General features: G+C 33.2%; 8 protein-coding genes and 2 long non-coding RNA genes across 15 annotated transcripts; 6 read left to right on the top strand and 4 right to left on the bottom strand.

Annotated features, from left to right (window-relative positions):
* Nucleotides 1–271,017: 271,017 nt before the first annotated feature.
* LOC143199898 (uncharacterized) lies at nt 271,018–483,051 on the top strand. Its single transcript, XM_076410019.1, has 22 exons — nt 271,018–271,065; nt 271,254–271,374; nt 271,436–271,453; nt 271,953–272,057; nt 402,928–402,977; nt 434,460–434,509; nt 460,029–460,876; nt 460,933–461,244; nt 465,880–465,952; nt 466,590–466,630; nt 470,211–470,910; nt 470,976–471,077; nt 471,143–471,253; nt 473,323–473,509; nt 475,383–475,528; nt 475,592–475,728; nt 475,787–476,033; nt 477,744–477,938; nt 478,078–478,140; nt 480,450–480,718; nt 481,882–482,036; nt 482,631–483,051. Exons 1-22 carry the CDS (start codon nt 271,018–271,020, stop codon nt 482,913–482,915), a joined length of 4,263 nt encoding a protein of 1,420 aa, XP_076266134.1. The 3' UTR covers nt 482,916–483,051.
* LOC143199809 (uncharacterized) lies at nt 483,050–483,376 on the top strand. Its single transcript, XR_013006543.1, has 2 exons — nt 483,050–483,174; nt 483,237–483,376. It is a non-coding gene; the product is annotated as an uncharacterized LOC143199809 (long non-coding RNA).
* Nucleotides 483,377–484,461: 1,085 nt separating this feature from the next.
* Nucleotides 484,462–488,759, bottom strand: Pgm2a (phosphoglucomutase 2). 2 transcript variants are annotated; one of them, XM_076409916.1, is made up of 9 exons: nt 488,559–488,759; nt 487,013–487,187; nt 486,784–486,952; nt 486,559–486,727; nt 486,138–486,493; nt 485,742–486,082; nt 485,049–485,347; nt 484,768–484,994; nt 484,462–484,712 (listed from the first exon to the last, which is right to left on the bottom strand). In XM_076409916.1, the coding sequence occupies exons 2-9, from the start codon at nt 487,170–487,172 to the stop codon at nt 484,610–484,612; spliced, it is 1,824 nt and encodes a 607-aa protein (XP_076266031.1). In that variant the 5' UTR covers nt 487,173–487,187; nt 488,559–488,759; the 3' UTR covers nt 484,462–484,609. The 2 variants fall into 2 exon arrangements, with proteins under 2 accessions (XP_076266031.1, XP_076266032.1); XM_076409917.1 differs by lacking the exon at nt 488,559–488,759 and adding an exon at nt 487,441–487,487.
* On the top strand, nt 487,878–488,707 carry Pop5 (POP5 ribonuclease P/MRP subunit). The gene is made up of 2 exons (XM_076409919.1): nt 487,878–488,031; nt 488,098–488,707. The coding sequence occupies exons 1-2, from the start codon at nt 488,012–488,014 to the stop codon at nt 488,528–488,530; spliced, it is 453 nt and encodes a 150-aa protein (XP_076266034.1). The 5' UTR covers nt 487,878–488,011; the 3' UTR covers nt 488,531–488,707.
* Nucleotides 488,760–489,025: 266 nt separating the features above from the next.
* On the bottom strand, nt 489,026–491,243 carry LOC143199807 (uncharacterized). Its single transcript, XM_076409918.1, has 5 exons — nt 490,992–491,243; nt 490,614–490,817; nt 490,422–490,561; nt 490,036–490,235; nt 489,026–489,949 (listed from the first exon to the last, which is right to left on the bottom strand). The coding sequence occupies exons 1-5, from the start codon at nt 491,162–491,164 to the stop codon at nt 489,500–489,502; spliced, it is 1,167 nt and encodes a 388-aa protein (XP_076266033.1). The 5' UTR covers nt 491,165–491,243; the 3' UTR covers nt 489,026–489,499.
* A 292-nt stretch (nt 491,244–491,535) lies between these two features.
* Nucleotides 491,536–519,906, top strand: corn (microtubule-binding protein cornetto). 2 transcript variants are annotated; one of them, XM_076409913.1, is made up of 11 exons: nt 491,536–491,859; nt 512,765–514,561; nt 515,902–516,168; nt 516,222–516,330; nt 516,401–516,577; nt 516,632–516,793; nt 516,856–516,981; nt 517,040–517,239; nt 517,463–517,627; nt 517,692–517,847; nt 518,027–519,906. In XM_076409913.1, the coding sequence occupies exons 2-11, from the start codon at nt 512,786–512,788 to the stop codon at nt 518,198–518,200; spliced, it is 3,312 nt and encodes a 1,103-aa protein (XP_076266028.1). In that variant the 5' UTR covers nt 491,536–491,859; nt 512,765–512,785; the 3' UTR covers nt 518,201–519,906. The 2 variants fall into 2 exon arrangements, with proteins under 2 accessions (XP_076266028.1, XP_076266026.1); XM_076409911.1 differs by having other exon boundaries at nt 491,546–491,859; nt 516,210–516,330.
* Nucleotides 519,907–521,372: 1,466 nt separating this feature from the next.
* Nucleotides 521,373–529,901, bottom strand: LOC143199803 (uncharacterized). Its single transcript, XM_076409910.1, has 6 exons — nt 529,763–529,901; nt 529,172–529,557; nt 527,450–527,602; nt 526,227–526,428; nt 525,271–525,438; nt 521,373–525,212 (listed from the first exon to the last, which is right to left on the bottom strand). Exons 2-6 carry the CDS (start codon nt 529,313–529,315, stop codon nt 522,241–522,243), a joined length of 3,639 nt encoding a protein of 1,212 aa, XP_076266025.1. The 5' UTR covers nt 529,316–529,557; nt 529,763–529,901; the 3' UTR covers nt 521,373–522,240.
* Nucleotides 529,902–530,097: 196 nt separating this feature from the next.
* On the top strand, nt 530,098–535,805 carry Bre1 (E3 ubiquitin-protein ligase Bre1). Of its 2 annotated transcripts, none has more exons than XM_076409915.1 (14): nt 530,098–530,300; nt 530,360–530,521; nt 530,577–530,763; nt 530,817–531,005; nt 531,064–531,413; nt 531,472–531,603; nt 531,658–531,831; nt 532,189–532,573; nt 532,635–532,696; nt 532,805–532,998; nt 533,054–533,207; nt 533,257–533,622; nt 535,048–535,240; nt 535,296–535,805. In XM_076409915.1, exons 2-14 carry the CDS (start codon nt 530,369–530,371, stop codon nt 535,673–535,675), a joined length of 2,919 nt encoding a protein of 972 aa, XP_076266030.1. In that variant the 5' UTR covers nt 530,098–530,300; nt 530,360–530,368; the 3' UTR covers nt 535,676–535,805. The 2 variants fall into 2 exon arrangements, with proteins under 2 accessions (XP_076266030.1, XP_076266029.1); XM_076409914.1 differs by having other exon boundaries at nt 532,189–532,575; nt 532,628–532,696.
* A 6,931-nt stretch (nt 535,806–542,736) lies between these two features.
* Nucleotides 542,737–557,358, bottom strand: LOC143199795 (uncharacterized). Of its 3 annotated transcripts, none has more exons than XM_076409895.1 (6): nt 557,040–557,358; nt 547,451–547,700; nt 545,885–546,141; nt 545,629–545,812; nt 544,761–544,960; nt 542,737–544,699 (listed from the first exon to the last, which is right to left on the bottom strand). In XM_076409895.1, the coding sequence occupies exons 2-6, from the start codon at nt 547,571–547,573 to the stop codon at nt 544,291–544,293; spliced, it is 1,173 nt and encodes a 390-aa protein (XP_076266010.1). In that variant the 5' UTR covers nt 547,574–547,700; nt 557,040–557,358; the 3' UTR covers nt 542,737–544,290. The 3 variants fall into 3 exon arrangements, with proteins under 3 accessions (XP_076266010.1, XP_076266012.1, XP_076266011.1); XM_076409897.1 differs by lacking the exon at nt 557,040–557,358 and adding an exon at nt 552,210–552,347; XM_076409896.1 differs by lacking the exon at nt 557,040–557,358 and adding an exon at nt 550,239–550,491.
* LOC143199802 (uncharacterized) lies at nt 550,916–555,171 on the top strand. The gene is made up of 3 exons (XR_013006542.1): nt 550,916–553,319; nt 553,405–554,813; nt 555,056–555,171. It is a non-coding gene; the product is annotated as an uncharacterized LOC143199802 (long non-coding RNA).
* Nucleotides 557,359–576,716: the final 19,358 nt, after the last annotated feature.

The following is a 576,716-nucleotide window of genomic DNA, read 5'->3' as shown; positions in this document are numbered from 1 at the left end:
CGATGGACAATACTTTTAATAAAATAGGTTGTACTGGTTTTTGAAAATAGAGCAACAAAATGATATGTACGTAATGGATAATCATTTTTGCGCTTGTTCTACAAGTTAGGAGAGATCGCTGCATCCCTCGTCGACAAGGGAGAACGATACGGCGTTCTTTTTCAGCCCAGGAGGTAGATCCGTCCTAATTATCTGGACGGAATCATGCGAGTCGTCGTTCCCGAAATTAAAAACGTCAACAACAGCCGTCCCGGTCCCTGTCCCGGTCGCGGAGCCTTAATTCGAACGACGGCATATCCTCGGCCGCCACCGACGACGTCTTCGCCGCCACAGCAGCCGCCGCCGCCGTCTCCCCCGCCTACCCCCTTTCTCCCCCACATCTCCCAGCCCCCACATCGTTCTGGCTAGAGGCTAATTAACTCAATTATACGAAATCGGAATTCGCCTTGTTCGGTTCGGTTCGAGAATCCGACATATTTTCGCTTGCCGCTGAAAAATTTAATCAAAAACTTGGATTATATTCCCGAAAATTGTTAATTACTTTCGGTTCTTCGGCCCCGGCCCCACGCCGCCTTTTTTTCCCGAATGTCCGTTCGCTCGATTAGAGTTTACGATATCGAGGAGGGCAACGTTGCACAAATTATCGCTTATCTTCGACTCAGGGCGTGACATTACTGTTGTGTATAATGGGCTTCTGATGTCTCCTCTTGTTTTAGTCTGTTTGTCAGGTCTTTTTGCGATTTTCGGGTGTTTCTTAATAATTCAAGTTCCTGTAATTTCAAAGATCACTTATTTTCAATGACTTTTCATAAAAACCAATTGTTCATTCCTATTTTACTATACTTCCACTGTTTTAGATTTTATTCGTGTGATCTTGGCCTATATATCCTTAATATGTCTGATAATATGTTGAAACTATCAGAATAATACCATTTGATTCAATGTAAAATGTTTAGTAGTCGCTGTAATTATCATTAAAACAAGAAAATTTCAGAATAACTGACATCAAAAACCTTAAAAGTTGCAAAAACTATTTTTCATTACTAAATTGACTATGAATATATATAGAAAAAGTGACAAAATCGTTCATCTCTCAGATTAAGATAAAACTATCGAAATATATGTATTTTAGGGCGAAGAAAATCAAAATCCAGGTTAAATTGTTTTGGGATCAATATTTTTAAAGATACGTGACATAAACCGAAATAGCGTAATTTTATGAAAATACATTTTTCATTACATAACTTAAAAACTGAAGGCTGTACAAAGTTTATTATAACATCATTCGATTCAGCGTAAAATTCTTTATAATTTATGTAATTTTCACAAACCTTTGATTATTTATATGGAAACGGCAGCAAAAAAATTGAAAATGGCCAAAAATCGCAAATTTTCATGACTATATATATAGAAAAAGTGAAAAAAAATTTCATCTCTCAGATTAAGACAAAACTCTCGAAATATATGTATTTTAGCGCGACGAAAATGAAAATCTAGGATAAATTGCTTTGGGATCGATATTTTTAAAGATACGTGACATAAACCGAAATACCCTAATTTTATGAAAATACATTTTTCATTACGTAAGTTAAAAACTGAAGGCTCTACAAAATTTATTATAACATCATTCGATTCAGCGTAAAATTCTTTATAATTGATGTAATCTTCACGAACCTTTCATTATTCGTATGGAAATGGCAGCAAAAAAATTGAAAATGGCCAAAAATCGCAAATTTTCATGACTATATATATAGAAAAAGTGAAAAAAAATTTCATCTCTCAGATTAAGACAAAACTCTCGAAATATATGTATTTTAGCGCGACGAAAATGAAAATCTAGGATAAATTGCTTTGGGATCGATATTTTTAAAGATACGTGACATAAACCGAAATACCCTAATTTTATGAAAATACATTTTTCATTACGTAACTTAAAAACTGAAGGCTCTACAAAATTTATTATAACATCATTCGATTCAGCGTAAAATTCTTTATAATTTATGTAATTTTCACAAACCTTTGATTATTTATATGGAAACGGCAGCAAAAAAATTGAAAATGGCCAAAAATCGCAAATTTTCATGACTATATATATAGAAAAAGTGAAAAAAAATTTCATCTCTCAGATTAAGACAAAACTCTCGAAATATATGTATTTTAGCGCGACGAAAATGAAAATCTAGGATAAATTGCTTTGGGATCGATATTTTTAAAGATACGTGACATAAACCGAAATACCCTAATTTTATGAAAATACATTTTTCATTACGTAACTTAAAAACTGAAGGCTCTACAAAATTTATTATAACATCATTCGATTCAGCGTAAAATTCTTTATAATTTATGTAATTTTCACAAACCTTAGATTATTTATATGGAAACGGCAGCAAAAAAATTGAAAATGGCCAAAAATCGCAAATTTTCATGACTATATATATAGAAAAAGTGAAAAAAAATTTCATCTCTCAGATTAAGACAAAACTCTCGAAATATATGTATTTTAGCGCGACGAAAATGAAAATCTAGGATAAATTGCTTTGGGATCGATATTTTTAAAGATACGTGACATAAACCGAAATAGCGTAATTTTATGAAAATACATTTTTCATTACATAACTTAAAAACTGAAGGCTGTACAAAGTTTATTATAACATCATTCGATTCAGCGTAAAATTCTTTATAATTTATGTAATTTTCACAAACCTTTGATTATTTATATGGAAACGGCAGCAAAAAAATTGAAAATGGCCAAAAATCGCAAATTTTCATGACTATATATATAGAAAAAGTGAAAAAAAATTTCATCTCTCAGATTAAGACAAAACTCTCGAAATATATGTATTTTAGCGCGACGAAAATGAAAATCTAGGATAAATTGCTTTGGGATCGATATTTTTAAAGATACGTGACATAAACCGAAATACCCTAATTTTATGAAAATACATTTTTCATTACGTAAGTTAAAAACTGAAGGCTCTACAAAATTTATTATAACATCATTCGATTCAGCGTAAAATTCTTTATAATTGATGTAATCTTCACGAACCTTTCATTATTCGTATGGAAATGGCAGCAAAAAAATTGAAAATGGCCAAAAATCGCAAATTTTCATGACTATATATATAGAAAAAGTGAAAAAAAATTTCATCTCTCAGATTAAGACAAAACTCTCGAAATATATGTATTTTAGCGCGACGAAAATGAAAATCTAGGATAAATTGTTTTGGGATCGATATTTTTAAAGATACGTGACATAAACCGAAATACCCTAATTTTATGAAAATACATTTTTCATTACGTAACTTAAAAACTGAAGGCTCTACAAAATTTATTATAACATCATTCGATTCAGCGTAAAATTCTTTATAATTTATGTAATTTTCACAAACCTTTGATTATTTATATGGAAACGGCAGCAAAAAAATTGAAAATGGCCAAAAATCGCAAATTTTCATGACTATATATATAGAAAAAGTGAAAAAAAATTTCATCTCTCAGATTAAGACAAAACTCTCGAAATATATGTATTTTAGCGCGACGAAAATGAAAATCTAGGATAAATTGCTTTGGGATCGATATTTTTAAAGATACGTGACATAAACCGAAATACCCTAATTTTATGAAAATACATTTTTCATTACGTAACTTAAAAACTGAAGGCTCTACAAAATTTATTATAACATCATTCGATTCAGCGTAAAATTCTTTATAATTTATGTAATTTTCACAAACCTTAGATTATTTATATGGAAACGGCAGCAAAAAAATTGAAAATGGCCAAAAATCGCAAATTTTCATGACTATATATATAGAAAAAGTGAAAAAAAATTTCATCTCTCAGATTAAGACAAAACTCTCGAAATATATGTATTTTAGCGCGACGAAAATGAAAATCTAGGTTAAATTGCTTTGGGATCGATATTTTTAAAGATACGTGACATAAACCGAAATAGCGTAATTTTATGAAAATACATTTTTCATTACGTAACTTAAAAACTGAAGGCTGTACAAAGTTTATTATAACATCATTCGATTCAGCGTAAAATTCTTTATAATTCATGTAATTTTCACAAACCTTTGATTATTTATATGGAAATGGCAGCAAAAAAATTGAAAATGGCCAAAAATCGCAAATTTTCATGACTATATATATAGAAAATGTGAAAAAAAATTTCATCTCTCAGATTAAGACAAAACTCTCGAAATGTATGTATTTTAGCGCGACGAAAATGAAAATCTAGGATAAATTGCTTTGGGATCGATATTTTTAAAGATACGTGACATAAACCGAAATACCCTAATTTTATGAAAATACATTTTTCATTACGTAACTTAAAAACTGAAGGCTCTACAAAATTTATTATAACATCATTCGATTCAGCGTAAAATTCTTTATAATTCATGTAATTTTCACAAACCTTTGATTATTTATATGGAAATGGCAGCAAAAAAATTGAAAATGGCCAAAAATCGCAAATTTTCATGACTATATATATAGAAAAAGTGAAAAAAAATTTCATCTCTCAGATTAAGACAAAACTCTCGAAATATATGTATTTTAGCGCGACGAAAATGAAAATCTAGGATAAATTGCTTTGGGATCGATATTTTTAAAGATACGTGACATAAACCGAAATACCCTAATTTTATGAAAATACATTTTTCATTACGTAACTTAAAAACTGAAGGCTCTACAAAATTTATTATAACATCATTCGATTCAGCGTAAAATTCTTTATAATTTATGTAATTTTCACAAACCTTAGATTATTTATATGGAAACGGCAGCAAAAAAATTGAAAATGGCCAAAAATCGCAAATTTTCATGACTATATATATAGAAAAAGTGAAAAAAAATTTCATCTCTCAGATTAAGACAAAACTCTCGAAATATATGTATTTTAGCGCGACGAAAATGAAAATCTAGGATAAATTGCTTTGGGATCGATATTTTTAAAGATACGTGACATAAACCGAAATACCCTAATTTTATGAAAATACATTTTTCATTACGTAACTTAAAAACTGAAGGCTCTACAAAATTTATTATAACATCATTCGATTCAGCGTAAAATTCTTTATAATTGATGTAATCTTCACGAACCTTTCATTATTCGTATGGAAATGGCAGCAAAAAAATTGAAAATGGCCAAAAATCGCAAATTTTCATGACTATATATATAGAAAAAGTGAAAAAAAATTTCATCTCTCAGATTAAGACAAAACTCTCGAAATATATGTATTTTAGCGCGACGAAAATGAAAATCTAGGTTAAATTGCTTTGGGATCGATATTTTTAAAGATACGTGACATAAACCGAAATACCCTAATTTTATGAAAATACATTTTTCATTACGTAACTTAAAAACTGAAGGCTCTACAAAATTTATTATAACATCATTCGATTCAGCGTAAAATTCTTTATAATTGATGTAATCTTCACGAACCTTTCATTATTCGTATGGAAATGGCAGCAAAAAAATTGAAAATGGCCAAAAATCGCAAATTTTCATGACTATATATATAGAAAAAGTGAAAAAAAATTTCATCTCTCAGATGAAGACAAAACTCTCGAAATATATGTATTTTAGCGCGACGAAAATGAAAATCTAGGATAAATTGCTTTGGGATCGATATTTTTAAAGATACGTGACATAAACCGAAATACCCTAATTTTATGAAAATACATTTTTCATTACGTAACTTAAAAACTGAAGGCTCTACAAAATTTATTATAACATCATTCGATTCAGCGTAAAATTCTTTATAATTTATGTAATTTTCACAAACCTTTGATTATTTATATGGAAACGGCAGCAAAAAAATTGAAAATGGCCAAAAATCGCAAATTTTCATGACTATATATATAGAAAAAGTGAAAAAAAATTTCATCTCTCAGATTAAGACAAAACTCTCGAAATATATGTATTTTAGCGCGACGAAAATGAAAATCTAGGATAAATTGCTTTGGGATCGATATTTTTAAAGATACGTGACATAAACCGAAATACCCTAATTTTATGAAAATACATTTTTCATTACGTAACTTAAAAACTGAAGGCTCTACAAAATTTATTATAACATCATTCGATTCAGCGTAAAATTCTTTATAATTGATGTAATCTTCACGAACCTTTCATTATTCGTATGGAAATGGCAGCAAAAAAATTGAAAATGGCCAAAAATCGCAAATTTTCATGACTATATATATAGAAAAAGTGAAAAAAAATTTCATCTCTCAGATTAAGACAAAACTCTCGAAATATATGTATTTTAGCGCGACGAAAATGAAAATCTAGGATAAATTGCTTTGGGATCGATATTTTTAAAGATACGTGACATAAACCGAAATACCCTAATTTTATGAAAATACATTTTTCATTACGTAACTTAAAAACTGAAGGCTCTACAAAATTTATTATAACATCATTCGATTCAGCGTAAAATTCTTTATAATTGATGTAATCTTCACGAACCTTTCATTATTGGTATGGAAATGGCAGCAAAAAAATTGAAAATGGCCAAAAATCGCAAATTTTCATGACTATATATATAGAAAAAGTGAAAAAAAATTTCATCTCTCAGATTAAGACAAAACTCTCGAAATATATGTATTTTAGCGCGACGAAAATGAAAATCTAGGATAAATTGCTTTGGGATCGATATTTTTAAAGATACGTGACATAAACCGAAATACCCTAATTTTATGAAAATACATTTTTCATTACGTAACTTAAAAACTGAAGGCTCTACAAAATTTATTATAACATCATTCGATTCAGCATAAAATTCTTTATAATTGATGTAATCTTCACGAACCTTTCATTATTCGTATGGAAATGGCAGCAAAAAAAATGAAAATGGCCAAAAATCGCAAATTTTCATGACTATATATATAGAAAAAGGGAAAAAAATTTCATCTGTCAGATTAAGACAAAACTTTCGAAATGTACGTATTTTAGGGCGACGAAAATAAAAATCCAGGTTAAATTACTTTGGGATCAATATATAGAGATATATCAATAGATAGATCAATATCATGAGTATGTATATAGTATCATAGTATATATATATATATATATATATATATATATATATATATATATATATATATATATTTATATATATATATATATATATATATATATATATATATATATATATATATATATATATATTTATATATATATATATATATATATATATATATATAAAATGATTTCGATTAACAGTATTTACTTTGTACTGGTTTATCTAAATAACGAGAGAAAAAACAACCTACCAATTTTAATTGTCCCACTGGATATTTCGGGACAAATAAAAAAGTAATATTGGAAAAAAATTACCAGACTTGTTTTTCGCGTAATATCTTCAACAGATTTGCTTTTAATGGCATGATATATGAGATGTAAATGTGTCATGTAACAGACGAGGACCGTCACATAAGAAGACAATAATTCAAGGACAATCCACCACCGGCATCAGCCCGAAGCTGGAGTAATGAGGTGAGATAATCCGACGTCGTAAGCGCAAAAATTGTTCTACCATTTATTCGCCGGGATGACTCGTGGAACGGACCGTTTCGGTCGCTGCGCCGCCAGAAGACAAATGGACAGCAACTTGTCTCGCTAAGGGCTTATTTTGACAGCCCGGATAAAAAGTACCTTATACGAAATTAATTGTATTGAGTAGATATGTACATAAACGATATTCTGATACCGATATCGCGCAGAACCAGATGGTTTTTAAATTAATATTTTCGAGATTATTTTATTTTATAGATGATCGTCCCACTGTATCATTGTCACTGTTCATTGTTATCATAATATTGACTTCAAAAAAATATTATTTTTAACTAAACATAATATATTAGAAGAATGTGTCGAATTTATTCTGTTGGTTTGTTACTTATGCAAAATATATATTGCATGTATTCTGTTTAAAAAAATATCTACTGATTTATAAAGTATACAATTCCTATATTGCTAAAAAAAATATTGAATTATACTTTGATTGAACTACTAAAAAAACTGAATATATGTTTTATATATTCATAAATATGCACTATGTCATTTTCATACTTTTTATAGTTTTTAAACTTGATATTTATTTGAAGTTTTGTCCAGACAATATACTCATAGATAAGAACATCAGAATCTAGATAAACGTAGATTTTGAATAATCAGTATTTTCATTTACACCAAATGTACGAATCAAATTACTCTCATATCAGGAATAAACTTCTTATGTCAAGTAATATTGGTTTTCGTATTTTTGATGTCAAAATACATATCCATTGATAATTTTGTCTATATTTAAAAGATTTTAAAAATGTCGATAAGTCGTTAAAATGTATAATTTTCAAGTCATTCGCTGTTATCTCTGAGTTAATGAAAATTATACGAATTATAAAGAATTTTACAGTAAATTAAGTGCTGATATAATACATTTTGTACAAGCTTTACTTTTTAACTTATACAATGAAAAGTTAATTTTGAAGAATTAAGTGAATTTCGGTTTGTCAGATATCTACAAAAATATTAATTCCGAAACATATTAACATGGATTTTCATTTTCTTGACCTCAAAATACATATATCTCGAAAGTTGTATCTTAATGTGAGAGATGAAAAATGTTGACAGTCTTTCCATATAGTCATGAAAATTTGCGATTTTTGGACACTCTCAAATTTTTTGCTGTCCTTTGCTTACAATTAATGTTAACTTAATGAAATTTACACGAATTATAAAGAATTTTACAGTAAATTGAGTACTGATATAATACATTTTGTACAAGCTTTACTTTTTAACTTATACAATGAAAAGTGAATTTTGAAGAATTAAGTGAATTTCGGTTTGTCAGATATCTACAAAAATATTAATTCCAAAACAATTTAACATGGATTTTCATTTTCGTGACCTCAAAATACATATATCTCGAAAGTTGTATCTTAATGTGAGAGATGAAAAATGTTGACAGCCTTTTCATATAGTCATGAAAATTTGCGATTTTTGGACACTCTCAAATTTTTTGCTGTCCTTTGCTTACAATTAATGTTAACTTAATGAAATTTACACGAATTATAAAGAATTTTACAGTAAATTGAGTACTGATATAATACATTTTGTACAAGCTTTACTTTTTAACTTATACAATGAAAAGTGAATTTTGAAGAATTAAGTGAATTTCGGTTTGTCAGATATCTACAAAAATATTAATTCCAAAACAATTTAACATGGATTTTCATTTTCGTGACCTCAAAATACATATATCTCGAAAGTTGTATCTTAATGTGAGAGATGAAAAATGTTGACAGCCTTTTCATATAGTCATGAAAATTTGCGATTTTTGGACACTCTCAAATTTTTTGCTGTCCTTTGCTTACAATTAATGTTAACTTAATGAAATTTACACGAATTATAAAGAATTTTACAGTAAATTGAGTACTGATATAATACATTTTGTACAAGCTTTACTTTTTAACTTATACAATGAAAAGTGAATTTTGAAGAATTAAGTGAATTTCGGTTTGTCAGATATCTACAAAAATATTAATTCCAAAACAATTTAATGTGGATTTTCATTTTCGTGACCTCAAAATACATATATCTCGAAAGTTGTATCTTAATGTGAGAGATGAAAAATGTTGACAGCCTTTTCATATAGTCATGAAAATTTGCGATTTTTGGACACTCTCAAATTTTTTGCTGTCCTTTGCTTACAATTAATGTTAACTTAATGAAATTTACACGAATTATAAAGAATTTTACAGTAAATTGAGTACTGATATAATACATTTTGTACAAGCTTTACTTTTTAACTTATACAATGAAAAGTGAATTTTGAAGAATTAAGTGAATTTCGGTTTGTCAGATATCTACAAAAATATTAATTCCAAAACAATTTAATGTGGATTTTCATTTTCGTGACCTCAAAATACATATATCTCGAAAGTTGTATCTTAATGTGAGAGATGAAAAATGTTGACAGCCTTTTCATATAGTCATGAAAATTTGCGATTTTTGGACACTCTCAAAGTTTTTGCTGTCCTTTGCTTACAATTAATGTTAACTTAATGAAAATTACACGAATCATGAAGAATTTTACGCTGAATCGAATGGTGGTAAAATAAATTGTATAATGTGTAATAAAATTAATAAAATGTGTATAGCTCGCTTTGGTAGTATTTAATTGTGTTACTGCAGCTATTATTTATTATCTACTAGCTTGGTATAAGCCTCATATTGAAAAGGGCGGGTTTAAATCACGGACTCACTGAATATTATTTTTCTTTACTCTATCAGCCAAACAAAGGGACACAACATAACCATTCAGGGCCTACGTGATCACCCGTACAATAATAATAATTAAAATAAACCACAAACAAATCGAAACAGGCACACACTCCCTCCCCCGGCTCCACGGACCGACCGCCCTATCAGTCTGATTAGATCTGTCCCAGGGCGGACTCAAGTCACCCATTTCGATACGCGTCTACCTCGTCTAATATCCATCCGTTTACGTGTGAGGGTGGAGTGGCGTGGTAGGGGTGTGGGTGTGGGGGGGTGGTCGTGTGGAGAAGGTCGGAGGCTTCGGATAAGAAATTGGAGCTCGCTGGCTGTAACAGGTTAATGAGTGTTGGTAACTGTCGTAAAAGTAAAGCAGCCTCGTAGGGGGCTAACTAGTTAGCGACGTGTTTAAGGGTGTTTGCAGGTGTGCTGAACCGAAACTGCCCATCGCAACTTTATGGCTTCGATCAGCCGATTAGAGGGTATTGGTGTTGCGGGAGAAACCCCTCCCACGGGGTGGTTTTCGGAAAAATCTTACGTACGTCACTACTTTGACAGTTTCGAAGCTGTGAAGAAGTAAGTGCAGCTTCTGATTCTCTAAAGAGTTAATGATTATTATTACCCTTTCCATAATACACTATATTTCTTCCTCTTTGCTCCAACTCTATTCATTGAATGAAACAATCCTCTTGCAAAATATAATGGATTTAGGAAAAAGTAAATTTAGCTTTTTCGTATTTTTTAAAGGCCAATTTATTAATACACCTTTAATAATTATAGTGTGCTTTATTTGCAGTAACATATTGTATAATAAAAATAACATTGCCTACATATGGTAATATTTTAAAATAACATATTGTCATTGCGTTCAGTTATATTAGTGAAATTTACTCTACAGGCCTGTTTATATTAACGTAGAAAGTTATATATAATAAGCAATAAGTCAGTAATAAGTAGTAATCGGTAATATAATATCTATCTATATATATAATAAGTAATATATACTATTATTTGTATAGTTATATACTATATATAGTTTCTATAGTTTACTATTATTTTGAATAGACTTTTTTTATTACTTAATGATTACATTGTTACTAGTCGTTTCCGATTAACCTGCAATTTATATTTATGATAACTTATATCTAGGTAGATAACTAGGAGGACCCATCGGCCCTATCTCAGTCTCTTTTGAAATAATGTTTATACATGTCACTGTTGTATTTTTTATTATATGCACCTCACTACATAATACTACACAAGATCAGATGGGTTGATTCTTTTGAGTCTGTGTCCTTTTCTGGTGGTATCAAAAAGCTGTAATACTTCAATATTCTCATGAGAATGGAGCCTTTCCTCATGCCACTTTGCAATTGTCTTGATTTCTTGATTTACTGTGGGTATCTGAAGGTCCCGATGTAGGTAATCAGTCCTATATTATTTGGGTCGGCCCACAATACCTGTCAGGACTTTGTTCTGAAAAATTTAATGTTATAGGTGCTTGTACGTTCTGATTGTAGATGAACTTTACATGCACAGATTTACTTTCGTTTTTTTATTTTCCAAGCTTGTGTACAATTATTTATATTGTCACTTGCGTGTTGTAATTTTTGTGAGGCTTCTTCATAAGCAAATGTAGTTATTGTAGTATTGTTTTCCATTTGTGATATATCACAAGTGTAGTGTAGATAAAGCATTGACCCCAGTACATTTACTTGTGGTAACGCCTGCTTTAGCTTCTTTTATTACAAAGTGAGTTTCTTCTTGTTTGACATTCTGGTTGTAATGTACGATTTTAATAGTTCGGTGCGTTGCTTTGGTAACATTTTCTGTAGTTTATGAACAAGGCCTTCATGCCAAACCTTGTCGAAGGCTTGTGCTACATCTAAGAATAAAGCTGAGCATACTTTATTACTTTCGTAGGCTTTTTCAATAACATCTGTTATTATGTGGACTTGGTCAATTGTTGAATGCTTGTTAATAAACCCAAACTGGTGTGTTCGTATTAGGTTTTTTGTCTCTATGATCGGTTTTATTCTTTTCAACAGGAGTTTTTCAAAAACCTTATATATTACTGTCAGCAGTGATATAGATCTATAGGCTTTTATTTCGTTGGTGACTTTCCAGGTTTTGGGTTCATTATAATTTCCGCCATCTTCCAAATGCATGGGACATGTTTTAATCTAAATGCTGTATTGATCAAGTTGGTGAGTTTTATAATTCCCTTTGAATTGACTATATAACATGTATTCATTAGATTATTGAAATTATGAAATTACTTATTGAATGGTTCGAATGTCTTGCAACTATCAAATGTTTTATTAACAATGCCATGAGTGGGGCAACAACATCAAAAAATATTTATCGCGGCAAAAAAAATGTAAATTTTTGAAACAATTTTATAAAAGTTTCATACCGATATTTACAATGTTTATACGGGAGACAAGTGACAAGGGCCGCATCGTATCACGCACGTGTCCTACGTATTTAATACAAAATTCAACGATAAAAACCGGACCGGCGACGTCGAAAAAGTTTCGGCGTCGGGCTCCAGGTGCCCGGGGCTCTCGCCCCATGAATACGATATTTCATTAGGACGTCCTCCATGCCGGACTCTGGTCGTCGTCTCCGACGTCCGCAGATAAATCTCCTCTCCCGCGCCGCACTACTTACGACACCCGGGGGTCAGATTCAGCTGTTCTCGGATCACCTATTTCCCATCTCCGACACGCACCACCTGGATCCGGGGGCCGTTTCTTCTTCCGGGGTCCGGCGCCGGTCCGGACCCGTATTCCCACAAGGACCGCCGTATTTTAACGGCGTTTTAATTCCGGCTGGACAGTGCGGCCGGCACGGGGGTGAAGGGGGAGACGACGGTGACGGCTTTTTTTTCATAAGCCGGATGAAAGGATATGCAAGCGTGAATATTTAATAAAACGGTCGCGAGACGAGTTAATTGAGTTTAGGAGAAGAGAGCCCCCCACACCATTCCGGGGCTGGATCGTCACGAGTGGGGATTAGATATTAATTTTTTAGGATTTTTCCCCTCTTTACGTTTTAATACCGTCTAATTAACGAGTTAAAAACTGATAAGCGTGTTGGAAATTTGCCGTAGTGTAAAAAAGTTGACACGTTTAGCCAATTTAGTGAATTAACGTGTCCATTTTAAATCTCATTCGTATAAGGATACAATATACACTATTATATAAAATTGATCATTGGGAACTTTCTTATGATGAAGCAGAAACCACAGACAAGAACAGCAAAATTTTCATTAAGCAAAGTTATAAGCAATCAAAATAGTAACGGTAGCGGATTTTTATCCCACATTCTACTATTTTAACACAATACCGAAATATAAAAGGCATCCCTGGTAAAACAATAATTCCTAAGACAGTTCACAAAAGAACAAATCCTTCGAAATCGTAAAACACTTGGAGTGGGAGGGAAAAAACCTCCATTGTCGCGGGTCATTAACGCACAGTGGTCCAGTTGCCGTAATTTTGACGATAATTCCTCGTAGTTCCACCTACATATATCCGTTCCGGCTTTTGGCCCGCAACCTGGCCCGTTCTATAAAATAGTGACGGACACGGGCTCTAAAGCTCACGACCGTAAAACCGGAGCCTCACGGCGAGATAAAACGCATTAAAGAAAACCAAAACAAAGGGAGCCATCGGCTTGCGGACGCCTTCGGTGGTAAATTTAAGTGGAAAGTTAGGTTAAGGGCGAAATATTAAGACCGTCTTATCCCCCAACTTTAATTGGTTCGGGAAAAATACACAACCGCCCGACTCGACATTAAATTATTTTCGATCTTTGGTCGCCGATGTTTTTGGCTGAATTAAAACTTTCCTTAATTATTATTTTCATTCGATTTTCCGTGAAATATTGTCGGGCGATATAACCTCCACTTATTTTGTATAAGGGCTCCTCTAATACAACAAAGATTCCATCCTCTAGCGATAAATTCACCGCTCGTTTTATTATTCTTTAACATTTTTAGCAATGTCGCGTACACAGTGGTTCAAGTTTTCATTTTACTCAATTCAAACTGTTTTTTTTATAATACATATTCCATTTTATGAATAAATCGAGAATTTATTAAATTCTATTCATTTTTATTTCAAATTGTATTTCTATCTATTCGTCTATTTCATATTGACAACAGGTTCAATGTTCAAAAGAAATGAAACTATCTAGTTATTTTTTTCTTGTAAAAACATTTCGGATAGTATATAATAGATACAATTTTCATTTTAGAAACGAAACGAAACTCTCGAGATATATCTTATTACTTTTATGTTGCTATTTGAAAAATGACTGTCGGGAAAAAACCGTAACCATAAAAATAATCGAAGAAAATAAACGGCATTAGAGAGACAAAGACGTTCATGCTACACAAACATTCATAACCGCTGGGCAATTTGTTGGGAGATACCACGTCGCGGCGCTCAGATATAAAAATGGCAATTTTGACGAACTGCTTCGGAATATTGAAGAGGAAAAAAAAACTATTTCGGCCGTAAATAGTAATGGATACTTCGTCAGGTCTTTTAGTTGAGTGTGGGTATATTTTCGTAGAGCGCATTTCATTTCTTATGCATGGAGAGAGGGGGGTTTTAGCGAGATTTGTATATAGTAAGCGATATTAAAATATAGTCCTTTCAAAATTATCGTATAGTGAACCACTGTACACTGGTTTACTGATTCTACGTGTTTTAATTTTATCACATTCCACATTTCTACTTAACTTAAAGCCTAACAAATTCCTCAGAAACATTAAATTTAAAAAATATCTAAGTGGACCACTATACAGTGGTTCAAGTTATTCAAGAGTACAGTGGTTCAAGTTATTCAAGAGTACAGTGGTCCAAACTAAAATCATTCAAAACTTAAGGAGTGTTTAAAAATTATATTCATATGGACCACTGTACAGTGGTTCAAGTTATTCGAACGTACAGTGGTCCAAACTAAAGTTACCTAAATATCCGTTGAGACTAATTTAAATCGAATTTAAATTAAAAAATGTTTCACGGTACAGTGGTTCAAGTTATTCGAGTCGAGAATATAAAAATCTAAACAAAATCTTCTTTTACAAGGGTTCTCAAGCTACATCGATATTACCCCGTTTTAACGAATTTTATGACGGCTGTCAATCCGCTGCAAATCCGCCCTCATCCCGGAACGGCATTAAAGACAAAGCGGCACGGCACGGCATTAGCTTAATTAAGAAAAAAAGAACGCGGACCGAATAGGACAGCATTAAAAAAAATCCCCGTCGTCGAAGTCGTCGTCGCTTATTTAACAATTCGAATGGAACGGGGCCAAGGAGTCTTTATGTTTCGCGACGGCAATACAATTACACTGCCAGCGGGAAAAAAACACTCTTTTAAGTTGATTAAGTCGGAAACAATAAAGAAAACTGAAACAACTTTTGTCGCTCTTAAGTAGACCGACGGAACAAAATAACCAATCAAATCTTACATTATGGGGAGTTTTTGTGATGCAGATGTAACAGGAAGCGTTTCGTTTCGACGAATATTTACTGGACCACTGTGACAACGGATCATCATTTATATTTCTGTTGGGATATTATATTGAAATTATATTGGATCACTGCATCATAATTGTCTAGATAGTTTATTAAAAATCTCTGATATCTGTAAAATATGTAATATATTTATAATTAATGTTGATATATATATTTTTAGAGTTAAGAACTTAATTAATTGAAATAACTAAAATTAGTAATAAATTATAAGTCATATAACAAGTTTTGAGAAATTTACTAGATATACCGTAACTAGTTTTTTTTTACTCTTCGTGAGTCCACAATCTGCCCTATTGGCAATAAATATTTCTTCTGTCTATAATATATATACATGGCATGTAGAAAATCACTTCATTAAGCAATCTTCTGTATAATATATTATCTTAATTAATTAGTCTTATTCTAAAGCTTATTCTAAAGTCTACATATGTCCAGTAATCAGATCAGGTGGTGTTAAACGTTTTAGTTTACGCACTTCACTATCACGTCGCATATTTAGCTGATTAGCGAGTACATTGGATTGTATTGACACTCTTTCGGAGTACTTCACACAAACACGTTGAACTACACTCGTTATAGGTTATAGAGGAATATCGCGTTGTATCACTTTATTTGAAATATAGTACGGAGCATCAACAATGGCACGCAACACCTTATTTTGGAACCGTTGAATGATGGATATATTAGATTTGCTAGCGGTACCCCATAGTTGGATTCCATATGCCCCAATGGGCTTGAGTATAGACTCATACAGCAATACCTCGTTATCTAATGATAACTTGGATTTGTGTCCGATGAGCCAATATATTTGATATAATTTTAGTCCAAGTTGTTTCCGTTTAGAGAGTATGTGCTTCTTCCAGGTTAGGCGTCGATCTAAGTGCATACCAAGATATTTAACATGCTCTGTTGAGGGAGTTGATAATGATTGATATTCACTGGTGGACATGTTCTTCTACGCAGGGTAAACGTTATATGCGTGGATTTTGTTTCATTGACTTTAATGCACCATGTCTTCAACCATAATTGTATTTGCTCCAGGTGGGTTTGTAGGTTTATTGATGCTGTGACTGAATCTTCAAGGGATGCTAAGATTGCTGTGTCGTCTGCATATATTGCCACAGTAGTTATTTTTGTGGTGGGCAGATCAGCCGTATACAGTAGATACAGTACTGGACCCAGTACACTACCTTGCGGAACTCCTGAATTTAAGGGATTTAATTCGGTATGGTCATCGCCTTGATTTACAATAAAATGTCTATCAGTGAGATACGATTTTATTGTAACTGATAGTCCGGATGAGGGAAAAGTTTCTTTAGTTTAACCTGCAAGCCCGTATGCCATACTTTGTCAAAAGCCTGAGATATGTCTAGAAAAGCAGCTGAACATAACTAGTATTAAATAATATCAAAACATCGTCATTTCCCTCTGCAAACTGACGTATAAACAGTAAAATTGGCGAATATACATATTTGGACTACTGTACAGTGGTACAGTATTTCAATATATCTCCCATATTTTCCCAAATATTTACTAATATTGTGCCGAATAGTGTACAGTGGTGCATTTGCAAAAAATCATTATTGAATATTTGCATTCGTGTAGCTGTGGTTAGGGGCAAGAGACCGAAAAAAGCTGTAATAAACGATTCGAATGGTAAAAAGCAATCATACGGAGGGATCTTTCTCGACCACAGGGAAGCCCCCATTCTCCGGGACAGTTAAATATTAATACGTGTTTGTTTGGGTCTACGGGCTGCGATTGATTCTGAGGTTTCTGTATTTGCTCTGGTTTATTTTCAGTTACATTGTTTCCAGTTGCATATCGTTTCTGTCCTTATTGCCAGATCCCCTGGTCATTCAATTCATTCGATTTTTTTTCGTACAGTCGATCAACATTTTCTAGAAACAAATATAATTATTTTCAGGAGATTAGTAAAAAGTATTTATTATCATTCCGAAAAATAAAGTTTTTTTCATACAGTTGGTTAACATTTTCGAGTCAAACATCATTATTTTGACGAGATTGGGAAACTGAGTAAATGATTCTAATCAAGATTGTGGATCACTGTGCGTTCGCATTTGGTCGATTAATTGGAAGACAAAGGACGAAGATGACCGAAAATCCCCCGCCCCCCTCGTCATCGTGTCGTCGTCTCCCCCAGGTCTGTTCCCCGTGGGAAATAACCTATTAGCCATGGCCGGTGAAGGACACGTTCAAGAGCAGGACGTTCTAACATGGAAAACACGTAAGGAAACTGGGGACCGATATGTCTTATCGCCCAGGGTTGTTCCACCCTCTCCACTACCCCATACGTTTGGCGAAGTGACCGATCATGTCACGGAATTTCGATAGAGGTACGTGGGGAGGTCGGGGGGAGATAGGACTATCTAAGAAACACGTTTTTTTAGTTTTCGTCAATAAATCGATGGCTAGTTTTAGTTAGATTGTTTCAGGTTTTATATATATATATGTTGTCTATATCATTATTTTGGACATTTTTGTACCACTTTTGGTGTTTTCTACTTGAAACAATCCCAATTCACAACAGTGACATAAAATGAAGGTATTTTGAAGTTAGGTATTTTAGTAATGTCTATTTTTCTTAATATTGAGAGCATGTTGACGCATGTTTGTTTTTTTTGTATTAATCAGTTAAAGCAATATTGAAATTGTTACATTTAAGGCGTTTTGTCTAGATATGAAAAAAATGTTCCCAAATTTTATCAGATAAAATTTCTTTATTTTAACATCAATTGTGGTTAACAATACATATATTGGGCCAGGCTTAGTCAAAGTATAGAAAAATCATCGAGGACTAAACGACGTTTTTATTTATTAAATAATGAAATTGAAGTTTATTTAAGGTAAATATATTAAAAAATATATTAGTCCCCAGAAGACACTAAAGAAAATTACAAGGCCTTATTTTAAATACTAAAGCATGTAATTCTATAGCTAGACTGTTAATATACAGCCATTCTTGGAATCAACCGCAAGAAAGCTTGTACAAATTGTAGTCAGTGGTGATAACATTTCATTACGTTTTCTCTTTCCGAATAGAAAATAACGCAAAATCCATAAATAAATAATTAATTAATAATGTAACTTGTTTTCATAGACATTCATTAAAATTATTTAAAAATTAGTATATTTATTGATAAATAATACACTCCTGTGGCAGACTGTGATGTGATATTTTATTGGTTTATATTTCATTTTAATATAACGATATGATATTGGATGTGTCGAGAGCAGATTTGCAGGAATAATTAAATTAATGTTTATATGTCTGACTTATTAATATGAAATTGTTATTGTATTAGAATCGAATTAAAAGTGTCACAAAAACATATTTATGGATATTAAGAATTATATTATTGTAAAATAATTTTAATTTTTATTATAAATTAGATAAAATATCAATTATGTAAAAATAAATATATAAATAACCATAAGTACGTATTCTCGATACATGCCGAAGTTATTGTAGGTTGGACCACTGTATAGCGATCTAATACAAATATCTATGCCTCTAGAAAGCCATTCAGGTCATCATTAGTATAATTTTTACGCGTTTGTTTTAATATAATATTTTATATTTAAGTCTAACTACCAGCAGTATTTATACTCTATTAACTAATTGCATAATGCTCAGATTTAGATCAAAATTTCTGTGCATTTCGATACTGTGCACATTAACGAATATTGCAATTCCAACTTATTTTTTGTCGTTCCAGCCTAGATCTGAGTACAGTGGTTCACCAAAATTATTAGTATTAGACCACTGTGCAATGGTCCACAGGAAATTCAGTATGTTTTTAGAGAGTTGTTTAGGCCACCATTAAAAATATATTTAATTTTTGCTATTCTAATTCTAACGATATATACCTTTCTTACAATACTTTTATTTTATTTAACACTTTTAATATAGAGACGTGAAATGGTAGTTGAACTTTGTACGGTGGTACAAGTGCAATGATTCATCAAATGTATTAGTATTGCTCGCCACTAAAATCCTTTTAGTGTTTTCAAAAAGATTTTTGGTTAGTCTAAGTTTATAATAATAATTTTTCTACAATACTTTGGTTTTATTTATAATACTTTTAGCACAGACACTTGGAATTTGGAAATATGAATTTGTATTCGATTATTGTACAATGGTCTAATGGCAAGTTAATTTAATTTACTATAATTGTGAGTGAAGTTAATGACACACTTGACGATTGTTGTCAGGATCAGAATACAGCGGTCCATAAAATTATTACTATTTATTATTAGCCACTGTACAGGGCTCCAAAATCTAAAAGGTATTTCTAGTTCTTCCAGCACTGATAATAAAAAAAAGTCTACAACGGTTTTCTTTTATTTATAACACTTTCAATGTATTATTATTGTACAGTGGTCCGAGCGCAAGTTAATTGACAACTGATATTAGATTGCTTTAAAAGTTATTGTAGTAAACTAATATGTAAAAATAGAATAATTTCCCATGAATAACAGATCAATCATTCGATTGTTTGTTGATAATCTATTAACTAATTGCATAATGTCCAGATTTAGATAAAGATTTCTGTGCATTTCGATACTGTGCAATATAGTAACGAATATTGCAATTCCAACTTATTTTTTGTCGTTCCAGCCTAGATCTGAGTACAGTGGTTCGCCAAATTTATTAGTATTAGACCACTGTGCAACGGTCCACAGGAAATTCAGTATGATTTTAGAGAGTTGTTTAGGCCACCATTAAAAATATATTTAATTTTTGCTATTCTAACTCTAACGATATATACCTTTCTTACAATACTTTTATATTATTTAACACTTTTAATATAGAGACGCGAAATGGTAGTTGAACTTTGTACAGTGGTACAAGTGCAATGTTTCATCAAATGTATTAGTATTGGTCGCCACTAAAATCCTTTTAGCGCGTTCAAAAGTATTTTTGGTTAGTTAGTTAATGTTGGAATTTGGAAATATGAATTTGTATTCGATTATTGTACAATGGTCTAATGGCAAGTTAATTTAATTTATTATAATTGTGAGTGAAGTTAATGACACACTTGACGATTGTTGTCAGGATCAGAATGCAGCGGTCCATATAATTATTAGTATTTATTATTAGCCACTGTACAGTGCTCCAAAATCTAAAAGGTATTTCTAGTTCTTCCAGCACTGATAATAAAAAAAGTTTACAACAGTTTTGTTTTATTTATAACACTTTCAATGTATTTTTATTGTACAGTAGTCCAAGCGCAAGTTAATTGACAACTGATATTAGATTGCTGTAAAAGTTATTGTAGTAAACTAATATATAAAAATAGAATAATTTCCCACGAATAACAGATCAATCATTCGATTGTTTGTTGTCCTTGTCGTGGTCATCCCAAACATCGACCTCCGTCAGAATAAAAGCTTTAATTCGTTTAGATGGGAGCGACACACGGTCCCAGGCCAGACATGGTAAAAGGTGGAACGGGATCGAGATGAAAAATTCATCTGTCGACCCGCTACCCTCCACCGCGCCTGTCAAAGTGGTTTTTCCAACTTTTGTCCGACTTATCGATGGACGGGCGAGGCTGGACGCGACGGATGACCGGCACCGGCTGAGCCGCATATTTGATGAGACCGTTTTGTCCCACGTCAAATCTCATGCATACGGGAACAAATGGCCGACCGTGCATAATCGGAAACGTATATACGGCGAATTTTCTCATGAGAAATGCGAATTTGATTGGAGAGGACGTCGCAAGAGGTGGTGGTGACCGGATGGCTTCGTTTTAAATTCGTTGGCGGATTGTGCTCGTGTTATTAGTATCGCGTCGATGTCCCTGGGGGGTTGGAGGGCGTTGGTCGGTTTGTTTGTATTGACATATGCTATATTGGGTATGGAAGAAGAAGAATAACTAGCCAATAAACCTTTGTACAGTTGCCAAGTAGAGATGGACAAACTTTTACCACTTTAGATTGCAGACTAATGAAAATTACAGCAATTATTAATAATTTCATGATAAATCGAATGGTGGTATAATAAATTTTATGCGGATTTAGTTTTTTAATTATATAATTTTTTTCATATATGTAGTCGTGAAGACAAATTGCATCTTTGCTGTAATTTCTATTCTTGCAGGTTAATGATAATTACATATATTATAAGCCGCTTTACGTTGAATCGAATCATAGTATAACTATTTATATACGGATTCTAGTTTTTGAATTATGCGATGAAAAGTATATTTTCAAAAAAAAATTTCTGTTTATGTTGCTTACCTCATAAAACTATAAATCCTAAAGGATTTTGACATGAATTTTTGTATTTTTCACACTAAAATACATATATTTTGAGACTTTCACCGTTATCCTAGATATGAAAAATTTTGGTACTTTTTCTTCACCATTTTCATAGATTTTGCTGTCATTTCCATTGAAATAATTGTAAGTTAATGAAAATTACCAAGAATATAAAGAATTTTACGCAGAATCGAATGGTGGTATAATAATTTGTAGAATGATTTTAGTTTTTGAATTATACGATGAAAGGTATATTTTCAAAAAATTAATAGATTTCCGTTTATGTCGCTTACCTCATAAAACTATAAATCCTAAAGGATTTTGACATGAATTTTTGTATTTTTCACACTAAAATACATATATTTTGAGACTTTCACCGTTATCCTAGATATGAAAAATTTTGGTACTTTTTCCATATATATAGTCGTGAAAAATTGCAATTTTTCACCATTTTCATAGATTTTGCTGTCATTTCCGTTGAAATAATTGTAAGTTAATCAAAATTACCAAGAATATAGAGAATTTTACGCAGAATCGAATGGTGGTATAATAATTTGCACAAGGATTTTAGTTTTTGAGTTATACGATGAAAGGTATATTTTTAAAAAATTAATAGATTACTATTTATGTCGCTGACCTCATAAAACTATAAATCCTAAAGAATTTTAACATGGATTTTTGTATTGCTCACACTAAAATACATATATTTTCAGGCCTTCATCGTTATCCTAGATGTGAAAAATTTTGGTACATTTTCCATATATATAGTCGTGAAAAATTGCAATTTTTCACCATTTTCATAGATTTTGCTGTCATTTCCGTTGAAATAATTGTAAGTTAATCAAAATTACCAAGAATATAGAAAATTTTACGCAGAATCCAATGGTGGTATAATAATTTGTACAAGGATTTTAGTTTTTGAGTTATACGATGAAAGGTATATTTTTAAAAAATTAATAGATTACTATTTATGTCGCTGACCTCATAAAACTATAAATCCTAAAGAATTTTAACATGGATTTTTGTATTTCTCACAGTAAAATACATATATTTTCAGGCCTTCATCGTTATCCTAGATGTGAAAAATTTTGGTACTTTTTCCATATATATAGTCGTGAAAAATTGCAATTTTTCACCATTTTCATAGATTTTGCTGTCATTTCCGTTGAAATAATTGTAAGTTAATCAAAATTACCAAGGATATAGAGAATTTTACGCAGAATCGAATGGTGGTATAATAATTTGTACAAGGATTTTAGTTTTTGAGTTATACGATGAAAGGTATATTTTTAAAAAATTAATTGATTACTATTTATGTCGCTGACCTCATAAAACTATAAATCGTAAAGAATTTTAACATGGATTTTTGTATTTCTCACAGTAAAATACATATATTTTGAGACTTTCACCGTTATCCTAGATATGAAAAATTTTGGTACTTTTTCCATATATATAGTCGTGAAAAATTGCAATTTTTCACCATTTTCATAGATTTTGCTGTCATTTCCGTTGAAATAATTGTAAGTTAATAAAAATTACCAAGAATATAAAGAATTTTACGCAGAATCGAATGGTGGTATAATAATTTGTACAAGGATTTTAGTTTTTGAGTTATTGATGAATAGTATATTTTTAAAAAATTAATAGATTTCCGTTTATGTCGCTTACCTCATAAAACTATAAATCCTAAAAGATTTTGACATGAATTTTTGTATTTTTCACACTAAAATACATATATTTTGGGACTTTCACCGTTATCCTAGATATGAAAAATTTTGGTAATTTTTCCATATATATAGTCGTGAAAAATTGTAATTTTTCACCATTTTCATAGATTTTGCTGTCATTTCCGTTGAAATAATTGTAAGTTGATAAAAATTACCAAGAATATAAAGAATTTTATGTAAAATCGACTGGTAGAATAATAATTTGTACAAGCAGTTTAGTTTTTGAGTTATACGAAAGGCGGAGGCGAATATTTACAAAAGGCAATATACTAAACATTTTGATGACGTGAGTTCACTGTTCTTTTGAGTAGACTATACATTAGATACCTAAACTAATTTGTACACATACAGTGATCGCGAATACTTGTTCGTTAAATTGTTAAATAAGACCGGAACTGGCGAAGGTTTCGAAGGGGTGGAAAGTGTCCCTCCAGGTCGACAGCGTCTCAGATAATGCCATTAAAGCGGTACGAAATCGCGTCCTTTAACCCTTTTTATTCCCGCCAATCCTGCTAAACCGTCGGCCGTTCCCCGTTTGCATTTTTCACAAGGGAACGGGAGGCACGGACGCCCCAGGTCGGCCTCCAGGTAGATTTCCGGGGATTTTTATTTGCCAACACTAATTAAGTTCCACTTTAAGTATTTAAAGGAGTAGCGGCGCGCTTTAACTGTATTAAAGTTGAAAAGAAGACCCAAATTCATCACATCTATAATTACTTTAGGTGCGTGCAGTAGCCTTGGGGGCCTCGACGCTCCCCCGGGTTGTGGGGGTCGACGTGTGGCGGAGGGGGACGGGCGGTTTCGCGTGAAAGGATGGGGGAGATGACAATTCTTAAGGGAGTCGATCCTTGTTGATGTCATGCTGATAAAAAGGATTGTGAACTGTATATGTTCCGAGAGAATGAGGAAGAAGATTATTGATAATGTGGTAACCACATTATCTTAAACATTTTCTTCTACAGATTCTTTGAAATATAAATACTATTGTTTTTTCACTAATTTAAAGAAAATAGAAAAATGTATTTACTGAAAGTATTGGCTATTTGATTCTTGTCCATCTTTTAGGCATTTGGATGCCATTTATCGAGTCATTTTCTAATTTCTTCGAAATTGGCGAAGTGCTTATCTACAGGCGAGTGTCCCATTTATGCGAGAAGTTGATAGTCGGACGGGAGAAGGTCTGGAGATTACGGTGGGTGCGATAATATGTCCCATCCAAGTGCTTCCAACACTTGACCACTTGAACTTCCAACTTTTGACAGGTTTTGCTTTATGGGACGGTGCGTTATCACATGTACTTTTCGTGCCCATTCTGGACGTTTTTCGGTCAATGTATGATACAATGCTTTTTGATTATGATTTGATTATGCCCATTGCTCGTAATCGGTCGCTAATCGTTTCTTAGGCCGCATTTAACCCTTCGGCCAATTGTTTTTGTGTTTGGGTCTTCATCCAACAAGTCCTGCAGTTTCGCATCTTCACACTTTTCGGCCTACCGGAACGTTCTTTGTCTTCCACATCCAAATAACCACGTTTTAATACTAGAAACCACTCCTCATATGTTTTAAGGTTAGATGATTTTCACTGCAAATTTTTGTTGTGTTCTAGCAGACTCTCATGACTCTTATGACTCTCAGTAGTAATGAAAGTAATGTGTACCGTAAATTCACGTTCCCATGCATCAAACTTGACAAATTTTCAAAAATATATGTTAATATGACGGTGTTACTTTCGCAAAATATAGCATGTGCCAAATCATAACATTGCATAATTAAACCTAGCTATATGTATAAGAAAAACCAGTAATGACTTTCCGATACACCTGGTACATCTATATATATTTGGTATTTTTAGCAATATATCCTGATATATATCAGACTTCACTACATAGTATAAAACAAAGTCGCCTTTTCTGTCCCTATATCCCTATGTGCGCTTAAATCTTTAAAACTACGCAACGGATTTTGATGCGGATTTTTTCAATAGATAGAGTGATTCAAGAGGAAGGTTTATATGTATAATACATGTATAATATACTAAGGCAACATTGCTAATTTTAGAGGTTTCTAACGTGATGTCGGAAATTAACCTATTTTTTTAGGCTTATTTAGCAATTAGCAAAAACGCTGCCTAACCCTACGAGTTAGATCAAATTAATGTACTACAGTATTGTACACCATAAAAAGGTCTACAAAAAAGTCCGCGATGGTATATGTTTATCTTTTAGGGATAACCCACATTAACCATTTTTATTGTTTACTTTTTACGTGAGAAAATGGCTTATTTACGAAGCTATTTTAAGCAATACGGCATTAATCCTTATCGAATTAAGTACCTTAAATACAGTGTGCAATTAATATAGATCAATATGGTTCCTTACAGCATGTAAATTAAACAAATATTTTCGGAGATATTAGAAATTTAAAATTTGCGTTTAAAAATGTGTAATGTAATAAAAATTGTATGAATTTAGATATTCCAAAGATAGCAGGAAATCTTCATAGTAAGTATAGGGGAAGAGGAATTGTTTTACCCCAAAATTTAATGCGTGCAGGCCAAGGGCAGTAATGAATGAACCAAAAATACTGGATCGATTTTAATCATGTTTTCATTGAGTGACATAGGCATATATATTTTATGCCCGTGCAAAGTCGGAGCGGGCCGCTATGTTTTTATATACAACGTTCATATTTTTTCTGTAGTGTATTTAATTTAGTATCAGCATTGCACCCGTGCGAAGCCGGGGCGGGTCGCTAGTATTAAATAAAAAGCAAAAATTCGAAAAATCAATATATATGTAGGTCAAACGTGTTTCCATTGAACAATGTAGGAATCTTCTGGATTCAATTCGGTTTGAAAAACTCTCTATCAAACTCGTCAAAAAAAAACCGAGGGCGTGCTTTATTTCCTGTAGATGATCGACGATAGGGGAGCATAAAAAAGCTTCAACCGAAATATCGGCCCATAGGTGGATGTTTATTCACGATCCGTAGCTGAAACACAATTAAAACCGACTGGCATAGTAGTCGGGCTCGAACATTTCCAGGCCGCACTCCAACCGACCGAACTTTCCCAACAAATTTTAATGCTGAAAAAGTTTCGGCAAACTTTCCGAGGGGTCGATTAAACTTTGGAACTTCGCTCGAAACTGTTCGGGAACGGTTCGAACGGCACGACGACGACTGGGTACGATCCCGCGGACGGTACGGTACGCGATTTTCGGGCATTTGTTGCTAAATTGTTGCAAAAATCGACGGGACGCGTCCAGGGCGCCGGTACGCCGCACGGGAGGCGTCTCTCCGCGCCGGGATTACACCCACGTGGCCGCCGACGGGTTAGGCGGCTGGAGGCGGCGCTGCCACGACGCCAATGGGACCGGGGCGGAGGCGGTACGAGACCGACGCACACGATACTATTTTAAAAATCAGACGCTGACCCCCCCAATAAGAACCAGGTAACCGAAAAAAGACTATCTCGACGCGAACCATACAGAATACGACCTTCTTTTACTCCTCCGAATCAACTACGACTTTATTGTTCCCTCCAGGATACTATTAAAACGGCGGCATCTGGAATAATATTCTTTCATGTAAAGATAATTAAAAATATATTCGGAATTTTTCTAGCTACGATTCTCGTTTTATTATTTCATGAATTCTGTGCCATTTATTTACAAACATATGCTATTTCATTTTGTTTACTTCAAGTAATAATTAATTTTTTAAAAATCATTCATAATTCTTCTGATCATGATATGTACCTTGTTATTTGTAAATGTGCTGGTCGTTAAATTTAGGTATTTCTTTCTTTACAAAAAGTGTCATATATAATACATATAATTTTCTTCTATCTATTTAACGTAAGAATTTAAAAAATGCTTTATTATTTGTATTTACTCATACTTGTTCTGATTATGATTTGCATTTCTTTATTTCATATGTTCTGATGTTTAATTTTCAGAAATCCTACTATGATCTTTACAAATAGTGCTACATATAATATATACTATGTGGTTTTATTTATTTAAAAATAGCTAAAAAACATTTCATTATTTAAAATCATTCATAATGTTAATTGAGATTATTCATTATTCTCTCAATTATGATACGCATTATATTATTTCATGATTTCTGTGCCATCTATGTACAAACATACAGTGGTGCCATAATATACATACATGCCGTTTAGTTTGGTTAATTTTACTTAATAAAAAAATATATTTAAAATCATTATTCGTAAATACGTAGGTTTTTAAATTTACATATTTTTTTCTTTACAAAAATTGTTATATATAATATATATTTTCTTCTATTTATTTACCGTAAACATTTAAAAAATACTTTATTATTTGAAACCATTCATAATTCTTCTAATTACGATATGCACTTTTTTATTTCACAGTGTTCTGATGTTTAATTTTTAGTAATTCTCCTACTATCTCTCTTTAAGAAAAGCGCTACATAATACTAAATATTTATTATTTAAAAATCATTCATAATTCTTCTGATATATGCACCTTGTTATTTCGTAAATGTAGATAAAAATATTTAAATTTAGATATTTCTCCTACTACTTCTCTTTACTAAAAGTGTTACCTATAATACATACCATCTTGTTTTGTCTATTTAAAATAACAATTTAAAAAACAAAATATTAATTGAGATTATTCACAATCCTCTTTATTATGATAGGCACTTTATTATTTTATGAATTCTGTGCTGTATATTTATGAACATACAGTTGTTACTTATATACAATTATAATACATATATACATAATACAACAGTTATAATACAATCTTGTTTTGTCTACTTAATAGAAAAATTAAAAAAAAATTAAAATCATTCATAATTCTTCTAATTAGGATACGCATTTTGTTAATTCGTAAATATTCTTTTTAATACTTAATTTATTATGTCATATTTTTACTGTAAAATGAAAAAAAATTCTTATTTAATTTTTCTTATTACACTATTATATTTATTTAAGCATAATTTTTTAAATTTTAGTATTGTTCTGCATGTCACAGGCTGTTTTTTGTCACACTTCGATAAAAGATCATTATAAACTAAACATATTACTCATTGTATGCCTTTTACAAGGGCCATTTGATATATGAGATTATTATTTGATATGAAATCAACCAATTTTTAAAGACCTTAGCTTAAGTAATATCAGTTATCTAAATACAGTTTGAATAGGGAATCTTATGAAGGTGTTTTCAACTGAACTTTTAATCTTCGTAACTCTAAGTATTTATATTTTTTACGGTGCATTTATTTATAATGCATGCAACATCCATTGTGGATGCAGCACTCAGAAACATAAAATTTCAGATAAAAATTCAGTTCTATTAATTTTCCAATTAAAAAGTTATCTTTTCGAATCAACATCTCATTAGATATCATTCGGAAAGCTTTGCCATAGTGATTATATTCTCTATTTTGCTAATACAGCAATATAGATTGAATATTTCAATTATTATTATTCAAAACTAAGCTAGGACGATAATATTGGAGGATAATTGAACATAATCATCGCCGGCAGCATGTGAAACCGAGAAGCCCGACAGAACGGAACGATTAAGGTCGTGGGCGCAAGAAAAAGACAGCGGGGCAGGCGGAGTAAGTGCGAAAAAGACCATTACCAGTAGTGGTTATTTACGGGCTTTCTGTTTTTGAAGCGCCGCCCTTCGGACGAGGTGAGAACGTTATTAATGAAGCGACGGTCGAACTTTTGCAAACTCCCAAATTAATAGACGGCTCCATATTAGCTGTTATAAGCAACAGACAGCCTCGATTCGTCATTATTTTCCACGACATTAAACACATACTTCACGCTGTTTCCTGTTCAATGTATCCAATCGGAAGTTAGTCGGCGTCGCGGGAGTTTGCGACATCGATCTTTGTCGGCCCTGCCGCTTGATATTATTTTTGTTTGTTCATCATCGTATACATGTGCGATAGAAAAATGGATACGTTTCAATTACACTCACTTTTCAGTCCCATTCCAACGTCTATATTCAATTATATAAACTCATAAAATTTGCGAAAAATCAGCATATTTTATAATTTATATTGAGTCAGCAAACGATATTTTTAAAACAGCAATGTTATACAGTATTTATACAATGGTAATGCATAAAACAATGTAAATGTCATATATTTAGTTAGTGATTTTCTAGTAAGGTTACATATATTTAGTTAACTAGTTTCACCAGTATTATTTTTCAGCAATTTAAGTTAGAGTGCATATTCAGCAGGTTAAAGCAGTAGTATAAGATCAAGTAAAGAAATACTAAAAGTCAGTAATATTTTAATAATGAAATCGTTATATTAAGATATTGAGGGTTAAGATAAATTCAATAAAAAAAATGTCCAATTCTTTAGAAAGTCCCCGGCCTGACATATAGATGGCGCTACTAGAACTAAAGCCATATGTTCTTTAGTTAGCCCTAACCCTCAAAAGATGTTTGTATGAATTTGACAGCTGTCGGATCAATAGTTTGGGAATTATAATATTTTGAGTGAAGCAACTTTCGTTATTGTGAAAAAATGGTTAAAAAGGAATTTCGCATGTTGATAAAATATTGATTTTTGAAGGGATAAATACTGTTCAAGCAAAAACTCGGCTTGATGCCGAGTTTCCGGATACTACCACAGGTAAATCAGCCATCAAGGACTTGTATGCTAAGTTTATACATGGCAGTGGACGCCCAAAAAAAGTTGTTACCGACGAGAACATTAAAAAAATCCACAAAATGATTTTGAATGACCGTAAATTTAAACTGAATGAAATAGCAGACACTCTAAAGATATTAACTGAATGTTTACATCATATCATTCACGAATATTTGGGTATGAGAAAGCTCTGTGCAAAGTCGGTGCCGCGCGAGCTCACTTTTGACCAAAAACAACGACGAGTTGATGATTCAGAATAGTGTTTGAAGATGATCGAGCGTAATAAAGTCAAGTTCCTGCGTCGATATGTGGCTCCATCATTTCACTCTGAAGAACAATCGAAAGTCATCCGAGTGGACTGCACAGGATGAACCCACTCCAAAGCGTGGGAAAACGCAACAGTCGGCTGGCAAGGTTATGGCGTCTGTATTTTGGGAAGGAAGGACCATCAACAGCGACTATTACAAAGCGTTATTGGACAGTTTGAAGGACGATATCGCCGAAAAACGGCAGAACTTTAAGGAAAAGTAGGTGCTGTTTTAACAAGACATTGTATCGTGTCAAAAATCCATGAATTGGGCTTCAAATTGCTTCCTCATTCAGCGTATTCTACAGATATGGCCCACCGCGACAATTTCCTGTTCTCAGATCTCAAAAGAATGCTCGCTCGGAAGAAATTTTCCTCGAATCAAGAGATGATCTCCGAAACTGAGGCCTGTTTTGAAGCAAAGGACAAATCGTACTACAAAAGTGGTATCGAAAAGTTGGATGGTCGCTATAATCAGTATATCACCCAAAAAAATGTTTTACTATAGTAGCCCGGGGATTTTTCACTTTAGAATTTAGTTAGCTTCAAACTAGAATTTATTTTAAATAATAAGACACATTTATATGAATTTTATCGTAATTATCTTGATGTTATTAAAATTTTCTTCTTAAATATAATGTGCTTGATTGAAATGTGGTATCTATAGGTTTTTAAATGAATAATTTCACTACATAGTATAAAACAAAGTCGCCTTTTCTGTCCCTATATGCCTATGTGCGCTTAAATCTTTAAAACTACGCAACGGATTTTGATGCGGTTTCAATAGATAGAGTGATTCAAGAGGAAGGTTTATATGTATAATACATGCACAATATACTAAGGCAACATTGCTAATTTTAGAGGTTTCTAACGTGATGTCGTAAATTAACCTATTTTTTTAGGCTTATTTAGCAATTAGCAAAAACGCTGCCTAACCCTACGAGTTAGATCAAATTAATGTACTACAGTATTGTACACCATAAAAAGGTCTACAAAAAAGTCCGCGATGGTATATGTATATCTTTTAGGGATAACCCACATTAACCATTTTTATTGTTTACTTTTTACGTGAGAAAATGGCTTATTTACGAAGCTATTTTAAGCAATACGGCATGAATCCTTATCGAATTAAGTACCTTAAATACAGTGTGCAATTAATAGAGATCAATATGGTTCCTTATAGCATGTAAATTAAACAAATATTTTCGGAGATATTACAAATTTAAAATTTGCGTTTAAAAATGTGTAATGTAATAAAAATTGTATGAATTTAGATATTCCAAAGATAGCAGGAAATCTTCATAGTAAGTATAGGGGAAGAGGAATTGTTTTACTCCAAATTTAATGCGTGCAGGCCAAGGGCAGTAATGAATGAACCAAAAATACTGGATCGATTTTAATCATGTTTTCATTGAGTGACATAGGCATATATATTTTATGCCCGTGCAAAGTCGGAGCGGGCCGCTATGTTTTTATATAAAACGTTAATATTTTTTCTGTAGTGTATTTAATTTAGTATCAGCATTGCCCCCGTGCGAAGCCGGGGCGGGTCGCTAGTAACTAATAATATACAAATTCCCCATGCTCATCCTGTAGGTCTTGTCCACATTTTATTGTTGTCACGTAGAAGCACCTCTTGCCTCCCCGCTGCGAACTTCTCGGTCTCATTACTAGTGACTTATAGCTCGTGGCACCGGTAAAAACCTTCAGCTCAGCGGTAAGAAAAAGCCCACCACCTCACAATAGTGCCGCGCCGTCGATTTATGGCGGCTGCCGCTGGATGTAAAAGAGCGGGCCTCAAAGAAAGACTCTTAATGGAGTCGAACAAAAGTCGAAATGTTTTGAAATATGACCGCGTTGCTGTTCTGCACTTGTTTAGCGAGGCGATTGTTTTGGATGGGGGGTGGTGGTGGCCCGCGGAGCCAGAAGACGGATGGTCGTCGTGGCGGGGAGGACGGGTTACGAAACAACGGTGGGAGTTCTTTAAATTTAACGTCCCGAGATCGGTTCCTTCGGGCTTTTTCTTTATTGTTGCTCCTAATAGTTGGTTCTGATATAAAAGGTTCGCCAGGAAGGTAGGTCGAAGCAGAAATAAATACTTGCTGCTTATTATAATAAATAGGGTCAGATATGTACTCCATTCGCTTCTTCTTTGTCACTTTATGTCACTAATAAATTAAAAAATATTTTTAAAATTTGCGAATGATCAACATTTTATAAAATTTACATATTCACAATTCATAACAGGCCAATTGAAAAGTGTCCGGCCTACCATAGTAAAACACATTTTTTGGCAAAATTAGCTTTTTAATTCAACATAATTCCCTTCAAGGCTGATTCACTGATTATAGCGACCCTCCAATATTTCGTTACCATTTTTGTAGTACGATTTGTACTTTGCTTCAAAATTAGTCTCAGTTTCGGCGATCACCTCTTCATTCGATGAAATTTTTTTCCCAGCGAGCATTCTTTTGATATCTGAGCACAGGATATAGTCGCTGGAGGCCAGATCTGGAGAATACGGTGGATGAGGAAGCAATTCGAAGCCCAATTCATGAATTTTTGACATCGTTTTCACTGATTTGTGACACGGTGCATTGTCTTGGTGAAGCAGCACTTTCTTTTTCTTCAAATGCGGCCGTTTTCTCTGCGATTTCGTCCTTCAAACGGTGCAATAACGCTATGTAATAGTCGCTGTTGATGGCCCTTCCTTCTTCAAGATAATCAATGAAAATTATTCCATGCGCATCACAAAATACAGATGCTAAAACCTTGCAAGCCGACTGTTGCGTTTTCCCACGCTTTGGAAGGAGTTCATCGAATGCAGTCCACTCGGATGACAGTCGATTGGACTTCGGAGCGAAATGATGAAGCCATGTTTCATCCATTGTCACAGATCGACGCAAGAACTTGGGTTTATTACGCTTTATCACCTTCAAACACTGCTCCGAATCATCAACTCGTCGTTGCTTTTGGTCAAAAATGTGCTCGCGCGGTACCCACTTTGCACAGAGCTTTCTCATATCCAAATATTCGGGAATGATTTGATTTACACATTCAGCTGATATCTTTGGAATGTCTGCTATTTCATTCAATTTCAATTTACGATCATTCAAAATCATTTTGTGGATTTTTTAACTGTTTTCGTCGGTAACAACTACGTTCACCGTTTTCGGTGCTCATTTCACCACGTTTAAACTTAGCATACCAATCCTTAATGGTTGTTTTTTGGCTGGGGCAGTGTTGGCAACACTCGAAATTCCTTTTTATCCATTTTTTTCACAATTATAAAAGTTGCTTCACTCAAAATGCTATAATTTATAAACTAATGATAAGACAGCTGTCAAATTTATACACGCATCTTTTGAGGGTTAGGGCTAACTAAAACATATGAATTTAATTCTAGTAGCGCTATTTATGCGTCAGGCCGGGGAGTTTTCAATTGACCTGGTAATTTAAATCCGAAAATAATGTTTGTCAAAAAGCAATATCATAAATATTCTGCTATTAAATTCGATTAATGATAACAGGTGTTAACAGGAAAATATCAAAGCTTCGATATCAAAAAATGATATTATATCAGTAATTTACACACTATGTAATTGCTTAATATTATATCGTTAATTTTCAATTCTTTTTAAAAACATTTATTTAAATTTATTTCTAATATCGTCATTTCACTGCAAAAGAAGACATAGGAAGATGCAATTTCAAGAAAAGGCCTAAAGGCGCAGCAATTAAGACAGTAGTAGTTAAAAGATATCAGCATTATAATTCTGTGGATTAATAATGTAAAAAATTAACAAAAGTCGTCGTAAACATAATTAGTGTATGTTAAGGCAGTAATTTGTTTTTTAAATTAGCAATATTCATGAATACTTCCTGATAAACTAAAGAATTAGTGTTTAAGTCAGCAATATTTCAACTAATATGTTTGTGCGTTATATATATATATATATATATATATATATATATATATATATACATATATATATATATATATATATATATATATATATATATATATATATATATATATATATATATGTTTCATTTAATTCTTGGATATTGAGTAAATATCAGCAGTATATTTAATTATTATAACTGTAGTCCTTGTCATCTGTTTTTGAACCTTGTTTCTTAAATATAATGTGTTTGCTTGAATTGGGACTTTCTCAATGAATATTTTCCGTATTTAAGAGATTATGGATTACTTTTAACTAATAATAAGTATATTTACGATGATCCTCCTATAGGTTTTGTCTGCGTTATGTTGTTTATATTGTTTAGACATCGCTTTGCATCTCTTTTATCGTTTTGAATCGTTTAGGAAGACTTACGGTTTACGAGTGACGTGCTGTTGTTGATTAATCTTTATTACTCTTTAATTAGAGCTATAGCTTTAGTGTTCTTAATATTACTGGATCTTTTCCTGGACAACTAGGAAATTATATAATTTTACTCAGGAAAAAAACATATGATAGTTTGGACTTACTGAATCAGAGGTAGCAAGTGAGCTCCCTTTCCTTTCTGGAAACTGGGAATTATGATATTGTGATGCTACAAGATGTTGCGGCCATATTTCAACCACCAAATTTCAGATTTTTTAAAAAATAAATATAAAGAGTTGGAAATGAAGGATGAAAAATGAAAACGCTTTTTAATATTTTCGAAATTTAATGGGTTTCTTTCCTTTTCATGTGGATATTATCAGCCAAACTTTCCTGAAATAATAGTATTTAAGGACGATATACCATTTCGCGGGTCTTACCTTTTGTCTTCGGCAAATTCCCACAGCACCCGGACCGTTAGGGCCCCGGCCTGAACCACCCTCATAAATAAATAATTTAAGGAACTTGCTCAAACACCTGCGGGTGTGTCGGTCTCTGTGTGTGTGCGCGCAAAGTCCGAGTAAATCCGACGGGGAGCGTCTGGGGGGACCCCGGGACCTTAGAGCGGGTCCCGTCGATTTTTTCCACTAAGTTAAGTCTCGTCGAGCCCAAGTTCGCCTCCCAACAATACCGTCCTGGTGGCGGATATCCCCCGTATTATATCGGAATGCGAATTAACCGGCGAGGGAGGATGGGGTCGAGGGGGAGGGGTTCCGTTTGCTTTGCAGGCAGCGAAATGAAGCGTTCCTTTCACAGACTGACCGTGTAGTTGGTAAAGTCTACATCGATAATTACCTTTTGGCCGAGAGGGAAATTTAAATATTGCCTTTACCTTTGTCTTGTCGGGATTTTTATTCTACTGGAAAGTACTCGGTGTGAAATTCCTTTCTGACATTTCCCCAAAATTAATTGCGCTTTATACGTACATATATTTTGCATTACAAAAATGTATTTAATTGTTTTGTAGATATGTTTTTGCTACCAATTTGTTATCATTCATATATCCATACAGCCATTATTACATAATACATTTATGTCTTTCTTGATAGTAATGTTCGTTTAGTAATTGAGATTTCACTGTAATTTATTAAGTGAATTATATTTCCATAATAATTTAGAAAATAATTATATATATATGTTGTGTCCTTCACCACTTTCGTTGTCTCTTTTCTATATACTATTCTACAGATTCAATATCATTATTTCTTTACAGCTGTTTTTGAGGTATTTTATTTCTGTTGCCTATATCCAACTTGTATTTCTCTTTGACAATAGCCACTGAAATGGCAACCGAATGTTAGAGTTGGTCAGTAACTGCTTTGAGCATTTTTATTTTAGTTCTGTTTGATATTTATTTTTCATTAATGAACTTCCTAATGATAGCAAAGCATAAATCGATGGGATTCCAATACTCTGACTACATTTTTATGCATTATTCGACACCGTGTCACATAGCCAAAAGTGTTACTGCGTATTTGGAGAAAAAATCACTTATTTGCCTTCGCCAGGAATCTCAAAAAAAACATATGGGAACTCACCAAACGGACGATTGAAAAAGAACTGATTATCACCAAGCAGCAGTTAATTGAAACTCTTATCACAGAATGTCATCACAACTCCGAACTTCAGGAAGATGCGAAAATATGTATTGAGAGCATGTCTCCACGCATAGAAGCTTTTATTGCAGCAAAGGGTGGCATAACTAAATATTAATATCCAGCCATACGATATATTTAAAAACTAGATTTTACTAGCAGAATTTCCCGAGTTTTCCAATGGGCATCATAACACGTTAATTGAAAAGTCCCAGACCTGACACATAGATGGTGCTACTAGAATTAAATCCATATGTTTTTTAGTTAGCTCTAACCCTCAAAAGATGCGTGTATAAATTTGACAGATGTCGGATCGTTAGTTTGTGAATTATAGCATTTTGAGTGAAGCAACCTTTATTATTCTGAAAAAAATGGATATATAGGAATTTCGTGTGTCCATAAAATATTGCTTTTTGAAGGGAACAAATCCAGTTGAAGCAAAAACTTCGCTTGATGCCGAGTTTTCGGACACTACCCCAGGAAAATCATCCATCAAGGATTGGTATGCTAAGTTTAGACGCGGTGAAATGAGCAAAAGAGGTTATTACCGACGAAGACACTAAAAAAACCACAAAATGATTTTGAATGACCGTAAATTGAAATTGAATGAAATAGCAGACGAATATTTGGGTATGAGAAAGCTCTATGCAAAGTGGGTGCCGCGCGAGATCTCACTTTTGACCAAAAACAACGACGAGTTGATGATTCTGATCGGTGTTTGAAGATGATCAAGCGTAATAAACCAGAGTTCTTGCGTCAATATGTGACAATGGGTGAAACATGGCTCCATCATTTCACTCCGAAGTCAAATCGACAGTCATCCGAGTGGACTGCACACGGTTATAGCGTCTGTATTTTGGGATGGCGCATGGAATAATTTTCATTGACTACCTTGAAAAAGAAAGGACCATCAACAGCGACTATTACATAGCGTTATTGGACCGTTTGAAGGACAAAATTGCAAAAAAAACAGTCGTATTTGAAGAAAAGTCCTTGAATTGAATTATGTTGAATAAAAAAAAACTAATTTTGCCAAAACAATTCGTTTTACTATGATAGGCCGGGGACTTTTCAATTGACCTGTTATATTTTTCATAAGATAACGTCATGAGCGTTCCAATCGATAGATTGACTTAAAAATCAACCAACTAATATTATGATGTAGTTTGGGAACTGGAAGTGAAGGGAGTTACGTCGTCGGCATCCGAAAGGTGGCTGCGCGGGACCGACCTGAAGTCCCACCAAAGCAATTAGTGGCACTAATGTCTTGTCCGAAGCTCACCGCACTTCCCCGCTACTTTTCCTTAACGATGTTACCGTATATCGGGCAGTTTGTCCTCGGGTCCTAATGGACGCACCAAACCGCGCCCCCTCCCAACTTGATGTGGCCGGCGGTCAGCTAATGAAGCCCTAATATGCAGGTCCGAGCTGCAGGTAATGCATTGTCCATTAGGCCGGGGCCCCCGCACTCTCTATCAAACTACAGTCAAGGCGACACGGGGGAGGATCTGGCGGAACTTTAAAGAGTTAGATAATTTCAATAATTTACATGTAACCCACTTCTTAAAACTGATAAGGTAAATTGTAACTGACACATTGTTTAAACAAATTTTGCTGCCCGTTGCCAGCTCCAATTATTTAGTATTTGAAACGATATCGATAGGAAAAGTCAGTTAAGATATTATTAAATTATTTTATTTAGTTTTAAACAGTGTTGTGGTACCAGTGGTCTGGTAATTTAAACTTATTAAAACTTAATGAAAATTAGATTTAATTGAATTCCATTCTATTCCATCCATCATGTTTCATCTATTGTGTAAATAAATCACTAGTATAAATAAATCCTGATCTATTCAGAAAGAATATTCATAATTGTTCTCAGTATGATACCCCTTTTACTATTCGTGATTCTTATCTTTGATTTGGATGCTGATGAAAATATATAATTAGGATCTCGATCTGATAAAACAACATCAATAAAATCGAAACGGATACTCTAGGGGCTTCGACTGATGCCATCGCGATTCCCGTTTATCCATTATTTAATATCGTCAAATTTGATCGCCGGGCTATTTCCAACTTTATTCCTGCCATGCCAGCCAGATAAGCCTCATATTGCAGCGAAAACAAAACGACCGCTCGAAGAAATGACCACATCTAGCCGGAGACGGATAAGGTCCGTCGATGCCGAGCCCTCACTGGTCACTATCAGATCGCTACGCTCGTCAAAGGATTTCCTCCCTGGAATGTCCGGAAAAATGCGTCGATATGGCAGCACCGATCGCCAGCCCGGACTCTCGTTTAACTAATGAAGGCGATAGCACTTGTGCCACTCCTAGATATTTATTTTGCTGCTGCTGGTTGTTGTTTTCCTCCGGCCCAGTCCTGTTTTATATTAGTAAAGTTTTTATTAAATTTGTTATCCAAGAGTTGGTCGAAATGATCCAAGTGGCCGATACGGTCGTTCGAGTGGCCTGCGATGACCGTTATCCTCCTACGCGAATGAAAATCAATTAATTACGGGTATATCAACAGTATTTTTTTATTATTTCCTGCGGAGGATATGTAGGTTGCGTTTAATTTCAGCTAAGAGCTTGAGTGTTGTAAGACAAATAATAATCAAGAACTATGTCGTAGTAGTCACCATATTTAATCATTTTTCTTCAATCAAAATAAAGTTTTTATCAAAATAAAGTTTTCGCTATTTTATAGCGAACTGAATAAATTTTGAACTATTGATTAAAAGCAGTCGAACTAATCGATTCCAAAAAAGTAGTTGTCTGAAAACAGTAATTATTATTAAGCAAAAGAAAAGCACTTTTAAGAGAAGAAAGGACAGAGGTAATTGCTTGGATCTGTATACTGTAGAGATAATTTCATTTTAAATAGTTTTAGATTGATAAGTCGTAGTGTAAAACTAATTTTTTACATTAGCAATGACATATAATAAAAAAATATAGTTGATTTAGTTCTGTTTCATTCGAATGTGTACTTACAGATGTTTTTTTAGCCGTGCCGTAGATAAGATGGATATTTTTTTATTCTCCTACTAATATTGGAAAACAAAAGGAAATAAATAATTGCTGGATATTATTGTGTTCTAAAGAACAGTTGAAACTAGTCGATCGATAGTGGTCGAATGAATCAGTCGATAGTAAAAATAGTCAATTAAGTCGATAGTCGTTTTTAGTCGGCATTTCTAATAAATATAATTAAAAGAATTATATTAAAGATATTTTTTAATCAACATAAAATGTCCGTATTGATATCCAAAGGGTGAATCCGTCAAATATTACGGAACAATGAAAACATAAGATTACTTTCAACGATTGATGGTAAACATATAAAAAGTAAACGGTGCCCCATAGGAATTAAATCATGTGTGTCGATTGGTGTGGAGCGTTACAATGGAGCCAGTTTGACGCTCGGATGCTTTCAATTTTATCGGAAGCGGTCGTGATTCCAGATTGTTCGACTGAAAGGATGCATTTCGGTTCAAAGACGGGTCTTTTTCTGTGGAAACTGAGTGGAAATACGATGATGTTCTTTGTGTATTGTTTGTTTATTTCTTTGTTTATAAATATGGCGATTATATGCGAGTTATTAAGTGGTATGAAATTGTCTTTAAAAGTTCGTATAAGCCTAAAACAAATAAATGATACTAATGATTGATTATTCTTTGTCACTTTTATAGTAAAATTACTGATTTTTATAAGTCTTTTGTTTTGCCAAGAGGGCAAGGTCTGGGCTATACGGTGGGTACACCAAAACTTACTGCAACCAATCGCTCCTTATTGTCGGGTTTGTACATATGTGTGTGGTATTGCATTGATGTAATAGCTCCCCTATTAAACAATTCTGACTGTTCCTTAATATTTTGCTTCAAATTGCATTGGCTCTTGAGAGTTGAGAGTCGAATTACTGGTCTGAATTATTTCTAAATACTGAAATGCATTTAATAGTTCTATTTTTACACTCTTAATTTGGATATATAGTACCTCCATTATCATGACCTTCTTTGCTTTTTCTCTTGCATGTTTTAGTTTTATTCATAATCATTCCTTATTCCTTCAGTATCATATTCCATCTGTTTTTTATTTCCTGTAGGTGTTCTGACCTACTACTTATAATTATAATACCATCTTCAAAAGCATTTCTACCTCCATTTTTTCCATATTTTTATATTCTATATGTAGTCATCATTTGACTATTCTATATATTGTTATTCATCCATTAACATTATAAATTGGGCTTGTTCTGTTTAATCCTATTTGTTTTACCCTGTTTGGGTTTTTAAGGTGCTTGATTTCATGTTATCTGGAGTGACGGTATCTGCAGTGATGTATATATCCTGTATATTTCGTTATTTCTCGTTACATTTTTTCATCAACTATATATTTAGATCTTCAATAAAATGATCAACTCGAACAAACCTCAGATATTCTTTCTAGTCTGGCATATGACCATTAAAAACAACCCAGGCCCTTCAAACACCAACGTTAACCCGCCCTTGTACAAACGCAGCACTTCCAGTGCCGAAATTCCATCTAAGTCGACCAAAAGGCCAACAGACATTGCATATTTCGTAGTTTTCTGCTAGTTTCCATTCATTTAGGTTCTCCAGTCTTTATTTGTTTCAATTCCGTTCTTAGTTCTTTGGACTTATGACTTTAAGATCATCTATTAGGAAAAACTGAACTAATTTGTTTTTCCACGATATGTTTAGACCTATAATAAATATCTAGTTGTGGTTATATCAAAATTGTATTTTCCACCGCTGAAGCGACGTAATAATTACGACGAGTTATGGACAGCGATGATAAACTCGAACAAACATCAGATTTTCTTTCCAGACTGGCATATTCCCATTAGGAACGACCCACACCCTTCAAATACCAACACCAACCCGCCCTTATACAAACAGTAGCAAGTCCAGGGCCGAAATTCCATCTAAGCCGGCCAAAAGGCGAACAGACACGGTCCCGATGTTGTAGATCTCCACGTCAACGGCCAACGTTTACCGCCACCGCTACCCCCACACCATCCCGGCCGACGCTAATTACCCCCCCGGATCTTGGGTCCAAGAGGGAGCGCGGGGGAGGTAGGTCGACTCACTAGCAGGACTATTTAATATGCGTTGAAAATGCGGCCCCAGGCACTAAAGGGTTGGTCGGCAGCTTCAAGCCACCACCGCGCCCGAGCGAAATTACGATCGTGAGGCGCTTTTTTTTTGGGTTGCCAGCTTGAGAAGGGTGGATAGTTTTTGTTGTTTCGCGATGGAGAAGGGGTGTTTAAGGCAACTGGACTCGAGAAGCCGGTATTTTTAGGCGAGAGGGTTGCTGGACTTTTAATTTACTGTCAGAGATAATTAGGTATATGTTATTTATGTTCACGAGGGTATACTTGACGAATTATCTCTTTATTGATTCATTTTTTATCTTTATATGAAACTAAAAAAAAATTGGGACTTTCACCATACAATATATTCGTGAAAATGTACGATTTTTGTCATTTTCATATTTTTGCTGTCTTTTCCCTTCAGATAATGGCAAGTTTATGAAAATGAAAGCAGTTATAGAGAATTTTATGGTGAATTGAATGATGGTATAATAATTTTTATACAGCCTCCAGTTTTAAAGTTATACAAAGATTAGTGTATTTTCAAGAAATAAGTAAATTTACGTTTAGGTTATTTATCTCAAAAACTATGAATACTAACATAATTTAACATGGATTTTCGTTTCTTTCACCATAAGATACATATATTTTGATACTTTCATCTTTATGCTGGATACAATAAATTTCGGCATTTTTTCCATAGTCGTGAAAATGTGCGATTTTTTTGCGATTTTAAAGTTCTTTTTCTATCATTTCCATTAAAGTAATCACAGGTAAATCAAAATTTTTGAAAAATGAAAACGAGTTTTTAGAGAATATTACGTTAAATTGAATGACAGTATAATAATTTTTATAAAACCTTTAATACTAAAGATATACAATGAAAAATGTATTTTCAAGAAAATAGATAATGTCGGTTAATGTCATCAAAGACAATAAACCCTAAGAAGATTTTCCCTGTCATTTTATTTCAAGTAGCTACAGGTCAATGAAAATTACATGAGTTATAAATATTTTTATTCTCAATCGAATGATAGAATAATTATTTTTATAGAGTACTAGCGACCCGCCCCGGCTTCGCACGGGTGCAATGCTGATACTAAATTAAATACATTATAGAAAAAATATGAACGTTGTATATAAAAACATAGCGGCCCGCTCCGACTTTGCACGGGCATAAAATATATATGCCTATGTCACTCAATGAAAACATGATTAAAATCGATCCAGTATTTTTGGTTCATTCATTACTGCCCTTGGCCTGCACGCATTAAATTTGGAGTAAAACAATTCCTCTTCCCCTATACTTACTATGAAGATTTCCTGCTATCTTTGGAATATCTAAATTCATACAATTTTTATTACATTACATTTTTTTACGCAAATTTTAAATTTGTAATATCTCCGAAAATATTTGTTTAATTTACATGCTGTAAGGAACCATATTGATCTATATTAATTGCACACTATATTTAAGGTACTTAATTCGACAAGGATTAATGCCGTATTGCTTAAAATAGCTTCGTAAATAAGCCATTTTCTCACGTAAAAAGTAAACAATAAAAATGGTTAATGTGGGTTATCCCTAAAAGATAAACATAAACCATCGGGGACTTTTTTGTAGACCTTTTTATGGTGTACAATACTGTAGTACATTAATTTGATCTAACTCGTAGGGTTAGGCAGCGTTTTTGCTAATTGCTAAATAAGCCTAAAAAAATAGGTTAATTTACGACATCACGTTAGAAACCTCTAAAATTAGCAATGTTGCCTTAGTATATTATGCATGTATTATACATATAAACCTTCCTCTTGAATCACTCTATCTATTGAAAAAAACCGCATCAAAATCCGTTGCGTAGTTTTAAAGATTTAAGCGCACATAGGGATATAGGGACAGAAAAGGCGACTTTGTTTTATACTATGTAGTGATAAAGTTTATAAGATATACAATGAGAATTATATTTTTGAAAAAATAGTGGTTTCCTCTTTTATCACGTATTTTACAAGCTACAATTTTAAAGCAATTTAATATAGATTTTTGTTAGTTTTACGTGTATATTTTGAGACTTTATCTCTATCTTTACTCAAGCCATTTTTCCATAAATATGGTTGTAAAAAATTGTAACTTTTGTTATTTTAAGTATTTTTTCAAGAATATACATATATTTTTATCTGAAATCTAATATAAACTTATCCGAACTATGAATGTACTTAAAAGTACTGTTGGAGATTAAACCATTTGTTTGATGAAATTAGACTTTGGAATCTTTACTAACTGTAGTAAATCATCTTTATTATAGTAAAATATTTTTATTGTGTAAAATTATTTGCAACGTATGCTTTAAATATGAATTAACCTTTGTTGGCGCAGTGGTTAAGACGACAGGAATGTCTTCTTACTGTTGCGATAGTCGTGGGTTCGAATCCTGCTGGGGCACATTTGTAAATTTATGTCTTGAAGGAAATGATCCCAGTCTCGCCAGTAAACAGGCTGGGTGAGATCGGATGTCTTCTGGGGTGCTCGCCAAGTTGGCCAATCGCTAGTCGGTAGGCTTAGTGACGAGGACTGTACCTCGGACACCACTTTCAGCAGTAGGTCCAGTTTAGATAAATAAACTGAATGAAGCTCGCCCACTGTGCTTAAGTATTTATTATTTTCTTCTGTGAAAAAATAAAACAAAAATGACATTGTGTAGTTGTAATAAACAAAATGGACTGAAATAAATAACTTTATAAAAAGACTATAAAAAAACTACAAACAAAATCACATATTTTACAGTCATTGATTACCAGAAGAGTACAAAATCAATCGGTCGATGAAACAGTACATAAAAAAAACTCAGAGAACAATTCATCCCCCGTAAAACTCTCCAATCAAAATTGGCCAAAAATTCTCGACTCCGTGAAAAAAAAAAAAAACGAAAATAACCGACTGTTTATGCTATCGAAAAATATCCCATTAAACCCAACCCCGCTAATTAATAGACGATTTAAACCGTCTACTGCTGTGGTGGTGAGTTGGAGCAGGCCGGGCCTTGCGAGGGGCAAGGGGGGTGGATCGAGCGAGCGGCAAGAACTCGGCGAAGTTTTTGACTTTAATGAATGACCGCATACGTTCAACTTTGTTCTTGTTGATTTAATAATTGCTGGAGAAGGAACGAGTTCAGGTAAAATTGGGGGGTGCCGGGGCTAGGGGGGTTGGATATGCTGATGAATGTTTCGAAAACTTTCGGCAAGAGCTGGCGAGGATTTTTTTGGTTTTAATTATTTGTTAAATTTACACTTAGCATCGATTATCTGTATTCACAGTGTATGAATAAGTTCAAGTGTGAATCAAAATTATAAAATCAAATGACGGAGATTCACAGGATTGTTTAATATTTTTAGAAGTTGAAATAGGTATTGTTTTGAAATAATGTAAAGCCATGGGTGGAGGAAAAGTTATTTTAAAGGAAATTTATTAATATGTATTTCGAACAGTAATCACTTATATACATGATGTTTTTAGTGAAGATATCTTTCCAATTCTAACTAAGAGTTTAGCCAAATTTGCGGAACATACACGGAACTGATTAATAATTCGTCATCTCTCTTGGCGATAACATGGGTTTTGAAATTAATTTAAATACTTCTTATATTATTGCAAGTATGAACAAAAATTATAAAAATAAAAGGTTCGATTAAAATTAAAGGTTTAACCAAGTGTGATGAGTAGCTCATTATAAGTAATTTCTTTTCAATCCATCTAAAGAATTAACATTAGCTTCCTTGATGCCAATACGGCTTCCCCTGGTCTTGGAAAGGTAAAAAGGTATGTTCAGCTATATTCCTAGATGTAGAACAAATATTCGGTAAGGTATGGCGCGGCGTTCTTGTTCATAAGCTACATAAAATGTTACCGAAACAACACACGGAATTATTAGAACCTAATTACAGCTAAAATGTTTAGAGTCAAACAATGGGAAGTCTACTCTACAATAAAAGAGGCTAAAGCAGGGGTATCACAAGAACTGGAGTTGAAATATAGGAAAATGTATTGGTTAATTGGAATCTACATGTAGTCCTCATTTGACTATTCTATATATTGTTATTTATCCATTAACATTATAAATTGGGCTTGTTTTGTTGAATCCTATTTGTTTTATCCTGTTTGGGTTTTTAAGGTGCTTGATTTCATGTTGTATGGAATGACGGTATCTGCAGTGATGTATATATCCTGTATATTTCGTTATTTCTCGTTAAATTTTTTCTTCAACTATATATTTAAACCTTCAATAAAATGATAAACTCGAACAAACCTCAGATATTCTTTTCAGTCTGGCATATGACCATTAAAAACAACCCAGGCTCTTCAAACACCAACGTTAACCCGCCCTTGTAAATACGCAGCCACTTCCAGTGTCGAAATTCCATCTAAGTCGGCCAAAAGGCCAACAGACATTGCATATTTCGTAGTTTTCTGCTAGTTTCCATTCATTTAGGTTCTCCAGTCTTTATTTGTTTCATTTCCATTGGGGGAATGGGAATGGGAAGTCTACTCTACAATAAAAGAGGCTAAAGCAGGCGTATCACAAGAACTGGAGTTGAAATATAGGAAAATGTATTGGTTAATTGGAACAAGATCACAATTATTATTGTAATGTTATATGGGCATACCGAATTTAATTATAGGGATCTTTCTTGAAAAGTAATACAAACACAAATTTCCAGAACAAACTCCTGACAAATATTGGAGGTGTACCCAGATAGTACATGGCTGATTACTTACATCGAGACTTTCAAATAGAGACTGTCACTCAGGAAAGCTACAGAATTGTAAGGAGCCACGAAGATAGCACGAGAACAGGACAAAAACTCAAGAGAATCAAACCATTTGATCTTGTGTACTGTAGTTAGGTGCATTTAATTAAAAAAAACGGTAGTGGTAATAAATAAATATTATTACCCCAGAGTTCTCCCAGATATTTTCTGGTTAGTCGAGAATAACTACTAACAATATAATAATAAATGAAAAAACATTTTCTGTAATTGTTAGCTGTAAATTTTCTACTGCTGGTTCACCGAGAACCCAATTATCGAGCTTCTTTTGAGATACAGTCTTATGTAAATGTTCCCCAGCTCGGTAACAATGATACGAGAAGAAATATATCTAAGATATGCGACTTTAACGCCGATTATTTTCTCTCGCCATTGTATATTAACTCTTGAGTTAACTTCGCCGTCATTTCTGGAAAATTCTGACGCTTCCAGAAATTAATATAAAATCCGTGCAGGTAAAACTCACCAAACCCATGCATAATTGATCCGAATTGCAACCGCTGTAGTCGGTTTTAAGAAGCTTCCTCCCTCGTAACGTCGTCTCGGGCAGACTTTCGGGGGATTATGGTAGAGGGAGATGAAGGGGCGGGGGGACGCGGCAGGGCATGTCGGACCGTCTATTCTTAGAATTTGTTTTCGTCGGCGGATAAAAAGCGTAACGACGCCTGGGGGCGTCGGTTAATTTGGCCGTCGTGGGACTTAGTATGCCGGGACCGTCGCTCTTCAGCCGGTAGCAGCAGCGGCAGGAGCAGGAGGAAATGGCCAGGTTTAATTAAAAATTAACCTTGTACGATGCCGAGTGTGGAGATGGAGATGGGGCGAGTCTTGATACTTATTTGGTGTGTGCAGTTCTTTATATTTTCCTGTCGTCTCTCGTTTCTATTAGCTCGGGTCTTTTACGGTTAATTTTATTCTGACTGTGAATTAACTATGATGTGTTCATGACATATGAAGTACAGAACTTCAACTATGGATGGAGCTTCAAAGATATCAAAGTAACAGCCAGAAAAATATAATAAATTCTATCGAAAACTATAAGATTGTGTTGGAAATATATGGTGAAATACTCTGATTATAGTTAGCTGCTAGCGTTGTTACTTACACTAAGTACACTAAGTAACCTTTATAACCATTACTATCTTCAGAGCTTTTTGTCATTGCAGAATAACTTGTATTGTATATGGTAACTTGAAACTTCTGTGAAAAAGGTGAGTTAACTTAGTTTCTTACAACTTTCCAAATGTATCATCAGGAAAACAGTGGGTCATCGAGCAACTTATTTCTACTTTTGGTAATGAAGCCCCATCCTTGACCTCTCTGTAATGTGGGTATAATGAATTTAATCATGGCCGCATTTAGCTCATAGACAAAAATTGTGAAGGTCCTCCAAAATCAGTTGTTGTGCAAGAAAACATTGGTGTCGTGCACGAAATGATATTTTAAGAGAGTCATGTGACTTACCGTGAGATTAAGTCATCCTGGGCGTTAACATACCGATCATCAATAGGTTATTTCATGAACATTGAACCGTGAAACGTAAATCAAGAACAGAATACGTAACCAATAATTTCTGACCTTCAAACAGGAAGTACCTCAATTAATGTGAAAAATGTGTTAGGAAGATTAGTTCAAGCGTATTCAAAACTCTATTTGCTCATCATGGAGAATTCCTCATAAAAACATCAAAGCCGTTTGTTCGTTCATCGTTCAATTACAAGGTCCTCGGCCTAACACATAGATGGCACTAGTAGAATTAAATCCATATCTTTTTTAGTTAGCACTAACCCTCAAAAGATGTGTGTATAAATTTGACAGCCGTCGGATCATTAGTTTGTGAATTATAGCATTTTGAGTGAAGCAACTTTTATTATTGTGAAAAAAATGGATAAAAAGTAATTTCGTGTGTTGATAAAATATTGCTTTTTGAAAGGAAAAATACAGTTGAATCAAAAACTTGGTTTGATTTGGTCCAAAGTGGGTTCCGTGCGAACTCACTTTTGACCAAAAACAACGACGATGACGTTGATGATTCGGAGCAGTGTTTGAAGATGATCAAGAGTAATAAACCGGAGTTTTTGCGTCGATATGTGACAATAGATGAACAATGGCTCCATCATTTCACTCCGAAGTCCAATCGACAGTCATCCAAGTGGACTGCAGGCGACGAACCCGCTCCAAAGCGTGGGAAAACGCAACAGTCAGCAAGGTTATGGCGTCTGTATTTTGGCATGCGCATGGAATGATTTTCATAGATTACCTTGAAAACGGAAGGACCATCAACAGCGACTATAACATAGCGTTATTGGACCGTTTGAAATCAAAGTGCTGCTTCACCAAGACAATGCACCGTGTTATAAGTCAGCGAAAACGATGGCAAAAATCCATGAATTGAGCTTGGAAATGCATCCTCATCCACGGTATTCCCCAGATCTAGCCTCAGCGACTATTTCTTGTTTTCAGATCTCAAAAGTATGCTCGCTGGGAAGAAATATTCGTCGAATGAAGTGGTGATCACCCATACTGAGGCCTATTTTGAAGCAAGGGATAAATCGTACTACAAAAATGGCATCGAAAAGTTGGGGGGTCGCTATAATCAGGGTATCACCCTTGAAGGGAGTTATGTCGATTAAAAAAAAACTAATTTAGCCAAAAAAATGTGTTTTACTATAGTAGGCCGAGCACTTTACAATTGACCTGTAAAGCTAGCGTCTTTTTAACAAATAACCTTCCTACTAACAAGATATAAGTAAAATATTGTAATCCGTATCGACTGAATCAATTGGTCCCTTGTTCTTTGTAAAAACTTGTACCTAAATTGTATCTATTTCAGACACATTTCTCTCGCATAATCGAATTATCTCTTCTCTTTTCACCCACCTAAAATCCGTTGCATATTTTTTACATTGTTGACCGTCTTTACGTCGGAATAAAGCGCGGAAATTTGTCGCTGAAATTTATTGCACACTTGGAACGACCGCCGTTTACGAGCTCTTCTGTCGCATTAGATGCAGATACATTTCTATTGGCGGCTGTAAACAACGATGCGAGATAACCGACCTCCATTTTGGCGCAGTTAATGTATACGTTTCGGATCCGGAGGTTTTATGCGTCGGGATTGATGCCAATATCATCTGCGTTTATTGGTTTAGAATTGCAAACAACGACTATACTCTCTCGTATTATTTTCTTTGAAATAATACGGATTTATTTATTTATGGCAAAGAAAGAAACGCCCTGAAAATCGACTGAAATCGACTGTTTAGTAATTGACTACTTCTTACTATCGACTATTTCAATAGCTGTTTTTGGTTTGCATTTACTAACTCCAAAGTACCAAACTATTCTTTTGAATAAATTACGCTTTTTCCTATAACATACAACCAATCATTTCAGTAATGTCCGGTACTTATTAGGGCGATTGTTACTTGTTCGGGATTGAAAGGGTTTTAGTAAATACACTCACCTCGGGAAATGTCAAGATCCTCCTTTAAAGTCCGCGCTACAACTTCTACGCTACTGAAGAATAATCCTTTTAAATATATAAGAACCGTTAATTAATTTTAAGGGTTTTTTATAAAGATTTCCAATTGTCATATTGGAAAATCGTTCAGATATATATTGTTAATTTAGACATTAATATATCTAGGAGGACTCATCATCCCTATCTTAGTCTCTGGTGTAATAATGCTTATGTGTTAACCACTGCTGTTTTTCTATTAAATGCACCTCACTACACTACACAAGATCAAATGGTTTAATTATTTTGAGTCTGTGTCCTGCTCTGGTGTTATACAAGTGTTGTAGTACTTCGATATTGACATGAAAATGGAGTTTGTCCTCATGCCTCCTTGCATTTCTCTTGATTTTCTGAGTGACAGTCGGTATCTGAAGGTCTCGGTGTAAGTAATCGGTCCTGTATCATAGGGGTGCACAATATTTCTCTGAACTTTGTTCTGGAAAACTGTGTTTATATTAATTTTCGCGAAACATTCCTATATTTGAATTCCATATGTCAATGTAGGTCTTAACACTTGCTTGTATTGACTCTACAATTTATTATATACTGATAATTCTAATTTTCTTCCAATTGGTCAATACATTTTCCTATATTCGAACTCCTCTTCTTTTTTTACATCTTCCTTCCAGCGAAATTTTGCGTCAAGTTTCATTTCGAGATACTTAGCGTCGTTATTAACATATATAGAATGATATTATTATTTCTCGTTATTGGTGCTTGTGATCACAGATTTACTTTAATTTTGATTACAAGATTATTAATATCATATTACGCCATCTGTCGTATGTCAATTAGTACATAACCCTATTAAATTATAATAACTAGTGTTGGGAACTATCGACTGAAATCGACTATCGACTGTTTAGTAATTGACTACTTTTTACTATCGACTATTTCAATAGCTATTTTTGGTTCGACTGATTTTACTACTTTTTACCAGCGACTGTTTCAATCAATCGTTTTCAATCGCTATTTTCGGTTCGACTGATTCTGTTACTATTTACTATCTACTATTTCAGTCTTTTTCTTAATGTTTTAGTTCTGTCGTCCTAGTCGTAACCTTGACAAAAATGTACCCAATTTGGTAGTTTGCTTGTAAATAACAATATGTTGTATATTAATATAGCAGAATTTTCGAACGATATTTTTCAAGACTGTTAATGTAATAGGGTAAAAAGATTAAAATTGTGAATGATAAATAGTAAAATATTTTTGACTGTTTTTATAGCAATAGTAGGTAATATTTCGATTACTCTCTCGATTTTTGTTAAAAAATATTTCCGTTCAATAATAAATAAAATATTTACTTTATTAGTTATTATGCGATCATTTTTAATTATGCCATGAATTAGTCTTCTTTTCTATGTTTAATTTTGATTTAGTATTTATGTTTATTTTAAATATCTTTAGCTTTTAGGTTTTGTTTAAGTTTTATTGTATTGTCTATATTTATTATAGTATATTATTTAATAATAGTAATTAACACATTAAATACAATAAAACATTTGTGGAATATTATTCCATTCCATAGAACAATTACATTTATTTTTACAGATCCAACAGAACATTCAAATATAAAAGTAATTCTACTTCGTTTACGTGAAGGAATATATCCATCTTCGTCTCGCTTATACTACCGTTGGAAAATATAAGCAGATATAAAATTAACTGGTCCAAGCAATTAACTCCGTCCTTTCCTCTCTCACAATTTATACAGGAAAGGGTTCGTACATCTGATACCACGATTTGAACAAAAGAGTCGAACTGTGCATTTTTGCTAGTTTTTTGACTATCCACTCTTTCGACTGATTTGCGACTATCGCCTCTTTCGACTGTTTTCATTCGATAGTTCCCAATGCTTGTTGAAAAGATAGTGAAAACATACTGGGAAAAATTGAAATGGGAAGTACTACCCCACCAGCTGTATTTGCGAGATCTTGTTCCTTCTGATTAGTACTTGTTCCGACATATGAGTCGTCATCTGGTGAATATGCCAAGAAAATGTGTTGCTTCGTGGATAGACTGAAAAGATCCTTTCGAGATGGATTCAGTAAATTGCCTAGAAGATGGGAAAAAGTAGCTCATATCGATGGGCAATACATTGAATGAAATATATCCTATCGATTTTTCGAATAAAGCTTCGAATAAAAAAATCATTCAAAATTATCTGTTACAATAGTATTATTAAAAGTCTATATAAATAGTTTTTAAACAAAATAAATATTATTATTGATATGAAATTGGAAATACAAGACATATATTATTTAGTATGTGCTATATACAAAGAGACTGGTCAAAATAAGCACTCAAACATTGTTATGAAACAAAAAAAACAGAGAAACTGTTAGGCCCTATATCAGCCATCGGGTCAGTTTGGTGACCGTAAATTCTCTTTCGATCCATCCGCCCGATAATTTGACGTGGAGGACAGCGCACGAAAACAAACAGCAAATTTATTTTTCCGACGCTGGACTGCTTGTCCAGGTCCTCGGCGGACCCACGTCACGCTGAATACTTGATAGGGCACGGAATATCAGTTCGTCCTGCCCCTGACGGACCCCATACGTCTTTCATGAGCGGAATTATCGTCGGACAAATTTAAAATGACGCAGGGCCCACGACTAGAAATGTTACGCACAGTTTGTACAATTCTGCCGCTCCTGAATCTTTAATGCTAATAGGCAAGTTATGTAAACATTGGTTCTAGCCCTCGACGGGTCGCCCTCTGCTCGGTCCGCTTACTTCTCTCCTTCTGCCAAGGTTTGTTCCGACGTATACCAGTCGCACATGGGACGAACTTGATAAATTAATGGAACTAGACATACTTAGATCAATCAGATACGATTTCTGTAGAAAATATTCATCAAAACCTGCAACATATTTATATTAGATGACCTGGTGAACTATGTTGCAAAGTTTTTACTAACTACAGCTAATTGTTGTTCAGTCACCAGGTGATTTTTCAGGTCTGATAAAAATGTCAATGCTTTGTGACATTTTGTATAGGTAAACAAAACTATTCTATTCGTAATTGATCCATATTTTTTCATTCTATAAACCTCCCTTAGACCTCCGCAACTATTTCAAAACCAAAAAAAAAAAACAATAAAATAATTGTGTTAATTATATTTATGTTGAAAAACATTAACGAAAGTAAATCGGTGAATATACAGTTCATCTACAATCAAACCGTACAAGCAACAATATCATTAAAAATACTATAATTTCATACAGCAACAACGCGAAATATCTCGGAATATAGAGGAAATCAAAATAAGAAAATATATAGGAAAATCACAATTACCAGAACAAAATAAATTACTATTATATAAGCAAATACTGAAATCTATATGGACATACGGAGTTCAATTATGAGGATATTCTCCAAAGAGTAACAGAAAAAAATACAAATATTTCAGAACAAAGTCCTAAGAAGTATTGTGGGCGCACCCAAATACGACAGGACTGATTAACTACATCGAGACCTTCAGATACCCACAGTCAGTCAAGAAATCAAGATAATTACAAGGGGGTATGAGGAAAGACTCCATTCTCATACGAATATTGAAGTATTGCAACTATTGGATACCACCAGAACAAGACAAAGACTCAAAAGAATCAAACCATCTTATCTTGTGTAGTATTGTGTAGTGTAAGGTGCATATTATAAAAAATACAGCACTGACGTATATAAATATTATTTCACCAGAGACTGAGATAGAAGCGATGGGTCCTCCTAGTGATATATCTAGATTTAAGTTATCGTAGACATTATATCAAGACAAATTGTAGGTTAGTCGGAAACGACTAGTAATAATGTAATAATTAAATAATTTAAAAAATGTTGAAAAACCCTTCATTGTTTTTATACGTTTCATACATTTGATCTGTGATAGAGCTAACATCAAGTTGATATTGATTCGTCAACCGCTTCGTACGAAGGCATTTTCTATTTGGTGAATCCAAGATTACATTTTTAATTTTTTGCGATATTTCAGTGACCGTGCTCATAATAATAGTGACTGTAGCTGCAAGACATATTTTCAATAAAAATCATAGTAACTTAACCTCTCTAACGAACTTTATTAAACATATTGATAACTTGAGTTCACTATTATTTCGTTCACTGTAAGACTGTAAATATTTTGTATCGTGCACTTTCTCAATGTTAAAAAATATTATATATATTTTAAATATAATAAATGAATGATAAAATTAGAAAACAATATGACATGCTTGTAAAAAGTGTAGTAAACACTTTTTATTATGGCCTACTGCGAGTTAACCGAAGAAAAACCTTCAGATTCTCATTTAAACCGCCGCCAAAAGAAAAAAAAGCGATATTTCCACGTACCCCGTCTCAATTGAAAGCAATTATGGCATCGTCTAAAGAGACGCCGTCGTCCTTGGTCTTTTCGACGCCTCATTAAAGCGAAAAAACACAAAAATAATTACCTGTTTCTTCTCCAACGGTTCTTTTGCCTTTCGCAATTTTCATTAGATCTTGTTCGCCGAGCTGCGGAAATGAAAAATTATCCAGACAATGGCTCGGGCGGCTGGAACATGATGTACCTCCAATTAACGGAGACGCTACAAAAAGTGGGGTAACGCGGACGCTACGGGGGGGAGGGGGTCTGCGGGAGATGTTTTCAGGGATGGATTAACATCTTAAGTAATTAGGAGACGAAACGGTGTCGCAAAAAGTGTTGTATCGGCTTCACGGGCGTCGGATTACCCGAATTGTTTTGAAAGTTCCCCGAAAATGTCGATATTATTTCCAGAAAAATGAGCGCGGCTTTAATTTTTGGATGGTTAATGATTCGTAGCACAATTTACTTTAATTGATTTAAGGTTAATGCATTGTAAAAGTAATAAACGAGGTCTATTGAATTCACGATGCGAAGTAAACCACAATATTTAGTGCATTTCTTACTCTGAATTGGGCAGTTATTTTTTCATGAAGCTTAAAGTTCTTAACACAAAATAGTTAATATTACACAAAGGCCAATGACAATTTATAGACAAGTTTATATATTTATCAAGAGTAGCACCTAACAGCAGTAGATCCAATACGGTTTAAATTCTTTTAACATATTGATATTATCACTTCAAGTCCATAGTTAAAAATTGATTTTGTCTGGAATCCAGTTAAATCTTATGAATATGCTGAATTCAAAGTATATGCGGTGATATTAGTATCTATGGATATAGTGCTTTCGTGAAGTGAGCTGGCATCTTAAAATATTTTCCAAATTATTAAACCTATTGAACTATTTCTCAACTCTTCTGACCACAACATTATATTTATCGATGGCTATTAATCCTCAATTGGTCTTGATCAGGACAATGGCCTTCGTCAGGTCTACTACAGAAACAGCTATAATATTTCTTTGAAACTTTTTGGTCATCATCTCTATTCTTGCCAGGTTTCAAATATAACTAACTCTAATTTTTTATAATATATATATATATATATATATATATATATATATATATATATATATATATATATACAAGGATATGTAATTTTTCTGAATATAATAATAAATGATAACAATCACCAGTCTTGAGGAATCATTGAGAATATCAAGAAAAGAAAAAATCAACAAAAATCGTTGATTAATAAAAAAACGACCGCTCCCAAAACATCCCCATTCCATTTCCGCCACCGCGACCACCCCATGAATAAAATATTTATTTAAAGTACTCCACTCCATTTCCGACCGATCAAAGCTAATTTTATTTCCGACCAATTAACATACATTTTAATATCGGCCGTTTACCATCGCAATTCCCCCTCCTCCGCCACGGCCACAATCATCGAACCATTCAACCGGTGCCATTTCCTCGTAGCCAGGCCAATAAAGCGAGAGGAGAGAAAAAAACCAAAGAATAAATTAGGGATATCGTCCCGATCTCGCGCGATAACGTTTGCCGTCTCCCATCCGAAAAATTATCGAATGCCGGTCGTCGTTTGTTTTATGTTTTTCATTTGTTCGTTCACGGATCACTTGACGGCAACAATTATTCTTCGTTTTGTCCAGAAGATAAAGACGGAGACGGGAGCGCCTCGTGAGGGGTGGGAGGGTGCAGAAGGGGAGGGCGATGGTGAAGGGTGACGAAGGGAGGGAAGCAGGGGACAAGTCTGAAAGTTTTCTTCTAGGTCGGGCTTCAGTAAGTTTTTTATTGTTTATGCGCACAGGGGTGTATTTAAGATGTTGGATATATATTAGCAGTAGTAGCAGCAAAGAAATTATATAGAAATCTGATTATCTTACTTAGCTACAGTGTTTATATATTAGGAACTTCTGCTTTCCTTCCGCTTAAACAAATAGGAATATTGTTTAAATAAGTAATATGCGTTAATGCGTATTATGCAAGAAGAAGAAATTATAAATATTGAACAAACCGCACTTAATATGGTAAAACATTATATTTTAATCTCCAGGACCAAGAGCAGATAGAAATGATAAACTGACAACTTTTGTTCAATATATACACCATAATACTTCATACAGATGGAATTGGGAACATGGTATTTTACTATATACAATACATTTAATAGGCAATCTGATTTCATCTAGACATAGTGCACATATAATTCACACAAATTCAATATGAACATACATATTCATAATTTGAAATTATATGAAACACGTTTCTTTATTTGGCGATAAAAGTTTAATTAATGGTTCTTTTAATGGTATTGTCCTTTGGTATGATACTTTATTGTACCCGTTAGAGTAGATCAACCATTCTGTACTAGTGTTATAAGTAAGATATTTAATCTATGAAAGTTTGATGAATCTGATGATTTTGAACTTTGTGTTATTATATATCGAAGTTTATAGTAAAAATACATTATCGTAAATATAATAGAGCCCTAGCCAAAAGGAAATTAGTGGGTTTTTCTTATTTTGACTTCCCCTTAGAGTTAATATAGAGAGGGGGTAATTTTTACGGGTGTGTAGAGCAAACGGTTGGAATATCTGACGATGCCTATACAGTCTCCGATAAAAAGTTAAACGTACTCACGTAACGCGATTAAATCCTCCGGGATGGTTGTCGTTTAAGTGGATTAATAAAGACACATGTACATATTCGGAGTTCGTTGGTCATCTGACCCGCATCGTCCCGCCGCCTAATTCCATTAGGCGGGCTCGAGTTGCAGAAGGCGGTCCCCGATTATCAAAAGAAAAGAACGATCTAATTTGCGAGCGGAATGGACGCGCAGGACCCGCCAAACTCGATTAGCCTCCGGTTTAAACTTACGACACGGCCGGCATTCGTTAAGTGCACGTTTGATCTTCCGATTTGACGATTTCAGCTACTTAAGAGCGGGACGGCGGGATGCCGGACCGGACCGCGCGTCAATTATAAATCCCCGGATGATGATGGATAGTTTTCGATGGATTCCGGACGGTCGCTCCTGGGAATTGTCCTAGTGTGGCGGTTTCGTTGTCGGGGGACTCATACACGTACGCGATCACATGAAAGCTTTCAATTATTTAAAGTATTAACCTTGTAACGCGGATCCCTGACCAAATTGGGCATCATCGAGGGCCAAAAGGTTATTTTTATAAGGGAATATTGAGTTTAACGAGTTCTCTCATTAACAAAATCTCTCTCCGTTGATGCTTTCCTAAATGAATCAGCTATTATTAGTTTTGGGAATAAGAGAAGCGAATATGACAAATATTTTTGTTAGCTTTAATTTAATTGTCAACAGTAGATGAACGTTTACAATATAATTTCTACACAAATTTTACAAATTCTGGGTTTTAACTAGTCAATGAATAGCCGACGTATTTAATAGTTCTTCTTAATCTATGATAGTTATATTTGGGACTTTATTGCACATAATAGAGTTAATAAATAATTTTGTGTTCGTTAAAATAGAATGTCTAAACCATTTTTACAAATACCCACCTGGAGCAAATACTATTATTGTTGAAGACATGGCGCATTAAAGTCAATGAAACAAAATCCACGCATATAACGTTTATCCTGCGTAGAAGAACATGTCCACCAGTGAATATCGATCATCGTCAACTCCCCCAAGCAGAGCATGTTAAATATCTTGGTATGCACTCGGATCGACGCCTAACCTGGAAGAAGCACATACTCTCTAAACGGAAACAACTTGGACTTAAATTGAATCAAATGTATTGGCTCATCGGGCGCAAATCCAAGTTATCATTAGATAACAAGGTGTTGCTGTGTGAGTCTATACTCAAGCCCATTTGGGCATATGGAATCCAACTATGGGGTACCGCTAGCAAATCTAATATATCCATCATTCAACGGTTCCAAAATAAGGTGTTGCGTGCCATTGTTAATGCTCCGTACTATATTTCAAATAAAGTGATACAACGCGATATTCCTCTAGAACCTATAAAGAGTGTAATTCAACGTGTTTTTGTGAAGTACTTCGAAAGAGTGTCAGTGCATCCCAATGTACTCGCTAATCAGCTAAATATGCGATGTGATAGTGAAGTGCTTAGACCAAAAAGTTCAACACCACCTGATCTGATTACTGGACGTATGTAGACTTTAGAATAAGCTTTAGAATAAGACTAATTAATTAAGATAATATTTTATACAGAAGATTACTTAATGAAGTGATTTTCTACATGTCATGTATATCTAATATAGACATAAGAAATACTTATTGCTAATAAGGCAGATTGTGGACTAACAATAATCAATTATTGACGGAACAATAATCAATTATTGCCATATTCATAATTCCCGATAACATGATTCACCCTTCTTTGTTTTGTGACATAAACAAAATCAATCAATGGACAATGAATTTATTTGTTTTTCTTAACGTATGATATTTAGTTGTATTCACAATAGAGTTAATAACGAATTCTGAATTTCCATAGAGTGTAAACATAATTTTTACATTTCATTACTGTAACCTAGATCCTAGCTTTGCTCTGCAATTACCTGTGAATGCTTCGAATCATATTACTAAGCTCTACAGATTTCAGTTTATGCATATTTTTATTTAAAATTAGTTTCTGAGGATGCTGAAGACTTATTGGCAAAAGATCTGTATGGCAATTAGGTTGAATAGTCTATAGACGATTCGGATATTTAGATATGCCCTTTTTTTACTGACACTTTTTTACGTGGCAGCAGCCTTTGATAGTGTTTTTGTGCCCCAGCCATATTCATAATATATTTGAACATGTGTTACCACAAGTAAAAGGGCTACAACATACATATATACAGTGGTAATGAAACTTACAGCAATTATAAAGAATTTTATGCTGAATCGAGTGGTGATATTGCAATTTTGATGCAATCTTTAGTTTTCAAGTTATATAATGTAAAATGTATTTATAAAAAATTGGCGAATTTCCGGTTATAGGAGATATCTTAAAAAATAGAAATCTGAAAGCGATCTAACATGAATTTTATCAATTTTTCCATATATATAGTCGTGAAAATTTGCCATTTTTGGCCATTTTCAAGTTTTTTGATGTCATTTCCATTCAAATAAACATAAGGTGATGAAACTTACAGCAATTATAGAGAATTTTATACTGAATCGAGTGGTGATATTGCAATTTTGATGCAGTCTTTAGTTTTCAAGTTATATAATGAAAAATGGATTTATTAAAAATTGGTGAATTTCCGGTTAGAGGAGATATATTAAAAAATCGAAATCTGAAAGCGATCTAACATGAATTTTCGTTTCCTTCGCCTTAAAATATATATATTTTGAAGATTTTACCTTTATCCAAGAGGTGAAAGATTTTATCAATTTTTCCCTATATATAGTCGTGAAAATTTGCCATTTTTGGCCATTTTCAAGTTTTTTGATTCCATTCAAATAAATATAAGGTAATGAAACTTATAGCAATTATAGAGAGTTTCATACATACAGTCAAGTCATACATACATAGATACAATACAGTTTAGTCATATTAATTCAAACTCTGTATACAAATTAACTCTGTAATTTATTTTAATTCTGTTTCCTTGTCATATTGATTAAACATTTTGTGTCACTTCCACTTTGACCACCGGGAAGATAAATGAAGTTACAAAGAAACGGAAACCTCGGCTTCCCTTGCGGCGCTATCCATTTAAATCGCATTAATACCAACAGATGCAGCCAGGAGACAGAAACAGCCAACCATTAACACGTCCCGCTTAGTAATCTGCTACGACAGTTCCTCTGCGTGACCTGAAACGGGAATTTAAAATATCGGAGCGCGCAGGAAAAATATGGCAGGAAGAATTAATTCGTTATGGGTCGACCGTTCCCCGAACGAAACTAGTCCTGCTATCGTTGCGGGGTTTTTCTTCCGCCCTGATTAGATGTGATCGTCAGTCGAAATGTCAAAACGGTGTTCACTTGACGATTTTCGTTTTGTCCGAAATTGTTTCCATTAGTGTACAAATATGAGTTCGATTCAAAATAATGTTGATAAGTTTTGCTTCAAGGTCCTTTAAGTTTGAGTTCCTATGAAATTGTATCAAATATAGCGATATATATTAAGACCACTTGATTCAGCATAAGATTATTTATAATTGCAGCGACTATATATATAGAAAAATGGCATCAAAAAACTTGAAAATGGCCAAAATTCGCAAATTTTCACGACTATGTATATGGAAAAATTGATAAAATCTTTTACCTCTTGGATAAAGGTAAAACCTTCAAAATATATATATTTTAACGCGAAAGAAACGAAAATTCATGTTAGATCGCTATCAGATTTATATTTTTTAAGATATTTCATATAACCGGAAATTCACTAATTTATTATATATACATTATTCATTATATTACTTGAGAACTAAAGATTGCATCAAAATTGCAATATCACCACTCGATTCAGCATAAAATTCTCTATAATTGCTGTAAGTTTCATTACTTTATATTTATTTGAATGGAAATGGCATCAAAAAACTTGAAAATGGCCAAAAATCGCAAATTTTCACGACTATATATATGGAAAAATTGATAAAATCTTTTACCTCTTGGATAAAGGTAAAACCGTCAAAATATATATATTTTAATGCGAACGAAACGAAAATTCATGTTAGATCGCTTTCAGATTTCTATTTTTTAAGATATCTCCTATAACCGGAAATTCACTAATCTTTTATATATACATTACTCATTATATAATTTGAGAACTAAAGACTGCATCAAAATTGCAATATCACCACTCGATTGAGCATAAAATTCTCTATAATTGCTATAAGTTTCATTACCTTATGCTTATTTGAATGGAAATGACATAAAAAAACTTGAAAATGGCCAAAAATCGCAAATTTTCACGACTATATATATGGAAAAATTGATAAAATCTTTTACCTCTTGGATAAAGGTAAAACCATCAAAATATATATATTTTAATGCGAAGGAAACGAAAATTCATGTTAGATCGCTTTCAGATTTCTATTTTTTAAGATATCTCCTATAACCGGAAATTCACTAATTTTTTATATATACATTTTTCATTATATAACTTGAGAATTAAAGACTGCATCAAAATTGCAATATCACCACTCAATTCAGCATAAAATTCTTTATAATTGCTGTAAGTTTCATTACCTTATGTTTATTTGAATGGAAATGGCATCAAAAAACATGAAAATGGCCAAAAATCGCAAATTTTCACGACTATATATATGGAAAAATTGATAAAATATTTTACATCTTGGATAAAGGTAAAACCTTCAAAATATATATATTTTAACGCGAAGGAAACGAAAATTCATGTTAGATCGCTTTCAGATTTCTATTTTTTAAGATATCTCCTATAACCGGCAATTCACTAATTTTTTATAAATACATTTTTCATTATATATCTTGAAAACTATAGATTGCAACAAAATTGCAATATCACCACTCGATTCAGCATAAAATTCTCTATATTTGCTATAAGTTTCATTACCTTATGCTTATTTGAATGGAAATGACATCAAAAAACTTGAAAATGGCCAAAAATCGCAAATTTTCCCGACTATATATATGGAAAAATTGATAAAATCTTTTACATCTTGGATAAAGGTAAAACCTTCAAAATATATATATTTTAACGCGAAGGAAACGAAAATTCATGTTAGATCACTTTCAGGTTTATATTTTTTAAGATATCTCATATAACCGGAAATTCACTAATTTTTTATATATACATTATTCATTATATAACTTGAGAACTAAAGATTGCATCAAAATTGCAATATCACCACTCGATTCAGCATAAAATTCTCTATAATTGCTGTAAGTTTCATTACCTTATGTTTATTTGAATGGAAATGGCTTCTAAAAACTTGAAAATGGCCAAAAATCGCAAATTTTCACGACTATATATATGGAAAAATTGATAAAATATTTTACCTCTTGGATAAAGGTAAAACCTTCAAAATATATATATTTTAACGCGAAAGAAACGAAAATTCATGTTAGATCGCTTTTAGATTTATATTTTTTAAGATATTTCATATAACAGGAAATTCACTAATTTTTTATATATACATTTTTCATTATATAACTTGAGAACTAAAGATTGCATCAAAATTGTAATATCACCACTCGATTCAGCATAAAATTCTCTATAATTGCTGTAAGTTTCATTACCTTACGTTTATTTGAATGGAAATGGCTTCAAAAAACTTGAAAATGGCCAAAAATCGCAAATTTTCACGACTATATATATGGAAAAATTGATCAAATATTTTACCTCTTGGATAAAGGTAAAACCTTCAAAATATATATATTTTAACGCGAAGGAAACGAAAATTCATGTTAGATCACTTTCAGATTTATATTTTTTAAGATATCTCCTATAACCGGAAATTCACTAATTTTTTATATATACATTTTTCATTATATAATTTGAGAACTAAAGATTGCATCAAAATTGCAATATCACCACTCGATTCAGCATAAAATTCTCTATAATTGCTGTAAGTTTCATTACCTTATGTTTATTTGAATGGAAATGGCTTCAAAAAACTTGAAAATGGCCAAAAATCGCAAATTTTCACGACTATATATATGGAAAAATTGATCAAATATTTTACCTCTTGGATAAAGGTAAAACCTTCAAAATATATATATTTTAACGCGAAGGAAACGAAAATTCATGTTAGATCACTTTCAGATTTATATTTTTTAAGATATCTCCTATAACCGGAAATTCACTAATTTTTTATATATACATTTTTCATTATATAATTTGAGAACTAAAGATTGCATCAAAATTGCAATATCACCACTCGATTCAGCATAAAATTCTCTATAATTGCTGTAAGTTTCATTACCTTATGTTTATTTGAATGGAAATGGCTTCAAAAAACTTGAAAATGGCCAAAAATCGCAAATTTTCACGACTATATATATGGAAAAATTGATCAAATATTTTACCTCTTGGATAAAGGTAAAACCTTCAAAATATACATATTTTAACGCGAAGGAAACGAAAATTCATGTTAGATCCCTTTCAGATTTATATTTCTTAAGATATCTCCTATAACCGGCAATTCACTAATTTTTTATAAATACATTTTTCATTATGTAACTTGAAAACTAAAGTTTGCATCAAAATTGCAATATCACCACTCGATTCAGCATAAAATTCTTTATAATTGCTGTAAGTTTCATTACCTTATGATTATTTGAAAAGAAATTACATCGATAAACTTGAAAATAGCCAAAACTCGCAAATTTTCACGGCGATATGGAAAAATATAAAAAATATTTTACCTCTCGGATGAAGCTAAAACTTTCAAAATATATGAATTCTGACGTGAAGTAAGTGATAATCTATGTCAAACTGCTGTAGAATATATATTTTTTAGGATATATGATATAAACCGAAATACACTCATTTTTTGCAAATACATGTTTCGTTATAATACTTTAAAACTAATTACTGAAAAAAAATAACGATACCCCTACTTGATAGGGCATATATTTCTTTATAATTGCGGTAAATTTCAACGACTTGCAACTGTCTGAACGGAAATGAAAACATAAATTAATAAAAAATGAGGAACCGTAATGAATAAAGTTCACTTATAAAAATGAAAAACGAAAAGACATACCACACTATTATAATTAATTCTAAAAATATGAACGAACATTTACAACTAATTTTTTCAATATTATATCGTCACAATGCCCCCAGATCACCGAAGAACAAACCAATACACTACAAAAACACTTAACGTTTCTTTCTCTCTCCCTTTCTGGTCGATTCCTCCTCTCGCAACAATCACGATTTATTTGTTTGCCATTTCTAAATGATATTTTATGTGCGAGTCCGAGCCGTCGGTCATTTCAAGGCCCTCTCTTCGATTCAGGGGGGCGGCCGAAGAGGGTCCGTCCGTAGTCAATCCAATAATGGGTGCTGGATGGCGAGAAAAAGTCTGCATATTTGTTTTGATTTTTCAATGTATCGCCTTGAACGAGGGTATTTCTTCAACAGCGGCGTATCATGAACGATTTATCCGTTATTTTAGACAATATTTTATATAAAACTCGTGTAATATACGGGGGATAGACAACACCATATGAGCACCAATACAATACTTCTTATTGGATGTTGCCAACATTGGAAATCTCCGCGGTTATGACAGCATATACAAAACATGGTCATACACCATCGGCGAATAAGTATAGGGAACATTTAGTAACATTTAAACATATTGTCGCCATGCAAATTAATTAAATTATTGTGTTATTTATAGTGCTGTAATATATATTGGCTTTAAAATAAGAACAAAGGTGAATACAGAACATTAAAAGGCTCTCTTGGCTAGCGCAATTGCCAAACCTCAAGATAATTATGGGGAGTTTTAGATCAAATAGTGAAGTTTCAACATCAATTTGCGTATGTTTTGGTGCAAGAATGGGAGAAAATTCAGTTTTCAAATGGTGATTCCACATCAGGATTTCATATGATTTTGTCCAGTCCATTTATAAATATAGTCTATTCAAAGTTATTTTGTACATACATTTTTGTACTTCAAAAACTTGAAAATGGCCAAAAATCGCAAATTTTCACGACTATATATATGGAAAAATTGATAAAATATTTTACCTCTTGGATAAAGGTAAAACCTTCAATATATATATATTTTAAGGCGAAGGAAACGAAAATTCATGTTAGATCGCTTTCAGATTTCTATTTTTTAAGATATCTCCTATAACCGGTAATTCACTAATTTTTTATATATACATTTTTCACTATATAACTTGAGATCTAAAGATTGCATCAAAATTACAATATCACCACTCGATTCAGCATAAAATTTTTTATAATTGCTGTAAGTTTCATTACCTTATGTTTATTTGAATGGAAATGACTTCAAAAAACTTGAAAATGGCCAAAAATCGCAAATTTTCACGACTATATATATGGAAAAATTGATAAAATATTTTATCTCTTGGATAAAGGTAAAACTTTCAAAGTATATATATTTTTATGCGAAGGAAACGAAAATCCATGTTAGAAGCAATTTTTGGATTAGTACTACACATATATAATCGGTCGTTTTAAAATTTGTTGTTGATCGAGCGAAAACAACAAATTATCTAAAATATTTAGATTTTGTAATACATTAACAACTCTATAACAACAATTAATTAAATTATTGTGTTATTTATAGTGATGTAATATATATTGGTTTTAAAATAAGAACAAAGGTGAGTACAGCACATTAAAAGCCTGTCTTTGCTAGCGCAATTGCCAAACCTCAAGATAATTGATAATTATGGGGAGTTTTAGATCAAATAGTGAAGTTTCAACATCATTGAATCAATTTGCGTATGTTTTGGTGCAAGAATGGGAGAAAATTCAGTTTTCAAATGGTGATTCCACATCAGGGTTTCATATGGTTTTGTCCAGTCCATTTATAAATATAGTCTATTCAAAGTTATTTTGTACATACATCATCTAAATTTGTGACGTCAAAACGTCGCAATGTTGTCGCATCAACTCCGAGTTTTAGTTTAGTTGAGCTTTGGTATACAACAAAATTCTAATCTAAATAAAATAATTGAACAAAAATGTTATCAAATACAATTTATTTCAACATTATAGTATATCTACAAACTACAGTAATTATATATATAATTGCTGTAAGTTTCATTACCTTATGTTTATTTGAATGGAAATGACTTCAAAAACTTGAAAATGGCCAAAAATCGCAAATTTTCACGACTATATACATGGAAAAATTGATAAAATATTTTACCTCTTGGATAAAGGTAAAACCTTCAATATATATATATTTTAAGGCGAAGGAAACGAAAATTCATGTTAGATCGCTTTCAGATTTCTATTTTTTAAGATATCTCCTATAACCGGCAATTCACTAATTTTTTATATATACATTTTTCACTATATAACTTGAGATCTAAAGATTGCATCAAAATTACAATATCACCACTCGATTCAGCATAAAATTTTTTATAATTGCTGTAAGTTTCATTACCTTATGTTTATTTGAATGGAAATGACTTCAAAAAACTTGAAAATGGCCAAAAATCGCAAATTTTCACGACTATATATATGGAAAAATTGATAAAATATTTTATCTCTTGGATAAAGGTAAAACTTTCAAAGTATATATATTTTTATGCGAAGGAAACGAAAATCCATGTTAGAAGCAATTTTTGGGTTAGTACTACACATATATAATCGGTCGTTTTAAAATTTGTTGTTGATCGAGCGAAAACAACAAATTACCTAAAATATTTAGATTTTGTGATGCATTAACAACTCTATAACAACAATTAATTAAATTATTGTGTTATTCATAGTTCTGTAATATATATTGGCTTTAAAATAAGAACAAAGGTGAGTACAGCACATTAAAAGCCTGTCTTCGCTAGCGCAGTTGCCAAACCTCAAGATAATTGATAATTATGGGGAGTTTTAGATCAAATAGTGAAGTTTCAACATCATTGAATCAATTTGCGTATGTTTTGGTGCAAGAATGGGAGAAAATTCAGTTTTCAAATGGTGATTCCACATCAGGGTTTCATATGATTTTGTCCAGTCCATTTATAAATATAGTCTATTCAATGTTATTTTGTACATACATCATCTAAATTTGTGACGTCAAAACGTCGCAATGTTGTCGTATCAACTATGAGTTTTAGTTTAGTTGAGCTTTTGTATACAACAAAATTCTAATCTAAATCAAATAATTGAACAAAAATGTTATCAAATATAATTTATTTCAACATTATTGTATATCTAATAGTTAGTTATAACCTCTTATCACTATTGCTTTCAAGAATTTTGCACAAGTATGACAACCCGACGACCGTGACATTCATTTACGTGTTCGAACTAATCTGACATTTTGTCTCCTTTTAATTAGAGCAAAATGAGAATTTTTTCTCATTGTCTGATTCTGAAACGAATTTACAAATTGCGTAACATAAGAAGATATTGATGACGTATGTACAAAAAAACTTTGAATATACTATATTTGTTTTAATTTAAAACATTTTTTAGCTTTCCTACCTGACACAATGTATTTAATCGGAAAAAATATTAAGAAACGTCACTGGCATAGTTGTAGATCCTGACCGCTGCGTTATCGAACATTCGACCAGAGATCCTATCGTGCTATCGTGGCCGAAGGGGCCACGGGTGAGCCGAGCCAGAACGGGAAACTTTATTTTTTACGGTCTGACGTTCTGTTTCCGATTATGCAACTTTTTATGGAGGCGTCGGGGGAGACTTGTTTGCCGGAGGATCGTCTTCGTCGACGCCGAGAGCGACCTCGTAAAAACCCCGAAGATTTACGACCGCCAAATCAGGTGGAACGAGATCGTATCTATGTCCAAACATATTTTTCAGATTGGCAACAAATTAACGACGTATGAGAGAAGCGCGCTGATAATTTGTGACCCAGGGTGGCCTGTGAGGCACAGAGCAGGTTTTTACTTAACTATAAAATCGAAACGGCCTGATAATCATGATATTTAAATTATTGTAATTTACGAGCGCATTCGCCAAAACCTAAGAAACTATTATCAGCTGAAGCAAAACCAGCCAAGGAAGCGTTGAAAGTACTTAAGAAAATTCGTTTCAGATGAAAATTGCGACCTCCAGAATCTACACAAATCACATGAAGACTAACGGCGCGCGGCAGCCTATATTTTCAATATATGATGAATGAAATCTTTCGAAAATTTGTTAATATACTCCTAAATACATATATAATATGTTAACAAAATTTAAATAAAATAATTTTATTTTTAATTGGATAAAAAAATCACAAGAATTACTTATTTATCCCCTTAATGCGACATTTCGACGTTTTGACATTGTAGCGACCGCTACGGCCCTTTAGGCCACCACGCATTCGCCTACAGTTACTAGTTTAAAGGTTGGCAACGCCGTGGATGGATGGTACCATGCCATTCTCGGATATAAAAGACCACCACGACGACATCTCGCTCTTTGTTCTTTTCTCTATCTCCTTGTAACAGTACGACTTCCACAGCGCTACCGTACTTAATTTACCTAACCTAATATCCTGTCCACTCCCCGTCGACCACATGTGTCATTTAATATCGCAATAAACAAGTTTTTACTGAACCAGTGCTTTAAGTTATCGTCAGAATTCCTTCCACAAAATAGTTGTGAGTGTTCGGACAAAAAATCGCATCGTCAGCCACATATTCCGACCGACCTACCAGATGAAAATTCGTACAACATCATACATTTTGATGACATGATTTCACTGTTTGCTTGCATAGAGTAGAGCTGAATATTGTGAGCTTGGCACTGTATTGTTTTTATAGTCTTTACATTGGACACACACTATCGCTTTGGGTGTGTATGATTTCTGGGCGGCTAGGATTATCCTTTGATGATGTAAAGACAATTTACCTAAAGTTTTCTGCACAATCTAACATTTTTTGTAGGGTTTCTTTTTGCTTGGATCTAATTTAGATTAAAACTTGGTTAAAACTAAACCTCAACTCTCATATGTTTCGGGCGTTATTTTTAAATCGTCAAAATAATTATGCCCCACCCCGTAACCCCACATATAAATCCTCGATACCGGAACCATTACGAATTAATTGAACTTGAACCTCTTAAGCTGTTACGACATCGGTTAAATTCGCCCAATCGGCCATCTTCAGTAAACTATTTTGGCCGTGAAAGAACATCCTCCGACTTTACTCCATCGTAATTACAGGGACCCTTTCCCAGATTTTCCATATAAATCAGCCCCGACCCCATCCTACCTCCCCCTTCGCCCCGCCGCCCCTCCAACCCCATATTGTGAGCCCTTTCGAGATCATCGGCGTCTAAATCAACTGGTAATTCTAATCAATTGATTCCGGGGAGGCGGGCGGATCAAAGCCGAATCGCCGGGAGTGGGAGGGGACCGAGGGGCCGGGGGGATCCAGAGGAGAGACGGGGGTCATTAGTCGGGGGCTGCGGTGGTCGACGGTAAACGCGACCGTTTATCACCCCCGGTCACCTTCGTGCTGTAATTTGTCATCTGAGCGGCGGCAGACAAACAGTGTCCGACCGTTTGACTAGGAGGCGGTTACGTGCCGCCCCTAATAGAAAACCCGAATTTAAATGAGTCGACCCTTAATTTTCCATTAACCGTTGTTTCGTCGGGCCGTTGTTTTAGCCGGCGCTACGCAAAGCTCCGTCCGCGGGAAGAAAGGGGTGCGCGGGCGGGGGTCCGGTTTGTTCATTTTCACGTATATCGGTTTTTAAATCGTCTTTGATGAATTGGTGGATGCGCCCACACAAATCTTACCGTTTCAAAGTCGAAATTGGGGAGGACAGCCCTTAATTATGAAGGACACAACCTAAGGGAGTATAACCTCGTTTATTTCTACATATACCTTGTCTTCATCGGTGTTTAATAGTTTTTGAGGATTTGGTGAATACGCCCACAAAAATCTTACTATTAGGTAGTTTCAATGTCCAAACTAGAGAAAATAGCTCTTTAGCACGAAGATGATAGCACTTAAGGAAACATACCTTGTTTAGTTTTACATATATCTAGTCCTTATTGGTTTTTAATCGTCTTTGAGGTTTTGGTGAAAGCGCCCACATAAATCTTACCGTTCAAAAGTAGAAATTGGGGAGGACAGATCTTAATTATGAAGGTAAAACAACCCAAGGGAGTATACCTCGTTTATTTCTGCATATATCTCGTCTTTATCGGTTTTTATTAGTTTTTGAGAATTTGGTGAATACGCCATATATATTTTACTATTAGTTCTTCTTATTAGTCGTTTCAATGTTGAAATTATGGAAAATAATTACGAAGGTGACACAACCTAAGAGAGCATACGTTGTCTTTTTCTACATACATCTGGTTCTCATGGGTCTTTAATCGTTTGCGATATTATGGTGAATGCGCCCAAAAATCTTACTATAAGGTCCTTTCAATGTCCAAACTAGAGAAAATAGCTCTTTAGCACGAAGGTGAGAGCACTTAAGGAAACATACCTTGTTTAGTTTTACATATATCTGGTCTTCATTCGCTTTTAATCGTCTTTGTTTGTTTGTTTTGGTGAAGGCGAAAAAACATGATCTGACTACTAAGTCGTTTCAATATCGAAATTAGGAAAAACAGCTCTTTATTACGAATATATTACGTTTTTCATGTATTTAAATCTTTATGTAACATGATTAGTATGAACTTTTCTATAGTTTATTCAAGGTTTTTTTTGTACATACGTCATCAAGATGTTTAATGTTTTGCATGCAGCAATTTGTAAATTCGTCTTAGAATCACACAATATTTTCCTTCTCATTTTATTCCAGTTAAAAAGAGACATAATTCTATCTAATTAGTTCGAACACGTAAGCGAATGGGCCTGTCAAAATCGTCCGGTTGTCAGACATATGCCAAATTCTTGAGAGCAACATATACACTATTGTGACTGTATAATTAACTGTAGTTTTTAGATGTACTATAATGTTAAAATAAATTATATTTGATAACATTTAATTTAGGTTAGAATATTGTTGTATGTCAACGCCAAACTGAACTATAACTCAAAGTTGATGCGGCAACATTGCGACGTTTTGATGTCACTAATTTAAATGACGCATGTACAAAATAACTTTGAATAGACTATAGTATAAAATATGGCTTTTGAACCTTTTTTGCGAAGGTTTTTGTAGTTGCCCTTGACATTTTTTACATACATTGATATACAGAATATAATGAAATATTTTTATGAAATTTAAAATATTAAAATGATTTTCATAAGACAACATAATTTTATCGTGTATAATGACCATTTTTGCTTAAAAACTTCAATAAAATGACACGTCTACGAATACATTTCCGACATTATAAACAATAAAACAATAGAAAATCGACAAAGACTCTCAAATCTGTCGGTTTCACGTCGGACGAACATCCGCAAGTTTGATGCATCAAAATTCCTCGACTTCCACCCTCCTGAGTTGGGGGGGGGGGCGGGGGGTGGTAATTTCGCTGACCCTCCCCGTTCTCGTACAGTCGAATGCGGTCATCGTCGATCCGGCAACTGTGCCAAGAACGACGTCGCAGGAATGCCACGCCATTTCGTCGCTGGAATTCTTCCTTCAAGCCGTTGCGATCCTTTCCAGATTGCGCGCTAATTGACCAGAAATATTTCCGTTCTGACGCCGTCAAAAAGAATCGGGGCACGTCGATGGTAAAGGCCGCTATTCGTCATGACGCCAGCCACCGAGCAGGAGAAAAACAGCACCTCGGACAGCATCCAATAAGACCACTTCCCTCTCGAAAAAAAAAACTGATGAGGAGTACATTAATATAATTTCGTCTCTCTTTATTTTAACGGTTATTATTACGATGCGTGTGGGGCAGATATCCACCTCCCTCTCCCTCCCGCCCCCGATGAAATCCAATAAAAGAAAAAAATAACGTTTTCTCGCCGAGGGGTCTGAATAAAGGTCTGCACAATAAAAATGTAGGTGTTACAAGAGCGTTCTCAGTTAAAGTTAGTGGCAGATTATTAGCCGGGAAAGGAAAGAGGGAAATAAAAAGTGTGCGCGGATCGAGGGGGTGTAAAACAAAAGAGAATCAAGGCCTGGATGCGGACTCGCTTTGCATAATGAAAGGAAAGCAACGGAACAAACGGCGGCAACGGCAGGGCCTACTATGCGATTCTATCTGGCGTTGCTGTTTCGATTTTTTAGTTCTGTTGCTTTTAGTTATAGCACAACTCTTCTTTCTCATGTTTTTGCGGTGTCGTGAGATAATATTGATCGTTTCTCAGATAATATATCTTCGTATACTTTTTGTGACTTTTTCTCCGATATTTTCTCAACAGTCACGGGAACACTAACATAGAGATATTTCACTGGTGATCATTGCGATGTGTAAGACTATTCAGTTCCCAGAAGACCTAACCACTCTCATCAAGTCCTATCTCTCGGGCAGATCTTTGCAGGTCAAGATCAGGCAATCACTTTCCAGTCATAAACAAATCGATGCTGGCGTACCTCAAGGTTCCCCGCTGGCCCCAGCCTCATTTTAACCTCTTTATTTCAAATCTGCCGAGAAAAGAGCACATTGACGTCGCGTTTAATGCTGACGACACTGCTTTCTTCTCGGCCGCTAGGTTCGAAGTTACAATTCATGAACGTTTACAGAAGCAGCTCGATCATGCGGTCAAGTGGTTCAATTTCTGGAGGTTGCAAATCAACCCCCTGAAAACCCAGGCCATCATTTTCTATAAAAAGCGTTACGCACTGCGCGTCTCGCAACTTAAGATCGACACCGCAATAATTCCATGGCTGGATAACGTCACGTACCTAGGTCTTCACTTCGACCTGCGGTTCGGTTGGCATTCCCAAATCCAGAAAGCAATCCAAAAAGGTTCGGGGATAGCAAACCTGCTATCTTCTCTAATCTGCCCTTCTAGCAGACTTCCTATCTCCATCAAATGCTTATTTTACAAGATGTTAATTCGGTCCATACTCCTCTACGGATCTAATGTCTACTTCAAGTTTGTTACACCCAACCAGGTCAAACGGCTTCAAGTTTTCCAAAATAAGCTCCTCAGGAGAATATTAAACGCTCCATGATTTGTCAGAAATAATCAAATTCATAGGGAAACTGACACACCAGAAATCAAGCACTTCATATCTCAATCATTGCACAAACAACAACTCAGCTCAAGTTCTTCTGAAAACGCGCTTGTTCGCGAGCTGGTCGACATGCTGGGAGCTTAGCACCGCGTCACCGCCAAGCTCCCCCCTTTTCCAGGCTGAAACGACCTCATCCGTTGCTACAGTCATAACTTTTGCCCCCATACAACAGTACCCAGTTGTGTGTTAATTCAGGTTTGCGAATCAATAGGATCGCCGGGCCCTCGTGCCCAATAACGGCTGCCCGATCAGCGGGTGCCATATCCCCAAATTTAATGCAGTAGAAGTAGTGATCCACAGAAGATTATTCAGTGTTACACAAAATAATATGAACGCCACGCCATTTTCAGACAGAAGGTTTAAATATGCAATGTTATGATTTGACAAATATGTCATTACAGTTATTCTACTGTCACCAAGCTACAGAGCCGTACAAGTTATATTTTGTGAAAGTAATACCGTCATAGACTTATACTTCTTTAAAAATGTCAAGTTCCTCCCTGAAAGATAATTATGGTTCTCTAACGATTTTCCAAAGTTAATTTATTTATTCATTTATGATGAAACTATAATTCTCACTATCACTGTAGAAGTTCTGATATTTATGGGTGAAAAACTCTATCAAACGTTTTTCCTCAAGCTCTTTTGAATCTAATTATACACAATATCGAAAGTAAAAAATTAAAATATGACAAAAATGATTTGGAACTTCTGTTTTAAACGTCCAAGGATTCTTAAGTGAATAAATGAAGCACTAAACCTATATATCTTGAAAAATAATATTTTAAACGTGCTACAACATACGGCTTCATTGAATAAGTTTTGTTAAATATTCCAGAAAAAACTGAAATTATTTTACTCCTACTTAATTGATGTTTTCTAATTACATCGAAAACAAGCGAACCCAACAGACCTTGTTCTCTCTGGATAATGGTAACAAGAACAACAAACAAATACTATAACGAGGGGCAAAAGTACCGCTACTATTGAGGCAATTTTCGTTGAATTGTAATAATGGAACGATGGCTCGTTCTTGGGGCATATATTTACCCGTAATAAATTTTGGACGTTTACACAAAATGGTAGCGGGACTTTTCCCCTATTCTATATAAGATTATCACAATAGCGTCAAATTAGTGATTTTGTCGTGATACGTTATTCTAATCGAAAACATTTAAAAGATCCTGGAGCGCTCTCGCAGCGCTACCTACAGAGTCTTGTTTGAATCTAAACCATTCTGTAATCCATAATTTTTTTTTTTTGATCAAAATAGGTTCAACCGTTTAAAAGGAGTTCAATTACGTACAGAATCCAGATAAACCATCGTTGGTAAAGAGGATACTTTAAAATATATAAATATATAAATAAATAAATATAAAGAAGCAACAACATCATAGGTAGTATAGTAGGTTTATCTGGCATCCTTTCCCATTGGCCTAAATAAAAAAGAAAAAAGGAAAACCTCTGACAATGACTGCCTCTCAGACACCTACTCAACAACCTGACGGAATCGCTCGATTTACAAAACAAGCAGCCAAAGAGGGAGCCTTCCCCCCAAGCCGACGTCCGAACGTTTGCAGCCGCTCGAAAAAATGTCCCGCCACGGCACCTAGCGCGGTCTCCCGACTTCCCAATCTCTCCACTTCCCCCTTCGCTCCGGAGCTTCGCGCCGAAGAATCAAATTATTTTTTATTCGCGACCCGGAAGGTCTCTGGTGCGAGATCGTCCATATTTTTCATTAGGTTTTATTATTGGACCGTGTACATCTCCCTTGTCGTTATACAGTTTTTTTTATTTAATGGTTAGCGTTGATGAGATGGGGCGTGGGAGGTGTTAAATGAGGAGGGTGTAGGAATTGTTCCTACTTGAGAAAAATGGTTATGTTTTTCTTATTAATGTGTTCATTCATTCAGACAAGAGAGAAATAAGACAGAAATCTGTGTGTTATTAGTGTATATTATTATGATGCTGGAGGTTCTCATATATTCGATTCTAATACAATTTATTGGTCTATATTCGTTTGCTATAGTGCATCAGCTTAAACGTAACAGTTAATGGAAGAAAGATACTTGTACATTTGATACTAAACGAAATGGAATATAGAAAATGCACAGGGGACGAAAGAGTGAAAAAGAAGGGGAGAGACGGGTAGAACGGGGGAGCGAGTTAAGACATCTTCGGGGGCCGCCCAATTTTCTGCTTTTCCCTGTCAAGTATAATCATAATGGCGTTAGACGAGCGATTCGTTCGTGGTTAATCGGCAACGACTTACTAATTACCGTTCTAGGCACAATAGAAGAACAGCAGAAATGCCCGGCCCCGAGATAACAAAGGGGGGGTGGTGGAGAGAGCGGCGGCGTCGGCGGGGTCCCGGTCGGGATAAGTTAATAAATGACGGAGCCCGGGAGGTCGGTCAGGCTGGTAGCGACGGGGACTCCGAGAGACCGAGGCCATTTTCCGAATTAATCTGTTTATTTTAGCTGTCGCGATTGCCCGAATTTAAAGATGATTGATTGCCGTTGCAGCAATTATCATAATTAAGCACGTTCGAGCACTATCATTGTGTTTCGGCAATTAGCTTAATCAGTTATCCGTATATTCCTTGGAGAAAAACTCCCGGGAATTTCCGGAATCACGGTTTTTTCTTGTCAGATTTTGGAGTCTCCTTTTTACGAACTAGGATTTTTCTATCTCGGCGTTAGGGGTCCCGACCAACATCATGAAGATCATCCCAGAAGACATCCGGTCTTACCTTCATATCTCCTATCTTATCCTTATATATTTGGCACATTTTCCATATATAATCCCGAAAATTGCCAATTTTTTGTTATTTTTAATTGTTTTACTGTTATTTTTGTTTTAATAATCACATATTAATAAAAATTATAGGGTTTATAATATTTTCGTCTATTAGTCTATACGTTCTAAAATAATTTATCATGGATTTTTGATACTTTCTTCCTAATATATATATATATTTTTGGCACATTTTCCATATATAGTTCTGAAAATTGCTGATTTTATGTCATTTTAAATTTTTTTACTAGCGTTGGGAACTGAAAACAGTCGAAACAGTCGATAGTAAAAAAACTAGCGACTCAAAATAGTAATTACTATTTTCGGTCGCTAGTTTTTTTACAAATAGTAATTACTATTTTCAGTCAAATGCACGGTTCGACTGTTTTTTTTTTCAATTCTTGATATCAGACGAAGATGTACGCATCCTTTCCTGTATAAAGTTTGAGAGAGAAAAGGACGGAGATAATCGCTTGAGGCACTTAATTTTATATGTGGTTATATTTTCCAACGGTAGTGTAAGAGAGGCGGAGATGTATAAATTCCTTCACGATCTAACTTTAACAAACAACTCTGTAAAAAGGAATGGAATAATACCCCACAAATGTTTTATTGTATTTTAATGTGTCAATTGCTATTTTTAGATAATATACAATAATAAATATAGACAATACAATAGAACTTAAACAAACCCTAAAAGCTAAAGATGTACAATAATCATAAATATTATATAAAAAATATATACTTCATCATTGAAATAAAACTAATCCGTGACATAATTAAAAATGATCTGAATGAAATGATATAAATGCTTTATTTATTACTGAATGGACCTATTTTTTAACAAAAATCAAGAGAGTAATCGAAATATTGCCTATTATTGCCATAAAAACAGTCAAAATATCTTACTACTTATTATTCACAATTTTAATCCTTTTACCCAATTACATTAACAATTTCGAAAAATATCATACAAAAGTGCTATAATATTAATATACAATATATTGTTATTTACAAACAAACTACCAAAAAATCATGACATAGACTATATATATTACATATATATAAATCTATGTCAGCATAAATTGGGTATATTATTGTCAAGGTTGCGGCTAGGACGACAGATCTAGAACGTTAAAAATCAGTCGAATGAAACTAGTAGAACCAAAAATAGTAACTAAAAGTACGACTGAAACAGTCGATAGTAAATAGTAACAGAATCAGTCGGGCCGAAAATAGCGACTGAAACAGTCGATAATAAAAAGTAGTCAATTACTAAACAGTCGATAGTCAATTTCAGTCGATAGTTCCCAACACTATATTTTACTATGATATTCGTTTTTATAATCACATATTAATAAAAATGACAGGCTTAATAACATTTTCGTTTATTAGTTCTTGATGAATCATTCAGTTCGAACAGAACATGGAAGTTTTTACGGGAATTGAACCGGTACAAAATACCTCAGCAGTCCTGCTCCGTGCTCCGACGAACCTCCAGCGTCAGGAGCGATTCCTTCGTCGGTAATATAGTTTTCGTCAGTTTACCGACCGGAATCCGCCGGTAAATCCGAGGATTTTCGATAGACGGGCTCACATATACGTGCAGTCTTTTCCTAATGGAGAAATTATAACGAAAACAAGGGATGACGAACTTTCACCGGGCGGTCGCCTCTTCCTCACCGCTACCTCCTCTTCCTCCATCCCTGCCCGCCGTCCCTACGCCCCCGCACTCCCCCATCTACGGACGTGGAGATAATTCCTTTGCCAACTACTCGTCTCTCGTTGTTCATAAGATAGTCGAGTGACAGTAATGAGTTTGGTAACTTGTGAACTGCATACAACTTTTTTGTATGTGTCTATGCTACGTGCCTTTTTATTTAACAAGGATAATTAATTTAACATCAAATATCATATATCATCATTTGTGTATATAACAGGTCAATTGAAATGTCCCCAGTTTACCATAGTTTTTTTATTCAACATAATTCCCTTCAAGGATGATACACTGATTATAGCGACCCTCCAACTATTCGATACCATTTTTGTAATACGATTTGTCCTTTGCTTCAAGATAGGTCTCAGTTTCGTTGATCACCTCTTTATTTGACGAAAATTTCTTCCCAACGAGCATTCTTTTGAGATCTGAGAACAGGAAATAGTCGCTGGGGGCTAGCTCTGGCGAATACAGTGGATGAGGAAGCAATTCGACGCCCAATTCATGGATTTTTGCCATGGTTTTCAATGACTTGTGACACGTTGCATTGTCTTAGTGAAGCAGCACATTCTTTTTCTTCAAATGCGGCCGTTTTTCGGCGATTTCGTCTTTTAAACGGTCCAATAACGCTATTTAATAGTTGTTATTGTGGTCCTTCCTTTTTGAAGGTAGTCAATGAAAATAATTCCATGCGCATGCCAAAATACAGACGCCATAACCTTGCCAGTCGACTGTTGCGTTTTCCCACGGTTTGAAGCGGGTTCGTCGTGTGCAGTCCACTCGAGCGACTGTCGATTGGACTTCGGAGTAAAATGATGGAGCCATGTTTCATCCATTGTCACACATCGACGCAAAAACTCGGGTTTATTACGCTTGATCATCTTCAAACACTGCTCCAAATCATCAACTTGTCATTGTTTCTGGTCAAAGGTGAGCTCGCGCGGCACCCACTTTGTAAAGAGCTTTCTCATACCCAAATATTTGTGAATGATGTACACGTTCAGTATATATTTTGATTTATTCAAATTCAAGTTACGGCCATTCAAAATCATTTTATGAAAGTTTTAAATGTTTTCATCGGTAACAACCTCTTTTGGGCATCCACTGCGTTCACCGTCTTTGATGCTCATTTCACAACGTCTAAACTTAGCATACCAATCCTTGAGGGTTGGTTTTTCTGGATCAGTGTCAGAAAACTCGGCATCAAGCCAATTCGCTTCAAAAAGCTATATTTTATCAACACGCGAAATTCCTTTTTATTCATTTTTTTCATAACAACAGAAGTTGCTTCACTCAAAATGCTATAATTCACAAACTAATGATCATGACAGCTGTCAAATTTATAAAAGCATCTTTTGAGGGTTAGGGCTAAGTAAAATCATTTGGATTTAATTCTAGTAGCGCCATCTATGGGTCACGTCGGGGACTTTTCAATTGACCTGTTTTTGTGTTTAGTAATAAAAAGAGAGCAACTTTTAACCGAGGGGTAGGTTATTTTCAAAAATTTGTATACGTGCATTTTTATATCTTTGCAATACAGGGTGGGGTCCAACGTGTATATATTAAATTTTTGTGACATATTATTATTCTGCTTATGCTTCAAAGGGGCAATGACTTAATTACGACGTAAATGATGTGTTTTAAATATACATCGGTTCCAGATTAGCAGATTTGAATTAAGGCCTAATGAGCGTTGACTGAATAAAATATCTTAATATTTATATTTTTGTTACTGTAATTATTTATTAAGTTAACAGTTTAACAACGTTTTTTCTATATATAATGTAGTAATTTCAAATTCTCTTTTGTACTAGTTAACCTAAATAAGTTAATTTTGCGGCAGACTGTGCTTAATATTGTATTATTAAAAATTGTATTATTGTTATTGTTAAAAATCGTCAAAATTCTTCGATTTATAAGCATACTTGTGTCGAAGAAATCGTATTGTAGAATCTTATTTTATAATAATTGCGTTCTGAGCTATTAATTTAGTTCTGTTATATGAACGTAAATAGTTACCACCAACATTTCTATAAAACTTTCTTAAACAATTAAGAGTTTTTACATTATATGTGTTTAGATCAAATTTCTGTTATAATTAAAAACAAATTATATGACATTTTTTATTTTCACCATTTAGGAAAAAAAAAACAGGACGAAAACATAACAACTATGCGTTACAGGATTTAGATTACAATTTTGTTGTATATAAAAACCAAAATGAACTAAAATTCAGAGTTGATGCGACGAAATTTCGTCGTTTTGTAGTCATCTATTCAGATTACGCGAGTTTAATGTTTTATTGAACGGACTATGTATTAGTGAATAATAATTTTATATTACATATTTCTATGTTATTAGAATATTTCTGTTGTACGTATTTTCTGTTGGAAAAAAGACGAATGTATCTTGTTATCCCGGCAAATCTCGACGTATTCATCGTCAGTTCACCGGAACGTATTGTGAAGATGGTAATGAACATCCAGTTGTTGAAATCCGCAACCGCTTTCGCCGGTTTCAATAGCTTTACCAACTAACCTGCCTTCAATAGCGCAGTGTTAATTATTTGCCACCTAACAATTAGAATGGGTCAGGGACGGCATGGATTGATTCCGGAATACCAAGTCATTATTTTTGGTGATTTGTCAATATATATTATCATATTTTTCATATATACTCGGCACAATATTTGCTTTTTGACAAGAATTCATGATTTGGGGAAAAAATAATTTTAGTTTTTTTTTCGTGTGCCTATATATATATATATATATATATATATATATATATATATATATATATATATATATATATATATATATATATATATATATATATATATATATATATATATATATATATATATATATATATATATATATATATACGAGGGTGATTCAAATATGATCGAGACAAATACACTGACACGTTTTATTGACAGGGCAAAAAAAGATTTACAGTTTTTCTATGTATTTCCCCTCACTAGTTACGCATTTCTTTCCTTCAGTGGTCCAAACATGTGGTAGTCGCAGGGTGACAAATCCTGACTGTAGGGAGCGTGTTCCAGTACCTCCCACCCTAATTCCGATATTGTATCGAGAGTGAGACGCGCGATATTGAGGGCGCGCGTTTTCCTGGAGAAGAACCGCACTTCATGCTGGAATGCTCCTCCGTTTTGCGCGATAAGCGGGTTTCACGTGTGTTTTCAGAAGGTTAGACTAGTACACAGCATTAATGGTACAGTGGGTGTGCAGGAAATCGATATATAGCACGCCCCGCTGGTCCCAGAATACCGTTCACAGAACCTTACCCGCGGACCTGGTTGCCTTCGCGTTGAGCGGCGCCCCTTCCTTCTTCTTCCTCGACTCTTTAGAGGACATCTCGTCTGTAGTGAAGATTCGCGTTAAAAAACCGTCCTCCTCCGCCACGTATCGCGTCGGCAAGCGGCGACAAACTTTCAATCGCGTAAATTTTTGCTGGAAGTTCAACAGTTTAGGAACCGATCGCGCCGTTATTTTGCGATATTGAAGGTGTTCGTGGATGATGAACTCTACACTACCGATACTGATGCCGAGTTCAGTGAAGATCAGACATGAATTCATCATTCATCATTTAGACACATTAATATCGCATTGTGTGTACATAGTTGAATAAATATTTTGGACGGGTTCTAGTATCTTATTGTGAATAATTACTTTTCTATCCTTAAAGTTAGCTTTCAAACTAGGCATGGCTTCATTGAGTAATTATTATTAGAAATACGATACCTTAATCCAGCATCCTAGTCTAGAAAACTGCAAAACAAGGCTCAAGAACTTCAGGTATCATGTCAACAGTCTTAAAAAATGCTTGTGAGGAAAATGCGTTTAAAGTTTGGATTTTTAGATGTTGTCTCACTAAAATGGCTGTATTTCTAAAAAGGGTTAAGCATTGGAGATAGGAGCATTCTTTGATAGATTTTTTTTAATAAAGTTCTTTATTTGGAAAAACTAACAATACGAGTATGAGTATAGAGTCCATTCTCTGCGAAAAGTTGTCAGAATTATTAATTGATGCACCAGAAATAATATTTTGATTAAACATTGTCTTGTTGGAGGTCTGTTCTTCTTTTGTAGTCTTTGAACCTTCAAAGGTCAACAGGCACCATAAGGTCAATTAAAAACTATCAATGTTTATCTGGGTCTTCTTTAATTGATTTATAGCATTCGTATAACGGTGTTTTTTATATGTATCATGCATAGATTTCTGAAGCATACATTTTGCAGGACATACAAATTTTTAAAAAATCGAGAGAAAAAATTATATCATAATCTACATTATTAAAATGTTACCGAGTCCGTTTCTGCGCTTGAAATTGAACAATTGCCTATTCCGCAAGTTGGAAGCGCCGAGAACAATCATTCTTTTAGTGGTTGACTGATTACATTGCTTATTAGCGTACAACTTCGACACAAAAGACGTCTGCGGCGGTGGTAAACCAGAGGAGGCTAGAAACCGATAGGCAGATATGTGTAAATATTTAAACTCAAACCAAATATTGCCTTGCTATTCCCACGTCTAGAATCTTATCAGCTTACACGACTAATTTATAATTGATGTTAACATTATTATGCTTGTCATCGTTTCGATCGGCATATATTGGGAAAAATTGATACAAATTAGGTCCAATCAGTAAATTTAGTAATATTTTTTATAACTTTTTCTATATTTCGAACTATGTGGACAAAATAGTGAAAATTGTGAGATCATACCGATCTGAATTATTGATAATCGGAAGATATCAAGTTTGCTTTTAAACTAGGGCAAAATTTTTTTACACACCAGATGACATAGTCATTTTTATTAACCACACTGAAAGCTGATCAGTACAATAAACATTCAAGTGTTTTATGAAACTTGACCATGGATCTTTTCAAACTACACTGCAAAAGTAATGAAAAAAATTGCAATATTAGCACGTTTGCTTGTTTTTGTTACTAAATGTTGATGACCTGTTGATATAATTTAAAACTGTGGTTTGGTTGCATTTTTTGGTTGAGTTGTTCTAATTAAAATATCAAAATTATTATGAAATGAGTTCAAATAAAGCAATGTTTTTGCTAGTTCTGTTGTAAACAAATATATAATGTTAACTAACTTGTTTTAATGGAAATCATATAGTCCTCTTCTTTTTACTTTAATATCCGTTTATATAATCGCAGATTAATGAAAATTACACATATTTTACACTGAATTGGATGGTATCATAATTGTTTTTATATAAATATTATTTTTTAAGTTATACAATGAAAAGTCTATTTTAAAAAATTAGTGAATTTTTGTTACATATCTTAAGAACTATGAATTCTGGAGCAATTTAACAAGGATTTTCGTTTCTCTCGCATTAAAATAAATATAATTTGAGAGTTGTATCTTGATCTGAGAGGCAAAAAAATATCAATTTTTCCATATCTATAGTCGTGAAAATTTCTGATTTTTGGCCATTTTCAGTTTTTTCTCTTTAATTTCCTCTGGCATAATGGAAAATTAATGAAAATCACATGAGTTATAGAGAATTTTATGCTGAATCGAGTGTTGGTACAATCATTTTAATACAATCTTTAGTTTTTAAGTTACACAATGAAAATTGAGATTTCAAAAAATGAGTGGATTTCAGTTTACGTTAGTTATCTTAAAAATAATAAATCTTATGGAAATTTAACATGGATTTTCGTTTCTTTCAATCCAATATACATATATTTTGAGAGTTTTATCATTATCCGAGAGGTGAAAAATTTTGGCACTTTTTCCATATATATAGTCGTGAAAATTTGTGATTTTTTGCCATTTTCAGTTTTTTCTCTGTAATTTCCTCTGGCATAATGGAAAATTAATGAAAATCACATGAGTTATAGAGAATTTTATGCTGAATCGAGTGTTGATACAATCATTTTAATACAATCTTTAGTTTTTAAGTTACACAATGAAAATTGAGATTTCAAAAAATGAGTGGATTTCACTTTACGTTAGTTATCTTAAAAATAATAAATCTTATGGAAATTTAACATGGATTTTCGTTTCTTTCAATCCAATATACATATATTTTGAGAGTTTTATCATTATCCGAGAGGTGAAAAATTTTGCCACTTTTTCCATATATATAGTCGTGAAAATTTGTGATTTTTGGCCATTTTCAGTTTTTTCTCTGTAATTTCCTCTGGCATAATGGAAAGTTAATGAAAATCACATGAGTTATAGAGAATTTTATGCTGAATCGAGTGTTGATATAATCATTTTAATACAATCTTTAGTTTTTAAGTTACACAATGAAAATTGAGATTTCAAAAAATAAGTGGATTTCACTTTACGTTAGTTATCTTAAAAACAATAAATCTTACGGAAATTTAACATGGATTTTCGTTTCTTTCAATCCAATATACATATATTTTGAGAGTTTTATCATTATCCGAGAGGTGAAAAATTTTGGCACTTTTTCCATATATATAGTCGTGAAAATTTGTGATTTTTTGCCATTTTCAGTTTTTTCTCTGTAATTTCCTCTGGCATAATGGAAAATTAATGAAAATCACATGAGTTATAGAGAATTTTATGCTGAATCGAGTGTTGATACAATCATTTTAATACAATCTTTAGTTTTTAAGTTACACAATGAAAATTGAGATTTCAAAAAATGAGTGGATTTCACTTTACGTTAGTTATCTTAAAAATAATAAATCTTATGGAAATTTAACATGGATTTTCGTTTCATTCAATCCAATATACATATATTTTGAGAGTTTTATCATTATCCGAGAGGTGAAAAATTTTGCCACTTTTTCCATATATATAGTCGTGAAAATTTGTGATTTTTGGCCATTTTCAGTTTTTTCTCTGTAATTTCCTCTGGCATAATGGAAAGTTAATGAAAATCACATGAGTTATAGAGAATTTTATGCTGAATCGAGTGTTAATATAATCATTTTAATACAATCTTTAGTTTTTAAGTTACACAATGAAAATTGAGATTTCAAAAAATGAGTGGATTTCACTTTACGTTAGTTATCTTAAAAATAATAAATCTTACGGAAATTTAACATGGATTTTCGTTTCTTTCAATCCAATATACATATATTTTGAGAGTTTTATCATTATCCGAGAGGTGAAAAATTTTGGCACTTTTTCCATATATATAGTCGTGAAAATTTGTGATTTTTGGCCATTTTCAGTTTTTTCTCTGTAATTTCCTCTGGCATAATGGAAAGTTAATGAAAATCACATGAGTTATAGAGAATTTTATGCTGAATCGAGTGTTGATATAATCATTTTAATACAATCTTTAGTTTTTAAGTTACACAATGAAAATTGAGATTTCAAAAAATGAGTGGATTTCACTTTACGTTAGTTATCTTAAAAATAATAAATCTTACGGAAATTTAACATGGATTTTCGTTTCTTTCAATCCAATATACATATATTTTGAGAGTTTTATCATTATCCGAGAGGTGAAAAATTTTGGCACTTTTTCCATATATATAGTCGTGAAAATTTGTGATTTTTGGCCATTTTCAGTTTTTTCTCTGTAATTTCCTCTGGCATAATGTAAAGTTAATGAAAATCACATGAGTTATAGAGAATTTTATGCTGAATCGAGTGTTGATATAATCATTTTAATACAATCTTTAGTTTTTAAGCTACACAATGAAAATTGAGATTTCAAAAAATGAGTGGATTTCAGTTTACGTTAGTTATCTTAAAAATAATAAATCTTACGGAAATTTAACATAGATTTTCGTTTCTTTCAATCCAATATACATATATTTTGGGTGTTTTATCCTTGTCCCAGAAGTAAAAAATTTTAGCATTTTTTTCCATATATATAGTCGTGAAAATTTGTGATTTTTGGCCATTTTCAGTTTTTTCTCTGTAATTTCCTCTGGCATAATGGAAAGTTAATGAAAATCACATGAGTTATAGAGAATTTTATGCTGAATCGAGTGTTAATATAATCATTTTAATACAATCTTTAGTTTTTAAGTTACACAATGAAAATTGAGATTTCAAAAAATGAGTGGATTTCACTTTACGTTAGTTATCTTAAAAATAATAAATCTTACGGAAATTTAACATGGATTTTCGTTTCTTTCAATCCAATATACATATATTTTGAGAGTTTTATCATTATCCGAGAGGTGAAAAATTTTGGCACTTTTTCCATATATATAGTCGTGAAAATTTGTGATTTTTGGCCATTTTCAGTTTTTTCTCTGTAATTTCCTCTGGCATAATGGAAAGTTAATGAAAATCACATGAGTTATAGAGAATTTTATGCTGAATCGAGTGTTGATATAATCATTTTAATACAATCTTTAGTTTTTAAGTTACACAATGAAAATTGAGATTTCAAAAAATGAGTGGATTTCACTTTACGTTAGTTATCTTAAAAATAATAAATCTTACGGAAATTTAACATGGATTTTCGTTTCTTTCAATCCAATATACATATATTTTGAGAGTTTTATCATTATCCGAGAGGTGAAAAATTTTGGCACTTTTTCCATATATATAGTCGTGAAAATTTGTGATTTTTTGCCATTTTCAGTTTTTTCTCTGTAATTTCCTCTGGCATAATGGAAAATTAATGAAAATCACATGAGTTATAGAGAATTTTATGCTGAATCGAGTGTTGATATAATCATTTTAATACAATCTTTAGTTTTTAAGCTACACAATGAAAATTGAGATTTCAAAAAATGAGTGGATTTCAGTTTACGTTAGTTATCTTAAAAATAATAAATCTTACGGAAATTTAACATAGATTTTCGTTTCTTTCAATCCAATATACATATATTTTGGGTGTTTTATCCTTGTCCCAGAAGTAAAAAATTTTAGCATTTTTTTCCATATATATAGTCGTGAAAATTTGTGATTTTTGGCCATTTTCAGTTTTTTCTCTGTAATTTCCTCTGGCATAATGGAAAGTTAATGAAAATCACATGAGTTATAGAGAATTTTATGCTGAATCGAGTGTTAATATAATCATTTTAATACAATCTTTAGTTTTTAAGTTACACAATGAAAATTGAGATTTCAAAAAATGAGTGGATTTCACTTTACGTTAGTTATCTTAAAAATAATAAATCTTACGGAAATTTAACATGGATTTTCGTTTCTTTCAATCCAATATACATATATTTTGAGAGTTTTATCATTATCCGAGAGGTGAAAAATTTTGGCACTTTTTCCATATATATAGTCGTGAAAATTTGTGATTTTTGGCCATTTTCAGTTTTTTCTCTGTAATTTCCTCTGGCATAATGGAAAGTTAATGAAAATCACATGAGTTATAGAGAATTTTATGCTGAATCGAGTGTTGATATAATCATTTTAATACAATCTTTAGTTTTTAAGTTACACAATGAAAATTGAGATTTCAAAAAATGAGTGGATTTCACTTTACGTTAGTTATCTTAAAAATAATAAATCTTACGGAAATTTAACATGGATTTTCGTTTCTTTCAATCCAATATACATATATTTTGAGAGTTTTATCATTATCCGAGAGGTGAAAAATTTTGGCACTTTTTCCATATATATAGTCGTGAAAATTTGTGATTTTTGGCCATTTTCAGTTTTTTCTCTGTAATTTCCTCTGGCATAATGTAAAGTTAATGAAAATCACATGAGTTATAGAGAATTTTATGCTGAATCGAGTGTTGATATAATCATTTTAATACAATCTTTAGTTTTTAAGCTACACAATGAAAATTGAGATTTCAAAAAATGAGTGGATTTCAGTTTACGTTAGTTATCTTAAAAATAATAAATCTTACGGAAATTTAACATAGATTTTCGTTTCTTTCAATCCAATATACATATATTTTGGGTGTTTTATCCTTGTCCCAGAAGTAAAAAATTTTAGCATTTTTTTCCATATATATAGTCGTGAAAATTTGAGGTTTTTTGCCATTTTCAAGTTTTTTACTGCCATATCCATTCAAATAATGGTAAGTTAATGAAAATTACATATATTATACAGGATTTTACGCTGAATTGGATGGTATTATAATTGTTTTTACATAAATCTTATTTTTTAACTTATGCAATGAATAGTATATTTAAAAAAATGAATGGATTTTTATTTATGTCACATATCTTAAGAACTATGAATTCTAGAGTAATTTAGCATAGTTTTTCGTTTCTTTTATCCAAAAGTACATATATCTTAAAAGTTTTATCACTATCCAAGAGGTATATAGTTATGAGAATTTGAGATATTTTGCCATTTTCAAGTTTTTTTCTGCCATTTCCATTCTAATAATCACAGGATCTTGAATATTACACGGTCTATAGGGAATTTTATGCTGAATCTAATGGTGGGATATTTCATTTTCGTACAATATTTGGTTTTTAAATAAAAATTTTCAGAAAAAAATGGATTTCAGCTTATGCCCTATATCTTAAAAATTATAAGACCTAAAGAAGTTTTATATGGATTTTCGTTCCTTTTTCACCTCTCAATACATATTTTTAATAGGCAATATATTAAACGTATATCTGACGTGCGTTCATAATTATTTTATATAATAGATAATATAGTGCTTTTTAAATTTTAATAAAACCATATTATTAAGGATTTATTTAGGAACCGTTACCCATCCCTTTCCCCCTCGAGCAGTCGGTCGTTTAGACCCCTCTCCCTCCCTATTTCTTCGACGGAGGCCGCAACCCCAGGGTGGTCTTGGCAGGCTCGCGGCCATACGCCAAATTATCTCACGGTTTATTGTTGTTGGCCAAGCTTAACTGCCAACTAGAATATTTAGCCCTGTTTAGTGGTTTGATTTGCCTTTGAAATTACGAGACTACGCTAGTTCTTTAAGCTGCTAGAGCGGCAATTTCAACCCTTACCGGGCCGCAAGGGCCGGGGAGAGTCATCCGAAAACGGCCACGGATAGGGAGCGTCGAATAAAATTACCTACTGCGAAGGTAGAAAAACATGAGCCAGGTATCCGGCCGCTTAGTTCCAACATTATACCGTATAGTTCAGAATCAACTGATTAGCCAAGGATTTAATTTGGATATAGTAATGTTAACTGTCCTAAAATTCATACGTTTTATCTTTTTAATGAAATATTTTGATATTCACTTATTACGAGAACATATCTAAATAACATAATTTTTTTTATTATTTAATTAATACATTGTTACTAGTCGTTTCCGTCCAAACCTACAATTTGTCTTTATGATAACTTAAATCTAGGTATATAATTAGGAGGACCCATCTGCCCTACCTCAGTCTCTGGTGAAATAATTTTTATACATGTCATTGCTGTTTTTTTTATTATATGCACCTCACTACACAAGATCAGATGGTTTGATACTTTTGAGTCTGTGTCCTGTTCTGGTGGTATCCAAAAGTTGCAATATTTCAGTATTCGTATGAGAATGGAGCCTTTCCTCATGCCCCCTTGCAATTCTCTTGATTTCTTGACTGATTGTGGGTATCTGACGGCGTCGACGTAGGTAATCAGTCCTCTAGTATTTAGGTGCACTCACAATACCTCTCAGGACTTTGTTCTGAAAAATTTGTATTTTATTTATGTTACTCTTTGCAGAACATCCCCATAATTGAACTCCGTATGTCCATATAGGTTTCAGTATTTGCTTATATAATAGTAATTTATTATGTACTGATAATTGTGATTTTCTTCCATTTAGCCAGTACATTTTCCTATATTTCAATTCCAGTTCTTTTCTTTTCTTCTTTATATGTTCCTTCCAGCGAAGTTTTTCATCAAGATTCATTCCAAGATATTTAGCATTGTTGCTATACGGAATGATAGTATTATTTAATATTATTGGTGCTAGTACGTTAATTGTAGGTGAACTGCACATGCACAGATTTACTTTCGATAATTTTTATTTTCCAAGCTTATGTCCAATTATTCATATTATCACTTGCTTGTTGTAATTTTCGTGAGATATAACCTCGACAGCTCTAATCACAGTATTATCAGCAAATGTAGACATCGTGATATTCTCCATTTATGGAATATCACAAGTATAGAGTAGATAGAGCATTGGTACCAGTACACTTTCTTGTGGTACACCTGCTTTAGCTTCTTTTATTGTAGAATAAGCTTCTTCTTGTTTGACTCTAAACATTCTAATTGTAATGTATGATTTTAATAGTTAATAATATATTAAATAAAATAATGAAACAAAAATGTTATGTATTATAATTTATTTTGACATTATAATATATGTAATGCATATATTACCGAAGTACTTAAAACCAGAATAAATTATACAGCGAAAATAATTTATAGGTTAGAGTTGTTTTATTATATATATTGAACTTTTTTCCACACTAGCATAGGTAAAGTTCTAGGGGCGTTTTTTATGTAGTGGTATCCCCCGAAGGCATAATCCACCTAATTAACAATTGTATTTTTGAGTAATGTGTTTTACTTTCATTAGAGAGCCTATTTATGTTTTACGCTTAGTTCCTGTCTCTTTCGACACAATGTTTCCTTGTCATTTCCATTTCACCAAATCACCCTTGGACTTGGAGGAAACACTAATTCTGCACCAGGAATAAAAGGCATTCCCGTTTCCAGCACGAAGAACTATACGTCTGCAATGAGTTATTAATAAATGTTATGACTAACATAAGCGGCCCAATGTACCAATTCTAAGATATATATCTCTCATTTAAATATATAAATTAATATAATAGTTCTTCCTTGATTTTGTTAAATATTTTTAAAAATGGTATTCATTTAAAAGCAATCTCTAGAAGTCCCATTAAACCCCTTGGTGGGGTAACTTTACATACTTAAATCCTATATTACCCAACAGTGTATGAAGGAATGTTCTACATTCCAGACTAACAATTTTCTCTGAAATAATTGTATTAAATTATGTGTCGATTGAAAAAACTACTTACGGTTTTTATACATGTCGTATATTTGATCTCTTATACAGCTAACATCAAACTGATCTTGATTCGTCACCTGTTTCGCATAAACACGGTTTCTTTTTGGTGAATTTAAGGTTATATTGTTTGTTATTTTTTCAGATATTTTAGTGATCGTATCAGTATTAATATTCGGTATACTGCAACGCACAAAAATATTTTCAATAAAACCGTGGCAATTTGAAATTTATTAAAACGTAGTGTTAAAACAACGTTTGCCGGTTTATAACTCGTAATTATAATATTTTGAAGAACTTCTCAGACCTTTGACAAACTTTTGCAGGCTCTTTCTGTTACATGTTCGAACTTCTCTAACAGCATTCTATCTCTATATAAATATAATAAAATGAGAAGGAATATATTGTCTGACTGTTAAACGAATATACAATTGTCGACATATGTGTATACTGTTTTCAGTAGACTATAGGAATATATAGCACAAAAAATTATATATATATATATATATATATATATATATATATATATATATATATATATATAAACATCTTAAAACAATTATTCATTTTAAAATATTTTGAAAAGGAAAAAGAGAAAATAAAGCAATATGTAAGATAACAATAATAACTTATTTATTAATACATAAAAACACGAGCTTCCATTTACTTTTAAAATTACTTAAACATGTATCTTCAACAGCATTAAAAAATAACGTAGCAAATAATACAGTACAAATATATGTATTCTCATGTAACGTTTCATATTATCTTCCATTCGTTATTCTTAATTTTTGTTCATTATTCCTTTAAAGTAAATTAGGTGTCTAAGAGCGTGGCTTATATAACAAATATCCTGTATTTTGGCCCTATTTACACATGTTTCAACACATGTAGCAACACTTTTATACTTTGTTATTCTAATCAACTTGATGGATTACACACAAAATTAGAAGTGGTAATATTTTTACCAAAATAGGAATCCCTAAGCTCAATAAATGAGGATATTGTATTTCTTTCAATATAATCCATCAATATAAAATTTCAATGATCCTTGTTCAATTTTAATATTATGGAATGACCCTTAATATCGTGGATATGATCAACAAGCTATAATTTTGATGATATATGTTCACACAAAAGATATCGAGTCATATTTGGAGGGTGAACTATGCCTAAGATGTATTTATAATCAAAATATGAACAGTACAAAAGCAAGCAAACTGTATACAACAAAATTCTTAACCCTACGTCTTAAGCCCATTTGGATTCTACCTCTCGATGGCTTATAAAAGCGGAAACTATCAAAGTTTACCAAATCTCGCCTATGATTGTCCAAAAATTGTCTCTGCTTAATTTATGGATGAGCAATAATCTTCATATATCACGACTTACTCCCATTTTTTGAAGTTAAATCTTACCACGTGACGTGATTTGTATCACCGCTACGGACAACACCAAATCGCTGCAAAAATCCCATCTCGGTCGCCTTTCACGGAACCGGATCCGCCCCCCTCCGCACCCCCACCCCCCCGGGGGCCGTCGCTCCGCTTCGCCCCGACAATTTCGTCAAGATTTTAATTTTAATTAGAGGCCGGCGGTCTTTTGTGTCCCGACCGGGTACGTAGCGAGAGCAATTTCCTTGGTTTCTTGCCGCTCGCTCGGGCTCTCCTCCACGCTTGGCCGAGTCTCGCCTTCCATCCATCCACCGACGCCTCCCCCCGAAACAAAAGCCGCCCCCGCCCGCGTCGGACACAATGCAGCTCCTCGAGCTTCCGCTGCATTGTCGCCGTGCGTTAAAGGATGGATAATGTGCAGGATAAAGGGTTTTCGGGTTTCGGGGAGGGTGGGGGGCCGGTGGGAGCTATCCGCCACCTCTTTCCCCCAGTATTTCGGCTCCCAGTGTCACTGGATCACGTCTTTCACTGATGGAATAGCCGAGATGATGATATTCTTTGGATTAATTTGTTGGTCTCGTTAAAAGTCGAGAACACCTGAACCGACTTGGCTAATTTTGATTTTTAAATATTTGTAGAAATCCAGGGTGTCACTTATAATTTTATTGTCATAAAGGATCGACATTATTGTTGGTTATCAGATATATATGGGTGAGTCTAAGAGAGATTTATTTTGTGAGTAAAATACAGATGACAACGTAAGCGACATTGAATCACAAGGCTCAAAGATAGAAAAAGTAAAATGTTGGACTAAATGATTTATTCAGAAGCTTAATTTTGTCTAATGTTCAAGCTGAACTATTATTTCTCATACTTTAATAGTGAAACTTACTTCTTTCCAATTAATTTTCAGAAAGAAGTGAGTACACATAGTAAAAAGGATGAGCTGAAGAAGTTGTGGATATGATTAAGTCAGAATTTATTTTCACACGAAAGAGAAAAACAAAGAAATTAAGAAAAGCCATTAGATTCTGCCTTTGTAACCACTTTGTTTGTAATGTAAAAATAAACACGGAGAAGATAAGCAGAGTTCTGAAGAAAAATAAAGTATAAACAATATTTGATATGTAGAGAAATCTTGTCAAGCCTAAATTAACGGGAAAACTGGAAGGTCTGTGTATCGCCATGATAAAGTATCTAGAGGAGAAACAAAAAGAAGCACAAATGCAAGAATGGAGAACATAATTTTTGTAGGAAAGAAAAGACAAATATCTTCACTAGTACAACACATAACAGGTAGATAACTCTTCTCCTAATATAGACATCTCTCTTATAATGGAGGAAAAATACAAATAACAATTAGAGGCTTAATTTGATGAATTTAATTCAAAGAACCTCTGAACCGAAGCAATAGCATACACCACATCAAATATTTTTGTGACTATATGTTATATTATATTTGTTGAAGATATTTATTTAGGTGAAAAAAGTGTATATGAAAATGGTAGAAATATATGCTATCCAATCCACAAATTGTGTTGAATTAACATTTTTAAAAAAGGAGATCCGAATAATAATGTTGTTACTATCCTCACTAAAATTAAAACATGACATATCAATAAATAAACGAAAAACTGTTTAATAACAAAATGTTCCATAAAATATTACACTTAAAAATACGCACCACAGAAGACGAAGCCAGAAAGCCTTTTAGGTTTGGTTTTTGGTTCCTGATGTATATTGGAGATCCATATATATACTGAAGGAGAAATAAAAACATTTGGAATTTAACAATCAGCAAGAGCTTAACCAATTGACCTGAGTGATAATGTTTTCGAGAAGCTGACGCATTGCTCTTTATCTGATTGGTTGATACTCATGCTTTTTTGATAGAACTTACACTCCAAGTTGATTATGAATAGAAAGAAATTCTTAAAATACATATAACATACTAATGCGATGTTATAATAGTTAATAGGCACCATATAAAAAGCCTAATAATTTTATATTCATTCTCGGTGACTTAAAATCAGAAGAAAATACTTAAAAAATAGATTATCGTGCGTTAATATTTCAACTCTTGTGTGCTAAGTCCATTGATTGCGACCTAACTCGTACACACCCTATATTATCATAACATAGTCTCCTGATATGTTATTGTCGCTCTATTTTCGAACTATTTCAGCCTTACATACACACACACGCGGCGCTTGGCATCACTTATCTAACAACAAACAACTTCGAGCGCGTAAAACCGACAATTCTAAAAGCCCCACTATAACGAATTATTAATCTTTCACGTTCAGTTTCCACCGTCGAAGGTAAGTGATTAAATGAATCAATCCCATCAACCGATGATTTTCGGTAAAATTCAGCGGATTAAGCTCCTGTTGGGGGTTAGGGATCCGGAGGGCGAGGAGGGCGCGAGGCTGATCCGCGACATCTCCTGTCGGTTTATACCGCTTAATAGAATTTAAAGAGAATGTTTGCGCTGTGGAATGAGATAAAATAGTTGAAGCCGGATGCAAATAGAGCGAGAGGTACCACGACGCGAGGGGAGCGGGTTTTCGTGGTTTTTTGCTGATTGCCTCTGGCAAAGGCGCGGGAAACTTGTAAAATAACATATACAGGTTTGCTGGTGTTTGATATAGTTTAATATATGCTATCATTAGTTGATATTTTACAGTAATTACTAAAGAAAATCTCTGAGAATACCAAACTGTGATCAATTTTTGAGTGTTTTACGAGGACTAGGTTTTTCAAGAAATCGTGAAAATGGCGAATTAGTATCTGAAGACAAGATTGCTCAAAATTCGCCCGATGATTTAATATTTTAACAATAAAAGGTCGGAAGTAAATCATGATATAGAATTAGCTTTAGATGAGTTTAACATTTGTGTTCCGACATGAATTATTTAGGAAAAATCGCTGTAAAATTTATAATGGTATTATAATATATTTACTAAATTTAAAAAATAAATGTTACGCGTTAAACTATAATATGTCAATACACAAAATAAAAAATATTGATTAACAGAATGTTCCATCTGGTATATTGTCTGTTCTATATTAAAACCTAAGTCCTATTCTTTTCGTCCTATCTAATTTAAATTTATGAAATGTAAATTAAAATTTCTAGCAAAAGAAGGTAGAAAGTCATCCAGGCTATTTAGTTTTAATTTTGAGGCAAAATATCCTAAACTGGTGATCAAAGAACAAGAATTGACTTGAGAGAGAATATTTTCGAGAAACACTGAAATGAGGAAACCAGTATCCAGATAAATTCCATTAGGTGTTGTAGTAACAATAGGTCCTCCGGCAGAATTTCCCTCAGATCAGTCAAATATTTGCTTTCCGACACTACATACAAGTTAGCGATAATTTAGGAGAAATTAGCATATACAAATAATGATAATATGCTTAATAAAATAATAGTTAAATGCTGAGCATCAATTATATATGGACAATTACTATGCTAGTTAAGACTTGACAAAATCTCAATTTCAATCTTTAGCTATGAAGTAGTGTTATTACGTTTAGAAAGGTGTATATATTTTCAAATTTTTGTTCGTGATAAGTTGGATAGCAATCCTGCGCGTGTACTTAAAGAAAAGCTATCCATGGAACAAGGATTCACTAAAACAAAAAGCTCTAATTCACCAAAAGCTAATTAATTGATAAGTAACAGTATTGAAAATATAATTTAAAAATTCATAAGCTGTAAAATAATGTTTTAAAACACTTCTACATATTAATAATGTTAGAGGTACAGCTTTACTCTTTATTAGAGATACACCAGATGGCTGCAAATTAATATAATTAATTAATAATTACGAAAAACTGTTTAATAACAAAATGTTCCATAAAATATTACACTTAAAATTTATGAAGTGTAAATCAGAACTTCACAGAAGACGAAGCCAGAAAGTCTTCTAAGTTTTATCCTGATATATATTGGAGATCCATATATATATATATATATATATATATATATATATATATATATATATATATATATATATATATATATATACTGAAGGAGAAACATTTGGAATTTAACTATCAGCAAGAGCTTAACTAATTGACCTGAGTGATAATGTTTTCGAGAAGCTGACGTATTAGTCTTTATCTGATTGGTTGATACTCATGCTTTTTTGATAGAACTTACACTCCAAGTTGATTATGAATAGAAAGAAATTCTTAAAATACATGTAACATACTAATGGGATGTTATAATAGTTAATAGGTACCATATAAAAAGCCTAATAATTTTATATTCATTCTCGTTGACAATATGCCGTTTTTAGTTGTCGTTGTGTTATAGTCGTTTAGAAAGGTGTATATATTTTCAAATTTATGTTCGTGACAAGTTGGATAGCAATCCTAGGCGTATACTTAAAGAAAAGCTATCCATGGGACAAGGATTCACTAAAACAAAAAGCTCTAATTTACCAAGAGCTATCTAGTTGATAAGTAACAGTATTGAAAATATAATTTAAACCTTCAGAAGCTGTAAAATAATGTTTTAAAACACTTCTACATATGAATAATGTTAGAGGTACAACTTTACTTTTTATTAGAGATACACCAGATGGCTGCAAATTAATATAATTAATTAATAAGTACGGACATACCTTGGTATAAATCTGCTACCCCATCATAAACATACTCCACAAAGTGGGCAATCGTCTAACTGGAAAAAATAAATAAAATAAATCACTCAGTGTCGTATATGGTTTACTGAATTTCATAATTTATCTTATTATGATTCTCCGTTATTAATGAAATACAGAAAATAGTCATATTTCAACAAATAATCGCTTTCTAAGGCGAATACTAGTGACATCATCTTATTTTCATCGAAATTGTACGGATCCCTGGGCCGTAACCGGTCTATTATTCCCGTCACATGATTCATTTCGACGGGCTTATGTGGCCCAGGTCCTCCCATCCCTTTGTTAATTCGTTCGGTTGTAGAAACTTGCCGGATACAGATTAGATAAAAGTATAGTTCGATGGTATAGAGTGAAAACGTGTCCGTTCGGCCGCAAATCCGCCGAAAAATAAAACCTCTAAGCTCGGGACCGTTGCCTTTCGTTCCTGTTTTCGCTCTCCAACTTCCTCCTCTCTGTGACACCACACTTAATTTTATATCTTTATTCTTTAATTCTTTTTTTTTTATAATAAACGTCGGTGATTTTCAGAAGGTATATTTCGTTATCGGCGAGAAGACTGGTGTGACTGTGATGATGATTTTTTCTGGTGATGAGGTCGTCTCAACCTGGAAAAGGGGGACGTTAGCGGTAACGCGGTGTTAAGCTCCCAGCATGTCGACCAGCTCGCGAATAAGCGCGTTTTCAGAAGAACTTGAGCTGAGTTGTTTGTGGAATGATTGAGATATGAAATGCTTAATTTCTGGAGTGTCAGTTTCCGTATGAAATTGGTCATTTTGGAGAGCTTTGTTTTTAGAGGAGCTTATTTTGGTGGTTGGGTGTAACAAATTTGAAGTAGACATTAGATCCGCAGAGGAGTACGGATTGCATTAACATCTTGTAAAATAAGCTTTTGATGGAGACGGTAGGTAGAAGGGCAGCTCAGAGAAGATAGCAGGTTTGCTATACCCGAACCTTTCTGGATTGTTTTCTGGATATGGGAATGCGAACCGAACCGTCGGTAGGAGTGGAGACCTAGGTACGTGACGTTATCCAGCCATGGAATTGTTGCGGTGACAATTTAAAGTTGCGAAATCGGCAGGCACCCTGGAAGCAGACGCTTCTTATGGAAAATGATGGCCTGGGTTTACAGGGGGTTGATTTGCAACCTCCAGAATATGAATCACTTGACCGCATGATCGAGTTGCTTTTGTAAACGTTCTTGAGGTGATGATAATTCAGGTATATATTGAAAACAGTTAATTTACATATTTTGTTACCATCTAACGGTCGGCGAAGGGATTTCGGCTTAGCAATAAATTCCGTTCACAAGGCTTGCATAAAAAGCACCACATTGAGAAGTAACTATATTATTATTATGATGATGACGTGAATATACTATACTATTTTATTGAACCTGAATTGATTTAAGTAAAGTACCAATTAAAAGATGATTCGTTTAAAAAGCAAGGATATACCTCCACGAGTTGAAACCAGTCGATGCCAAGACAAAGAAAACCATTCCCATAATTAACTAGTATCCAACTAATTATTATTCAGCATTGCACCTTACCGCCGAAGCCAATCCGCAAAAGATAAACGACGCCTGTTACGGAGGCCTCCATTCAGACCGATTTAAATTTCCTAAATCTTAGTCTCAAACGCGATAAATCCACGGCCAAGAAGACGGCACCGGCGAGGGGGAAAAAACCCTAAACCCTAACTAACCGCCGACCTCCCGGTGTTCTACCTCCTCGCCCTCCTGGCGAGGCGGCGAAAAAATCCCAGGTTGATTTCTTACTACCCTTAGATTTATGTTTGTGAATCGTTGGAATGCAGACGCGAGGAAGACAATCGGTGTCGCCCTCTATTTTTTTTCCCGTCGTGGTCGAGGGCGGGGGGAGGGGTGGCGTCGTCGAGGACGCTCCGGATTTATAATGGGGTAGTTAATTGAGATTTTTATAAGGTAATTTGGGTTTTATACCGTTACCAGTCCGGATTATCTATCAGGGGAAATTTACGTGTTTTTTTTCTCTGAAGCCCGGGTCGTTGTCATTCCTGCTTCGTATCGCTGGTGAAACGTTTTATCAATATCTTATTAATGCTCTCATTTAGGTCGAACTATGACCATTGGATATAGAAATAGTGATAACATTTGTTATTTTAACATACACATGCCACATATGTATGTTTGTGTCTTCGAAATTCGCAAATTGGTTAATTAACTCAGTTTATAACTTTAGAACATATTAACAGGTCAATTGAAAAGTCCCCAGTCTGCCATATAGATGGCACTACTAGAACTAAATCTTTGGCGACCGCCACAAGGCCACCACGCATTCACGTTCAACAAATTCAGAGGTTGGCAACGCTGGTGGATTAGTACCATGCGGTTCCATGCTATAAAAGACCATCACGACGATGTTTCGCTCTCTTTTTCTTTTCTCCGCCGCTTGTAACAGTACCACTTCCACAACACTACCGTACTTCCTCTACCTAACCTAATATCCTGTCAATTCTCCCGTCGACCACATGTATCATTCAATAACGAAATAAACAAGTATTTCTCCATGCAGTGTTTTTAGTTTTCCTGCAAACTCCTTCCAAGAATGGTAGTGAGAGTTCGGACGGGTAATCGCATCGATAGCCACACATTTCGACCGACCGACGGACATGACGAACATTCCTACAAATCCATATGTTTTTTAGTTAGCCCAAACCCTCAAAAGATGCGTGTATAAATTTGGCAGCTGTCGGATCATTAGTTTGTGAATTATAGCATTTTGAGTGAAGCAACTTCTGTTTTTGTGAAAAAAATGGATAAAAATGAATTTCGCGTGTTGATAAATTATTGATTTTTGAAGGGAAAAAATACAGTTGAAGCAAAAACTTGGCTTGATGCCGAGTTTCCGGACACTGCTCTACTGCATCAAGGATTGGTATGCTAACTTTAGGCGTGGTGAAATGAGCATCGCAGACGATGAACGCCAAAAAGACGTTGTTACCTTACGAAAACATTTAAAAAATCCACCAAATGATTTTAAATAATAGTAAATTGAAATTGAATGAAATAGCAAATACTTTAAAGATATCAACTAAACGTGTACATCATATGATTCACGTATATTTCGGTATGAGAAAGCTCTGTACAAAGTGGGTGCCGCACGAGCTCAATTTTGACCAAAAACAACGACGAGTTGATGATTCGGAGTAGTGCTTGAAAATGTTCAAGCGTAATAAACCCGAGTTTTTGCTTCGATATGTGACAATGGATGAAGCATGGCTCCATCATTTCACTGCGAAGTTCAATCGACAGTCATTCGAGTGGAGTGCACATGATGAACCCATTCCAAAACGTGGAAAAACGCAACAGTCGGCTGGCATATGTCGGATGCGTATGGAATAATTTTCATTGACTACCTTGAAAAAGAAAGGACCATCAACAGCGAAGGACAAAATAGCCGAAAAGCAGCCGCATTTGAAGAAAAAGAAAGTGTTTCTGCACCAAGACAATGCATCGCATCACAAGTCAGTGAAAACTATGGAAAAAATCCATGAATTGGGCTTCGAATTGCTTCCTCATGCACCATATCCTCCATATCTGGCCCCCAGCGACTATTTTCTGTTCACATATCTCAAAATAATGCTCGCTGGGAAAAAATTTCATCGAATGAAAAGATGATCGCCGAAACTGAGGCCTATTTTGAAGCAAAGGACAAATTGTACTATAAATATGGTATCGAAAAGTTAGAGGACCGCTATAATCGGTGTATAACCCTTGAAGGGAATTATGTTGAATAAAAAAAACTAATTTTGCCAAAAAGAAAGTGTTTTACATTGGTAGGCCGGGGACTTTTCAATTGACCTGTTACCTATTATTGTCGAAAGATGTTTATATGTACTTTTCGTTGCACTGTTCCATCAGAACCAGTGAATTCCTTAAACATTATAGAAGTAATTTATACCATCATTATGGAAGTTATTATAAAAACAATGTCCTTTTTGTAGTCCTGTCGGAATTAACATCAGACTGAGACTATTAATCTTACAAACGTTGTAAAACATTAGCATACAAATTTATGTAAAAGAATTAAAAGCTCGAATACAACATATAAAACATATACATAAATAAGAAGTATATATACGACATGTTACATTGACTATATTTGCCAGCTTATACCCTCTAATTATTATACCTAATATTTTAAAAACTTTGCAGACATTAGACAACAGACAACAACTGATTCGGTTATATGTACCGACCCATCCGACATTATTCTCCTTTTAACTAGACTAAAATGTGAATCAAAAATCCACACTGAGTTTATAACAATTTTTAAGTTTTTACAAACTGCATTCATCCACGTGGTAATCACTAAGCTGAAATTGATGCTAAGTACAGCAGATATACGAAGATGCATTTACCTGAGGAAATCCAGAATTCTGTTGGTAGTATACTCTAAATAAATAATGGTGGTTATGTGCTAGGTGTAGCAAGTATAACCAGATATTATAGGCCTAATTACCTACACGGATACCTTCAGATATCGTCTGTTACTAATGAAATCAAGAGAATTGTAAGGAGACATAAGGGCAGTCTTTATTCTTACATCAATATCAAAGTAACAGAACTCTATGATAACACCAGAACAGGATACATACTCAAAATAATCAAATATTTTGATTTTGTGTAGTTACACTAGTGTTAATATATGAACATTATTACTGTAAAAACTAAATGAGGAACCATGGTTCCTCTTCGATATATACCTGGACTTTATTGTAAAGACAAATTGTAGGTTATTCAGCAATGGCTAGTAACAATGTAATAAATGAATTAAAAAAATATATTGAGAATAATTGAAAATGTACATATTATCACTTGTTTCAATAATAAGCAGTTAACTGTATCTACAGTGAAAAGAAATCAAAGTACAATAATATTCTCGCGTAATATCATCCAACGAAAGATGCCGGATTCCACCGGACCATCTCCAGATTCCCATAACAATAAATAACGGCGGTTTATCGTCCCGGGGGAATTCTTTACATGCCAAAAATCATTCGCCCGCTGGATATTACCTGCCAATAACGGGGATTAATGACGGCATCCGATTCAATAAAGGTAGATTTGCACCGACGGTAAGTCCTTAATACAACGATAATTAAGAACAGATAATGGCCCTCATTTTTAATTTTTATTGCTCCCGGGGAAACAGAGGGCGCGACAGCCTCCGTATAACGCTCCCGGTCGGACAAATTAGAAAAGTTTCAACGTCCAGTTTTAGTTAGTTATCTTTTCTATTATGTAATAATAACACATGGGTTGAGAAAATAGTAATTTTGGTACTTTTCATGATTTTTCGAAGTTTATACATCTCATATACTAATTATATATGCCATATTGTATATATCGCTGACCTGCTGCTAAATTTTTGGTAAAACCATAATAGTGTCATTCTAGCATTACACATGTTGACATCATTAAAAGAATTTTCTGATTATTACTAAAACGTCCAAGAAAAATGAAAAACAACCATTTGAAAACCCAGAAGTGTAATTTAAAGATAATTGTATTCTTGTAGCATTACTCTTTTATCTGTTAAATAGAGTTATTTTCCTCTTATTCTGATATATTTAAAATTATATGGAATATTGAGGATTTTAACTGACTGACTGAGGACTGACCAAGATCAATTTCATTTTTGTAGAGTGCTTGCTGAATATATTATATATTAATACTTTCATATATTTGATATCATGGATACTTTCTTTATTCATCATTTTCCTGAAGAGCATCACGTTAGACAAAAAGCAAAACACATTAGAACCAAAATAAAATAACTATACTGGTTAGTCGGAAGATACTTTCAACTTGATCTAAAATCAAAGAGGTTGATCTATAATACAATTATAAAGCCAATTTGGACCTATAGGGTGCAAATATGGGGTTGCACTAAAAATTTATATCAGTTAGTCATACAGCGCTGTCAAAACAAGGTTCTTCGATTGATTACCAATGGCTATCGTTATGTAACCAATGAAGAACTGCACGATGACCTGGAAATCAAATGGATTTGCGAAGTTGTGCAGGATTTCGCCTTGAAACACGAAAGAAGATTACTAAATCATTCTAACGTGGAAGCAATACAACTGCTGGACTGCGCGCAGGATGTCAGGAGATTGAAACGAACAAAACCATACGAACTTGTGTGAACATTTAATAGGTATTATTAGTGTAAACTATAACTTATAAGTTAATAATTAATAAATAATTATAATTTTATAATTGAGGAATACAAACTAATGTATTTTCTCGCACTCGTCTTGCTTGTTAATTAATCCAAGTACATAGGAAATGTAGTAATAAATTAATTGTAAATTAAGATTGTACTAAGCGTATCTAATAAAGATGTTATAAAAATATTTTTTCCTGAAGATTTGGTGACAAAAGACAAGACAAAATGAAGACAAAATTTGATACTTTTTCTATATATATAGCGTAAAAAATTGCCATTTTTTGTCATTTTAAAATTTTTTGTTGTCATTTTTGTTTAAAATAGTCATAGGTCCGTGAAAGTTACAGCTATTACAAATTAGTGGATTGGAATTAATAAAAAATTAATGGATTACTGGTTGTTATGTCACATATCTTAAAAATATATGAATGCTAAAGTGATTTAGCTTATATTTTTACAGCAATTTATAAAACAGCAAAGATATGGCTATGGATCCGAAATGTACTGCCAGTTTGACAGTTTGTTAAGCATAATTATTTGAGTAACCTCAACACATTCCGTAACAAGAATCAAACGGACATTGAATATGTTTGTCAACATGATGATTGTTCTTCGTAGCAGCTGTTCCCATAATTTACGTGAATTCCGGGAGCCATTTTAGGAAAAATAAGAGAAACTGACGAATAAATACAGGTAACTAGATAAATAGAGGCATATTTAAGAATTAGAGACAATATATCTACCATTATTTCCGGTTCTAAATTTTTTCGGTCGGATATCTTGACGAAGTTCGCCTTTGCTGTAACTCAATCATCCGCCGGTTGGCCAGACGGCGGGGAGGGCGACGAGAGGGGACGCCGCCGTCGCCTTATCACCTTCGCAAATGTATGTAGATTCGACCCGGGGCCGTAGGAAATTTGATTTTCGCACTTCTTCGGCCGGCGCAGGCACTTGTTATCGCCCACAAAGGATAGTTTTCGGAACGGGAACTTTTGCGTTTCAACCTAATATTTGTCGGGGCGGTCGCCGTCCGACTGTGAATGCGAGCGAGGGGGCAGCACGTACATTTTTCCGCGTCGCCCCCCCTCCTCGGCCTTCCTCGTCTGCATATTTACGTTTGCAGATGCGGAGTGCGAATTTCGGTTTCCTTATTTACCACGAAAACGGATTATGTTCAATGAACTATCCAGTTTTTATGCGGGATATATTATAATGAATCTATAAAGGTTCAAATCGTGCTCTACTTTAACATGTTTTTTTAAAGAAGAACATTATTTAATAGAATGATTCACTTAATTTTTGACAGTTTCCGAAACCGTCGATGCTGTATTTGTAGAACGATTCTTTTTTAGCCCCGAAATAGGCATCAAATTCTGAAATATTTCTGTTAATGGATTATTCTTCGATTATATATAAATGTATTTTGGCCACTCGGTGAAAAATATGGAGAGTATGGCGACTAGGCTAATAAATCTAAACATTATTTATTCAATTTAATCATGCTTTTTCGTGTATATTGTTGCCATTTCAGTTCAAATAATCGCTGATTAGTGAAGAGAGCACAAATAATTTTCTGCTGAATCGAATAGTAGTATAATAACTTTCATTTGGTCTTTGTGCATTTTTAATATTTCTGTTGCCATTTTAGTTCAAATATAATTGCAAAGGTTATAAAGAGTTTTCGAATATATAATAATTATAATGAAAAATATAATAAAAATATATATATGAAATATATAATGAAAATAGTATTTTCCAATAATTAGTAAATTTCGGTTTATGTCACATATCTCAAAAAATATAAATTGTACAACAATTTAACACGGATTTTCGGTTGTTTTACTCTAAAATAGATATATATTGGGAGTTTTATATTAATCTGAGAGACGAAAAATTTTGGCGTGTTTTCCATATATATAGTCGTGAAAATTTGCGATTTTTTGCCATTTTCAATGTTTTTCCTCTCATTTTCGTTCAAGTCATCACAGGTTAATGAAAATTATGGGGATTATAGAGAATTTTATGCTAAATCGAATGGTAGTATAATAATTTGTATACAACCTTTGGTTTTTAAGTTTTACAATGAAAAATGGATTTTCAAAAAATTAGTAAATTTCTGTTTATGTTACATATCTTAAAATCTATTAATCCCAAAGCAATTTAACATGGATTGTTGTTTATTTCATCCCAAAATACATATATTTTCAGAGTTTTATCATTATCCGAGAGGTGAAAAATTTTGGCACTTTTTCCATATATATAGTCGTGAAAATTTGCAATTTTTTACCATTTTCAATGTTTTTCCTCTCATTTTCGTTCAAGTCATCACAGGTTAATGAAAATTATGGGGATTATAGAGAATTTTACGCTGAATCGAATGGTAGTATAATAATTTGTATACAACCTTTGGTTTTTAAGTTTTACAATGAAAAATGGATTTTCAAAATATTAGTAAATTTCTGTTTATGTTACATATCTTAAAATCTATCAATCCCAAAGCAATTTAACATGGATTGTTGCTTATTTCACCCCAAAATACATATATTTTCAGAGTTTTATCATTATCCGAGAGGTGAAAAATTTTGGCACTTTTTCCATATATATAGTCGTGAAAATTTGCGATTTTTTGCCATTTTCAATATTTTTCCTCTCATTTTCGTTCAAGTAATCACAGGTTAATGAAAATTATGGGGATTATAGAGAATTTTACGCTAAATCGAATGGTAGTATAATAATTTTTATACAACCTTTGGTTTTTAAGTTTTACAATGAAAAATGGATTTTCAAAATATTAGTAAATTTCTGTTTATGTTACATATCTTAAAATCTATCAATTCCAAAGCAATTTAACATGGATTGTTGCTTATTTCACCCCAAAATACATATATTTTCAGAGTTTTATCATTATCCGAGAGGTGAAAAATTTTGGCACTTTTTCCATATATATAGTCGTGAAAATTTGCGATTTTTTGCCATTTTCAATACTTTTCCTCTCATTTTCGTTCAAGTAATCACAGGTTAATGAAAATTATGGGGATTATAGAGAATTTTACGCTAAATCGAATGGTAGTATAATAATTTTTATACAACCTTTGGTTTTTAAGTTTTACAATGAAAAATGGATTTTCAAAAAATTAGTAAATTTCTGTTTATGTTACATATCTTAAAATCTATCAATCCCAAAGCAATTTAACATGGATTGTTGCTTATTTCACCCCAAAATACATATATTTTCAGAGTTTTATCATTATCCGAGAGGTGAAAAATTTTTGCACTTTTTCCATATATATAGTCGTGAAAATTTGCGATTTTTTGCCATTTTCAATATTTTTCCTCTCATTTTCGTTCAAGCAATCACAGGTTAATGAAAATTACAGGGATGATAGAGATTTTTACGCTGAATCGAATGGTAGTATAATAATTTATACACAACCCTTGGTTTTTAGGTTTTACAATGAAACATGGATTTTCAAAAAATTAGTAAATTTCTGTTTATGTTACATATCTTAAAGTCTATCAATTCCAAAGCAATTTAACATGGATTTTCGCTTATTTCACCCCAAAATACATATATTTTCGGAGTTTTATCATTATCCGAGAGGTGAAAAATTTTTGCACTTTTTCCATATATATAGTCGTGAAAATTTGTGATTTTTTGCCATTTTCAATGTTTTTCCTCTCATTTTCGTTCAAGTCATCACAGGTTAATGAAAATTATGGGGATTATAGAGAATTTTATGCTGAATCGAATGGTAGTATAATAATTTGTATACAACCTTTGGTTTTTAAGTTTTACAATGAAAAATGGATTTTCAAAAAATTAGTAAATTTCTGTTTATGTTACATATCTTAAAATCTATTAATCCCAAAGCAATTTAACATGGATTGTTGTTTATTTCATCCCAAAATACATATATTTTCAGAGTTTTATCATTATCCGTGAGGTGAAAAATTTTGGCACTTTTTCCATATATATAGTCGTGAAAATTTGCAATTTTTTACCATTTTCAATGTTTTTCCTCTCATTTTCGTTCAAGTAATTACAGGTTAATGAAAATTATGGGGATTATAGAGAATTTTACGCTAAATCGAATGGTAGTATAATAATTTTTATACAACCTTTGGTTTTTAAGTTTTACAATGAAAAATGGATTTTCAAAAAATTAGTAAATTTCTGTTTATGTTACATATCTTAAAATCTATCAATCCCAAAGCAATTTAACATAGATTGTTGCTTATTTCACCCCAAAATACATATATTTTCAGAGTTTTATCATTATCCGAGAGGTGAAAAATTTGTGCACTTTTTCCATATATATAGTCGTGAAAATTTGCGATTTTTTGCCATTTTCAATATTTTTCCTCTCATTTTCGTTCAAGCAATCACAGGTTAATGAAAATTACAGGGATGATAGAGATTTTTACGCTGAATCGAATGGTAGTATAATAATTTATACACAACCCTTGGTTTTTAGGTTTTACAATGAAACATGGATTTTCAAAAAATTAGTAAATTTCTGTTTATGTTACATATCTTAAAGTCTATCAATTCCAAAGCAATTTAACATGGATTTTCGCTTATTTCACCCCAAAATACATATATTTTCGGAGTTTTATCATTATCCGAGAGGTGAAAAATTTTGGCACTTTTTCCATATATATAGTCGTGAAAATTTGCGATTTTTTGCCATTTTCAAACTTTCTGATGCCATATTCGTTTAAATAGCCGTAGGTTAATGAAAATCTCAGATATTATAAAGAAATTTCTGCTGAATCTAATAGTAGTATAATAATTTTTACACACCCCTCAATTTTTAAGATAGATAACGAAAAGTATATTTTCTAAAAAATACTAAATTACCGTTTAAGTTACATATCTTCAATAATATAAATGCTAAAGCAATTTCACCCAGATTTTCGTTTCTTTTACACCAAAATACGCGTATTTTGGGAATTTGATCGGTATCTTAGAGATGAAAAATTTTGGCACGTTTTTCATATATATAGTCGTCAAATTTTGCGATTTTTTTCCATTTTCAAACTTTCTGATGCCATGTTCGTCTAAATAGCCGTAGGTTAATGAAAATATCAGGGATTATAAAGAAATTTTTGCTGAATCTAATAGTGGTATAACCATTTTCACGTACCCGTCAATTTTTAAGCTAGACAATGAAAAGTATAACTTCTAAAATATACTAAATTGCAGTTTAAGTTACGTATCTTCAAAAATATAAATGCTAAAGCAATTTCGTCCAGATTTTCGTTTCTTTTGCACCAAAGTACGTCTATTTTGGGAATTTTATCGGTATCCTAGAGATGAAAAATTTTGGCAAGTTTTTCATATATATAGTCGTCAAATTTTGCGATTTTTTGCCATTTTCAAAGTTTCTGTTGCCGTTTTTGTTTAAATAGATGTAGGTTAATGAAAATACCAGAGGGTATAAAGAATTTTCTGCTGAATCTAGTAGTGGTACAATAATTTTTATAGACCCCTCAATTTTTAAGCTAGACAATGAAAAGTATATCTTCTAAAAAATATTAAATTACTGTTTAAGTTACATATCTTCAAAAATATAAATGCTAAAGCAATTTCACTCAGATTTTCGTTTCTTTTACACTAAAATACGCGTATTTTGGGAATTTGATCGGTATCCTAGAGATGAAAAATTTTGGCACGTTTAGTCGTCAAATTTTGCGATTTTTTGATTATTGAGCTCTCAGAGATTATAAAGAATTTTCAGCTAAATCTGGCAGAGGCATAACATACACCCATTAGTTTATTAGTTAAACAATGAAAAGTATAGTTTCCAAAAATATGTGGATGCTTTTTATGTCGCTTATATCAAAAAATATGAACGCGAAAACAATTTCGCCTAAATTTTCGTTTCATTTACATCGAAATGCATAGAATGGAGTGACCTCGTCCTTTGAAATGGACGTCATTTTCTTTTGAAAAAAGATACCTTACGATTATCTTTTCTTTATCTCTAAAAATACTATAAAAATATTACTAAAGACGACTACAGTTGTAATAAAATTCTACAACTTTGATGAATTTGGCTCGGTCTTGGTCTACCAGCATTTTTTTAGTTACTTTAAAACATTTTTAATTTCTTTGAGTCGATTTCTTTTCGACGATGGCGTCTAGCTTGCCGAACAAAACTTATCGCGGAGAATAAAAAAGCGACCATTGAAATATCCCGGTGCGGTTTCTTCCTAGGGCGCGGGATCCTCGCCGAGGGCCTACACCGCGTCGGGTCGGGCCGGTTATCGTGGGGCGATCGCCCGGGGCCCGATGCGGTATCATAGGCCGTAATTAGTCCTCTCAGACTACAAGATAATGTACTCTGGCGGCGTAAATCTTTCGTCCCTGGCAGCGCGCCCCCCCGCCACCCTCAGCCAACCTCTTTTTCGGTGATGTCGCTGCTCTCCGTGCCCGAACCGAGATGGAAATCGCGAGCCCCGGGGGCAGTCTTCGGATAGGAAGATAGGCCCGCTATATCGAGAACAGGCTGGAGTATAACTGATTTTGTTTTATATCATTCATCAATAATGTTTTTAATAGTGGTCAATGTAATTTTTCCTTGAAACCATATATATTTTTCCACATATATATATATATATATATATATATATATATATATATATATATATAATGGTGAAAATTTACAATTTTTTTTCCATTTTCTTATTTTTAGCTGTCATTTTTTTTCAAATAATTCCAAGTTAAAGAAAATTGCACATAAAATTAAGAACTTTACGCTGAACCGAATGGTCGCACGCTTATTTATATGCGAGCTTTAGTTTTCCAGTTATTCAATAAAAAGTGTATTTTTTTATAATGTGTCAATATCGGTTTATGTCACATATCTTAAAAATATAAATATTTAAATAATTTAACATGGATTGAAGTTTATTTCACCTCAACGTACATCAATTTTGAGACACTCATATTTATCCAAGAGATGAAAAAAACAAATGCATACTATTCCCAACGAATGTAGAATATGGAAATGTTAATATTTTTTCGTAATTTTTCTTTAAATGATAGGAAGTTGTAAGGACTATTGAATAGTTGTATGGACTACCCACCAGAAATAGCGTGATCTAATTACCACTTCTTCAGATCGATACAGAATACCTTGAGGGCCTATACTAGGCTTCACAATGCATAAGGAGTTTGAAAATGAATAGATAGTCGGATCTGAAATAAAAATCTAATAATAATAGCACCTAAAATAGAGCAAAAAGGTATTAACTACCAAATAATTTGGTATTTAGTCCACGCGCTGCTTAATCTAGGGTATTATCCCAATAAGTGTAATTTAAGGGGTTTGTTATGAAAATAAAATCATTTTAAGAAAAATCCATATTTTCGTTCTAAAAATCCAGTTTTACAGTATATTTTGCATTGGTTTGAGATATATGTTAACGAATATTACTGTGTTAAACAAAATTCTTGCGTACTTGTCAGTATTGTGGTAGTATCCCTCTCCACTAAAATTTGGAATAATCAGAAGATAAACGAAATTATCGCTCATGAAATACTCTGTTTCTTCCATGTCACTTTATAGGTTCCTCCTAAATTAACCAATATCAATAGAACGTTGTTAGCAACCACACCACTGAATATTTCTCTCTGATTTAGATGTGAGAACTACATCTTTATTTGGTTAATACGATTATCTATATATATATAGATAGTCGTGAAAATTTGCAAATATTTTTTCCCATTTTCTTATTTTTAGCTGTCATTTTCTTTCAAATCATTCCAAGTTAATGAAAATTGCACATAAAATTAAGAACTTTACGCTAGACCGAATGGTTATGTGGGACTTATGTTTATGCGAGTTTTCAAGTTATTCAATAAAAAGTGTATTTTTTTATAATGAGTCAATATCGGTTTATGTCACATATGTTAAAAATATAAATATTAAAATAATTTAACATGGATTGAAGTTTATTTCACCTCAACGTACATCAATTTTGAGACACTCATATTTATCCAAGGGATGAAAAAAACAAATGCATACTATTCCCAACGAATGTAGAATCTGGAAATGTTAATATTTTTTGTAATTTTTCTTTAAATGGTAGGAAGTTGTAAGGACTGTTGAATGGTATTAAATTTGGTTTGTATACACCCCTTAATATTTAAGAAATATAATATTTTGATACTAGTATAATAATGAGAATACATACAAAAAGTCCTCATAATAATAATAATGGTTTAGTTATTTTGTGATCAACTATTCGAGCTGTACAATAATTGTTATGTATAATGGTCAGAATATGTAATAAAAGGTACAAAATAAAAAATATATATAACCGACAATGTAATCGATATAGTAGGCCTCCATTCCAATCCACTACCGACGCCATCCTCGTTCCAGAAGTTAAGGGGAAATTATTAAATTATATAATAAAAAAAAAGATTTGCCAAGATGCCCCGCGATTGCAATTCAGACCCCAGTCCGCCAACGAAAATCATTTCGTCGTTTTTCTCTCCTCTTTTCGCGGTTTATTTCTCTCTTTATTGAAAATTCAGTTTCCGGTAACCCGCTCATACGATGCCATGAAATCTATGTTACGAAATTGGACGGCAAAGTTCAATTTTCTGTTAATGTTCTTGTCTCTTTGGAACAGAAATTATTAAAGCATATTTCTCTATTCGTAACTTAGAAAGAAATGAGGATATATGCAGAATTACGGTCTTATAGTTCTTATCTTTGTTGATATTATTTTGGTGCTTATAAAACCAAAAACTAGGTTTTAGCTACACTAATTAAGTTTTCGTGCCAAATAGCGTCGTGGAGTGGTTAAAACATGGATTTTATTGAACCTAATGTTGTAATACAATGTTTAGTCGAAGTTTTCTGGACTGTGTTTACACATGTCACACATAGTTAATGTTTTTATCCTTTTACTTAACATATCCCAGGAATTAGGAAACATTTAAGACATCTTACTGTGTTGTTTCCATAATAATTTTTTGTGTTTATTCGGTACCCTTCCAATGCGGTCTCTTTTTAATTGAAAAAGTAAAATTATTGCTAGGTAAACTTTTTTGTATTTATATTCTTCCATTTCTTCTTTTTCCTTAAGGAATCTACTACATACTTAAATAAATTAAAACGCCTACTAAAGTAATCTCGGGATTACTCTCGATTTATATAGTGAATTGGATCTTTGTATGTTAAGGAATCAGGTAAGCCAGTAACTGGTTGAGTTTATTCCTTCCATGATTCCAAATAAAGGTGTAGTTCTCATATGTGAATCAGAGAGAAATATTCAGTGGTGTGCTTGCTAACAATGTTCTATTGATATTGGTTAATTCATGAGAAACCTATAGAGTGACATGGAAGAAAGAGAGTATTTTAGGAGAGATAATTTTATTAATAAAATTTACCGCCATGAATATTCCGCTTCCATTTCAATGTTAATGGTTCTTCTGGACTAACCTGAATAAGTCAACAGGTGTTTACATTTATTTTTTTGCGTTATCGCCGGTAGATTTGATCGCTGAGCAATATACATGTAAAACGCCTGAAAAAATCGTTTTCTACGGAATATTCTATTGAGATGTGAGTTAAGACAAAAATTAGGGTAATCTACACTTGGTGAATAAGATGGTTGATGAAACCGTACTGTCATTCAATAATTTTGCCTATGAATTTTGTTTACTGAGCCATCTGAGCAGAAAAAATATCTTAATGTACATTGATTTTGTCGTTTGTTTGATAAAGGCTTATGAAATATCAAGTGAACAAGGTATTACTTTTATATGGGGATGTGAGCAGAGTAAAATATCGATATTTAAAAAATATCATTCGATACGCTCCTGCAAAAACTCTAGGATTTCGTATCAACTCCTTTTCGCTCCATTTCTACTTTTACAGATAAAATTCACTTGATGATCAGTATGGAGATATCTCAAAACAAGAATTTAATACACTAGTCATAAAACACTAGTCATTAATATCGATATTTTGTAACTAAAGATTCTTTATTTTTATTTACAACTATCGTCGATATTTTTTTGACATCATTTCATCCAACAAACCAACCAATGTAAATGATCATCATTCGATAAGTTGTTGTAATTACGTTGGTTAAAAACCAATGGTTATTTTTCCTGTAAAGAACGACGGAAACAAATGTGACGCGGTCCGGCTCGGTTGGTTTTCTGCGACAACCAAACGATGCGGTCGGACTTCTCGTTGCAGGAACGAAGGAAATTATTTCGGGCGTGTGCAGGTACAAAGTTGAACGGGGCGGACGGGCCGAAATCGCGACTATAAACGAACGTGTCCGTTCCAGCTGTTGCCGTTCTCACCACGGTCCCGGTCGTTTCTTCTGTGCAGACCATTGGAAAATGCACAACTTACATTCCGAACGAGGCGAATTACGGTTAATAACGGTTTTGGGGTCAGTAGAGGACTATCCTCTATCTGTTTTGTTGAAAAATTCTATTACAAAACAAATATATGTTGTTAAAGGAAATATACATTAGACATACAAAACAAGTAAGTTATTTTCCTCAAAAAATATCGTAAAATGATTAAAATTGTTAAATTTCAAATGCCATATCGTAAGACTACACCAAGACCACCTACACTTACACCAAGATAAGGGTACCAACTGTAAGCGCCCCCTCTAAACCATTCAAAATTATACCCTTAGAATTTCTCTGCAGACCTACAGCACTAGCCCAATTATCAATCAATTTGAACTGATTCTCACTCTAAGGTAGGACCTACTGGAAGTTAGATTCCTAGAAATCCTTCATCTACAGCATAATATCTGATTACGAATATATAAATCGAAATAATCACGTTTATAAAATATTATTTTGAAAATAGCAAAATTTGTTCCAGTTAAACCAATGTAACTTTTAAACTAAGTGCCAGATTGAGATGAGATTGTGATACGTCTCGTATGAAGGTTACTAGGTTAGGTTTAGGTCAGTATATGGCATCATTTTTAGGTCAAACTTGGGGTTTATTAAATGATCGACTAGTGTTTATCGAGTTATTTCACTGCAGCAATATTTTAATCCAATAATTCTCTGTATAATTGTTTTGTTCTAATCTTAGCAATGATGGATTGTGCACAAGAATTAGTGCATAAGAAATTAATATGTTAACATATTAACACAAAATGAATTATTAACTGTACAATAAAATGTGTATCATACATCCATAAATTATAAATATGTTCTTTGTAAATATTCTAATGTTTCTTTTTTAACCACTAGTTTTTATAGTTAATCAAAATATAGAAAGGGAGAATGGATTTGTTCTGTCTCTAGAAATGCTCAATTGTCGTATACCAAATAATGGTGTCTAATTTTGTTAAAAGATTTACCATATCATTATCGCCATCACTCTCGTCGTAATTGGGACAAGTACAAAGTACGCGTATTACACCGGAGCCGAAAAAAGGTAAAATACGAAAAAAAATCATCAATCTAAATGACAAATCAGATGTTTCGACAGCGACACCGCCGGCCGTCCTAATCTGTTTATTGGATAGCATGTAACGGCATCGGCAAACTTTTTATCACGCGTTTGTTTCATAAAAATGATTGATGATGACGATGGTCTCCCCGACAATATAATACACAGCTCACGTGGGTACCTTCACCGATAAAAATATGTGAGAGTGTCGTCTGCTTGCTCGTCCCGGCCCACCCCACCTTCCTCGTCGACATCGTCGCCTTTCTCGTCGCAGATTCATGAATAATGGAATGCTGCTGCACGGGCAACAGACTGATATCGGGCCGGCGAGGAAAAAAATCAGATTCAAATTGAAAATTAGTTGGCACAACAATTGGCGATGGATGCCGGGGTGGAATAACAAACAGACTATTGTTTCTTTATGCCTGTGAGGCCTTAGGGGAGGCGGAGGGTGTTTTCCATCTCATATAAGAACAGAAAATGATTACGGTTAATATATTGTTATGCTGAACATGTTCCTCTATCGATATAATTCGATAATATTTTTTTATTTGTTTATTATTCCATAGGGGTAAATATATCATTCCTACATTACTTTTTTATTACTAGCTATGCTTATATATTGTGTGAATATTAATGTTGTTTTTATTATAAGTTATTGTTAATAAAAATTCTCAGGTTTCTACCTAGCCAATCAATGCTGTATGGTGTGGCTAAACAAGCATTTTATTACTAAGAAGACGAGCAAATATTAAAATCATCGTTATCATCGTATTACTATAGATTCATAAAACATTCACACTATTTCTTATCCTTCCTTCGTTCGTATCTAACTTCGTGTTATATTATTATTTAGGAAATGAAAAAGTTGAGATATTAATATACAAGAAAATAATGCGAAAAAAATGCGTTGTTTTAATATATTAACGCAAAATGTTGTATTAACTTTACAAGAAATTCTATACCGTATATCAACACATTATGAATATGTTCCTTCAAGTTTATAAGTTTGTTATTTAAAAAGTAATTTTTATAACTATATTATATTTTTATAAAATATTTAGGAAGGATTGGATTGATATATTAACACAAAATGTGACATTACCTTTACAAGAAAATTTGCATCTTATACCTACAAATCGGGGATATATTCTTTATGTGTGTTTGAAAGTTTATTTTTTACTAAATCGCGATTATAATTCAATAAAATATACAAGGTAGGAATGGGTTAAGGTATTAACACAAAATGTTATGTCCAGTTTATAAGAAAATGTGCATCGTATATCAATAAATTGTGAATGTGTTATTTATGTATGTTTTAAAATTTCTTTCTACCAACTGGTGTTTGTAAGTCACATAATAAATCTAAATATAGAAGAATATAAGTAAAGTATGATTTGAAGCATTAGCACAAAATCTTCTCAACTCTATAAGAAACTGTGTATCGTATATTACTAAATTATGTATATTTTGTTATCAAACATTATTTATCTATCCTATCATTTCACAAAAAACTTCTCTGTCTTGAATTTATGCAAATTATTACTTAAAATTAACAAACACTCCTATATATTCAACAAATTCGGAATATCCAAACATATAATAACATTCCCTATCGATTTTCCGAGGAGCCATTTTTCTTATTATGCTTCCATCGATCCAATAACAAAAACATCAAAAATCGAGAAAAATATATCACCGTTTCTAGCGTTCGACGGGTGATATCTTCTGCACTTGAACTGTGGAGAATCGGGGACCATAAATTAAAACCAAACAGTGCGAGTAATAAATTCGATCAGAAAGAGACTTACGTCCAAGTATAAGGTAAATGTTTGTTCGAATATCCGTTTAAATATCATTTTTCTTTGCATTATGGAGGACTCGGGTTTGGTATCGGATGAATCATGGTCCTCGACAAACTATACCATTGATTAATTAGTTAATTATATGTTGAATATATATTTAATGTGGTTTTGAAGTTTTTTAATGTTATTGAAAAAACTATGAGTTTGTAATTGGCCAGAAATGGCAAATTCATTACTTAAAAGCAAATATCGAGCAGAACTAAAATAGAAATGTACAAAGCCATTTAAAGACTAACTCAAACATCACACTCAGTTGTGAGATGTGGGTATTTTGGCCAAAAACAGGTAATATGAAGGTATAAGCAGTGGAAATGAAATATCTCAGCAGAAATAGGAATGTAACAAATCTGAATGAGACGAGAAGAAAAAAATAAGAAAAGACTTGAATATAGAGTCAGTGAAAGGTTACATGGAAAGAAGACAACCCAATTAGTAAGGACACTTACAGCGCATGAATGGCACAAGATAGGTAAATGTGGGGAAGAAAAGAAACAAACCAGAGGGCAGGTTCATTTGAACTTGGGATAAATGTATCAGAAAAATACTTCAGAAAAGACAAAATACGCAGACAAAACAAGAAGACAGAACAGAGTCAGAAAAGCAAGGACGGTTATAAAGTAATATAAATAGAAACAAAAGTAAGTACTATAATATTATATTGTAAGTCTCGGAGTCATAGAGAATAATGGGTAAATATTTTAGAACCGATTGTAATATTTTCTTAGGCAATGTACCTGTTCCATGTTTATGCGAGTTCTAAACTGATTATCATGAATAATATTTATTTCTTTTGTTAGTTTCCAAATTCAGTTAATCCTGAGCTTATTAATGTTAAATATCTCAAATATCAGGCCTATAAATTAATTTTAAATGATTTACATCAGATGGTTTGAGTAACTTCGTGTTGAGGCCTTACTGACGAAGCTTGCTTGCTTGAACAAGAATTATGTCTAATTTTGTACCAAGTAAATTTCATTTCTTGGATTTTTTTTGCTTCAATTTGAATAAAAAGCAGTGGAAGAAGGCAGCAGAAGAGCGTTCAGGATAGCTAATAAAACTGAAACGAGGATTTGCAGGAATTACCTCAAACCATCAATTAATATACATATCGACTGCAATGGATGAGTTTGGACGGCACAGCAAGAAAAATGGTCGGAATACGTGTAAAGACACAAGAATGTTTCTTTTCATCACGACAACCTTTGACCAGATGTTGCCATATCGGTGAAACATAATTGGAAAAATTAAAATGGGAAGTTCTATCCCACATACCGCATTCTCCGGCCTTTCACCTTGTGATGAGTATTTGCTTTAACATACGAGTTGTGATCAGTCTGAATAGAGCTTTATAACAAAATACCAGATTCGTTGATAGCTTCAAAAGATACGTCATTCTTTCGAGATGATATCCGCGAAATGTTTATATGCATAGTATAATTTTTTAGAAAAAAACTTCAGATTACTTAAAAACAAATCATTTAAACTAACCAACTATTTTGTAGACTTAATGGTTCATGGGTAGCACGTTTATATATTATTATCTTGTTAATAAAATGTTGTTTTCTTTGTTCAGAGATATCGTAAGGTACGATATCGGCTAAAGAAGAAATATGACTTGTTATGTCGCGAAAACTATTACGACGACATTCCGGAAGACTTCGGCCATAATGAAACGGAACAACGACGATTCCTAAGAATATTCTACGGGAAATTAAACATCAAATAACCCGTGCAAGATTCAATCATAAGAAAAAGTTCCACGAAGACGGAATCGTAGATCACCGGGAGACGGTAGGCCCGCCGCCATAACATTATTAGAGCGAACCGCCTAGATGTCGCTGCAAACAACGGCGCTCCCCCTCACGGCCGCCCCGTTTGATTTACGGGACCAATTCCACTTTATTTCCCTACTTTTGGATCAGCGATCTACGCCCGAGCCAATCTTATTATCGAGCGACGCATCATCGGCCACTGATACACCAGCCCCCACACCCCCACAGCCCCTATCGTTCCTACAAACACATATAAAAATAAACTTTCCTCTTTACGATTGCCAAACGATTATTGTTTTGCGGGGAATTGGCAGGCGAATAATTAGGCGGCTATTTCCGAGAAATTAGCTTATTTTTCGAGGGGGTCCGGCCAAGGACAATAAAGATAAAGGCAGCGGGAAATAGCCCGAATGATATCTAATAATATGTCCGAAAATAATATATTATTTCTCGCAATTAAGTTTATTTAGATCTTATATATTAAAATCACAACTTTACTAGATTCCATTTAATCTAATTTTATTCTTTATTCCTATAATAATTTCCATATATTTTTCAATTATTATATCTATTTTATGTTAGACAGATATTTATGTAAATATATATAGATGATATATTATTTTAAGACAATGATCATGAGTACAACCATTCATATATACATAGTGAGCTATATTCTTCACTGAGATAATTTGTTTATCCGACTGCCACTTGAAAATAAATATACAGCCAGAAATATTTGCAAACACAGTGACATTTTATCTGCATAGTTTCAGAGTCCATTACGCTTCGTTATATAAACAGAAAAAATGTTGGATTCATATTAAAGGGTAGTTATATTACTAAGAAAGGGTATTACCATTTGTTTTTTTGCCAACACAAGCGTATAACAAGAGTGTGAGCATTTTTGGATTAAAATTAGATCAAACTAAAGATCTGTACCCACGCACATTGAACGCTCACAGTAACACCAGGGAGAGAATCTAGAAGAAATATCAGAAATAAACAGGTAGAAGGAAGGGTACCTATAGAAGTCAAATAAAAGGGGAAACCACTTTCACGCTCTCATAAAACCAGTCCCATCAAACCAACAATTTAAACGATCAGGTTTAACTTCAGTTGGGGAACAAAAATATACCAGACAAGAAAGAGTCTACAGTGCAATAGTGTATATACCATTTGGGTACGAACGTTTAGCTAAAAAGTGGTAATATTATATGAAAAAATATTATTCAGAAATAAATAGAAGATTAACTTAATATAATAAACAGCGAAGGAATATTTCAATAAATTAACACAAAATGTTATGTTAACTCTAGCGAATAATGTTTATAAGCCAATAAAATACACAAAAAATGAATGCTTCGATCTATTAATAGAAAATATATCAATAACTTTTGTTCTTTCTTTACGTTTTAACATTTATTTTCAGCAACTAGTGTTTATAACCAAATAAAATATGCAAGGAAGGAATGTTTAGATCTATTGACATAAAATGTTATATTAGCTGTACAATAAAATGTGCACCGTATATCAATAAATTATGAACATAGTTTTCTTTATATTCTAACTTACTACTTCAAATTTTCTTTTTAACAATTAATGTTTACAACCAAGTAATGTATACTGTAAAGACTTAAAGGAACGAATATTTTGACTATGACGTGACAAAATATGGAACGCTAATACTGCAAGGCAATGTACATCGTATTTCAAGAAATTTAGTTTTTCTATGATTATGTTTTAATATTTATTTCTATATATCCAAATAATGAATGAGAACAAAAGTACTTATAACTAAAATATATACAAAGAAGAAATATTTTAGTGTTTTAATACAAAATGAATTCTTAATTATATAACAAAGGGTCCATCGTATATCAGTGAATTATGAATATATTCTTTCACTCTGTTTTAAAATCTTTAAAAAAAATAATGTGTATAACTCAATGAAATATACAAAGAAAGAATCTTTCGGTTTATTAACACTAAATAGTATGCTAACTTTACAAGAAAATATGCAACGTATATCAATAATTTGCGGAAATGTTTAAAAATTCCTTTTTTAATAAGTATTGTTTATAGACAAATAAATTTCGATGAATTAACCCTAGCTCTACAAGAATATGTGTATCTGATACTAATAAATTTTGAATATCTCCTTTTTTATGTTCTAATGTTTTGTATTGTTAATACAATAAGAAACTGGCAATCGTGTAACAATAAATTATGAATTCATTTTTACTAAGTAGTATTTCCTTACCGCACATAAATCTAAAATGTTTTGGATGAGATTTCCAACTATTACATTAGTAAGAAAACGGCTCCGTTGATTCTGTTTCTTTGGAGTATACATAATATACAAATGAAGATCGTCATATATTTATGAATACTGTGGAATGAATAAGAAATAAGAAAATATTGCACGATTTTCCATGTTCGCCTTCTAATCTTCACTATTAAAAAAATCTATTAGCTCTCGACAAATCAAGACCGTTTCTTGCTAGAGAAAACATGGGGCTGAAAAATCACCTCCGTACCTCGCGCTTTCGCAAACTTCTCACGTCGTCATGGCAGAAACGCGAAAAACCAAATAAAAAGACGGAGACTTCACCGCCGAATCCCATCCGAATTAAATTATAACGATCTTTGATCGCGTTAGGAATCTTCCAGCGCGCAGATTTCAATTTTAATGTCAACTCCTTTTACATCAAACGTAGAACTTCTTGCTACGCGACGATAAACTTCGCGATATAGAGTCGCTCTCTTCGGATCGTCGGGCGTTCGGGGGACTCGATTAATAAATTAAGAAATAAGAATAAGGGCGATGGGCCCCGGGAGCGATAGAGGGGACCGGGAGTGGTCGTAAGTAGGTGCGGAGGGAGGGGGCGCTACGTATGTATGTGTAAATTCGTTTCGGATCGATAGGGTTGTCGAAGTAACGGAACGGCTGACGTTTTTTCTGTTATCTTCTCGGATAATTGGTAAAAAATTGTCTGGGACATGAGGAAAAATGAAGCCATAGAGACACGCAATTTCAGGATCACTGCAATAAATTGGATAATACTTTTTTGTTGTGTTCACTATTATCAGGATTGCTTTGTATAAAAAATACGAAAAGCTTTTTTATATTTAAATCTAATAAGATGAAGATAGTGACAGTGAAGATACTTAAAAAACATTGACATATATATATTTTTTTTGTTTTAGAAATAAGCAATTAAAACAAGTATATTTAAATGGTACAAATTCTTCTGTTAAATTGGTTTGAATTTCAAATAGTGATGGACAGGTACAACTAAATGAATACTAGCTAAATGCTAACTCAAAATGTTATAAATATTACATTGAAGATCTAGAAAAGCTGCTAAAATATGTATCTTGTATAGTCATTATGAAATACATAGAGCAGCACTTAGAAAATATAGTCAAAACTACACAGGAAAGCATTTGACTATTGAAATTATACAATTGTAAGTATAGGAAATTGATTTCCCTCGATTTGGTGTAATGATTTAATATAGAACAGCGAGCATTTGACGAATCTCAGCTAGTTTTTTATAATACCACCTAATTTTTAAAATATTTTTCTAGATGATCCACCACAATGGTCCATCAATATTATTTTATGCCCTTCTAGTTTGTATGCCATTTTTTAAATATTTTTCATCTTACAACATCGTTATTAGATTCTGACTTCTTAACTGATTATTTCTATCCAATTTATGGAATCTATTCCGTTGCCATCATATTTCATCAGTTTTTATTATTACATCCTCTGCAAAAGCTCCTACCAACATTTCTATGTTTTCCAATTGTTTCATAACTTATATAAAGCTACATTCTATCTGTTCAGACATTATTTATTATTTTATCCTTTAATACTATACCCAGAGTTTTCTTGGCCAGGGTTTATGCTTGGGTTTTGATTTCACATTACCTACAAGGACGGTATATGTTTAAATATCGGGGTACTGATATCTAAAACATACATAGAAGGTACAGCTAAGTTGGTGGGGACACATTGCATGGAGGACGCAAGACAGGTAAATAGAACATGGAGGGCAAGGAGAAAAAATCAGAGAGGTCTAAGTGGAACTAGTGATGAATGTATCAGAAAAATACTTTAGAATATAGAAAACCCCAGCCGAAGCAAGAGCAGAGCACAAATAAAAAATAGAAAGCATTTGTACATGGAGAAAGATATAATAAACAATAAACATCACGCAGCTACACCTACTTTATATTCGTTCTCCTCATCATCGTTCATTAATTCATTGTTTTGTTTCTTGAATTATTCTTGAATTTTTTAATTGCATTTAGTCAAAATCTGTGTTATTTTCTCAGTCGGTCTTGTTGTTAATGTACTTTGCTCTCGTACCTATTTTGTTTTTGTTTATTATCATTTTTACTTTGATTTTCTCTATTTTACTGACAACAATAACTTTGATCCTTTCTATAAGTAAATCTAATGATATTAAATGACTTGTGAATGTTAAAAAACAATAGCCAACCCACAGCTTGAATGTTTCGTTTATTTTTCCATATAGGATTATCAGAAAGTACCATTTCTATTATCACTGGTCTCTATTCCGTTATAAATTGAAACTCCTTTTGTGTTTAAAGCATCAGTAGGCCCTCTTTCTTGTCATTAAAATTAAAATCGACATCAAAACGTTTCATTAACAATTGGATCACCATCTATTCCATTTAAAATTGACTCATTTTGTGACAATTGACCCTCTTTCTTGTCTTTATTCTTAAAATACACACCTGAAATCGACATGACCGAATTTTTCTTATGATTGATAGACTAGCCGACATCAAAACGTTTCATTAACAATTGGATCATCATCAGGACTCGGGCGCGTTTAATTAAAAACGAGTGATACGTGTGACCGTCGTCTACGGAGAGGTCGTTCCGGACGGGGACCCCTCGCCGATTAATCAAAATTCGTTTCGGCGGCCGGGAAACAGACCTCGGTGAAATATGAAGGTCGGTCAAACGCAAATAGCGCGTCGGCCAGCGAGAGAAACAGACGATCTCCGTGTAATAACGGTGAACAAACAGTATGGCGTCGGTAATTTGGCGAAGGCGTCGGAGATGGGCGAGTGCGCGCGGGCGGGGGTGTGAGATTGCGGGCCCCGAGATGGACCTAACGCCGGCTATAATTTCATTAACCGGAGGATAAATGGACCAGTCGTTTAGGAAGCCGAAATGAGAAGACAACAGCTTGATGCGAAAAACTTTCCGCTTTTTCTGATAAATAACTCTTGGGAATAAACCTAAATATTTCTTACAGCAACCCCTATATATATATATATATATATATATATATATATATATATATATATATATATATATATATATATATAAGTACCGTTCACATATTCAAGACATAGAAAAGGTTCGCTCACAGGACATAGCGGTGATTCTATCCGTTCTCTTTTGTTCAGTGCAGTTAGTGAAACGAGAAGTAGAGAGAACAAGAAGCAAAGCCTGAAGATGGCAGATGAGACTCTGCCGAAGCGTCGTCTATAGATTAAAGGTTCTTCCAAGAAACAAAAGGGGATGGAAGGGTCAGAAAGTATTAAAACATATAGGAGAAAAAGTAATTCCCTATCTTTTATTAGATATCAATCCTTCTTTAAATACTTGTTCAATGAAGCCATATTACAGAATGCTTAAAAGTTCATATTTTAAAAGATCATGATAAATATTAAGGTAACGTCACTTTTTTTAAAATTGTATTAATTAAGTAAAATACAGTAAGTACATGATGACGTACAGATGATATACCTACAGATACATGATTATTGTATTAAATAAATGTATTGCACTTTGAATGTAAAAAAATGTACAAATCAAACTACACATAATTTGAAATTATTTGCGGTGAAATAACATTAAAATAATTGAAAATTACAAAAAAATACAAAGTTGCACGAAAAAGTACTAAAATTTTTTATCTCTCAGTTAAAGACAAAACTCTCGGAAGATATGTATTTTGGGGTGAAGAAAACGAACATCGATGATAAATTGCTCTAGGCTCTATAATTTTAAAGATATCTGACATGAACAGAAATCCAATCATTCTTTGAAAATACATTTATCATTGTGTGGCTTAAAAAATTGAGGATGTATGAAAATTATTATACTACCATTAGATTCAGCGTAAAATTCTCTATTGTTTCTCAAACTTTTATTGACTTGCTGTTATTTGAATAGAAATAGTAAGAAAAAGTCCGAAAATTGCAAAAAATCGTAAATTTTCACGACTACATAATGGAAAAAGAACTAAAATTTTTTATCTCTCAGATAAAGACAAAACTCTCAGAATATATGTATTTTGGTGTGAAGAAAACGAAAATCTATGATAAATTGCTCTAGGCTCTATAATTTTAAAGATATCTGACATGAACAGAAATCCACTCATTCTTTGAAAATACATTTATCATTTGTGTGGCTTAAAAATTTGAGGATGTATGAAAATTACTATACTACCATAAGATTCAGCGTAAAATTCTCTATTGGTTCTCAAACTTTTATTAACTTGCGGTTATTTGAATAGAAATAGTAAGAAAAAGTCCGAAAATTGCAAAAAATCGTAAATTTTCACGACTACATATATGGAAAAAGAACTAAAATTTTTTATCTCTCAGATAAAGACAAAACTCTCAGAATATATGTATTTTGGCGTGAAGAAAACGAAAATATATGATAAATTGCTTTAGGCTCTATAATTTTAAAGATATCTGACATGAACAGAAATCCACTCATTCTTTGAAAATACATTTATCATTATGTGGCTTCAAAATTTGAGGATGTATGAAAATTATTATACTACCATTAGATTCAGCGTAAAATTCTCTATTGTTTCTCAAACTGTTATTGACTTGCTGTTATTTGAATAGAAATAGTAAGAAAAAGTCCGAAAATTGCAAAAAATCGTAAATTTTCACGACTACATATATGGAAAAAGAACTAAAATTTTTTATCTCTCAGATAAAGACAAAACTCTCAGAATATATGTATTTTGGTGTGAACAAAACGAACATCTACAATAAATCGCTCTAGACTCTATAATTTTAAAGGTATCTGACATAAACAGAAATATACTCATTCTTTGAAAATACATTTAGCATTGTGTGGCTTAAAAATTTGAGGATGTATGAAAATTATTATACTACCATTAGATTCAGCGTAAAATTCTCTATTGTTTCTCAAACTTTTATTGACTTGCGATTATTTGAAGAGAAATAGTAAGAAAAAGTACGAAAATTGCAAAAAATCGTAAATTTTCACGACTACATATATGGAAAAAGAACTAAAATTTTTTATCTCTCAGATAAAGACAAAACTCTCGGAAGATATGTATTTTGGGGTGAAGAAAACGAACATCTATGATAAATTGCTCTAGGCTCTATAATTTTAAAGATATCTGACATAAACAGAAATCCACTTATACTTTGAAAATACATTTATCATTGTGTGGCTTAAAAATTTGAGGATGTATGAACATTACTATACTACCATTAGATTCAGCGTAAAATTCTCTATAGTTTCTCAAACTTTTATTGACTTGCGGTTATTTGAAGAGAAATAGTAAGAAAAAGTACGAAAATTGCAAAAAATCGTAAATTTTCACGACTACATATATGGAAAAAGTACTAAAATTTTTTATCTCTCAGATAAAGACAAAACTCTCAGAATATATGTATTTTGGTGTGAACAAAACGAAAATCTACGATAAATCGCTCTAGGCTCTATAATTTTAAAGATATCTGACATAAACAGAAATCCGCTCATTCTTAGAAAATACATTTATCATTGTGTGGCTTAAAAATTTGAGGATGTATGAAAATTATTATACTACCATTAGATTCAGCGTAAAATTCTCTATTGTTTCTCAAACTTTTATTGACTTGCGATTATTTGAAGAGAAATAGTAAGAAAAAGTACGAAAATTGCAAAAAATCGTAAATTTTCACGACTACATATATGGAAAAAGAACTAAAATTTTTTATCTCTCAGATAAAGACAAAACTCTCGGAAGATATGTATTTTGGGGTGAAGAAAACGAACATCTATGATAAATTGCTCTAGGCTCTATAATTTTAAAGATATCTGACATAAACAGAAATCCACTCATTCTTTGAAAATACATTTATCATTTGTGTGGCTTAAAAATTTGAGGATGTATGAAAATTACTATACTACCATAAGATTCAGCGTAAAATTCTCTATTGGTTCTCAAACTTTTATTGACTTGCGATTATTTGAAGAGAAATAGTAAGAAAAAGTCCGAAAATTGCAAAAAATAGTAAATTTTCACGACTACATATATGGAAAAAGTACTAAAATTTTTTATCTCTCAGATAAAGACAAAACTCTCAGAATATATGTATTTTGGTGTGAACAAAACGAACATCTACAATAAATCGCTCTAGACTCTATAATTTTAAAGGTATCTGACATAAACAGAAATATACTCATTCTTTGAAAATACATTTAGCATTACGTAGCTTAAAAATTTGAGGATGAATGAAAATTGTAATACTACCATTAGATTCAGCGTAAAATTCTCTATTGTTTCTCAAGCTTTTATTAACTTGCGGTTATTTGAATAGAAATAGTAAGAAACAGTCCGAAAATTGCAAAAAATAGTAAATTTTCACGACTACATATTTGGAAAAAGTACTAAAATTTTTTATCTCTCAGATAAAGACAAAACTCTCAGAATATATGTATTTTGGCGTGAAGAAAACGAAAATCTATGATAAATCGCTCTAGGCTCTATAATTTTAAAGATATCTGACATAAACAGAAATCCGCTCATTCTTAGAAAATACATTTATCATTGTGTGGCTTAAAAATTTGAGGATGTATGAAAATTATTATACTACCATTAGATTCAGCGTAAAATTCTCTATTGTTTCTCAAACTTTTATTGACTTGCGATTATTTGAAGAGAAATAGTAAGAAAAAGTACGAAAATTACAAAAAATCGTAAATTTTCACGACTACATATATGGAAAAAGAACTAAAATTTTTTATCTCTCAGATAAAGACAAAACTCTCGGAAGATATGTATTTTGGCGTGAAGAAAACGAAAATCTATGATAAATCGCTCTAGGCTCTATAATTTTAAAGATATCTGACATAAACAGAAATCCACTCATTCTTAGAAAATACATTTATCATTGTGTGGCTTAAAAATTTGAGGATGTATGAAAATTATTATACTACCATTAGATTCAGCGTAAAATTTTCTATTGTTTCTCAAGCTTTTATTAACTTGCGGTTATTTGAATAGAAATAGTAAGAAACAGTCCGAAAATTGCAAAAAATAGTAAATTTTCACGACTACATATATGGAAAAAGAACTAAAATTTTTTATCTCTCAGATAAAGACAAAACTCTCGGAAGATATGTATTTTGGGGTGAAGAAAACGAACATCTATGATAAATTGCTCTAGGCTCTATAATTTTAAAGATATCTGACATAAACAGAAATCCACTCATTCTTTGAAAATACATTTATCATTTGTGTGGCTTAAAAATTTGAGGATGTATGAAAATTACTATACTACCATAAGATTCAGCGTAAAATTCTCTATTGGTTCTCAAACTTTTATTGACTTGCGATTATTTGAAGAGAAATAGTAAGAAAAAGTCCGAAAATTGCAAAAAATAGTAAATTTTCACGACTACATATATGGAAAAAGTACTAAAATTTTTTATCTCTCAGATAAAGACAAAACTCTCAGAATATATGTATTTTGGTGTGAACAAAACGAACATCTACAATAAATCGCTCTAGACTCTATAATTTTAAAGGTATCTGACATAAACAGAAATATACTCATTCTTTGAAAATACATTTAGCATTACGTAGCTTAAAAATTTGAGGATGAATGAAAATTGTAATACTACCATTAGATTCAGCGTAAAATTCTCTATTGTTTCTCAAGCTTTTATTAACTTGCGGTTATTTGAATAGAAATAGTAAGAAACAGTCCGAAAATTGCAAAAAATAGTAAATTTTCACGACTACATATTTGGAAAAAGTACTAAAATTTTTTATCTCTCAGATAAAGACAAAACTCTCAGAATATATGTATTTTGGCGTGAAGAAAACGAAAATCTATGATAAATCGCTCTAGGCTCTATAATTTTAAAGATATCTGACATAAACAGAAATCCGCTCATTCTTAGAAAATACATTTATCATTGTGTGGCTTAAAAATTTGAGGATGTATGAAAATTATTATACTACCATTAGATTCAGCGTAAAATTCTCTATTGTTTCTCAAACTTTTATTGACTTGCGATTATTTGAAGAGAAATAGTAAGAAAAAGTACGAAAATTACAAAAAATCGTAAATTTTCACGACTACATATATGGAAAAAGAACTAAAATTTTTTATCTCTCAGATAAAGACAAAACTCTCGGAAGATATGTATTTTGGCGTGAAGAAAACGAAAATCTATGATAAATCGCTCTAGGCTCTATAATTTTAAAGATATCTGACATAAACAGAAATCCACTCATTCTTAGAAAATACATTTATCATTGTGTGGCTTAAAAATTTGAGGATGTATGAAAATTATTATACTACCATTAGATTCAGCGTAAAATTCTCTATTGTTTCTCAAACTTTTATTGACTTGCGATTATTTGAATAGAAATAGTAAAAAAAAAGTCCGAAAATTGCAAAAAATAGTAAATTTTCACGACTACATATATGGAAAAAGTACTAAAATTTTTTATCTCTCAGATAAAGACAAAACTCTCAGAATATATGTATTTTGGTGTGAACAAAACGAACATTTACAATAAATCGCTCTAGACTCTATAATTTTAAAGGTATCTGACATAAACAGAAATATACTCATTCTTTGAAAATACATTTAGCATTACGTAGCTTAAAAATTTGAGGATGAATGAAAATTGTAATACTACCATTAGATTCAGCGTAAAATTCTCTATTGTTTCTCAAGCTTTTATTAACTTGCGGTTATTTGAATAGAAATAGTAAGAAACAGTCCGAAAATTGCAAAAAATAGTAAATTTTCACGACTACATATTTGGAAAAAGTACTAAAATTTTTTATCTCTCAGATAAAGACAAAACTCTCAGAATATATGTATTTTGGCGTGAAGAAAACGAAAATATATGATAAATCGCTCTAGGCTCTATAATTTTAAAGATATCTGACATAAACAGAAATCCACTCATTCTTAGAAAATACATTTATCATTGTGTGGCTTAAAAATTTGAGGATGTATGAAAATTATTATACTACCATTAGATTCAGCGTAAAATTCTCTATTGTTTCTCAAACTTTTATTGACTTGCGATTATTTGAAGAGAAATAGTAAGAAAAAGTACGAAAATTGCAAAAAATCGTAAATTTTCACGACTACATATATGGAAAAAGTACTAAAATTATTTATCTCTCAGATAAAGACAAAACTCTCAGAACATATGTATTTTGGCGTGAAAAAAAAACGAAAATCTATGATAAATTGCTTTAGGCTCTATAATTTTAAAGATATCTGACATGAACAGAAATCCACTCATTCTTTGAAAATACATTTATCATTATGTGGCTTCAAAATTTGAGGATGTATGAAAATTACTATACTACCATAAGATTCAGCGTAAAATTCTCTATTGTTTCTCAAACTTTTATTGACTTGCTGTTATTTGAATAGAAATAGTAAGAAAAAGTCCGAAAATTGCAAAAAATCGTAAATTTTCACGACTACATATATGGAAAAAGAACTAAAATTTTTTATCTCTCAGATAAAGACAAAAATCTCAGAATATATGTATTTTGGCGTGAAAAAAACGAAAATCTATGATAAATTGCTTTAGGCTCTATAATTTTAAAGATATCTGACATGAACAGAAATCCACTCATTCTTTGAAAATACATTTATCATTATGTGGCTTCAAAATTTGAGGATGTATGAAAATTACTATACTACCATAAGATTCAGCGTAAAATTCTCTATTGTTTCTCAAACTTTTATTGACTTGCGATTATTTGAAGAGAAATAGTAAGAAAAAGTACGAAAATTGCAAAAAATCGTAAATTTTCACGACTACATATATGGAAAAAGTACTAAAATTTTTTATCTCTCAGATAAAGACAAAACTCTCAGAATATATGTATTTTGGTGTGAACAAAACGAAAATCTACGATAAATCACTCTAGGCTCTATAATTTTAAAGATATCTGACATAAACAGAAATCCAAAACTAAAGGGTTTAAAAAAGGATTGTCCCACTATTCGATTCAGCTTGAAATTCATTCATCATTGAAAATTTCATTACCCTACGATCATTTAAAAGGAAATAAAAGGGCATAGCAGTTACTGAGGAGTGTTTGACAATGAATTATATAAAATATTATATAAAAAATAAAACCTCGTGTTCTTAAGAACATTAATTAACGTAATTAATTAACTCTTGTGTATAATTAATAAAAGTGTACTAAATAATACAAGTTTACTATAAAAAAAATAGGAAGACTGTATATTGCGATCTCTTCCATTAACAGCTACATCTATATTAGCAACATATAAAGCCCGTCATACTACCCCACCTCCCTCGCACCACTCGTCGTGCCCCAGACAATCGTGCAACCGAAGAAACAGGATATGGTTCTCCGGTTTTAATATAAGCTCAATTTGTTCGCGAACTTGTTACTTTCGCATCAAGAAAATACCTCGCGAGCGAGCGAGGAAGAGCGCGAGGGGGCGCGGGGGAGCGCGGGAGGTTTAATATATTTCCGGTAGTCCGTCGCCGTGTATCCAAACTTGTTCCCGTAAATAATAAACCGAAAAGGTGGAGAGAAAACGTTCGATGTATACGTTAGGCGCCTTCATTGTACTACTTTCGAATTAGAAACGGAGTTATCCGAGCTGGGAGAGTTCATTAGGGCTTAACAACACTTAGAGGAGTAATGGGATATCGGTTACTCAGCCGTGTGTTATGAGTCTTTCGTTTAAGTTGCCGGCGGGGAGAAGGTGAAGAACGTAAACTTGCAACTTTAATATCACTCAACACGATATAAATATCAGTTATAATTATGCTGGAACTAAAATAAAACATCAACAGCGGAATAGAACGGTAATATTGCGAGATAGAGTAAAGAAAAATTCATTCAAATATATATATATATATATATATATATATATATATATATATATATATATATATATATATATATATATATATATACAACGTCGCAAATTCTAATCTAAATAAAATAATTGAACAAAAATGTTATCAAATATAATTTATTTTAACATTGTAGTACATCTAAAAACTAGAATTAATTATACAGCCACAAGTATAATTATAAGTTGGAGTTATAACCTCTTATTGCTTTCAAGACATTTGCATACATCTGACAACCGGACGATTTTGCATCCTCGATTACGCGTTCGAACTAATCGGACAGCATTGTGTCTCTTTTTAACTCGAATAAAATGAGAAGGAAAATATTGCCTGATTCTGAAATGAATTTATAAATTGCGACAGACAATACATTAAACATCATGATGACGTATGTACAAAAAACTTTAATATACTATATATATTTATATCTCCGCTATTTTTTCCGCTAGCTCCGCACGTAATGGCAAACGTTTTATCGGAGCTCACTTTATTAAGAGTTTAATATTTATATAAATATTTTTCGAGAGTTGACCTAAAGGGGACCAACCAACAATTTTAAGGAGAATAGTTCGGTTCGGTTGTTATGGTATCTGTTTTAAAAAATATTATGAAAGCGTCATAAGGAAACGATTGTTTGTTTTATGTTATTATTTTTTACATAACTGAGTATCGACAAAACGTATTAGGTAGAACTTTCATACAGTTAATTAAAGAAGTCGAAGCCAGATATTAATACATACAAATAACATTTCTCAGACTATCATATTAAAATTTTATGTTCTTTATAAATATGCTAGTCTTTATCTTGTAAGTTTTTTACTTGGATACTAATAGATTATTTCCACTTCAGATGGAAATATCATTTCTATTGTCCCATAAAATTTTATAGCACAATAAGGAGTAATAAAAGTCCAAGATTTATAGATTTATTGTTTTCTTTTCTAGACCTACTTATCCCCCTTATCTATAATTATGTTATCCATTATTAATAACTTTAATTTTACAGCCAACAAATTGGTGGTGAAATTATAAAGTAAATAGTATTGGAATGAATGACAAACTGATTTATATAATGTATAATTAGTTCTATTGTGTACATAACTTAACACCTGACTATATTTTGTATATTATATAAAAACTATATTGAATATTTACATGATGATTTATTGTTATCAACAGATGTTGAACAAAATTTTTGTTGTTGTCTAGTTCGAAAAGGTTCCCTCTGACGACGCTGATTATTTTTGCGTTTACGTAAAGGAAGAAAATTTGTTTTTTTAGTGTTGCCAGGACCTGATGTGAGTGTGTGGAGGCGGAGAGAATGTGGGAAGGGTTACGAGTCTGCGCCGATTTATTACCGGAGAAAAACCGAGCGATTTTCATCAAACGGGGAACGACCACCAAAGGGCTAGGTTCGTCTTCGTCTTCGTTACGATTATTACGTAATATGTCTCATCAGAAATATGCAGTAGTCAAATTGAATGGCTCACTTACATAAATATTTACAAAAAGACATCGCCGATTTTAGTAACGAATGATTTTCAAAACTAATCCTGTTCATTATTAAATAAATTAAAAATAACTCGATGAAAAATACTATTCAGTAAACAAAATATTAATATTTTTTAATGATTATGTATAAAAATTAGTTAAGTCAATATTCAGATATTGTTAGTTGATTAAGAAATTAATTATTTACTACTAGAACTATGAATAGGAATTGCATATAGAAAATGGCATTAGAATATAAGAAAATGGGAGAATTATTGGGCATTGATGATAATTTTATTGAAGTATTTTATTTTTGTTTAATTCCTATTAATTTCTTAAGAACTATGTTGACTCTAATGATCTACACTTATAACAATAAATGGTGTTCTCAAACAAAATATGTGAAGAACTAGAATTATTTATTTTTTCAGTTTTTACGTAAATAGTATTGGAATGAATGACTAACGGATTAACAGAATGTATAGGATTAGTTCTATTGTGTACATAACTTAACACCTCACTGTATTTTGTATTTTATATCTCAAAAACACGATTTAAATATTGTATATTTCGTAATTTACATACGGGCGAGATAGTATCATGTATTTTGTCCAGTTCTGGTTGTAAGAGGTGAAATATGATGGAGATAGCTACATGGTCGGATCCAAATACGGAGAACAAACAAATTAAGGAGGTTTGGCGAATAAGTTAAACAATATTGGATAGAAACCAGCTCCAGATGATCCAGGAACAACAGCTAATTCGACGTATCGAACATATTTGACCAAAATAGACCTCCAGTGTATTTGCTGGTCGCTTTTTCGACCAGAATAGATTGAAAAAACTCCGACTTGTATTTTTTTCAAGTCCTGACTTGGTTGGAGTCCTACCAAAACAACGGCGTCGACCGAAAACCACAGGGAAAGTTCGGCCTGGACGGAGAATTAAACGGAAAGCTTCTGATTTTAATCAGGACCGTTCGGTGTGTTTAGGCATAAGATTAGGGAAGGGATCCGAATAAAATCTGCCTAACCGCAGATAATGAAGAAGAAGCCAGAGCTTTTAGGATGCACGATCGGGAGTTTTTGGCTCGAACCCTTTTCGTTCCCGTATTGGACGGGAATACCGATCCCGCAAAGCGTTTCGTTTCATCGGTTTTGATGATTTTTAGCTGTGGTCGATCCATTGTGGTGTTTTTATCCAGAATTCCCCTTTCTCTTTCTCTACATACAGAGACAGACTAGACATTTCTAGACATTTTTCATGACATCGTGTAACATCTGAGACTGAATTTCTTAAATTTCGTGAAGAATATTGTCTTAATGATGTTAAATCGTTTAGGGCTTATTCACATAAACTTTTGTTTTAAAAAAACCATTAGAAAAATTCTGGTGCTGTTATATCTAATTAGTCTTCGTGGAAGAACGTCATTCAATAATTGAATTGTTGAACGAGCTGCGTGTTCTGTGACCCCATCTTGCTGAGACCACATAGAAACCAGCTCCAGATGATCCAGGAAAAATAGCTAATTCAACGTATCGAACATATTTGACCAAAATAGACCTCCAGTGCTTGTCGCGTTTTCGACCAGAATGTATGGAAAAAACTCCGATTTGTATTTTTTTCAAGTCCTGACTTGATCGGAGTCCTACCTAAATCGGAGACCTAAATGCCAAAAGATATTTTTCGGCTGCTTTTCTAGATATATCTCAGGCTTTCAACAAAGTATGGCATACAGGTTTGCACGTTAAACTAAAGAAACTTCTCCCTCATCCGGACTATCAGTCACTAAAATCGTATCTCATTGATAGACATTTTATTGTAAATCAAGGCAATGAACATACCGAATTAAATCCCATATATACAGGAGTTCTGCAAGGTAGTGTACTGCGTCCAGTACTGTATCTGTAACGGCCGATCTGCCCACCACAGAAATAACTACTGTGGTAACATACGCAGACGACACAGCAATCTTGGTATCCCATGAAGATCCGGTGACAGCATCAATAAACCTACAAACCCACCTGGACCAAATACATTTATGGTTGAAGACATGGCGTATTAAAGTCAATGAAACAAAATCCACCCATGTAATGTTTACCCTGCGTAGAAGAACATGTCCACCAGTGAATATTAATCATCGTCAACTCCCCCAGGCAGAGCATGTTAAATATCTTGGTATGCACTTAGATCGACGCGTAACCTGGAAGAAGCACATACTCTCTAAACGGAAACAACTTGGACTTAAATTGTATGTTATCATTAGATAACAAGGTATTGCTGTATGAGTCTATACTCAAGCCCATTTGATCATATGGAATCCAACTATGGTGTACCGCTAGCAAATCGAATATATCCATTATTCAACGGTTCCAAAATAAAGTGTTGCGTACCATTGTTGATGCTCTGTACTATATTTCAAATAAAGAGATACAACGCGATATTCCTCTAAAACCTATAACGAGTGTAATTCAACGTATTTGTGTGAAGTACTTCGAAACAGTGTCAGTGCATCCCAATGTACTCGCTAATCAGCTAAATATGCGACGTGATAGTGAAGTGCGTAGACTAAAACGTTTAACACCACCTGATCCGATTACTGGACATATATAAACTTTAGAATAAACTTTAGAATAAACTTTAGAATAAGACTAATTAATTAAGACAGTATTTTATACAGAAGATCACTTAATGAAGTGATTTTCTGCATGCCATGTAAATATAATATAGACATAAGAAATACTTATTGCCTATAGGGCAGATTGTGGAGTCACAAAGAGTAAAAAAAAATAATTAAAAATTTTTTTCTCATAATGTTTCATCACATTATATCTACACCCTTTTAAGCATATGTTAAAAAGAAACTTAGATAAAAAATTTAAAAAGTATCAAGTGGATTTGTCATTTGGGGAGCAAAGTACACCCGACAACTCCTCGTGTTTATCAAGCCTACAAATAACTCAATAATCGAGTCATCGGTTTCAAAGCCACGTTGGCGTTAACCCTAAAATGGGAACCGGTCGAGCGCGAAAACTCGTCCCCTCGCTCCCCCGCCGCCCTCTAGACCCCCCTCACTCCCCTGCCGCCGTCGAGAGCCTTCATTTTCTGGCAGCGGCAAGTCAACGTCGGCTTCAGCGATGAAAATGACTAATCCCCTTAATTGATTCTGTCCAAGTCGCATCTGCCCGCCGAACCCTTTCGGCTTAGTATTGTTAACACAAGATTCAATAAGTCAAACGCTCCGCCCTCGTGTGCCGGTGTGTGAGTGCGCGTGTAGGCGCCGTCCTCCTTTTTCGGACTCCACTACAAAGGATTTAAAACTGGTCCACGGTCTCCCTCCCTCGACCATCAAACGGAAAAAAGATAATTAAGTCGTCTTTGACGGCGCTGGCTAACTGATTAAAATAAACGGCTCATTTGGTGAGCTCGAGCTTCTACACACATACATTTCGTTGACAACTATAAGGCCAGATCTATGCTGAAGGATATTGATAATTATTTTTTAAAACATAGTCGATTTTAACTTTAATTATTTTCTCTAATTTGTTTATAAAATATGTATTCCCTGAAGGTTAAAATAACATGAACTATTTATACATATTACGTATTTGTTTGGTCTTATACTTATAACAAATGACATAATTTAACAAAAAAGCTGATAAAACATCTCGCCAAATAAAATTTTTAAAAAATATAAATATATTTGCATTACTGAATTAGGGAAAGCCTGACTTTTTTAAAGATGATATAATCCCTATTACATTAATCCTTCTATTATTAAGGTTTCAACAATAAGTCAATATATATCGTAAGTTAGTTCGTATTCTCATTAGTAATATCATTACTATTGCACAAGGACATTCTAAATGATATTCAATAAATAATAATTGTTAACAATATCATTGTATATAAATAAATAATAGATCACTGAAGTACCTTGTCTGGTACATAAATACCGTCATTATTGCTACGCTTATATAATTTAGGGGTAATATTAACAAGAAAATAAAACAATATATGCCAAATTTCAATTATTAACTTACAACTGCGTTTGTATCTATTGCGTGGAGCTGTCAAGGGAAGTTCAAAGACTATTTGTTGCAGTTTGTGAAAAACGGATGATACTATATACCTAGGTCAAAAATATCATCAACTTAATAAGCGTCAGCCATTGAAAACCATTGTTTCTATAACAAAAGACTTTTTTCTTAGTTAAGTCAAACATATGTATTATATGTAGTCCTATATATACGATAATAAGCAAAATATATGTTTATTGAGGTACCAATGATCATTCAGTGCATTCGAGTACATGTCCTCCAGGTCACCAAAGGCTCACACCCCCAAGGACGAGAAAAAAAAGATTCCGGACTCTAAACTTTTCCGTACGCATCTGCCTCCCGCGCTTCCTCCACACGCTTCTCCACCTCCATCGCCGTCCCCTCCCCGTGCCACCACCGCCGACGCCGCCACGTAAAACTTTTCGGAGACCATCTTCGTCGGCTGCACTCTTCGTACAAGCTCTTTCCGCGTCCTCGTTGATCGATCGCCATGTAGCGGGCGGGCCCTGGCTTCGTCCACCCAGACGACGACGCCAGGAACGGACGCAATAGGGTAGTACCACCCACTGGAGCAGCGGCGGCGACCTACCTTCAAAAAACCCACGGATTTTTGCCCCTTTTTTTGCTGCTCGGGTTCGATTGTTCGGCGTCCACCCACGTTTCACCTTTTTGACCTCGAATAATGCACTTGAACTCTTCATAGGACAATATTTTGATGAAAATATAACAGTTTCCTCTATTAAACAGTTGTCTTTGTTAAAATATAATAATTTTTTACTAATATTATTATGAACAACTTTTTCAGTCACAATTTAGTTGGTTGTGATTCACACTTTCTCTTTTTATTTTCGGTTTTTTAAAATAATTTATATTATAACTATTTTTTATTTATATAATTAGGTTATTCTCCTTCATTTGGTTCTTTTATTGTGTAAAAATAATGTTTTTATATTTACAATGCCAGTTGCGAAATTTAATAAATTTTTGAAATACATCATAATTAATTCGGTTATGATTCGCACTTTCCCTTTTCCTTTTCTAATTGATCTTTTAACTATATCCAGTACAAGTCAATCCTATTTCAGTTTATTTACCATTGTCAAAAATAATATTTTTATATTTAGATGCTAATTGTAATATTTTAAATTTTTTAAAATTTTATCATAATTTATTTGGTTATGATTCGCATATTCTCTTTTTGATTGCTAAATGATTTCTGTAATTACATCTGTTATAATTCACACTCACTGTCTCTTCACAATATTTTAATATATTAAATTCAAAATATATATGCTGAATTAAATGAAGATTGAAGTATATAACAATAAAAATAACATGAGAATATTCAAAAAGTTGATATTGACAAGATATTTCCCTCCATACTTGTTTCAGTGAATGGCGCATAGTTTAGATAAATTTTTGGATATCATTAATAACCATACCATAAAATAATGAGTATCGATGAACAATATTTTATACATCTTTGCAAATAAAGGCCTTTAATTTAATTAGATATATTCTTTATATTTCTTATTGAAAAGCTAATAAAACATAAAGTAAATTAATTTAAAGGATATTCTGTCAACAATTTAATAATCATACACTATTTCTATATAATTAACTAAAAGTGTCTTCCATAACATGACAAAACTCTTAGAATGACAATCATTTCGAGTTTTTAAAGAAGCATAAATATTATACCCGCCACTGATCGTTATATTTCGGCCACTCCCGACCCTCTCCGTGCTCCTTTCCTCGTAACCAGCGACCGCGTCGGCCAGCTGGAAACCTCTCCGAAGACGACCTCTAGGTGTCTAGTGAAAGCGTGCCATACGGTGGTGCATACGTGTCGCACGGTCCGACCGGACGAAGGAAGAGGACGACCCATCTACGACGGCGGCGAAGCTCCCGCAGCCACGCTACTGACCAGGTAGGCTCGCGTCGCCCAACTTTAAAAGTCGAAGTTTAAAATTCCCGTACCATAGTTAGGAACAAAGTTTATCAGTTTGTTCTTGGGGAAGTTTCGGATCAATAACTTTCCGGAGTTTATGACAGTTGGAAAAGTTTTTTGGGAAAGTTAGGCGCCGCCTTTTGCGGCTATTTTGGCTCGACGTTCTGCGCACCACTTGGAGACCGTCTCCAACAATACGAGAGACAATCGGTGCCGAGGCCACCGCCGGGGTTCTCTCCTCAATGATTTTGAAGCGTTTTTAAAGCGGTCGACGCGTGGTGACAGGTGTTTTGGGGTGGTATGGGGTAGGTTTGGCAGTGGTTCGTTAGTGACTGTTCTTTATTGAGTTCTGTGATACCTGGAGTCTGATCGAAGGTAATTCGTCAGTTACATGTCACACTCTCATCTTAGTAGGAGAAGCGCGAACGAAAAAAAAAACACATGATGGCCCTCCACACTAGTCCACCATTTTTCTTCGGCACACATGCTGCCATATTTTTATGAACTGCGCAGTGGTCGATCTGGTTGGTTTAAAATCTCGAAAATCTATCAACGATAAATATTTTGTATTAATAATCCCACGACTATTTTGATAAATTATTAATATATAACAATATATACCATAAACAAGCAGTATTCAAAAAATATTTATCACTTTCATTAAGAAAACTCCGGTTTCCTCGCCGTGTTATATCAATAATGAATGGTTATATAAAATAATATTTTGTACCATCATATCAATACCATATATGATGTGATATTATAAATGCAAAATATTAATTGTTTTTATTATTTAAACAGGGCACATATTTAAAACAACTTTCTAGTAATTTTGTCTTAATCAGTCAGTTTTAAGGTATCAAACTCACATTAAACAGCGTCTGAGGGATGCCATTTCTGGTGCAATTCATATATGTTTAAAAATCGATATATTTGCATATACAATTTAACTTAAGTACATTAGAACGAATGTTATTTGGCTTTTCAATCTCTGAGTAAGCCCACCGTTATCGAGTAATTGTAATACTTTCATGTTCATATAATCCTATCTCGTGTTTTTCTCGCAAACTATTTCATTTTTAATTCTAATATATCATGGACTTTTTTTTCTGAGATGTTTATATTTTGTTGGCATTAGTTTCTTTGCCCATCTCGATAGTTGCACTTCATATGTCTACACTGGTGTTCCATATATTTTTTGGAGCTTAATGCAAAATTTTAATCGATTTTTTATGATCTGTGGCAGGAAATTTGTATAAATATATATATATACAATACTCAGTTCTTTAGCTGTACTTATTTCGTACCTGTCTTATTCGAGGTTCTCGTACCATATTTTCATAAAGTTTGAGCTACGTCTAGAAATGTAACTAAGCATTTTAGATTGTCTTTGTAGTTCTAGTACTTAATTTATTGTCAAATTTTTATTCCTAAATCCAAATTGATTTTATCTGAGCAGATTTTGTTCTTTTTCAAGTGTAAAACACCAATTCGTTACTACATAATATTAGATTTCATATTTTTAGTTTTAGGTTATATAAAAATTAATATATAATGTATATAAAATCCTTCAAGGTTACATCGCTATTGTTGCTAATTTATTTCATATGTATTAGATAATATAGGTTATTCTTGGAGAAATATATGTTACCACAGATTATTCAATTAATCTTTCTATTGCTTTATTTATTATTCTATATATATATATATATATATATATATATATATATATATATATATATATATATATATATATATATATATATATATATATATATATATATAATTTAATGAAATAATAATGAATGTAATTGAATAACATTGAATTCTTATACTCTCTTCCGAAACCCTAACAATTTTAATTACATTCGGACCGCCGAAAAACATATTTAATAAAAACCGAAGACTTACCATCTAAGGGGTGGAATGTTTGGAAAAAATCGAGCCGACCGACATGGGGAAAGGGTTGATGTACCGCGGGTGTACTCTGGTATGGGGGAGACCTGAAATTAAAAGACACTGAAAAGTTCTCGGTAATCCGAAGCGCCCCCTACCCTCCGCATCACATAAATACCGGAGTGATTTCATATATTCAGAGCACTTGATCGAGCTTTAATGATCCGTACGCAACATACACGCCATCATCAGGAATTTTAATGTTCGGTATGTGGGATATTCTACAAGAAATTATCCAGGCTTTAACATTGGTTTGTTAGTTTCTATTGGAGGGTTTATTTAATTTATATTGAGAGTTTGGAAAGATATTCTTATTCTTATATTAAATAGGCGTGGAGCAATACTGAATTTTATTCTTATGTAGATGGTAAAAGTTGGCCACAGTTCTGGTCGGATTGGTTTGCATTTACTGAAGACGTTGATGGAAGCTGGCCTGGTTTTCTGACAAAGTATTCAGTGTCTGTCTGCAAAACTTTCAGTGGAAATTGTTCGTTTTTGTCAGTTCATTTATTTGTTAAGGCAGTCCTTTTGATATACATTTCAGAATTCATATATTATTTATTATCTTAGTCATCGTTTATGTTGGAAATGGTTTACAGATGAATAATAATATTTTAAGTGAATATTTAATTGGTTAATACGTCCAGAATTATTTAGATTTGACGAATTCTGGACACAAAATCACTAGCAAGTTATTAAACGTTTTTATTTTAGTGAAATAAGTGACGAAATATTTCTGAATGCTAAACAATTTCTTGATAAGCATAATAGGGTGTATGTATTATAGAAGTCAAGTAGTAACGACTAGTATTTTGAATATGGTTGGTTTGGGATGCCCTGATTGCCCAATATTGGCAGTCATTTTTAAACTAAATTATAAAAATTATAAAAAGTAGAATTCTCAAAAAAAAGAATTGTTTTTAAATAACCCTGACGCATAGCAGAACAAATTGAAGAAGGATCTCTTCATTGAATAATCAGCATCAGTCACGAAGAGCGATCATTGACTTTAAAGCATATCAACCCGCTTTTCCGCCATATCTGAGAGAATCACCCCTGGAAGACTCCTTGTAATAGGGTCTGTATTTACCCTTGGGTAGACCCGTTCTTACCCGCGTTATTATTAGAATTGGAAAAGGCAAAAACGTCAGATTAGATTTAATTAAACAATACGTTACGTACACGTACGGTAACATGAGACAAGGGGTGTGATAAGAAAATTTGAGCCTCGCGTATCATCCGAAAATTGCTGATGCTGCCGCTGACGCTTTACATGTGTTTCATCCATCAGATTGTAATTTCGTGAATAATAATCATTTCGTCTCTTTTTATTTAGTTTTGCGTGTTTAGATATAGTAATTACTTGTATCCTTATGTTATTATGTTTTTTTATTTTACAGAATGTTCCATCGAATGCAACATTTTGTTTTATTTTACTATATATAGAATAGTTTTTATTGTTTGTTGTAATGTGTGTAGTGTATTTTATGGACTGAAAGTACTATGAGTTATTATAATATTAATGTTTCGCTATGACTATCCAACAAGTTATTCAACACAAAATATCGAAAAAATATAACAATTCATGGCAGTATATTAATTCGGCCACATTACCCTGAATTGGATGGTGTAATAAATAATGTTTTTAGAATGTCTAAAATTGAAGCAATTGCAATAAATTTAACGTCAAATCAAAGGGCGAAGATCACTTTTTAGTTTTGTTGATTTCGTAATCCCCAATCGTTTTGATTACGTTTGTGATTCTTGAAATGATTTGCTTTTAAAAAATCTATGAGAGTTAAATAAGGGCTAATAATAATTTCACTTGTTGTGGAGGCCCATAACAATCTTGGAGGACTGTAGTTGACTATTTACAGTTCTGCTATTAATATATTCAATGTTGAGAAATTTAAAATCAGAGAATCGTATGTTGGTGAAACTCGTGAAGAGACCTGTAACCTTTCTAAATAACTGTAGACCTTTCATGTGGTGATTAAATTTAAAAAAATCCTTTAAAATATATTATATATTTAATCAAGTAAAATTAAAACAAAATCCTAACTTTCTCAGTTAATGAGCCAACAAAGAACGACAATTTCGATCCTAGACCGATATTAGGAACCGCTATGTGGAAGCCGTGATTTTAAAACAGCAGGAGTCGGGATCGTTATACGTCGTCAAAGGTCCGACCGCCCCTTTCACTAGGAAAACCTAGGAAAACAGCGCCCTAATCTTGGCCTAACGGCCCCATTCCGACCCTTTCGGAGCGCGAAAAGCGTATCAAAGAAGCGGGGCGGCCTAGATAAGAACGGGATCAAGCGCGGCCACAATACGTAACCTATGATGTTTATGTAGTTTAATTTCCCAAAAGCTATTAAAATCCTACCCATCCAGACGGTCTAATATGTCGAAGATCAGAGCGGGACGCATAAAATTCATCAAAGAGGATTCGGAACGAGGGCGGGGGGAGGTGGAGGGAGGCGGCGGCTGCGGCGGTGGCTTCTCTGGAACGGGATAGACCTTTATGCGACGATCTGACGGCTTTGATTGGACTCTTTTGTGGAGACACTACTTGGTAAATTGGCTTTTTATATCGTTCGAGTCATAACCCTAACAATAACAGTCTTGAATAATGTTAATGATAAAACGACTTATAACTCAGTAAGTTCCGGGCCTGATGTATAGACGAGGCAATCTGTTACCCTCCCTAAACCAAATCTAGTAGCCCTATCAGGAGTTAAAATAAATTTGTTACTTTCGAAACAATGTATTGTATTACGAAAACTATGTTCAAATCGAACGATTTGCTTTGCTAACCACCGTGCGGTACAGATCTAGCTCCCAGTGATTACACACTCTTTACAGGTCTTAAAGGAATTATTCAGAAAAAGAGGTCAAATGAAGAAATTTGTGACATAGTAGTTAAAGTCTATTTTGAAAGCAAGTAAATATTTCTTTATCAATATATATATATATATATATATATATATATATATATATATATATATATATATATATATATATATATATATATACGAACGAACCTTATGGTGATGGGACAGTCAAAATAAATATAAAGGTTGAAGGGGAAAGGATAGAGGAAGTAAATTCAACAGAAATAGAAAATAATGCACGTAAAAGGCTATACTAATGAAGATATGAATTCATATTTCGCAATAAATAATAAATAATAAGATACGGGTAATAGCAAAAAAAAAATATACAAACAAAAGCCAAGCAGCAGGAAAGAAATATCTTAAAAGGATAAGAAAATTGATAAGGATGCTTGGTGCGCGTAGTAGTCAAGGCGACAAAACATTCATCCTTCTTCTGGGACAATGTTTGTACCTAAGGTACGACTGTACAATTCGATAAAGAAAGCGAATAAAAATGATCCTTACGTTGGTTATTCATCAGTCGGTAGGTTTAATGCCGACGCCTGGTAAAAGACTGGTAACAATGGCTGGTAAAAGATTTAAAAAACTGAAGTAAGAAAAGATCTCAACTAAGAAATTCCAGAAGAATTCATAGAAAGCAGGTAGCTCAGTTGGAAAGTCATTTTACAGAAAAGATACAATATAAGTTAAGACAGCTTGGAGAGCAAGAACGGGAAGAACAATAAAGATCAGAAAATGGCTTAGGATGAATCTATCAAAGAAATACTGCAGAAAAGGGAGAAACTTTGGCGAAAACACAATAATGAACAGAGGAAAAAATGATGGATTTAACATGTATATGAAACATGAAACAACAGACATCAATAAAAAAAACAATACCACTCGTTGGTACGAATAGTGTTTTTGTCGTAGTTGATGCTTAGTTAAAACCTTCTCAGAAGAACCTACCATTTTATGTGAATATCATAAATCTCCGTATATATAACATACCAAATAAGTGCAGCTCGTATGATTGGAGGCATAAACAAGACCTGAGGATGACAGATTCCATCTGAAACGTTGACTCAATATCACAAGTTCTTCAAAAAATTTAAATGCGTCCAAAACCCGAAAAACTACGTCAAGATTTGGCATAGAAGCATTGGAAATAATCTTTATCCTATTTATATTCTTATTTTGTCTATGTATATGTAACTGAACTACTTCTAAATGGTTAGACCTCTTTATGGAATTTGGTGTGTGTGTGTGTATGTTTATGTGGATTCGAGAATGGTTTAGTTCACAACTGGACGCGGTAGATAACGCTGCGTTATGGTTCCAGGATCTTAAAACATTTTCAGATTATAAGAACACGTCATAATGAAATCACTAATTACCGTTTAACTCTTTAATCGCTAGTTACGAGGTTATTGCGACCATCTTATAGTCGAAGTAACATGGTATGTATATATATTTTAATGTATACTACAAGAATTAAAAAAAAAATTAACAAAACCTCGGAAAAAAACCATAGTCAAGCATCCTCAAGACAAATTAAATTAATCGCCCGTCTAGTTCGCATCCCGGCCATCAACGGGACGCCTTTTTATGATCGTTTTTTCTTCGCCGAGGACGCCAAGATGAAATTAACCCGCAAGAAACAACCCCCGGAAGTTTATTCGATTATTCAATTATTTTTAATCAATCAAAATGATAAACGAGCCGGCGGAGTACCCTTTGCGTCTCGAAAATAATTACGGAGACTGCGGCGGTGGCGTTTCCTGCTACCTGACGGGCCCGACCAAAAAATGTCGCTCTGCTCTAGTAAGGTGATTTATTTCAATTATATCTCTCGCGAAAAATTTGACGTGTAACTGGAATAAATCCGTCAAACATATTTAGCGATTTTTGTATATATTAAATGAACTTTGGGTGTAGTTTGTGATAAAATTATAGGTGATTGTGAATCAAAACGAATGGCTAAAGAGTGTGAGTGTGTGTGGAGTGTAGGTGTTTCATCTCTGAAGGTAGTTGAGGCTCAGATGTTAGGATATTTGATCAAACAAACTCTCTCCAAATTTTCACACTGATAAAATAATGAATTCAGATTATTATCGTACAATTTTGTTATAGTAAAAATTCACAAGAGAACGAACTGATTTGGCCGTATATATTAAAAAGGTATATTTAAGTATTTTGTGCATGTGTGTATATATTTATATATGGTGCGATGATACAATAACAATAACATTCCTGCAAATCCCTGGCATTTTCTTTGAATAAAATTCTCAAAATACATGTATTTTAGGATGACATAAACGAAAATCTACTCATTTTTTTAATAAACTTTTCACTAACTCTATAATATAGAAAGTAAATATTATATGAAGATTGTTTCCACATTATACAAGTAAGCGTAAAACACCTTATAACTCCTGTAACTTTCACTACCCTGGGATTATTTCAATGGAAATGACAACAAAAGCTCGAAAATGGCAAAAAGCCTAAATTTTCACGACTAAATATATGGAAAAAGTGCTAAAATTGTGCACCACACCAATATGGAAAAATTTATCAGAATATATGTATTTTGAGGCAATATAATCGAAAATTTATGTTAAAATATTGTAGAGTTTGAGGTTTTTAAGATATGCGACATAAACCGCTTTCCATTAATTTTTTTAAAATATATTTTTCATTGCATAACTTCAAAACTAAATATTGTATGAAAATTATTTCAATACTATTAGATTCAGCGCAAAATTCTTTATAATCTCTGCAATTGCCATTAATGTGTCATTATTTTAACGGAAATTATACGGGAAAGCTTAAAAATGGCAAAAATCGTAAATTTTCACGACTATATATATGGAAAAATTACTAAAATTTTGTACCTCACCCATATGGATAAATTTCTCAGAATATATGTATTTTGAAGCGACATAATCGAAAATCTATGTTAAAATGCTGTAGAGTTTGAGGTTTTTAAGATATGCGACATAAACCGCTTCCCATTAATTTTTTTGAAATACATTTTTCATTACATAACTTAAAAACTAAATATTGTATGAAAATTATTTCAATACTATTAAATTCAGCGCAAAATTCTTTATAATCTCTGCAATTGCCATTAATGTGTCATTATATTAACGGAAATTACACGGGAAAGCTTAAAAATGGCAAAAAATCGTAAATTTTCACGACTATATATATGGAAAAATTACTAAAATTTTGTACCTCACCCATATGGATAAATTTCTCAGAATATATGTATTTTGAGGCGACATAATCGAAAATCTATGTTAAAACGCTGTAGAGTTTGAGGTTTTTAAGATATGCGACATAAACCGCTTCCCATTAATTTTTTTGAAATACATTTTTCATTACATAACTTAAAAACTAAATATTGTATGAAAATTATTTCAATACTATTAAATTCAGCGCAAAATTCTTTATAATCTCTGCAATTGCCATTAATGTGTCATTATTTTAACGGAAATTACACGGGAATGCTTAAAAATGGCAAAAAATCGTAAATTTTCACGACTATATATATGGAAAAATTACTAAAATTTTGTACCTCACCCATATGGATAAATTTCTCAGAATATATGTATTTTGAGGCGACATAATCGAAAATCTATGTTAAAACGCTGTAGAGTTTGAGGTTTTTAAGATATGCGACATAAACCGCTTCCCATTAATTTTTTTAAAATACATTTTTCATTGCATAACTTAAAAACTAAATATTGTATGAAAATTATCTCAATACTATTAAATTCAGCGCAAAATTCTTTATAATCTCTGCAATTGCCATTAATGTGTCATTATTTTAACGGAAATTACACAGGAAAGCTTAAAAATGGCAAAAAATCGTAAATTTTCACGACTATATATATGGAAAAATTACTAAAATTTTGTACCTCACCCATATGGATAAATTTCTCAAAATATATGTATTTTGAGGCGACATAATCGAAAATCTATGTTAAAATGCTGTAGAGTTTGAGGTTTTTAAGATATGCGACATAAATCGCTTCCCTTTAATTTTTTTAAAATACATTTTTCATTACATAACTTAAAAACTAAATATTGTATGAAAATTATTTCAATACTATTAAATTCAGCGCAAAATTCTTTATAATCTCTGCAATTGCCATTAATGTGCCATTATTTTAACGTAAATTACACGGGAAAGCTTAAAAATGGCAAAAAATCGTAAATTTTCACGACTATATATATGGAAAAATTACTAAAATTTTGTACCTCACCCATATGGATAAATTTCTCAGAATATATGTATTTTGAGGCGACATAATCGAAAATCTATGTTAAAATGCTGTAGAGTTTGAGGTTTTTAAGATATGCGACATAAACCGCTTACCATTATTTTTTTTAAAATACATTTTTCATTACATAACTTAAAAACTAAATATTGTATGAAAATTATTTCAATACTATTAAATTTAGCGCAAAATTCTTTATAATCTCTGCAATTGCCATTAATGTGTCATTATTTTAACGGAAATTACACGGGAAAGCTTAAAAATGGCAAAAAATCGTAAATTTTCACGACTATATATATGGAAAAATTACTAAAATTTTGTACCTCACCCATATGGATAAATTTCTCAGAATATATGTATTTTGAGGCGACATAATCGAAAATCTATGTTAAAATGCTGTAGAGTTTGAGGTTTTTAAGATATGCGACATGAACCGCTTCCCATTAATTTTTTTAAAATACATTTTTCATTGCATAACTTAAAAACTAAATATTGTATGAAAATTATCTCAATACTATTAAATTCAGCGCAAAATTCTTTATAATCTCTGCAATTGCCATTAATGTGTCATTATTTTAACGGAAATTACACGGGAAAGCTTAAAAATGGCAAAAAATCGTAAATTTTCACGACTATATATATGGAAAAATTACTAAAATTTTGTACCTCACCCATATGGATAAATTTCTCAGAATATATGTATTTTGAGGCAACATAATCGAAAATCTATGTTAAAATGCTGTAGAGTTTGAGGTTTTTAAGATGTGCGACATAAACTGCTTCCCATTAATTTATTTAAAATACAGTTTTTATTGCATAACTTAAAAACTAAATGTTGTATGAAAATTATTTCAATACTATTAAATTCAGCGCAAAATTCCTTATAAACTCTACAATTGCCATTAATGTGTCATTATTTTAACGGAAATTACACGGGAAAGCTTAAAAATGGCAAAAAATCGTAAATTTTCACGACTATATATATGGAAAAATTACTAAAATTTTGTACCTCACCCATGTGGATAAATTTCTCAGAATATATGTATTTTTAGGCGATATAATCGAAAATCTATGTTAAAATGCTGTAGAGTTTGAGGTTTTTAAGATATGCGACCTAAACCGCTTCCCATAAATTTTTTTTTAAAGTACATTTTTCATTGCATAACTTAAAAACTAAATATTGTATGAAAATTATTTCAATACTATTAAATTCAGCGCAAAATTCCTTATAATCTCTGCAGTTGCCATTAATGTGTCATTATTTTAAAGAAAATTACACGGGAAAGCTTAAAAATGGCAAAAAATCGTAAATTTTCACGACTATATATATGGAAAAATTACTAAAATTTTGTACCTCACCCATATGGATAAATTTCTCAGAATATATGTAATTTGAGGCGAAATAATCGAAAATCTATGTTAAAATGCTGTAGAGTTTGAGGTTTTCAAGATATGCGACATAAACCGCTTTCCATTAATTTTTTTAAAATACATTTTTTATTGCATAACTTAAAAACTAAATATTGTATGAAAATTATTTCAATACTATTAAATTCAGCGCAAAATTCCTTATAATCTCTGCAGTTGCCATTAATGTGTCATTATTTTAAAGAAAATTACACGGGAAAACTTAAAAACTAAATATTGTATGAAAATTATTTCAATACTATTAAATTCAGCGCAATTTTTTTTATAATCTCTGTAATTGTCGTTAACCTGCCATTATTTTAACGGAAATACTATATGGAAGTGCCAAAATTTGATGCCACTCAGATAAAAATAAAACGCTCATAATATATGAGTTTGGAAGTGAAAAATTCGATAGTCTATGTTAGGTTGCTGTAGAAGAGGGTAGAAGATTAATGGTAGGAGATGGTAGAAGTACTAAAGTATCATTATATGGATGCATCAGATCGCACTATATTTCGATAAGCTCTCTCCTGACCTAAATCTAAAACCATGACCAATCAAAAATGACATTAGTATCGATTATTTTTTCTTAATATGGAGTAACTAGTTCTTGATAATACGACCTGCTCAATGGATATATCCAGACAAAGCTCTCCCCCCCATATGGTTGTTAATTGACGAGAATTCTCGAACGGGAAAAAATATTCGAGACCAAGTCCAAAGGAAAAGTCCCGTTACTACGTAATTCGAACTTTTCCGGCCAAATAAGGCTTTACAACGTTTCCCCGCCTTTATATGGAACCGCTTCTGCTTGCGTTGGTGTAGCATTTCCTCGGAAAACTTTCTTCTTTTTCCCTCATTCTCCTCGTCGGTAGTCGAGCCCGTATCCGAAGTTATTTTCAAAGTCGTTCGTTCGTCGTTTTTTTCTCTCCTTCAGCTCCCCTCCCCCACGTTCCACCTTCCTCTCTGGCGCAGGCATTTAATTTAAAAATTCTTAATTATTAAAGTTGCGTTGTTACGTTTGAATGTTTTCAATTTCGACGTCTTTGAGAAAAAGTCGAAACGATATCGGCGTATTTCTCGAAGAAGGATTGGAGGGAACTTTCCATGTACGTTTGTCGAGTTCCGGAGTTATTTACGGCGTAATACTTTGGATTTTAATTTAATGGAGCCCGATGGGGAGGGAAAGGATGTAGGAGTTCGCGAACTTGGTACCTGAAGAGTCATTGTTTGAATTCCGTTTGGCTTTCGTATATCTTTTTACGATGTTTGATCTTTTTCTGCTACTGGAAGTGTTGTTTATTTGTCGTTATGGGTTATAAATAGGCAATATCTTCTCTGTAAAAGTATTGAAGCAAATCTCATTGATAACTGCAAGCTGATTCATGATTTGCAGTACTGTTTTATATATGTTTCAGAGGCATGTTCTCTCAAATTTTCTATATAAATATATGAAAATAACCCATTCTTCAAAACAAATTATAAGATATTTTAATTTCATTCTTAAAATAGAGGTATACTTGAAATTAAGTTGAATATTAAGCATGGAAAGCAAGAATACTGAGAACGAAATACTTATGAAAAGTTAGAACGAATTTTCAGGACTATATATATTTGGAAAAATTTGGGAATTTGTCATGTTTAAGATAATGATAAAATTAACAAAATGTATCCATTTTGGTACAAATAAACGAATATCGATATTAAACTGCTTAAGAGTTTAAGTTAGGTGACATAAACAGAAATACACTTATTTTTTGAAAATGCATTTTTCATTCTATAACTTGGGGTTGTTAAAAATTATTATAGCACCATTCAGTATAGCACAAAATTGTTTATAAATAGTGTAGTTTTCATTGGCTTGGCATTATAGTGGAAGAAATGACAAGTTGTATAACATGAACAAAAATACATTGAAATACAAATTTGTTGAATATACACTTAAACTGAAGGTGTAACTTAAAAACTAAAGGCATAAGGCTAGTATTAGTACTAAATGCAATATATCATATTAAGTATATTTTGGATTATATTAAATGAAAATAATAGTATATTAGTGGACAATATAAAATAGGAAATTATTTGTGTTTTGTAATGAAATATGTGGTATGGTATCAGTGATAAATAAAATGTTAACCATTCTACTCTTAGTTCAAATAAACAGAAACTTGCGCGGTTAAAAAACAATGAACGTACGAAATGAAAAATAAAATAATTGATATTTCGACTCTAATTAGTACAAATCAAAACGAATTAAGATTAGAATAATATTTATTCGGACGATGAAAGCAACGATGTTAAGAAACTGTCAGGCGAACGGAGGATTTTTCGTATTTATTGCCCATCATTCACCGTCCCCTCGAGACGTTGCGAGTTTAAATAGCAGACCAGCCCTGCGGACCAATAAAGGGGGCCCGCCGAGGAACGGTAGGGGGCGAGGGGGTCTCGAACGGCGTCGGCGGCGGCAGCAGCCTCGAGATAAGAAGCTAAGTCGGCCGGTTCTCCCGTATCCAGCAGCCGAAGTTGCTAGTGAAGTGTGTAATTAATCCGAAAATGCAGGTAATTTATGCCAGGAATGTTTATTGCAGTGCTGAAGCTAATTTATGGGGCGTCAACGGTCGGACGGGCATTTTCGGAAGGGCGGAGGAGGAGTATGCCGGCACAATTTCTTTCCAGACTACGGATTTTTGCAAAACAACCATCGAAATCAACCGTTATTTGTCAGGAGTATGAATAAAAATATTTTCCAATGTAGGTACCAACATTTAACTTGTCAAATTGTACTGTATCTGTCAGAAGGACCAATAATCAAATGAAGCAAGGTCCGGAAAATATGAAGGCATAGGAGAAATCATTCAATAATAATAAAATAAAAGCGCTTTAAAGCTTACTTGAACTGGATCTACTGCTAAACGTTGGCCCTAAACCACGGTCTTTGGCATTAAGCCTGTCGACTGGCGAGTGACCAACTTAGAGATCACCGAAATATGTATCCAGTTTTCCCCAGCCTGGTAAATGGAGCGACAGAGATTTTCTTTGTCAGTTTGGTACTATCGTTTTATAAACGATTACCCAAGTATACATTTACAACCATGCCCCAGCACGATTCGAACCCGCAACTATCGCAAAAGTAGGCGAATTATTATGCTGCTGCCTTGACCTGAATGAGAAGCTATAACAAATTACAATGAATAACTATAACTCATGTGGATGTCTGTGTTTATGACAACGACATTATGATGGTTTTTCATTTCCGTTATAACCGAAATCCACTATACTATGTGTACCGGAAAACACATATATCAATTTGTTACAATAACATCAAGCTTCAAAGCCGATCAAGGAAGCGTTAAAAACACTTGGATGAAGCATATTATCGCACCCGTCGTATTCTCCAGGTCTAGCGCCGTCCGATTATCAACTTTTCGTATCAATGGAACAACTCACTTTTTGATGGATTTGGTCAAAGGACAAGGAGGTTTTCGGGATTGCAACATGGACAAGATGTTTAGAATGAAATGGTTAATAATTGAAATACATACATTTTTTCATTTTCTTTTTAATCATGTAGTTTGCTCAGAAAAAACCGGTAATGACTTTCCGGTGCCACTGGTATAAGCGTTAGATCTGGAATACGAGTCTCAAATACTGTTTTTGCTTTACTTCCGTCAGATATAACCTAGTGACGCAGCCTGTGTAATTGGTGGACGTAAAATGGCGAGCAAATAATACACATTTCGCAAGCGCAAGCGTCCACTGTTGAGTTGACGGTCGCTACTTAATGAGGGTGCCTGTCACCAGCGTGTGCATGTCGTATATCGTGAAACTGCGCCTCGGCAGCCCGTTTAATCTCTCTCGTGCGAGCCCGGTACGTCGTGCGTGACTTCCCGGCCGACCACCAACTGTCACAACAGCAACGGCGAAACCTACCGACCCCGCGGCCCCCCTCGCCACTGCCGCCGCCGCCACCAACAATTACGAGAACTACTTGCATTCCTTATTGCCTGGTGGGTAAATTGGCGTCTACGGCTTGAAGACGCTAGCGCGGGATCCAGCGCTGCGTTCACAGCCTTCGTACTTTTCCGGGAATAAGTCAGCGAGTTTCTCGTTTAAGTAAAAATATGTTGTACGAAATGATTCTCCAGAGAAAATTGGGCACACTTTGTGAACATCTATGTTATTATTTTTAATTAGATAAAAATAGTAGAATATGGTAGAAAGTTTATGTTATGAAGTAAATTCAGAACCAGACTAAACCTAACTTGAAATAGAAGTTTGGGAAGTAGAAAGTAGACGAAAAAATATTTAAAAAAGTCTGGCCTCTGCGACAAATATATCTCTTACACATTTTCATCTCTTACACATAATAAATATGACCAATAAATATATTTTCTGTTAGTAGTTTCGATTGACCAATGCTTTTCACCTTAAATTTATCTGAAAAAGGAAGCAAGTTCATTCTAAATATTCCCTAAAAGAAAGATATTTGAATATTGTTCACATTGCCTATATCCTCATCAAAATCAATTTTGTAAATATGCTACCAACTTCAGTTCTTGTAAAATTAAAATAGAGCTATTAATAATACCTTGTTTGCTTTCAAAAGGCGCTAACTTTGGTTTCTTACGTTTCTAGAATACGATAATGGTTTTAAGTTTACATGAAGAAAACTCGATCTTGATAGAGGAGATATAAAGAATCCTATGGTAATACTTGTTGCTTGCTTTTCTATTTATGCTATATTCAAAAATAAATTAATGTTCAATGATTAAAATGTTATCAGTCAACAATAAAGTCTGAAAAGAATCTGGAACATGTCAGTGGGCCAAGAACAACAAAGAGAAGAATATGAAAATATAAGAAAACGCAAAAAGTGTCATATATGCACAACTTGTTGTAAAAACCTATTTTCCTCGCGCACATAGAAAGTTTTTGCAGTTAATGCAGTCAAATATTGTCAGAAATACCATAAGATTAAATAAATTAGGAGATTAGTTACTTTAGTTCACTTTAATTATGTAGTTGGTTAATTCTTAACTTAATTATTTGCCCTTAATGAATCGTAAGAGATTTTAAAAGATGGAACTTGCCTATAAATCAAATTGACTTCAAATGTATTGTAGCTATTTCCATTATGTATTGGATAATAACATATTTTAATACACTGCGCCTGGTTTAAATGACTATTTGAGTGCGCCTCAATATATTATTCAATATTCTTAATCAATTCAATATTCCTCAATTCTCTTAATAGTATAAGGTTGGCTTCAAGAGCAGCTTATTAAAATTTTCTGGTTCAGTTTTTCGCAGAATATTCTCGGAAGTTTCGTGGTTACAGAATTATGGATTTAACACAAAAGTGGCAAAACGTCATCAATCTAAACGACACATATGAATAAATTTTATGTTAAATAATATGACAAAAAAAACGAAAATACTTTTCGACAACCGACAACTTAAGAAACCCCAACCCTGAGACGTCCCAAATTCCTGGAAGTTAAAAAAACTAAGTCGATGGAGTTCGGTCTGCGGCGATGGCGGCCACTGCCGAAGACGAAAGTTAAAAAGTGACAAAGTCGAAACTTTCTGGTCAGAATTAATGCGGGGAAATCTGGAAGCGCAAAAATAAATATAGCACATAATGCAAAGTTTGATAATCCAACTTTTCTTGGGCAAGTTCCTTAACCTCTCCCAATCTTTACAATTTAACTTTTTAATAGCAGTTTTTAAACAAAACTTCAGACTTTGACCCATATCCGCCGAAACTTTAATTTTAGTACTATGTCTACCTGTTACTTTGTCCCATTTTGAAAACTTTTTGAATTTAGAACAAATCTTCAACTTTGTTTTAAGGATAAATTTTCTTTCGACCCCCAAAACTTGGCTTGGAGGTCATTGATACCTCAACGTTTTCGCTTTCAGCGCGAACTTGTCTGGACTTATCCAACAGTTCGCCCAGTTCAATGAACAGTCGATGTTAACGTTTTGATGCATAATTGATAACCACAAATCACGTTTAGCACTTAGGGTTTATTATCTTTGATGAGATAGAGTGATGGCTTTAGAAATTTTTTTTCTAACAATTTTAATATTCGTTTTCTTCACTATTATTTCTTCTCAACACCCGGTCTATGTGGAATAGAGAACTGACAAGTAGTACCTCTGCCTATATAATAACTGAGCTTCCTTCCATACATCCTATCATTGAAATTACATTACATTATTTATGATTCAATTACTGCATAATTTCTCAAAGTACGATTCACCTTTTATAATTGTAAAGATTTTGTTCCATGCACAAGAATTACAGTCTGACAAATTGGTATCATTTAGCCTAAACTGAAATTGCTGTATTTATTAATTGTTGCTTATGATTTAGTAAGCAAATCCTTATGAATTCCTCTGATGTTTGCGAGAATAACCAATAGAAAAATATCATACTAACATAAAGTATAAATCAACTTTTTTAATTTCAAAAATGTTTGATGTATAACATTACACTCTAACAATTTAGCATATTAATAGTTTTTTTATAAAATTACTACATACTTATAATTTCCCCTGCAATTATTATACTAGTTATCAAAAATAATCAACAGAGTAAATTCATAATTCCTCAAAGTAGGTGTTCACCTCTTTTAATTGTACAAATTTTATTCGATGTCGAATAGAGTAATTGCATAATTTCTCAAAGTACGATTCACCTTTATAATTGTAAAAATTTTGTTCCATGCACAAGAATTACAGTCTGACAAATTGGTATCATTTAGCCTAAACTGAAATTGCTGTATTTATTAATTGTTGCTTATGATTTAGTAAGCAAATCCTTATGAATTCCTCTGATGTTTGCGAGGATAACCAATAGAAAAATATCATACTAACATAAAGTATAAATCAACTTTTTTAATTTCAAAAATGTTTGATGTATAACATTACACTCTAACAATTTAGCATATTAATAGTTTTTTTTTATAAAATTACTACATACTTATAATTTCCTCTGCAATTATTATACTAGTTATCAAAAATAATCAACAGAGTAAATTCATAATTCCTCAAAGTAGGTGTTCACCTCTTTTAATTGTACAAATTTTATTCGATGTCGAATAGAGTAATTGCATAATTTCTCAAAGTACGATTCACCTTTATAATTGTAAAAATTTTGTTCCATGCACAAGAATTACAGTCTGACAAATTAGTATCATATAGCCTAAACTGAAATTGCTGTATTTATTAATTGTTGCTTATGATTTAGTAAGCAAATCCTTATGAATTCCTCTGATGTTTGCGAGAATAACCAATAGAAAAATATCATACTAACATAAAGTATAAATCAACTTTTTTAATTTCAAAAATGTTTGATGTATAACATTACACTCTAACAATTTAGCATATTAATAGTTTTTTTTTATAAAATTACTACATACTTATAATTTCCTCTGCAATTATTATACTAGTTATCAAAAATAATCAACAGAGTAAATTCATAATTCCTCAAAGTAGGTGTTCACCTCTTTTAATTGTACAAATTTTATTCGATGTCGAATAGAGTAATTGCATAATTTCTCAAAGTACGATTCACCTTTATAATTGTAAAAATTTTGTTCCATGCACAAGAATTACAGTCTGACAAATTGGTATCATTTAGCCTAAACTGAAATTGCTGTATTTATTAATTGTTGCTTATGATTTAGTAAGCAAATCCTTATGAATTCCTCTGATGTTTGCGAGAATAACCAATAGAAAAATATCATACTAACATAAAGTATAAATCAACTTTTTTAATTTCAAAAATGTTTGATGTATAACATTACACTCTAACAATTTAGCATATTAATAGTTTTTTTTTATAAAATTACTACATACTTATAATTTCCTCTGCAATTATTATACTAGTTATCAAAAATAATCAACAGAGTAAATTCAGAATTCCTCAAAGTAGGTGTTCACCTCTTTTAATTGTACAAATTTTATTCGATGTCGAATAGAGTAATTGCATAATTTCTCAAAGTACGATTCACCTTTATAATTGTAAAGATTTTGTTCCATGCACAAGAATTACAGTCTGACAAATTAGTATCATTTAGCCTAAACTAAAATTGCTGTATTTATTAATTGTTGCTTATGATTTAGTTACCAAATCCTTATGAATTCCTCTGATGTTTGCGAGGATAACCAATAGAAAAATAGCATACTAACATAAAGAATAAATAAACTTTTTTAATTTTAAAAATGTTTGATGTATAACATTACACTCTAACAATTAAGCATATTAATAGTTTTTTTTTATAAAATTACTACATACTTATAATTTCCCCTGCAATTATTATACTAGTTATCAAAAATAATCAACAGAGTAAATTCATAATTCCTCAAAGTAGGTGTTCACCTCTTTTAATTGTACAAATTTTATTCGATGTCGAATAGAGTAATTGCATAATTTCTCAAAGTACGATTCACCTTTATAATTGTAAAAATTTTGTTCCATGCACAAGAATTACAGTCTGACAAATTAGTATCATTTAGCCTAAACTGAAATTGCTGTATTTATTAATTGTTGCTTATGATTTAGTTACCAAATCCTTATGAATTCCTCTGATGTTTGCGATGATAACCAATAGAATAATTTCATACTAACATAAAGTATAAATCAACTTCTTTAATTTCAAAAATGTTTGATGTATAACATTAGACTCTAACAATTTAGCATATTAATAGTTTTTCTGATAAAACTACTACATACTTATAATTTCCCCTGCAGTTATTATACTAGTTATCAAAAAAAATTAACAGAGTAAATTCATAATTCCTCAAAGTAGGTGTTCACCTCTTTTAATTGTACAAATTTTATTCGATGTCGAATAGAGTAATTGCATAATTTCTCAAAGTACGATTCACCTTTATAATTGTAAAAATTTTGTTCCATGCACAAGAATTACAGTCTGACAAATTAGTATCATATAGCCTAAACTGAAATTGCTGTATTTATTAATTGTTGCTTATGATTTAGTTACCAAATCCTTATGAATTCCTCTGATGTTTGCGAGAATAACCAATAGAATAATTTCATACTAACATAAAGTATAAATCAACTTTTATAATTTCAAAAATGTTTGATGTATAACATTACACTCTAACAATTAAGCATATCAATAGTTTTTTTTAAATTACTACATACTTATAATTTCCCCTGCAATTATTATACTAGTTATCAAAAATAATCAACAGAGTAAATTCATAATTCCTCAAAGTAGGTGTTCACCTCTTTTAATTGTAAAAATTTTATTCGATCTGTAGCGGTATATATACAAATATTTATGCCAATAGTTTAGAGCAATATGAAAAATATTTAACATTAAATATATTTAAAGACAATAACATACTAATTAATTTTAAAGGTATAGTTATACTCAGACTTATCAAAATAACAACTGAGATATAAAATATAGCAACGGCGTTATCTCCAAAAAGAATCCGGAATAAGGAATGTCGAAGAGATGAAGTTTTCAGGCGTTCCTGGGTGTAATAGCGCCGTCTGGCGACGGCTATTCGCATTATAATTAAGATAACGACCCGCTCTACTTAAGCGATTATAAGGATTTATGTTACGAATCAGAGGAAAATCAGGGAGGTTGCCTTAAGTCATAATCTACATATGGATTTCGCCGTTTAGACACATACTTAATCCTAATGCCGAACCCGAGAGGGGATAAGACGACTGCCATCTACTCAAATTCTATTAATTGATACGTCTTGCGTTCCTGCTAAACTGTTTCCATTAAAATGGAATATGCACATTTGCAGGGTGCGGGTTCCTGTGGTGTAGAAGAACAAACAGAAATTAATCGTGTAATTACCGGGAAGCAGGTTGCAGTACTATATGTTTCTTATCCATAATTCATCAAAAGTTAATTATTTTATTAAAACTAGTTTTTATGTAACATAATTGTAAGTATTTTTGGTCTAAATACGTGTGAATTAAAGTGACTTATGATTCAATTGCTACAATATGATTTCCCTTGGTGTTATCGAAGACAACCAACAGAGTAATTGCATAATTTCTCGAAGGACGATTCACCTTTTATAATTGTAAAAATTGTGTTGCATGCGCAAAAATTGCGAATGTGCAGTAAGTGATTAGTGTTGGAAAATATGAGCTATATAGATTCAGAATTTGAACTATTTTAAGTGTTCTGGAAATACTAAATTGTAAGTATCTAACAAATTAAAGGTCATAAGTTATCGTTAATTAAAATATAAATGCTAATGCGGTCTTAAAAAAGTCAAATTCCCTAGATTGTTTCATTTTACCAACTAGATTGTACATGATTAGGAAGCCCATGATTCTTTCAGTATATCATTATTGGAGTTGGTTTTAGAATTATTTCCAGTGAGTTGGTATATGGTGCTTTTATCTGCGTTTGATTCTTAGAAGAACTCATAAATATTTGACGAAGTTTCGTCAGAATCTTCTTCCGGCCTTCTGAAAGTTGAGCCGGTGTAGATAGAAGTAAAGGGCAAAGAAAGGGGACCTGAAGATAGCAGATGATGAGATTCTGGTTCTTTAACTGTTGAAAGATTCGCAAATAAGGAGAGATTTGTATTTTAATACAAATAATTTCTCCATAGATATATTTGCAAGGTTATTGTTCTCAAGACGAAGCCACTTTAGTTGACCTAGTTGTATATATAACTAAGCTCAGTAGATTCAGGCTTCAGGTTTTTGCTTCAGCAGATATTCTTAACTATGTTATTATAGCTTCAGTGGAATTATTAATGTTTATTAATATTTTGCAGATTTTCTTTTATATCTAATGACTGGAATAGTAGTCAAAGAACTTACATAATCTGAGGTAATAATGAATGAAGATAATAAGAATAATTACGATGATATTATTCACGAAACAGTACAGACACTCGAAGCTCACATAACTTTTTGATGAAGAAAATAAAAATAAATTAAATTACTAATAATACAACTTAATAATGAGAGAATAACTAAGAAGATCAAGTTCATGTATTTGTAAAATATTTAATAAACATGGGGGATGATTTTTTTGAAGACTAATGGTATGTAATTTACCAGGGAAGGAAAAGTGGTAGCATGGCCTGCGTGATTTTTCTCCAAGAGAGACAACTACAACGTCGTTTCGTATCCCCCTGAGCTGCTAATTAGACTAGAGCACGAGCTGTGAAACGGACTCGATCCTGCGGACGGTCCTGGCACTGCCTACCACCGGGGGTAATAGCGCTATGCGCTAGACTCTTTTAACGTGCAGACGGTCTCTTTTGAGGGTTCTAAAATAGTATATTGTAGGATAACGAAAATATGATTGAAATTTTCACGATGGGCCTATTTTCGATAGACTAATATTCGATGTATTCGCAATAAATGCGACTGACGTCGGTCTTTGGCCGCAGAGACACAGCGCTAATTATTAATCAATACATTTCAGCGGTTACTTACATACCTCCTTACACAAAGCTCGCCGCCCTCATCCCCGTAACTTTGTCATTTCTCCGCTTTTATTGCCATATTCGACAATTAATTTGTGAGTGTGACGTCCTTGCTAATTTGCCTTCCCTTTTAACAGAAGACGTAACTTTTAGTAGAATTAAGTAGTAACATTACATATATTTTTTCATCATATATATTATTCTGAGCACTTTAAGAAGAAAATAAAGGAACTAGATATGAAGTATAAAAATGTATTGCAATAAATGTCGACTGTATGAACGGATTTCCTCTGGAGTTATAATGCTGGCTGTTGAAGATAACCAATCGAGTAATTTCATAATTCTTTAAAGTATGGATCCCATTTGATTGCTGTATTTCTATATTGGATTAAGAGGTTAACTTGAAATTGCTATTATGATGCTATCGAAGATAAACAATGTAGTAATTTCATAATTATTCAAAGTATGAATTAACTTTTTTATGGAAAATTTTTGTTTCGCATAAAATAATTAATCTGGCACTAGAGTGTTATTTATTTTTAATTGAAATTGCTCTTAAATGTAATTAATTGCTGCTTATGGCTACAGTACTAGTATCATAGAGTTATCATGCCAGCGATTGAAGATAACCAACAGTGTAATTTCATAATTCTTCAAACTATGATCCACTTTTTCTTATTGTTAATTTTTCCGTGTCTAAGAATTACTGATTGACTGACAGTTTAGTATTGATTAACCTACTTAGCATTTACTGCCAACTTCATTTATTGTTGTTTATGGTCACAATATTACATCCTTATGATTTTCAATGCTGTTATTATGCTACTATCGAAGTCAGCCAATACAGTAAATTCATAATTTCATAATGTATGATTAACCATTTTTAATTGTAGACATTTTGTTTGAGATATAACAATTACAGCTTGAAAATTAAAAATAATTATTACGTATTTATGGCATCCCCTGCAGTTATTATGCTAGCAGTCGAAGACAACCAATAGAGATATTTCATAACTTTTTATAGTATGAATCATCTTTTTCATTTTGTTTGTACAACCGTGTAAAAACGAGGAGCAGACGTACTCAAAAAATCCAAATAATCAAATAATCAAATAAAAAATTAATCTTGTAGAGCAGTGAAGTATATTTAACCTAAAAAACACAAACAAAAAACAGCAGAGTTTATTAATACATGAACATTATTACTGTAGACACTAAATCAGCACCAGTGCTTTCTTCTGGTTGTATATCTAATTTTGGAGGTTAGAGACAAACCAAAACTTGTGGCTAACTACAAGTAATTATTCAGTAAGAATATGTGTTGAGATAGCATTCAGGGCCTACAAAATACATGTACTCCTTGTCTCTACAGCTTGACCTTACTTTTTTAGGGTTTGTAGGATTGGGCTTATATTTGTGTCCCTACTGAATATTGTAAATAATGATTCTGATGATCTTATCTGTAATGCCTTTTATATATGACATGAAAATACTTCCAATGGTCACTTTATCTTCTTACTTTTTCAGGTGACGCCTTTGTGTCCTTTTTTTGCTTATTTTAAACAAACAGAAGCCCAGAATATTACCACATATAAAACATATAAAACACTGTATGTAAACATATAAATATTGATATATTACACGTAAGAAAAGTTGTAATAGATTGAAATTTATTGCAACACCAGCTGACAAAATTCGCACCGATTCCAAGGAGGCTGTAAAGGCATCAGACGAAAATTTAGGTGCATAAAAGACCGAACGACGACGTTTTTTGGAGCGCGAGGGGCGGCGAAAATGGAACGGAGTTAGTTCGCGAGGAGTCGAGTGGAAACAGGCGGGTGGCTTTTTCGTGCGTGCCTACTTAACAAACTTGCGTTTTGTGTAATTTTCGATAGATAAATAAAGGCCTAGGGCTGATATATCCTAAGAAAGCCCGCATTACGTTCCGTGAGTATAGGGGAGGTCTTGCAGGGAGAAATGGAGCGTGTTCGGCTCTAAGGAGCGAAAGAGACCGGAGGACGAGGAAAAACGAACATAATAATGATAAAATAATGGTATTGCTCTGCAGAAAAAAAGGAAACGTGATGTTATATCGGAAATTATATAATTTGTAGAATCTGATTAAAGATATTCTTAAAATTATACTTGTTGTTAAGTTGGTACTAAATAACGCCTCATATTTTCATTGGGTTTGATAACAATGCTCAAATAGTCCAGTTGTATTTTATTATTAAAGTTAATTCGTTTCGTTCGTTCGTTTATTTGATAGGAGACATAACTGATGATTCGAGACTGAAATCTACTTGAAGTCTTGTTTCCGCCACTTGTTGCGAATCTCTTAATTTTCTCTCAAACAGTTTGAACAATTTTTATCCGAGTATCGATGTAAATATTCATCCATAAAATATCTGGATGCATCCACAATATTTTTCAGGACTTTATTCTGAAATACTTGTATTATATAGAAATTACTTCTAGAAAAACATCCGCATAACTAAAATTCTTGTGTCCATATAGGTTTTAGTATCTGCTTGTACAGCAGCAACTTATCATGTAATTATAAGTTAGATTCTTTTCCAATCAACTAATATATTTTTTGTATTTAAATTTGACTTCTTTCCTTTTGCTTTCCAACAAAATCACAACATAAACCTACACCATCTTGACTGAAATTACCTACCGATCAAAAAAGAACATGATACCCACCAAGTAGAGCCCTAATTTCCTTGACCGCGTAGTAATCTTTGGTCTTTTGCCCTTTCGGTCCGTTCATATTTTATTTACAGCGAATACGCCTGTTCAACCGAGCGAACAAGCCCAAGCCAAGTCAGAGACATCTGCTGATACATGAATAACAAATTGGGACAATGAATAACTATTACCATTAAACGCTTATCAGTTACAGGAGGTGGGTGTCACATGACGACAATTTTTGACGGCTTTTTATTTATTTACGTTTAAATTACGGGAATCTAGAAAAGGTAACGTCGGTATATTGGAAAAAAAATTGACATAATCATATTCGATAGTGTATCAAATAATTGACGAATGTATTACTACTCTATAATGTATAGATCAATAGAAATATATACGGGGTTGTTCAATTAGTTTTGTCATTTAATATGAAGATATGACTTTGTTGGAGTTAAAAATCTACTTTTCGCCTATGTCTTTGGGGCTACCGTGACTTATTTCGTTACTTACACACTAATGTATTTAAATTTAAAAGAATTGAAAATTAATTTGAGTTAATTCAAGACTTCATAGACAAAAATTGAGAATGTTATCAATATTTTTCAAGTGCTGTATGTTGCTAATAACTATTTTTTGATGTTATTGTCACCTTACGAATTTCACATAGAAAGAATAACGACTTTTTGATATCATTCATTAATTCATATGCTAGATCAATAGTTAACATTTCGTTTTTAGATACCGCAGTTTTGGTTCCCTATTACAAAAATAGTTAAATCTTTGAATACAATTTAAATTTTGAAAAATCCTCCTAAGGGTATATTCTTAAACATATTAAGTTTTTAAAATTTTCAGGCTGGATTATCGTAAAATAATCTAAATAAGCTAGTAAATTATACTGGGAGTCAGAGGAAGCTAAGCTGGACTCCGAAATAATTCATAGTGTAATTCAGTGAATTTAACATCAGTTTTGCGGTGTGTATTATCTTAATGAAAACATATTTTCTTCTTTTATGAACCAGATCTTTTTTCACGATTTTATTCATTAAATTACTTTAAAGAGATACAATAATTATCTGAGCATATTACTCTAACCGTTTGGAAGTAATTTAGGAACTCAAAAAACTGATACTGAAGCAACATTTTCCACGAATATTTGCTTTTGTAACACTTCTTGGCATGTTGTTTTGATGGTGATAGACAGTGATGAAGCTTAATGAGAGAAAACATTTTTATGCAGTCATAGATGATGTTCCACACATGTACTGACGCTAACATTTTCTTGATTGACTTTACTTGTTTCAATGATGGTAAACCCTTTAGTGTTGAAGTTCATCAAATCCTTTTTACAGACGAATGTTTCATGATCATCAAATGTCGTACATTGCTGTGTCTTTAAAACTTTGAAAGTGAACCGAGTTTAATAATAAGTGTTGGCTATGCTCTTGTGAAAGAGGGTATATTGATATGGTTTAGTCAGAGATGATCTTCCATAGACTAGGCATATAGAACATCGCATTTATTTCATGTGCCCCGTTTGGTACTCATGATTATTTCAAAAATTGGCATTATAAAGGATGCCTAAAGAAATATATATTTTATATTCGTTATAATTCTAATGTTATCAATATTTCATTCAATAATTGGGGCTACAAGGAAGGCTTTGGGTTCGAGTAATAGCCGACAGAAAAAAAAACACGATATATGTATCAAACTTCAACGCTAATAATTTATTTATTGTCGAAACGTTGAAAATAATTTAACTTTTCCATACGGCACCGTCAGGACGTGCCCCCCTAAATACCCACCAGGATTGTTTTCAAAACAAAAACGTTCTCTTTCACGAATCGCAGCCGACGTCGTTTTCTTTCTTTTTACCTATTGATTATGTTTCCTCCGTTCTGATCACTGTTTTCGAAGTTGTGAATCATTAAAAGGCCATCAGATGGTGTCGCACGCCGATATATATCATGTCTGGTTGCTGGCTTATTTATAATTTACCGGGAACGTTCTTTAAAATGGTCGTTTCCTTTCGGCTGAGTTATGGCGCACGTAATTTTCAGTTGCGAACTACGTGTCCCCACCCAGCAAATTTCCTTTCGGCTCATAAAATAGTCATGCCAGTCAAAAGTATCGTTCGTAATTTAAAGTTTTCGCATCAGACGGGTATGTCCATCGTCTGATTCGCTTGAAAGATATTTTTATGAAATAAAAATAAATACAGTTCATATAAGATCCAAGGGAACGTTTGTATTATTGGATTACACAGAAACATAATTTACACAATGTTCATATACTCATTCTAACAGAGCTTTTCAATCATATCAGAGCAAAATTATTGTTTGTAAAATCATAATAAAACCTGCTTGAGTGGTAGAGTTTGCAAGGCTAAGATTCTACTAAAGCCAACGTGAAGAAAATGTTAAAACTGAGTTCCATTCGATCTTAACATAAGAGTGAAGTCTGTCTTCATATCTGACTATGAATTTTTCAAGTATCCTGTAGTATTTGTATATCACAGCAATTCTTATCTTATCTTTATAATATACTCACTCCAACAGAGCTTTTCAGTCATATCAGAGCAAAATTATTCCAAAATATTATGTGGGAAGATATTATTTTTCATTGCTATTGATACAAATAATATTTGCTTATAAGATATGGCGAATTTACTAATATCTATACAATTTTGGTTACATTTTCACAGAACAATGTGGCTGTGTTAAGATTTCTGTTCGACACAATGACGAGTGTTTGTAAAATCATAATAAAACTTGCTTGAGTGGTAGAGTTTGCAAGGCTAAGATTCTACTAAAGCCAACGTGAAGAAAATGTTAAAACTGAGTTCCACTGAAGATGAGAAAGATACGACGGTTGAGTAATAAAGCAAATCTTGAACAAGTAATACTTTCCAGCTCCACACCATATAAGCTATTTTAGTTAAGGATTTTAAAAATGATTCAGCATGAAAGACGTATATTACAACATATTTTGTCTATTTTATATAGGTTTATGTCTAAAAAAAATATTATACTATAATGTTTTTAATATTTTAAATAAAAGTAACTCCTAAATTCCACAAAGAGACTAATTTCCAGTGTTGGTTAATATTGATTCATTTACATTAAAGACTTGCACGACCCTCCAAGAACTAGTGTAATTATTTAGCCTATATAGTTCGATTCCGAGTCGAAAAATTCCGAGAAACAATTTGAATAATTGGTGAAGGAGTCGGGGGGTGGGTATGGCGAAGGCGCCGATTCGAAACCTAGTAAAAAATTAACGCTCTGTCTCTTAATAAGCAATTAATGATCATCAAGTATCGTAACGGCAACGATCCGATTCCGTAGTCGTTAATTAACGACCGTTAAATCGTCTCGAAACAACGGATAATTATAACCGGCAAAGGTAAATTTATTATTTCTCTTCATAATTCAATAGACGGCGGCCGGACTAAATACCGGGTTGGGTAACGTCGTTGACTTTTTGTTCATGATTTCCGATTTAATTGTCCGGTACGGCGGAAAAAATACGACGAATGCCGATCGTGCTACTATTAATTAAGTAATGGCGGAGGAGCCGATTGAAGTAATTTAAGTTTTGGGAAGTGGTGGGTTCTTAAGGAATAAATACAAAAGAACTGTTCCTGGCGTATATTATTAATATTCATCGCGGTTGGCGTTCTATTTTGAACAGGGGAGAAATATCGGTTGTTACCGAAGACATTAAACTGACGAGAAAAGAATTATTTGGGTTAATAAAATGAAATAGTCCGTAGAACATTTTAGATATGACCACTGAAGTAGTTTAAATAATAGCAGGCTAATTAAAATTACGCGAATTATAAACAAATCCCGGTGTTTTCAAATGATTTTTTTACTTAAAATTGTTACTTTTTTACGGATTTTCTATCATTTTTATATTTTCTACTGTCATTTCATCTCAAGTGAAATCGTCTCATGTTAATGAAAATAACAGGAGTTATAAAGAATTTTACGCTGAATCAAATAGTCTTGTGGTTATTTGTATGTAATCTTCAGTTCTTAAGTTACAGAAGGAAACGTGTATTTTCAAAAAATGAGTTGATTTCTTTTATGCCACTTATCTTAAAAACTGTAAATTTTAGAGCAATGTAATTAGGATTTTCATTTTATTGCTTCAAAATATATATATTTTGAGGTTTTTACTTTTATCTGAGAGGTAAAAAAATGGCACTTTTTCCAGTCGTGAAAATTTGTGATTTTTTGCCATTTTCATAACTTTTGTTGCCATTTCTTCTAAAGTAATCGTAAACTAATGAAAATTGCACATATTATAGAGAATTTTACGCTGAATCAAATGGTACTATAACTAATTTTACACAATCTTCGGTTAATAAATTACAGAAGGAAACGTGAAATTTCAAAAAATGAGTTGATTTCTTTTATGCCACTTATCATAAAATCTGTAAGTTTTAGAGCAGTCTAATATAGATTATTGTTTTATTCATTTAAAAATACATATATTTTGAGTTTTTTACATTTATTTGAGAGGTAAAAAAAATTGTCACTTTTTCCATATTGCCATTTTCATAACTTTTGTTGCCATTTCTTCTAAAATAATCGTAAACTAATCAAAATTGCATAGATTATAGAGAATTTTACGCTGAATCAAATGGTACTGTAATTATTTTTATACAATCTTCATAAATTAAGTTATAGGACGAAAAGTGTATTTTAAAAAAATTACTTGATTACCTTTTAAGCCACTCAATTTAAAAACTGTAAGTTTTAGAGACATCTAATATGGAGTTTCGTTTTATTCACTCAAAAGTACATATATATTATGTATTACATTTATCTGAGAGGGAAAAAAAATTGAACTCTTTCCATATATGTAAAAATTTGCGATTTTTTGCAATTTTCATAATTTTTTCTGCTATTTCTTCAAAAGTATTCGCAAACTAATGAATATTGCAAGGATTACATAGAATTTTACTCTGAATCGAATGGTTGTATGTAGTTTTTATATAACGTTTAGTTTTAAGTTACAGAATGATTAATATATTTTCGAAAAATGAGTGGATTTCTGTTCATGCCACTTTTCTTAAAAACTATAAACTATAAACTTTAAAGTAATTTAATAGTAATTTTCGTTTTCTTTACTCAAAATGCATATATTTTTATGTATTTTATGTTTATATGTGTAATAATTAGTGATTAATGATTACCTGATCTTCTGTCATATATTTTTTGCTATTTTTATATTTTTTCTGTATTTTTTTCTCAAGTAAACACAAGTTAAAGAAAATCATGGGGACCTTAGAGAATGTTATGTTGAATCGAATGGTACAGTTTGATTTTTCTATATGTATCCTAAGACAAGAAAAATTGGTAGTTTTTTTTTGGTATAGTTTTTAATGGGTTATGGCGTTATTCCACAAAATCTTGATCAAGAATTGTAAGATACTATACAAAATTCAAACACGTCCTTATCTCTATCAATTACCGATATTTCAATGAAATGTTAATGAGAAAAATGATAATGAGGTAGGCTGTAAAATAAAGTTCACTGTTGCAGTAGTCAAAGCAGCAACCATCGTTAAATATCTCAAAGGATTTTTATATTTATTAGGTTATGCTTAATATATTACTTTAAAACAAAATATAAAGATGGAAATCTATGGATATATATATATATATATATATATATATATATATATATATATATATATATATATATATATATACATAACTAAGAGAACAGAAGTGAGACAGATACAGAGAGACAGAATGACGAGATTGGTTCAATCAAAATCAGATAACAGACCACGTCGAACGGCAAGAACAATGTACCCGCAACAGGATCCCGGATCAAGAAAGTAAGCAAACAATAAGAAATCGTATACTTAAGGAGAGGACCGTGGTGAGACGGGCGAGGGATCGGACGGGAAGGGTTCGACGTCGGTTTCGGCGGCAGTAAAGGGTGAACGGGACATGGGGAGCTGCAGGCTTGCGTCTGGCGTCGAACACAATGTTTAATAATATCTTGGCTCATGGCAGTGTGTGTGTGGCGGCCCGATTCCAGGCAGGCAAACAGCACTCTGCAGCTGTGATGTGGTCTGCGGCGAACTTCATAAGCTTCCTTGCAGTCGGTCCACGTCATATTCCGTTGTATGGTCCCTCCTCCTGCCCTCCCGCTCCTAGATCCGGTTCGATAGATTTACACGCACACACAATGCATGTTACGGATATTTGTTGTTGACGTTTCAATGGACATCGATCAAATATCCATCAAACAATACGGTAATACAAATATTTTAGGTTGTTGAATAAGTTCGCGTTAAATTAAAATGATCTTCCTGCAGTCAAAATGACGGTCCCTCTCTGTTGGCTCCTGAGTTGAAAGTCAGTAGGAATTAAGGTAAAATATTATAATAGTACCATTAATTTGTGAACTATAGCATTTTGAAAAAAGACAGTTGAAGCAAAAATTTGACTTGATGCCGAGTTTCTGGACACTGTCCCAGAAAAATCAACCATCAAGGATTGGTAGGTTAAGTTTAGACGTGGTGAAATGAGCACCAAAGATGGCGAACGCAGTGGACGCAAAAAAGAGGTTGTTAACTGCGAAAACATTAAAAAAAACCACAAAATAATTTTGAATGACCGTAAATTGAAGGTGAATGAAATGGCAGACACTCTAAAGATATCAACTGAATGTGTACATCATATGATTTACGAATATTTAGGTATGATAAATCTTTGTGTAAGGTGGGTGCCGCGCGAGCTCACTTTTGACCAAAAACAACGACGAGTTGATGATTCAGAGCAGTGTTTGAAAATCATCATGCGTAATAAACTCGAGTTTTTACGTCAATATGTGACAATGGATGAAACATGGCTCCATCATTTCACTCCGAAGTCCAATCGATCGTCGTCCGAGTGGACTGCACAGGATGAACCCCGTCCAAAGCGTGGGAAAACACAACAGTCGGCTGGCAAGATTATGGCGTCTGTATTTTAGGATAGGCATGGAATAATTTTCATTGACTACCTTGAAAAAGGAAGGACCATCAACAGCGACTATTACATAGTATTATTGGACCGTTTGAAGGACGAAATAGCCGAAAAACGGTCGCATTTTAAGAAAAAGAAAGTGCCGCTTCACCAAGACAATGCACCCTGTCAAAAATCCATGAATTGCGCTTCGAATTGCTTCCTCATCCAGCGTATTCTCCAGATCTGGACCCTAGCGACTATTTCCTGTTCTCAGATCTCAAAAGAATGCTTACTGGGAAGAAATTTTCCTCGAATGAAGAGGTGATCGCTGAAACTGAGGCCTATTTTGAACCAAAGGATAAATCGTACTACAAAAATGGTATTGAAAAGTTGGAGGGTCGTTATAATCGTTGTCGCTATATTATGTTGATTAAAAAAAATTTGCCAAAAAATATGTTTTACTATGGTAGGCCGGGGACTTTTCAATTGACCAGTTATATAGGCATTAATTATCAATTAAGTACAATAGAAGGTGTTCGTGTTCGGTCTAATTGATGAGATTTCTGACTAATACCGGCAAATTGTTAATAGTGAACGACAAAGCTACAAAATACACAATCCGCGGCATTTAGTGGGTCGTGTGAAGCGAAATACAATAAGACCTCCTAAGACCCCGAAGTGAATGGGGGTAAAATTGCGTCGGGTCCCCGGGGTAGGGGCGACATTTTTCCCGTCTCCGAAGAATAAGTCGCAAATTCGCGCGGCAAACTGCCTCGCGAACGCCAAAGATCCCGGTCCCACGTGTAAATAGCGGCCCCCCTCACTCGTAACATGCCAATAAAGATCTGTTCGATAACGCTCCACCCCTCCGCCCGACTCCTCGCCGCCGTCAGAAAACAAGCGGTTCACTAATGTAGCCTCGCTCCGAGAGCCTAATAAAAGAGCTTTTTGAGCTTACACAGTGTTAAAATGCAGTAAAAACCTGAGGCCCGGGGACCGACCGCTCCTTGCCGCCGCTTTATGTGTTAAGACCCCGCCAGGCGAAGGTTTCGGGCGTGAGAGAACCTCCACGTCCCCGCGGCTCAAAACACCATCCTCCCCCGGCCTCCCCCTCGTTTTAGCCTCGCGCCAACACACTATCTTTATTATTTTATGGTTATAATGCACTCCCGGCTAATAATTTAGTTGGGTTTATTTCGGGTTCCTCAATTTTTAACGTCTTTTTATCGTGCTTAAGCCGCGACTTAACGCGTCTTCGGGGATTCGTGATCGTTTTTTTCTGCGTGGCGCAGGTTAATTTTGATCGGACGTTCGAGTGTTAGCGGGGGCGACAGATAAGAAGTTGTCGATTATGACGGTGGGGTGTCGGATGTCGTTTCGTAAGCCAAGAAGTAGATTCGGTGGAATTTTTCTTTACTTTTTTATTTTTCGTCATATGTCGTCATTTCGTTACTCTAAAACAGTAGATTGTTGATATAAAGAGGACAGGGACAGATATAAAGTTTATATATAAAATAATAAATTAATAAATAAAATAAAATCAATAACCCAAAGAGGGGCCTGTAAAAGTATAAACAGTGTATATACATTTCTTTAAAATATATTTGAAACCTTTTTTGTACCACGAGTCTTTACCTGGACTGGACCTACTTTTTAACATGGGCTCCGAACAACGGTCCTTGGCATTAACCCTACCGACTGGCCAGTAACCAGGTTGCAGATTATCCTACAAGACATCCGGTCTTACCCAGCTTGGTTACTGGGGTGACTTATTCATTGTCGGATTTTCAGGACCGTCTTATCACCTTAACAACTATGCCATCAAGTCGGCTATATATAATTTAAAATTTATCACAAAAACAAGACAACAAACACAACCATAACGAAGTAGAGACTCTATCCAGACAGCAATACATATATCAGCATAGGCATACATATATCTCTATGAAAATAATCGATTTCTCATAGAAATTCGAGTAGCCTGTCTGTATTTTCTCCTATTAAGGAATTCCTAAAGTTTTGCAGTCCATATATAATTAAAATCTAAGTGAGTCGTGAACAGTCGTCCAGTATGTGGTAGATTGAAGTAAGGACAAGGTGAGAATACTCACAGTGAACAGGCGAGCTGGAAGTTGACCGTGTGAGAAACGACAGTGAGCGAATTTTAGACCGAGGAAAGAATGTGAAGAGAGGAGAAAAAAATCAGTTTTCATTACAAATAGCTTGTTATGGTTGGCCCCCCGAGGCCAACAACGTTGTACCTCGTTCTTGATGAACACGAAATGAATGGGATAAAGTCAGTATTGATACAAATATTTATGATGGGGTGGGGAGAGGAGGCTGCCGATTTAGCCGCACTATTTGTGCACTTTTTCTCATTTCTTTTATTTGATTTCAAGTAACAACATGTTAATGAAAATAAGATCAATTAAATAGTCTAAAAATCAAGCGTCTTCGGTAAGGATTAGCCATTTTTTGAAAGATTCTACAGTTACTCGTGAGTTCTTATGTGTTCACACATTGTCCTCCTCTGCATCTTCTTAAAGTTTACAGTTTGTCATATTTTCTCTGCGCTTTCTCTTTTACTTTGTTATTTTATCTTCTTTTTTCTCAGTTTTACACACCCAGGCTTTGTCTCTTATCACCACCGCCATCATACTGTTCATTTCTTGCCATTCTTCTCTCCCCCCCTCTCTCTCTTTTCTCTCTTTACATTTTTGGTCATTCTCTCAGTATGTTCTTCATTTTATTTCTATTTCTTCCTTGTATTTTCCCCCTATATCAATTTCTTTCAACTAAACTAGTTTACTTTTGATATTTTCCATTTCATCTTACAATCCATCTCTCAATTTTCTGGTGTACTTCTATACTCATGCTACGTTGCACGAAAGTCTACACGTCTTTCTTCCATTAGTCCTCATTCTCTGTCTTCCAAACAAATATAAACAATAAAGTATAATCAAAGTTTTGCCTCATTTCCATCTCAGCTGCCCTATTCTGATTTTGCCCATCTTAGTCCAATATTTCCCGTGTTTTTTTTTTACTTCCCTCAAGTGCCGCTGTATATCTACCTCCAAATACATCAAATACAGATGGAAAACTAAATAAATTTAACCTGTTACATAGCTACTGTATCCTATAATAATATTATTACTATTGGTACCAAATTACCATTCGAATATCTTTATTTGCCATTTCTGGTTTTTGGGACCACATGCCTAATGTTTTCAATTCTAATTTCTCAATTCTTTCGGAAAAATATTTGATCATTTTTTCCTGTCTGTCCAGTTTTTCTATTAGTTTAAATAGCAATTAGTTGGTGGTTACTTCATCTTTATTTGTGATTTTCATAATGTTCAATATTCGTTATGGCATACCAAAGAGACGAGAGACCAGAGACGCTAATGCTTGCGGCGGGGGACCGGAGTGGAAAAAAAGACAGTCGTAAACATAAAGTAAGTCCCGTTCTCCATCCATGCATTCTCATTTAGCCATTCCGTCGCCATTATAAACTACGGCCGGCTCGTTAGTGTTGCAGACGGACGCACCGGTCACTCCTGGGACTCCGCAGGTGCCCTACATCCTCATCATGTTACTTCAGCGACGAAATTGATGTCGCAACAGGGGGAAACAATCCTTAGATCCCTCGGTCTAGTGGCGAGATTGTGTCCTGCGTGGATGCAGTAAATGTCTCTGTAATATTTTTCTTCGTAATTATGTGTCCTGTTAGTGCCGTCAGCTATTCAGAGTTTAAAACAGCTATTCTCACTTAAAACTTGAGTAAACGGTCACGAGACTTGTTCAAAGATGAGTGGAAAAAGAATCGCACTTTTTTATTATACAATAGGCAAGATGCAAATAACAGTTCAATTGAAAAGTCCCCGGCATGACACATAGGTGGCGCTACTAGAATTAAATCCATATATTTTTTAGTTAGCATTAACCTTCAAAATGTGCTTGTATTATTTTAATCGTCAACTGTCGGATCATTAGTTTGTGAATTATAACATTTTGAGTGAAGAAACTTTTGCTACTGTGAGAAAAAATGGAGAGAAGAAGAGAAGAAATACAGTTGAAGCAAAAACTTGGCTTGATTCCGAGTTTCCGGACACTGCCATAGGAAAACCAATCATCAAGGATTGGTATGCTAAGTTTAGACGTAGTGAAATGAGCATCGAAGACGGTGAACGCAGTGGACACCCAAAAGAGGTTGTTACCGATGAAAAAACAAAAAAAAATCCACAAAATAATTTTGAATTATCATAAATTGAAATTGAATGATATAGCAGACACTCTACAGATATCAACTGAACGTGTCCATCAAATCATTCACGAATATTTGGATATGAGGAAGCTCTGTGCAAAGTGGGTGCCGCGCGAGCTCACTTTTGACCACAAACGACGACGAGTTGATGATTCGGAGCAGTGTTTGAAGATGATCAAGCATAATAAACCCGAGTTTTTGCGTCGATATGTGGCAATGGATGAAACATGGTTCCATCATTTCACTCCGAAGTCCGATCGATAGTTATCCGAGTGCACTGCACACGGTGAACCCACTCCAAAATGTGCGAAAACGCAACCGTTGGCTGGTAAGGTTATGGCTCCTGTATTTTGGGATGCGCGTGGACAAATTTTCATTGACTACGTTGAAAAAGGAAGGACTATCAACAGCGACTATTACATAGCATTATTAGACCGTTTCAAAGACGAAATCGCTGAAAAACGGCCACATTTGAAGAAAAAGAAACTTATTTATTTCTTAAAATTTTACAAAAAAAAAGGAACGGAAAGGAAATCCCTTCGAGCGAAAGGAAACCTAAAGTTGCTTGAAGACAAGAAATTTTTTACCTATCGGATAAGGATAAAACGCTCAAAATATATGTATTTCGGGACGAAATAATCGAAAATCCATATTAAACTGCCGTAAGATTTATGATTTTTAAGATATTTAACATAAACTGATATCCACACATTTTCTGAAAACTCACTTTTCATTGTGTAACTTAAAAACTAAAGATTGTATCAAAATGGCTATATCATCACTCGATTCAGCATAAAATTATCTACCGTTCGTGTAATTTTCATTAACTTTATATTATGCGAGAGGAAATGACAGATAAAAAACTGAAAATGGCCAAAAATCACAAATTTTCACGACTATATATATGGAAAAAATGTCAAAAACTTTTACCTCTCGGATAAGAGTTAAACGCTCAAAATATATGTATTTTGGGACGAAATAATCGAAAATCCATGTTAAACTGCCGTAAGTCTAATGATTTTTAAGATATCTAACATAAACTGATATCCACTCATTTTTTGAAAACTCACTTTTCATTGTGTAACTTAAAAACTAAAGATTGTATCAAAATGACAATATCATCACTCAATTCAGCATAAAATTATCTACAGTTCATGTAATTTTCATTAACTTTACATCATGCGAGAGGAAATGACAGATAAAAAACTGAAAATGGCCAAAAATCGCAAATTTTCACGACTATATATATGGAAAAAATGCCAAAAACTTTTACCTATCGGATAAGGGTTAAACACTCAAAATATATGTATTTTGGGACGAAATAATCGAAAATCCATGTTAAACTGCCGTAAGATTTATTATTTTTAAGATATCTAACATAAACTGATATCCACTCATTTTTTGAAAACTCAATTTTCATTGTGTAACTTAAAAAGTAAAGGTTGTATCAAAATGACTATATCATCACTCGATTCAGCATAAAATCATCTACAGTTCATGTAATTTTCATTAACTTTACATCATGTGAGAGGAAATGACAAATAAAAAACTGAAAATGGCCAAAAATCGCAAATTTTCACGACTATATATATGGAAAAAATGCCAAAACCTTTTACCTCTCGGATAAGGGTTAAACGCTCAAAATATATGTATTTTGGGACGAAATAATCGAAAATCCATGTTAAATTGCCGTAAGATTTATGATTTTTAAGATATCTAACATAAACTGATATCCACTCATTTTTTGAAAACTCACTTTTCATTGTGTAACTTAAAAACTAAAGATTGTATCAAAATGACAATATCATCACTCAATTCAGCATAAAATTATCTACAGTTCATGTAATTTTCATTAACTTTACATCATGTGAGAGGAAATGACAGATAAAAAGCTGAAAATCGCCAAAAATCGCAAATTTTCACGACTATATATATGGAAAAAATGCCAAAAACTTTTACCTCTCGGATAAGGGTTAAACGCTCAAAATATATGTATTTTGGGACGAAATAATCGAAAATCCATGTTAAACTGCCGTAAGATTTATTATTTTTAAGATATCTAACATAAACTGATATCCACTCATTTTCTGAAAACTCACTTTTCATTGTGTAACTTAAAAACTAAAGGTTGTATCAAAATGACTATATCACCACTCGATTCAGCATAAAATTATCTACAGTTCATGTAATTTTCATTAACTTTACATTATGCGAGAGGAAATGACAGATAAAAAGCTGAAAATGGCCAAAAATCACAAATTTTCACGACTATATATATGGAAAAAATGCCAAAAACTTTTACCTCTCAGATAAGGATTAAACGCTCAAAATATATGTATTTTGAGACGAAATAATCGAAAATCCATGTTAAACTGCCGTAAGATTTATGATTTTTAAGATATCTAACATAAACTGATATCCACTCATTTTCTGAAAACTCACTTTTCATTGTGTAACTTAAAAACTAAAGATTGTATCAAAATGACTATATCACCACTCGATTCAGCATAAAATTATCTACAGTTCATGTAATTTTCATTAACTTTACATTATGCGAGAGGAAATGACAGACAAAAAACTGAAAATGGCCAAAAATCACAAATTTTCACGACTATATATATGGAAAAAATGCCAAAAACTTTTACCTCTCAGATAAGGGTTAAGCGCTCAAAATATATGTATTTTGGGACGAAATAATCGAAAATCCATGTTAAACTCCTGTAAGATTTATTATTTTTAAGATATCTAACATAAACTGATATCCACTCATTTTCTGAAAACTCACTTTTCATTGTGTAACTTAAAAACTAAAGATTGTATCAAAATGACAATATCATCACTCGATTCAGCATAAAATTATCTACATTTCATGTAATTTTCATTAACTTTACATTATGCGAGAGGAAATGACAGATAAAAAGCTGAAAATGGCCAAAAATCACAAATTTTCACGACTATATATATGGAAAAAATGCCAAAAACTTTTACCTCTCAGATAAGGGTTAAGCGCTCAAAATATATGTATTTTGGGACGAAATAATCGAAAATCCATGTTAAACTCCTGTAAGATTTATTATTTTTAAGATATCTAACATAAACTGATATCCACTCATTTTCTGAAAACTCACTTTTCATTGTGTAACTTAAAAACTAAAGGTTGTATCAAAATGACTATATCACCACTCGATTCAGCATAAAATTATCTACAGTTCATGTAATTTTCATTAACTTTACATTATGCGAGAGGAAATGACAGATAAAAAGCTGAAAATGGCCAAAAATCACAAATTTTCACGACTATATATATGGAAAAAATGCCAAAAACTTTTACCTCTCAGATAAGGGTTAAGCGCTCAAAATATATGTATTTTGGGACGAAATAATCGAAAATCCATGTTAAACTCCTGTAAGATTTATTATTTTTAAGATATCTAACATAAACTGATATCCACTCATTTTCTGAAAACTCACTTTTCATTGTGTAACTTAAAAACTAAAGGTTGTATCAAAATGACTATATCACCACTCGATTCAGCATAAAATTATCTACAGTTCATGTAATTTTCATTAACTTTACATTATGCGAGAGGAAATGACAGACAAAAAACTGAAAATGGCCAAAAATCACAAATTTTCACGACTATATATATGGAAAAAATGCCAAAAACTTTTACCTCTCAGATAAGGATTAAACGCTCAAAATATATGTATTTTGGGACGAAATAATCGAAAATCCATGTTAAACTGCCGTAAGATTTATTATTTTTAAGATATCTAACATAAACTGATATCCACTCATTTTCTGAAAACTCACTTTTCATTGTGTAACTTAAAAACTAAAGGTTGTATCAAAATGACAATATCATCACTCGATTCAGCATAAAATTATCTACAGTTCATGTAATTTTCATTAACTTTACATTATGCGAGAGGAAATGACAGACAAAAAACTGAAAATGGCCAAAAATCACAAATTTTCACGACTATATATATGGAAAAAATGCCAAAAACTTTTACCTCTCAGATAAGGGTTAAGCGCTCAAAATATATGTATTTTGGGACGAAATAATCGAAAATCCATGTTAAACTGCCGTAAGATTTATTATTTTTAAGATATCTAACATAAACTGATATCCACTCATTTTCTGAAAACTCACTTTTCATTGTGTAACTTAAAAACTAAAGGTTGTATCAAAATGACAATATCATCACTCGATTCAGCATAAAATTATCTACATTTCATGTAATTTTCATTAACTTTACATTATGCGAGAGGAAATGACAGATAAAAAGCTGAAAATGGCCAAAAATCACAAATTTTCACGACTATATATATGGAAAAAATGCCAAAAACTTTTACCTCTCAGATAAGGGTTAAGCGCTCAAAATATATGTATTTTGGGACGAAATAATCGAAAATCCATGTTAAACTGCCGTAAGATTTATTATTTTTAAGATATCTAACATAAACTGATATCCACTCATTTTCTGAAAACTCACTTTTCATTGTGTAACTTAAAAACTAAAGGTTGTATCAAAATGACTATATCATCACTCGATTCAGCATAAAATTATCTACATTTCATGCAATTTTCATTAACTTTACATTATGCGAGAGGAAATGACAGATAAAAACTGAAAATGGCCAAAAATCACAAATTTTCATGACTATATATATGGACAAAATGCCAAAAACTTTTACCTCTCAGATAAGGGTTAAGCGCTCAAAATATATGTATTTTGGGACGAAATAATCGAAAATCCATGTTAAACTGCCGTAAGATTTATTATTTTTAAGATATCTAACATAAACTGATATCCACTCATTTTCTGAAAACTCACTTTTCATTGTGTAACTTAAAAACTAAAGGTTGTATCAAAATGACTATATCATCACTCGATTCAGCATAAAATTATCTACATTTCATGCAATTTTCATTAACTTTACATTATGCGAGAGGAAATGACAGATAAAAACTGAAAATGGCCAAAAATCACAAATTTTCATGACTATATATATGGACAAAATGCCAAAAACTTTTACCTCTCAGATAAGGGTTAAGCGCTCAAAATATATGTATTTTGGGACGAAATAATCGAAAATCCATGTTAAACTGCCGTAAGATTTATTATTTTTAAGATATCTAACATAAACTGATATCCACTCATTTTCTGAAAACTCACTTTTCATTGTGTAACTTAAAAACTAAAGGTTGTATCAAAATGACTATATCATCACTCGATTCAGCATAAAATTATCTACATTTCATGCAATTTTCATTAACTTTACATTATGCGAGAGGAAATGACAGATAAAAACTGAAAATGGCCAAAAATCACAAATTTTCATGACTATATATATGGACAAAATGCCAAAAACTTTTACCTCTCAGATAAGGGTTAAGCGCTCAAAATATATGTATTTTGGGACGAAATAATCGAAAATCCATGTTAAACTGCCGTAAGATTTATTATTTTTAAGATATCTAACATAAACTGATATCCACTCATTTTCTGAAAACTCACTTTTCATTGTGTAACTTAAAAACTAAAGGTTGTATCAAAATGACTATATCATCACTCGATTCAGCATAAAATTATCTACATTTCATGCAATTTTCATTAACTTTACATTATGCGAGAGGAAATGACAGATAAAAACTGAAAATGGCCAAAAATCACAAATTTTCATGACTATATATATGGACAAAATGCCAAAAACTTTTACCTCTCAGATAAGGGTTAAGCGCTCAAAATATATGTATTTTGGGACGAAATAATCGAAAATCCATGTTAAACTGCCGTAAGATTTATTATTTTTAAGATATCTAACATAAACTGATATCCACTCATTTTCTGAAAACTCACTTTTCATTGTGTAACTTAAAAACTAAAGGTTGTATCAAAATGACTATATCATCACTCGATTCAGCATAAAATTATCTACATTTCATGCAATTTTCATTAACTTTACATTATGCGAGAGGAAATGACAGATAAAAACTGAAAATGGCCAAAAATCACAAATTTTCATGACTATATATATGGACAAAATGCCAAAAACTTTTACCTCTCAGATAAGGGTTAAGCGCTCAAAATATATGTATTTTGGGACGAAATAATCGAAAATCCATGTTAAACTGCCGTAAGATTTATTATTTTTAAGATATCTAACATAAACTGATATCCACTCATTTTCTGAAAACTCACTTTTCATTGTGTAACTTAAAAACTAAAGGTTGTATCAAAATGACTATATCATCACTCGATTCAGCATAAAATTATCTACATTTCATGCAATTTTCATTAACTTTACATTATGCGAGAGGAAATGACAGATAAAAACTGAAAATGGCCAAAAATCACAAATTTTCACGACTATATATATGGAAAAAATGCCAAAAACTTTTACCTCTCAGATAAGGGTTAAGCGCTCAAAATATATGTATTTTGGGACGAAATAATCGAAAATCCATGTTAAACTGCCGTAAGATTTATTATTTTTAAGATATCTAACATAAACTGATATCCACTCATTTTCTGAAAACTCACTTTTCATTGTGTAACTTAAAAACTAAAGGTTGTATCAAAATGACTATATCATCACTCGATTCAGCATAAAATTATCTACATTTCATGCAATTTTCATTAACTTTACATTATGCGAGAGGAAATGACAGATAAAAACTGAAAATGGCCAAAAATCACAAATTTTCACGACTATATATATGGAAAAAATGCCAAAAACTTTTACCTCTCAGATAAGGGTTAAGCGCTCAAAATATATGTATTTTGGGACGAAATAATCGAAAATCCATGTTAAACTCCCGTAAGATTTATTATTTTTAAGATATCTAACATAAACTGATATCCACTCATTTTCTGAAAACTCACTTTTCATTGTGTAACTTAAAAACTAAAGGTTGTATCAAAATGACAATATCATCACTCGATTCAGCATAAAATTATCTACAGTTCATGTAATTTTCATTAACTTTACATTATGCGAGAGGAAATGACAGACAAAAAACTGAAAATGGCCAAAAATCACAAATTTTCACGACTATATATATGGAAAAAATGCCAAAAACTTTTACCTCTCAGATAAGGGTTAAGCGCTCAAAATATATGTATTTTGGGACGAAATAATCGAAAATCCATGTTAAACTCCCGTAAGATTTATTATTTTTAAGATATCTAACATAAACTGATATCCACTCATTTTCTGAAAACTCACTTTTCATTGTGTAACTTAAAAACTAAAGGTTGTATCAAAATGACAATATCATCACTCGATTCAGCATAAAATTATCTACAGTTCATGTAATTTTCATTAACTTTACATTATGCTAGAGGAAATGACAGACAAAAAACTGAAAATGGCCAAAAATCACAAATTTTCACGACTATATATATGGAAAAAATGCCAAAAACTTTTACCTCTCAGATAAGGGTTAAGCGCTCAAAATATATGTATTTTGGGACGAAATAATCGAAAATCCATGTTAAACTCCCGTAAGATTTATTATTTTTAAGATATCTAACATAAACTGATATCCACTCATTTTCTGAAAACTCACTTTTCATTGTGTAACTTAAAAACTAAAGGTTGTATCAAAATGACAATATCATCACTCGATTCAGCATAAAATTATCTACAGTTCATGTAATTTTCATTAACTTTACATTATGCGAGAGGAAATGACAGACAAAAAACTGAAAATGGCCAAAAATCACAAATTTTCACGACTATATATATGGAAAAAATGCCAAAAACTTTTACCTCTCAGATAAGGGTTAAGCGCTCAAAATATATGTATTTTGGGACGAAATAATCGAAAATCCATGTTAAACTCCTGTAAGATTTATTATTTTTAAGATATCTAACATAAACTGATATCCACTCATTTTCTGAAAACTCACTTTTCATTGTGTAACTTAAAAACTAAAGATTGTATCAAAATGACAATATCATCACTCGATTCAGCATAAAATTATCTACAGTTCATGTAATTTTCATTAACTTTACATTATGCGAGAGGAAATGACAGACAAAAAACTGAAAATGGCCAAAAATCACAAATTTTCATGACTATATATATGGACAAAATGCCAAAAACTTTTACCTCTCAGATAAGGGTTAAGCGCTCAAAATATATGTATTTTGGGACGAAATAATCGAAAATCCATGTTAAACTCCCGTAAGATTTATTATTTTTAAGATATCTAACATAAACTGATATCCACTCATTTTCTGAAAACTCACTTTTCATTGTGTAACTTAAAAACTAAAGATTGTATCAAAATGACAATATCATCACTCGATTCAGCATAAAATTATCTACATTTCATGTAATTTTCATTAACTTTACATTATGCGAGAGGAAATGACAGATAAAAAGCTGAAAATGGCCAAAAATCACAAATTTTCACGACTATATATATGGAAAAAATGCCAAAAACTTTTACCTCTCAGATAAGGGTTAAGCGCTCAAAATATATGTATTTTGGGACGAAATAATCGAAAATCCATGTTAAACTCCCGTAAGATTTATTATTTTTAAGATATCTAACATAAACTGATATCCACTCATTTTCTGAAAACTCACTTTTCATTGTGTAACTTAAAAACTAAAGGTTGTATCAAAATGACTATATCACCACTCGATTCAGCATAAAATTATCTACAGTTCATGTAATTTTCATTAACTTTACATTATGCGAGAGGAAATGACAGATAAAAAGCTGAAAATGGCCAAAAATCACAAATTTTCACGACTATATATATGGAAAAAATGCCAAAAACTTTTACCTCTCAGATAAGGGTTAAGCGCTCAAAATATATGTATTTTGGGACGAAATAATCGAAAATCCATGTTAAACTCCCGTAAGATTTATTATTTTTAAGATATCTAACATAAACTGATATCCACTCATTTTCTGAAAACTCACTTTTCATTGTGTAACTTAAAAACTAAAGGTTGTATCAAAATGACAATATCATCACTCGATTCAGCATAAAATTATCTACAGTTCATGTAATTTTCATTAACTTTACATTATGCGAGAGGAAATGACAGATAAAAAGCTGAAAATGGCCAAAAATCACAAATTTTCACGACTATATATATGGAAAAAATGCCAAAAACTTTTACCTCTCAGATAAGGGTTAAGCGCTCAAAATATATGTATTTTGGGACGAAATAATCGAAAATCCATGTTAAACTCCCGTAAGATTTATTATTTTTAAGATATCTAACATAAACTGATATCCACTCATTTTCTGAAAACTCACTTTTCATTGTGTAACTTAAAAACTAAAGGTTGTATCAAAATGACTATATCACCACTCGATTCAGCATAAAATTATCTACAGTTCATGTAATTTTCATTAACTTTACATTATGCGAGAGGAAATGACAGATAAAAAGCTGAAAATGGCCAAAAATCACAAATTTTCACGACTATATATATGGAAAAAATGCCAAAAACTTTTACCTCTCAGATAAGGGTTAAGCGCTCAAAATATATGTATTTTGGGACGAAATAATCGAAAATCCATGTTAAACTCCCGTAAGATTTATTATTTTTAAGATATCTAACATAAACTGATATCCACTCATTTTCTGAAAACTCACTTTTCATTGTGTAACTTAAAAACTAAAGATTGTATCAAAATGACAATATCATCACTCGATTCAGCATAAAATTATCTACAGTTCATGTAATTTTCATTAACTTTACATTATGCGAGAGGAAATGACAGATAAAAAGCTGAAAATGGCCAAAAATCACAAATTTTCACGACTATATATATGGAAAAAATGCCAAAAACTTTTACCTCTCAGATAAGGGTTAAGCGCTCAAAATATATGTATTTTGGGACGAAATAATCGAAAATCCATGTTAAACTCCCGTAAGATTTATTATTTTTAAGATATCTAACATAAACTGATATCCACTCATTTTCTGAAAACTCACTTTTCATTGTGTAACTTAAAAACTAAAGATTGTATCAAAATGACAATATCATCACTCGATTCAGCATAAAATTATCTACATTTCATGTAATTTTCATTAACTTTACATTATGCGAGAGGAAATGACAGATAAAAAAAATTATCTACATTTCATGTAATTTTCATTAACTTTACATTATGCGAGAGGAAATGACAGATAAAAAAAATTATCTACATTTCATGTAATTTTCATTAACTTTACATTATGCGAGAGGAAATGACAGACAAAAAACTGAAAATGGCCAAAAATCACAAATTTTCACGACTATATATATGGAAAAAATGCCAAAAACTTTTACCTCTCAGATAAGGGTTAAGCGCTCAAAATATATGTATTTTGGGACGAAATAATCGAAAATCCATGTTAAACTGCCGTAAGATTTATTATTTTTAAGATATCTAACATAAACTGATATCCACTCATTTTCTGAAAACTCACTTTTCATTGTGTAACTTAAAAACTAAAGATTGTATCAAAATGACAATATCATCACTCGATTCAGCATAAAATTATCTACATTTCATGTAATTTTCATTAACTTTACATTATGCGAGAGGAAATGACAGATAAAAAAAATTATCTACATTTCATGTAATTTTCATTAACTTTACATTATGCGAGAGGAAATGACAGATAAAAAAAATTATCTACATTTCATGTAATTTTCATTAACTTTACATTATGCGAGAGGAAATGACAGATAAAAAAAATTATCTACATTTCATGTAATTTTCATTAACTTTACATTATGCGAGAGGAAATGACAGATAAAAAAAATTATCTACATTTCATGTAATTTTCATTAACTTTACATTATGCGAGAGGAAATGACAGATAAAAAAAATTATCTACATTTCATGTAATTTTCATTAACTTTACATTATGCGAGAGGAAATGACAGACAAAAAACTGAAAATGGCCAAAAATCACAAATTTTCACGACTATATATATGGAAAAAATGCCAAAAACTTTTACCTCTCAGATAAGGGTTAAGCGCTCAAAATATATGTATTTTGGGACGAAATAATCGAAAATCCATGTTAAACTCCCGTAAGATTTATTATTTTTAAGATATCTAACATAAACTGATATCCACTCATTTTCTGAAAACTCACTTTTCATTGTGTAACTTAAAAACTAAAGATTGTATCAAAATGACAATATCATCACTCGATTCAGCATAAAATTATCTACATTTCATGTAATTTTCATTAACTTTACATTATGCGAGAGGAAATGACAGATAAAAAAAATTATCTACATTTCATGTAATTTTCATTAACTTTACATTATGCGAGAGGAAATGACAGATAAAAAAAATTATCTACATTTCATGTAATTTTCATTAACTTTACATTATGCGAGAGGAAATGACAGATAAAAAAAATTATCTACATTTCATGTAATTTTCATTAACTTTACATTATGCGAGAGGAAATGACAGACAAAAAACTGAAAATGGCCAAAAATCACAAATTTTCACGACTATATATATGGAAAAAATGCCAAAAACTTTTACCTCTCAGATAAGGGTTAAGCGCTCAAAATATATGTATTTTGGGACGAAATAATCGAAAATCCATGTTAAACTGCCGTAAGATTTATTATTTTTAAGATATCTAACATAAACTGATATCCACTCATTTTCTGAAAACTCACTTTTCATTGTGTAACTTAAAAACTAAAGATTGTATCAAAATGACAATATCATCACTCGATTCAGCATAAAATTATCTACATTTCATGTAATTTTCATTAACTTTACATTATGCGAGAGGAAATGACAGACAAAAAACTGAAAATGGCCAAAAATCACAAATTTTCACGACTATATATATGGAAAAAATGCCAAAAACTTTTACCTCTCAGATAAGGGTTAAGCGCTCAAAATATATGTATTTTGGGACGAAATAATCGAAAATCCATGTTAAACTGCCGTAAGATTTATTATTTTTAAGATATCTAACATAAACTGATATCCACTCATTTTCTGAAAACTCACTTTTCATTGTGTAACTTAAAAACTAAAGATTGTATCAAAATGACAATATCATCACTCGATTCAGCATAAAATTATCTACATTTCATGTAATTTTCATTAACTTTACATTATGCGAGAGGAAATGACAGATAAAAAAAATTATCTACATTTCATGTAATTTTCATTAACTTTACATTATGCGAGAGGAAATGACAGATAAAAAAAATTATCTACATTTCATGTAATTTTCATTAACTTTACATTATGCGAGAGGAAATGACAGACAAAAAACTGAAAATGGCCAAAAATCACAAATTTTCACGACTATATATATGGAAAAAATGCCAAAAACTTTTACCTCTCAGATAAGGGTTAAGCGCTCAAAATATATGTATTTTGGGACGAAATAATCGAAAATCCATGTTAAACTCCCGTAAGATTTATTATTTTTAAGATATCTAACATAAACTGATATCCACTCATTTTCTGAAAACTCACTTTTCATTGTGTAACTTAAAAACTAAAGATTGTATCAAAATGACAATATCATCACTCGATTCAGCATAAAATTATCTACATTTCATGTAATTTTCATTAACTTTACATTATGCGAGAGGAAATGACAGATAAAAAAAATTATCTACATTTCATGTAATTTTCATTAACTTTACATTATGCGAGAGGAAATGACAGATAAAAAAAATTATCTACATTTCATGTAATTTTCATTAACTTTACATTATGCGAGAGGAAATGACAGATAAAAAAAATTATCTACATTTCATGTAATTTTCATTAACTTTACATTATGCGAGAGGAAATGACAGATAAAAAAAATTATCTACATTTCATGTAATTTTCATTAACTTTACATTATGCGAGAGGAAATGACAGACAAAAAACTGAAAATGGCCAAAAATCACAAATTTTCACGACTATATATATGGAAAAAATGCCAAAAACTTTTACCTCTCAGATAAGGGTTAAGCGCTCAAAATATATGTATTTTGGGACGAAATAATCGAAAATCCATGTTAAACTGCCGTAAGATTTATTATTTTTAAGATATCTAACATAAACTGATATCCACTCATTTTCTGAAAACTCACTTTTCATTGTGTAACTTAAAAACTAAAGATTGTATCAAAATGACAATATCATCACTCGATTCAGCATAAAATTATCTACATTTCATGTAATTTTCATTAACTTTACATTATGCGAGAGGAAATGACAGACAAAAAACTGAAAATGGCCAAAAATCACAAATTTTCACGACTATATATATGGAAAAAATGCCAAAAACTTTTACCTCTCAGATAAGGGTTAAGCGCTCAAAATATATGTATTTTGGGACGAAATAATCGAAAATCCATGTTAAACTGCCGTAAGATTTATTATTTTTAAGATATCTAACATAAACTGATATCCACTCATTTTCTGAAAACTCACTTTTCATTGTGTAACTTAAAAACTAAAGATTGTATCAAAATGACAATATCATCACTCGATTCAGCATAAAATTATCTACATTTCATGTAATTTTCATTAACTTTACATTATGCGAGAGGAAATGACAGACAAAAAACTGAAAATGGCCAAAAATCACAAATTTTCACGACTATATATATGGAAAAAATGCCAAAAACTTTTACCTCTCAGATAAGGGTTAAGCGCTCAAAATATATGTATTTTGGGACGAAATAATCGAAAATCCATGTTAAACTGCCGTAAGATTTATTATTTTTAAGATATCTAACATAAACTGATATCCACTCATTTTCTGAAAACTCACTTTTCATTGTGTAACTTAAAAACTAAAGATTGTATCAAAATGACAATATCATCACTCGATTCAGCATAAAATTATCTACATTTCATGTAATTTTCATTAACTTTACATTATGCGAGAGGAAATGACAGACAAAAAACTGAAAATGGCCAAAAATCACAAATTTTCACGACTATATATATGGAAAAAATGCCAAAAACTTTTACCTCTCAGATAAGGGTTAAGCGCTCAAAATATATGTATTTTGGGACGAAATAATCGAAAATCCATGTTAAACTGCCGTAAGATTTATTATTTTTAAGATATCTAACATAAACTGATATCCACTCATTTTCTGAAAACTCACTTTTCATTGTGTAACTTAAAAACTAAAGATTGTATCAAAATGACAATATCATCACTCGATTCAGCATAAAATTATCTACATTTCATGTAATTTTCATTAACTTTACATTATGCGAGAGGAAATGACAGACAAAAAACTGAAAATGGCCAAAAATCACAAATTTTCACGACTATATATATGGAAAAAATGCCAAAAACTTTTACCTCTCAGATAAGGGTTAAGCGCTCAAAATATATGTATTTTGGGACGAAATAATCGAAAATCCATGTTAAACTCCCGTAAGATTTATTATTTTTAAGATATCTAACATAAACTGATATCCACTCATTTTCTGAAAACTCACTTTTCATTGTGTAACTTAAAAACTAAAGGTTGTATCAAAATGACTATATCACCACTCGATTCAGCATAAAATTATCTACAGTTCATGTAATTTTCATTAACTTTACATCATGCGAGAGGAAATGACAGACAAAAAACTGAAAATGGCCAAAAATCACAAATTTTCACGACTATATATATGGAAAAAATGCCAAAAACTTTTACCTCTCAGATAAGGGTTAAGCGCTCAAAATATATGTATTTTGGGACGAAATAATCGAAAATCCATGTTAAACTCCCGTAAGATTTATTATTTTTAAGATATCTAACATAAACTGATATCCACTCATTTTCTGAAAACTCACTTTTCATTGTGTAACTTAAAAACTAAAGGTTGTATCAAAATGACTATATCACCACTCGATTCAGCATAAAATTATCTACAGTTCATGTAATTTTCATTAACTTTACATCATGTGAGAGGAAATGACAGACAAAAAACTGAAAATGGCCAAAAATCACAAATTTTCACGACTATATATATGGAAAAAATGCCAAAAACTTTTACCTCTCAGATAAGGGTTAAGCGCTCAAAATATATGTATTTTGGGACGAAATAATCGAAAATCCATGTTAAACTCCCGTAAGATTTATTATTTTTAAGATATCTAACATAAACTGATATCCACTCATTTTCTGAAAACTCACTTTTCATTGTGTAACTTAAAAACTAAAGGTTGTATCAAAATGACTATATCACCACTCGATTCAGCATAAAATTATCTACAGTTCATGTAATTTTCATTAACTTTACATCATGCGAGAGGAAATGACAGACAAAAAACTGAAAATGGCCAAAAATCACAAATTTTCACGACTATATATATGGAAAAAATGCCAAAAACTTTTACCTCTCAGATAAGGGTTAAGCGCTCAAAATATATGTATTTTGGGACGAAATAATCGAAAATCCATGTTAAACTCCCGTAAGATTTATTATTTTTAAGATATCTAACATAAACTGATATCCACTCATTTTCTGAAAACTCACTTTTCATTGTGTAACTTAAAAACTAAAGATTGTATCAAAATGACAATATCATCACTCGATTCAGCATAAAATTATCTACATTTCATGTAATTTTCATTAACTTTACATTATGCGAGAGGAAATGACAGATAAAAAAAATTATCTACATTTCATGTAATTTTCATTAACTTTACATTATGCGAGAGGAAATGACAGATAAAAAAAATTATCTACATTTCATGTAATTTTCATTAACTTTACATTATGCGAGAGGAAATGACAGATAAAAAAAATTATCTACATTTCATGTAATTTTCATTAACTTTACATTATGCGAGAGGAAATGACAGACAAAAAACTGAAAATGGCCAAAAATCACAAATTTTCACGACTATATATATGGAAAAAATGCCAAAAACTTTTACCTCTCAGATAAGGGTTAAGCGCTCAAAATATATGTATTTTGGGACGAAATAATCGAAAATCCATGTTAAACTGCCGTAAGATTTATTATTTTTAAGATATCTAACATAAACTGATATCCACTCATTTTCTGAAAACTCACTTTTCATTGTGTAACTTAAAAACTAAAGATTGTATCAAAATGACAATATCATCACTCGATTCAGCATAAAATTATCTACATTTCATGTAATTTTCATTAACTTTACATTATGCGAGAGGAAATGACAGATAAAAAAAATTATCTACATTTCATGTAATTTTCATTAACTTTACATTATGCGAGAGGAAATGACAGATAAAAAAAATTATCTACATTTCATGTAATTTTCATTAACTTTACATTATGCGAGAGGAAATGACAGATAAAAAAAATTATCTACATTTCATGTAATTTTCATTAACTTTACATTATGCGAGAGGAAATGACAGATAAAAAAAATTATCTACATTTCATGTAATTTTCATTAACTTTACATTATGCGAGAGGAAATGACAGACAAAAAACTGAAAATGGCCAAAAATCACAAATTTTCACGACTATATATATGGAAAAAATGCCAAAAACTTTTACCTCTCAGATAAGGGTTAAGCGCTCAAAATATATGTATTTTGGGACGAAATAATCGAAAATCCATGTTAAACTCCCGTAAGATTTATTATTTTTAAGATATCTAACATAAACTGATATCCACTCATTTTCTGAAAACTCACTTTTCATTGTGTAACTTAAAAACTAAAGATTGTATCAAAATGACAATATCATCACTCGATTCAGCATAAAATTATCTACATTTCATGTAATTTTCATTAACTTTACATTATGCGAGAGGAAATGACAGATAAAAAAAATTATCTACATTTCATGTAATTTTCATTAACTTTACATTATGCGAGAGGAAATGACAGATAAAAAAAATTATCTACATTTCATGTAATTTTCATTAACTTTACATTATGCGAGAGGAAATGACAGATAAAAAAAATTATCTACATTTCATGTAATTTTCATTAACTTTACATTATGCGAGAGGAAATGACAGACAAAAAACTGAAAATGGCCAAAAATCACAAATTTTCACGACTATATATATGGAAAAAATGCCAAAAACTTTTACCTCTCAGATAAGGGTTAAGCGCTCAAAATATATGTATTTTGGGACGAAATAATCGAAAATCCATGTTAAACTGCCGTAAGATTTATTATTTTTAAGATATCTAACATAAACTGATATCCACTCATTTTCTGAAAACTCACTTTTCATTGTGTAACTTAAAAACTAAAGATTGTATCAAAATGACAATATCATCACTCGATTCAGCATAAAATTATCTACATTTCATGTAATTTTCATTAACTTTACATTATGCGAGAGGAAATGACAGACAAAAAACTGAAAATGGCCAAAAATCACAAATTTTCACGACTATATATATGGAAAAAATGCCAAAAACTTTTACCTCTCAGATAAGGGTTAAGCGCTCAAAATATATGTATTTTGGGACGAAATAATCGAAAATCCATGTTAAACTGCCGTAAGATTTATTATTTTTAAGATATCTAACATAAACTGATATCCACTCATTTTCTGAAAACTCACTTTTCATTGTGTAACTTAAAAACTAAAGATTGTATCAAAATGACAATATCATCACTCGATTCAGCATAAAATTATCTACATTTCATGTAATTTTCATTAACTTTACATTATGCGAGAGGAAATGACAGACAAAAAACTGAAAATGGCCAAAAATCACAAATTTTCACGACTATATATATGGAAAAAATGCCAAAAACTTTTACCTCTCAGATAAGGGTTAAGCGCTCAAAATATATGTATTTTGGGACGAAATAATCGAAAATCCATGTTAAACTGCCGTAAGATTTATTATTTTTAAGATATCTAACATAAACTGATATCCACTCATTTTCTGAAAACTCACTTTTCATTGTGTAACTTAAAAACTAAAGATTGTATCAAAATGACAATATCATCACTCGATTCAGCATAAAATTATCTACATTTCATGTAATTTTCATTAACTTTACATTATGCGAGAGGAAATGACAGACAAAAAACTGAAAATGGCCAAAAATCACAAATTTTCACGACTATATATATGGAAAAAATGCCAAAAACTTTTACCTCTCAGATAAGGGTTAAGCGCTCAAAATATATGTATTTTGGGACGAAATAATCGAAAATCCATGTTAAACTGCCGTAAGATTTATTATTTTTAAGATATCTAACATAAACTGATATCCACTCATTTTCTGAAAACTCACTTTTCATTGTGTAACTTAAAAACTAAAGATTGTATCAAAATGACAATATCATCACTCGATTCAGCATAAAATTATCTACATTTCATGTAATTTTCATTAACTTTACATTATGCGAGAGGAAATGACAGACAAAAAACTGAAAATGGCCAAAAATCACAAATTTTCACGACTATATATATGGAAAAAATGCCAAAAACTTTTACCTCTCAGATAAGGGTTAAGCGCTCAAAATATATGTATTTTGGGACGAAATAATCGAAAATCCATGTTAAACTGCCGTAAGATTTATTATTTTTAAGATATCTAACATAAACTGATATCCACTCATTTTCTGAAAACTCACTTTTCATTGTGTAACTTAAAAACTAAAGATTGTATCAAAATGACAATATCATCACTCGATTCAGCATAAAATTATCTACATTTCATGTAATTTTCATTAACTTTACATTATGCGAGAGGAAATGACAGACAAAAAACTGAAAATGGCCAAAAATCACAAATTTTCACGACTATATATATGGAAAAAATGCCAAAAACTTTTACCTCTCAGATAAGGGTTAAGCGCTCAAAATATATGTATTTTGGGACGAAATAATCGAAAATCCATGTTAAACTGCCGTAAGATTTATTATTTTTAAGATATCTAACATAAACTGATATCCACTCATTTTCTGAAAACTCACTTTTCATTGTGTAACTTAAAAACTAAAGATTGTATCAAAATGACAATATCATCACTCGATTCAGCATAAAATTATCTACATTTCATGTAATTTTCATTAACTTTACATTATGCGAGAGGAAATGACAGACAAAAAACTGAAAATGGCCAAAAATCACAAATTTTCACGACTATATATATGGAAAAAATGCCAAAAACTTTTACCTCTCAGATAAGGGTTAAGCGCTCAAAATATATGTATTTTGGGACGAAATAATCGAAAATCCATGTTAAACTCCCGTAAGATTTATTATTTTTAAGATATCTAACATAAACTGATATCCACTCATTTTCTGAAAACTCACTTTTCATTGTGTAACTTAAAAACTAAAGGTTGTATCAAAATGACTATATCACCACTCGATTCAGCATAAAATTATCTACAGTTCATGTAATTTTCATTAACTTTACATCATGTGAGAGGAAATGACAGACAAAAAACTGAAAATGGCCAAAAATCACAAATTTTCACGACTATATATATGGAAAAAATGCCAAAAACTTTTACCTCTCAGATAAGGGTTAAGCGCTCAAAATATATGTATTTTGGGACGAAATAATCGAAAATCCATGTTAAACTCCCGTAAGATTTATTATTTTTAAGATATCTAACATAAACTGATATCCACTCATTTTCTGAAAACTCACTTTTCATTGTGTAACTTAAAAACTAAAGGTTGTATCAAAATGACTATATCACCACTCGATTCAGCATAAAATTATCTACAGTTCATGTAATTTTCATTAACTTTACATCATGCGAGAGGAAATGACAGACAAAAAACTGAAAATGGCCAAAAATCACAAATTTTCACGACTATATATATGGAAAAAATGCCAAAAACTTTTACCTCTCAGATAAGGGTTAAGCGCTCAAAATATATGTATTTTGGGACGAAATAATCGAAAATCCATGTTAAACTGCCGTAAGATTTATTATTTTTAAGATATCTAACATAAACTGATATCCACTCATTTTCTGAAAACTCACTTTTCATTGTGTAACTTAAAAACTAAAGGTTGTATCAAAATGACTATATCACCACTCGATTCAGCATAAAATTATCTACAGTTCATGTAATTTTCATTAACTTTACATCATGCGAGAGGAAATGACAGACAAAAAACTGAAAATGGCCAAAAATCACAAATTTTCACGACTATATATATGGAAAAAATGCCAAAAACTTTTACCTCTCAGATAAGGGTTAAGCGCTCAAAATATATGTATTTTGGGACGAAATAATCGAAAATCCATGTTAAACTGCCGTAAGATTTATTATTTTTAAGATATCTAACATAAACTGATATCCACTCATTTTCTGAAAACTCACTTTTCATTGTGTAACTTAAAAACTAAAGGTTGTATCAAAATGACTATATCACCACTCGATTCAGCATAAAATTATCTACATTTCATGTAATTTTCATTAACTTTACATTATGCGAGAGGAAATGACAGACAAAAAACTGAAAATGGCCAAAAATCACAAATTTTCACGACTATATATATGGAAAAAATGCCAAAAACTTTTACCTCTCAGATAAGGGTTAAGCGCTCAAAATATATGTATTTTGGGACGAAATAATCGAAAATCCATGTTAAACTCCCGTAAGATTTATTATTTTTAAGATATCTAACATAAACTGATATCCACTCATTTTCTGAAAACTCACTTTTCATTGTGTAACTTAAAAACTAAAGGTTGTATCAAAATGACTATATCACCACTCGATTCAGCATAAAATTATCTACAGTTCATGTAATTTTCATTAACTTTACATCATGTGAGAGGAAATGACAGACAAAAAACTGAAAATGGCCAAAAATCACAAATTTTCACGACTATATATATGGAAAAAATGCCAAAAACTTTTACCTCTCAGATAAGGGTTAAGCGCTCAAAATATATGTATTTTGGGACGAAATAATCGAAAATCCATGTTAAACTCCCGTAAGATTTATTATTTTTAAGATATCTAACATAAACTGATATCCACTCATTTTCTGAAAACTCACTTTTCATTGTGTAACTTAAAAACTAAAGGTTGTATCAAAATGACTATATCACCACTCGATTCAGCATAAAATTATCTACAGTTCATGTAATTTTCATTAACTTTACATCATGCGAGAGGAAATGACAGACAAAAAACTGAAAATGGCCAAAAATCACAAATTTTCACGACTATATATATGGAAAAAATGCCAAAAACTTTTACCTCTCAGATAAGGGTTAAGCGCTCAAAATATATGTATTTTGGGACGAAATAATCGAAAATCCATGTTAAACTGCCGTAAGATTTATGATTTTTAAGATATCTAACATAAACTGATATCCACTCATTTTCTGAAAACTCACTTTTCATTGTGTAACTTAAAAACTAAAGGTTGTATCAAAATGACTATATCACCACTCGATTCAGCATAAAATTATCTACAGTTCATGTAATTTTCATTAACTTTACATCATGTGAGAGGAAATGACAGACAAAAAACTGAAAATGGCCAAAAATCACAAATTTTCACGACTATATATATGGAAAAAATGCCAAAAACTTTTACCTCTCAGATAAGGGTTAAGCGCTCAAAATATATGTATTTTGGGACGAAATAATCGAAAATCCATGTTAAACTCCCGTAAGATTTATTATTTTTAAGATATCTAACATAAACTGATATCCACTCATTTTCTGAAAACTCACTTTTCATTGTGTAACTTAAAAACTAAAGGTTGTATCAAAATGACTATATCACCACTCGATTCAGCATAAAATTATCTACAGTTCATGTAATTTTCATTAACTTTACATTATGCGAGAGGAAATGACAGATTAAAAGCTGAAAATGGCCAAAAATCACAAATTTTTACGACTATATATATGGAAAAAATGCCAAAAACTTTTACCTCTCAGATAAGGGTTAAGCGCTCAAAATATATGTATTTTGGGACGAAATAATCGAAAATCCATGTTAAACTCCCGTAAGATTTATTATTTTTAAGATATCTAACATAAACTGATATCCACTCATTTTCTGAAAACTCACTTTTCATTGTGTAACTTAAAAACTAAAGGTTGTATCAAAATGACTATATCACCACTCGATTCAGCATAAAATTATCTACAGTTCATGTAATTTTCATTAACTTTACATCATGTGAGAGGAAATGACAGACAAAAAACTGAAAATGGCCAAAAATCACAAATTTTCACGACTATATATATGGAAAAAATGCCAAAAACTTTTACCTCTCAGATAAGGGTTAAGCGCTCAAAATATATGTATTTTGGGACGAAATAATCGAAAATCCATGTTAAACTCCCGTAAGATTTATTATTTTTAAGATATCTAACATAAACTGATATCCACTCATTTTCTGAAAACTCACTTTTCATTGTGTAACTTAAAAACTAAAGGTTGTATCAAAATGACTATATCACCACTCGATTCAGCATAAAATTATCTACATTTCATGTAATTTTCATTAACTTTACATTATGCGAGAGGAAATGACAGACAAAAAACTGAAAATGGCCAAAAATCACAAATTTTCACGACTATATATATGGAAAAAATGCCAAAAACTTTTACCTCTCAGATAAGGGTTAAGCGCTCAAAATATATGTATTTTGGGACGAAATAATCGAAAATCCATGTTAAACTCCCGTAAGATTTATTATTTTTAAGATATCTAACATAAACTGATATCCACTCATTTTCTGAAAACTCACTTTTCATTGTGTAACTTAAAAACTAAAGGTTGTATCAAAATGACTATATCACCACTCGATTCAGCATAAAATTATCTACAGTTCATGTAATTTTCATTAACTTTACATCATGTGAGAGGAAATGACAGACAAAAAACTGAAAATGGCCAAAAATCACAAATTTTCACGACTATATATATGGAAAAAATGCCAAAAACTTTTACCTCTCAGATAAGGGTTAAGCGCTCAAAATATATGTATTTTGGGACGAAATAATCGAAAATCCATGTTAAACTGCCGTAAGATTTATTATTTTTAAGATATCTAACATAAACTGATATCCACTCATTTTCTGAAAACTCACTTTTCATTGTGTAAGTTAAAAACTAAAGGTTGTATCAAAATGACTATATCACCACTCGATTCAGCATAAAATTATCTACAGTTCATGTAATTTTCATTAACTTTACATTATGCGAGAGGAAATGACAGATTAAAAGCTGAAAATGGCCAAAAATCACAAATTTTTACGACTATATATATGGAAAAAATGCCAAAAATGTTTACCTCTCGGATAAGGGTTAAACGCTCAAAATATATGTATTTCGGGACAAAAGAAACGAAAACCTATGTTAAACTGCCGTAAGATTTATGATTTTTAAGATATCTAACGTAAACTAAAATCCACTGATTTTTGAAAATACAATTTTAATTGTATAAAATAAAAAATAAATATTGCATGAGAACCCTCATTCGATTGGGCTTAAAATTCTTTATAACTCCTGTAATTTTCGTTAACCTGCGTTATGAATAGGCAAAATCTATACATTCTACGAATTTTAAGATCAAACTACAATTATTACGTATACAGAAATTGATATACGTTTTTGACACTCACTATAGGTTTAATTGGCACCTTCTTCTATATATCGAAGCCCAATACAAGCACAGCTAGCTTCGGAATTTCGGAATTTATCAATATGAGACTGAATTACGAACAGGGTTTCTTTTGTTGACAACAATTGGTTCCCTTCTACCTGTTTTTTCAATTTGTTTATAATTAACTCATTTTATGCTATTAAACACCCAGCTACATTCGCTGGAGATACTTCCTCACTCGCCACAAGCAATCATGTTAAGACAGTTACAAAAAGCTATCAACAACATGCCAAAAACTGCAGTTAATTGACGAAATTATGGCGTTTCCATATCTCATTTTTCCTCATGAGACCTACTCCCATTTTAATAACACGACAAAATTATAGTTACTGGAATTATACCTACCAGCAGTTAAAGCATCAAGACTGTACAATGTTGCACCGCTTTATCAGCGAAAGAAACCGTTTGGTTAATAACTTTATAGAAACACTTTATACACAAAAACTGTAGCCTGGAGTCAAACCCAAAAAGTTAAAAATTTAAAAATAAGCGTTAAAAATTAATAAAGAAAATGTTAGAACACCAAAGCTTTGATATTTTTGGCTTTCTTAATGTATATCTGTTTAGCCTTGAAGATAGCCGATTGAAATCAATGCAACTGGTCCAATTTGAAACATAGAATGTTTATAAAATATTTTCATTTGTATAGTCGACGGCATTTGATGGAATTTTATGCGCAATTTGCCCTTTTAAGATCCAAAAACCAATAAGTTTCTTCTTATTGTCGAAGAGCGGTCATCAATAAGGAAAACGACCGGCAACTCTCGGATCAAGAACAATAAAATCGGCCTACCCAAGGACCCGAAAAAAAGATAACTTCTCGAATCCCGAATATAAATATATGTTTGTCGCCGATTTGCATACAGACCTCTTGGCGTCAGATGTTCGGACATAAAAAGACGCGGAGGTCCGTCGGAAGGACGGCCGGACTGGACGGGCGTAGCAAATGTCACCGGAGAAAAGCGTCACCGAGAATGTATATGGAATAGTAACGGCTAACGGAAAAATAATCCTACAGGGACGTATTGCAAAATATTGACTTTGCCATAAAACGAAAACAGCAGGTTACTCCTTAACTAGCTACAATTGTCAATAACTACCAATAACCAACAAGACGTTATTAGAAAACCTAAAAAACTATTTTATCTCTCATCTGTATTCTTTACGTTTTATTTTCAATGAGTATCATCCATTCACAAAGGTCATAAGATGTTTACAAAAGAATAAATTTGGTTCAAATATAAATAATATAATTTTAGTTCTAAAAAAGCCGTTTAAATGAGTAAAATACAACTTAATGAATCATTTGTGTACTTAAAAATAAAAACGATGTCAGATAATAACAAGATATAAATGGACAAAAAATCCTTTCAAAGGAACGACATTAAATTCCCTACGAAAGACAGACTTCGAGCTATTCAGACGTATTAAGATATTAAGTAAAATTATCAAATAAATAAGTTCTGCGAATCAACGAAAATGAGAGTACGAATTTTATTCACGTAACAACCGGAAAAAAGCTTTAAAAATCAAGTCACAAGCGTTTGAACCCAATCCAACATTGATGATTTTCATCACTGAATTTTCCATGAAGTCTTATTAATTTACAATGATGGAATAATTATCCGTTTTAAGTGTATTCTTAATTTGTTTTTTTTACTTACCTTTTAATAATAACTGGTAGCCATTAAAACCACACGAAATATTGAATAATTAATTTATATATCACACGAAACGTCAGATTCAACTCGACACTTCAAAACTGCACTAGTAAATATTTATATCAGGTAATATCGCCAAGAGGGGCGTCTACATTAGATATCGGGGTAGGCCGCGTTTGTCAAAAAAAATCCGCAAGGCATGTCGGTGATAAACGCATATATTGTTTTTTATTGGCCCAGATGCATTTCGCTTGGAATCCTGGGTAAAATAAAAAATTGTTTATAGTTGTGTGGGATTTGCGGATGCGGGTTTATTAAATATTTTATTTTCATGTTTTAATCGCGCCGGAAAGTGATTTTTCTTCGCTTACGATAAGTATATAGTGAGTGTATACATATGACCGGTCAAGTCGAATATTAAGGTAGGTTAATTTCAATGTTTTCTTAATTTTTATTGTATTCATATTGGCCCTGATTTCATAAATGTCATTGTGATTTTATGCATTTTGGATGATTGATAATAAACTGGTTTTGTTATCAATGCCGAAGTATTATAATGCAGTGTGTCTTATTTTATATTTGTTCGTTTTCTATGTTTTTTCGATAGAGAGTTTTATTCAATAATTGCTGTACCCACTCGTGTGTTATTCTGGTTGCCGATATTAGTTATATTGCGATTATAAATGGCATTAGTTGATTGGTTTTCAGTACATAGTATATTTCGTACGACAGATAAAGTTCGGAATGAAATAGTGATGTATTAACTGGAGTTTCTAACCTATGTTAATTTTCTATGTAATATTCAGTCCGTTATGGTTAAATACAAGGAGTTTTTAGTATTTCACTTCACTATAAAAACATTATTAACAAAGTATGCATCTGTTGTTGGATATTTTTTTAATCGTGCAATTTTTGTTGTTTTTGGAATAATTACAGATAGTTAAATGGAAAACGCATTATAATTTTATTTTAATCAAAGCAAATAACAACTATGGTTTAAAACAATATTTCATTGGTTTGCTGGTCTGTTTGACATTAATTAACTTCGTAATTCAAAAGAAATGTGGAATTTTCGGACGATCTTATTTATTTGTTAAAATTTGACAAAAAAAATAGAACGGAAGAGAAATCCATTCGGGCGAAAAAAAACCTAAAATTGCTTAAAGACCCAAAAAGTTTAGAAATGCGACAAATAAAGGTTTAAATACGGCTTTAATATGTAGATTCGAGCTATGATGGGGCCCGCCGAGAGTCCGGCGAACTTTTCTCCATCGACCTCGTCGAATAAAGTTGAAATATCGCGTCGATAGTCTGATCGAACAACAGCGAAGGCAGGAAAAAAACATATATAGAATCCCGAAGGTTTCGAGTCCATTTGCTCGATCGTAAAAGGGCGTTCGTCCACCTATTGCGACGTCCATTACCATAGAAATAACCGCCGCGGAAGGGCCTTGTAAATAATTCAGCCTCACCCCTAATAGGGCCTTGTAGCATTTTCAATACTTATAAGTTATGGTATGTGACCGGACGGCATTTACATAAGGGGGGAGTCGGCGAAGATGTCAGATGCACTGGACCGCTCTTTCAGGACCGGACCGGACAAGGGTCCGGTGGGTTTCTTCTTCGTCTTCTTCTTTTTTCCTCTCTCGCCATATGCCGTCGGAATTTCGGGGGTTTATTACGTTCTTTCCGGCGCCGAAAGGTTCTATTTAGAGATTGAACCTTATTGTATAATTTTAGAGGGATATTCTTTAATAAACTCCAGAATTTTTTACAGGTGGTAATTTTTAAAGGTTTTTTTTAACTTTAAAGATAAGTTATATAGATTATATGATTATATTACGTATTTATATAATTATTTTTACAGAATGTAATTGAAATGGGCATTAGTAATTTAATTATGTTTTTTTTCTAAGAGCAAGCATTGAGACTGAGCAAAAACAGTGTGTTGGGGAAAAAGTAATTTAATATTTTTAAAAAAATATTTTCTTTGAATTTTATATTTAATTTTAATTTCCGTCCAGCACCAGAAAGTTTTATTTAGTCTGGACTTTATTGTATGGTATTATTAGGATATTTTTTAGAAATTCCGGTGAGAAAAAGTTTTAAAGGTTTTTTAACTTTTAAGATATATTGAAAAAATTGATACAATGTATTTTTTTAAGTAATGAGAATGTTTCACTTTTCTCATTTCAGCATTATCATGATTATTTTTACAGAAAGTGATTGAAATGAACGCTTGATGTGAGTTATTTAATTATATGCATTTTTTAAGAGTAATAATCAATATATATTCTTTTTTAAATTTATTCTGCGTTGGCTGTGAGTATAAATAATGGGTTAGGGAAAAAGTTTTTTTTTTTGTTTTTTTCACGTCCTTTAACAAAATTTGTTAATTTTCGCTGTTATTTCATAGGAAATTTCTTTATCGATCTTCTATTGGTATTCAATCTTATGTTAACGGTTCAAAACTCTTTCATGGTCGATGTTTTCGGATTTAGCAATTTCTCGAGATTAAATATGTTGGTCTGCCTCGATATATATAAGAATTTCGTTGTTTTTTTTTCTATTATTGCTCGGCCAATGAAACTATAATTCAGCAACTTCCAAATTCTGAGACGTCGTTCTTATTCAGCCATTAAAATGTTTTCAAACATCGAAATTTCCTCAACAGACAAATATTGCTTTGCGCCAACTTTATATTTGCCAATTTTTTCTTGATTTTTTACACATTTTGATGATTTTCTCCGTTAAAGAAGTATTTTTGTTGAAAGTTGTCTTTAATTCGCTTTTTTTATTTAAAAAATAAAAAGGAGTAATCATATTTATACACTTCAAATATAATAAATTATTTTGAGAATAATTTCAAATATTTTCCGTACTATTGGCATGTCGCCTACAGACATCAAAATGATCTAACTTCACCCCTGAAACAGTCGTCACGAAACACTCGTTTTTTTTTCGTCACCCGAATCGATTCGACGGCTGGTAATAGTCGGTAATGCTGCCCACTTCTTCGAAATACCTTTCTATAAACTAAAGAAAAGCGAATAAAAATTCAGGGTTGATTTTTAACAAGTTTTAAACTGTAGAATACAGTAGGCATGGCGTGTGAAGATGGAGAGCTGATTTTCTACGATTATATTTTATTGTATTTTTGTTCTATCTATTACTATATCTATTTCTGGTTTTTCTAAATCACCTCTGCTGTGTTAGGCTATATACTATGCTTCTGTACCCAAATATTTTTACACTATGATGTATTTATGACGAAAAATTTTGGATTCACCTAATACTAAAGATATACAGTTAATAATTAGCCCGTTTTATTTACACTTTATTGAGATTGTAGTTTAAAAAGCACAGTCAAAAGCATGCTTTTTTAAAATTAGCTTAATGATCATTTGCGTGTTGTCCTTGTTCTTACCATCTCGTCCATCTCCACTAGTAGAAGCGGTCGAGCAAACCCAACGAGCAGCTCAAAGTAAAAAATAATCCAATTCCTCGACGACAAACCCTATTAGAGGAATCTTAATTACCAGCGGGGGATCTCCCCAGACGAGAAATATTTGCATTATGGATCTCAATCAGTGGAATAAACAAAATCGCGAGCGGCCCGGGCCGGAGGAAAAACCAAAAAGGAAAACCACTCGGGGCTTTACGCGAGATCGCGCTTCGATGGGCACGTCGATCCCCTCCCTCCTCTCTCGCTCCCCGCGTCCTCCCGCGGAACGGTTAAAAATAAATTTGATTTTTGGGCTACATAAATGTCGGGGTAATGAATGATGTTGATCGTCTGGACCAGGAGATTTTTTCTTTTTTCTTCCTATAAAGAAAGATGCTTCATTCTATGTATTTTTATAAATCGTTTTATAAAAAGTTTTCCAAAGACTTTACGTTTAGCATTTAAAAGAACAGTTTCGCCTTTGACCTAAAGCATTCATTGAGCCAGTTTTTAACTCCTTCGAAATAGTACTGTGTTGCCCATCGATGGGAAAAGTCGGATGGAGCCTGGTCTGGAGAGATTAACACTTATTTAACAAGGTTTGATGTAAAAAGGATGTTGTCGTCCTACAAAATCATCTTGCCAAAAAAATATCTTTGATCGTATTGTCAACGTCTTATGATCAGTGCACAGTACACATTTGTTATGAATGATGGGTATAAGGTACTTTTTTTGCTTGGGATTCGAGTTAAATCCATTTTCATCACTCGTTATTATTCGATACAGAAATGACTTTCTGTCATACCTCTGAAGCAACATTTCACTGATAATTTTTTGATTTTTGTCATTGCCTGTCATATTCAGTTCATTAATTTCTCATCCTCTTATCTTTTTTTGAAACTTATACATATCTTGTAATCGTTCACAAGTTGCCATTCGGCTTGTATTCTACTTTTCTGGAAATTGTTTTTTTGGTTCCTGAAAAATAGAGGGTAATAGGATGAAATATAGGAAAGACTGTTTAGGTATAATGCAACAGAGTTAATTAATTTTCCACATTTATTTGTAACCTTAACATATTTTTAATATCAGCATTTTTTTCAGTCTTGATTGTTTTGAGTTGTTGAGTTCTTTCTATTTTCTGTACTTCACAACAAAAAACGATTTTGCAAACCATACTGACTGAGTCAAGAGGGATGCAATTCCAAACCTAAGGCCGTCGAAGGAGAAATGGGATTCAGTCTATATTCAGCCATAAAGCTTGGACATGTCCTAGCATCTTTTCTTATGTTGAGAATATATGCAAAGTAATTGTTTATGAATGGAAATTTGTTTTAATTTTATTCACACGCGTAATATGTTAATATTTGTTTTACCACTCATGTTTGTTGACCTACAATTAATTATATCAAGTAAAGAAAGCATTCGAAAATTATGTTATTGGTCACAAGCGTCGAAACAGTTATTCGAGTGCATCATATAGGGTCAGATTAACATTACTAATGACGAAAGTTCCCGACCATGACCATAAATAGACCGACAGAGCTCGAGAAAGAGAGACAGAGATAGTACAGATGATTGTCTTGGACGAATAGACATTATCGTAACATTTATCGACACTGTATGGACAAGCAGGGGTCGACAACTTCGTCACCCCCGTCGATACACAGTAAAAATCCACGGATTACCGAATATATTGCGAAACCGGCCCTTTCCGACCAGATTAGAAATATTACGGGAACCGATGTGCGTGTTAAGTTGCCGCCACTCCCTCCCCGCCCCGGTCGGCTTATTAAGAAAGCGCGCAATTTTCCGGGGCCCCTACGGCTTTGGCGGCGGTTAGGGACTTAGTGCCATTTTCCGTTATTAGTCCTTCGGTGGATTGATAGCTTAAATGCGTCGCCCGATGTGTGACGGTCTAATTTCATCAGCGCGGGTAACATTTGTCGCTAGTCCAATTACGACGCTTACCGCGATAAGTACAACATTTGTGTGATCGATTATTTTTTTGTCCGCTTTCGTTTCCTCTGGTTCTCTCCAGGTACTGTCAGAATATTTATTTGTATAATTACGGATGTCAATTAAAACGCCATTTATTGCCGTGCAGCAGTATTTTAATGATTGTTTTAAAATTTAGTGTCTCTCTTCATAATCAGAGAATAGACAGACATATAGTCGATTCAAAGTTTTTAACTAATCCACCTAATTAACAATTGTATATCTGAGAAACATATTTTACTTTCATTCGAGAGCATATTTACTTTTTTCGTTCAGTTCCTGTTTCCTTCAATGGTGTGTTTACTTGTCAAGACCTCTTGGTGTCACTGTATATTTTATTTCTTCTGCTACTATCTGTATACACCATTCTTGATAAAATTAATCACTGAATTCTGTCTAATACTTTTACCATATCTACAAAATAGTTAGTATTCGTTCTCTCCTCTTATGTTGTAATCTAGTGCTCATGTTCTAGCTTGCAATATTACCACATATACACTTAAAAGGTCATTTGAAAAGTCCCCGGCCTCCCATAGCAAAACACATTTTTTTCTCACAAAATTAGTTTTTTTAATTCAACATAATTCCCTTCAAGGATGATAAATTGTTTATAGCGATCCTCCAACTTTTCGATACCATTTTTTTAGTACGATTTGTCCTTTGCTTCAAAATAGGCCTCAGTTTCGGCGATCACTCTCCATTCGACGAAAATTTCTTCCCAGCGAGCATTCTTTTGATATCTGAGAAAAGCAAATAGTCGCTGGGGGCTATATCTGGAAATTACGGTGGATGAGGAAGCAATTCGAAGCCCAATTCATGGATTTTTGCCATCGCTTCCACTAACTTGTGACACGATGCATTGTCTTTGTGAAGCAGCACTTTCTTTTTCTTGAAATGCGGCAGTTTTTCGGCGATTTCGTCCTTCAAACGGTCCAATAACGCTATGTAATAGTCTCCTGTCGCTTGCTTCCTTTTTCAAGAGAGTTTATGAAAATTATTCCATACGCATCCCAAAATACAGACGCCATAACCTTGCCAGCCAACTGTTGCGTTTTCTCACGCTTTGGAATAGGTTCATGTGCAGTCCACTCGGATGAGTGTCGATTGGACTTCGGAGTGAAATGATGAAGCCATATTTCATCCATTGTGACATATCGATGCAAATACTGGGGTTTATTATGCTTGATCATCTTCAAACACTGCTCTGAATCATAAACTCGTTGTTGTTTTTGGTCAAAAATGAGGACAGACATTCAATCAAAAATGCACAAGACTTTCTCATAGCCAAATATTCGTGAATGATGTGATGTACATGTTCAGTTGATATCTTTAGAGTGTCTGCTATTTCATTCAATTTCAATTTACGGCCATTCAAAATCATTTTTGTGGATTTGTTAAATGTTTTCGTCGGTAACAACCTCTTTTGGGTGTCCACTGCGTTCGCCGTCTTCAGTGCTCATTTCACCAAGTCTAAACTTATCATAGCAATCCTTGATGGTTGGTTTTCTTGGGGCAGTGTCCGGAAACTTGGCATCAAGCCAAGTTTTTGTTTCAACTGTATTTTCCCTTCAAAAATCGATATTTTATCAACACACGAAATTCCTTTATATTGATTTTTTAACAATAACAAAAGTTGCTTCACTTAAAATGCTATAATTCACAAACTACTGATCCGACAGCTGTCAAATTTATAAACTCATCTTTTGAGGGTTAGGGCTAACTAAAAAAAAAAACATGGATTTATTTCTAGTAGCGCCATCTAGGTGTCAGGCCAGGGACCTTTTTTTCAATTGCCTGTTATGTGATCATTGAAGAATGGGCACCTAGTAAAGTGATTATTTATGGTTTATTCGAGTGATTAACAATTTACAGTTGACGACATAGCTGCTCGAAGGAGCTCGGAGAAAGAAGAGACCGTCTAGTTGCTGTGTCGGGGTTTTATAGGTCCACCTCCATTGTTGGGTCCTTGATTGAGGGCGGGACTTGGGTATTTTCCCTTTTAGTGTAGGGAATTCCATAATACTGTAAAAAAATTGTCTCCTGGGGAATACCATAATATTTATAAAAACCGATTCAGAATGTTGTTACCGCTAATTTTTCTGATACAGGTGGATGCTCACTTATAATATAATTGCTAGATTCAAAATTGGACTTATTTGTATCTTAATTCTCTACTATAAATTGAAGGAAAACAATCGCATTGCAGATTAGAGATCAGTTCCTCAAAGCAACTCCAGGAGCAATAATATTGGCGAGTTTTACGGAACCGTTGCGAACCAAACGAAATCTAGCTCGTAAATTAAATTCCCTCGTTTCATTCGGGCGACTGTTCCCGGATCGCGGCGCTCGGGCCTCGGGGGTGGCGGCGGGGGCTCGACGAAGACGAGAAGGGTCGGATACCAACCGGTAATATGATGCGTGGTACGCTGAAAAGCCACTGCTATTTAATGAACATAGCTAATAAATCAAAGGCCCTGACGCGGTGTATTTCATATTTTACGTTGCGCCGCTCACACACCTGCATAGCCCGGCGATAAATCTGCCTCGGAAACGACGACTAATTTCCCAAAGAAAAGCTTTTTGTGTGTGTGTATTATATATATATATATATATATATATATATATATATATATATATATATATATATATATATATATATATATATATATATATATATATATAAATTCGCGAGTCGCGCTCCTTCGCCAAAAATGATCAGTCTTCTTGTTTTTTCTTCCTGTCTCCCTTTTTTTCTCCCTCCAATGACATCAAGACATACGATTAATAACTTTAATAAACTCAAATTGTTTTTAACACATTAATATTTTCCTTGAAAGTTTCCTTTATTTCCTTTCCAGAAGAAATGATGATAATTTTTTTTCATAATAATAATAGTAAAATTTCTTCTGTTAAATCTCTGGACCTAGTGTTAGATCACTGAATCTAAAGGAGTATGATCGAATTTATTCAACTTTCACTCATTTACATTAATCTCCTTGTGAGTTCACTGACAGGTATTTTGTCATGACTAATCACGATATTGTGACTAGCAGATGACATCTAATCTAATACAGTTTTAAGTATTTGAAAAAACCAGTTGTTCTGATGAAGTTCGATTGTAGTTCTTGGGCAATAGTTCACTTCACTGTATCTGTGGTTATTTAAAGTAAAAAAAATTCTCGCGTATTAAATTTACGACTAAACAATAACAAATATGAAATACATTTACAAAAGTGTGCTTTCCATAATCACTCACTGCATCTCCACACTATACTATAAAGGTTTACTCGTATATGTCATTATTTTTCACGTAATTTTCCTGTCCAAAAAAAAATTACCATATGTTTGTATGAAATATAAATCCTGGTAATGTATTAAAAATCATATAAATTATATACATATACAAACATTTTATATTCTATGGTAGTAGTACAGTAAAACATTCAAAACTCCTTCTCCTGCTATTCTGCGTCAATAATTGCAATATAAATTTAAAATATTAAAAAAAAATTCCCGTCCCTTACCTTACAAACCTTATATATTGTCTCCTTTTTGAAAAAAAGTGTTTTCTCTGTGCTAGATCAAGTTGTTTTCTTCTTGATACTTCTATTTTAACAAAATGCATTCGATATATATGCGGATTGTACATTTTACTCTTATTAAACTTTTTTGTGACTTCTGAATTTTATCAAAAGACTAGCGACCCGCCCCGGCTTCGCACGGGTGCAATGCTGATACTAAATTAAATACACTACAGAAAAAATATGAACATTGTATATAAAAACATAGCGGCCCGCTCCGACTTTGCACGGGCATAAAATATATATGCCTATGTCACTCAATGAAAACATGATTAAAATCGATCCAGTATTTTTGGTTCATTCATTACTGCCCTTGGCCTGCACGCATTAAATTTGGAGTAAAACAATTCCTCTTCCCCTATACTTACTATGAAGATTTCCTGCTATCTTTGGAATATCTAAATTCATACAATTTTTATTACATTACACATTTTTAAACGCAAATTTTAAATTTGTAATATCTCCGAAAATATTTGTTTAATTTACATGCTGTAAGGAACCATATTAATCTATATTAATTGCACACTGTATTTAAGGTACTTAATTCGATAAGGATTAATGCCGTATTGCTTAAAATAGCTTCGTAAATAAGCCATTTTCTCACGTAAAAAGTAAACAATAAAAATGGTTAATGTGGGTTATCCCTAAAAGATAAACATATACCATCGCGGACTTTTTTGTAGACCTTTTTATGGTGTACAATACTGTAGTACATTAATTTGATCTAACTCGTAGGGTTAGGCAGCGTTTTTGCTAATTGCTAAATAAGCCTAAAAAAATAGGTTAATTTACGACATCACGTTAGAAACCTCTAAAATTAGCAATGTTGCCTTAGTATATTATGCATGTATTATACATATAAACCTTCCTCTTGGATCACTCTATCTATTGAAAAAAAACCGCATCAAAATCCGTTGCGTAGTTTTAAAGATTTAAGCGCACATAGGGATATAGGGACAGAAAAGGCGACTTTGTTTTATACTATGTAGTGATGAAGCAATAGTTATTTTTCAGTCCTTTTGAAATACGTTTGCAATGATGGTATAATAAGAGTAAAGAAGTTAAGAGACATTATAAATAAAAGCATTTTTACAATCCTATATTTTTTAAATGATGTTTCAAATTTGTGAACTTATTGAACACTGACATGTAGCTTTTTTTATTTCGCTACTTATTATGGTTCTCTTTCTTTGATCCTAAACACCTTCTGATATTTAACAGGTCAATTGAAAAGTCCCCGGCTTACCATAGTAAAACACATTTTTTTGTCAAAATTAGTTTTTTTATTCAACATAATTCCCTCCAAGGGCGATACACTGATTATAGCAACCATTTGTCCTTTGCTTCAAAATAGGCCACAGTTTCGGCGATCACCTCTTCATTCGACGAACATTTCTTCCTAGCGAGCATTCTTTTGAGATCTGAGAACAGGAAATAGTCACTGGTGGCCAGATCTGGGGAATACGGTAGATGAGGACGCAATTCGATACACAATTCATGGATTTTTGCCATGGTTTTTACTGACTTGTGACACGGTGTATTGTCTTGATGAAGTAGCAGTTTCTTTTTCTTCAAATGCGGCTGTTTTTCGGTCGATTTCGTCCTTCAAACGGTCCAATAACGCTATGTAATAGTCGCTGTTGATGGTGCTTGAAAAAGTTTCAAGGTAGTCAATGAAAATTATTCCATACGCATCCCAAAATACAGACGCAATAACCTTGCCAGCTGACTGTTGCGTTTTCCCACGCTTTGGAGCGGGTTCAATATATGCAATCCACTCGGATGACTGTCGATTGGACTTCGGAGTAAAATGATGGACCTATGTTTCATCCATTGTCATATATTGTCGCAAAAACTAGGGTTTATTATTGCAGCTCGCGCGGCACCCACTTTGCACAGAGCTTTCACGTAAAATATTCGGAATGATATGATGTACTTGTTCAGTTGATATGTTTAGTCCGTCTTCGGTGCTCATTTTTCTACGTCTAAACTTACTATCTTGATGGTTAATTTTCCTATGCATACTAATCCTTGATGGTTAATTTTCCTGGGGCAGTGTCCGGTAACTCGGCATCAAGCCAAAATTTTGTATTTTTTCCCTTCAAAAAGCAATATTTTATTAACACAACACAAAATTCCTTTTCCTTTTTATCCATTTTTTTTTCACAATAACAGAAGTTGCTTCACTCAAAATGCTATAATTCACAAACTAATGATCCGACCGCTGTCAAATTTATTCACGCATCTTTTGAGGATTAGGGCTAACTATAAAATATATGGATTTAATTCTAGTAGCGTCATGTGTGCATCAGGCCGGGGACTTTTCAATTGACCTGTTACATCCTTCCGAGAGCATATTTAAGTTAACAGATAACCAACCCTATAGCTTTTACTTGTCATTTTGCAAAACTCGAAAATTACACATCGAGAGAAAGTTCAAAATAGCAGCCAAGATATCTTTTAGTAGGGATGAACGGTAATTACCCCAGACATTGTGAGGAACTACGGAGCTGACGTCGAATTACCCTGGACACTCCCACACTGTCACGTCTCGTGTCATTTTAAACGTGCTAGGACTGCAATAGCGCCCTAATTGGTACAGTTTCCACGCCCACTTTTTATATTCGTAATTAGAAATATCAAAAAGTGTATGTTTAGGTATTACGGACTCGTTTCTCCTCTCTAACGCTTTAAAGTCGACCGCAACCGTTAGACGGCGCTGGCGTGGATCGGTCAAAGGTGACGTCAACCGGTCAGGGGATCCGTAATGGGACCGGAGGTCAACGGCGTCCTGTTTGCGCTTGTAACGGCCAATTCACGGTCCTTTGAACTGGAGCAATCTCACCAATTAGTTCGTTTGGAGGGCGGCGGACGGTTGCGGGGGAAGGTTATTTACAAATAGCAGCCGTGGTCGGTTGTTTTTGGGGAATGGTCGGGATATTAAACATCGTGCCGCCCACTGAATGAGTTTTTCTTGCGCTAAACAATTAGATTGGATTTAAAAATGAACCAGCCAGGACGTGTGAGTCAATAGTCGTCTAAATTGCCCGTAATTTGTTAGATATGATGATGATTGTTTTCGTACCAATTAATTTTGATTAAAATATTTATTCCTACAATGCTTATTTTTGGTGCAGACTTATCCGCAAATATTTTCTCTTCTATTCCTTCTTCTGTTCGAAAATATTTCTTCATCTGCTTCGAGGTCAACGCTCAACTCATTTAATACTTTAAGAAATTTGAACGTGAACTCTCAGACAGTGTCTCTTAGCAGCACATTTTTTGAATTAAATGACAATAGCTCAAGAAAATACAAAAAATGTGATATGATGTGATGGTAACAATATGTTTAAACTTCAGTGAAGTGAAATGTAATTAGAATTGAACTTTTGTAAAGGAGACTAGTATAACCAGGTTTTCAAGTATATGTTATATTCTACAAAATTTTTAACTCTAAGGTAATTTAATTACCATATTTATTATTTTTATCGTTTTTGCGTTTTATTATCAGGAATATTATTTGCTGACTGTGCGAAACTATTACGTCTTTTTCTTCTTCGAAAGAAACGCTCAACTCATTTAATACTTTAAGAAATTTGAACGTGAACTCTCAGACAGTGTCTCTTAGCGGCACATTTTATGAATTAAATGACAATAACTCAAGAAAATACAAAAAATGTGATATGATGTGATGGTAACAATATGTTCAAACTTCAGTGAATTGAAATGTAATTAAAATTGAACTTATGTAAAGGAGACTTGTAAGATATCTTATCTATATCTTTCTGTCTTATATTCTACAAAATTTTAAACTCTAAGGTAATTTAATTACCATAATTATTATTTTTATCCTTTTTTTGCGTTTTATTATCAGGAACATTATTTTATGACTGTGTCGAAACTATTTCGTCTTTGTCTTCTTCAAAATAAACGCTCATATAATTTTCTATATATAGTCGTGAAAATTTGCGATTTTTTGAAATTATCATATTTTTTGCTGTCATAATCTTTCAAATAATTGCAGGATAATGCAAATATCAATGATAAAGAATTTTATTTTATGAATTTTATTATCACTACATAGTATAAAACAAAGTCGCCTTTTCTGTCCCTATATCCCTATGTGCGCTTAAATCTTTAAAACTAAGCAAACGGATTTTGATGCGGTTTTTTTAGAGTGAATAGATAGAGTGATTCAAGAGGAAGGTTTATATGTATAATACATGCATAATATACTAAGGCAACATTGCTAATTTGAGAGGTTTCTAACGTGATGTCGTAAATTAACCTATTTTTTTAGGCTTATTTAGCAATTAGCAAAAACGCTGCCTAACCCTACGAGTTAGATCAAATTAATGTACTACAGTATTGTACACCATAAGAAGGTCTACAAAAAAGTCCGCGATGGTATATGTTTATCTTTTAGGGATAACCCACATTAACCATTTTTATTGTTTACTTTTTACGTGAGAAAATGGCTTATTTACGAAGCTATTTTAAGCAATACGGCATTAATCCTTATCGAATTAAGTACCTTAAATACAGTGTGCAATTAATATAGATCAATATGGTTCCTTACAGCATGTAAATTAAACAAATATTTTCGGAGATATTACAAATTTAAAATTTGCGTTTAAAAATGTGTAATGTAATAAAAATTGTATGAATTTAGATATTCCAAAGATAGCAGGAAATCTTCATAGTAAGTATAGGGGAAGAGGAATTGTTTTACTCCAAATTTAATGCGTGCAGGCCAAGGGCAGTAATGAATGAACCAAAAATACTGGATCGATTTTAATCATGTTTTCATTGAGTGACATAGGCATATATATTTTATGCCCGTGCAAAGTCGGAGCGGGCCGCTATGTTTTTATATACAACGTTCATATTTTTTCTGTAGTGTATTTAATTTAGTATCAGCACTGCACCCGTGCGAAGCCGGGGCGGGTCGCTAGTTATTTATACAATAATTTTTATAAAATATTAAATTTTTAAGATATGTAGTGAAAAGTGTATTTTCAAAAAACAGGTGGATTTCTGTTTATGTCACATATCTCAAAAACTATAATTTCCAGATCAATTTAACAGGGATTTTCGTTTATATTGCCTTAAAATACATATAATTTGAGACTTGTATCTTGATATTTTAACATAAAACATTAAGTATCGCAACGGCATTCTCTGTAGGATTTATAAAACCACTTGTATTATCGTTTTCTTGTAGTATTTAACCTCCCGGCTCTTCCACTAGGACCAATAATCCACAATCGATCCATCACCACACCGGAAACGTTTCCTCGTTCCTTGGACCCCCCCAAATCAGATGTAGATCCCATGCAGATAACCCCATCCTATTGATTTTAATTTGGGATTTTCAATTACTCGTCGAAAGATCGAGCCTTTTTGGTGCACGCGCGCCCCTCCCCCCGGACGACCTGCCACCATACCTACTCCCCGCCCTCCGTCCCGCACCACCAAAAACTTTACTAATCCTCGTCGTTTTTGAGCCAGCGAGAGCGAGAGCGAGAGAAAGAGATTCCGGCCGTGGGCCCGTAGTTTCTAATCTTTCGCGAAAAAGCCTCCGCCGAAGACGAAGACGGCCCCCACACTCCTCGCACCCAGTCAATTTTCATCAGTAAATATTGAGTTAATCCGCACTGATGCTGTACTGTATCAGGGAGTGTCAATTCGTTCTCGACGGCACTTATTAAAACAAACCTTCTTATCCCGCATGTAGGGAGGCTAATTAAGAAGGTATCTCTTTTACCCCGGGGGTGATAATCTCGAGGCCGGCGTTATGGGACCGTGTCGGGGTAGGAAACGTGAGTTTTCAGGTGGCTGTTGGCGTTTGTGAAGTTGTTTTTCTTATAAATAGGTAATTTGCTGGGATTACATCGATGAGACTGTTGGTTGATGATTCTGGCTAACACTGTGATGATTAACACTGGGAAGAGTTGTGTCCTGACTGTTCTGTCTTTCATACTAGTCCAGCCTTCAGTCTGTGGTCTAGTTTTGTCATTTTCAAAGAGACAAAAATTTTGGCACTTTTTCCATATATATAGTCGTGAAAATTTGCGTTTTTTTACCATTTTTAAGTTTCTTGGTGCCATTTACGTTCAAATAATCATAGGATAATAAAAATTACACGAATAGTGTAGAAATTTATGCTGAATCGAATGGTGGTATGATAATTTTTATGCGCTCTGTGGTTTTCAAGTCTTGTAATGAAATATGTATTTACAAAAAATAAGTGGAATTCTGTTTATGTCACGTATCTCAGAAACTATAAATTCTGGGGAAATTTAGCTAGGATGATTGTTTCTTTTGCCTTAAAATACATATAACTTGAGAGTTGTATCTTGATCTGAGAGGTAAAAAAAATTAACACTTTTTCCATATATATAGTCGTGAAAATTTGTGATTTCTTGCCAATTTTCAAGTTACTTGGAGTCATTTACGTTCAAATAATCATAGGATAATGAAAATTACACGAATAGTGTAGAAATTTATGCTGAATCGAATGGTGGTATAGTAATTTTTATGCGCTTTTTGGTTTTCAAGATTTGTAATGAAACATGTATTTTCAAAAAATAAGTGGAATTCTGTTTATGTCACGTATCTCAGAAACTATAAATTCTAGGGAAATTTAACTAGGATTTTTGTTTCTTTTGCCTTAAAATACATATAAATTGAGAGTTGTATCTTGATCTGAGAGGTAAAAAAAATTGCCACTTTTTCCATATATATAGTCGTGAAAATTTGCGTTTTTTACCATTTTTAAATATCTTGGTGCCATTTACGTTCAAATAATCATAGGGTAATGAAAATTACAAGAATAGTGTAGAAATTTATGCTGAATCGAATGGTGGTATAATAATTTTTATGCGCTCTGTGGTTTTCAAGTCTTGTAATGAAATATGTATTTACAAAAAATAAGTGGAATTCTGTTTATGTCACGTATCTCAGAAACTATAAATTCTAGGGAAATTTAACTAGGATTTTTGTTTCTTTTGCCTTAAAATACATATAATTTGAGAGTTGTATCTTGATCTGAGAGGTAAAAAAAATTAACACTGTTTCCATATATATAGTCGTGAAAATTTGCGTTTTTTACCATTTTTAAGTTTCTTGGGGCCATTTACATTCAAATAATCATAGGATAATGAAAATTACACGAATAGTGTAGAAATTTATGCTGAATCGAATGGTGGTATAATAATTTTTATGCGCTCTGTGGTTTTGAAGTCTTGTAATGAAATATGTATTTACAAAAAATAAGTGGAATTCTGTTTATGTCACATATCTCAGAAACTATAAATTCTGGGGAAATTTAGCTAGAATGATTGTTTCTTTTGCCTTAAAATACATATAATTTGAGAGTTGTTTCTTGATCTGAGAGGTAAAAAAAATTAACACTTTTTCCATATATATATAGTCCTGAAATTTTGTGATTTGTTGTTGATTTGATTTAATTACTTGATTTTATTTGTGCAATTTATTTTTTAAATTTTTACTGTTATTTCCGTTCATGTAATTACAGAATAATGAAAATTATAGAGATTATTTTACCCCTAATCGAATAATATAAATAATTTTGGGCAACCTTTCGTTTTTAAGCTACACATTTAAAGTTGTAATAATTTACGATTTTTTGTTATTTTTATATATTTTTTTCCGTCATTTCCGTTGAATAACTTGCGAGTTTATTACAAGTATTATAGAAAAAATATTCTTGCTGTCATTTATGTTCAAATAATCACAGGATAATGAAAATTACACGAGTTGTGCAGAATTTTACGGTGAATTGAATAGTGCTATAATAATTTTTATGCACCTGATAGTTTCTAAGATACGCAATGAAAAGTGTGCTGTCAAAAAATGTGTCGTGTTGTGATAATTTTATCTTTATCAGATGGATTATTTAGAGTTTTTATAATTTTTTGCTTTCATTTCCGTGTTATTAGAGAAATTATAAAGAATTTTTCGCTGAATCGAATGATAGTACAGCAACTTTTTTAAAATTGGAAGGAAAACTTGAAATCTGACCGACCTAAATCAGGCGAATATGGTGATACTTGATTAGTATGACTTAACGTTCTTATGAAATAGTCAAGCAGAACAGATGGTGGAGAGAACAAGTCTTAATAATCCCAAGGCACGTTTAATCGATTAAAACATATTGTTTTTGCTTTAAGTTCAAAGTTTTAAGCAATAAATGATTGTAATTATCAAACCCTTTCAGTGAAAATCCTGATTGCCAGTGTATATCACACTGTACGTACTCTAACGTAAATGAATAATTAGGCAGTTTTCTTTCGATTTCAGAATTCTGAATCGGATCTCCCCTACGCGGGACCGTGCTCGATGGTATCAAATAGCCCCCAGACATCGACACACGCCGTAAAAGTGTGTTTGACTGTAATATAGTTAGAGCGGTTCGGCGCGGTATCGGCAAATAACAGCGGGAATCTGTCGATCTCGCATGCTTCTGTTTGCCAGCTTATTAGGCCGAGATGGGACCGATGCTGCTGACGCGAAAGAGTACAGAAGGAGATGTTGAGAAGCACACCGCCAGCGATAAGAAACAAAGCTGCGGGGTCTGCATTTCTTCGCTCTGGTTTTGTTGGTTTTGCGTTATCTAAATGCGTAAATAAAAAACATTAATAATTATTCTTAAAGGATAATTGTTTATTTTAATTACAAGAAAATATATACATAATTATAACAAACATCATATAAAGCACTTACAGACAACAATAAATCAATTAAACTAAAAGTAAACAGGTGGTAAACGTCTATTGTGGAAATAGTCGGGCGACAGTTCTGAAATAGATAAAAAAGTACCTGAGCAACCAATTTTCGAGAATGACAGTAAGATATAAAGAACTTTAAATCAGCCGTATAATTATTAAAGGAATTATCGGCCAGGTTGATTAACAACGGTAATGATACTGATAATTGACTGGTAATTGAATTTGTACGTTAATCTGTTGAGTTTTCAATGCCGATAGTCATATCATCAAACGTGTCATTAGAGAATAATCATGAGAGACAATAGCGATATCTGAGAGCAATGTTAAACTATGCATGGATGAAGTATGACATGTGCACACTGTACGAAGGGATAGCACGCGACGTACCAGCTCATATCCTAACACTAACAATAATTACGTGCATTGTGATCAAGGGATAACGCGCGAGATCTATTGTCACTAAGGTTTGTAGGCCCCGCTAGGATTAAGCTGTATTTTTAAAATAAATAAACAAATGAACAGTACTGTTACTAGAGCACTCACTTCTTCAGCTCCAGCTATGATGGACGTGCAATGCGTACAAGGGAGAAAGCTAAAAGCCACCATGCTAGATACGCTGCCATCAAGAGCCAGTAGAAACCACTTTCGGTGGCGTTTATGTATGCTTCAAATTATCCATAGATCATCAACTGTACATCAGAAACTTTGGCCACTATGGCATTAGCCTCTGGTTTATAAGACAGCTACAATTTATATTTACAGTTGCAACCATAAAACTATTACCTTTGATTTATAGTGATTATGAATTATAATAATTAAATAAATAAATAGTTTAGAATGTTCAGAATAAATTGATAACTGAATAGATAAATTAACAGAAAACTGAATAGATCAATTAATAGATAATTAAATAGATACATAAATAGATAACTGAATTGTTAAATGAATCGATAACTAAATAGATAAATGAATAGACAAATGAATATTTAAATAAATAGAGTTAAAATGAAAAGAAAACTGGAATACTCTGTGAAAAACTCACCATATCTTTACGGTGTCTGCTATTTCATTCAATTTCAATTTACGGTCATTCAAAATCATTTTGTGGATTTTTTTAATGTTTCAAACAACCTCTTTTGGGCGTCCACTGCGTTTACCTTCTTTGGTGCTCATTTCACTACGTCTAAACTTAGCATAACAATCCTTCATGGTGGCCGGCTTGGTAGCGCAGTGGTAAAGGCGATGGGACGGTCCTCCTACTGTTGCGCTAGCCGCGGTTTCGAATCTTGTTGGGGCATAGTCGAAAATTTATTTTTATGATTGTTTAAAATTTGTGAATGTTCTAGGCAAGAGTTTAAAATCCGAAAGGAAAATGATCCCAGTCACGCCAGTAACCAGGCTGGGTAAGACCGGATGTCTTCTGGGATGATTTCTAAAGTTGAGGACCGTGGTTCGGAGCCCACGTTAAACTTTAGGTCCAGTCCAGATAAAACCCTAGTTGGTAAAAGGAGACTTTAAAATATATTTTTAAAAAAATCCTTGATGGTTGATTTTCCTGGGGCAGTGTCCCGAAACTCGGCATCAGGTTTTTGCTTCAACTATATATTTTCCCTTCAAAAGGCAATTTTTTATTAACACGCGAAATTCCTTTTTATCCATTTTTTTCACAATAACAAAAGTTGCTAGCTTCACTCGAACTGCTATAATTCAAAAACAAATGATCTGACAACTGTCAAATTTATACACGCTTCTTTTGGGGGTTAGGGCTAACCAAAAAACATATGGATTTAATTCTAGTAGCGCCATCTGTGTGTCAGTCCGGGGACTTTTCAAATGACCCGTTATGTCAAAGCCAAACTGAACGAAATCTGAGTGTTAACTATACATAGATTTTTAAGGATTTTGTGAGATTTGGTGATTTGTAAAAACCAATTTGAGACCATAACAAAATAATGACGTTTGGCACGCGTGCTTTGTGAAACGGCCGTTGGGAGGCGCGCTGCTATAGTCGTCGTCGTCGCCGCCTCCTCACCCTTCTTCCTTATACGTACGCGCCATTATCAGCGAGTGGGGATGTTCTGAATAGCACTCATCAGGCGAATTTATTTCCTGGCCTCAACAGAACGTAGCCCTTGCCGACTTCAGGACGTAATTGTATAAAGAAACGGGCCTCGCACTAATAGCGCTAATTGACGTGAATAAAACACCGGCCGTTGCCAAATAGAAAATTAGGAGTTGCGGAGAGGGAATTTAAGATACAACTGATTTATGGTTCCCTGCCTAATCCCCTTCCCCCGTGCCGGACGTGCATGATGTAGCTTAGCTCTGCGGCTTTAAGGAAAGTATCCTTCACAATAGGGCATCCCGCTCGCCAATGGTTTTAATAATACGTTGCCGTAAATTTTGTTAGAAATTAGTTTCGCATATCAATTAAATACAAAGCATTTAATTTGCTTAGTTTATGTTATAACGGAATAAAAGTAAATTAATTGTTTTTTTATTTGTTAATATATCATAGCCAACTAACTTACAATTTATCTCTACAGCGACTTTAAACTATGTATTTATCAAGTAGGAGTCATTAGCCCTTACTTAGTATCTAATAAAATACATTTAGTCGAAACTAAATTTAAAAAAATAAATAAAATAAAAGTTAGTAGCATTTTTCACTGTTTTTATCTTTTAGTATAACTCATTACACAACAAAACAATAAGACACAGTTTAGTACTCTTGAGTCGTTGCTAACTTTTGTCTCATAGTGACTTAAAGCTATTGATATTGGCCCTTACTTAATTTCTATAAAATAAAATAAATAATAGTAGAACTTTTCGCTGTTTATATATATATATATATATATATATATATATATATATATATATATATATATATATTATTAAACTCTCAAGTATTTCTAGTTCAATTTCAGGTCAGTTTATTTAGATGAATAATCAGAAATAAATTACTCATTACACACACTAATTATAGTACCATTCTTAATTAAAGAACCCGTAAAATAAACACAGCTTTTATACCAAAAAGGTTGTCGTTATATCTCAACAAGTGTCGTTTGATGGCATTCCTGGATCTCCAAGTCAGCTTTTGTACTGCACTTTTAAAAAACTCATTAGTTTTTGTTTCTCCACAAGTTATTTTCAAAATGTCAACAATCTAATGCAATAAACTTACTGTAAATACTTATTAATGTTTGGAACTATCGACTGAAATTAACTACCAACTGTTTAGTAATTCACTACTTTTTACTATCGACTGTTTTGGTCTGACTGATTCTTTTACTATTTACTATCGACTGTTTCAGTTAATGTTCTGGCTCTGTCGTCCCTTGCCGCGACCTTGACAAAAATGTACCTAATTTATACTCACATAAGTTTATATGTAATATATGTAGTTTTATGATTTTTTGGTAGTTGACTTGTAAATAACAATATATTGCATATTAAATTAATATTGTAGCATTTTGTTACAATATTTTTCAAAATTGTTAATGTAATTGGGTAAAAAGCTTAAAATTGTTAATGGTAAATAGTAAAATATTTTTGACCGTTTTTATGGCAATAATCACTACATAGTATAAAACAAAGTCGCCTTTTCTGTCCCTATATCCCTATGTGCGCTTAAATCTTTAAAACTACGCAACGGATTTTGATGCGGTTTTTTTCAATAGGTAGAGTGATTCAAGAGGAAGGTTTATATGTATAATACATGCATAATATACTAAGGCAACATTGCTAATTTTAGAGGTTTCTAACGTGATGTCGTAAATTAACCTATTTTTTTAGGCTTATTTAGCAATTAGCAAAAACGCTGCCTAACCCTACGAGTTAGATCAAATTAATGTACTACAGTATTGTACACCATAAAAAGGTCTACAAAAAAGTCCGCGATGGTATATGTTTATCTTTTAGGGATAACCCACATTAACCATTTTTATTGTTTACTTTTTACGTGAGAAAATGGCTTATTTACGAAGCTATTTTAAGCAATACGGCATTAATCCTTATCGAATTAAGTACCTTAAATACAGTGTGCAATTAATATAGATCAATATGGTTCCTTACAGCATGTAAATTAAACAAATATTTTCGGAGATATTACAAATTTAAAATTTGCGTTTAAAAATGTGTAATGTAATAAAAATTGTATGAATTTAGATATTCCAAAGATAACAGGAAATCTTCATAGTAAGTATAGGGGAAGAGGAATTGTTTTACTCCAAATTTAATGTGTGCAGGCCAAGGGCAGTAATGAATGAACCAAAAATACTGGATCGATTTTAATCATGTTTTCATTGAGTGACATAGGCATATATATTTTATGCCCGTGCAAAGTCGGAGCGGGCCGCTATGTTTTTATATACAACGTTCATATTTTTTCTGTAGTGTATTTAATTTAGTATCAGCATTGCACCCGTGCGAAGCCGGGGCGGGTCGCTAGTAAGTAATATTTGGATTACTTTCTCGATTTTTGTTAATATAGATATATGTTTAATTTTTATATAGTATTTATGTTTATTGTATATTTTTACTTTTTAGGTTTTCTTTAAGTTCTATTGTGTATATTTATTATAGTATATTATTACAAAAATAACAATAAACACATTAAAACACAATGAATCATTTGTGGTGTATTATTCCATTCTATAGAAAAATTCCATTCTTTTTTACAGATCTACAGAACATTCAAATATAAAAATAATTTTACTTCGTTTAAAATTTAATTATAAATTGCATGTTATGTATTATTATTATTATAACAGTATTCAGTAATTATTTTTTTCCTTTTCTTTTTTAAAGTTAGTTCGTGAAGGAATGTATACATCTCCGTTTCTCTTATACTACCGTTGGAAAATATAACCACATATAAAATTTACTGCCCCAAGCAGTTATCTCCGTCCTTTCCTCTCTCACAATTTATACACGAAGTGATTGGTACATCTCCGTCTGACATTACGAATTGAAAGAAACAGTTGAACCGTGCATTTGACTCAAAATAGGAATTGCTATTTTCAGTCGCTAGTTTTTTGACTATCGACTGTTTTGCGATTATCGACTGTTTCGACTGTTTTCAGTCGATAGTTCCGCTAATATTTATGTATTAAAAAATTAAAATGAGATATTTCGGTAGGAACATTTGCTGGAAACGTGATGTTTTTGTTCAGATTTGACGTTTACGTCGACGAGGGCCCGAGAGAGAGGGGGTGTGGGGGCTCGGAAGGCGGTTGGGGGTGAAGCTTAAGCCGCTCACCGAGAAAGACAGGCGAAAGTTTTGGCCGGTTTTTCCCCATTATGCCATGCAAATGAAGGCCTAATTTTAATTTTACGTGTATTAAAATGTGAGGCAGCTGACGGGAGGGGGACCCGTACAGGCCAGATTACGGCCAAACAAAAGAACGCAGTGCCGCGATATTGTTTAATACCCGCTTTACGGTCAGTGGGTATCTTGTGGTGCCGTCTGCAGCCAGCTCGTCCCTTCATTACGCGGACGTGTGTATGAGTGTATTTTCTCAATTTTTTTAATTAGAATTAACATTTTTTTATTTTATGGAACATTCTGTTCAGGGTTTTTATTTTAAGATACAATTATTTGTGACTTAAGTAGATAACTGAAGAGGTTATTTATTGTCTTATCATAATCATAAACTGAACATAAAAGCAGTTATATCCTGAATATGATCTACGAAAAAATGCCTCAACCACTGTGGTTCTACCAAGCTTTATATCACTGGTTCGCTATATTCGCTGGTCATAGGGCCTCACTCTTTACAAGATGAATCGTTTTAGATGAATTTGAGAGAACATTCCACATTCACACGCAGCTACGGGACCATCCTAAGATACCTGAAGAAGTTTAATAATTTTAGGGGGACATATTTAGCTTCCATAGTTGCTCGAAGTGAAATCCAGCGTATACTCCCGAAAGTGGAGTGATATCTCACGTTTTCCACATTGACAATTAACGGGTTGCAGTCTTGGCCACTGCGGCTAACACGACAGGACCTTCGACTATCTACTGTTGCGATAGTCGGGGGTTCGAATCCTGCTGGGGCATGGATGTACTGTATGTTTGTGATTGTAACGGTAAATGCCTTTATAAGTAACAGTGGACAATCAGACAAGGAATAATAATCTCAGTCACGTCAGTAACCAGGCCGGTCAAGACCGGATAACTTCTAGTCGAAAAAGTTGGCCAGGTTAAACAGAAGGAGGAGACTCTAATCAATAACAGTTCAATTGAAAAGTCCCCATCCTAACACATAGATGACACTACTAGAATTAAATCCATATATTTTTTAGTTAGCCCTAACCCTCAAAAGATGCGTGTATATGGGATCATTAGTTTATGGATTATAACATTTTAAGTGAAGCAACTTTTGTTATTAAGGATTCGTATGTTAAGTTTAGACGTGGTGAAATGAGCACCGAATGCGGTGAAAGTAGTGGACACACAAAAGAGGTTGTTACCGAAAAAAATATTTAAAAAATCTACAAAATGATTTTGAATTACCATAAATTGAAACTGGATGAAATAGCAGACACTCTAAAGATATCAACTGAACGTGTACATCATATAATTCACAAATATTTGGGCATGAGAAAGCTCTGTGCAAAGTGGTTGCCGCGCAAGCTCTCTTTTGACTAAAAACAACGACGAGTTGGTGATTCGGAGTAGTGTTTAGAGATGATCAAGCGTAATAAACCCGAGATTTTGCATCGATATGTAACAATGGATGAAACATGGCTCCATCATTTCACTCCGAGGTCCAATCGATAGTCATCTGAGTGGACTGCACACGATGAACCCATTCCAAAGCGTGAGAAAACGCAACAGTTGGCTGGCAAGGTTATGGCGTCTGTATTTTGGGATGCGTATGGAATAATTTTCATGACTACCTTGAAAAAGGAAGTACCATCAACAGCGACTATTACATAGCATTATTGGACCGTTTGAAGGATAAAATCGCCGGAAAACGGCCGCATTTGAAGCAAAAGAAAGTGCTGCTTTACCAAGACATTGCACCGTGTCACAAGTCAGTGAAAACGATGGCAAATATCAATCCATTTACCGTATTCTCTAGGTCTGCCCCCAGCGACTATTTTCTGTTCTCAGATCTCAAAAGTATGCTCGCTGGGAAGAAATTTTCGTCCAATGAAGAGGTGATCGCCGAAATGGAGGCCTATTTTGAAGCAAATGACAAATCGTACTACAAAAATGGTATCGGAAAGTTGGGGGGCCGCTATAATCAGTTCAAGGGAATTATGTTGGAAAAAACTAATTTTGCCAAAAAAATGTGTTTTACTATGGTAGGCCGGGAACTTTTCAATTGACGTGTTAAGTGATATTATTTGAAAATTGCCAGTATAATTGCTAATTAGTTTTTGACACTATATACATAAAACAATAGAAATATGAAGGTTAAAAAGTAGATTTTCCCTCTGATACGAACTATTTTTATTACCTAGTCGCCGAAAGCGACGAAATAAAATTATGCCGTGCCATTTCTCCGCTGCTTACGAGGCGGCAGTACATTAGGCAGAACCGAGTCGGGAGTCTGGCTGACAAAATAATATTTTACAAGACGGGCTACAAATTGCCGACTTTCTCCGCGAAAAAGAAACCACTCCGCCGCCATCATTTAAACGAGCGCCGCGCCACCGCAGCCCTTCCTCGGTTTTTCCTATAAATATTTTGGGGCCCGCGACGCCAAAGAAACACCCTTGTCGCAATTACGTGCCAAGGAAAAGAAAACGCCGCGCCACAGTCAAGCGTTCCCGATTAAATTCGAATTGTGCTTTGATAAATTTGAAGGTTTCTGACAGAAAAATGTAGAATTAACCAAACAAATCATGTTTCAAGCCTAGTAGTATTTTTATGTTTCATAATTTAGTTTTTTGCTATGTGTTTGGAGATAATAGCGAAGAAGCAACCAGAAAACTGCAACACGCAAGTCATAATAAAAAATGTCAACTCACAATCTAACTGTTTATAGACCAATAAAAATTAATTATGCCATATACGAACAGTGCTGAGTATCTGAAGAGGAATATTGACGCAAAACTTTGTTGGAGGGGGTGGTGGAGCATATCAAAAAGAAAAGATCCGTATATAATAAGTTGCTGCTCAATAAGAAGTTTCTAAAACTTATATAGATCTACGGAGTACAGTTATGAAGATATTCAGCGAGCAGTAATATCATAATACAAGTATTACGAAATAAAATCCCGAGAAGTATTGTGGATGTACCCAAATCTTACAGGATCGATTACTCAATTTCGAATCTCAGATAACAAGATATGAGGGAAGGTTTCACTCTTATATAAGCACAAAAGTACTGTAACTCTTGGCAACACTGAACTAGGACATATACTCAAAGGAAGCAAATGGTGTGATCTCTTGTAGCTGTGTAGTGAAGTGCACTACACTAGTGAATGAAACAAAAAAATACACTAGAAATTTGAACAAAAACCGTTTATATATATACATATATATATATATATATATATATATATATATATATATATATATATATATATATATATATATATATATATATATGTATGTATTTCAGTTTGGTGCGGCAGAGAAAGAGAAAGAAAATAACAAAGACGTGTACGAAAGAAAAACCAGACGAAAACGTCAAAATTAATTCATAAATATTGTTGACCGCGTGAAAAATTGCCTTTTAAACGGCTACGTTGAATCCGAATCCGATTTTGTCGGCTGCAAATAAATTTATGTGGGGGGAGATCGGCCTTTTCTGCACAGATACGCGAACATATGAATGAAAATTGGATGGGCGAGGGAGGGCCGGGGGATCGGCACGCCGTGTATGCTCTCAATTCAGAGGGGGATCCACTGAAAAAGGGGACTCTATTGAAATTTATATGTTTCCCGTTTGGTTTTTTAATGGTATCTTTTAATGTGCAGGAAATTTTCTAGTTATTATTATGTTTCTCTTGTTTGTTCTAAGGGCTATTTCCTCTCTAAAGTGATTCTTCAATTTTTTATAAGCCTCAGTTTTTTTTTTAAGTGAATAAATCATTAATGTAATTGCATAGACCAAATTCGATAACCATTAACACATTTGAAGAGAAGAAGACAACAAAGGAAAAATAAAGACGTCGAAACTTCAGATGCTAAGTTGTTCCGGATAAAGTCAGACTTATTTGAAGAATGATTCATTTACTTTAATACAGGCTTTGAATTCTCTAAAGGAAATTTTGCTCGAGAGAGCTTTCTCTATCTCCGTCTGTAGCGAAAAACCATTTAACTTATCAAAGGCGTATCTTTCAATGCCAATCATAACCAAACACCAAATTCAAATGTAGTAGATCACTTTGCTACGGGATAATTGGGCTCCAGAATTGAAAAAGTCATAAGTGTACAATAGGAACTTTGGTTTCAGCAGATTAGAGCGTCATACTTCAAATGAGAACATGCGGGTGGTAAAGGATATGCTTTTTTTTAGAATAGTGTTGTTGCTTTTGAATGTACCTCTTCTAAAACTTTGTAATAATCACTTTTTGACTACAACATTATAGATGCAACAACCGCAAATTTAAAAACTAGTATACCACCATTCAGTTTAGTTTAAAATTATTTTTAATTGCAAATTTCATTAGCCTGTAATTATTTGAACGTAAGAAACAGCATATATAAGGAGTTTGATATATGTTTTAGTTTTAATTAATTAATGATTATATAAAAAAAATAGGGTAAAACATGAGAGTAAAGATAGGTTTCATAAGACCTCCGAACAGTCCTGAAATAAGCCCATTAAACTTATTTTCACAAAGATAAATTTAAGGCAACTTATAGAGCAACATTATTCAGCAAAATATTTAATATATTTCCAGAGAAAGTTTCTCTGAGTGGTTGCCAAATTTCAAGAGGTTGTAATCAATTAAACGCGGTTGTAGTTCATCCTGTATATTGTTAATGAAATAACCTTATGAATGTAATATTAATAATAGTCTGAGTATTTTCTGAATAGGAAATGAGCAAGCCATTAGGTATGTCATTGTACGAATTGAAAGATCATTTCCTTGTTCGCTGATAAACTGGGAGACTGATTGATATCTATTCTTCGGACTGGTGAGTTGTCGGTCGGCGAAAAGACAGAGTCATCGGGTCGCGCGTCTTTCCTCCAGAAGTCCCCGGGGACGGCACGTCCATTCCGGTGACGTGGGGCCATCTCATCGACGACCTACGTCCGCTCCAGAGTCAACACACCCTTCGACAGTTGTCTGGGCCAGTTTACGAGATACGGGACGTTAGTCGGTCCTTTATTTGTTACGACAGTGGTGTCGTAACTGTTTCCGGGCGTTAAAACGTCAATGAATCGTCAGAAAGGACCTTAATCTTTATATAGAGACTCAAGATTGGTCAATTTTCGAAAGGTGATATAAAAAGATCAAAAGAGTTATTAAGTTTAAGATTTTAAAAATCCATTCTAGAATAATTGATACAGTTAGAAAATATCAAATCATTTTCCTTCACCTGAGTTATATTGTACGCAGTTAGTTGTCGTAGATCTTTGTCCCGGAAGTATTTTTTTAGTCGCATCAAAAGAATAACTTATTTTAGGATGAGAAAAACGAAAATCGTTGTTAAATTGCGCTACAGTTTATAGTTTTTAAGCTATGTGACATAAACAGCAATAAACCCGTTTTTTGAAAATGTATTCTTTGTTGTATAACTTAAAAACTATAAACTACGTATATATTAATATACCAGCATTAGATTCATCACGGAATTCTTTATAATCCCTGTAAGTTTCATTATCATGCCGTCACTTGAAAGGAAATGACAGTAAAAAGATTGAAAATGGCAAAAAATCGCAAATTTTCACGACTATATATATGGAAAAAGTGGAAAAAATATTCACCTCTCCTATTAAGATAAAGCTCCCAAAATATATGTATTTCAAGATTAGAAAAACGAAAATTGTTGTTAAATTGCCCTACAGTTTATAGTTTTTAAGCTATGAGACATAAACAGCAATCAACCCATTTTTTGAAAATGTATTCATCGTTGTATAACTTAAAAACTATAAACTACGTATATATTATTATACCAGCATTAGATTCAGCGCGAAATTCTTTACAATCCCTCTAAATTTCATTAACAAGCCGTCACTTGAAAGGAAATGACAGCAAAAAGATTGAAAATGGCCAAAAATCGCAAATTTTCACGACTATATATATGGAAAAAGTGGAAAAAATATTCACCTCTCCGATTAAGATAATATTCGGAAAATATATGTATTTTAGGATGAGAAAAACGAAAATCGTTGTTAAATTGCCCTACACTTTATGGTTTTTAAGCTATGAGACATAAACCGCAATCAACCCATTTTTTGAAAATGTATTCATCGTTGTATAACTTAAAAACTATAAACTACGTATATATTATTATACCAGCATTAGATTCAGCGCGAAATTCTTTATAATCACTGTAAGTTTCATCAACAAGCCGTCACTTGAAAGGAAATGACAGCAAAAAGATTGAAAATGGCCAAAAATCGCAAATTTTCACGACTATATATATGGAAAAAGTGGAAAAAATATTCACCTCTTCGATTAAGATAATATTCGGAAAATATATGTATTTTAGGATGAGAAAAACGAAAATCGTTGTTAAATTGCCCTACACTTTATGGTTTTTAAGCTATGAGACATAAACCGCAATCAACCCATTTTTTGAAAATGTATTCATCGTTGTATAACTTAAAAACTATAAACTACGTATATATTATTATACCAGCATTAGATTCAGCGCGAAATTCTTTACAATCCCTCTAAATTTCATTAACAAGCCGTCACTTGAAAGGAAATGACAGCAAAAAGATTGAAAATGGCCAAAAATCGCAAATTTTCACGACTATATATATGAAAAAAGTGGATAAAATATTCACCTCTCCGATTAAGATAATATTCGGAAAATATATGTATTTTAGGATGAGAAAAACGAAAATCGTTTTTAAATTGCCCTACACTTTATGGTTTTTAAGCTATGAGACATAAACCGCAATCAACCCATTTTTTGAAAATGTATTCATCGTTGTATAACTTAAAAACTATAAACTACGTATATATTATTATACCAGCATTAGATTCAGCGCGAAATTCTTTACAATCCCTCTAAATTTCATTAACAAGCCGTCACTTGAAAGGAAATGACAGCAAAAAGATTGAAAATGGCCAAAAATCGCAAATTTTCACGACTATATATATGGAAAAAGTGGAAAAAATATTCACCTCTCCGATTAAGATAATATTCGGAAAATATATGTATTTTAGGATGAGAAAAACGAAAATCGTTGTTAAATTGCCCTACACTTTATGGTTTTTAAGCTATGAGACATAAACCGCAATCAACCCATTTTTTGAAAATGTATTCATCGTTGTATAACTTAAAAACTATAAACTACGTATATATTATTATACCAGCATTAGATTCAGCGCGAAATTCTTTATAATCACTGTAAGTTTCATTAACAAGCCGTCACTTGAAAGGAAATGACAGCAAAAAGATTGAAAATGGCCAAAAATCGCAAATTTTCACGACTATATATATGGAAAAAGTGGAAAAAATATTCACCTCTCCGATTAAGATAATATTCGGAAAATATATGTATTTTAGGATGAGAAAAACGAAAATCGTTGTTAAATTGCCCTACACTTTATGGTTTTTAAGCTATGAGACATAAACCGCAATCAACCCATTTTTTGAAAATGTATTCATCGTTGTATAACTTAAAAACTATAAACTACGTATATATTATTATACCAGCATTAGATTCAGCGCGAAATTCTTTACAATCCCTCTAAGTTTCATTAACAAGCCATCACTTGAAAGGAAATGACAGCAAAAAGATTGAAAATGGCCAAAAATCGCAAATTTTCACGACTATATATATGGAAAAAGTGGAAAAAATATTCACCTCTCCTATTAAGATAAAGCTCCCAAAATATATGTATTTCAAGATTAGAAAAACGAAAATTGTTGTTAAATTGCCCTACAGTTTATAGTTTTTAAGCTATGAGACATAAACAGCAATCAACCCATTTTTTGAAAATGTATTCATTGTTGTATAACTTAAAAACTATAAACTACGTATATATTAATATACCAGCATTAGATTCATCACGGAATTCTTTATAATCTCTGTAAGTTTCATTAACATGCCGTCACTTGAAAGGAAATGACAGTAAAAAGATTGAAAATGGCAAAAAATCGCAAATTTTCACGACTATATATATGGAAAAAGTGGAAAAAATATTCACCTCTCCTATTAAGATAAAGCTCCCAAAATATATGTATTTCAAGATTAGAAAAACGAAAATTGTTGTTAAATTGCCCTACAGTTTATAGTTTTTAAGCTATGAGACATAAACAGCAATCAACCCATTTTTTGAAAATGTATTCATCGTTGTATAACTTAAAAACTATAAACTACGTATATATTATTATACCAGCATTAGATTCAGCGCGAAATTCTTTACAATCCCTCTAAATTTCATTAACAAGCCGTCACTTGAAAGGAAATGAGAGCAAAAAGATTGAAAATGGCCAAAAATCGCAAATTTTCACGACTATATATATGGAAAAAGTGGAAAAAATATTCACCTCTCCGATTAAGATAATATTCGGAAAATATATGTATTTTAGGATGAGAAAAACGAAAATCGTTGTTAAATTGTCCTACACTTTATGGTTTTTAAGCTATGAGACATAAACCGCAATCAACCCATTTTTTGAAAATGTATTCATCGTTGTATAACTTAAAAACTATAAACTACGTATATATTATTATACCAGCATTAGATTCAGCGCGAAATTCTTTATAATCACTGTAAGTTTCATTAACAAGCCGTCACTTGAAAGGAAATGACAGCAAAAAGATTGAAAATGGCCAAAAATCGCAAATTTTCACGACTATATATATGGAAAAAGTGGAAAAAATATTCACCTCTCCGATTAAGATAATATTCGGAAAATATATGTATTTTAGGATGAGAAAAACGAAAATCGTTGTTAAATTGCCCTACACTTTATGGTTTTTAAGCTATGAGACATAAACCGCAATCAACCCATTTTTTGAAAATGTATTCATCGTTGTATAACTTAAAAACTATAAACTACGTATATATTATTATACCAGCATTAGATTCAGCGCGAAATTCTTTATAATCACTGTAAGTTTCATTAACAAGCCGTCACTTGAAAGGAAATGACAGCAAAAAGATTGAAAATGGCCAAAAATCGCAAATTTTCACGACTATATATATGGAAAAAGTGGAAAAAATATTCACCTCTCCGATTAAGATAATATTCGGAAAATATATGTATTTTAGGATGAGAAAAACGAAAATCGTTGTTAAATTGCCCTACACTTTATGGTTTTTAAGCTATGAGACATAAACCGCAATCAACCCATTTTTTGAAAATGTATTCATCGTTGTATAACTTAAAAACTATAAACTACGTATATATTATTATACCAGCATTAGATTCAGCGCGAAATTCTTTATAATCACTGTAAGTTTCATTAACAAGCCGTCACTTGAAAGGAAATGACAGCAAAAAGATTGAAAATGGCCAAAAATCGCAAATTTTCACGACTATATATATGGAAAAAGTGGAAAAAATATTCACCTCTCCGATTAAGATAATATTCGAAAAATATATGTATTTTAGGATGAGAAAAACGAAAATCGTTGTTAAATTGCCCTACACTTTATGGTTTTTAAGCTATGAGACATAAACCGCAATCAACCCATTTTTTGAAAATGTATTCATCGTTGTATAACTTAAAAACTATAAACTACGTATATATTATTACCCCAGCATTAGATTCAGCGCGAAATTCTTTACAATCCCTCTAAATTTCATTAACAAGCCGTCACTTGAAAGGAAATGACAGCAAAAAGATTGAAAATGGCCAAAAATCGCAAATTTTCACGACTATATATATGGAAAAAGTGGAAAAAATATTCACCTCTCCGATTAAGATAATATTCGGAAAATATATGTATTTTAGGATGAGAAAAACGAAAATCGTTGTTAAATTGCCCTACACTTTATGGTTTTTAAGCTATGAGACATAAACCGCAATCAACCCATTTTTTGAAAATGTATTCATCGTTGTATAACTTAAAAACTATAAACTACGTATATATTATTATACCAGCATTAGATTCAGCGCGAAATTCTTTATAATCACTGTAAGTTTCATTAACAAGCCGTCACTTGAAAGGAAATGACAGCAAAAAGATTGAAAATGGCCAAAAATCGCAAATTTTCACGACTATATATATGGAAAAAGTGGAAAAAATATTCACCTCTCCGATTAAGATAATATTCGGAAAATATATGTATTTTATAATGAGAAAAACGAAAATCGTTGTTAAATTGCCCTACACTTTATGGTTTTTAAGCTATGAGACATAAACCGCAATCAACCCATTTTTTGAAAATGTATTCATCGTTGTATAACTTAAAAACTATAAACTACGTATATATTATTATACCAGCATTAGATTCAGCGCGAAATTCTTTATAATCACTGTAAGTTTCATTAACAAGCCGTCACTTGAAAGGAAATGACAGCAAAAAGATTGAAAATGGCCAAAAATCGCAAATTTTCACGACTATATATATGGAAAAAGTGGAAAAAATATTCACCTCTCCGATTAAGATAATATTCGGAAAATATATGTATTTTAGGATGAGAAAAACGAAAATCGTTGTTAAATTACCCTACACTTTATGGTTTTTAAGCTATGAGACATAAACCGCAATCAACCCATTTTTTGAAAATGTATTCATCGTTGTATAACTTAAAAACTATAAACTACGTATATATTATTACCCCAGCATTAGATTCAGCGCGAAATTCTTTACAATCCCTCTAAATTTCATTAACAAGCCGTCACTTGAAAGGAAATGACAGCAAAAAGATTGAAAATGGCCAAAAATCGCAAATTTTCACGACTATATATATGGAAAAAGTGGAAAAAATATTCACCTCTCCGATTAAGATAATATTCGGAAAATATATGTATTTTAGGATGAGAAAAACGAAAATCGTTGTTAAATTGCCCTACACTTTATGGTTTTTAAGCTATGAGACATAAACCGCAATCAACCCATTTTTTGAAAATGTATTCATCGTTGTATAACTTAAAAACTATAAACTACGTATATATTATTATACCAGCATTAGATTCAGCGCGAAATTCTTTATAATCACTGTAAGTTTCATTAACAAGCCGTCACTTGAAAGGAAATGACAGCAAAAAGATTGAAAATGGCCAAAAATCGCAAATTTTCACGACTATATATATGGAAAAAGTGGAAAAAATATTCACCTCTCCGATTAAGATAATATTCGGAAAATATATGTATTTTATAATGAGAAAAACGAAAATCGTTGTTAAATTGCCCTACACTTTATGGTTTTTAAGCTATGAGACATAAACCGCAATCAACCCATTTTTTGAAAATGTATTCATCGTTGTATAACTTAAAAACTATAAACTACGTATATATTATTATACCAGCATTAGATTCAGCGCGAAATTCTTTATAATCACTGTAAGTTTCATTAACAAGCCGTCACTTGAAAGGAAATGACAGCAAAAAGATTGAAAATGGCCAAAAATCGCAAATTTTCACGACTATATATATGGAAAAAGTGGAAAAAATATTCACCTCTCCGATTAAGATAATATTCGGAAAATATATGTATTTTAGGATGAGAAAAACGAAAATCGTTGTTAAATTGCCCTACACTTTATGGTTTTTAAGCTATGAGACATAAACCGCAATCAACCCATTTTTTGAAAATGTATTCATCGTTGTATAACTTAAAAACTATAAACTACGTATATATTATTATACCAGCATTAGATTCAGCGCGAAATTCTTTATAATCACTGTAAGTTTCATTAACAAGCCGTCACTTGAAAGGAAATGACAGCAAAAAGATTGAAAATGGCCAAAAATCGCAAATTTTCACGACTATATATATGGAAAAAGTGGAAAAAATATTCACCTCTCCGATTAAGATAATATTCGGAAAATATTTGTACTTTAGGATGAGAAAAACGAAAATCGTTGTTAAATTGCCCTACACTTTATGGTTTTTAAGCTATGAGACATAAACCGCAATCAACCCATTTTTTGAAAATGTATTCATCGTTGTATAACTTAAAAACTATAAACTACGTATATATTATTATACCAGCATTAGATTCAGCGCGAAATTCTTTATAATCACTGTAAGTTTCATTAACAAGCCGTCACTTGAAAGGAAATGACAGCAAAAAGATTGAAAATGGCCAAAAATCGCAAATTTTCACGACTATATATATGGAAAAAGTGGAAAAAATATTCACCTCTCCGATTAAGATAATATTCGGAAAACATATGTATTTTAGGATAAGAAAAACGAAAATCGTTGTTAAATTGCCCTACACTTTATGGTTTTTAAGCTATGAGACATAAACCGCAATCAACCCATTTTTTGAAAATGTATTCATCGTTGTATAACTTAAAAACTATAAACTACGTATATATTATTATACCAGCATTAGATTCAGCGCGAAATTCTTTACAATCCCTCTAAGTTTCATTAACATGCCGTCACTTGAACGGAAACGACAGCAAAAAATTGAAAATGACAATCGCAAATTTTCTATATATATCGAAAAAGTGGCAAAATATGTTATCTCTCGGATCAGGATAAAACTCTCAAAATATATGAACTTTCGGTTAAAATGAACGAAAATCCATGTTAAATTGCTTTAGAGCGTATAGTTTGTAAGATATGTGATATTAACCGAAATACCCTTATTTTCTGTAAATACGCTTTTCATTGTATTACTTTAAAACTAGTCAATAAGTCAACTAGTCAAGTTTATAGCCCCTATAATTTTAACAATTGGCAACAAAATTCGCATCAAAATATATAGAAATGCAAAAAAAATATTCACGACTATGGAAAAAGTGCCAAAATCAACAAAAAATTTACCTCTCCATTATAAACAATTATTTGAAAGATGTATCAAAAGTAGGAACAAACACTGCACTTTAGAAATATGGTTTACAAGAGGGAACACACTGACCTCTGGGAGAAGATCATAATGCAAATCGTCGATTTCATTTTTGTATTACGTGAAAACAAGAAAATGATGTTGATTTGTTCCATTTATATTATTTTATAGAAAATATTTTAATTACTTAGAAATATATATTATTGGCAGTTTGCCTTATGGTGCCGTGTCAAACACACCCGGTAGTATACAAACAAAAACATTAATATAACTTAGTGTTACGTTTAATCAACTTTGGTTAAGATCGACCTTCTTTTCCAAACAAAAGCCACCGATTTCCTGCGAGGGTGGTGGTAATATAGTTGATGGCAAGTATCAGGAACGTCATTAGACAACAGTCGTCCGGAGAGCAGTTCGGTTTATTACTGTCTTTAAATGAACCGTACGAAATCAGGAGTCAACTATTTCGACCCGAGAGATTACGGGTATGTCTCTGTGTTCATGCTTGGAATTACAGGACTTGTAAGGTGGGTTTTTTAATTACAGAAAGGGTTTTGGTGTCTATAAGAAAAACAAGAGTACTAAAATAACGATAAAGTTGATTAGAATCAGCTGAGTCTGTGCACAGTAAATTACATAAAATATTTTTAACAAAAAAATTTAGCCAACTTCACAAAATAAATAAGGAGGTCACTAAAAATTAAAAAAATAATAAAACTTATCACCAAAAAATAGGTCTAAAATAAAATATGTACATAATAATCCTTGCAATATTTACATAAAATTCAAAAAAAAACTTATATAACCTATTTACTATACGTACTTTACTATATACTATAATCTACTATATACACACAATTTAGCTTAATACCTACCTAAACCTATTCATCCATTTACAATATTATTTTAAGTACTACCAACTGATCAGTTTGAAATCGGACTGATTACCTACATCGAGACCTTCAGATACCGACAGTCAGTCAAGAAATCAAGAGAATTGCAAGGGGGCATGAGGAAAGACTCTATTCTCATGAGAATATTGAAGTATTGCAGCTTTTGGATACCACCAGAACAGGACGCAGAATCAAAAGAATCAAATCATCTGATCTTGTGGTCGTTCTAGTTTTATACCTAAATTTAAATTATCATAAAGACAAATTGTAGATTAGTCGGAAACGACTATTAATAATGTAATAATTAATTAATAAAAAAAAGCTGATATAAAAGTTCTAAATACCATGGAAATAAAGTGGGCTTGATTCTTCTACGATTCTTGTTATTCTCAAATTTTGTGAAGTAAATATCTATCTTTAACATAATTAAAGATTGTTTTAGTACAAGAGTGGGATAATGTTTCACCAGTAACTATTCAGGCAGAATTCTACAAGGAATTATAGTTGCTTTAAATGCGAATGTTGACTCAACACGTTATTTTTGTGTAAATATTGTATATATGTCAAGTCTCCATATTACTCAGTTCATCTACTGCATATAAGAACTATATATAAATGTATATATCACTTCGAAAACAATCTAAAAATAAGTGAACCAACAACCGACACCTTCCCCATCTTAACTTCCTCTACGAAACCGTTGGCGGTTTACTCAATCCCGTCCTAAACCGCTTCGCGCCCTCAATAAAAGAATTTAAAAAATCTGTCGTGTAGTCTTTTTAAGAGGGTTAAGTGACAGAGATCGGGAGGGGGACTCTTGGTCGTCGCCGACGACGAGGGAGCCGGGAGATGCGACGGCGGAGGAGGGGGAGGAGACTAAAGACGACGACGAAAAGAGCCTCCAAGAACCACTAACTCGTCATCAAATATTTAAAAATTCCCAGATGGGGGAGGATGGCCGAGCGCAGTGGACGGTCGCAGGAATTCAATCAGATTGTTTGGAAATGTTTAAATATTGATATAGCTCTCAGGTTTCGGCTGTTGATTTTTATCGATACTTTAAGTATTAAACGGGAAGTAGTTAAATATTACACAATCGGGGAGTGGAGTTGCGGGGGGAATAGTTGGTGAAAATGGGAACCTCTGAAGATTTAGTGCGATAACTCCATTGCTAGTGGAAATATATCATATTAATTAATGTATGGCTACTCAATACTTAATAAGAGGACAATAACCATTGTAAAAAGTATGTAGCTATTAGTTCCTCCTATTAGCTCCTCCTATCAATTGTCGGTAAAGTATTTATGAAGATCATGTAACTGAATATATATATATATATATATATATATATATATATATATATATATATATATATATTCTATATTATATAACTTTATCGTTATTTTAGTACTCTTGTTTTTCTTATAGCCACCAAAACCCTTTCTGTAATTAAAAAACCCACCTTACAAGTCCTGTAATCCCAAGCATGAACACAGAGACATACCCGTAATCTCTCGGGTCGAAATAGTTGACTCCTGATTTCGTACGGTTCATTTAAAGACAGTAATAAACCGAACTGCTCTCCGGACGACTGTTGTCTAATGACGTTCCTGATACTTGCCATCAACTATATTACCACCACCCTCGCAGGAAATCGGTGGCTTTTGTTTGGAAAAGAAGGTCGATCTTAACTTTAAGTTGATTAAACGTAACACTAAGTTATATTAATGTTTTTGTTTGTATACTACTGGGTGTGTTTTACACGGCACCATAAGGCAAACTGCCAATAATATATATTTCTAAGTAATTAAAATATTTTCTATAAAATAATATAAATGGAACAAATCAACATCATTTTCTTGTTTTCACGTAATACAAAAATGAAATCGACGATTTGCATTATGATCTTCTCCCAGAGGTCAGTGTGTTCCCTCTTGTAAACCATATTTCTAAAGTGCAGTGTTTGTTCCTACTTTTGATACATCTTTCAAATAATTGTTTATAATGGAGAGGTAAATTTTTTGTTGATTTTGGCACTTTTTCCATAGTCATGAATATTTTTTTGGCATTTCTATATATTTTGATGCGAATTTTGTTGCCAATTGTTAAAATTATAGGGGCTATGAACTTTTTTAGGTTAAATTGAATGACATGTTGATTTATTGACTAGTTTTAAAGTAATACAATGAAAAGCGTATTTACAGAAAATAAGGGTATTTCGGTTAATATCACATATCTTACAAACTATAGGCTCTAAAGCAATTTAACATGGATTTTCGTTCATTTTAACCGAAAGTTCATATATTTTGAGAGTTTTATCCTGATCCGAAAGATAACATATTTTGCCACTTTTTCGATATATATAGAAAATTTGCGATTGTCATTTTCAATTTTTTTGCTGTCGTTTCCGTTTAAGTGACGGCATGTTAATGAAACTTAGAGGGATTGTAAAGAATTTCGCGCTGAATCTAATGCTGGTATAATAATATATACGTAGTTTATAGTTTTTAAGTTATACAACGATGAATACATTTTCAAAAAATGGGTTGATTGCGGTTTATGTCTCATAGCTTAAAAAGTACAAAGTGTAGGGCAATTTAACAACGATTTTCGTTTTTCTCATCCTAAAATACATATATTTTCCGAATATTATCTTAATCGGAGAGGTGAATATTTTTTCCACTTTTTCCATGTATATAGTCGTGAAAATTTGCGATTTTTGGCCATTTTCAATCTTTTTGCTGTCATTTCCTTTCAAGTGACGGCTTGTTAATGAAACTTACAGTGATTATAAAGAATTTCGCGCTGAATCTAATTCTGGTATAATAATATATACGTAGTTTATAGTTTTTAAGTTATACAACGATAAATACATTTTCAAAAAATGTGTTGATTGCGGTTTATGTCTCATAGCTTAAAAAGTACAAAGTGTAGGGCAATTTAACAACGATTTTCGTTTTTCTCATCCTAAAATACATATATTTTCCGAATATTATCTTAATCGGAGAGATGAATATTTTTTCCACTTTTTCCATATATATAGTCGTGAAAATTTGCGATTCTTTGCCATTTTCAATCTTTTTGCTGTCATTTCCTTTCAAGTGACGGCATGTTAATGAAACTTACAGGGATTATAAAGAATTTCGCGCTGAATCTAATGCTGGTATAATAATATATACGTAATTTATAGTTTTTAATTTATACGACGATGAACACATTTGAAAAAATGGGTTGATTGCTGTTTATGTCTCATAGCTTAAAAACTATAAACTGTAGGGCAATTTAACAACGATTTTCGTTTTTCTAATCTTGAAATGCATATATTTTGGGAGTTTTATCTTAATAGGAGAGGTGAATATTTTTTCCACTTTTTCCATATATATAGTCGTGAAAATTTGCGATTTTTTGCCATTTTCAATCTTTTTTCTGTCATTTCCTTTCAAGTGACGGCATGATAATGAAACTTACAGGGATTATAAAGAATTCCGTGCTGAATCTAATGCTGGTATATTAATATATACGTAGTTTATAGTTTTTAAGTTATATAACGAAGAATACATTTTCAAAAAACGGGTTGATTGCTGTTTATGTCTCATAGCTTAAAAACTATAAACTGTAGCGCAATTTAACAACGATTTTCGTTTTTCTCATCCTAAAATACATATATTTTGGGAGTTTTATCTTAATCGGAGAGGTGAATATTTTTTCCACTTTTTCCATATATATAGTCGTGAAAATTTGCGATTTTTGCCATTTTCAATCTTTTTGCTGTCATTTCCTTTCAAGTGACGGCATGATAATGAAACTTACAGGGATTATAAGGAATTTCGTGCTGAATCTAATGCTGGTATATTAATATATACGTAGTTTATAGTTTTTAAGTTATACAACGAAGAACATTTTCAAAAAATGGGTTGATTGCTGTTTATGTCTAAACGGGAAGTGGTTAAATATTACACAATCGGGGAGTGGAGTTGCGGGGGGAATAGTTGGTGAAAATGGGAACCTCTGAAGATTTAGTGCGATAACTCCATTGCTAGTGGAAATATATCATATTAATTAATGTATGGCTACTCAAGACTTAATAAGAGGACAATAACCATTGTAAAAGGTATGTAGCTATTAGTTCCTCCTATTAGCTCCTCCTATCAATTGTCGGTAGTAGTATTTATGAAGATCATGTAACTGAATATATATATATATATATATATATATATATATATATATATATATATATATATTCAGTTTCTGTAACTCTATTTTTGCGTTACTCGTTAATAACTTGAAAAAATCATTAAAAATGCAAAGCATCGGCATAAAAATTAACTCCACCCCACGGGCTTCGCACCCCCTATCTTAAAATACCTCTCCGTCCCTTCTACCCTCGGCGACAGATTTTAAACATCATCCCGCTGGTCGATCGGCATCGAACAAAATGATTTTCGTTTCTCCCGAAGACAATTCATCTGTAATCAATGATCGAGCAGCGGCAGCAGGAGCGGCGTTCGCAGGACGACGGCGAAATATTAATGGGCGACCAAAAAAAGGAGCCGCTCTTATTTAAAACAGCTCTAATCTGCTTTGGTCGGTCCTTAAAAGGGATGAAGACGGAGGAGGAGGACGCGAAAAAGTTTCTTAATTGGCAGCGGGCTATTTGGAGAGCGGATTTAACTTAATTGAAATCAATACGGCGTCTCCAGAAGCCAGGACAAATAATTGGACGCTCTGTGTGTTTTTTTTCCTTCTGTTTCTTTCGGATTCGCCGAGGAGAATCTTGAGTAGACGTCTCGGTCGTAGGTATGGGTGTTTGGGTTTGTTGTTATTTTCTCTTAATTGGTTGTACGAAATATGTCTCTTCACTACATAGTATAAAACAAAGTCGCCTTTTCTGTCCCTCTATCCCTATGTGCGCTTAAATCTTTAAAACTACGCTACGGATTTTGATGCGGTTTTTTTCAATAGATAGAGTGATTCAAGAGGAAGGTTTATATGTATAATACATGCATAATATACTAAGGCAACATTGCTAATTTTAGAGGTTTCTAACGTGATGTCGTAAATTAACCTATTTTTTTAGGCTTATTTAGCAATTAGCAAAAACGCTGCCTAACCCTACGAGTTAGATCAAATTAATGTACTACAGTATTGTACACCATAAAAAGGTCTACAAAAAAGTCCGCGATGGTATATGTTTATCTTTTAGGGATAACCCACATTAACCATTTTTATTGTTTACTTTTTACGTGAGAAAATGGCTTATTTACGAAGCTATTTTAAGCAATACGGCATTAATCCTTATCGAATTAAGTACCTTAAATACAGTGTGCAATTAATATAGATCAATATGGTTCCTTACAGCATGTAAATTAAACAAATATTTTCGGAGATATTACAAATTTAAAATTTGCGTTTAAAAATGTGTAATGTAATAAAAATTGTATGAATTTAGATATTCCACAGATAGCAGGAAATCTTCATAGTAAGTATAGGGGAAGAGGAATTGTTTTACTCCAAATTTAATGCGTGCAGGCCAAGGGCAGTAATGAATGAACCAAAAATACTGGATCGATTTTAATCATGTTTTCATTGAGTGACATAGGCATATATATTTTATGCCCGTGCAAAGTCGGAGCGGGCCGCTATGTTTTTATATACAACGTTCATATTTTTTCTGTAGTGTATTTAATTTAGTATCAGCATTGCACCCGTGCGAAGCCGGGGCGGGTCGCTAGTAATTTATAAAATATGACAGAGTTTAGAAAACAAAAACTATTAATTTACTTTAAAAACTGTTTTATTTTACTGAAAGCAAAGACGATTTGTTGAATGGCGATGCAGGGCGATAGTAAGGGTTCTTATCTATTAGAAAATAGACCTATGCACACGGCACTGTTCGTACCCGAAATTCTATGGTACCCCTCTACGGAATGGTTTTGAAAATATTGGTAGCTCCATATTTCAAATATAGTAAGAAACTGATCTACTACAATCGGCCTTTTGTGTCTTTACACCTCGAACTTTGATACATGTGTCAGGAATCCACGGACTGCGTGTGTTCTTCAAAGCTTGGATGTTTCTCGTTGGAGTAGTTTATGGCTAGCAGACGTGGAACATCTTCAAGCCAAGGTCAACCTATGTTTTTTTCTTATTAAAATTAGATATGCCTAAAAGACGGATTAAAGGGTTTCTATCTGCGCTTGGTTCTGAAAGGAAGCTTCAATATTTTGACGACGTTTCGTCATGTACACCGGCAACTCATCTGCTATCTTCAGATCTTGCTTTCTGGTCCTCGTTAATGGAGCTCAACTAGTGAATGGCTCAACCGATTTGGCTAATTTTGATTTTGAATTATTTGTGGGAGTCCAGGAATGGCCTTACGCTACTATTCATAAACCTTACCCTTACACATTTACATAACAAAACTAAAACGTTGATGATGACTTCCGAGGTTACCGTTAGTAAGAGTAAAACACAAAAGAAGTGTTGTATCTATGCAAATAGCTCTTTTACATTACTAAAGCTATTGACCGTTCCTCCTTTCTAAGATCGGACATAATAATCCCAAAAACGAATAAACTGAGTTCCGACGACGTACAAGACGGCCAGAGACCTCCTCCCCATCCCGATGGCTGATTAAATGTACATAATCTTGGAGCGAGACTTGCCAAGAAGCCACAAAAGCATACCGGCCTTCTTTAGGGCGCCCATTAAAGATACATGTTGCGCCGTGCGGTCGGCTGGACATGCATGCGAAATCCTTTCATGCCGATTCAGTAATGGCACGAAACCCAGCCCGAGGAGATATGAATACATATAAATATCAAGTTTCCGGTCCGAGACGGCAACGGCTCTACGGCTCTTAATGATATGAAGTGAAGACGATTTATACAAAGGACGTCTCATTCATTTGCGTATTTGTACAGTAAACGTATAAGATCAGAAAAAGTATTCCATGGAAAACGTGTTTTATTATATGTACTTACGTATACGCATATTAAAACTCTTCTTTAAAGAATTACAACAATATATTAAGACAATAAATAATAAGGGCGATACAATAAACAAGTAAACAAAAAGAGTAATACGTTTATTACAAGGCAGATGGAATTGGATGAAGTAGTACTGAATAATGTGTCCTCGACATTACAAAACCGTCCTATAGTATTGCTCGCCAAGGGTGGAAAAGGTAGGTAGTTCAGACAAACTAACAGAACCAATAAGAGATGTGTAAATATATATATATATATATATATATATATATATATATATATATATATATATATATATATAATTTATTATTTAGCCAGTAAATCCTTTTATTTGGTTTAAATGTACAGAGAAAGAACAAAATAATATTAACTTATATAATATGAAGTTAACCGTCCCGTCACACATTTCTCGTTATGCGTTCTAGAGGGATATCATGTTGTATCACTTCATTAAAGACATAGTATGGAGCATTGACAACTGCACGCAACACTTTGTTTTGGAACCGTTGTATGATGGTTGTATTCGACTTGCTAGCAGTATCCCATAGTTGGATTACATACATACAACCAAATATGATTAAGTATTGATTCGCATAGCAATAGTTTGTTATCTAATGATAACTTGTATTTGCGCCCGATAAGCTATTACATATAATATATAGTCCTTCCAATAAAACAGCCAATGTACGTCATAAAGATCGACGGACGTATTGCCAAATTCAGTTTCTAAAAACTTGAAATCCCTTTTAAAGACGGTGTATTTTCTCTCTCATATTACAAACAAATTAGCATTAATCTAGTTAAAAATAGAGAGAATGAAGTCTGATGCGTTCGAATCTGTAACCAAATCAGTCTATAAAATTAGATTTGTGATCTTATTGATAGGCACCATTGTCAATGTAAATATAAAAAAAATGCTCTAACCTACTAACTATTTTTCTGTTTAATTAAATGTAGTTGAAGACCTTCACTAACTAATATGCACTAAATGTACTAAAACGTTAATGATATTTATAGGTGGGAATGTTCTTCTACTCAGAGTGAATCTTACATGGGTAGATTTTGTTTTATTTGCTTTAATAGGTCATAGATTCAAGCATAGTTTTATTTTATTAAGGTGTTATTGGATCTTCGTGAGATGTTAAGATTGCTTTGCCGTCTGTATATGATGCCATAGTAGTGTAACATATTTTTTACCGGTAGATCAGCTGTATATAGGAGTTACAGTATCAGACTCAGTACTTTGCTTTGCGGACATCTTCTTTGAATATATCGGATGTGGGTTTATCGTCTGGATTTATAATAAATTGTTTATCCGTGTGATAAGCTTTAATCAATTAAAAGTATCGACGAGGGAGGAGTTCCTTTAATTTAATCAAAAACCTGAGATTTGCATTGTTTCACAAAATGACATCAAGATTGGCAGCATTGTAGGGATCCATCAGTGTTGGCCCTTGTCCAAGTTGTATAATGGGGCATTTTCAGAAATATTGTCCAAAAGGAAACTATATTGATATTGATATCACCTTGAAATAAGGACACAGAACAGTATTTAGCATCATATTAAAATTACATTGTCCACCGTGACCTTTGATTCTCGATATTAAGTTCTCTTATTCAGCCACTATTCCCCCTTCTTACCCCTAGCACACCCGTCATGCCACGTGACTACCCGCCGTTCCGATAACCGATCCCCCCCCCCTTTGCTCTCCCGCCCCCTCGCCGCCGTAGTTCCCGAACGAATTAGTAAAGTTGAAATTTGGTCCGTTATTAATCTCTATAAATTATTATTTCGCAAGCTCTGTATTAAAATTTTCCTGTAGTAGTTAAATTCGCATAAAATCTGTAATGCCGGGGATTTACGGGAGATCCGCAGAGAGAGAGAGAGTATCGGGAGACGACGCCGAGAAAAAGTTAAATTTTAACGTGTGTTTAATGGGAACGAGGTGGCAGCACCATACCTCTATTCGCGTGGTTTGGGCGGCATTAACTTTTCGCTGTTAAAGCGCTAACATGGATTTTATGGTTTGAATCGATGCTATTATTAGGCGGTGTGTTATAATTGATGTCCCATTGACAGAGAAAAAGGGATAGAGCTGACTCTAGACACATCATGCTCTCGAATGCTTTGACAGCTGAAGTTAGAAGAAGTGATATTTCATTTTCTGAAGTCGCATATAAAGTTGCGAGAACAGCATGGTATATAGTCGAAGATATGAACAAAATATGGCCCTTCACATCTTGGTTTCTGAATTTCTGGAAGTTGTAACTATCAAAGTGGCTGACCAATCCAATTCAAATGTCTTTTACAGACTCTATAAACAAAATAGTGATCGGAAGAAGTCTTCAACTGGTTCAAAGATGTATCCGAAGTAAGACAGAGAGATTTTTGATAATCCGGAAAGTCTCCTCAGATGTTCAAATATGTTTAGTCAAATTTTCACGGTATACAGGTGCGGAACGATTTTCTTTTTGGTATTTCGAAACTCCAGTTGTTCACAGCTGAGCAACTAAACACATGAGTCCTCTATTGGTGATGATATACAATGACTTGCAAGCTGTTGCTCAAATTTCAGTAAAGTAAAATAACCTGTTCTAATGTATAGAGGGATTAAAATACATTTTAAATTTACTTTAAAACATTATATTTCCATTTTAATTTTAATATATATTTAAAATAGAAAATGTGTGAGAAAATTATATAAAATCGGCTAAAATCAGTAGTAAATAAGACCATAAATTTAGTATAAGAGAATTAGTGGAAATTCTCAATTATCTCTATCTAGGTTGATATAAAGGTTGATACAAAGAGGTGTAAGTAATAAAATTTTAGAAATAATTGAAGATATATACGGAACAAACAGCAATATCTTCATTGCAGAAAAAACTAAACCAAAAACCTTCAAAAATCCAAGCAGTACCAAGGCAGTGCGGAAGTATAAGCCCAACCTTGTTTATAATATTTATTGACGGAATAATATATAAACAAATAGACAAAAGAAGAATATATATATATAGTATAAAAATATGGAAAAATAAAAGTGTCGGTAGGAGCTTTTGTAGATGATGTAGTAACAAAAATTCATACCAAATTCACTCGAAATATCTACAGAAAATCACAGATAGGAACTAAAGGAAAGTGGAATGATAATGAATAAAAGTAAAACGAAAATCACAAACAACTACAAATTAAGGCAGTAATCAACTAGCAAATATATTTAAGTATCTGCAAATTGAAATCGAAAGTTATCAAAGTAAGGAGATGGAAATGAATGCCATAATTGGAAGAACCTGTATTTGTACTTTATTATAAATAGAAAATTTATTAATAGACAGCAAATATCAAGCAAAACTATAATAGAAGTGTGCAAAGCAACTTGTAGTTCAATTTTAATGATCTACTACGTGGGTATTGTCAAAGAGAGATAAAAGAAAGATACAGGTATCGGAAATGAATAACCTCAGAAGGGCCAGGGTTATCAACAAAGATGGGCAGGATGAGAAGTAAAGAAATAAGAAAAAAGACGTCAATATTGAATTAGTAGAAGACTATGTAGAAATATGTTGTTGGTGGCGACATGGAGAGCACAAGACAAGATAATATGGTAAGCAAATGTGTCAGGAAAATACTGTAGAAACAAAAAAGAATGGAAACAATTTATACATGGAACAATGTACAAATTGTGTACAGTGGTATATAAAGCTTTCCCTCTAAAGCTTCTTTCTCTCTCTCCTTTTGTCACAGTATCGACCGAAAGCATCATAAACTTAAAAGCTTTATTGACTTTTTATCCAGGTAGCAATCTCGCGAAAAACGAAACGAACAAAATAGAATAAAATAGAGCAGGAAAACCATCGGATCTCTAAACCATTACGCCATAGATAGTTTTACACCTATTTAAACTTTGATGGGAAAAAAATCGGATTGGAATCAGATGTGGGTAAATCGCCGAGAGTAATACTCTAGACGAAGCTATTTATTTTTATTGTTTTCGTTCAAATCGAAGATATATTTGGTCTTGTGTGCTTTCAAACATGCTCTGTACTGTTTACTGTACTGTTGTCTAATAAACAACCATTTTTTACATATTTAACTGAGTTTTTAAGTGTTTCCCTCAAGTGTGGTTAACAATTTAGAGTTTCTTTTTTTCCATAATGTTTGTAGATTTTTCGAGAATATACAATTGATGGGAATATTCAAATGAAAATGTTGAAAAATACGATTCCAATTCAGGCGTGTGAGTTACAAGGATATTTCTATAACTACCAATTTGTTTAGAGTAAATACTAAGAATACCATTAAAGTGCTATTCTGATTTAATTATTTTTTATAGTTATCTTTCTTAGCACTCTCTCAACACAACAAGCAAGTAATGTCAGGCTTTGTTAATACTACCCTGTCGTCTTGTCCTGTTTTAAAATATACTTTTTTTCTTGCAAATTGTATTTAGTGGTATATTCGACGTCATCCATGATGTGTATTGGCTGTTTTATTGGAAATACTATAGTGAGTTTGATTCAGGACACAGCGTATTTGGCAAATATACCGCCCTTTGATTAACATTCATTGATGCAGCACGGCTTGACTAAAGAAGTGTGAAACTCAATCGGTGATTGGATATTGACCAATAACACACCAGCGTCGTTATATCAACACGGTAGCGCTATATTTCTAGAAAGATGGGAAAAAGTTGTGCAAAATAATGGAAAATATATCTGTAAGTCATAGATATGAAGTTACTATGATGCTCTTCAAACCAGGACTGAGCATTTTTGTCTGTATGCCTTAACCCATTATCATCTTGAAATATGGCAGTCTTTGGAAGCAATATGCAAGTTATAGTAAGAAGTTCATCATTGAAGATGTTCAAGCTATTCATTGACAGTAATCCGGCCAGTACTCTTAATGAGTATACATAAATGGACATATGATCAAACATAGAGATTCGTTGGATCACCACTTCTTTCGCAGTTTAACTTAATGAACTAGTGAATTTTAGCTTTGTGCAACTATTGCCCTACTTTGTCGTTTCTAAAACATTATGACTCAAGTGACTGTTGAGTCCTGGTCTCATTTTAGCCGCTGTAGTTTTATGTTGTTTGGTGGCAATCCTTGTTTAATATCTGCTTGTTTCAACCGTCGCAAAATAAGCTGTAATAAACCTACAGGGCCTCGAATGTAAACTGAGCAATACATACGAGCAATACATAATACGTTCTATATTACATAAATGCAATTATTTCTTGTATAGTTAGCTGGTCTTTCATATTCTAAGCAATTATAGTTGTTAGTATCTTGTTTTTAACATTTCCAGCTAAAAATAACTACTCTGTAACTATTTAAATGTGCTTTGAATAGAATATAACAAATGACTGATAATCGTGAACTGCCCGAGCCGTCAGAACAATATTGAATTATTCCTTCAATTACCCAACCGGCTTCATTCAAGCGCTAAAAAAACTTGAATTCTAGTTCGAGTGCGACCCGTACCTGCCCGTTAAAGTTTCGCATCGTCGACGGGTAGCAGCAGCTAATCGCGATCGCTGCCGTTTAATTAAAATCCTGCAACATTCCGTCGGGCATCATTGTGACGGCGAAGGTTGCAATATTTTCGATTCAATTGATTCCGGAGCACAATGGTGCCGGAGAGCTTTCGAAGAACAGTTAAAATAAGCCATTGTGCGATTCCGGTGGCTTATTGGGACTACGGGAGCTTCGGCCGCTTTATTGACGCCGCGGAGGAGAGCGAGAAGGAGAGAGAGAGGGAGGTCGCCGGCATCTCCCGATCGGCTTCGCATAGAACCGACATTTGGTTGGGGATTTGCTCGAGTGCATTGTTAATTGTAGAATATTTTGTACAGATTAGGTCCGCGACAAAACTTTAGCACACCACATATTTTTCGTCAAAACTCTTCAATCAATTTTTAGCTTTGAGATGCTGCCATCTACCAAACTATCGAGACAGTTAGTTGTGGTTTTTATGTAAACACTACAAAGACACCGTTATTGTTTTCTTATAGGTTCCATATATGATCGTGCCACCCGATCAGCACGACAAAACATCACAGTTATATAAAGTATATATAAAATCATTGACCGATGCTCTCATTCTTTATTGTTAGTATCCTTTATAGTTATATCTTGATGTAACAATTTCCACCCATCTGATATAGCATTTTCTAGTTCTTCATTGCTAAAACTATTAAAATGTTGACTATTTGAGCTAGCTTGCCTCAATAGTTTTCAATAATATTGAATCCAGATGAGCGTGCTGTCCAAAATTCCTATATTGTGTACTTAAAAATAGCCTTTAATTAGTTTCGCAATATAAACAGCTGTATTGTCGTGCTAAAAACTGTAATTCTGACTAGTAATTTGTGTTTCATACTATTATTTTTCCCAAAAATTGATTTTATCTTAAAACCTATGGCGGTAACACAACATGCTATATCAGACTTCCTCCATTCAAATGTCTGGGACTTAAAATTATCTGATTTTTTCTTAAATCTTGTTAGTGATACCTATATCGATCATGGCTATTCAAATTGAATTTCTTTTCGTTAGAAAATATTACCTGACGAGATATTATATTACCTATGATATATGTTATTGGATAAGTTGTAAGAGTTCTTTTTTATATTTTCATTTGCAGATAGTATCTATAAATTTTCTTTCTTTCTAGAGACCTAGTGACACAGTGACAGGGTGTGTTGAAGATTTCTTACATGTGTTTTATTATTACCTCTCGTATCAGAATTTAATGCTATATAATGTTTTCGGCTTCATAAAATCGGCTATACCAGCCCTCGATTCGCTATAAAATTCTTTATGAACTGTGTGAATTTCATTAAATTTTCACGACTATATTTATGGAAAAATTGTCAAAAAATGTTATCTCTCGGATAGAGATAAAACGCACAAAAAAAATTCTTCTATCTAAATTCTTTATAAAACGTGTGAATATCATTCACCTGTGATTATTTTAACGAAAATAGCAGCAAAAGGAGTAAAAATGACTAATAATTGCAAATTTTCATGACTATGTATATGGAAAAATTGTCAAAAATTGTTACCACTTGGATAGAGATAAAACGCTCAAAACATATGTATTTTGGACCAAAATAAACGGAAATCTAAGTTAAATTGCTGTAGGATTTTTAGTTTTTAAGATACGCAGCATTAAGTGAAATTCGCTCTTTTTTTGAAAATACACTTTTCCCTGTGTAAATTAAAAACTAACGCCTTCATAAAATCGGCTATACCAGCACTCGATTCGCAATAAAATTCTTTATAGAACCTGTGAATTTCATTCACCTGCGATTATTTTAACGAAAATAGCAGCAAAAAGAATGAAAATGACCAAAAATTGCAAATTTTCACGACTATATATATGGAAAATGTATTTAGGACCAAAATAAAGGAAAATCGTAGTTAAATTGCTGTAGGATTTGTAGTTTTTAAGATACGCAGCATTAAGTGAAATCCGCTCTTTTTTTGAAAATACACTTTTCCCTGTATAAATTAAAAACTAACGCCTTCATAAAAACCGCTATATCAGCATTCGATTCGCAATAAAATTCTTCATAGAACGTGTGAATTTCATTCACTTGCGATTATTTTAACGAAAATAGCAGCAAAAAGAATGAAAATGACCAAAAATTGCAAATTTTCACGACTATATATATGGAAAATGTGGCAAAATATTTTGCCTCTTGGATTGAGATAAAACGCTCAAAATATATGTATTTAGGACCAAAATAAAGGAAAATCGTAGTTAAATTGCTGTAGGATTTGTAGTTTTTAAGATACGCAGCATTAAGTGAAATCCGCTCTTTTTTTGAAAATACACTTTTCCCTGTATAAATTAAAAACTAACGCCTTCATAAAATCGGCTATACCAGCACTCGATTCGCAATAAAATTCTTTACAAACGATGTGAATTTCATTCACCTGCGATTATTTTAACGAAAATAGCAACAAAAAGAGCGAAAATGACCAAAAATTGCAAATTTTCACGACTATATATATGGAAAATGTGGCAAAATATTTTGCCTCTTGGATTGAGATAAAACGCTCAAAATATATGTATTTAGGACCAAAATAAAGGAAAATCGTAGTTAAATTGCTGTAGGATTTGTAGTTTTTAAGATACGCAGCATTAAGTGAAATCCGCTCTTTTTTTGAAAATACACTTTTCCCTGTATAAATTAAAAACTAACGCCTTCATAAAATCGGCTATACTAGCACTCGATTCGCAATAAAATTCTTTACAAACGATGTGAATTTCATTCACCTGCGATTATTTTAACGAAAATAGCAGCAAAAAGAGCGAAAATGACCAAAAATTGCAAATTTTCACGACTATATATATGGAAAATGTGGCAAAATATTTTGCCTCTTGGATTGAGATAAAACGCTCAAAATATATGTATTTAGGACCAAAATAAAGGAAAATCGTAGTTAAATTGCTGTAGGATTTGTAGTTTTTAAGATACGCAGCATTAAGTGAAATCCGCTCTTTTTTTGAAAATACACTTTTCCCTGTATAAATTAAAAACTAACGCCTTCATAAAATCGGCTATACCAGCACTCGATTCGCAATAAAATTCTTTACAAACGATGTGAATTTCATTCACCTGCGATTATTTTAACGAAAATAGCAGCAAAAAGAGCGAAAATGACCAAAAATTGCAAAGTTTCACGACTGTATATATGGAAAAATTGTCAAAAATTGTTACCTCTTGGATAGAGATAAAACGCTCAAAATATTTGTATTTAGGACCAAAATAAAGGAAAATTGTAGTTAAATTGCTGTAGGATTTGTAGTTTTTAAGATACACAGCATTAAGTGAAATCCGCTCTTTTTTTGAAAATACACTTTTCCCTGTATGAATTAAAAACTAACGCCTTCATAAAATCGGCTATACCAGCACTCGATGTGCAATAAAATTCTTTATAAAATGTGTGAATTTCATTCACCTGCGATTATTTTAACGAAAATAACAGCAAAAAGAGTGAAAATGACCAAAAATTGCACATTTTCACGACTATATACATGGAAAAATTGTCAAAAATTGTTACCTCTTGGATAGAGATAAAACGCTCAAAATATATGTATTTTGGACCAAAATAAACGAAAATCTAAGATAAATTTCTGTAGGATTTGTAATTTTTTAAGATAGGCATTATAAACTGAAATCCACTAACTTTCGCAAAGCATTCTTTTCGATGTATAACTTCAAAACTAACAGTTTTATAAAAATGAGTATACCACCATTCGATACAGCGTAAAATTCCTTATCATTTTCGTAAGTGTAATTAACCTTCGATCATTGAAACAGAAACGACAGTAGAAAATTTACATGTTCAGATGAAATTTGAAATTTCACACCTATATATTACATGATACAAGTAATATTATTCAAGCAAGATACTGATTAGGCGTGAATAATATAGAATAACAATTTCTTATTAACTTGAAGTATTTTAAAATCACAAGTCCATTTAAGAGAGTAAAAAAGAGTTGAGAAACCCACAGATAACCATTTCAAAGATATAAACATGATAAAAGAGATAATACATCTGGTGAGTCAGGCTACACCACACTCAAGATAAGGAAAAATCACCTTAAAAAGGTTAATATATATCTTGTTAATGTTCCGAAAGCGATGGCAACCTTCAATGTCTTTACAGCATGTTGTTTTTAGTTATGTCAACCTCTTGGATGTTTCAATGACTTTGGATAGATTTTTGTCGCAGATTACACGCCTTTACATACTCTCTGAAGCTGTGATTAGAACAACATCAGCAGGAGTGTCATTTCGTCTTCAATACTATGCTTATCAGGTTGACAAGGAATTTAGGAGCAGAATATACTATGGGAGAGATGGATAGTCACCTAAGATATATCAATGTAAATATATTATATATTGCTTCAATATGTGAGATCACAGAGTGTTAGATAAACTCGTAAAAATGTCCCTAAATTAAAGAATATTTAAATCCGATTCATTCAAAGTAATTACAGAAAAATATCTGGAAGTTAGTTCACGGGGTTGATTTCCGTGCAAGTGACAGAGAGCGACTCCGTCCTCGTCTTCAAGCTCCTATCGACTTTCAATTAACGTAATTACCGGCAGAAATGTGTATTTGTTTGTCTCGAAACGCGTCCTGTGTACGAAGACCACCGATCCGGTTTTTGATTTCTGCGGCGGTTGATTGGTCGACGACTTTTCGCTAAATTAAAAATTTGTTTCGGATTTTGCCGATTAGTAAATGACATTTTAATTGGTTCGAGTAATTAAAGGAAATCGGGAATTCGTGTTTATTTGGCGTAGAGCGTCAACGGCGAGGGGTTTGTTCTATTTTTCGTTTTCTCCACCACGGGAATCATGTTTTATTTCGTAATTATTATTAAAATATCAATTTAGTAACCTATTTGGCGGGAATTAGTCTTTTTTCATCAGTTTGTATCCAAACCCCTATATTTCGATATATACAATCCTTTATATTTATTATTATAAATGTTCCATTAACTTATTTATTCACACACATATTCGCCATTCTATAATTCTTTTATAAACTAAGATATACATTTGAAGGTATGTGGGTACATGTAAAAATACTTGTTTTATATTATGGTGTGACCAATTTTCATTAAACATCAATATAGTTGAATCTATGATTTAATATATGTATTTTAATGCATATTTTAATCCTTTAATGATTTCATCATTTTGTAACTTTGATATAGGATAAGATATGCGTTCGAAAATATTAAAGCACGTATCGAAATATATCTCTTAGGCTGTGACAAATTTTAATTAAACATGAGTTTATTTGGAGGTTATAGATTTGTAGTTTTGTGGGTATGATTTACCATATGTATTTGAACACCCATTTTGGTCATTTATTCAGTTTATCGTAGTATAACTCTCATATCAGTGAAGACATATTTGCAAGAATATTAGAGTACGTATAGAGTTAGATCTTTTATAAGTGGTATGTAACATTCTCGTAATATTTTAACAGGAACTGTAAGAAAAGAATCAGTGTTTGCCTAAATTGATATATTTATAAACATTGCAGGATTAGAAACCTCATTTTTACAGATACGATTGTAACTGACTGAACTATATATCATATATTATATTATACTATTTTTGTTAGTGCAGGTGATGGTTTGTAAGTGTTAAGTTTACAAAAACCATCAACGGCGGAAATACAGCGCTCGAAAAAAAAGCTCCAGATACTGAACACAATACCCCTCGGGAGGCAACGATCCAATTTTGTAAATCGATCCGCACAGTTTAAATAACCTATAAAATGACGTTTTCACGCTCAACCACCGGAAGCCGATTCCCAACAGCCGCCACCTCGACCGCCACTCCGCGCCCCTCTCACCCCCGCCAGTACGTCCCGCCGCGTTACGTAACGGGCTCGGGGAGGGAAAAAAAACGGGAGAGACGGCTAATTTTTAAGTGAAGTCCCCGGTGGTCCCGTTCGAGTCCCGATGCCATTCCATTAATAATATCAGCGCGACCATCTGCGTGAGAATCCGCTGTCTATAAATTTGACAAATTCTAATTAGCGTTTTCGTCTTGGCCATTAAGTTAATTGAGGACGGTTCTTCTAGCCGGGAGTTTATCTGGAGGACTATTACCAGCGTGGAGTTAGGTTAGGTTCCGACGGCTCGAAGTTTTCGCTCGATCATTATCGGGACGGACCCCATCTTCCTAGTTTCTTCATTCGTTTATATTGAGTTTCCGGTAACTTATTCTAATATTTTAAGCCCTACTACTACTTTCTTAGATCGTGCTCTCGAATTGAAGAATCGTACATCCCTTATATAAGTTTTTTTTTTAATTTTTCCTATTGTTACTAGTGGTTAACGTCTAACCTATAATTTGGCTTTACAGTACCTTATATGTAAAAATATCTAGGAGGATCCAGCAGTCCTATTTTAGTATCTGATGTAATAATGTTTATATATCAATATTGCTTCTTTAATTAAATGCACCTCCCGATATTACACTACACAAGATCAAATGGTTTGATGTTTTCAGTCTGTGTCCTATTCTGGTGTTATCCAAGAGTTATATTTCTTCGATATTGACATGAGGATAGAGTCTATCCCCATATATCCTTGCAATTCTCTTGATGTCCTGAGTAACAGTCGGTATCTGAAGGTCTCGATATCACTACATAGTATAAAACAAAGTCGCCTTTTCTGTCCCTATATCCCTATGTGCGCTTAAATCTTTAAAACTACGCAACGGATTTTGATGCGGTTTTTTTCAATAGATAGAGTGATTCAAGAGGAAGGTTTATATGTATAATACATGCATAATATACTAAGGCAACATTGCTAATTTTAGAGGTTTCTAACGTGATGTCGTAAATTAACCTATTTTTTTAGGCTTATTTAGCAATTAGCAAAAACGCTGCCTAACCCTACGAGTTAGATCAAATGTACTACAGTATTGTACACCATAAAAAGGTCTACAAAAAAGTCCGCGATGGTATATGTTTATCTTTTAGGGATAAACCCACATTAACCATTTTTATTGTTTACTTTTTACGTCAGAAAATGGCTTATTTACGAAGCTATTTTAAGCAATACGGCATTAATCCTTATCGAATTAAGTACCTTAAATACAGTGTGCAATTAATATAGATCAATATGGTTCCTTACAGCATGTAAATTAAACAAATATTTTCGGAGATATTACAAATTTAAAATTTGCGTTTAAAAATGTGTAATGTAATAAAAATTGTATGAATTTAGATATTCCAAAGATAGCAGGAAATCTTCATAGTAAGTATAGGGGAAGAGGAATTGTTCTACTCCAAATTTAATGCGTGCAGGCCAAGGGCAGTAATGAATGAACCAAAAATACTGGATCGATTTTAATCATGTTTTCGTTGAGTGACATAGGCATATATATTTTATGCCCGTGCAAAGTCGGAGCGGGCCGCTTTGTTTTTATATACAACGTTCATATTTTTTCTGTAGTGCATTTAATTTAGTATCAGCATTGCACCCGTGCGAAGCCGGGGCGGGTCGCTAATAAGTAATAATTCCTGTATTATCTCGGTGCACATACAATGCTTCTCAGAAATTTCTTCTGGAAAACTTTTATTGTATTTATATTACTTTTTGGAAACATACTCATAATTGAATTCTGTATGCCCTTATAATTTTGAATACTTGCTTGTATAATTGCAATTAATTACGTACCGATAATGGTGATTTTCTTCCAATTAACCAACACTTATTTCTATATTTTAACTCCAGGCCTTTTCTTTTCTTTTAATATAATCCTTCCAGTGAAGATTTGCATCAAGATTCATTCTGAGATATTTAACGTTGTCGCTGTAGATATATTTTGATGAAATGTTTAATTCATCATTTTATAACTCTTATATAACATAATATATATATTTCAGAATATCAGGATATATGTAGAAATACATATTTTATATTACGGTATGACAAATGTTCACTAAACTTCAGTATTTTTGGAGATATGTTTCATTATATGTATTCTAAGGTACATTTTGATCAATTATTTCATTCAAAATTTTATAACTTCGATATAAGTTAGGATAAACATGCGGAAATATCGCAATACATATAGAAATACCTGTTTTATTTTACAGGGTTTTATATTTTCACGCAATTTTCAGTTTTTTGTCATTTATATTCTATTATTTTAAATCTAACTAGTGTTTTATTCGATTGTATTATCTATTTGAAGGACCGCACATCATTTATACGCTCTAAAAATCATAACTAACGTGCAAAGAAATGTGTTTCATGTATTTGTCCTCGTTGGCTTATGTGTAATAGTTCTAGAAATATTTATCGAGTTTTTTTATTATAAATACTAGTAAAATTTGGGTCGTATATAATTATGACATTCTACTCAGTTTTTTTTCATATTTGGACTTACAGAATGAACGCAGACTCTTGAATTAAAAACAGGATGAACAAAATAGTATGAATACTATAAATTTTCAATGATGTTAGAGATGGAAATCAACTCCTGACTCTTTGCTCTAAAAATCCACAATACGAAGTGTCTAAGTTTTATAGTCATTGTGCAATTTCTTTCGCAGCTTAGCTTTGGTTTCCGTAGTAAAGGGGCACGCAATTGCAGGCCTTTCATGAATGTTAGCTTTGTGGAGCTGCCGCTTTTTGTTGATATAGTAACATATTAATCAAGTGAATGTTGAGCTCTGGTATCAGTTTTGCTACAGTTTTATATTATCTGACCATAATCCTTTTTAAAGTTCATTGGTCTCTGTCTCTCAGCTGTGGCGTTCGCTCACTATTCCTCTTCGCCTATTATGTTTTACAATATTTTCTATATGTTGTCATTAAATTATATGTCATATTGAGGGATCACATACTTTAGTAATCCTAATACTCGCACAACAAGGAGTATGATAAACTGACATACAACCAACAAGATTTATATTTAGAAGTATATTATTATTCTTGAATGATAATATTTTGATGAGTGAAGAGTTTGTATAACTACCTTAATATTATTAATATTGTTATATCAGTCAGGTCTGAGAGTAATATGCTTCTCTATAACAAGATGTATTGATTTTTTACCAAACTTTGATAGTTTAAGGTACTGTAACACCGAGAGTTAAATATTTTCAATATTTGTTATTATATTTTAATATAATCAATTTGAGTAACTCTATATAATGATAATAAACAACGAAATTAACACCACAGTTTACATTAAATACTTCTAACACTCTACACATGTCAAAAAAATACTATATTTCGAAAAAAAAAACAACAATGATAGATGTTTTGAGAGGGACAATGTGGTTATAAGATGCCAACGGGAAAGGGTTCGAATCTGAATGGACGAAAAGGGGATAGGGGAAGGTAAGGGGTGCAAACGACAAAATAATAACGATTCGGGAGAGGAAATCCGTAAGTTCGGAACGTTAATGCCAGCGATTCGGGCCCATGTTCCTCCGTAATTGGGCGCAAACCAAAACAGAGGTCCTGCAAATCTAGAAACGTGTATTCGGTTACGGGAGGCAGACGATGCCGAACAGCAGGTACGCCAGCTCCGCCAGAGGCACGGGGGAGGGTTGGGGGTCGAATTTATTTGCTAGTGAGGTTTTCGCTACGCCTAAGAAAGCGCCGATCAGATTTTACCAGCCAACTTGACTTCTGTTATCGTTTTTAATTAATGTTTATTAATTGCTTTGATTATAAATATTTTTGCAAGTCCCAGACAATTTATGGATGCCATTCCTGTCATGTAGTCATTTTTTTAACTACTTCGAAATCGACTGTGTTTGTGTTTTGGAAGCGAGTACACCATAGATAAGAAAAGGTGATAGTTGGATGGCGTTTACGTGATTTGAACACTTTTTTCATTGGTTTTAGCTACTAATACACCTAATATGTTATGATATATCTAGTTACTTACAATTAACTAGTTATTGTTCAATTTTAATTTCGCATACATATGATAACTCATTACAGAGTAATGGGAAACATTTAAAATCAACAAAATTTCAGAATATCTCTTCTCCAATATATTGGAGACAACAAGTTAATGTAAGAAATACATAAAAACTCCATAAAATCTTATATATAAAATTCTCTCTCACAATGTTCGTTCCCATACTCCTCCGAAAAGGCTTGAATAATTCTTATGAAATTTTTTATGCATATTCAGTAGGTCTGAGAATCGGCTACTATCTATTTTTCAACCCCAGAACATTTTTTTTATTATGTGGCATTAAAAAATACATACAACCCTAAATGTTCACTTTTATATCACTTTTCCAGAGTTTTTGATGACTTACAATTGAAGATTGGATCTCCAGTTATTTTGCTTCGCAGTTTGGACCCGCCACGGCTATGCAACGGAACACGATTAGTCATTAAAAATTAATGAAAAATGTTATCCATTATAAGCCACCATTTTAAATAGCAAGTTTCGAGGTGAATATATATTAATACCACGGATACCTATTATATTAGATCGACATTTGCAATGACTATTAATAAATCCCAAGGACAAACAATGTCTGTTTGTGGCTAAGATTTGAGCACTCCATGTTTTTCACACGGACAATTATACGTTGCACGCTCTCGAATGGGTAAACCATCAAGTTTGTTTGTATTAGCTAAAGACGGGCCAACAAAAAATATTTTTCACGCTATAACATTAAGAGATTAATATTATGTAATGAATTAAAATGATATAAAATATAATTAGAATATAATAGAATATATAAATAGAATATAATTAGGCTGATATAAATAATTATTACTTAAAATATAAATTTTAAAATTTTTAATTATAATAAATTTAAAAAATTAATGTTTGGTGTTTTGTTATTTTTATATTCCCTCAGAGTTCACAGTTTTCCATCAATTTTTCACTCATATATCACATCCTTACACACTTCCGATAAGTTAGTTATTTTCTTTTACACTAGAAATTCTCCAGAAATTATTTACGTGGCAAAACCACGTCTGGCGGGTCAGCTAGTTACGTATATAATTCCGCTTATATATTGATGTTGTCGTTAATAAACTATTATTTGTTTTACATTGATAATTAACATTTTCACCAATACCTATCGCTGATAAAATAATATACAAGCACCAAATATATCTTATATACATTTTAATATGTACGTGACAATGATAATTTATTAATACATTTCATCCAAAGTTGAGAAAAGTACTTGAAAATAGTAAAAATCCAATGTTTTTCAGTTTTCCCATCATTTCTTATGGACATAATAACAAATTTAGATAATAATCTAATATAAACAGTGTAACACATTCACCTTTGCCGTTATATCATCATTATGTCAACGTTCTCGACATGAAAGACCGTTAAATGCCGCTCGACAAATCGTCACGTCCCCAATAAAAAGTGGCTTATCGTCCAATTTTCGCCGGGTTTCCCCCGGAAGCATGTCCTTTTTATTTGCATGTCCTCATCCAGATAAGCATCATCATAAACTAAACTGCAAATAAAATAAAAAGCCGGCAACACTTCCGGTCCCCTCCCGTCCATAAATCTTCAGCCGGCGCAACAATCACAGGTAATAATGTCATAAAACAGGCAGGATTCGTTTTACCGGCTCTAACAGTTCCTGGATTCCTATAAATAAGATTAAGGTAGGATGGGAAACGGGAAATATTCGACTGGTGTTCTTTCTTTCGTGGTAGTAATCATTCTACAGGTTTAGTATTCCGTCTTTAATTTTGGACTTTTCAAAGTAATCCCAATAGACTGTCTTGAATTTATTAATGTATTATTACTAGCCGTTACGGACTAATTTACGATTTGTGTCTACAATGACTTAGAACTACATACTTATCAAGCAAGATCCATTGGTCCATGTTTAATTTTAATAAAATAGAATAAAAGTTAGTAGCACTTTTCAGTGTTTTACCATCAAGTACATTTCACTACATACCTACACAAGATTCCATGGTTTGGCTCCCTTTAATATGCGTCCAAGATCAATGTTCTTCTGTCTCATGCCTTGTTGCGAATCTCTTAATTTCAATTTAGCAATCAATTGTTCTAATAGTATCTGGATGCATCTACAATAATATAGAACTTATAGGTAATCCTATAACATATAACCATAACAAATGGGTTTGTATAATAGAAACTTACTATTTACAGATAATTTAGATTTTCGTCTAAATAACCAATATATTTTTGTATATTAAGTCGAATTATTGGACCTATGATTTAATTGGACCGATAGAGAGTATGAATGGTTTTCCAACCAGTTTAATAGAGGTAGAACGAGTGAATAAGGTGACTACAGAATGAATCTTTCTGAGAGGTTAACCCAAATTAAGACATTTATAATGAAAAACACCAAGATTTTTTCCTTTTTACTACTTTTATTAACTGGTTATCTCAGCTAACGATAAAGTGATTGATACCTACGTAAATCTACGAAAATAATTTAAATAATAATAAAATATATAATAATAATAATAATAATAATAGAATACAAACTAGACTAGTAAATTATCATTTATTGTCCAAAATGTTAAGAAAATATACACAAAATGTCTTATCATTAACAGAAAACTATTATAGGTATAATATTCAAGACGTAACAAGCAAATGATCACAATTTTGTTGGACAAATAGGCAATATCAAGAAAATGGAGTAATTTATGTAATGTGGTCGCATTTAGTCGTTTATAAATAATTCAGTTATTACGTTAAATTTCATTTTTCTTCAGATAGTGGTGAATAAAAAGATGTACGTTGTTGTTTCAGAATTATTTAGTTTATATAAAGTAGTTTTAGTGCATTATTTTCAATTAGATACTTACTATATACTTTGATGTTCATTATTTAATTTTTTATGAATACAGAGATTTTTGGAATAAAATATTCTTCTTATATTGTGACAAGAAACGTTGTTAATGAAATAATTAACTAATTATGCATAATAATTGCGATTGCGATTATTTTAACAAATGTCAAATAAATAACAATGATAAATGACAACAATACATTGGAAATGGCAACATATCGCAAATTTTCACGACTATATGTATGGAAAGAGTGTCAAAAAATGTTACCTCTCGGATAAAGAAATAACGCTCAAAATATATGTATTTTGAGATAAAAAAAAATCGGAAACCTATATAAAATTACTGTAGAGTTAATAGTTTTTAAGATGTGTGGCATAAACCGAAATTGATTAATATTTTGAAAGTACGCTTTTCGGTGTATAATTTAAGAACTAAAGATATTATTAAAACTGTTGTACCATCATTTGATTCGCCGTAAAATTCTCTATAAACCCTGTAATTTTCATTAGGTTGTGATTATTTGGACGGATTTGATAGCAAAAAATATTAAATAGCAGAAAATCGCAAATTTTCACGACTATATACATGGAAAAATTAGCAAAAAATTTTACCTCTCAGATAAAGATGAAATTCTAAAAATATATGTATTTTGTCGTAAAATAATCCAAAATCCGTGTTAAATTGGTACAGATTTTATAATTTTTAAGATATACGGCAAAAATAGAAGTTCTAATAATCAAAAATAGTCTAATTTTTTGAAAATACATTTTTCTTCGTATCATTTAAAAACTAAAGATATTATAAGAACTGTTATACCATCATTCTATATGCCGTAAAATTCTTTATAAACTCTACAAATTTAATTATCCTGCGAGTATTTTAATGTAAAAAATATTAAAATGCCAAAAAATCACAAATTCTCACGATATATATATGAAAAAGTGCCAAAAATGTATCTCTCTGATAAAGATAAAACTCTCAAAATATATCTATTTTCCGAAGTAAATTACTATAGGGTTCATGGTTTTTGTAGAGACGTGGAATTAAAAGAATTCTACTCATTTTTCGAAAATATTCGATTGAATAGCTTCATGACTAAATGTTGTACATAAATGAATATACTACCATCCAGGCCAGCATGAAATTTCCAATAATCTGCGATTATTTAGGAATATCTAATTATAAATTTAGGAAATCCTAGAAGGAACTGTGGCATCATCATTTATCAGGGATATTATATAAGAACTAATAATAAGCTAAATGTTTTAATAAATATATTTATATTTATATTTATCTTCTTTATCTGATTTTTAGAATATAATAATATAATCAAATCTAAATAACAACTTTTTTTTACGAGTATTAGTAATAAGTTTGGATAAAATATTGCAATATTTCAAGAACTAATGACTCGTTGTATAAAAATATAAGGCTCGATAACCCCCTTTATATATCATTTAAATTAAAGCTTAAAACATCAATTCTCAGCTACAGTACATGCAATAAAACAGCCAATGCACGTCATCCGAATTTATAATATTTCGCTTATCTTGATTCTGACAACAAAATACTAATATAAATAAAATAATGGAACAAAAATAATATTATAAAATATAATCTATTTTATAATTATAGTACATCTAATATATATTTATTGAAGGACTTAAATTATAACTAATTAAACAGCAACAACAGTTTGTAGGTTAGAGTGATTTATTATATTTACATTGGTATATGGGAACAGTGTAGAACGATACCAACACAAATTGAATTTTATAGATCTATTTAGTTACATCTTCGGATGCATCAGACGTTATTCTGTCTCTTTTTAACTAGAGTAATGCTAATTAAAATGAGAAAGAAAACCGATACGAGATTAGAAGGGATTTTACAGTTTTGGCAATACGTTCAACGATGTCGATAACGTACATTGGCTGTTTTATTGGAACGACTCTAGTGAGTGACCGGGATAAATTTTCTTGTCGGATTTTACACTCTTGCCTAGGACAATCACAAACATAAATTTACAACCATGCCCCAGCAGGATTCGAATCCGCAGCCATCACAATAGTTGGAGGACCATCCCGTCGCCTTTACCACTGCGCCACCAAACCGGCAGGCATTTTTCGTTAAAATTATGCAGTTTATCGATTAATCTAACAACGAACTCACCAGCCCGACATTTCGACGCAGACACCTCAGTCAATTTCAAATTAAAATTCGAATTTAATTCATCAATCGACGAGATATTTAATTCATCCGGTTGTCGAACGCATTATCCAAACTAATTTAACAAGAGGGACAGGTTGGCGCACAAAGCCCCTTACAACTTAATCCACCAGTGTTCCCTGTGGTGGCCGGCTCAAGACGGCGGCAGTAGAGCCATTGTTACCTGGAGAGGCTCTATTAAAAAGCAATTAATTACTGAACGGTCCAAATCGAAGTAGGTTGTCGGCTCTGACGGGGAATATGATTTGTGGGGGGCGTTATTGGCCGGGGCGCGGGTGTTCCCGCTACGTTCCCTGGGTTCACCCCCCGTCGGCGGGGTCGCCTTTTTCGGATTGATCAGGACCCCGGCGGTAATAACGGAAATATACGGTGTGATTTTTTTAATTAAGATGATGGAAAATTTATGAAGTTTTCTCCCTTCGAAATAAGGCAGACGAATGTTATCTGATTTTTAAATATTTAAATACACCGCGGGGCAAAAGTCCCGCTACTATTTTATAAAAAGTTTATTTGGTCATTACGTTTCTTTTTTCGTTATGTTTGAAAAATTATATCGGCTAAATGGTGATCGCCATTCGCTATGCAACTTTTAGCTTTTTTAAGGCAATTTATTAGACATACTTTAAAATACACTTGTACTTTTTTATATATTTATTATTTTATATATGCTTATTTAATTAGCATTAATTGTTTAAGGAGTTATTTTATTTTAAAAGACATATTTTGGCTAAGTATCCAAATCAATATGTTCTGATATAAGGCTACATAACGAAGACAGTTTGGATTATTATGTAAAAAAAATAAATTAAGTGAAATTCTTGTTTATGATCTGTTGTAGCTAAGTTTGTACCCAAAAATGAGATAAAGTTTATAGAGGCAAGGCAATATCTCATGACACACTTAGTAACTCCCTCAAGATTGTTTTATTATATTCTATATATTATAGAAAGAAGAAACCTAATAAAACTTATAAATAACTTTGGATTTGTTAACACATATTCTACAATTGACCAGGTGCATAGTATAACATAGGTAACATAACCATTTGAGTACAAATATGTTTGTTCAGCTAAATTACTAGATATAGCACAAACCTTCAATAAGGTATGGCATGAACAGCTTTTTCATAAGCTACAGAAAATATCAGCGAAACAAGAGGAAGCCTACTGTAGAATAATATAAGCTAAAGGAAGTATACCACAAAGAAGAAGTGTATTGGGACCGATTCTTTGCCCTCTCTACAAATGTGATATACCACAAATGGAAAGTATCACGATAACTACAATTGCTGATGATACTGCGATGAAACTTGGAAAATAAAAATAAACGAAAATAAATCTGTGCATGAGCAGTTCACGTATTATCAGACAGCACAAGGACTAATAACAATAAATAATACTATAATTACATACAGTAATAACGCTAAGTATATCGGAATGGATATATTTATGGACAAATCTTAACCCACAAGAGTTGGCACGTAAACAGAGCATTACATAACCATCGTATTATTTACTATGTTACATAGTACTCACCCTGTAAGTACAAAATACAACATATATTATAGCATTGTAAGTATCCATAATACGGTGGCCATTGTCCAGAACCAAACAAACAAAAAATCGTAAAACTGTCTACCGCCCTTTTTCCGGTAGACAAAGACACGCTTAATACGAAGGGGGCCGGAGGGTGGGGGTAGTGCCGGGTGACGTCCGAAAACTTTCTGTCAGTTTTGACAGCCGGACGTGTTTTTCGCATTTTTCCCGCTGTGCGGCCGTCTACAAGACTGATTAAAAAGTGCATTTTAACACATGGGGCCCTCCGTGGAGATGTCCGGCCGGGATAAGCGTGACCGACGGGGTCGTGAGGGGGACGAGCGGTCGGTATGTGTGTTGTCTTTTAGAGGGTCTCTCGTGCCCCCTTTTGTCTGAGAATTTTTTGCGAGCCTTTGTGTTTTGTGTTTTTTTTCTGGATCGGTATTTTAACTACACCGAAATACGGCCGCCGTATTCAATTGTTTCGGTTTTCCGGCGCTGACGTGATTGTACTATTTCGTTGTTTTCTTTTGTTTTTTAAACGCATTTTTGAAGAGGAATTATAAAAAATATATAAATACATCTAAGTAATCCCCAATGGACAATGTTTCCAATGCTCACTAGTTTTATTAATGAAATTTTATTCGCCATAAGAATGAATCGTATCCATCAACTGGCTGGAAGGTAGTTGCTTATAAATTCTGGCTACTTCTTTTTTACTCATTATCGTATTTCTTGGCGAATATTTTCTGCTTCTGCCACATATCCTAAAAAACATGTGTTCTGAAGCAATCTAATATACATATTAATGTATTTTCAGCCCAGAAGTGGTTAATCATGAAAAGTAAAAAAGGCTAAAATCGTTATTCTTTACTTTTGAATACAGAAAATTATACCCGAAATAAAAATAAATTCGCCATACTAATGAAGCCTGCCTCTATAATTCAGCTAGCTCTTTCATTCACATCACTGGCCAAAGCAATGGAAAGGAATATCTCGACATATTCAGTGATTCAGTGATATTGCTGCTAAACGGTGTCATATTCACAATCATTGAAAATCTTCCCTGGTCAGTTCAATCGCCAAACCTCAACATAATTGAACAGTTATCTGTAGTTTTGGAGTAGAGTGATATTCCAATCTCATTGAAGAAATTTATAGATGTTTTGGTACAAGAACGACATTCCGTTGGAAACTATTCAGTCACTCATTCATTCTTCGAAGAACTGCAACTATTTTAAAAGCAATTATTGACTCGATACCTTATTAATAAATAATTAATATACATATATCAGATATTACTACCATCTGTATATTAATAATGATACATTATCTGGTAGAAAACAAATCAGATTTTTCCAGAGGGCACCGATATGAAACCCATCCGACTACGACGATGATGATTATTATGCGACCCGGCCCACAATTTGAATAAACATTTCGGTAAGGGGTAGGTCCTCCAAATCGAGCGGAGAGGCCTCTCTGATTACTCCCGGAGGCGGTAAGGTATCCTCGTCGTCGACGGCGTCGGTCTCGATTGGGACGGCGTTATTCTGTTCGATAATACGTTCTCGTGGCCGTCGGACCGGACGTAATGCACTTCTGGCCAGATGTTCGCCCACTTCGGAAAAGACCGCGGGCATTAAGCCGTTTTATTTGCTTGATAATCCCGCATAATAATATGTGGATGTGTTTCGTACGCTCACCTATGTTAATGTGGTACCCCTGTCTATTGAGGATTTCGTTTTTAATTAAATTTTCAATAAAGATGGACACATATAGTGTCCACGGAGGGTCATCTCTAATGCTCTAGCAGGTCAATTGAAAAGTCACCCGGCCTACCATACTAAAACTAATTTTTTTTGCAAAATTAGTTTTTTTATTCAATATAATTCCCTTCAAGGGTGATACACTGATTATAGCGACACTCATTTTTGTAGTACGATTTGTCCTTTGCTTCAAAATAGGTCTCAGTTTCGGAGATCACCTCTTCATTCGACGAAAATTTCTTCTCAGCGAGCATTCTTTTGAAATCTGAGAACTGGAAATAGTCGCTGGGGACCAGATCTGGAAAATACGCTGAACGGGGAGCAATTCGAAGCCCAATTTGTGGATTTTTTGCCATCGTTTTTACTGACTTGTGACACGGCGCAAGGTCTTGGTGAAGCAGCGCTTTCATTTTCTTCAAATGCGGCCGTTTTTCGGCGATTTTGTCGTTCAAACGGTCCAATAACGCTATATAATAATAGCTGTTAGTGGTCCTTCCTTTTTCAAGGTAGTTAAAGAAAATTATTCCATGCGCGTCCCAAAATACAGATGCCATAACCTTGCCAGCCGACTGTTGCGTTTTCCCACGCTTTGGAGCGAGTTCATCGCGTGCAGTCAGTCCACTCGGATGACTGTCGATTAGACTTCGGAGTGAAATTATGGAGCCATGTTTCATTGTCACATATCGACGCAAAAACGCTTTACAAAAAACGGTTTATTACGCTTGATCAACTTCAAACACTACCCCTTTGGTCAAAAGTTAGCTCAAGCGGCATCCACTTTGCAAAGAGCTTTCTCATACCCAAATCGTGTTCCCAGTTCGTGAACGATATGATGTACACATTCAGTTGATATCTTTAGAGTGTTCGCTATTTTATTCAATTTCAATTTATGCTCATTCAAAGTCATTTTCTGGATTTTTAAAATGTTTTCGTCGGTAACAACCACTTTTGGGCGTCCACTGCGTTCACCGATTTGGGTGCCCATTTCACCACTTCTAAACTTACTATACCAATCCTTGATAGTTGATTTTCCATTGATCCATTGATTTTTCAAAAATTAATATTTGATCAACACGCGAAAATCCTTTTTATCCATTTTTTTCACTATAACAAAAGTTGTTTCACTCAAAATACTATAGTTCACAAACAAATAATCCGACAGCCAATTTATACACATCTTTTGTTAGGGCTAACTAAAAACATATGAATTCAATTCTAGTAGCGCCATCTATGTATCAGGCTGGGACTTTTCAATTGATTTGTTATAAATGCTCAATGTATGAATGAAAATTAGTAATTATTTCGCCCTCCCCACCCTGCACACCTTAAAATATTAATCATCCTCATTCTCCAACTGTTTTCTCCACCGATCTCTCAATCCGTGCCTTGAGCTGGCCCATTCGTCTTCCAGCGTCGGCGGTGGTGGCCCGGGGCCGCTTTCCTCGACGCGTGATTTACCGCGAGACGTCCAACATGTGTCGGCGAATTTCCGCGTCAACTTGAGTTACTATCAGCATATCTCCACCGACTCCGACGACATTACTCCCAGTCGGACTTTAGCGAAAGCTCTTTAATCTCCACCGACTAAGGAGCTCCATCAAAGTTATGAGTGGATCGAGGCGGTCGAGGCGAAGCCCCGGTCTTCCAGCCGGTGATATATGTTCGATGGGTCCTTGTTAGGTGGCCCTCCGCGTACCCCGCGCCCATCTGTCGAGCGGGTGAGGTGGGGTGTAGGGAGGAGGTTCATTGCCTGAATGATATATTCGGCTATACGTTGAAATATTATTTATAGGTCACCAAGTTTGCGATCCCGTCGTGAAGGGAGAAACATTCGACTAATTCGACGTTATTTATTGGAGGACCACGTCGCACCGTAAGCTCTTAATACCGGATAGAGGCGAAACAAATGTCCAGGCGTCTGGAACGTCTTTAATCCTCCTCCAATGGTACGGTATTTAGTTCAAATACATAGAAAACAATTTTTAAAAGCTTCAAGTAAGCGCATGGTCATTTCTAATGGCAACGATCGCGTGTAAACGTAGATAATTTTTTTATTAATCTCCTAGAACGTCAACTATCTGCCCGTGGGCAATAAGTTTTACCATTTGATTTCAGTTATATAATATAACTATCCTGACATGGAGTAGATCACTTACTGAAGTGACATGTATGACTTATAATCTAAATCTTATTCTGGATACTCTTCTAACTTATTCTAAAGACTGTTCTAGATTATTCTAGAGATTATTAAATCTCATTCTGTCTCATAAATGTGTCTATTAATTAGTTCGTATGGTAGTTTGTATTTGAGCCTACGCACTTCACTGTCATCGCGCCCATTTCACTGTTTGGCGAGTGCATTGGGATGCACTAATAGTCTTTCTGAGTACTTCGCATTTATACTCCGAATCACACTCGTTTTTTATGGGGATATCGCGCTGAATCAGTTTGTTGGACACATAATATGGGGCATCGACGATGACTCGCAACATTTTATTCTGGAACCTCTGGAGGATATCTATGTTAGATTTGCTAGTAGTATTCATACGATAAGTCCAAATTGGCCTAAGTATTGACTTCTACAGCAAAATCTTGTTACCTAATGATAATTTAAATTTACGGCCAGTAAATCAGCCAGTAGATTTGGTTTAGTTTAAGCCCAAGTTGTTTGCGTTTTGTAACTATATGTTTTTTCCATGTCAAAAGTCGATCGAGATGTATTCCCAGATATTTAACGTTGTCTGCTTGCGGAAGTTCATGATTATTCAATTTTACTGAGGGACATGTTCTTCTACAAAGGGTGAATGTCACATGAGTAGATTTTGTCTCATTTGCTTTGATACGCCAAGTTTTCAGCCACAGTTCGACTTTGTTAAAATGAAGTTGGAGGTTTCTCAAAAACCGCTGTATCATCAGCATATGTTGCAACAGTAATGTTTCTTGAGGTCGGTAGATCAACTATATACAATAGATATAACAATAGGCCAAGAACACTGCCCTGCGTAATATAAGTATTTTACGTAGATAAATTAAAAATAAACACTTTTTAAACAAAATTGTTTATTTTTTGTCTTATTTTTGTTTGTTTGTAGGAACACTATTCGTTTTCTAGGACAAATTTTACTTTTTTCAGTGACATCATAGTAGGACAAATAGGTATAACTGACCCAGCAGTATCATATAAATCCTCCATATTTCTTTGTGACATCCGCAATGTTCGTGCAATATGGGCTTGAATTTTCACTAAAAATATGTGGTCAGAAGTTTGTGATCCTTGGTCAGTGAATCCATGGACTCTGGTTATATTCTTGTAGTATTTCCTCGATTATGACACTTGGCCTTAACAAAACGCTTAATTTGACAATACTTTATAATATTCCGAAAAATAATATATCACATTGAGTATGAGTAAACTTTTTATCTGGTAGGTAGTGAAGCTATTTAGACATGATATGCATGCGATGGGAATTATTATTATTATTATCAGCGAAAATGTATCGATTCAGTGAAATTGATGTCGGGCGACTTCTTGAAGTTAAAACACGTAAAGACGTCATCAGTCCATTCTCCCGGTCCCGTCCCCATCGAGCATCATCAGATAAGAACAGGTAACTGAATCTGGGCACGTGCCTGGGACCCTTAAGTTTATTGTCGACATTTTTTCTCCAGCTCACGTTTCGACGGGCCGTAAGTATAATGGGAATCACCTTTTCGTGCTTTTATTTGACCTCACAAAGGATCCGGCTCTCGCAAAGGCCAAATAAAATTTCGGGTTTTTCCTCTTGGCTCGCCCTTTTTCCGAAGGAAACGGCACTAACGGGGAGGGAGGGGGTGACAGGAAGACGACAACGATGTGTTGATTTGTCGATCACTCTATTCGAGATGACGCTGAAGTTGTTTGGTTCAAATTAAAATACTTTTGAAATTATTACGAGTTAAATAAAATGCCATGGATAATAAGAGTGTCATGATATCTATATTGTTCACAAGTTAACAGTTTTAACAAGTGTTTTCAAATTATTTTTAAGATATTTTCGTAATTTATTAGTTGAAGATTCGCCTTTCTTTATTATCTACTGGCTGAGACCAAATTCTGATGCTTAAACAAAGTACGTTCATAAGTATAATTAGTCTTTGTAAACTATATGAAAATGTAGGTAAAAATTGAAAATTCTATTTTAACTAGTGGCTTTTCTTGTGTTACAGGGTCCCTTCTACATTATCAATAGCAGCAGCAGTTCAGAGTCTGAGTCTGAAGGTGCAGCAGTCACAGTTATATCTAGAAAACAAGGTAAGATTATTAAATAATAAACATTTATTAAGTTACAAGATTATAATTATATTAGAAACTGATATTTATCTAGTTATACTTCTAACTATAACTATAAAAATCTACGTATTTCAATCTAACAGTGTCCAATGAACGTTTTATCATTGAATATTTATATTATTATATTATTTACTCTATTAAAAAGCGTTTACAGTACATTGCAATTACGATATTATATTTTTCAATAATATTATATAACATTTTATTATGGCTCACTTCTATTTTATGTTCTAATATATTTTATACACTATATATAAACTTAATATGACTAGAAGTGATATCCGAACATATAAAGTAGATATATTCCCTTTTTGTTCTTATAATAATTCAAAGCAAGGCCGGAATATTAAGCGCAAAAGAAACCGCCACTCCGTCGAATAGAGTCGCAGGAATATGAAAATTGCGGCCGCTCCTAGGCCCGGGGGTTTCGGCTCTCCGTTTCCTATGTATTTATTCATATCCAGCCGCCAGATGATGATATAAATAGCGTGGAAAGACGCGTTTTCTATCTAAATCAACCCACCATATTGTTATGTGTGTCTCTCTGTGTGTGGGAAACCCCCCATAGAAAATAAATTAAAATAGGATGATTCGTTTCACCAAGAAAATTCAGGACCGGACTTATAAAATTATTTACAAATACTGAGAAATAGTCTCTTGTTTTTCGTTATGAATTTCTACTTTCTTCTCTCTTGTTATTCCATTCGCGTTTTATCCTAAAAGTCTTACTACTTTTGATAGCAGTACTATATATAGCTAGGTACCTACTCTAATATTCATGATGTATGTTAATTAAATGATTTTAATATTTGATTAAAAAATATTTACATAATTTATTGGTTTCTGACGAACCTCTTTGTTTTTTAAATATATATATATATATATATATATATATATATATATATATATATATATATATATATATATATATATCAACTTACTCAACGATTATAATTCTAACCAGAGACCATTAAGAACCTCTGAGATAATTCACTGACGACCTCGAACCTCAGACCCACATCGGCAAAACACGACAATACTTTTCGCTCGCTTCATATTTCTCGATGCGCGGCTGCCTTATCGTTTCGGTGGAATTATGTCAAAGCCGCCCGCGATCTTATTAAGATAAAATCGTCGTCCTGCCAAAGATGGAAAATTCCGGTATACAACCGGGGAAAATAAATCATATTAGCTTGGCGGAAAAGGGTTAATAAAGTATGCAGGATGATGATGGCGATGATGCAGCCTCGGCGGCTTCCGCTATCGAAGATCTTCTTTGACGAAGCCTAACGGGATTAGCGATATAATATGATTAGGCGCGGCTCAAAAGTCGGCCCGGAATAAACAGAAAATAAGCGGGTTGTTGATTGGCGAGACGTTATTTTCTGTAACACCAGTTGATTCGTCATCATTCAAATATACAGATGATAATTAAGTACAATCACATTCAATCTGCTAAAAATTGCTAACACTCAACAGTTGTGACGTTTACTATTAATTAATTCAAATATAAATTATTCGACTAAGAATAAGTCAAAGTCAACATAGATAGGAGGAAATGTATATTTGTAAGATATTTAATTTCACTATGCTTTAATACAGTTCTTTCTTTCTACTTATTATAATATTCCTGGCATTATGTATTGAAGATTCAATTCATTCACACATTCTACAAATCTTCAACAGATATAACGTGTTATAGTTTGCAGATATTTCATTTGATGTACTTATTATAGCATTGGTTAAACTGTTTTCACAATTAACTATTTCACCATTCACTTTTCTTTATATTTGTAGTTACTGTTATTTTAACTGGACTACTTGTATATTTTCTCAGCATTGCTCATATCGTTCTTTTTATCTCGGGTAGCAATTGAGAAGTTAAATAAATATTAAAAAGATATAATTTACTATACAACTATCCTTCATTTGGCATTCTTATTATAGTAATTATAAAAGAATTCATAATTTAGTAACTCAAGATTCACTTTTCTTTATTTTATATTGTAGATTAAAATCAAATTGCATTTTATTTAGTATTCCGAGTATTTGCAGTTACTGTTACTCTAACTAGACTAATAAGTATTTATAAATCAAAATATATCATTTTCTAATATCGCTATCAATTGAGAAACAGATGTATCCATATTTTCAGCATTAAAAATATTTTCATAATTTAACGGTTTATGATAAATATTTCTTTATTTTATATTTAAGTAATTGAATGGTTCTTTATGTGAAATTTTGAATATTTATAGTTACTATGCTACTATAACTAGAATATTCACAACGAAATCATTAAATTGCACTGTACCTTCAGTGGTACCGTGTTTAGGCCTTTTAGAGTATGTAATCATAATTTATTAGTTTGCGAAACCCTTTTCTTTATTTTTTATTTCTAAAGAATAAATTTAAATTGTTTTTTTAAATCATTGCTAATCTAACAAATCCCAATTAATGGATTGAACTGTATATTTTCATAGAATTATTTATATCAAACTTTTTTTCATGTGAGAAATTCAACTACAACATTTCATTTTATTATGATCGTATTTGTATGACTCCCACAGAAAAAAATCGACTATAAGAAGACTGAATTAGTTGATCTTAATTCGTATGCAACAGGTTATGAGTGCGCAGCAATTCATTGTGAGTCATCCTGGAACAAATTTTCATTAATCGCTGGTTGGCGTACATAAAAAATTTAGAAAGAATTATGTTTCTTTGCTGAAAATCCTTTGTACTTCAAAAATTAAATAACCATTAAGATTAGTTAAAAGTTGCCTCCTGAATCATAAAAATTGATGAATAATCGAAGACAAGCGCGGAATACTGCTTTTCAATGTCCTTTTAATCGGAAAACCTACGTAAAAATCCTGTAATTACAGACCAGCCAACAACAACACAACACCCATTAATAAAATAAGATTCAAATACAAGCCCTAATCTATTCTCTAATGTTAACGATCTTTTAAAGACCCACACCATAACCGAAGAGACAAACAATAAGAACTCTTTACATCAACGGGCCCTTTTTCTCCTCGTTCTCGACCAGAAGGGGATATTTGGCCAAAGTCAATATTTAGATTGACATTAGAAGGCAAATACACACCGTGAAGCTGACGGCGACGGCCAGTGATTAATACCCGTGTTAGCTCTTCCTGTCATCGACGGCAACTATTCAGAAGACTCCCCGAAGTTTTCTAATACCGTCTTGGAGAGGGGGGCCAGAGTGCGGGTGGGCGCGGGGTTTAGCAGGAGGAGAAGGAGGAGGAGGTGGGTGCGTTCGGGCGACTTGTGCTTTAATTAAAATAGCGTAAAATTGCTTTTACATAGATCATTTAATATTTGAGCGTGCTGATTCAGCACATTGCTTCGCCTTTATTATAGGTTCTCCGATGTGATGCGCGGGAATCCGTTGAAGAATGACACCAAGGAGTGATTCTGCTTTTCTCTCCATTTATTCGGTGTAAACAGTGACTGGAAATATTTCAGTTAAAGCAACAAAAATTATTAGTTTACATTATTTATCGCCAGTAAAATATTGCTAATATTTTCCTCTTGTACATACAATCTCTTTCTCTGCAAAATCACCTTTTGCTTACTGTAACAAATCTTGTCTGGACAGTATTGTACTGTCGAGGAGCAAAAATAATATTAATACTTTAAGTTTACTTTTAATATTCAAAATATTTCATTATTAGGCTTTGAGAAATGCTTTTGTTTAACATCTCTTTTGTCCTTTCCTTTATTCGTCTCATTATTCAATTAATATCATATATATATATATATATATATATATATATATATATATATATATATATATATATATATATATATAAGGAAATAGTAGGATTTTAACTAATTGTTGCCGTGTATCTTATGGAAAAATATCAGCCAATTGTTTATTAGTTGTTGATTGTATGGGGTTGGACTTAGATTTCTTAGATATTTGAGCTTTTGATATCGAAATTGTTGCATAGGTTGAACGGGGCTAAATCCGGTAAACAGAGGGTCATATCGGAATAAAATTACTGCAAAAACAAATCATGTATCAGATGACACATTGTAATAGTCCCAATGACAATTAAACCGACATATGACTTGACGTAGTTCAGTTAAACATATTACCAGTAAAATGATTGAAGGAAGAAGAAGAAGGAGGAGAAAAAAAAGGAGGAAAAGTGACCGAGATGTAGTCGGACGTTAATAAAACCGAAATCCGAAAGCGGTAGAAATTCGGCTGAACTCAATTAATCAATAAAACAGTAAAATGTTCCCCCGTCGCAGCCGTTAAGAGTGCGGGAGGAGGAGGAGGAGGCCGGGGGGCCGGGTGGCGGCGGTGGTGGCGGCGCGATGGTGGTGGTGGGGTGGCCCGTGCCGGCGGCGGCGGCGAGGGGAGGGCGCTCGGGGGACGAGCGGGATGGGGTTAAGGCGGCGAAGCCGAAGGGGTCGCAGCGTGCTGCGGTTTCGAGATGCCGGCCCAGGCGGAGGGAGAGTTGGCAACGGCGCGCGCTGGTTGCGGTCGCCGAGGAATCCGCCGTTGTATCGAACACTGGCGAGGTCGGGGAGGCGAGGGGGTGTCGGCTGGAAGAGGAGGAGGAGGACGAGGATGCGGAGGAGGCGGTGAGGAGGGAGCAACCTCGGACCGACACTGCAGCCTGCAGGTTTCGGACCGACAACAACCTCAAGCAGCCGCCCAGCCCCGTCACCCTAACACCAGCGTCCTCGAATTAGGCCAAAGAACGTTTTGTTCAATGTCAGTTGTTTCGCGAGCTTTCCATTAATATAAATGCAACTCGTGGACGTATATATTAGTTTGAAAGGAGGTGAAAAAAGTATTGTCCATCGATAGCTGCTTTTTTTCCCATTTTTAGGGCAATTCATGGAATCCATCTGGAAAGAACGATGAATATTTTGAGATTATCCAATAATCAAGTAGAATTCACCGATTTTACAATATGTAGTCAAGCATTATCATACTGAGAAGTAACATTTGCTCCTATTCCAAATGTTTTTCGAGCAATTCTAAGCTGAAATGCATGAATTATAGTTGTTATCTATCCAGTGATGGTTTCACCCAGTAATGTCTTCAAATCCTCGTGTTCAGATTATTTTGACTGTCCAGAATGCTCATCCTATTATGTATATATGTTACCATCTTTTAATGTCAAAACCAGTAATCACATATTGAAATCGATAGAACATAGTTGGCATAAGGTTCACAAAGCATTCGATGAAATTGTACCACAGACGAGACATGGTTACACTATTACACTCTCCAAAGCAAGATGTCGTCTAGAGAGTGGAGGAAGAAGCAGGAAGGGGCGTCAGTCAAAGCGAAGACAGATAGATCCACGGGTAAGGTTCTGTGTACGGTGTTCTGAGAACGGCGGGGCATGCTGTACATCGATTTTCTGCGCACCCAACGTACCGCTAACGCTGTGTACTACTATAACCTTCTGAAGACACCTGTGAAATCCGTTTATCGCTCGAAACAGTGGAGCATTCCAGCACGCAGTGCGATTCTTCTCCAGGATAACCGCGCGTTTCACGCTCGATACATTATCGGAATTAGGGTGGGATGTACTGGAACACCCCCTCTTCTAATGTCCGGATTTATCACCCTGTGACTACCACATATTTGCACCATTGAGAGAAGTCGTCGGACGTCAAAGATTCAACACCAACGACGAGGTAGAGAAATTTGTGCGCACATGGCTGTCCCCGTTGCCCAAGGAATTCTTCGATACCGGTATAGAAAAACTCCCGGAAAGATTATTATTATTACTAGAACATATTATTACTAGAGATATATGAGTTTAAAGATATCTTTTAACGTTACAAAAACGTTATATTTATGTTACCACCATCGCATAGTATTTGACTAATCGAATAAATTCAAACAGCTCAAGACTTGTTTAAAAAAATCTGTGGAACTCCCTCCCGTTTCCCGGCTAGGAGTAAATTTTACGAGCACTTTTTTGTTGGCTCATGGATTTTAACGACTAGACGATTCCGATGACGGCCTTGTAATGACACTGTCGCCATTAAACCGTTCTAATTCCGCCTTTTGCGGCGATTAATTTTTATGGGATTCTTCCGCGACCCGTTCGTTTGTTGTCCGTGTCGTCGCCGACAGTCTTATTGGCCGATAATTCGGGGGCGAGCCCATAAAGAAAACTAAATCTCTGGAAACTATTCGCTCATAAAACCATTACGGCTGAATAATTAGTTATTAACAGTTAGGGGGGAGGATGGTGGCCGTTACTACGGCGGATAACTGCTCGTAAAATCATTCGTTCTGGATTGGGATCGAGTTTTAATTGAACTCGGTTTCTTTTGAATTCTCCACAACGTCCAATAACCGATTATGTCTGTTATTTGAAGTCAATTTTGGGCGATTGTGTCGTTGAGCTTAATTGTCTTTGCTTTGGCAATTATTTATTGTTTTAATTATTATCTATATTGAACAAAAAATATTATCTTTCAAATGAAGATTAAACTCAAGATATCCCAAAAAGGTGAAATGAGGACAAATTATTTAGAAACTGTTATAGCTTTTAAGATATGTGATAAAAACTGATATCAATTTTTTTTCATAACAATTTTCACTGTATAACAAAAAACTAAAGAATGTATAAAAAAATATTATATCACCGCTCGATTCATCGTAAAATTATTTATAATCCCCGTCTTTTTGATAAGCCTGTGATTATTTAAATGAAATTGAAAATTCTCCATAATTCCTGTGAGTTTCCGTAATATGCGATTATTTGATCGGAAATGACAGCAAAAAGATTGAAAATGGCAAAAAATCGCAAATTTTCACGACTATATGTATGTAAAATGTGGAAAAAATATTCACCTCTCCGATTAAGATAATATTCGGAAAATATATGTATTTTAGGATGAGAAAAACGATAATCGTTGTTAAGTTGCCCTACAGTTTATAGTTTTTAAGCTATGAGACATAAACAGCAATCAACCCATTTTTTAAAAATGTATTTATCTTTGAATAACTTTAAAACTAAAAATTACGTATGTATTATTATACCAGCATTAGATTCAGCGCGAAATTCTTTATAATCACTGTAAGTTTCATTAACATGCCGTCACTTGAAAGGAAATGACAGCAAAAAGATTGAAAATGGCAAAAAATCGCAACTTTTCACGACTATATATATGGAAAAATGGCCTAAATATTTTATCTCTCGAATTAAGATAAAATCTTCAAAATATATGTATTTTGGGGCAAAAGAAATGAATATCGAGTTTAAATTGCTTTACTATTTATAGTTTTTAAATTATGTGACATAAACAGAAATTCACTAATTTTTTTTAAATATAATATTCATTATATAACACGGAAACTAAGAGTTGCATAAAAATTATTATAGCATCATTCGATTCAGCGTAAAATTCTCTATAATTCCTGTGAGTTTCCTTAATATGCGATTATTTGATCGGAAATGGCAGCAAAAATATTGAAAATGGCAAAAATTCCCAAATTTTCACGACTATATATATGGAAAAATGGCTTAAATATTTTATTTCTCGAATTAAGATAAAACTCTTGAAATATATGTATTTTGGGGCAAAAGAAACGATTATCGGGTTTAAATTGCTTTACTATTTATAGTTTTTAAATTATGTGACATAAACAGAAATTCACTAATTTTTTAAAAATACAATATTCATTATATAACACGGAAACTAAGAGTTGCATAAAAATTATTATAGCATCATTCGATTTAGTGTAAAATTCTCAATAATTCCTGTGAGTTTCCTTAATATGCGATTATTTGATCGGAAATGACAGCAAAAATATTGAAAATGGCAAAAATTCTCAAATTTTCACGACTATATATATGGAAAAATGGATTAAATATTTTATCTCTCGAATTAAGATAAAACTCTTAAAATATATGTATTTTGGGACAAAAGAAACGATTATCGGGTTTAAATTTCTTTACTATTTATAGTTTTTAAGTTATGTAACATAAACAGAAATTCACTAATTTTTTTAAAATACAATATTCATTATATAACACGGAAACTAAGAGTTGCATAAAAATTATTATAGCATCATTCGATTCAGCGTAAAATTCTCTATAATTCCTCTGGGTTTCCTTAATATGCGATTATTTGATCGGAAATGAGAGCAAAAATATTGAAAATGGCAAAAATTCTCAAATTTTGACGACTATATATATGGAAAAATGGCTTAAATATTTTATCTCTCGAATTAAGATAAAACTCTTAAAATATATATATTTTGGGGCAAAAGAAACGATTATCGGGTTTAAATGGCTTTACTGTTTATAGTTTTTAAATTATGTGACATAAACAGAAATTCACTATTTTTTTTATAATACAAGATTCTTTATATAACACGGAAGCTAAGAGTTGCATAAAAATCATTATAGCATCATTCGATTCATCGTAAAATTCTCTATAATTCCTCTGGGTTTCCTTAATATGCGATTATTTGATCGGAAATGAGAGCAAAAATATTGAAAATGGCAAAAATTCTCAAATTTTCACGACTATATATATGGAAAAATGGATTAAATATTTTATCTCTCGAATTAAGATAAAACTCTTAAAATATATGTATTTTGGGACAAAAGAAACGATTATCGGGTTTAAATTTCTTTACTATTTATAGTTTTTAAGTTATGTAACATAAACAGAAATTCACTAATTTTTTTAAAATACAATATTCATTATATAACACGGAAACTAAGAGTTGCATAAAAATTATTATAGCATCATTCGATTCAGCGTAAAATTCTCTATAATTCCTCTGGGTTTCCTTAATATGCGATTATTTGATCGGAAATGAGAGCAAAAATATTGAAAATGGCAAAAATTCTCAAATTTTGACGACTATATATATGGAAAAATGGCTTAAATATTTTATCTCTCGAATTAAGATAAAACTCTTAAAATATATATATTTTGGGGCAAAAGAAACGATTATCGGGTTTAAATGGCTTTACTGTTTATAGTTTTTAAATTATGTGACATAAACAGAAATTCACTAATTTTTTTAAAATACAATATTCATTATATAACACCGAAACTAAGAGTTGCATAAAAATTATTATAGCATCATTCGATTCAGCGTAAAATTCTCTATAATTCCTGTGAGTTTCCTTAATATGCGATTATTTGATCGGAAATGGCAGCAAAAATATTGAAAATGGCAAAAATTTGCAAATTTTCACGACTATATATATGGAAAACTGGCCTAAATATTTTATCTCTCCAATTAAGATAAAACTCTTAAAATATATGTATTTTGGGGCAAAAGAAACGAATATCAGGTTTAAATTACTTTACTACTTATAGCTTTTAAGATATGTCACATAAACAGAAATTCGCTTTGTTTTTTAAATACAATTTTCATTATATAACACGAAAACGAAGAGTTACATAAAAAATATTATTCCACTATTCGATTCAGCCTAAAATTCTCAATAATTCCTGTGAGTTTCCTTAATACGCGATTATTTTATCGGAAATGACAACAAAAATACTTAAAATTGAAAAATATCACAAAATTTTACCACTACATTATATGGAAAATGTGCCAAATTATGTTGTCTCAGAGATTATGATAAACCTCTCAAAATGTATGTATTTTGGAGTAAAAAAAATTGAAAATTCAGGTTGAATTGGTATAGTATTTATAGTTTTTAAGATATGCCATATAAACCAAAGTCCAATGTCCAAATACCAAATACAGTTTTTATTGTATAACATAAATTAGCATAAATTAAATACTAATGGTTGTATAAAATTCATTGTACTATCATTTAATTCACCGTTAAAGTATTTAAAATATCTGTACTGTTCATTAAACTTTCATTAATTGTTCGGATATGGAAGGAGACTTTCGAAAGACAAAATATCACAAATGTACACAACTTTAGAGTTATGCTCAAGCAGTATTGAAACCCGCGACTATCGCAGCAGTAGGGCCGCCAAGCAAGCAAGCAGTACCGGTATTGAGTAAGTTGTCCAACGGAAAGGATGAAGAAAAACTAACGAGCAACGAGGAGATAATTGCAAATAAACAAAGTAATTAATAGTTACCGTGTGATCATAGAAACAGTGGAGTAAATCGAGTCGTTCGAGTAACAATGTGCGTCAACCGAGTAACTTCCGCTCAAACAACTGACAAATAGGCGGCCAAAAACCTAACCGTCGCCGAAACGACACCAAAAAGCCGCGCCATTCGCATTATTAATATTCTGGTTGTAGTCTAATATCTTGCTAATGCCGTAAATTACTAATATAAGGCAACAAGTAAGACGGCAGTCGCGATTCGGGAACTCTAACCGAACGCACACACGTACACGTGTATGCGTGTCTGTGTGGGAAGCGGCGGCGGGGAGTGGGGAGCCGGCACGGGAGGGTGGAAGTAATTCCCATCCCGTTCAAATGGATTTCACGATGCATGTCAAGAACAGGCACCTTCGGATGTGTGTTTGTGTGTTTTTTCTCTATCTCGGAGAAAATGAGCAAGTCGTCTTCAATGAAATGGTTTGTCATTTCATTTTTTAATAACCAATTTCCCAGAAATTTTGATCTAAATGATAAAATAATCATATTATTTGCTAAACCTTTAGGAAATCAAATCTGTCAAAGAACGAAAACTCGCCTATTCTTAAGAGAAACATTCATTTTTCATAAGAGGACAAAAACAGATAGAATCAACCAGAATTACAAGCAACAAGAATTAACTAGTGAAATATGTGATTGTTTTCAAACTTCTTTAATCTTCAAACCCATTCTTTGCCACTAAAGTAAATTTTACAAAATTGGGTAATTAATTAACACACACCTCGAATGAATTGGTTTGTAATTTAATTATTTTTAGCCAGATTTTTTTGAAATTTCATCTGAATAATAAAATACTACCGGAAAGCCGTTACCGATTTTTCTGTCGGAACAGATCTCGCTAGGCCTAAGTATGCAATGTTATGATTTGATATGTACGTCGTTTTATTCTACTGACATCAAGCTTCAAGTCTATATGAGTTATATTTTGCGAAAGTAAAACCATTATGAATTTATACCTATTTAAATATGTCAAGTTTCATGTCTGAAAACATGTATTTGCAACAAGAACTACTTTTCTTACCTAATCAGAAGAAAATAACCTGTGAGACATAGAGTCGAATATTCCAAAGTGGTGATTTCAATGTTCAAAGGAAAGAACATTTTGGTAAACCACAAAAGTTTGACGATGCGAAAGTTCAAGAGTTATTGGATGAAGGCCTAACCCAATCTTAAAAACAACTGACTGAAGCGTTAAATATGGCCCAAGAAACTATTAGCAAAAATTATCTGTAAAATGCTGCTTCAAAAGTATGATGAAAAGTGGCTCCAAGGCCAAATCGTTTTGGTTGTAAGACAATGCTCTGTGTTTGGTGGGCCACCAAAATATCGTGGTATATTAATAGCTATTGCAACCTGTTAAAACAGTTAACAGTGATCGCTACAGACAACAAATGATCAATTTGAACCATGAATTGACTGAAAAACGTCCAGAATGGACCCGAAGATACAGTAAAGTGGTTTCACAGAACGATAATGCGTCGTCCCATAAATCAAAACCTGTCAAAAAAGAGTTGAAAGCACTTGGATGGAACATATTATCGTACCCGCCATACTCTCCAGACCTTGCTTCGTTCGACAATCAACTTTTGGCATCAATGCACTTCGCCAATTTCGAATAACTAAGAAAACGATTCAATGAATGGTTTTGCTCAAAGGACAAATAGTTTTTTTAGGATGACATGTATGAATTCTCTGAAAAAATAAGCAAGATGTATAGAATCAAATGGTCAATATATTGAACAAGTAAATTTTGCCATTTTCTTGAAGATTATGCAGTTTTTATACCTGGAAGACACCTGTTCATCCAGCTGTCATTAAATGTTTGAAATGTGTGAAATTATTGTTGTATTATGTTATATATATGGTATTATATTGATTATCACAACGTAAAAGTGTTTGGGTATTGGGTAAAGTGTATATAATCTGTTGAAGATCACTGGCTATATATAATGGTTATGTTCTTTCGATATATTCAAAAATAACCAAACTAAGACCATCTTAATGTGAAATTCCTGAATTACGCCATGGACCTCACCTCTTAGTCGATATGTTATATATCTGAGCTTAGACCGACCCGACGGGGGGGAAACTGGGAAGGGGAACCATCGGAGATCGGGCGGGGGACGGGGGAGGACGAGCGTGAGGTATAAGGCAGAAAGGCCCAAGGAAATTAATATCCTAAAATGGAAAGTTAAGGCATAACTCAGAGCCCTAGCCGTGAAATTTTTCTGATATATTGGCCGCTACAAATCTTGGCGGAACCACGTGCCTTCCGGATTTATAGCCACATAATTTAGTTGTATTTATCGTTTAGGTAGGCGCGATTTCTCCGGAATTTATCCCGCTGTTTATTACTTATGGTCGGTGTTCGTCGGGAGGGAGGGCGGCGGGGTGGGGCGGATGCGTTCCTCCCGCGGGCAATTAGAACGGGGAATCGCGGGACGTTCTTAAAAACTCGAATAAAAAAGAATTATTACCTCAATATATATAAGTAGATCTTTTTCGGGATATACCCTTAACATTATTACACCGTGAGCAGATTTCGCGTTATAATCAATATTTCGCGTTATGTTTAATATTATATTATATTATCCATAGCATACTGGGCCAAAATAAATAATTATCAATAGCGAAACTAGGGACAGAAACAGTTTTGATAACTTTATAACGTGTGGTCATCCTGCTTATATAACAACGATATTCCTTTTAATAACTTGTTTGGACATATCAATTATAATAAAAAGACAATTTTTCATGCTGGTTTTATTAAGTTTGACTTTCTGTGAACTTTTTAATGGATTATTTTTTGTATCAACCCAAGTGTCAAGTGGTAATTTAAATTTTCGAAAGAGAAGGAACTCGATGGAAGCTATATCAAGTGGATACGGTGATTATTCGATGGTATTTGTCGGTGGTATGGTGGCTTGTTCTAATGCAAAATCATTACAAAAATTAAACAAATTATATTATTTTAAACTTAATTATTTAATATATATATATATATATATATATATATATATATATATATATATATATATATATATATATATATATATATATATATATATATATATATATATAGTATAAAACAAAGTCGCCTTTTCTGTCCCTATATCCCTATGTGCGCTTAAATCTTTAAAACTACGCAACGGATTTTGTGCGGTTTTTTTTCAATAGATAGTTCAATAGGAAGGTTTATATGTATAATACATGCATAATATGCTAAGGCAACATTGCTAATTTTAGAGGTTTCTAACGTGATGTCGTAAATTAACCTATTTTTTTAGGCTGATTTAGCAATTAGCAAAAACGCTGCCTAACCCTACGAGTTAGATCAAATTAATGTACTACAGTATTGTACACCATAAAAAGGTCTACAAAAAAGTCCGCGATGGTATATGTTTATCTTTTAGGGATAACCCACATTAACCATTTTTATTGTTTACTTTTTACGTGAGAAAATGGCTTATTTACGAAGCTATTTTAAGCAATACGGCATTAATCCTTATCGAATTAAGTACCTTAAATACAGTGTGCAATTAATATAGATCAATATGGTTCCTTACAGCATGTAAATTAAACAAATATTTTCGGAGATATTACAAATTTAAAATTTGCGTTTAAAAATGTGTAATGTAATAAAAATTATATGAATTTAGATATTCCAAAGATAGCAGGAAATCTTCATAGTAAGTATAGGGGAAGAGGAATTGTTTTACTCCAAATTTAATGCGTGCAGGCCAAGGGCAGTAATGAATGAACCAAAAATACTGGATCGATTTTAATCATGTTTTCATTGAGTGACATAGGCATATATATATATATATATATATATATATATATATATATATATATATATATATATATATATATATATATATATATATTGTCAAATTATTGTGGTTTTAATTAAACAAATTGTATTATTTTAGCTTAAATTATTTAAGGTATATATCACCCTAAAATACACAAATTTTGAGAGTTTTATCTTTATCCGAGAGATATCAACTTTAGCAATTTTTGCTATTTTCATATTTTTTCCAATAATTTCTGTTCAAATGTCTGCAAGTTAATGAAAGTTGCAGAGATTAAAAATAATTAAAGGATTTCGCCATCGGTACGTGACAATAGATAAAACCTGTATGAGTATTAATCACCAATATCATAAAGATTATCAATTGAAGGGGCAGTTTTGAGGATCATGGTTTTAATGAAATGATGAATAACTTTGAGGTGCTAAAGGAAAACATGGAATAACTGGACCATTCAACAGTTACGCGTACAAAACGATCGTTAATCAAAAGCAATTGGGTGTTGGGACAACATGGGTGTTAACAGAGAAGAAACGAACGAGATAGGCAGACATATTGGCCCGAGTTATGGGCAACGTTTTACGAGGAGGCTCGAACGTCGACCGTAAATATGCAAAGCGATAGCGTCGTCTTAATTCAATGAGAACTGTCTCGCGGAGGAATAAAAGCGACGGTCTCCCTTCCTCCGCGAGCAATAACGTGCCGGGTGGCGTCTGTGGTGGTGTGATTCTTATGTACAAACGGTGCTAATCAAGACACACGATTACGGCCCTCTGGCTAAGGACATGCACCGCCGCGTACGGAGGAACCATAAAGGGGGACCGTTCTTCCTGTGCCGACGACGTCGTAGTCTTCACCGTCGCCCCCCACACGGTCGCCCTCTGGCAGCCACGAAACCCCCCGACCCCATTTCCTGCGCGTCCTCTCCCGAGATACGATTGCAACTAACTGTGTCTACAATTTAGCGAAATGGGAAGGAAATGGGAGCCGTGGTCGACTATTTAGACTCGCTACTAAAAGAAAACGCTTTCTTTTAATTTCCCGAATATATTATCAATGTTATTTTTTATGTAAATATGTTTGTATTCCTTGAAAATGTTTGAATATTCATCGAATAATACGAAATTTTTACTTTGATTCGAAGAAAATGGCGACTGAAAGTCACCCAATGCTGTGTGAAGCTTATTGTAACCGTGCTTCACCGATTCCAACACGTGAATACTAGTCTCGACGTTTCAAAAGTGTTCATCTTGACACAGGAGACAAAGAACAATCTGGACAAGCAATTAAAATTGAGAGAGGAGGATTTGAAAGCATTACTCAATCAAACCATCAATGGGGATCACTATCGACTACAATTGATGCCTTTAAGCTGAGTACTGAGCAAATACAAGTAAAAACAACACAATGTTATTCTTTGAAGAAAAAGACGGCTGAAGGTCACCCAATGCTGTGTGAAGCTTACTGCAACCATGCTTCACCATTTGCAATACGTGAATTCTAGTTTCGAGGTTTTAAAAGTGTTCATTTTGACACCGAAGACAAAGAGCATTCTGGACAAGCAATAAAAATTGAAGAAGAGGATTCGAAGGCATTACTCGGTGAGGTTATCGATGGGGATCGCTGTCGACTCCAATTGATGCGTTTGATCCGAATACTGCGCGAAAAACGACCGGAATATAAGCAAAAATACAACAAAGTTATTCTTCGGCATGACAACGTTCGACCACATGTTGCAAAACCTGTGAAAACATATTTAGAAACCTTAAAATGGGAATTGCTACCCCACCACCGTTTTGTTCAGACTTTGCTTCTTCTTTAGTAGTAGTAATTACTAGATATGAGTCGTACCCATTTTTTACAATAAAGCCTCAAATGAAAATAAATTAAGTTCGGTAAAAATATACCTCCCAGTTTAACTATTAAAAATAATTAGAAGGTCAAGATCTTATAGGTAGTTCCTAACATTGTCCTAAAATATTATGAATTTTTACTCCCTTCTTTGTTCTACGCCATGGCAATCTGTCTCAGAACAATAAGATAACATTTCGATTCACTTGATTGCTGATAATAGTAGCCAGTAATTTTAATAAATTTCTGAGTGCCAACGGAAATGATAATCATTTGTTAATACTATTTTTCTTGTAATTCATTCATATCTTTTCACCCTATAGACCTTCTCGGAACTTCCACCAATATTTTAAAACCAAAATTAGCCAAATCGTTTCAGCCGTTCTCGACTTTTAGCGAGAATAACGAATACATCGAAGACTTAATGATAAAAATGCGAGTTTCCATATACTTATCGGCACAATTATCAAAAATTCATTCAAGACTGATGCCGCATCCACCACTGCAAACCGGCGGAGATAAGGTCCCCGCCTCAGCTTCGGTCCTGCCACTTTTCCAGCGTCGGATGAATAAAACGACGAAAGTCGAGATAACAAGTCGTAAATACATCGACGGATACATAGCGGCCGGGTCCAGGTAGAAAGTTTTCGCGTCACAATTATATCGCGGTATCGACTAGATGGTTAGTCTTTTTGCAGGAAGCGGCGGGAGGAAGGGTGGTGGTCGGACGGGGACCGCAGGAAAGCAGGCGGCGCTGCGAGGACGACGGCAGGGGTTCTGCCGACGCGTCAGGACAATACCGCTAGGATATTTTCGTATTTTGTGTTATCCTGATGGTTATTATGCAGCGCAGGATGATTGTTCTCGTGGGGCATTTGTTCTATTTTATGAAAATAATAATTAAAGTTGTAAAAAAATTTTTAAAAATATGCGCTACAAACAAATATATCCCAATAAAACGAAAAACGCCAAAATCAAGCAACTAGGAATAGCCGTCAGTTCGGTGATGAGAGAAGAAACAACTAAAGGTCTATCTATGGTAGGTAAAGCTTTATGAGCATGTGTGTTATTGTTCTGAATATACATGAACATTTGGTTAACATGTATGAGGAGAGAATGAACACTAACTGTTTTGTAGATATGGCAAATGCATTATGGAGAATGCAGTGATTAAATGTAGTTTTAACAAGAAATATTTATACAGGTAGTAAACAGGACAAATACAAAGCGTAAAACATAAATATACTCTCTAATGAAAGTAAAGTACATTAGCCAGATAAACTATTGTTAATTAGGTGGCTTAGGCCTTCGGGGGATACCACTACATAAAAAAACGCCTAGAACCCTAACCTAAAAAAGTTTAATGTATATATAATAAAACAACTGTAACCATTAAGTTATTGTGACTGTATAATTAAATGTACTTTTAAGTTTTTCGATAATATAGACATTAGATGTACCATAGTATTAAAAGAAATTGTAATACATAACATTTTTGTTTCTTTATTATATTTGTATTAAAATTTTGTTATATGTCAAAGCCAAAATGTACTAAAACTCAGAGATGCTGCTGCAACATTGCGTTTTGACAGATCTCCCGTGTCACTACTGTTTTGAATAGACCATAATTGCGTCGAAATACGCCGTTCTATTGGAAGGACTACAGATGAAATTTAAGAAAGACACCATAATGTTACTGGAACGAGACCTCGGATATCCGTAAAAATATAATCGGCCGGTTTCCGTTAGAACAATCCCGGATCACCCCCGCAAGCCCCTAGCCCCGGCGCATCCCTTCGCATCGGCATTTCCAATCTTGGCGGCGCCCCTCGTCCACCGGGCCGCCGATAATCGAAAATTCGTCGGTGGCGGCAGCAGAGGCGGCGGCGGCAGCGGCACCGGATTAATCTGCGGCCGTGGCGGAAGACACCCGGGCGCCCACCCCGAACCAGTTAATTACAAATAACTCGATTTAGGCGAACGGGCCCCTAAATGTGCCCCGTTAATCTATTGAAATTAGTGAGCAGCAACACACCTCGGTAAACGTTGACTTAGCCTCGGCGGCGTTAATAATGGGGGGAGGTGGGGGGTGGGGTTGGATTGCGCTCCATCTCTCCGCCAAATGTACTGAGCCGGTAAATGGTGTGTGAGACTGGGGTGGTGGCGAAGGCGCCGCGGCAGCCGAGTGGGAGGGGGTCAAGAGTGTTGGCCCACGGGCTACAATTAGATATCTTTGTGTAATAATTCAGCCGTAATCTCGGCGGGGCCTCCGCCGCTCCCCAAGCCCGGGCTCCCTATCTCCTCTCGCCTTTTGCATCTTCTTCATCCGTCCGACCTTCACCGGGGAATCCTCCAGATAAAAGGACCGATGCATAAACTGAACCGTCCCTCGTTCCCTCCGCAAAATTCGCAGTTAATTTACCATATATTTGATTACTTGAGAAATGTCAGTCCTTTTTCTTTTTTTAATTACGGTAATCTATCAATAGTTATGTGTAGGAAACTCTGGAGAAAAGTTTCGTTTTACTAGAGTAATAGTAACTAAATATAGGCTACCATTTTGTTTTTAGGTCAAAAGTAAAAAACTATTTTGAAATCAGCATTTTATAATCAGAAATTTTTAGATAAAACAGTAATAATTATATATTTTCACATATAACATCAGATATTTGTTTACATAGTGATAAATGAAATAACTATGGCAATTGCAAGACATTAATTATATTGCTTTCAAAAAATACATATCCAACGGTCAAGTTCTGACTCTGTACACATATTACGTGCCCAAAGCCCACACCTCAACCATTTAATGAAGTGTTTTGTGTTTTCAGAAGAAAGTTGCTGGCAAAACATACATTTTGCATCTGCAGAGTCAGGTACGTCTTTCCCTATTATAGCATCTGGCTTAACATCTGAATCAAACTTCTATCACTTCATTATAGTTTTTTGTTTTCTTATTTACTTTTTTCTGTTCTTTACTTCTATTTTTCTCGTGCATCTCGTCTAAAAATTGAAAAAAAAAATGTGTTCTTGCAAATGAAGTTAGTGTAAGCTTTCTAAGTGACAGCTTACCTTTGTGTCGAAATAGTCTTAACCATAGGTATTTTGCAAGATGTCATAATCTGCCAACATATATGCCACTCTGTAAAGATCGGTCCTTATCAATCCATAAAACTTACTGTCCATTGTCAAAACATATTTTGGTACTTTGAAAGTTTTTGCTGCTTTTAGGGTACTCTTTTAAAAATCTTAAATAGTAATCTTAAACAACTTATTTACAAGCATGTTTTTCAAGAAATTTTGGTTTCTATAAAAAATAGCACTAGCAAGTTCATTTTTATTTATTTTCCCGAGATTTTCATTATTGACCGAATTATTTAACAAACGGTTTTAATAAATCATTGCCTTTTTTATCAAATTTTATCTAATAATTATTAAACATAAATTTTATTATAGTTGCTTTAGTTATTTTCCGCTACAAAATGACTTCTTGGATTCCATTTTAATCTTAGCAGCCGTTTAAGAGTGAATACATCACATATTTATGAAGGAACATCAAATAGTACCAAAAATAAAATATCAGTTAAGATTATGGAGATGGATCGGAAAAATAGAAATTTAATTCTACTCCATTCAATAGTAGGGTGACTTGGTGAACAATGTTCAAAGTCTTGCGGCACCAACATCTAAACGTTCACTATGGACGAAGACGTACGTGTCAAAAAAAACTTCCTGTTCAGAAGGATGGTCCATCTTTGGTAGTGCAAAGATAACTTGGTCAATTTTGTTGTGTTACTAAAAAAATAAACTGGAAAAGGATTTTCACTGAAGGTGGCGATAAAAATTAGTGGAACCATAGCACCAATTATTACAATATCCAAACAACAAATAAATAACTAATTCTTATTCAAGTTTTTAACACAGGAGTGAAGCAAATCTTATTGAACATACTGATATTAATGAGAAAAGTTACCCTGCAACGTCCCACACTGCTTTTAAAATGAAATAACTCATTAAAACAAATATTGTCTTCTATTCCTCAAGAAAAAACAACAAAGCGATTTTATCATTCGATGTGTTAAATCTATATACTTATATTATTAAATCCTGAGCTATAAAAAGCCACGAACCCATATTTTCCCGTTTATCCTATCGGTCTCCCCATTAACTCGCCGTTTTTACCGCAGACGCGTTACAAACAATTAGGTTAAGTCACCCCCATTTGCAATTATTCTTTTCGGACGTGGTACAGGGCGGCGGCCCCGACCTCTTAATTGTCCGTATGCAAATGGAAAACAGCCGTGTGAAAAGCCGTTGAAAATTTCAACGCATTTTCCCGCGACACGCACGATGAATACGAAGTAGCTGGAAGGAAAACCCGCGCCTGGGGACCGACGAATAAAAAGGAAAAAAACCGCCATATGACACCTGTGGAGCGGAGTGCGAAATCGGTTACCCTAATGCTCGCCAAGAATTAATTTTAAAAAAATTATGTTGAAATGGTGAAGGATTAAACTAACATTCGTTTTTTGACAAAAAATTAATTTCTCTCTAAGAAAAACAAAAACAAACAATTCTATTGGAAGTATAATTAAAGTGTATTAATTTGTATTGTATCTCACCTGTATTTAAATACAAAAATTTCTCTTAGTTACTGATAAATCATTTACCTACGAAATGGCGAAGGAGCTTTATTGTACTTTTTCAACTAAAAATAATTTCTAAATAAGACTAATTAAACAATTAATGTTATTATTTACTCAGGGAGTGGAGGGTGTCTATTCGTACCCTCCGAAAACAATAATCACAATTCCATGGCCAACTTAACCTGAGGAGCAGTCTTTCATCGGAGGACAATAACCATTTATTTTGCGGTATGGAGCGGGCTCCGACAGCGTGCCGATTTAATGTGTATATCATAAAACGATTATGCCTCATAAGATTCAGTTTCGTCGCTGAAGAATCATCCATCAAGACGTCAAGGGTCGTCGAGTCGAAGGTGGTCTGGAAAACGATAACGATTTCGGTTCCTACGACGTTTTGTCGGTTTAAGGGTGCACTCCCAGATTTTGTCTAAACTTTCGACCATATCTATTTAAGCTTAGATAATATAATAAATTATCGTCATGATGTCGAACTATTTATATTAACTAAACAATCAACAACCACAAAATACCATTAAAAGTACTTGTAAAGAACTACAGACAACATTGAACAATATATTATAGTGTTTCACCGACTCCAACCTTAAGAAATCTTATAGAGGACAGAGGGGGAGAATCGGCCAAGGATTGTGCTTTTTTACTATACGAAGAAGCCGTAGGGGAGAGTTTTTATAGCATTGTAACCCCGGGATAATGGGCGATAAGAGGTCAGTTCCGGTAGCCGACAGAGATATACACATGATTCTATCAATTTGCCGTAAATAAGTTGCTTAGAGAGGAAGCAGGGATGGACAGGGTGGAAATACACTGTCTTCCTTATTAAGATAATGAAATTCGAATAAAAAAATTAGTAGACATTTGTATGTAATTATCTAATTATAGCTAGTTGTTTGAAGGTTTTATACTTCTTTTTCCACTCCCTCGGTTTCCATTAAAGCACTAATATTCATGAGGAATGGGACCCGTTGATTGAAGATAAGATGATTATTACGGTGTCTTTCCATCACCACTTGTACTTTCAGTGCACCCCTAAATCTCAATGTTTTTGGGCTTTTTTATTGTGTTTTTCAACTTTTTGTTCTTTATGATGACAAGATTGGCCACTCAGTGCTTTTACCTGGAAAAAATCAACAGTATTCATCTATATCAACTGCATTCGTTCTTCTTCAGGCTTGGCACATATAATCCACCGTTCCTATATTATAATTTTTGTACCTTTTTCGTAGAATGATTTGTCTTTGCTCTCAAAATGGACTTAAACTTATCCATTCGAATTAAGCCTCTTTCTTTGGAGCATTCTTTTGAGGTCTATAATCAGCCAACGATCACTAAATCCAAACGTGTATAAAAAACTGACTTCAGAAAATTAAATAAGGTGATGTTAAATATCGGGTAATATTTTTGTAAACCGGTCACACCTAACAATTATTAAAATTCTCACCATTTATATACAATGTATTAAGTAAATATACAATATATTCCTATAAACTTTATATAAAGGGTGAAAGCGAACGTAGAGACAAATTGAAAGGGAAGATAAAAGCATCGTTTTTTGCGCGAGGACCTAGAGAAAAAATTGGTCCTCTGAATCGCATTTACAGCACGGCAGACAAATAAATTCCGGGAAAGCTATGCTCGAATGTCGCAAGCGATGACATAAAAAAAGTTCCACCGAACACCCAGCAAAATAAAAAATATCACGTGGTTATACGCTCTCTGGCTGTACTTTTATGTTCGTTTTATCTTTTTTTTTGTTGGTTCGACTGGTATAGGGAACCTTTTCTAATATAACACTGTGTATATGTTTGACATATTAAAACCAGGACCATATTTGACTAATATCAAATATACTAGTTTCAAACTACTACCAAACAGAATAACGTAAAATTGTTATACAGTTATTACTACTACTCTGGAGGAAATATAAATATAACAAGATAATTAACAACAAGGATACAAACATATCTCCACGGTAATTTTCTGTCGTTAGAATCTACTAATTTTTGGAAAACATACTTTTCATTGTATAATTTTAAAACTAACCATTCGATTCAGCATAAAAAAGTGATAAAAAGTATAATCCCTGTAATTTTTATTATCCTGCGATTATTTTAAGAGAAATAGCAGAAAAATATATAAAAATGAATAGGAAATCGCAAATTTTCATATGGAAAAAGTGGCAAAATTTTTTACCTTCCAGATAAAGTTCAAATTCTCAAAATATATATATATTTTGTTGCGATACAAGCGAAAATCGATATTAAATTGCTTTAAAGCCTATACATTTTAAGATCTACTAACCCAAAATCTACTAATTTTTGGAAAACATACTTTTCATTGTAGAATTTTAGAACTAACCGTTCAATTCAGCATAAAAAAGTGTATAATCCCTGTAATTATCCTGCGGTTAATTTAACAGAAATAGCAGAAAAATATATAAAAATGAATAGGAAATCGCAAATTTTCATATGGAAAAAGTGGCAAAATTTTTTACCTTCCAGATAAAGTTCAAATTCTCAAAATATATATATATTTTGTTGCGATACAAGCGAAAATCGATATTAAATTGCTTTAAAGCCTATACATTTTAAGATCTACTAACCCAAAATCTACTAATTTTTGGAAAGCATACTTTTCATTGTATAATTTTAAAACTAGTAGTTACACAAAATGCAATATACCACCATTCATTTCAGAATAAAAAATAGCAGCAAAATACATAAGAATGATAGAAAATCGAAAATGTTCACGACTAGAAAACTGTATAGAAAAAGTGTCAAAATTTTTAATCTCTCGGATAATTCTCAGAATAAATATATTGTGGCTTAAAACCAATGATAACCGAAATTATAAATGTATATAGATATAGTAAAATTGCATTTTTCCTCTTACAAAACCTTTTTTATCAACTAAGCACGTAATAGCAATATAAATAGACGTTTGATGACTGCTAAGCCTCCCAATAAGGATAATTTTATTTATTTTTTCAGCTACAAGCCGTTGGAGACAGTTTTAAGTAAACATTTGTCTTTTTAGCAATTCCCATCGAACGAAACTTGTCCCAACCAGCCGCCATCTCCACCTGCCTCGACTCTAATGCGTCCCAGTCTTCGTTCATTTTAATTCAACGAACATATTGCATTTAAATAAATCCCAGGACGGCGACATTCGGTGGCGGCGCGGCGCCCAAAAAGCCCAAACACTTCCCCACACGATTACCATTTCAATTTTCTCCCACATCCAACGCCACCGCCACAACGCCACCTGTCTCCCAGCCATCTCCCGACCACCCTAATTATCGAATTCCACCCAGCCATCGGAAAAACAGGAACGGCAGTCCCCGCGAAACGTATGCATCCTCCCTGGATTCCGGTAATTCTACGCCATCGGGTTCACCGGCGGCAGTAGCGTCGAAGAAAACCGCCTCCACTTCCTCGGTGTTCCACTCCTCCCCGCGCTTGCCTTACTATTTCCATATTCGGCGGCTGAGGTGCGAGGGGTGACGGGAGGGAGGTGGTCGAGAACCGTTCACCTCGTCACTATTTGCATATTTGTCAGCTGTGCCATCTTAACTTTTCTCGTACGCGGGAGGGTGGTGGAAAAAGGTGCTTCTTGCGGAAGCCGTCGAATGTGTTGCATTCTGATGACTGTTACATATTCCCGAAGCTGTTTTGCCGCAAATGGATTGAAATCGATTGTGTCGCGTCTCGGCTCACGAATTGTTATTAGTTGGAGAGGTCCTTCACGGCTTCGCACGACAAAAAGAGTGTTTTAAGCCTGCGTCGTACTGAAATACATCACTTTTTGTATAAATTTCGAATGAACGCAATATTAAGGGAAACTGAACTAATCGGTAGCTATAGTCCTTCCAATAAAACAACCAATGCATGTCAAAAACGACATCGATTATACTGCCAAATGAAATTTATAAATATCTTCTCTATCTTAAATTCGGAGCGAATCTTTCCATTTCACTGTACCCTAGTTAAAAAGAGATGCGATTAAAAAGAATGGTGCCTGATGCGTTCGGAGATGTCACTGAATCAGCCTGGTTGTCAAATGTCTGCAAAATTATGTAAAAAAAAATTAGTTATAATACACCGATACTAGGTTATAAGCCGGTAAACGTTGTTTTGGAGCTATATTTGTTTTAATAAGTTCGAAATCGCTGCTTAATATTTGTATTTAGTTTCATTGAAATTGCCGAAGCCATTAGATAGCCAGAGTCAGAGCAGGAATGAAAAAATGGCCAACGTTTATGCGACAACGTTGCGACATTGTGAAGTTACACGTTTTGATGACATTGACATTGTGGGTTTATTGTTATTTTGAATGAATTATAGATACGACAAAATGATCATGATAATCCTTAAATATTAAAAACTGAATCCGGTTATGTTGACAAATCTGAGTAACTGTAAACAAAACGACCTAAAAAACGATGCAAATCGATTATAAACGTGAGATAATGAACGCAATATCCCTTAAATAATAAGGTAAAGACATTTTTATGCAACACAGCTCTTTTTTCTTGAAAATTCTACCTGTTTATGTAGAGAAACCTGGCTAACTATAAACGAAATGACCTACAAATCGATACGATTATAGATGTGAGATAATAAACGCAATATCCCTTATACAGTAAGATAGTAACATTTTACTGCAACACAGCTCCTCTTTCTTAAAACTGAGCCTGGGTATATTGGGAAACCTGAGTAACTGGAAACCAAACGACCTAAAAACGATACAAATCAATATAAATCCCCAGTTTTAAAGCCTACCCCCTTCCTGCCACTTTTATTGCATATATACAACCTCTCTATATATTTTGTCTCAAACCTAAAGAGAAAGGTAACTTTTTTTCGCCGGATCAAGTTGGCACGTTTCTCCCCGACCCGGAAAAAGAAGAAGAGAAACATTCTGACCTCATTTAAGTTTGATACTTTCCGAACAACTTTCCGAAAATGGCGACGGCGGCGGCGAGGAGGACGATGGGGGGGCGTACGGAGGCGATCGACATCGCCAAGGTCACGGAACGGTAACAGGAAGTCCGACGACATTCCTTAAAATTCCACTTGGGGTGGGCAATCGAATGAAAAATTTAGATTGCATTAGGGCGGCCCGGTCGCCTCCCCCCTTTTTTGCCACCGCTCATCCCTCGCAGATCGCTAATTACGGGACGGTTTGATTGACGTCCCTCGATATCGATGCGATCGACGACGTTGGTGAAGATTCGGTCGGGATTTTGCAAGTCCAACCATTAAAATGCGAGTATTTTTAATTATATTGAAACAAATTGGTGTTGCAAGGAATGCTACTTTAAATTTGGTAACGGTAGATTGCTATGCATCATAGGGAATTCGAATAAGTTTGTTTTTAGATTAATTTTAGTAATACTGATCTAGATATCTACTTATTGAACAACTAATATAGAAATAAAAATCCACAACAAATATTTTTATATAACCAGAATTCTAGACCTACGTAAGAGTGGTTGGTATGTTTTTAATTATTCTTCACTTGGGGTCTCTGTGCTGAAAATATCATCCTCATATTGCTGTGGTCACTGTGTTTATTAAATTCTGTTCTAATAATTGAATTTATTTCCAGTGAAACTAAAATTCATGTTAAATTACCTTAGAGGCTATACATTTTAAGATATATGACATAAACCAAAATCTACTAATTTTTGGAGAAATATACTGTTCATTGTATAATTTTAAAACCAACCATTCGATTCAGCATGAAAAAGTATATAATCTATATATAGACTATATATATGGAAAAAGTTTCAAAATTTTTAACCTCTCTGATAAAGATAAAACCCTCAGAATAGATGTATTTTGGGGCGATACAAAAGAAAATATATGTTAAATTTCTTTTGAGCCTATACAATTTATGATATATGACATAACCCAAAATCTACTAATTTTTGGAAAACATACTTTTCATTGTATAATTTTAAAACTAGTCGTTACCCAAAATTCAATATACTACCATTCGATTCAGCGTAAAAAAGTGTATAATCCCTGCAACTTTTATTATCCTGCGGTTATTTTAACATAAATAGGAGCAAAATATATAAAAATGATAGAAAATCGCAAATTTTCACGACTATATATATGGAAAAAGTGTCAAAATTTTTGACCTCTCTGATAAAGATAAAACCCTCAGAATAGATGTATTTTGGGGCGATACAAATGAAAATATATGTTAAATTTCTTTTGAGCCTATACAATTTAAGATATAGGACATAACCCAAAATCTACTAATTTTTGGAAAACATACTTTTCATTGTATAATTTTAAAACTAGTCGTTACACAAAATTCAATATACCACCATTCGATTCAGCATAAGAAAGTGTATAATCCCTGCAACTTTTATTATCCTGCGGTTATTTTAACATAAATAGGAGCAAAATATATAAAAATGATAGAAAATCGCAAATTTTCACGACTATATATATGGAAAAAGTGTCAAAATTTTTGACCTCTCTGATAAAGATAAAACCCTCAGAATAGATGTATTTTGGGGCGATACAAATGAAAATATATGTTAAATTTCTTTTGAGCCTATACAATTTAAGATATAGGACATAACCCAAAATCTACTAATTTTTGGAAAACATACTTTTCATTGTATAATTTTAAAACTAGTCGTTACACAAAATTCAATATACTACCATTCGATTCAGCATAAAAAAGTGTATAATCCCTGCAACTTTTATTATCCTGCGGTTATTTTAACATAAATAGGAGCAAAATATATAAAAATGATAGAAAATCGCAAATTTTCACGACTATATATATGGAAAAAGTGTCAAAATTTTTGACCTCTCTGATAAAGATCAAACCCTCAGAATAGATGTATTTTGGGGCGATACAAATGAAAATATATGTTAAATTTCTTTTGAGCCTATACAATTTAAGATATAGGACATAACCCAAAATCTACTAATTTTTGGAAAACATACTTTTCATTGTATAATTTTAAAACTAGTCGTTACACAAAATTCAATATACCACCATTCGATTCAGTATAAAAAAGTGTATAATCCCTGCAACTTTTATTATCCTGCGGTTATTTTAACATAAATAGGAGCAAAATATATAAAAATGATAGAAAATCGCAAATTTTCACGACTATATATATGGAAAAAGTGTCAAAATTTTTGACCTCTCTGATAAAGATAAAACCCTCAGAATAGATGTATTTTGGGGCGATACAAATGAAAATATATGTTAAATTTCTTTTGAGCCTATACAATTTAAGATATAGGACATAACCCAAAATCTACTAATTTTTGGAAAACATACTTTTCATTGTATAATTTTAAAACTAGTCGTTACACAAAATTCAATATACCACCATTCGATTCAGCATAAAAAAGTGTATAATCCCTGCAACTTTTATTATCCTGCGGTTATTTTAACATAAATAGGAGCAAAATATATAAAAATGATAGAAAATCGCAAATTTTCACGACTATATATATGGAAAAAGTGTCAAAATTTTTGACCTCTCTGATAAAGATAAAACCCTCAGAATAGATGTATTTTGGGGCGATACAAATGAAAATATATGTTAAATTTCTTTTGGGTCTATACATTTTAAGATATATGACATAACCCAAAATCTACTAATTTTTGGAAAGCATACTTTTCATTGTATAATTTTAAAACTAGTCGTTACCCAAAATTCAATATACCACCATTCGATTCAGCGTAAAAAAGTGTATAATCCCTGCAACTTTTATTATCCTGCGGTTATTTTAACATAAATAGGAGCAAAATATATAGAAATGATAGAAAATCGCAAATTTTCACGACTATATATATGGAAAAAGTGTCAAAATTTTTGACCTCTCTGATAAAGATAAAACCCTCAGAATAGATGTATTTTGAGGCGATACAAATGAAAATATATGTTAAATTTCTTTTGAGCCTATACATTTTAAGATATATGACATAACCCAAAATCTACTAATTTTTGGAAAGCATACTTTTCATTGTATAATTTTAAAACTAGTCGTTACACAAAATTCAATATACCACCATTCGATTCAGCATAAAAAATTGTATAATCCCTGCAACTTTTATTATCCTGCGGTTATTTTAACATAAATAGCTGCAAAATATATAAAAATGATAGAAAATCGCAAATTTTCACGACTATATATATGGAAAAAGTGTCAAAATTTTTGACCTCTCTGATAAAGATAAAACCCTCAGAATAGATGGATTTTGAGGCGATACAAATGAAAATATATGTTAAATTTCTATTGAGCCTATACATTTTAAGATATATGACATAACCCAAAATCTACTAATTTTTGGAAAGCATGCTTTTCATTGTATAATTTTAAAACTAGTCGTTACCCAAAATTCAATATACCACCATTCGATTCAGCGTAAAAAAGTGTATAATTCCTGCAACGTTTATTATCCTGCGGTTATTTTAACATAAATAGGAGCAAAATATATAGAAATGATAGAAAATCGCAAATTTTCACGACTATATATATGGAAAAAGTGTCAAAATTTTTGACCTCTCTGATAAAGATAAAACCCTCAGAATAGATGTATTTTGGGGCGATACAAATGAAAATATATGTTAAATTTCTTTTGAGCCTATACAATTTAAGATATAGGACATAACCCAAAATCTACTAATTTTTGGAAAACATACTTTTCATTGTATAATTTTAAAACTAGTCGTTACACAAAATTCAATATACCACCATTCGATTCAGCATAAGAAAGTGTATAATCCCTGCAACTTTTATTATCCTGCGGTTATTTTAACATAAATAGGAGCAAAATATATAAAAATGATAGAAAATCGCAAATTTTCACGACTATATATATGGAAAATGTGTCAAAATTTTTGACCTCTCTGATAAAGATAAAACCCTCAGAATAGATGTATTTTGGGGCGATACAAATGAAAATATATGTTAAATTTCTTTTGAGCCTATACAATTTAAGATATAGGACATAACCCAAAATCTACTAATTTTTGGAAAACATACTTTTCATTGTATAATTTTAAAACTAGTCGTTACACAAAATTCAATATACTACCATTCGATTCAGCATAAAAAAGTGTATAATCCCTGCAACTTTTATTATCCTGCGGTTATTTTAACATAAATAGGAGCAAAATATATAAAAATGATAGAAAATCGCAAATTTTCACGACTATATATATGGAAAAAGTGTCAAAATTTTTGACCTCTCTGATAAAGATCAAACCCTCAGAATAGATGTATTTTGGGGCGATACAAATGAAAATATATGTTAAATTTCTTTTGAGCCTATACAATTTAAGATATAGGACATAACCCAAAATCTACTAATTTTTGGAAAACATACTTTTCATTGTATAATTTTAAAACTAGTCGTTACACAAAATTCAATATACCACCATTCGATTCAGTATAAAAAAGTGTATAATCCCTGCAACTTTTATTATCCTGCGGTTATTTTAACATAAATAGGAGCAAAATATATAAAAATGATAGAAAATCGCAAATTTTCACGACTATATATATGGAAAAAGTGTCAAAATTTTTGACCTCTCTGATAAAGATAAAACCCTCAGAATAGATGTATTTTGGGGCGATACAAATGAAAATATATGTTAAATTTCTTTTGAGCCTATACAATTTAAGATATAGGACATAACCCAAAATCTACTAATTTTTGGAAAACACACTTTTCATTGTATAATTTTAAAACTAGTCATTACACAAAATTCAATATACCACCATTCGATTCAGCATAAAAAAGTGTATAATCCTTGCAACTTTTATTATCCTGCGGTGATTTTAACATAAATAGGAGCAAAATATATAAAAATGATAGAAAATCGCAAATTTTCACGACTATATATATGGAAAAAGTGTCAAAAATTTTGACCTCTCTGATAAAGATAAAACCCTCAGAATAGATGTATTTTGGGGCGATACAAATGAAAATATATGTTAAATTTCTTTTGAGTCTATACATTTTAAGATATATGACATAACCCAAAATCTACTAATTTTTGGAAAGCATACTTTTCATTGTATAATTTTAAAACTAGTCGTTACCCAAAATTCAATATACCACCATTCGATTCAGCGTAAAAAAGTGTATAATCCCTGCAACTTTTATTATCCTGCGGTTATTTTAACATAAATAGGAGCAAAATATATAGAAATGATAGAAAATCGCAAATTTTCACGACTATATATATGGAAAAAGTGTCAAAATTTTTGACCTCTCTGATAAAGATAAAACCCTCAGAATAGATGTATTTTGAGGCGATACAAATGAAAATATATGTTAAATTTCTTTTGAGCCTATACATTTTAAGATATATGACATAACCCAAAATCTACTAATTTTTGGAAAACATACTTTTCATTGTATAATTTTAAAACTAGTCGTTACACAAAATTCAATATACCACCATTCGATTCAGCATAAAAAATTGTATAATCCCTGCAACTTTTATTATCCTGCGGTTATTTTAACATAAATAGCTGCAAAATATATAAAAATGATAGAAAATCGCAAATTTTCACGACTATATATATGGAAAAAGTGTCAAAATTTTTGACCTCTCTGATAAAGATAAAACCCTCAGAATAGATGGATTTTGAGGCGATACAAATGAAAATATATGTTAAATTTCTATTGAGCCTATACATTTTAAGATATATGACATAACCCAAAATCTACTAATTTTTGGAAAGCATGCTTTTCATTGTATAATTTTAAAACTAGTCGTTACCCAAAATTCAATATACCACCATTCGATTCAGCGTAAAAAAGTGTATAATTCCTGCAACGTTTATTATCCTGCGGTTATTTTAACATAAATAGGAGCAAAATATATAGAAATGATAGAAAATCGCAAATTTTCACGACTATATATATGGAAAAAGTGTCAAAATTTTTGACCTCTCTGATAAAGATAAAACCGTCAGAATAGATGGATTTTGAGGCGATACAAATGAAAATATATGTTAAATTTCTTTTGAGCCTATACATTTTAAGATATATGACATAACCCAAAATCTACTAATTTTTGGAAAGCATGCTTTTCATTGTATAATTTTAAAACTAGTCGTTACCCAAAATTCAATATACCACCATTCGATTCAGCGTAAAAAAGTGTATAATCCCTGCAACTTTTATTATCCTGCGGTTATTTTAACATAAATAGGAGCAAAATATATAGAAATGATAGAAAATCGCAAATTTTCACGACTATATATATGGAAAAAGTGTCAAAATTTTTGACCTCTCTGATAAAGATAAAACCCTCAGAATAGATGGATTTTGAGACGATACAAATGAAGATATATGTTAAATTACTTTTGAGCCTATATATTTTAAGATATATGACATAACCCAAAATCTACTAATTTTTGGAAAGCATGCTTTTCATTGTATAATTTTAAAACTAGTCGTTACCCAAAATTCAATATACCACCATTCGATTCAGCGTAAAAAAGTGTATAATCCCTGCAACTTTTATTATCCTGCGGTTATTTTAACATAAATAGGAGCAAAATATATAGAAATGATAGAAAATCGCAAATTTTCACGACTATATATATGGAAAAAGTGTCAAAATTTTTGACCTCTCTGATAAAGATAAAACCCTCAGAATAGATGGATTTTGAGGCGATACAAATGAAAATATATGTTAAATTTCTTTTGAGCCTATACATTTTAAGATATATGACATAACCCAAAATCTACTAATTTTTGGAAAGCATACTTTTCATTGTATAATTTTAAAACTAGTCGTTACCCAAAATTCAATATACCACCATTCGATTCAGCGTAAAAAAAGTGTATAATCCCTGCAATTTTTATTATCCTGCGGTTATTTTAACATAAATAGGAGCAAAATATATAGAAATGATAGAAAATCGCAAATTTTCACGACTATATATATGGAAAAAGTGTCAAAATTTTTGACCTCTCTGATAAAGATAAAACCCTCAGAATAGATGGATTTTGAGGCGATACAAATGAAAATATATGTTAAATTTCTATTGAGCCTATACATTTTAAGATATATGACATAACCCAAAATCTACTAATTTTTGGAAAGCATGCTTTTCATTGTATAATTTTAAAACTAGTCGTTACCCAAAATTCAATATACCACCATTCGATTCAGCGTAAAAAAGTGTATAATTCCTGCAACTTTTATTATCCTGCGGTTATTTTAACATAAATAGGAGCAAAATATATAGAAATGATAGAAAATCGCAAATTTTCACGACTATATATATGGAAAAAGTGTCAAAATTTTTGACCTCTCTGATAAAGATAAAACCCTCAGAATAGATGGATTTTGAGGCGATACAAATGAAAATATATGTTAAATTTCTTTTGAGCCTATACATTTTAAGATATATGACATAACCCAAAATCTACTAATTTTTGGAAAGCATGCTTTTCATTGTATAATTTTAAAACTAGTCGTTACCCAAAATTCAATATACCACCATTCGATTCAGCGTAAAAAAGTGTATAATCCCTGCAACTTTTATTATCCTGCGGTTATTTTAACATAAATAGGAGCAAAATATATAAAAATGATAGAAAATCGCAAATTTTCACGACTATATATATGGAAAAAGTGTCAAAATTTTTGACCTCTCTGATAAAGATAAAACCCTCAGAATAGATGGATTTTGAGACGATACAAATGAAGATATATGTTAAATTACTTTTGAGTCTATATATTTTAAGATATATGACATAACCCAAAATCTACTAATTTTTGGAAAGCATGCTTTTCATTGTATAATTTTAAAACTAGTCGTTACCCAAAATTCAATATACCACCATTCGATTCAGCGTAAAAAAGTGTATAATTCCTGCAACTTTTATTATCCTGCGGTTATTTTAACATAAATAGGAGCAAAATATATAGAAATGATAGAAAATCGCAAATTTTCACGACTATATATATGGAAAAAGTGTCAAAATTTTTGACCTCTCTGATAAAGATAAAACCCTCAGAATAGATGGATTTTGAGGCGATTCAAATGAAAATATATGTTAAATTTCTTTTGAGCCTATACATTTTAAGATATATGACATAACCCAAAATCTACTAATTTTTGGAAAGCATGCTTTTCATTGTATAATTTTAAAACTAGTCGTTACCCAAAATTCAATATACCACCATTCGATTCAGCGTAAAAAAGTGTATAATCCCTGCAACTTTTATTATCCTGCGGTTATTTTAACATAAATAGGAGCAAAATATATAGAAATGATAGAAAATCGCAAATTTTCACGACTATATATATGGAAAAAGTGTCAAAATTTTTGACCTCTCTGATAAAGATAAAACCCTCAGAATAGATGGATTTTGAGACGATACAAATGAAGATATATGTTAAATTACTTTTGAGCCTATATATTTTAAGATATATGACATAACCCAAAATCTACTAATTTTTGGAAAGCATGCTTTTCATTGTATAATTTTAAAACTAGTCGTTACCCAAAATTCAATATACCACCATTCGATTCAGCGTAAAAAAGTGTATAATCCCTGCAACTTTTATTATCCTGCGGTTATTTTAACATAAATAGGAGCAAAATATATAGAAATGATAGAAAATCGCAAATTTTCACGACTATATATATGGAAAAAGTGTCAAAATTTTTGACCTCTCTGATAAAGATAAAACCCTCAGAATAGATGGATTTTGAGGCGATACAAATGAAAATATATGTTAAATTTCTTTTGAGCCTATACATTTTAAGATATATGACATAACCCAAAATCTACTAATTTTTGGAAAGCATGCTTTTCATTGTATAATTTTAAAACTAGTCGTTACCCAAAATTCAATATACTACCATTCGATTCAGCGTAAAAAAGTGTATAATCCCTGCAACTTTTATTATCCTGCGGTTATTTTAACATAAATAGGAGCAAAATATATAAAAATGATAGAAAATCGCAAATTTTCACGACTATATATATGGAAAAAGTGTCAAAATTTTTGACCTCTCTGATAAAGATAAAACCCTCAGAATAGATGTATTTTGGGGCGATACAAATGATAATATATGTTAAATTTCTTTTGAGCCTATACATTTTAAGATATATGACATAACCCAAAATCTACTAATTTTTGGAAAACATACTTTTCATTGTATAATTTTAAAACTAGTCGTTACACAAAATTCAATATAGCACCATTCGATTCAGCATAAAAAAGTGTATAATCCCTGCAACATTTATTATCCTGCGGTTATTTTAACATAAATAGCAGGAAAATATATAAAAATGATAGAAAATCGCAAATTTTCACGACTATATATATGGAAAAAGTGTCAAAATTTTTGACCTCTCTGATAAAGATAAAACCCTCAGAATAGATGTATTTTGAGGCGATACAAATGAAAATATATGTTAAATTTCTTTTGAGCCTATACATTTTAAGATATATGACATAACCCAAAATCTACTAATTTTTGGAAAACATACTTTTCATTGTATAATTTTAAAACTAGTCATTACACAAAATTCAGTATACCACCATTCGATTCAGCATAAAAAAGTGTATAATCCCTGCAACATTTATTATCCTGCGGTTATTTTAACATAAATAGCAGCAAAATATATAAAAATGATAGAAAATCGCAAATTTTCACGACTATATATATGGAAAAAGTGTCAAAATTTTTGACCTCTCTGATAAAGATAAAACCCTCAGAATAGATGTATTTTGGGGCGATACAAATGAAAATATATGTTAAATTTCTTTTGAGCCTATACATTTTAAGATATATGACATAACCCAAAATCTACTAATTTTTGGAAAGCATACTTTTCATTGTATAATTTTAAAACTAGTCGTTACCCAAAATTCAATATACCACCATTCGATTCAGCGTAAAAAAGTGTATAATCCTTGCAACTTTTATTATCCTGCGGTTATTTTAACATAAATAGGAGCAAAATATATAAAAATGATAGAAAATCGCAAATTTTCACGACTATATATATGGAAAAAGTGTCAAAATTTTTGACCTCTCTGATAAAGATAAAACCCTCAGAATAGATGTATTTTGGGGCGATACAAATGATAATATATGTTAAATTTCTTTTGAGCCTATACATTTTAAGATATATGACATAACCCAAAATCTACTAATTTTTGGAAAACATACTTTTCATTGTATAATTTTAAAACTAGTCGTTACACAAAATTCAATATAGCACCATTCGATTCAGCATAAAAAAGTGTATAATCCCTGCAACATTTATTATCCTGCGGTTATTTTAACATAAATAGCAGGAAAATATATAAAAATGATAGAAAATCGCAAATTTTCACGACTATATATATGGAAAAAGTGTCAAAATTTTTGACCTCTCTGATAAAGATAAAACCCTCAGAATAGATGTATTTTGGGGCGATACAAATGATAATATATGTTAAATTTCTTTTGAGCCTATACATTTTAAGATATATGACATAACCCAAAATCTACTAATTTTTGGAAAACATACTTTTCATTGTATAATTTTAAAACTAGTCGTTACACAAAATTCAATATAGCACCATTCGATTCAGCATAAAAAAGTGTATAATCCCTGCAACATTTATTATCCTGCGGTTATTTTAACATAAATAGCAGGAAAATATATAAAAATGATAGAAAATCGCAAATTTTCACGACTATATATATGGAAAAAGTGTCAAAATTTTTGACCTCTCTGATAAAGATAAAACCCTCAGAATAGATGTATTTTAAGGCGATACAAAGGAAATATATGTTAAATTTCTTTTGAGCCTATACATTTTAAGATATATGACATAACCCAAAATCTACTAATTTTTGGAAAGCACACTTTTCATTGTATAATTTTAAAACTAGTCATTACACAAAATTCAATATACCACCATTCGATTCAGCATAAAAAAGTGTATAATCCTTGCAACTTTTATTATCCTGCGGTGATTTTAACATAAATAGGAGCAAAATATATAAAAATGATAGAAAATCGCAAATTTTCAGGACTATATATATGGAAAAAAAGTCCTAGACTCATTGGGTCAACAATCACCCAAGATACGGTTTTTCCAAGACACCGTCCTACGACATCTTCTTCTTAACGATTAGCAAACAACCAGCAAGACCCCTTTCCCATCCTAATCAGTCGGTTCCCGCAACCCCCGACACCCCTCTGGTCCCCCCTTACCCTCTCGACACCCCATAGGACTTAATATTAGCAATGAGCGCCGTATATGGCAGCGGTGGTCGCTCAGCTCTCGCCTTAATTAAACGAAATATATTCCGAAACGACTCGATTTTCTTCGGTTAAGTTTACGGTTATGGGCCGATCCCGTTCCGAGTCGCGGGAACATGCTGTCTGCTCGTTACACATCCGTGTAACGGGGGCCTCCGCCGCGGTAATGTTATTTTTATTCGGCATAAAACTCTAACGACATGTTCGAGACACAATACGGTGACGGTGCGGCCGTTCGCCGTCGCCGATATCGACTCCTTACCTTCGACGACGGGGCCTCGTTTGCATCTTAATTGGGCTACGCGAGAGTCAACGAGGACGGGAACTGTATGTACTGTTGCGTTCGAGGATAAGTATCCGTTTTTATCGACGTTTCCTGGACCGTTCTGAATAATAAAGGAAACATAATTGGTTTAAAAATACCTATCGTGGTTTCTTAACTACAGATGGCATTAAACCTGCCTTTTTTATAGGTTGATTTTTGAAGAAATTTCCCTCTCAACAACCTTAGATCTGAAAAAGTAACTCTCTACCACTTGACTCTCTTAATTTAATTGACAATATTGTAACTCAAAATCAACCAACCTAGACTTTGTAGAAGACCTGTAGAACTCAAATACTGCAATGTAGTTTTGATATACATTTTGCATATTCTTCACACTATTGTATTGAACAAGTTCTCTTATGTTCACTAGTATGTCATATTTTATATCCTATATATAGGCTACTACTACGTAATAAGAGAAACCAAAATTATAACTATTTAAAAATATTTTCATAATTTATTAGTTTATGATCCACCTTTATTTATTTTATATTTTAAAAATTAAATTGGTAGTCTTGGTTATATAAATGCAGATGGCATTCAAATTACTACTTTCATTGGTGTAGATCAAATATATTTATATTTTTACCATTTGAAAGTGAAATTTGTTTCAAAGTATTAGATATAATCTTTATTGTTACAGTAGTAGGATAGAAGGAATACGACCCCGCCGAGACTAAAGGAAATCTTATGACAACTTCATAAAAGAGCTAACTTTTATAGGTCAGTTTATTAAATTGTCATTGTTCCTCGACAACCCTAGGTCTAAAATAAGGCCCCTCAACTTGTTTACCCAGTTAATAAGTTTGGAATTATTTTAGTTCAAAATCAATCAACCTAGAAGACTCGTGCTAAACATTCAACGTAATCTTCGTTTTCTTGTACTTATAATTTTGTGTATGTTCATTAACATGTCATATTTTTGTTTCGTAGGGTACCACTAAATTAATTAAAAATATCTAACTTCTGTGAAAAAAATGCTTTCATAATTTATTGGTTTACGATACACCCTTCTTTATTTTACATTAAAATACTTTTAAATCTATTCAATTTAATATTATTGTATATTTTTATATTTATAATATAATTATATTTTTGATAAATAACAACAAAACTGTGTAAACATGTAAAGTTTAGATCAGTATTACCAATTCAGCAACAAACCAAAAACAACCGTAGTTTTTATTAAACTGAATAATTCCAAAAATACAAGGACTTGTGGCTAAAACCTGAACTGTGAGTACAGGACGTCGTAACAGAGGAGTTGTTACCGGGATATACGGGATGGCGTATACCGCCGTAGAGGGGGAGAGGAGATGGTCGGTTGCCGCATTTAAATCCGCATCTCCTGAGCACCTCGCAGCTGCCGGTTTTTGTTTTTCCGCGCCGTGCTCTCTCATTCCCCGACGACCGGCAGTGATTAAAGGCGTCGGCGGCGGCAGGGGGCGACGTGGGGCGTCGGGACGCCGCAGGCATACACTTTTAATAAAAGAACGCGTCCGCCGCTACCGCGACCGACGCCGCCAGCGCCCTCTACGGCTTAATTTTTAATGTAATTTGCGGGCGAGTGGTCGCCGGTCCCCCGACGTCGTAAATCTGGCCGCGAGGATGTGGCCAGCGCCGCTATCACAGCTCCAGACGCGACACTTTGTGCCGGAGCCGTTCTCCTTTTTTTCTCCTCGAGGCCTGACCTCGCCGAGTTACCTTAACCACTGAGAGATAACGTTTCCATTAATATTATAGTTCAAAGCATACTGTATGATGACGTTTTCATCATAGTTTGTGTGGTGATGGGATTGAAAGTGGATTTGGAGTTCATGGCAAACTGTGTTTATATTGTCATCACATTTTGTATGGTAATAGAATTAGGAATGGATTATATGGTATTGGCCAGTTGAATGTTTTTCTCTTCATTTCAAACTAACAGGCCGATATATTAAAATATGAATGTTAAAATGTATAATTGTCCTTATTTTCTTATGTAAAATAGGCGGGCTCGAATGTATACATTAAATATCTTCTTAATAATATATATATTAAAATGTAATAATTTCTGTTAAGATTTCCTTTCCTTTTCTTTATCTCAGTAGAATAAATGATCCTGACTGGACTTTTATTCCTAAGCAGAAGCTCAAATTATTAACATAAAATCAAAACATCAATTGATTATTTATTTATTTCAATATAAATATAAAGATTATACCAAATACTATATATGTGATTTAATTTTGAGGCCGTCTAAATGCGGACGCGTTATAAAGCCGACGATATCCCACCGATGGACAGGAAGATGGGGAAAAAAAGATCCGTCTCTTCGGGAAGAGGGTGCTCCGGCTTCCGAATTTTCTAATTATCGCCGGCGTGAAGGTCCCCGCAAGTCCCTCGTTAGGGAATCCGCGCGGTCCACCGGTCCAGGCCGTCGTCATGGCGACGACGCCGTCGTCGAGACGTCTTCCGCCTTTAAAATCCACGGCGGTATCCGGACGCAGCTAAAAATGCGGCCCGACGCGACGACATCCAACGACACCGCTTTAATTAGCAGCGGGAGGTGGGCAAGCGGGCGTGAGGAAATGCTGACATTCGTGTATTCACTCAAAAACCCCATCGGGCGATATAACAAACTAATATGACTTTCAAATCAATGTGTTGTTTATAAATTGTAAAAATAACGAAAAAAATGTAATTTGCAGACTCAATCTTTACATCAGTTGAACTACTTCAACTGAACTTTCAACAATTTACAATTCTAACTGCCCATTTTTCGTCATACACATTCGTACACTTCAATTCTCGTCAAACCAAACTTTTCTTCAATTGCCTCGAAAGCTCCTCAAGTTTTCTGTCATCAGTTTCCTTTCCAAAATAGAGTTAAATAAAATAAAAGTATGTATGCACTTGCACTTCTTGATTTATAACTTTGACAAAATTGTTATTTAAGCCCAACTTAATATCTAAAGATTGAAAAGGAAATTCATAGGAATCCACAAGAGGCTCTGCAATGATATTTCTCTGACTGGGCACTATTATCACTATTTTTCTGCTCGGCTGAGATATAATGTGAATTCCCACCTGACTTTGCCATCAGTGTGTTGTTCATTAATTGTACAATTAATGGGAAAAAGTGTAATTATGTATGTATGAAGTAATGTAATCACTTGATACTTCTATAACGATGTACTTCAAATGTACTTCCATGATGGTTTGTTTGAAGTTTAACTGCCAAATTCTCTTCACATATATTCCAACACTTCAATTCTCGTCAATCAAAGAGTAGAGAGAGAATTTATAAAATTCAGTGCATATTAAATACGGTGACATAGATGTTAAACCCAAAGTATCTACCCTAGAAACAATAGTTTATAATTTTAAAACCGTTAGAAATTAGGATAAAAACAGATAATTTATTAGTGTTTACTATAATAGTGCTCTAATTTATTAGATTGCTATAATATATATATTATAGCAATCTAGCAGCAAAATATTAATTTAACCGTTTCTAACCTTGAGCAACTAGATCATTATTTTGCTAGTTCATAGATCGAACATATCAAGTTCGACGTTCTCAGAAAATGGAAATGTAAAACAAAGATAATGGAATAAAAAATAGATAGTAAATTATTGGCCAATCTCATCTGCTTCTTCTACCCTAGCCATAGCTTATTTCTATTAATAATATACATTCGTCCATAATTTTTAAACATATTCACAATAATATTACAAAGTATCTATCGTAGAATAAATGCTTTGTAATTTAACCGTAGCAAATTAAGATTAAAACAATAATATTGAAGATATTAAATGAAAATACTCTATGGTTCTCATTCCAGTTACATCGATTTTATTGATATTGCTATTTATTTCATGACACATTTATCAAACAAAACTATCTGCTTCGCTTTTTCTTACCCAGTCACTGATTTGTCTTCGTCAATTGGTCAATCTTGCGGCGCTGATTGCATCTTGTCCGAGTAATACTGACGAGGGCTGTTGAGGAGTAGGGGATCACGGCGAGAGGGGGTGGAAGGGGTTGGGGGGACGACCATCCGGACCCGCCTGACCAGCGACCGTGCCACGTCGCCGAAGCTTCGTTAATTCTTCGCGCGTCCGCCTCACGGCCTCCGTCAAATAATCAACGGAACCTTCATCAGGAGAGCGGCTACGCGAGAGGTCTGCTGAATCCAGATAAAGCACTAATTCCCGCAATCAAATATTGATTCAAAACTCACCCTCATTTCTCGTTCTTAAAGAGAAACGAAAGGGAGACCGCCAGCCCTTTCCGTACCATTTTAAATAGGCGAACCTAGCGGGCCTATTAAGCGTTCCCAGGCCAGAAATAGCGATTTTAATGAATGTAGTTACGAAACTAACATTACGTGGATTTTTCATTAAACAGATTACGGTGCTTTATAAACAAGTGAAGCGAAAATATGTTTTTCTTTAAAGTAGTATAGCAAACGATTTTTATAGTCTCAAATTCCGTTTTTTTTTTCAAAACTTTTGTCTAAAATCTTCGTTCAAGTTTCGTCGACAATTTAATGAGATATATAGTTACATAAACATATTTATCTTTGTTTTTCTTTCATTATTTTCAATGACAAAACCTATTATATATATATTACATAAAATTCCTATAAATAATATGTAGCTTGTTAAGGGACTCTTAGTTTTTTTCTCTTTCGGTTCCTTGTCAAGTATAACTTCCAGCATATAAAAGAAAGTATTCAAAAGAAAATTAGAAAAAATAACAATATTTAATATAATAATCAAACTAACAAAGTATTGATACTTAAAATAAATAAATGATTTAAGACTATAAATTAAATAGAAAAATAAGGAAAGATCGTCCTCGGATGCAAAAGAAAGGAACTGTAGCACCAAGACAATGCAACAACGATGACAGCAGAAGTTGTCAGAATAGAAACAATGTTTAAATGAAGGATAATTTGAATTGATTTGCCATCCACAATATAGTCTAGACCTGACCAGTAACTATTGGTCGTTTACAGACCTCAAAAGTACGCTCCAAGGAAATAGGTTTGGCCCAAATGAAGAGGTAGTTACCAAAGTTGAAGACTATATTTAAAACATTTAACATAGCATTTAAATAATCATCTTGTCCTTATTAATTTATCAAAAAATAATTTAACATTTGAAAAGCATGGCATTCGAAAGATACTACAAAAAATGGGTTAACATTTGAGACTAAATATAGAAACAGAGAAAGATCGTCATCAGATGCAAAAGGAAGGAGCTGTTGCGTCAAGACAATGCTGTGTGTCAGAAGTTAAAGAAAACGATGATCTGCTTTACCATCCACGATATAATCCAGATCTCGCATTCATTGACTGTTGGCTGCTTGCTAACTCCAAGATTATACTCAAGAGAAACCCTCGTGAGGATCAACGGCCGCCATTGAACATAGTACGCCTTAAAAAGACCGAAAAACTTTTCACTGCCTTTATTAGAACGAGATGATTTACAGTAATGACTTTTTTCGAAACGAAAGGGCAACACGCCTATTAATAACCTTAATTAATTTTTGAGAACGAGTCACAGTTCAATATTGGGCGACGACTTTCACACCCTCAAAAAAAAGTACCTGTTATTACGAAGGCGCTTTAATAAAATAAAATAAAGAGCCTTGACGGGGCTACCTTGACGATATAACATCAGACTCTCGTCCCCCTTACCACCCCGCCACCCTTATCGCCTGCAACTCTTTCGCAGGAGACCTGCCCGATACCGGAAGTTGGTTTGCCCATTTTCAAATTAAAAATTTAATTTGCGACAGGAAAAAAGGGCTGGCGGGGATGAGGAGCGGGTGCGGGGTGAAGCAGGTCGTGAATTTTTTATGAAAATCTAAGATAATTCCTTTGGCGGGGTGTCGATGCCATCGGGTTGGTTGGAGAGGAGAAGAGGAGGGGGACTTCAATCGGCGGGGTTATTTTAAACTTTTTAACGGAAATCATTTTTGAAATTTTGCTCATAAGCATTTATATTTTATTAGATCATTCTCTGGTCCGGCCTTAAATTAATTAATTCATTTCTAATTTTATCTTGGAGGGAAACATAACATTTACTCTAATCATCACATTAGCAAAAGCAAAATTAGCGCTCAAAAGATTCGGATTTCAGTCTGGATACAATAATACTTCTAATAATAATACTTGAATAGTCTCTTTCATACACAACATCTTAGAGAAGAAAAAGCTACTGCAGCTTGTCTGATTAGGAGTATTATTTTGGTGACAGATGCCACTTTTTTCCTGTATTACAGACACCAATTACCTGAACGTCTGCATTTACTCGAACTAGAGCCCATTGAAATTTGCAATAACTGGCTAATACAATGGTATTTTATTCATTAACTCTCCAGTAATATGGCTTTACAGTGCGAACAATATCATGAACAATGCTAGAATCTTCTACATCTGTATCAACTAAACATATTGAATACAATGCCTGTTTCTATAAACTTTTCGTATAATTGCCCCTATAAAAATGTTTAATGCCTAATAAACGCTGATGAAAAGGATACTAATGCAATACGCTGACAGAATACAATGAATATTAACAGTTTCTTCACTAAGAGTTACTTCAGATTAGTTAGATCGTTAATTTATTATTCTACCAAAAACAATTAGAGATACTGCGGCAAGAAATTGAAGGACAAATCCGGAACTAAACAAGATGAAAGATGTTTTCTTCCATCATGACAATGTTTGGTCAAACGTTACCTTGATGGCCCTTCAAAAATTATCAAAGCTTGGTTGGTAAGATTTAATACAATCACTGTCTGGCTATCGCTTGTTCTGGTGTCCGCGAAACTTTCTTAGTGGAATTCAGTTGATTTTAAAAAATGCGAACAAAACTATTTAAATTCATATTAATAAGTGGATATATTTATGGAAATATCTTTGTACAAAGACAGAATATTTGAAAATACCAAATGCTATAATATTAATCCTAATACAAGTATATACCCACTTTCAACAGTTCTTTTTTACAAAAAAAAGTCATAGGTCCACCCCCATAAACACAGGGTTAGAAAAAAGTTTCGTTATTACCAACACTATAATTTTCTCAGCTATTATAATCAAAAAATTGATTTTTATACCGACACAACTTAACAATATTTTATATGAAGTAATACCCTAACATTTCCCTCACCATTAATTATTAAAACAAAAAAATCAAACTTCCAAAACCGTTCAATAACGTCTACACGTTTCCCGATCATATTTATGTCAATGACGGGCCCATAAATAATAGAAGGACCTAACTATCAACCCTCGAATAGAAGGAGAACATTCCGATATAGTTCAAGACGAAATTTCGAGCTCCATAAAGCTCCAGTCAGCAGTTTTATTCAAATTTTTACTGTCCCCCACTAGTCCCGACATGCTATCCAGGTTATTCCTTCTGTAAAGCGGAAGTGCGAGTCGTTTGATCGCATCGAACCGTTCCGGTGGTTCCGTCATCGGGTCCGGACCGTGTCTGCGTGATAGATCTCGATTCGAATTAGTTTTTTACAACTTTATAATGTCCGGCTTCGGCTGACGATAAAGAAACGGGAACAAACACGTCCCGGAGATATAAATATCGTTCCAGACGACGTGGCCGACAAACAACCGCGCTGGACCTGGGGACTGATAACAGGGTCGACTCGTTCGAGAGTTTAGGAGACGTTGATCCCTCGTTTATTGGTATTATACAGTTACTCGGCACCATAGTTTTCAAGGATTGTTAACAGTAGCCAAAAATAGAATTTTTCTTGGATTGATAGTTTAAAACTTGCGTTAATTTTCTTCTGAAGTCATTAATTTTGCGTTTATACGTACTATTATCCCGATTTGGCACCCACAGACTTCCATTTATTCCGAAACCTTAAAAATATTTTTCTAGAAAGTCAATTAAGAAATCAAGAGGACCAAAGATGAGTATAGGTCGATGATTTGTTAAATAGTCAGTTATTTTCATCATAATAATAAGTCTTTTGAAACAAAATTAGTTTCCTAGCAACACTCATAAAAAAGCCTTGGGAACTATCGACTGAAAATAGTAATTTCTATTTCAATCATATACAACTTTTTTTCTTTTCATGATAACTGATGGAGATAATTAAATAATTTTAAATTGTCAAGTGGCGGTGTGAAAAAAGGGTTATAATAATGATCCCGAATATATTTCATTGTATTTTAATATTCGTAAAATAATAATGACATAATATAATAAATGTAATTGGTTTATTTCTATTTCATTCTAACATGCGCTTAATAATTAGTTATTCAACCACACTATGGATGAGACGGAGAGGTAGAAATTTATTTTCGCACTTTCTTTAAAACTTTAGAAAAGGAAAGTGATAATCCCTGTAATTTATTACCTTCAAAATAACAGTCTAATTGTAAAATTATATTTGTATTCTATATATTTGACTCGATTGTAAAGAGGAATGGAATAATGACCACTAAATATCTATATCGTATTTTCTCAATCAATCTTTATGAACTGTTTAACTATCGCACTCTTTTTACTATTAGGAATATTATTGTTCCTTGAAACTTGAACGAATGAAGTTCAAAAGACTTGAATAAACATCGAGAGACTTAGAAAATCGAAAAAGTCAATCAAGAAAGACCCAATATAACATATTTACAGTCAAAATTATTTTTATATTTATCAGTCGAAATGTTATTCTTTTCACCTTATTATATTAATACATAATCTTAAAAAATAGAGATCCAAAATGCTACTATATTAATGTAGAATACATTTGTATTACCATTTTATCAATCAAACCAAAAAAAGTGACTGAAAGTCTTGATTGTCGAGAGTAAATAGTAGTAAACCCAGTAGGACCGAAAATAGCGACTAAACAGTGGATAGTAAAATGTAGTCAATAACTAAACAGTCGATAGTTCGAATGAATTGTGAACAAATTCCTCCCCATACTTCTCAGAAAAATACTGACATTACAAATTCTACAGGAATAAAATAAAATTCCTCGTCATCTACCGTTCCAGAAATAGTTAAAAGGTATTTTTTTCGAATATCTTCTACGCCACTGTATCTTCACGATGACCATTCGCTGGCCGCCTGACGCTGGCTACTTTTCGCTGTCATGTATGCTTACATAAATCACAACCGATATTATTATGAGCATATTTCCTGATTTATGTAACTAATTGTACCACTTTCGTATAGAGATATCTCCAGACTTCTCCAATAAATTACCCATTGGGTCGAGGAACGGAAACGGGATGAGGGGGAGAAAGGGAGAGGTGTACGTGTAGATGTTGTCCTCGAAAGCTCTGCCGTCATATTTTTAATCCTGACATAAATAGTGTATCATATTTTTAATCATCATTATTTAAAAAAACATGGGAAGGCCTTATGTAAGTAACTATGTTAGTTAAATGTAGCTTAACACACTAAAGAAGCACCTTATGTGATTGACATTAGTATGGCGAGTGACTAACTTCAAGATATCCGGCCTTAACCAGCCCGATTACTGGCGTGATTGGTATGATTTATTTTGTCAAGTTGTACTCTTGATTTATGGAAATCTTCTTTACTACTGTCCTAAATAAGTTGAGAATACAAAGGAGTTGAGGAGTAGTTTTCACCAATTCCACTCACATGTTTGCTGTTATAGCTGTAGCTGCTTCTCTTATAGAAAAAACAGGCAACAGTAATGTATTTGCACACTATACCTTTGATATTATTTTCAGGACACTAACAATTATATAAATTTATTTAATTATTTTTCATTTGTAATAGTAGTACCCTACGTGGCAGTCCTTTTCGCATGTCACACTTATTGAAACTATGTCATATTGCTCAGTATTTTTATATTATTTAACATAATTAAACTTTTATTCTTTAACAAAAAAACCACTTAACTACTACTCTCATAAACAACAATGCGTAGGCACTAGAAACCGAAATGGTAGGCAGGAATACAGGAAATCTGGAAATATTTGAAAATGCATAAGAATATGGAATCTGTTATGATTACTGTATACTCCAGGTGCAAAATTATTGCTAAGCAGGTTAATATATAGATCGTTTCTATTACTTTGGTTTTTAGAAAACATTATTTAATTAGAACAAAAACAAATTGTGCATATATCATTATATATGACCTCATTAGGTTTATATATAATAAACCTCATTAGGTTTATATATAATTTATATTCTCCAAAAACACACATTATCCATCAATGGTCATAATTCTTCTTTAGATGATACCCACGTCTTCTTCTCCTTTCTACCGACCATTGTTTTGAAATTGAAATTGAAATCGATCATCAATCGAATAGCAGGCCCGATAAAAATTCCTGGTAATTTAAAGTTTTGTTTCCGATAAATAAAGAAATTATAAACAAATATTTATAATAATCACCATCTTTAGGTAAAGCTTTTATAAGTGTTTATATTTTATGTGTTACACTATATTTATGCAGAATAGTTGTAGAAACTTTTTGGTAACTATTATAGTATTTAGTGTTTTTTTCTCACAATTTTTGGCTGCTTTGTTACATCTTCATTAGTAAGAATAATTATTTCATTTAAAATGATTTACTGCAACTTATGCTTGTTGTTATATGTTTCACAAATGTTTTTACATATGGAGGTCTAAGCCTTATGGATTTTGGGTCGCCAGTTATAAAATATCGCTCATATCTATTTAGAATGATGATTTTTCTTATTGAACACTTGTGTTATTGCCAAGATAGGAAAATAAATAACGCGGGGACTAAACCAACCGATCGCCTGCTCGTTCGTATCCGCTTGACGTCCAGGTCGTTTCCGTGAAGCGTAAAAACGCGCCTCGGACAGGCCGATTTCCATTTATCAGACGTTTTGTTTACTGCGTCATCGTCACTTCGTTACGGCCGAACCAGCTGGCGGGCGTGGGGCGGCCGAGGCGGTGCCCCGGAGGTCGCGTCGAGAGCGAGAACGTCCGGGGGGCACTTGATGAACTAAGCCCATCAATCATTCAATTAGGTGCTAGATCAATCATCCTGCTGCCATTCGCGGGCCGCTTCTCTCATCTCGTAACCGACACTCATCAGTTTATCTGCATACCACCGAACAAGGCGACGTCACGGTCAAAGATGGGGGAAGGCCCCTCTTCACACCTCCCCTGCCCTCCATCGACCATGAGCCAGGTCTGGATTAGACCGGAAATGTTTTTTCTTGGTTTGATTACAATCAAATTTGATTTGGTTTAAGATATATATAAGAAAATTAATTGATTGATCTCATCATTGATTTGTTTTATCTCTTATAGTGTCCTGAATATTCCGATCTGGCTTGAGCATATCTTAGATTAATCAAAGATCATGGCATTCCTAATACTCCATCTTACTGTCCCTGGTGGTAGCTCAAATGGTTGTCATATTACTGTGATGAAAAATACATCTATGATATTTTTCTCACGACAGACGTCTACAGTAGAATCAGTAACAATAAGACGTCTATAAGTAATTTGGAAGCAGCTATCAACAACATTACCAACTGGAACAAGAAATGCCAGAAAGTACTTGAGTAATAAGTTTCAGTTACAAAAATATAGATTACTTAACAATGAATATAGATTCTGAGTAATTGCATACATACTTGAAAATGACAGTGGATGTTAAGCTTAAACGGAAAGAGCATACTAAGAAGAAACGAGCAGAACTTTCCATTAGTCAATTTGGTTATACTTTCGTCCAAATATAACAGTGCAACTCATGTAGTTAGGTGGTAGATGGTACAGATTCAATTTTTGCATGGATTCAGCTTTTGGTCTTGGTGCAAGTACATTTTAATGCTTCAAAATAGAATGAATAGACGTTGAATTTTGTTTCTTCCGTTGCTTCCAGGTTCTGTTACTTCCAGGATATTTTCAAATTAGAGGAACATTTTGGTCATATCACCATTTTTGTAAAATTCATTGAAACAGTTGAAAAGACGGCCAAGATCCATTCTACTAATTAACGAATAAAATAAACAAAATATAACATTTCTCTTGAAACACCTTATATAATGATAATTTACATTTTTTTATGCCAAATTAATGTTTTGCCTCAACGAAAATGCTATTAGACTTCTCCTACTAACCGATGATCCTTGCTAGAATACGTACAGCAATAACTTCAAAAATCATCGAGCTAAAATCGCTGTATCTTTCGGCATGTGGATGGAACGATGTCGAACGCATTTTAATTACAAACTATCCAATTTAATTCTTCCACCTCCTTTAATAAGGAACCGCCAGCGATCCGTTGACAATTTCATTCAGCCGAGGAAAGCAAACAGTTCGTCTGCCTCCGTCGAAATTGCGATTGGATACGCGAATCCCGAAAGAAAAACGACGAAGGAAAACTGTTCTGTTCGGAAAATCCTGCTACCGGTTTTCTATTACGTCTATAATGCCGTGTAGCCAGATATATATAGAAGCAATAGTCCCGGGATTTTCTTATTGATTTAAATCTTCATAGTTTTTTACGATAGAAATTTGGGATTGATGGAACAATTTGTAACATCACTACATAAAGATGGAGATTGCTCAGATGGAGATAGAGATGGAACAGATCTTAGAATATGATTTGCAGATGTTTATAATTACAAATACATCACTGTCATAAATTAATTATATTTGAAAAGGTTTTACTGAAAGTTGAAACTTACATTTGCACAATGAATAACCATTTTGAAACTAACCTGAAAGCTAGCGATAGTAGAAGTATTTTATATCTACATCTTACAAAGTCATTTTATGAAGATGTACCGTCCTTCCTCGATCTCCCTCCTGGAAATAAAATCGTCTTTAACTTTTTAAACTGAAATATAACCGGTATTTGTCAACGGCCTTGCCAAACAACAAGTTTCCGTCCAGTGACAAATTGCAAAGACAAACGAGTCGAGCGACGGCGCTCCGACTAAAAAAAAACAAGACCATCATTCAAGACGGCGAGAAAAATGCCGAATAATTATTTATCCGGTTCGAACGGGGTCCTGCGGGAAGACACCTCGGCTTTGGGATCGAACTTTTTTCTCTACGTTCTCCGCCAGTTGCCGAGCTGGTGACAAATATGAAATTTGCATTTAAATAGCGTATTTCCGTTCCATAGTATGCACCTTGTGGCTCGTCTTCTTCTCCTGCTTGTTGACAAACGTTCTGCTCTGTTTACTGAATTAAGTAGGCCGGTGAATGATATTTTCCGGTGATTTGTTTTCTTTTTTTTTGCTGAGCTAGGTTACATTAAAATGCGTACTTGTTCTATGAGTTTCCTGAAAGCAAATAAACACAGAAATTTCGTTTTAAATGAAATGAAATGAAGTAAAATTAACTACATTCCATGACCATGGCCGATACTTTAAGTATAATATACAATTTCCTCTGAACTAAACTTCAAAACACTCAAATCCAATCAAAATCAAGATAACAGATCTAACAAAACTTAAATCATACTCTCTGATATTATGCACTACAAATTCAATTTTTTTAACCACTCAAATTTAAGTTATACGCTTATTTTAAAACTCCTTTAATGATAGATTACATTTTCAATCCTTAAACATTTTTCGTTCTCTAACAATAATGGAACTAATAAAAAAAAACATCAAAAGCGCATTGACGTAATATAATGAAAATATGAAAATTTCCTTTTTCCTCGTCCTGGGCCGACGTTTCTTTGAAGATTAGACCTTATTAAATACCTGAAGGAGAATTTTAATAAGAAATCCACACTCTAAGGCACCGAGTACCTAGACTCGCAGCCCTGCGGTTTTTTTATTAGGAATTTTTCGTTTCTTTCGCCGCGATTAAAAACATTCGCTCTACGGTTGGCGTTTCTGCTTTATTAATTCTTGTTAGAGGTTCGTAGGATTGGGGGAAACTACCCTTCTGTAAGAATACACCCCCGCATGATTATAGTTTCAATATATTATTAATATTTGGCAGATCAAAGCTGATTTTAAAAGGCATTAGTATTAATACTGACCCCCTTCCTACTAATTTCAATGACTGATGATGAATCACAATCCTACGTTATCTAGTGACCTAAATATATTAAGCTGGCTTTGTTGGTGCAGTGGTCAAGACAACAGAACCCTTACTGTTTTGATAGGTACGAGTTCGAATTATGCATGACTGTAAATTTATGCTTGTGACTATCCTTCAGGCAAGGGTGCAAAAACCACAATGGAAAATCAATCAAATCATTCCAATAACAAGACTGGACAAGATCAGATGTCTGCTGGGGTGATCTACAAGATGGCCTATGGTTTAAAGAAGCTAAGCCAAAAGCTTATAACGCCAGAGGCATATCTCTCCACTCTCCAGCATTATAACAACAATTGATGTCATGCGATTCCCGTCCATTTTCCGCATATTTCTTTTTATCACGTCCAGCTTCCTTTCCCCGATACCACACGCGTCTGTTGTACCCCGACGGATTGATACAATTTGCCTTGGGACCATTGTTTTCGCACTCATATTCGAAATTTTAAAGGAACACGAGCGAAACGGGGGTGGGAGACCTCGGAGGAGCCGGAGGCGGACGAGAGGGGGTCGGGTCCGGACCGGGGGAGTTGATTTGGCTTATTTAGGGACCCGAGTAGGAAATTACGTGTCAGAATTTGATACAGAGAATGGCGAAAATTCGTATTCGTTCGATATTTTGATTATTTTCGAAATGGCCATTTTAGGGGGTGGGGGGCAAGCAAGGGGAGACGGTGGAAGTGGAAGGGTTCGCTAACGGATAACATTATTCGTGGCGTGTAGATAATAAGGTTTAATTTTCTACGAGCTGAGATACTCTCAGATATTATTTCTGCAAAACGTTAAATAAGCCACACCAAATACGTTGTTATTATATGGTTTTCCGTCATTTATTTCATCTATATAACAGGTGGGGCAAAAGTCCCGGTACCATTTTGTTTGCGCGCCATCTTGGTTATGTAACATTTAGTTCTGTTTTGCTTTAACCATTGTTTTGTGTAGACGTCCAAATTTTATTATGGGTAAATATCTGCCACAAGTACGAGCAGAAATAGTGATAATATTTATTGAAAATAATCGTTCCATTTCCTAATCGTCCAGTGCCTTACAAAACCACATTTTATCAAAATGGTAGCGGGACCTTTGCCCCACATTGTATTTACTAATCATTCCATGTAATGTAAAGAAGTGTTTACATCAATACAAGCGCATTGAAATAATATATCTTTATTTATAAAAATTCAACTTGTCTATATTTGTGTTCCCACACCTGGAATAATAACAAGAACAATAAATGGATTCACTTTAAATTTTAACGACTAAGTAAATGTTAAGACTTCTGTTAAAGTAATAAGTACTTTAATAGAAGACTGTTCTTATATGATCTCTAACAATGAAATAGACATATTATCCAGAGGAATAGGGAAATTACATTCTTCATATTTAAAATATTTTATAGGAAACTGACTATTATGGGATGTTATGTTATGGAAGAAAATATAAATACAATTCTATTTTAATATTAGTATTCTGATTTTTATATATAAATTCAATCATGCTATGTTTTCTTGAACTCTAGTCGTTATAAATTGAAAAAAAGACTTAACTTAATTCCATAAACATACGTATCAGCCGTTCCGCGACAGATTCCCTCCACCCTCTCCCCCAATTCGTTCCCCCAGCCGTGCCGAACCGTATAAGCAAACGCGGAGGAAGTCATATTGGCCACTTTTCGCTCCCCCGACGCAGATTAAGCGGGCCGCCATATTAAATATTCATGTGCCAGAAGGGCACAGTGATAAAAATAAAAACGCACAGTCTCAGGCCGTGTTCGGCACGTAAACGGTGTGATAGGGCCTCGCTAAGGTCCCGAGGAGACGGCGACGTCTTCGGGGAACTCTTCTATCTCGCCAGTTTGGTCGCTTGTTTATTTACATTTCGTCAATTCAAGAAATTGAGATATGGTCACCCTATGTATATATACATATATATATATATATATATATATATATATATATATATATATATATATATATATATATATATATATATATATATATAGTCCTAAAATTGTCCTTTTAATGCTCTAACATATATATTTTCCAGTTTCGACGAAGTATTCAACATTTTTGATCTTTCAATATTATATATCGAGCTTGTTTTCTGCTCATGTTTCAAGATTTTCCCATTAATTGCCGACCAATTGCTCAAGATATATCTGAACAAAACTAAATACTAATCCAACATTTTCCTTATGCGTAAGAATATTAATTACTGATAATATTATAATTAATATTCATAATGTTACGGCTTTGTGGCATAATACTCAAGATGTGGTGCTATAATGACCTTGCAAAATATTATACACCCAATTTTCCAAGTTCTTTCCATCATTAGTTGTCAGTGTAATCAATATGTGTATATAGTTTTCTAATTATCCTTAGAATTATAATTTTTGCTTATATTTCCTTGTAGAATACCATTATCATAAAAAAAACCCACTTTTTTAATATCTAATTTTGGCGGCAGCATCATTTGCATGGAGTTTTTATTTTACTTTTTTTAATTTGACAAAAAACCCATAAGAGGACCAAGTCTCCTTAGATAGAGAGGAATATTGAGAAGGAATATTTTCCTATACTCCATAAATATGAAGAAAAGTCATAGCTATCGCTGGACAATAACACCATAGCAAATTCTCTGAGAAAAGCTAAATAAATTCCCTCCAAAAACCCTCAAAACTTATTTATTCACCCTGTATGTGACGATGTTTTTTTGTAGTTAAAATGGATAGCATCGACCGGTCACTTTGGACCATCCAAGCTGTAGCTCAAAAGGGAGAGAACTTGGAGACAAAAGTAAGACAAAATGTATCCGAAATTCTGACGATTTTATTGGAAATTGCCGGGCGGGTCCCCCGGGTGCTCGCCAGGTTAACTGAACGGGGCCCTCCCCGAGCTATTACTACTTTTCGGCCGAATCGATTGGGTCCTCAGCCTTCGGGATTGTCGAATTTAAAAGTACAAAATGGTCGGGAAGTATCAAGAAACAAATTATACGCCGGATCCGAGTTTTTTCTACTCTAACCACCTCTTTTTATAGCGTCGAATTTGAATAGAGCTCGGATTTGAATCTATCGATTTAACATTCACGCTCTTGAGTATCTTTAGCGTATTTTATGTGAACATGACCTCTTATTTAACGTCAGGACTTGATCTTACCAAGCTTGGTCACCGGCGTGGTTTTAATGGTTGTTTTTATGATTTTTATTGTACTGTTTCCTATACTATTTTCAAACATGGTCATGGCCTCAATAAGTACAAAATCCTCAACTAAATCCAAAACCATAAACGTTTTAGTGAAAACAAGACCAAATATAATGGTCATAACTCACCAACTTGAATTAGCAGTAAAATAACAACAGTACAGTCACTATAAAATTGGTACCAATAGACCTATCTTACTGCTACCGATAATCACTGAGGTATTGGAAGTACTCTTGTTAAAAGGTATAAAAACAATTATAGAGAGAAGAACCTAATACCGACACACTACTTTGGATTTGGGTTAACAAAGATTCAATAGTTAATCAAGTAAATAATAGTCATTAACAAGGCCTATGAAAATAAAAAATTATATTCAACTATATTGAACTTGTGTATTGTGGTATAGTAGAGTACATTTAAAATATAAAAGCAGTAATGTTAATACATAAACATTATTACACCCGAGACTAAGTTAATACGAATGATATTCCTAGAATAAATATAAAAAATTGTAGGTTACATGGCAACGACTAGAAATAATATAATAAATAATTAAAAAACAAAGATAGTATTAACACAGCTCACATGCTAGTTAAATAACAAGAATTCTGTCATCTAACATTCACCTGACAAACCTGCAGAACAAGTCGAATCTTACAGACCTATTTCGCTACTACCTGCAATATCAAAGCTATTTGAGAAGCTGATATATAAACATTTGGTAACAATACCAGATTTCCAGTTTGGTTTTCGAAATCACCATTCAACTATCGATCAAGTGCACAGAGTAACTGCGGCTATTGAAAGAGCGTTTGAAGAAAAGAAATACTGCCCTGCAATATTCCTGGATGTCTCACAAGCTTTTGATCGGGTTTGGCATTTGGGATTAATCTGTAAGATGAGCAAATTGTTACCGCGTAACTATTGTCAATTGCTGGAGTCATATTTATTCGGAAGAAAATTTAGAGTATCGCACGAAATGGCGTTCTCGACATTTAAAAATATCTCGGCTGGAGTTCCACAAGGTAGCGTCTTAGGACTTCTCCTGTATCTGCTCTACACTGCTGACATTCCAACAACAAAAGAAACACTTCTTGGAACCTTTGCTGATGACACAGTTATTATGGCAAAAGATATATCTCTGCCTAGGGCAATAAAAAAAGTGCAAGTGGCAGTCAACAAAATCTACAAATGGACAATAGATTGAAAAATTCAACTTAATAGCTCCAAATCTGTCCACGTTAATTTTGCATTAATGAGAAATAATAAAAACTTAATTATATCACTCAATGGCTGCCCGATTCCTCAAGCAGAATCAGCAAACTACCTTGGAATCCATCTTGACGGTAGATTAAACTGGAAGCATCACATTAGACAAAAAGCAAAATACATTAGAACCAAAATAAAACAACTATACTGGTTAGTCGGAAGATACTCTCAATTTGATCTAAAATCAAAGAGGTTGATCTATAATACAATTATAAAGCCAATTTGGACCTATGGGGTGCAAATATGGGATTGCACTAAAAATGCAAATCAGTTAATCATACAGCGCTGTCAAAACAAGATTCTTCGATTGATTACCAATGCCTATCGCTATGTAACCAATGAAGAACTGCACGATGACCTGGAAATCAAATGGATTTGCGAAGTTGTGCAGGATTTCGCCTTGAAACACGAAAGAAGATTACTAAATCATTCTAACGTGGAAGCAATACAACTGCTGGACAGCGCACAGGATGTCAGGAGATTGAAACGAACAAAACCATACGAACTTGTGTGAACATTTAGTGTGTATTATTAGTGTAAACTATAGCTATAAGTTAATAATTAATAAATAATTATAATTTTATAATTGAGGAATACATACTGATGTATTTTCTCGTATTCGTCTTGCTTGTTAATTAATCCAAGCACATAGGAAAAGTAGTAATAAATTAATTGTAATAATAATAATTAAGATTGTACTAAGCGTATCTAATAAAGATGTTATAAAAAAAAATCTAACATTCACTGTTTATTATATTAGAGGAAATCACTTTAGACGCTAGTCAACGCCTGAAAACAAAAAGTAAAGGAAGGAGGAAGATCGTACGTTTCCCAGGAAAAAATCAGCCCCTATCTCGTTATCTCTGTATCGTAAAAACCAATAAAGGAGGAAGTTAAAACAAAAGGAACGTCTCAGGAGGGCGCCCTTCCCCGATAAAATACGAACGAATATGCGAGATAGGGGTGGGTTTTCGGAAGGATTGAAACACATTGTCTTGCAAGTTTTTTCCTGGTATATTTTCAACGTATTTGATACAGGAAAGATGTTCTATCGTCATAATTACAGTTTTATTCGTTTTAGCTCCTCATGACGTTAATAACTTCCATGAATTAATTTCTACCTTGACCTAGAAAACATCAACTCATCAGCTAGACCATTCCAATATTAATAACATTTATTTTGCGTTGATTATCAGTATTGGGAAGAATGATACATTAATAAACTTCATTAAAACATATCTAGGTATTTAGTTATTAGATATCCTCAATATTATCTAAAAAAACCATTGGAAAACATATAAAAAAAAATTTCCAAAAATTATCTCCAAGAGCAATTTAAAAAACCTTAAAAAATAAGTACGTAAATAAGTAAAAAATAATCAAAAACAGCACCTAAAATTCCATCGTTTTTTTTTTCCTTTAAATATCATCATTACTGTCGCAGATCTCCCTGTAAATAATAACGACTTATATACGCTCATTGTACCGGAGCTTACAAAACTCCGACAAGGACTCGGAAAAAAGCTACCTCCTCCCGCCTCCCTCCGGTCCCCCTGTTACGGCGACCCTTCCTCTCCGCAGCAGGACCCGAACCTGCTGGGGTCCGTATTTTAATCTGGTCCTAGCGACGAGAAGGTCCGGCAAAAATTAATGTCTTGTCAAAAAAGCGACGATTTTAAAGGGATTTCGCTTCGTTTTGGTTTAATTAACGAAACCGGGATAAAACTGGAGGACGGGGGGTTAGAGGAGCGGGAGGAAGAGTATTGGGGCAGAGGAGAAGACGACGTCTCGTACGAATTATATTCACAGAGTCTGGCCAGAAGGAAAATCACGAAAATAGAAAAATTAATAAAATTACACACCCAAAATTATTTTCAAAATACAATTTTAGTGTTACATTCTATCTACAGGATCTGTTATATTGATTAGATTTGAATAAGAATATGTGTACTTCAGCAAATTATATGTGGGTGAAGAAATAATTATAAGAATAAAATAATCAGCGTACGTTAGATCGATCAAGCAATTTATAACAATACATTGAACGTTGTCTATTAGATACGAAATTAAGCTAAAATTGTTGAATTGTTAACGAAAATTGCTAACTTTGAGGAAGAAAAAACGATTTTTTTAAATCGTAGTTCAGAGCATTTTGTTCATCACATCGCATTGTTTTACTATAACGCCATACTGTTTGTTAATCTACGTCTCTAGAATTACAGAACTCTTTCAGAGATCAGGAAGACAATCTTAACAAACTGTCCTGGTAAGTAGCTTGTTATTTGATCAACTTTTTTGCTAGGGACAGCAGAACAGATAACCTAATAAGGCAACATATGATCATCTTAATTATATAACGAATTTTTTTTTAATTATTATTTAATTATTACATTGTTACTAGTCGTTTCCGACTAATCTACAATTTGTATTTATGATAACTTAAATCTAGATATATAACTAGGAAGCCCCATCGGCCCTATCTCACTCTCTGATGAAATAATGTTTATATATGTTACTGCTGTATTTTTTATTATATGTACCTTACTACACAACACTACACAAGATCGGATGGTTTGTCATTTCTCATCAGTTCTTTTGAGTCTGTGTCCTGCTCTGGTGGTATCCAAAAGTTGCAATTTTTCAACATTCTCATGAGAATGGAGTCTTCCCTCATGCCCCCTTGCACTTCTCTTGAGTTCTTGGCTGACTGTGGGTATCTGAAGGTCTCGATGTAGGTAGTCAATCCTACAGTATTTGGGTGCGCTCCCAATAGTTCTTATAACTTTGTTCTGAAAGCAATAAAATTGATAGATATACACAAAACTCGCCATCGTAAATAGTACTGAATGTTATTATAGAATTAAGTACTAAGAAAAAGTGATGACGATAATATGATGAAGGTAAAATATATTTTTATTCAACAAAAACAATAAAATTGGTACTTGACACATACGAAAAATTCACTAAAGTAAAGAGTACCGAATGAAAAGTTTCAACCACAAAAACAGCTACTAACACACCAACAATAAGTGTAGTAGTAAGGTCATCATTACAAGATGAGTCGAGGGAAAACTAATACGGTATTTTAGTCAATATTATCAATATTGAAGGGAAACGGTTATCATAGAACCAGCTATTATGACAAGTGATAAAGATAATATGGCGAAGGCGAAACATATTTTTATTCAACAAAAAAATTGACAGTTATACGTAAAATTCGCCTATGTAAAAAGAACTGAATTAAAAACTTCAAATACAAAAACAGTTGCTCCTCCAACAATATGTGTACTAATAAAGTCATCAATACAAGAGAAATCAAGGGAGAATTATCTGATAGCGGTATTTGTAATCTCATAGCAGAACATATGGTCACCTTAATCACATAACAAATAAAATTGACAGATATACATAAAATTCGCCATCGTAAATAGTATTAAATGTTATTATAGAACTAATTATTGGGATAAAGTGATAATGATGATATTTTAACATTTTTTAAATCAATAAAACAATAAAATTGCTGCTAACCCTCCAAAAATAAATGTACTAATAAAGTCATCATTAGAAGACGTGTCGAGGGAGAACTATCCAGGTCACAACAGTTCTCCCATCGTGCCTCCACTAGGACTCTCGAGACATGATGGATCTCCGGACATTAGTACCAGATTTATTCGCCCGAACGGCGGACAAAAACAAAAGATGCACCGGAACGGTAACCGGGAGAGGGGAAGGGCCTCCGGAGTAATTATCCAGGAAAAAAGCCACCTGCCGCTGACGGGGCCAACTTCATCGGTCTTTTAATTAGGCCATTATGCTAATACTATGACCTTAACAAGGTTGCTTTTCAATTTTTCATATTTATTATGGGCCCTAATTAAAACGAGCAAGGGGTCCGGGATTAATTTTTCACGATGGCGAAATTATTTATGATGGCCAAGATTATGGCATCGTTTCGAACGTCGAAAGGGGTTTTGTGTGCCGGTTTTTCCCACCCCGTCGACCCCCGCCTCCTCAGTTCTTTTCACGATTCTCGGCCTCCAGATAAATAACCACTACCTAACTTCTTCCCCCTCCCCCCTCTGCCCCCCGCGCTCTTAATTAGGTATAATTAAGGGCGACTCGCCGCCCGATCCGATCACTCGGTAATTAAATCGCGAGTCTATTATAGCTGTCAGCGGTTTATGATACTCGTATTTATCGGGTTTTATGTTTTATTAATGGGATCAATATACAGGTGAAATATTGTTATCTTGGTGATATTGCGCCGGAAATAGAGTTAAACGAGATATTAGTCATTTTTATCGACTATTTAAGAGAAACGGTTATCATAGATCTCACAATTATGACGCAGTGAGAATATGGCGAAGGCGAGGTATTTTTTTTATTATCTGGATCCCCCAAAGATCCAGTGTCATAATAATTGCCCATATATTTGGTAATTAAATTTATCAAAATAAATATAAATGTATTTGTTCGGGTATTAACGAAACAAATTTCCATAATATTAATTTAAATCCTCAAATATATGTATTTTGAGTTAAAAGAAAACTTTTACTTTTTGAGATATGTGACAAACCGAAAACAAACCTTTTTTTAAATACGTTTTTAATTCACTATCTTAAAAACTTAAGGTTGTATATACTTATGTTGTATATATATATATATATATATATATATATATATATATATATATATTTGCATTGCCGTGTAGTTATTCGATACGAAATGATAGGTAAGAAATGAAAGTGGCAAAAATGCAACTTTTCAAGGCTATATATATATATATGGAAGTACTGCTAAAATTTTTTATCTGTCGGATAAAGATAAAACTCTTATAATATATGGATTTTGGCTTGAAAATAACTCATATCCATGTTAAATTACTTTAGAATGTATAGTTTTTTAGATATGTAATATAAACAGAAATACCCTAATTTTTTGAAAATACACTTCTCGTTATATAAATTAAAAACTGGTAGTTTCAGAAAAATCAGTATACTGCCATTCGATTCAGCGTAAAATTCTCTATTACCTCCGTAGTTATCATTACGGTACAATTATTTGGTAGGAAATGACAACAAATAATGTGAAAATGGCAGGAAATTGGAAATTTTCACAACTATATATATGGAAAATGTGCCAAAATGTTTCATCTCTTGGATGAAGATAAAACCCTCAGAATATATATATTTTGGGGCGAAAATATCTCATATCTATGTGAAATTACTTTAGGACGTATAGTTTTTAAGATACAAAATATAAACAGTACTCCCTAATTTTTTGAAAATATAACTTTCACTATATAATTTAAAAACTAGTAGTTGTACAAAATTCGGTATACTGCCATTCGATTCAGTGTAAAATTCTCTTTAATCTCCGTAATTTTCATTGCGGTACAATTATTTTATAGGAAATGACAGCAAATAACAGGAAAATGGCGAAAAATTGCAAATTTTCACGACTATATATATGGAAAATGTGCCAAAATGTTTCATCTCTTGGATGAAGATAAAACCCTCAGAATATATATATTTTGGGGCGAAAATATCTCATATCTATGTGAAATTACTTTAGGACGTATAGTTTTTAAGATACAAAATATAAACAGTACTCCCTAATTTTTTGAAAATATAACTTTCACTATATAATTTAAAAACTAGTAGTTGTACAAAATTCGGTATACTGCCATTCGATTCAGTGTAAAATTCTCTTTAATCTCCGTAATTTTCATTGCGGTACAATTATTTTATAGGAAATGACAGCAAATAACAGGAAAATGGCGAAAAATTGCAAATTTTCACTACTATATATATGGAAAATGTGCCAAAATGTTTCATCTCTTGGATGAAGATAAAACCCTCAGAATATATATATTTTGGGGCGAAAATATCTCATATCTACGTGAAATTACTTTAGGACGTATAGTTTTTAAGATACAAAATATAAACAGTACTCCCTAATTTTTTGAAAATATAACTTTCACTATATATTTTAAAAACTAGTAGTTGTACAAAATTCGGTATACTGCCATTCGATTCAGTGTAAAATTCTCTTTAATCTCCGTAATTTTCATTGCGGTACAATTATTTTATAGGAAATGACAGCAAATAACAGGAAAATGGCGAAAAATTGCAAATTTTCACTACTATATATATGGAAAATGTGCCAAAATGTTTCATCTCTTGGATGAAGATAAAACTCTCAGAATATATATATTTTGGGGCGAAAATATCTCATATCTATGTGAAATTACTTTAGGACGTATAGTTTTTAAGATACAAAATATAAACAGTACTCCCTAATTTTTTGAAAATATAACTTTCACTATATAATTTAAAAACTAGTAGTTGTACAAAATTCGGTATACTGCCATTCGATTCAGTGTAAAATTCTCTTTAATCTCCGTAATTTTCATTGCGGTACAATTATTTTATAGGAAATGACAGCAAATAACAGGAAAATGGCGAAAAATTGCAAATTTTCACGACTATATATATGGAAAATGTGCCAAAATGTTTCATCTCTTGGATGAAGATAAAACTCTTAGAATATATATATTTTGGGGTGAAAATATCTCATATCTATGTGAAATTACTTTAGGACGTATAGTTTTTAAGATACGAAATATAAACAGTACTCCCTACTTTTTTGAAAATATAACTTTCACTATATAATTTAAAAACTAGTAGTTGTACAAAATTCGGTATACTGCCATTCGATTCAGTGTAAAATTCTCTTTAATCTCCGTAATTTTCATTGCGGTACAATTATTTTATAGGAAATGACAGCAAATAACAGGAAAATGGCGAAAAATTGCAAATTTTCACGACTATATATATGGAAAATGTGCCAAAATGTTTCATCTCTTGGATGAAGATAAAACTCTTAGAATATATATATTTTGGGGCGAAAATATCTCATATCTATGTGAAATTACTTTAGGACGTATAGTTTTTAAGATACAAAATATAAACAGTACTCCCTAATTTTTTGAAAATATAACTTTCACTATATAATTTAAAAACTAGTAGTTGTACAAAATTCGGTATACTGCCATTCGATTCAGTGTAAAATTCTCTTTAATCTCCGTAATTTTCATTGCGGTACAATTATTTTATAGGAAATGACAGCAAATAACAGGAAAATGGCGAAAAATTGCAAATTTTCACTACTATATATATGGAAAATGTGCCAAAATGTTTCATCTCTTGGATGAAGATAAAACCCTCAGAATATATATATTTTGGGGCGAAAATATCTCATATCTATGTGAAATTACTTTAGGACGTATAGTTTTTAAGATACAAAATATAAACAGTACTCCCTAATTTTTTGAAAATATAACTTTCACTATATATTTTAAAAACTAGTAGTTGTACAAAATTCGGTATACTGCCATTCGATTCAGTGTAAAATTCTCTTTAATCTCCGTAATTTTCATTGCGGTACAATTATTTTATAGGAAATGACAGCAAATAACAGGAAAATGGCGAAAAATTGCAAATTTTCACTACTATATATATGGAAAATGTGCCAAAATGTTTCATCTCTTGGATGAAGATAAAACTCTCAGAATATATATATTTTGGGGCGAAAATATCTCATATCTATGTGAAATTACTTTAGGACGTATAGTTTTTAAGATACAAAATATAAACAGTACTCCCTAATTTTTTGAAAATATAACTTTCACTATATAATTTAAAAACTAGTAGTTGTACAAAATTCGGTATACTGCCATTCGATTCAGTGTAAAATTCTCTTTAATCTCCGTAATTTTCATTGCGGTACAATTATTTTATAGGAAATGACAGCAAATAACAGGAAAATGGCGAAAAATTGCAAATTTTCACTACTATATATATGGAAAATGTGCCAAAATGTTTCATCTCTTGGATGAAGATAAAACCCTCAGAATATATATATTTTGGGGCGAAAATAACTCATATCTACGTAAAATTACTTTAGGACGTATAGTTTTTAAGATACGAAATATAAACAGTACTCCCTAATTTTTTGAAAATATAACTTTCACTATATATTTTAAAAACTAGTAGTTGTACAAAATTCGGTATACTGCCATTCGATTCAGTGTAAAATTCTCTTTAATCTCCGTAATTTTCATTGCGGTACAATTATTTTATAGGAAATGACAGCAAATAACAGGAAAATGGCGAAAAATTGCAAATTTTCACTACTATATATATGGAAAATGTGCCAAAATGTTTCATCTCTTGGATGAAGATAAAACCCTCAGAATATATATATTTTGGGGCGAAAATATCTCATATCTATGTGAAATTACTTTAGGACGTATAGTTTTTAAGATACAAAATATAAACAGTACTCCCTAATTTTTTGAAAATATAACTTTCACTATATAATTTAAAAACTAGTAGTTGTACAAAATTCGGTATACTGCCATTCGATTCAGTGTAAAATTCTCTTTAATCTCCGTAATTTTCATTGCGGTACAATTATTTTATAGGAAATGACAGCAAATAACAGGAAAATGGCGAAAAATTGCAAATTTTCACTACTATATATATGGAAAATGTGCCAAAATGTTTCATCTCTTGGATGAAGATAAAACCCTCAGAATATATATATTTTGGGGCGAAAATATCTCATATCTATGTGAAATTACTTTAGGACGTATAGTTTTTAAGATACAAAATATAAACAGTACTCCCTAATTTTTTGAAAATATAACTTTCACTATATATTTTAAAAACTAGTAGTTGTACAAAATTCGGTATACTGCCATTCGATTCAGTGTAAAATTCTCTTTAATCTCCGTAATTTTCATTGCGGTACAATTATTTTATAGGAAATGACAGCAAATAACAGGAAAATGGCGAAAAATTGCAAATTTTCACTACTATATATATGGAAAATGTGCCAAAATGTTTCATCTCTTGGATGAAGATAAAACTCTCAGAATATATATATTTTGGGGCGAAAATATCTCATATCTATGTGAAATTACTTTAGGACGTATAGTTTTTAAGATACAAAATATAAACAGTACTCCCTAATTTTTTGAAAATATAACTTTCACTATATAATTTAAAAACTAGTAGTTGTACAAAATTCGGTATACTGCCATTCGATTCAGTGTAAAATTCTCTTTAATCTCCGTAATTTTCATTGCGGTACAATTATTTTATAGGAAATGACAGCAAATAACAGGAAAATGGCGAAAAATTGCAAATTTTCACTACTATATATATGGAAAATGTGCCAAAATGTTTCATCTCTTGGATGAAGATAAAACTCTTAGAATATATATATTTTGGGGTGAAAATATCTCATATCCATGTTAAATTACTTTAGAATGTATAGTTTTTAAGATATGAAATATAAACAGTACTCCCTAATTTTTTGAAAATATAACTTTCACTATATAATTTAAAAACTAGTAGTTGTACAAAATTCGGTATACTGCCATTCGATTCAGTGTAAAATTCTCTTTAATCTCCGTAATTTTCATTGCGGTACAATTATTTTATAGGAAATGACAGCAAATAACAGGAAAATGGCGAAAAATTGCAAATTTTCACGACTATATATATGGAAAATGTGCCAAAATGTTTCATCTCTTGGATGAAGATAAAACTCTCAGAATATATATATTTTGGGGTGAAAATATCTCATATCTATGTGAAATTACTTTAGGACGTATAGTTTTTAAGATACAAAATATAAACAGTACTCCCTAATTTTTTGAAAATATAACTTTCACTATATAATTTAAAAACTAGTAGTTGTACAAAATTCGGTATACTGCCATTCGATTCAGTGTAAAATTCTCTTTAATCTCCGTAATTTTCATTGCGGTACAATTATTTTATAGGAAATGACAGCAAATAACAGGAAAATGGCGAAAAATTGCAAATTTTCACGACTATATATATGGAAAATGTGCCAAAATGTTTCATCTCTTGGATGAAGATAAAACTCTTAGAATATATATATTTTGGGGCGAAAATATCTCATATCTATGTGAAATTACTTTAGGACGTATAGTTTTTAAGATACAAAATATAAACAGTACTCCCTAATTTTTTGAAAATATAACTTTCACTATATAATTTAAAAACTAGTAGTTGTACAAAATTCGGTATACTGCCATTCGATTCAGTGTAAAATTCTCTTTAATCTCCGTAATTTTCATTGCGGTACAATTATTTTATAGGAAATGACAGCAAATAACAGGAAAATGGCGAAAAATTGCAAATTTTCACGACTATATATATGGAAAATGTGCCAAAATGTTTCATCTCTTGGATGAAGATAAAACTCTCAGAATATATATATTTTGGGGTGAAAATATCTCATATCTATGTGAAATTACTTTAGGACGTATAGTTTTTAAGATACAAAATATAAACAGTACTCCCTAATTTTTTGAAAATATAACTTTCACTATATAATTTAAAAACTAGTAGTTGTATAAAATTCGGTATACTGCCATTCGATTCAGTGTAAAATGCTCTGTAATTTCCGTAATTTTCATTGCGGTACAATTATTTGATAGGAAATGACAGCAAATAATATGAAAATGGCAAATAATTGCAAATTTTCACGACTATATATATGGAAAATGTGCCAAAATGTTTCATCTCTTGGATGAAGATAAAACTCTCAGAATATATATATTTTGGGGCGAAAATATCTCATATCTATGTGAAATTACTTTAGGACGTATAGTTTTTAAGATACAAAATATAAACAGTACTCCCTAATTTTTTGAAAATATAACTTTCACTATATAATTTAAAAACTAGTAGTTGTACAAAATTCGGTATACTGCCATTCGATTCAGTGTAAAATTCTCTTTAATCTCCGTAATTTTCATTGCGGTACAATTATTTTATAGGAAATGACAGCAAATAACAGGAAAATGGCGAAAAATTGCAAATTTTCACGACTATATATATGGAAAATGTGCCAAAATGTTTCATCTCTTGGATGAAGATAAAACTCTCAGAATATATATATTTTGGGGTGAAAATATCTCATATCTATGTGAAATTACTTTAGGACGTATAGTTTTTAAGATACAAAATATAAACAGTACTCCCTAATTTTTTGAAAATATAACTTTCACTATATAATTTAAAAACTAGTAGTTGTACAAAATTCGGTATACTGCCATTCGATTCAGTGTAAAATTCTCTTTAATCTCCGTAATTTTCATTGCGGTACAATTATTTTATAGGAAATGACAGCAAATAACAGGAAAATGGCGAAAAATTGCAAATTTTCACGACTATATATATGGAAAATGTGCCAAAATGTTTCATCTCTTGGATGAAGATAAAACTCTCAGAATATATATATTTTGGGGTGAAAATATCTCATATCTATGTGAAATTACTTTAGGACGTATAGTTTTTAAGATACAAAATATAAACAGTACTCCCTAATTTTTTGAAAATATAACTTTCACTATATAATTTAAAAACTAGTAGTTGTACAAAATTCGGTATACTGCCATTCGATTCAGTGTAAAATTCTCTTTAATCTCCGTAATTTTCATTGCGGTACAATTATTTTATAGGAAATGACAGCAAATAACAGGAAAATGGCGAAAAATTGCAAATTTTCACGACTATATATATGGAAAATGTGCCAAAATGTTTCATCTCTTGGATGAAGATAAAACTCTCAGAATATATATATTTTGGGGTGAAAATATCTCATATCTATGTGAAATTACTTTAGGACGTATAGTTTTTAAGATACAAAATATAAACAGTACTCCCTAATTTTTTGAAAATATAACTTTCACTATATAATTTAAAAACTAGTAGTTGTACAAAATTCGGTATACTGCCATTCGATTCAGTGTAAAATTCTCTTTAATCTCCGTAATTTTCATTGCGGTACAATTATTTTATAGGAAATGACAGCAAATAACAGGAAAATGGCGAAAAATTGCAAATTTTCACTACTATATATATGGAAAATGTGCCAAAATGTTTCATCTCTTGGATGAAGATAAAACTCTCAGAATATATATATTTTGGGGTGAAAATATCTCATATCTATGTGAAATTACTTTAGGACGTATAGTTTTTAAGATACAAAATATAAACAGTACTCCCTAATTTTTTGAAAATATAACTTTCACTATATAATTTAAAAACTAGTAGTTGTACAAAATTCGGTATACTGCCATTCGATTCAGTGTAAAATTCTCTTTAATCTCCGTAATTTTCATTGCGGTACAATTATTTTATAGGAAATGACAGCAAATAACAGGAAAATGGCGAAAAATTGCAAATTTTCACGACTATATATATGGAAAATGTGCCAAAATGTTTCATCTCTTGGATGAAGATAAAACTCTTAGAATATATATATTTTGGGGTGAAAATATCTCATATCTATGTGAAATTACTTTAGGACGTATAGTTTTTAAGATACAAAATATAAACAGTACTCCCTAATTTTTTGAAAATATAACTTTCACTATATAATTTAAAAACTAGTAGTTGTACAAAATTCGGTATACTGCCATTCGATTCAGTGTAAAATTCTCTTTAATCTCCGTAATTTTCATTGCGGTACAATTATTTTATAGGAAATGACAGCAAATAACAGGAAAATGGCGAAAAATTGCAAATTTTCACGACTATATATATGGAAAATGTGCCAAAATGTTTCATCTCTTGGATGAAGATAAAACTCTCAGAATATATATATTTTGGGGCGAAAATATCTCATATCTATGTGAAATTACTTTAGGACGTATAGTTTTTAAGATACAAAATATAAACAGTACTCCCTAATTTTTTGAAAATATAACTTTCACTATATAATTTAAAAACTAGTAGTTGTACAAAATTCGGTATACTGCCATTCGATTCAGTGTAAAATTCTCTTTAATCTCCGTAATTTTCATTGCGGTACAATTATTTTATAGGAAATGACAGCAAATAACAGGAAAATGGCGAAAAATTGCAAATTTTCACGACTATATATATGGAAAATGTGCCAAAATGTTTCATCTCTTGGATGAAGATAAAACTCTCAGAATATATATATTTTGGGGCGAAAATATCTCATATCTATGTGAAATTACTTTAGGACGTATAGTTTTTAAGATACAAAATATAAACAGTACTCCCTAATTTTTTGAAAATATAACTTTCACTATATAATTTAAAAACTAGTAGTTGTACAAAATTCGGTATACTGCCATTCGATTCAGTGTAAAATTCTCTTTAATCTCCGTAATTTTCATTGCGGTACAATTATTTTATAGGAAATGACAGCAAATAACAGGAAAATGGCGAAAAATTGCAAATTTTCACGACTATATATATGGAAAATGTGCCAAAATGTTTCATCTCTTGGATGAAGATAAAACTCTTAGAATATATATATTTTGGGGTGAAAATATCTCATATCTATGTGAAATTACTTTAGGACGTATAGTTTTTAAGATACAAAATATAAACAGTACTCCCTAATTTTTTGAAAATATAACTTTCACTATATAATTTAAAAACTAGTAGTTGTACAAAATTCGGTATACTGCCATTCGATTCAGTGTAAAATTCTCTTTAATCTCCGTAATTTTCATTGCGGTACAATTATTTTATAGGAAATGACAGCAAATAACAGGAAAATGGCGAAAAATTGCAAATTTTCACTACTATATATATGGAAAATGTGCCAAAATGTTTCATCTCTTGGATGAAGATAAAACTCTCAGAATATATATATTTTGGGGTGAAAATATCTCATATCTATGTGAAATTACTTTAGGACGTATAGTTTTTAAGATACAAAATATAAACAGTACTCCCTAATTTTTTGAAAATATAACTTTCACTATATAATTTAAAAACTAGTAGTTGTACAAAATTCGGTATACTGCCATTCGATTCAGTGTAAAATTCTCTTTAATCTCCGTAATTTTCATTGCGGTACAATTATTTTATAGGAAATGACAGCAAATAACAGGAAAATGGCGAAAAATTGCAAATTTTCACTACTATATATATGGAAAATGTGCCAAAATGTTTCATCTCTTGGATGAAGATAAAACTCTCAGAATATATATATTTTGGGGTGAAAATATCTCATATCTATGTGAAATTACTTTAGGACGTATAGTTTTTAAGATACAAAATATAAACAGTACTCCCTAATTTTTTGAAAATATAACTTTCACTATATAATTTAAAAACTAGTAGTTGTACAAAATTCGGTATACTGCCATTCGATTCAGTGTAAAATTCTCTTTAATCTCCGTAATTTTCATTGCGGTACAATTATTTTATAGGAAATGACAGCAAATAACAGGAAAATGGCGAAAAATTGCAAATTTTCACTACTATATATATGGAAAATGTGCCAAAATGTTTCATCTCTTGGATGAAGATAAAACTCTTAGAATATATATATTTTGGGGCGAAAATATCTCATATCTATGTGAAATTACTTTAGGACGTATAGTTTTTAAGATACAAAATATAAACAGTACTCCCTAATTTTTTGAAAATATAACTTTCACTATATAATTTAAAAACTAGTAGTTGTACAAAATTCGGTATACTGCCATTCGATTCAGTGTAAAATTCTCTTTAATCTCCGTAATTTTCATTGCGGTACAATTATTTTATAGGAAATGACAGCAAATAACAGGAAAATGGCGAAAAATTGCAAATTTTCACGACTATATATATGGAAAATGTGCCAAAATGTTTCATCTCTTGGATGAAGATAAAACTCTTAGAATATATATATTTTGGGGTGAAAATATCTCATATCTATGTGAAATTACTTTAGGACGTATAGTTTTTAAGATACAAAATATAAACAGTACTCCCTAATTTTTTGAAAATATAACTTTCACTATATAATTTAAAAACTAGTAGTTGTACAAAATTCGGTATACTGCCATTCGATTCAGTGTAAAATTCTCTTTAATCTCCGTAATTTTCATTGCGGTACAATTATTTTATAGGAAATGACAGCAAATAACAGGAAAATGGCGAAAAATTGCAAATTTTCACGACTATATATATGGAAAATGTGCCAAAATGTTTCATCTCTTGGATGAAGATAAAACTCTCAGAATATATATATTTTGGGGTGAAAATATCTCATATCTATGTGAAATTACTTTAGGACGTATAGTTTTTAAGATACAAAATATAAACAGTACTCCCTAATTTTTTGAAAATATAACTTTCACTATATAATTTAAAAACTAGTAGTTGTACAAAATTCGGTATACTGCCATTCGATTCAGTGTAAAATTCTCTTTAATCTCCGTAATTTTCATTGCGGTACAATTATTTTATAGGAAATGACAGCAAATAACAGGAAAATGGCGAAAAATTGCAAATTTTCACGACTATATATATGGAAAATGTGCCAAAATGTTTCATCTCTTGGATGAAGATAAAACCCTCAGAATATATATATTTTGGGGCGAAAATATCTCATATCTATGTGAAATTACTTTAGGACGTATAGTTTTTAAGATACAAAATATAAACAGTACTCCCTAATTTTTTGAAAATATAACTTTCACTATATAATTTAAAAACTAGTAGTTGTACAAAATTCGGTATACTGCCATTCGATTCAGTGTAAAATTCTCTTTAATCTCCGTAATTTTCATTGCGGTACAATTATTTTATAGGAAATGACAGCAAATAACAGGAAAATGGCGAAAAATTGCAAATTTTCACTACTATATATATGGAAAATGTGCCAAAATGTTTCATCTCTTGGATGAAGATAAAACTCTCAGAATATATATATTTTGGGGCGAAAATATCTCATATCTATGTGAAATTACTTTAGGACGTATAGTTTTTAAGATACAAAATATAAACAGTACTCCCTAATTTTTTGAAAATATAACTTTCACTATATAATTTAAAAACTAGTAGTTGTACAAAATTCGGTATACTGCCATTCGATTCAGCGTAAAATTCTCTATTACCTCCGTAGTTATCATTACGGTACAATTATTTGGTAGGAAATGACAGCAAATAACAGGAAAATGGCGAAAAATTGCAAATTTTCACTACTATATATATGGAAAATGTGCCAAAATGTTTCATCTCTTGGATGAAGATAAAACCCTCAGAATATATATATTTTGGGGCGAAAATATCTCATATCTATGTGAAATTACTTTAGGACGTATAGTTTTTAAGATACGAAATATAAACAGTACTCCCTACTTTTTTGAAAATATAACTTTCACTATATAATTTAAAAACTAGTAGTTGTACAAAATTCGGTATACTGCCATTCGATTCAGTGTAAAATGCTCTGTAATATCCGTAATTTTCATTGCGGTACAATTATTTGATAGGAAATGACAGCAAATAATATGAAAATGGCAAATAATTGCAAATTCTCACGACTATATATATGGAAAATGTGCCAAAATGTTTCATCTCTTGGATGAAGATAAAACTCTCAGAATATATATATTTTGGGGTGAAAATAACTCATATCTACGTAAAATTACTTTAGTATATATAGTTTTTAAGATATGAAATATAAACAGTAATCCCTAATTTTTTAAAAATATACCTTTCACTATATAATTTAAAAACTAGTAGCTGTACAAAATTCAGTATACTGCCATTCGATTCAGCGTAAAATTCTCTATTACCTCCGTAGTTATCATTACGGTACAATTATTTGGTAGGAAATGACAACAAATAATGTGAAAATGGCAGGAAATTGGAAATTTTCACAACTATATATATGGAAAATGTGCCAAAATGTTTCATCTCTTGGATGAAGATAAAACTCTCAGAATATATATATTTTGGGGCGAAAATAACTCATATCTACGTAAAATTACTTTAGGATATATAGTTTTTAAGATATGAAATATAAACAGTAATCCTTAATTTTTTAAAAATATACCTTTCACTATATAATTTAAAAACTAGTAGCTGTACAAAATTCGGTATACTGTCATTCGATTCAGTGTAAAATTCTCTGTAATCCCCGTAATTTTCATTGCAGTACAATTATTTGATATTAAATGACAGCAAATAATGTGAAAATGGCGAAAAATTGCAAATTCTCACGTCTATATATATGAAAAATGTGACAAAATGTTTCATATCTTGGATGAAGATGAAACTCTCAGTATATATATATATATATATATATATATATATATATATATATATATATATATATATATATATTAAACTACTTCCTACTAAAACTACTACGAAATCCCCTATTTTTTTAAATACACTTTTCGTTGTATAGCTTTAAAAGTAACAGCTATATGAAAATAACTAATGCACTGCGCAGATAAATTCTAAATAAAAGTCTTTATAATATATGTGATTTTCATTAAAGCACAGTTATTTTAAAGGAAGCGGCAACAGCAATGAATAAAGACTTTGAGGGAGAATGAGATCAAAAATGATTTTTACTTTTTCTGTTCGGATAAAACTGCTGCCGAAAGTCATCGATCCGAGTAAATAGTCGCAGGATATCCCTTTAATTTTAAAGGTGATTTGCCGAAGCCTCGCCGCACGCTAAATCGTCAATTTAATCCAGACGATTGGCGCGCCAGCACGGAAAACCTCCAAGACAAAGGCATCCAATTAAAATGGCGGGCGCGAACGAAATTAAACCCTGTTTATCCAAAATATGCCGGCTGCAATTTCTTGTCGACGCTGCAACAGTCGTCGCTGGCAGACGAGCGCTCGGCGTCTGTAGCTCTCCCGGTAATGGACCCCCAATGCGAATCAATTCTCATTCTGATTGTTTTCTAGTTTGGGGATCGCTTAATAGAACGAAACCGACGAAACGATTGAAAAGCAACTGCACCAGACACGGAAACGTTCCTTCTTAGATGATATTCGGATACGTTTAGTGTGTATTTCCGCGTAGTTTTGGGTTTGTGCCTTTTCCAGGCCAAATCGACTTGAAATATATCCTCCACTTTTATAATGATTCAAGAATCGATCCAATTTTCGACTTTTACCAAGCGAAATAGTTGATAGTTAGAGATAGTCAAGTAATGTCTGACAAGGATGAACTTCTTAGAAGTCACGGACCTGCAAGATCAATCACTTGATCGATTTTTACTTCTGTATGACAGTATCTATTCAATACTCAATATTTGAATGTTATATTGTTAATTGATGTCTAATTTCTATATCGAGTTACTTAGAATATTTTGTGTCATTGAAATAACGAACAAGCAAATGTATAATGGGCTGGAGAAAATGTAGTATTGTTTTCTTTTTGATGTTCTTACAAAGCGAATGTATCGCCTTGGATGCTCTTTTACCACTTATCTATTAAAACCAGAATACCGTTACCCAAGAACTTTTGGAAATGAGACTAAATCTACCGATATAACATTTTCGCCCCTTGTAGAAGAACTTGCTCCTCAGTAAAATCGAATAATCATCAACTCCCGCAAGCAGACAATGTTCAACAACAACAATAATAACAACTTCGGCTTAAACTAAACCAAATGTATTGGCTGATAGGGTGTAAATCTAAATAATCTTTAGTTAACAAGGTTTTGCTATATAACTCAATAATTTTAGATTGGCACATTTGTATCTACGGTATTGAACTGTAGTGTATTACTAGAAAATCTAACATAGTTATTCTTTAGAAGTTCCTGAATAGTGTTGCGAGTCATCGTCGATGCCCTACATTACGTCTCCAACAACCTAATTCAGCGCGATATCCCCTTAGAACCCATAACGAGTGTGATTCAAAGTGTTAGAGCAAAATACTCTGAAAGTGCTGTTACTGTTAGTGCATCCCAATTAACTCGCCAAACAGGTAAATGTGCGCGATGACAGTGAAGTGCGTGGGCTCAAACTACTATACAAACTGAATTAACAGGCCCATAAAGTGAGATAACATATAGTAATCTCTAGAATAAGCTAGAATATTATTTAGAATAAGTTAGGATATGCTTTAAAATAAATTTGAATTCTCTCTATAGTAAAATTTAGATTATAAATTTGAACAGCAGATTACTTGCCCACGGGCAGATTGTTGAAGATCTAAGAGATGAAAATATCAACATTTATATCAGGGTCTAAAGAATGGTATCTATAAAATTGGCAAATATTTAATATAAATGAAAATTGTAACAAGAATGAGCGACTAGTTGCACACTTGAAATAGTAGATGAGTCACGAGTTAAACCAAGGAAGACACCCCTCAAGACTGAGGAGCCATCCCTCACCTAAGACGCAGTTACCAACCTCGCCGAGATAATACGAGGCAATAAAACTCCCATTTCCACCTAAAGACGCAGATTCTTTCGGAACCCGGCCCAATTCATCATCGTAAGGCGGACGCGAGGAACACCGAGGTCGGTCCCCCGGCCGCGGATCCACCCGAAATTGAATATAAAACCAGAGCATTATTTTCGCATCAGGGCGCCGACCTACGAGCAGAATAAATAAATAAGCGTCGCGGCAAGCGCGCAGGAAAAAAAACGCGGATTTTCCAACTGGCGATGAAAAATATTCGGATGAGACGTGGGGGCCGCCGCGTTACCGCGAGAGCATAAAATCAGAGTTGAGATATTTGCAAGTTTAATATCGGCGATGCGGTACACGGTATAAACGTATTTTTTATTCGGTTTGACTGCGATTTAACTAAAACGCCTCGGATGTCGGAGGTTTGACTGACTGAAGAGGATTTTCGTAGTATAAAATGGCTATTTAGCAATTTGCAGCAATATTAATAATCTGGGACTGACGCTATGATTCCATTTAATCTGACATCTAACAGTTGCTGCAGTACTGTATTCTATAATGATAAAATGGTGAAGGCGACTTTTCTTTTTTTAACAATAAACCTCTTAACGTCCATTAAAGTTGTTCGAATTTCAGAACTGTAGTAAACTATATTTGTAAGCTATTTTCTTAGTATTTTTCTGCCCTTGTACGTTTATTAAGTCATAGCCATACATAACAGAACCAAATAAATTGTTTCATATATTAATGGGATTTTTAATAAAATCTTTATAAAAAATAACAATCTGACTTAAAAACATATTTAACAGTGTTAAACCTGATATATTAAGAATGAATACTCACACTAATACAACTTATTTCTGGACCCTGAAAGAAAGTAAAAGTTACCCCTTGCTAAACTTTCTTATCCGGTTATAAGTCTCCCCTATTCGACTAAAAAAATTCCCAGGACATCCGATAGGCGACTAGTATCTGGAAGGGCATCGGAAAAGCTCCGCCATTAGCTGGAACATATTTTAAACAACTTCCGGAGATATCATCACGCAATTATTATACGGCGAAGGCGAGAGATTATTTATCTAAAATTTAACTGGAGATCAGCCGTAAGTAGTTGTTGAATTGATGATTGAATGACTGATATTGATACAGCTAACAGAAGGCATGAAAAGCAGGCGTAACTATGTCATATCTATGGAGAAGGTACCATTTTTTTATTTCTCGGATAAAAATCAACTGATTTTTCAAAAACATAATTTTCACTATATAACTTAAAAACCAAAAGCTGCATAAAAATAATTATACTACCATTTGCAATTATTTTAACACAAATGATAGTAAAAGCATTGAAAATGACAAAAAGTCGCAAAATTTTACGACTATATATATATGGAAAAAATGCAATTTTTTTTCATACCTTGGATAACGATGAAAGTCTCAAGATATCTGTATTTTGAGGTGAAAGAAACGAAAATCCAGTTTAAATTTCCTTAGAATGTATATTTTTTAAGATATGTGATGTAAATAGAAATCTACTCATTTTTTGAAAATATACTTTTCGTTCTATAACACAAAAACTAAAAGTTGTATAAAATTTATTAAACCACCATTAGATACAGCGTAAAATTCTTTATACCTCCTATAAATATCATTAACTTGTCGTTGTACTGACAGAAATGACAGTGAAAATTTTAAAAATGGCAAAAATCTCACCTTTTCATGACTATATATATGGAAAAAGTGCAAAAATCCTTCATATCTTGGATTACGATGAAAGTGTCTAGATATGTGTATTTTAGGGTGACAGAAATGAAAATTCGTGTTAAGTCACTTTATATGTTATAGTTTTTAAGATATGTGACACAGAGATTAACACCATGCGAAATGCGGAAAAAATGCCAAATCTTTTTATCTCGTATAAATGCCTCTTGTAACTTAACTGTCATTATTTGAACGAAAATACGGTAAAAAAAATTAAATCGTTAATTGATCCTGTGGTACAGTGGTCTTTATAAACTCATGATATATCTATCAATTGTTAGTGTCTGTATTACAATTTTAATGAAAAATGAACGTTCGAATGTAACAGTGGTCGGAACTGGTCCAAGAACGATAACAAAGAAAAAGGACAAAAATACGGAAGAGTATTTTTGTCTTTTTTTAAACTATAACATAAGTTTGTATTAACTTTCATTATTGTTGAAAATATTGTTGAAAACTAAGAAAATCGTCAGTTGATACAGTGGTCCAGTGGTCTTTAAAAACCCATGACATCATTATTCAAGTGTCATAGTCAATATTTGATAGCTATGACCTGAGCTGTTACTTCACAACAGTTTTAATTCTAAAGAAGTATGAACTTTTGGATGAAACAGTGGTCTGAACTGATCTGAGAACGATAACAAGAAATACGGGACAAAAATACGGAACTGTATTTTTTCGAGTAGTCAGTCGTGATGCGAAAGGCGGACAGGGGGGAGAGGAGGCGTCGAGCGTCGCATACAAGATTAACCTAAGCCCGTTAGAAGAGCGCTACCCGTCCGACACGTCAAGTGTTATAAATGCCGGCCTTATCCGCAGGCGGCGGTGGCGGCGGCAAAAACGCATAATGCCGTCGGACAAAAACAGCGACGGGCCACGTTTAGCCGTTAAACCAAACATCATTTCCTACTTACATGCAAAACACATCCGTGCGCTCACTAATCTGGTTCCATTAGGAGCGGGACTCTGGCACGCCCTCTGGCGGTCTAATTCGTCACCCCGTTTGACCTGATTATTCTTCGGTTCGCGCTTCCAGCAGATTTCGGTTTCGACTTTAGGCTTTTTTTAATCGTATTTTATAAAATACACATTGAAATAATAGACTGGCGAAAAAATAGTATTAGATGTTTTTCAAATTCAAAGGCTAGTGTCATTTTTATCAATGACCTTTGTTGTTTGATGTTTGTTTTTATGTATATTTTTCTTTATATATTTATTATACTCACTATAACGTGGCTTTATTGAAGAAATATTACTAGAAATATGTGAATTTAAAATCATCTATTAGGAAAAACCAGAATTATATTTCCTCAACCTTTAATTTTGAGAAAAGTAACTCATATTAGATGTACAAGTAATTAATTTATTATCAGCAAATGAATATATCATTAGTATCTTTAGGTATGATTGATATTGTAGCGGTAGAACATACATTTTCTAATTTTTGGAGGGATTTTTTGGGGATCTTTTTATTATATCGATTTTTGCAAGTATCAATTCGCCAACTTTAATATTACTTTATTACAAACAGATGCCAGTGTTAGTTTTCGTTATGCTAATTGTCAAGGGTTGTGTCAATTGTTTAAGAATGGTGAATTTGATATTTTACAATACAAAAAAAAACATAGCAAAAAGCTTAAGCTCTGGAGAACGACGACACATTTCATATATGGTAACATTCGACTACAGCTTGTCCCATGAAAACCTACATGAAAATGTATAAATTAAAAGCTTACGCACACTATTTACCAGATATAGCTCCGCCTGACAATCCTTTTTTTGTTGTTGTTAGGACATATAAATAAAAATAATATGTATTTTTATATAATAATAATAAATTCTACAATTAAAATTAATATCCATGTATAACTCATATTTTTAATTTGTAACCTAAATCTAAATCAACTTATCTTTTGAAAATACATTTTTTCTAATATATTTTAGAAACCGTAGTTTATAGCAAAATTATTATAATACTATTCAATTCAACTAAAAATTCTCTATAAAACCTGCGAATTAATAATTAACCCATGATTATTTGAAAGAAAATATTAATAATAAAATTATCAAAATATTTTTTTGATACAGTGGTCTAACTTTTATTTTTATTATCGAAATTGGACAAAACTATAAAACTTATTTTTCTACTCTATACTGAAAATTAATAATTCTACATTATACATTAGATGAAGATTCTCATTTCTTCTTATGTTACCAAATTGGTAAGCCGAAATGAGTTCCTCCTGATATCTTAATTAAGTTGTCTTATTTAAATTAAGCGAGTTCTCATAATTATTGTAAGGTGTTTTAGAGAATAATTTCTATATGATTGGTAGGTGAAATTAGTTAATATGATGTGTGATCGTTGGGCCAGTTTAGAGGTCATAATAATATCCGCAATCTCCCATTGCTTAAGCACATATTACAGTTACAGTACAGCATTCAATAAATGTACTAGTTTTATTAAACATTTCTTGGCAGTTTAAGTATTTGGCCACTTAAAATTGTTCAGAATTTCGTTAGCTATTTATTTTAAAAATCTATCTTCATTTCTATCAGGTAATTTTCGTTCAGTTGTGATGTTTTAACGGAAATGGAATCTAAAAGTTACATAAAAACCCTCAAGACTTATTTTAAAACTCCCTACACTGAAAACTAATAATTCTATATACAAAAAAATATTAAAAATGTATTTTCCCAGTATTCATAATACATTAAACCAAGTGCACATTTCTTTAGAGACCAATTACCATTTTCGTATATTCATGTAAATGTTATCTTTTAGTTAGGCTTTTCCCGAATGATGTCGGATATCTACCGTCTCTTAACAGTTAATGAATTAGGGTAAGAGATGGAAGAAATCCAAAGATCACTGCATAAACAAAACGGAAATAAAATAAAAAACCAATCAAAACTGACGCCTCTCCTGTTCATTGTTTCGCGACGCAATGAGCATTTCCGCGCCCGGCAGGGGATAGCGAGAGGTCCCGAAAGTGAGCATAAGTAAATTAAAAGGAGCGATAACCATCTCCCCCTTTTTTTTCCTCCTCGGCGGCGCCCGGGATCGTCCTTTCTTCGGCACCGATCTCTATGTAAGCGGCTCTATGCGCATTAAAGAGCTTTTAAGGAGGACCGAGCTGTTTTTCTCGACTTTTTTAACTGAACCCCCCCGGCTACCGGCGGCCCATGACAAATCCTCGACTCGATGTCGTCTCGTCCTGCGCTGCAAGATTCCGCTGGCCGACTGTCCTCTAACCGGCATGTCTTCGTAGTAATTTTTATCCTTATTAAGTTCTTATATAGGCCGGCGACGGCGCTGATTATATTCCGTACGTAGCGGGCGTTCTTTTTTTTCTCGGGGAAATAACAAGTCGTGTTAAAAATATTTTCATTTCTGCCCCGGGTAGGGGATATAATTGGGCCCGATCGGTTTTGATGAAGTTTAAATTGTAAAAGATGCGATGTTTTCTTCTTGAGCGATGTTAAATTTAACCAGGATAATCACCAGCTCCAGTCATCTTTACATAACAAGTGATATAAACCTCACTCTTTGAGTGAGGGCTTTTATATCCACTGACAAAACAGTTTTTATTAACAAGTAACTATTAAAACACTTTATGGTTTACTCAATTTTGACCTGAGGACTTGGAATGAACGTTCCATATCGCTGCAGTCGAAATATTTCAAAAATATTTATAATACTAAGAATATAGATTGATTTTAAGGAATTTACAATACTTGGCATAACTTTTTCCTTATTATTACTCTCTTAGCATTCCATAATCTGTCCAGTGGGCTATAAGTATTTGATGGGAGTTACGTTATATCATGGCATGTATGGACTAAGTATCTCCTGTGCTAACTTATAAATTAGTATTATACTTCATTTAATTACTATTCTATGTTCACTTTACTAACACCGTTCACATCTCAGGCTTCTTTAAATTGGCATTTTGGATCACAGTCGTTATGGTGCTGAGATATGGCGCTGAATTATATTGTTCTTGCCATAATATGGGGCGTCAACGATGGCACGTAACATTTTATTTCGAAATCTCTGAAAGGTAGCTATGATAGATTTGTTAGTAGAAACAGTTTAATATCATACGCCCATATAGCTCTAAAAATTGATTTATTATCCAAGCTGATGCCCTATAAGACAATACATCTGTTTCAGTTTATACCCAAGTTTACACTTTATTAGTATATATTTCTTCCAAGTTATGCGTCCATCCAGATGCATTCCCAGATATTTAACGTTATCTAATTGAGGGAGTTCATGGTTATTAAGATATGCCGGAGGACTTCTCCGCAGGGTGAACGTCACGTAGATTTTGTCTCATTCGCCTTGATAAAATTGCCGTATCGTCAGTATATATCGGCACAGCAGCTGTATATAGGAGATATAGCAATGGACCAAATAAACAGAATTGTCGTAACTTATATTCATGTTCTTTTTACCAGATATTGCCTCTCCCAACTGTGGCTCATTTGAGCCGAGCTCTCATAGTTCAGGTCAATGCTTTAAAATCTATACTCTTTACAAAAAAAAATATGATAAAATCGGCAGAACGTACTTTGTAGGTCAGTAAGTAAGTCAAATGAATGTTAAATTGTGTTGACTCGTGATTTTTTATGATAAGCAAAACGTGAAAAAATTAAAAAGAACCAACGTATCAGACTTACATAACAGTAACTGTAAAAGCAAATAATTAAAATTAAATTCAACAAATTATTAATGTATTAACAAAAGTATTAATGTCTAGAAAAACAAAAGCAGATTATGTTCACTAAACCTCTTTATTATACTCTCCAATATAAACTACAATTAAGAGATTAAGACTTAATTTTAACTAGCCAGTCGACTGTAACGATTCGCCGATGCAATTCTGATCCGAGGGAATAGACGTTAATAAACAGTCTCACTAATGATAGCCGTTTTATTGAGTTTATTAAGAACACGGAATCATCTATCTCAATTACAGATGGACGCGCGAACTGCTGCCGCAATGCCACTAACCGGATATAAAGAAAATAGATTAATGTTCTTATAGATGGGTCTCTGGTTGGAGATGTTAATATATTACACCAACGAGTTTAGACCCTTTTCGAAGTTTAAAAATATATTGAACTTAATCTAGTTAATTAGGATATGTAGTTTTATCACTTTATTTTTGTATACAACATAACTGGTTTAGTATAAGTTTACAATTTACTATCTAGCATTAATTTCCATCTCCCAGGCTAGATATGCTTAAATTAATTTAATGTATAGGCCATTTGATTCTATATATATTGCCCATCTTTCAGACCATTTATGGATGCCATCCCAAAGAAACTGTTTTAAATTCTTTGTTTAAACAAAACCATTAATCGAGCCAATTTCTAAATATTTCATTTTCTTTCTCTCCAAGCGCATGTCCCATTGATACAAGAAGTTGATAGGTCTGGAGTGTACGGCGGGTGTGAAAATATGCCCCGTTCAAATGCTTTCAATGCTTCCTTGACCGATTTTAACAGGTCCATTGAAAGGTCCCCAGCCTAACATAATAAAACACATTTTTTTTGGCAAAATTAGTTTTTTTTATTCAACATAAAAATCCCCTTCAATCCCCTTAAAGGTGATACACTGATTATAGCGACCCTCCAACTTTTCGATACCATTTTTGTGGTACGATTTGTCATTTGCTTCAAAATAGGTCTCAGTTTTGTCGATCACCTCTTCATTCGACTAAAATGTCTTCCCAATGAGCATTCTATTTAGATCTAGAACAGGAACTAGTCGCTGGGGACCAGATCTGGAGACTACGGTGGATGGGGAAGCAATTCCGAGCCCATTTCATGGATTTTTGCCATCGTTTTCACTGACTTGTGACACGGTGCATTGTCTTGGTGAAGCAGCACTTTCGTTTTCTTCAAATGCGGCCGTTTTTCGGCGATTTCGTCATTCAAACGGTCTAATAACGCTATGTAATAGCCGCTGTTGATGGTCCTTCCTTTTTCCAGGTAGTCAATGATAATTATTCCATTGTCACCCTAAATACAAACGCCATAAACTTGTCAGCTGACTGTTGCGTTTTCCCACGCTTTGGAGCGGGTTCATCGTGTGCAGTCTACTCAAACGACTGTCGATTGGACTTCAGAGTGAAATAATGTAGACATGTTTCATCCATTGTCACATATAGACGCAAAAACTTGGGTTTATTATGCTTGATCCTCTTCAAACGCTGCTCCAAATCATCAACTCGTCGTTGTTTTTGGTCAAAAGTGAGCTCGCACGGCACCCACTTTGCACATAGCTTTCTCACACCAAAATATTCCTGAATAATATGATGTACACGTTGAGTTGATATCTTTAGAGTGTCTGATATTTTATTCAATTTCAATTTACGGTCATTCAAAATCATTTAGTGAATTTTTTTAATGTTTTCGTCGGTAACAACCTCTTTTGGGCGTCCACTGCGTTCACCGTCTTCGGTGCTTATTGCACCACGTCTAAACTTAGCATACCAATCCTTGATGGTTAATTTTCCTGGGGCAGTGTCTGAAAAGTCGGTATCAAGCCATGTTTTTGCTTCAACTGTATTTAATGATCCAGCAGCTGTCAAATTTATGTTATAAATAACTAAGAAACATATGGATTTAATTCTAGTAGCGCCATCTATGTGTCAGGCCGGGGACTTTTAGTTGACCTGTTACACATATTACTGTTGGAGCATTTCTACCAGCAAACAATGACTTTCCGTAGCTTTTTTCTTTTTATTGAATAAGAAAGCTTATGCGTTCAGCAAATGCACGTTTTCAGGAACATTTTGGCACATTTTGCAAAAAGGTATTTTTGTTTTTTATTTATATTTCTTTGTCAAGACTTCCAATATAATATTTGTCTTTTCTTATCTATATTTTTTTAAAATTCACCTAAAGCGCACGAAAACCCATTGGAAAATCAATTTTTCAGACGGCCATATTTTATATATAAAGGATACACCCGGCGAAGTATAATTTTCGGTGGCTTTTTTGATATTCCAACGGTGCCTTCTGTCTCCGATCTGCAATAACGCCGTTCTCTAAATTATCACAACTCGTAACCCTTTAACAACCAATAAGGGACCAATAAAGGGGCGGATTTTAACTGCCTCTCGGTAACTGTCAACTTGCACGCTTGCCCGCCACTTACGAATTCAACCCAACGAATAACTGGATCGTGCCCCACCGTTCGTTTCTGGAGGTTTAGGTTTTTAGTGGAAAGGAATAGTTGCTGTAAATGTGGAATAGTCAAGTATCTCGAATAGATTCCAGATATTTTATGGAACATATGTATATATGGTATTTTTCAGTAGATCGATCTTTTTTAGAAGATCAAGGGAGTGTCGTTGTCTTTCAATGATGTTCAATATGTTTTCCATACTAGAAGAATTAATGATACGGTAGCCATTAAAATTGCATTAAAAATGTAGAAATGTTTAGTAATTTAAGATTTATCGAGTTATCAATACTTATGGGCTGTATATCATAGTGTTTTATTATTCATTATATACTAGACAGCCTACAAGTTACAATGACTTAAGACTTGGTAGTTCTATAAAAGGAGCAAATTATTTCTACTTAGTCTTTACACAAATAATATTGTATTCGCCTATTATAGCTATTTATATTTCTTTTTGTCTCAAATATATTAGAAAACTACACAAGATCAAGGTAGTGTCGTTGTCCTTCAATGACGATCAATATTTCTGCAATACTAGAAGAATTAATAAAACTGTAGCCATTAAAATTGCATAAAAAATGTAGAAACGTTTAGTAATTTAAGATATATCAAGTTATCAATACTTATGGGCTGTATATCATAGTGTTTTATTATTAATAATACATACAAGACAGCCTACAAGTTACAATGACTTAAAACTTCATAGTTCTGTAAAAGTTCTTTTTTAGAAGATCAAGGTCGAAGAGTGTCGTTGTCCTTCAATGATGTTCAATATTTTTGCCATACTAGAAGAATTAATGATACGGTAGCCATTAAAATTGCATTAAAAATGTATAAATGTTTAGTAATTTAAGATCTATCGAGTTATCAATACTTATGGGCTGTATATCACAGTGTTTTATTATTCGTTATATACTAGACAGCTTACAAGTTACAATGACTTAAAACTTGGTAGTTCTATAAAAGGAGCAAATTATTTCTACTTAGTCTTTACACAAATAATATTGTATTCGCCTATTATAGCTATTTATATTTCTTTTTGTCTCAAATATACCAGAAAACTACACAAGATCAAGGTAGTGTCGTTGTCCTTCAATGACGTTCAATATTTCTGCAATACTAGAAGAATTAATAAAACTGTAGCCATTAAAATTGCATAAAAAATGTAGAAACGTTTAGTAATTTAAGATCTATCAAGTTATCAATACTTATGGGCTGTATATCATAGTGTTTTATTATTAATAATACATACAAGACAGCCTACAAGTTACAATGACTTAAAACTTCATAGTTCTGTAAAACGTTCTTTTTTAGAAGATCAAGGTCGAAGAGTGTCGTTGTCCTTCAATGATGTTCAATATTTTTGCCATACTAGAAGAATTAATGATACGGTAGCCATTAAAATTGCATTAAAAATGTATAAATGTTTAGTAATTTAAGATCTATCGAGTTATCAATACTTATGGGCTGTATATCACAGTGTTTTATTATTCGTTATATACTAGACAGCCTACAAGTTACAATGACTTAAAACTTGGTAGTTCTATAAAAGGAGCAAATTATTTCTACTTAGTCTTTACACAAATAATATTGTATTCGCCTATTATAGCTATTTATATTTCTTTTTGTCTCAAATATACCAGAAAACTACACAAGATCAAGGTAGTGTCGTTGTCCTTCAATGACGTTCAATATTTCTGCAATACTAGAAGAATTAATAAAACTGTAGCCATTAAAATTGCATAAAAAATGTAGAAACGTTTAGTAATTTAAGATCTATCAAGTTATCAATACTTATGGGCTGTATATCATAGTGTTTTATTATTAATAATACATACAAGACAGCCTACAAGTTACAATGACTTAAAACTTGATAGTTCTGTAAAAGTACCAAATTAACTCTACTTAGTCTCCACAAAAATTACATTTTAATCGCCTATTATAGCTACTTACATTTCTTTTAAATATACAAATATAGTTTTTTTCTATAAGCGACTTGAGTAGCTGTAAATGTGGAATAGTCAAATATTTCGAACAGATTCCAGATATATTATGGAACATAATGTATATATGGCATTTTTCAGTAGATCGATCTTTACTACTTTTAGCTGGTGGTCAATTGTGGTATGTCTTGTAGCCTAGAGTCCTAAATTATAGGCGTGTTTGCAAATATGACGAAAAAAGTTATATGATAAAAAAGGGTTTGAAAAACAATAGCTATTAATTTACTTGAAGACATTATTTTATTTAACGGAAAGAAGAGCCGACTTGTTCAAAACGACGGTAGAGAGAGACACTGGGGGATTTATCTATTAGAAAGCAGACCCCTCCATCTCACTTGTTCACCAGTCCCGACCGTATTATATTATACCCCCATCCTAAAGAAACGACCACAAGGATGGACATAGTCCTTATTCTCTTTGAACCGCTTATAATTATTGTAAAATTATGTTTGAGTATCGCCTGTAAGACCTTTAAAATGGCACTGTTTCTAGCCAAATTCCCATAAAACTTTTTATTTATATTTCTAACGGAATATATATTTCGATGAATTTTCAAACCTTAGTTAATTGACACGTAAAATAATTCCTTGTAATTCATAAAATAATTCGAATTAAAAAAAATCCTTTTGATGGCGTATTCAGGCAGGTATAACTATGCAAACAAATCGATTTATTTCCAGAATACCTGCCTAAATGTACCTGATTCATAATTCAAAAGATATTAAAGATGAAATACAAAATCAACGGTTGGAAAAGCGACCAGAATTGTACGGATATTAAAGAATGGTTCTCAACGTAACGAATCAATCCTATTTCGACTCGCTCGAAAACGCTACTTAAAAACATAAAACCCATCGCAATTATAATGGCAGTCACAAAGCAGTCTGTGTGTTTTTCTTTCTATACATGCTTACATATTTCTATCACTATAGAAACATTCAAAAACAAAATCAGAAAGCTTATTAATTTCAAGTAAATGAAGTTTTATAAACTACTATCATAATTTTCAACCATATGATTGCCAGTTTGTTGTAAAAGTTTTGAAGCCTATCGCAATTATCATCACAGTCACAACTTAGCCTTTATATAATTTTTCCTTTCTATATCTGATTAAATATTTTATATCACTATAGAAACATTCAAAAACAAAATCAGAAAGCTTATTAATTTCAAGTAAGTGAAGTAATATAAACTACTATCATAATTTTCAACCATATGATTGCCAGTTTGTTGTAAAAGTTTTGAAGCCTATCGCAATTATCATCACAGTCACAACTTAGCCTTTATATAATTTTTCCTTTCTATATCTGGTTAAATATTTTATATCAATATAGAAACATTCAAAAACAAAATCAGAAAGCTTATTAATTTCAAGTAAGTGAAGTAATGTAAACTACTATCATAATTTTCAACCATATGATTGCCAGTTTGTTGTAAAAGTTTTGAAGCCTATCGCAATTATCATCACAGTCACAACTTAGCCTTTATATAATTTTTCCTTTCTATATCTGATTAAATATTTTATATCACTATAGAAACATTCAAAAACAAAATCAGAAAGCTTATTAATTTCAAGTAAGTGAAGTAATATAAACTACTATCATAATTTTCAACCATATGATTGCCAGTTTGTTGTAAAAGTTTTGAAGCCTATCGCAATTATCATCACAGTCACAACTTAGCCTTTATATAATTTTTCCTTTCTATATCTGGTTAAATATTTTATATCACTATAGAAACATTCAAAAACAAAATCAGAAAGCTTATTAATTTCAAGGAAGTGAAGTTCTATAAACTACTATCATAATTTTCAACCATATGATTGCCAGTTTGTTGTAAAAGTTTTGAAGCCTATCGCAATTATCATCACAGTCACAACTTAGCCTTTATATAATTTTTCCTTTCTATATCTGGTTAAATATTTTATATCAATATAGAAACATTCAAAAACAAAATCAGAAAGCTTATTAATTTCAAGTAAGTGAAGTAATGTAAACTACTATCATAATTTTCAACCATATGATTGCCAGTTTGTTGTAAAAGTTTTGAAGCCTATCGCAATTATCATCACAGTCACAACTTAGCCTTTATATAATTTTTCCTTTCTATATCTGATTAAATATTTTATATCACTATAGAAACATTCAAAAACAAAATCAGAAAGCTTATTAATTTCAAGTAAGTGAAGTAATATAAACTACTATCATAATTTTCAACCATATGATTGCCAGTTTGTTGTAAAAGTTTTGAAGCCTATCGCAATTATCATCACAGTCACAACTTAGCCTTTATATAATTTTTCCTTTCTATATCTGGTTAAATATTTTATATCACTATAGAAACATTCAAAAACAAAATCAGAAAGCTTATTAATTTCAAGGAAGTGAAGTTCTATAAACTACTATCATAATTTTCAACCATATGATTGCCAGTTTGTTGTAAAAGTTTTGAAGCCTATCGCAATTATCATCACAGTCACAACTTAGCCTTTATATAATTTTTCCTTTCTATATCTGGTTAAATATTTTATATCAATATAGAAACATTCAAAAACAAAATCAGAAAGCTTATTAATTTCAAGTAAGTGAAGTAATGTAAACTACTATCATAATTTTCAACCATATGATTGCCAGTTTGTTGTAAAAGTTTTGAAGCCTATCGCAATTATCATCACAGTCACAACTTAGCCTTTATATAATTTTTCCTTTCTATATCTGGTTAAATATTTTATATCAATATAGAAACATTCAAAAACAAAATCAGAAAGCTTATTAATTTCAAGTAAGTGAAGTAATGTAAACTACTATCATAATTTTCAACCATATGATTGCCAGTTTGTTGTAAAAGTTTTGAAGCCTATCGCAATTATCATCACAGTCACAACTTAGCCTTTATATAATTTTTCCTTTCTATATCTGGTTAAATATTTTATATCAATATAGAAACATTCAAAAACAAAATCAGAAAGCTTATTAATTTCAAGTAAGTGAAGTAATGTAAACTACTATCATAATTTTCAACCATATGATTGCCAGTTTGTTGTAAAAGTTTTGAAGCCTATCGCAATTATCATCACAGTCACAACTTAGCCTTTATATAATTTTTCCTTTCTATATCTGGTTAAATATTTTATATCAATATAGAAACATTCAAAAACAAAATCAGAAAGCTTATTAATTTCAAGTAAGTGAAGTAATGTAAACTACTATCATAATTTTCAACCATATGATTGCCAGTTTGTTGTAAAAGTTTTGAAGCCTATCGCAATTATCATCACAGTCACAACTTAGCCTTTATATAATTTTTCCTTTCTATATCTGGTTAAATATTTTATATCACTATAGAAACATTCAAAAACAAAATCAGAAAGCTTATTAATTTCAAGGAAGTGAAGTTCTATAAACTACTATCATAATTTTCAACCATATGATTGCCAGTTTGTTGTAAAAGTTTTGAAGCCTATCGCAATTATCATCACAGTCACAACTTAGCCTTTATATAATTTTTCCTTTCTATATCTGGTTAAATATTTTATATCAATATAGAAACATTCAAAAACAAAATCAGAAAGCTTATTAATTTCAAGTAAGTGAAGTAATGTAAACTACTATCATAATTTTCAACCATATGATTGCCAGTTTGTTGTAAAAGTTTTGAAGCCTATCGCAATTATCATCACAGTCACAACTTAGCCTTTATATAATTTTTCCTTTCTATATCTGATTAAATATTTTATATCACTATAGAAACATTCAAAAACAAAATCAGAAAGCTTATTAATTTCAAGTAAGTGAAGTAATATAAACTACTATCATAATTTTCAACCATATGATTGCCAGTTTGTTGTAAAAGTTTTGAAGCCTATCGCAATTATCATCACAGTCACAACTTAGCCTTTATATAATTTTTCCTTTCTATATCTGGTTAAATATTTTATATCAATATAGAAACATTCAAAAACAAAATCAGAAAGCTTATTAATTTCAAGTAAGTGAAGTAATGTAAACTACTATCATAATTTTCAACCATATGATTGCCAGTTTGTTGTAAAAGTTTTGAAGCCTATCGCAATTATCATCACAGTCACAACTTAGCCTTTATATAATTTTTCCTTTCTATATCTGATTAAATATTTTATATCACTATAGAAACATTCAAAAACAAAATCAGAAAGCTTATTAATTTCAAGTAAGTGAAGTAATATAAACTACTATCATAATTTTCAACCATATGATTGCCAGTTTGTTGTAAAAGTTTTGAAGCCTATCGCAATTATCATCACAGTCACAACTTAGCCTTTATATAATTTTTCCTTTCTATATCTGGTTAAATATTTTATATCAATATAGAAACATTCAAAAACAAAATCAGAAAGCTTATTAATTTCAAGTAAGTGAAGTAATGTAAACTACTATCATAATTTTCAACCATATGATTGCCAGTTTGTTGTAAAAGTTTTGAAGCCTATCGCAATTATCATCACAGTCACAACTTAGCCTTTATATAATTTTTCCTTTCTATATCTGGTTAAATATTTTATATCAATATAGAAACATTCAAAAACAAAATCAGAAAGCTTATTAATTTCAAGTAAGTGAAGTAATGTAAACTACTATCATAATTTTCAACCATATGATTGCCAGTTTGTTGTAAAAGTTTTGAAGCCTATCGCAATTATCATCACAGTCACAACTTAGCCTTTATATAATTTTTCCTTTCTATATCTGGTTAAATATTTTATATCAATATAGAAACATTCAAAAACAAAATCAGAAAGCTTATTAATTTCAAGGAAGTGAAGTTCTATAAACTACTATCATAATTTTCAACCATATGATTGCCAGTTTGTTGTAAAAGTTTTGAAGCCTATCGCAATTATCATCACAGTCACAACTTAGCCTTTATATAATTTTTCCTTTCTATATCTGGTTAAATATTTTATATCAATATAGAAACATTCAAAAACAAAATCAGAAAGCTTATTAATTTCAAGTAAGTGAAGTAATGTAAACTACTATCATAATTTTCAACCATATGATTGCCAGTTTGTTGTAAAAGTTTTGAAGCCTATCGCAATTATCATCACAGTCACAACTTAGCCTTTATATAATTTTTCCTTTCTATATCTGATTAAATATTTTATATCACTATAGAAACATTCAAAAACAAAATCAGAAAGCTTATTAATTTCAAGTAAGTGAAGTAATATAAACTACTATCATAATTTTCAACCATATGATTGCCAGTTTGTTGTAAAAGTTTTGAAGCCTATCGCAATTATCATCACAGTCACAACTTAGCCTTTATATAATTTTTCCTTTCTATATCTGATTAAATATTTTATATCAATATAGAAACATTCAAAAACAAAATCAGAAAGCTTATTAATTTCAAGTAAGTGAAGTAATGTAAACTACTATCATAATTTTCAACCATATGATTGCCAGTTTGTTGTAAAAGTTTTGAAGCCTATCGCAATTATCATCACAGTCACAACTTAGCCTTTATATAATTTTTCCTTTCTATATCTGATTAAATATTTTATATCACTATAGAAACATTCAAAAACAAAATCAGAAAGCTTATTAATTTCAAGTAAGTGAAGTAATATAAACTACTATCATAATTTTCAACCATATGATTGCCAGTTTGTTGTAAAAGTTTTGAAGCCTATCGCAATTATCATCACAGTCACAACTTAGCCTTTATATAATTTTTCCTTTCTATATCTGATTAAATATTTTATATCAATATAGAAACATTCAAAAACAAAATCAGAAAGCTTATTAATTTCAAGTAAGTGAAGTAATGTAAACTACTATCATAATTTTCAACCATATGATTGCCAGTTTGTTGTAAAAGTTTTGAAGCCTATCGCAATTATCATCACAGTCACAACTCAGCCTTTATATAATTTTTCCTTTCTATATCTGGTTAAATATTTTATATCAATATAGAAACATTCAAAAACAAAATCAGAAAGCTTATTAATTTCAAGTAAGTGAAGTAATGTAAACTACTATCATAATTTTCAACCATATGATTGCCAGTTTGTTGTAAAAGTTTTGAAGCCTATCGCAATTATCATCACAGTCACAACTTAGCCTTTATATAATTTTTCCTTTCTATATCTGGTTAAATATTTTATATCAATATAGAAACATTCAAAAACAAAATCAGAAAGCTTATTAATTTCAAGTAAGTGAAGTAATGTAAACTACTATCATAATTTTCAACCATATGATTGCCAGTTTGTTGTAAAAGTTTTGAAGCCTATCGCAATTATCATCACAGTCACAACTTAGCCTTTATATAATTTTTCCTTTCTATATCTGGTTAAATATTTTATATCAATATAGAAACATTCAAAAACAAAATCAGAAAGCTTATTAATTTCAAGTAAGTGAAGTAATGTAAACTACTATCATAATTTTCAACCATATGATTGCCAGTTTGTTGTAAAAGTTTTGAAGCCTATCGCAATTATCATCACAGTCACAACTTAGCCTTTATATAATTTTTCCTTTCTATATCTGATTAAATATTTTATATCAATATAGAAACATTCAAAAACAAAATCAGAAAGCTTATTAATTTCAAGTAAGTGAAGTAATATAAACTACTATCATAATTTTCAACCATATGATTGCCAGTTTGTTGTAAAAGTTTTGAAGCCTATCGCAATTATCATCACAGTCACAACTCAGCCTTTATATAATTTTTCCTTTCTATATCTGGTTAAATATTTTATATCAATATAGAAACATTCAAAAACAAAATCAGAAAGCTTATTAATTTCAAGTAAGTGAAGTAATGTAAACTACTATCATAATTTTCAACCATATGATTGCCAGTTTGTTGTAAAAGTTTTGAAGCCTATCGCAATTATCATCACAGTCACAACTTAGCCTTTATATAATTTTTCCTTTCTATATCTGGTTAAATATTTTATATCAATATAGAAACATTCAAAAACAAAATCAGAAAGCTTATTAATTTCAAGTAAGTGAAGTAATGTAAACTACTATCATAATTTTCAACCATATGATTGCCAGTTTGTTGTAAAAGTTTTGAAGCCTATCGCAATTATCATCACAGTCACAACTTAGCCTTTATATAATTTTTCCTTTCTATATCTGGTTAAATATTTTATATCAATATAGAAACATTCAAAAACAAAATCAGAAAGCTTATTAATTTCAAGTAAGTGAAGTAATGTAAACTACTATCATAATTTTCAACCATATGATTGCCAGTTTGTTGTAAAAGTTTTGAAGCCTATCGCAATTATCATCACAGTCACAACTTAGCCTTTATATAATTTTTCCTTTCTATATCTGGTTAAATATTTTATATCACTATAGAAACATTCAAAAACAAAATCAGAAAGCTTATTAATTTCAAGTAAGTGAAGTAATATAAACTACTATCATAATTTTCAACCATATGATTGCCAGTTTGTTGTAAAAGTTTTGAAGCCTATCGCAATTATCATCACAGTCACAACTTAGCCTTTATATAATTTTTCCTTTCTATATCTGATTAAATATTTTATATCACTATAGAAACATTCAAAAACAAAATCAGAAAGCTTATTAATTTCAAGTAAGTGAAGTAATATAAACTACTATCATAATTTTCAACCATATGATTGCCAGTTTGTTGTAAAAGTTTTGAAGCCTATCGCAATTATCATCACAGTCACAACTTAGCCTTTATATAATTTTTCCTTTCTATATCTGGTTAAATATTTTATATCACTATAGAAACATTCAAAAACAAAATCAGAAAGCTTATTAATTTCAAGTAAGTGAAGTAATATAAACTACTATCATAATTTTCAACCATATGATTGCCAGTTTGTTGTAAAAGTTTTGAAGCCTATCGCAATTATCATCACAGTCACAACTTAGCCTTTATATAATTTTTCCTTTCTATATCTGATTAAATATTTTATATCACTATAGAAACATTCAAAAACAAAATCAGAAAGCTTATTAATTTCAAGTAAGTGAAGTAATATAAACTACTATCATAATTTTCAACCATATGATTGCCAGTTTGTTGTAAAAGTTTTGAAGCCTATCGCAATTATCATCACAGTCACAACTTAGCCTTTATATAATTTTTCCTTTCTATATCTGGTTAAATATTTTATATCAATATAGAAACATTCAAAAACAAAATCAGAAAGCTTATTAATTTCAAGTAAGTGAAGTAATGTAAACTACTATCATAATTTTCAACCATATGATTGCCAGTTTGTTGTAAAAGTTTTGAAGCCTATCGCAATTATCATCACAGTCACAACTTAGCCTTTATATAATTTTTCCTTTCTATATCTGGTTAAATATTTTATATCACTATAGAAACATTCAAAAACAAAATCAGAAAGCTTATTAATTTCAAGTAAGTGAAGTAATATAAACTACTATCATAATTTTCAACCATATGATTGCCAGTTTGTTGTAAAAGTTTTGAAGCCTATCGCAATTATCATCACAGTCACAACTTAGCCTTTATATAATTTTTCCTTTCTATATCTGGTTAAATATTTTATATCACTATAGAAACATTCAAAAACAAAATCAGAAAGCTTATTAATTTCAAGTAAGTGAAGTAATATAAACTACTATCATAATTTTCAACCATATGATTGCCAGTTTGTTGTAAAAGTTTTGAAGCCTATCGCAATTATCATCACAGTCACAACTTAGCCTTTATATAATTTTTCCTTTCTATATCTGATTAAATATTTTATATCACTATAGAAACATTCAAAAACAAAATCAGAAAGCTTATTAATTTCAAGTAAGTGAAGTAATATAAACTACTATCATAATTTTCAACCATATGATTGCCAGTTTGTTGTAAAAGTTTTGAAGCCTATCGCAATTATCATCACAGTCACAACTTAGCCTTTATATAATTTTTCCTTTCTATATCTGGTTAAATATTTTATATCAATATAGAAACATTCAAAAACAAAATCAGAAAGCTTATTAATTTCAAGTAAGTGAAGTAATGTAAACTACTATCATAATTTTCAACCATATGATTGCCAGTTTGTTGTAAAAGTTTTGAAGCCTATCGCAATTATCATCACAGTCACAACTTAGCCTTTATATAATTTTTCCTTTCTATATCTGGTTAAATATTTTATATCACTATAGAAACATTCAAAAACAAAATCAGAAAGCTTATTAATTTCAAGTAAGTGAAGTAATATAAACTACTATCATAATTTTCAACCATATGATTGCCAGTTTGTTGTAAAAGTTTTGAAGCCTATCGCAATTATCATCACAGTCACAACTTAGCCTTTATATAATTTTTCCTTTCTATATCTGGTTAAATATTTTATATCACTATAGAAACATTCAAAAACAAAATCAGAAAGCTTATTAATTTCAAGTAAGTGAAGTAATATAAACTACTATCATAATTTTCAACCATATGATTGCCAGTTTGTTGTAAAAGTTTTGAAGCCTATCGCAATTATCATCACAGTCACAACTTAGCCTTTATATAATTTTTCCTTTCTATATCTGGTTAAATATTTTATATCACTATAGAAACATTCAAAAACAAAATCAGAAAGCTTATTAATTTCAAGTAAGTGAAGTAATATAAACTACTATCATAATTTTCAACCATATGATTGCCAGTTTGTTGTAAAAGTTTTGAAGCCTATCGCAATTATCATCACAGTCACAACTTAGCCTTTATATAATTTTTCCTTTCTATATCTGGTTAAATATTTTATATCACTATAGAAACATTCAAAAACAAAATCAGAAAGCTTATTAATTTCAAGTAAGTGAAGTAATGTAAACTACTATCATAATTTTCAACCATATGATTGCCAGTTTGTTGTAAAAGTTTTGAAGCCTATCGCAATTATCATCACAGTCACAACTTAGCCTTTATATAATTTTTCCTTTCTATATCTGGTTAAATATTTTATATCACTATAGAAACATTCAAAAACAAAATCAGAAAGCTTATTAATTTCAAGTAAGTGAAGTAATATAAACTACTATCATAATTTTCAACCATATGATTGCCAGTTTGTTGTAAAAGTTTTGAAGCCTATCGCAATTATCATCACAGTCACAACTTAGCCTTTATATAATTTTTCCTTTCTATATCTGGTTAAATATTTTATATCACTATAGAAACATTCAAAAACAAAATCAGAAAGCTTATTAATTTCAAGTAAGTGAAGTAATGTAAACTACTATCATAATTTTCAACCATATGATTGCCAGTTTGTTGTAAAAGTTTTGAAGCCTATCGCAATTATCATCACAGTCACAACTTAGCCTTTATATAATTTTTCCTTTCTATATCTGGTTAAATATTTTATATCACTATAGAAACATTCAAAAACAAAATCAGAAAGCTTATTAATTTCAAGTAAGTGAAGTAATATAAACTACTATCATAATTTTCAACCATATGATTGCCAGTTTGTTGTAAAAGTTTTGAAGCCTATCGCAATTATCATCACAGTCACAACTTAGCCTTTATATAATTTTTCCTTTCTATATCTGGTTAAATATTTTATATCACTATAGAAACATTCAAAAACAAAATCAGAAAGCTTATTAATTTCAAGTAAGTGAAGTAATATAAACTACTATCATAATTTTCAACCATATGATTGCCAGTTTGTTGTAAAAGTTTTGAAGCCTATCGCAATTATCATCACAGTCACAACTTAGCCTTTATATAATTTTTCCTTTCTATATCTGATTAAATATTTTATATCACTATAGAAACATTCAAAAACAAAATCAGAAAGCTTATTAATTTCAAGTAAGTGAAGTAATATAAACTACTATCATAATTTTCAACCATATGATTGCCAGTTTGTTGTAAAAGTTTTGAAGCCTATCGCAATTATCATCACAGTCACAACTTAGCCTTTATATAATTTTTCCTTTCTATATCTGGTTAAATATTTTATATCAATATAGAAACATTCAAAAACAAAATCAGAAAGCTTATTAATTTCAAGTAAGTGAAGTAATGTAAACTACTATCATAATTTTCAACCATATGATTGCCAGTTTGTTGTAAAAGTTTTGAAGCCTATCGCAATTATCATCACAGTCACAACTTAGCCTTTATATAATTTTTCCTTTCTATATCTGGTTAAATATTTTATATCACTATAGAAACATTCAAAAACAAAATCAGAAAGCTTATTAATTTCAAGTAAGTGAAGTAATATAAACTACTATCATAATTTTCAACCATATGATTGCCAGTTTGTTGTAAAAGTTTTGAAGCCTATCGCAATTATCATCACAGTCACAACTTAGCCTTTATATAATTTTTCCTTTCTATATCTGGTTAAATATTTTATATCACTATAGAAACATTCAAAAACAAAATCAGAAAGCTTATTAATTTCAAGTAAGTGAAGTAATATAAACTACTATCATAATTTTCAACCATATGATTGCCAGTTTGTTGTAAAAGTTTTGAAGCCTATCGCAATTATCATCACAGTCACAACTTAGCCTTTATATAATTTTTCCTTTCTATATCTGGTTAAATATTTTATATCACTATAGAAACATTCAAAAACAAAATCAGAAAGCTTATTAATTTCAAGTAAGTGAAGTAATATAAACTACTATCATAATTTTCAACCATATGATTGCCAGTTTGTTGTAAAAGTTTTGAAGCCTATCGCAATTATCATCACAGTCACAACTTAGCCTTTATATAATTTTTCCTTTCTATATCTGGTTAAATATTTTATATCACTATAGAAACATTCAAAAACAAAATCAGAAAGCTTATTAATTTCAAGTAAGTGAAGTAATATAAACTACTATCATAATTTTCAACCATATGATTGCCAGTTTGTTGTAAAAGTTTTGAAGCCTATCGCAATTATCATCACAGTCACAACTTAGCCTTTATATAATTTTTCCTTTCTATATCTGATTAAATATTTTATATCACTATAGAAACATTCAAAAACAAAATCAGAAAGCTTATTAATTTCAAGTAAGTGAAGTAATATAAACTACTATCATAATTTTCAACCATATGATTGCCAGTTTGTTGTAAAAGTTTTGAAGCCTATCGCAATTATCATCACAGTCACAACTTAGCCTTTATATAATTTTTCCTTTCTATATCTGGTTAAATATTTTATATCAATATAGAAACATTCAAAAACAAAATCAGAAAGCTTATTAATTTCAAGTAAGTGAAGTAATGTAAACTACTATCATAATTTTCAACCATATGATTGCCAGTTTGTTGTAAAAGTTTTGAAGCCTATCGCAATTATCATCACAGTCACAACTTAGCCTTTATATAATTTTTCCTTTCTATATCTGGTTAAATATTTTATATCACTATAGAAACATTCAAAAACAAAATCAGAAAGCTTATTAATTTCAAGTAAGTGAAGTAATATAAACTACTATCATAATTTTCAACCATATGATTGCCAGTTTGTTGTAAAAGTTTTGAAGCCTATCGCAATTATCATCACAGTCACAACTTAGCCTTTATATAATTTTTCCTTTCTATATCTGGTTAAATATTTTATATCACTATAGAAACATTCAAAAACAAAATCAGAAAGCTTATTAATTTCAAGTAAGTGAAGTAATATAAACTACTATCATAATTTTCAACCATATGATTGCCAGTTTGTTGTAAAAGTTTTGAAGCCTATCGCAATTATCATCACAGTCACAACTTAGCCTTTATATAATTTTTCCTTTCTATATCTGGTTAAATATTTTATATCAATATAGAAACATTCAAAAACAAAATCAGAAAGCTTATTAATTTCAAGTAAGTGAAGTAATGTAAACTACTATCATAATTTTCAACCATATGATTGCCAGTTTGTTGTAAAAGTTTTGAAGCCTATCGCAATTATCATCACAGTCACAACTTAGCCTTTATATAATTTTTCCTTTCTATATCTGGTTAAATATTTTATATCAATATAGAAACATTCAAAAACAAAATCAGAAAGCTTATTAATTTCAAGTAAGTGAAGTAATGTAAACTACTATCATAATTTTCAACCATATGATTGCCAGTTTGTTGTAAAAGTTTTGAAGCCTATCGCAATTATCATCACAGTCACAACTTAGCCTTTATATAATTTTTCCTTTCTATATCTGGTTAAATATTTTATATCAATATAGAAACATTCAAAAACAAAATCAGAAAGCTTATTAATTTCAAGTAAGTGAAGTAATGTAAACTACTATCATAATTTTCAACCATATGATTGCCAGTTTGTTGTAAAAGTTTTGAAGCCTATCGCAATTATCATCACAGTCACAACTTAGCCTTTATATAATTTTTCCTTTCTATATCTGGTTAAATATTTTATATCAATATAGAAACATTCAAAAACAAAATCAGAAAGCTTATTAATTTCAAGTAAGTGAAGTAATGTAAACTACTATCATAATTTTCAACCATATGATTGCCAGTTTGTTGTAAAAGTTTTGAAGCCTATCGCAATTATCATCACAGTCACAACTTAGCCTTTATATAATTTTTCCTTTCTATATCTGGTTAAATATTTTATATCAATATAGAAACATTCAAAAACAAAATCAGAAAGCTTATTAATTTCAAGTAAGTGAAGTAATGTAAACTACTATCATAATTTTCAACCATATGATTGCCAGTTTGTTGTAAAAGTTTTGAAGCCTATCGCAATTATCATCACAGTCACAACTTAGCCTTTATATAATTTTTCCTTTCTATATCTGGTTAAATATTTTATATCAATATAGAAACATTCAAAAACAAAATCAGAAAGCTTATTAATTTCAAGTAAGTGAAGTAATGTAAACTACTATCATAATTTTCAACCATATGATTGCCAGTTTGTTGTAAAAGTTTTGAAGCCTATCGCAATTATCATCACAGTCACAACTTAGCCTTTATATAATTTTTCCTTTCTATATCTGGTTAAATATTTTATATCAATATAGAAACATTCAAAAACAAAATCAGAAAGCTTATTAATTTCAAGTAAGTGAAGTAATGTAAACTACTATCATAATTTTCAACCATATGATTGCCAGTTTGTTGTAAAAGTTTTGAAGCCTATCGCAATTATCATCACAGTCACAACTTAGCCTTTATATAATTTTTCCTTTCTATATCTGGTTAAATATTTTATATCAATATAGAAACATTCAAAAACAAAATCAGAAAGCTTATTAATTTCAAGTAAGTGAAGTAATGTAAACTACTATCATAATTTTCAACCATATGATTGCCAGTTTGTTGTAAAAGTTTTGAAGCCTATCGCAATTATCATCACAGTCACAACTTAGCCTTTATATAATTTTTCCTTTCTATATCTGGTTAAATATTTTATATCAATATAGAAACATTCAAAAACAAAATCAGAAAGCTTATTAATTTCAAGTAAGTGAAGTAATGTAAACTACTATCATAATTTTCAACCATATGATTGCCAGTTTGTTGTAAAAGTTTTGAAGCCTATCGCAATTATCATCACAGTCACAACTTAGCCTTTATATAATTTTTCCTTTCTATATCTGGTTAAATATTTTATATCAATATAGAAACATTCAAAAACAAAATCAGAAAGCTTATTAATTTCAAGTAAGTGAAGTAATGTAAACTACTATCATAATTTTCAACCATATGATTGCCAGTTTGTTGTAAAAGTTTTGAAGCCTATCGCAATTATCATCACAGTCACAACTTAGCCTTTATATAATTTTTCCTTTCTATATCTGGTTAAATATTTTATATCACTATAGAAACATTCAAAAACAAAATCAGAAAGCTTATTAATTTCAAGTAAGTGAAGTAATATAAACTACTATCATAATTTTCAACCATATGATTGCCAGTTTGTTGTAAAAGTTTTGAAGCCTATCGCAATTATCATCACAGTCACAACTTAGCCTTTATATAATTTTTCCTTTCTATATCTGATTAAATATTTTATATCACTATAGAAACATTCAAAAACAAAATCAGAAAGCTTATTAATTTCAAGTAAGTGAAGTAATATAAACTACTATCATAATTTTCAACCATATGATTGCCAGTTTGTTGTAAAAGTTTTGAAGCCTATCGCAATTATCATCACAGTCACAACTTAGCCTTTATATAATTTTTCCTTTCTATATCTGGTTAAATATTTTATATCACTATAGAAACATTCAAAAACAAAATCAGAAAGCTTATTAATTTCAAGTAAGTGAAGTAATATAAACTACTATCATAATTTTCAACCATATGATTGCCAGTTTGTTGTAAAAGTTTTGAAGCCTATCGCAATTATCATCACAGTCACAACTTAGCCTTTATATAATTTTTCCTTTCTATATCTGATTAAATATTTTATATCACTATAGAAACATTCAAAAACAAAATCAGAAAGCTTATTAATTTCAAGTAAGTGAAGTAATATAAACTACTATCATAATTTTCAACCATATGATTGCCAGTTTGTTGTAAAAGTTTTGAAGCCTATCGCAATTATCATCACAGTCACAACTTAGCCTTTATATAATTTTTCCTTTCTATATCTGATTAAATATTTTATATCACTATAGAAACATTCAAAAACAAAATCAGAAAGCTTATTAATTTCAAGTAAGTGAAGTAATATAAACTACTATCATAATTTTCAACCATATGATTGCCAGTTTGTTGTAAAAGTTTTGAAGCCTATCGCAATTATCATCACAGTCACAACTTAGCCTTTATATAATTTTTCCTTTCTATATCTGATTAAATATTTTATATCACTATAGAAACATTCAAAAACAAAATCAGAAAGCTTATTAATTTCAAGTAAGTGAAGTAATGTAAACTACTATCATAATTTTCAACCATATGATTGCCAGTTTGTTGTAAAAGTTTTGAAGCCTATCGCAATTATCATCACAGTCACAACTTAGCCTTTATATAATTTTTCCTTTCTATATCTGATTAAATATTTTATATCAATATAGAAACATTCAAAAACAAAATCAGAAAGCTTATTAATTTCAAGTAAGTGAAGTAATGTAAACTACTATCATAATTTTCAACCATATGATTGCCAGTTTGTTGTAAAAGTTTTGAAGCCTATCGCAATTATCATCACAGTCACAACTTAGCCTTTATATAATTTTTCCTTTCTATATCTGATTAAATATTTTATATCACTATAGAAACATTCAAAAACAAAATCAGAAAGCTTATTAATTTCAAGTAAGTGAAGTAATATAAACTACTATCATAATTTTCAACCATATGATTGCCAGTTTGTTGTAAAAGTTTTGAAGCCTATCGCAATTATCATCACAGTCACAACTTAGCCTTTATATAATTTTTCCTTTCTATATCTGGTTAAATATTTTATATCAATATAGAAACATTCAAAAACAAAATCAGAAAGCTTATTAATTTCAAGTAAGTGAAGTAATGTAAACTACTATCATAATTTTCAACCATATGATTGCCAGTTTGTTGTAAAAGTTTTGAAGCCTATCGCAATTATCATCACAGTCACAACTTAGCCTTTATATAATTTTTCCTTTCTATATCTGGTTAAATATTTTATATCAATATAGAAACATTCAAAAACAAAATCAGAAAGCTTATTAATTTCAAGTAAGTGAAGTAATGTAAACTACTATCATAATTTTCAACCATATGATTGCCAGTTTGTTGTAAAAGTTTTGAAGCCTATCGCAATTATCATCACAGTCACAACTTAGCCTTTATATAATTTTTCCTTTCTATATCTGGTTAAATATTTTATATCAATATAGAAACATTCAAAAACAAAATCAGAAAGCTTATTAATTTCAAGTAAGTGAAGTAATGTAAACTACTATCATAATTTTCAACCATATGATTGCCAGTTTGTTGTAAAAGTTTTGAAGCCTATCGCAATTATCATCACAGTCACAACTTAGCCTTTATATAATTTTTCCTTTCTATATCTGATTAAATATTTTATATCACTATAGAAACATTCAAAAACAAAATCAGAAAGCTTATTAATTTCAAGTAAGTGAAGTAATATAAACTACTATCATAATTTTCAACCATATGATTGCCAGTTTGTTGTAAAAGTTTTGAAGCCTATCGCAATTATCATCACAGTCACAACTTAGCCTTTATATAATTTTTCCTTTCTATATCTGATTAAATATTTTATATCACTATAGAAACATTCAAAAACAAAATCAGAAAGCTTATTAATTTCAAGTAAGTGAAGTAATATAAACTACTATCATAATTTTCAACCATATGATTGCCAGTTTGTTGTAAAAGTTTTGAAGCCTATCGCAATTATCATCACAGTCACAACTTAGCCTTTATATAATTTTTCCTTTCTATATCTGGTTAAATATTTTATATCAATATAGAAACATTCAAAAACAAAATCAGAAAGCTTATTAATTTCAAGTAAGTGAAGTAATGTAAACTACTATCATAATTTTCAACCATATGATTGCCAGTTTGTTGTAAAAGTTTTGAAGCCTATCGCAATTATCATCACAGTCACAACTTAGCCTTTATATAATTTTTCCTTTCTATATCTGGTTAAATATTTTATATCAATATAGAAACATTCAAAAACAAAATCAGAAAGCTTATTAATTTCAAGTAAGTGAAGTAATGTAAACTACTATCATAATTTTCAACCATATGATTGCCAGTTTGTTGTAAAAGTTTTGAAGCCTATCGCAATTATCATCACAGTCACAACTTAGCCTTTATATAATTTTTCCTTTCTATATCTGATTAAATATTTTATATCACTATAGAAACATTCAAAAACAAAATCAGAAAGCTTATTAATTTCAAGTAAGTGAAGTAATATAAACTACTATCATAATTTTCAACCATATGATTGCCAGTTTGTTGTAAAAGTTTTGAAGCCTATCGCAATTATCATCACAGTCACAACTTAGCCTTTATATAATTTTTCCTTTCTATATCTGGTTAAATATTTTATATCAATATAGAAACATTCAAAAACAAAATCAGAAAGCTTATTAATTTCAAGTAAGTGAAGTAATGTAAACTACTATCATAATTTTCAACCATATGATTGCCAGTTTGTTGTAAAAGTTTTGAAGCCTATCGCAATTATCATCACAGTCACAACTTAGCCTTTATATAATTTTTCCTTTCTATATCTGATTAAATATTTTATATCACTATAGAAACATTCAAAAACAAAATCAGAAAGCTTATTAATTTCAAGTAAGTGAAGTAATATAAACTACTATCATAATTTTCAACCATATGATTGCCAGTTTGTTGTAAAAGTTTTGAAGCCTATCGCAATTATCATCACAGTCACAACTTAGCCTTTATATAATTTTTCCTTTCTATATCTGGTTAAATATTTTATATCACTATAGAAACATTCAAAAACAAAATCAGAAAGCTTATTAATTTCAAGGAAGTGAAGTTCTATAAACTACTATCATAATTTTCAACCATATGATTGCCAGTTTGTTGTAAAAGTTTTGAAGCCTATCGCAATTATCATCACAGTCACAACTTAGCCTTTATATAATTTTTCCTTTCTATATCTGGTTAAATATTTTATATCAATATAGAAACATTCAAAAACAAAATCAGAAAGCTTATTAATTTCAAGTAAGTGAAGTAATGTAAACTACTATCATAATTTTCAACCATATGATTGCCAGTTTGTTGTAAAAGTTTTGAAGCCTATCGCAATTATCATCACAGTCACAACTTAGCCTTTATATAATTTTTCCTTTCTATATCTGATTAAATATTTTATATCACTATAGAAACATTCAAAAACAAAATCAGAAAGCTTATTAATTTCAAGTAAGTGAAGTAATATAAACTACTATCATAATTTTCAACCATATGATTGCCAGTTTGTTGTAAAAGTTTTGAAGCCTATCGCAATTATCATCACAGTCACAACTTAGCCTTTATATAATTTTTCCTTTCTATATCTGGTTAAATATTTTATATCAATATAGAAACATTCAAAAACAAAATCAGAAAGCTTATTAATTTCAAGTAAGTGAAGTAATGTAAACTACTATCATAATTTTCAACCATATGATTGCCAGTTTGTTGTAAAAGTTTTGAAGCCTATCGCAATTATCATCACAGTCACAACTTAGCCTTTATATAATTTTTCCTTTCTATATCTGATTAAATATTTTATATCACTATAGAAACATTCAAAAACAAAATCAGAAAGCTTATTAATTTCAAGTAAGTGAAGTAATATAAACTACTATCATAATTTTCAACCATATGATTGCCAGTTTGTTGTAAAAGTTTTGAAGCCTATCGCAATTATCATCACAGTCACAACTTAGCCTTTATATAATTTTTCCTTTCTATATCTGGTTAAATATTTTATATCACTATAGAAACATTCAAAAACAAAATCAGAAAGCTTATTAATTTCAAGGAAGTGAAGTTCTATAAACTACTATCATAATTTTCAACCATATGATTGCCAGTTTGTTGTAAAAGTTTTGAAGCCTATCGCAATTATCATCACAGTCACAACTTAGCCTTTATATAATTTTTCCTTTCTATATCTGGTTAAATATTTTATATCAATATAGAAACATTCAAAAACAAAATCAGAAAGCTTATTAATTTCAAGTAAGTGAAGTAATGTAAACTACTATCATAATTTTCAACCATATGATTGCCAGTTTGTTGTAAAAGTTTTGAAGCCTATCGCAATTATCATCACAGTCACAACTTAGCCTTTATATAATTTTTCCTTTCTATATCTGGTTAAATATTTTATATCAATATAGAAACATTCAAAAACAAAATCAGAAAGCTTATTAATTTCAAGTAAGTGAAGTAATGTAAACTACTATCATAATTTTCAACCATATGATTGCCAGTTTGTTGTAAAAGTTTTGAAGCCTATCGCAATTATCATCACAGTCACAACTTAGCCTTTATATAATTTTTCCTTTCTATATCTGGTTAAATATTTTATATCAATATAGAAACATTCAAAAACAAAATCAGAAAGCTTATTAATTTCAAGTAAGTGAAGTAATGTAAACTACTATCATAATTTTCAACCATATGATTGCCAGTTTGTTGTAAAAGTTTTGAAGCCTATCGCAATTATCATCACAGTCACAACTTAGCCTTTATATAATTTTTCCTTTCTATATCTGGTTAAATATTTTATATCACTATAGAAACATTCAAAAACAAAATCAGAAAGCTTATTAATTTCAAGGAAGTGAAGTTCTATAAACTACTATCATAATTTTCAACCATATGATTGCCAGTTTGTTGTAAAAGTTTTGAAGCCTATCGCAATTATCATCACAGTCACAACTTAGCCTTTATATAATTTTTCCTTTCTATATCTGGTTAAATATTTTATATCAATATAGAAACATTCAAAAACAAAATCAGAAAGCTTATTAATTTCAAGTAAGTGAAGTAATGTAAACTACTATCATAATTTTCAACCATATGATTGCCAGTTTGTTGTAAAAGTTTTGAAGCCTATCGCAATTATCATCACAGTCACAACTTAGCCTTTATATAATTTTTCCTTTCTATATCTGGTTAAATATTTTATATCAATATAGAAACATTCAAAAACAAAATCAGAAAGCTTATTAATTTCAAGTAAGTGAAGTAATGTAAACTACTATCATAATTTTCAACCATATGATTGCCAGTTTGTTGTAAAAGTTTTGAAGCCTATCGCAATTATCATCACAGTCACAACTTAGCCTTTATATAATTTTTCCTTTCTATATCTGGTTAAATATTTTATATCAATATAGAAACATTCAAAAACAAAATCAGAAAGCTTATTAATTTCAAGTAAGTGAAGTAATGTAAACTACTATCATAATTTTCAACCATATGATTGCCAGTTTGTTGTAAAAGTTTTGAAGCCTATCGCAATTATCATCACAGTCACAACTTAGCCTTTATATAATTTTTCCTTTCTATATCTGGTTAAATATTTTATATCAATATAGAAACATTCAAAAACAAAATCAGAAAGCTTATTAATTTCAAGTAAGTGAAGTAATGTAAACTACTATCATAATTTTCAACCATATGATTGCCAGTTTGTTGTAAAAGTTTTGAAGCCTATCGCAATTATCATCACAGTCACAACTTAGCCTTTATATAATTTTTCCTTTCTATATCTGGTTAAATATTTTATATCAATATAGAAACATTCAAAAACAAAATCAGAAAGCTTATTAATTTCAAGTAAGTGAAGTAATGTAAACTACTATCATAATTTTCAACCATATGATTGCCAGTTTGTTGTAAAAGTTTTGAAGCCTATCGCAATTATCATCACAGTCACAACTCAGCCTTTATATAATTTTTCCTTTCTATATCTGGTTAAATATTTTATATCACTATAGAAACATTCAAAAACAAAATCAGAAAGCTTATTAATTTCAAGTAAATGAAGTTTTATAAACTACTATCATAATTTTCAACCATATGATTGCCAGTTTGTTGTAAAAGTTTTGAAGCCTATCGCAATTATCATCACAGTCACAACTTAGCCTTTATATAATTTTTCCTTTCTATATCTGATTAAATATTTTATATCACTATAGAAACATTCAAAAACAAAATCAGAAAGCTTATTAATTTCAAGTAAGTGAAGTAATATAAACTACTATCATAATTTTCAACCATATGATTGCCAGTTTGTTGTAAAAGTTTTGAAGCCTATCGCAATTATCATCACAGTCACAACTTAGCCTTTATATAATTTTTCCTTTCTATATCTGGTTAAATATTTTATATCACTATAGAAACATTCAAAAACAAAATCAGAAAGCTTATTAATTTCAAGGAAGTGAAGTTCTATAAACTACTATCATAATTTTCAACCATATGATTGCCAGTTTGTTGTAAAAGTTTTGAAGCCTATCGCAATTATCATCACAGTCACAACTTAGCCTTTATATAATTTTTCCTTTCTATATCTGGTTAAATATTTTATATCAATATAGAAACATTCAAAAACAAAATCAGAAAGCTTATTAATTTCAAGTAAGTGAAGTAATGTAAACTACTATCATAATTTTCAACCATATGATTGCCAGTTTGTTGTAAAAGTTTTGAAGCCTATCGCAATTATCATCACAGTCACAACTCAGCCTTTATATAATTTTTCCTTTCTATATCTGGTTAAATATTTTATATCACTATAGAAACATTCAAAAACAAAATCAGAAAGCTTATTCATTTCAAGGAAGTGAAGTTCTATAAACTACTATCATAATTTTCAACCATATGATTGCCAGTTTGTTGTAAAAGTTTTGAAGCCTATCGCAATTATCATCACAGTCACAACTCAGCCTTTATATAATTTTTCCTTTCTATATCTGGTTAAATATTTTATATCACTATAGAAACATTCAAAAACAAAATCAGAAAGCTTATTCATTTCAAGGAAGTGAAGTTCTATAAACTACTATCATAATTTTCAACCATATGATTGCCAGTTTGTTGTAAAAGTTTTGAAGCCTATCGCAATTATCATCACAGTCACAACTCAGCCTTTATATAATTTTTCCTTTCTATATCTGGTTAAATATTTTATATCACTATAGAAACATTCAAAAACAAAATCAGAAAGCTTATTCATTTCAAGGAAGTGAAGTTCTATAAACTACTATCATAATTTTCAACCATATGATTGCCAGTTTGTTGTAAAAGTTTTGAAGCCTATCGCAATTATCATCACAGTCACAACTCAGCCTTTATATAATTTTTCCTTTCTATATCTGGTTAAATATTTTATATCACTATAGAAACATTCAAAAACAAAATCAGAAAGCTTATTCATTTCAAGGAAGTGAAGTTCTATAAACTACTATCATAATTTTCAACCATATGATTGCCAGTTTGTTGTAAAAGTTTTGAAGCCTATCGCAATTATCATCACAGTCACAACTTAGCCTTTATATAATTTTTCCTTTCTATATCTGGTTAAATGTTTTATATCACTATAGAAACATTCAAAAACAAAATCAGAAAGCTTATTAATTTCAAGGAAGTGAAGTTCTATAAACTACTATCATAATTTTCAACCATATTGCCAGTTTGTTGTACCTGATTCATGATTCAAAAGATATTAAAAATGAAATACAAAATCAACGGTTGGAAAAGCGACCAGAATTGTACCGATATTAAAGAATGGTTTTCAACGTAACGAATCAATCCTATTTCGACTCGCTCGAAAACGCTACTTGACCCCATTGTCTTCCCTCTCCGAACAGATTTATAAAAACACCGACAAACAAAACGAAAACAAAGCATCGGCTTCCGCAACCCCGGCCGAACAATGACGATCACCGCCGCAGAGGTAACGCGCGTCGCCGAAACAAAGAAGAAAAATCCGCCCGTTCTTCGCTTCACGCGCCCGACCGCTTCCGTTCGACTCCCTCCCGGCAAACAAGATTAAAAAACAAGCCGAACGGCCGTTCGGTTGTCGGCTCCGGCTTTTGATACATCCTCGACGCGATCCGCAGGAAGTGGAAAAGGATTCGATCCTTCCTTCCTTCCTGTAATTTGTCGTTATGGCGGCGGCGGCGGTTTTTGTGCGCCAGAAAAACGGGGACTATTGATACCGTCGACACCGAAAGCCACTTAACTAATGCCGTTTGGTTCGCGCTCTTTCACAGCATCGTGCGGAATCACCAACCTGCACCTCCGTAGTCGACTCGCCTCCATCCCCCGCCCCTCTCACTCCCTCACTCGGTGCTGCTCCCAACGCCCTCGTCGTTCTTTTGTATTTGTTTATTTTCGCGGATTTCTTTGCGACCGGTAAATACCGGAATCTGATTTTGCTCTCGCCGAGCGATGGGAAACCTTTTCAATAGACCCGTCGCGGTTTATTGGAGTTCTTTATTGTGTTTGATAATTTTTAAGAAGAATTATTGATATCATGACCGTTAAAATTGCATTAAATGGTTTAAACGTTTAGTAATTTATGATATCGAGGCATCAACATTTATTGGCTGTGTATCCTATTAATTTATTATTACTACAATTCATGCTTCGCAACCTAACCTATAAAAGGACCAAATTATCTCTACTTAGTCTCCATAGAAATAATATTTTTTCGCCTGTTATAGCTATTTACATTTCTTTTCCTCATAAATATACCAGAAAACTACACAAGATCAAAGTAGGGTTGTTGTAATTTAATGATGTTTAATATTTCTGCAATACTAGAAAGATTAATGATACTGTAGCCATTAAAATTGCACCAAAAATAGAAAAATCATTAGCAATTTAGAATCTATCGACTTATCAGCAATTATGGGCTTTATATCATATTGTTTTATTATTAATAATACATACTAAAATAAAACTAATATAAAAGTGCTATGGAAGGACCACATTATTCCTACTTGGCCCCTAAAAAAATAACATTTTAATCGCCTGTTATAGCTATTTATATTTTTATTCCTATTAAATATATCAGAAAACTATAGAGTCGAATTTAAAATAAGCAGACACCTAAGTGATTCGAGTGATATGTCACAGCAGCGACAACGGTGGTTTGAAGCATTATGCCAATTATAGTGAGTGACGATTTTTATAACCCAATTATAACCAGAATTCCCCCATTCCAACAAATGTAAGTTAAAATAAATTATATTTAATACCGTCCATTAATCAGCAACTGACTGATAATTGTGTTAATGTGTGTCAGAGGTGGAAGGTCTATTTCGTGGTGGTTGGAACCGTAGCCGCACATCAGACGTGAGAACTGTTAGCAAATAGAGCAATCCTGCTGATATATTGACGCAAGGGGTCCGGTACAAAGGCTGACCGACACCGTCCGCTGCCCTCTCCCCTTTTACCGCCTCGGTCCGATGGTCGATCCACAAATAAGACCGTTTGTTCGAAGTTCGAGGCCTTTGAGTAAGCGGGAATCAAAAGATCCTCGACCAGAAGTTCTTGCGGGTGTTAGGAAGTTTCTACGGGGGAGAGAACTGCCTGTTTGATACCCTGATTAGCGATTGTTCTTAACGAAACGTACAAAGGTGTGATTACATGTAACGCAATACTAAGCTTTTTAATTCATATTCTTTGCTTGACTGTAAATAGCTCCCATCAAAGCTGGTGCGGTTATTTATTGTAGTTTATTAAAATGTCTGACCCTTTGGTTATTTTCAATGAAATGTTGAAATAAAAACAGAGTCAAAATGACAACATAATCACTTTACTACTAAACTGAACCCTGACTTATATGCCCCAACTAATCACCTTCCTTACAATCTATTGAAAACTTAATTGTCATTTCTCTCCAAATACTTGATTTATACAACCTTATATCTTTTAGACAGAGGTGAACTTCATTTATCTTTATTTCAACCCAAGGTTAGTCCAAGTAATTAAATAGCTCATTACCTTGATATTCAGAAACGATTATCTAGTTGCAAGTATTTAAATGTACCAAGATCCCAAAAATAGCTAATCTGACCTTTAAAAAAACAACAATCTATGGCAGAACAAAAAAATTGTTTTTCTCAAACCCCACCTTAGTAAAAAGATATAAATAGACTACCGATATTAATTACTGATTATAACAATAGACCCTTTTAACTGAGATCAATTTCTTATGCCATATCATTTTTCGAATTTTTATTTACTACTAACAGAAAATACTTTCCAATTCCCTCAGTAAATATACTTCGTCATACAAACATACAATAAATCAGGCACTTGTAGACTAAACAATTTCCTCAGTAAATTTGAAGTTCTATAAACTACTATCATAATTTTCAATGATATGATTGCAACTTTGTTGTATAACATGAAGTCCATCACAATTATAATCACAGTCACAAACCCTGTATGTTATTTTTTTCTCTCTATACATGGTTAAATATTTTATACCACTATAAAAACATTCAAAAACAAAACCAGAAAATTTGTTAGTGTCAAGTAAGGGAAGTTCTATAAACTACTATCATAATTTTCAACGATATGGTTGCCGGTTTGTTTTAAAACATGAAACCCGTCGCAATTATAATGACAGTCACAAACCAGTCTGTATGTTTTTCTTTCTATACATGCTTAAATATTTCTATCACTATAGAAACATTCAAAAACAAAATCAGAAAGCTTATTAATTTCAAGGAAGTGAAGTTCTATAAACTACTATCATAATTTTCAACCATATGATTGCCAGTTTGTTGTAAAAGTTTTGAAGCCTATCGCAATTATCATCACAGTCACAACTTAGCCTTTATATAATTTTTCCTTTCTATATCTGGTTAAATATTTTATATCACTATAGAAACATTCAAAAACAAAATCGGAAAGCTTATTAATTTCAAGTAAGTGAAGTTCTATAAACTACTATCATAATTTTCAACCATATAATTGCAGTTTGTTGTAAAAGTTTTGAAGCCTATCGCAATTGTCATCACAGTCACAGCTTAGTTTTTATATAATTTTTCCCTTCTATACCTGGTTAAATATTTTATGTCACTATTGAAACATTAAAAATACAAAAAAAGGAAGTATCTTTTCAGAAAATACAAATAAAAAATATCAAAAAACAAGTAAGGTGTTATCTTCATTGTCTGGCCTTTCCCCTGCATCCATCCGGCCATCCCTTTCTAACGGTGTCTCTATCGAGACAAAAAATCTCCAACCGATTAAAGTAAGAAAAAAAACAGGCAACAGGGGGCAAATTTATTCAAAGGGAACAATGTAAACAGAGTCCCGGACGAGGATATAAATCTCGAGAAGCCTTGCGAGTGTTTGCCAAGAAGCAGAAGAAGCTGGAGAGGTTTTAAATATCGGCTGATAATTTAATTAAACGGGGAGGGACGCGGCCCTGCCACTCTTTTAAATGTTTTTCAAGGTGAAGGAGTGAGAACCGGGCGCTCAGGGGGAAAAAGAAAGCACTGAGAGTCAAGTGGCGACCGACTCTAGCTTTGTAACGACGTAATTTACAACAGACACTCTGCGTTTTACAAGGGTTTAAATCAAGCTTAATGCTTTCTGACCTGACGCCTGCTTTACTTTATATGATTTATGTGCGATTCGAATTTTTTGTTTTTTTTTCTTTCTCCGACTTTTTCTTGGAAGATGATGACATCTTCATCAGTGTATGTTTCTTAGACTCGTTAGTTTTAGTAAAACTGGACAACGGCTAGACCGATTTGGCTAATTTTGGCTTTCAAATATTTATGGAAGTTTTGGGAATGTTTATTTACTGAAAAGTATGGAATAATTACTCTCATTTCTAATTTAAGGAATAGATTGTGGTTATTACAAATCACTTACAATAGAGAAAATTATTTTTTTCTACTATACCGGTGGTAAAGTACAATTGTCACAATTGGTCCCACTACTAGATTCATGACGTTCACTGGGAAATGACTCTAATTTTTACTATTATTCCAAAATTTAACAGATGTTTCCTAATGACGTCGTTTGGCATATATTTTAAAGGCCAATTCCATCTTTAACTATTATTAAAACATTGGAATGGTGTTAATTGATATTAACATTCCTAGTTTTACTGCAATAAAAAATTGTTGTTATCATTTGTGCCATGATTAACATCTTTTTATACGCCAGTGTGACTTTTTGACTATTATTCAATTGAAAAATAGTGACGAATCAAAAGATTTTTGTCAAATAATTAAGAGTAATTATATATATTGTCTCTTACTGAAAGGTACAGAAGAGATGCCTTATATTTATTTGATTCTTATATTGAGTAATTATTTTTTTGATTCAAGACTTATATGCTTATATAAAACGTTGATAAAGAAAAAGGAATTAAATTACTTAAATTATAAATATATTAAATCTGTGAAATAGGCCATAAAGTGAAAAATATCAGTGATTTTTTTTACCAAAGGGATTGTATTAATTAAATAAAAACGAATTAATTAAAACGTCATTTATTACAAGAGCAATCGCAACGAACATCCAAACGGTGGGTGGAAAAATCCATTTCTCCCGATAAGCATTAGTGCGGTTTTTCGTCGGAAAAGCTCGGAAAATATAGCACGATATTAATTTCTGGCTGCAGAAATGGGCAATGAAATTAAGACCGAAAAGACGGAACAGTATAAACCGATGTTCATTAAAAGGGTTCGAATGGTGGAGTGGTAGAGGTGGGCGAGAGTCGAGGGCGAAACGGGGGGCGCGGAGAGAGGAGAGAGGGACTGTGGAGAGAGGCCCCGGCCTGTTCCAGACAACACCGGAAACCGGGAGCACGTACGGGACGATTCCTCTCCAGAAATATTGGGGAAATGTTTTCGGGGATTTCTCGATAAATCCGACAGTTGAGTCGCTTGATGCCCGCTGATAATTTCTAATGGAAATTGGAGGGTTTTCCTCCAGTGTTTCCGCTGGATTGGAGGTAATAACGAACGAGGTTTTTTTCTCTGTTGTTCATCCATATTTAATTGTGATACATTATTCACGGATCCGGTGCGTATACATGAAGATGAATTGTGAAAACGCTCGATTTATGATTTTGATTAATTCTGACAAAAAGATCCCTTCCAAAAACGTTGAGGTATATTGAAAATTAATTATTGGCATGGAAATAATGCTATCATTTATTAATTCTACTCGATATTAATACATTCATTTAGTTTATTATATATAGTTCGAACACTATTTCCTTTAGAATCTTTGTTAAATAATTGACAAGCTTTCAATACATCTCGTGCATCAATCCTGAACCAACTTGTAAACAAATATAACAGTTAGATGTATATTTTGTTTATCAAAAAACAAATATGTGTTGAAACAGAGAAGAAAATATAATAACGATTATTAAAAGGACCTCACATTATATGCCAAACGTGTATTCTTATGATTTCTGTGTGTCCTGTGCTTTCTTAATCTCTATTTCCTACTAGAAGAAATATTAATATACCAAGTTTCATGGTAAATATATTTCTTACTACTAACCTAGAAAATGTATTTAAATTAATAACAAATATGGATCTCAACTCTATAACTAACGTTTAACATACATTTTTGATTTAGTTAATTAACTTATTTTAATTTCTTAGTTTTTGTTAACTGCCATAAAACTTGTTAATTTTTACAAAAATAGAAACTGGTCTCTCTGGAAATAACTATAAGTTACTATCATAATTTTCAATAATAGGATTGCCACTTTGTTGTAAAACGTGAAACTCATTGCATCTATAACTGTGACAAACGAGCCTATAACTAAATTTCTTCGTAATATACCTAGCAAGTATTTTATATAATTCAAATATTAAAAAACATATATTTAGATTCTTTCAAGTGCTGGTTGTTAGCCTTCTAAAAGATATATGTTGGGAAAATAATAATTGGAGGAAGAGGTACACCAGATCTTACTTCAGAAAAGAACTTGATTAGTTAAAACTCTAATAAAAGTTATGGCCTAGACCTTAGAAAGAAGATATGTTCTTGGAAAATGTACAAATTTTCCTTGGGAACATATTCTTACAGTCCTAGACTCGATTTTTGAAGATCCAAGGTAATTAAAGATATACTATCCGTGCTGTATTGTCGTGGATAATCAGTGGAAAAATAAAAGTCAATATTGGTTCATTGGAAATCCCAATAAAGTGCTGGGTAATGATCGAGCGAAGAATTTCCAATCTTCTGCCCCTTCACGCCGAGTCAACTATAAGGAGGACGTCCACGAGGGTAGCGTGTGGAGGGGGTTCGGGGTTGGAAAAACGAAACGCAGCATCTCGGGGGTTCTACTTCGTTAGTCTTCCTGGGATCTGACAGTTCCTTATTGAAAAATTGGCCGACGCCCGGGTCGATCGCGTGTAATTAATTATTTTTGGCATTATTGAGCCTCCGCCACCGCCGCCGCGGCCGTCTGCTTTTCTTTTGCTAATTCGTGGACCGCGAACGCGCGGCCCTAATAAAACCGACGAGGGCTTTTCCTGCGGGGAAGCTATTCCGCTCCCCCTTCGCTCGTTCCAATCTAGAAAATTTTTATATACATTTTTTTATCAGCGAGAGGAAAGCCTCCGTTAATATTTTCCGCTTGTTGAGAAGGAATTTGCTTGCATTGTTTTGTTTTGGTAGTTCAGTACAAAAACAAACAGATTTATTTATTAGATATATCGAATGAGTATATCTGCTCTACATCATGGTTAAACAATCTCTTATAATATATAGCCTAATAGCCTAAGTAATATATAGCCTAATATTACTGTGTGACTTTTCACCATCCAGTGCCTTTCATTATTAGTCTATCTCTATTTCTACACTCATACTACACACATAATAGTACGCTGTTTCAAATATAATGGTATTGTATCTGCGTTTTGTTATTTGGTAGCATAATTTTCTATTTTACTATATATACATACATCAAAAACTCAAAAAACCAATAGAGCAACCAATAAAAATTCTTTTGCAATACCCCCGTTTGGAAAGGCATTACAGAAGGCAACACTAAAGTCATATTCAAGCTAAACAGGGAACTGCCTTGTAAGCCCAAAGCTAAACTATTTCGCTAAGCTTTTAAGACAGAAAATTGAAAGATTTATAAGAAACAAGACAACAACAAGGGCAAGATAACATCCTCCAGTTTTTTCATTGGTCAGCAGATCAAATAACAGCAGTATTCTAAACAGTTGATCATACAAATCTGCAGAGGTACTTGCTTTGATAGGATAACCTGATTAGGGAAACCCAATATTACAGCTAAAGCTGAGCTATATGTCAATGGTACAAATTTTTCAAATGAAGCAAGTAGTATATTAAAAAAGAAAAAAATACATAATATATAAATATATTACGAACATTTATAATGTATAAGTAAAAATAGTATTCTATTCAAAAATCAGCAACTACATAATTCATATATATATGATTCACGTTTATAATTTGTGTGGAAATATAGTATTGTACTAAAAAAGCAAAAATTACATAATTTATCCATATATGATGCACATTTAAATTTTTTATGAAAAAAATGGAATATTAAAAATCTAAAATGGCTATATATATATAGAGTTCGGAGTTTTTCAAGGCTTTTGTTGTTTCTCTTTTCTCTATCTTACTTACCAAAATGCATTAAAAAACCACCAGTCATTATGATCTTTCTTAAGGACTCTTAGTCATCCGACACCACAAACGATACCTGTTGATGGACGGAAGCCTCGCAAAAGCAAAAAAAGCAGAACGCCTCTTTCTTTAAGCTCCCCATTTCCCCATACAGCGTCGAGTGGCTCTTTTCGCAGATCTGTGACGTTAGTCACCCCCCATACCTCTCCCGCTTGTTAATCTACTGATCGCGAAGCAGCGAGTGGCAACGGCCGTGGGGACGGGGCGGGGGGTTCTCCGGTCGAAATCAGATTTCAAAGGGTGTCAACTGCACAAACACTCGATTTTTCTCGATACGCGCCATTCATTTCGATGCGCGCCTTGATGGGGTCGGGGGAAGATGGCTCCGTCGACGGCTTTTTTCTGGCCTCCCCGTCGTAATGAACTCGGCGCTTCGGCGAAGGAATTCGGAGAAGGTGAGAGTGCCGGAGGGGCGCTAAATTAATGTTAAATGACGTGAAATACCGGCGATAATGCCAGATTTTTAGCGCCAGATTGTGGTTGAGTTATGTGGAGAGGCGAGAAGGTTTCCTGTTCAATTTGTAGAGTCATACTTTAGAATCATTCAGTTTTGTCCATGTAATCCGTGTATAACGTATTAGTAACGAAGGATTTATTAAAAACGGATATAGTTTCAACGTATGTGATGTAAAACCTCTGCAACTGGGAAATTTTCTTCAGTAATTGTTGTTATTTGTTTTGTTACATATCTTACATTAACTGAATGCTATTAGACTTCTTGGAACGTCTCTTTTTTTACAGTCATTCTCTCTTAAATTGCTGCTAAAAATAAAAAATTAAATTTTTTAATATAACCTTTAGTTTGCAACTTGTATACTTAAAAATATATTTTTGAAAAATCAGTTTATTTCGGCTTATATCCCATATCTTGAAAAGTATTCATTCTAAAGTGTTTTAACATGGATTTTCGTTTCTTTCAACTTAAAATATGTATCTTCTGAGATTTTCATCGGTATCCAAGAGACGAAAAAATTTAACACTTTTTCCATATATATAGTCATGAAAATTTGCGATTTTTTGCCATTTTCAATATTTTTGCTGTCATTTCTATGCAAGTCATCTTATATTAATGAAAATTATAGGAATTATAAAGAATTTTGCTCTGAATCGAATGGTAGTAAAGCAATTTTAATACATCCCTTAGTTTACAAGTTGTATACTCAAAAATATATTTTTGAAAAATCAGTTGACTTCGGCTTATATCCCATATCTTGAAAAGTATTCATTCTAAAGCGATTTAACATGGATTTTCGTTTCTTTCGACTTAAAATACGTATCTTTTGAGATTTTCATCGTTATCCAAGAGACGAAAAAATTTAACACTTTTTCCATATATATAGTCATGAAAATTTGCGATTTTTTGCCATTTTCAATATTTTTGCTGTCATTTCTATGCAAGTCATCTTATATTAATGAAAATTATAGGAATTATAAAGAATTTTGCTCTGAATCGAATGGTAGTAAAGCAATTTTAATACATCCCTTAGTTTACAAGTTGTATACTTAAAAATATATTTTTGAAAAATCAGTTGACTTCGGCTTATATCCCATATCTTGAAAAGTATTCATTCTAAAGCGATTTAACATGGATTTTCGTTTCTTTCGACTTAAAATACGTATCTTTTGAGATTTTCATCGTTATCCAAGAGACGAAAAAATGTAACACTTTTTCCATATATATAGTCATGAAAATTTGCGATTTTTTGCCATTTTCAATATTTTTGCTGTCATTTCTATGCAAGTCATCTTATATTAATGAAAATTATAGGAATTATAAAGAATTTTGCTCTGAATCGAATGGTAGTAAAGCAATTTTAATACATCCCTTAGTTTACAAGTTGTATACTCAAAAATATATTTTTGAAAAATCAGTTGACTTCGGCTTATATCCCATATCTTGAAAAGTATTCATTCTAAAGCGATTTAACATGGATTTTCGTTTCTTTCGACTTAAAATACGTATCTTTTGAGATTTTCATCGTTATCCAAGAGACGAAAAAATTTAACACTTTTTCCATATATATAGTCATGAAAATTTGCGATTTTTTGCCATTTTCAATATTTTTGCTGTCATTTCTATGCAAGTCATCTTAGATTAATGAAAATTATAGGAATTATAAAGAATTTTGCGCTGAATCGAATGGTAGTAAAGCAATTTTAATACATCCCTTAGTTTACAAGTTGTATACTTAAAAATATATTTTTGAAAAATCAGTTTATTTCGGCTTATATCCCATATCTTGAAAAGTGTTCATTCTAAAGCTATTTAACATGGATTTTCGTTTTTTTTGACTTAAAATACGCATCTTTTGAGATTTTCATCGTTATCCAAGAGACGAAAAAATTTAACACTTTTTTCATATATATAGTCATGAAAATTTGCGATTTTTTGCCATTTTCAATATTTTTGCTGTCATTTCTATGCAAGTCATCTTATATTAATGAAAATTATAGGAATTATAAAGAATTTTGCTCTGAATCGAATGGTAGTAAAGCAATTTTAATACATCCCTTAGTTTACAAGTTGTATACTTAAAAATATATTTTTGAAAAATCAGTTTATTTCGGCTTATATCCCATATCTTGAAAAGTGTTCATTCTAAAGCTATTTAACATGGATTTTCGTTTCTTTCGACTTAAAATACGTATCTTTTGAGATTTTCATCGTTATCCAAGAGACGAAAAAATTTAACACTTTTTTCATATATATAGTCATGAAAATTTGCGATTTTTTGCCATTTTCAATATTTTTGCTGTCATTTCTATGCAAGTCATCTTATATTAATGAAAATTATAGGAATTATAAAGAATTTTGCTCTGAATCGAATGGTAGTAAAGCAATTTTAATACATCCCTTAGTTTACAAGTTGTATACTTAAAAATATAATTTTGAAAAATCAGTTGACTTCGGCTTATATCCCATATCTTGAAAAGTATTCATTCTAAAGCGATTTAACATGGATTTTCGTTTCTTTCGACTTAAAATACGTATCTTTTGAGATTTTCATCGTTATCCAAGAGACGAAAAAATGTAACACTTTTTCCATATATATAGTCATGAAAATTTGCGATTTTTTGCCATTTTCAATATTTTTGCTGTCATTTCTATGCAAGTCATCTTAGATTAATGAAAATTATAGGAATTATAAAGAATTTTGCGCTGAATCGAATGGTAGTAAAACAATTTTAATACAACCTTTAGTTTACAAGTTGTATACTAAAAAATATATTTTTGAAAAATCAGTTGATTTCGGCTTATATCCCATATCTTGAAAAGTATTCATTCTAAAGCGATTTAACATGGATTTTCGTTTCTTTCGACTTAAAATACGTATCTTTTGAGATTTTCATCGTTATCCAAGAGACGAAAAAATTTAACACTTTTTCCATATATATAGTCATGAAAATTTGCGATTTTTTGCCATTTTCAATATTTTTGCTGTCATTTCTATGCAAGTCATCTTATATTAATGAAAATTATAGGAATTATAAAGAATTTTGCGCTGAATCGAATGGTAGTAAAGCAATTTTAATACATCCCTTAGTTTACAAGTTGTATACTTAAAAATATAATTTTGAAAAATCAGTTGACTTCGGCTTATATCCCATATCTTGAAAAGTATTCATTCTAAAGCGATTTAACATGGATTTTTCGTTTCTTTCGACTTAAAATACGTATCTTTTGAGATTTTCATCGTTATCCAAGAGACGAAAAAATGTAACACTTTTTCCATATATATAGTCATGAAAATTTGCGATTTTTTGCCATTTTCAATATTTTTGCTATCATTTCTATGCAAGTCATCTTATATTAATGAAAATTATAGGAATTATAAAGAATTTTGCGCTGAATCGAATGGTAGTAAAGCAATTTTAATACATCCCTTAGTTTACAAGTTGTATACTCAAAAATATATTTTTGAAAAATCAGTTGACTTCGGCTTATATCCCATATCTTGAAAAGTATTCATTCTAAAGCGATTTAACATGGATTTTTCGTTTCTTTCGACTTAAAATACGTATCTTTTGAGATTTTCATCGTTATCCAAGAGACGAAAAAATGTAACACTTTTTCCATATATATAGTCATGAAAATTTGCGATTTTTTGCCATTTTCAATATTTTTGCTGTCATTTCTATGCAAGTCATCTTATATTAATGAAAATTATAGGAATTATAAAGAATTTTGCTCTGAATCGAATGGTAGTAAAGCAATTTTAATACATCCCTTAGTTTACAAGTTGTATACTCAAAAATATATTTTTGAAAAATCAGTTGACTTCGGCTTATATCCCATATCTTGAAAAGTATTCATTCTAAAGCGATTTAACATGGATTTTCGTTTCTTTCGACTTAAAATACGTATCTTTTGAGATTTTCATCGTTATCCAGGAGACGAAAAAATTTAACACTTTTTCCATATATATAGTCATGAAAATTTGCGATTTTTTGCCATTTTCAATATTTTTGCTGTCATTTCTATGCAAGTCATCTTATATTAATGAAAATTATAGGAATTATAAAGAATTTTGCTCTGAATCGAATGGTAGTAAAGCAATTTTAATACATCCCTTAGTTTACAAGTTGTATACTTAAAAATATAATTTTGAAAAATCAGTTGACTTCGGCTTATATCCCATATCTTGAAAAGTATTCATTCTAAAGCGATTTAACATGGATTTTCGTTTCTTTCGACTTAAAATACGTATCTTTTGAGATTTTCATCGTTATCCAAGAGACGAAAAAATGTAACACTTTTTCCATATATATAGTCATGAAAATTTGCGATTTTTTGCCATTTTCAATATTTTTGCTGTCATTTCTATGCAAGTCATCTTATATTAATGAAAATTATAGGAATTATAAAGAATTTTGCTCTGAATCGAATGGTAGTAAAGCAATTTTAATACATCCCTTAGTTTACAAGTTGTATACTCAAAAATATATTTTTGAAAAATCAGTTGACTTCGGCTTATATCCCATATCTTGAAAAGTATTCATTCTAAAGCGATTTAACATGGATTTTCGTTTCTTTCGACTTAAAATACGTATCTTTTGAGATTTTCATCGTTATCCAAGAGACAAAAAAATTTAACACTTTTTCCATATATATAGTCATGAAAATTTGCGATTTTTTGCCATTTTCAATATTTTTGCTATCATTGCTATGCAAGTCACCTTACATTAATGAAAATTATAGGAATTATAAAGAATTTTGCGCTGAATCGAATGGTAGTAAAGCAATTTTAATACATACCCTAGTTTACAAGTTGTATACTTAAAAATACATTTTTGAAAAATCAGTTTATTTCGGCTTATATCCCATATCTTGAAAAGTGTTCATTCTAAAGCTATTTAACATGGATTTTCGTTTCTTTCGACTTAAAATACGTATCTTTTGAGATTTTCATCGTTATCCAAGAGACGAAAAAATTTAACACTTTTTTCATATATATAGTCATGAAAATTTGCGATTTTTTGCCATTTTCAATATTTTTGCTGTCATTTCTATGCAAGTCATCTTATATTAATGAAAATTATAGGAATTATAAAGAATTTTGCTCTGAATCGAATGGTAGTAAAGCAATTTTAATACATCCCTTAGTTTACAAGTTGTATACTTAAAAATACATTTTTGAAAAATCAGTTTATTTCGGCTTATATCCCATATCTTGAAAAGTGTTCATTCTAAAGCTATTTAACATGGATTTTCGTTTCTTTCGACTTAAAATACGTATCTTTTGAGATTTTCATCGTTATCCAAGAGACGAAAAAATTTAACACTTTTTTCATATATATAGTCATGAAAATTTGCGATTTTTTGCCATTTTCAATATTTTTGCTGTCATTTCTATGCAAGTCATCTTATATTAATGAAAATTATAGGAATTATAAAGAATTTTGCTCTGAATCGAATGGTAGTAAAGCAATTTTAATACATCCCTTAGTTTACAAGTTGTATACTTAAAAATATAATTTTGAAAAATCAGTTGACTTCGGCTTATATCCCATATCTTGAAAAGTATTCATTCTAAAGCGATTTAACATGGATTTTCGTTTCTTTCGACTTAAAATACGTATCTTTTGAGATTTTCATCGTTATCCAAGAGACGAAAAAATGTAACACTTTTTCCATATATATAGTCATGAAAATTTGCGATTTTTTGCCATTTTCAATATTTTTGCTGTCATTTCTATGCAAGTCATCTTAGATTAATGAAAATTATAGGAATTTTAATGAATTTTGCGCTGAATCGAATGGTAGTAAAGCAATTTTAATACATCCCTTAGTTTACAAGTTGTATACTTAAAAATATATTTTTGAAAAATCAGTTGACTTCGGCTTATATCCCATATCTTGAAAAGTATTCATTCTAAAGCGATTTAACATGGATTTTTCGTTTCTTTCGACTTAAAATACGTATCTTTTGAGATTTTCATCGTTATCCAAGAGACGAAAAAATGTAACACTTTTTCCATATATATAGTCATGAAAATTTGCGATTTTTTGCCATTTTCAATATTTTTGCTGTCATTTCTATGCAAGTCAGCTTATATTAATGAAAATTATAGGAATTATAAAGAATTTTGCTCTGAATCGAATGGTAGTAAAGCAATTTTAATACATCCCTTAGTTTACAAGTTGTATACTCAAAAATATATTTTTGAAAAATCAGTTGACTTCGGCTTATATCCCATATCTTGAAAAGTATTCATTCTAAAGCGATTTAACATGGATTTTTCGTTTCTTTCGACTTAAAATACGTATCTTTTGAGATTTTCATCGTTATCCAAGAGACGAAAAAATGTAACACTTTTTCCATATATATAGTCATGAAAATTTGCGATTTTTTGCCATTTTCAATATTTTTGCTGTCATTTCTATGCAAGTCATCTTATATTAATGAAAATTATAGGAATTATAAAGAATTTTGCGCTGAATCGAATGGTAGTAAAGCAATTTTAATACATCCCTTAGTTTACAAGTTGTATACTCAAAAATATATTTTTGAAAAATCAGTTGACTTCGGCTTATATCCCATATCTTGAAAAGTATTCATTCTAAAGCGATTTAACATGGATTTTCGTTTCTTTCGACTTAAAATACGTATCTTTTGAGATTTTCATCGTTATCCAAGAGACGAAAAAATTTAACACTTTTTCCATGAAAATTTGCGATTTTTTGCCATTTTCAATATTTTTGCTGTCATTTCTATGCAAGTCATCTTATATTAATGAAAATTATAGGAATTATAAAGAATTTTGCTCTGAATCGAATGGTAGTAAAGCAATTTTAATACATCCCTTAGTTTACAAGTTGTATACTTAAAAATATAATTTTGAAAAATCAGTTGACTTCGGCTTATATCCCATATCTTGAAAAGTATTCATTCTAAAGCGATTTAACATGGATTTTTCGTTTCTTTCGACTTAAAATACGTATCTTTTGAGATTTTCATCGTTATCCAAGAGACGAAAAAATGTAACACTTTTTCCATATATATAGTCATGAAAATTTGCGATTTTTTGCCATTTTCAATATTTTTGCTGTCATTTCTATGCAAGTCATCTTATATTAATGAAAATTATAGGAATTATAAAGAATTTTGCTCTGAATCGAATGGTAGTAAAGCAATTTTAATACATCCCTTAGTTTACAAGTTGTATACTTAAAAATATATTTTTGAAAAATCAGTTTATTTCGGCTTATATCCCATATCTTGAAAAGTGTTCATTCTAAAGCTATTTAACATGGATTTTCATTTCTTTCGACTTAAAATACGTATCTTTTGAGATTTTCATCGTTATCCAAGAGACGAAAAAATTTAACACTTTTTTCATATATATAGTCATGAAAATTTGCGATTTTTTGCCATTTTCAATATTTTTGCTGTCATTTCTATGCAAGTCATCTTATATTAATGAAAATTATAGGAATTATAAAGAATTTTGCTCTGAATCGAATGGTAGTAAAGCAATTTTAATACATCCCTTAGTTTACAAGTTGTATACTTAAAAATATAATTTTGAAAAATCAGTTGACTTCGGCTTATATCCCATATCTTGAAAAGTATTCATTCTAAAGCGATTTAACATGGATTTTCGTTTCTTTCGACTTAAAATACGTATCTTTTGAGATTTTCATCGTTATCCAAGAGACGAAAAAATGTAACACTTTTTCCATATATATAGTCATGAAAATTTGCGATTTTTTGCCATTTTCAATATTTTTGCTGTCATTTCTATGCAAGTCATCTTAGATTAATGAAAATTATAGGAATTATAAAGAATTTTGCGCTGAATCGAATGGTAGTAAAGCAATTTTAATACATCCCTTAGTTTACAAGTTGTATACTTAAAAATATATTTTTGAAAAATCAGTTGACTTCGGCTTATATCCCATATCTTGAAAAGTATTCATTCTAAAGCGATTTAACATGGATTTTCGTTTCTTTCGACTTAAAATACGTATCTTTTGAGATTTTCATCGTTATCCAAGAGACGAAAAAATTTAACACTTTTTCCATATATATAGTCATGAAAATTTGCGATTTTTTGCCATTTTCAATATTTTTGCTATCATTGCTATGCAAGTCACCTTATACTAATGAAAATTATAGGAATTATAAAGAATTTTGCGCTGAATCGAATAGTAGTAAAGCAATTTTAATACATCCCTTAGTTTACAAGTTGTATATTTAAAAATATAATTTTGAAAAATCAGTTGACTTCGGCTTATATCCCATATCTTGAAAAGTATTCATTCTAAAGCGATTTAACATGGATTTTTCGTTTCTTTCGACTTAAAATACGTATCTTTTGAGATTTTCATCGTTATCCAAGAGACGAAAAAATGTAACACTTTTTCCATATATATAGTCATGAAAATTTGCGATTTTTTGCCATTTTCAATATTTTTGCTGTCATTTCTATGCAAGTCATCTTATATTAATGAAAATTATAGGAATTATAAAGAATTTTGCTCTGAATCGAATGGTAGTAAAGCAATTTTAATACATCCCTTAGTTTACAAGTTGTATACTCAAAAATATATTTTTGAAAAATCAGTTGACTTCGGCTTATATCCCATATCTTGAAAAGTATTCATTCTAAAGCGATTTAACATGGATTTTTCGTTTCTTTCGACTTAAAATACGTATCTTTTGAGATTTTCATCGTTATCCAAGAGACGAAAAAATGTAACACTTTTTCCATATATATAGTCATGAAAATTTGCGATTTTTTGCCATTTTCAATATTTTTGCTGTCATTTCTATGCAAGTCATCTTATATTAATGAAAATTATAGGAATTATAAAGAATTTTGCTCTGAATCGAATGGTAGTAAAGCAATTTTAATACATCCCTTAGTTTACAAGTTGTATACTCAAAAATATATTTTTGAAAAATCAGTTGACTTCGGCTTATATCCCATATCTTGAAAAGTATTCATTCTAAAGCGATTTAACATGGATTTTTCGTTTCTTTCGACTTAAAATACGTATCTTTTGAGATTTTCATCGTTATCCAAGAGACGAAAAAATTTAACACTTTTTCCATATATATAGTCATGAAAATTTGCGATTTTTTGCCATTTTCAATATTTTTGCTGTCATTTCTATGCAAGTCATCTTATATTAATGAAAATTATAGGAATTATAAAGAATTTTGCTCTGAATCGAATGGTAGTAAAGCAATTTTAATACATCCCTTAGTTTACAAGTTGTATACTCAAAAATATATTTTTGAAAAATCAGTTGACTTCGGCTTATATCCCATATCTTGAAAAGTATTCATTCTAAAGCGATTTAACATGGATTTTCGTTTCTTTCGACTTAAAATACGTATCTTTTGAGATTTTCATCGTTATCCAAGAGACGAAAAAATTTAACACTTTTTCCATATATATAGTCATGAAAATTTGCGATTTTTTGCCATTTTCAATATTTTTGCTATCATTGCTATGCAAGTCACCTTATATTAATGAAAATTATAGGAATTATAAAGAATTTTGCGCTGAATCGAATGGTAGTAAAACAATTTTAATACAACCTTTAGTTTACAAGTTGTATACTAAAAAATATTTTTTTGAAAAATCAGTTGACTTCGGCTTATATCCCATATCTTGAAAAGTATTCGTTCTAAAGCGATTTAACATGGATTTTCGTTTCTTTTAGCTGAAGATACATACTTTTTTGAGACTTTTATCTTGATGCTATAAATAAAATGTCTTTGCTACAATTTCCATGCTCTCAAATAGAGGTCTAATGACTCTCTGCATGCTAGTTTTTTCTTTAGAAACTGAAAACATACTGTCGACTAATCTGAAGCTTTTTTACTTGCCAAGTGCTGCAGGTCAACGGAGCATATATAGTTTCCTGAACTTGAATAGTAAATGTCAAATTAAATAAACACTTGTTACGATACTAATGGGGTTTTGGGAGAATATAAACACCCTGTCATTGATAATTACTTTTTAGTAATATCTAATAACATATATAGTTGTCCATTTGTTTTATTTGACCAAGTCATCTAAGATGACGCTAACAGTATCAATATGACTAATATATTATAAACGACTTGACTCGAACCCTACGAAAGACACATTTCCATGACTGAGAATATAATTTGACCACAAATATAGGTGTTAAAAAATATCACGTGCACACATTCACACCAACTAGCAGTACAAATAGGCCCAGCCGTGATACACCATTCTACCTCTTCAATGTTCTGGTTTAATCGAAATACTCCCGGTGGCCGGCCAGCCGAGGCGTACAAAGACCGACTCCTTGTATGCAGAGAAGGCGCCGGAGCCTTTTAGAAACTTCGACTGGCAACTATTGAAAACCAGTCTCCAATATGCAAGTGACGCGTAACGAGATATCGACGACGACGTCAATCGATGCCGCTCCACGACGAATTCCATACAGGTCGCTGGTAATTACGGGACGATAATGGAAACTTTCGAGACGGAGCTCTGGTCCGGACCGAGTCGACGGTCGAAATTTATTGAATCGGCTCGACGCTTTCACACCCGAAGCGCGATAGAAAATCAGGCGTATTGTGTTTCCAGCTGGACGAGCCGTTGCCCCATACAAAACGACGAGGAAACCTCCAGTCACACCAGTTGCGAATGCCGGACAATTATGATTCCGATATACGAGCAGCAAATACAGAGAATGGTCTTTTTTTGATGAAATAACATTCCATATAAAGTCAGTATATAAACTGACCGATACTTCAGAGCCAAACAAAAAGATTCCCAGTCTGACTTGAGGAAAATACAAGCAGGTATGCCACAGGGAAGCGTATTGGGACCAAGACTGGGAGCTTGTCTATATTCAATTAAAATATCGTTGCTACATTTGCAAATGTATATAAAGTCAATTCACAATAGCAGTGACACGAGTGTCAATATATGTCTGTCTAAATTTGTAAACTCGTTTTACAATCAGACAATATTATCCTTGTTATTTTATTCTATTTAAAAAGAGATAGAATGCTGTCAGAGTAGTTCTAACATGTAAAGAAGTTAATTAAACAAATTGTTAGCCTATCCTCCTGCTTGATACGTTGTTGATGTCGTTAAGGATACACCATAGCAGCTCGAAAGTTTAAGAATGTTGTAGAAGGTCTTCCGCTCCCAGGCTATTCACCAGACTTCTGATACCACTTGTTCAGATCGACCCAACATACTCTGGGTTAGGCACACGGTTTCTAAATTCAGAAGAAGTGTGTAAAGGTATCTAATATTGGATTTCTGACAAACGCTATGACGCTATTTTGCCAGTAAGATGGGAAATTCTAGAAAACCATGAAAAATATTTTGATTAAAATATATTGTACCAATTTTTCTTAATAAATGCCTTTTGAAATAAAAAAAAAGTAACCAGAACCTAATGCTATAGTAAAAATTACTAAAAACTGTCTCGTGAATTGAGCAAAATATAATTTTTTCGGTTAGGCAGTTATATTAATGGACATAATAAAATCTCCCTTTATTTAGTTTTCCCTGACTGTATTTCCTGATTCCAAACGTAAAACCAGGTGGCGTACCCCCCCTTCCGGTCCCCCGTTCATCCAGCCACTGACTGTGCACAACACAGGGCGTCTTTTTCCATCGTCATTTAGTTTAATTAAATCCGTTTCTGACATCAACCGACGACAACGACTACGACGACGTGGTGGCGGTGGTGTCGCGTACGTCACGACGCCTGACGTGCAGATTTCTACGTGACGCGGTTTTGTAAAGCCGAAATTGCCCTTCCTCCTGGTCCCTTCGCTCGCTTTCCACCTGTTCGACGCCCCGTCCTCGACTCCATTATTTATTTCCTTTCCGTCGGCGTTAAATAGAGATGAGGAGAGATCGGCGCGGCTTCAGACTCGAACACCTTTGATGGATAGAGCCGATTAGGACTGATCATCGACGATTAAGCTGATATCGACGAATTCTCGTTGTATTTTACTAATTTTATGCTTCTGTAGTCAATCTAAAGTTGCAGTGAAGTCATGTCATCTCAATATATAACATGAAAACATAGCAATGTTTGATATATAACAACATTCTAATATAAATAAAATAATTAGACAAAAATGTTATAAAATATAATTTATTTATTTTACATTGATTTAACATCTAATGCTACAGTTATAATGCAACGTTGTTACACCAAATTTAAGTTTTCGTTTATATTGACTCTGACAACAAAATACTATAGTAAATAAAATAATAAAACAAAAATAATGTTATAAAATATAATTTATGGTAGATCTAATACATATTTATTGAAGGACTAGTAGTAATGCTAATTAGTAAAATGAATTAAAGAATTCTCGAGTTTAAAAGGGATCTTACGTTTCTTTAAAGTGAATTTAGCAACAGATTGGCTGTTTTATTGGAAGGACTATAGTTTTCATTCAGATAAATGTCTTCTTATCTCTTTAACAGAAATTCAAATTCCGGGGTTTACATTTCTTATATAGGCATTAGAACGAATTATTTAAAAAATATATATTTATTAAAGGGAAATAATGTTATTGGTATTAAAATCTTGGTACTATAGTTAAATATCCTCGATATTGAAAGCAATATATTTAGTTATTAAGAACTATATTTATTTATATGCCTATATCCTTTAAATACGATGTTGTCGTTCTTCAAAATATAAAGCAAAAAATGCAAAATATTTCTGGAATTGCCAATATTTAAATAAAACTAACAGTATATATGATAACAACTTTTTAAAGCTTAACTTAATAAAAATATATATAAAATCAATTATTTATGAACTAAAAATTGATATAATATAATTAAAATCCATACTTATCTTTCTATCTTCTTGCTTGTAATTAGAAAGCGATACTGCTCTAAATACACAAAGGGTTGTAGAGCAATTGAAAGCCTAGCGATGATACCCGTCACCCCTTCTACTATCGCCCCACTTTTGTCACTTATCCAGTATGGTGAAGATCAAAGACAGGCAATCATTCTCACTTTTATTTTTGTGTCAATCGACTAATCGACTTAATATAGAAAATAAATTGATTGCTCACCCTATATCTATTCAGGATACTATCAATAAAAATAATCATGAAGATGAAAAATTTGTGTTTTTATACAAATTATTATTTCTTACGTAAAAAGAGACATCGAAAAGGGAACTTAAATTGACAAGAGGAATAGAAAAAATTAGCATGATTCCAATTAGACTTTCATTTTTTTGTCGAATTTAAAATTACGCATTTTTTCGGCCTCTTAATATCCTTGATTTGGTCTTCGGACCAGTTTTTCTTCACGAAATAATTGTGATTTTTTGAATCTCGTTTCAGGTCTCCCCAATGTTGGGGAGCACTCATTTACAAGGAAGGCAATGAACAAGGTAGGTGATGTTATATCAGTTTTTGTTTTTTAGGCTAAGTTTTCACAAGTTTATTTTAGATTTAAATGTTTTTTCTATTTTTAATTTAAGAACGATATATACTTCCATAATAACTAAACACCATCATAAGTTTTAAATTATCTGCTGATTAATAGTCTTGTAAAATGAAGTACCTAGATTTGAAGTATTTATCAATTCAACTGAAGATTAATGAATTTCTATTAGCTATGGGATGAATATTCAGTCAGTTTGTAGTTATCTTCTTTTTCTACAGATCTTTACTTTTATCTCGCAAGTTTTCAAAGTAAATTTTTGATGTTACATGTACAAGTACATGTTAAAATTCAGCGAGACTATTTGTATATAAAAAAATGGATGAAACAGAACACAAATGCGTATACATGGATTGGATGATAAATTAACTGATATAATAATTGGAGTCATATATTGCTTCTTAGTTCAAAGATGTCAGTGAATCGAAAGAGTTTGGACAAATTTCTTGGGGTGAATATGTCAGGTGTTTCATGAAAGAAATAGAAGTTAGAACTCAAGATAACCAAAGGCTTACAAGTTATGAGTACGTATTTAGAGTGATCTGGTATAAATCCGGATCTTGGCTTAATCTTGGGATCAAGATCATATCCGCTAATTTCCATGTGGATACAGATCCAGGCAAGGGAAATATTTCCGTTTAATGTGATCAGTTCGTATGTTGTATTGAGAATATTTTCAATTAGTAGATATAGTAAGTTTGTGATTTAATAGCACTTAACGCACAGGAGCCGCAGATCAGACACTCACATGACTCTTCATTGATAAACCATTTAAGAGATTCTCACAAGATAAACAGCTCGACAGTGAAGATGATAGTATGCTTGAAGAGGCTAAAAGTTAGGAGGACTGACTCACCCAATATCGCAGGGGCAACACCCCACTGGTCTTTGATTGGAGGTCATTAAATTTGGCTCCCTTAGACAAAGTCCCACTTGCGATATGCTAATAATGACGCTTGTGTGGTGAAATACGGGGGGATGTAGAAAGGAAATTTTATGTTACAGATATAAGCTACGATTTAATAACAGGAGAATTACTGCAAAAAGTACCAAGAAAGGGAATTATAAAACTCACTAACTTGATCAATACAGCATTTATCAGATCAAGTATCAATACAGAAATTATAATGATCCCAAAACCTGGGAAGTCACCAAACGAAATAAAATCCTACAGACCTATATCACTGCTGCCAGTAATATCTAAGGTTTTTGAAAAGCTCCAGTTAAAAAGAACAAAACCGATCATAGAGAGAAAAAAACCTAATACCAACACATCAGTTTGGGTTTATTAATAAACACTCAACAATTGACCAGGTCCACAGAATAACAGATGTTATGGAAAAAGCCTACGAAAGTAATAAAATATGCTCAGCTATATTCTTAGATGTAGCACAAGCCTTCGGTGCTGTTTGGCATGAAGGCCTTGTTCATAAACTACAAAAAATGTTACCAAAACACACACCGAACTAGTAAAATCGTACATTATAACCAGAATGTTTAGAGTCAAACAAGAAGAAGCTTACTCTACAATAAAAGAAGCTAAAGCAGGTGTACCACAAGGAAGTGTCCTGGGACTAATGCTTTATCTAGTCTACACTTGTGATATACCACAAATAGAGAATATCACGATGGCTACATTTACTGATGGTACTGCGATTATAGCTGTCGGAGGCAATAGTGAAGAAGCCTCACGAAAATTACGACAGACAAGTGACAATATAAATAATTGGACACAAACTTGGAAAATAAAAATTAAGGAAAATAAATCTGCGTATGTGTATTACACTTGTAATCAGACCGTACAAGTACCAATAACATTAAATAATACTATTATTCCATATATAAACAACGCTAAATATCTCGGAATGAATCTTGCTGCAAAACTTCGCTGGAAGGAACATATAAAGAAGAAAAGAAAAGAAATGGAATTGAAATATAGGAAAATGTACTGGCTAATCGGAAGAAAATCACAAATATCAGTACATAATAAATTGCTATTATATAAGCAAATACTGAAACCTATACGGACATACGGAGTTCAATCATGGGGATGTTCTGCAAAGAGTAACATAAATAAAATACAAATTTTTCAGAACAAAGTCCTGAGAGGTATTGTGGGCGCACCCAAATACTATAGGACTGATTACCTACATCGAGACCTTCAGTTACCCACAGTCAGCCAAGAAACTAAGAGAATTGCAAGGGGGCATGAGGAAAGACTCCATTCTCATGAGAATATTGAAGTACTGCAGCTTTTGGTTACCACCAGAACAGGACACAGACTCAAAAGCATCAAACCATCTAATCTTGTGTAGTGTTGTGTAAGTGCATATAATAAAAAATACAGCAGTGACATGTATAAACATTATTTCATCAGAGACTGAGTTAGGGCCGATGGGTCCTCCTAGTTATATACCTAGATTTAAGTTATCACAATGACAAATTGTAGGTTAGTCAGAAACGACTAGCAACAATGTAATAATTAAATAATAAAAAAAAATGTTATAAATATCTCTAAAGGATAACATGTTAAGAAGGCGTATAAGATGGGAGTATCCCCCTATGGACGAGTTTTCAATATGTCGTGGGAATATATGGTTAATTTTTAATATGCCTGAAAAATGTGGAACGCTGTATTTCTCCAATATTTATTATATGTACCGTGGAAGCGAATATTTACATAGAATTTAATTCAAAAAATACAAAAACCATCCAAATATCGCCATTATCCTCGTCCCAACAAAAATGGAGAACACAGCGAGGCCCTCCTTCATAACAAAGCCGAAAAAATCGTCAAAACTTTTATCTAACGCCGTGTCTGCGGTATCGACGATGTTTTTTTCTCTGTCCTCTCCAAACTAAACGAAATTATTTCGCGGCGATTATCTGGAAACCGGCGTGATTTTTCAATGTCGCGGCTTCTACGCCCGACCGATCGTCATCTGTTCCTAAGCCGGCTGGATCCGGCTGGTGACATCCTTCTCTCATCTGTCTTAACTCGTATTCGCATTACCGTAGATTTTTGCGCGACCGTGCCCGTTTAGTCAACCCCCTAAGCAGGCAGTAACATATTGGGAGGCTTTGCTTCCAAGCCTACTATGTTTTCAAATCCATTGTTTACAATTGCGTTTTTTTTAATGTCTATGTCAGTGTTATTAGTGTTAAATATGTTTTTATAAAAGATTGAACATAAAAAAATTAATATCAATAACATATCTACTGATATTTCGATATTTAATCAGTGAAAACATCGAAAAATGGCAATAGTAAGTGTAAAATATTCACCAAATTTGATCCCCAGTGAATAATTTCTATTTCCAAACTTAAATCTACTTAAAATAATTAGTTTTTGTCTCGTTTTTCTAAAAAATTGTTGTATAAGTCTCATATATTGTTGAAATTATCAGAATCTATGTAAAATTTCATTTGTAGTAAAGTGATTTTATGGTTTTTACATATATTTGAAAGATGCTATGAACTTTATGGACATTTATGGTCAAAGTTTGAACAAAATATTTGTTCACTGCGCTACCGGAAGTCTTACTTTTTATTCCAACTTGAACAATAGGACGGATGAAGGGAATGCTGGACGAAGCTTACAACAACCATGCTCCATCAATTTCAACATGTGAATATTGACTTCGACGTTTTAAAAGTGGTAATTTTAACGTTGAATGCAAAGGGCGTTTTAAACTACCAACTAAATTAAAGACGAGGTTTTGATGGCATGGAGTACTATCGAGTACAATTGGAATACCAACAAAGATCCAACGATATTATTTTTCGGCATGAATACTCAATAATATTTTGTAAAATCGGTGAAAATATACTTGGAAACATTAAAAGGGGTAAGACCGTCCGTATCCTTCAGACCTTGGTCCTTCTGATTACTACTTGTTCCGATATATGAGTAGCAACTTATTGGAGGAGCACATCACTTCTTATGAAGATACCTTCTTCTTATAAGATGAATATAAGATGGGTCGAGGCGTGTAGAGCCCCAAAGAACGTTCATTCGTTATTCTTTCGAATAAATTACTTGAAATATGGGAAATAGTAGCTGCTATCGAGGGCAATACGTTAAATAAAATAAAATACTTATAATTTATAGGTCTGATATTTATTAACTAAGGTTACTATGTTCAAATTATATTGAATGTATCAAACCTGTTGTTGCAAACGTAAAATGCAAAGATAAAACGAAAATGTTCCCAGGAAAGAAAACGACATAGTAGGCCCCGCGGTGTCGATATCAGCTCTTTAAGTATGGAGAGGCCTAAAGAAAGATTGAATATGCAGATTATGTGTGTCACTACACCTGAACCTGCTGAAAGCCTCTCGTACATTACCGCAAAAAAATTTAAACATCAATTTGACGGTAACCCTGAAGAAAATCGATTGAATAATAACAGTTTCATATACGTAGCCACTCATGTCAACGTTGAAGAAAAACAAGCTTAAATAATATAACAACCATAGGATTGTCATAAAATAAGGTGCGATTTTAGTCCTGAATATTAGGCTTTTTATGTAGGGACATTCTTAACCTTTCTGCCAGTTGTTTTTGAGTTTGTGTTCGTTCTTTATCTAATTACTCCTGCAATTCCCAATTTTGAAACGCTTTCAGGGTCATCGCATTTGAATTGTCGAAACCATTTTTAATTTAAACATAATTAAATATTCTTATGGTTAGAGCATTCTCATAGAATAGAGAAATATAGAAGTGAAAGTTATATGGACAAATAGGGTCTCACGTTTAAGCTTTTCGGAATAACCGCTACGCGGCCAAATGTAAATGAAAAATGCAACAGCTATATGTACGTTTCTCTCTCGTTCGGCTTCGGTATTAATAATTCTAACTTAAGCAGTTAACGGCCATTTTAGTTTTTTTCGGTATGTGTTTTATATATATTTAACAATTATTTTATATTATTCTGTGTATTTTGATTTATTAGTGTAATAAAAAGAAAACCTTAAGAGGATCTCTTATGATCTCCTATGTCCAGGAAAGTTTGTAATCATTTTAAAGAGGACGACTATAGACCAAATTATGGAAAGCCATGGCTGAAACAAGATGTATTTCCTACTTGTAATTTAAACAGTAATTTGTTATGATTTATTACATTGAAATAATTAAGCAGTATTATTGACATATTCTTTACCTATACTACAAAACAAGTTAAATATGCCCCCAATGGCAATATTACAATCCCATACGTTTTTGAGGCTATTGAGGTTGAGCCTTCAAACTCTGATAGATATATAGATTTTCAACCCCAACAAGACCCCGAAGTAGGTATATAATAAGAAACTTATGTTTATTATTAGAGAATGGGGGTTCTAACTTGAAATTACATTTATATATTCCTTTACAGAATATTTACAGATAACTCAGCCTGTCCCATCAGCTTCATTTCAGGTTGGACAAAAAATAGTGACTTAATCTTTATTGAAATGTAGTGGCAGAGCTCTTATCGAAGATATTCTGCTTGCCTTCTCGAAGAATATTAATGCAGATAGTGAATAAGGTTCCTTTTTGCTGCTAGAGTAGTAACCTCTAATTTTGGTTGCTGACTTGACAGACTTGACTGTATAGACCGAACTATAGTTGTCATATTTGATGAAATATACTTCAATTTAGGTAGGTTGTTAATTTAGTTGATTCTAAGAAATAAAACCACAGAACCATTAATAGTTATATCTTCTTATTATAATGTTTGTTTTAAATTTTAGAGAGAAGATGGTATCAGTGGATTACGTGTTTTGGGTAGTAGAGATATCTCTGTAATTACGTCAATGTCTTTATGCTCAAGAAAATTAATGTAATTGTAATATATCAATAAAGTATGTTCAAATCGATTTATTTTTTTGATTTTCCAATAAAATTATTAAAAAAGCATTAAATTTCCAGCTAAAATGTTTTAAATTCCCGCTAAACGTTTTTAAACATCCCGCCGTACGTAATTGTTATAGCGCGCATGCCTAACCGCACTCACACGGGGATTCCGAACGGAAGTTAGAACCAATTTTAACATGGGACATGCGTTTCTTAGTCTCTCTATTCTATGAGCATTATCACTAGCAAATGATGACTTTCAATGACTCTTTTTTTGTTTTAATGAAACAAGAAACGTTATACGTACAGCAAATGCACATTTTCAGCCACAAAGGTTTTGAGTCATTTCAACATGTCTAGTTTTGAGGTTAATGTCAGTAGAATAAAAATACATATGTATTAAATTATGACATTGCATACTTAGCACTAGTACAATTACTATGGCTGTTACAAGCACCGTTAAGTAATTACCAACACACCTAGTATATGATTAATAGTGAAGAATCATAGACACATTTGTAACAAAATCTTCAATCTACTCGCATCATGACGACATTTTGAAGAAACAAAACTATTCTAGTTAAACCTCTGAACTCTCTATCTAGTTACTCAGATCGTGCAGAAAAACTATCTGATTCAATATGTTTCAAGAGGACTATCGTTTCCTCTGCAAAGGGTTTAGCCGGTATAACATTTCATTAAGAGACCTAATTGATGGAAAAGTTAGCGGGAGAAAAAAAAGAGTGCTCCGATCCGAGGGGGAAATGAGGCATAAAACGTTAATGCGTCAATATACCTGTGCAGGAAAATTTTATTAAACTATAAAATACTTGTCTTTATCATAACGGTATCCGTTTCGCCATTTTATAGGTTCTGAGAACAGTAAAAAAGTTTTTTAATAAAAGGGCTAGCCGCTACGAAAAAATCTCTCAACACGGAAAGATTATAAAGTCCTTTACACAAATACCACCGGCCCCCTTGCCCCAATTTCTGTTTGTTTTGAGTACCTTGTACATATAGTTCGAACTCAAAAGCGATATCTATATCTCAAATTCAGATTATCCTTAAAGTATTACAACTACTTTTAACCACAATTAAGTGTTGATTTTTATTTAATATTTCATCATTATCACAAAACTCCCCTTTTTACCTGGCAAATAACAGGTCAACTGAAAAGTCCCCGACCTACCATAGTAAATCACATTTTTTTAGTATTAGCAAAATTAGTTGTTTTTATTCAACATAATCCCCTTCCAGAGTGATGCACTGATTATAGCGACCCTCCAACTTTTCCTTTTCCTTCAAAATAGCCCTCAGTTTCGGCAATCAGCTCTTCATTCGAAGAAAATTTCCTCCCAGCGAACATTCTTTTGAGATCTGAGAACAGGAAATAGCCGCTTTGGGGAAGAACTAGAAAATATGATGGATGAGGAAGCAATTCGAAGCCCAATTCATAGATTTTTGCCATCGTTTTCACTGACTTGTAACACGGTGCATTGTCTTGGTGAAGCAGCACTTTCTTTTTCTTTAATTGCGGCCGTTTTTCGGCGATTTCGTCCTTTAAACGGTTCAATAATGCTATGTAATAGTCGCTGTTGATGGTCGTTCCTTTTTCAAGGTAGTCAATGATAATTACTAAAAGTTCTACTTTGCACATAGCTTTCTAAGAGCCAAATATTCGTTAATGATATGACGTACACGTTCAGTTAATATCTTTAGGGTGTCTGCTATTTCATTCAGTTTCAATTTACAGTCATTCAAAATCACTTTGTGGATTTTTTTAATATTTTCATCGATAACAACCTCTTTTAGGCGTCCACTGCGTTCAACCGTCTTCGGTGCTCATTTCATCACGTCTAAACTTAGCATACCAATCCTTGATGGTTGATTTTCCTGGGGCAGTGTCTTGTTATCCATTTTTTTCACATTAACAAAAATTGCTTCATTCAAAATGCTATAATTCACAAGCTAATGATCCGACAGCTGTCAAATTTATACACGAATCTTTTTAGGGTTAGTGCTAACTAAAAAACATATGAATTTAATTCTAGTAGCGCCATCTATGTGTCAGGCCGAGGACTTTTCAATTGTCCGGTTATAATGCAACGGTACATCCATGTGTATAGCTATCTGTTTTAAGACTACAATAATGAATGAATGAGGTAGGTTTGGTCTGTTCTCCAATAGATAAAATCCTTCAGTGTTGTTCAACAAGTCACCTCTTCTTACTTTGAATAAAACAGTTTTTAAAGTAAAACAATAGTTTTTGTGTTTCTAAACTCTTTCACATTTTATTATTTTTATATATATTTCGGATGTTATGATGAAAAAAGCCTAATCCTCAAAAATAAATTCCCTCCACCAAATCAAACGAAAATATAACTTAATTGTTCGATCGTAAACCAGAGGAAGGTTATCAACGATGGAAGAGGAGGAACTTTACGACTGCCGAAGTGAGTCCGGGGAGACTTCGAATTTTTATATCCGATTTAGAACACGTCCCGTTCGTTCTTCCTCGAGGACGTGCCAGCTCGAGTGCCGGACAAAAGGCGAAGAAGATGTCCTTCGCCACCCACTAATGATCCCTCCGATTCTACTCCCCCCTCCCCACCTATCTCTCCCTCTGTCACGCTCGAAAATATCTCGGCCTTTAAAGATGCGTTTAACAGCACGATAAAATGTGGGTCGAGCATCAGACGTCCTCCAGCTTCAAGGATATTCGTTAGGAAGTGATTGGAAATGACCTTTTTGAGGTCCACGTGTTTAATTTACGAAAAAAAATGATGGAGGGTTGTTTGCTTTAAAATAAAAATCGTTTTGATCGTCGACAGGCACACTTTTTGTCGATGCTGTTTGAATATTTATAGATATGATGTTTACCAAAATACGAAGCCCATTATAATGACCTAGGGAAAAATAAACAACCGATTTTTTTCAATAATTTCAATAAAATGACGTACATTTAAAACACTGGTCAATCAATGATAATTATGCTATTCTGATCTAAAAGCTTTTGGCTATGAAGCTCCTTCCTTTTTTTCCTTTCTTCCCTTTTTCATACTTCTTTAGTGCTATCAATTTAAATAAGATATATTAAAGTTCCTATCTTTTTATTTCTTCATACTGAAAGAAGACTAAGTCTGTGTCTGTTAATGTTATATTTAATGATTCAACACAAAAATGTATTAAGGCAAGTTATAATTATTTACAATATTATTGTGAAAATTATGGAACGGATAATTAAAATAGTTAAGTTATATGATACGCGTCAGAATGGAGGAAACATACATAAAAAAATTTTAAAATGTATGATATATATCAAAATTATTGTTGTGCTTTTATTATGGTAAAATCGAGCAGTTAAAGAGACAGCTTACGGATCTATTAACAATATAAAAAATCTAGCAGGAAAATCTCTTGTCTATAAAATCAAGCTCATCTTGTTGGTCTACGAATTTTATTATATTATTTTGTATTAATACTTTTCCGACCCCTCCAAAATAATTAAGTTTTTAAGTGATGATACTTTACAAATAGCTTCTTAAAGGGTACCAAAATTTGGCTCTATATATATTACAAATGGCTTTGCACTGAAACTTTTTATGTAATATAATCACATTTACATTCAATATAATTTTGTCATCGCCCCATTTGGGCACATTTTGCGTTTAAACTGTAGCTAATATTTTAATATAATAGGTAATATAGAAAAAAAACAATGAACATATATATATATGAACACAAATACTCTATATAAATAATTATATACCGTACCAAGGAAGAACAACAAGTCACACAACCATCCTTAATCTAGCTAACTTGGGATATTTCTTCAAACGAAACGTCTTGTTTTTTTATTTCCACACATACACTGGAAAACACTTTTGAGACTGAGAAAAATCCTGAATGTAATCCTATATGTCTTACGCACAAAATAAATGAGATAGAAATATAGAAATGAGCCAGTCAAAGGACTTTGTAGGGCAATTCAAACGAATCAAAATAAAATAAAAAAAAAATAAATATAATCTGCAAGATTTGGCATGTAAACTAAGCAGTATATATATATATATATATATATATATATATATATATATATATATATATATATATATATATATATATATATATATATATATATATATTGCATTCTTTACGTAGAAGCAGTGTTTTCAACATGCAAGAGAATATGTTATACAATTAATTACAAACAATCTCAACACTGTTTTTCTTATCAAAATCAATTACAATACATTATTCTCGATCTGTAGGCGGGAGTAAAGACGGGAGAAATAAATTGGATTATTTGTGATGGAGAAGAGGTGACCGGGGAGGCATAAACACGTTAGTTGTCGTGGCCAAGACGGATGTAGTGGAAAACGAGAGGCATTGATCACGCGACCAATGAGCCGATTCGATCTCACTCTCTCTCTGCATGTGTGCACCGCCAATAAAAACATCTCGGGAGGTCTGACGGATTGGAACATTTGTTTTTTCCACGTGGAAGACGTCGAGCCGGAGCACGGTTATGGAGAAATATCGCCCCATATGTTTCCTAGTTTGCTGTTGTTTCCTTCTTCGTGTTTTGTCCTTTTATCCGACAATTCACTGCGTTTTAATACGGTTTTATGCAAGTAAAAAGTGAATGTCTCGAAAGGACTTGATTCTAACTATATCGAGTTTATATTAAAAGGTTTAAATGGAATATTTTACTAATAATGTTGGGAATATGTCGTTTTGGTCTATAAAAAGTGCCTATAAATACTGTATAAAAATTATTATATAACTATTCGATTCAGCGTAAATTACTTTATAATATGTGCGGTTTTCATTAATTGGCGATTGTTTGAACCGACATTACATTAAAAAATTGAAAATTGTGAAAAATCTCTAAATAATATAATTTTCATTGTATAACTCAACAAATAAACCTTGTCCAAAAATCGGTATACTACCATTCGATTCGGCGTAAAATTCTTTATAATTCCTACAATTTTCATTAACTTGCAATTTTTTGAATGAAAATTACAGTAAAAAACTTAAAAATGATGAAAAATCTCAAATTTTCACGACTATATATATGGAAAAAGTGGCAATTTTTTTTAGCTCGCAGAAAAAGGTAAAACTCTCGAAATATATGTATTTTGAGGTGGAGGAAACGAAAATCCATATTAAATTGCTTTAAAGTTTATAGTTTCTATAATATGTGACATAAAGGGAAACACACTCATTTTCTGAAAATATAATTTTCTCTCTATAACTCAATAAGTAAGCCTTGTCCAAAAATCAGTATACTACCATTCGATTCGGCGTAAAATTCTTTATAATCCTTGCTATTTTCATTAACTTGCAATTATTTGAATGAAAATTACAGTAAAAAACTTGAAAATGGTGAAAAATCTCAAATTTTCACGACTATATCTATGGAAAAAGTGGCAAAATTTTTCACCTCTCGGATAATGATAAAACTCTCGAAATATATGTATTTTGAGGTGGAGGAAACGAAAATCCATATTAAATTGCTTTAAAGTTTATAGTTTTTATGATATGTGACATAAAGGGAAATACACTCATTTTCTGAAAATATAATTTTCTCTCTATAACTCAACAAATAAACCTTGTCCAAAAAACAGTATACTACCATTCGATTCGGCGTAAAATTCTTTATAATCCCTGCTATTTTCATTAACTTGCAATTATTTGAATGAATATGACAGTAAAAAACTTGAATATGGTGAAAATTCTCAAATTTTCACGACTATATATATGGAAAAAGTGGCAAATATTTTTAGCTCGTAGAAAAAGGTAAAACTCTCGAAATATATGTATTTTGAGGTGGAGGAAACGAAAATCCATATTAAATGGCTTTAAAGTTTATAGTTTCTATAATATGTGACATAAAGGGAAACACACTCATTTTCTGAAAATATAATTTTCTCTCTATAACTCAACAAATAAACCTTGTCCAAAAAACAGTATACTACCATTCGATTCGGCGTAAAATTCTTTATAATTCCTACAATTTTCATTAACTTGCAATTTTTTGAATGAAAATAACAGTAAAAACTTGAAAATGGTGAAAAATCTCAAATTTTCACGACTATGGAAAAAGTGGCAAAATTTTTCACCTCTCGGATAATGATAAAACTCTCGAAATATATGTATTTTGAGGTGGAGGAAACGAAAATCCATATTAAATTGCTTTAAAGTTTATAGTTTTTATGATATGTGACATAAAGGGAAATACACTCATTTTCTGAAAATATAATTTTCTCTCTATAACTCAACAAATAAACCTTGTCCAAAAATCAGTATACTACCATTCGATTCGGCGTAAAATTCTTTATAATCCCTGCTATTTTCATTAACTTGCAATTATTTGAATGAATATGACAGTAAAAAACTTGAATATGGTGAAAATTCTCAAATTTTCACGACTATATATATGGAAAAAGTGGCAAATATTTTTAGCTCGTAGAAAAAGGTAAAACTCTCGAAATATATGTATTTTGAGGTGGAGGAAACGAAAATCCATATTAAATTGCTTTAAAGTTTATAGTTTCTATAATATGTGACATAAAGGGAAACACACTCATTTTCTGAAAATATAATTTTCTCTCTATAACTCAATAAGTAAGCCTTGTCCAAAAATCAGTATACTACCATTCGATTCGGCGTAAAATTCTTTATAATCCTTGCTATTTTCATTAACTTGCAATTATTTGAATGAAAATTACAGTAAAAAACTTGAAAATGGTGAAAAATCTCAAATTTTCACGACTATATATATGGAAAAAGTGGCAAATTTTTTTAGCTCGTAGAAAAAGGTAAAACTCTCGAAATATATGTATTTTGAGGTGGAGGAAACGAAAATCTATATTAAATTGCTTTAAAGTTTATAGTTTCTATAATATGTGACATAAAGGGAAATACACTAATTTTCTGAAAATATAATTTTGTCTCTATAACTCAACAACTAAGCCTTGTCCAAAAATCACTATACTACCATTCGATTCGACGTAAAATTCTTTATAATCCCTGCTATTTTCATTAACTTGCAATTATTTGAATGAAAATGACAGTAAAAAACTTGAAAATGGTGAAAAATCTCAAATTTTCACGACTATATATATGGAAAAAGTGGCAATTTTTTTAGCTCGTAGAAAAAGGTAAAACTCTCGAAATATATGTATTTTGAGGTGGAGGAAACGAAAATCCATATTAAATTGCTTTAAAGTTTATAGTTTCTATAATATGTGACATAAAGGGAAATACACTCATGTTCTGAAAATATAATTTTCTCTCTATAACTCAACAAGTAAGCCTTGTCCAAAAATCAGTATACTATCATTCGATTCGGCATAAAATTCTTTATAATCCCTGCTATTTTCATTAACTTGCAATTATTTGAATGAAAATTACAGTAAAAAACTTGAAAATGGTGAAAAATCTCAAATTTTCACAACTATATATATGGAAAAAGTGGCAAATTTTTTTAGCTCGTAGAAAAAGGTAAAACTCTCGAAATATATGTATTTTGAGGTGGAGGAAACGAAAATCTATATTAAATTGCTTTAAAGTTTATAGTTTCTATAATATGTGACATAAAGGGAAATACACTAATTTTCTGAAAATATAATTTTGTCTCTATAACTCAACAACTAAGCCTTGTCCAAAAATCACTATACTACCATTCGATTCGACGTAAAATTCTTTATAATCCCTGCTATTTTCATTAACTTGCAATTATTTGAATGAAAATGACAGTAAAAAACTTGAAAATGGTGAAAAATCTCAAATTTTCACGACTATATATATGGAAAAAGTGGCAATTTTTTTTAGCTCGTAGAAAAAGGTAAAACTCTCGAAATATATGTATTTTGAGGTGGAGGAAACGAAAATCCATATTAAATTGCTTTAAAGTTTATAGTTTCTATAATATGTGACATAAAGGGAAATACACTCATGTTCTGAAAATATAATTTTCTCTCTATAACTCAACAAGTAAGCCTTGTCCAAAAATCAGTATACTATCATTCGATTCGGCATAAAATTCTTTATAATCCCTGCTATTTTCATTAACTTGCAATTATTTGAATGAAAATTACAGTAAAAAACTTGAAAATGGTGAAAAATCTCAAATTTTCACGACTATATATATGGAAAAAGTGGCAAATTTTTTTAGCTCGTAGAAAAAGGTAAAACTCTCGAAATATATGTATTTTGAGGTGGAGGAAACGAAAATCCATATTAAATTGCTTTAAAGTTTATAGTTTCTATAATATGTGACATAAAGGGAAATACACTCATGTTCTGAAAATATAATTTTCTCTCTATAACTCAACAAGTAAGCCTTCTCCAAAAATCAGTATACTATCATTCGATTCGGCATAAAATTCTTTATAATCCCTGCTATTTTCATTAACTTGCAATTATTTGAATGAAAATGACAGTAAAAAACTTGAAAATGGTGAAAAATCTCAAATTTTCACGACTATATATATGGAAAAAGTGGCAATTTTTTTTAGCTCATAGAAAAAGGTAAAACTCTCGAAATATATGTATTTTGAGGTGGAGGAAACGAAAATCCATATTAAATTGCTTTAAAGTTTATAGTTTCTATAATATGTGACATAAAGGGAAATACACTCATGTTCTGAAAATATAATTTTCTCTCTATAACTCAACAAGTAAGCCTTGTCCAAAAATCAGTATACTATCATTCGATTCGGCATAAAATTCTTTATAATCCCTGCTATTTTCATTAACTTGCAATTATTTGAATGAAAATTACAGTAAAAAACTTGAAAATGATGAAAAATCTCAAATTTTCACGACTATATATATGGAAAAAGTGTCACGATTCAGTTCACACAAAAATCAATATATTACTATTCGATTCGGCATAAAACTGTTTATAATCCTTGCTATTTTCATTAACTTGTAATTATTTGAATGGAAATGACAGAAAAAGCCAAAATGAAAAACAGAAAAAATGGTAAAATTTTTAGCCCTTTGATAAAGACGAAACTCTTGAAATATATATGTTTTTGGGTAAAAAAAAAACGAAAATCCATATTAAATTGCTTTATACTTTATACTCATAGATCCATATATTTTTTGTTAATGAACTTTTTATCGAAAAGCTTTAGAACTGCAACTTGTATAAAATGTTGATACTACCACTGAATTTAGTGTAGATTTTTTAACAATCTCTATAATCTTAATTAACCTGTGACTATTCAAACAGAAATGAGAGTAATAAACATGAAAACGATCAACAATATATTGTCTCAATAATAATATTACTATTATTAAGAACAGTTAATATAAATGATTAAAATAATTCAAACTTGTGATATTATTTCCATTTATCTGTATTTTCAGTGTTCTTCAAAGCTAAAAGATCTGTTGATATATGATGTCAAACTTAACATTGCACAACTTCTATTGTCATAGTTTATATGTAACACATCAGGACAAGAAAAATGTTGATTTATAAAAGACTACAACCTTTCGAACATGAATGAAATTAAGGGTGTCCCGACCTTTCAAAAATACAAGTCCGCCATTATGACAAATTCGAAGAAATAATATGGCACCGCGCTTATCTCTAATCCGCCGTTATCTCGTATCGTTCCTTTTTTCCCCGCTTTCTTCCTGCTCTCTCTCGCGCACCCGAACCAGGAAAATTTATTTAATTCCGACCGACTTAGTATTTAATCCGCACTCGGATATTCCACAGTTCTGTGCTGCCGCTGCCGATCTCCCGAAATTATATTTTGATTTCGATTTAGTTATTAAAATATACAAAGAGGTGGAATTAGGCTGGATTTCCTTAAAGAGATCTAACGAGAGCAGAAAGATGACGGCTCCCCGATGATAGACAGGACGGGTCGCGGCATTGCCACGTTTATTTCCTTGTCTTGTTATTCCAGACAATGTACTAATCCACAATGAAGAAGTACAACGACATTGACTGAGACAAGCTAGAGATTTTCGCCTTTTTCCTTAATTTTGGACTGAACATAGTAGAAATAGTTAAATGCACACGTCAACTATTTTTCTGTTCGTGATAACAGACGGCGATGTACAAATTCCTTTCCATGCTAATTTTAAGAGAGAAAAGGTGGGAGATAGTTGTTTCATTCTTTGTGCTATACAGATCAGTTCATTTTAAATAATCTTAAATTGGGAAGTGGCAGCGTGAAAAATGGAATGGAATAATGATCCCAAATATATTCAGTCGTATTTTAATGTTCGAGAAAAAATAATTGGTTTATTTCTATTTCATTCCAAAATATGCTTAATTTTTTTTCAATGGTGCTATGAGACTTTCTTTTGGAAAGAAAGGAAAAAATTGCTGTAATTTACTACCTTCAATATAACAGTTTCATTTTGAATGTATATAGCCATTACACCCTTTTTAAATACAGTACTAATTTTACTTATCGTTATTAAGAATTATCTTATTATTAGGAATAAAGAAGAAGTTTTAACATTCATAAGGCTTAAACAAACATCAAGAGGCTTAGAAAATCGAAAAAGTCAATCAAAGAAGCTTCCAATAGTAACAGATATAATACAGTCAAAATTATTTTTCTACTATAAATGCAAATGTTGTTTAACATTTTACCTTAATATATTAGAAATAATCTTGAAAAATAGAGTTCCCAAATTCTGCTATATTAATCTACAACATATTTTTATTTACAATTATAGTACAAACAAAACATAATACTATATATAAGATATAAATCTATGTAAGCATAAATTCGGCAAATTATTTTCAAAGCCTATGACGGCCAAGTCTACCCGTAAAATATCAGTCTAATGAAACTAGCAGGTGCACAAATAGTAACTGAAGTACAATTTTTGAAAGGACAGCAAAAGTACGATAGTAAAAAATGGTCAAATCAGTAGAACATAAAATAATAACTGAAAGTACACGACTAAAACATTCGACAGTAATAGTAGTCAATTACTAAATAGTCGATAGTCGTTTTCGTTCGATAGATAACGAGAATAAGTGCAGGCAAAATGGATAAATAAAAACTGAAAATCGGCAACGTCGCGCTCGACATCGGCCTGAATAAATTAGCGGCAGAAGTGGGATATAAAATTTTGAATATGAATGGAAAATTTTGCATCCGTAATAAGTCCCTTTTCGCGAACAAAACGGGCCTTGACTGGAACATATGTAGATGAGCGCCGCTCCTGGCTACCCCCGAATATAAGTAGGAGCAGGAGGAATCGTCCGAAACGACTACCGTGGCAGCGAGGGGGAGCAGCGGGCTGTCGTCGTAGTCGTTCGTTCGCTAGACGGTTAATTTGAAATTTTAAAGAGCGACTAAAACGTTTCAGACTCGCCAGGAAATTGTATTTGGACAAGTCGATACGGGAATGAATATTAATCCCGCGGCTGAATTTTTTTGGGTTTCGCATCGTTTCTCTTTGATTCTTCAAGCTGAAATTGAAAGATCATATAAAACATAGGCTGAAAATTCCCGGACGTAACAAAGAAAACGCAATTTCTTGTTTCAAATTGGGTTTATTGATCAACACAATCTCCATTAAGAGCCACACAATCATTCCAGAGCCACTCTAACATTTCAATACCACTTTTAAAGAACGATTTATCTTTTGCTTCAAAATACTTCTCTCACCAGTTGCTGTCCTCTCAGATAACAATCTTTTTATTTAAGCAAGAATTTCGGTTTGTTACGTTTAAACATGGCCAAACACTGCTCAGAATCATCAACACGTTTTTGTTTTGGGTCAACAGTGAGCAAACGCGGCACCCACTTTGAACAGAGCTTTCGCATAATGACATTCTCATGCTGAGTGACTACAATTTGTTCCGATTCTTGGAAGGATCCATAAAGATATAGGGCTGGTTTCAAATCAGGTTTCTGAGAATCACTGTGATAAAACACAAAAAAAACTTTTCCCCATACTATTTTAATACCTCTATTATATATTTTTTTATTCGAGAAACTTAATACGATCTAATAAATCTGTACAAATAAGAGCATATAGCCAATTAAGCTCGTTACTCGATACGATAAACGGATAAGAAATAAATCACGTGCTACAAACGTTGAAATAAACAAGCAGATATCGAGTAATAAGTCGTTTTATGGTTGCAGTAAACGCTATCGTTGGGAATGTAGTGTTGACAGTGAAAATAATTCTGGATCCATTCATTTCCACGTCAATAATCGCTCACCCTTCGAAGTCGGAATAGTTTTAGCAGAGCCTTGTTGGAAAATCTGTTACCACCGGTCGGTGCTAGGTAATTTTTATCGTCAATTGATTATCTTGAACAATATGTTATCTGACATATTTTGAATACTGTCAAGAAGATCTCCTCTATTCTTATTTAAACTACATTGTTAATGTTAATTAACTAAGTCTCGGTCTATAGATTAATAGACTAGGTCACATAACTACCCTCCATCCCTCAATTTGTATGAATATTTAATCTTGTTATAGTGGTTTTTCAGTATTAGATCTCAAACTTTAAGAGAACAAACAAGTGATGCGAACAAAACTGTAGCTGCCAAGTTCGGTGATTATAATTACCCTCTGGATTACACCCAGTTAGTCCCTATATTATGTTTAATATTACATCTTTTTATTTATAAAACCATATTACCTCAAGTAAACAAGCCTAATTATGATTAATGCATATCTATATTTAAATTTAATATAGATCATGTATACGCTTCCTTACAGGCATTATTTGTAGAGAAAATTTTTTGCGAGTTCTTCGATCTTTTTGTTTATAAAACAATATTACACAAAGCAAACAAGTCTAATTATGGTTAGTGCATATCTATATTAAATTTAATACAGGTCATGTATAGGCTTCCTTACAGGCATTATTTGTAAAGGAAATTTTTTGCGAGTTCTTCGATCTTTTTGTTTATAAAACATTAATACACAAAGCAAACAAGTCTAGTTATGGTTAGTGCATATCTGTATTAAATTTAATACAGGTCATGTACAGGCTTCCTTATAGGCATTATTTGTAAAGGAAATTGTTTGCGAGTTCTTCGATCTTTTTGTTTATAAAACATTAATACACAAAGCAAGCAAGTCTAATTATGGTTAGTGCATATCTATATTAAATTTAATACAGGTCATGTACAGGCTTCCTTACAGGCATTATTTGTAGAGAAAATTTTTTGCGAGTTCTTCGATCTTTTTGTTTATAAAACAATATTACACAAAGCAAACAAGTCTAATTATGGTTAGTGCATATCTATATTAAATTTAATACAGGTCATGTACAGGCTTCATTACAGAATTTATTTCTAGAGGAAATTATTTGCGAGTTCTTCGATTTTTTTGTTTATAAAACCATATTACCTCAAGAAAACAAGCCTAATTATGATTAATGCATATCTATATTTAAATTTAATACAGATCATGTACAGGCTTCCTTACAGGCATTATTTGTAGAGAAAATTTTTTGCGAGTTCTTCGATCTTTTTGTTTATAAAACAATATTACACAAAGCAAACAAGTCTAATTATGGTTAGTGCATATCTATATTAAATTTAATACAGGTCATGTACAGGCTTCATTACAGAATTTATTTCTAGAGGAAATTATTTGCGAGTTCTTCGATTTTTTTGTTTATAAAACAATATTATATCAAGTAAACAAGCCAATTATGGTTAGTGCATATCTATATTAAATTTAATACAGGTCATGTACAGGCTTCATTACAGAATTTGTTTCTAGAGCAAATTATTTGCGAGTTCTTCGATTTTTTGTTTATAAAACAATATTACATCAAGTAAACAAGCCTAATTATGGTTAGTGCATATCTATTATACATTTTATACAGGCTACTTTACAGGTCTTTCATATGGAGGAAATTGTTTGCGAGTTTTTCTATATTTTTCTTTATAAAATAGTATTACATCAAGTAAATAAGCACTACTTGCTGCTCAGCGTATACAACAATGATTTTCACTATGTTCTAGTGATCTTAATAATGTGCCCAGTATATTTTAAAATTAGAGTATGAATAAGTTTTATATTTAACAATAAATAGAAGAATTTAAAGAAAAACTTAATGTTCGATTGAAAATACGGTTACGCTGTACGAAAACTGTTCTAATGAGTAGCTCGCGTGCCCTAGAGGTGCTGGCTGTAATGGTCGAGCCGAGGCCTCGAAAGAAAATCAATTTTCCGGTGAACGACAGCCGTATTAACTAATCAAAGCGCTATCATGTACGTTCTATAAATGACTACAAATGACCTCGGCTCGTATTTGATTTGGATACATTGGCAAACAAAACGGTCGAGCTGGCGGGGAAGGGAAGGGCGGACCTAATGGCCTGCAGTGGTCGCGCTTGATGACCGATCATCGATTTTCACTTTTTTCAGTTTCATTAAAAGCCTTCTTCATTAAATATAGAGAAGAGTCAATAAAAAAACCAATACGTTCTGATCAATCAGGTCTTTGATATTTAAATTGATTATTTGCAGGTTGAAAAGGTTTTGCCCGCTAGTTTTAAACACTGTACACTTAGAACAGAATACTGTTTATTTATTTGTTTTATTAATTAGAGACCCATCAGACACTTGATCTTTTTAGGCTCTATACAAAATGTCGCTAATTAACTAAGTCTTCTTTATGTGTGTAGATATAATAATAATTATATGTATAAAATAAACATTTTCATCTTCTCGCAAATACAACTATATAAATATGCAGACATAAAGAAAACCTTGTACACTTACAAGAATTTATACATAAGCATAACACTAACTGATAACTGGGGAACACCGTTAAGTTGTGAAAAAGATGGCGAAAGCACAGGACTAGCTCTAACTCTAAATGTATGGCCATACAGAAAATAAAGACATTCATAATTCTTGCGGGTTTCACCGAATCAAATGTTTTCCATGTCAAGCATCACTGCATGCAACTTGTATGCGCACAGAATACTATAATGAATAATATGAAAATAAAAATTGAAAGCCAAAAACACCCTTTGCAAGACTTTTTCAATTTACTTAATGAGCATTTTTGAGAGTATCCTCATAACATTTTTTGAAGCCTCTTGACATTATTATAATAATTTAGATATTAACCAAATGTTGATAATTTATTTTATGGAACATCGCCTTCCTTCAACAAACCTGCGATCCATATCCAAAACAGAACATTGGCAACCGCAGTCCTCTCATTGCACAAACCTCTATCTGGACCTTCACCGTTCGTTAATTACCAGGTCTCCCTCGTCTTCAATCCGATCCCGCGCGCCCTCTCCCCCCTTCCGTCCCCAATCCGCTCCGCGTCCAAATTATTATACATTACATCCGACTACCAATTTATTTTCTCCCCGACCGCCCTCGTTTTGTTTCTGTGTATGTTTTCCTGCGACCACCACCGTTTCGTCCCCAAAGACTAAGCCGTCTTCATCAGGCTGTCTGGCACCGCCGGTCCCGGTTGTATTTCGGTCTGTGGGGGGCGCGGTGGCCGGTCCAGGCCCGACAGTCGTTCCATCACGATTGGAGCTTGCGAGCGGAGATCGAACGTTACGACAACAGACGAGCAGGAGGACCGGGGGAGGTGGGAGGACGGTAGAACACTGACTGAAAAATGCAAGAGACGATTTCTTAAGCTATTTTGCTCTGTCATCCACAAATTTGTCGATAACGTTAGCTCTTTTTTGAGTTAAAATTGGTATGTATAGTGAAAAATGAGTTTTAGGAATTTTTTCGCAACTTTAAAACTTTATTTACAAAAATTAGTACACTTTATAGATATACTCCAGCGTTACTAGGAATTTATCCCATATTTCAAGGAGCAATGTCTGACAATACCAAAAATAAGCTTCACCACTTTTCTTTTAATTTCCTACTTCATTACCGAATAAATAGTCAAAGACGGCGTAAAGAACACATTTATACATTCAATAATTTCGAGTTCTTCCAGAGATTTAGCATTAATCAATCAGGATCTTTGATATGGTTTTTTAAAATTAGAATCTATCTCATTATAAACGCATATCGCTACAGCGTTGGAACTCTTTCAATGCCACAGCGTGCTGACCATTGTTCAGGCCCATAGGCACTATATAATAAAACCGCAAAACATTTTCGGGCCCCCTGCCCGTATCGCGGGATTATTTTTTATCACCGTACACTTAGAACAGGATGAATGCTACCATTACAATGCAGCAGCCGCGAACAATAGCCGTCCATGTGCCGTCCCATGTCCAGCCTGCTAGCCATTTTATCCATGAATGTTTCCCGAACAACACGAATATATCCGCTGTTTTCATATGTACGTGCATAGACAAAAAATGCACTACATGCATTCACAGTCCTCTCATTTCGTACTGATATATAATATCCATTTTAATATATCATATATATTTTATTAGAAATTGTATTGAAACTAAATACTATACTATATAGAAAGCAAGTAATTGATATTTTATTGATAATTTTTTCTTTTCTAAAAACAGCCATAAGAACAAATATTTTAAAATAACATTCATCATGTTTGTAATAACTAATGATTGCCCCTCTATTATTATCTTATAAATATACAGTTTCCACATTTGAATAATTTATTTATAAAGCTTCAGTATCGAATAAAGCATCAATTTAACATTTTAAAAGTCTGCGAGAACATCAAACAATCGCCAGGACTTTTCGTCAAACATTCCATCGAGCAGCAAAAAGTCTGTATACTTTTTTCATATTAAAATATTTAAAATTGTTAATCCAACCCCACGGCTACGAGGTCCTCCGCCTGCCCCTCTCATCAGCCGACCCCCCTCCCTCTGCGCCACTCCACCTCCACTCCTTACCGCCACCTCCTCCTCCCGGAATCGGCATACTAATCGTTTTCCAGAATAATTACTCGAGCATTCTTTCTCTGGGATTCACGTGTTTCCTCTGACCCTCCCGTTTTTTTGCCATCAAATAAAATTAGATTTAAAAATGTGGAGATTGTATCGTTGATTGCCGTTGCGGCAGTCTGGCGCAGACGAGTGCCTCCTCAATTAGGCCAAAGCCGCGTTTCGTATTTAAAAGTGAAGCCGGTGGCTTTTTTTTTCGGTGAGGATGTTGCGCTTTTTTTGACTTCTCTTCGACATTTTGTTTCCGATACAGTGGATGTTGAATCTATTATAAATTGATTGCTTCTCTATTAATTTTTTCGGCGAAATTAAAATTAATTCAAATTTTACGCGCATATGATACGTTAAAAATAAGTCGTGATGAAAAATCCAATGAGTTATTGACCCATAGTTTAGGTATATTGAAATGATTAAAATCAAGTAAAGATCTCATGGCCCCAAATAATATTCGTTGTAAATATTTTTCCCAGAGAAAGATTTCGGACTTTATTGGTTTACACTGAACATAGTTAGTGAGGAATATAATACTCGTTATTAATAATTATAACCCAGTGAAAGAAATTCATAACTTAGAGATCTATGATTCGCACTTCTTTTTTTTTTCACGGTTTTTATTGGCTCACATTTGAACCTCTTCGAATTCGAGAAAAATATATTCTTTAACTTCATAAAATTGTTGTTTATGAAAAATAAACATAGTTTAGGAGATTTATAATGTTAGTTATTAATAGTATAGACAAATGAATGAAAGTCATAATTTGGAGCGGTATGACGCTCACTTTCTATATTTTATCATGGTAGTAAAAATTCCTATATTTTTATTGATTCATATTTAAACATCTTCGAGTTCGAGAAAAATATATTATACAACTTCGTAAAATTGTCGTATATGAAGATTTAACGAGGATTAATTAAAGAGGTGTATTAATACTATACCAAAATGAATAAAATTCATAACTTTTAGCGATAGATGTACTTACTTTATTTTATGGTAGTAAAAATTCCTACAAAAAATTGACATAGAGAGATGTACGATGTTCGTTTATACTATTTTAACACATGTAGAGAAATGCATAATTAGGAGCGATATGAGACACACTTCCTTATTGATTTTCATATCACATTATCTTAATATCATACAAGTATCATATTATCTAGTATTACATAATTATTAAATAAAATTATTCATAAAAGTGGTTAGCTAACTGAAACTTACGATTGCATTAATTTATACGAAGTTATCGCGCCGACTGGTGATTTTTCTTGGCGCAACAGTCCCGGATGCTCATTAAAATGCCTGTCTGTTACGGTCCACATATTTCCGCCATCGTAAAACGTAAAATAACTGTAAAATAACCGCCGATGGCTAAGCTGTCGTAAAGCGGTCATAATCGTCTCCCCTGCTCGCCGGGTAAACCGCCGAATTTTGACGTCGTGTTTATTTTACGGACTAGTGCCGATCTTTTATGCCAACAACAACAAGCCCATTATGCTGGAACAATATCGTAATTATTCAAAACCCTTCTTCTTTTGTATACTTACGGAGCGACGGGGTAGATCTGCACCGGCACGACAAAGTCGTCAGATTTTATGCCACCCCATTAAATTCTGTTATCTTTCTCGTGGAGCCATCGACCGACCGTGCTGCCGCCCGTCGAAGGAGAATGGCTCAATTTTCTTGCCGCAATCAATCAACCATTTTTACCAGCAACCTGTTGTTCTCCGGTGTTTTTCGGTCTTATCTCAAATGAGGCGCTTCGTATTTTATAGTCGCATTCTTCAGAATATCATCAACCAGATGATATGTTGTAAATCATTATTGATACACGATGTACCGGAAAGTACTTGACGGTTCTTTTATTAAAATCTACATAACTTTTAAGAAAATGGCAAAAGGTATTTATTCAGTGTATTGCTCATTTGATTCTATACATCCTACCCGTCTTTTTGACAATTTATGAATGGCATCCCAACAAAACTCTTTGTCATTTGAACAAAACCATTCTTCGAGCTTCTTCGAAATTGCTGAAGTGCTACTTCGTAAGTGCGTATCCCATTGATGCTAAAAGTTTATAGTCAGACGGGGCAAGGTCTAGAGAATACGGTTAGTGCGATAATATGTCCCATCCAAGTGCTCTCAACGGTTCCTTAACCGGTTTTGCTTTATGCGACGGCGCGTTATCTTGCTGTAAAAGCAGTTTATCGTATCTTCGGGCCAATTGTGGACTTTTTCGATCAACGTATTGTTCAAATAGATCATTGGTTATCGGTAGCGATCTCTATTGACTGTTTTACCACGTTTTAATAGTTCGTAATGTTCCACGGTACTCTGGTCCACACCAAACACAACTCGTCCTCACCAATGACCCATTTTACCGAGCAAATATCTGTTTATTGACAGGCTGACGTCACTTGACGTACACCAAATTGACTAGCAAATCAGAGGGTTCCGTCACAATGGCTCTTCAGTTTTCAATCAAATTCGATAGGAGCGTATCGTGACTTTACTTAGCGTCATTTGTTGATTGTGCGTTATTGTTGACTCCCATCATTATTTCTCAACATATTTGTGTAACTATGTGTGTATATTTTGTAATAATAAATAGCAGTAGCTTAATACAATTTCAAAGCGTTACATCTGAGTAAACTAGGTAGAACGAGTAAGCGAATTACCTTTCAATGAACTATAACCTTTCGAGCATACTCTAGAATATGGCTTCATTGAATGAATGTTACTAGACACATGCCATCTGTTAAGAAAATCATTTTCCCCATCCTTATATACAAAGCAATATTATAAATATTATTGATAATATAAATTCCAGTTTCTTTCCAATAAATCTACAGCTGCGACGGAATGCCGGATTGTTTCCTCCATACAAAGTGGAAAAACCTAATTTAAAAATTGTAATAAGGGTCGGCCGCAAGACCCGCCCTCACCAATGGCCCATTTTACCAAGCAAATCTCGGTTGATTGACAGGCTGACGCCACTGATACCCACCGATGCATCCAAATTGACTAGTAAATCAGAGGGTTCCGTCACAATGGCCCCTCAGTTTTCGATCAAATCCGATAGGAGCGTATCGTAACTTTATTTAGCGTCGTTTTTCCGGGTAACCTACTTGATATCATTTCATTTTTGATTTTCGTTCATGTTTTCTGTCTAATTATAATTATATAAATTTATATTCATGTGCTAAATAGTACAGGGTGAGACTGAAAGAAAATAAATGAAAATGGGGATACCTCTAACATGTCTAGTGCCAGCATGAACGTCATACGAGTAATATTTCTTGAAAATTTGGTTCAGAGCTTTTCCTTTCCGATTCGATTCTTAATCGAGTGGTTAATATCCAAACAGCAACAGTTTCAATAGCGTCTTGCAGATATGTTGGAGAATATATATCATTTAAATGAGTATTACTTACAATATGAATTTTGACGTTATAATATTCGAAAACAAAATTTTCCGTGTTTAATTTAACTAACATTTATTTACATGCACATCTATTTACTGCTCTAACAACAAAAATACAAATTAATAATCTATTTAGAGATCATAGAGTATAAGTTTTTTTCGAAACGATCTCTGTTTGCACTGTCACGTCATCAAACTGGATACAACTAGGATGCATTCGAAAAACTCCCACTGTAGAATCAAAAAATCGGCTTTCATTTGTGGTCGGACTGAATTCAGGAGGCCAAACGCTGGCGATATCGAAATATGCACCCCTTGTTTATTGTTGGGGCTGACGCGATCACCAAACCTAATTTTTGCGTTTTTTTTTCCTGTCGTCAGAGGGAGCTACGTTAATTAGCCACCGCGCTGTATCGGTGGGAGAAAGGAGGATGTCAACAAGAGTTATTTAATTTGATATTGCTCTTTTAACATCGTTGCTATAGTGCTTGTTTATACTATTAGAAGTTTTGGAAAAATTTGGTAATATTTGTTTTATTTAGATACTTATCTAAATCAACAATTGACTCCTAGCACTCTTTCTCAAATAAATAAAAAAGATTTAAAGGCTGTTTATTCTAAAATTACTGAAACTAATATAAAAACACAATCTTATGAATGGTTATAAAAGACAGTAAAAACTTACAATTGGCAAAAATCTAAAAATTTCACGGCTTCAATATGTACAGAAAATTGATCATTTTTTTTTGCTTTTCCGAAATTCGCCCATTTTTTAAAATATATTTTTCATTGTGCAACTTTAAAACTACAGTTTGTATAAAAAATGTTTTACTACCGTTCGATTCAGCGTAAAATTCATTATAATCCCAGCAGTTTTCATTTACTTGAGATTATTTCAAAGAAAAGTGAAGCAAAACAATTTAAAATGGCAGAAAATCATCAATTTTCATGACTATATATATGAAAAAAGTGTCAACGAAATAAACATAAACAATTGTTTTAGTACCATTCCATTCAACATAAAATTTTGTACAATAACTATAATTTTCATTACATTATGATTATTTGAATATAGTAAGCGCAAAAAACATTCAATAAAAGCCATATTCTATATGTTCTGTATGATTTTAGATGATTATTTATGGATTAATGAGCAATTAACTTATTCTCTACTAAATAGTCAACTACACTCGTAGTACATCGCTGACATGTGAAGTAGGCATTGTAACAGTGAGAAAGTCTCCAAAATTCGAATCAATATTGTGAAGTTTGGTATTTAATAAACATCAATGAGACAAAATGTACTACAAACTGTAACTTGAAGCAACAACTTTCCATGTTTTTGTTTACCAATAACTCAAAATTAAATAGCTTAACCAAGATAATTCCTATACACTGAGAAAGTTCTTATATACAAAAAATCATTATCTTAAAATTCCTTTAAAAATATATCTACAACATTGAGATATTTCAAATATTTCTCCTTGTGGTTTGAGCCCAAATCCAGACAGGATTACTGTAAAATCGGTCTCGATATTAAGAAGAATGGTCGCGCTGTCCAAAGCCAAACGAAAAAACAACAACACCAAATGTCTCCAGGGAATTCCGATCCGCCCCCCTATCCCCCGGGTGTAGTTGGTCACTTTAATATTGTTGACATTCCTCCCACACCCACTCGTCCATTTGTGTAGGATGTTTACTGTTACGTTTCCCATTTATAATTTATTTATTTATTTGTCTAGTGGCAATCATTTGTAACTTATTAATAATAAAATAAAATATTATTAGTAGTTCTTTTATATTAAAAATGTACTATAAAGGTTGAATTAAACCCTCAAAATAAGTGTTCGTTTAGCAACGACAACATTATTGCAGCCAATTTTCTACCGAGTCTATTTTCCCTAATTTCGTAAATAGGAAAAAAATCACTAGGTATTAAATCTGAAAAATATGATGAATGCCTTATCTTAACCAAGTAAACGCAGTCTTCTTATTGCATATATATTATTGCTATAACTCCATATTTTTATATTCCTAATGTTTAAGTATAAATCTCTGAAAAGATATAAGATAAAAGATATTTTAACTTAATTTGGTTGTTTGTACTGAAATGACAGGAAAATTTTCTAACATTTGTGTCTCTAGGCTTAATCTCTCAAGACATTATTTATATATTTTTATTTTATTTAAATATATTTAAATTATTACAAGAAACTTTTTTTGGTAACATCTTTATTAGATATGCTTAGTACAATCTTAATTATAAATTAATTTATTACTAGATTTAATTTGTACTTGGATTAATTCATAAAAAAGACTAGTGCGAGATAAATACATCAATATGTATTCCTCAATTATAAAATTATAATAACTTAAGCTATAGTTTACACTAAAGGTATACACTTTATATAAGTTCGTATGGTTTGGTTTCTTTTCAATGTTCTGATATGCTGCGCGCTGTCGAGTAGCTGTATTGCTTCCATTTTAGTAAATTATACTAGTAATCTTCTTTACTGTTTTAAGGCGAAATCTTGGATAACTTCGCAAATCCATTTGCTTTCCAGATCATCGTGTAGTTCTTCGTTGGTTACGTAGCAATAAGCACCGGTAATTAATTGTAGAACTTTATTTTGTGTGCGTTGAATTACTAGTTGGTATGATGTTTTAGTGCAACCCCATATTTGCATCCCAGAAAGTCCAAATTGGCTTTATGATTCACTGATAAACCAATCTCTTTATAGATTTTAGATCAAGTTGAGAGTATCTTCCGACTAACCAGTATAGTTGATTCTAATGTGTTTTGCCTTTTGTCTAATATGATGTCACTTTAAAGTATTAAGTATTTATAAAGTTAAAAGAAATATTCTTCACTATATTTGTAAAATAGTACTATATATATGTAAACCCCACTGGACTATGCTTTTATGGATCAACCTCATATTTTATGTTCGAATTAACATTCGGAGGCACCGACAAAAATACGGACCAGCAACTATCCACAGTTAGTAAAATTTAATCCGGCATATTCGCCGGGGCAAATCCCCAGGCACCGTAAAATCTAGCTTTAGACTGACGCCCTCTAATTTCTGATTATGGCCATTTTATGGCCACTTAGCGATGGATGTCGGTTATTTTACAACTTCGGAATTTTCGAGACAGTTATAAAAGCTCGCGAATCGACCGACTAACTAACATTTACATAGTTATTGCTGATATTTCTGGCGGGCATTAAATAGTCATACGCAATAAAGCGCAATTACCGATCCGCGTTTGTTTATTTTCGGGTTTTGACGTCGTATTTTCGCACATCGTCAGCACAATACGAAGAAAATAGTTAAAATATGATCTTTCATAAAGATTTTTAAAATATTGCACATAGAAAAGTTTTATAACACAACATAAAAAGAAATATTATTACAGATCATCAATCATACACTAGTAAACAATGTAAATATAGAGTTATATGCCAGAATATATTGTTAGGAAACATTGCTAAACATATCTCATCCCATTGATAAACTGTGGCACACAGAATTGTAATTGTAGAAAATTTTCCATCCTTCAGTTACTTTCAATTACTGAAATATCTCATAGATAGAGATTCGGTCATAAAATAAGACGATGAAGTCACTGAATCACATCCAACATATTTGATAGTTCCATAAAGCAGTGGTCTGGCTCCGATATGATATCCCTTACATTCAGCTCATTTACCAATCACAAAAATCACTACTGTGGCAACATATATAATATAATAACAGCATCAAATGGTCTCCAATCACACCTCAAATCTGTGGCTGAAAACATGGATCATTAAAGCAAATCAAACAAAATCTATCCACCCAATTTTTACTGTGTAGTAGAACATGTAAAAGGATGCTTTCTAGAAAAGGCGTACGTCTAGACCGACGCCTAACTTGGAAGAAACACACATACATGCTAAACTAAAACTCAGTCTTAAACTATCACTACATAGTATAAAACAAAGTCGCCTTTTCTGTCCCTATATCCCTATGTGCGCTTAAATCTTTAAAACTACGCAACGGATTTTGATGCGGTTTTTTTCAATAGATAGAGTGATTCAAGAGGAAGGTTTATATGTATAATACATGCATAATATACTAAGGCAACATTGCTAATTTTAGAGGTTTCTAACGTGATGTCGTAAATTAACCTATTTTTTTAGGCTTATTTAGCAATTAGCAAAAACGCTGCCTAACCCTACGAGTTAGATCAAATTAATGTACTACAGTACTGTACACCATAAAAAGGTCTACAAAAAAGTCCGCGATGGTATATGTTTATCTTTTAGGGATAACCCACATTAACCATTTTTATTGTTTACTTTTTACGTGAGAAAATGGCTTATTTACGAAGCTATTTTAAGCAATACGGCATTAATCCTTATCGAATTAAGTACCTTAAATACAGTGTGCAATTAATATAGATCAATATGGTTCCTTACAGCATGTAAATTAAACAAATATTTTCGGAGATATTACAAATTTAAAATTTGCGTTTAAAAATGTGTAATGTAATAAAAATTGTATGAATTTAGATATTCCAAAGATAGCAGGAAATCTTCATAGTAAGTATAGGGGAAGAGGAATTGTTTTACTCCAAATTTAATGCGTGCAGGCCAAGGGCAGTAATGAATGAACCAAAAATACTGGATCGATTTTAATCATGTTTTCATTGAGTGACATAGGCATATATATTTTATGCCCGTGCAAAGTCGGAGCGGGCCGCTATGTTTTTATATACAACGTTCATATTTTTTCTGTAGTGTATTTAATTTAGTATCAGCATTGCACCCGTGCGAAGCCGGGGCGGGTCGCTAGTATCTAATATATAGGCTTATCGGGCGCAGGTATAAGTTGCTGTGCGAGTAAATACGTAAACCTCTCAATACCAGAGATACAGAGATCTTCTACCAGGTTAAATACCTCCTTCTGTTAGTAAATTAGTTATTAGTTAATAAATTAATCCTCTACAAATATATAAGACGATTCCTACATACACATTATCACAAAGAGTTAAATTTTTAACAACAAAGTTGCATTTCACAGACATTTTAATAAGAAGTTACATTGTTGTACCAAGCAGCACCATCTTGTCGAAACCATAAGTCTTTGATGTTCTTTTAATGGGATATATATTCAGATGGGGGTGTAAAAATGCGAAATTATTCTATTCCTGTTTTCGTACTCCATCCGTAAACATAGGGAGGGAGAGGGAGACATTGCTGACCTCTTTTGATGTGGCCTTTTTGATTTCAGGCTTTTGATGATATCCGAAACCCAGGTACAGCTGAAGCGACCGACATCAGGTATGTTAATATTGACTTATTTTATTTTTACAGTTATTTTATTTATTTATCAATAGGGAAATAACCAAAAACTAAATATAAAATAATAAATAGTATCATTATGTATTACTTAATAATATTATTCATGAATATCATTCATCATTCAATCTTACACGTATTAGCTGTTTTTATCTGATTTGTCATTTGTCAATACAATGTCCTTGAACAAAAATCTCGCTTCATTTCCATCCAAACGAGACTCTCTTTTTGACGATGATCGGTTCCTACTAATAAATATTTTGATATGTGGGAAGAGATAAAGGTACAAACAATCAAAGGCCATGGTCAACATCATGGTCTCTCACAGAAAACTCATTTCAAATTGAACGAGAGTCAAGGTTAGATGAGGGAAGGCATCCAAATTTAAAATAGAACGGGACTTTCTTTCTCAAATATTGGAAAATAGTTGTTACACGCCTTGCGATCACTTGAAAAGAGGTATACTATACTAGCAGCCACTAAAAGCGATTTGGCAGCCTAGTACCAAGAGACTATCGAAAGAAGACTTGATATAATGAGCTTAAGGGTATCGATAATCCTGAAAAATATCCTCAGGATGAAGTGAAAAGGCATTTATTAGAAGATTGAAGCATAAAGACAAATCTATTCAAAAACTTTACACAGAGCCAAGTGAGACAATAATATATTTGCCTCATGGTGGGTTTAAGAATCAAATAAATCAAAAACAAATCAATAAAATGACCTGGTGCGGTCCTCACTAGCAGATTAGTTGAGTTTAGTGAGTTGCTAACATGATTGTAGAAACTTGTAGAGCCAATTATCTGATTTTAACGTCGTTGGAACATGATATGGCTAGGCATTCTTTAGCAAACATGAGATTTCCCTGGCTCGCCTGATAACAATGTTTAAAAAAACTTGAAGTCGCTCAATCTATACTGGAGAGATGCTGTTTCAGCATACAAGTAGATAGAGTTGTTTTGTTAAATCGTAGCCCATCAAAAGGAAACACAAATATTAAGAGCTTTTGTAATTCTTGTCAACACACTGCCAACTAGTTTTCCTAAGATGCCTCTCCATTCGCCATCTTTCCAATAGCCTTAGAATTTGCAAGAAATAGCTTTGAACTGAATACCAAATGTTACTCATGAGAAAAACTGGATAATAATAATAATTCATCCCTTCTCGATCTTTCGTTAGCCCGTCACAAACATGTGATTTTAATATTTCCGAGAAAAAAGGGGAACCTAATTAAGAACAGTTTAGATCGTCATTTTTTTCATTTCCCGACCGTATCCGTGACGAGAGCGACGGAGGGGGCGGGGAGCAGGTAATTGCGTTTTTTTTTCGGGGTTTCTCGTTGTCGGCATGGCGCGTCGGTTTAGCTTGATGGCCGGGCCGTTAGAGGGCTTATCGGACGATTTTTACGTGTCTTGTCGCTCGCCCCAGGGCTGACAGAACACATCAACCCCCACCTGTTGATACGCTGCCGGTCCTCTCCACGGCTGGCACACGGTGGGCTTTATGCAAATTGTGTTTATCTCATAGATTATGTGTGTGTGTGCTTTGTGAACATTTTACACTCTATAAAAATTCGGCGGAAAGGGCCGTTTTTCTCAAGCTTTACGACCGAGCCTTTATGAGATTCTGAAATATATTTACGAATTCATTCTATTTTCATAATTTCTAAAACTATGATGCACGTTTTTTTTTCGTACAAAATTTTTATTTTTTAATATTTTCAGAATATTTTTATTCTAAAGTCTTACCCTTAATTTAATTTTATTTTCAACTACTATTATTATGCTTCAAGTTTTTATTGAAATATTACTTAGTTCTCTTATTTAATAAATCGTAAAAAGGGATAGGTAAAAATATTAGTAAAAATATGTATCTTATCAAAATATTATTTATTTAATTCTTTCCTCTTAGTTTGGTTTGATTTCTTTTTAATTTTATAATTCGTAAAATTATGATATGCCTTTGGCTTCGTACAAAATTTTTATAATTATTTGGTTCAAGTTTTTATTCAAAGAAAACCTGAACTATTCATTTAATAAATAATAAAAAACAATAGATAAAATAATGATATTGAATTTGCTTTGATTTACTGATTTACTTTCAAAATTCCTGAAATTATGAAGCTTATTCTTACCCAATTTTTTTATTATTTTATATTTTAAAAATTATAGAAGAAATAGTGAAATTGGTATTTCTATTGTTCATTATATAAAATTTTCTTGATATTTCAATAGTTATTTATTAAGCTAAGTTATTTGAAATCATATTTGGTTATATATAATCTGTATCCTGGTCCTCTTAGTGGGCATAACACCGACAAACTACTTATAAAGTAGTTAGTGTTATATCTAGCTGAATGTTTGCATCTATATATATTTGTTTGAACCATTTATATAAAATCATATCTCAAGGTATCCTTTTAACGATCAGAAACATTAAATAAAATCAGCATTTAGTATACACAATTGCTTATTTTTAAGATGTTAACAAGAGCTGACCTCAAACTACTCAAAAACTTCGTTAAAACTTGTAAAAACTTAACTCACTCGTTACTTATTCCAGTATTAATTAAAATAGTAGTTAAATATACCTGTGTATATTCTGAAAGGTTTCAATATATTCCAACCATGTTTTTTCAAATAAATATTGTCTTTTATTTGGTATCAATGAAAATCAGTCAATGTTGTAACTGTTTAAATATACCCCGAGGGGTTACTATTGATACTGTTGCCACAAATATCTATTTTCCTCTATGGACACTTTGTAATTCTACGTATATTCTAATGTAAACTATAAACTAAGTAAAATAAAGCCCCTTTCCTCAATTTCATATCTCCAGCAATACCCTAACGCTATAAAATATCGAGATTTCAACCCCCCATATCCTCCCCCTTCGACGGAATCCGTCGCGCTGCAACTCCCGACTCGTAAAAAATCGGGAGTTCGACTGCCCCACCGTGTAAAGCGGGACATAAATTTCGAGACCCCGTTCGCCGGGTCTGGTCCGATATGAGCACCGGCTAAAATATCGCGTCAAAATCAAATCGGTAGCAGCAGGAGCAAAAGGCACCGGGAGAGGCGGCGGCGGCGGCCGCCCTCGTGATTTATCGCATCGACGTGATACACGCCGCTTGATATATGGGACCGTTGGAGATCTTAAGAAATCCGGAACGCGCGAGATATCGCACACCGATCTATGAACCTGCCCACTGTATATAACCAGATTTATGCGGAGACACCGGAAGAAAGAAATACGGCCCTTCCGATCGTATTTTCCCGTCGTGTGGAGCCCAGGTTGGCCGGTAATTGCTATCCGTCGCTCAAAAGTACCCGGTTTGATTTGTAGGAGGCGGAGTAGGTTTGTTTGATGCCTCTCAGTCATAGAAAAGTACGGATCCAGTTGACTTAATGAGAATACAACAAGATTTTCACAGATTTTTCAGTTAACTTGCTGGCGTTGTCCTCTTGTCTTGGTAAAAAGTGAGAGAGTTTGACCGGGTCAATCATATTTTCGGAATTATGAAAATAGAACTACATCAAACCAAACTAAAAGGAAACATTAAAATTAATATTAAACTAACCAAACTAAGATAAAAACTTATACAATTTCACTATCATTTTTAAGTATTTCTCCTTATCATTTAAGAATTATCACAACTTATGTTGTATTTCAATAAAACTTATATCATAATTATAAAAATTATGCAAGAAGAAACAGACACATCATAATTTTAGAAACTGTGAAATTAAGCGGAAATCAAGCCAAACTAAAAGAAACACTTAAAAGAAGGGTTCCATGGAAATTTGGTAGAAAGAGTACCATATCGAAGATCTTCACAAGCAAACTGGCGGACGAAAGCACAATGGATAGCCAACAACGGTTTTTATAACAACTACAAGCTGTCCGGGCGGATTAACGACCACGGGACAAACTTGTTTAACGCCCTCTTATTGATTTTTACTGTCCATGTTTAGGATCTCTTGTTTAGATTATTACTTGCGTGTTGCGCTTTTCTGGATACTTCTTCTCTATTATTCCCAATAACGATGTTTTTCTAATAATTGTCACCACTATTTTGCTAATCTGTAATCATAACGTTTCATTTTCTGGAGTTTTTATACCTTACATCTACACCGGAGATAGTTCTGCCAGTTTTACTCATGATTTATCTGTTTACTAATATATATATATATATAATTTTTAATAATATGTATAATTTTTAAGATGTACGACATAAATTTAAACCAACTGATTTTTCAAAAATACATTTTTCACTATATAACTTAAAAACCAAATATTGCATAATAACTATTATACTGTCACTCGATTCGGCATAAAATTCTGTACAAACTCTGCAATTTTTATTATCTTGCCATTATTTGGACACACTTGACAATAAAAAGATTGGAAATGGTCAAAAATCGCAAATTTTCACGACTATATATATGGAAAAAGTGCAAAATTTTTTCATCTCTTAAATAACGACGAAAGCACCAAAATATATGTATTTTCAAGTGAAAGAAACGAAAATCCATGCTAAATTGCATTAGAACGTATAATTTTTAAGATATACGACATAAATTTAAACCAACTGATTTTTCAAAAATACATTTTTCACTATATAACTATTCCATATCGAAGATCTTCACAAGCAAACTGGCGGACGAAAGCACAATGGATAGCCAACAACAGTTTTTATAACAACTACAAGCTGTCCGGGCGGATTAACGACCACGGGACAAAATTGTTTAACGCCCTCTTATTGATTTTTACTGTCCATGTTTAGGATCTCTTGTTTAGATTATTACTTGCGTGTTGCGCTTTTCTGGATACTTCTTCTCTATTATCCCCAATAACGATGTTTTTCTAATAAATGTCACCACTATTTTGCTAATCTGTAATCATAACGTTTCATTTTCTGGAGTTTTTGATACCTTATATCCACACCGGAGATAGTTCTGCAAGTTTTACTCATGATTTATCTGTTTACTACCGCAAACCGTTCAATTAAAGTAGTATTAGCACGGTCACGGTGCACAAATTAATGAATAAAAAAGCCAAAACAGTAAAAAAGGGGGAGCAGAACGTTCACTTTCACCCTTTTGAGCAAACCGAAAAAAGTAAGTTAATTGAAAGGCCATTTCTGCGTACGTCTGTCGGATGATCGCTTAAAAATTCAAACCCCGATCGAGACTGGAGTACAAAAACACCCTTGAGTCACCCCCTCAGAGCCCAACAAATGAAAACTGAACAATTTTTGTTGTACAGCTTAAAAAACACTTTTAGTACGGGCGCTAATATTTCTACCGATCATATTTTAACTGTTACCAATATTTTTTGATGAATTATAGTTTTTCCAATAGGTAGAAATTCCAGTCACTTCTACCTCAGGATATTCAGTAACATTATTTTTCAAGCAATGATAACGGTGGGATTAATAGGCTTAAAAATGTTATGATATAGATACATTTTTCCCATAAATATATCTGTAAATATATAAATATTTGTTTGCGTTTGCCTTTGAATTTTTTGCACAAAACTTAGATTTATATTTCTTATATTTTGTAAGTCACTATGATTCTAAGGGATAGGAGTATAGAGATACTTTTTAGCCAGGAATTTATAACATCCTGTAATTTTAATGAGTTCAAAAACTCTTTATTTTCCAACATCTATGTTTTTCTACATATTAATAACCAATAATAGATTCAAATATCAATTAGTTACAAAACATATTATGTTTTTTTCACAAATATACCAAGTATACGTCGAACATTTTGACGATTTAGTAGAATTATCTTATTCATAGTTTTCTTATTCATTTTTGGTGAGTAAGCATACATAAAACGTGTACAAAAATGTTATCTTTCACATAAATGTAAAACTCTCAAGATATATCTGTTTTGGGGCAAAATAAACAAATATCTATATTAAACTGTTCTATAAGGTAAAGCTTTTAAGATATGTAACAAAAACAAAAATCAAGTAATTTTTCGAAAATACAATTTTCAATGAATAATTCAGAAACCAAAGGCTGCATAAGATCACATATACCACTATTCGATTTGGGAAAAAACTCTCTACCAACTTTGAAATTTTCATTAACTTGTGATTATTTGAGCGGAAATGACAGCGAGAAAACTGAAAATGGTCCAAGAATGCATATTTTCACGTATATAAAAGTGCCATAACTTTTCATCTCTTGGATAACGATAAAAGTCTCAAAATATATGTATTTTAGGATGAAAGAACCGAAAATCCATGTTAAATTGCATTAGAACGTATAGTTTTTAAAATCTATAACGTAAATTCAAACCAACTGATTTTTCAAAAATACATTTTTCACTATATAACTTAAAAACCAAATATTGCATAATAACAATTATACTGTCACTCGATTGAGCATAAAATTCTGTACAAACTCTGCAATTTTTATTATCTTGCCATTATTTGGACACACTTGACAATAAAAAGATTGGAAATGGTCAAAAATCGCAAATTTTCACGACTATATATATGGAAAAAGTGCAAAATTTTTTCGTCTCTTAGATAACGATGAAAGTCCCAAAATATATGTATTTTCGAGTGAAAGAAACGAAAATCCATGTTAAATTGCATTAGAATGTATAATTTTTAAGATATATGACATAAACTGAAACCAACTGATTTTTCAAAAATACATTTTTCACTATATAACTTAAAAACCAAATATTGCATAATAACAATTATACTGTCACTCGATTGAGCATAAAATTCTGTACAAACTCTGCAATTTTTATTATCTTGCCATTATTTGGACACACTTGACAATAAAAAGATTGGAAATGGTCAAAAATCGCAATTTTTCACAACTATATATATGGAAAAAGTGCAAAATTTTTTCATCTCTTAGATAACGATGAAAGTCCCAAAATATATGTATTTTCGAGTGAAAGAAACGAAAATCCATGTTAAATTGCATTAGAACCTATAATTTTTAAGATATATGACATAAACTGAAACCAACTGATTTTTCAAAAATACATTTTTCACTATATAACTTAAAAACCAAATATTGCATAATAACAATTATACTGTCACTCGATTCAGCATAAAATTCTGTACAATCTCTGCAATTTTTATTATCTTGCCATTATTGGGACACACTTGAAAATGAAAAGATCGGAAATGGTCAAAAATCGCAATTTTTCACGACTATATATATGAAAAAAGTGCAAAATTTTTTCATCTCTTAGATAACGATGAAAGTCCCAAAATATATGTATTTTCGAGTGAAAGAAACGAAAATCCATGTTAAATTGCATTAGAACCTATAATTTTTAAGATATATGACATAAACTGAAACCAACTGATTTTTCAAAAATACATTTTTCACTATATAACTTAAAAACCAAATATTGCATAATAACAATTATACTGTCACTCGATTCAGCATAAAATTCTGTACAATCTCTGCAATTTTTATTATCTTGCCATTATTGGGACACACTTGACAATGAAAAGATCGGAAATGGTCAAAAATCGCAATTTTTCACGACTATATATATGGAAAAAGTGCAAAATTTTGTCATCTCTTATATAACGATGAAAGTCCCAAAATATATGTATTTTCGAGTGAAAGAAACGAAAATCCATGTTAAATTGCATTAGAACCTATAATTTTTAAGATATATGACATAAACTGAAACCAACTGATTTTTCAAAAATACATTTTTCACTATATAACTTAAAAACCAAATATTGCATAATAACAATTATACTGTCACTCGATTCAGCATAAAATTCTGTACAATCTCTGTAATTTTTATTATCTTGCCATTATTGGGACACACTTGACAATGAAAAGATCGGAAATGGTCAAAAATCGCAATTTTTCACGACTATATATATGGAAAAAGTGCAAAATTTTGTCATCTCTTATATAACGATGAAAGTCCCAAAATATATGTATTTTCGAGTGAAAGAAACGAAAATCCATGTTAAATTGCATTAGAACCTATAATTTTTAAGATATATGACATAAACTGAAACCAACTGATTTTTCAAAAATACATTTTTCACTATATAACTTAAAAACCAAATATTGCATAATAACAATTATACTGTCACTCGATTCAGCATAAAATTCTGTACAATCTCTGCAATTTTTATTATCTTGCCATTATTGGGACACACTTGACAATGAAAAGATCGGAAATGGTCAAAAATCGCAATTTTTCACGACTATATATATGGAAAAAGTGCAAAATTTTGTCATCTCTTATATAACGATGAAAGTCCCAAAATATATGTATTTTCGAGTGAAAGAAACGAAAATCCATGTTAAATTGCATTAGAACCTATAATTTTTAAGATATATGACATAAACTGAACCCAACTGATTTTTCAAAAATACATTTTTCACTATATAACTTAAAAACCAAATATTGCATAATAACAATTATACTGTCACTCGATTCAGCATAAAATTCTGTACAATCTCTGCAATTTTTATTATCTTGCCATTATTGGGACACACTTGACAATGAAAAGATCGGAAATGGTCAAAAATCGCAATTTTTCACGACTATATATATGGAAAAAGCGCAAAATTTTTTCATCTCTTAGATAACGATGAAAGTCCCAAAATATATGTATTTTCGAGTGAAAGAAACGAAAATCCATGTTAAATTGCATTAGAACCTATAATTTTTAAGATATATGACATAAACTGAAACCAACTGATTTTTCAAAAATACATTTTTCACTATATAACTTAAAAACCAAATATTGCATAATAACAATTATACTGTCACTCGATTCAGCATAAAATTCTGTACAATCTCTGCAATTTTTATTATCTTGCCATTATTGGGACACACTTGACAATGAAAAGATCGGAAATGGTCAAAAATGGCAATTTTTCACGACTATATATATGGAAAAAGTGCAAAATTTTGTCATCTCTTATATAACGATGAAAGTCCCAAAATATATGTATTTTCGAGTGAAAGAAACGAAAATCCATGTTAAATTGCATTAGAACCTATAATTTTTAAGATATATGACATAAACTGAAACCAACTGATTTTTTAAAAATACATTTTTCACTATATAACTTAAAAACCAAATACTGCATAATAACAATTATACTGTCACTCGATTCAGCATAAAATTCTGTACAAACTCTGCAATTTTTATTATCTTGCCATTATTGGGACACACTTGACAATGAAAAGATCGGAAATGGTCAAAAATCGCAATTTTTCACGACTATATATATAAGGAAAAAGTGCAAAATTTTTTCATCTCTTAGATAACGATGAAAGTCCCAAAATATATGTATTTTCGAGTGAAAGAAACGAAAATCCATGTTAAATTGCATTAGAATGTATAATTTTTAAGATATATGACATAAACTGAAACCAACTGATTTTTTAAAAATACATTTTTCACTATATAACTTAAAAACCAAATATTGCATAATAACAATTATACTGTCACTCGATTCAGCATAAAATTCTGTACAAACTCTGCAATTTTTATTATCTTGCCATTATTTGGACACAATTGACACTAAAAAGATTGGAAATGGTCAAAAATCGCAAATTTTCACGACTATATACATGGAAAAAGTGCAACATTTTTTCATCTCTTAGATAACGATGAAAGTCCCAAAATATATGTATTTTCGAGTGAAAGAAACGAAAATCCATGTAAAATTGCATTAGAATGTATAATTTTTAAGATATATGACATAAACTGAAACCAACTGATTTTTCAAAAATACATTTTTCACTATATAACTTAAAAACCAAATATTGCATAATAACAATTATACTGTCACTCGATTCAGCATAAAATTCTGTACAATCTCTGCAATTTTTATTATCTTGCCATTATTGGGACACACTTGACAATGAAAAGATCGGAAATGGTCAAAAATCGCAATTTTTCACGACTATATATATGGAAAAAGTGCAAAATTTTGTCATCTCTTATATAACGATGAAAGTCCCAAAATATATGTATTTTCGAGTGAAAGAAACGAAAATCCATGTTAAATTGCATTAGAACCTATAATTTTTAAGATATATGACATAAACTGAAACCAACTGATTTTTCAAAAATACATTTTTCACTATATAACTTAAAAACCAAATATTGCATAATAACAATTATACTGTCACTCGATTCAGCATAAAATTCTGTACAATCTCTGCAATTTTTATTATCTTGCCATTATTGGGACACACTTGACAATGAAAAGATCGGAAATGGTCAAAAATCGCAATTTTTCACGACTATATATATGGAAAAAGTGCAAAATTTTGTCATCTCTTATATAACGATGAAAGTCCCAAAATATATGTATTTTCGAGTGAAAGAAACGAAAATCCATGTTAAATTGCATTAGAACCTATAATTTTTAAGATATATGACATAAACTGAAACCAACTGATTTTTCAAAAATACATTTTTCACTATATAACTTAAAAACCAAATATTGCATAATAACAATTATACTGTCACTCGATTCAGCATAAAATTCTGTACAATCTCTGCAATTTTTATTATCTTGCCATTATTGGGACACACTTGACAATGAAAAGATCGGAAATGGTCAAAAATCGCAATTTTTCACGACTATATATATGGAAAAAGTGCAAAATTTTGTCATCTCTTATATAACGATGAAAGTCCCAAAATATATGTATTTTCGAGTGAAAGAAACGAAAATCCATGTTAAATTGCATTAGAACCTATAATTTTTAAGATATATGACATAAACTGAACCCAACTGATTTTTCAAAAATACATTTTTCACTATATAACTTAAAAACCAAATATTGCATAATAACAATTATACTGTCACTCGATTGAGCATAAAATTCTGTACAAACTCTGCAATTTTTATTATCTTGCCATTATTTGGACACACTTGACAATAAAAAGATTGGAAATGGTCAAAAATCGCAAATTTTCACGACTATATATATGGAAAAAGTGCAAAATTTTTTCATCTCTTAGATAACGATGAAAGTCCCAAAATATATGTATTTTCGAGTGAAAGAAACGAAAATCCATGTTAAATTGCATTAGAATGTATAATTTTTAAGATATATGACATAAACTGAAACCAACTGATTTTTCAAAAATACATTTTTCACTATATAACTTAAAAACCAAATATTGCATAATAACAATTATACTGTCACTCGATTCAGCATAAAATTCTGTACAATCTCTGCAATTTTTATTATCTTGCCATTATTGGGACACACTTGACAATGAAAAGATCGGAAATGGTCAAAAATCGCAATTTTTCACGACTATATATATGGAAAAAGCCCAAAATTTTTTCATCTCTTAGATAACGATGAAAGTCCCAAAATATATGTATTTTCGAGTGAAAGAAACGAAAATCCATGTTAAATTGCATTAGAACCTATAATTTTTAAGATATATGACATAAACTGAAACCAACTGATTTTTCAAAAATACATTTTTCACTATATAACTTAAAAACCAAATATTGCATAATAACAATTATACTGTCACTCGATTCAGCATAAAATTCTGTACAATCTCTGCAATTTTTATTATCTTGCCATTATTGGGACACACTTGACAATGAAAAGATCGGAAATGGTCAAAAATCGCAATTTTTCACGACTATATATATGGAAAAAGTGCAAAATTTTGTCATCTCTTATATAACGATGAAAGTCCCAAAATATATGTATTTTCGAGTGAAAGAAACGAAAATCCATGTTAAATTGCATTAGAACCTATAATTTTTAAGATATATGACATAAACTGAAACCAACTGATTTTTCAAAAATACATTTTTCACTATATAACTTAAAAACCAAATATTGCATAATAACAATTATACTGTCACTCGATTCAGCATAAAATTCTGTACAAACTCTGCAATTTTTATTATCTTGCCATTATTTGGACACAATTGACACTAAAAAGATTGGAAATGGTCAAAAATCGCAAATTTTCACGACTATATACATGGAAAAAGTGCAACATTTTTTCATCTCTTAGATAACGATGAAAGTCCCAAAATATATGTATTTTCGAGTGAAAGAAACGAAAATCCATGTAAAATTGCATTAGAATGTATAATTTTTAAGATATATGACATAAACTGAAACCAACTGATTTTTTAAAAATTCATTTTTCACTATATAACTTAAAAACCAAATATTGCATAATAAAAATTATACTGTCACTCGATTCAGCATTAAAGTCTGTACAAACTCTGCAATTTTTATTATCTTGCCATTATTTGGACACACTTGACACTAAAAAGATTGGAAATGGTCAAAAATCGAAAATTGTCATAACTATATATATTAATCAAAATGTAACGTTAATTAAATAATATTCTCAAAAAAATTCACAAGTCCCCCTCCCTCTCCTAGTTTCCAAAATGAAGGCATCCAGTCCCGCACTAAACCGATGACCGTCCACTCTTTTTGATTAAATTTTCATTAAAAAATTATGAGCGGCAATAAAAACGCCAACGGCCATTTAATAAAGAGAGGAATTAATTAGTTTAGCGATTGACTTGAACGCGGGGACGTTTCGGATGTCGGCAAGAGTTCCTATCGCCCTCTGTCTGGCTGTTTGGGGAGTTTCTAATGGCCGTTACTTGTTTTTTGTCTCGGCCGTATTGACAAGCGGACTTTTTTCCCCGATCCGGACACTCACGGGACCTCGCACCGCCGAAGTTACTCCGACAAAGTCGGATTGGCGTCGATGACAAACACAAACTATCACTCGAACTATTTCCATCGATCTTGGGATAGAATAGATGAATTTAATGTGACTTTTTGACGAATATTGCAGGTAAAATTAATGAGGAGCTGTCGGTTTTTAATGATATTGATCTACAGTGGGTGGTCCAATTATTAGGGTCAAAATTGAAATTATTTAATTTTCTAGTAGGGGGTCACTTATATATTTATTATTTATATTTGTAATCTATTGAGATCTCCGAAATATTTACACCCTCGTCGTTTATTATCGTAGTTATGAACAACGCAGGATTTTCTAGACAAATATTCCTGATTTTTTGATCGGTACAAGCAGTGGGTGATTTGCATCAAGAGACTTTTTATTATCAATTTTTAACAACAACAAGCAAATTTTAATTTTATTTCGACTGATGCCAGGCTGTGAAACTCCAACGATAGCTGCTATCTCTCGGTGGGAATGTATATAGTACAGTAACAACATTTGTATCTTTCTACATTTGTGTGTCCAAAGCCTTACCCATCGTGAAAAGTTGAAAATTTGAGTTAATCGCGTCGAACCATTAATAAAGAGTAATTTCGAAGGCACAACGGACAATGAATGAGAATGAGACTTCACATAAACATATAACTAACCATAAATTACATAAGTACGAGTATAGTCCTAAAGTGTATATTCTCGAAGAACGACATACAGGGGATGGACAAAGTAATATGAACACCTGCCTTATACACAATTTCTATCTCTTATAAATCGCTTATTAATAAGGTGTTTAGCTACCATTTACTTTTAAAATAGTTGTAGTTCTTTGCAAAATAGGTTCGTGAATAGTTTCCAATGAAATTGCAGGTAAAATTAATGAGGAGCTGTCGGTTTTTAATGATATTGCCCTACAGTGGGTGGTCCAATTATTAGGGTCAAAATTGAAATTATTTAATTTTCTAGTAGGGGGTCACTTATATATTTATTATTTATATTTGTGATCTATTGAGATCTCCGAAATATTTACACCCTCGTCGTTTATTATCGTAGTTACGAGCAACGCAGGATTTTCTAGACAGATATTCCTGATTTTTTGATCGGTACAAGCAGTGGGTGATTTGCATCAAGAGACTTTTTATTATCAATTTTTAACAACAACAAGCAAACTTAATTTTATTTCGACTGATGCCAGGCTGTGAAACTCCAGCGATAGCTGCTATCTCTCGGTGGGAATGTATATAGTACAGTAACAACATTTGTATCTCTCTACATTTGTGTGTCCAAAGCCTTACCCATCGTGAAAAGTTGAAAATTTGAGGTAATCGCGTCGAACCATTAATAAAGAGTAATTTCGAAGGCACAATGGACAATAAATGGGAATGAGACTTCACATAAACATATAACTAACCATAAATTACATAAGTACAAGTATAGTCCTAAAGTATATATTCTCGAAGAACGACATACAGGGGATGGACAAAGTAATATAAACACCTGCTTTATACACAATTTCTATCTCTTATAAATCGCTTATTAACAATGTGTTTAGCTAGCAGTTGCTTTTAAAATAGCTGTAGTTCTTTGCAAAATAGGTTCGTGAATAGTTTCCAATGGGATATTGTCCCATTCCTGTTCCAAAAAATCCGCCAATCAACGATGTTGGAGATGGATAATAATCCGTGTAATACACAAGAAGAATATGGAGAATTCTTGGAAGTAAGACAAGGAAGAATTTCCAAACCCTGGAAGAAGATGGAAATGATCCAAAATCTTTGTTTTATGCATATCAATATCAATGGGGAAACCGAATAACCATGGCTTCAAGTTAATGCTCCGTATTTATTTAAATTAGGTTGGCGTGGTGTACTGTGAACTAATAAAACCCAATGAAACCATCAATTGGGGTCACTATCCCGTCGCAATATAGAAGTCGTGACATATCTGATCAACGGTTCAGTTCATGTAAAAAATATCAAAAATGAGTTGATTCATGAATAGCCTTAAAAAAATACGTTCTTTCGAGATGGATATCGTAAATTGCCTTAAATATGGAAAAAAGTAGCGGCTATCGATAAACAATAATTTGAATAAAATACATTTTACCGATTTTTCACAATAAAACAGAAATTAAAAAAATCCTTTAAAACTTATTTATAAGGTCCATAATAAACAAAAAACCAACACTGTAGAAACGCAACAACAACTGATTATTAATTATTGGGGTCCATATAATGAAATAATTTAAAAAAAGACAAATCTGCTAAATCAACTTTAACATACAACCCACAGGCAGGAGTTCCAGGAGAAATGAGATGTTCAAAATTCTTTCGAAAGGGCTCTTCCTTCACCACGCTTTTAGCTGTGTGAACTTTACTCACGTTTTCATCTAGTTCTCAACTTTTATGACAACCTTTTAACGTTAGAACCGCTCAATCGAAGTGTACTCCAAATATTTGGCATCGAAGTAGACCGTGCAACTTCACAAAAAAAAGGTAATCCTGTAATATCTGACGACAAAAAAAACAAATGAAAGTTAAGCCTCAACAACGGTGACCCAGTAAAACTTCGTCCCTCGATTTTTTTTGTACCGTGACAAACGTCGTCGTCTAATCGCCTCCCTCCTCCGCCTCTACCTCTAGCGCGCCCGTCTGATTTTCGTACGGGTGGCGCCCCCTCGCGGCCCTGAATAAAGAAGAAGAGGAAGGAGGAAAAAACGGGAGTCCAGAGGCTAATTCGGCGCGAGGCAAGGAGTTCGCCGCGGCGGCCGGGATTCGACCTACCCCACCAACTTCCCGGCTAACTAGTTCGCCCAAGTCAGAAAGAGAAAGTACAAAAGACGTAAGTGTAATTTGTGTCGGCGAAGTTTCGGACTAAGTTAGCGCCAGTTTGAAATTAAACGGAACTTTTTATGGGGTCCCGACTCGAATTTCGCGAAATCGATGGTGTTTACCTCGTTTCCTAAGTAAAATCGATATCGGCCTCTCTGTAGGACACGAAATTTTCGGTGTAACATCTTCCGAATAGTTGTTGCACCACACCAAACTTACGTAAATAAATATTATAGATCTCCATTCGTTAAATATTACACCATAACCGTTAAGTGTTAACATCATGCATCATACATAACAATGAGTAACTTAATTCATATTAAAGCATTTAACGTGGTTCATATACATATACTTTGAAAAAAAGTATATTGTTTGCACTTAAACAAAATAACACAATAAAAATTAGACTGAATATCAAAATTTTAACATCCAATAAGTATCCAATGGTATATAACATAAATTGAGACATTTTTTATAGATTTATATATAAGAAATTAATTCTTATTCGCTAGTATGTTTAAAACTCCAAAACGACTAAACCGATTTAACTAATTTTGGTTTTTAAATGTTTATGAAAGTCCAGAGAAGGTTTGCATGGTGAAAAAATATGGAATAATTACAAATAAAACAGTAAAAGCAACAATTTTGTTTCGCCATATAAAGTATCATTGTCACTGTCGTCAATACTGTCATTGTTGGTTGTAAGATAAGTTTAGGTGCGTTGGGAAATTTATTTTGTGACTAAATATGTTTAATAGTGATTAAAACTACCGGCCAATATTATTAACTCGCGATGAGAATATATAATTAAAGATTGAAGATGATTTCTCAGCACTGACCGTTAAATACTTTATCACGATTTATATTTCTTATACAAATGTAGGTATTTTTTTGATATGTACATCTATTCGTCATGTAAAAATAATGACGTACATGTCAAATATGATATAACTATGTATCAATAATAATTTCGAATCGTATTCTAATTGCGGGCGTGTAAACATTTACTAAGAGCAGAGTGGAAGTATAGTGACTGTAATTATTTAGCCACAAATTAGTTGTGCGAGAACTTTCTTTGCTTTATATATTAACATTGGCAAAGACAAGACCATCTGACTGAGGTTGTCGAAGTCAATCAAATGTGCGAGGAACTACCTCACACACTAGCCACTCTGATGGCCAACGAGAGACAGAAAATAATAATAGTCGTATTCATAAGTGACAATTGCGTTTGAAAGAAACTGTAAATAAAGTGAGTAGAGGTAGAATCCAACGAGTTCGGGCACATTCACCATTCAACATAATGTAGGATCGTGAGGCCTACAAATCAGTTACAATTAGGGAAAGGACAAATTTTATCAATATTCTAAAGCACTAAAACACAGCGATGGATCTACTGGGTTACATTGAACCGGTGGAAAAGTCAGGTTGCCACAATTAGTCTACTACTAGATCCATTACGCTCATTATTTTTCGGAATGCGAAATGATTCTTGCCACTTCTTGGCCAACATTCAAAAATAAAACAATAGTTTCCAAATGACGTCATTTGGAGCCACGCTTATTGCAGAGGACAATTTTACGCCTACTTTCAAGGTACTTAAACAACTTTATCACTTGTCAGCTTACTTCAAAAACATTAATGTTTTACTTCCTTTGATATATCAAATCAGGACATATTAAATACGTAATAAAATATTACATTAAAAGACTACTACTAATTACTTAAGAATTACGCTAGCGATTTAAAACTAAACCAACGATTCTAATGCCCGACGTAAAACCCGTGTGACCTTTTTCCTGGCGAACGTGCAAGATATTTTCTTCCAGCCACGAACCGGCAGCGCCATCTCTCCACGCTCACACTCAACCCCCGAGCTCTTTCCCCGAACACATCGCCGATAAAGTTTTTTCGTTCGAATTTTAATTCTAATAAAATATTTTTTGAATACTTCTGGCCCAACTATGCCCCGGCATTGAAGTTAGACGGAAGGTATTCCCGACGTTAAATACCGAAACTATTTTTTGCAAGAGAAAAATTTTATATCCTGCAAAATACTTCGGCATGGTAGGAAAAAAAGGAATTTTTCGAGGTAGAATAAAAATTGTGAATAAAAATTTCCTTTAAAATTAAATATATACGCAGATAATTTATAATAATTTAACAGATTTAATAAAATTTCATTGTTAAGTATAGCAAAGATTTCAGCATGTAGTTAATAAGTAATTTAAATAGAAATATTCAAAAGTTTTTTTATAATTTTTATATAACTTTTTATAATTCACAAAGGTTTTTATTATTCACGAATTGGATATAGGATCCAAAAAAGTGCTACAACTCTTTGAAAACTATTAAATAAAAGTACATCATACACACTAAAATTATGCTAGATTTATTGAAGCTGAATTTGAGTTAAAATAATAGTTCCAGCACTTCTTTCTATTATGTCTCCAACCACAAGCAACAGTAAAAGGAATATAAAAACAGACTTTATGAAAATCAAAACAGAAAACATTAAAATAAAACCCAGTAAACCAGTGCGTGTGGCAATAAACGCAGATATATAATATTGTAAATGTATTAATAACATATGGTTAAAAATAAAAACAACCCTCTTCTATAGTAAGTACGTAAAAGATGTCTAATTAGAATGTATGCCAAGTTTTGCAAGATCCTATATCAAAAATCAATAATATCACTAACTTCTCATTCTAATAAACACAATACTATTAATTTAATAAACGTGTATCATACACATAAAAATTATGCTGGATACTTTTGGAACTAAATTTCGATTTGATATAACAGTTCCATCATTTTTCTCTATTATTAATTGATAAAATAATAGATATTGCTTGCTTCTAAAGTATAAATAATTTTATATATCTTACAGCTTAATTAGGAAACTTCAGAAAAATTGTTAGGGAAAGAAATTTAAGAAAAATATGTTTCATCATTTTAATTTTATACACATAATACTATTGTATAACTTTAACTGGCTATTATTGACCAATTCCTTTTGAAATTTCGATTTTATTATATTAAAAATGCAACAGCTTTTATATTTTTTATAGTAATGAACATATGACAAGGAAATAACAAGGTTTTTATTTAATAAACGTGCACTATATACATAAAAAATATATTATCTCTATTGCAACTAAATATTGCTCAATAATAACAGCATTTCAATCATTATTATCTTTTATTTAGGTAGTATTTTTAAACATCATCTATATATTAAACATTTAAAGTATTAAAACCGTAGATATTCCATGGATTTAGTATTTGTTTACTATTTTCTGATACTTATTGATAAAAAAAATAAACTACTTACCTGATTTTAAAACATATAGTAGAAACCCTGCCTCGTAGTTATCTGACCGTACCCTATACATAAGGGTGGGCAGAAGTAGTCTAGGGCGGTAAGCAGCATGTAAGAGAGGGCTGCATCTTGCGCGCGCTTTTAAAATCTCTCCTCTAGACCGTCGGACAGGACTTCAGGCCGGCCAGTCTCTGTCAGTCCTGCTCCATCCTCCTGCCGCGTCGCATCGTGCCGTCACGCAGCGTCGAAACGCCCGCGACGCGTCTTCTCCGTGCGTCGTCGACCATCAAGTACGTCCCGACGTCCCCACTTGTGCACATTGTTGTTGTTTTTGTTGTTTGTTGTTGTTCGTATTGTTTATGCCCTGCGCTCAGCCAACGGAACATTATGGATGGAAACGTGTGATTCGACTGTAAAACTGGACTAATTACGTTTATAAGTGAATGAAATGATTGAAGCTCTAAATTCTACCAGGTATAGAAAAAATTATATGTTTATATTGGACAATTTTAACAAAGTCATATCATTTTAAATAATATAGATTCCTCTATGTTAAATTAAACACTTAATATTAAAAAATGGACAATAGTAACATATATTGATATCAATTTTTTTAAAGATTTTGTATTAACAGTCTATAAATTATTATGAAATAAAACTAACAAAAATAATGAAACTAAAAAGAGCGTAAGAATAACTATATATTAAAGGTTCCTAAAAAGTTCCTTTAAATAATTTATAATAAAAATTTGTTGGATAAATAGATAACAGTAGCTGATATCGAAATCATTTTTTTAACAAGAGTTTGCATTGACGGAATATGTTATCATAAAATAAAACTAACAAAAAAATAACAAAGCAAAATTGAATCGAACAATAACAATATAATAGATTTTTACAAAGTGTTATTTAATACCTTATTACGAACTTATTAAAAAATTATTAGTAGAAGACATATAATAAATTTGTTGAAATAGACAACTATAGCATATATTTAAATCATTTTTTTTTCAAAAGAACTTGTATTGAAACAATATTAGCTACCATATAATAAAACAAAAAATTTATGGAATAAAAGTTTTTTAAATATTTTGTTACCAATTTTTATAAAATACTAGAATAAAATGTGAGTTTATTAAAGAAACAAAAAAACTAGACAATAGAACTTGTTAAATAAAATTATAAAAATATTAAACTAAAAAGTAAAAATAAGTAAAAATAATAAGCAAATATTGGTATGAAATGTTTATTATATATAAAATAATATGTATTAAACTGAAATAAAAATTAAGAAAGCATTGCATATTGAACTTAACAAATAAAATTAAAAAAACTATTTATTCAACAACAAAATAATAACAATTGAGTAATAGCAATTAATATATTTAACGAAATAATAATTATATTTTTCAGTAAAATAATAAAATAAATTTACAAATAAAGTTAAATGGGATAATTAGTGAAATAAAGATAATAACACAAAGATATAATAAAAAGTTAATAACATATATGATAAATTAAATAAATACATATAATATTGATGATTTTCTCTTTATATAAATAATTGTTTATTTGAAATTATCTATGCGTATAACTCGACCGTGATTTTCTAGATAAAAATATATCCACCATGAAAGTGGGGGGTGTTTTATGGGGATTTTGCTCACCGTCACGCTATGTGATAAAACAGGGATTTTTTATGATATCTCAACGATTATTTTTATTGACAAAACATCAAAAATTATGTTGTCAAATTGTCGACACTCCATCGACGAAGGTAATTTGTTTCCAAAGGCGACACACGCAAACATAAATGAGCCCTGGGACGTGATATCTCCACGGTATCCTGGCGGGTTTAATAGCGCATTTTTTCGACGGTGAAAGGGATGGTCTTACTCTTCATTGAACTTGGTGTTATTCATAAGAAAGTTATTAAAAAATTTGTAATTTAAACAACGTGTCACAGAAGAAATTCTATAGCAATAAGTATTAGAGTAAAGGTAATTAAATCAGATAACATACGTGGACGATTTAAAAGGAAATCCGAACTTTGGTCTAGAATCTGGCGAGGGGAAGATAGTGGGTCCTTCGGGATCCCTTCCGACCTCCAAGAGCTTCGATAAGATTGGAAAATTTAAAACGTATTAGACTGCTGACCGCGAGCGCGAACTCTCTCCCCTAGTCCTAGACTGACTGCCGACCAACTTTCGAAAATCCCCCGGCTTCTGTTAAATACAGATAGCTAAAGTAAGGACTATCCGACAGGATAAACTGTTTAATCCCGGGAAGGCACTGGGTGGCGCTACCAGACACTTCGGTTTAGAAGATTCAAACAACCCTCGATCGAAAGTAGTCTCTAAAGATTAGCAAACTCTGAGATTAACCATTATATATATATATATATATATATATATATATATATATATATATATATATATATATATATATATATTCTTTTTTTAGGTCTTGCTTCCTTTTGTTCTACCTCTCATTATTAGATACCATAATTTTATCGAGTATGATTGTCATTTTGTTATTATAAGTTAGCATGAAAAGTATAATGTTATAACTTTTACAATTTCAGTCATTATGGATACTATTTAGCCAGCATTTTATCAGATTTGTTTTCTTTTGTTTGGTCAATAATCAAAACTAAGCACCAATTGCATCCAGTCGTGTTAGACATATGAGAGAAATTAATTTTCAAAAAGTAAATATATCCCAAATTAAAAACTATATTCGGCTTTACACTTATTCTATATGAGTTTTTTCAGATTAGAAATATATCGCTCTTAAAAAAACAATTTATAGAATTAGTTTTGATTATCGATATGTATTTTGCCACAAATTTTTGACATTTAATATTTGTGTAACAGACACAACATCAAAACTATTACTAGTGATGATTCTTAGTTTGATTCAGTCCTTGAAAGTGTTTCTGTTCAAGTCAGCTCGTATAACAGCAAGAAGCAAGAGGTGAATATGCCAAAATATCGTCATTGTTATTGATGATTTATATGAATATGATGATTAATTTTACCTTATATAAAAAACACAAAAAAACTTTAAATTATGACTTGGATTTTAACGAAAATAATTACTTATCACATGGAGAATGCCTATACTATAGTATGTAATATATTCTAACCATTCTAACATATATACTTTTTGCTTTTATGTATTTTTAGAGAAATTCATTCAACTTTTTTATAATTAAATATATTGAACGGCGTAAGATATTACAACAACAATCTTAATATATTCAACTAAATTATCTTAGTCTAAACTAGTAGAAAGAAGACTGAAGGAATATCATATCATTGTGGTACTAGGCGTCATAAAATACAAGTTTGGTTTAGATTCGAAAGCAAATTTAATATTTAGATGCGGATACCGTTATAAAACCAAATCGACACTATCATGCAATTCTATTAAAAATGAATCTGGACTATTTTGAAATAAAAAAAACATTTCTCGTAATTACATTTCTGTAAATAAAAAATAAACGATCTAGATGAGGAAACCGTTTAATTCTCTAGCGATATTTAACGAGAAAACGATTTAAACAACACGATTTCACGTAACGATAGCCGTCGAAATTTCCCTCTCGCGAGTTTTTACGGCTTGATTCGATTTAGTTGTGTTTTAATAATGGCGCGATGCAATCTTAATCGTTAAGAAATTACCCCCGGGCCGATATAGTAACGGCGATAGCGAGACCTGGGTCTGCGTGTCCTTCCCAAATCAGAACCCGTCGCTTTTTACGGTTCCCGTGACGATATTCGTGACCGAGAAGGCCCCAGAAATATTCCCCGTTTTAGTTCAACAAAAAAAAATCATCAAGTATAATTTCGTGTTATTACTGTAACTGTGTAAAAAATACACCGTTGACTTTTCTTCGTTTTGTTTCTGTTGTCAAGAGATTTCCTCCTGTGAGGTATAAATCATAGAATTACATTAGTTCCTAATATTTAATTCTTTCTTTTTCTCACTATAATATCTATATTTGCTAAGAATTGGATTCTAAACATAGATCATGCGGGTGATACCACTTACAACACAATTAAAATGTTTACAAAAAAAATTAATCTCTATTGTTTTAAATAATGATGATAAAGTAAATTATTTACATAAGGTGATTTTTAATGATTTCATAATTTCACAAAATATGATAGTCATTTTGTTTTAAATGTTCTCTTCATAAAGCTTATCTTTTGTTTGGCCTCTAATCAAGTCTAGGCACCATTACATCTAGTCGTGGTAGAGAAAAAGATAAATTTATTTTTACAAAGTAAATATATGCCAATAGAAAACAATATTTGGCTTATACAATAAAAAAAACAAAGTTTACAATTAGTTTTTATTATCAGGATTTATCATTATTATTGGCACAAATCTCTCGAAATTTAATATCTATCTATCAGACAAAATATCAAAAATATTATTAGTGTTTATTGGATTGTTATATAAGACATATTAAATTATATATTACATATTAATTTAATTAAGGAGTAATATTTTACTTGTCGAAGATCAAAACTACTATGCTATACACATACATATATATATATATATATATATATATATATATATATATATATATATATATATATATATATATTACAGTAGGAATAATCCAAAGTATATAATAGCGATGAGTATCAAGGAGATCACCTGAAAAGAATTTGTTCCCCATTGCCAACCCTCGCTTTTCCACCCCTCAACGTTCGGATCTCCCTATAAGCGCTACTCCCCGCATGCAGTAGGGCAAGGGTAGCATTTTTCCGGACGAACCCTTAAAGAGAGACCGCTCACTGCACAGATGCAATGCCATGACCGATATTGTTATCCGTTAAAGGGGATAAATCACCGTTCCGACGCTCTAATCGTTTTAAAAAAGTAACGGAATAACTCGCTACAACACCCAGTCAGAGATAGGCCCGAATACCTGTGAGAAAGGCCGAGACCCTTACGCCCTAAAATTATCTCTCGACAAATCCACAGGGCACCGTCCTAATGGCTGGATAGACAACACCTGATAAGTTGGCAATCAGGCTTGGGTCATTATTAAATTCCTGGATAACAGACGAGCGACATAGTGAAAACTACGGGGATTGGCTTTGACGTGACAAAATCGATACTAGGAAAGGGTTTTAATAGTGTACTTTTGATAATACCTCTTTGTGGAGTACCTCCAGTGAGAGAAATCAAGCTTCAAAAAGTTATAAATAAAGTATGGTATAACTAGTCATAATTTCAGTAGATTTTAGTTTTATTAGAATAACTTTGTATAAATGATCTCTGATAATGCAGATTTACATTTACATAACCTTCTATGTGAAAAATTATGTTACTTAGTCTACAATGACTAGGAAAATATTATATTACATACATTATTAATCAAACATTGTAAACTTAAGTTTGACTACTAAACTTAAGAGCCTAAACATGCGAAGCACCACGTTAAGAATATACTTCAATCGCAATAGTAGAATTAATATTTCCAATGGACACCCTGTAGTTTTTTGGAAATCTAAGGATACTTTGTAAAAAAATCTTTAACCCTATTAGATCCTATCTCGTATGAGTTATCCTATCTATATATTGAAGTTCATTTATATTATTTAATATAAGTTTTTCCAATAGACACCCTGTATATTTTATTGAAAATTCAAGCATTCATTGTAAAAAATTTATTAATATATAAATTAACCATATTAACTCCTATCCTATCTATATATTGAAGTTCATTTATATCATTTAATATAAGTTTTTCCAATAGACACCCTGTATATTTTATTGCAAATTCAAGCATTCATTGTAAAAAATTTATTAATTTATAAATTAACCATATTAACTCCTATCCTATCTATATATTGAAGTTCATTTATATCATTTAATATAAGTTTTTCCAATAGACACCCTGTATATTTTATTGCAAATTCAATTCATTCATTGTAAAACATTTATTAATTTATAAATTAACTATATTAACTCCTATCCTATCTATATATTGAAGTTCATTTATATCATTTAATATAAGTTTTTCCAATAGACACCCTGTATATTTTAGTACAAATTCAATTCATTCATTGTAAAAAATTTATTAATTTATAAATTAACCATATTAACTCCTATCCTATCTATATATTGAAGTTCATTTATATCATTTAATATAAGTTTTTCCAATAGACACCCTGTATATTTTAGTACAAATTCAATTCATTCATTGTAAAAAATTTATTAATTTATAAATTAACCATATTAACTCCTATCCTATCTATATATTGAAGTTCATTTATATCATTTAATACAAGTTTTTCCAATAGACACCCTGTATATTTTAGTACAAATTCAATTCATTCATTGTAAAACATTTATTAATTTATAAATTAACCATATTAACTCCTATCCTATCTATATATTGAAGTTCATTTATATCATTTAATATAAGTTTTTCCAATAGACACCCTGTATATTTTATTGCAAATGCAAGGCATTCATTGTAAAAAATTTATTAATTTATAAATTAACCATATTAACTCCTATCCTATCTATATATTGATGTTGATTTATACGATTTATCTTCATTAGATCTGGTATTTCTTTCAGATCTGCTCGACCGTTCAGTTTTTCGCAACTAAAAAAAAGAAAAACCGAAACGAATCCCCATAGCATGGCAACAATAGCCAAGAGCTTCACGAAACTAGAGTCGTTGGAAGAAAAACGACGGAGGAAATCGACCGAAGATACCTGCGCCAGTCCCAAATCGTTGATATTGCCGCAGAAAAAACGCGTGCTGCCTCCCAGTTCGGTCGGTAGTCCCGTGAAGAAGAACCAGAAGCTGTCATCCAGCTCGAGCGGCAGCGACGAGAACGTGCCCGACGAGACGTTGATCCGGGAGACGGAGGCTGCCCTCAAGAACCTGGGAAGTTGGCCAGGTCCCAGGGGATCGACCTACAATAACCAGAATGAGGAGTCACCCGCGTTCGAGAACCTCTTCGACGAGAAGAAGGCGAACATCAAGATGTCCCCTTCCAGTGCATCCAATTCCAGCACAGATAACGCGTGCTCGCTCAAAGACGTGATAACGCTACGAGAGGACGACAAATCCGATAATTTTAAGAGCAAGGTGGTCAGGATAAAGCAGGAAGTCTGCGAGGAGAGAAGCAAAAGTGACTATCGACCTCCCGATTTCAACGAACTGGTCGACGACTCCTCTAACGAGCTAGAGATCGACATGTCCGAAGCCGCCTCAGAGAAGAACGAGTCCAGCGACCGATCCAACACCTCCGACGGCTACAGAGACCGGAAAAAGGATGACGACCGGTTCTCAGAGGCGCAGAGCTTCTCGGCCTTCACGAGGCACTCGTCCGGCAGCAGCGCGCTGTCGTCGCCGTTCTCCACGAACTCCGCCTTCAGGCCGCCCCAGCCGAGCAATAAAACCTTAACCAATTTAGGTGAGATCGTTTCAGACTAGATCGCTGCCCAGGTTAACGTGATCGTCATGTTCCAGGCCCCTATCCAGCTGAAGCGACCTTCGTGGGTTACCCCGGCATGGACCAGTCGCAGGTCGTCGAGGATAAGCCGAAGAATATATTGAAGCCCGTCGAAGCGGCCTCGGATTCGGCCGCCGTAAAGTCGCCGGAAGCCAGCAACAAACAGTATACGATCCTACAGCCTGCCAGTATGAGGTCACGAGCCACCAATGCCTTCCAGGAGGTGTCCAGGGATGGCGTGGTCAGTGTTACCTCGGTGGGTGCGGAACCTTCGAAAATAACAATCACCACCGCGACAGCCAGTTTGTCTCCGAACAGTATAGGTAGAGGTAAGTCACAAATTTCGATTTTATTTCATAAGTAATATTCAGATAATCTTGTTAGTTATCTCGATATGGTGAATGCCTTCTTTCACTCTGCGCTTAGGAAAAACTTCTTCTTCAATATGGTAGTGCTTTGAGCATTCTTTATGCTACTGATTGTGACAATCTACTTTTTCCATCCAATTGGTCTATTCTCTCACAAAAATCTGTGAGAAATTCTACATTTGAACAATCGTTGTAATCTGCGTCTCCGGGTTAGTTCCTCAACTGTACCTTGAATTGTGATTCAGAAGGATGCACAGCATAGTATTTTGAAACCACAATTTTACAGGTGCGCACTGTAACAATGCCCAAGTCCCCATACAGTAGGATTTGCAAGATATTAATTCAAAAAAACCGAATTTTAGTATTGATGTATTTCCTACAAATTGGTCATTTCGTTTTATTACTCCAGCTGTAGATGTCACCTTTATCTACTATATCACTAATCCCAAATGTCCAAAATGCTCAAATTCTCAACATATATATATCAGGGTACATAAAATCGGTCAATATGTTTATAGTATCAACAATCAAGTTCATAGTATCATATTATTAGTTGTATTGTACAATCTAATATAAAGTTGTGCTCATTTATTTGGACATGATATTTCCTCTTTAGCTTGTCATTCAATGTAATATCCAAATATCTCGCTGTTTTAGCGTAAGAAATTATTCGACAGTCAATTATCAGTGGCAGGTAATCTGTCTCTTTATAAGTCTAATTTACGTGAGTAGATTTCGTCAAATTTAACTTGATGCGTCATTTCTTGGTGTCATTGGTAAGGGTTTTGACAGTTTATTTGTAACTATTTCCATATCATTGTTTGTGATACATATAGAGGGATGTAGCTGAATTACATTTAGGTGCATCACTAGCTTTTATTAAATATATTATCACCAGAACCAAGCCCAATACCTTACAATACACCTACAAAAACAACATCAAGTAGATGTAATAATATTTGTTTCTTACTCTATACCTAAGATTTAAACACAAAATTATAACAAATAATACTCTACCATATTTTAAAAAATCATACAGTATTTAAAATATAGACAACCAATAATAATCAATATGATTGATTATTATTTCATGTAAATTTTATTGATTTGATAGTACTAGGTATTTTTCTTTATAGAATCTATATATATACGTTATATTAAAATTAATTAATCACAATAATAGGCAACTTAAAATACAATACAAAATAATACAACTACTAATACATATATTGTAACATATATTGCATATATACCGTAATTGTCAGGCAACCAATAATAATCAATACACTGATTAGGAATTTTTTTAAACAATGGTTTGATATTATTAGTTATTTTCCTTTATATAACCATACATAGTCGTAATAAAATTAATATAGCATCTATATTAAAATTAATTAGGCCACTTAATAGGCAACTGAAAATACACCGTAACATATATTGCCTATATTCGATAATTGTTAGGCAACACGTTAATTTTTCCTAATAACGTAGGCGTCATTACGACAGCAACGGCGAATATCGCGGAGAAAATCAGCGGAAAGTGTTATTCCTTTATCAACTCCCTCCGACCCGAGAAAATGGGAGGGAGAGAAAGGGGGAATCGTTATTAGTAGTAAGGGTTTAAATTTGTGGACCCCCTCTCTCTCGGCGACGTTAATATTAGGAATTATCGGCGGCCGGATCATCCCAGACGTGGCGAAAAATGATTTGTGGCTTCTTGGGGTTTTGGCAAAATTAAAGATTTAAACATTCTAATAACGGAGGGTAGTGCCTTGAGTTATCGAGACAATTCCGTTCGTATCGAAATATGGACAAGTCAATTTACATATTTAAAATATAATAGTTGAGAAGCTGCTAAAAAGGGAAAACATTAAAATGTTATGCTAATCAAATAACAAATTTTTGTAAGTTTGGTTGTCTATCGATTATTTTTTCTTGTAAATTCCGCAAAATGACCTAATTACAATGAAACGGCAATAAATCGGGCGCGCGGATTCGGTGACGAAATTAACATTCATGGCAAGGAGGCACATTAGGAGGCGATTAAGGCAACGAAAAAGGGTTGTAGCGACGTCTTGCGGCTGGCGCGCCTTCTGTCGGATGACGCGGCCGTTAGCAGGCGAGTCACGTTCTCGGCGTTGACAAGCCGGCTTAACGGCTGTATCGCTTTGAGCCGTAATATCTACTAGATGGAGCTGTTGCCGTCTTGAGCAGGTGACAGAAACGTGACAGTTGCCCGATGAATTTCTTCGGCGCCAGAAAGTGTCAAGGGGCGAGGGGGATGGCCAGATTATGCCTTATCCTGGAAAATATTTCAGAAAAATTAACCGGAAATATCATTTGATAGATTATAAACAAAAAGCTATGATAATTGTTGAATAATATTTGATCTCCTGCTTACTGTTTTCTCCACTTATTAAAATTAAATCAATCAAATTAAATCTTCGTTTTATTTATTAAAAACATCTATCTTATAAATAATTAACGAAAGTGTTTCCATGAATTAAAATTATAAATTAAATTAAAATTAAAAGATGCAGTTAAGTTTAATATAAATTAGAATCAACTGTAATTATATAACTCTCCAAAAATTCTTTATATAATATAATAAATATCGGTGATATGCCCAAAATATTGGTAAAACTAATAAAATACTTGTTTTCTAATAAATTCAATTTACTACTAAACTATTCAATTAGATCTACGCCATTAGTCCAGTTATTGAAAAAAGATATTAAAAAATATGAATAGCTGACGTATGAGTTTGGAAATTAACCATATAACCATAAGAGCATTAGTTTTTTCAGCATTAAGTTCAAGTATAAGCAGAAATAAAGCATATTCCTGCTAGAATGAAAAGCCTCTGGAAGTGGAAGGGACACTAAATTAAGTACTAAAATGTACCTGTATAATAATTGAAGTTCAAAAGCCGTTTTTACCTTAGCTAACGACCAAATTTGTTGAGTAACTTCACAAAGTATTATTTTCAATGAATGTTTATCTTTAACCTCAAATTTGTTGTTAAAACCATCTGGGAAAATGAATTAAAATTAGAAAAAGTCTATATTATGTAAAAGAACATACGAGCAGGAATAGAGCATATTCCTGTTGGTTGAACCGCATTGGTCATCGCGGCCAGTCCTTCCCCGCATAGTGACGTAGACACCGGGTCGATTTTTTCCCACGGTTCGCGATGTCCGAGCCGCAGGATAGCCGCCACGCGTCAGCCCCACGGACCGACATCGGACGTTCTCCGACGAGGACGCCGGGCGTCGGCCGCGCCGCTCCGTCCTGCCTAGGCCGCAGGTGCGACCGTCCACTTTGCGCGCAACCTCCCCGCTCACCATTCACGGCTGCGGTTTCTTTTTTGGCAAAAAAAGATTTTTCTGCCGAGTCTCCACCCGGCCCGGCCCGCCAGACCAATGGGGAGGGGGAGGCGGAGCCAAGACGAGGTGCCGCGCACCAGATCAACCTGCGCGCTCTCTTTTAATTTGTCGAAAAGCGTCCGGAAAAAGGAGCGGGAGAGTCCCGGCGAGGACGAGCCAGCAGATGGAAGGCAAAAAAACGACGAGGAGCGGCGGCGGGAGAGGCGAGGTCCGGCATCGCCTACTTTTTGCTCGATTTTCGTGGTAAACAAGTCGACGTACATGTGCCACTAATAACTTTTATTAAAGAGGAAGAAAATCTAGACGTTAAAGTGCAAACTGACTCGGCAGTAATCCTGCGGATGTTGTTTTTTATGCCGCTCGTTCGCAGGACCGTTTAATTTAACGAACACAACGAATACTCCATAATAAATCCTGATTGATGAATGTCAATTCTATACAACTATTACTAAAATATTTCAGATCTAATATAATAAAGTTGTCTGCTGAGAAATTCATCCACGCAACATAATATCTAATATTATTACTCACAATTTCTTTATATTAATTTAGCGCAAATACTGAAATATAATATTTATAAAGTTTTAAAAATAATTTACCGATTTCGTGCACTGTCTCTAGACATATGCGTAAAACTCTAGATAACTATTAACTTTATACAAAAGCAATACGATCTGCGTAAAATAATGTATAATTTATTGAAGTATGGAAGGTCACTTCCTGTTCCTAATATCTACCTAACAAAATGTACGAAACAGTAAATAAAGTCCAATATACCACGGACTTTTACATAATATCTAAAATTATGACTTGCCACTTTTTTACTTATATTACACATTATATCACAAAATGAAAAATTGTGTGCCAAATTAGACTCTAGATAACCACAAACTGTATACAAAAAAGGAAAATCTGCGTAATATAATGTAAAACTTGTTGAACTATGAGAGGTAATTTCTTGTTTCTAACGTCTACCTAACAAAATATAAGAACTAGTAAATATACAGTTCAATATATATAGTTCTCTGCTCTTACATATGAATTACTTCTTTTATGCGATTATAACAATGATGTTCTTAATTGGTCATAATTTATTAAACTATGAAACGCCGATTCTTCTTCATGATATAAAATTAACATTTCTTAATATATGAATAATCGATGGATTATGAAAAATATAGTTCGTTATACATATGTTTTGTTGTTATAGAAGGCAGTAAATGTCCGACTCCAGGATGTACTGGACAAGGTCACGTGACCGGCCTATACTCTCATCATCGAAGGTAAGAACCCCATAGACATTCATTATTCACATTTACTAATGAATCGTAGTAGTCTAATAGAGATAACACTGGAATAAGTACAAGGATCAAACTGCAATTGCTGAGAATAGAAAAATCTAGTTAACCATGTAAAACAAATGGTTGTTTATTAAATAAATTTATCAGTCTTATATACGTTTCACTCTATCATATACTGAAAAGAAGCTAGCTAACTGGCATCAAAAAAATTGTGTTCATGTTCTTTATAACATAACGTTATCTTTGAGAACAGAATTCAGTATTTAATTGAAAACAACTTTCGTTACTCTCCAGATTTAACAATGTGTGACACCTAGCTAATTTTCCTAAATATGAGAACATATGATAATAGTGCCATATTTACTATTGAAGATTCAAGCATTCTTCACGATATAGTTCTCATTGTATATCCTTTACAGACACTTTAATGACAGATCCCCTGACAGTTTAAATACAAAGTCCAATCAGTAAAGGTACAAGACTACAAGAAATTAGGTTCAATAATCAGTAAAAATTGCCTTTTAGAAGTAGACATTACATTACATCTTTCTATTCTCAAATATTATAGTTTGACCTTCATATACGTAGCATATCAACTAACCCAATACGAATTGTTTAGTCTTTCTGGATGTCCGAGAAAAGATAAAGTAACACCAGAAAGTAAGTGCCAATCGTAGTTTAACATCGTTATCTTAGAACTAAAAAACACACCGTTGAATTGAACTCTGATTAGAACCTTGGCACTGCTGGTTCTGGTCCGAGTTTCAACAAGTCCCGTCATCATCCCCGATCATATATATCATCAGATCACAACGCTTGCCGCATCTCCTCCCCTCCCACATTGTTTTCTTTTATTTCGCTTTAATAGAATAATTCAGCTGGGTAGAGAGCGATTGAAACTAGTTTCACCGTAGTGTTGTCCTATTTTGTTGAGCATAATGTTAGCCGTCGCCCTGTCCCCGCCCCCCATCTGCTTCGCCACCATACCCACCAGTCACCATCATCAACATCCCTGCAAAAAAAATCAGTTTTTTTTTAATTGAGTGTAATATGTAATGTGTGGGACCATATTCGAATTTTTTATTTCTTTGGTTTGGTTTCGGTTGTCAGATCTCTCTACCCGTTATCTTTTGTTTAAATTTTTCTGTTCATCTTCTCCAGCTTCCGAAGAAACGATGGTACCACACACAGCCTCTTATTACGCTCAATTTTACCTATATTTTGTCGGGTGTATGTCGACGTGCGCCCAAAGAGTTATTGATGTTTTTGTACTCTCCGCTCCAAATAGCAGATAGTGACAACTGGAGGCTTAAAGACACGGATAAAAGTTAATGAATATCCGAAGCGTACGGAAAAGTTTCCTCGAAGCTCCGAGATGATGGCGCGGAGTATTTGCTTTATTTTCGTTTCGTCTCCGCGTCTATAACCCCCTCCCCGGTCGCTTTTCAGTCTCAAGACTCGTCGGAATGCTTTATATGAATCCAGAACGAGATGAGAACGTTTTTCTTTTCGCGTTTAGAAATGTGATTGTCGACGAGGCATACGTTCGAAGCGTTTTTGTCTCGAAAATAGGTTATTTGTTGTTGAAATATGCATGGAGACTGCGAGATATCTTCGTTTAGACTGTTTTTTGTATTACTGTAACATCATAATTAATCTTACGTATTAATTGAAAACGATTGAGATAGTCTATTTATACAAACTATTCTGAAACCATTGAATTCTAGATACTTTTCTAACAAGAGTACTTCGAAATTAATTTACCATCTCAATATTATCGCCAGTTATACCAGCAGTTAAAGTGTTTCATCATAAACACATTTATAGTTACATTCTTCACACATGTTGTCTCTTCTAACCTCAATAATTGTTTTATTTAACTTCTTTGAGTACCTTAACCTATATATATTAGAGCTGATAGCTCTGCAGTATAATACAAAGAGAGTTATTGATTGATACCTTCTTTAACTCTTCTTCAACAACTACATATTTTTATATTTCTATCGAATAACTTATCTATTGCTCTTTTATATTCATCTGTAACTCTATACACTGGAATAGTGTTTTAATTAACTTACTGATGATAAAAGCTTTCCAGTAGTGTAAAACATCAAATATCTCTTGGACGACGGCCGATATCGACGCCAAATGCCTAAAAACTGATTTATTTGCATGGATATAGTTCTGGCTATGCACGAGACGATTTTGAAATGTCCAACGCCGGGCTGTAACGGTCGAGGCCACGTGAGTTCCAACAGGAACTCGCACAGAAGCTTGTCGGGATGTCCGGTGGCCGCTGCCAATAAGCAGGCGGCCCGCGAGCAAAAGTACCAGAACAGCTTGCATCAAAGACTAAAAAATCCCACCATTAGCGTGTTTGGTAAGTGGTACCGGTGGGGAGGCCGCTACATCTCATTCCATCTGTGATGCCTGAATGTTGTGGTTCGTTGTGCATGGTACTATTAGCTCAATTTTGCTGCTGCCTCATGTTTTAGTTGAGTTTTTTGCTCATCATTATAAAAGGTTTTAATATGAGGGTATCCTAACTATAACTGAAACTATAGCTGTCTAATCAACAATCAACAACAATAAATTTGACATTATTTAGGCTTCTCTCTATTCTTGGTAACCTCGGTCCCCAGTTTTTGGTTTTTCTAGTGCCTCTTGGTCAATTTTCAAATACTACGATACTTACTATAACTCCGCGAAACAGTCACCGAGTTCTAAACTGTATGTGATCTTTTTATGCCACTTCCATAAACTATGAGGGCACTAATTAGAAAACCCTGTATATACCAGGCTTATAGCCCACAAATAACTCTATAAAATTTCATTACAATAATAAACAGGCCAAACTAACATATCAATTGAAAAGTCCCCGGCGTACCACAGTTAAACACATTTTTTTGGCAAAATTATTATTCAATATAATTTTTATTCAACATAATTCCCTTCAAAGGTGATATACTGATTATAGTGACCCTCTAACTTTTCGATATCATTTTTGTAGTACGATTTGTCCTTTACTTCAAAATAGACCCCTGTTTCGGCGATCACCTCTTTATTCGATGAAAATTTCTTCGCAGCGAGCATTCTTTTGAGATCTGAGAACAGAAAATAGTCGCTGGGGGCCAGATTTGGAGAATACGGTGGATGAGGAAACAATTCCAAGCCAAGTTCATGGATTTTTGCCGTCGTTTTCACTGAGTTGTGACACGATGCATTGTCTTGGTGAAGCAGCACTTTCTTCTTCTTCAAATACGGCCGTTTTTCGGCGATTTCGTCATTCAGACGGTCTAATAACGCTATGTAATAGTCGCTGTTGATGGTCCTTCCTTTTTCAAAGTAGTCAGTGAAAATTATTCCATGCGCATCCCAAAATACAGATGTCATAACCATTAATCGTGTGCAGTCCACTCGGATGACTGTCGAGTGGACTTCGGAGTGAAATGATGGAGCCATGTTTCATCCATTATCACATAGCAACGCAAAAACTCGGGTTTGTTACGCTTGAACATCTTCAAACACTGCTCGAAATCATCCGCTCGTCGTTGCTATTGGTTAAAAGTGAGCTCCCGCGGCACCCTCTGCGCAGAGCTTTCTCATACCAAAATATTCGTGAATGATATGATGTATACGTTCAGTTGATATCCTTAAAGTGTCTGTTATTTCATTCAATTTTAATTTGCGGTCATTCAAAATCATTTTATGGATTTTTTAATGTTTTCGTCGATAACAACCTGCATTTTGGGTATCCGCTGCGTTCACCGTCTTCGGTGCTCATTTCACCACGTCTAAACTTAACATACCAATCCTTGATGATTGATTTTCCTGGAACAGTGTCCGGAAACTCGGCATCAAGCCAAGCTTTTCCTTCAACTGTATTTTTCCCTTCAAAAACAATATTTTATCAACACGCGAAATTCCTTTTTATTCATTTTTTCATAATAACAAAAGTTGCTTCACTCAAAATGCTATAATTAACAAACTAATGATTCGACAGCTGTCAAATTTATACACGCGTCTTTTGAGGCTTAGGGCTAACTAAAAAACATGGATTCAATTCTAGTAGCGCCATCTATGTGTCAGGCCGGAGATCCCTGGTGATAAAAATTGATTAAAAATATTATTCGAGTTCAAGAAAAACACAAATCAAACGCTTTTTATGTTATTCATATCCCGCATGATTATCTCCAGCTCTGATCAGTGGAGGTTTTATTATAATCAAGCGCTTTAACAGGTAATATCCAAAACGACTTCGCGTCGTCTAACTCCTCATACGAAACTGGCAAGAAATCGCCTCCAGTCTCCGAAGACGTCAAGCCCGGATACCTGTCGTCGCCCTATCCCACCACGCCGTTACCGGCGTCGTCCAATCCCGAAGACAAGCCGTACGACCACTACTACAGCGGCGGCAAGACCAACCCCGTCAAACCGGATCCCATGAAAATCCCCAAAAGCGAGATACCACCCACGAGCACCAGCTGCAGCATCTCCGCCGGTCCCGCCCAGAACGAGTTGCTGATACCCAAGACGGAGATCGTCACCACTCCGGGTTCTTGCCGCTCGCCCACCTCCAACATGAGATCCGCCTACGAACCGTACATGAACCAGGACTCGAACTCCTCCTCTATATCCAGCATGGAGGCGATGAACTCCCGGGGACCGCACCAGATCCACCATCTCAGTCCGCATCCCAACTCGCATCCGGGTTACACCATGGAGCATCAAATTCACCGCTCGCCGTACCACCATTCCCCGATGTCCGAGGAGATGTACCACAGGGAACGGACCTACCAGGACATGAACGAGGCGGTGACCACCATCGCCAGACCTGTCGTCACCTACTCCAACGACCTGGTGAACAGGTCGTACGATTCGTCGATAGTGAATTCGGCCAGTCACAGACCGTACGACCCCGGTACTAACGGATTCGAACGGTGAGATGAGCGAGAGGTGATATTGAAAGAAACTCGATGAAGTAATTTTGTTGGTTTTGCTGCAGATACGATTCCAGTCAGTGTGTAAGCCTCCAACAACCTCTGGGACCTCCGAGAGTCCCTCCACAGGGGATTTACGGTTACATGGAGGATTCCCCAGAGCACAGGTAAAGGAATTCGTAAACAGTCGGGGGAATGGTGTTCGTAACGATATCCGTATCGATTTCGGCAGGTATCAGCAAGAGGCTGCAGCCAACCAACAACACCAGATCGCCGTGGCCAACACCCAAAGCATGTTGAAGCAAGAGGACCAAGAATCATCTTCCGGGCCCCTTTATCCCAGGTAAAACAATCGCTATTACTTTTCGTCGATCGATATAACAGAAATGTGTTCTGCGACAAGTCTGAAATATCGCGTTTTTGTCAAATAACTTCATTTCCAAGACCTAGACAAGACATTGGTGTCCATTAGATCGATTTCGCTACTTTATTATAATGAGTTTTCTAACAAGGGCGTTCCAACTTTAACCGAAGCTATAACAGCGAAATCCACATGTTCTGGTAATTATTATTGTTTGCGACCACTGTTGTACGATGACGAAACATCGACGAATATTAAATGGTGTGTTTAAAATGGTCATTTCGCCGTTTTATTGAACCAATCAGTGCAGAATATTCGGTCAACTTTTATGTTTGCACTAAACGCTGTCGATGTATTTTTAAAAGTTTTACACGGTTATTTTTAGTATTGAATTGGGCGACAAGACCTCGAAAACGCCGTACAGCATATCTCTGGTGCAAGTAAGTCAAAATCCGTCTCAAATAAGAACGTTTTGCACATACGCTTATTCCATTTTTTATGATTTTAACGTAAATTTTCCTAAATTTTCGCACTGTGATATACAATTTCGAAACTGACTAGATCGCTGTTTTATTTTTATTCAAATACATGAAATATATAATTTATTGTCATATATAATAACTATGAAAACCGATAATGAATTTTAACCTATTTATTTTTGTAACCGCAAGAACTTAGTTTGATGAATTACACTCAAATCTCCTCCAGACTATTTTCATATAAGATAATATATATTTGATGCTCTTAAATTGAAATACTAAAAGAACTTTTTTGTTTCTTTTTCAATTTATAATCAAATACTGATGATAACAATAATCAATTTTCAGTTTTCGTCTTATCTTTTTTAGTAACTAACAAAACTTGACAACCATTCATTTTGGTCAGTTTTCCATTATAATCTTGGCAAAACCATTCACTCTGTTCATCCAATTTTTGAGGAAAAATTTTCAAGAAATAAATGTAAAAATTATATTTAATATGTGGAAAAAATAGTAATATGTTCGATGCTGTTGAAGTCATCAATGACGTTGTGAACTCTTTTGTGGCTTCCGTTTTAAACCAGCCTCTGAAGGTTCTTGAGTAACAATCACAACGTATTTGACAGCCAATTTTTATCAAGCAATGTGACGTTGTTAAGTTTTTTCTTTGTATATTTTGTATTTTGTTGCAATTTTATAGTTAATTCACAGCAAATGTGGCAAAACAAGTCTGCAACATTTTTACAATTTCTTGGAATTTAATAGCATAAAATTAAACTATCTACTACAAATATAAAGCTGACGAAAATACACAATATTACAACATTCCTAATATATAATTATTATATTTATAATTGTACATATATTTATTTTAGTGTATCTGCTAACAAAAATATTCTTGTTATTCCTAAATTGTAAATATGTAATTTAATAATATATATAATTTAATTAATTATATATATATATATATATATATATATATATATATATATATAATTTGGCATAAACTATGAGCAAAGAAAAAGAAAGATAATGAGAAAACAAAGGAGTATAAGAAATTTCTAATGAATTAAGTCAAAGAAATCAGAGATGATACTGACAGAACAGTTTGTTAATTGATAAAATTTATAAAAACTAAAATTGTATTAATAAATTGAATAAATATTCGAATGTATTCATCTAAAAATACTTTAGAGCCAAAAATAGACCTAACAAAAATATAGCAGATGTAATCCAAGTTGTCATCGATCTATAGTAGTATATGATGACTATTTTACTACAATTTGGCTTCGTATTAGCCTTATAAATAAAAAAATCTTCGGGGAATACCGTACAATCATCGATCACGTCGCCAGATGTATTTACAGCGTTTTAATTTTAGAGCGTCATGTACGGTCGGTCCCTTATAACTCCCTTGACCCACATATATTCATTGTCGCGAAACAAAAAGGGCGGTTTTATGGTACATATCAATATTCTCGACGGCAGAAAACCACCCCCAGTCCCCGCCCGCGCGGCCCCACATGGCCGGCGATGTTATTTTCGACCGGTTTAATCCCGATCCTGTTCCAGGCCCATGTACCAGTATGACACCGGCAGCGGTGCACCCATACCCGTTGGATTTTCCGCCATCAACCTGTCGGTGAAGTGCGTCACGACCGCGCAAGCGGTACAGATGAAAGCCACGGGTCCTCATACGTCTCCAGGTGGTACCGTTATCGATCTGAGTACATCCAGCGTCACGACCACCAGTCCCCAGGTAAGGAAGATAATGCCGTCATTCAACAATAGTTTATTTCGATTATTCAATCGATTTTTTTTATATTATCAAGACATGGCCCTTTAAAAACATGCCCTTTAGAGGAATTTTTTCCAAAATTTAAATTATTTTCAGTTTTCTGAAGTTCTACTGAACTAATTTACTTGAAATTCGGTGTGATTTTTCTTTATCCATCCTTTTATTTAGTCAAAGTAAAAAAGAATCAAACAGAGTTCACAGTTAAAAACGACAACGTGTTTTACCATTTTTTTATATTTCCCATTTTATTTTAAATAATAATTCTGATTTTGTTGTAAATTAACTGTGATACAATAGAAGAATGTACAGAGAAGGCTGACACCAAATGTCAAATAAATCGATTCTGTAGAACTTGAGACACGATGTCAACCGTCTCTATGAAAAAAGCGTTTAAAGTTTCGAGTGAAGCTACGTGCAGTCGAAACCTTTCAATGGTACTTTTGTACTTGCAATTTTTCAATCTGCCAAATCTGCTCTTTCAAAAAAAGCATTTTCCGAAATTCCCCTTTCAAACGAGAGGTTCTAACCTCCTTTGTAGTGGTAGAAGCTTATATTTCTGAACGCTCTATCCGGATATTGTCACGAGATGTGGAGAAAAATATCGATATTTTAGAAAATATCAGCTTATTTTTGACAATATTGATCTTTTTTCATTACAAACCTACTATTCCACGTAAAATTCAATTGGTGGCAAGGGGAAAAAAATCTTAACACAACAGTTCAATACGCGTCTTCAAGGCAACTCCAATTTCGATACTAATATGCTACAAAAGTCGAAATTTCGAACATTGTGAGTTCCAGCATATTATGTTTAGGTGCGAAATTCCATATTAGAATACCATTTAGAGTACGAAAGATTCTGGAAGATCCCTATCGTCTATTGTTGGATCTATTCCGGCCTAGCTGGTTTGGATGTCGCGTCACTAAAAATATTTTAATTTTAATATTTTTTTTTTGAAATATTTTCAAATGTTTAGACTAGAAACTTAGTTTAGGAAAAAGTATTTCTATTCGAAGGATTTAAACTATTTAAACAAACGTTCCTCCAAACAAATGTTAGTCAGTTTCAAAATAAGCTCGAATAATTCATACAAAATATGGGTGTTAAAAAATCCTTGATCATTAAAAATAGATGATACCAAATCATCCGAAAAAAAAAGAAATAACACATTAAACAAGAAAACGGCCAAAACACAAACAGCGACTAGATCTCGAGCAGACCGCTTCAGAAATGGCGCTTCCGTACACGTCAATATTTTTAATCGGAAAGAGAGCCTTCCATTCCGACCTGTCCGTTAACGAAGCCAGGAGACCGACCTGGAAAAACTTTTAATGAGATCCCGGCTTTTCACTTTATTTCCGAAAACTTCCGCCGCCTCCCCCCCGGCGACTCCCCAACCGCCGATGTTATTCCCGCTACGTGGTGACGTTAACGGAGAAATGGCGGAGGAGCATATAAAGTTATGGCGGAGGCGCCGACTAAACTAAAAAGCACAATTTTACAAATATTAATCTATACTAATACCGATGCACGCTTCATCATGATTATTCGAGGGTCAAAACGTCACTGGTTCTCGGCTGGCCACTGGCAATTACCATTACGTCGCGCCTTGTTCGCGCTCTAAATTTTATTTATTCACCAAGCAGACCACACTTATATCCACTTAAGTAAGTTATGGCTTGACCGGGGGTCATTCCGGTCAGACAGTGGCTCTGGTCTCATTTATTTTTAATGGACAACGTTGCCGGATCTTCTTATCCATCCGAAAATATATTTTAGAGCATTCAAAATATAATTATTATGAAATTGATGATGTCAATATTTTTCCTTCAGGTTGCTTACAGTTCACCGCATTATGGCGGACAGAGAGTAGGGGGTAGTCCCCAAGCAGCCGCCAGCCCTCATCTCTCTGCCAGTCCCCAGGTACCGAGTCCTCAAGGTCAAACGTTAGACCTCAGTGTCAGTCGACTATCTCATAGGTAGGTAGATTTATCTGAACTTATACGGGGATAGTCTGCGAACTTTGTTGTTTGGTATTGCAGTGGGGTGAGGCCTTTCGGATCAAGTGGAGGACCTCCAGGGGTACTGGCACCGGCTCCCGGTTCGGGATATAGTAGAGAATCGACCCCTGACAGCGGGGGATCCCATTATATGGACGCCTACAGTCGGGACGCTGCCGGTAATAACGTGGGACTCATTTTTCTTCAGATATCCAACACTTTTGATGCTTTTTCCAGCATACGGTTCCATGAGCCCCCATCCAGGCTATGGAATGACGACTGTTGCGTCAGACTACGCCACCAATCCGTACTCGGCACCTTATCCCACACCAGCCACTTATCCTTGTGGTCCTGGTGGCTATCCGGGAGCTGTGACAACAGGATATCCCGTACCGCCAGGTGGATACTCGCCCGGTGCTTGTTACTCCATGCCTCCTCCACAACACTCATTGCCCCAACACGAGAAGCCTCCAAATAAAGACAGGTAAGTTCCCGTTGAAGTATTTGTGACGTCACGAATCGAAAGATGAAGTAAAGCAAAAAACGTGGATATAACGAAATCAAAGTTCTTGCTTTTTGTGGGACGCATCGACTGATGAGACCGTTTTTGGTACAGCTACTGTTGGCCCGGGCCTGAACAGCCGCTGTCAGAGTCAGGATCAAGATCCACTGTGAAAGGTCGCGATCTGGCCCAGTGCCCTACGGTCAGCTGCGACGGCGTGGGACACTCGACTGGGAATTATTCCACCCACAGAAGGCAAGCGCAATTTTGTTAGCAGTATCGGCAAGATTTAAAGCGCTTTTGTATCGTCAGAAATTATTAATTTCTGCTTCATTGTTCAGGCAGCAATAATATTTCCATCGGTGGCCCTGTTATACTATGGCAGCAATATACTGAAGCAGTTTTTGAGTTGATATATTACTGAAACTTTTAAGACACCAATTTAGCGCAGTAGTTAAACCTTGGACATTTTGAAAGGGTCTCATTTAGCAAATTCTCATGACAAATATGTATAACCATACTTATAATGATCAACTAACCGAAGAACTAAAACCTACTAACAGAAACAATCACTAGAATTATGTAACTATGTTCATTTAAAGAAAAATAAAACTACGAAACATAATAATCTAGCCCTATCAAATCAAACACCAGTCAGAACCACTTGACGTCATAGTTTCGTAAAAACCATGTCCCACATACTATATAGGCGATTCGTCAAAACAGAAAGCCAAAATTTTCCAAAAATCAACCCCTTGAGAGTTTTTTGCAATAATGGGTTTTGTTTAGTTGAACTTTAATCAAACAATTATATATAGCATCTCAATAAGTAATGAAAAGAAACTGAACCATATCGATATTTATTTAGCCTTCGATGTATTTTTAAAATATCGATATATCGATATGCGGAAGAATAAAGAATATCGGAGAATCTCAAATATCGATACTTTTAACAATATCGATATTTATTTTGCAATAATCAACTTCAAATCCCCTAAATTTTAATTTTAATTATTAAAATATTTTCTCCTAGAAAAAATCGACAACGAGCAAGACCGATACTCTATTTTCAAACTGTCGATATTTCTTAAAAATTTCGATATGTCGGCCAAAAATACTTTATTTTCCGATATTCCCACTTTCCATGTCGTTTGGCTACTAGAAGAAGAATTGACAACAAACGAAACCTAACCTCAATTTTAATCAGCAGCATGATTGACGATGTCGATGACGATTACTAATCCCGATATTACATTTACAAGAAAAATCGCAAGAAACAAAAAAACGACAAACCATCAAAGCAATCCATGAATATAAGAAACTTGCAAACTGTCAAACGTTTACGTATTCTGACATTGATTTAGTGTTAAGGGAATTAAGTAAAAGCATCGTCGGTTAGTTCCTCAAAATGAGTCATCATGCCTATTCGATGAATAGATTGTGGAATTATTTTTGGTGGTGACTCATTTTCATCATCATCATCATCACTAATTATCCAAATTATTACATTTGTATTAATATTGCAGAGGCTGAAGAATTATGAAGTGTGAAGTTTAGTGATTAAAAGCGCTTTAAATATGTTTTAACTGTCAAAATTCACACGCTGTCTTCTCGTTGGTCTCGTTTTCGCCATCCGGACCACAATAAACCCCTTCCTGTTCAATACTAACACGACGCTTCGCTTTGTTATAGTCTCTCGGGATGTCCGAGAGCCGACAGAAGTCAGATCCAAGCCCACTCGCAAGAACTCAAGTGTCCGACGCCAGGATGCGACGGTTCCGGTCACGTGACGGGCAACTACTCGTCCCACAGGAGCCTGTCGGGGTGTCCCCGCGCGAACAAGCCCAAGAGCAAGCCCAGGGACGGCCAGGACTCGGAGCCTCTAAGGTAAGCCCACCGCGCTCTTCGCCGAGACTTCGATTCTCAAACTAAGACAATAAACAGAACTCTAACTCGAACACTAACCTCAATCGCACGTTCCTATGACTGTTTTTGTATTAAATTTGTCACTTTTACACGCAATCAGATGCCCTATACCAGGGTGTGACGGTTCTGGACACGCAACTGGAAAGTTCTTGTCTCACAGAAGGTAAAACCTTAGATCTAAGATTAAATCCGGACGAGATCAGCAAAATAGGCGTTCAATTTGCGATCAACTGTTCAAATAAAACTTTGAGTCGTTCAAATGCATTTTTTTTTTCTTAAATGAACTACAAAAGAGTCTAGTTCTGAAGAATCCAAGCATGCGCAAAAGGATATGAATTTGCAACGTTGCCAATTGTTCAAAATTATCTTGAATTCACAAGTTAATCTAAGAAACGAAAGTTATAGTTCGTATACTTGAAGTAAGTTTTGAAGTAGTAGAAGTTTAGTGACCATTATTTTAAGCTTATATTATGCCTAAGGTATTTAACTTTTTATAAACATATTTAATTTCAAAAGGAAAAAGAGAAAATAAAACACCATACAAGGTAACAAACATAATTTATTTATCAATATATAAAAACATAAGCATCCATTTATCTGTAAAATTACTCACTATTAAAAATATCTTCTCCCCTACCAGTGCCAGGGTTAGATTCAATATGCCTGGATTCTACCTTTCGATTACTTGTAAATTGACAACGTCGCAAAATCAGTACAAAATATCGAAATTTTCCGAATACTGGTTAGGATTCTACTATCATTAGGGTTTTACTGTCATTCTTCTTCTTTTTCTTTGACTTCCACATATAATTTAATGTAAATTACAACGCGGCATCAATAGTAACATACATTGTGTAGAAATCAAAATAAAATCGTCAATATAAGGTATGGTAATTAATCATAAAGGATTTTTCAACGGAGCTTTATCAGTAAGAGAAATCTAGACCGGATAAACCTATAAGAGCTTAATTGAAAAGTCCCAGGCTTGACACATAGATGGCGCTACTAGAATTGAATCCATATGTTTTTTAGTTAGGATTAAGCCTCAAAAGATGTGTGTATAAATTTGACATCTGTCGGATCATTAGTTTGTTAATTATGGCATTTTGAGTGAAGCAACTTTTGTTATTATGAAAAAATGAATAAAAGGGAATTTCGCGTGTTGATAAAATATTGCTTTTTGAAAGGAAAAAATACAGTTGAAGCAAAATCTTGGCTTGATACCGAGTTTCCAGACACTGCCACAGGAAAATTAACCATCAAGGACTGGTATACTAAGTTTAGACGTGCAAAATGAGCACCTAAGACAGTGAACGCAGTGGACGCCCAAAAGAGGTTGTTACCGATGAAAACATTTAAAAAATCCACAAAATGATTTTGAATGGCCGTAAATTGAAACTGAATGAACTAGCAGACACTCTAAAGATATCGACTGAATGTATACATCATATCATTCACGAATATTTGGCTATGAGAAAGCTCTGTGTAACGTGGGTGCCGCGCGACCTCACTTTTGACCAAAAACAACAACGAATTGATGATTCGGAGCAGTGTTTAGAAATCATCAATCGTAATAAACCCAAGTTTTTGCGTCAATATGTGACAATGGATGAAACATGGCTCCATCATTTCACTCCGAAGTTCAATCGACAATCATCCGAGTGGACTGCATACGATGAACCCACTCCAAAGCGTGGGAAATCGCAACGGTCGGCTGGCAAGGTTATGGCTCTGTATTTTGGGATATGCATGAAATAATTTTCATTGACTACCTTGAAAAAGGAAGGACCATCAACAGCGACTATTACATAACGTTATTGAACCGTTTGAAGAACGAAATCGCGGAAAAACGGCCGCATTTGAAGGAAAGGGAAGTGCTACTTCACCAAGAAAATGCACCGTGTCACAAGTCAGTGAAAACGATGGCAAAAATCCATGAATTGGGTTTCGAATTGCTTCCTCATCCACCGTAGTCTCCAGATTTGACCTCCACCGACTATTACCTGTTCTCAGATCTCAAAAGAATGCTCGCTGAGAAGAAATTTTCGTCGAATGAAGAGGTGATCGCCGAAACTGAGACCTATTTTGAAGCAAAGGACAAATTGTACTACAAAAATTGTATCTAAAAGTTGGAAGGTCGCTATGATCAGTGTATCACCCTTGAAAGGAGTTATGTTGAATAAAAAAAACTAATTTTGCCAAAAAAATGTGCTTTACTACGGTAAGCCAGGGACTTTTCAATTGACCTGTTATATCACCTGGATATGTTTCTCTAAATTGGTATCTTACTAGTTGGTAAAACGGACCAAAAATTTAGAAATCCTTTAAAATTAAATACCATACGCGATGCCCGTATATTTTGCTGGTCAATTCCGGAACAAAAATAAAACGACAAGCCTCAGTCGATATAAAATAAAATTGTTTTTCTGATGTGTTTCAAGTAGTCAATATTGAACCGGATGTTCTTTGCAGCGCCTCCGGATGTCCGATCGCGAACCGAAACAAAATGCGGGTGCTCGAGAGCGGCGGCAGCGTGGAGCAGCACAAGGCGGCCGTGGCCGCCGCCACCGCCATGAAGTTCGAGGGGGTGAACTGCCCCACGCCGGGCTGTGACGGCACAGGTCACATCAACGGGTCTTTTTTAACCCATCGCTCCCTTAGTGGGTGTCCAGTGGCGGGTCAGACGGTGAAGAAGGGCAAATACCCGGAAGACATGCCGTTCTATGCTAAGGGATATACAGGTAAGGGGTCTGGGAGGTCTTCTCAACCAATATATGAAATCGTTCGGCCTTCCGTTATCAAAATAACAATGATATCATAACCAGTCTATGAAAAGAACGAGAAAATACGTCTAAACTACACCGATGTCATCAACACCACACTATTTCACCATAAAAACTCAACCCGAAACACAAAACTTAAATTTTAGTTCATATTTAAAATCCTAAACAATAAAACTACACTCTCAGTTAGTTATGACATTTAGCAGGCAACCGGTAGTAAATGTTTCAAAGACGGAATCTGTTTTACCCTATTTTAAAAAAGAGTAGCTTTATTTTATTTGTTTATTTCTTTTTCAGTAATATTTCGCCATTTATTTATTAAAACCCTGGCACAAAATACATTATGTTTTCGTTAACATAATTTATTTCAAAAAAAAATCGAATTAATGAACTCACAAAAATAAAGAAAAATTCCCACGTCAGTAATGTCAATTATGACAATTAACCTATCATTTATATGATTTTATTTTTATTGACATTTCATGAATATTTTATTATTCGAAAATCGATACAAAACACATTATTATTCTTATTGTCAGAAAAACACATTAGAATATTGCGTTAATGAAATGTGTTACAGGAAAATATCTAATTAATAAAATCAAAACAACAAAGAAAACCTCCAACGTCGGTAGTGTCAGTTATAACAATTAACTTATCAAGCAGTAACCGATATTTTATTGTGAAACTCCCTTTAATTATTTTTTTACAAGAAAACTTACTTTATTTTACTTATTCACGTCCACATTTGATGAATATAAAATGATCCCATCACTAATACAAGACGCATTATTATTTTTATTACAAAAACACGACAAAATTAATAATGAACCAAACTTTCATGTCGCTAATGTCAACTATGACATTAGCTAATTGTCTAGCCGCCTGTATTACCACACATCAACGCCAAAATCCGGTTTTTCGTCGCTTTCTTATCGCAAACGAGCTGTACAAAACATACATACACGCCAAACGATAAAACGCGATAAAAACAGTCGACGATTCGCCCGGCCTACTGCCGTCGCCTAGCCGCATTCGAGTACGAACGAAGCCCGACAGATTTCACGATACCTCGTCCTCCAATCTAACTCGGACACTCATTTGCAGATATATTTTTATAGGTATGGACACCAATCCGAACGGTGGAGAAGACCTGATGACGCTGGAGGCGGAAATCTCCGAGCTGCAGAGGGAAAATGCTCGAGTCGAGTCACAAATGCTCAAGCTGAAATCGGACATAAACGCCATGGAAACGCATCTGACACACGGCGAAAAAGTAAGTCAAATCGAACTGTCACTGCCACTCTTATCGTGTGATTTTTCTGGACATAACCTCCAAAAACTTAGGTGAAACCCTCTCCCTAAGTTTAAATATTTTTACCTCAAATTTGTGACGCTCTCCATAATTGAAAATGATACAAAAAAGATTATCATTTATTAGTATTCGTTTATTAATACTAAACATTAATAAAGCCACAATTCTGAGATATGGACGATTATAATTACAGATATATCCATTTATATTTTAAACTCGTTTTAAGCGTAGTTTAAAGTAGAACTAATGTTAGAACAAAAAATCCTTGGATTTAATAAAAATATTAATCCATTATATCAACTACAGTTTCCTGTTTTCGTGCCGTCCTGTGGTGCCATCTACTGTCGGATGATTGTTACATAAAGAAATATAAATGGATCTATAAATGCCATATTTGTGCCAGCGCCATCTGTCACCCCCCCTTTATAAGACTTTTAATTTTACAAAAGAACTCTCATAAAATATCTCTGATTCATAACCTAACATAGTTTCATATCTCACCAGCGCTTGCGCAAAAAACCGATCGGACTACACTAAACACCTTTGCTCCACCAGGAATCGCAGGCCCTGGTCCAACGCAACTCCAACCTCAACGAATACTACGAGAGCCTACGGAACAACGTCATCACCCTGCTGGAACACGTCCGGCTGCCGGGAGGTGGCGCCACGGCCGCCGCCAACCAGCAGGAGAAGATCGGCCAGGAGAACTTCGACTCGTACTTGAGCAAGCTGCAGACGCTGTGTACGCCCGAAGGGTACTGTACCGACGAGAACAGGCCCCTCTACGAGACGGTTAAATGCGCGTTACAGGACTTTACGGTCTTACCCACACCCATCTAAACGTAAGCGTCATCCTCCCCCGTCGATGTGAAGATCCCTTTAACCAGAGAGAAAACTACAAGGTGAACGCCAGGCGACCAGTAATACGCCACCGCGCCCAACCGGTGGCCTGGCCCCGCAAAAGTTGAACGTTGTAATTTTCGTGTTCTGGCTCGATTCTCGTTTTGTTTTCGACACCCCTGACTCTACGCTAAGAACTAGAAATAATGAAAAATTCATGTTTTCCCCCGTAAGAATGAAAAAAATCTAGAATGCTAAGGTAATACTTATATAAACCTTTGTACGTAATATTATCTTGTGATCTCTGTACATAACTTATAGTGTTAAACGATTAAACCGAACAAAAGTATTGAGGAAAAGACGTTGTGAATGGAAATAAACCAAAAACAAAAAGAATAAATCTATGTATATAACCAATTATCAAATATAAGTGTATATAATATTAAACAAGAAGCCAGAGACGTTCTGATGTTTTTGTTGATTATGAATTGTTACGTTTCTTTTTTACATTTGTATGAGCGGGATCTCGGACGGGCGTCGGGAGCGCCATCGGCCTCCCGAGACTCTGCCGGGACCTGTCGTTTTGTTAGGAGCCCCTTCCCCCTCCGCCCTGAAAATATATTTTGAATATATCGCTTATGTATTAGTAAAGAATTTTTTAGATCTGTGATTATGTATACCTAGATTTTAGATAGTTAAATATTAGCATTATTTACATTAATACAAGCTTTGGAGTTTTGTTTTCTGTCGCCAGTGACGCGCCGTTCTTTTGTCACTCCCCGTTTATTAACATAGACGGCTATGAAAATGACTTTATCGAGTATTTGATGGATAAAAAGAAGCCCTCTACGTTAACGAATGTATTTCGTTTCCGTTTCGTTTAGACTAACATTTTAAATATAGGAAAACGAACGATTATTATTACGGACATAGTGCAATAGCCAAAATCGTGCTCAAGACCGTTTGTTTCCGTTACGTTTCGGTTCCCGTGTTTCAGTTCACTATGCTATTCATTCTGACTGTTGTGTAACTCTGTACATACCGATTGAGACAAGAAAAGACACTTATCGTGATGATGACGATGATTACGATGATAAAAATGTAAGCAGAATCTCAATAATTAAATTATTTGTTCACCAAATATATATGTTACTATACATGTGTTGTTATGAATAAAGTAACTAAACGGCCAAAGATTGTTTCATTTATTTTTTGTTTGTTTAGAGCCAGCAATAAGTGTTTTTTATGAATGGTAAAAAAGGATACACAAAAGCTTATGTTTTATAGATTTGTATCCGGAAAAACGGAAAAGTAGCTCATGCAATAACTCAAGTTTTTAGGCAATATGCATTTTAATAGAAGAGTGTTTCTATACATACTATTTATTTTAAGTATCAACAGAAATGGAAAATATTAATCGTTTTATTTTGAATTATAAGTAGTATATGTAGGCAAGACAAGGTAGATCAAGTGATTTGTCTTAATAAATGATGACCTAAGAAAGAGATGGCTGGTAATACACAGCTGAGGACTATCAAAACTGCTATTTGATACAACTCTATGATACATGTGCTTAAAACATGGAGTATAGAGAGTTTATTTAACGATAATAAATTAAACAATAAATAGGAATGGCGTTAAGATATTAGATATAAGTGCAGTATACATAGTAGTATACATGTGGAGTGGTAAGTTCAAGCCTTCTGTGGTATCAATCCATTTATCTCTGGCTGAAAATATTCTTCGCAGATAGCAGTCACCATCTCCCTTAAAGTTGACTCCACCACGGTTTTGTCCCTGAAGTTAAAAATCATCAGGTTTACGCAAACAATAACACAATACCAGTACTCACTTAATGTCCGGACTTGTGCAGAGCTCCGTGTAATACTTGATTTTCGGTTCGGTGCCACTGGTCCTCAATGTAACATGGAGTCCATTATCGTAGATGAAGGTGATCATCTCCAACTTGCAAGAAACAGGCAGTACAGCCCGGTTATCCGACTGGCTGTTGTCGTAACCCGTGGTCAGGTCCCGTATGGACACAACCTTGTATTTGTCGTTTAAAATACCCGAAGGATACTGAAAAAAAAACACATCGTATTCCTTGTAGGACTCGCGGTCCGTCGTACTCACCTGATTTGTTCCGCCATAGTTCCGGATCCTGCCGAAGATCGTCCGTATTTTCTCAGGATCGTAACAGAAATAATAAGAGTTCAGCGATACGTGGAAACCGTATGTGTCGTACAGTTCCGCTAGCTTGTCCACTATCTGTTTCCCTTCGTCATATAACAGCGAGACAAGACCGGCAAAGTGAGCTAGGGCTGATACCCCATCTTTATCTACTATCTGGTTGTTGCACATGTACCCAATGGCTTCCTCGAAGCAGAATATAACATCGTAACCATCCTTCTCGAGCTCAAGAGCTTTATTACCTGCAAGATGTTGTAATTATAAGCGTGGTGACCCATTATTTCCGCAACAAATAATGTTTTTTCGAAAAAAGACCCTATTTAGAACTATAAATGTACGCCTAATTTTCCCGCCAATCTCATGTGACGTCACTTCTGTGTAAAATTAAATTTTGCGTGTTAATTACGACTTTGAAAGGTTGTATATAAGTAATTTACGGCACGTTAATGCGATAATACGTCAAAAAACAAACAGAAAACTAACAATACAAGTAAAAACAATTAAAAAAGATAGAGCTTGGCAGAATGAATACAAAACAAAATGTAATTTGCACCCGTTTACATAGAAGTGACGTAATTCGCTTTGATCCATGTCGAACTTAGGACAGCAGTATAAAAAATGAAAATAAGGACTTACCAATCCATTTAAATCCGGTTAGAGTATCAACGAAATTGAAACCCTCCATTTTGGACATGGTTTTCAATATCATGGAGCTGACCGTACTGGCTATCATGTACACCTTGTTCAGGGGCCTGTCCGGATGATTTTTCCTGTAACAGGTCAGGATCCACCAGCCAAATAACGTCCCCAGCTCGTTACCAGTGAAGATCTTCCATTCCCCGGTGTGTTTATTTTTCTCAGCCACTGCGAATCTGTCAGCATCTGGATCGTTGGCTAAGATGACCGTGGAGCCGTTGGTTTCGGCGTGCTTGAACGCCAAATCGAGACTGCTCTTGCCCTCTTCGGGGTTCGGAAACCTGTAAATCGAAAGGCGTGGGTCTCGCTTCTTCGACTCAGCGGAAAATGTCTTACTTCACCGTAGGGAAGTCTGGATGAGGATCTTTCTGTTCCGGAACGCACGACAAGTTGATACCGATTACTTGCGCTACTTTCTCGACGGGCATATACCCAACGCCGTGCAGGGGGGTGTAAGTGAAAGGTACGGCGGCTTTCCTGTTTTTCGCGACAAGATCCGGATGGATAGCGTCAGAAATAATCGTCTTCAAGTAACAATCCAAGACCTCCGACATGGGATCAACGACTAGGTCATTATTCTTCAGTATTTCCGTATTCCACGACGTCTCCCATGGTTCGAGATTCTTCAGGATAGATTCCTGTATCCTCTTGTCGACGGGGGAAACGATTTGGGCACCATTCGAATCGTAAACCTATAAAAATCCCGTTAGTATTAATATAATGCGTTGATAATGCGATCAAAATGGAAATACCCTACCTTATATCCATTATCATCCTTGGGATTATGTGAAGCAGTGACCATTACACCACTGGCACATCCGTACTTTCTCACCGCGAATGGTATAAAGGGTGTAATATTGTAATCACCAAACAATCTTATTTTATAACCAGCGTTAGCGAAAACCGTAGCTGTCAATTCTGCCCACCTACATCAAACACCATGGTTACATCGTATCAAAAGATTCCGAACATTAACGTCCACCTCTTACTGTTGTGTCTCCCATCATACCCAACCGTCACGCCTTCAGCCTTCAAGAGATCGCTTCGGTGTTGCTCCAGATAACGCAGGAATCCCTGCGCCGTTTGTATAATGACCAGATCATTCATGCAGGCGTATCCAGCGGCCATTTTACCCCTTAAACCAGCAGTGCCTTAAAAATATCACATACAATATTAAGGCGACATAAATATACGCAATATTTAAAAAATACCAAAGTCCAATCTTTTCAGCAGAATATTCTGAAGATCCTTCACGCTGTTCTCTTCAGCCAACCGCTTAATACAGTCTCTGGTCGTCTTATTCTTATCCCAGCTCAACCATTCGTCGATTTTGGCCTTAACATCTTCTGAAAGACCGCATTTAGAACTCATGATGGTATTTTGATTCTGGAAAATAGCACACTTTCTTGAAAAACTCTGACAACCCTATATTAAAAGCTACAATAATCCAGAAAGTGAAGTTTTTTAAATAGCGACAGTCGAATTGATTTGAGAGTCTTCTATGATTATTCGTGTCTTGGATATGAAGAAATAATAACTGAGTTTTCAAAGTCTAAAGTTTTACTAATAAAATGATAACAGAAAGATAAATTGTCGATAATTCATTTGCCAAATTATGTTTAAAGCGATAAAAATTCACCAATTAAAAGCGATAAAGCCTGTCTCGGGGGGGTCTTAAGTCACCAATAAATTTCATAATGTTTGTTACAAACAATTGAGAGAATTTGCGAGAATTAAAACTAAGTTTATCAAATTTCATAAGAACAGTGTTGAAACGACCTTAAAAACATTATAATCTTATCTTCAAGGATAAAATCCAATATGAAACGAAACATAAATACAATGAATATTGTAAGTTATCTTAAAACATATTTATATTATATTCAAGTATGATAACACATTAACTCTATTATAAATTTATCGTCAACGGGATTTTCTCACGTTAATATATCAGGTAGCGTTACAAAACATTTTTTTATTTAGTTATAAGGAAATGTAATTTTTGGATTAAAATAATAAATATTCAAAATAACTGCATGATAAACAAAAATAATATGACAACGTCGCACTGTCAAACCTACCAACGTTACGGTTGACAAAGGTTAGGTTATGTTAAGTTAATTTGTTTATAAATATATAAGTTTTGCGAGTGTATTGTAATAGGAATTACTTTGAATAAACACATGTTTTTATGAGATAATACATAAAAAATGGTTAGGCATAAAAACAGGTAAGACATATTTGTTAAAATATATGTTTAAAAAACCACCGGCTTTTTACCTAAACATGTCCATAGGTATATTGTGGTACAAATTGGACTTCTCTATACCAAAGAAAACACGCTTATGAAAATTCCGCATGAATTAATCGCTTTGTCAATAAAAGAAAAAGTGCAACAACTGCATGGGGACTTTGGGGAGGCCGCGATCAGAGCAGGATTCACGGCCAAGTATTGCAATGAGTACACGAGGATCGCAATAATCCGGGTTCGACACGGGCCTCACAGGCTCGTTACCAGCAGCATACCTTTTATTAGAAAATTAAACAAAATAAAAGTATCAATGAGCATATTGTATATTGGTGCCACTATACGAAAGTGTTTCTCCTTTATCAAACAATATCAAGAACAAAGTTTTGAGAAAATGTGCGACCAGTATAAGACTCCGGAAGAATTAGAAGCTATAAGAAATGTAATAACGGACTTTGAAAAAATTCTAAAATCCATATAGGTATAAACAACAATGCAAGGATACATACCTGTTGTAATGCAATTTAAAGTACCAAGTTTCAAGGTTACCCAGTTAGATAATACGCGGAAAGTGCGTGACCTTGACTGTCTAGATATCAAAAAAAGTGGAGTCCTGTTAAAAATACCTTAAATTAATATAGGACTTTCGAACTGTAAATGTCTATGTTAGCTATAAATTGTTGAGGTTATGTGACAGGTGTTCCACACTTGTGTATTACTGGTCATCTAAATATTTGAAATTAATGTATTATTAAAACAATAAATAAAATTTATTCATATATGAATTGTGTTTCAAATCATATTTAATATAGTTTGAGTTATATTTAAAGAAAGTATTTATAATAAGGTACAAGCAACGGTAAAGAATAATACTAAACTGTAAATATCCAAATGTATTACTGGTTGTCTGTACATTTAAAATCAATGGTATATTTTCCATAAGTTTCGTTAGGTCGCGTTAAAATTATAAAAACAATTTTGTAAAAATATTAGATTTATTATTTATAACAATGTACAAGCAACGTTAAACAATAATACTAAATATTGGACTTTATTATAATAGTAGTAAAATTTTGAATTCCATACAACTTTTATGCATTATAACAGTATCAAAAAACAAATGAACAATGTTAAACATGACGTTAATCGATAACACAAGACTTCAGATCTGTGGTAACTATGCTGTAAGTTTAAAAAGGACATACAGTGGCCTCCCAGTCTATACATTCTCATCAACTAAACTTAAATCTATAAAGTAACAAACTTATAACCTAATTCTCCCAATGAGGCACCACTATTATTGCTTTGCGAAAATATCAAAACAGCATTCCAAAACAGAAAAACTGACAATATCAACATCAATATATCTTTGTCAAAAATAATAGAGAATCGGAATTTCAACAACCTTTGTTTTAATTGCTTTCTAATGTTATTTGCTGCACGTTACTTTTTAGTCATTATAGATATACCTGTCGATATTTTGCCGTCTAGTTTCATGCATAATGAAGAATATAAGCATGATAAAACTGTCCTTATTTGTATATTGATTCCACATATATCTTATTAGGTACTGATCGACATAGTCTGGATTGTAGAACTGTGCTTCCTCGCACAGGCTCAATGGTTTCTTCCAGATAGTGTCCAAAATGGAAGCCAACCTCTGATTATTGAAGGAGTTAAACATTTCATCCATGTACTTAATGACAGGGTAAACTTCACGTAACTTGCTTACTTCCTCATACAAGGGTAGAGACTCATAACTGGGTAGTACCAGTATAGAACCTGGTTTAACCAATATCTGTATGAGATTTATCACATTGCTTTGAACCTTTTTTCTTTCGTCTGGCTCGTCGGTGTTCAGAAAATCCAAAGTTTCCAGCCAGAATTTCTGTGGAATGCTCTAAAAACCCAATAATATTACCAAATGAAAATCTAAGTACTAATAAATTGATAACTAATTAATTAAATTCTTATAAACTAAATTACCTCTATTTCTGATATACACAAAATAGGTTTGCAGGCCTTCCTCAGTGATTTGGTACTATTTAAAAGGTTTGGGTAGATATCAATGAGAACTACCACATTCTCACCGCCAAAAACTCCAAATCCTGGCAACATACACATACAGGTCAAAGAAATTTTGGCTGCTCTATTATATAATGCACCCACTAATTTTCTTTCTAGACCTATACATCAAAACAAAACAGTTATAATAAAGAATTGAAATAACCAAATTACATATTTACTTTTTACCTGTGCCTTCCTTATTTTAAGCTACATTTAAGCAGCAAGAAAACCAGAAGTTAGTTAGTACAGCAATATTGGAATGAGGGTTAGTAAAAACAATGAACAAATTTTTAAAACAAACATACCTAACATATTCGCCATAGTTTCCAGATCTATGCCCTTAGCCCATCCATACAGAATTCTTATTGCACTTCTTAAATCACAGGTCAGTCCATAAAATATTGAGTTTTTTCTTATTGATTCTTTTCGTGAACAATTTTCACATCTAGAGGGACGGAATATAAATTAAAACTATTAAAAAAACATTTGTACTGTACCTGAATCGATATAAATCACGTAGTGTTGATACATATTCTACACTCATGTATTTTGAGCAGTCTGGGTTATTGGAAGCATTAGGACAGGCGACAGTGGATGAAAGCAAACTAATCGTTAAAAGCCAAGTTATGAAATTACTACTTCTGTCTCTTAGTTTCGGCACGAACGTTTCCTGGTAGGCATCTGAGAGACCCCCATTATCACTAAAACACGAAATAAAAATCAATAATTTCCGTACGACATGCGGGTACCCTTATAGTAAATAATGACGCACCAAAATAGTGTGTTGGTAAATAGGATATAACGTCTTACAAATATTCTGTATTTTAACTATAAATTATCACTAGAAAAACTAGTAGAAAAGCAACAAGTTTCACCTGTCAAAAGCCTTAAGACAATACTGGATTTTCTTTTCCGGGAACGGGACATCGTCGTAAAACAGACGGTTTTTGTCACCGAACTCGGACTCTGCCTCGGACGGCTCGTTGTCGTAGGCGCGAAGTATGAAGTTCTCGTCTATGGTAGAAAAATCAAACCTTACACAAAACATAACAAAAAAATCGAGGAACAACAAAATAGCCCCTAATAGTGATCAACCGTCCCGTCAAACGTCAAACGAATCAACAGACGACATCGATCGAGATCGACGCGCGTGCTCGTTCAAATTCGGGCGGAGAATTAGTGACATTGACGGAGATCTTTTAATTGTAGTAAAAATAATTGCTTAATATGCCCGAACATAAGTTATTCTATGAGGCAATTGAAGAAAAATATAAGGTGTTATATATTTTATTATGTTTTTGACAAATAGTTGCTAAATTTTCTTATTAGTTCGGTTTTGTTTATTTTAAATTTTGACAGATTCAACCGTACGCTAATGAGTGTAAAAATTCGATTTCCCACTAAGGCTGTTCCCCGACTGGATCCGTTAAGATTCGCTAGGAAGGCGCTCGTTCAATTCAAAACAATCCCGTGGTGGACGTGCTGTGCCGCATACTAAACTCCTTTTAGTTTTTTTTGTTATTTTTTTACCGGTATAGCGCACTGCAAAGCTTCGGCCGTTCAATTCACTTTTTTTTATTTCGGAAATTAATTTAAATTCAGGACCGACGTTTGAATAAAGGACAGCGGATATAAACAAGTGATTGTGAATTGTTTCTACAACACTGCGAAGGGTTGGTTTGCCGTTACGTTACGGACTTGTTAGGAGGGTTCTTGGTGGAGAAAAACAAGGGTAGATCGCTGGTAAGTTCGTCGAATGTTGAAATAATTCAGGACGTATACAGTAACAAATAAATAGATGTTTTTACTGCTGTCATAGTTACCTAGTATTCTCAGCGGTTTGTCGTTTTAAAGAGTCAATAAAAATTGAAATAAAACAGGAACACTGAAGACGAAACCGTTGTCTTTACCCTTTTTGAGTGGTTTTTCGTGTTTTCCGGATTTATCGAGTTAAAATTGACGTTTAATTGGCAAATTCTCCTGATAAATTAAACTAGGTACCTTTTATTTTAGATATTTTTAATATGCTTGTTACAATCGATTACTAAGCGATGGGAAACTGAGCGAAATATTATTTGAGTTAGGAGTTATTTGTTTAAATAATTACCAGCCTACTTTTCCAAACAGAATCCCATGTTTTTTTTTTCGTAAAACGTCAATTATTATCTTAGTATTTCATATTTATTACCCAGGTTTAAAATGTTAGGTTGTATTTTAATTAATTGAATCAACTATGGTGAATAAAGTGAACTAATTTAAGATTGTTAAATATAAATTAATGGCCGATCCAAGATACTATTTTAAAAAATGATGTTTTAACAAATTTTCGATATTATAAGAGTGACATGCATCAGATTAAAACAGGGCCATTTTTAGCGATATTTTAAAAACCAGAAATTCTTTCAATAGGGTTTTTAGCTCTAGAAAAATTTTTCTCCCTTGTTTTTTTCTAGTAAGAGCATCCACCATATCATCGTAAAATGTTGTTGTCACTGTGTGTAATATTTTCGACACTACATAGTTGAAGAGACTATATCATATAGGAAATTAGCAGCTTTGAACTATAGATTATTTACTACAAAATTGGTGTTATTGCTTCTATTGAGAATTTGGTAATATTTCCATATTATTTTTTCTCCATTGCTTTTTCTAGTAAAGATATCCACCACTTCATCACAAAATATTGTTGTCAACTGTGTGTAATATTTTCTGCGCTCTAGAATTGGAGTTATTGCTTCTTATGAAAATTTAGTAGCTTGAGTTCTAGACTTCATACAGTTTCTTCACTGCTGAATTGGAGTGGTTATTTCATACGAAAATTTAGTAGCTCTGGTCTACAGACCGTTTTTCTTCATTGATTTTTTTAACAGAGCATCCACTATATCATCGCAAAATATTGTTGTCTCACTGTGTGTAATATTTTCTCCACTTTAGAATTGGACTTATTGCTTCTTATACAAATTTAGTAGTTTTGAGTTTTAGACTACACGCTGTTTCTTCACTACAGAATTGAATTGACTATTTCATATTAGGACTTAGTACCTGTGAATTACAGATTACTTTTCCTCATTGCTTTCTTCTAAGAAGAACATCCACCATATCATGGCAAAATATTGTTGCCCCACTGTGCGTAATATTTTCTCCGCTGTTGAATTGAAGTTATTGTTTGTTATGAAAATTCAGCAGCTTTGAATTCTAGGCTTCCCACAGTTTCTTCACTGCAGAATTCGAGTGGTTATTACATATGGAAATTTAGTAGCTCTAGACTACAGACGGTTTTTCTCCATTGCTTTGCTCTAGTAAGCGCACCCACCATACCACCGCAAAATATTGTCCCACTGCATAAAAGTTAATGCTTTATACAGGGGATCAAGAAGAATCAGGAATGCTAATCGTATTACCGATTATGTTTTGAATAATTTATATCGTGACACCTGTCGAAGATAAATAAAATGATGCCATAATATCAATTTCTTGGACGTATATTGTGAAAATAGCCAACCAGGAGAAGAACCGAACTAGCATGACCATTAGCGAACATGCGATCCGCAATTTATGTTTTTTACTCTTTTATCCGACGTAGTAATATCATAGTAATGACAGTAAAATACTGCTAGGCAATTTTTCTTTCTTTCAGAAAGATTACATAGCAATTTCGCGAACGTTTTTAAAACTACACTAATTATAGGCCGCTCGTCCTAACTTTTATTGTATTGTCCCACTGCACGCTTTTTCTCTATTAAGAAATTCTCTCCTATATATAAAACAAACTCTTTTATTATTTAAACTATTTGTTACGGTCTCTCTCTCTCTCTCTCTCGCACTCTCCGTCTCTGCATGTGTGTGCTGCTAACTGAGCTTCTGCGAACGGGTCCGGAGATTCGCTGAAAAAACTACCGGCGACCCAGTGGGAGGCTGCAGTTATATATTCATTCTTGGAGCTTTTACTTTTCACGCGACAGTGCGGACTGAGTCATTCTCTCTCTCGATTCGTGAAGTGAACCCTGGCCGGTGACCTTGACCGATTAGAAGGGGGGAGGGGTGAGGCCGTTTTATTTTATTACCGGCCATGTGTTCTGGTGTAGCAACTGACAAAGACGTCGGCATTGTCTCGGCTCCTGTGTCAGAAGACGTAATTTTATATTTGTCCGCTCCAGTTTTGTCTAGAGGTTTTTTTTCTCGTTCGTCAAATAGTCTAGATGTATGGGAAGTGCCTTTATCTATAACTGTATTGTGATAAGAAACCCACAAAAGTAAAGATAGCGGTATATGAATGTATATAAAGGGATGAACACCATTTGCTTTTAAAAGAACATGTTGCCGGTTTCATTGGAGCAGCAGTCAAGGCGACAGAAGGTTCCGCAGATGCAAATTCTGCTGGAGCATGGACATATTGTATTACTATATGTTTGTGATTGTAACTGTAAATGTCCTTATAGGCAACAGTAAAAAATCCGACAAGGAATCACCATCCCAGTCACGCCAGTAACCAGGCTGGGTAAGACCGGATGATCTGGGATGGTCTCTAAGTTGGTCACTGGCCAGTCGGTAGGCTTAATGCCGAGAACCATGGTTCGAAGTCCACGTTAAACTGTCGGTCAACTTATTCGATGGCTCTTGCAGCAAACTGCTTTTGGATTTTTTTTTGACCGATATATCGATATTTTTCAATATTTTCTCAAAAAAATTAAGTATGTTTATTTTTATCTTCTTGTGACTATATGACTTCTATGTGACTTGAATTTTGGATGAAAACGGGCGAAACATTTGTTTTGGTCAGCGAGATCTATTGGTGAAAAGGCAAAGTGTCACTCTAAACAACCCTAACTATGAAATCCGACAGTTTTGACATTTCTCTGCATACAATAACAGTTAATAATTAATACTAACTATATATATTATTAAGTTCTTCAGGGTATATACATGGTAATCATGGATCGAAAAAATTCAATGAAAACCAATTAAAAACCTAGCCCAAACTCTGAAAAACCTTTGAGACAGCTTAGCAATTGATGAATCGACAGTTTACAGATGTTTACAAGCTATGGGAAGGGTCAAACGGCGGCGGAAATAGCTACCACACGAATTAACTAAAAATTCCATTCCGAACTGTTTTACAATGTGCTAATGAAAGGTGGATAATGAATGTTTTTAAAAAATGATCAAAATCCATGCAAGCACCTAATACAAATAATTCCATATACGAAAAAAATGGCACTCTATTATCTGCTCCGAAGAGATTGCATTAAATTTAACCTACATAGACGAACTAGCGAGAATTGATGTTATATTTCGACTGACTGTTACATAATAAGACGCCGAATATTAATATTTTTTAGTTAATATAAAGCAATTAACGTGGTACCACTTTCGCTTTCGTTTTAACTGACAGACGTTAGCGGTCAGAAGATTACTCATCCGCTTCCAGTCCGAGCAAAGTGTTTTATCGAAGTTAGAGACCGACGAAAATGTACATTCAGTCCAATGCTATCTGCACGTTGTGGTTTGATTTCCTTCCAGGAAAACATTTATTATTTCTGAAATATTAATTTTAATTCTGTTATTATTTCAAAAAATTAAAATTTAAATAGGTTTTCACTGTTTAAATCCTGGATCTAACTAATAAAACACAAATTACCTAGGATCTTAGGATTCTTGTATATCTGGAACATTTTTTTTCTTTGAACATTTCTTCAGAATAGCCAGGGGTCTCTGAATATCAGCTTTGGACTATACGGTGGGCGAGAAAACAATTGAATAGACTCGTAACACGATGTATTGATTTTCAACAAAAGCGCACTAAAACTATTACAATTTATTAACATTAAAATAAAAGTCAGATTGTTTTATTAAGACTACGAGATTGCGTTTAGGAAGGTTAGAAAGCATCATCTATACGTCAGGCTCCGGACTGAATTCAAGCTACTGATATGATATTTCAGGGTTTATAGATATAATAATATAGAAATAACTTTACGGGTAAATAAAAACATTGCGACGACAGTAAACAGTACGATGACATTTGGCAGTTGAGCCGTCTATGACATTTGGCAATAATATTACAGTTGACAATGATCTGACAATTGACAGTTATTAGAATTTATAATGCCACACCAAATTTAAGTTTTCGTTTATTTTGACTCTAACAACAAAATACTAATGTAAATAAAATAATGAAATAAAAATTAGGTTACAAAATATAATTTGTTTTAACATTATAATACATCTAATGCATATTTATTGAGACTTATACCACAGTTAATTAAACAGTCACAATAGTTTGTAGGTTAGAGTTGTTTTATTATATTTACATTGACATATGAGAACGGTGTCGATCAGTACTAACACAAATCGAATTTTCATCAGACCTCATTCTGTCTGTGAAGGACTGTAGAATAGGTTTAGGAAGGTTAGAGGTGGCGTTACCTATATATTAGGCCTACTTCTTTGTATATATTAGCCTGTTCTTTTTACGGTCAAATTTTCATTTTGTACTCAATCAAACTTATGATATAATATTTTACGGAGATTTATAGACATAATAATCTAGAAATAACTTTATGGGTAAATAAAAACTATAAAATACAAGTTCTGTATAGAGTAATATTTTCATAAAGAATATAGCGTGTTATAAAGAATAATATAGTATCATATACACTATCAGGGAGAGTTTACTTTCCACTAATAGTATTTTTAATTAAATTACATCATATTTCTTGTTATATTCTTTGTTATTAAAACCGCAGAATTAAATTAACCAAACAACTGTTTCTTATTTAATTAAAAACTATAAAATTCCGCAGTGAAAATTGATGTTTTACCAACTTTTTTAAAATATATTTCAGTGAAATTTAAATGACCACTGAGTGCTCATAAAAAAAGTAATTACTAATTAGAAATTATTAATTAACTTCCTCGGGCAGTAAAAATAAATAAGGCGTTTATTAAGGTTTCTAAAGAGATGCGGCCGACTCGAGTAAAAGTGGCGAAAAAAAAAGACGACCGAAAGGTCAGATTTTATTGGCTTTGTTCTCGATTGTTTCTTCGAACTCTTGAAGGAAAACAAAACGGCATCGAAACGAAAACAGATGTATTTCGAATTGGCCGATTGGAGCGGATGCAGTGGCGAAGTGTCTGACGGGCCGTGGCTATTTTTAAGAGGTGGATGATGTTGCAAAGTCGCCTGGATCGCGGCGCGGCATTCTTGAAATAACCTGGACGAAGACGACGAACATTTTTGACATATCATTTTAATTTCCCTCATTTCTATCTTTAACGTGTGACATATATAGTAGTCGGAGTAGAGTTTGATTTGTAGGTTAGCGAATGGTTAAGGTTCTTGACAAAATAACGTCAACTGGGTTTATCTATATTGGATTGTCATAAATTGAAAAGTATTTTGAATTCCAAAATTGACAAATAAATCAAAGGTAACTAGATTTTTTTATATTTTAGTGGTAAGTTGTATTTTGATTGTTGACACATGAGTATTGACGGTTTGGATTTGACATACAAGTCTAGGATAACTAGAACCTAGAATCACTAATACTAGATGTCAACTAGATTTTTGTGATTTTATCATGTTTTTTTTTATTCAACGGTCATTTATGCGTATTTTCATCACTGTCGCATAAGAGTATTGATAATGTATCTTAATTTTAAACTATAAGGTATTTTGGGTACCAACCAAAAAACGTCAGCTGTCAATTAAAAGTTGTTTTTGGCGTTTAAGAGAGATATACAAATATAAAGTAACTATATGTTTTTTAAAGACGTGTTCTGACATTTGTCATGTGACTTATACATCAAACTAAATGAAATTTTTGTGATTTTATGATGTTTTGTTTTTTTTTCAATGTCCCTCTGTTTAGTCGAGTTGATATCATCGCTATAAAATTAAAGGTACTTAATAATCCGGGAACACCGCGAGTGTTTCGAATGAAATACCGATGTAGTTAGTACCTGATTGGCAGAAATAAAATTAATTACGCAACGCCTTCAAGGAAATAACCGGTTTCGTGGACAGGAAGAGCCTATTGCGACATTATCAATAAATTATTCCGGTCTCCTATTGTGTCCTTTAACAACGGGCACATAATCGATCGTACTGGCTGAATAATCGATCCGATCGACTGGTAGTTGATTCACCGTTAGCTTGCGCGAGAAAAATCGCCGATGGTCAACATCAACGAAGGGGGATCCGAACAACAACAACAACAACGCAAACAAAAGCGCGGTACTCCGTGTACATTGTACGGAGACCCAACTGAAAAGCCCATATGTCGGCCATATGCCCGAGTTATGCCACCAATCAGAGAGCTCGGTACGGCACGGAGGCTGCTGTGTAGTCGGTATAAAATAATAATACTATTAACCCCATTCAGATCGTATTAAAAGGTCGAACAATGCAGAAAGTTGTCATGCCAGCGACTACCTTTTAGGAAATTGAACAATGTGGAGTCCAGAAATGCTATTAGCATATGTAGTATAAGGAAAATTTGAGTACGATTTATTAATATCGCACCGGACTTTTTATTACAATAGAGAAACAATTTTATTTAATTTTATCAAATAAATTATCAATCTCCCATTAAATATGAAAATAAATACTTTTTATTTACTGATTTTATTTCTATTGCGCTTGTTTACATACACATTGATTGTTAACTAATATCGTCATTGAGAGACGGATCATAGACTGTACAATGACATCTGGCTGTTGAGCTTTTTATGATATTAGGCGATCAAATTTCAATTGATAATATTGTGACTGTTGGCAAATATTTAATAATATAATCATGAGGGATTCTATGACAGTTGCAGTTTTGATTGACAATATTTTGATATTTAACAGTTGAGCAGTCTATGACATTTAGTAAAAAAAATTACAGTTGACAATATTGTGACAGTTGACAGTAAATTCATAAAACAATGACAATGAGCATTTCTATGACACTTACTGTTGTGTTTGACAGTTTGACATTTGACAATAATATAACAATTGACATTGCGGTGACAGTAATCAATACCATGACAGTTGACAGTCATCTAATGATACAATGACAATGAACATTTCTCCGTCGCAGCTACTGTTTCGATTGACAGTACTTTGACATATGACAGTTGAGTAATTCATAACATTTAGCAGTCATCTAATGATATAATGACAATGAACATTTCTCTGTGGCAGCTACTGTTTCGATTGACAGTATTTTGACATTTGACACTAATATAACAATTGAAATTGCGGTGACAGTAATCAAAACCATGACATTTGACAGTTGAGCAATAAAATTACAGTTGACAATATTATGAAAGTTGACAGTAATTTGATATTACAATAACAATGAACATTTCAATGACAGCTGATGTTGTGATTGACAGTATTTTGCCATTTGGCAGTACTATAGCAATTGACAGGAGGCTACAGTAATGTACGATGACCAGTTGACAGTCTATGACTGCCATTAATTACAATAAAACAGTTTACAGTTTACAATGTTGTGATAGTTGACAACACATCGTCATTTTGACACATAATTTGACATTTAACAGTTGACAGTACGTTCTGGCAAAATGTTCAATAAAATTCGACTGAACAACAATTTACATCACATAAGAACGAACATTTCAAAATTATTTACAAATGAATGTAACTAAACGTACAACTATTAATGTACAAATTAATTGAAGCCTTTTAAATCTAGATTAAAAATTATTTGATAACAATAAGAACTTTCCTGTATTTAAACAAGGAAGTTACCATATCGGTCGGACTCTCTCACAAATGAATGGTTCTTTCATTAGATCGCCGAAAGATAAAACCGGAAAAAATCACCACTTAATAAACTCAACGCATTAGCTAGATTAAAATCTCACCGGCTGGTATTAATTCAAATAGGATCGGGAGGCTCGTTCTCTGTTTCTTTCTAGTTATGCGGATCTTTTCGCATACAGTTTTACGTAATTCCGCTTTCCGTTTTTCCTTCGAGCAACTCGGGTCATATTAATCCGATCCGATAAAAATTCTTTATTAACGAACCGCTAACGAGCCACGGTTTTGGAAAAAGGAATCACCCGACCGTGTTCCTATCGACAGGTTTTCTTCCGTTAGGAATATTTCACGGCTGTCACTCTTCGCGGTGAAATTTCTTTTATCCACTACGCTACCGGGACGAATTTTCTTAAAACCTACAAAGAAAGGCAGCAAACTAGATCGAGCTAGCCCAGTTTTTATTTGTGTTAAAAAATATTTAGTTGTTATTGTCTGGTACGTCAAATATAATTTACTGTTGAAATATGACATTTAAAGAGATAAACGTAATTAATAATAAAACAAGATAATTTACCTTAGTTTATGTATATAGACATCAATTATTTTTATCAGTGTGTCAGCTATCATTTAAAAGTTTTATTGACGTCCGTAACTTGACGGCCGGTAAAAACAGTAACTGTAGCCAACTCTAAATGAACTAAATATTAAGCATTTTTCGCCTGTTTTTTTACATTTTCTGAATATATAAATGAGTGTCAATTAATTCATCGAACTTAATTACTGTACATTTTCATATTTCACATTATGTTGTATTTTGATCATTGAAACTAAATTACGAACTATTATTGAAAAGTCGTTTTGGCGGTGGAAACTTGAAAATTTTATGTATTTTAAATTGGATTGCATGGGAATTGTCTTAAGCATAAATCTTATCCGGAGAAATGTCAATGGTCAATGAATTCGTATTTTGACACTTGAGATTGAGATATCGAGGTTAACTACCGCAGATTTTTTGTTTCATATTTCTATTTTAACTATTATTGAAGAGTTGTTTTGACAGTTGAAACTTGACAGACAAGTGTCATAACACCAAGGACAACTAGATTTTTACACATGACATTTCAAAATAATAACAATACTGACTGTATTGAGGTGAACCTGGTAGATGGCGCTCGAAGGACATCAATCACATTCCACCTGCTTGCGTTTGGGTTTCGCAATCGGCCCGGCCCTATCGGAAAAATGTAAAGCTTGCGTAACTATGATTGCGAAGCCGAAGAATCGCATGACCTATAGAGTCAGTGTCCTGACCAAGCCTATTTCTGTCTGCGTTGTTAAATTAAAACTTTATTATTGTTTTAACGGCGAGCGGACACGCACACGCCTCAATACAGATGTTGGACCAGCGTCGGTACAAACGGCCAATGCACACACGCGTAATTATAGACGTTTTATTTCGTTTTCGTCGGTGCACGTGTCGTACGCGAAATAATCCGGAAATTTCACGGCGATATCATTCGCCCGGTAGTAAAACGGACGGTCCCAGGACCTCCGATCGTTTAAAGTGTGCTTTATGCCCGCGGAAAACTAACATCGGAAAGTTATTTTCGATGGTGGTCGTTCCCCTTCGCATTCACCAGATTATTTAAAAAAAACTAACATCAATTTGCGTCCTTTGAGTAGAAGATTACGTACAATTGGGTTGAACAATACGAGGGTCACGATTTATATTTCGGAAATAGCTGCGAATATATTTTTTATTGTTCTTCAAAGTACTCGCCACGATGATCGATACACTTTTGCATACGCTTAAACCAATTTTCAAAGTATTTATTCCATTCCGAATGAAGTATCTTCAAAACACGATTTTTGAACGCTTCAATAGCCTCTTAGGGCGATGAAAATCGTTGACCACGCCGGTTATTCTTCACGGATGGAAACAAAAAGAAGTCATTAGGTACCAAATCAGGGCTATATAGCGGATGACCCATCAACTCGATGTTTTGAGTGCTCAAATAGTCTCTTGTTTGAACCGATGTGTGAGAGCTCGCATTGTTATGATGAAGAACAATCCGGCGTCTCTTGTTTGTATTTACTTATTTCACCGAAGACTTCTGCACTCGTGTTGTGATAATTCGTAAACAATCATGGCACGAAAATGTTCACGATTCAGTTCCATTTTTTGCGGAGACGAAACTGTCAACTAAATATAAAATAACTAAATAGTATCTGTGTGACAAAATGCTCTGAGTACATGTATCGTCAAAAATGTCAAAGTTTACGATGGAACCGTCAGATGGACTCATATGACAACAGTGTTGCCAATTGTATAGTTGGTAATTTTGTTATATTTGATAGATAGTAGACAGTAGAAATTGACACAATACTATATCATCAAACAATCATGTTTCAATGGACAGTTTTATGACATTTGATATTACAGTAATAAGTCACATTGCAGTTGAAAAGTTGACAGTTCACGGCACTGTGAGAATTTTCGGAACTATAACATGATAATTATTGTTTCAACTGACAATCTATGTCACTTAATTATTACAATTGACAGTTGAGCGTTCTATAATAATTCAGAGACAGTTTATAATGGATATTTTGATTGTTTTGTGTCTGTCTGCCCTCCTATTTTATTTTTTGTCCCAAGGTTCCTGTGTCTGATACAACTGAACTTTACTATTTAATTTTTTGCTATCAAGGCTACCTCTTAATTTTCAATTAAAAATCCACGTTATATGTTACACCTTAATTTTTTATCCGTATACTAGTGCAGATAGAAAGCAAAAAAATACGATTCAAAAACTTATATAATTCGGATTAGTAATAATAAGATTAATGAATGTATTTTCTTCCTTGTGAGAATTTTCAACAATCACACGCAAGAAAAGAGTTATATATTTACGCTGGTGAATAGAACAATACTTATCAAGACGTGTAGTTTCACCGGCGTATAGTAGTACTTTCTTCGAATTGTTTGTTTTTCGTCTATGATGTGAAATAGGTGGAACATAGTTCTTGTTATAATCGATATCAAATATTTACAACTCTTCGTACGTACTTCGAACGCTAGCCTGCATCCGGTCGTTGAGATAACGCGTTGATACACAAACATAAAAGATCATTGTTATACAGATGGCGGTACGTTTGGTAAATCGAGTAGAATGTCTTAATGCGATGAATGTGTGGCTTTGTATGTTTAAGATTTTAGCCGAATATTTTCTCGTATATCAATTGTTTCATGTTAAAAATTTAACTTTCATTACTGCAAATTTAGTACGCATTTCTTGGCCTACTAGGAAAAAGGAAACAAACAATTTTTTAATTTTGTTTTAATTTAAATATGCCAACACGTGAGATGACCTGGTTCTGAGATATTTCGTTTGAAGTTTGCTATTGTGCAAAATTCTATTCTAATTTGTTTAATTAATATAAATAATGTATTACTACTGTACTGTTGTACTTGCATTAATACACAAGCAAGGCGATTACAGTTAGAGATTATTATTTAAAGTTAGAGTAATACTTATACACAAAACAATTTCGTGTGGTTTTGTTTGATTCAATCTTCTGATCTCCTGGATGTTGTCTACTAACTGTATTACTTCCACGTTGCTGCGATTTAGCAACCCTATTTCATATTTTAAGCCGAGATCTTGGATCAATTCGTACATTGGTAATTAATCGCAGAACTTTGTTTTGGGTGCGTTGGATTACTAGTTGGTTTGATGTTTTAGCGCAAGCCCATATGTCCAAATTGGCTTTATGATTGATTGATTGAATCTCATTGATTTTATGTCAAGTTGAGGGTATCTTTCGACTAACCAGTACAGTTGCTTAACTTTTTGTCTAACATGATGTTTCCAATTTAACCTATCACCGAGATGCATGCTGAGGTATTTAGGTGATTCTGCTTGAGGAATCTGGTATACGTCAAGTGATATAATTAGGTTTTTGTCATTTCGCCGTAAGGCAAAATTAACATGGACAGGTTTCGAGCTATTAAGCTTTATTTTCCAGTATCTAGTTCATTTGTAGATCTTATTAAGGGCTACTTGTACTCTTTTTACAGTCTGAGACCGAAATATATCTTTTGCCATGGCAACTGTGTCGCCGGAAAATGTTCCAAGTACTGTTTCTTTTGTTGTTGGGACATCAGCAGTTTAGAGTAGATACATGAGTGGCCCCAAGACACTACCCTGTGGAACTGCAACTGAAATAGGTTTCAGACAAAAAATTGAGACGTGTATTTTTCTTGGACGCGTTTATTAATGAATTTATTGTTGATATTGAGTTCTATTAAGAATAATTAATTATTTTTAGAGGCCCTTACGTGATAATCGATATCTGTCTGTCACGTTTTGTTCTATTTTCAGTTCAACCTTCGCATTGAGAACCGATATCGATCATAGACGGTAAGGGTCGGGGAAGGATAATGGAAAATATTGGAAAATTGTTAAACCTTTTTCCGGGACGTCACCGCCTTTACCTCGCCCATCGCCGCTCCGCATACCGTATTTTCAACGCCCGTTTGTGACGTAACGTTGTCATGATACAATTTTGAGGAAGACACGTTTAAAATAGAGATAATGGGACAATGCGAGCTGTCTTGGTTTTTTGTTGATTCAAGTGGTTAATTGTCAGGGTTCCAGGAAAATATTTATGTTTTTACGGTGGTTTTGATATGATTGAAGAGGTTTTGTTTATTGTTCGTACTTGGATTTGTAAGAAACACATTTTTAATTTACAAGGGCGGTCTGATAAGTACTTAGCAATATCGGTCGATTCTTGTTTTTGGAAGGGAGATCCCGCAGCGTAATCAAAGAGCGCCTGGGTGCTGTGCACGCTGAGTCTTCTCCTTCGATGGCGACCGCCAATAATTGGTTTAACAAGTTTCAGCGTGGTCGCACGTTGGTTTTCGATGACCCGCGCTCAGGGGCCGCGAAAATAACTACCATGGAGGATAACATGACAAAAATCCACGATCTCGTATTGGGAGACTGCCGATTGAAGGTCCGCGAGATCTTAAAAGACCACGTGGGTCATATTCTGCACCAGATACACTTCATAACAGTGTTTGACGCTGTTTAAGAGCAATTCGAAGGAATTTCTGCGTCGATTCGTGACCGTCGGCGAAACATAAATCCACTGGTACACAACAGAGACCAAGTCGAAACAGTTTACTTCACCCGGTAAACATGCTCCGAAGAAGGCGATAACTGTGTTATCGACCGGAAAGGTGATGACTTCCGTTTTCTGGGTTCACATCGACTAACTGGAGGAGGGCAAAATGGTCACTGGTCTGTACTATGGCCAATTATTGCCGAATTGCAGAAAAACGACCTCATTTGACAAAGAAAAAAGGGCTCTTCTACCATGACTAAGCACCAGGTCACCACCGCATTTGCCACGGTCAAATTGGTCGAATTGGCTTACGAACTGCTGCCCAGCTACCGTATTCTCCATTTGTGGCCGTGTGCGACTTACGAAGGTAGAAATTTGAGTCGAATGAGGAGGTCATCGCCGCCACGGAGGCTCACTTTACAGACCTCGAAAAAACGTATTTTTCAAACATGTCGAAGAAGATGGAGCATAGCTGGGTCAAGTGTTGAGACGTTGAGAAATAAATCACTTCTTTTCCAGAATTTTCATTTTTTTTTGTAGGCTAATTACTTATCCGACCACCCACGTAAAATATAATATTTTGGAGCTTGAATTGGCAACATAAAGTTGACAAAAGCAACTATTTTAGCATGTGCATGTGAAATACTAGCAAAGTTGTGTATATTTAGGTTTGTATATTTGTTTCATTCGATAAAAACTGTCTGGCGGTACCAAACCTGGACTGTATGGTGGTCGGATTGCAATTTCTCTTAAAATATCAGTGAGTTGGTACATAACTTCTTTGTATATTCATTGTAGTGTTGTTTATATAACGATCTTGATCTTGAATCTATTTATCACGACGTGACGTACCAGTAAACCGGCGACAGATTTTGTTATGCGCGTATAAACAACGGAATCCTTAGCCTGGTTTATTTCCTGTCATCGTCGACGGAAAAAGGCGACATTAGGAAGAAAATCAGATATCTCCAGCCGCAGACGGGCTCGATTCCTTTTTTGCGTAATTGGGTTTCTGGTCTGTCTAATTGCGATTTCTAAGCCCTCGTTTTCTTGGCGGTTTGGTCTCTGCTAGATATATTTATAATATGAAGAGCGGTTTTCTCGTTGATATTTATGACTGAATTATTTATGTGTTAAGGGTATTGGAGAGCTCTGTAACTTTTGCTTTTGTTGTGTCAAATGTTTTAATAGCGTTGGGAACTATCGATTGAAAACAGTCGATAGTCAAAAGCACGGTTCGACTGTTTTGTTCAATTCGTGATGTCAGACGAAGATGTACGAACCCTTTCCTGTATAAAGTGTGAGAGAGAAAAGGACGGAGATAATCGCTTGAGGCACTTAATTTTATATGTGCTTATCTTTTCCAACGGTAGTAGATTTACTTTTATATTTGAATGTTCTGTAGATCTGTAAAAAGGAATGGAATTTTTCTATGGAATGGAATACTACCCCAAAAATGTTTTATCATATTTTAATATGTTAATTGATATGTTTAAATAATATACTATAATAAATATAGACAATACAATAGAACTTAAACAAATCCTAAAAACTTAAGATGTACAAAGCTAATCATAAAAAAAACTAATTCATGACATAATTAAAAATGATCGCACAATAACTACTAGACCTTTTTAAAATAAAGCAAATTGAACGGTTATATTTTTTAACGAAAATCGAGAGTCACAAAAATAGTAAAAGGTTTTTTACTATTTATCATTCACAATTTTAATCTTTTTACCCGTACCTTTAATCCTTTTTCCATTAACAGTCTTGAAAAATATCATTCAAAAATGCTGCTATATTAATATACAACATATTCTTATTTACAAGCAAACTACCAAAAAATCATAAAACTGTATATATTACAAATAAATCTATGTAATGTTGGATATATAAATAATTGGGTGGGTGCGCCTACATCTGACGTCCTCTAACGATGTATATATGGTTGCATAGTCGATATTAAAGTAGTTTCCTGTAAATTATAATAAACGCTACGGCGCATGCTCATACTAATGCCATCCGGACAGGATGAAGATACCGCCGTCTTTTATGTTTTAATCGTGTTTTAATTGCCCAAACACCTTCATCAAATCGATTCTACAAAATCGGTTCTAACAGTAAGCATAAATTGGGAACATTTTTGTCAAGATCGCGGCTAGGACGACAGAGCCAGAACGTTAAAAATCAGTCGAATGAAACTAGTAGAACCAAAAATAGTAACTAAAAGTACACAACTGATACACTCGATAGTAAATAGTAACAAAATCAGTCGGACCGAAAATAGCGACTGAAAACAGTCGATAGTTCCCAACACTAGTTTTTACCAACTATTTACCGCTGAAAATCATCGAATGCTGTTATCTGAGTATTGGTTTGGACGTTTTTAAAAATAATAAATAATAAATAAAAAAGATTACGGTCTGTTAAAAAACCATGATCTGCTGAATGGAACTAGATCGAAAATGAAGAACTGGAAATTCTAAATGATTCTGACTTATCATATTATTGGATTATCACTGATTCTACTAGACGCCATGTGATCTGAACGACCAATATTTCTTCTTTTATAAAGATGTAAGGAATTCATACCTTGGAGAACCATACATTCAACTGAAATAATATCCTGATGAATAGAGCAAGATCGAAAATAAGGAACTAGAAATTCTAAATGATTTTTTCGGGTTTCCCATCAGTTTCTCGATTTATTGCTGGTTCTAGTCGATGCCATGTAGTCTGAATGAGCAGTTCTGAAAATGAAATGAAGGAAAAAATCCTTTAAAATTAAGTCGAATTTTTTAAACAAAAATAATTTCAAAAAAAAAATGTCGTTAAAGTCAGTGATGTGAACATGTGTCGATCCATTCGTTTTTACCTGTATATTTTGCAATGCGCGTTAAAATTCTTTTATCGGCCACAACAACACAAATAAAAAAATTACATAATGCCGTCATATCAGAACCGTCCCGCTCAATTGATAAATTGATATAAACGATTTTACTGGATTTTATTGGCCATGATTGCATAATAATCTTGATGCAATCGAAAAAAATACTGCCAAATTTCACCAATTATACCAATAAAACGCGACAAAACCGCACAATGGTCGTTAATAATCTTTTTAACAGGCGTAAAATGTTGCTTTGGGCGTCATTTTTTCTCTCAATTAATTTGTATATTGTAAATAGACGTTGCTGCATCTATTTATAACGTCTAGTTATTATCACTAAAGTTTTAAAGAATTTTGCAGACATTTGGCAACGTGGTCTACTAATACCAAACCAAATCGAATTTTATTGTTTCCATCTCTTTTTAACTCGTATAAAATGAGAAGGAGATATCATCTCCGAGTTTAGAACAAAAACTTAAATTTAGTGTGGTAACGTTGCATTATAAATTTTGATGACGTGCATTGGCTGTTTTATTGTAATGGATATAGAGAGCGTTGAATGCTTTTGTTATTTCATGTGGAATATTTTTGGTGCAGGTTAGTACTCTTCATTCTTCAATAGCTTTATTCAGTGAACGATATTTGTGTGTTTTTGGGGGGCTTTTCGAATAAATATTATGGTTATCCGGGCGTATAGTGCGCCTTTTCGAAATTGGGTCTCCGTACTCTCCGCCCGTTATTTATAAACCGACCGTTGAGATAAGAAAAACAGATGCAACTCGACGAAGACGCGTTTTAAACAAACGACGGTCCTGTGCCACGTCGTTTTTATTTTCGGTTCTAACAAGGTCGGCGAAGAACGATCTCTAATTGGCGAGTGCGATATTTTTAACGGATGCCCAGCCGCATTTTTATGCGACACCATCATTCCTCTCGTTTCTGGAAAGCCGCGAAAGCCTCCCGAGTTTCAAATAAAACCTTTCCTGCCTCTAATGAGTGCTACCTAGCGTTGTCCCGACAGAGAATAACGCCTTTTCTATTGAAATATTCTGGTCATTTTCTTTTAATCTCCTAGTTCAATTGCGTTAGTTGGCATTAGAGAGTATTAGCGGTTTGGCTAGGTTCGAGAATTATACGTATTTACCTTATCCGGAATAAAAGTTCTTTCTTCGATAGATTTTACTTGATTTTCTTCAATATTCTACCACAAGTTCTACTTTTTTTTAATTGTAGTTTAAGTCATTCGATAAATATGCATTAGATGTACTATAATCACTACATAGTATAAAACAAAGTCGCCTTTTCTGTCCCTATATCCCTATGTGCGCTTAAATCTTTAAAACTACGCAACGGATTTTGATGCGGTTTTTTTCAATAGATAGAGTGATTCAAGAGGAAGGTTTATATGTATAATACATGCATTATATACTAAGGCAACATTGCTAATTTTAGAGGTTTCTAACGTGATGTCGTAAATTAACCTATTTTTTTAGGCTTATTTAGCAATTAGCAAAAACGCTGCCTAACCCTACGAGTTAGATCAAATTAATGTACTACAGTATTGTACACCATAAAAAGGTCTACAAAAAAGTCCTCCAAGGTATATATTTATCTTTTAGGGATAACCCACATTAACCATTTTTATTGTTTACTTTTTACATGAGAAAATGGCTTATTTACGAAGCTATTTTAAGCAATACGGCATTAATCCTTATCGAATTAAGTACCTTAAATACAGTGTGCAATTAATATAGAGCAATATGGTTCCTTACAGCATGTAAATTAAACAAATATTTTCGGAGATATTACAAATTTAAAATTTGCGTTTAAAAATGTGTAATGTAATAAAAATTGTATGAATTTAGATATTCCAAAGATAGCAGGAAATCTTCATAGTAAGTATAGGGGAAGAGGAATTGTTTTACTCCAAATTTAATGCGTGCAGGCCAAGGGCAGTAATGAATGAATCAAAAATACTGGATCGATTTTAATCATGTTTTCATTGAGTGACATAGGCATATATATTTTATGCCCGTGCAAAGTCGGAGCGGGCCGCTATGTTTTTATATACAACGTTCATATTTTTTCTGTAGTGTATTTAATTTAGTATCAGCATTGCACCCGTGCGAAGCCGGGGCGGGTCGCTAGTGTTAAAATAAATTAAATTTTATTACGTTATTTTTGTTTCATTATTTTATTTACATTGTTCGCAAAATCAAAATAAACGAAAATTTAAATTTGGTGCGACAACGTTGCGTTGTAAATTTTGGTGACGTGCATTGGCTCTTTTATTGGAAGGACTATAGATTATTTGCCTTGATAAATACCAGTTCAATTTCTGGAACCAATTCTGAAACTTGCATTAATTTAGACTGTCACTACCAAAAATATCTCTTTTTTCGATGATCCTGCGTCACATTTTTCCGTTCTTGGAAGTAAAAGGGGCAAAACATTACGAAAATTACCATCTGGAATCTAGAATATGAATGAAACTCCATATATTATGACTTCACTGAATAAGTATTACTAGAGATATGCGGAGATAACCTACTAGAGAACTAGAGATAACCTTAAATGTTGACAATACAATAAATTTGTAACAATAATAAACTTTCGTCTGTTTTATCTATCAACTCCCGTAGTTTTTTGACAGTATGGGTTCGTAATATTATCTCCACGAGCCTTAAAACAAAACGGTCATTGAAAAGGAACTGGCAGCGGCATTTCACCAATTAAAACTTTTACCGAACCATCTTGATCCTCCGTACAGATACCGGGTACGACCATTCCGGTCGAAAATCCCTTCACATTGGTCAGAGAGATCTTTCGACGTCCTCTCTCGTTTTGCGAGTCTAAATTTAGAATCGAAATGGAAACAAAACGACGATGCAGATGGCAGAAAAAAACTGTCCATATTAATAGATTGTTTCGCCATTGTTTGAACACATTAACGGCCTTGAGATGTCTGCTAGCGAAACGAGAACGATTTGATCCGGCGACGATTTGTATTGGCGCTCAAAAATCGGATACGGTAAAGATTCACTTGGTTAGTCAATTGTGCGATTTTTAGGTCTGAATGTATGGGTTTATTCATGGACTGAATTTTGTGTGTACAAGGGTTTTTGCTTTCTTATTTCCGTGGTTATATCATCGGACAGCGATGGCTGCGGCATGTGGTCAAGGTTGGTGACTGTCCCAGCTAAAATAGTCACCGACATTCTGTATTATTAGTGCTGTGAAGTTATGGAAACTTTGGGGTTGTCATCCAGTATATTTACATCAGCATACATGCATCTGATTCATTAAAATATTTTCAATAGGTTGTTCCATCAGCATATATCAGATACTAAACGCAGTATTGTACTTGCACAGTTTATCTAGTGTATTAATTTACATTTTAACGGTTTTGGTGGCTTAAATCGACAATTATTTACAGTAGAAATATTTAAAATAACTTTTATTAGTTTTATCAAACCTAATCAATTTATTATATACACACTGTTTATTATTTTATACAGTAGGAATGTATCTGATGATAAGCCAACAAAAAAAACGAAGTTATTTCTTATCTAAAAATCTTATTTAATATCAATAGACTTAGAGAAATTTTTTTCTGCGTAGAATTTATAAATCTGACAACAATCAACCAATGACTCTTAAATCTACTTAAATGCTATTTTATTTTTATTCGCTATATATTACTATAACATTATTTTTTGTGACATTTTTGAAATACAACATATTTTTTATACAAGTTCAAGGCCTACTTATTATTTGTCCACCGACACGCTCATTCTATAATGTTCTGTTTTATTTCAAAATATATATGCTGCAGTGTAGAATGAGCAGATATCGACTGGTAAAATATGTCGTTTCTTTCCTCAGTCGGAACCTAAATAATGATCCACCGACAGTTCAGGACACTTTATTCTTGTCCCATCGCATTCACCAATTTCTCAAAACTATATTAGAAAAATGCTGATATAATAGGATTTTAAGTACTATAATGTATTAAGTTTAAAATTTAATTACGATTGGTTATTTAGTATTCGTTTCTTGATACGGTCTCTATATGTTAAACGATGGTTGTACGAACTATTTTTCATAAAGACGCGAATATTTTGGATCCTTTTTTAAGGACATTGTAGGCACAAATGAGAATCTGGTATAATTAAATTGTATATGAAAAAGAATAGAAAACTAAATTTAATAATTATCCATATAGATCAATTGTTATATTTATATTTAAATTGTCATTAAACATTTTAGGAATTAAATGATTATTGAAAACACTGTTAACATTTTAAGTTAGGGAACACATTTTATATAATATATAATATTTATATATAGTTTTACAAAACAAACATAATTGGTTAATTATGTTTGAATTTTCACTATTGGGCGATCACTAGTGTGCGAGGTATACCGGAAAGTCATTATCGGATTTTTTAACAGATGTCTCTAGGCTTAAGTATGCAATGTTATTCAAAAGTATACATGTTATATTTTGCAAAAGTAACACCAGTTTCTAAGATGAATCAAATGGCCAATACTTTGAATAAATAAATGTTTCCATTTTCTTCAAATTATGTAGTTTTTTTTAATGACTTTCCGGTACATATATATAAATCGTAGCTTTATAAAATATTTACTAACGGTTTAATGCACGCTATTTATGTTGTATTATTGATTTGTCGGTTATATATATCTTTGTTTGCCATGAAGGCGGTATAGATTATTCAATCCCGCCTATTTATATCGTAAACTTTATAAATAATCTTCCTTATTGTCTATGCCATTCCTTCGAATAGGTCAGCGTTTATTTTAACTGATTCTATTTATTCCAGGATGACTTGACTGAGAGCAAAATGGACGCGGACGTGTCAACCGATGACATTCACATCGAAGTCGGCGATCCCGAGCGGAATGCCGACGATGCCACCGTACCACCACCGTCACCTCCCGTCGAAGACGTCGTAGTTCAACCGGCATCCGCCGAAGCCGACCACCAAGAACAGGACGAGCTGGAGGGTGATTCCGCCATCCACGGTTTTCTCAACGCCACCACCAACGACACGGTGATCGAGCGGCTCGTGGACGCGGCCTCCGATGGCAAGAAACTCTTTTGCGAGGGAAGTGACAGCGGCGTGGAGGTCGTCGAGACCGTGGAGTACCAGAGGGCGCTCAGTGTGAACAGCGGGGCTTCGCAGGACTTCGACAACGCGGGGATACCGTCCTGCGACTCGTCGGTCATCAGCTGTTGCTCCAACTACGAGGAGGCGTATAACTTGTTGGTGAGAAAGAACTCGACGCTCCTGGAGGACTATACGTTGAGGAACGGCGACGTCACCAGCGAGAACGGTAGCGAGAGCTCGTCGTTGAGCGGCTCGCAGGGTCGATGTCGACGCAGTAACCTCAGCACGGCCAAGAAGAAGGCCGGAGGAGGCGCGGGGGATCTAAAGAAGACACCGGTCTCCGCCAGCAAGGACCGATCCCGATCCAAACCTCCCGCCACCCCTTTACGGACTTCCAACGCCGCCACGAGGATGAAGAGCGTCGATCGGCTCTACAACAAATCCACCGCGGCTTCTCGATCGAACGCCGCAGCCTCCAGAAACAAACCAGTACCAAATAATTTAGATTTAGGCAGGAAGGAGTCAAAAAAACCGCCAGCGTCAGCTCGACCCGTCCAATCCGGCTGTTTGTCACGGAATTCCGCTCAAGCCACGCCCACGGAAGACGGCCGGTGGCTCTCCAAACCGCCTCCATCGTCCATGACGCGGTCGCTACGCTCCTCCGTCGACGTCAAGCCGAAACTGACCCAGGTCGAAAGTAAAACCATAGAAAAATACGCCACGCTGCCTCGTAGGAAAAAGGAGAAGGACAAGACGGTGCCCGAGAAAGGGACCAACACCCCCACGTCCGCCAGCAAGAAATTAACGAAAGATACCCCCTCGAAGATATTCAGCTCGCTTTACCTGTCGAAAACGAAGACCAAGACCAAGATCTACCACGAGATGAACACGCAAACTGCCCTGACCATGACCGACATCGAGCAGGCCTTCGGGGGTGCTCCGGTATCGCCCAAAGATCCCAAAGACATCGAACAGTACACCAAAGAGATCCAGGTCGACATAGAGTCGAAGGAGATCGAGAAAATGAAGACCCAACTGAAAGCTCTGACGGAGAAGTACGAATCCCTGATGGGACAGCACAAAGAACAGACCGACAAGCTCAAGGAGACCGAAACGAAGCTGAAGGCCGAAACCGTGGAGAAGGAGGGGCTGCGCGAAGAACTCAACAACAACACGCAGAGGGTCCTGGCCATACTGGGGCAGGCCGAGAACGCGGAGGACGTCCCCGAATCGGGCGCTTCCAACGACAGCTTGCTGGTGCTGGAGACTCGGTTCCAGAACGTCAGCCAGGTCATCATCCGGCAGGAGGAGGAGATCGCCCGCCTGAACAACTATTGTCGTTCGTTCCAAATCGATCTCGAGAAGAGCCTGGCTGCTCAGAAGACGTTGCTCCAACAACACCAGGATCTCGAAGCCGAGAGCATAGAGCTGCAGGAGTTTATGCAAGCGGAGAAGACCACCTTGGCGGATGCTCTCAAGGAGGCGGAAACGGAGATCAAGAGGTGCCAGGTGAGTTTGTGTAAGGTCTATCCAAAGTAGCAGTAAACTCACGTCATCTCAATTTATGGCGTAAAAACGGGGCAATATTATGCATTTTAATTTATTTTATCTTCGATATATAGCACCATTCTATATAAATAAAATAACAAAACAAATATTTATGATATTTGTAACATGTAAAGCATATATTATCGAAGAAACTAAACTACCGTTAATTAAACAGCCACTATAATTTATAGGTTACAGTTATTTTATTATATTTTCTCTTTTCTAAACCACCTATGGTATCCCCTCGAGTCTTAACCCACCTAGTTACTAATTGTACGTCCAAGTAATATATTTTATTTTAATTAGAGAACATATTTACCTTTTAATGTTTAGTGTTTGTTCCTTTAGTTGCTATATTTTCTTGTCAAATCATTCTGATATCACTGTATTTCTCCTTAGTTTCATATAAATTAGATTTAATCATTGCATTCACCCCAATTCATTTGCTATATCTTCAAAACAGTTAGTATTCATTTTCTCCTTGTACAATTTAATCAAATGTTCATATATATTCTGAACGATTACAAACATATCTATGCATATAAATCTTTCACGTTCTACAATACAATTTTCTAAAGTTATTCTATATTAATTATATACTCACTTTTAGTTATTTACACTTTTATCGCTTTCTCTTGGTATTGAATCATAATCCCATATCCAGAAAGTATTCATTTTCTCACTGACACTTTTTAAGCCACTATTCAGGTCAATAACCAAGCTGTTAATTTCCAATATATCTAACACTTTTTCACGATTCCACCATTTGTCAATTCCTTCTTCTGTGTGTCTGATGGAGTTCAACCAAACCCAAGGGGAATGTTTCGTACTAGTATTTGAAGTGGTGACTTAAATCCCTCAAAGAACTGCGTATTCCTAAATATTCTATGGATATTTTGCAAACTAACCCTTTCCTCTCAGATAATTGTATTAAATTATGTCTACATTCAAAAAAAACTACTCATCGTTTTCATACATTTCATAAATTTAATTTTGAATAGAGCTAACATCAAGATATGTAGATACTTTCTTTTCGGTGAATTCAAAATTATATAACTTTTCTTTAATTTGAGAGATTTTGGTTAAAGTGCCCACACAATTTTCAGTGCAGTACAATATAATAAAAATATTTCCAATAAAAAAACAACCCAATAGCTTAATGTTTAATAGTATCAATATTTGCCTCTCTAACGCATTTTACTGGTAAGAACGGGCCCCCATTACCTCGTCATGGTCGAAGTTGTTGATTAAAGACGTAATCTGATTCTATCTGACTATTGACTATATTACTTTTTGTATAGCAAAACCTGACGGCCAAAGACAAGGAATTGAGCGACCATCAAGAAGAATGTAGGCAATTGTCCAGGTTATGCGAGCAAAGACGCTTGGAGAACTTGGGTTTACACGCTCGGATAGGGAATCTCGAAGCGAAGAGCCGGGATCTGTTGGTGCATCAGGGCAGTTCAGTTTCGGGCGCCTCCGTAGCCCTGACGTCCCTCATACAGAGAATCAACGGTTTGGTGGACGAGCTCGTGGTAGCCTACAGTATATCCGACCAAGAACTGGAGGTATAGTAATTTGGCAACAATATATTCCAGCCGTAAATCAGTCGTTGTTACAGGACGTCATCTATCACAACGAGGCTTACAACAACAGTAGCAGCAGCGTGGAATCCACTCCGGAGAAATCCAAGCTGTTTACTGATGATAAACAATCTCCAAATGGAAAAGGTACACGATACCGCATCCTTCTCCCTCGCTCTACACCAGATATGTAACTTAATTTGATCAAATTCCACAGGATCATCATTCGTATCGGCTGTGATTAATGCCATAAGGAATGCCGCCACCGGTAGAGGGGAGTTCGGCAGGAAGGACAGCCTGTACGACCGCAGTAGCTCCAACGAGATGCTGGACTCCGAAACCGAGCCTTGCCTGATGATGGAGCACGTTTTGGAAGACGTAGTGGTGCCTGATGGTGAGTCGTCGTATTTGTTTCCGTATAATTCGGTAATAATGTCCTTCCTTACAGGACATTCTCACAATATGATATCATCAGGACACGGGAGCATGTTGAGTTCGAGACTGACGCACAGTGAAAGCCTCAAGGACGTGTCCAATATATATTTCAGCCGGCAGGGCTCAGAACCAACCAGCCTCAACACTTCATTCACCAGCGATATTTTTTCTTTGAGTACGCACACTAGACATAAACAAAAAACAAATAAAACACCGCTAACTCATCCCGAATTTTAGGCGAGTTTCTTCCACCGGCCTCACTCGTGGACCAAGTCATCGACGTCGATAACGTCATCACCAGGCTTCTCAAGGTCATACGCATCATTCAGATCGAAAACGACGAGTGCATGAACGAGCTACAAGGTATTTACTAATATCACCTTAGAAAAAACCCGATCAGCCATCAGTGTACCTGTTTTAGATCAAAGGGATACATTAACAGAGCAAGTGGACAAACAAAAGGAAACTAATAAGTTGGTGGTGAAACAGTTGAAGGACTGGGAAGTGTTGGGGGCCAGGCTCAAGACGGAGGTGAAAGAACTGATGAACCAGTTAAGTCGGAAGAACAACGAGATGGACGGGGTCAAGAGTGAACTGAATAAACAGCGAGAAGAGGTCGAGGTAGTACTATAGTTACTTAGAGAATTAGAGAATAGACTACTATGAACAGTAGAATCCTCTTTAATTACAAACTAGCAGTAATAATTCATTGGTAATGCTCCTCTATCTGTTTTATATTTCCCCCCTTTGCTTAATCACATAATATGAATAGTTACATGGAGATTTGAGATTGCATTCCCACTTGTTAGAGTTCAAACAGAAAGTGATTGGTTTCATCTTGCAGAAACTCAACCAGGATGTGTGCGACCTCTCCACGGCATTGGCCAAAGCCGAGGTTATAATGAAGGAGAAAGACGAGGAGGTCGAGAGACAAATGGAAGTGTGGAATAAAACCGGCGAGATGCCCTCGCCGGAGGTGTTGGCGAGGCTTGTTGTAGCCCAGAATGAGGTAAGTTGTTAGCATCTTCATATTAGGCGGCGTAATCTTAACATTTCGGTTTGATTTTTGCCAGGTACCGTCTCTGAAGGAAACGATATCCGACAGAGACAAACGCCTGACGGAATTGAATCAGGAATTCGTGGCCAGCCGACAGGTTCTGACGGAGAGCCTCAAAGAAGCCGTCGGCGAAACCAAACGGCAGTATGACGCTATCGACGGCGCTCTGGAGGTAAACAACTGAACTCGTTACGATCCTCATCCACCATCGCACGTCATTAGCGAGAAATAGTTCACATATCACCCGTAGTTACCCGGGAAGAAATCGCATTCCTTCCTCCGCATCGCGGGCTCGTCCAAGAGAGAGTGAGAGAGCGCGAAGTGATAAATGATAATGCTAATCGTTTCCAGGTGCTTCGCGGCATCCAGTCTGTGGTACAACAGTGTCCCCCGTTGTCGAAACTGCAGAGTGACCTGGAAGAGATCAATTTTCAGGCGCCGATCGTGACCTCCCCCGATTGTAATGCCAACGCCAACGGCATCGGCAGTTTGGAAATAGCTCCGGCCATAAACACTACCGCCTGAATGTATAAGGCGATCGTTGATGGTAGAGAAATCGGTTGTTTCGTTCGAGTAAAAAGTAGACTAAGACCATAGAGTAATAGAGAGAAAACTCAATAGGGATCTCTGGAGAAAAGTTACGCTACGTCCAATATCTAGATGGAGTTATAATCGACCATGCAAGTATTTGAAGAAAATATTTTGTTGTGAAGACATTTGATTGGTCCTTTGTTAAAATTTGCTAAGCAAGTGCGGCACGTGACCTTTGTAACCTCACATTTCATTAGTACCTTTTATTTAGTAGGATCTATTGGATTTTTTTTGTTTCGTTATATTAAAAACAAATTCTTCATTCTTCCCTGTTATAATTCCAATAAATTCTTTACACTTATCGTTCATATTCTTAATATAATAATTATAACATTTTATCCTGATAACTATTACGTATCATACAACAAAATGGTTTAAAATTTATATTTTTAAAGAAATATGCGTAATGTTATTATGACATTATTGACATGGCATAACCCAGGAATAAAATAAAGCAGATAACTTAGAGATCTATACACAATACAATAAAATAATCTTGACGGAAGATAACCTTACTTCTATAAACTTTATCTCACCTCGGTCTACAGATTATGAACAAAAATTTCACTTAACTTCATTTTTTACATAATTGTTAAGGCACGTATATTTTTGACCCCATATTTTCTAATTTATGCTACTTTTATAAGCATATTTTAAAAATGCAATGCCATTTGACACTATTGAAATGTTGACTAATCACATTTACGTTCATCTTTTTGACATTTTTCCATTTGAACACATTTTGGGTTTATGCTCTGGCCAATATTTTAGAATTTTTTACATAACATATCTCAGCACAGCGATTCAAACAATATGTTCGAAGTAGTGACATCTAGATATTGGGCGTCGCGAAAAATTTCTTCAAAATTGCCTGTAAAGTTAGATCTCTATTTTTTCTGTGATTAAGACTGTTGTAGGGTAATTGAACATTGTTGCGACTTATCCTCTGTATTAACGTGTTTGTTTCAATAATCATACAGGATGAAGCTGAAATCAAATGTGTCTTGCACCAACATTCATGCATGAAGACTGTTGGGAATGGCAAGACAGCACAAAAAAGACCAAAAAAAGGTTATCGTCAATTTCGTAACCGTTCGTTCAGCTTTGAATCAAAATGGTTGTAAATATTTCCGAATTTTTCATGTAACTTTGTTGGATAAAACAAAAGTCGTGTACCGATGCGGGTTGCAAAGAAACCACCCGCTCCGGTCCTAATTATAGTTCGAACTTCCCTTTTGCCGCCACAAGGCTGATGTAAAATGCCATCCATATTGTCGTTACAAGAAAGAACCAGAGACCTTCCCGTCCGCCCGTCCCCCTTCCCGTCCGGGAAAACCCGTGGCGGCTTTTTTTCTGCAACATACGCCCGATTTAGGTCATTTTTTCGTCGATTTCCCCCTTTCCTGAAAAAAGTGCCATGCTAAAAACGGGAGTCGCGTTTTTGTTTTCCCCGTTTCGGCAGCTAACTGAACAACGGATTGATTCTATGGTTTCTTCTTCGTCGCCTAGTAGCAATGTTTTACTTTGTTCTCTGTCCCGTTTTTGATCGGTTAGACTTTCGGTGCTTTCGACGAAATACATATTTTTAGATTGTATTATAATACCGCCATTTTATTATAAATAAATTTTATTTAAAATTACTAGATGTTTCATTTTCCCTATACCGTAGAGCTGCGATTGATTATAGCCCTTATAATATATTTAAGGCTGCCTTTAATTTGATACCACCATAACTATATGCCGCTTTTATTCCGTGACAAAAAATTACAAATGTTTTATAGCCAACTATTTTTTTTACAATTTGACATTACTGCCTTTATTCAAACTCTCTGTCAACTGTTTTATAGACACACCCTTTAACAACTATTTATCAAGCCTGATAATTAAAAATGTTAACGCACTCTTCGATATTACCAGTTCAGTTTATGATCGGTTAGACATTTGGTGCTTTCGCGTAAATAGATATTTTTAAATTCTATTATAATACAGGCATTTTATTGTATATTTTAACTTTATTTAAAATTACTTGATAGGTAGAGTTGCGATTGATAAGCAATTGATTGTAGCACTTGCACCAATTCTATTATAATACAGGCATTTTATTGTATATTTTAACTTTATTTAAAATTACTTGATAGGTAGAGTTGCGATTGATAAGCAATTGATTGTAGCACTTGTAATTTATTTAAGTTTGTCTTGAAACCACCATACCTGTACATACTGCTTTTATAGCCGACTATTTTATTACAATTTTACTTTACTGCCTTTATTCAAATTCTGTGTGGGCTGTTTTATAGACATACCCTTTAACAACTATTTGTCAACCCTGATAATAAAAAATGTTGAGACACTCTTTTCGGTATTACCGTTCCATTGGTTAGACTTTTGGTGGTTTCGAGGAAATACATATTTTTAGATTGTATTATAATACCGCCATTGAAATGTAAATAAACCTTATTTAAAATTACCTTAAAAATACTTTGAAGAAATTGCAGACGTTTGGCAAACGGACAACTTTTGCAGGCTCATTCCGTTATATGTTCGAAGTCCTTTGACAGCAATCTACCTATATTTAAATATAATAAAATAACAAGCATAATACTATCTGACTGTAACACGAATTTACAGCTTTATACAGACATATATTAACACCCTTGTCACTGCTATTTTGAATTGACTATATATATACGGTTGCTTTATTATGCCGTTAAATTATTTATATTGAAAACTATATTTAGAAAAATAAATTATATAAACATCATATTCAGTTGTTTTATTTTAGATTCTCAATGTTAATTTATGGAGTTAGAAATTAAAGGTAAAAGCCTGTACAAGTACGTACCGAATAATTTTTTGTATTGCTACACAGATTTTGTTATTTAAAAAAGTAAGGGATGTATTAATTCTTATTATATGACATTACGCACGTACGTATCGTAAGATTCAAATCGGGTGAAATAATGTTGACATTTTTTGAAACTACCTGTTTAAAGACAGAGTTGCTTTTTTAGTGAATATATTATGTGCAAAATCAGATCCGCCTTATACATAGTGGTGATACTTACCCAAGAACAATATTTTAAAGTTTTTTAAAAATGATGCTACATTTCTTTATAAAAAGTGCATTTTTATTACAAGTAAAAATCGGATAAAAGAAAATGTATATTAAAAAAAATTGCTTTTCAAAGTAAACTAAAACAGAGTTAAACTTTTGAGGTATATACAATCACTAAAAACTAATTAAAACTTTTTCCTATGGATAGAACTGATTGCGGGCGAAAAGAGAACTTCTGGAGAAAGGACCATTCTGTTTTTCTTTATTGTTATGTACCAAGAAAAATATGTACCCTTAAGACTCACTATATCACTTATCTTATTATGAACAATGTTAATTTTTACAAACGCCGTTTTTTGCCTTAATAGAAAACATCGCACCCATATCCATGAATTCTTATTGATTTTTTCCTGTGTAGACAACCGAGGAAAATATACAATTAGAATATGAATGAGCTGACATTACACGTATGTAAAATTATACATAAGAATGATGTAATAACTTATAGAAACATATATATCTAAATAGAATATTTGTACTTAACATTTAGATCTATGTAGAAAGATGGAGACTGTCCAAACCAATTTGGAACAGTAAAAAGGAAACTAACATAATTGACACGATAACAAAAAAGTTGGAAACCTAGCCTATTTACATTATGATTTAAACCCCCAGGATTTATTCAAGATGGTTTCCGGAAGTAAACAGTGATATTTACACTAAAAAAATGTACAACATGTATCTTAAAAATATACAGAACACGCGCGCAACAGTAAAAAAGTTCACTCTCTCTTTCGCTCGTCACAAGAACGGTGGTTCTTTGGCTTGGAGGCCGACCCATTCAGATCACATCCCTTGCCCCATCCGGTGGTTGGGTTCAGGAGACGCCTGGACCGTCGCCACCGATGGAGACGCTGCGTCAGAAGGGGTGCGCCTTGATGGTGTGCATACGGAGGTCCTTGGTGAAGTTGAAGGTCATGTTGCAGATGGGACACAGGTAGACCTTGCCGCCGGGTGGCGGGGGGGCCGGACCGCCGCCGTTTCTTTGTTTTTCGTGCACCTTCAGGTGAATGGTGAGCGAGTTCTGTTTCTCGAAAACGCGGTCGCACTGGTCGCAGCGGAACTCCGTGCGGACGTGTTCGGGGTGGTGCTGCCGCACGTGGGCGGCCAACGTGTCGGTTCTAGTGAAACTTGACGAGCAGTAGTTGCAGGGATTCTTCTTCGGCAGCGGTTGGCCGCCCGACATCCTCTTCTGGCGCTCGACTAACTCGTGGTAGCGTTTGTGGGTATCGTACTCGAGCTGCGATTTGAAATCTTTGTTGCAGGTGTTGCAGCGAGGTACCAGCATCACCTCCTCGAGATTTCTGTGCTGTTCGAGGATGTGGATCTGGAGGGCGGTGTCGTTCGGTAGCCGGGCGAAACAGGTGGAGCACTGGAATCGGGACGCGGGTTGGGGTTTGGGAGGTGCGGATTTCTTGTTGAACACCCTGGATTGTCGGGCTAGTTTGAGCGCCGCTATGGCCTGGGGAGAGTGCGCTTCAGGATTCTCCAGCCGACTGCCGGCGCGCTTATGCCAACCCGCGTGGGCGGTCATCGCACCGACGCTCGCGAACGCCTTCTTGCACAGCGGGCACTTGATGTTCTTCTCCACGTTGTCCTTGCGCTTGTCGCGGGGCATCCTGATCTTGGGGCTGTCCCCGTGCTCGTCGCGCATGTGTCGCGTCAACTCAACCAGCGAGCTGAATGCCCTCCGGCAGTATTTGCAGAACATGTTCTTCATCTTTGGTACCTCGAACTTCTCATCCTCCACCTCCTGTTTGATCTCGACCTCCACCTCCATCTGACTAACCAGCTGCGGCATCTCGTCCATCTCCTCGGCGTGGTCCTCCACCTTGTGCGCCTCCAGATCCGGTCTGCTGTCGAACGCCGTGTGACACAGGTCGCAGAGGAACTTACGCGCTCGCTTCACCAGGTTCGTTGGCGTGTGACACTTCATGTGGTCCTTCAGTTTGCCCCTGTTACTGAACACCTTGAAGCAGTACTTGCAGTTGTAGTAGGACTCCTCCTCCTCCGGATCGGCCGCGTTCTCTAGCTCCGATCTCTTGCGCGCCTTCCCGATGGCGGATTTGTCGTCCCGCAGGTCGCTCAGGGTCATCCGTTCGTGCATTTGCGTGTGCAGATATAGAGACGCGGGGGTCATGCACATTTTGTCGCAGTAGTCGCACTTCTTGGGGAACTCGGTGCCCTTCTGGGCGTAACTAGTGCCGTGTTTGTTTTTCAAGTGTTCCTTGAGGGTCTTCAGGCTGGCGTAGACGCGATCGCAATGTTCGCACATGAACTTCTCCACGAAACCGGGCTTGCCCTCGTCCTCTTCGTTATCCAGGACGGGCATATCGTCGTCTTCATCAAATCCATCGCCATTTACCGAACTGTCGGACCGATTCGAGGGTTGATGGTACAGCATCTTGTGACTCCGCAGGTCGTCTTTGGTCTTGAACATGGTGTCGCAGAGGTCGCACGTGACCATTACCTCGCCCACGTCGTCGATCTCCACCGCTGGCGTAAGAACGCTCGCGATGTCCTTGAAACCGTTCTGGTTGTGTTGTTCGATCTTGTGCTGCTTCAGCTCTGACTGGAACCTGAACACGTCGTCGCACTCGTCGCAGTTCAGAGACGGATGGTTCTCGTCCAAGTGCTGCGTCCATTCTGCCGAGTTAAACATGCCGCCGCAGTCCGGACACGAATACACGGCGCTCTCGTCTTCCTCGGGTTGGTGAGATTTGATTTGGCTGAGCACCTCGGGCGGAACGTCCACCTCGTTCCTCTCCAGGTGGGTCTTGTAGTGCCTCACCATGTTGTGCATGCTGGAATAGTCCCTGTCGCAGGTCGGACAGCTGGCGGCTTTCCGCCAGTCCGCCGCCGTGATCACGTCGCCCATCCCGAGGATCTTCGACACTATGATCTTCGCTGGCAGGTTCTTCAGCAGCGCCCCTAAGTCCGCTTTCTTCTTAGCGACGCTTTCGTCTTTGGTACCGTCGTACATATCGACGGATGCCAGTGGTCGCAGCGATCTCCTCCGTTCCTGTTTGGCCTCCGACGCGCCTTCCTCGTCGCATTCTTTCGGCGCAGGCATCTTCCTTGGACTGTACACGTCTTCCTGCAGGAGGACGAAGCCCTCCGATCGATCGTGATGCTCCTGGCAGTGTTTCACAAATTCCTCTAGCGTGGCGGTGGCCACGAAACAGATGTCGCAGTAATACGAGAGAAGACAGGAGCGGAAACAGTGGTGTTTATACTCTTTCAGGGCATCGAACACCAGCCCACAGGAACAATAGATCGGGGGTTCGCCGTGTGCGTGCTCCTCTTCGACATGTCTGCAGTAGTCGTCGTAAAAACTGAACAGGAACTGACAGCGGTTGCACTTGAAATTCTGGTATACTCTGGTCTTGATCTCGTTCCGCTTCTTCAGGTTGGAAAGTTTCATCAGAGTCTCCAGCTGGGTCTTGGGACATTTGGGGTTGTGCTTCAAATACGAGGATCTGTCCGTGAATGACGTCATGCAGTCGTAACACGTGAACAAAGGGAACCATATCCTTTGCTCGCGCAAGTGCGACATCAGATTGTGTTTGGACTTGTGATGTGCGTTGTGACAGGCGCACTGCAACGTTTGGAACATAGACACCATAGCCTTGCACTTCTCGATGTAACTGAGCTCAATCTTGGACAACGCCTCGCACTCTATCGGAGTGGTATCTTTCTGGACCAGTTTCAAACCGGCGGCGAACTGTATCTTCTGATGATCGGTTTCGGGATTTTCTGATGCGCCCTGCGTCCTCTGATCGGAAGCTTGATTGCTCATAGTATCCTCGTTGTTCGCCGGATCAACGCCAACTGAAACGCAACACCAACATTACCACATCTCCACCGAGCGGATGCAGAAACACATTACCGTGATTCATCATTGTCCGGGCCGTCCTGTCGTCGTTCTCGTTCGCGTCTTTGCCAACGCCATGCCGCTCGATTCCCTCCAACTCGTCCCCGGTTTTCCGGATCTCGCACATCGGCGTGCGTTTGTCCTTCTTGTGGGTGGATGACTGGTGCGCCCGCAAGCTTGGAGCTAAAGCAAATAGAGGATACGTTATTCTTAAGTCGTCTCAGTATTAAATAAACCATAAATCTATCAACAGCACCCTAATGATCTACTGACAAGGAAAATACAGTGCATTATTATATAAGAGTATAAGTAAATAAATTGTAGTTTTGTAGAAATAATGATTTATTGAGATTTCTTTCTTAAAAGTACAATAATCCATTCATTTTAGGCTAGTAAATGACAAAACGTTAATCAAAATCTTGAGGTAGTCAATTCATTAAGAGGTTTGTGGATCAATAGTAGCAATCATTGTTGATCACATTTGGAGATCTTTAGGAGAATTTCACTACTTTCATATATAGTTGTAGCTTTTTTATTTGGTTTTAACTATATTATCTGGGTTTGATTTAAACGATTTTGGATTTTTTTATGGTAATGTTTATTTATATGGTTTCTTGGGGATCTTGTTAATTGTTCAAATATCTAAATTAATTTAAATATGGTGTTTTATAAAAATAAAAGGTATATAGAAATTACTTTTATTATTTAATTTTATTGAATAATTTTTTAATAAAATGTGTTATTTCAAACAATTTTTAATGTTTATTTCCCTCATATATAGTTTCAACATTAAACCAATTTATCAAATTTGTGTGTATTTATTTATAAAAAATAATGATGGGTAATATGATGTTTTTATAAAAATAGAATGGCCGGACATATATTAATTAATCGTCACACAATAAGGGCATTTAAATTCAGCTAGAAATTAGCTTTGTTACATTAACCACGCCGCTGATCCGAGCTCTTACCTTCTGGTTGTCTCTCCGGGCAGTCGTATGTCTGGCCATCGTCGCTCCCGTACTTGGCGACGATTTCGGGAGGCAGTTCGTTGTATTCGTCGTCCATGGGCTCGTCGATCTCCACTTTGATGGGCCACACGGGATGAGTCCCGTTCATCAGCCCCGCCTCGCTTATTTCCTCCGAATCTGGATCCGGTTTTATCCGAAGTATCTGAAAATGATCCAATCAATCATATACGCGCTATAGTATTAACATAACTCATAACGGTAACACTAACACAACCCAAAAACAGTGTCTTAACACAGAAAAGAAAAACAAAAGAAATATACAATGGGCAAACGATTAAAACACATTTTTTAACATAAAAAAACCTAAAATACTTTGACCAATTGAAAAAACAAGTATATAACTTGATCACTGAACATCAAATATAAGTTTTTGTTATTTCATCTCTCTTCTATTTATCCTCTCTTTAGCCTTCCCAGTTAAGAGTTAATTTTACCAGTTTTTTGTCTTTTCCAGACATATCTCTCATATTTCTGTCACACTTCTCAATTTTTACTCTTCTAATTCTTTTTTCCCGGTTTATTCTGTTTTATAACTATGAAAACCCACCATCAGCAGAAAATGAATATGGAATAACAATAAACTATGAATCAATGAAAGAAATAGAAGAAAAATAAAGACAAGTTCAACAAGACAGAGACTGATATATTATAAAGGATCCAGACAGCTTGATTAATCACCGTCAGTCATTCAATCTTTTCCATATTTCTGTCACACTTCTCAATCTCTACTCTTCTAATTGTTCTTTTCCTGATTTATTCTGTTTTTATAACTACGAACACCCACCATTCAGGAGAACATGAGTATGGAAGAACAATAAACTATGAATTAGACAAAAAAATTGAAGAAAAATGAGGTGTTCAAGAAACAGAGACCAGACAGCTTCTTTGATCACTTTCAGCCATTTAGGCTTTCTCATATCTCTGTCAAGCTTCTCAATTTTTGGTCTTCCGATTCTTTTTTTTTTCACTGATTTACTCTATTTTATTACTACATACACCCACCATCAGCAGAAAGTGAGTACGGAATAAAAATAAACCATGAATCAGAGATTGAAATAGAAGCAAAATAAGAAAAGTTCAACAAATAGAGACCTGTCAATTCCAAAGGATCCAGACAGCTTCTTTAATCAACTTCATTCAATCACTAATCGCAACAAACTTACCGGTTCATCCGGGCTTAAAACGCCAGTTTTGTTCATCAACTCGATCAATTTTGTTTGGTTCCGATGACATTCCCGCTTGTAAGAGTGAAACGTGTCCAATCTGATGATGCAATCGTTGCAGACGAGCGTGGAGAATTGGTCTTGGCGACTCACCTGTTAAAAAATAATTGTCGTTATTCGTTTATCCGGTGTTCTTTCTTTTTCCTTCGAACCAAACAAAAACCTGGTTCATTAGCGATAGTTTAATAATGCAAAGCTTCTTTCTGTAGTATTGATTTTCAATTCTAACGCGGACTTTCTTGGAGATTTTCAGTTAATACTGACACGTTCAACGTTTCGGTAAATGTTACATAATATACTGACCAGTTGAATTTGTGGCACATATTATTTTAACGTTAAAGACTTGGATACTTTTTCATCAACATTACCGCATGAAAACATGAATAGCTTGGCATGAAAACGTTAATTTTATACATATATATATATATATATATATATATATATGTATATATATATATATATATATATATATATATATATATATATATATATATATATATATATATATATATATATATATAAACATTTGATAACAAAGAATGTTTAAATTAGAAGTTAAACATTTACAGATTACAGCAATATATATACGATGGACAAAACAAATATTGAGACACTCTATAGCTGGAATTCTATATTTTATTTCAATGAAAATACTTAAAGACTTCAATAACAAACTTGCTTAACAACTTATTCCTTTAATCGGTGGTTAATGTGTCGATTAAAAAAAATTTAAATAAATGTTTTATGAAAAACAGATTAAAAACGTGGATACTTTTTGATGGACATAATCCTGGAAAAAACGAGTAGCCTCGAAGACGTAAATTTTTAAATGAGAAAAAAACCCTGACAAACAACGTCGTTTAAATTACTTTGAGAATTTAAATATAAAAATAAAACAAGTAAAATTACTAGGACTCTGGATCCAACGCGTATAAACAAATGAATGAAGTCAAACATTTACGAACATAGTTTTCTCTGAACAGCAGTGTATATACGCCATGGACCAGAACAAACATTAAGGCAGTTTCGGATAAATCTTAGGTAACACTTCAAATTGGCAACGGTGTATGTATTTCACATGTGATCACGTCACATAATGTTTTGAAACAACATTAAACCACGAAAAATAAACAGGAGACATTTGGAATGTGCTACTGGGACAATCGGCAGAGACATGATCAAATGGCCCCTCCGCCAAGATACAGTAAAAAAATAAACAACCCGATACAATTTTAATCAGTCGGGCATAAAAATAATCGATGAATTTGTCCATTAGGTTTTATCGTCATCATTAAACGCGATATTCGGATGTGTCAAAGACCTCGAGTCACTCGACTGCATCACTAGCAGGGTTTCTGCAACTATTTCCCCACCGGATAGGAAATTACCGCAGTTATATCATCAGGATTCGCGATAAATTCAGAGAGAGCGTTTCCGAAACGGCCCGTTTCTATCGGTTTTCAGCCCGTCTCATCACAGGAACCTAGAAAAGACGTGGAGCGGAGCCGCTGAACGTCCCAGTTCAGCCATTGCTGTCGCCAATCGCCCAGCCGAGACGTTAAGGTCGAGAATATCAACCGTCACCGCATCGATATCGCCTCTATCGACCATCGTCGAACGCTCGCTGCACACGTTCAGATCAGAAAACGGAAAATATCTTACCTGGATGGCCACCAATTGATGGATCTTTTGCTGCAGCCTGTTCGGTCCCAGTTCAACGTCGAAAATCGACTTCAGCGATTCGGGCCTGTCGCACAAGCACAGTCTGCAAACGTTGAGGTATTCGCCGGTTCGATGTTCCGCCATGACTGAATCTGGTGCGGAGAGTCGTTCTATTAACGTGGCAGCAGCTCACGATGCTTCACTCGAATCCAAAGGTTCTAGTGGAAAATCCTCATTTCCATTCCCGTCCCGCAATCCTATTGATATCACTTAACGACGTACGATTTCAATGCTTCGGTATGATGAGTTTCCCCCCACACTGCATTGTCTGGGTGATAGTGAAGACAAACTTTTGTCCTGATAAAACTTTCGAATACCGACTATACCTGTAAACAGAAGCAACGTCTCAGCACATCACTCATCAGACGCACACCGCAAATACCGCCTTAAAAGCAAACAACTTCTGCATTATCAGATCCCATTGAAAGCAACGTTCATGATGCATTAACTGATGACTCCGTAATAAGGCACGAATAATAGTCACAATCGATGGAAAACTGGACGATGCAGCACGAGAACGAACTATCTTACCTGCTGCTTCAAGATAATCACTATGAGATAATTTTATACACCGTTAAACTGATTGTTTTTTTGGAATTCAAACTTAGGAAATATGAACTCCTTCTCACCATCAAAACAACTGACTTCACCCATCTATAAATTTGGCAATGCCGCTAACATGTTATGTCTAATGGTTTGTCTACAGTACGTTCCAAAATTTGAAATCTGTTAATTCAATATATTTTCTTATACGTTAAACCTATTTCAAATTTTATAGAAACGGTAATGATGATTATTAATGTTTAGATTAATTATATTTAGGTAATTATTTTAATCACCAATTTTAGTGAACTAGTGTGGCACGCGGTTAGTTTTCGAACGTCAAACGTTCGATAACGGAACGTCATATTTTTCAATTCCGTAAATTATTTGGATGTTTGTTTTAAATAACCAATAAAAGAAGAAGTTCTTATTAAAAAAAATGGTCAATTATTCATATGTAAACTAATTTTATAATTTTTGGTCAGGACGCTCTGATATTAAAAGCCAAAACAGTCGGTTTAGTGAGGTTATAGGCGAAATTTTATATTTGGTAAAATCAATTTTTTAGCCTTTTTTTTCGTATAGCTTGATACGATGTCTAAAAGACACGTAGATGAGCCTTCCTCGACTGGGGGTCAGCCCCCTATCAAGAAAATTCATTTCGAACCACATCTGATCGGTCCAGTATCTACCTTAGAAGAAATGGATATAAAAGTGCTGCAGTTCCAAAATAAAAAACTTGCTCAAGTATTTTTTTTCTGCATTATTTTATTTCACGATTATTTGTGGTATTTGTTTTTAGAGAATTGAGCAGAGATGTAGAACTGAACAGGAATTGAGACAAAGGATTGAGCAATTGGAAAAACGTCAAACACAGGATGATGCCATGCTCAATGTAGTTAACCGATACTGGAATCAGTTAAATGAGGATATCCGGATATTGCTTCAGAGGTTTGATGCCGAAACTGCTGATGAATCTGAAAATAAAAGTAAAGAGATTTGAAAAACTCTATGTATTTATATACCAAATATGTATTTCTAGATGAAAATGAGGCTACTACATCTTTCCTGATGCAATTATCTACATGGGATAAAGATGAATTGAATGACAAATTAGCAAATAGAGTACAAGTGTCCAGGAGAGCTGTGGCAAAAGTTATTCAGGCTTTTGATAGATTGATGCAAAGAAATGAGAAAATAACGCTGGCTTTGAAAGGAGAACTAGAAGGCCGTAAGTTTATAAAATTACTATTTAATTTTAAATATTTGTTATATGTTTATTTTCTTAGAGGATGCACCATCTGTTGATGAGGCAATCCGCCAAACAAACATCCAATTACAGGCTGAAAATCGGAATCTTCAAGCGCTTCATACTACATTACATGAAAAGTTCCACACGAACAGTTTAAAAGTGGCAGAACTGCAGGATTCTTTGACAGCAAAGGAGACAGAGATTGCCGAACTTAAAAATCAAATTGATGATTTGCAGTATGAGCTTGAGAAAGTTAGAAATAGAAATGACAAGTTGGAGACCCATCTTGCTGAGGCTGTTGAGAAAATCAAGGCTTATCACCAATTACATGGTGATCCAGACAAAGGGGTCCAACAGAAACCTGTGGTGCAGAGTAGTGTTTCTCAGGTTAGTTAAAGCTGTTTATCTTGTTAGGACTTTTATGATAGTAACAGAATATCTTCAGGCTAAACTTGAGGATCTGATGAAAGAGGTGGAAGAGTGGAAAGAACTAGCTAATAATAGGCTACAAGAATTGGATAAACTGCATCAAACTCATCGGGAAACATTGAAAGAAGTGGAAAAGTTGAAAATGGATGTAAGTTATTGCTATTTCAAATGGGGGTGGTCCATTAATTGTTTTGAATAATAGATCAGACAACTACCAGAGAGTGTTATTGTGGAAACAACTGAGTACAAATGCCTTCAATCTCAGTTTTCTGTGCTGTACAATGAATCGATGCAATTAAAGACTCAATTGGATGAGGCTAGGCAGCAGCTTCAAACCAGCAAGAATGCCAATTTGAGGAACATCGAGATGATGGAGGTAAGTGCTCAGTGTCTTTTATGGATACTGTTATGAATTTATAAAACTTAAAACAACTATTAAAATCTAGTAAAAAGTTCCTTTTGAGTGGTAAAACATTCTTTGCCACTAATTTCCAATAGATTACAGTTGTTTTCAACAAACTAGTTACTCTCTTTTGTTTTTTTTTTATTGACTGAGTCAAATAACTACCCTACCTTTGTCTCTAGAATGTTACTATGACCTCTTACTTTATAAATATGGCTTCATTAATTAAATGTTACTGGTGATATTTTATTTTAAAGCCATTAATTCGGGAAACCAAAAAGGCAATGGTGATTGTTGGTTTTGATGTGAATTATTTTAAAAAATTACCAGAGCGATGAATTAATCGCACAAAAGAAGCTAAGACAGGAGGTTATGCAGTTGGAGGATTTTCTCGCTCAATTACGAAAGGAATACGAGATGTTGCGGATCGAGTTCGAGCAAAATTTGGCGGCAAACGAACAAACCGGTCCCATCAACCGAGAAATGAGACATCTGATCACTTCGTTGCAAAACAACACGCAGCAACTCAAGGGCGAGGTCCACAGATACAAGCGGAAATATAAGGAAGCCAACGCGGAGATCCCCAAGCTGAGGAAGGAAATCGAGGATCTCCACAACAAGCTATCTCAGAAGCAGGGAATTCACCAAGTCGATTCCAAGGAGAACGTCAAGAAGGAGGATATCAAGGAGGAAGCTGAGATCAAGGAAGAGGGCAGTAAGTAGTGAGTCTGGACGATTTGTTGCTCAAAATTTAATTGGCGCTGCTGGTTTTGAAGGTTTGCAGGTTAAGGAAGAGCAGGCTTCAAGTGACATCAAGAAGGAAGGCGATGATCAGGAGGTATGTTAAACTGAGATGATGTTTGGTGAGTCTGCGCATATTCGTTGTCGTTCCCATGATTTTGTGATTGTTTTTCGATGTGCTCTGTTAACACTTTTATTTATTCAGTCAGGTCAAGAAAGTACCGATGGCGATAAAACTCAGCTCTCCGGAGGAGAGAAAAAAGACATAAAACAGGAAAAAAACGCAATTAAGAAAGAGCAGCAAGTGAAAACGGAGAAAGACCAAAGGGAAGCTCAAAGAGCCAAGGAGGCCAAGATAGCGGAGAGTGAAATAGTCAGGGACTTGAAAAACCAACTCAAGTATTGTGTTGTGATGATCATCGTTATTTTTATCTTAAAGGGATATTTTTTTCAGGAAAGCTCTCAACGAACAGAAAGAAATGAAACTCTTGCTCGACATGTACAAAGGTGTCAGTAAAGAACAACGTGATAAAGTTCAACTTATGGCCGCCGAAAAGAAACTGAGGACCGATTTGGATGAACTCAGACAACAAATGAAGAAGATGCAAGTAAGTGTGTGCATAATTTGGCCGTAAGAAGACTAATTTTAAAATCAAGGAAAACAAAAGGGACGACAAACGGAAACTGGCCGAGGACGAGGCCCTCAAGAAGATCAAGCAGCTGGAGGAGCAGAAATACGAGCTACAGAAGCAGGTCGCCCTTCAGAAACCCGCGGATGGGAATTGGGCCGGCGGGGTCGTCCACCAGATGAGGCCGTTCGTGGGGTCCCACGAGGAAGAGGCCCTGCTCAACGAGATGGAGGTCACCGGTCAGGCCTTCGAGGACATGCAGGAGCAAAACTCGCGCTTGATACAGCAGCTTCGCGAAAAAGACGATGCCAATTTCAAACTGATGTCGGAGCGCATCAAGTCGAATCAGCTCCATAAGCTGGCCAGGGAAGAGAAGGATGTCCTAAAGGAACAGGTAAATTAGCGAGTTTCGATTATTTTTTTGATGCTGGATAAGTTTTTTTTTTGAACAATCTTAATTTACAAATTAATTTATTACTACTGTTCTGTTGTACCCGCATTAATACACAAGCAAGGCGAGTACTGGGATTAATACATCAGTGTGTATTTTCCAAATTAATATAAAACTACACTACTTGAGCTAAAGTTAAGAATACACTTATACACTAAACAAGTTCTTTGGTGTAATTTGGTTCACTTGGATCTTTTAATTTCCTGCGTGTTGGCCAACAGTTGTATCGCTTCCATGTTGCAGGTTTTTAATATTTCGTCGCAACGTAAAATTAATATAGATCGATTTGCAGCTGTTGAGCTGTACAAGAGATACATCTTTTGCCATAATAACTGTGTCATTGGTAAATGTTCCAAGTATGTTTCTTTTGTTGTTGGGATATCAGCAGTATAGAGCTGATACAGGATTGGTCCCTAGACAATATTCTGTGGAACTCCAGCTGAAATAGGTTTAAGTGTTTAGAATGCCCCTCTATGCGAGACTCTAAATTTTCTCTCGAAAATATATGATTCCAGCAGTTGATAGTAATTCCGTGTTAGCAATTTGCTGAATTTGTAGATTAATCCCAAATGCCGTATCCGGTCAATAGCTTGTGAGACGTCCAGGAATATTGAAGGGCAGTAATTATTTTCTTCAAATTGTCGAGTGGTGATTTCGAGTACGTCTTAACAGCAGTTTCTCAAATAATTTTGATATCACAGGTAGAAGCGAAATAGGCCCGTATGATCCAACTAGTTCTGTCTGTTTATCAAATTTTTTAAGCATAATTATTCGAGTCATTCCGGAACATGCTCGAGTCTCCATAATTATTGCTTTTCATGGCAGCTCTTTCAAAAACCCAGTTGAAATATCATCAATTCCAGGAGCTTTTTTGAGATTGGGTCAATTTCCGTGCCAACTTCCATTGGAGAAGTCAGATTCACAGCTACATCAGGCTGATAAACAGGATTTATATCTATTGTAGTATCTACACGTATATCATTCGGTTGGAATGCGTTTGCTACATGTTCTGCGAAAAATTCAGCTTTTTCATCATTGCGTCGAAACCATTCACTTCGATCATTTTTAATAGGCGGTACTCTAATAATTTGTCTTTTAAATATCCGAGTTGCTTTCCATAGCGAGTAGTCTTTGCTTCCGATTTTAGTTCACATACATATTCTTGGAAGCAACTGTTTATATTCTTTAATCTTTTGATTTCTCTGATTACTAATACTATTAAATCTTGTTTTGTCTATATCCTTTCTGGTTCTCTGCCATACTCTTCTAGCTTTTCGTCTTTCTTTTATAAACCCCTTAATTTCAAGGGCGTAATGTACGTCATATTCTGATTTCTCCCTTGATGTATTTGATAAATGATTATTTCAGGTTACCACGTTAACGACACAAGTGGAAGCCGCAAATCTTGTTGTTCGGAAGCTGGAGGAGAAGGAGAGGATCCTTCAAAACACACTAACAACTGTAGAGAAAGAGTTACAGTTGAGGCAGCAAGCGATGGAGATGCACAAGAGGAAGGCCATCGAGTCGGCACAGTCGGCGGCGGATTTGAAGCTGCATTTAGGTAACGAAGGCCGTTGGTTCATAGTTGTTGGTTATTTTAACACTTGTTGATTCAGAAAAATACCACTCCCAAATGAAAGAGGCCCAGCAGGTGGTAGCGGAGAAGACGTCCTCGCTGGAGGCGGAAGCCTATAAGACCAAGCGGCTCCAGGAGGAGATAGCGCAGCTGAAACGTAAGGCGGAACGCATGAAGAAGATGGAGCTGGCCGGCACGACACTGGACGAGGTCATGATGGAGGAGATCCGAGAGTACAAGGAAACGCTCACTTGTCCGTCTTGCAAGGTGAAGAGGAAGGACGCGGTGCTATCCAAGTGCTTCCACGTCTTCTGCTACGACTGCTTGAAGACCAGATACGAAACCAGACAGAGGAAGTGTCCGAAATGTAACTGCGCCTTCGGGGCCAACGATTATCACAGACTATATTTATCCAATTGAGGTTTATAAGACGATTTTTTGTTTCATATTAACCACTCACTGTGTAGAGTTGGGGTGTCATCGGTGTTTATATTTCTTAAGTATTGTAAATGACCTGTGTTAAATAGATTAAATCGATTTACATACAAAAGTAGTTTTATTTCATTTTTAGTAGAGATATTAAGCTTGTTCTGCGTACTGATAAAACCATTTTTTTGTTGATATTTTACCATTATTAAAATGTTAAAGTTAAATATTAAAATGTTAAAAATGGTAAAGACTGATATGGCAAATAAATAAATAATTGGGTGATATAAGTAAACAAGCAAATATAATACTGTAATGGTCATAAAAATACTATTTTTCATTTCAAGAGATATGTATTTTTAGATTTTTAGCATTATCTAAAAGGTAAGCAATGTTGGCACTTTCTCGATATTGTCGTTATATTAATTTCTATGCAACCTTTGGTTTTTGAGTTATAAAATTAAAGTGTAATTTCAAAAAATAAGTGTATTTAAATGGAAACACATATATTTCTAGATTTTCAGCATTATCTAAAAGGTAAGAAATTTTGGCACATTTTCCATATATATAGTCGTGAAAATGTGCGATTTTTTGTCATTTTCAAATGTTTTACTGTCATTTCATTAATAATAATGACAGGATAATGACAATTGCAGGACTTATAAAGAATTTTACGCTGAATCAACTGGTAGTATAATAATTTCTATATAACCTTTAGTTTTTAAGTTATACAATTAAAAGTGAAATTTCAAAAAATAAGTGGATTTCAGTTTATGTCACATATCTTGAAAACTATAAATTCTACAGCAATTTAACATGGATTTTCGCTTTTTTCACTCCAAAACACATATATTTCTGGATTTTTAGCATTATCTAAAAGGTAACGAATTTTGGCACATTTTCCATATATATAGCCGTGAAAATTTGCGATTTTTTGTCATTTTCAAATGTTTTACTGTCATTTCTTTAATAATAATGACAGGATAATGACAATTGCAGGACTTATAAAGAATTTTACGCTGAATCAACTGGTAGTATAATAATTTCTATATAACCTTTAGTTTTTAAGTTATACAATTAAAAGTGAAATTTCAAAAAATAAGTGGATTTCAGTTTATGTCACATATCTTGAAAACTATAAATTCTACAGCAATTTAACATGGATTTTCGCTTTTTTCCCTCCAAAACACATATATTTCTAGATTTTTAGCATTATCTAAAAGGTAACGAATTTTGGCACATTTTCCATATATATAGTCGTGAAAATTTGCGATTTTTTGTCATTTTAAAATGTTTTACTGTCATTTCTTTAATAATAATGACAGGATAATGACAATTGCAGGACTTATAAAGAATTTTACGCTGAATCAACTGGTAGTATAATAATTTCTATATAACCTTTAGTTTTTAAGTTATACAATTAAAAGTGAAATTTCAAAAAATAAGTGGATTTCAGTTTATGTCACATATCTTGAAAACTATAAATTCTACAGCAATTTAACATGGATTTTCGCTTTTTTCACTCCAAAACACATATATATCTGGATTTTTAGCATTATCTAAAAGGTAACGAATTTTGGCACATTTTCCATATATATAGTCGTGAAAATTTGCGATTTTTTGTCATTTTCAAATGTTTTACTGTCATTTCTTTAATAATAATGACAGGATAATGACAATTGCAGGACTTATAAAGAATTTTACGCTGAATCAACTGGTAGTATAATAATTTCTATATAACCTTTAGTTTTTAAGTTATACAATTAAAAGTGAAATTTCAAAAAATAAGTGGATTTCAGTTTATGTTATATATTTTGAAAACTATAAATTCTACAGCAATTTAACATGGATTTTCGCTTTTTTCCCTCCAAAACACATATATTTCTAGATTTTTAGCATTATCTAAAAGGTAAGAAATTTTGGCACATTTTCCATATATATAGTCGTGAAAATTTGCGATTTCTTGTCATTTTCAAATGTTTTACTGTCATTTCTTTAATAATAATGACAGGATAATGACAATTGCAGGACTTATAAAGAATTTTACGCTGAATCAACTGGTAGTATAATAATTTCTATATAACCTTTAGTTTTTAAGTTATACAATTAAAAGTGTAATTTCAAAAAATAAGTGGATTTCAGTTTATGTCACATATCTTGAAAACTATAAATTCTACAGCAATTTAACATGGATTTTCGCTTTTTTCACTCCAAAACACATATATTTCTGGATTTTTAGCATTATCTAAAAGGTAAGAAATTTTGCCACATTTTCCATATATATAGTCGTGAAAATTTGCGATTTTTTGTCATTTTCAAATGTTTTACTGTCATTTCTTTAAAAATAATGACAGGATAATGACAATTGCAGGACTTATAAAGAATTTTACGCTGAATCAACTGGTAGTATAATAATTTCTACATAACCTTTAGTTTTTAAGTTATACAATTAAAAGTGAAATTTCAAAAAATAAGTGGATTTCAGTTTATGTCACATATCTTGAAAACTATAAATTCTACAGCAATTTAACATGGATTTTCGCTTTTTTCCCTCCAAAACACATATATTTCTAGATTTTTAGTATTATCTAAAAGGTAAGAAATTTTGGCACATTTTCCATATATATAGTCGTGAAAATTTGCGATTTTTTACCATTTTCAAGTATATTACTGTCATTTTTTTAAAAGTAATCACAGGAGAATGGAAACTGCAAGGGTTGTTAAACATTTTACGCCAAATTACGACTGGTGGTATAATAATTTCTATAAAATATTTACTTTTAAAGTTATACGATAAAAAGTGTATTTTCAAAAAATGAGTAAATTTTTGTATAAGTAACATAACTTAAAAAGTAAACATTCTGCAAAAATTTAAGATGGATTTTCGTTTCTTTCATACATATATTTTCGGAGTTTTACCATTATCTGTAAGGTAACAAATCTTGGTACTTTCCGGTCATCTTTTTTGTTGACATTTCCGCTCGAACAAATCATGGGTAAATAAAAATTATAGGAGCCTTAAAGAATTTTACTTTCAATATCATTCTGATATAATAATTTTTATAACTTTTAATTTTTAGGTTATGTAACAAAGATGTTTTTTTCCTTTTATTTTACATATCTTGGAAGTTACAAATTTCAGGTGTTATAGGTTGGACCTTTTGATTTCTTCTTCGATTTGATTCTACATATTTAATGAAAGATTAGGAAATTAATATATCTACATATTGATTTCAAAACCTTTTTATTTAGTTGATATTTCAAGCCTTCGTGCCAAACTTTGTGTTACCACTAGAAAAAGTGTTACAACGGCATGAAATAAATAATGTTATATTATTCTACGAGTTTTTAAAGTTGGTTGGTTACCATCAACTTGAGGGATGGAATAAAACAGGGTAATTTCTTAATGCACAAACATTTTAATATAAACTTAAAAATGGTACAACAATATGAAAAATTATAGACTATCAATATACACATATTTCTTATTTTATAACGGGATGGAAAACCGTTCTCACTATAAATATATTGTAATGAATAATAAGTTATAAGATTTCTTCAAATTTTCTTTAACTACATACGACTTATGTTTCTTTAGTAAAGATGTTTCAGTAACAGACTAACACAGATAGTAGTGACATACATAGTTATTAAAAAATAGGCATCGGCCCGCGACAGTATAAAAAGAACCATCATCGTCATCACATCGTGACCTCGGAAGGCTCCGAGGGCTGCTCGTTCCCTCCGGCCCGTCCTACCTAACTGTAAATACGATTATAAGTGACATCGAGTTTTATCATTAACCACAAATATCTAAAATGGTTACTCTTTTTGTTAATTTTATTTATTTAGTTAGTATAATTCTTTTAGTATGTACAATGGGGTAAAAATGCAAAATACACGAAGCAAGTATATAAAATAATCTATAATAGTAATATTAGTAAGATTCATATACATTTTGTAGCGTGGGTCCGGTTGGGACAGGTGAGACGAGACGACGTCTCGTCTCTCCGCTCTCACTCCGGACTCCGTTGATATTCAGGTAACGAATTAAGTGTGCTTTCCATGTTCGTCGTTCTTTCTAATAACAAGGCGCTCTCTGCAACTGATATCCCGTCTTCTCCAGTAACGCATAGAGGCGGAGGAGGCGACCTCCTCCTCGGTGAGCCAAAGAATCGAGGTAATAACAACAAACGTATCGAACGACAGCTACTACGTCTACTTGGAGGGGGGTTTGGGGGGACTAGGGGGTTTTGGTTATGGGTCTCGAGGGATCTCCACGTCGGAATATGTAAAAAAGCTACTTGATTACGACTAAAATGGGTTCGCCCACGACTGGGTCGTTCTTACGCCACCTAATGGAGTCTATGAGTTATTGCATGGTTTTCTCTCTCTCTCTCTCTCTCTCTCAGGGGCGGCCTGCTGGTGTCCGGTGGCCTCCGTGAGCGGATATGGAGATGCACGTGTCTCGTGTTCATCTTTTATTTACCTAAAGATCACTTGTCACGGTGACGAAAAGTCTAAAGCATTTTATGATCACATCGATAGATTTTCAACTATCCGTAAGAATGTACCCCGGCGGGGAAACGTCTCTCCCGAGGGGGGAGGATCCCCGGGCCGGGGATATAAGCGTTTTCGAAAGATTTTTGATTTTTCGTTGAAACGTGTCGAGGTACCCGACGCGGTCCCGTGTCTGGACCCCGGTCCGTTCGAGAACCGTCATGAAAGATCGCAAACTGAGCGAACGGAAGCTCTTGGCGGTCACAGAATTTGTCTCAGTGCTTTTCTGGCCCGCCACGGCAAGCTGAAGAAGGAACCAGGTGTTTAGTTTTAAAGAATTATCAATATTTTGTGGTTATTGACTTCCTGATTGAATTGATTAACATTTTACGATGTTTCGTAACCGTAACACCTTGCATCTTCAGGGTAGGAGCTCTGATACTAAAGCTCTTCAATCTAAGCAAGCACCAAGTCATGACGGAGTATTCAACCTATTAAGACCTTACTCTTTCATGGTCTGTTATCTTCGACTGGGCCAAGTTAGTGACTTGGATAGGCTATTGGTCTCCTGATTGAAATAAAAAAAAATTTGAAACGTTTCGTAATCGATACTCGTTGCACCTTCAGGAGGAAAGCTCTGATATTGAGGCTCATGTCATGATTGATGATTCGTTAACTTCGATTGACTCAAGACACTCATTTTGCGGAAACTGTGAGGGACGAGACCTGATAAATGATACACTATAGGGCAGCATTAAACTTTGATCGAACTAGAGTCTTTGCAAGGAATGGTTGGTAACAGGACAGTCCAAATCACGAATGTGCCTTAGGACCACTGCTTAAGTACCCACATATTGCACATGATCCGTTAGTTGATATTAATAGTCCCTATTTTAAGTGAGATTCTTTTGGTATTCATACATCTCAAATAATTCTCAATGTTCTCTATCAAAATAGTCTTGTGGATTGACTAAGACTAGGACAGTATTCCGCCAAAGCCCACTGGACCATATCTCCTCATCGTTGATGTTCTTTTATTTGTGTACTGGTCATCCTCCCACTATCACTGATGTACACTTTCTGCCTGGTTTTCCTCCTTCTGGCATCTTCCTGATTTGTTATTTAACACTCTTACAATTATTTGGTCTTATTTTGTTCTCTGTTTCCAGTTTTATGGTATGTGTAGCCTTAGATCATGTTGCCCCGTTGATTGGTCCTCTTTTGCTTCAAGCAGCATTCATTTCGAGGTAGAAAACTTCTAACAAATCAATCTGGAAGCCAATAGATCTTAAATCTGAAATAAGTTTGACATTCTTATATTACAGTTGTTGCTATAGGGTGGGATAATTGTTGATTTATTTTTGAAGTGACGCTGATCAAGTGTTCAAAATCCGAATTGATTTTTTACTGCTGTCTCAACATTTGGAAATACTGAAAATATATTACAACGTTTTTTTAGTAATAAAATCATCTTTTAGAGGTTACGTAATAAACGAAGCTGTGACTGCTCGAAAAAATAAGTATTCAATAGACATTCGTGTCAAATCAAAAAACTGTACTGGTTGGTCAGTAGATGTTTCTCACTTGACATAAAATCAATCGTTTTTCAAAATAAACTAACAGATTGTCCACCCTATGTATTATGTCCAGATTAGCCAAATATTGATGTTGGCGTTTTTCAAATATAGTGACCTGGGTTTTATTGTATTTACAATACCATTCTGAGATCTTAAATTTTTAATTAAAAAAAATTGAGGTCTTGTACTGGCAACTTCTTCCTTGCTTGTCGGTGACGTTATAAATTCCGTTAGAGTTTGAATTACAAAACAATATATAGTCCGTTCAATAAAACAGTGAACTCACGTTCAATTTCATCTAAATTTATGACGTAAAAAGGTGTCACAATGTTGCCACATCGACTTTGTATTCTAGTTTATTTCGGCTTTGATATATAACGAAATTCTAATCTAAATAATGTAGCATATTCCTGTAAATTGTAATTGTTAATCCATAAAATTCAAATATCATTTATACGAGTAGGCAATTTTAAATGAATAAATAAATAAAAAAGTGCGTTAATGCATATATTATCGCGTTCCTGTTCAAAGTAACTGATTAGAGACGTAGTATGTTGCTGACTCTAATTATCTAATGATTTTGGTGTCTTTAATAAAAGTAATTATAAACAGCAAAGCATCAAAATGCAGTGCTATCAATATTTTTTAAAATAATTTTGCAGAGTTTTGCCAACCAGAAGAATTTTGTAGGCTGATTCAGATACATGTTTGAACGTATCAGACAGTACTGTATCTCTTTTTAAGTGGAAATAATTGCGGCAGGCAATACATTAAGCACATTGATGACGTGAGTTCATTGTTATCTTGATTAGATCATATACAAATCAACTTTCAATATAAAATCATAAAATATCAACAAAATTACATAGCGGTCGTACCACTGCAGAGAAATTCTGTTTGTCGCGTTTGAGTACCGATACCGACTGAAGAAACACAAGATCGGAAATAAACATAACAACTAAAAAGAAAAACAAAGTGTTCATAACAAAATATATATTATATTAAAGTCAACAATTACAAAATAAACGTGAAAAAGTAACAAAAAAATCCAAGCGATAAAAAACTAGCGCGTCTCTTGAAACCAACGTCGAAGTCAAAAGCGTTCCGCCCTGTGAAGCCTGCGGGCTTAAAATCTCCCATAACACACGTCGAACCGCCGCCCAGGCGGCGACGCCACCATCCGCGATACCGATGCTTATAAAAAAATACAAAAGAAGAACAACAATAATAATAATAGTAAAAAAAGATATCACAATCTTAAAACAGATCATTTTTTTCCGGTGACACAAGGGCGGGCGCGTCGCGTTACCTCGGCGGCGTTCCTTTGTTTCAATCATCTTTTCCCCGATTACTCGATTCTGTTTATTTATATAGACTATATATGTTGATATGCCCTAAAAACACTTACTGTGTAGAAAACAACAGGTAGAAAAAGAATTATCTCGACTAGATTTTAGCTTGAGCTTTCTCATACAAAAATAAAAAAAATACGTACAATATATAAAAAAGTTTTCCCTCCTTTCGGAAAAGACACTCTACACTATTTTACTTTATTCTCTTGAATACTGAAAAAACACCATATATAAAGTAATAATAAACATCTACGTATGTATATATATAAATTCTATCCACTACGTTTTATAAAAATCTAAATTATCAAGTTTGGATCTTATCAGTTTTAGGTAAAGGGTTAGATTTGCTTCTTACATAGGAATTAATTTTGCGATTCTACTGTCTTTTTTCGTGTGTGTGTGTGTTTATATCGTTTTCTAACGCGTCATATAAAAATAAACTACTTCTCGTGCGAAGAATAACTGCCGGAAAACAGAAAGTGCTACGGTGAGAAAGATTTAAGAAAAATATATATCTCTCGTCTCCTCGTGTTTTCCTCCACTGTCTCTATCTTATTTTCTGAGTCTGAGAATACTAGATTTCTTTTACTACAAAAATATTTATATGTTATGTATAAATAATTATAAATTACACTATATACAAATTATTTTTTTCACTTTTTTAACGTTAACATTACAGAGATCACCGTTCCTGGAAATTGGGAACTTTTCCATTTTTCTTTTATTTTTTTTTCTAACGAAACTTATTCTACATATATATTTACAAATGTACCTTTTTATCTTGATTACTGTTTCACCAAAAAAAAAAAAACCAACAAAATACGGCAATAAAAAAAACATAAAAAATCTTCACGAATTGTAGGAACTGTTCAACTAAAATCGATATCAAAAGTTAAATATTTCAAAAAAATCTGACATGAATTCTCGTTTCCATTTTGTTTGTACATATCTCAATCGGAACGGGGGGTTCCCCGCCGTAGTTCGCCGGTGATGCGTCCGAATAAGTCAGCTTGCCGTCGGCAGGGGATCTCTCCCTCGCGCGTTTTATCCCCCGAAAGACTTCGGAGGTTGCAGCCTGCAACAAGCTCGCAGAAAGAGACAATAGAATCGCTTGAAAATCAGGTCCTGGCGCATCCGCCACATCGTCGTCGTCAAGATCCATCCCCGCCTAAGAACACTCTCAATTAGCCACCAGCAGGTGCTGATACTGGCCGCTGGCGGCGTAAGCCCAGTTGTTCTCCAGCAGGTCCTTGTTCTGGGCGGCGGCGTTGGCGGCCACTCCTCCCCCGGACGGCACATTGACGGCCCCGTTGTTGGGGTAGAAGGGGCCGAAGGGCGAGTGGTCGAAGGGGAAACTCAGGTTGCTTTTGGCGGGGTACAGGTCGGGACTGAGGAACTGGTTGGTGGAAGACTCGAACACCGATCTGGGCGGGAAGGGAGGTGGGTAGTGGCCGTGCGGGGGGAAATAGTAGGCGGACGGGTCGGGGGACAGCGCCCTGCTTCCGGGAGAGTGGTGGGGGCCCTGCTGGTGGAGCTGCTGTTGCATGGCGCGTTGTTTGATGTAATTGGAGAATTCCGTTGGGGACATCCTAGAAGAGCATAATCGTTAGTACTACTGCTTCATGACCGATCACGACTAAAAAGACTTACCTGTTGGCTCTTTTGCTGCTGGTCTTCAGTTTGGTGCTGCCGAATTTGGTCTGGGCAAAGGTAGCGGTAGTAAATGTAAGCGGCGTTGTAGTACGAGGTATGAAAGTGGGCACTGGCGACGGAGAACCCTTGAAAGAGTTGGCGATGGACGTTGGGGACGGCGCCGTAGAGTTAGAGTTCAGATGATTGTTGGGTATGGGCTGAGAAATCAAAATTAATGCCATAAGCATGATTATTTACATTCTACACGTCCGCTAGACAACCAATAGTACACCTAAAGTATAGCTGGTTCACTAATTAAATTTGTTCACAAAGGTCAACTGAACTAGATAAAACTAGCCAGGCAAGATAATAATATAAGAATAAAAAAAAACATATATGTCTTTAGTCAAAGTAAATTTTGCTTGAAAACACTTGAAACTGCAGAAATAATTCTGGAAATCGACATCAAGATCTAAGTTCATTTTAAGTAGATATTATAATTTTATCGATTCTTTTCATATAACTTAAAATAACTTAATTTAAAAGACCGTTGGCTATTGTTGGTTGACTATATAAGCATTAATCTCATTAAACGTACATATCTGGGATCAAAGGAAGGAATGTACAAATTATCGGAGGGAAAATCCGAAGAGATATCCGTAATGCCATCAGTTTTTTACTGTTGTAGTAGGAAAAAGAGGAGGATGAAGAAACGACAAAAAGGGATCCAGTTCCTATCTTATTTCCTCGTTGATCGGATCTCTTTTTACGCGTATATTCCGAGACATGATGGAGGTCTCGCTCCTTTTCCCCATTACAACATCGATTCGTCCCATTTCCGTTTGAAGATTAACGAATTTCGAACAATAAGAAAATGTCTCATTACCTGGGCGCCATTCTGGGGCATTCCCTGTCCCTGCATCTGGTTTCCCGACTGGTTTCCATTGGCCACATTACAGAACGGCGTCAGCGACTTGCTTGGGGATAAACTGAGATTGTTCAGGCTGCAACTCACAGAGTCTATCGGCCTGAAACATTGAGCTTCAGGATTGAAGGTTTTCGTCACCTCTCTACAAGAGAAAACATCCGGTCTCATTGGTCGTCCCCGTCAACGTTAAAGTGGTTGAAGATTCCAAGCTTACCTGTCGGCCGAATGATCGTCCTGCGGATCGGCTTTGTCGCTAAACAGAATTTTCACCGCTCCCTTTTCACCGATCCGGTAGCTGACCTCGCCAGGATCCACCCAAACGGCAAGCTCCTGCGGCAAGTTCTCCAGGATGTCCTGGATAGGCACCCCGCTCTCTCTGGCGGCCCTTTCCAGCACTTTATCGATGGGATCGCCCGTTTTCAGGCATCTGAACGCCGAACCTTTGAACGGTTTATCTGGATACCAATGACCCTAAAAATATTACCTTATCAGTTACAATACGCACATAAAAAACACACCAGAAATTCAAATACATTCAACATCGCAGTAAGCCAATCCATTTAGTATTACTGCTTGACTATATCTTATACAGCCACTGTCACAGCTCTCACAATAACATTTTGATTAGTCCTCGTATAATATACGAGCGATTGTACAATAAATGTTATAATTAATATAAATATTATGTATTAAAAACGTTAAATTAAATAAATTTAAACGCAATTTTCTCGTATTCAAAACTGTATAATATTTGACACCATTGTTCTTTTGTTATCGGAGTAAACATTTATTATTTTCGTTTAAAATAATTCTAGAACTTATTTTTAAACTAATTTGCATAATAAGGATTATAAACTGATATAATCGACATCAATTCCATTTTAACTGAATTAAAATTGTATATTACTGATTATCTAATGCAGAAATATATATAATTCTAATGACGAAAAATGATCTGGTATAATATTGAAATATTGTGTAATAAAAACTACTTTTAAACAAATTTAAATACTCTCTTTCATTTTAATATAATATAGAATTTGAATAATTCATGTAGAATACATGAATTGTTGTTATTTAATATTAAAACGCTTTGAAAACAGTGTTTGCTTGATTTTGAGTGATCTGTCACTTTTAGAAATGTTATTTACTGGAATTGGATTTAATGATGAGGTGTTTAGCTTCTCTTATTAACGAGTAAAATTACATTTTAATGAATCCAGATTAATTAGACTAGTTTGGTGCTGTATAATCAATAATTTCTTGATATAATAATGACGTCTTAATGTTTTACTGGTTATCTAACACTGACATAATTAAAAAGGCAGATAACACTTATAGTTAAAATGAAATTATATAAAATTAAAATTTAAATAATATTTTAATATCTAATATAAAATAAAATTTGAGGAGTTCCATCAGTGCATAATAATTAACGTGTTAAATTTTGTTATTTAATATTCAACTGTTTTAAAATCATTAATTCTGTCAGTGTTAGGATTTTGTTTGGATATAATTATATATTAAATTCACAACTTATATTGTATTTATTTAATTTAGATTAATGAATCTTGTTTCGAGGTATAAAAGTGATGCTATCTTAATATAATCATGATTTGTTTAGAATGGTATGTGTATTACTGGTTATCTAGATAAAAGATTAATTGAGTACTATTACATATTTTTACGTTTTCATAACGATCAATAATAGAAGGTTGTATTATTTATGTTGTGGCGCTTTTGCGTCGTAATTTCGAATGATATTAATCTGATGTCTTACCTGAAATTTGTCTTTTAAAGCTTTTTCCAGTTCCTCGCCAAAAATGTTGACCCGCCTCCTCGGTAATTTATTATACAGGTACGATATAACAAAGTTCAGCGCAACTTGTACTTCAATATGCATGTTGAGAGATGGGGGACGACGTTTTCGATATTAGCCTTTAGCAAACAGTCGATTTCCTAGCACACCATTGAGCGACGAAAGTAGTAAAGCGTGGCTTGAGTTGTTGCCGCTGCTGTCTCGTCAGTAACTGCAACAAGAAACGGACAATCACGGATCAGGTCATCAAATCGGTTGTTTACAAGTCGAAGCGGCCACCTTGTGATCGCGAAAACAAGGTAGTGTTTAGCGAGGTGTCAAAAACCTTCAAATAAAACCAATTAACGAACCCAATGGACTGTGTATAATAATTAGAGAGGAATGAGTCATGACAAACGATAACTATTCCGATTAAATGGAATTTGAAATTTATTTACGAACGCCAATCTTCATTCATGGAAAACAAAACGTTCTATTTTAGGTTATGATATGTGTTGGAATCGATGACATTGATGTAAAATTGTCATTGTCTGTTTTATCAACGATCATATGACAATATTATCGATAAAAATGTCATTTAGCTAGTTACATTGGGTTCGTGTTACATTTTTTGTACAAATCCGAACGCAACGTAGGACTGTGGGGCTCTTGTTCGGATATTATCATATTTTTAGGTTATGCGGCTTCGTAAATAAATTCGGAGTGAAATGTACCACCGGTTGGGGATGCATCGGAAAGGGTATCGTAGCCGTTCGGTCCCCTCTCGGCCGAAATGTGTCAACCCGGCTGCTGTGGTGACCCAGTTTCTAATTCTTTGCGTAGTAGTATTGATCGGCGTGCTGTACGCAAGGTTGGGCCTGATATTTTCCCGATTTTCGGGATGCTGTTCGACTCTGCGATGGCGGAATGATTTTTATCGCACTCGCGGGCGTAAAATCCTCGTCATTGCAACGTTTCCATGTATGTATGCGGGTTGACATCGTCCGTGGGGTTTGACGAGGTTTGACACCGGACGATCGTCTTTTGTCCTGTCGTAGTTTGTTTATCAGGTCGACAAATGACTAACGTACGATGTTGTTTTGTTTTTTTTTCACAGCCCAAACTTGTTTTTTTTTACATAATCTTCGTTTTTTTTTGGACAATGCTATTTAAATGACCCTGTTGCCTGTTGAAGGCACCACGGATTATTTATAGAAAACAATTTAAGTTAAATGAGCTTGCCAGTAGTCTATTAACACGATTAAATAACATATTGTCGATTGTTTGTGATTCTATCTCACGAACTGGATGATGATTTTTGCGACTACATGTCGTGTCTGGATTCAACGGTATTAATCGTTAAAAGCATTTCGTATTTTGGATTTTTTTATTAAATACGACAATACGGGTAAAGTTAAATTATCACATAGCCCACTCCATATATTTATGATGTTTTGAGGAAGTCTGATATCGAATTATAGTATTTTGTTGGTGCCTCGTCATTCTTTGGTTACCAAGTCCATTTAATATGTAATTGTCGATATTGTTTTGTTTTTTACTTGAGGTTTTTATATACCATAGATAGTATCAACTTGTTTTTCATATAGATACAGAGTTTACAAGTGTATTATTTCTCTAGTCGAATTAGGAATTTTGGTGTTTTAACTGAGTTAATGAAGCAGCAAGGTTTGAAGGCATCGAAATGAAATATTACGTTTTATAATTATTTTTGCGTCAGTGCAGAGAATTTTTGCGAGTTTTAAAGTAAAAATCCGAAATATTTGTACGGCAAACTTGATTAATCATTGCCGTATTATCGGAGACAAAAGAACGGCCATATATTGTATTATAATTAAGTTAAACCGACCGGATGACGTAGCACTGTCGCATTCGACCGTTTTTCCTCATTATCTTCGATTGTTGGCGACTTAAAAGGTTTTATTTCGACAAACACGCGATAGATAAGACGGCGCTTGTACAGGTTGTTGTCGGAACCGTGGCGTTTATCGAGAGAAAAAACGACGATACCCGATATCTTTCATAATACGCACTGAAAACGGAATAAAACGGGAAAAAAGTCGATACGTGACATTGGAAATTGAATTAATTCGCTCGCTAGCCGGCCACGTTGGGATTTAAGGAAACCCGACGAATTCGCATTTTACGTTTTAATAATTCCACTTTTGCCACATGCAATCTATTGTTGCGGAACGTGTTTACGATCATTTACCGAATGCTAGATCGATAATTAACTGTAATTGGTCAAAATAGTGATGGGAGTTGTATTTTTCGATGTTTTCCTGGTTCCGTACAGTGTTTTAGAATCGGACCTGTTTCTAGCTAAATAGACGGGAAACGAAGAGATTATTTTTATATATCGGTTGGCGAGCGAGAGAATGAAATTTAATAGTAATTATTAGCTTGTGTTTTAATTTCGTATGGTATAATTATAATATTTCATAGCTTGTAGTTCATAAACACGTAAACAAATCAATGCCGTTTGTGTCCTTATAACTCACCCGTTTATGTCGCCTTACTTTAATTACATTAACTGTATCTAGGGTATAAGTAAACGGTATGTAGTTTAACTTGGGATTATCTTGTAATTAAAATGATAAGTATTCGATTTTTCAACACCATTTCCGATTAAATCGCGGTTTATTTAGCACTAGTGACTGAGATAGGTTGGTACTAGCAGAAATCATTTTCGAAAACTTTTGTGTTAGTATATTATTAGCCTTATATAGAGTATATTTATTGTAGCATTTACCTTGCTGGTTCCACAAGAACAACAATACGAATCACTGAACTAACAATTAACTTGCGGAAAGTATAATCGAAGAATATAAAAAATTAAAAAAAAACGTGGGCGGATCACAGTTGGAACTAATTAGCACTATAAATAATACTTTTCGCGAGATATTTTCGGGTGACGGGCGAATGCGACGGTCCGGTGCGAGTCGTGAGACGCACTGGCTTGGAGTGGAGTAAGTCGTTGCGCGAAATACGGCTAACGTTTTAATGGGGAAACCTTGGGATGCGTTAATTTTATATTTTGTGGCAGAAACAGCGCGATCATGTCGGCGTTGACGGTCTCTGACGTATTTTCCGCTGGCTTTTCTCGCAGATCGCGAATCGGTTGTTTCGGAGTGCAGCCCATCTCCTCGGACAGGAGGTTCCGTCGAGATCACCAGCCACCGTCGTTCTAAAATGTCACTATTTTATATTTTTTAGACTAGAAAGTAGAAAGAGCACCAATAGATCTCGAAGTTATGATTATCCTGATGTTTCTAATGATTTTGCTCCATTTATCGATAATATCGCAATTATTATAATGTTACTGTTATTAAGTTACTGACACAATTTAATTTTGAGGGATTATTGGATTACATTGGACATTTGTGGTTTAACTTGGTACACCAGGTGTCTCGGTAAATCCTTTTCGGATTTTTTTTCGCTAACGAAGACACGTCGTTTACGATTGATAGTTAAAATGTAAATAATTTTCTAACTACTTCGAAATCAAAGTGTTGCTTTGTATGACGTTGATACCAGTTCCCATTCAGGTGATTTCAATACTTCTTTGACGGGTTTTTGCTGTATGAGAGGGCACGTTGTAATAACGTAAAATCATATCAATAATGTTGATGTTTTTCGATCAATAACTACAGAGTTCAAATTGATCATTTATAGTGGGCAGCTTAGCTGATTAGATTAATTGTTTCTTCAGGTTTCAACAGTTCCACCAGACCAGACCTTTGAAGCAGTACTTCACTGACGAGTTTTCGATATTTTAATTGGTCATCTTCCCACCTTTTGGACCTTGCCCATCGCAACGTGACAGTTGACAAGAACAAGAAAGTATAGTGTCAAGTGATGAATGAAGTCCCTTTTGCCATGCCTTTCTTCATCAACGTATCACACTGGTAGAAAAGGGGAAAAAAGTGCAATTTTGCCTCTAAATGGCGTAGAAATTGTGTTTTATCATTATATACGTTGATTATCATGATATAGTTCGCATTGCAGAGCCACATAGTCTGAGAATTAATGAAGAAAAGAACAATATCAAAGTCCTGCGGGCACCAACTGCTACATATTGGTTAATGATGACGATACATTGGTTGTGACTTGATCTGGATGAAAGAAGAATTATCCACAAACTTTCTTATTGTCCTTAATCACTACCAAGCTAATTAATAAACCAGACGAGCTCCAAAAAGAACAAAATCAGCCATCCGTGATGTCAAATAATCCTAATACGTTACCATTACGCTGTTTTATCATCCATCGATCTCTCAGTTAAATGAAAAGATCGTTTTTCTTTGCTATTTTCGTTATCTCGCCCGTTATTGACGTCACATCGCACGGCTGACGTATAAAAACATATTTAAATAACGTCGAATGGATTTTATTGTTATACGGGCTTTTTTTGCACGGTTTTTCGTCCAGTTTTGTCGTTTTACGACTTGGCGAAAATGCCTTTCCTCGGTTCGTTACGCTATGTTCCATCGATGCAATATTTTGAACGATTGGCGGTCCAGAAAATGATAGAAAAAGATAGAAATGTTTTTGTTTACGCGAATACTGGAAAAATTTTATCGTTGTGTCGACTAGTTCTCGGAAACATCGGACAAAACGCTATTACTGTGTTTATTATTTTAAGCTATGATGATAGGCGTTTGTTTTTTTACTATCACTATTGATAGGGCTTGACTCAAAGTAATTATATAGCAACACTTACCGAAACTGGATCCGCAACGAATACGAGGAGATCGATTCCGACTGATATATTGATTGTAATGGAATATTAGATATCGAATATATTAAGGGACCTTGAATATGAATTTCGTAGCGAAATAACGTAAAACCGATTATTGATATTGACTAGTGATAAAAGACAAGATAAAAACGTCTCTTGCCTAGGTGAACAAAGAATTCACGTTTTCGTTTCTCTTTCTTAGAAAACTGGATACGTTTAGACAGGTAGATCATATAAATTTGATTATGACGACCATATTGATGTGAATAAATGCAGGTGGTAGATTATAGATGTAGATGAACATCTTTAAATATAATCTAGTGATCTCAATTTGGCTAATCTCAATCAAATAACTTTGAATTGTTGTATAATCCGAAATATTATCTGGATTGATCCTCGGTGATTAGTAGCTGTTTGAACTCATTAAAAGAATGGTCCGTGGAAGGAAGCTTGACTCAAATGAAGGTGTGAAGGGCGAGATTAAGCCTATTTTGTAATATAAGCTTAACGAACTTTTTTGGTTTGGTTGAAACCGAATGTATCGCCCTTATTTTGATGAGTAATGTCGAAAAGTTCATGTTTTATTAGTTATGCAACTTATTGAATGATGTGTGGTGATGTAAATATTGTCTGAAAGCATTGCATCTTTGATGATTCAGTAAATATTGGGGTAGTTTAATATTATCATGGGAAATCACTGGGAAGATATAGATAGTGTAAATATATGAATTATAGCAACAATGGATTGTTTTACTGAACAAAAGCTGTTGACAAAAAACATTATGAGAACGATTAATAAGGTCTTAATAAAAAAATGTCATACATCAAATCCCATACCAAATGTTTATAGATTATGAACTTAATTTCTGTATTGTTCTGTTGAAGACACTAAAGAACATCTGAATTTAGATCTGCGGTGAAAAAACGTTTATATAACAAAATGTCAGGAAAATACTCAATATATTTCATAAATTGTGATGAAATTTATTTTACGACCATTGTCAAGATTATTTGGAACGGCATTATTTTGTCATAAAAATAGGGACAAGGTTGCGCGTATATATTGCAAAATTTGTAGTGTTGAAAGATTGAGTGACAAAGAAAATGAACACTGACTTTTGCTATTCCTATTATTGGGTTCCGCAAAGTATAAAATGCTGCAAGCACTGTTACCTAGAACATGTAGATTTGCTTAACTGCAGCAATGTCTCCGCAAACGATGAATAGATGACACAATATTTAAATAGAATCTTTTTCTTGATGATTTGTGGAATAATAATTGTAATAACTTGTAGTTTCATCAATATTGCTATAGCACTCCATCAAAGACCAAACGTTCCCAGAGGAAAACCAGCACATTTTTAACAGCAATAGATCAAGGAAATCAATAAAAAGTCGATGTAAATCACTAAAAACAGTACCAACATCCTTCTTTTTCATGCAGTAATGTTTTCTCAAACGATGAACAAATCATCCAAAAACAATCTTTCATTGACATCCAAATTTGATACCTGTAGCTTTACAAATATTGATGTTACACTCTATTGAAAAGCGAACCTCCCCAGGTGATAACCAAAACATATTTAATCGCAAAAGATCATCGAAATCTACAAAAAAGTCTATGTAGATCACCAGGAGATAGTATCAACATCAAGCCCGGCGAAAAAAAAAAAAGAACACGTATCCATTCAGAATACATCGAAATCAAGTCGGATGACCGTGAAAACTCGCTCGGTATAAACAGAACGAAAGATAAACGGATCCGCACGATCTCGACATTTATTCGTTTGTTTTCCCGATGCCCGTTTCCCCAACCCGATCTCCTCGTATCCTCAGAAACGCCGATAGTTGAGATATTCCCGATGTGTATGGCGAACAACGAAAAAAAATCCAGTGACGTATCTGCTGCGTCTATTTCGAAAAAATGCCGGTGATCGATGCTACTATTTTCGTCTATCTTATGAGCTGGTCATAGCAGGACTATATATATATCGCGGGACCTGGATATATCACGATTATACCAGGGGAGTTCGAGAAAAAACGGCCCTCGAAAACTGCAACGTTTTTGGCAAGGAATGAGTGACGTTGTGGTTGATTCGACTTGTCACTATCGTTACACAGCGTCGTTATGATGAGGCTTCGATAGGTAAAGCAGAACGAGAAGAAAATAACAATTGATTAATAAATATGTTTTGTCAAAGTGACTCTGGATTAACGTTATGAGATTTGGAATAGTTGGCACAAGTTCTACTATATCGAGTCCAAGATTTCAACTATATATATGTTGAGGTTCTGTTATTAGGCTTTGTTTTTTATGTGAGGTCTTGCTAATCTGCAAGTAATTATCGATAAAAATGGTTGGATTTTGGTTTCCATGTCGCTGATCATAGGAAACACACGTATCCCCTTTGTATTTCATATACTTATTCGATAAGAATGATTGAAAATCGTTCAAAATTAATTCACAGTCCTTAAACACAATTATTTAAACATCAATGAACACAAATTGGATATGGTGGTAAATGGGAACAAACCTAATATCGAATGAGGATCCAGAATCATCAATGATCTGATTTGAAATGAATAGTGCTAATAATCATATGTTGAAGAATCACTACAAATCAAAATCAGCCGAAAACCCGGTATCTGTTTAAACTTAATAAACTAAAAAATAAACTTTTTAAACTAATTAAATAATCAAAATATGTTTTCTTGCACTTAGTTTTTGGTTTGGAACAATTGCTTTTTATTGAGATTTTTAGACGAAAAACTGAATGAAATGATTTTTTCTTAAATAAAAATAATTTTTGATTGTTACAGTATTAAAGTTTTACAGAGTTTTAGGAACAAATGGTAGCCGATGTATATATATATATATATATATATATATATATATATATATATATATATATATATATATATATATATATACATATACAATATAGTTTAATAGAAATAGTTTATGGCTAGGGATGTTTGGTTTGGTTGTGTGACCTGTGTTCAGCTGCTATAATGAGGATTCATCAATGATCTGATTTGAGGTGAATAATTGCAAAAATCATGTTGGATATGTCGAAGAACTTGTTAGATTAGATAACCAATTATTTTTTGCATTTAGTGTTATGTTTAGAGTAATAAGAGTTCCAGTTATCGCACAAGAGAAGTGAAAATCAATCAAGAACTGGTAAAAAAGTTCAGCAACAAACAGGCTTCTTTGTGTTAAATAGAATAAATTATTATTATCGTATAAGGAATTCAAAAATCTAATCAATTATATATGTTTTATTTTCATTAATGGCCTTTTGACGGTCTTCTGGTAAAACCATTTTTCCGTCACTGTAGTACTAGTAAGATTTTTAGATAAAAACTGATATACATTATTTTTAAAAGACTGTTTCGCATTGTAATCCCTTAGGAAGGTTTTACAGAGATTCTAAGAAATGGTGGCTGAAATAATTGACTTTCTTAACATGGAGTGTTTATATGGATATGCATATATGGATATTGCATATGTGTTTATATGGATTTATATGGATATGCATCATAAACATGTCAACATCAAATAATTAAAAAAAATATGATGGAAGAAATCAGTGTTATCTTCTGCTTTTCTACTGATTTCTTATTGGGGGAAATCTTGTAAAACATTTCAGAAACATGTATCAAATCAATAAGGATTTATATTCGACATAAATTCAAGAAAAAGAACAAAAAAGAAAATAGACGAAAATTGTTAAATAAATGATCAGAAACCCAGTTGTTTTCATTCTGTCACCTGCAATGTAATTACAGCAGGCAAGTGACAATATAAATAATTGGATATAAGCCTGGAAAATAAAAATTAAGGAAAGTAAATCTGTACATGTGCAGTTCACCTATAAAAAGACCAACAACGCTAAATATCTCGGAATGAATCTCGATGCAAAACTTAGGAAGGAACATATAAAGAATAAAAGAAAAGAACTGGAATTCAGATACAGGAAAATGTATTGGCTAATTGGAAGAAAATCACAATTGTCAGTACATAATAAATTGCTATTATATAAGCATATATTGAAACCTATAGGACATACGGAGTTCAATTATGGGGACGTTCTGCAAAGAGTAACATAAATAAAATACAAATTTTTCAGAACAAAGTCCTGAGAGGTATTGTGGGTGCACCAAAATCCCATAGGACAGATTACCTACATCGAGACCTTCAGATACCCACAGTCGGTCAAGTAATCAAGAGAATTGCAAGGGGGCATGAGAAAAGACTCAATTCTCATGAGAATATTGAAATATTGCAGCTTTTGGATACCACCAGAACAGGATACAGAATCAAACCATCTGATCTTGTGTAGTGTTGTGTAGTGAGGTGCATATATTAAAATATACAGCATTGACATGTATAAACATTATTTCACCAGAGACTGAGATAGGGCCGATGAGTCCTCCCAGTTATATACCTAGATTTAAGTTATCATAAAGCCAAATTGTAGGTTAGACGGAAACGACTACTAACAATGTAATAATTAAATAATAAAAGAAATTTTGATCAAAAAGTTTATCAAAAATATATAAAAGTGTTATAATCAGATTGGTATTACGTTAGTAAAATGTTGATTTTTAAATAAGTTTTTACTTTTGGTCCAAAAATATACTGGTAGCCCATATTTAGTTACTTTCCTCTACAGATTGAATAGTCTTCGGATATAAGTTTGTATAGTAGAAATTATTTATTGTCCATTGGATATGACGAAGCTGAGGCTGTCGCTTTCGATAAAACCGTAACCCTCGTCGATACACCACGTAATCAAAGTTACTTACATCAATATTATGCACTTAAATCAGACAATACACCGGAAGCACAGAGTATCCGCCACTGGCCACCAGATCGACCGTCGACAGTCTATCAAAGCTCGGACGCGAACACTAGATCGGAACCTCTCGATGATAGTGAGTGATGTGAGTGTGTGAGTGTCTATGTGTGTGTGTCTTCAGTCCCGGCCTGACTTTGTCACAGTGACTCGGCCGTATCCCCACGGAATTGTTTTAAACGATCGCCAGCGCAGTGAATCAGCGGCGGCCGTGCCAAAATTAAGCGATGGCCAAACGTCCGCAGCGGCTATTTACTTGGCATCATCTCGGCCAGTCTGGCCGAATAACGAGGAACGTCAGAAAAACCGTTTTTTTTCGCTCTCGCGCGCTCTCTTGTCCCCCTCGGACGACATGTTTTATATGTTTTGCCTGTTGGTGTTCAAGAGTTGATGTCGCGTAAACGGCTTGAGGACGTAACCGTTGGCGTCACCGCGTGTTTTTCGCCATGAGCAAAAGTAAAAATATTTCTATTTAAAGCGCACAGTGCCTTGTTTACGTAAACTCAAAAATCAACAAAAGATGACGGTGAATCACGCATCGAGCGCGTGGAGGTTCTGTATTTTCGGCTGGTCGGGAAAACTGGACGTATTTCTCGTTCACTTTCACTGGCGTGTGGTAAAATACGCCAATAATCGGGTCGAGAAAGAAAGGCTAATTGAATAATACCGTTATCAGTCAGTTTTTCACAAAAAGTTAAACCGTTCCCTATACTCTATTTGAAAACTCTCACTAGACATCATTCTGTCTTAACAAATAACATTGTTCCTTTAAATAGACAAGGTAGTAACAGGCATGCGATATAAACGTCCTAAGAAACATCCAAAGAGATTTACGTGATTGTGGTCTCGTCTGAACAGCTATAACAGGCCAGACACATAGATGGCGCTACTATAATTAAATCCATATGTTTTTTAGTTAGCCCAAACCCTGAAAAGATTTTTTTATAATTAATCTCTTGGAACTTCAACAATCTGCCCGTGGGCAATAAGTATTATTGTTTAATTTCTGTTATATAATATAACCATCCTAACATGTAGAAGATCACTTCAGCAAGTGATCTGCTGTACAATTTATAATCTAAATCTTATTCTAGATACTATTCTAACTTATTTTAAACTCTACCCTAACTTATTCTAGAAATTATTCAATTTCACTCTATGGTCTATTAACCAGTTCGTATGGTAGTTAGCGTTTGAGCCTACGCACTTCACTGTCATCGCGCACATTTAACTGTTTGGCGAGTGCATTGGGATGCACTAATAGTCTTTCAGAGTACTTCACACTAGCGCAGTTGAAGCAAAAACTTGGTTTGATGCCGAGTTTCCGGACACTGCCCTAGGAATATTAACCATCAAGGATTGGTATGCTAAGTTTAGACGTGGTGAAATGACCACTGAAGACGGCGAACGCAGTAGACATCCAAAAGATGTTGTCATCGACGAAAACATTAAAAAAATCAACCAAATTATTTTGAATGAAATAGCAGACACTCTAAAGATATCAACTGAACATGTATATCATATCATTCACGAATATTTGGGTATGAGACAGTTCTGGGCAAAGTGGGTGCAGCGCAAACTCACTTTTGACCAAAAACATCGACGAGTTGATGATTCGGAGCAGTATTTGAACATGATCAAGCGTAACAAACCCGAATTTTTGGGTCGATATGTGATAATGGCTGAAACACGGCTCCATTATTTTACTCCGAAGTCTAATCAACAGTTATTCGAATGAAATCTACACGATGAACCCGCTCCAAAGCGTGAGAAAACGCAACAGTCGGCTGGCAACGTTATGGCGTCTGTATTTTGGTATACACGTGGAATGATTTTCATTGACTACCTTGAAAAAGGAAGGACCATCAACAGCGACTATTACATACCGTTATTGGATCGTTTGAAGGATGAAATCGCCGAAAAACGGTCGCATTTGAAGATAAAGAAAGTGTTGCCTCACTAAGACAGTGCACCGTATCACAAGTCAATGAAAACGATGCAAAAAATCCATTAATCGGCTTCGAATTGCTGCCTCATCCACCGTATTCTCCAGATCTGGCCCCCAGCGACTATTTCCTGTTTTCAGATTTCAAAAGAATGCTAGCTGGGAAGAAATTTTCGTCGAATGAAGAGATGATCGCTGAAACTGAAGCCTATTTTGAAGCAAAGGTTAAATCGTACTACAAAAATGGTATCGAAAAATTGGAGGGTCGCCATAATCAGTTAATCACCCTTGAAGGGAATTATGTTGTATAAAAAAAAACTAATTTTGACAAAAAAATGTGTTTTAGTTTGATAGGCCGGGGACTTTTCAATTGACCTGTTACTTGTGTGAATTGTGCGATTTTTTTTTACTAGAAGGTTAATCTTTTGCCTCTTTTGTGTGTCTTACTTTATTGTTAAAACCACATCTTCTTACTTACTTAAATTTAAAGATGAATAACATATATCAGTGAACGGTTTTATGTTTGCTTCAATAGAGACTAAATGATTTTCTTAAGTCAAAATGGGAACAGATTTGATTCTTGACGTACCCATTCAACAAAAAACAGCCCCATTCATTTTTATTCGTGAAAAGAAACTAGAGATCGGATAAATAGCTTCCTCAAAATAAATTCACGGAGAGTAAGGTAAAAGACACCAGAAATCGGTCAGATTCTAATAAAAATACACTGACTAATACCTGTATTTTAAGGCTCGCACATATAGTATATGTATATTCATAAGAATTAGTCAGTTTAACATCAGCAAAACATTTTTATTGTTAATCACTGTCTATTCCTTGATCTATGATACAAGAAACTCAGAATAAACAAAGAAACAATAAGATTATATTACTACAAATGTTCAGTATTCAATCTGACATTCACTTTTGTTTCGGTAATCCTGATGAATGAGAATAACTCATTCATAAAGATTTATCAGATGTTATCATAATCCTTCATCATTACCTTTGATCTTGCTGAAATTATTACTGTTCTCTTATAACTCCAAAAAACATTGAAGCTCCAATAGTTTGTTGAATCAATTAAAGCAATAATAATAACATGAGTCTTAAACATGAAGTTTGAAGGAGCTGTTGTACGATGACTGTTGCTAAACTCAACAAGAACTTGCGTAATTGTTAGAGATAACTAAAAAAACCATTTTTTATCTATTAAAAGCCCTGAAAATAGTTCAAAAAGAAACCTATTGGCTACCATATGAATCAAAGGTTATGAAATTTGAAAAATAATGGTGATATTCCAAACATTTGTGTAATTATCGGTTCTTTCAGTAAACAAGGATATCGCGAATGTTTGTGTGAATTTCCCAGCCCTATAACGACCATAAATTCCTGGTAAGCCTCGGTAATCTCGGTTGTTTCGTGAACAAACATATTTTTCCGTTTTTCGATTCCGTACGCCGCTCAAGACACCGATGCCATTGATTCGAAAAAAAAAGAACCGCAGTTGACCATCACGCTATATTTACGTCAAGGTTACGGCCTGAACTTGAACCTATTTCACTAGATAAGGATTCAAATTTTACCATTTAACCATGGCATACAAAAACAATGGTGCATTCAGTACGAGAACACCATAATAATTCTATACAAGCAGTTTATTTCACAATATCGAACGTTTAAGAGAACCCACCACGTTTATTTTGGCGTTATTGATAATTTGTTATCTCTAAACTTCATTTAAAAGGCTATATTTTGAAGGAGATATATAATGTAGCGTTGAGCTACACCCACAAGTCAAAAACTCTTAGTTTTCCGGAAGATTATCGATAAAATCCTGAAAAACTTCGTCGAAAATCAACACGCTAACGTTTATGATCTGAAAACGACTTAAACACGAAAAATACTGCGTTTGGAATCATTTTTAAAAGCTGTTGACTGAATATTATTGAGCTAAGAGTTTATATTTGACATAAATTCGACCACCCAGACTATACGACGTTATTTCTCGAACTTATTGTAAATTTTCGAATAATAGCTTGCTCCATACGACATCGTCAGTCTTTACGCAATTCGCCTTATCTATTCGAATTTGTATAATATTGAAATTACACTCGACAACTACCTGATAAGACTCTGATAACGACATTTACGTAACGGCAAACAGTCGAAGCACGAAAATCTCGTGATAAGTGTACATAAAACCTGCTCAACGCGATGAAACAATATTTAAAAAATAGCCACACGACACAGACTTTTATTAACTAATCTCTTCCAGACCCACACAGATTTCTCTCCTGTAATTTCTGGTATGGACCTCAAAAATGACGAATAAATTAACAATACTCGTTTCTCTTTCAACTAAAATATGTGATATGGTTAGGCAGAAAGTAATTTTAGGGTTTTTTCATATTTATCAAAGCAAATTTATTCATATAAATTACTGTTTGTATATGTTATACATGCCTTTCGGATAAACAGATATTTTTGACAAGCCTCTTTTGAAGTCAGTTTTACGGCGTTAAAAGAGTTCTGCAACCAATCACATGAGGCATTATCTGGGCTATATGGCGAATGCATCAAAACTTTCTAGCCAATTTAGCTCTCCTGTTTACGATGAGTAATTTCTTTTTAATCACACCAAATACTTCAGCATCACCTTTCTTGGCATCAAGCCGGGCTTTGTAATCGCCTGAGAAGCTTCTTCAAACTTCTACCAGGATATTTTTCATATATTAACGTGGTACCTGATCCATTTTTCATCGCTCATAATCATTTGTTCAAAAAAATTGATTCTTAACAGGTTAATTGACACATAGATGGCGGTACTAGAATTAAATCCTTATGTTTTTTTCCGGATACTGTCCCAGGAAAAGATACGATATCCTCTGAAGATATCAACTGAACGTGTACATCATATCATTCACGAATATTTGAGTATGAGAAAGCTCTGTGCAAAGTGGGTGCCGCGCGAGCTCACTTTTGACCAAAAACAATGGCGAGTTGATGATTGGAAGCAGTGTTTGAAGATGATCAAGCGTAATAAACCCGAGTTTTTGCGTCGATATGTGACAATGGATGAAGCATGGCTCCATCATTTCACTCCGAAGTCCAATTGACAGTCATCCGAGTGAACTGCACACGATGAACCCGCTCCATAACGTGGGAAAACGCAACTAGAAAGGTAATTGCGTCTGTACTTTGGGATGCCCAATTTTCATTGACTACCTGGAAAAAGGAAGGACCATCAACAGCGACTATTACATAGCGTTATTGAACCGTGTGAAGGACGAAATCGCTGAAAACGGCCGCATTTGAAGAAAAAGAAAGTGCTGCTTCGCCAAGACAATACATCGTGTCACAACTCAGTGAAAACGATGGCGAAAATCCATGAATTGGGCTTCGAATTGCTTCCTCATCCACCGTAATCTCTAGATCTGGTCCCCAGCGACTATTTGCTGTTTTCAGATCTCAAAAGAATGCTCGCTGAGGCCTATTTTGAAGCAAAGGACAAATAGTACTACAAAAATGGTATCGAAAAGTTGGAGGGTCGCTATAATCAGTGTACCACCCTTGAAGGGAATTATGTTGAATAAAAAAAACTAATTTTGCCAAGAAATGTGTTTTAATATGATAGGCCCGGGACTTTTCAATTGACCTGTTACTATTGTCCTGATATAGAACGTGACATAAAACATGAAAAATATAAACAAAACTGTGACACAGAGCATGAAAATACCTAAAAAATAGATTAATATTGGTTCTTGCGGATACTCAGCGTCTGAATCAATGTCAGTCATCGACGGCAGATTCATAATTAAACTCTGTCGTGCACTACAGGACTAACAACGTTATGGTACTTGAGAATAACCTTTAACTGAACTGTGCCATAATAATAAACGTTCCGACGTGGTACTACAGTGTGACCAACATAAACAAATATAGAAATTGGCTCATTGTCCGTTACTAAGCCGTATTTTAGTTGTTTGTGTATCGTGTGGTTCCAATATAGTCACACTAAACCGAAGGCAGCGATAGTTATCGTTTCTAAATCAGTACGAAGCCGTCAAAATAATTATTAGTTCGATTATAATTGTTAAATTCGAGGGCGACAACACGACGTTTGAAAACGAAACGAGATTCCAGATTGTTCGTCGTTAAATACGTTTTGTAAATTATATACTGTTGCAGTTCCCTTTCAGTTCAGTATTTTTGTTAAATATCGGTTTTGGTGAGGTAGTTACGATACAGTACTTGTAGCGCAGGAAAATATATTGAGGCCAACCCTTTACCGATGTGATATACCACAAATGGAAACTATCATCATTTCTACATTTACTGTTGATACTGTGACACTTATTAAATGAATAATATCAATAACAATATAAATAAATGGACCAAGACTTAGAGGATAAATGTTAATCAATGCATCAATTATATACTGTTGCAGTTCCCTTTCAGTTCAGTATTTTTGTTAAATATCGATTTTGGTGAGGTAGTTACGATACAGTACTTGTAGCGCAGGAAAATATATTGAGGCCAACCCTTTACCGATGTGATATACCACAAATGGAAACTATCATCATTTCTACATTTACTGTTGATACTGTGACACTTATTAAATGAATAATATCAATAACAATATAAATAAATGGACCAAGACTTAGAGGATAAATGTTAATCAATGCATCAATTATATACTGTTGCAGTTCCCTTTCAGTTCAGTATTTTTGTTAAATATCGATTTTGGTGAGGTAGTTACGATACAGTACTTGTAGCGCAGGAAAATATATTGAGGCCAACCCTTTACCGATGTGATATACCACAAATGGAAACTATCATCATTTCTACATTTACTGTTGATACTGTAACACTTATTAAATGAATAATATCAATAACAATATAAATAAATGGACCAAGACTTAGAGGATAAATGTTAATCAATGCATCAATTATATACTGTTGCAGTTCCCTTTCAGTTCAGTATTTTTGTTAAATATCGATTTTGGTGAGGTAGTTACGATACAGTACTTGTAGCGCAGGAAAATATATTGAGGCCAACCCTTTACCGATGTGATATACCACAAATGGAAACTATCATCATTTCTACATTTACTGTTGATACTGTGACACTTATTAAATGAATAATATCAATAACAATATAAATAAATGGACCAAGACTTAGAGGATAAATGTTAATCAATGCATCAATTATATACTGTTGCAGTTCCCTTTCAGTTCAGTATTTTTGTTAAATATCGATTTTGGTGAGGTAGTTACGATACAGTACTTGTAGCGCAGGAAAATATATTGAGGCCAACCCTTTACCGATGTGATATACCACAAATGGAAACTATCATCATTTCTACATTTACTGTTGATACTGTGACACTTATTAAATGAATAATATCAATAACAATATAAATAAATGGACCAAGACTTAGAGGATAAATGTTAATCAATGCATCAATTATATACTGTTGCAGTTCCCTTTCAGTTCAGTATTTTTGTTAAATATCGATTTTGGTGAGGTAGTTACGATACAGTACTTGTAGCGCAGGAAAATATATTGAGGCCAACCCTTTACCGATGTGATATACCACAAATGGAAACTATCATCATTTCTACATTTACTGTTGATACTGTGACACTTATTAAATGAATAATATCAATAACAATATAAATAAATGGACCAAGACTTAGAGGATAAATGTTAATCAATGCATCAATTATATACTGTTGCAGTTCCCTTTCAGTTCAGTATTTTTGTTAAATATCGATTTTGGTGAGGTAGTTACGATACAGTACTTGTAGCGCAGGAAAATATATTGAGGCCAACCCTTTACCGATGTGATATACCACAAATGGAAACTATCATCATTTCTACATTTACTGTTGATACTGTGACACTTATTAAATGAATAATATCAATAACAATATAAATAAATGGACCAAGACTTAGAGGATAAATGTTAATCAATGCATCAATTATATACTGTTGCAGTTCCCTTTCAGTTCAGTATTTTTGTTAAATATCGATTTTGGTGAGGTAGTTACGATACAGTACTTGTAGCGCAGGAAAATATATTGAGGCCAACCCTTTACCGATGTGATATACCACAAATGGAAACTATCATCATTTCTACATTTACTGTTGATACTGTAACACTTATTAAATGAATAATATCAATAACAATATAAATAAATGGACCAAGACTTAGAGGATAAATGTTAATCAATGCATCAATTATATACTGTTGCAGTTCCCTTTCAGTTCAGTATTTTTGTTAAATATTGATTTTGGTGAGGTAGTTACGATACAGTACTTGTAGCGCAGGAAAATATATTGAGGCCAACCCTTTACCGATGTGATATACCACAAATGGAAACTATCATCATTTCTACATTTACTGTTGATACTGTAACACTTATTAAATGAATAATATCAATAACAATATAAATAAATGGACCAAGACTTAGAGGATAAATGTTAATCAATGCATCAATTATATACTGTTGCAGTTCCCTTTCAGTTCAGTATTTTTGTTAAATATTGATTTTGGTGAGGTAGTTACGATACAGTACTTGTAGCGCAGGAAAATATATTGAGGCCAACCCTTTACTGATGTGATATACCACAAATGGAAACTATCATCATTTCTACATTTACTGTTGATACTGTAACACTTATTAAATGAATAATATCAATAACAATATAAATAAATGGACCAAGACTTAGAGGATAAATGTTAATCAATGCATCAATTATATACTGTTGCAGTTCCCTTTCAGTTCAGTATTTTTGTTAAATATTGATTTTGGTGAGGTAGTTACGATACAGTACTTGTAGCGCAGGAAAATATATTGAGGCCAACCCTTTACCGATGTGATATACCACAAATGGAAACTATCATCATTTCTACATTTACTGTTGATACTGTGACACTTATTAAATGAATAATATCAATAACAATATAAATAAATGGACCAAGACTTAGAGGATAAATGTTAAACAATGCAAATCTGTGCATATTAAATTTATTTATAATCAAACTGTACGTACAACAGCAACAATGAATAGTATTGTCACCTCATATAGAAACAACGTCAAGTACCATGGGACGAAGCTCGATATACATTTGCATTGGAAGAAGCACATTAAAAAAAACTGGAATTGAAATATAGAAAATATCTTGTTAATTATCCGTACATAATCAGTTGCTGTTTATAAGCAAATTCTAAAACTCATATCGATCTATGGAATGCAGCTGTGGGGATGTTCCGAGAATAGTAACATAAGTTAATATATATTTTTCAGAACAAAGTCCTAAGAAGAAAATTCTAAGGCTTTACAGTTACTCAAAAAATTCTGATAATCCCAAAGAGGCATAGGAGAGACTCCATTATCTGGTTATTACTGAAGTATTGGAGCTCTTCGATAGCACTCATGCAAAATACATACTTAAAAGGATAAAACCATCTGATCTAGAAATTTAGTGAAGTATATTTAATACAAAATACAGCAGTGTTAATACGTCAATATTATTACTACAAGGACTAAGTAAAGACCCATCGATTAGTTCCCCTATAAACCTAGTTTATAACGACTAATAACAATGTATTAACAAAAAAATTAGTTAATATTTAAACATTTCTAACAGAAACAGGAAGAAATTCATCAAACACTTTTTCTACGGCCTCCTCATTGCTTTACCACAGACCTTAATAATTCATTGGCTGAATCACTCGACGTGAAAGTTTAATCGAAGCGTGGAGAATCCCTTTCGATGCGTTCATTTTGTTTCTCAACGTGTACACTCTCCCAAATTACGATCTTTCCAATCTTGCATCATCCAGTACAAGTTTCGCAACTTTAACGTTGATTAAGACCCGTGCATTGGTTGGCCCCTATTTATAGGGCAACGTTTCATAAGAAAATTGCATCTCGCTGGAGTTCAGATCAATATCTTAAAGCCGGTGGCCAATATTAGAACTGTGGATTAGTTTTAGGTTTATAGTGGAAGAGATTATGGGTTTGAGATTGCCATTGAAAGAAACACAACGACTATCAACTAGCAGAAGTTATAAATAAAGAATAAATAAAAAAAATACCGTTGACAACTATCGACTGTATCGACAGTCGATAGTCGCAAAACAGTCGAAGCAGTCGATAGTCAAAAAACTAGCGATTGAAAATAGTAATTATTATTTTCAGTCAAATGCACGGTTCGACTGTTTTTTTCAATTCATGATGTCGGACAAAAATGTACGAAGTATTTCCTGTGTAAATTGTAAAAGAAGAAAGGACGGAGATAATTGCTTGGAACAGTTTGATATGTGCTTGTATTTTCCAACGGTAGTACGGACATATTCCTTCACGTACTAACAATTACTGAATACTATTAACATGCAATTAAAAAAATTATTTTAAAGGAAATAGAATTAGTTTTATATTTGAATGTTCTGTGGATTTCTAAAAAGGAATGGAATTTTTCTACAGAATGGAATAATATCCCACATATGTTTTATTGTATTTTAATATGTTAATTGCTATTTTTAAATTATATACTATAATAAATATAGACAATACAATAGACCTTAAATATAACCTAAAAACTAAATATATACAATAACCATAAATACTAAATAAAAATTAAACATATTCCTAATATTATCTATTATTGCTATAAAACAGTCAAAAGTACATTACTATTTATTATTCACAATTTTAATCCTTTTACCCTATTAATTAAGAATCTTGGAAAATTTTGCTGCAAAATGCTGCTATATTTATATACTATATATTATTATTTACAAGTAAACTACCAAAAAAATCATAATACTATATATATTACATATAAATCTATGTAAGCATAAGTTGGGTACATTTTTGTCAAGGTCGCGGCTAGGATGACAGAACCAGAACGTTAAAAATCAGTCGAATGAAAATAGTAGAACCAAAAATAATGACTGAAAACAGTCGACTGAAACAGTCAGTGGTAAAAAGTAGTAAAATCAGTTGAACCAAAAATAATGACTGAAACGGTCGATAGTAAAAAGTAGTCAATTACTAAACAGTCGGTAGTTCCCAACACTAGAAGAAATTGATATTTGAAGTCCTAATGAGATCTAACATAGCAATAAACTGAAACTCATATATGAAACACCTTTGAGAAATGATTCTTTCAGTAAACGAAGTAACAGGTGTAACAATTACTACAGGCAAGTTTTAGCTGCAATTTCCTCCATGCCCTCCCAGATATAGTGAAAAAAAGACAGATATTTAAACAACCTAGAAGAAAGTGTATTTAAAACCCTTAAAGGCAACCTGTTGGATCACTGATTCAAATAAAATCCCAGACCTGTTAGTTTTCTTTAGTTAGAAACATTCCATCGACCCATGTGGATGGTGAAGAAAATTTTTATTTCAGCTCAGATCATTCCCTCCCAGATATAGTGAAAAAAAGGCAGATATTTAATCAACCTAGAAGAAAGTGTATTTAAAACCCTTAAAGGCAACCTGTTGGATCACTGATTCAAATAAAATCCCAGACCTGTTAGTTTTCTTTAGAATCAGGTTAAATGAACTGTTCAGCAAAAAATATGCCAAAGTTTATATGAAGGGTCTATGAAGACCCAATTAGAATGGGACCATCTCACAAAAAAAAACAAATTGTGGGAAATTAAGAGGATCTTCTATCAACACATAGATTATAATAACATCAATAGATATAAGTTAAGCATCCTTAGACGACTACGAATAGGGCACTGTAAATTAACACATGAATATTTGTTGAAGGGACAGAGCCCACCATTATGTGATTTGTGTCAGATTCAACTTAGTGTCAGACCCATCCTACTCGACTGTCAAAAACAAGATATCCCATGAGATCAAATCCCCAACTAAAAGAACTCATAAACTGATATTAACTGAAGAAAGGTACCTGGAACCTTTAAATATCAAGAAATTTAAAATGTTTGTATGTATATCCAGTAATTCTTTCAATTCTTCATCTTCATAGTTTTCTGTTAATATTACTATCTTTGATACAGAAGTAATCTATTACAAGTTTTGCATACACCTTCAGCATACGACAACTGATTTTTGCTGTTGTTAACAAATAGCCCGAAAGAAAAAAAATCGATTGACATCATCATACAGTATGGAATTACTCGTTAAAAATATTTTTTTAGTTAATATAAGTTGTTAAAATCAATACTGATGTTGTGAAATATAGGCGTTTAAATAATATTGTATTCTTGATAAAATATCAATAAACAACTTAATCCCAACACTGTATATATTCGTCTATTTCATTATTCAGCTTAAACAATATGTAAAACGTAGATTCACAGCCGCAAAGCTGCCTTGACCCCTATTTTATCGGATTTCAATTAAAATCGATCTTAGGGCGTCCCATTTCGTTATTTTCGTCCGATTTTTTTTAGTTATTCGTCTATTTATTCGAGTTTTTTTTCTCGATTTCATATCAGCGCCGGATCGGTCGAAGTCAACTGCGGGTAGCGTGTTTTTGGTGGCGTGAATTGCGGAGGCTAACATCCAGAACAGATAAGGAGCTCGTCTCGAACATCACCGCGTGTTAGATTCATGCTATCGCGAAGTGATGAAGTGACATCGACTACCAGGTCCGTGCGAAGAGTAATTGGAGAAAATTTACAGGGTTTTTTTATAATTAACAGGTCAATTGAAAAGTCCCCGGCCTGCCATAGTAAAACACATTTTTTTGGCAAAATTAGTTTTTTTTATTCAACATAATTCCCTATAAGGGTGATACACTGATTATAGTTACCCTATAGTTTTGTAGTGCGATTTGTCCTTTGCTTCAAAATAGGCTCAGTTTCGGCGATTACCTATTCATTTGATGAAAATTTCTTCCCAGTGAGGATTCTTTTGAGATCTGAGAACAGGAAATAGTCGCTGGTGGCTAAATCTGGAGAATTCGGTGGATGAGGAAGCAATTCAAAGCACACAATTCATGGATTTTTGTCATCGTTTTCACTGACTTGTGACACGGTGCATTGTCTTGGTGAAGCAGCACTATGTTTTTCTTCAAATATTTTCTTTCTGGCCGTTTTTCGGTGATTTCGTCATTCAAGCGGCCTAATAACGCTATGTAATAGTCTCTGTTGATAGTCCTTCCTTTTTCAAGGTAATCCATGAAAATTATTCCATGTGCATCCCAAAATACAGACGCTATAACCTTGCCAGCTGACTGTTGCGTTTTCCCATGTTTTCGAGCGGGTTCATCGTGTGCAGTCCACTCGGATGACTGTCGACTGGACTTACGCTTGGTCATCTTCAAAAACTGCTCCCAATCATCAACTCGTCGTTGTTTTTGGTCAAAACTGAGCTCGCGCGGCACGCATTTTGCACACACCTTTTCACCTACCCAAATATTCGTGAATGTACACGTGATGTACACGTTCAGTTGATATCTTTAAAATGTCTGTCCCATTTTACTCTCATTTACGGTGATTCAAAATCATTTTGTGGGTTTCTTAAATATGTTCGTCGGTCTCTTTTGAGCGTCCACTGCGTTCACCGTCTTCGGTGCTCATTTCACCACTTCTAAACTTAGCATATCAATCCTTGATGGTTCATTTTCCAGGGGCGGAGGGTCCGTAAACTCGGCATCAAGCCTAGTTTTTGCTTCAACTGTATTCTTTCCCTTCAAAAAGCAATATTTATCAACATGCGAAATTCCTTTTTATCAATTTTATTCACAATAACAAAAGTTGCTTCACTCAAAATGCTATAATTCACAAACTAATGATCCGACAGCTGTCAAATTTATACACGCATCTTTTGAGGGTTAGGGCTAACTTGAAAAAATATGAATTTAATTCTAGTACCACCATCTATGTGTCAGGCCTGGGACTTTACGACTGATTTGTCAACTACATTAGTTCAAATGATTTTTGTCTCTTCAACCTCCGTGTAAATCTACTATTGTCGAGCAGTTAGTGCTTCGATCGTTTTGTGATCTCGCAAACTTTCTTGAAGTTTTTCGGAAACCTTGTAATTTATTTGCTGACCTTTGGTATCCTTAGATCCTTGTGCATGTCTAAAACTCAAAGAAACGGTGACTTAAAAGAAACAACCGAAAAGATATAACGAAGTCTATGATAAAATAACCTATGACCAAAGCATCAGAACTAAAATAATCAAAAAGAAACAAGGAAAGAAGAAGCTACTAACGAATTGCTGTTAAAACTCGTAGCAAAGTTGGATAAACAGGAAAAAATGATCTACAAGTATTCCTAGAATTGCAAAAAAGAGATATTTGCTTAATATCTGAAAGTCACTTGACAAAGGAAGCAAGAGAAGAAAGTGCAAGAACAGAAAGCTTCTAAAAACCGTTTGTTTTTAAATTGCAAGTGTGATTACTAAGATAAAATTTAGTAGAAATAAAGAAAAAGTCGTTTGTATATCATGTAAATTTGTTGGTGCCTTTTGACTTTACTGTTATCATTTGTAAGGTAAATTTCATGGTAATAAATTCAATTTTGGCCAATACCAATACTATGAAAAGGAAACGTGACAAAACCGCTATTTCTAAATAAAGTTTTGCCAGTATTATATGATTAAAATTGTTTTGTACCCTATATAATCAGAATGTATTTCTATAAACTCATTACAATATTAAAACGTCTGGGGAGCGCCCCTTGTCTGTTGTCTGCTGGTCAATGTGAACATATTCCTGTTCGTTTCCCATAGAGACTTAAAAAATGGACGTGCGCGTTTTTTTTATTGTAATGCCAAACAACAATAGATGAGACGTAATTGAAATAGCATTGACATTGTAAACGTTATGCAAAAAAATACAACGGCGCAGATATCACATACATTATGATCAAGGAAAGGACGAATTATAACCAATTCTGGTAATTTCGACGAATTATCAATTGTAATTGGTTGAACGAATGTTTGTTCGGCTTTGTTTTCACTAAATATATATATATATAATATATATATATATATATATTTATATATATATATATATATATTTATATATATATATATATATAAAGATAAATACTACCGGAATATATATATTTTGAGATGAAACAAACGAAAATCTATGATAAATTGCTCTAAAATCTACAGTTTTTAAGATATGTGACATAAACCGAAGTCCACTCAATTTTTTAAAGTACACTTTTCGTTGTATACCTTAAAAACTAATGATTGTACAACAATAACCATACTACCATTCGATTCAGCATAAAATTTTCATTAACTTGAACTTAATTGGTGAAAGAAACGAAAAATCATGTTAAATTACTGTAGAATCTATTATTTTTAGGATATGTGTCATAAACCGAAATTTACTTATTATTTGAAAATACACTTTTCGTTGTATAACTTAAAAATTAATGACTGTACAACAATAACCATACCACCATTCGATTCAGCATCAAATTCTTTATAATCCCTGTAATTTTCATTAACTTGCAGTTATTTGAATGGAAATGGCAGCAAAAATCTTGTAAATGTCAAAAAATCGTGAATTTTCACGACTATATATATGGAAAAAGTGCTAAAATTTTTCACCTCTCGAATAAGGATACAACCCACGGAATATATGTATTTTTTGGTGAAAGAAACGAAAAATCATGTTAAATTACTGTAGAATCTATTATTTTTAGGATATGTGTCATAAACCGAAATTTACTTATTATTTGAAAATACACTTTTCGTTGTATAACTTAAAAATTAATGACTGTACAACAATAACCATACCACCATTCGATTCAGCATCAAATTCTTTACAATCCCTGTAATTTTCATTAACTTGCAGTTATTTGAATGGAAATGGCAGCAAAAATCTTGTAAATGTCAAAAAATCGTGAATTTTCACGACTATATATATGGAAAAAGTGCTAAAATTTTTCACCTCTCGAATAAGGATACAACCCACGGAATATATGTATTTTTTGGTGAAAGAAACGAAAAATCATGTTAAATTACTGTAGAATCTATTATTTTTAGGATATGTGACATAAACCGAAATTTACTTATTATTTGAAAATACACTTTTCGTTGTATAACTTAAAAATTAATGATTGTACAACAATAACCGTACTACCATTCGATTCAGCATAAAATTCTTAATAATACCTGTAATATTCATTAACTTGAACTTAATTCAACGGAAATGGTAGTAAAAATTTTGAAAATGCCAAAAAATCGTGAATTTTCACGACTATATATATGGAAAAAGTGCCAAAATGTTTCACCTCTTGAATAAAGATAAAACTCTCGGAATATATGTATTTTTTGGTGAAAGAAACGAAAAATCATGTTAAATTACTGTAGAATCTATTATTTTTAGGGTATGTGACATAAACCGAAATTTACTTATTATTTGAAAATACACTTTTCGTTGTATAACTTAAAAATTAATGATTGTACAACAATAACCATACTACCATTCGATTCAGTATAAAATTCTTTATAATCCCTGTAATTTTCATTAACTTGCAGTTATTTGAATGGAAATGGTAGCAAAAATCTTGAAAATGTCAAAAAGTCGTGAATTTTCACGACTATATATATGGAAAAAGTGCTAAAATTTTTCACCTCTCGAATAAGGATATAATTCTCGGAATATATGTATTTTTTGGCGAAAGAAACGAAAAATCCCGTTAAATTACTGTAGAATCTATTATTTTTAGGATATGTGACATAAACCGAAATTTACTTATTATTTGAAAATACACTTTTCGTTGTATAACTTAAAAATTAATTATTGTACAACAATAACCATACTACCATTCGATTCAGCATAAAATTCTTTATAATCCCTGTAATTTTCATTAACTTGCAGTTATTTGAATGGAAATGGTAGCAAAAATCTTGAAAATGTCAAAAAATCGTGAATTTTCACGACTATATATATGGAAAAAGTGCCAAAATTTTTCACTTCTCGAATAAGGATACAACTCTCGGAATATATGTATTTTTTGGTGAAAGAAACGAAAAATCCCATTAAATTACTGTAGAATCTATTATTTTTAGGATATGTGACATAAACCGAAATTTACTTATTATTTGAAAATACACTTTTCGTTGTATAACTTAAAAATTAATGATTGTACAACAATAACCATACTACCATTTGATTCAGCATAAAATTCTTTATAATCTTTGTAATTTTTATCATCTTGTGATTATTATAAATTACCAACATTTTTGTTTTTCTAGATAAGCGATACAACAGTTTTTCAAGTGATGATTTGAATGACTCATATAAAATGAATGTCCTTTTTCTATGATTGCCTGTACTGATTAATAACATAATCTTGAGGACATATGGAAGAAGAAGCTATTATTTTTATTGGAGATTATCAAAAACTTTTAGGAAATGATGTTTTAGAAAAAAATAGAGAAAATTATCAGGAATTACAATGAGCCAAAGTCAAGTATATTAAAATAATTCTCCCAGACCTATGTATCCAGTTTTGTTCGCGTGGTGGGAGACGCGACATTGAGATAACCTTGAGATTCGAGCTTTTTCGGCTACGCCGCTTTAACGTGCCTACGGAGCCGGATAAATACGTTCTAATCCCCTGTTAAAGATACGTTATAACTCCGGATGACCCAGTTGTAGCTACCCCCGACCTCCTCATAAATTATTCCACATTCGTCATATACAAGTTTCAACCCGCGGCATTGTTTTTCTCGCGTAGCATCTCTCGAGCTTCTTTCTCCCTTTCTCACACACGTACGGGCTTCCGTTTCGCTCCCTCGCCCGCCTCTCCATCAACCCGTTACCAAGCCATTTCGACTAACGAAGCCGTCGTGACGTCAGACCCATCCAGCATTCGCAAATTGTCTCAAATCTCTCGATCCACCTACACCCTTCCTCTCTTCTTGTCCCCAATGCGATCGATCAGTGACGCGAAACTGACGATTTATTTTTTTTATTAATCTCCTAGAACGTCAACAATTTGCCTGTGGGCAATAACTATTATTCTATGATTTCCGTTATATAATATAACCATCCTGACATGTAGAAGATCACTTCAGTAAGTGATCTGCTGTACAACTCATAATATAATTCTTATTTTAGATACTATAACTTATTATAGAGATTATTATATCTCACTCTATGTGTCTATTAATTAGTTCGTATGGTAGTTTGCGTTTGAACTGTTTTACTATTTGGCGAGTGCATTGGAATGCACTAATAGTATTTCAGAGTACTTCACACTAACACTCCGAATCACACTCGTTATGGGTTCTAAGACGATATCGCGCTTAATCAGTTTGTTGGGCACGTAATATGAGGCATCGATGATGACTCGCAACATTTTATTCTGGAATCTTTGGAGGATATCTATGTTAGATTTGCTAGTACTACCCCACAGTTCAATACCATAGCTCCAAATGGACCTAAGTATTGATTTATATAGCAAAACCTTGTTATCACTACATAGTATAAAACAAAGTCGCCTTTTCTGTCCCTATATCCCTATGTGCGCTTAAATTTTTAAAACTACGCAACGGATTTTGATGCGGTTTTTTTCAATAGATAGAGTTATTCAAGAGGAAGGTTTATATGTACAATATATGCATAATATACTAAGGCAACATTGCTAATTTTAGAGGTTTCTAACGTGATGTCGTAAATTAACCTATTTTTTTAGGCTTATTTAGCAATTAGCAAAAACGCTGCCTAACCCTACGAGTTAGATCAAATTAATGTACTACAGTATTGTACACCATAAAAAGGTCTACAAAAAAGTCCGCGATGGTATATGTTTATCTTTTAGGGATAACCCACATTAACCATTTTTATTGTTTACTTTTTACGTGAGAAAATGGCTTATTTACGAAGCTATTTTAAGCAATACGGCATTAATCCTTATCGAATTAAGTACCTTAAATACAGTGTGCAATTAATATAGATCAATATGGTTCCTTACAGCATGTAAATTAAACAAATATTTTCGGAGATATTACAAATTTAAAATTTGCGTTTAAAAATGTGTAATGTAATAAAAATTGTATGAATTTAGATATTCCAAAGATAGCAGGAAATCTTCATAGTAAGTATAGGGGAAGAGGAATTGTTTTACTCCAAATTTAATGCGTGCAGGCCAAGGGCAGTAATGAATGAACCAAAAATACTGGATCGATTTTAATCATGTTTTCATTGAGTGACATAGGCATATATATTTTATGCCCGTGCAAAGTCGGAGCGGGCCGCTATGTTTTTATATACAACGTTCATATTTTTTCTGTAGTGTATTTAATTTAGTATCAGCATTGCACCCGTGCGAAGCCGGGGCGGGTCGCTAGTCTAATGATAATTTAGATTTACGCCCTATCAGCCAGTATATTTGGTTTAGTTTAACCCTAAGCTGTTTGCGTTTTGTCACTATATGTTTTTCCATGTCGATCAAAATGTATTCCCAAATATTTAACGTTATCTATTTGCGGAAGTTCATGATTATTCAATTTTACTGAGGGACATGTTCTTCTACAAAGGTTGAATGTCACATTGGTAGATCTACGTTTTCAACCACAATTCGACTTTGTTAAGATGAAGTTGGAGGTTTCTTGTGCAAATAAACCGCTGTATCATTAGCATTGCAACAGTAGTGTTTCCTGAGGTCAGTAGATCAGCTGTATACAATAGATATAACAATGGC

The sequence above is a fragment of the Rhynchophorus ferrugineus genome, unplaced genomic scaffold (assembly GCF_030347505.1).
Source record: "Rhynchophorus ferrugineus isolate W39M unplaced genomic scaffold, kcgeb_rfMv2 rfM7, whole genome shotgun sequence".
Lineage (NCBI taxonomy): Eukaryota > Metazoa > Arthropoda > Insecta > Coleoptera > Curculionidae > Rhynchophorus > Rhynchophorus ferrugineus.
The sequence above is the reverse complement of the archived record's forward strand: the minus strand, read 5'-3'. Positions and strand labels throughout refer to the sequence as shown.

Coding starts and splice junctions, on each gene's coding strand:
- LOC143199898 (XM_076410019.1), top strand. CDS start 271,018: ATGTGGTCAGAAGTTTGTGATCCTTGGTCAGTGAATCCATGGACTCTG. Junction 465,953..466,589: donor CTATACTCTCATCATCGAAG/GTAAGAACCCCA, acceptor CGAATTGTTTAG/TCTTTCTGGATGTCCGAGAA. Junction 475,729..475,786: donor CTACAGTCGGGACGCTGCCG/GTAATAACGTGG, acceptor TGCTTTTTCCAG/CATACGGTTCCATGAGCCCC.
- Pgm2a (XM_076409916.1), bottom strand. CDS start 487,172: ATGAGTTCTAAATGCGGTCTTTCAGAAGATGTTAAGGCCAAAATCGAC. Junction 486,494..486,558: donor AGGATGATAATGGATATAAG/GTAGGGTATTTC, acceptor GGATTTTTATAG/GTTTACGATTCGAATGGTGC. Junction 485,348..485,741: donor AACCGGATTTAAATGGATTG/GTAAGTCCTTAT, acceptor AACATCTTGCAG/GTAATAAAGCTCTTGAGCTC.
- Pop5 (XM_076409919.1), top strand. CDS start 488,012: ATGGTTAGGCATAAAAACAG. Junction 488,032..488,097: donor ATGGTTAGGCATAAAAACAG/GTAAGACATATT, acceptor ACATGTCCATAG/GTATATTGTGGTACAAATTG.
- LOC143199807 (XM_076409918.1), bottom strand. CDS start 491,164: ATGTTTTGTGTAAGGTTTGATTTTTCTACCATAGACGAGAACTTCATA. Junction 490,818..490,991: donor TGTCTTAAGGCTTTTGACAG/GTGAAACTTGTT, acceptor TTCGTGTTTTAG/TGATAATGGGGGTCTCTCAG. Junction 490,562..490,613: donor CGTGATTTATATCGATTCAG/GTACAGTACAAA, acceptor CCGTCCCTCTAG/ATGTGAAAATTGTTCACGAA.
- corn (XM_076409911.1), top strand. CDS start 512,786: ATGGACGCGGACGTGTCAACCGATGACATTCACATCGAAGTCGGCGAT. Junction 516,169..516,209: donor TATCCGACCAAGAACTGGAG/GTATAGTAATTT, acceptor GCCGTAAATCAG/TCGTTGTTACAGGACGTCAT. Junction 516,794..516,855: donor CAGCGATATTTTTTCTTTGA/GTACGCACACTA, acceptor CCCGAATTTTAG/GCGAGTTTCTTCCACCGGCC.
- LOC143199803 (XM_076409910.1), bottom strand. CDS start 529,315: ATGGCGGAACATCGAACCGGCGAATACCTCAACGTTTGCAGACTGTGC. Junction 526,429..527,449: donor TTTTAAGCCCGGATGAACCG/GTAAGTTTGTTG, acceptor GATCATTTTCAG/ATACTTCGGATAAAACCGGA. Junction 525,439..526,226: donor CCCGGAGAGACAACCAGAAG/GTAAGAGCTCGG, acceptor TATTTGCTTTAG/CTCCAAGCTTGCGGGCGCAC.
- Bre1 (XM_076409914.1), top strand. CDS start 530,369: ATGTCTAAAAGACACGTAGATGAGCCTTCCTCGACTGGGGGTCAGCCC. Junction 531,414..531,471: donor TGCAGAGTAGTGTTTCTCAG/GTTAGTTAAAGC, acceptor GAATATCTTCAG/GCTAAACTTGAGGATCTGAT. Junction 532,999..533,053: donor GACTTGAAAAACCAACTCAA/GTATTGTGTTGT, acceptor TATTTTTTTCAG/GAAAGCTCTCAACGAACAGA.
- LOC143199795 (XM_076409895.1), bottom strand. CDS start 547,573: ATGCATATTGAAGTACAAGTTGCGCTGAACTTTGTTATATCGTACCTG. Junction 546,142..547,450: donor CTTTAAAAGACAAATTTCAG/GTAAGACATCAG, acceptor TAATATTTTTAG/GGTCATTGGTATCCAGATAA. Junction 544,700..544,760: donor AGCAGCAAAAGAGCCAACAG/GTAAGTCTTTTT, acceptor ATGCTCTTCTAG/GATGTCCCCAACGGAATTCT.